This window comes from Oryzias latipes, chromosome 13, assembly GCF_053564925.1.
Source record: "Oryzias latipes strain Hd-rR chromosome 13, Olatipes_Hd-rR_3.1".
Lineage (NCBI taxonomy): Eukaryota > Metazoa > Chordata > Actinopteri > Beloniformes > Adrianichthyidae > Oryzias > Oryzias latipes.
The window spans coordinates 3,726,162-4,198,962 of record NC_136249.1 but is presented as its reverse complement, the minus strand read 5'-3'; the positions used below and the strand labels follow the sequence as shown (position 1 = coordinate 4,198,962).

Sequence of the window (472,801 nt, the reverse complement as noted above, 5' to 3'; positions counted from 1 at the left end):
GCACCAGCTCAGGCTCCTTCCCTCCCCGAGAGGTGACATTCCATGTCCCAAAAGCCAAGTTCCATGACCGGGGTTTGGGCCGCAAGGGCATCCGCCGTCGACTGCCACCCAAACCACATTTCACCGGCCCCCTTTGAGGTCTCCTACTAGTGGTGGGCCCATGTGAGGGTGGTTCCATGTCACTTCTTCAGGCTGAGCCCGACTGGGGCCCGTGAGAAGAACCCCAGTCACCAGGCGCTCGCCTGCAAGCCCCAACCCCAGGCCTGACTCCAGTTATGTCGCCAATCCGGGCAACATAACTTGGTGGCAGACAGGCCAGGAGGGGGCCTGTCTGCCATGGGAGACCCTACCAGGGTCTTAAGCCCCAGACAGCTGAGCTCCTGGGATCACTCAAGCTCTCAAACTCCCCCACCATGTTAAGGTGGTGGTTCACGGGGGAGATGTATATAGATATGGTTATAAATAAGGCTTAGCCTCAAATACAAAAGGGGTTTATAGAAATGTCTAAATACAGACGTTCCAGTGTTTATCTTTTACGGCACTACAAATGCAGTTTACACAAAAAATGTTTGAAAAAATGGTCTGCAGTTACCTGTAGCTGAAAGAATTCAACAGTGTTGTTTATTTATTTATTTGTTCCTTTCATGAAAATTGTTGATTGTCAAATATGTTTACACGTTTGTTGTTCATTATTGAACATTTTTACGATTGGAAAGTAGCAGAATTGACGAAATCTATTCTTATAATTGTCTACTCCCTTTTAAACATTGCGTAATTTTAACATTTCTCACACCATCACCTGTGCCCAAGTGTCACCATATACATTTTAAATAAACACGGTAAATACGCTCCATTCATTCAGTACATACATTCCAAACTTTCCATTCAACAGTCAAGTTTGTACAATCTAATTGTTTAGTTTTATATATCCGTTTAAACTGAATAATACTTTGAAAGCCTTTTAACTGATTCTCCAGGGAATTCCACATTTCCCCCCCCCTACTATAAACAAACACTTTTGCTTTAGTGTGCCAGCAAACTGCTGAATCAACAAATCAATGCACTTGAGATGAAATTGGGTACTTTTGCATAATCTTTCATAGTCCATTTTTCTCTAAATGTACAAAATGCACATGTTCCTACTTTATAGCTTCAGTAATATCCCAAATGCAAGGTATTTATTTCATTTTTTAAATATATATTTCATGTATTATTGGATTATTGTATTATTACACAATTTGTAATTAAGACATAAAAACAGACTTTTGTTTTGAAAGTGAACAATCACAGCTTCCACTGGTGTTTTATTTTGAAGGCCACCGGTGCACTTCCGGGCTGGTGAGTTTGGATCACTGTCCCTCAGCGGGTCCTCCCGGTACTGTCCTGCTCCGACTCGCGGTCTTCCCTGAACGCTTTCTGCAAGACTAAGGCCCCCGAGCCGGGAGCGGCTCCGTGGCTGGTCGCTCCTCAGCAGGTGAGACAAACACGGACGGACGCCGCTCTGCTCCCCCCCGGCTCCGAGCGCGGGGCTCGGCGTCATGGTGGTCCGGTCCGGGCAGCTGCCCCCACCGTCAACACAACGACGCCGCGGCGGGAAAGTGGGTCAGCTTGTTTTGTTGAACGGAAATGGTTGTTTTTCGTCCTTCGGGATCGCTTCGCTGCGTGCGTCGGTGTGAGGACGTAGGAAGGCCTTACCGGACTCGGAGCACCGGCCGGGTCTGGTTCTGATTAGTTAGCCGGAAGCTAACACGGCGGCACCGGAGCCGTTCTTGCGACGGAGTTCATAATGTTGAACGCCGTGAAAAACGTGCGTGGATTTCCTCCCCTGCGGACCGTTAGCCCGCCTTGAGCCGCTCCGGACCGGACCGTTGGTCCGTCTGGAGCCGCTCCGGAACGGACCGTTAGCCCGCTAACATAATGTGCTTCGGGTCGAACCCAATCTATGATCAAACCGAACGCGACCCAGTGTCCAGGAGTAACGTAGCGGGGAACACATGACCGAACAGTGATTATGTATGTGTGTGTGTGTGTGTGTGTGTGTGTGTGTGTGTGTGCGTGCGCGCGCGTACGTGTGCGTGACGTTTCCACGAGTCCTTTGTTTAGTGCGGAGCAGAACCGGAGCCCGCGGTTCTAGATAGCAGGACTTGATCTGAAGGTCAGAGCTGTGAAAGTGCAGAGGATTCCAAAGGAGACGAGAGTGAAAGATTCCAGAGCTTCTTCACCAGAATTTCTGTGGAGCTTCTTAAGTCACTTTGACCTTTGACCCCATAGTGGTGAACACAGGAGGAGGCGCTTTAAAGAGGAGGTGTGGTGGTTTGAGGGGCTGCTGCAGGTGGGACGGCGTCCCTGCATGTGTGCTCCTCTATCCAGACTGATGGGAGGTTCTGGTGGTTGAAGTGGACCAGGATCCACTTTAGCTCTGTCATCCAGCAGAAAAAAACCAACACGATCATAGCGGATTCCATCAATGATCAAAAATGCTCAGGAACTGGACAGAAACAACCAGCTTTTGTGTCCCTGATGTGAGAATGAGTCCATTTATTCAAGAGAGCCTCTCCTTTGTTGGAGTTCTGCATTGAAATTCAAACCAGATTCAGTTGAATCCTAATTGGGATCAAGTCAGTATTTTATAGGGGTGTGAACTGGCAAGAGTCTGGTGATCCGATACGTATCCCGATATCGTACCGGAACACTTTTTCTTTCTTTTTCATAAAAAACACGACTTAGAAAAACTCTACCTGAATTTCAATACGTCTCCCATTTTAATAAAATTCTCAAATTCCGTTTATTTAACGATGTTAAGCACTGCAACTGTATCTCATATAGAAGTTTTGCCCAAACAAACTCATAGGGCTTTTATTTTGGTAACTTTAAATATAGAAAGGGAACAGTCAGCATTGTCTGATTTCAACAAGAAAATTCTTCTTCTCCTATGACTGTTTCTTAACCAATAAGGTTGTAAAAGTATGATTGAGTCAATAAAGTGCTGTTTATTTTCAGTATCGCTTAATGTAGCTTCTCCAATATTTTTAAACAGTTCAGGAGTCTGAATGGAACTTCAAATATAAAGGGGGGAACAAACAAAGTGATGATGAGGCAGCACGACAGGATGAAGAGCTTTAATGTGGCTAAGATGCTTTATTTCCATGACAGTCTGCTCTGCAGCTGCACTTTCTCACACGTGGAAGTAAACACGGACTTTAACGCTCATCGCCACGACGATTGGACACATCACTCTGATCTATCAGAACTAGAATCTATTGCTGGGAGGTTCTGCAGAACTTTGGCCCGCTTTGCAGACAGCATTTTGTCCAAAGAACCACAATCCGTGTTTTCATACGATACTGACAGCAACATGGAACAGAGTTTGGGTTCTGTATCCATTCTAAGTAAAAACAAAGTCGTTCATGTCTGATAGCAACAGAACCAGCTGCTTCTCTGAGGTCTTGTAGTTTTGTGGTGTAGAGCTGCTCAAAGAGGCTCCATGTTCTCTGCTGCCAACTAGTGGTTGGAGGTTGAAGTGAAGACAAGAGTCAGACACTGAAGGACGCTCAGAAATAATTAAATGAATATCATCCTGACAGAATTTGGAATCCAAACAAGTATCATCAAATGGACTATCGCGATATATAACACCCCTAGTATTTTAGCAGTGATGCTCGGCCCCACGGAAAGAAGGGAAAACATTTTGCCCTCACTGACACCAGAACCTCCGTTCTGAACCAGCACCGGTCCAGTCGGGCATCTGTGACAGCAGCAACGCAGTGTCTTTCAGGTGATCCTTGACCTGTTGTCTGCTTCAGATGCAGATGTTTGTCCAGATGTTTTTAACCTTTTGGTGACTCATCTCGAATTTTCTTACAGACTGCTTCTGTCAGATGTGAAACAATTCTTTTTTTAGGAGATGTTTAACTGTTTTAAACCGATGTAAGGACCATTTTTGAATGAAGGCGTCCCAAATAACTGTGTGGACTTCTGTTCATTACATTTGTGAAGCCCAGAAGATCTGTCCACAGGTGGCGCTAACACTGTTTTCTTCACAGTCCAGAGGATGTGGAGTCCTTCCTGTTTAAAAGAAAAATGACTTATATTCTTTAAGAAACTTTACGCCATATTTCACATCGAAAAGGCAAACCTCAAGCATTTAAACATAAGAGAAACTACCAAAATCAGAAAGCCTGAACATAGAAGTTTTCTAAGGAAGGTGATGAGCAGACATTTGTTGGGGGGCAGAGCCCCTGTAGTGATGCGTACAGAAAGAATCGGAGTGCAGACCTGAGGAGCTCAGTCGGGACATGTGGTGCTGGAGACGGTTGGACCCTGCCGGGCAGGACGGGTCCGCCATACGTGGGCTAACCTTTGCTGAATGTTGGGAACAGGTCAGCTTTCTGACAGAGCCGGGCTTCTGTGGGTGACCCCGATGAAAGGAAGTAGCCCACATGCTGCTTCCTGCCTCACTTCCTGTCTGCTCTCTCTGCAGGTGATGACCGCGGGGTGAGAATGCAGCTGTCCTCTAACCAGCACTGGAGTGTTATTGGCTTCGCCCCTTTGGCTAGGCTCTGAGCCGTGCTCGACAACTATACCCAGCATCAGCACAGGTCCTCCTTATTCTGCGCTCCATCAGGACACGGCCATGCTGGACTCGGAAAGCGTCAGGGGAAGTTAGAGGAGCTCAGATGAGCGAGCAGCCGTGAGCTCTGCTGAAGACGTCAGAGGAGCCATCCTGTTGGTCGGTCGGCAGCACCACGGCCAGAGCATGACCAGCCTGTTCAGGCGCAGCAGCAATGGAGGTTCTCGCAGCGGTGGGGGTGGAGGGGGCGGCGGCACCCCGGGACAGCTCAACAACAGCAGGCCCAACCGGCAGGTCAGACGGCTGGAGTTCAACCAGGCCATGGAAGACTTCAAGACTATGTTCCCCTCCATGGACTATGAGGTGATTGAGTGCGTGCTGCGCTCCAACAACGGCGCCGTGGACGCAACCATCGACCAGCTGCTGCAGATGAGCATCGACGGACAGGGCTCCGACGACAGCTCCGACTCGGATGACAGCATCCCAGCAGAGGTCAGGGGGAAGGCTTTCAGCTCGGGACCCCCTCCACACTGATCAGAACCCGTAGTCAACTTTACACCTTAAAAAATAAACATAAAGTTGCTTTGCTGACGCTGGCTGATCTTCAGAGCGCAGCGGATCTGTGGCAGACCACCAAACATTTAGTACAGACCGTGGAAAATGCTCAGAATGAGAGTTCAGGATTAAATTAGATAGCAGAGGTCTTCCTCATCCCCGTTAGAGGAAGCACAGAGTTTAAAATCCATGCCACTCTGACCTGAAGAGAACTCCTATAAACCTCTTTAAAACAGATTTCTTTTAGGAGCATCATTTAGTGTGGAGTTCCATCTGGATCTGAACACAGCGAGTTCCTGAAATACTTTTAACCCTTGTGCTGTCTCAGATGACCCCCCCCCTTACATTGACGTGTTCTCCCTACCATGACAAAGGTGGATAAAGGTGGAAAGATTTCATGTAATCCATGGACACCAGTGAAGATCACAAATCATTGAAGAAAAAAGGTTTAGAGCACTGTCTAGTGGGTCTAGATGACCCAACTCCCAATGATAAAGTGGCTACGATAGCACAAGGGTTAAGTCATCTCTCTGTTAGTTCTGCCGTAAAACCTGGATCCCCGGTGGATCCTGTATGATTCCATTACAGGCAGGAAGTGTGGGCGCTGTATGGAGAGAAAAAGGGGGCATTTGAGGACTGGATGTGAGTGCCTCGTCGTCCTGGCCTCTGGACCTCACCGGTCCACAGAACCAGATCTGCTTTGAAGTGCAGCCCCATATCATTTCTGTTTTGGTGCAGATAAGGTGTTGATATTTGAAGACCTGTCGTCCTTCCAGCTGTGACGGCTGATCATGGACTCTTTGTTCTGGTGAAGTCCCTCTGAGCTCCTTGGTGACGCTTCTATTCAGGGTTGAGCACCACGGAAAATCACTGGCCTATAAACAAAAAGGTCCTCTTGTTTCTAAAACCAGAACTGCATTTTGCCTCGTGGCATTCAGACAGCAGAAGTCCAGACGGATGTAGGTCTGGTGGTCTTCTCCTGGGCCCACTGGGAATGAAGACCAGGAAGAAGGACTAAAACATTTCCCAAAGTTTTTAAGTCTTACATTTAAATGGACAAAGTCAACAAGGGATTGAAACCATGAATACCCTCCAAGTAATTCTCAATGTATCAATGGGAAGACGTGTGACCACACTGCAGTGCATACCACTTGAGATACAAGCAGCTTGTATGAAGGTTAATTGTGGTTTTGTGTGATGTTGACTCTGGTGGAAGGTGGAGAAGACTGCATCCAAAGGATGTCAGGCCTAAGGCTGAAGACGATGGCACTAAACAAAGATGGTTTTCTTCCCAGATTTTAGAGCGAAGTCTGGAACCTGATAGTTCAGATGAAGAACCACCACCTGTTTACTCCCCACCATCGTATGACATGCACATTTACGACAGGAAGTACCCAGAGGCTCCGCCTACACCGCCGCCAAGGTGAGAAGGAGGTCTTGTCTTCGTTATGAGCTAATCCCATTGGTGCTAGTTCTAATGCAGGAAAATACATGTTTATTTTTAAAGAATTGATCTGTGTATTGGTGCAAGATAAAGATACTTTGTTGATCCCAGCTTGGGAAACTGGGTTGTTGCAGTGTCAGCGTTAGGCTCAAGATACAAACACACAAACAATGGGTGACAAGAGAGAACAGATCAATCGATCAGAAATAGAAACATCAGTGAAAAACAGTTGTATTGCATGACAGCTCTGGAGAAAAACAGACAGGCTTAAATGAGTTTATCTATTGCAAATGGATGACGAGTTCTAGAGTCCAATGGAGTGAGGTCGGAATGGTCTCCTGTAGCGGTTGGTGTGACAGTGAAGCTGCCCAAGCCTCTATGAAAAGGAGCTCCACTGACTGTCAAGAACAGGATGGAGAGAATGCTCCGGATTATCCATGATGGATACCAGCTTATTTAAAGTCCTCCTCTCCATCACAGCTTCAAATGTGTCCATTTTACATCCGATTACGGAGCCAGCTCTTCTGATCAGTTTGTTCAGTCTATTAATGAGAATAACAGACTGGTAGAAAATCTCTAGCATCCTGCTGCACACGTTGAAGGACCTTTGTGTCCTCAGGAAGTAGAGTCTGCTGCTGGAAAAAGACTGTTTAGCAGCTAATATGAGGAGGAGTTCTGGCCCTCACAGACCTGTTACTACTTCCTTGAGGAAATTGCCCAGAACGACACAAGTGGATTGGTCAATGACCTGAAGAGAGCTGGGACCACAGTAGCAAAGGTTCTGGGTTAAACTCCCACAGTGTCCTAAAGCGTAACCAGCTCATGTCCAGGCCCGGCAAAAGTCTGCCAGAGACCATCTGGATGGTCCAGAGGACATTTGGTCAAATGAGACCAAAGTGAAACTCGTTACTTGTTGTGTTTGGAAGTGGAAGAATGCTGAGAATAAACAGCATTCCCACTGTGAAACACGGGGGTGAAAACATCATGTTTTGGGGTTGCTTTTCTGAAAGGGGGACCGGACAATGGATCTGTGTTGGGTAAAGCATGAGTGGGGGCATGTATAGTGAAATCCTGGGCAAAACCATCAGTGAGAGCATGGAGGATAAAACATGGCTGCATCTTCCAGTGTGACAATGATCCTGACCACGTCACCTGGGGGACAAAGGAGTGGCCACGTTAACAGCATTTTAAGGTTCAGCAGTGTCCCAACAAGCCCCTGAACCTCAATCCAATAGAGAATCTGTGGCCAGCGATGACCCCAAAACAGCACCGCTCTTGAGGAGATCTGTATGGAGGAATGGACCACAATGGCAGCTATAGTCTGGTAAAGACTTGGAGGAAACATTTGACCTCTTGTCACTGAAACCAGTTACATTTCAAAGTGTTGAAGTGAACATTTGTTGATAACCAACTGCTTATTTTCTGCACCATTATACAAAGTAATATGTAAACCGATCTAACAATGGGATTTACCAGATTCTTTTTTTTGTCCGTCTACGTTGTAGTGTATCTATGAAGGACATTACAGACCTCCTCATTTTCGAGGGAGAACTTACTAAATTATTTACTGCCAATTACTTTGTTGGCCTCACTGTTTGTGTCCAGTTCCAATAAACTGTTGATCTGTCTAAGAGCTTTAGGCTCACAAACTGAAAAGGAAGAGGCCAAGCATAGAGCTTTGTGGTACACCAGCACTGACTGGTGTGCAAGACCTTCTATAACACTACTGATGAGGCCACCTATGAAGGTGATTGGTGAGGAGCTGCCAGTGTTGTCTGTGAACTCTTGTAGGTTTGAAGCTCCTGAAGCAGAAGGCCATCAGCAGGCTCGGAGCTACAGGAACTGGAACCCCCCCCTGCTCGGGAACCTTCCAGAGGACTTCCTGAGGATCCTGCCACAGCAGTTGGACAGCATGAAGGTAACCGCTGGGAAGGGTTCACTGGGGTCATTTGTGGGAGGGAAACCAGGCGATCCTGAGGGCTTCTTCATTTGGTCCAGTCCCTTCCTCACAGAAATGGAACATTTCTGTGTTTCTGACTGCTTTTCACTAATGTCAGTCAGAAAGTGACTGTTCGCACATGTCCGGACCACTTGTATTTATGTTAATGTGTTAAGCTGTACATGTTTTACCCTAATATTAGGGGTGTGCCAAAATATCTATATGGTGATATATCGTGATATTTAGTCCCGTGATTGATTCTCGATGCGTCTTCGTCAAGTATCGACCTTTTATTTACGTTTGAAGACCCTGTAAAACGTTACATTAACCATCCTTTGGTAAAACGATTCTTCAGAGGGTCGATAGGGGGCGCTTGTTGTGAGATTGGCTGTCGCGGGCGAACGAAGAAGAATACACATTCAAACAAAGATGGCGGAGGGGAAAAACAAGGAGAATACTGAGAGCAGCAAGTTAAAAGACGTGCCAGCAGTACTGAAGCTGCATCAACGGAGTTGTGTGAGAAAGCCGTGGTTGTTGCTGGCCTGAATCCGACACAGCCCGGCATGGATACCTTTATCCAGGAGAAGCTACCACCGTCTTCTGCCAGAGCAGAGGCAATAACAAACGGGATTGCTGTTTACATGAACAAGGGGCTCCGTCCCTGCAGCAGGTGGAGAACCAGGGGTTTGGGTTTTTATTGAATGCATCAGAGCCACGCTTTGACATTCCCTCTCAGAAATACTGAAACAATGATCCCTGCACTGTACGCCCAGACCAGAGCTATGGTTGACATGGAAACAGCAGAAAGAGGGGCATCCCTGCCCTTAGACCCCCCTTCTCCTCAAGAGGTAGACGAGCGACTTGAGGCTAAAAAGCCTGTGGTTCTCCAGAAAAACATGAACATATAAACATACATCACATGCAGCTTTTCCCCAAACGTGTTGTTCACAAAGATGTTTACTTTTCAGGGCTCCAGACTGCGAGCAATTGGTCGCATTTTGCGACCAAAATTTGAGAGTGTGCGACTGAATTTTACATCCAGTCGCACATGCGCAACCAGCAAATTTGCCTCCCCCACCCTACGTATTTTTTGATACATTAAACTTGGAAGGGGCACGTCAATGATCAATGAAATAATCAATGAGACGCGAGCGCACACGCACGCAAACACACACACACACTCGCGCACATACTTATGAAACGCGAGCACGTACACTCTCGCGTGATGCCTGTGTGTGAGGCGGCCACTGCGTGTGAGAAGAATAGGGAAAGCCACTGTGAGTGGCTAAAATGCGTGGAGGGGGAGGGGCCTAGAGATAATCGAGCGCGCGTAAACATCTGTGGGAAGGAAACGGAGACAAATATCATCACAACCTGATATGTGCGTCTGAGCTATGAGCAAGCGAACTATTGATTCGTTCTTCCGACCTGCAGCTAGTGTACCAGTGCCAGAGTGTACAGCAGGGGTCTCAAACTCGCGGCCCGCAGGCTATTTGCTGCCCCCAAGATGATATTTTGCGGTCCCCGCCTTAATATGAAGGTTTAATGTTACTGCAGCCCGCCAGTTTGTATGAATGACACTTTTTCATTGTCGTGTGCGGAGATGACCAACCAATCACAGTGGGGTAAATGACTCTTGGGGGTGTGACAATGACAGGGCTTGAAAGCAGGAAACCTGACAGCCCCCTCCCTCCCCGGACCACATTAAGGAGTTCCTTACTTTCCTTTAGAACGTATTTATTCGCTCGTAATTTTCTAAATACATGCAGTCCGTGCTGAACTTTTCTCTGGGCCGCACAGAACCGGAGGAAGGTTTAGGTTTTGGTGACGGTTACGGCGGCGCATCAAACGGTTATGCACGGCTGTTACGGCAGCTCACCGTCCCGCGGGAGTCGGGTCAGCTGAGGAGAATAAATGTCCCACGCGTACATGCGTGACAGCTAACGGGGCTTGAACTTTAAACACGCTCGAGCAAAAACAACATTAGTCTTAGACACACTGAAAATACGTGGGGAAAATGCAACGATAGACGTGTTTCAGACGAACCGGCACCTCGCCTGGATCGTTGGGGACACCAGGCGGGGGGGCTGTGAGATGAAAGCGAATCTGCAGCAAGACTGAAAGAGAACAGGAAATTGGAGTTGTCCTTAACATTCAATTTAGTTTTAATATTCTTCTCCCCCTTAGTATGATCTGTGTTATTATATATTTTATGATTATTTTAATGTTTTGTGATGTATGTAGCCTTTTTTAATGAATTGGTATTTTAAATTATTTTAATTAATCACTCCACTACAAAAACCATCAGGACACATGTCCCATAATGCATTGTTTTGTAGTCTGTAGGGCAGCTTTCAGTCAGTTCAGTTTCCAGCTGTGTCCGGGTAGGTTTGCCCCTTGCTCCCACCCCTTTCTCGCTATATCTTTGTGATGATTGACAGGTGATGTTGGAGCAAAAACAAAAATATATGTCTCACACCAGGTGATCTGTGCAGCGTCGAGTTCACCTGGGTGATCTCAAACACGCTTATTGTGCATCTTGGCTGCACCTATTTGGTGTCACAAAGATAAATTTCCATCCGTTTTCTTTACTTATTTGTACTGTCATGACAGCGATGGTGCTGTCAGTTTACCTTCTTGTTGCATTTTCAAAAGTGAAGAATAAAATGTGACACTGAATTTGAAACGGCACATTGTAATTTCTGCATCTATTATTAAAGTATTTATTAGTAATACAGTGGAAATTAGTAGATTTGGTTAGCAGGTTGATTTACGGTATGCGCCCCTAAATTTTCTGGTTGTGCCCCTAAAATTTTCAGTTATGCGCCACTGTGCTGCTAGTGAAAAAAGTTAGTCTGGAGCCCTGCTTTTAGATGCACTTTAAGTTCATGGATTTTATCCCTGGTCATTTATTTTTAAAGTAGTTTATTTCATAAATAACTTAAAGGAAAGTTCCTAGCTACTTGATTTTTGTTTCCACCACATTTGCACTAAATGGTTCATTTATTTTTAACAAAGACACTAGAATTAGTTCACTGAGTGAATATCTGATTTACAACTATTTTTTAAATAATGCGATGGCTATGGCTTTGTTTTTCAAGAGTTAATACCAATGTGCCTGCAGCTACTTGACTTATTCATTTTTGATCCTGTTTACAGCAATGTTGTACTAAATAATGGCTGCTGTTCATGTTCACTATTGTTGAACATTGTTCCGTCTTTTCGGGTGTGCTGAAGGTCTTTCGGGTCTTGCAGCTTTGTTGCTGTGGACTGCAGATCTCAGTGACTTGTCTGTCTTTCTGCAGAGCTTACAAAGCAGCCCATCTCGCCCCTCATCCTCCTCCTCTTCGATGTCCTCCATAAGCCAGCGGGCATCTCGCTCTGGGTCTGGAGCTGCAGGGAGCACTGGAGGGCTAGGTTTGCCCGGAGCTGTGGGGCAGGACGAGAAACTGAAGCAGTACCTGGAGGACGAGCGCATCGCCCTGTTCTTGCAGAACGAGGAGTTCATGAGAGAACTGCAGAGGAACCGCGACTTCCTCATGGCCTTGGAGAAAGGTAGAGGTTCAGCCGGAGTTCATGTTGATGTAGAAAGAGGAGCTTCATGGTCCAACCATGGAAGACTGGGGAGGTTTTCTGTTGGAGACTTTTTTTCAGCACCGAACCGGCAGTCTGAAAAAACCACAGAGGTTGAGCACCCAGAGGTGTTGCAGTTCCGACAGGTTTAACTCTGCAGGGTCTGGAGATGCTCCTGAAAGAACTTCAGGATGTCAACAAGTTTGAGCCCTTTAATAATGGAAATCTGGCTGGCAACACCAAAATGACACACACTCTTTGAGCTGCTGTAACTCTTCAAAACATAACATCCAAAACGAGAAGAGCTGCTTTGTGCCGTTATGCAGCACTTTTCTAACAAAGGGTTTACGTTGGTTGTGTGACTCTAAAGTGTTGCATATCAGTGCAAGGCTGGTTTTCTCTGCTATAGAATCGGAGGGTTCAGGGTTAATAGAACTGAGACATGTTTTGCTATTAAAAACTTTCTTGATAAGATTATATTTCTTGCTAGACAGAAAATAAGACTTTTTTTTCCCCTTTAGATTGAGTTTGGTAGAGGTGTGCTGTTGGAAGTTTTTCTTGAGGAGCTTTAATCTTTGATAGTTTCCCAAAACCCCGCAGAGTCTGTCTGAGAACTGACCTTCTGCAGCTCCTGTAGTCCTGTAGTCTGACAGCTGATCCACAAGAAACCAGAGAACATGTGCTGTTCACCAGAGAAGCTGTCACGGAGTCTGCCTCCGCCGCCGCCGACGGAGGGGGTTTCATCACCTGTGCTTGTCTGCTAACGAAGCCTCAGAGCTTCAGCACAAGCAGCCGTAGCGCTGAAACAGAGCTGTTCCTGAGTCAGTCCAGTTTGTCTCCTCACTGAGTCCTGTTTACACGTTTACCTAGACCAGGCCCCGCCCCTTCAGACAGCTCCTCCCCCTGGACTCCAGCAGTGGGTAACATGTCACCTGCTTTGAATTGGAGGCAGCGAAAGGCTGATGTCCCTTTTGTACAGTGCTTCTCAATTATTTTTTGCAAGGCCCCCCCCAGGAAAAAGAAAATGTTTTGCGCCCCCCCTAACCCCCCACACACACACGCACACACCCCCACACTCTTGCACGGTGACAATATATAGGTTAGGATCTATAAACATTGTGTAAGTATACCTAAAATTGTATCTTTTAACATTAACAAAAGAAAAACAGAATATAAATCTACTTTCAACAAATATTAACTTTATTTAGCCACACAGAAACCCTGTAATAGTCTAAAGCAGAAAAGAAGCTTAAATAGTAAAAATAGTAAAAAATCTTTCGGTCTTTTATTTAAACTAGAAACATTTTGACCAACTGAACCATTTGATGCTGAGAAACATAATTCAAACAATAAATATTAAATGTAAATTGATCTGAAACATTAAAACAGCAGCACCAATATATTTAATGTTTTTAGTCTGAAGAAATAGATAAAAAACAATGTGCTGATTTTTTCTTTCTAAATGAATAAACAATGGATTGTTTATTTCTGATCTCATAAAGTGCAGCTGTTTTCCTGCATTATCTGCTGTCTGTATGTCAAGTACTGACACCAACGAAACCACAGGCAGACAAAGAATACACTGATGGAAAATAAAGACGTCACCAAAAGGTCTACAATAGTTCATAAAGAATGACAATATAAGCATGAGCTGAGTCATCTAAAGGCACATGATGATCCTGGTGTTGCACTTTCCAGCTCTCCGTGTGCCCCATTCCACCTGCAGCCTGTGCCCCCCACCCCTCCCTTTTCGTTCTCACACACGCAGGAGACGGGAACACGCAACTGCAGGGACGGTAATTCACAGTTTCAGGCTTTTACAAACTCTGTGATAGAACAGATAATAGGAAACCAATAGTGGACCAGATTTTTTTCCAAGCACTGAGCCACTGTCACCATCGCCCCCCGTTAAATTTGCGCCCCGGGCAATTGCCCGCATTACCTGTCCCTAAAACCGCCACTACTGCCAGGGGGGCGCACCCCACTATTTGAGAAACACTATTTTAATAACAGAAACTTTCAGAAACACAGATTGACAGAAGTCTTTGATGATGCTAAACTGTTGGCTTCTTAAAATGTTTTTAGGTTTTTGTCTGTCTTTAACTGGAGCTTAAAATCCAGAAACAGAAAAATGTGTTCTGCTGCTCTGAGGACTTTTTTGTGTGCAATTGAATGAATGAGCAGGCTCAGACGCATGTTGCCGTTCTGCTGCCCATCCCTGTAGCATCACGCCATCGGCCACCATGACGTTTGCTCTCTCCGTTCTAGATCGCTTGAAGTATGAGTCAAAGAAAGCAAAGTCCCATCACTCATCCAGCTTGGAGAGTTTCCCAGGTAGATATCGCTCATTCAGCTTTCTCTGGTTTCTGCGGATCTGCTGCGACTCGGTTTGTGTGGTTGTGTTTTTTGTGTAGTCAGTGCTGTTGTGTGTCTACAGGGCATCAGTGCTCTGCAGCGTCAGTGGAGGCTGCCTCAGAGGACGCCCTGTTCAGGGACAAGCTCAAGCTCATGGGCAAATGTAAGCTGGGGTTACTGCGGCCACCTCTGCTGGGGCCCGGCGGCGTGCCGTTCCGGTGGTGATCCAACTGTCTTTCTCCTGCAGCAACACGGAAGAAGCTGTTTGAAATCGCCAGGACCTTTTCTGAGAGGACCAAGAGGAGAAAGGCAAAGAAGCGGCTGCTCCTGAAGCATCATTTGTATCCTTCACCAAACACCACCTTCAAGGGTGGAGGCCGTTCAGAAAACCTCACTGAATGAACTTGCCTTAACTCTGCTGGCAGACTGGGAACCGCCAACTCTACAGCCAACCTTCTGGAGGAAGTCGAGGTGAACCCGTCTGGTAAGTGTCCATCCCGGTAACTGCTGCTGTGCACACACCGTATAAAAACCTCATACAGGTTTTAACTGTCACTGGGAAAACAACAAAAAAAAAAGAAAAAGGAGTGTTGACGCTCACATGGCAGGAGAAGGAAAGGTAGCACAGTGACTCCAAGTGTCAAGGACTGGAGTGAGAGCCTCACAGTACAGAACAAGGCCGGCACTCTGGAAAGGAAACCAGTCAGAGATGTGTCTACAAACCCTGAACAACTGCCAACACACCGGTCAGTGACTTGGCCAAATCAGGAATCGTAGTCTCAACAAAGACCATCACTGTAGCTCTGCACTGGACTGGACCGGAATCTGCCCTTCTGCAGAAAAGACCCCTTCAAGCCACAGGACCACCTGTTGGAGGAAGAAGGGAGAGGACAACCCAAAGAACACCCAAACATGGTGGTGGAAGTATGATGCTGTGGGGGGAAGCTTCAGCGTGTCTGTAACTGAGAGGAATCGTGAAGAATTTGAAAACACCAAGCAGTCGGCACCAAACTGGGTCCGGGCCGTCACTTTGTCTTCCAAACCCACGGCGCTCCTGGTGAAGAGCGACCTTCAGAAGACCAAGGTTAGTGACAGGCCCACACAAAGCTTCAGTCCCATAGAGAATGTGTGCAGTAGTAGGTCCGTGGCAGAAGAGGAGCTGTAGAGATTTGTGGTCTGGGCTTCCTGAGGAGACGGCAGAGACTTGTTAAAGCTAACACCTGCAGGCTGTTAGCATGATTCACTATTAGCATTTCACCCTGCCTGTTTTTTTGCAATCATTTAGTTTCTACATGCTAAGTCAAACAATAAAGCTGGGATGTTAGAAAAAGCTGTTGCACCTGGGAGACGGTTTGAAAGGCTCAGATGAGACAAACCGGAATGTTTCTGACGCCCACGCCGTTTGTGCATGTGCCGCAATCAGGAGTGATGAAGAGTCTTTGTCTGCAGAGGCAACCCTGGCATCAGCCGGCTGGGTCTGAGTTTGTCCCCGAGGGGTTTCTCTATCAGCTCCCTTTCTGTCCACACACGAGGAAGGAGCTGCAAATCCAACCATCTTCTGCCTCCACCTCAAGACAAGTTCAGAGAGTCCGCATTCTGGGGAGTGCATTCTTTAAGACCCACGAGCCTCACCTTCACGTGTGTTGGTGGGGAAAGCTGCTGTGCCTGAGCCGCTCTCCTCAGGAGACCCTCCAAGCTCCACGTCATGCGCCGTGAAGCCAGTCCCGACACAAACTCTGACGTGAAAAGTGTCACAGCATGACGGTGGAAACGAAAGACACGGTTGGAGCTGTGAGGCTAAACGCTGCTCTTCTTTCAGAGGACGACGCTCGGCCCAGAAGAAGCAACCCTCAGGAGGAGGCGGAGCCTGTGTCATGGTGAGTAGCCCCGCCCTCCTCATAGACTCAGTACGGCTTTAGAGGGGAGGGGGAGTCAAGTGTCTCCAGTGATGATGGTGAAAGCGTAGGCCAATGGGGGGTCCTACCCCAGGAAGGGTTTCCTTTAAACGTAGTGAGACCTTTGAAACAATCCTGAATAAAAAGTGACCTTTCTACCAGAACCGTTGGAATTCCAATGTGCCAAGATTTGACGTGTGCTAAAATATGACGTGTGCTAAAATATGACGTGTGCTAAAATATGACGTGTGCTAATATGTGCCGTGTGCTAATATTTCAGTTCTGATCCAAAGTTCTGATGGGAGGTAAGACAACGAGTCTCCTCTGATGTCCTGAAGCTTGTGTGATAACTTCTCTCTACAGATTCTCCATATCTACGTTTCCATGGAGACGCAGCGTGAAGCATGGGTGGTGCCTTTGCAGTTCTTCCTGTCCAGACTGGCCCCGCCCTCATTCCAGCTGTACTGACGTGAGGCTCTGATTGGAACCTGCCGCCTTCCTTCCTGGGGGAGGAAGCAGCTCTGACTGCATCATCTCTGCATCACAACCCACAGTTACTTTCCAAATGAGGGAGCTGCCCTCCCTGCATTAACGCTTTCCTGGAACAATGCTATTGCAATGATCAGATGGTTCCTGTTCCTGAACCGGCTTCCTCTTAAGTGTTCTCATCTTCCTGAACAGCAGACGATGTCTGCTTCCTCCAGCAGATGGTAGCATTTCCTCTGCTGCACATTGATCTTCTGAGCTTGTACGGGTTTGGTTGTGTGGTCCTTGGATGTTGTTCTGCTTCCAGAGTCAGGATGCTGAATGAAAGCAAGAGCGTCCTGCACCGAGTGTGAATCTGCGGTTTTAGAACACAGTCCGAGATAAACCAACTCCACAATTTCTCCAGAGACCTGCAAGGACAGGAATTGTGAAAACCAGCCTCAGATGAATGACGACAGAGGAAAAGTGAGGTTAATGGTCTCGTGTAGCGGGACCACCAACCCAGCCAGTCCTTGCGTTGCACGTCTTTGTCACGGCTCCATTCAGCTGGATCCTTTCTGCATCGTCTGTCTTTCGTTTGTCCGTCTTGTCAGAAGCGCAGCAAACCGTGGATCTGCAGCCACACAGTCTTTTGTAAATCTGTTAGCTGTGCATTCCTGCACATCATCAGCCCTCCACCACTGTGCCTCTCCGTTGTTTGTCCTCTTTGGCGTGATGCGTCTGCAGAATGTCTTCCCACAAGTCTAGAGGTCGTTCAGGTGAAGTTTTAAGAACCTGTCATTCTTCTAGAGACCTTTGTCAGACTTCTCTCACTGGGTCACTTTGTGATTCTGCTGTCACAGTTCAGCTCTGGAGTTAGTCTGGTCCTCCCTCTGCCAGCTGGAGGAGGGATGCCTTTCCTCTTGTGAGCACGCTTTCTCTCCACAGTGAACCCCAGACTGTTGATGTCCACAAACACTCTGCAGCTCAGGATCAGGATGGACTTCAGCTTTACTCCTGCTACTTTTTCTACAGCTTCTGCCCCAACCAGCTTGTTCCTCTGAGGTTGGTTTTCTCTGACCAGACCTGGAATCCCCTTAAAAGGCTCGGATTGATGACATGAACACAACTGCGACAAAAAGAGGGCGACGACGTGGGAAATTGCTCTTCATATGTGCTGTTCTTTTAAAGATGAAAATCTTTCTAATAGAGCGACAGCAGCTTAGAGCCTCACAGGAGACCAGGTCTGGAAGGTTAGTGGTTGAGCACATTCTTCAAGCTCTTTCTGGTTTGAAGAAGCATCTTAAAACGTTTCAGAAGGAAAGAGGTAAAACCCAAATTTGTTCAGTCTACCCCCAGAATACCTGCCTCAGAGATGAAGTTCTGGCCCCACCTTGGTGAGCTGCTCAGTCTTCAGAAGCTGTGTTCTCTCAGGGAAACCCAGAGCCCTCCTCCGTCAGCCGTCCATCTGCACTGCCGTCCTCAGCAGAAGTCTTCCAGGACTCGTCCACCTTTAGCACAGCAGCTCACTGCCGCACGGGTGACGGCGCTCCATCAGAGCCACGCAGCATCCAGCCGGAACGGTTTCACCCAAACCTTGCTGCTTTCAATCCTGGGGAGTGTTTGTTTGATGTGGTTTGTTTCCTTCAGACTCAGGAGGCCGAAGGAAACTGATGTTCAGGCTGTTTCTGCAGAACTCTGATGGGTGGAGCCTACAGATTAAGGGTCACCACAGCTTTGACGTGGAGCAGAGACTGTAGAATCAGAGAGAGTGGATGTCAAGGCTGTGGCTGGTTCTGTTCCAGCTTTCATCACCGTTTCCAACTATCAGAACATGCCATCATTAAAGCCTTTTTATGAAACACCTGTGCTGTTTTGACTTGGTTCTGTTCCAACCCGCTTTAGCTTCACGTCACTGCTGGCTGTAACGGATCTGAAAGAACACTGCAGGACTTCCTTAAACACCCAAACAAAATTGGGTTTTTAACGGTGTGCCATTTTTCTGATGGACATAATTAAAGAAAATTGAGTCTAAAATTCAATTTCTGTGTATTTATTCAAGTCTTAATTCAGGAACAGATGGAAAAAAGCCTTTGGAAAAAGCTTTCAGCAGTGATGTAGAAAATATGCTGGGCGGGGCCACAGTCTCCCTGCTCCGCCCCTTTCTGATCATCCACAGTCAGACGCAGATCTGATAAACTTCAATGCTCTCTGCGGCTCTCAAGTCCTCTGGCAGAGTTTTCCATAACTGTTGAAAAGATGCTTCTCCGTAGGTTCTGGTTTTTACAGTTGGAATGGTTAACAGACCTGTGCCAGAGGATCTCAGGGTCCGTGAGGGTTCATACTTTACTGAGAGATCAGCTAAATAAGAAGGTGCAAGACCGTTAAGACATTTAAAAACTGTTAAAAGTATCTTAAAATCAATCCTGAAGCATATGGGGAGCCAATGCAGGGATTTTAAAATTGGGGTGATGTGAGCTTGCCTCCTGGTCTTTGTAAGACCTCGTGCAGCAGAATTCTGGAGAAGCTGAAGGTTTTAATGTTGGTTTTTGGAAGACCAGCAAACGGGACGTTACAGTAATCAATTTTAGTCATGATGAAAGCATGCGTTTGCATCTCAATATTAGCATAAGAGAGTAGTGGGCGGACCCTAGCTATATTTCTAAGATAAAAACCAGTTGAACCACCTGTTTCAGATGGTGGTTTTTGACTCCAAGTTAGCTTAGAGTCAAAAATAACGCCCAGGTTTCTGACTGTTTCTGAATCACTTAATGAAAGTTCCTGTAGCTTCAGAAACTTTCTCTCTCTTGGCTTCAGGACCGATAACTAACATTTCAGTTTTTTCCTGGTTGAGCTGCAGAAAATTATTTGCCATCCATAGTTTCACATCTAAAATACAGTTAATAAGTGCTTCTATTGGTCTTCAGGAGACATAGCTATGTACAGCTGGGTATCATCAGCATAGCTATGAAAACTGATGTTGTGGCTCCTGATGACATTCCCCAGAGGAAGCATGTAAATGTTAAAAAGCAAGGGGCCAAGGATGGAACCTTGGGGCACACCACAATTAATTTCATGGACCCCAGAAATGTGTGTGTCCATGCTTACTATAAAGTTTCTCTCCATGAGATACAATTCGAACCAAATTTTAAGTCTGTTTACAAGGATCAGGTGATCAACAGTATCAAAAGCTGCGCTTAGATCTAGTAGAACTAGTACTGAGATCTGACCTGAATCCAAGGCACATCTAACATCATTAACAGTTTTTAACAAGGCTGTCTCAGTACTGTGGTTCGTTCTAAAGCCAGACTGGTTTATGTCAAAAATGTTGTTTTGTAAGAGAAACTCATTCAGCTGAATAAAAACAAGTTTAAAAAAAAAAAACCTTGCTTAAAAATGGCCAGTTGGACACAGGTCTGTAGCTTTTAAAAACTGAGGGGTCTAAATTGGATTTCTTTGATAACGGTTTCACCACTGCCGTTTTAAAGGCAGAAACAAAAAAATCCGTGTGTAGAGAGGAGCTCATGATATTTAAAATCTCAAAAGACCCGTAAAATGATGTAACCCTTGTGCTATCCCAGGCACTTTAACATTGGGAGTTGGGTCATCTAGACCCACTAAACAGTGCTCTGAACCTTTTTTCTTCAATGATTTGTGATCTTCACTGGTGTCCATGGATTACATGAAATCTTTCCACCTTTATCCACCTTTGTCATGGTAGGGAGAACACCTCAATGGAAGGGGGGGGGGGGGGGGGGGGGGTCATCTAAGATAGCACAAGGGTTAAAAAGTGATGTAGGGATGGGATCTAAAAAAGAGGTCGTTAAGGTGCTGATGACTGATAATGGACCCCAGCTAGTTTCTGCAGAGATGACAGAGTTTAGTCAGGAATATGACTTTGTTCATGTAACGTCAAGCCCACACTACCAACAGAGTAATGGTCAGGCTGAGCGGGCAGTTCAGACAGCTAAAAGCATTTTGAGACAGGATGACCCACTTCTAGCCTTAATGTCATACAGAGCCACACCTTCCTCCTCCACAGGTGTCAGTCCAGCGAAACTGCTAATGGGTCGGAAAATAAGAACAACGCTACCCACCTTGCATGACAACCTGAAACGGGGATGGCACACAGAGGAGGAGATCCAACAGGCGCATGCACCTGCCAAGCAAAAGCAAGCTCACTACTACAATAGCAGAAATGGAGTAAGACTTTTACGTCAACTGCAGCCAGGGGACCCAGTGCTCACCAAACTGGACGGACAGAAAGGATGGACAACGTCTGCTGTGGTTCACAGTTCTAGCTCTACTCCAAGGTCCTACGTCATGGAAACAGAACAAGGAGAGCGCTACAGAAGAAACAGACGACACCTGCAGTTCATCCCATCACCACCTAAACCTGTCAGTGAGACCACACACCAGCATATTCTAGAAGACACGCAGGAAGGGGAAAAGCAACAAACTCCTACAACTTCCCCAGGGACAGGTACCGTCACTCGCTCAGGCAGAGTGAGCAAAGCCCCAGTCAGACTAAATTGGTGATTTTGGACTTTTGGGGGAAGATTAGTAGAGACGATTAGTAAACTCTGAAATATGTATGCTTTCTTTGTTGATGTATGTCAGCAACTGTTTCAATTAGATAAGACATTTTGCTGGAGCTGCTTTGAAAGAAAAGGAGGGTAAGACAAAAAGGAAAAATGTTAATCTCAGGTAATAAGTTAAAGCCTAAGATAGATAGATAGATAGATAGATAGATAGATAGATAGATAGATAGATAGATAGATAGATAGATAGATAGATAGATAGATAGATAGATAGATAGATAGATAGATAGATAGATAGATAGATAGATAGATAGATAGATAGATAGATAGATAGATAGATAGATAGATAGATAGATAGATAGATAGATAGATAGATAGATAGATAGATAGATAGATAGATAGATAGATAGATAGATAGATAGATAGATAGATAGATAGATAGATAGATAGATAGATAGATAGATAGATAGATAGATAGATAGATAGATAGATAGATAGATAGATAGATAGATAGATAGATAGATAGATAGATAGATAGATAGACTTTAATGATCCCGAAGGAAATTTTAAGTGGCCAGCTGCCCATACTTAAAAACACAATCATTCCCAAAACAAATAAAAACACACTAAATAAATAAAAATATAAAAGGACAAGAAAGATAAAAGCAAGTATGAACAATTAATAAAAACAAGTCAAGTTTCCCAGAAATTCAGCTCAATCAAAGACTAAAGTAAAAGTAAAAGCTCTCAACACAGAGTGTTGTGCAGTCTGATGGCTCGTGGGACAAAAGACTTTCTAAGTCTGTCCGTGGTGCAGCGTTGGGATAAAAGTCTGCTGCTGAAGCTGCTTTTGCTTTCACCGAAGGCCTCATGCAGAGAGTGTGTCACATTGTCAGCCTGAAGTCTGGACAATGTTCGTTCCTCCTCCACTGTGGCCAGCTTCAGTCCCATGATAGAGCTAGCCCTCCTGATGATTTTGTTTAGTTGGGTCAGGTTTTTCTTGCTTGTGCCGCACCAGCACACCACAGCGTACAGCAGAGCACTTTCAATGACTGTTTGATAAAACATACTGAGAAGCTTGGTGGAGACGTTAAAAGAGGCCAGCCTTCGTAGGAAGTACATCCTGGTTTGACATTTTTTGCTGAGCAGGGTGGTGTTCTCTTTCCAGTCCAGTTTCTTGTCCAACACCACTCCCAGGTATTTATAAGACGTGACCGTCTCCACCAGGTCACCGTCTATGCATATTGGCTGGGAGAGAGGGGGTTGTCTTCTGAAGTCCAGAATGAGTTCTTTGGTTTTCCTGATGTTTAACTGTAGCTGGTTCTGCTTGGACCAAAGAACAAAATCCTGCACCAGCTGCCTGTACTCCACCTCATTGTCCTCCTTAATGGAGGCCACAATGACGGTATCATCTGAGAATTTCTGGGTGTGGCAAGCCTCCGTGTTGTGTTGGAAGTCGGTCGTGTACAGTGCAAACAACATTGGGGAAAGAACTGTGCCTTGAGGTGCTCCCACACTGCTGCAGAGTGTTCTGGAACGGCTGGCCCCCATTCTGACAAACTGGGGTCTGTCCTTGAGGTAGTCCATGATCCAGGATATTAAGTATGGCTCCACTGACATACTCGGCATCCTCCACTCCCACCTTCTCCCTATACGCAAACTGCAGTGGATCCTGGGCATGTTGCACCTGGGGCTTCAGCATCTGCAGCACTAACCTCTCCATGCTTTTCATTATGTGAGAGGTCAGTGCAATTGGTCTGTAGTCTTTATTGTCCCTAGGCTGCTTGACTTTGGGCAGAGGAATGATGCATGAGGTCTTCCAGAGTGTTGGTATTGTACCAAGGTGAAGGCTCAGGTTAAAGAGATGCTGGAGAGGACTTCCTAGCTCAACTGCGCATGTCTTCAGGAGCCTGGGCCACAACCCATCTGGGCCTGCAGCTTTCCTGGTCTTCAGTTTCTTCAGCTCTCTTCTTACCTGATGTTCAGTAAGAGGGGTGTAATGTGGGAGAGCTGATACCACCAGTGCAGGTTCATTTGTAGGATGAGGAGGGAATAAAGGGGCACAGGATGAGGTAGGTGTGGGGTTTGCGGATGAATTAAACCTATTAAAATGATCATTTAGATCGGGGTCGGGAACCTTTCTGGCCAAGAGAGCCATAAACGCCACATATTTTTAAATGTAATTTCGAAAGAGCCATACATTTATGTAGTGTCCCTTTTCCACTCTGAGGCACGGAAACTTAACCTTTTTTAAGGTTCTTTATTCTGGTTACTGTAGACCACAACAAACGTCGTACAATTAATTCAGCAACTCCTGAATCTCCCCCGAGAGAGAGCGCTTCTCCCAACTTTATATTCCCCCCTCCCCCTCCAGCCCTCCCATTTCCCTTATTCGGCCCGTAGATGAAACCCATTGGTCCAGATTACCTGACAACCACCTGAACGACAGAACTGAGGGCCAATCAGATCTCTGCTTGATGCGTTCAATGAACTCCAGAACTTTTAACGCGGCCCAACAGCCAAGTTAAACTCAGTCCGCGACAATATGTTTAAAATTAAAAATACAAGTGAATGTGTGCATTTGATGTAATTTCAACATTTTTAAAGCACAATAAGTCTGTGGATTCTTTTGAATAACACTGTTATGCTGTTGCTAATAAATGATGAGTATTTCTCATGGTAGTTTTGCTGATGGTCTAGTCTGGTTGATACGTGGTGAGTTTCTGCTTCGTGCAGGCGTTGAGACTTCAAACGTGATCTTAGGTAGGTCTGAATGTTCTGTAGATGTGAGACAGACTGATCACATGCAGACGGGGAGCCAAACACACACTCACACACTGCAGTGAGTGACGGGCAGTGGGTTTTACGTTATTACAATCCCTGCGCGATTCACCTGCTGCCTGTCCCCCCACCCCCACCCTCTGCTTTCTTCCTCACACATCTCGTCCCCGCTACTGCGCGCTCTTTCTCAGAGACGGGAGCGCGCAGTTTTAGGCACGGCAATTCACAGGTTTCCAGTATCAGTACAAACTCTGTGTAATAATAGATAATAGTAAAGTGACAGTGCTGGCGCTGATTTTTCTCTCTAAGCACCGATACTACTCCGCTCTTCTGGCATCGCATCGCGCCCGAGAAGGACTGGTCTAATGAAAAAAAAAACTATAATTAAAGATTTGTCTGCGAGCCACATGTGACCATCAAAAGAGCCATATATGGCTCGCGAGCCATAGGTTCCCGACCCCTGATTTAGATCATTGGCTCGCTCCACACTGTCTCCTCCAGATGCAGCCCCTTTTTTACACCCTGTGACTGTTTTCATTTGGCAGCGGAGCCGCCATCAGTGTGTGAATGTGTGTGCGCATGGGTGAATGAATTGTGGGGCGGCCGTGGTGCAGCGGTAGGGCGGTCGACCCATGATCATAATATTGCAGGTTCGATTCCCGCCTTGCACGCCCATGAGTCAAAGTGTCCTTGGGCAAGACACTGAACCCCACCTTGCCTCTGGTGGTAGGTGGGCACCTGTGTTTGGCAGCGGAGCCGCCATCAGTGTATGAATGTTTGTGTGAATGTGTGTGTAACTGGGTGAATGGGTCTGTGACTGTAAAGCGCTTTGTCCTTGTAGGAAGAAAGGCGCTATACAAGTATACGCCATTTGAATGGGACTGTGACTGTAAAGCGCTTTGGGCCTTCATAAGAAGGTAGAAAGCGCTATATAAGTATACGCCATCTACCATTCATTCCATCCCACACTTCTTTTATGTTGTTTCTTTTCAATTTCCCCTCTATCTTAGTGTGGTAGGATCAATTGGCTCAGGTGTGGCTTGGAGAATAATTACGAGCGGTGGCCTCTTGGGGCACTATGAAAAACCTTAGGCGGTCACTGGCAGGATGTGCAGCATTTGGCCACTGGGACCGCCCACTTCCAGTTGTATACATACGGTTTAGCCTCACAGCGCCGGATACTCGCGGCCAAAGGGTGAGATCTTGCAGCTCTGCGGATAGCGCGGCTTAGAGCTTTTTTTGTTTATCAGGTGCTTAACAGACAGAGCCTTGGGACTTTCCACTCCCAAGAGTGGAACAGCTGCTGGTTTTTTTTTATACGCTGTTTGTTATACGTGGCTTTTATACAGATTTTTATCAGAAGCTTTTATTGATCCTGCGTGGAAAAGGATCCAGTTTGGACTTCAAGGAGGGTTTGTATGGAGTGCTCGCCGACAGAAATTCGCCAGGGAGGCGATCGGGACATTTTGGGGCCTGGACTCCCCTCATCTACCCAAAAGCGAAGACGAGCGGCACTCACTGCACTGTGCAGCATCTGATTGAACGGCTAACCCCCGCCTGAGTAGCCAACTGGTGTTCTTGTTTTAATCTTGTATTTTTAGGGTTGGTTTTGGGTCACCGAACTGCTGGGACCCGTTGTTATTAGTTTTTTTTAGACGAACTATTCAATTATTGTCTCCAACTTTTTAATGACCCTGTTTTGTTTTGTCACCCGCGCTGAGGACCCAGGTGTCAGTCCTGTGTGTGAGGTGGAGGCCTTCCCCGGTTTGGAGTGGCGTGTCTTCGGGTGAATGGTTCACCGTGTGAGTGTTTTTATCACGTGAGTGGGGTGATTTATATTATAAGTTGATATTTGGGAGCTTCCACCTCTCCTAGGTGCAAAGGTCCGCAGCCCAGTGAACGGGTGTCTGTTGTGTCTATCTTTTTAACTTATTTTTCAAATAAATTATATTTTAACCTTGATCCCTCTGTCTCTTGCTTTGTGCGCCTCCATTGCAAGAAAAGGTGTCCCTCTGGACCACATTAGCTTTGTAGTTTTCTCTATAGCTTCTCAGACAGCACCTCAACTCAGCTTGAACAGCTTTTTTCTTTTCCAGATTCTTTTCTTTGCAGGCTCTCTTTTTCCTGTTGAGAATAAGGAAGAATGTTTAATTTAATGTAATAATATGAAGCCTAGAATTTTTATAAGGCAATTGAGTTATTATTAAAATAACTGTTTATACGAGGAAGTTATTACAGTTTTTCTCAGTCGCTTTAGTGCAATTCTCAGATCAGAAATGAAGTTTGCAAATACGTGTGTGCATTTCTCAAAACAATTTGTACAAACAGCAAACACTATAGATTTCTTGCAAAAGCCTGTAACGTGCTCAAAATCTTTAGTTCATCTCTCAAAACTAAGTCTTTATGTCATTGAACATGTCAGTGCCATCAGAATGTCAAGTCCTTGTGTCATTGTCTACGAACAAGACAGTCAAATGAGTCAGTCAAATGACTTAGTCATGTTGTCAATATAACTGTGTACTTTAGAGGGAGGTTCTGATGGAAACTATGGCTAAAGTTTGGATGACAATTATTGTAAAATATAAGTTACACCTTTTTTGTTTGATTGCAAGAGACTGGACAAGATTCACATTTACACTTTTATTGTTCATATTGTAATTTGTTGACAGACCATGTCATACCAACATAGAAAAAACCACTGCAAACAGTAACACAAAGGGAAAAGAAAGACAATATTCTGTCCAACAGTACAGGTGGTGCAGTAGGAATTGGTGTGGTCTTCCTTCACCTCTTGTCGTTTCTGTATGTTAGGCCACAAATTCTCATCCACATCACAGCGAATATCCTCTTTTTCAATGCAGTGAAATATGTTTGTCACATCATGACAACTTGGTCAACCATTTTGCAGTTAGTGACTTATACAATGAACTAATGACTAGGTGTTTTGAGGAGTAAGACTATTGCACAATGAACTATATAATACATTTTGATCAACATGACATAAACAGTTGATAATGTAGCAAAGAGCAGAGAATTGCACATAATGATTTGCATGGATGTACCAAAGCAATTGCAACTTGTTCAAAGAAGTGAGAAACTGCTAATATGATGTGCACAAGTGACATCATGATGTGAAGACTGAACAAATAGTTTTGGGAATTTCATTCTGATCTGAGAATTGTACTAAAGCGACTGAGAAAAACTGTAGTTCCACTAAGAGTTTTCCAAAACATTGTTACTTGAAAGTGGAGATGTAATGTTAGAAATGACCAGTAGAGGGCACTGGTAAGTTGAGCATGAGGGTATTGATGTGGAAAGAGCACGAAGAAGAGTTGATTGACTGGATCTGGAATGTATGTCAAAGAGCAATAGAGGAATAAAAGTCTAACAGTTTTATCTGCAGAGTGTCCCGCATTCTATTTTATTTCTGTAAGACAAGAACAGACATTACAGATGGGGTAGGGGACAGATGGTCCTAGGTCCCACCTTCCTTGTGAAATGCGTGTGTGTGTGTTTGTGAGGCCATGTTTGTGTGTGTTTATGTTGGAACGTATATTTTGAGGAGTGAAGGGTGTGTGTACTAAAGGGGTGCAGTTAAAATTGGCGGGTAGGGCACTGAAAGGACATCTGCTGTTTGCTGGCAGTGATGTCCAAGCACCCCCCCCTTACCAAGGGCCCTACATGTCTAAAGTGCAAATACAGCCGTGGGGGGGTTATTCCATACAGCAACCATGGGAGGGGGACCACTGCCAAGTAGCTCCTCCCCCCAAGGTGCAACGCAGGCTGAACCCCCCCCTCCCCATCACCCTAATAAGAGATTATATGAGGAAGGGGGTAAGTCGGGAACAGCTGGTAGACTGTAACCCGGTGGTCAAACAGCTGCCCCCCCCCCCCCCCCCCCACACACACACAACCCCAGACCCCGCAGCCCTGGTGGACAAGGACCACCCCCTGAGCCAAGCCAGACCACCACTGCATTGGGGTTGTGATATAATATTTTAATCCAATTGATGAATGATTCTCCAAAACCAAACTTATAGAGGGCAGCAATAAGGAACTTCCAATCTACTCTGTCAAAAGCTTTTTCAGCATCCAGCGATAGTATGGTCATTTCTTGTTTGTTTTTTATACTGGCAAAGTCTATTATGTTAACGAGTCTGCGGACATTGTCATCCGAGTGTCTGCCTTTGATGAAACCTGTTTGATCACGGTGAATTATGTGAGGAGTGATTTTTTCTATTCTCTGTGCTAGTGCTTTGCAGATCCTTTTTACATCTGCATTAATTAAAGAAATGGGGCGATAGCTTGAAGGACTCGTGGGATCTTTGTCTGGTTTTAGAAGAAGGATTATGTTGGCTGAGTTCATGTTAGGTGGTAGTGATTGGCTTTCATTGATAAATATGACCGTTTTATAAAACGTTGGTGCCAGCTGTTCCCGAAATTCTTTATAAAACTCAGCAGGAAAGCCGTCAGGCCTTTCCATTTGGCATTAGTATCAATGCTTCATGAAGCTCAGACAAGGAGAGCGGTGAGTCTAAGTTTGTCATCTGATCTTCATTTAATCTGGGTGGGTTTATTTTGTCAAGAAATGAGTTGATGCTTTGGTCTGATGGGTTAATCTGTGATGTGTGCAAGTTTTTATAAAAGTTTTTAAATGCGATATTGATTTTGACCGGATCATGAGTGGCATCTCCTGTTTCGTCCATAATAGATGTGATTGTTGATTTTTTTTAATTAATTTAAAGCTGATTAGCCAGAAATTTGCCAGATTTATTCGAGTTTTCAAATCTTTCAAGTCGTAGCCTTTGTATTTGGAATTGTGTTTATTCATTGATGATGTCATTTAGCTGCAGTTTTAATGTTTTCAGATCTCCTAGAATGTGTTCCTGTGCAGAAGCAGCAGAAGCAGTCTCCAGGGTTTTGATTATATTTTCTAGTTCTAATAAATCTGCTTTCTCTTTGCGTTTTTTATTAGTTGAGTAAGAAATGATTTTCCCTCTCATGACTGCTTTTGCTGTTTCCCAAAGAAGACACGGTGGGATGTCTGGAGTATTGTTGAATTCTAAGAAGGTTGCCCACTCTTTTTTAAAGAATTCAAGAAATTCCTGGTCTTTTAACAGAGACGTATTAAACCTCAGGTTGTACCTGAGGGTGTGGATATTTCCCTGAAAATATTTTATAGAAACTGGTGCATGATCACTGATAATAATCGGATGAATGTTGGAACTTTTGATATCTTTTAAAAGAGAGTTACTGACTAATAAATAGTCTAAATGGGAGTGTGAGTGGTGAACTGGAGAAAAAAAGGTGAATCCTTTAGTGCTTGGGTGACATGAGCGCCAAGCGTCGCAGAGACCCAGATCATTCATGTACTGCTTTAGTATAGTTGCAGACCGCCATGTGGGCTGGTTTGCTGCTGTGCTGAGTCTGTCAAGTTCAGGGTCCAGAATAAGATTGATGTCTCCTCCTATAAGAATTGTGTAGTCAGAGTGAACCAAAAGTGCGGTGAAGAATCTGTGAAAGAAGGAAGAGTCGTCAACATTTGGGCCATTTGGACATTTGGACACTCGCTATACAAAAGTCCTTATTCTGAATGGATCTTTTAATTATTACAAATCTGCCTTCTGGGTCAGTAACTGTATCCTTATGAGTAAATTTAATGTTTTTACTAATTAAAACTGCAACTCCTCTTTGTTTGGAGTTGTAACTAGCAGAATACATGAATGGAAATTGTGAGCAGCACAGAAGATGATCAGCTGATTTAGATAAGTGGGTCTCCTGCAGTAAAGCTATATCTGTGTTTAGACCAGTCAGGTGGTTTAACACTTTTGACCCAGAGCTAAGTCCACGCACATTCCAGCTAACAATGTTAAGACTGGTCATAACTGCTCTAACTGGGTAGGTGTAAAGCTAATTAATGCGTGTGTGCCAGTCCTTGTGCGCTGTGCTAACCCACTGCACAGAGAAGCGCTGTGCATGTGCGCATGCCCGCTGCACAGGAGAAAGCTGTGCATGTGTGCGCGTGAACGTTTTCTGGCCATGTGAGCTGCATGCGTCCTATGAGAGCCTGTGTGAGGTCTTTGCAATTTGTCGGCGTGTGTGTGCGGGATTGCGTGTGCATGCCCGTGTGCGCGTGCGCATGAAGGAGGCCCACCTGTCTTTGTTTCCTTATGTTGTTATTCTGATGTTGTAGATTGGTTTAACCCAAAAGACAGGTGGAGAGTTGGAGCGAACAGATGTAATAAATTTTTCAACCACTTCAAGAGTCAAGTAGCATTTCTTCACCGTTCTCACAGAGGTCTCTTGTTTTAAAAAAAATACTGTTAAAAAGCACACAGTAATGGTCAGATACATCCAGGTCCACAACAGCGGACACACTGGTAGGTAAACCATGACTGATGATAAGGTCAAGAGTGCGCCCCCTGTGGTGAGTCGGTTGCATGACATGTTCTTTAAAATCAAGAGAAGCAAGCAAGTCCAAGAACTGAGTGGTGCAATAGTCCGACTTCCTATCTATATGCAGGTTAAAATCACCATTTATTAAAATCGTGTTAAAGGAAGTTTGGACAGATGCTAAGAACTCAGAAAACTCCTCAATAAAAACAGAGCTTGATTTGGGTGGTCTGTACACTGTGCTGCATAAAACTGGAGGGCTTTTAAAAACCAAGGCGTGATGTTTAAAGCTGGGGTACTCATCTAATGAAATCTGCTTTACCGCAAAGGAGTTGGACATTATAGATGCAGTACCCCCACCCTTTTTGCCCTCCCTGGTTAAAAAAACGAAACTGAAATTGGGTGGAGAGGACTCTGTGAGAACAGTAGACACATCCGTGCTCAGCCATGTTTCTGTTAAAAAGAGACCATCAATATTATAATCTTGAATAAAATCAATTATAAAAAAGTCTTGTTATATAAAGATCGAATGTCAAAAAGTGCCATGTTAAAAGAGGGGGGTGGATCATTGGTTTTTAAAACTGCTTCCTCAGCCTTTTAAAGTTATTTTATTGGTTTATAAATGTTTTCTTGGTCTCAGGTCTTCATATTTATCTGATATGATTTTAAAGTATGAGCCCTCGTGGACCCTGAGGTCCTCTGATACAGGCCTTTTGGTTATCCCAAAAGTTAGAACTAAAACATACGACGAGGCCTCATTCAGTTTTTATGGACCTCGCCTGTGGAACAGCCTCCCAGAGAGTCTCAGGGCAGCAGAGACTGTTCATGTTTGTAAAGGAAGGTTTAAGATCTACCTTTTTAATTTAGCTTTTAGTTAAATTTTAGGAACTTAGATATTTTAATTATTTATGTTCTCTTTTTACTACTTTTACATGTATATACATTTATTTAGTTAATTAATTATTTGTATTTTATTTATTTTTAATTTTTTGTCACACTTACGATTTTTTATGTCTGCTAAGGTTTATTTATGTAATTGTTTTTGTTCTTGTTTTAAATATATTGTAACTTTTATTTTCTTCCTTTTCCATTTTATTGTAACTCCAGCGTTTTCTTCAGAGGAATCCTCCACATCGGTAACTGACCCTTCTAAGTAAACAGGGTCTCTGCAGTGGGATCCCCCGGGTCTGGGTCTTTGTCTAGATCTCGGGGGTCCTGTGGTGGTAGACTCTGTGAACTTGGGTGGGGGTCACTGATATGGACATGTCCCCAAAATATCTTTTCCCCACTTCAGTACAAAGACAGATTTCTACATTTCATCCTATTGTATATTTTTTATCATGGTGTGTGTATGTGTTGTTGTTTTTAAATGTGATTGTATTTTATGCAAAGCACTTTGAGTGACATGTGTTGGAAAAGTGCCATATAAATAAAGGTTGATTTGATTTGTTTTGATTTGATGCTTCCTTTAGTGGACAAAGGCAGTAGATGTTTGCTTTTCCTCCAGCACGTCCCCCCATGGAAGACCTGTCTGTGATAATGGTCTTAATGAGATAGACTGGGGGAGGGGGGGGGGCAGCCAGTCTAGGAAAGGAAGCACAGTTGATGGTTAAAGCAATTGTTTGTTGGGGAATGTGGGAAGAAGATCGAGATTGTTGGAAATATAATCTGTCGCTTTGAGATTACTTTCCTTGTTGCATGTTCAAAAAAGTCGAGAAGGAGAAAACCACGGGATTCGACCGGATTAAGTTTAACAAATTTATTCCCAAACAATATTTCTAAAAACAGAGTAAAACAAAATAAAACAGATCATCTGGGTTCCCAAAGTTTCAGAGCTTACACAGCGCCAAATTACAAACGTCTTAACGTGTCAGCCTGTTGGGAACAGCGAAAGTTCCTCCGTCCAGCTGTTTTAACATCTCGGTTTCAGCCTCCTCCTTCGTAACACAGCATGGCGTCCAGACTCCTCCTCTGAACGCTCGGATTGGCTGGCAGGGAGCCTGCCTACTTCTGTCAGTCCATATTAGGAGTCAGCATCCGTTTCCCGTGTCGGAAGTCACCTTTCAGACTGACATGGTCCCGCAACCAAATGGCTCCCTAGGTGGTCCCCCCCATGTGGCCGGATCTTCTTAGCATCCAGTAGACAATACACCTTTGTTCCCCACACGTGAGCAGATGCCAGTGGCGGTTTCCAGGGATGGAAGCAGTCTCAGAGATGATTGATTTATGATCCAAGTCAGACCTACAACCAAATGGCCTCAGAAGATCAAAGACCCTTTTCTCCTGAAGGGGATGAGTTCGAAACTCCAGCATCACAAGCTCTTTACATATGCAATGTTCAGGAAGCCCCTTTGAAATTCAAAGGAACCACACACAGTAAACCTGAAGGAAACCTTCAATGAAATAAAGATAAGATAAAAGCCTAGGAGAAATGAGGACCACAAAAAATAAATTCCTTCAAGATCCATTCAGTCCTTCTGGGACTTCGGACAACCACTTCCTCATCCAGGGATCTTCACTTCCACAGACCGATATCTGGACAGATGAAGAGGTTTGGAGAGTTGTGGACATGGTGGGGGCCGGGGATGTCTGGAAAGAGTGTCTGATGTTTGCAGCTAAAACATTGCTGCCCAGTGGACTGGGGTGAATCCCATAAATTTTATGAAATGAGGTTCTGCTCCAGAAAGGATTAAAATTATCATTAAAAGCAAATTTGTTCAGGCTGGAAGTAGACTGGAGCCAGGAGCTCAGACTCAGCTGCCTGGTGACCGCGGGAGAGGGAGAGGTCCCAAAATACAAACAGTCAATGGAAAGGAGTTTAAAAAATGAAAAGGTCTGATGAACGCCTTTTTAGTCGTTTCAGACTCTCTATAAGACGTGTCGTTAAAATCCAGGGAATAGGCATTGGAGGGGGAGGTGAAAACGTGACTGGTCTTGTGAGACCCTTTTCAACAGCCCCTTTGACTTGTTTACAGTCCGTCAGGTACTGGACAGTCTACTTCAGCCACACTTCTGAATGACTCTCCTGCACCTTCTTCCTAATCTGGCTGCTGCTGTTTCCCAAACCCCTCTGGCGCATCAAAGTGACCACCCTCAGGTCACAGGCAAACTTGGATGTGAGGATGCAGGGAAACTGCCACCCGACGATCCGGGTGATCACGGAAAAAGTCGTCAATGAGGGAACAGTCCAGAATGAGGGAACGGGAGATCCAAGACCGTTCCTCTGGACCGTAACCCTCCCAGTCCACCAGGTACCGATATCCCCGACCCCGCCGCCGGACATCCAGGACCTTGCTGGCGGTGTAGGCAGGAGCGCTGTCAATGACACGGGCGGGTGGAGGGGAAGGACGGCGGGCAAAGAGGACTCTCCTGTACGGGCTTAATCTGGGAAATGTGGAATGAAGGATGAACCCGGAGAGCTGCCGAAAGCCGTAAACGGACACAGGTGGGGTTAATGATGCGTTCAATGGTATAAGGACCAATGAACCGGGGAGCGAATTTACTGGAGGTAGCCTGGACGGGAATATTGCGAGAGGAAAGCCAAACTTTCTGACCTGGACGATACGTTGGCTCGGCCACCCTGTGCCGATTGGCAATGCGGCAGTTGGCCTCTCTAGAGCGAAGGAGAGCTTCCCTGGTCTGCTGCCAGATGGTTTGGCAGCACTGGAGGTGGTGTTGGACCGAGGGAACAGCTACCTCCAATTCCTGTGAGGGGAACAAGGGTGGAGAGAAACCCAATGATGCTTGAAACGGAGACACCCCAGTGGCTGATGAAGGGTGGTTGTTGTGAGAATACTCGATCCAGACCAGATTTTTGGACCAATCGGCCGGGTTCTGGGTAGCGAGGCGGCCTCGAGCTCTTGGTTCGCCCTTTCAGCCTGACCGTTGGATTGCGGATGGTAGCCAGACGTTAGGCTGACCGTGGCCCCTAACGCAGAGCAGAGGGCCGTCCACACCTGCGAGATGAACTGGGGTCCACGGTCCGAAACAAAATCCGTAGGGATGCCATGATGCCTGAATACGTTCTGGACCAGGATCTCAGCCAACTCTGTAGCTGTGGGCAACTGAGTGAGAGGGATGAAATGGGCAGCTTTGGAAAAACGGTCCACAACAGTGAGTATGACTGTGTTACCCTGTGAGGGAGGCAGGCCAGTAACTAAGTCCATGGCTATGTGAGACCAGGGACGTCCCGGCACCGGAAGGGGTTAAAGAAAACCAACCGGAGGTGAGTTGCTAGTCTTTGAAGACTAGCAACCAGACGGTGCAAGCGCCAACGTATTCTCTGACATCTTTCTCCATGGAAGGCCAGAAAAACCGACGTTTCAGGAGGTTCAATGTTCTGTGGACTCCGGCGTGGCAGGCAATTCGGGAGGCATGACCCCAGGAGAGGACTTCTGAACGGAGGGACGTAGGAACATAGAGAGTGTTAGGAGGTGCAATGGGGTGATTAGGCTCCTCACCATGCGCCTGTAAAACCCTGGACTCGACCTCCCAGGTGAGGTTGCCTATGATGCAGGTGGATGGTAGGATGGTAGATGGAACGGTATCCTCACTTGAACTGTAACGTCGAGAGAGTGCATCAGGTTTGATGTTGCGGCTACCAGGTCTGTAAGTTATGGAAAAGTTGAATCTGTCGAAGAAGAGACACCAACGGGCTTGTCGAGAATTTTACCTTTTGGCGGATCTTAAGTAGGCCAGGTTCTTGTGGTCCGTCCAAATGATAAACGGGTGGTGCGCTCCCTCCAGCCAATGACGCCATTCTTCTAGGGCTAGTTTTATGGCCAAGAGCTCTCGGTTACCCATGTCATAATTTCTCTCGGCGGGTGATAGTTTTCGCGAGAAAAAGGCGCAAGGCTTCAACTTGCCAGAGGTCTTCTCCCGTTGAGAAAGGACGGCCCCTACGCCTGTGTCCGAGGCGTCCACCTCAACGACGAATTGACTAGAGGGGTCTCAGGTTCTCAGCCTTCACGAAAAGCTGATTAGCCAGCAGACGCTCGAGGACGAGTCGTACGTGGTGAGTGTGTTGAGACAAGTTGGGAGAGTAAATAAGAACATTGTCCAGATAAACAAAAACAAAATGGTTGAGGAAGTCGCGGAGGACGTCGTTAACCAGACGTTGGAAAACTGCGGGGGCGTTCGTGAGGCCAAAGGGCATGACAAAATACTCGAAATGTCCCAATGGAGTGTTAAATGCAGTTTTCCACTCGTCCCCCTCTTTAATGCGAGCTAAATGATAAGCGTTACGCAGATCGAGTTTGGTGAACACGCGTGCTTCCTGGACAGAATCAAAAGCAGAGCTGATGCTGTAGTAGAACGTGATGCTGTAGTAGAACGTGATGCTGTAGTATCGCGAGACCCAGCGAGACGAGTGTGGTGAGTCGACTTGGCGGCGCGTAAGCATTTGAACAAACATTTTCGATCTTGTTTCATTTTTCCGCCATATTAAAATATTTCCTGCAAACTAACATAACCTGTTAAGAGTATTAAGCTTCTGTCAGCCTGGAGGACCTGGATAATTTCATTGACGAGTGTTTTAATACCTGAAACACGGTGAAGCCCAGAACCGCCACCACCACCCCCTCCGCCAAGCGTGAACGGCCTGAGGACTCTCCCGGGGCTGTGTCCTCTCCAGGCAGCGGAATGAGCGATATCCTGGATTCGATTGATAAAAAGCTCTCCAGCTTTGATTGCCGCCTCAATTTGCTGGAGATCCTCCATAGAGAATTTCAAGGTCTGCAGGAGTCTCTGGAATTCAGCCAGCAGCAGGTGCGGGAGCTCGCAGCGGAGAACCAGGCCCTCAGAGAGACCGTCAAGACTCTGGGCAATGATACCGCCCGTCTCTCCGAGGAGAACCGATCCATAAAGGAAACCCTCCAGGATCTTCAGTCGAGGAGCATGAGGGACAATCTAGTGGTCGCGGGGGTTCCAGAGGAGGCAGGAGAAGACCCCGAGACCACCGTGAGGTCCTTTTTAGAGGTCCACCTGAAGCTCCCCAAGGAGGAGGTGCAGAAGATCTCTTTCCACAGGGTTCACCGCCTCGGAGGAAGAAGGTCCAACCACCAGCGCCCGCGTCCTATTGTGGCTAAATTCGAACATTTCAAACAGAAGGAGTTGGTGAAGGGCCGAGGCCGAGAGCTGAAAGGCACGCATTACAGCGTTAATGACCAGTTCCCGGCAGAAATCCTCTGTAGAAGGAAGATCCTGTTCCCGCTGAGGATCTGGTTCGAGAGCGATTGTGGCCGTTGACAAACTTTACGTGGACGGCCGGCTGATCCGGGACCCGGAGATCACCGCCTGGCTGTGCTGAAGGCTTTCAGATCCGCGCTGAGAACATCTGCGCTGCCCAGAAGAAACCCGCTAAACTTACTTCAATGACGACTCTTCCTTCTTTCACAGATTCTTCACCTCACTCTCAGCTCACTCTGACTCCACAATCATTATAGGAGGAGACGTCAACCTTGTTTTGGACCCTGAACTTGACAGACTCAGCACAGCAGCAAATCAGCATACATGGCGGTCTGCAAGTATTCTAAAGCAGTACATGAATGATCTGGGTCTCTGCGACGCGTGGCGCTCATGTCACCCAAACACTAAAGGGTTCACCTTTTTCTCTCCAGTTCACCATTCACACTCCCGTTTAGACTATTTATTAAGCAGCAACTCTCTTTTAAAAAATATTCAAAGCTCCAATATCCATCCAATTATTATCAGTGATCATGCACCAGTCTCTGTAAACATTTCTAGGGAAAAATCCACACCCTCTGGTACAACCTGGAGGTTTAATACGTCTTTGTTAAAGGACCAGGAATTTCTTGAATTCTTTAAAAAAGAGTGGGCAACCTTCTTAGACTTCAACAATACTCCAGACATCCCACCGTGCATTCTTTGGGAAACAGCAAAGGCAGTCATGAGAGGGAAAATCATTTCTTATTCAACGCACAAAAAACGCAAAGAGAAAGCAGATTTATTAGAATTAGAAAATAAAATCAAAACCCTGGAGACTGCTTCTGCTGCTTCTGCACAGGAACACATTCTGGGAGATCTGAAAAATTTAAAGCTGCAGTTAAATGACATCATCAATGAATAAACACAATTCCAAATACAAAGGCTACGACTTGAAAGATTTGAAAACTCTAATAAATCTAGCAAATTTCTGGCTAATCAGCTTAAAATTAATAGAGAAAAATCATCAATCACCTCTATTACGGACCAAACAGGAAATGTCACTCATGACCCGGTCAAGATTAATAACGCATTTGAAAACTTTTATAAAAACTTGTACACACCGCAGATCAATCCGTCAGAGCAAAGTATTGACTCATTTCTTAATAATGTAAACCTACCCAGGCTAAATGAGGATCAAATCACAAACTTAGATTCTCCGCTCTCGCTGTCTGAACTTCATGAAGCTCTGTTACTTATGCCCAATGGTGAAGCACCAGGGCCTGACGGCTTTCCTGCTGAGTTTTATAAAGAATTCTGGGAACAGCTGGCACCAACATTTTATAAAACGGTCACATCTATTAATGAGAGCCAATCAATGCCACCTAACATGAACTCAGCCAACATAATTCTTCTTCTAAAACCAGACAAAGATCCCACTAGTCCTTCAAGCTATCGCCCCATTTCTCTAATCAATGCAGATGTAAATATTATCTGCAAAGCACTAGCACAGAGAATAGAAAAAATCACTCCTCACATAATTCACTTCGACCAAACTGGATTCATCAAAGGCAGACACTCGGATGATAATGTCTGTAGACTAGTTAATATAATAGACCTTGCCACCATTGAAAACCAGGAAATGACGGTACTATCGCTGGATGCTGAAAAAGCCTTTGACAGAGTAAATTGGAAGTTCCTTATTGCCGCCCTCCATAAGTTTGGTTTTGGAGAAGCATTCATCAATTGGATCAAAATATTATATCAGAACCCCAATGCATCAGTTAGAACTAATAAACGGACTTCAAACAGGTTTTTTCTTGGAAGAGGAACCAGACAGGGTTGTCCACTCTCTCCTTCTCTTTTTGCTATATTCATTGAGCCTTTAGCTGCAGCAATAAGACAGAATGAGAGCATTATAGGAATAAAAACCAAACACAGCCATCATAAAATTAGTCTTTATGCGGATGACATATTACTGTTTTTAAGGAATTTACATTCTGTAAATGAAACAGCAATGATCATAAATGAATTCTCCTCCATATCAGACTATTCCATTAATTGGAATAAGTCTGTTTTATTACCACTCAACAGGAATATGGAACAAAGACTCACAATTCCAGTTAAAACAGGAAATATCAAATATCTGGGTATCTACTTTTCCCCAAAAATATCAGAACTGGTGCAGCTAAACCACACCCCATTACTGAAAAGCATACAGGACGATCTAACACGCTGGACCAACCTGCCTCTGTCATTTATGGGCAAGGTAGCCACGGTTAAAATGAAAATCTTACCCAAGGTTAATTATCTCTTCTCAATGATTCCCACACAACCGCCATTAAAATGGTTCAAAACATTAGACTCATCCATATCAAGCTTTCTATGGAACAACAAACCTGCAAGAATTAGTCTAAAAACTTTAAAATCTGCAAAAAGCTGTGGAGGATTAGAATTACCTAACTTCCACAGATACTTTCTTGCAAATAGATTGCAATACATCTTAAAATGGTTAAAAAATAATCCAGAAACCAACTCATGGTTAGACTTGGAACAGGCGTTATGTGGAAAGATCAACCTGTCACAGCTACCATTTATTAGCCAAACAGTTAAAAAACAGGATTGTTTCAAAAGCATTAATATAAATGCCACTTTAACAGCCTGGTGGGAATTTCTCAAAATATCAAAATCATCAATTCAACCGTGCAAAATGACACCCATCTGGAACAACCCGGACATCCTTATTAACAAAAAAATGATTCACTTCCCAGCTTGGCAAGCAGGGGGCATAAAACAACTAGAGCACGTAATTATTGATAGAAGATTCATAACTCCCCAGGAACTTCAAGACAAACATGGAATAAATAACTTCTTGGAATATCAGCAACTTAAATCAAGTATTACTAAAAAGTATAAATTTAAAGACGACGATTTAAAGCTACCAAATGTAGTTACCACTCTGATTAAATTTTCAATGAATAGAACTCTCTCCAAAATATACAAACTTTTATGTAATTTAGATAACAATATTGCCCTTCCAACAAAAAAATCGGATGCAGATTTGAGCATCAGCACAGATGAAAGCTTCTGGTCAGAACTCTGTCTAAACACTTTTAAACTGACAAAAAGTCCAAATCTGCAGCTAATCCATCTCAAAACTCTTCACAGAATTTAGTACACTGGACAGAGGATGTTCAAGATGGGTCTCAGTAACTCAGACATTTGCGAGCACTGTGATAATAATCTACCCGACAGCTACATGCACGCACTGTGGTTCTGCACTCCTGTCCAGGCTCTCTGGCAGCAGGTATGTGCCGATTTATCAGTCTGGCTTAAGGTTTCAATCACGGCCTCACCGTCACTTTGTGTGCTTGGTGACATGAGTGCCATCGATATAGAAGAAGGATTAGCATCTATCATTTTCACAACTCTTTGTATTGCCAAAAAAACTATTTTAATAAATTGGAAAAACAAGAAAAATCTAAACATAAGTCAACACAGAAATCTGCTGTTTGATCATATCAGCTTGGAAAAAATGTCAGCCCAAAGCTCAAGTAACTTTGAAAGAATTCAGTCTCTCTGGTCTCCTGTGGTTGACTCCATGACTTAAGGGGTGGGGGGCTTGGTCGTCGCTGCTCCTTGCCCTTCTGCCGTGGTTTGGGGTGGGGGTCGGGGCCTCCGGTGCCTGGCGGGGGCGGTGGGGGCTCCGTTGGTCGGGGGGTCGGGTCCGGTGCCTGGGTGGGGCGGGCTGGGGCGCTGCGTGGTCCTCTGGGCTTGGGTGTGGGGGTGCGTGGTGGGGGGGTGGGGTGGTGGTCTGGCTTGGCTTGGGGGGGTGGTCCCTTTGCCTGCGCTGGGAGGGGTTGGCGGAGGGCCCTGCTCGGGGGGGGGGGGGAGGCCCAGCGGCGCCGGATGGGCTGCCCATCTGCACCTGGGGCTGGGATCGGCCCTTCCCTGGCTCTGGGACGGGACGGGACAACCCTCTCGGGGCCCCCTGTCGCTCTGGGTGTCATCCGCTTCGGCTGCGGGGTCTGGGGTGGGGTGGGGGGCTTGTCGGCCCTGTCCTGTGGGGGGGCGTTCTGGGGGGGAGGGGGGCATTATTGGTACGGGTCGGGGGGGCTAACGGGTCGGGGTCTCCGCTGAGGTGGTTGCCTCGGCCGGTTGGCCTCCTCAGTCCCGTCAAGGCCTGACCAGAGCTCCTCTAGGGCCGGCGTCTGGGGGTGGGGGCCTGGGCTTGCTCCGGGGGGCGACGCTTTCTGGCTCCTCTCTCTCTGTGTGGGGTGGGTGGTGTCGGGCCTGGGGTGTCGGTGCCTCCGGGGGTGGGGCCCCTGGGCTGGGTGGCCCTGGCCCCTTTGCTCGGGGGGGGGGGCTGGGGGACAGCTGTTTGACCACCGGGGGACAGTCTACCAGCTGTCCCCAACTTACCCCCTTCCTCATATAACCTCATATTAGGGTGAGGGGGTGGGGGGGTCTAGCCTGCGATGCGCCTTGGGGGGGGGGCTACTTGGCAACGGCCCCTCCTATGGTTGCCGTATGGAGTGGGCCCCCCCTCTTTCGATTTTATTTGCACCTTAGACATGTAGGGTCCTTGGAAGGGGGGGGTGCTTGGACATCACTGCAAGCAAGCAGCAGATGTCCTCCTGACACCCTACCCGGCAATTTTAACCGCACCTTAGACATTTAGGGCCCCTTGGTGGGGAGGGTGAGGGGACATCACTGTGAGTAATCAGATGTCCCCTTAGTGCCCTACTCGCCAATTTTAACTGCACCCCCCTTAGTACACACACCCCTCCCCCTTCAATATATACATTCCAACATAAACACACACACATGCACACACACACCCTCTCAAACACACATACACGCACACACATTTTGCAAGGAAGGTGGGACCTGGGTCCATCTGTCCCCTACCCCTTCCCTGGTGGGGGGTGCGGGCCCCTTGGCGATGGCGGCCGTGTCCCTTGGGTGCCGGCTCCCTGGGCCCGGCGGTGCTCTCTCCGCACGGTGGGGGGGTTCATATTACACCTGAGCCGGGGCTGTTCGTGTCCCTGGGGGGTGGGTCCTGGTCCTTGCCCCTAAGCGCTGGGCCCCGCCAAACTTCCAACATGGCCGAGCCTGGTCGGGCCATATTTATAACACCCCTTGTGGGACACCCTTTTTTCCCCGGGGTTCCCCCCTCCTGGGCGGGGGCGGCGGGCCCCTGCCTTGCTCCTCCCTGGACCAACCGTGGGCCGGGTGGGTGGCTGCCTGGAGTGCGGAGCGGGTCTCCCTTGGGGGGTCCTGGCTCGTACCTGGGGTTGGGGCGGGGGGATGCCCGGAACTCCTGGGTGGTGGTGGGGTGCTCGTCTGGGGCTGTGGGCGTCTTTCTCCGGTGGGGCCCTGCGTTGGGCTCTTCCAGCGCGGCGGGGGGGCTGCTTTCCTGGCTGGGCTGGGGCGGCGCTCTCTTTCCCTCCGCGCCTCCCTGCTCTCTGGCTCTGGGGGCCTCGCGGCGGTCCTGCTGGCCCTGGCCTGGGTGGCGGTTGTTCCCTGCCTGTTCCCGTGTGGCGTTGGGGGAATTCCGGCTGCCGCTGCTGCTGCGGCGGGGGTCTGGGTGTGGGGGTGGCTGGGCGCTTCTCCTCCTTCTTTTCACATTCCACCATCCATTTTAGAAGAACATAAACACTCACCTGAGCACAGGAGTTAGCTCACCTTTGCACTTATAGTTTGCATGATTGAATGAATGAAAGATTTCACACTAGTTGGTTTAAAGGCATAGGTATGCGTTCGTGAACACTATCTGTTTTGTGTGCATGTTGACATGTGAACATTTTTTGCAGCTAGCAGGTGTGTTGATAATATTTGAGTGTGTGTGAACAGGCCCCGCCTTTTTTGTACTACATTTGAACTGTACCGTAACGATAAACAACCAGTAAACCTGTCTGCTCTATGCTGCTTCATGGTCTTACCCCCCCTCTCACTATCAACCCCCCCCCCCCCCCCCCCCTGACATCCCTCCCTCTTCTTCCCTTCTTTCCTTTTCCGTCCGGTCCAACACCAAAGATTTTCAATCATGGTTGAAATGAATAAAGTTTGGCCTCAATTACAAAAGGGGTTTGTTCAGTCACACCTTTGGTTTGTCTGAAGATTAATAACCCCTCTTGTTAAAGTTAAATATGTCCAACACAAGAGGCCCTCAGCTCTCATCTGCCTGCCTAGCTGTTGGACAGGACAAGTAAAAAAAACAAAACAAAAAAACAAGCAGAGCTGATAAGGGGAAGTGAATACTTGTCCTTAATGGTTATTTGATTTAATTCCTGGTAATCTATGCAGGGACGAAGGGTCTTGTCTTTCTTTTCCACAAAGAAAAAACCCGCGGCAACTGGGGAGGAGGATGGTCTAATAAGACCAGCAGTAAGAGTCTCCTGGATACATTTTTCCATGGCTAATTTCTCTGGCCCAGACAGGTTGAATAGTTTACACTTAGGGAGTGGTGCGCCGGGAAGAAGATTAATGGCGCAATCATAGGGCCTATGAGATGGCAAAGAACCGGCCTTAGATTTACTGAAGACAGATCTTAAATCGTGATAGCATGAGGGGACGTGAGTAAGGTCAATATGTTCGGAAACCTGTTCGCTGTTGGCGCGGATGAGTGGTTCCGCGGATCTGAGGCAATTAGCCATACAAAAGGCACTCCAGGTGGAAATGTTACCATGTACCCAGTCTAACTGAGGGTTGTGGGTACGTAACCAGGAGTAGCCTAAAACGATAGGAGTTTGCAAGGTTCTAGTGACAAAATATTGAATGTGCTCACGGTGGTTACCAGACGTGATGAGGAATACTGGCCTCGTACGGTGTGTGATCCGGGACAGTGGTTGACCCCCTAGGCCGGCAGTCTCTAAGGCCTGTTCCAGGGTTTCTGTGGGCAGACTTAACTTGGAAATGAGGTCATGGTCAATAAAACTCTGTTCAGCGCCAGAGTCAACTAGCGCTTTGAAATCATGACAAGCATTGGCAGAACCTAACTTGACAGGAACAAATAGAAAATTTTTCTCTGAGGGAGAAACTGAAGAACCCGCCCGCGGCCTGTCTTCTAGCGGGGGGGTCTTGGCTTTTAAATGTTAAGAGCATTGGCTTAGTTGGTGTCCTGGGAGTCCACAGTAAAAGCAAGCTCCCTCCTCCTTACGTCTCTGACGTTCCTGTGGTGAAAGCTTGGAGTGTCCAATCTGCATGGGTTCATCCGAGTCTTTTACAGGTGGTTTTCGATCGGGAGGTAGGTAGGATTCCGGGAACGTTCTATGGGTGTTAGGCTCTGGTGGAACCCTCTTCTTTTGCCGAAGACGTTCCTTCTGTTGTTCCCGAATGCGAATGTCCGATCGCAGGGCTGCGGAAACAAGCTCTTCAAAAGTATGAGTCTCTGGTTGGGAGCACAGATGGTCCTTAATGTTGTCATTTAACGACTGGTAAAAAATTCCTTTTAGGGCGACGTCCGGCCAGCCAGCCTCCACCGCCAGGATGCTGAAATCAACGAGGTGGTCACTTACAGAGCGGTTACGTTGTTTCAAATGGAGAAGCTGACGTGAGGCCTCCTCTTCCTTCCGTGGTTGGTCGAACACCAGGCGGAATTCTCTGATGAATCTATCAAATGAAACTTGGTAAATGGGGTTAGCAGCAAGATAAGCCTGAGCCCACTGTAGAGCCTTATTGCGTAATGAATTTACTATTAATGTTATTTTGCTGTGGTCAGCTTGATAGTAACGGGATGCTTGCTGGAAAGTTAACTGACACTGGAGAAGAAAACCCCCACAAGCTTCAACTTCACCATGAAACGTCTCTGGTTGAAGGCGAAAATTTTCAGGGTTCGAACTGGAACCGGAAGTGCTGGAGCCGGCGGTGGCAGGAATGGACGCTGTGGCGGCAGTGTTAGGTGTAGCTTGACCCGTTAGTTCTATTAAAGTATGAGTGATGCCATCCAGTCAGCGGAAAAGATCCTGTTGGGCTGTGGCCATCTGAGACAGAGATTCGGCTTGCCGTCCCAAGGCTAATCCTTGTTGAGTGACGGCCAATCGGACCCCTTCTGGGTCAGCTGGGTCTGTGTTAGGACCAGTCCGTTCTGTCATGGCGAATTGGACAAGGCAGACCCAGACGCTGAAAACCCCGGAAAGAAACTCAGGCAAGTAGCGATAAGCAAAGAGTCTTTTAATTTCCAAGCAGGAAATAAACTGTTCAGGTTGTTAGTTACATCTTGCTAGCTTGGAGCTCTGGAGGGGTGTCGGCGTAGCAGCAGCTCGTAGCGTCTTGGGAGCTAAGCTGGGAGCGTGACGTGGCTGGAGTGGAGCGAGACGTGCGGTGAGGATCACTGCGCACTGCCTGATGTCTTGGGACCCGTGGCGAGCGAGGAGCGTGGCGTGACTTGAGGTGAGACCGGAGCGGAGCCAGCCGAAGATCTCCCAGGTGGAGACTCGTGGGTTTTGGAAACCTGGAGGCGGATCGATAAGCAGGGTAAGTAAAGGCCAGAACATGGATGAGAGCAAGAACTGAGGTTCAGACATGCACCGAGGTAGGCAACGGACTGACGATGATTGCTGGGCTGGATCTCCTTATGAAGGCAGAGAGGTGATGAGCAGAGTGTCCACAGCTGGTTCCAATCCTCAGGTGCACAGAGAGAGGGGAGGGGAGGAGCACTGACAGAGGCCACCATGACAAGAGCTTTGGACATCCATCTCTGGTCATCCTCAGGCAGTGTGGGAAGCCAGCCGGCTGGAAGACACACTCTTTGTGCTGAGAGGAAAAAAAGAAGGTAAAAAAAAGTCTATCAATAGAATTTGTGCATGGATAAAATTTAAAATTTCAGGGGACACTTAAACCTTAAAGCTCTTTCAGTAAGAGCAAATGCAAAAGGGGTTTTGTTTAAATATATATATAAAAATGTGTGTGTCAGTGGGGTGTGTGTGTTTTTTCTTTAAATGCATGCTTGAGTAAAGACATAAAAAATTCTATATAAAATGTACATACTTGCTGAGTGAGATTTGTCCCATCTGAGTGCTTCTGCCAGAAGCGTGCTGTCGTCCACTTCACTCGACACGGGTAGAAATGTGGTGGGAGTTTTTGGACCTGCAGCGGTGGAGAACTGCTCACTGGCTTTAGGGCCAAAGGCTGGTGGTGTCTGTGGAGGATTGATGGAGGTTTCCACAGTTGGGTGTGGGGAAGAGGGTCCTGCTACTGGGAGGGAGGTGGAGGAGGAGGCTTCGAGGGTGAAGGGGATCCTACAAGCGCAGGTGAGGAAGAAAGGGATCCAGCTGGCTTGTTTAAAGTTGTGGATGTGGAATGCGGCTGTGCATGTATCAAAGCTGAAAAACAACAACAACACAGCATAAACATCCACTGCCAATAAGATTTAATGTAACTCAGGGTTTGGAAAAAAAGAGAATTGTTTTCTTACAGGGTCTGACTTTAAATGGGGACGCCAGCCCTTTTACAGCTTTCTCAATGTTTTTGTCCTTGGCCAAATTACCCACTAATAGGGAAGAGAGAGACGCGGTGGAGATGGGCTGAGGAGTTTTGGGGTGTGATGGTGAACTGGCAGGTCTTGCAGCAGAAGGATTAGACGTTGATGGAGTCTGAGAAGAAGAGGATGCCATCGAGGGTCCCGGCTGTCTGGACAAACTAGGCTGTGTCTTCTCTCGTGACCACTGCTCCTCTTTCATCGCCACAGCAGTTTTGGCAGATGGAAACATTTCCATGTATTCTCTGAAACTTTCTTTGTTGCTGGCATGATCCTTGGTGTCTTTACTACCCCCTGTTGGATCTCTCTTCATAGCAGCAACAAGGTAGGCAGCATAACCTAAAGCATTTTCCAGCAGCCATTTGAATGTCTGGCCCTGGAAAATACCAAACTGGATCTCAAAGAAGCCAAGAAGATGCTTTCTGTTGGAAAGATCTCCCTGATGATCCAGCAGGTTCTTTGTTGCCTTTTCCAGTACTGCTTCCGGGGACAAGGGCTTCATCCATGGCTTTCCTTTTTTTGCCTTTTTATAGGAATAGGCTTCAGATGAGTCTGACAAATTCAGAATGCCACTAGCCAGTCTTCTGAATCTGGGTTCCATCATAAAAGCTGAATGAATCAAATGAGTAAAGCAGATTGTAAACCATAAACTGAGCTGTGCAAACACAAGATGAGAAAATAAAATGCTACAGAAGGCTTTAATACAGCTTTATTTGATTGGATGGATACTTGTATTACTTACTTTGATTTTTTTGTGTGTTCTTAAATACCAATTGCTTGTTTTTTGCGGAATGTTATTAATTTCAATTATTATTAATTATTGTTATTATTAATTACTATTATTCTAAACATTAAACACAACAAAAAAAAAATAACATATTGCAAAGCTTGAGGACAACAGTCTGACTCATTCCCGAAATAATTCATTCATAAATTTTTCTTATGTTTAATAATAAAAACAACAAAAATAACTTTGAATAAATAAAAGTATTTGTGTGCATGTGTTAAAGTACTCGCTAGTAAAACATGCGGGCGAAAGGCAAATAACAAACACAAAGAAGCAGCAATCGACACGTAAAAGGTCCGGTTATTATTCATATTTGAGCAGCTGATGCTCGGATTTTATTTTTGGCCTGACGTTTTTAATACAGTAAATGACAAACGTGGAAAACACCGCTGCTTGCTAAAAGTTCGGTTACACATTTCAGTTAGCCTAGCTTTCAGACCATTAAAAAATGATTTACTTGTTATTTTACTACACGGTTAGTGGAAAAACCCAGCTGGTTGAACAACAACAATGGAGAACACTTACTGTAAATGACCAAAGGAAAACAACCTTTCTAGCGGAGTACGACAGGTAATACCATCAGAAAAAACGTGTTATTACGATAGCACAAACATTTAAAATTAAATTTCACAATGACAACTCCGTACTTACTGTGAAAAGTCGTGATCAACGTTGACACGGGATCAAATCTTGCTCCGGCACTTTTAGCGATGTTCGCAGATGCAAATGAAGCGCTCATTTTTTTTTTCTTCTTCAAGCGCTCTTCTCTCTTCTTGCATCGCATTGGTTAGTCCTTTGTCAACGCCTCGGACATTCATCGTGGCAACTGATTGGGTAATTCTAGGTTACTCTTGGGTGAGATGTCGTACGCTAGAGAACAGCTTATTGGAGGAGAGGTTCGAATCTTGGTTGCAAGTAAGTGATTTGATTGGATATCACAACCAAGAATGACCGAGATCGAGCTCGACTAACCAGCGGCGGGGGGAGCTACTGACGCCACTTGTGTTGTCCACTTGTAATTTGTCAATGCAATAGGTAGGTTTGGGAAAGAAACGTTTGCTTATCACAAGAATCCCTGAGCCTAAGCAAATTTCCTCAGGGAAAAGTCCCCCTCTATAGCCCATGAGCCCATCTTTGTAACACAGTGGCTTATTAATGAGCCATTCACTTGGCTACACACTAAGGGTACACACTAAGCTGCCATGGGTTGGACCGTTTACTTATGTGATTGCTCTCTCTGTTTCATCCACTTTTGCACAAACAGAAAGCCACTAATCAGTGGCAAGTGGATGGAAGCATGGTGGGAAGTATGCGTTTAAAAAAGGTGTGTATGTGTATATGTATTTATTTGATATGCAAACGGGATGCGATTTTGTGAATAAGTGGCATTGTTGGATAAAGGAAATGGGAAATTCCAGGAAAAAGCAAGGAATGAGAGCTTTTGAGAGCATGGTAAGAGTGGGAATTGCACACATTTAACATACGAGTATTGATGTGACTGAGTATTAAATGTAAACGGAGAAGTACGTGATTGCCGAAACTCGGGATTGAACCAAGGACCTCTAGATCTTCAGTCTAGCGCTCTCCCAGCTGAGCTATCTCGGCTTCCAAAAGAGCTTTTTTTATTGACAATGGGCTGTTATTGAATCATTTGGTACAGTTGAGAGGAATGGGCCAGGACATTGTTGCAAGAGCAAAAGAACTGGCTGGTAACAGGTGTGAAATGTAGCAGTTTTAGCACTGCTGTCCAATATAAGGAAGCAATTCAAGAGCTTGCACAGCTCCTGTATTTCCTGCTACATCCATAGTGTGGCACTTGAACAGGGACTCAAACCCTGGACCCTCAGATTAAAAGTCTGATGCTCTACCAACTGAGCTACTCAAGCCACTTGTGTTGTCCACTTGTAGTTTGTCAATGCAATAGGTAGGTTTGGGAAAGAAATGTATCAGATTGGAAAGTGCTTCTGGTTGCACCCTGTTGCTCGTGTTTATTGTTTGCTCTGTTTTCTGTGTCCTATCCTCTTGATGCTTTTTTAGCATAAACTATTTTCAGATAGTTGGTGGTAAACCTCTTTTACGTATATTTTGGTTGAAACAGCACTCAACGTTAGTATTTTTGGTGAGCATCATTAAACACTCGTCATGTTTTGTGACTTTTCCTTCAGTAGAGGTAAGTCAACTTAAAATGGAAGTTTAGGACCATGCATCTTTTGTGTTACATTGGTGTAGCTAAGGAATGGCTGTTTGAATTTGTATTGCAAAAGAGACACTCTCCTCTCACACACAAAGATGGATTCCTTTGTTTTGATTTGGACCAATTTGCTATAGGCTAAGTTTGACTACGACAGAGAGCTGTTTACACATGAAGTGCACCTAAGTATTTTTCTTGCTTATCACAAGAATCCCTGAGCCTAAGCAAATTTCCTCAGGGAAAAGTCCCCCTCTATAGCCCAAGAGCCCATCTTTGTGCCACAGTGGCTTATTAATGAGCCATTCACTTGGCTACACATTAAGGGTACACACTAAGCTGCCATGGGTTGGACCGTTTACTTATGTGATTGCTCTCTCTGTTTCATCCACTTTTGCACAAACAGAAAGCCACTAATCAGTGGCAAGTGGGTGGAAGAATGGTGGGAAGTATGCGTTTAAAAAAGGTGAGTATGTGTATATGTATTTATTTGATATGCAAACGGGAAGCGATTTTGTGAATAAGTGGCATTGTTGGATAAAGGAAATGGGAAATTCCAGGAAAAAGCAAGGAATGAGAGCTTTTGAGAGCATGGTAAGAGTGGGAATTGCACACATTTAACATACGAGTATTGATGTGACTGAGTATTAAATGTAAACGGAGAAGTACGTGATTGCCGAAACTCGGGATTGAACCAAGGACCTCTAGATCTTCAGTCTAGCGCTCTCCCAGCTGAGCTATCTCGGCTTCCAAAATAGCTTTTTTTATTGACAATGGGCTGTTATTGAATCATTTGGTACAGTTGAGAGGATTGGGCCAGGACATTGTTGCAAGAGCAAAAGAACTGGCTGGTAACAGGTGTGAAATGTAGCAGTTTTAGCACTGCTGTCCAATATAAGGAAGCAATTCAAGAGCTTGCACAGCACCTGTATTTCCTGCTACATCCATAGTGTGGCACTTGAACAGGGACTCGAACCCTGGACCCTCAGATTAAAAGTCTGATGCGCTACCAACTGAGCTACTCAAGCCACTTGTGTTGTCCACTTGTAGTTTGTCAATGCAATAGGTAGGTTTGGGAAAGAAATGTATCAGATTGGAAAGTGCTTCTGGTTGCACCCTGTTGCTCGTGTTTATTGTTTGCTCTGTTTTCTGTGTCCTATCCTCTTGATGCTTTTTTAGCATAAACTATTTTCAGATAGTTGGTGGTAAACCTCTTTTATGTATATTTTGGTTGAAACAGCACTCAACGTTAGTATTTTTGGTGAGCATCATTAAACACTCGTCATGTTTTGTGACTTTTCCTTCAGTAGAGGTAAGTCAACTTAAAATGGAAGTTTAGGACCATGCATCTTTTGTGTTACATTGGTGTAGCTAAGGAATGGCTGTTTGAATTTGTATTGCAAAAGAGACACTCTCCTCTCACACACAAAGATGGATTCCTTTGTTTTGATTTGGACCAATTTGCTATAGGCTAAGTTTGACTACGACAGAGAGCTGTTTACACATGAAGTGCACCTAAGTATTTTTCTTGCTTATCACAAGAATCCCTGAGCCTAAGCAAATTTCCTCAGGGAAAAGTCCCCCTCTATAGCCCAAGAGCCCATCTTTGTGCCACAGTGGCTTATTAATGAGCCATTCACTTGGCTACACACTAAGGGTACACACTAAGCTGCCATGGGTTGGACCGTTTACTTATGTGATTGCTCTCTCTGTTTCATCCACTTTTGCACAAACAGAAAGCCACTAATCAGTGCCAAGTGGATGGAAGCATGGTGGGAAGAATGTGTTTAAAAAAGGTGTGTATGTGTATATGTATTTATTTGATATGCAAACGGGAAGCGATTTTGTGAATAAGTGGCATTGTTGGATAAAGGAAATGGGAAATTCCAGGAAAAAGCCAGGAATGAGAGCTTTTGAGAGCATGGTAAGAGTGGGAATTGCACAAATTTAACATACAAGTATTGATGTGACTGAGTATTAAATGTAAACGGAGAAGTACGTGATAGCCGAAACTCGGGATTGAACCAAGGACCTCTAGATCTTAAGTCTAGAACTCTCCCAGCTGAGCTATTTCGGCTTCCAAAAGAGCTTTTTTAATTGACAATGGGCTGTTATTGAATCATTTGGTACAGTTGAGAGGAATGGGCCAGGACATTGTTGCAAGAGCAAAAGAACTGGCTGGTAACAGGTGTGAAATGTAGCAGTTTTAGCACTGCTGTCCAATATATGGAAGCAATTCAAGAGCTTGCACAGCACCTGTATTTCCTGCTACATCCATAGTGTGGCACTTGAACAGGGACTCGAACCCTGGACCCTCAGATTAAAAGTCTGATGCTCTACCAACTGAGCTACTCAAGCCACTTGTGTTGTCCACTTGTAGTTTGTCAATGCAATAGGTAGGTTTGGGAAAGAAATGTATCAGATTGGAAAGTGCTTCTGGTTGCACCCTGTTGCTCGTGTTTATTGTTTGCTCTGTTTTCTGTGTCCTATCCTCTTGATGCTTTTTTAGCATAAACTATTTTCAGATAGTTGGTGGTAAACCTCTTTTACGTATATTTTGGTTGAAACAGCACTCAACGTTAGTATTTTTGGTGAGCATCATTAAACACTCGTCATGTTTTGTGACTTTTCCTTCAGTAGAGGTAAGTCAACTTAAAATGGAAGTTTAGGACCATGCATCTTTTGTGTTACATTGGTGTAGCTAAGGAATGGCTGTTTGAATTTGTATTGCAAAAGAGACACTCTCCTCTCACACACAAAGATGGATTCCTTTGTTTTGATTTGGACCAATTTGCTATAGGCTAAGTTTGACTACGACAGAGAGCTGTTTACACATGAAGTGCACCTAAGTATTTTTCTTGCTTATCACAAGAATCCCTGAGCCTAAGCAAATTTCCTCAGGGAAAAGTCCCCCTCTATAGCCCAAGAGCCCATCTTTGTGCCACAGTGGCTTATTAATGAGCCATTCACTTGGCTACACACTAAGGGTACACACTAAGCTGCCATGGGTTGGACCGTTTACTTATGTGATTGCTCTCTCTGTTTCATCCACTTTTGCACAAACAGAAAGCCACTAATCAGTGGCAAGTGGATGGAAGAATGGTGGGAAGTATGCGTTTAAAAAAGGTGAGTATGTGTATATGTATTTATTTGATATGCAAACGGGAAGCGATTTTGTGAATAAGTGGCATTGTTGGATAAAGGAAATGGGAAATTCCAGGTAAAAGCAAGGAATGAGAGCTTTTGAGAGCATGGTAAGAGTGGGAATTGCACACATTTAACATACGAGTATTGATGTGACTGAGTATTAAATGTAAACGGAGAAGTACGTGATTGCTGAAACTCGGGATTGAACCAAGGACCTCTAGATCTTCAGTCTAGCGCTCTCCCAGCTGAGCTATCTCGGCTTCCAAAAGAGCTTTTTTTATTGACAATGGGCTGTTATTGAATCATTTGGTACAGTTGAGAGGATTGGGCCAGGACATTGTTGAAAGAGCAAAAGAACTGGCTGGTAACAGGTGTGAAATGTAGCAGTTTTAGCACTGCTGTCCAATATAAGGAAGCAATTCAAGAGCTTGCACAGCACCTGTATTTCCTGCTACATCCATAGTGTGGCACTTGAACAGGGACTCGAACCCTGGACCCTCAGATTAAAAGTCTGATGCTCTACCAACTGAGCTACTCAAGCCACTTGTGTTGTCCACTTGTAGTTTGTCAATGCAATAGGTAGGTTTGGGAAAGAAATGTATCAGATTGGAAAGTGCTTCTGGTTGCACCCTGTTGCTCGTGTTTATTGTTTGCTCTGTTTTCTGTGTCCTATCCTCTTGATGCTTTTTTAGCATAAACTATTTTCAGATAGTTGGTGGTAAACCTCTTTTATGTATATTTTGGTTGAAACAGAACTCAACGTTAGTATTTATGGTGAGCATCATTAAACACTCGTCATGTTTTGTGACTTTTCCTTCAGTAGAGGTAAGTCAACTTAAAATGGAAGTTTAGGACCATGCATCTTTTGTGTTACATTGGTGTAGCTAAGGAATGGCTGTTTGAATTTGTATTGCAAAAGAGACACTCTCCTCTCACACACAAAGATGGATTCCTTTGTTTTGATTTGGACCAATTTGCTATAGGCTAAGTTTGACTACGACAGAGAGCTGTTTACACATGAAGTGCACCTAAGTATTTTTCTTGCTTATCACAAGAATCCCTGAGCCTAAGCAAATTTCCTCAGGGAAAAGTCCCCCTCTATAGCCCAAGAGCCCATCTTTGTGCCACAGTGGCTTATTAATGAGCCATTCACTTGGCTACACACTAAGGGTACACACTAAGCTGCCATGGGTTGGACCGTTTACTTATGTGATTGCTCTCTCTGTTTCATCCACTTTTGCACAAACAGAAAGCCACTAATCAATGGCAAGTGGATGGAGGCATGGTGGGAAGTATGCGTTTAAAAATGGTATGTATGTGTATATGTATTTATTTGATATGCAAACGGGATGCGATTTTGTGAATAAGTGGCATTGTTGGATAAAGGAAATGGGAAATTCAAGGAAAAAGCAAGGAATGAGAGCTTTTGAGAGCATGGTAAGAGTGGGAATTGCACACATTTAACATACTAGTATTGATGTGACTGAGTATTAAATGTAAACGGAGATGTACGTGATTGCTGAAACTCGGGATTGAACCAAGGACCTCTAGATCTTCAGTCTAGCGCTCTCCCAGCTGAGCTATTTCGGCTTCCAAAAGAGCTTTTTTTTTTTGACAATGGGCTGTTATTGAATCATTTGGTACAGTTGAGAGGAATGGGCCAGGACATTGTTGCAAGAGCAAGACAACTGGCTGGTAACAGGTGTGAAATGTAGCAGTTTTAGCACTGCTGTCCAATGTAAGGAAGCAATTCAAGAGCTTGCACAGCACCTGTATTTCCTGCTACATCCATAGTGTGGCACTTGAACAGAGACTTGAACCCTGGGCCCTCAGATTAAAAGTCTGATGCTCTACCAACTGAGCTACTCAAGCCACTTGTGTTGTCCACTTGTAGTTTGTCAATGCAATAGGTAGGTTTGGGAAAGAAATGTATCAGATTGGAAAGTGCTTCTGGTTGCACCCTGTTGCTCGTGTTTATTGTTTGCTCTGTTTTCTGTGTCCTATCCTCTTGATGCTTTTTTAGCATAAACTATTTTCAGATAGTTGGTGGTAAACCTCTTTTATGTATATTTTGGTTGAAACAGCACTCAACGTTAGTATTTTTGGTGAGCATCATTAAACATTCGTCATGTTTTGTGACTTTTCCTTCAGTAGAGGTAAGTCAACTTAAAATGGAAGTTTAGGACCATGCATCTTTTGTGTTACATTGGTGTAGCTAAGGAATGGCTGTTTGAATTTGTATTGCAAAAGAGACACTCTCCTCTCAAACACAAAGATGGATTCCTTTGTTTTGATTTGGACCAATTTGCTATAGGCTAAGTTTGACTACGACAGAGAGCTGTTTACACATGAAGTGCACCTAAGTATTTTTCTTGCTTATCACAAGAATCCCTGAGCCTAAGCAAATTTCCTCAGGGAAAAGTCCCCCTCTATAGCCCAAGAGCCCATCTTTGTGCCACAGTGGCTTATTAATGAGCCATTCACTTGGCTACACACTAAGGGTACACACTAAGCTGCCATGGGTTGGACCGTTTACTTATGTGATTGCTCTCTCTGTTTCATCCACTTTTGCACAAACAGAAAGCCACTAATCAGTGGCAAGTGGATGGAAGCATGGTGGGAAGAATGCGTTTAAAAAAGGTGTGTATGTGTATATGTATTTATTTGATATGCAAACGGGAAGCGATTTTGTGAATAAGTGGCATTGTTGGATAAAGGAAATGGGAAATTCCAGGAAAAAGCCAGGAATGAGAGCTTGTTAAGAGTGGGAATCGCACACATTTAACATACGAGTATTGATGTGACTGAGTATTAAATGTAAACGGAGAAGTACGTGATTGCCGAAACTCGGGATTGAACCAAGGACCTCTAGATCTTCAGTCTAGCGCTCTCCCAGCTGAGCTATTTCGGCTTCCAAAAGACCTTTTTTTTATTGACAATGGGCTGTTATTGAATCATTTGGTACAGTTGAGAGGAATGGGCCAGGACATTGTTGCAAGAGCAAAAGAACTGGCTGGTAACAGGTGTGAAATGTAGCAGTTTTAGCACTGCTGTCCAATATAAGGAATCAATTCAAGAGCTTGCACAGCACCTGTATTTCCTGCTACATCCATAGTGTGGCACTTGAACAGGGACTCGAACCCTGGACCCTCAGGTTAAAAGTCTGATGCTCTACCAACTGAGCTACTCAAGCCACTTGTGTTGTCCACTTGTAGTTTGTCAATGCAATAGGTAGGGTTGGGAAAGAAATGTATCAGATTGGAAAGTGCTTCTGGTTGCACCCTGTTGCTCGTGTTTATTGTTTGCTCTGTTTTCTGTGTCCTATCCTCTTGATGCTTTTTTAGCATAAACTATTTTCAGATAGTTGGTGGTAAACCTCTTTTATGTATATTTTGGTTGAAACAGCACTCAACGTTAGTATTTTTGGTGAGCATCATTAAACATTCGTCATGTTTTGTGACTTTTCCTTCAGTAGAGGTAAGTCAACTTAAAATGGAAGTTTAGGACCATGCATCTTTTGTGTTACATTGGTGTAGCTAAGGAATGGCTGTTTGAATTTGTATTGCAAAAGAGACACTCTCCTCTCAAACACAAAGATGGATTCCTTTGTTTTGATTTGGACCAATTTGCTATAGGCTAAGTTTGACTACGACAGAGAGCTGTTTACACATGAAGTGCACCTAAGTATTTTTCTTGCTTATCACAAGAATCCCTGAGCCTAAGCAAATTTCCTCAGGGAAAAGTCCCCCTCTATAGCCCAAGAGCCCATCTTTGTAACACAGTGGCTTATTAATGAGCCATTCACTTGGCTACACACTAAGGGTACACACTAAGCTGCCATGGGTTGGACCGTTTACTTATGTGATTGCTCTCTCTGTTTCATCCACTTTTGCACAAACAGAAAGCCACTAATCAGTGGCAAGTGGATGGAAGCATGGTGGGAAGTATGCGTTTAAAAAAGGTGTGTATGTGTATATGTATTTATTTGATATGCAAACGGGAAGCGATTTTGTGAATAAGTGGCATTGTTGGATAAAGGAAATGGGAAATTCCAGGAAAAAGCCAGGAATGAGAGCTTGTTAAGAGTGGGAATCGCACACATTTAACATACGAGTATTGATGTGACTGAGTATTAAATGTAAACGGAGAAGTACGTGATTGCCGAAACTCGGGATTGAACCAAGGACCTCTAGATCTTCAGTCTAGCGCTCTCCCAGCTGAGCTATTTCGGCTTCCAAAAGACCTTTTTTTTATTGACAATGGGCTGTTATTGAATCATTTGGTACAGTTGAGAGGAATGGGCCAGGACATTGTTGCAAGAGCAAAAGAACTGGCTGGTAACAGGTGTGAAATGTAGCAGTTTTAGCACTGCTGTCCAATATAAGGAATCAATTCAAGAGCTTGCACAGCACCTGTATTTCCTGCTACATCCATAGTGTGGCACTTGAACAGGGACTCGAACCCTGGACCCTCAGGTTAAAAGTCTGATGCTCTACCAACTGAGCTACTCAAGCCACTTGTGTTGTCCACTTGTAGTTTGTCAATGCAATAGGTAGGTTTGGGAAAGAAATGTATCAGATTGGAAAGTGCTTCTGGTTGCACCCTGTTGCTCGTGTTTATTGTTTGCTCTGTTTTCTGTGTCCTATCCTCTTGATGCTTTTTTAGCATAAACTATTTTCAGATAGTTGGTGGTAAACCTCTTTTATGTATATTTTGGTTGAAACAGCACTCAACGTTAGTATTTTTGGTGAGCATCATTAAACACTCGTCATGTTTTGTGACTTTTCCTTCAGTAGAGGTAAGTCAACTTAAAATGGAAGTTTAGGACCATGCATCTTTTGTGTTACATTGGTGTAGCTAAGGAATGGCTGTTTGAATTTGTATTGCAAAAGAGACACTCTCCTCTCACACACAAAGATGGATTCCTTTGTTTTGATTTGGACCAATTTGCTATAGGCTAAGTTTGACTACGACAAAGTGCTGTTTACACATGAAGTGCACCTAAGTATTTTTCTTGCTTATCACAAGAATCCCTGAGCCTAAGCAAATTTCCTCAGGGAAAAGTCCCCCTCTATAGCCCAAGAGCCCATCTTTGTGCCACAGTGGCTTATTAATGAGCCATTCACTTGGCTACACACTAAGGGTACACACTAAGCTGCCATGGGTTGGACCGTTTACTTATGTGATTGCTCTCTCTGTTTCATCCACTTTTGCACAAACAGAAAGCCACTAATCAGTGGCAAGTGGATGGAAGCATGGTGGGAAGTATGCGTTTAAAAAAGGTGTGTATGTGTATATGTATTTATTTGATATGCAAACGGGAAGCGATTTTGTGAATAAGTGGCATTGTTGGATAAAGGAAATGGGAAATTCCAGGAAAGAGCCAGGAATGAGAGCATGGTAAGAGTGGGAATCGCACACATTTAACATACGAGTATTGATGTGACTGAGTATTAAATGTAAACGGAGAAGTACGTGATTGCCGAAACTCGGGATTGAACCAAGGACCTCTAGATCTTCAGTCTAGCGCTCTCCCAGCTGAGCTATCTCGGCTTCCAAAAGAGCTTTTTTTATTGACAATGGGCTGTTATTGAATCATTTGGTACAGTTGAGAGGATTGGGCCAGGACATTGTTGCAAGAGCAAAAGAACTGGCTGGTAACAGGTGTGAAATGTAGCAGTTTTAGCACTGCTGTCCAATATAAGGAAGCAATTCAAGAGCTTGCACAGCACCTGTATTTCCTGCTACATCCATAGTGTGGCACTTGAACAGGGACTCGAACCCTGGACCCTCAGATTAAAAGTCTGATGCTCTACCAACTGAGCTACTCAAGCCACTTGTGTTGTCCACTTGTAGTTTGTCAATGCAATAGGTAGGTTTGGGAAAGAAATGTATCAGATTGGAAAGTGCTTCTGGTTGCACCCTGTTGCTCGTGTTTATTGTTTGCTCTGTTTTCTGTGTCCTATCCTCTTGATGCTTTTTTAGCATAAACTATTTTCAGATAGTTGGTGGTAAACCTCTTTTATGTATATTTTGGTTGAAACAGAACTCAACGTTAGTATTTATGGTGAGCATCATTAAACACTCGTCATGTTTTGTGACTTTTCCTTCAGTAGAGGTAAGTCAACTTAAAATGGAAGTTTAGGACCATGCATCTTTTGTGTTACATTGGTGTAGCTAAGGAATGGCTGTTTGAATTTGTATTGCAAAAGAGACACTCTCCTCTCACACACAAAGATGGATTCCTTTGTTTTGATTTGGACCAATTTGCTATAGGCTAAGTTTGACTACGACAGAGAGCTGTTTACACATCAAGTGCACCTAAGTATTTTTCTTGCTTATCACAAGAATCCCTGAGCCTAAGCAAATTTCCTCAGGGAAAAGTCCCCCTCTATAGCCCAAGAGCCCATCTTTGTGCCACAGTGGCTTATTAATGAGCCATTCACTTGGCTACACACTAAGGGTACACACTAAGCTGCCATGGGTTGGACCGTTTACTTATGTGATTGCTCTCTCTGTTTCATCCACTTTTGCACAAACAGAAAGCCACTAATCAATGGCAAGTGGATGGAGGCATGGTGGGAAGTATGCGTTTAAAAATGGTATGTATGTGTATATGTATTTATTTGATATGCAAACGGGATGCGATTTTGTGAATAAGTGGCATTGTTGGATAAAGGAAATGGGAAATTCAAGGAAAAAGCAAGGAATGAGAGCTTGGTAAGAGTGGGAATCGCACACATTTAACATACAAGTATTGATGTGACCGAGTATTAAATGTAAACGGAGAAGTACGTGATTGCCGAAACGCGGGATTGAACCAAGGACCTCTAGATCTTCAGTCTAGCGCTCTCCCAGCTGAGCTATTTCGGCTTCCAAAAGAGCTTTTTTTATTGACAATGGGCTGTTATTGAATCATTTGGTACAGTTGAGAGGAATGGGCCAGGACATTGTTGCAAGAGCAAAAGAACTGGCTGGTAACAGGTGTGAAATGTAGCAGTTTTAGCACTGCTGTCCAATATAAGGAAGCAATTCAAGAGCTTGCACAGCACCTGTATTTCCTGCTACATCCATAGTGTGGCACTTAAAGAGGGACTCGAACCCTGGACCCTCAGATTAAAAGTCTGATGCTCTACCAACTGAGCTACTCAAGCCACTTGTGTTGTCCACTTGTAGTTTGTCAATGCAATAGGTAGGTTTGGGAAAGAAATGTATCAGATTGGAAAGTGCTTCTGGTTGCACCCTGTTGCACGTGTTTATTGTTTGCTCTGTTTTCTGTGTCCTATCCTCTTGATGCTTTTTTAGCATAAACTATTTTCAGATCGTTGGTGGTAAACCTCTTTTATGTATATGAGTATTGATGTGACTGAGTATTAAATGTAAACGGAGAAGTACGTGATTGCCGAAACGCGGGATTGAACCAAGGACCTCTAGATCTTCAGTCTAGCGCTCTCCCAGCTGAGCTATTTCGGCTTCCAAAAGACCTTTTTTTATTGACAATGGGCTGTTATTGAATCATTTGGTACAGTTGAGAGGAATGGGCCAGGACATTGTTGCAAGAGCAAAAGAACTGGCTGGTAACAGGTGTGAAATGTAGCAGTTTTAGCACTGCTGTCCAATATAAGGAAGCAATTCAAGAGCTTGCACAGCACCTGTATTTTCTGCTACATCCATAGTGTGGCACTTGAACAGGGACTCGAACCCTGGACCCTCAGATTAAAAGTCTGATGCTCTACCAACTGAGCTGCTCAAGCCACTTGTGTTGTCCACTTGTAGTTTGTCAATGCAATAGGTAGGTTTGGGAAAGAAATGTATCAGATTGGAAAGTGCTTCTGGTTGCACCCTGTTGCTCGTGTTTATTGTTTGCTCTGTTTTCTGTGTCCTATCCTCTTGATGCTTTTTTAGCATAAACTATTTTCAGATAGTTGGTGGTAAACCTCTTTTACGTATATTTTGGTTGAAACAGCACTCAACGTTAGTATTTTTGGTGAGCATCATTAAACACTCGTCATGTTTTGTGACTTTTCCTTCAGTAGAGGTAAGTCAACTTAAAATGGAAGTTTAGGACCATGCATCTTTTGTGTTACATTGGTGTAGCTAAGGAATGGCTGTTTGAATTTGTATTGCAAAAGAGACACTCTCCTCTCACACACAAAGATGGATTCCTTTGTTTTGATTTGGACCAATTTGCTATAGGCTAAGTTTGACTACGACAGAGAGCTGTTTACACATGAAGTGCACCTAAGTATTTTTCTTGCTTATCACAAGAATCCCTGAGCCTAAGCAAATTTCCTCAGGGAAAAGTCCCCCTCTATAGCCCAAGAGCCCATCTTTGTAACACAGTGGCTTATTAATGAGCCATTCACTTGGCTACACACTAAGGGTACACACTAAGCTGCCATGGGTTGGACCGTTTACTTATGTGATTGCTCTCTCTGTTTCATCCACTTTTGCACAAACAGAAAGCCACTAATCAGTGGCAAGTGGATGGAAGCATGGTGGGAAGTATGCGTTTAAAAAAGGTGTGTATGTGTATATGTATTTATTTGATATGCAAACGGGATGCGATTTTGTGAATAAGTGGCATTGTTGGATAAAGGAAATGGGACATTCCAGGAAAAAGCCAGGAATGAGAGCTTTTGAGAGCATGGTAAGAGTGGGAATCGCACACATTTAACATACGAGTATTGATGTGACTGAGTATTAAATGTAAACGGAGAAGTACGTGATTGCCGAAACTCGGGATTGAACCAAGGACCTCTAGATCTTCAGTCTAGCGCCCTCCCAGCTGAGCTATTTCGGCTTCCAAAAGAGCTTTTTTTATTGACAATGGGCTGTTATTGAATCATTTGGTACAGTTGAGAGGAATGGGCCAGGACATTGTTGCAAGAGCAAAAGAACTGGCTGGTAACAGGTGTGAAATGTAGCAGTTTTAGCACTGCTGTCCAATATAAGGAAGCAATTCAAGAGCTTGCACAGCACCTGTATTTCCTGCTACATCCATAGTGTGGCACTTGAACAGGGACTCGAACCCTGGACCCTCAGATTAAAAGTCTGATGCTCTAACAACTGAGCTACTCAAGCCACTTGTGTTGTCCACTTGTAGTTTGTCAATGCAATAGGTAGGTTTGGGAAAGAAATGTATCAGATTGGAAAGTGCTTCTGGTTGCACCCTGTTGCTCGTGTTTATTGTTTGCTCTGTTTTCTGTGTCCTATCCTCTTGATGCTTTTTTAGCATAAACTATTTTCAGATAGTTGGTGGTAAACCTCTTTTATGTATATTTTGGTTGAAACAGCACTCAACGTTAGTATTTTTGGTGAGCATCATTAAACACTCGTCATGTTTTGTGACTTTTCCTTCAGTAGAGGTAAGTCAACTTAAAATGGAAGTTTAGGACCATGCATCTTTTGTGTTACATTGGTGTAGCTAAGGAATGGCTGTTTGAATTTGTATTGCAAAAGAGACACTCTCCTCTCACACACAAAGATGGATTCCTTTGTTTTGATTTGGACCAATTTGCTATAGGCTAAGTTTGACTACGACAGAGAGCTGTTTACACATCAAGTGCACCTAAGTATTTTTCTTGCTTATCACAAGAATCCCTGAGCCTAAGCAAATTTCCTCAGGGAAAAGTCCCCCTCTATAGCCCAAGAGCCCATCTTTGTAACACAGTGGCTTATTAATGAGCCATTCACTTGGCTACACACTAAGGGTACACACTAAGCTGCCATGGGTTGGACCGTTTACTTATGTGATTGCTCTCTCTGTTTCATCCACTTTTGCACAAACAGAAAGCCACTAATCAATGGCAAGTGGATGGAGGCATGGTGGGAAGTATGCGTTTAAAAAAGGTGTGTATGTGTATATGTATTTATTTGATATGCAAACGGGATGCGATTTTGTGAATAAGTGGCATTGTTGGATAAAGGAAATGGGAAATTCCAGGAAAAAGCCAGGAATGAGAGCTTGGTAAGAGTGGGAATTGCACACATTTAACATACGAGTATTGATGTGACTGAGTATTAAATGTAAACGGAGAAGTACGTGATTGCCGAAACTCGGGATTGAACCAAAGACCTCTAGATCTTCAGTCTAGCGCTGTCCCAGCAGAGCTATTTTGGCTTCCAAAAGAGCTTTTTTTATTGACAATGGGCTGTTATTGAATCATTTGGTACAGTTGAGAGGAATGGGCCAGGACATTGTTGCAAGAGCAAAAGAACTGGCTGGTAACAGGTGTGAAATGTAGCAGTTTTAGCACTGCTGTCCAATGTAAGGAAGCAATTCAAGAGCTTGCAGAGCACCTGTATTTCCTGCTACATCCATAGTGTGGCACTTGAACAGGGACTCGAACCCTGGACCCTCAGATTAAAAGTCTGATGCTCTACCAACTGAGCTACTCAAGCCACTTGTGTTGTCCACTTGTAGTTTGTCAATGCAATAGGTAGGTTTGGGAAAGAAATGTATCAGATTGGAAAGTGCTTCTGGTTGCGCCCTGTTGCTCGTGTTTATTGTTTGCTCTGTTTTCTGTGTCCTATCCTCTTGATGCTTTTTTAGCATAAACTATTTTCAGATAGTTGGTGGTAAACCTCTTTTACGTATATTTTGGTTGAAACAGCACTCAACGTTAGTATTTTTGGTGAGCATCAGTAAACACTCGTCATGTTTTGTGACTTTTCCTTCAGTAGAGGTAAGTCAACTTAAAATGGAAGTTTAGGACCATGCATCTTTTGTGTTACATTGGTGTAGCTAAGGAATGGCTGTTTGAATTTGTATTGCAAAAGAGACACTCTCCTCTCACACACAAAGATGGATTCCTTTGTTTTGATTTGGACCAATTTGCTATAGGCTAAGTTTGACTACGACAGAGAGCTGTTTACACATCAAGTGCACCTAAGTATTTTTCTTGCTTATCACAAGAATCCCTGAGCCTAAGCAAATTTCCTCAGGGAAAAGTCCCCCTCTATAGCCCAAGAGCCCATCTTTGTAACACAGTGGCTTATTAATGAGCCATTCACTTGGCTACACACTAAGGGTACACACTAAGCTGCCATGGGTTGGACCGTTTACTTATGTGATTGCTCTCTCTGTTTCATCCACTTTTGCACAAACAGAAAGCCACTAATCAATGGCAAGTGGATGGAGGCATGGTGGGAAGTATGCGTTTAAAAAAGGTATGTATGTGTATATGTATTTATTTGATATGCAAACGGGATGCGATTTTGTGAATAAGTGGCATTGTTGGATAAAGGAAATGGGAAATTCCAGGAAAAAGCAAGGAATGAGAGCTTTTGAGAGCATGGTAAGAGTGGGAATTGCACACATTTAACATACTAGTATTGATGTGACTGAGTATTAAATGTAAACGGAGATGTACGTGATTGCTGAAACTCGGGATTGAACCAAGGACCTCTAGATCTTCAGTCTAGCGCTCTCCCAGCTGAGCTATTTCGGCTTCCAAAAGAGCTTTTTTAATTGACAATGGGCTGTTATTGAATCATTTGGTACAGTTGAGAGGAATGGGCCAGGACATTGTTGCAAGAGCAAAACAACTGGCTGGTAACAGGTGTGAAATGTAGCAGTTTTAGCACTGCTGTCCAATGTAAGGAAGCAATTCAAGAGCTTGCACAGCACCTGTATTTCCTGCTACATCCATAGTGTGGCACTTGAACAGAGACTTGAACCCTGGGCCCTCAGATTAAAAGTCTGATGCTCTACCAACTGAGCTACTCAAGCCACTTGTGTTGTCCACTTGTTGTTTGTCAATGCAATAGGTAGGTTTGGGAAAGAAATGTATCAGATTGGAAAGTGCTTCTGGTTGCACCCTGTTGCTCGTGTTTATTGTTTGCTCTGTTTTCTGTGTCCTATCCTCTTGATGCTTTTTTAGCATAAACTATTTTCAGATAGTTGGTGGTAAACCTCTTTTATGTATATTTTGGTTGAAACAGCACTCAACGTTAGTATTTTTGGTGAGCATCATTAAACATTCGTCATGTTTTGTGACTTTTCCTTCAGTAGAGGTAAGTCAACTTAAAATGGAAGTTTAGGACCATGCATCTTTTGTGTTACATTGGTGTAGCTAAGGAATGGCTGTTTGAATTTGTATTGCAAAAGAGACACTCTCCTCTCAAACACAAAGATGGATTCCTTTGTTTTGATTTGGACCAATTTGCTATAGGCTAAGTTTGACTACGACAGAGAGCTGTTTACACATGAAGTGCACCTAAGTATTTTTCTTGCTTATCACAAGAATCCCTGAGCCTAAGCAAATTTCCTCAGGGAAAAGTCCCCCTCTATAGCCCAAGAGCCCATCTTTGTGCCACAGTGGCTTATTAATGAGCCATTCACTTGGCTACACACTAAGGGTACACACTAAGCTGCCATGGGTTGGACCGTTTACTTATGTGATTGCTCTCTCTGTTTCATCCACTTTTGCACAATCAGAAAGCCACTAATCAGTGGCAAGTGGATGGAAGCATGGTGGGAAGTATGCGTTTAAAAAAGGTGTGTATGTGTATATGTATTTATTTGATATGCAAACGGGAAGCGATTTTGTGAATAAGTGGGATTGTTGGATAAAGGAAATGGGAAATTCCAGGAAAAAGCCAGGAATGAGAGCTTTTGAGAGCATGGTAAGAGTGGGAATCGCACACATTTAACATACGAGTATTGATGTGACTGAGTATTAAATGTAAACGGAGATGTATGTGATTGCTGAAACTCGGGATTGAACCAAGGACCTCTAGATCTTCAGTCTAGCACTCTCCCAGCTGAGCTATTTCGGCTTCCAAAAGAGCTTTTTTTATTGACAATGGGCTGTTATTGATTCATGTGGTACAGTTGAGAGGAATAGGCCAGGACATTGTTGCAAGAGCAAAAGAACTGGCTGGTAACAGGTGTGAAATGTAGCAGTTTTAGCACTGCTGTCCAATATAAGGACGCAATTCAAGAGCTTGCACAGCACCTGTATTTCTTGCTACATCCATAGTGTGGCACTTGAACAGGGACTTGAACCCTGGACCCTCAGATTAAAAGTCTGATGCTCTACCAACTGAGCTACTCAAGCCACTTGTGTTGTCCACTTGTAGTTTGTCAATGCAATAGGTAGGTTTGGGAAAGAAATGTATCAGATTGGAAAGTGCTTCTGGTTGCACCCTGTTGCTCGTGTTTATTGTTTGCTCTGTTTTCTGTGTCCTATCCTCTTGATGCTTTTTTAGAATAAACTATTTTCAGATAGTTGGTGGTAAACCTCTTTTATGTATATTTTGGTTGGAACAGCACGCAACGTTAGTATTTTTGGTGAGCATCATTAAACACTCGTCATGTTTTGTGACTTTTCCTTCAGTAGAGGTAAGTCAACTTAAAATGAAAGTTTAGGACCATGCATCTTTTGTGTTACATTGGTGTAGCTAAGGAATGGCTGTTTGAATTTGTATTGCAAAAGAGACACTCTCCTCTCACACACAAAGATGGATTCCTTTGTTTTGATTTGGACCAATTTGCTATAGGCTAAGTTTGACTACGACAGAGAGCTGTTTACACATGAAGTGCACCTAAGTATTTTTCTTGCTTATCACAAGAATCCCTGAGCCTAAGCAAATTTCCTCAGGGAAAAGTCCCCCTCTATAGCCCAAGAGCCCATCTTTGTGCCACAGTGGCTTATTAATGAGCCATTCACTTGGCTACACACTAAGGGTACACACTAAGCTGCCATGGGTTGGACCGTTTACTTATGTGATTGCTCTCTCTGTTTCATCCACTTTTGCACAAACAGAAAGCCACTAATCAGTGGCAAGTGGATGGAAGCATGGTGGGAAGTATGCGTTTAAAAAAGGTGTGTATGTGTATATGTATTTATTTGATATGCAAACGGGAAGCGATTTTGTGAATAAGTGGCATTGTTGGATAAAGGAAATGGGAAATTCCAGGAAAAAGCCAGGAATGAGAGCATGGTAAGAGTGGGAATCGCACACATTTAACATACGAGTATTGATGTGACTGAGTATTAAATGTAAACGGAGAAGTACGTGATTGCCGAAACTCGGGATTGAACCAAGGACCTCTAGATCTTCAGTCTAGCGCTCTCCCAGCTGAGCTATTTCGGCTTCCAAAAGACCTTTTTTTATTGACAATGGGCTGTTATTGAATCATTTGGTACAGTTGAGAGGAATGGGCCAGGACATTGTTGCAAGAGCAAAAGAACTGGCTGGTAACAGGTGTGAAATGTAGCAGTTTTAGCACTGCTGTCCAATATAAGGAAGCAATTCAAGAGCTTGCACAGCACCTGTATTTCCTGCTCCATCCATAGTGTGGCACTTGAAGAGGGACTCGAACCCTGGACCCTCAGATTAAAAGTCTGATGCTCTACCAACTGAGCTACTCAAGCCACTTGTGTTGTCCACTTGTAGTTTGTCAATGCAATAGGTAGGTTTGGGAAAGAAATGTATCAGATTGGAAAGTGCTTCTGGTTGCACCCTGTTGCTCGTGTTTATTGTTTGCTCTGTTTTCTGTGTCCTATCCTCTTGATGCTTTTTTAGCATAAACTATTTTCAGATAGTTGGTGGTAAACCTCTTTTACGTATATTTTGGTTGAAACAGCACTCAACGTTAGTATTTTTGGTGAGCATCATTAAACACTCGTCATGTTTTGTGACTTTTCCTTCAGTAGAGGTAAGTCAACTTAAAATGGAAGTTTAGGACCATGCATCTTTTGTGTTACATTGGTGTAGCTAAGGAATGGCTGTTTGAATTTGTATTGCAAAAGAGACACTCTCCTCTCACACACAAAGATGGATTCCTTTGTTTTGATTTGGACCAATTTGCTATAGGCTAAGTTTGACTACGACAGAGAGCTGTTTACACATGAAGTGCACCTAAGTATTTTTCTTGCTTATCACAAGAATCCCTGAGCCTAAGCAAATTTCCTCAGGGAAAAGTCCCCCTCTATAGCCCAAGAGCCCATCTTTGTAACACAGTGGCTTATTAATGAGCCATTCACTTGGCTACACACTAAGGGTACACACTAAGCTCCCATGGGTTGGACCATTTACTTATGTGATTGCTCTCTCTGTTTCATCCACTTTTGCACAAACAGAAAGCCACTAATCAGTGGCAAGTGGATGGAAGCATGGTGGGAAGTATGCGTTTAAAAAAGGTGTGTATGTGTATATGTATTTATTTGATATGCAAACGGAAAGCGATTTTGTGAATAAGTGGCATTGATGGATAAAGGAAATGGGAAATTCCAGGAAAAAGCCAGGAATGAGAGCATGGTAAGAGTGGGAATCGCACACATTGGACATACGAGTATTGATGTGACTGAGTATTAAATGTAAACGGAGAATTACGTGATTGCCGAAACTCGGGATTGAACCAAGGACCTCTAGATCTTCAGTCTAGCGCTCTCCCAGCTGAGCTATTTCGGCTTCCAAAACAGCTTTTTTTATTGACAATGGGCTGTTATTGAATCATTTGGTACAGTTGAGAGGAATGGGCCAGGACATTGTTGCAAGAGCAAAAGAACTGGCTGGTAACAGGTGTGAAATGTAGCAGTTTTAGCACTGCTGTCCAATGTAAGGAAGCAATTCAAGAGCTTGCACAGCACCTGTATTTCCTGCTCCATCCATAGTGTGGCACTTGAAGAGGGACTCGAACCCTGGACCCTCAGATTAAAAGTCTGATGCTCTACCAACTGAGCTACTCAAGCCACTTGTGTTGTCCACTTGTAGTTTGTCAATGCAATAGGTAGGTTTGGGAAAGAAATGTATCAGATTGGAAAGTGCTTCTGGTTGCACCCTGTTGCTCGTGTTTATTGTTTGCTCTGTTTTCTGTGTCCTATCCTCTTGATGCTTTTTTAGCATAAACTATTTTCAGATAGTTGGTGGTAAACCTCTTTTACGTATATTTTGGTTGAAACAGCACTCAACGTTAGTATTTTTGGTGAGCATCATTAAACACTCGTCATGTTTTGTGACTTTTCCTTCAGTAGAGGTAAGTCAACTTAAAATGGAAGTTTAGGACCATGCATCTTTTGTGTTACATTGGTGTAGCTAAGGAATGGCTGTTTGAATTTGTATTGCAAAAGAGACACTCTCCTCTCACACACAAAGATGGATTCCTTTGTTTTGATTTGGACCAATTTGCTATAGGCTAAGTTTGACTACGACAGAGAGCTGTTTACACATGAAGTGCACCTAAGTATTTTTCTTGCTTATCACAAGAATCCCTGAGCCTAAGCAAATTTCCTCAGGGAAAAGTCCCCTCTATAGCCCAAGAGCCCGTCTTTGTGCCACAGTGGCTTATTAATGAGCTATTCACTTGGCTACACACTAAGGGTACACACTAAGCTCCCATGGGTTGGACCGTTTACTTATGTGATTGCTCTCTCTGTTTCATCCACTTTTGCACAAACAGAAAGCCACTAATCAGTGGCAAGTGGATGGAAGCATGGTGGGAAGTATGCGTTTAAAAAAGTTGTGTATGTGTATATGTATTTATTTGATATGCAAACGGGAAGCGATTTTGTGAATAAGTGGCATTGTTGGATAAAGGAAATGGGAAATTCCAGGAAAAAGCCAGGAATGAGAGCATGGTAAGAGTGGGAATCGCACACATTTAACATACGAGTATTGATGTGACTGAGTATTAAATGTAAACGGAGAAGTACGTGATTGCCCAAACTCGGGATTGAACCAAGGACCTCTAGATCTTCAGTCTAGCGCTCTCCCAGCTGAGCTATCTCGGCTTCCAAAAGAGCTTTTTTTATTGACAATGGGCTGTTATTGAATCATTTGGTACAGTTGAGAGGAATGGGCCAGGACATTGTTGCAAGAGCAAAAGAACTGGCTGGTAACAGGTGTGAAATGTAGCAGTTTTAGCACTGCTGTCCAATATAAGGAAGCAATTCAAGAGCTTGCACAGCACCTGTATTTCCTGCTACATCCATAGTGTGGCACTTGAACAGGGACTCGAACCCTGGACCCTCAGATTAAAAGTCTGATGCTCTACCAACTGAGCTACTCAAGCCACTTGTGTTGTCCACTTGTAGTTTGTCAATGCAATAGGTAGGTTTGGGAAAGAAATGTATCAGATTGGAAAGTGCTTTTGGTTGCACCCTGTTGCTCGTGTTTATTGTTTGCTCTGTTTTCTGTGTCCTATCCTCTTGATGCTTTTTTAGCATAAACTATTTTCAGATAGTTGGTGGTAAACCTCTTTTACGTATATTTTGGTTGAAACAGCACTCAACGTTAGTATTTTTGGTGAGCATCATTAAACACTCGTCATGTTTTGTGACTTTTCCTTCAGTAGAGGTAAGTCAACTTAAAATGGAAGTTTAGGACCATGCATCTTTTGTGTTACATTGGTGTAGCTAAGGAATGGCTGTTTGAATTTGTATTGCAAAAGAGACACTCTCCTCTCACACACAAAGATGGATTCCTTTGTTTTGATTTGGACCAATTTGCTATAGGCTAAGTTTGACTACGACAGAGAGCTGTTTACACATGAAGTGCACCTAAGTATTTTTCTTGCTTATCACAAGAATCCCTGAGCCTAAGCAAATTTCCTCAGGGAAAAGTCCCCCTCTATAGCCCAAGAGCCCATCTTTGTAACACAGTGGCTTATTAATGAGCCATTCACTTGGCTACACACTAAGGGTACACACTAAGCTCCCATGGGTTGGACCATTTACTTATGTGATTGCTCTCTCTGTTTCATCCACTTTTGCACAAACAGAAAGCCACTAATCAGTGGCAAGTGGATGGAAGCATGGTGGGAAGTATGCGTTTAAAAAAGGTGTGTATGTGTATATGTATTTATTTGATATGCAAACGGGAAGCGATTTTGTGAATAAGTGGCATTGTTGGATAAAGGAAATGGGAAATTCCAGGAAAAAGCCAGGAATGAGAGCATGGTAAGAGTGGGAATCGCACACATTTAACATACGAGTATTGATGTGACTGAGTATTAAATGTAAACGGAGAATTACGTGATTGCCGAAACTCGGGATTGAACCAAGGACCTCTAGATCTTCAGTCTAGCGCTCTCCCAGCTGAGCTATTTCGGCTTCCAAAACAGCTTTTTTTATTGACAATGGGCTGTTATTGAATCATTTGGTACAGTTGAGAGGAATGGGCCAGGACATTGTTGCAAGAGCAAAAGAACTGGCTGGTAACAGGTGTGAAATGTAGCAGTTTTAGCACTGCTGTCCAATATAAGGAAGCAATTCAAGAGCTTGCACAGCACCTGTATTTCCTGCTCCATCCATAGTGTGGCACTTGAAGAGGGACTCGAACCCTGGACCCTCAGATTAAAAGTCTGATGCTCTACCAACTGAGCTACTCAAGCCACTTGTGTTGTCCACTTGTAGTTTGTCAATGCAATAGGTAGGTTTGGGAAAGAAATGTATCAGATTGGAAAGTGCTTCTGGTTGCACCCTGTTGCTCGTGTTTATTGTTTGCTCTGTTTTCTGTGTCCTATCCTCTTGATGCTTTTTTAGCATAAACTATTTTCAGATAGTTGGTGGTAAACCTCTTTTACGTATATTTTGGTTGAAACAGCACTTAACGTTAGTATTTTTGGTGAGCATCATTAAACACTCGTCATGTTTTGTGACTTTTCCTTCAGTAGAGGTAAGTCAACTTAAAATGGAAGTTTAGGACCATGCATCTTTTGTGTTACATTGGTGTAGCTAAGGAATGGCTGTTTGAATTTGTATTGCAAAAGAGACACTCTCCTCTCACACACAAAGATGGATTCCTTTGTTTTGATTTGGACCAATTTGCTATAGGCTAAGTTTGACTACGACAGAGAGCTGTTTACACATGAAGTGCACCTAAGTATTTTTCTTGCTTATCACAAGAATCCCTGAGCCTAAGCAAATTTCCTCAGGGAAAAGTCCCCCTCTATAGCCCAAGAGCCCATCTTTGTAACACAGTGGCTTATTAATGAGCCATTCACTTGGCTACACACTAAGGGTACACACTAAGCTCCCATGGGTTGGACCATTTACTTATGTGATTGCTCTCTCTGTTTCATCCACTTTTGCACAAACAGAAAGCCACTAATCAGTGGCAAGTGGATGGAAGCATGGTGGGAATTATGCGTTTAAAAAAGGTGTGTATGTGTATATGTATTTATTTGATATGCAAACGGGAAGCGATTTTGTGAATAAGTGGCATTGTTGGATAAAGGAAATGGGAAATTCCAGGAAAAAGCCAGGAATGAGAGCATGGTAAGAGTGGGAATCGCACACATTTAACATACGAGTATTGATGTGACTGAGTATTAAATGTAAACGGAGAAGTACGTGATTGCCGAAACTCGGGATTGAACCAAGGACCTCTAGATCTTCAGTCTAGCGCTCTCCCAGCTGAGCTATTTCGGCTTCCAAAACAGCTTTTTTTATTGACAATGGGCTGTTATTGAATCATTTGGTACAGTTGAGAGGAATGGGCCAGGACATTGTTGCAAGAGCAAAAGAACTGGCTGGTAACAGGTGTGAAATGTAGCAGTTTTAGCACTGCTGTCCAATATAAGGAATCAATTCAAGAGCTTGCACAGCACCTGTATTTCCTGCTACATCCATAGTGTGGCACTTGAACAGGGACTCGAACCCTGGACCCTCAGGTTAAAAGTCTGATGCTCTACCAACTGAGCTACTCAAGCCACTTGTGTTGTCCACTTGTAGTTTGTCAATGCAATAGGTAGGTTTGGGAAAGAAATGTATCAGATTGGAAAGTGCTTCTGGTTGCACCCTGTTGCTCGTGTTTATTGTTTGCTCTGTTTTCTGTGTCCTATCCTCTTGATGCTTTTTTAGCATAAACTATTTTCAGATAGTTGGTGGTAAACCTCTTTTATGTATATTTTGGTTGAAACAGCACTCAACGTTAGTATTTTTGGTGAGCATCATTAAACATTCGTCATGTTTTGTGACTTTTCCTTCAGTAAAGGTAAGTCAACTTAAAATGGAAGTTTAGGACCATGCATCTTTTGTGTTACATTGGTGTAGCTAAGGAATGGCTGTTTGAATTTGTATTGCAAAAGAGACACTCTCCTCTCAAACACAAAGATGGATTCCTTTGTTTTGATTTGGACCAATTTGCTATAGGCTAAGTTTGACTACGACAGAGAGCTGTTTACACATGAAGTGCACCTAAGTATTTTTCTTGCTTATCACAAGAATCCCTGAGCCTAAGCAAATTTCCTCAGGGAAAAGTCCCCCTCTATAGCCCAAGAGCCCATCTTTGTAACACAGTGGCTTATTAATGAGCCATTCACTTGGCTACACACTAAGGGTACACACTAAGCTGCCATGGGTTGGACCGTTTACTTATGTGATTGCTCTCTCTGTTTCATCCACTTTTGCACAAACAGAAAGCCACTAATCAGTGGCAAGTGGATGGAAGCATGGTGGGAAGTATGCGTTTAAAAAAGGTGTGTATGTGTATATGTATTTATTTGATATGCAAACGGGAAGCGATTTTGTGAATAAGTGGCATTGTTGGATAAAGGAAATGGGAAATTCCAGGAAAAAGCCAGGAATGAGAGCTTGTTAAGAGTGGGAATCGCACACATTTAACATACGAGTATTGATGTGACTGAGTATTAAATGTAAACGGAGAAGTACGTGATTGCCGAAACTCGGGATTGAACCAAGGACCTCTAGATCTTCAGTCTAGCGCTCTCCCAGCTGAGCTATTTCGGCTTCCAAAAGACCTTTTTTTTATTGACAATGGGCTGTTATTGAATCATTTGGTACAGTTGAGAGGAATGGGCCAGGACATTGTTGCAAGAGCAAAAGAACTGGCTGGTAACAGGTGTGAAATGTAGCAGTTTTAGCACTGCTGTCCAATATAAGGAATCAATTCAAGAGCTTGCACAGCACCTGTATTTCCTGCTACATCCATAGTGTGGCACTTGAACAGGGACTCGAACCCTGGACCCTCAGGTTAAAAGTCTGATGCTCTACCAACTGAGCTACTCAAGCCACTTGTGTTGTCCACTTGTAGTTTGTCAATGCAATAGGTAGGTTTGGGAAAGAAATGTATCAGATTGGAAAGTGCTTCTGGTTGCACCCTGTTGCTCGTGTTTATTGTTTGCTCTGTTTTCTGTGTCCTATCCTCTTGATGCTTTTTTAGCATAAACTATTTTCAGATAGTTGGTGGTAAACCTCTTTTATGTATATTTTGGTTGAAACAGCACTCAACGTTAGTATTTTTGGTGAGCATCATTAAACACTCGTCATGTTTTGTGACTTTTCCTTCAGTAGAGGTAAGTCAACTTAAAATGGAAGTTTAGGACCATGCATCTTTTGTGTTACATTGGTGTAGCTAAGGAATGGCTGTTTGAATTTGTATTGCAAAAGAGACACTCTCCTCTCACACACAAAGATGGATTCCTTTGTTTTGATTTGGACCAATTTGCTATAGGCTAAGTTTGACTACGACAAAGTGCTGTTTACACATGAAGTGCACCTAAGTATTTTTCTTGCTTATCACAAGAATCCCTGAGCCTAAGCAAATTTCCTCAGGGAAAAGTCCCCCTCTATAGCCCAAGAGCCCATCTTTGTGCCACAGTGGCTTATTAATGAGCCATTCACTTGGCTACACACTAAGGGTACACACTAAGCTGCCATGGGTTGGACCGTTTACTTATGTGATTGCTCTCTCTGTTTCATCCACTTTTGCACAAACAGAAAGCCACTAATCAGTGGCAAGTGGATGGAAGCATGGTGGGAAGTATGCGTTTAAAAAAGGTGTGTATGTGTATATGTATTTATTTGATATGCAAACGGGAAGCGATTTTGTGAATAAGTGGCATTGTTGGATAAAGGAAATGGGAAATTCCAGGAAAGAGCCAGGAATGAGAGCATGGTAAGAGTGGGAATCGCACACATTTAACATACGAGTATTGATGTGACTGAGTATTAAATGTAAACGGAGAAGTACGTGATTGCCGAAACTCGGGATTGAACCAAGGACCTCTAGATCTTCAGTCTAGCGCTCTCCCAGCTGAGCTATCTCGGCTTCCAAAAGAGCTTTTTTTATTGACAATGGGCTGTTATTGAATCATTTGGTACAGTTGAGAGGATTGGGCCAGGACATTGTTGCAAGAGCAAAAGAACTGGCTGGTAACAGGTGTGAAATGTAGCAGTTTTAGCACTGCTGTCCAATATAAGGAAGCAATTCAAGAGCTTGCACAGCACCTGTATTTCCTGCTACATCCATAGTGTGGCACTTGAACAGGGACTCGAACCCTGGACCCTCAGATTAAAAGTCTGATGCTCTACCAACTGAGCTACTCAAGCCACTTGTGTTGTCCACTTGTAGTTTGTCAATGCAATAGGTAGGTTTGGGAAAGAAATGTATCAGATTGGAAAGTGCTTCTGGTTGCACCCTGTTGCTCGTGTTTATTGTTTGCTCTGTTTTCTGTGTCCTATCCTCTTGATGCTTTTTTAGCATAAACTATTTTCAGATAGTTGGTGGTAAACCTCTTTTATGTATATTTTGGTTGAAACAGAACTCAACGTTAGTATTTATGGTGAGCATCATTAAACACTCGTCATGTTTTGTGACTTTTCCTTCAGTAGAGGTAAGTCAACTTAAAATGGAAGTTTAGGACCATGCATCTTTTGTGTTACATTGGTGTAGCTAAGGAATGGCTGTTTGAATTTGTATTGCAAAAGAGACACTCTCCTCTCACACACAAAGATGGATTCCTTTGTTTTGATTTGGACCAATTTGCTATAGGCTAAGTTTGACTACGACAGAGAGCTGTTTACACATGAAGTGCACCTAAGTATTTTTCTTGCTTATCACAAGAATCCCTGAGCCTAAGCAAATTTCCTCAGGGAAAAGTCCCCCTCTATAGCCCAAGAGCCCATCTTTGTGCCACAGTGGCTTATTAATGAGCCATTCACTTGGCTACACACTAAGGGTACACACTAAGCTGCCATGGGTTGGACCGTTTACTTATGTGATTGCTCTCTCTGTTTCATCCACTTTTGCACAAACAGAAAGCCACTAATCAATGGCAAGTGGATGGAGGCATGGTGGGAAGTATGCGTTTAAAAATGGTATGTATGTGTATATGTATTTATTTGATATGCAAACGGGATGCGATTTTGTGAATAAGTGGCATTGTTGGATAAAGGAAATGGGAAATTCAAGGAAAAAGCAAGGAATGAGAGCTTGGTAAGAGTGGGAATCGCACACATTTAACATACAAGTATTGATGTGACCGAGTATTAAATGTAAACGGAGAAGTACGTGATTGCCGAAACGCGGGATTGAACCAAGGACCTCTAGATCTTCAGTCTAGCGCTCTCCCAGCTGAGCTATTTCGGCTTCCAAAAGAGCTTTTTTTATTGACAATGGGCTGTTATTGAATCATTTGGTACAGTTGAGAGGAATGGGCCAGGACATTGTTGCAAGAGCAAAAGAACTGGCTGGTAACAGGTGTGAAATGTAGCAGTTTTAGCACTGCTGTCCAATATAAGGAAGCAATTCAAGAGCTTGCACAGCACCTGTATTTCCTGCTACATCCATAGTGTGGCACTTAAAGAGGGACTCGAACCCTGGACCCTCAGATTAAAAGTCTGATGCTCTACCAACTGAGCTACTCAAGCCACTTGTGTTGTCCACTTGTAGTTTGTCAATGCAATAGGTAGGTTTGGGAAAGAAATGTATCAGATTGGAAAGTGCTTCTGGTTGCACCCTGTTGCACGTGTTTATTGTTTGCTCTGTTTTCTGTGTCCTATCCTCTTGATGCTTTTTTAGCATAAACTATTTTCAGATCGTTGGTGGTAAACCTCTTTTATGTATATGAGTATTGATGTGACTGAGTATTAAATGTAAACGGAGAAGTACGTGATTGCCGAAACGCGGGATTGAACCAAGGACCTCTAGATCTTCAGTCTAGCGCTCTCCCAGCTGAGCTATTTCGGCTTCCAAAAGACCTTTTTTTATTGACAATGGGCTGTTATTGAATCATTTGGTACAGTTGAGAGGAATGGGCCAGGACATTGTTGCAAGAGCAAAAGAACTGGCTGGTAACAGGTGTGAAATGTAGCAGTTTTAGCACTGCTGTCCAATATAAGGAAGCAATTCAAGAGCTTGCACAGCACCTGTATTTTCTGCTACATCCATAGTGTGGCACTTGAACAGGGACTCGAACCCTGGACCCTCAGATTAAAAGTCTGATGCTCTACCAACTGAGCTGCTCAAGCCACTTGTGTTGTCCACTTGTAGTTTGTCAATGCAATAGGTAGGTTTGGGAAAGAAATGTATCAGATTGGAAAGTGCTTCTGGTTGCACCCTGTTGCTCGTGTTTATTGTTTGCTCTGTTTTCTGTGTCCTATCCTCTTGATGCTTTTTTAGCATAAACTATTTTCAGATAGTTGGTGGTAAACCTCTTTTACGTATATTTTGGTTGAAACAGCACTCAACGTTAGTATTTTTGGTGAGCATCATTAAACACTCGTCATGTTTTGTGACTTTTCCTTCAGTAGAGGTAAGTCAACTTAAAATGGAAGTTTAGGACCATGCATCTTTTGTGTTACATTGGTGTAGCTAAGGAATGGCTGTTTGAATTTGTATTGCAAAAGAGACACTCTCCTCTCACACACAAAGATGGATTCCTTTGTTTTGATTTGGACCAATTTGCTATAGGCTAAGTTTGACTACGACAGAGAGCTGTTTACACATGAAGTGCACCTAAGTATTTTTCTTGCTTATCACAAGAATCCCTGAGCCTAAGCAAATTTCCTCAGGGAAAAGTCCCCCTCTATAGCCCAAGAGCCCATCTTTGTAACACAGTGGCTTATTAATGAGCCATTCACTTGGCTACACACTAAGGGTACACACTAAGCTGCCATGGGTTGGACCGTTTACTTATGTGATTGCTCTCTCTGTTTCATCCACTTTTGCACAAACAGAAAGCCACTAATCAGTGGCAAGTGGATGGAAGCATGGTGGGAAGTATGCGTTTAAAAAAGGTGTGTATGTGTATATGTATTTATTTGATATGCAAACGGGATGCGATTTTGTGAATAAGTGGCATTGTTGGATAAAGGAAATGGGACATTCCAGGAAAAAGCCAGGAATGAGAGCTTTTGAGAGCATGGTAAGAGTGGGAATCGCACACATTTAACATACGAGTATTGATGTGACTGAGTATTAAATGTAAACGGAGAAGTACGTGATTGCCGAAACTCGGGATTGAACCAAGGACCTCTAGATCTTCAGTCTAGCGCCCTCCCAGCTGAGCTATTTCGGCTTCCAAAAGAGCTTTTTTTATTGACAATGGGCTGTTATTGAATCATTTGGTACAGTTGAGAGGAATGGGCCAGGACATTGTTGCAAGAGCAAAAGAACTGGCTGGTAACAGGTGTGAAATGTAGCAGTTTTAGCACTGCTGTCCAATATAAGGAAGCAATTCAAGAGCTTGCACAGCACCTGTATTTCCTGCTACATCCATAGTGTGGCACTTGAACAGGGACTCGAACCCTGGACCCTCAGATTAAAAGTCTGATGCTCTAACAACTGAGCTACTCAAGCCACTTGTGTTGTCCACTTGTAGTTTGTCAATGCAATAGGTAGGTTTGGGAAAGAAATGTATCAGATTGGAAAGTGCTTCTGGTTGCACCCTGTTGCTCGTGTTTATTGTTTGCTCTGTTTTCTGTGTCCTATCCTCTTGATGCTTTTTTAGCATAAACTATTTTCAGATAGTTGGTGGTAAACCTCTTTTATGTATATTTTGGTTGAAACAGCACTCAACGTTAGTATTTTTGGTGAGCATCATTAAACACTCGTCATGTTTTGTGACTTTTCCTTCAGTAGAGGTAAGTCAACTTAAAATGGAAGTTTAGGACCATGCATCTTTTGTGTTACATTGGTGTAGCTAAGGAATGGCTGTTTGAATTTGTATTGCAAAAGAGACACTCTCCTCTCACACACAAAGATGGATTCCTTTGTTTTGATTTGGACCAATTTGCTATAGGCTAAGTTTGACTACGACAGAGAGCTGTTTACACATCAAGTGCACCTAAGTATTTTTCTTGCTTATCACAAGAATCCCTGAGCCTAAGCAAATTTCCTCAGGGAAAAGTCCCCCTCTATAGCCCAAGAGCCCATCTTTGTAACACAGTGGCTTATTAATGAGCCATTCACTTGGCTACACACTAAGGGTACACACTAAGCTGCCATGGGTTGGACCGTTTACTTATGTGATTGCTCTCTCTGTTTCATCCACTTTTGCACAAACAGAAAGCCACTAATCAATGGCAAGTGGATGGAGGCATGGTGGGAAGTATGCGTTTAAAAAAGGTGTGTATGTGTATATGTATTTATTTGATATGCAAACGGGATGCGATTTTGTGAATAAGTGGCATTGTTGGATAAAGGAAATGGGAAATTCCAGGAAAAAGCCAGGAATGAGAGCTTGGTAAGAGTGGGAATTGCACACATTTAACATACGAGTATTGATGTGACTGAGTATTAAATGTAAACGGAGAAGTACGTGATTGCCGAAACTCGGGATTGAACCAAAGACCTCTAGATCTTCAGTCTAGCGCTGTCCCAGCAGAGCTATTTTGGCTTCCAAAAGAGCTTTTTTTATTGACAATGGGCTGTTATTGAATCATTTGGTACAGTTGAGAGGAATGGGCCAGGACATTGTTGCAAGAGCAAAAGAACTGGCTGGTAACAGGTGTGAAATGTAGCAGTTTTAGCACTGCTGTCCAATGTAAGGAAGCAATTCAAGAGCTTGCAGAGCACCTGTATTTCCTGCTACATCCATAGTGTGGCACTTGAACAGGGACTCGAACCCTGGACCCTCAGATTAAAAGTCTGATGCTCTACCAACTGAGCTACTCAAGCCACTTGTGTTGTCCACTTGTAGTTTGTCAATGCAATAGGTAGGTTTGGGAAAGAAATGTATCAGATTGGAAAGTGCTTCTGGTTGCGCCCTGTTGCTCGTGTTTATTGTTTGCTCTGTTTTCTGTGTCCTATCCTCTTGATGCTTTTTTAGCATAAACTATTTTCAGATAGTTGGTGGTAAACCTCTTTTACGTATATTTTGGTTGAAACAGCACTCAACGTTAGTATTTTTGGTGAGCATCAGTAAACACTCGTCATGTTTTGTGACTTTTCCTTCAGTAGAGGTAAGTCAACTTAAAATGGAAGTTTAGGACCATGCATCTTTTGTGTTACATTGGTGTAGCTAAGGAATGGCTGTTTGAATTTGTATTGCAAAAGAGACACTCTCCTCTCACACACAAAGATGGATTCCTTTGTTTTGATTTGGACCAATTTGCTATAGGCTAAGTTTGACTACGACAGAGAGCTGTTTACACATCAAGTGCACCTAAGTATTTTTCTTGCTTATCACAAGAATCCCTGAGCCTAAGCAAATTTCCTCAGGGAAAAGTCCCCCTCTATAGCCCAAGAGCCCATCTTTGTAACACAGTGGCTTATTAATGAGCCATTCACTTGGCTACACACTAAGGGTACACACTAAGCTGCCATGGGTTGGACCGTTTACTTATGTGATTGCTCTCTCTGTTTCATCCACTTTTGCACAAACAGAAAGCCACTAATCAATGGCAAGTGGATGGAGGCATGGTGGGAAGTATGCGTTTAAAAAAGGTATGTATGTGTATATGTATTTATTTGATATGCAAACGGGATGCGATTTTGTGAATAAGTGGCATTGTTGGATAAAGGAAATGGGAAATTCCAGGAAAAAGCAAGGAATGAGAGCTTTTGAGAGCATGGTAAGAGTGGGAATTGCACACATTTAACATACTAGTATTGATGTGACTGAGTATTAAATGTAAACGGAGATGTACGTGATTGCTGAAACTCGGGATTGAACCAAGGACCTCTAGATCTTCAGTCTAGCGCTCTCCCAGCTGAGCTATTTCGGCTTCCAAAAGAGCTTTTTTAATTGACAATGGGCTGTTATTGAATCATTTGGTACAGTTGAGAGGAATGGGCCAGGACATTGTTGCAAGAGCAAAACAACTGGCTGGTAACAGGTGTGAAATGTAGCAGTTTTAGCACTGCTGTCCAATGTAAGGAAGCAATTCAAGAGCTTGCACAGCACCTGTATTTCCTGCTACATCCATAGTGTGGCACTTGAACAGAGACTTGAACCCTGGGCCCTCAGATTAAAAGTCTGATGCTCTACCAACTGAGCTACTCAAGCCACTTGTGTTGTCCACTTGTTGTTTGTCAATGCAATAGGTAGGTTTGGGAAAGAAATGTATCAGATTGGAAAGTGCTTCTGGTTGCACCCTGTTGCTCGTGTTTATTGTTTGCTCTGTTTTCTGTGTCCTATCCTCTTGATGCTTTTTTAGCATAAACTATTTTCAGATAGTTGGTGGTAAACCTCTTTTATGTATATTTTGGTTGAAACAGCACTCAACGTTAGTATTTTTGGTGAGCATCATTAAACATTCGTCATGTTTTGTGACTTTTCCTTCAGTAGAGGTAAGTCAACTTAAAATGGAAGTTTAGGACCATGCATCTTTTGTGTTACATTGGTGTAGCTAAGGAATGGCTGTTTGAATTTGTATTGCAAAAGAGACACTCTCCTCTCAAACACAAAGATGGATTCCTTTGTTTTGATTTGGACCAATTTGCTATAGGCTAAGTTTGACTACGACAGAGAGCTGTTTACACATGAAGTGCACCTAAGTATTTTTCTTGCTTATCACAAGAATCCCTGAGCCTAAGCAAATTTCCTCAGGGAAAAGTCCCCCTCTATAGCCCAAGAGCCCATCTTTGTGCCACAGTGGCTTATTAATGAGCCATTCACTTGGCTACACACTAAGGGTACACACTAAGCTGCCATGGGTTGGACCGTTTACTTATGTGATTGCTCTCTCTGTTTCATCCACTTTTGCACAATCAGAAAGCCACTAATCAGTGGCAAGTGGATGGAAGCATGGTGGGAAGTATGCGTTTAAAAAAGGTGTGTATGTGTATATGTATTTATTTGATATGCAAACGGGAAGCGATTTTGTGAATAAGTGGGATTGTTGGATAAAGGAAATGGGAAATTCCAGGAAAAAGCCAGGAATGAGAGCTTTTGAGAGCATGGTAAGAGTGGGAATCGCACACATTTAACATACGAGTATTGATGTGACTGAGTATTAAATGTAAACGGAGATGTATGTGATTGCTGAAACTCGGGATTGAACCAAGGACCTCTAGATCTTCAGTCTAGCACTCTCCCAGCTGAGCTATTTCGGCTTCCAAAAGAGCTTTTTTTATTGACAATGGGCTGTTATTGATTCATGTGGTACAGTTGAGAGGAATAGGCCAGGACATTGTTGCAAGAGCAAAAGAACTGGCTGGTAACAGGTGTGAAATGTAGCAGTTTTAGCACTGCTGTCCAATATAAGGACGCAATTCAAGAGCTTGCACAGCACCTGTATTTCTTGCTACATCCATAGTGTGGCACTTGAACAGGGACTTGAACCCTGGACCCTCAGATTAAAAGTCTGATGCTCTACCAACTGAGCTACTCAAGCCACTTGTGTTGTCCACTTGTAGTTTGTCAATGCAATAGGTAGGTTTGGGAAAGAAATGTATCAGATTGGAAAGTGCTTCTGGTTGCACCCTGTTGCTCGTGTTTATTGTTTGCTCTGTTTTCTGTGTCCTATCCTCTTGATGCTTTTTTAGAATAAACTATTTTCAGATAGTTGGTGGTAAACCTCTTTTATGTATATTTTGGTTGGAACAGCACGCAACGTTAGTATTTTTGGTGAGCATCATTAAACACTCGTCATGTTTTGTGACTTTTCCTTCAGTAGAGGTAAGTCAACTTAAAATGAAAGTTTAGGACCATGCATCTTTTGTGTTACATTGGTGTAGCTAAGGAATGGCTGTTTGAATTTGTATTGCAAAAGAGACACTCTCCTCTCACACACAAAGATGGATTCCTTTGTTTTGATTTGGACCAATTTGCTATAGGCTAAGTTTGACTACGACAGAGAGCTGTTTACACATGAAGTGCACCTAAGTATTTTTCTTGCTTATCACAAGAATCCCTGAGCCTAAGCAAATTTCCTCAGGGAAAAGTCCCCCTCTATAGCCCAAGAGCCCATCTTTGTGCCACAGTGGCTTATTAATGAGCCATTCACTTGGCTACACACTAAGGGTACACACTAAGCTGCCATGGGTTGGACCGTTTACTTATGTGATTGCTCTCTCTGTTTCATCCACTTTTGCACAAACAGAAAGCCACTAATCAGTGGCAAGTGGATGGAAGCATGGTGGGAAGTATGCGTTTAAAAAAGGTGTGTATGTGTATATGTATTTATTTGATATGCAAACGGGAAGCGATTTTGTGAATAAGTGGCATTGTTGGATAAAGGAAATGGGAAATTCCAGGAAAAAGCCAGGAATGAGAGCATGGTAAGAGTGGGAATCGCACACATTTAACATACGAGTATTGATGTGACTGAGTATTAAATGTAAACGGAGAAGTACGTGATTGCCGAAACTCGGGATTGAACCAAGGACCTCTAGATCTTCAGTCTAGCGCTCTCCCAGCTGAGCTATTTCGGCTTCCAAAAGACCTTTTTTTATTGACAATGGGCTGTTATTGAATCATTTGGTACAGTTGAGAGGAATGGGCCAGGACATTGTTGCAAGAGCAAAAGAACTGGCTGGTAACAGGTGTGAAATGTAGCAGTTTTAGCACTGCTGTCCAATATAAGGAAGCAATTCAAGAGCTTGCACAGCACCTGTATTTCCTGCTCCATCCATAGTGTGGCACTTGAAGAGGGACTCGAACCCTGGACCCTCAGATTAAAAGTCTGATGCTCTACCAACTGAGCTACTCAAGCCACTTGTGTTGTCCACTTGTAGTTTGTCAATGCAATAGGTAGGTTTGGGAAAGAAATGTATCAGATTGGAAAGTGCTTCTGGTTGCACCCTGTTGCTCGTGTTTATTGTTTGCTCTGTTTTCTGTGTCCTATCCTCTTGATGCTTTTTTAGCATAAACTATTTTCAGATAGTTGGTGGTAAACCTCTTTTACGTATATTTTGGTTGAAACAGCACTCAACGTTAGTATTTTTGGTGAGCATCATTAAACACTCGTCATGTTTTGTGACTTTTCCTTCAGTAGAGGTAAGTCAACTTAAAATGGAAGTTTAGGACCATGCATCTTTTGTGTTACATTGGTGTAGCTAAGGAATGGCTGTTTGAATTTGTATTGCAAAAGAGACACTCTCCTCTCACACACAAAGATGGATTCCTTTGTTTTGATTTGGACCAATTTGCTATAGGCTAAGTTTGACTACGACAGAGAGCTGTTTACACATGAAGTGCACCTAAGTATTTTTCTTGCTTATCACAAGAATCCCTGAGCCTAAGCAAATTTCCTCAGGGAAAAGTCCCCCTCTATAGCCCAAGAGCCCATCTTTGTAACACAGTGGCTTATTAATGAGCCATTCACTTGGCTACACACTAAGGGTACACACTAAGCTCCCATGGGTTGGACCATTTACTTATGTGATTGCTCTCTCTGTTTCATCCACTTTTGCACAAACAGAAAGCCACTAATCAGTGGCAAGTGGATGGAAGCATGGTGGGAAGTATGCGTTTAAAAAAGGTGTGTATGTGTATATGTATTTATTTGATATGCAAACGGAAAGCGATTTTGTGAATAAGTGGCATTGATGGATAAAGGAAATGGGAAATTCCAGGAAAAAGCCAGGAATGAGAGCTTTTGAGAGCATGGTAAGAGTGGGAATCGCACACATTTAACATACGAGTATTGATGTGACTGAGTATTAAATGTAAACGGAGAAGTACGTGATTGCCCAAACTCGGGATTGAACCAAGGACCTCTAGATCTTCAGTCTAGCGCTCTCCCAGCTGAGCTATTTCGGCTTCCAAAAGAGCTTTTTTTATTGACAATGGGCTGTTATTGAATCATTTGGTACAGTTGAGAGGAATGGGCCAGGACATTGTTGCAAGAGCAAAAGAACTGGCTGGTAACAGGTGTGAAATGTAGCAGTTTTAGCACTGCTGTCCAATATAAGGAAGCAATTCAAGAGCTTGCACAGCACCTGTATTTCCTGCTACATCCATAGTGTGGCACTTGAACAGGGACTCGAACCCTGGACCCTCAGATTAAAAGTCTGATGCTCTACCAACTGAGCTACTCAAGCCACTTGTGTTGTCCACTTGTAGTTTGTCAATGCAATAGGTAGGTTTGGGAAAGAAATGTATCAGATTGGAAAGTGCTTTTGGTTGCACCCTGTTGCTCGTGTTTATTGTTTGCTCTGTTTTCTGTGTCCTATCCTCTTGATGCTTTTTTAGCATAAACTATTTTCAGATAGTTGGTGGTAAACCTCTTTTACGTATATTTTGGTTGAAACAGCACTCAACGTTAGTATTTTTGGTGAGCATCATTAAACACTCGTCATGTTTTGTGACTTTTCCTTCAGTAGAGGTAAGTCAACTTAAAATGGAAGTTTAGGACCATGCATCTTTTGTGTTACATTGGTGTAGCTAAGGAATGGCTGTTTGAATTTGTATTGCAAAAGAGACACTCTCCTCTCACACACAAAGATGGATTCCTTTGTTTTGATTTGGACCAATTTGCTATAGGCTAAGTTTGACTACGACAGAGAGCTGTTTACACATGAAGTGCACCTAAGTATTTTTCTTGCTTATCACAAGAATCCCTGAGCCTAAGCAAATTTCCTCAGGGAAAAGTCCCCCTCTATAGCCCAAGAGCCCATCTTTGTAACACAGTGGCTTATTAATGAGCCATTCACTTGGCTACACACTAAGGGTACACACTAAGCTCCCATGGGTTGGACCATTTACTTATGTGATTGCTCTCTCTGTTTCATCCACTTTTGCACAAACAGAAAGCCACTAATCAGTGGCAAGTGGATGGAAGCATGGTGGGAAGTATGCGTTTAAAAAAGGTGTGTATGTGTATATGTATTTATTTGATATGCAAACGGGAAGCGATTTTGTGAATAAGTGGCATTGTTGGATAAAGGAAATGGGAAATTCCAGGAAAAAGCCAGGAATGAGAGCATGGTAAGAGTGGGAATCGCACACATTGGACATACGAGTATTGATGTGACTGAGTATTAAATGTAAACGGAGAATTACGTGATTGCCGAAACTCGGGATTGAACCAAGGACCTCTAGATCTTCAGTCTAGCGCTCTCCCAGCTGAGCTATTTCGGCTTCCAAAACAGCTTTTTTTATTGACAATGGGCTGTTATTGAATCATTTGGTACAGTTGAGAGGAATGGGCCAGGACATTGTTGCAAGAGCAAAAGAACTGGCTGGTAACAGGTGTGAAATGTAGCAGTTTTAGCACTGCTGTCCAATGTAAGGAAGCAATTCAAGAGCTTGCACAGCACCTGTATTTCCTGCTCCATCCATAGTGTGGCACTTGAAGAGGGACTCGAACCCTGGACCCTCAGATTAAAAGTCTGATGCTCTACCAACTGAGCTACTCAAGCCACTTGTGTTGTCCACTTGTAGTTTGTCAATGCAATAGGTAGGTTTGGGAAAGAAATGTATCAGATTGGAAAGTGCTTCTGGTTGCACCCTGTTGCTCGTGTTTATTGTTTGCTCTGTTTTCTGTGTCCTATCCTCTTGATGCTTTTTTAGCATAAACTATTTTCAGATAGTTGGTGGTAAACCTCTTTTACGTATATTTTGGTTGAAACAGCACTCAACGTTAGTATTTTTGGTGAGCATCATTAAACACTCGTCATGTTTTGTGACTTTTCCTTCAGTAGAGGTAAGTCAACTTAAAATGGAAGTTTAGGACCATGCATCTTTTGTGTTACATTGGTGTAGCTAAGGAATGGCTGTTTGAATTTGTATTGCAAAAGAGACACTCTCCTCTCACACACAAAGATGGATTCCTTTGTTTTGATTTGGACCAATTTGCTATAGGCTAAGTTTGACTACGACAGAGAGCTGTTTACACATGAAGTGCACCTAAGTATTTTTCTTGCTTATCACAAGAATCCCTGAGCCTAAGCAAATTTCCTCAGGGAAAAGTCCCCTCTATAGCCCAAGAGCCCGTCTTTGTGCCACAGTGGCTTATTAATGAGCTATTCACTTGGCTACACACTAAGGGTACACACTAAGCTCCCATGGGTTGGACCGTTTACTTATGTGATTGCTCTCTCTGTTTCATCCACTTTTGCACAAACAGAAAGCCACTAATCAGTGGCAAGTGGATGGAAGCATGGTGGGAAGTATGCGTTTAAAAAAGTTGTGTATGTGTATATGTATTTATTTGATATGCAAACGGGAAGCGATTTTGTGAATAAGTGGCATTGTTGGATAAAGGAAATGGGAAATTCCAGGAAAAAGCCAGGAATGAGAGCATGGTAAGAGTGGGAATCGCACACATTTAACATACGAGTATTGATGTGACTGAGTATTAAATGTAAACGGAGAAGTACGTGATTGCCCAAACTCGGGATTGAACCAAGGACCTCTAGATCTTCAGTCTAGCGCTCTCCCAGCTGAGCTATTTCGGCTTCCAAAAGAGCTTTTTTTATTGACAATGGGCTGTTATTGAATCATTTGGTACAGTTGAGAGGAATGGGCCAGGACATTGTTGCAAGAGCAAAAGAACTGGCTGGTAACAGGTGTGAAATGTAGCAGTTTTAGCACTGCTGTCCAATATAAGGAAGCAATTCAAGAGCTTGCACAGCACCTGTATTTCCTGCTACATCCATAGTGTGGCACTTGAACAGGGACTCGAACCCTGGACCCTCAGATTAAAAGTCTGATGCTCTACCAACTGAGCTACTCAAGCCACTTGTGTTGTCCACTTGTAGTTTGTCAATGCAATAGGTAGGTTTGGGAAAGAAATGTATCAGATTGGAAAGTGCTTTTGGTTGCACCCTGTTGCTCGTGTTTATTGTTTGCTCTGTTTTCTGTGTCCTATCCTCTTGATGCTTTTTTAGCATAAACTATTTTCAGATAGTTGGTGGTAAACCTCTTTTACGTATATTTTGGTTGAAACAGCACTCAACGTTAGTATTTTTGGTGAGCATCATTAAACACTCGTCATGTTTTGTGACTTTTCCTTCAGTAGAGGTAAGTCAACTTAAAATGGAAGTTTAGGACCATGCATCTTTTGTGTTTCATTGGTGTAGCTAAGGAATGGCTGTTTGAATTTGTATTGCAAAAGAGACACTCTCCTCTCACACACAAAGATGGATTCCTTTGTTTTGATTTGGACCAATTTGCTATAGGCTAAGTTTGACTACGACAGAGAGCTGTTTACACATGAAGTGCACCTAAGTATTTTTCTTGCTTATCACAAGAATCCCTGAGCCTAAGCAAATTTCCTCAGGGAAAAGTCCCCCTCTATAGCCCAAGAGCCCATCTTTGTAACACAGTGGCTTATTAATGAGCCATTCACTTGGCTACACACTAAGGGTACACACTAAGCTCCCATGGGTTGGACCATTTACTTATGTGATTGCTCTCTCTGTTTCATCCACTTTTGCACAAACAGAAAGCCACTAATCAGTGGCAAGTGGATGGAAGCATGGTGGGAAGTATGCGTTTAAAAAAGGTGTGTATGTGTATATGTATTTATTTGATATGCAAACGGGAAGCGATTTTGTGAATAAGTGGCATTGTTGGATAAAGGAAATGGGAAATTCCAGGAAAAAGCCAGGAATGAGAGCATGGTAAGAGTGGGAATCGCACACATTTAACATACGAGTATTGATGTGACTGAGTATTAAATGTAAACGGAGAATTACGTGATTGCCGAAACTCGGGATTGAACCAAGGACCTCTAGATCTTCAGTCTAGCGCTCTCCCAGCTGAGCTATTTCGGCTTCCAAAACAGCTTTTTTTATTGACAATGGGCTGTTATTGAATCATTTGGTACAGTTGAGAGGAATGGGCCAGGACATTGTTGCAAGAGCAAAAGAACTGGCTGGTAACAGGTGTGAAATGTAGCAGTTTTAGCACTGCTGTCCAATATAAGGAAGCAATTCAAGAGCTTGCACAGCACCTGTATTTCCTGCTCCATCCATAGTGTGGCACTTGAAGAGGGACTCGAACCCTGGACCCTCAGATTAAAAGTCTGATGCTCTACCAACTGAGCTACTCAAGCCACTTGTGTTGTCCACTTGTAGTTTGTCAATGCAATAGGTAGGTTTGGGAAAGAAATGTATCAGATTGGAAAGTGCTTCTGGTTGCACCCTGTTGCTCGTGTTTATTGTTTGCTCTGTTTTCTGTGTCCTATCCTCTTGATGCTTTTTTAGCATAAACTATTTTCAGATAGTTGGTGGTAAACCTCTTTTACGTATATTTTGGTTGAAACAGCACTCAACGTTAGTATTTTTGGTGAGCATCATTAAACACTCGTCATGTTTTGTGACTTTTCCTTCAGTAGAGGTAAGTCAACTTAAAATGGAAGTTTAGGACCATGCATCTTTTGTGTTACATTGGTGTAGCTAAGGAATGGCTGTTTGAATTTGTATTGCAAAAGAGACACTCTCCTCTCACACACAAAGATGGATTCCTTTGTTTTGATTTGGACCAATTTGCTATAGGCTAAGTTTGACTACGACAGAGAGCTGTTTACACATGAAGTGCACCTAAGTATTTTTCTTGCTTATCACAAGAATCCCTGAGCCTAAGCAAATTTCCTCAGGGAAAAGTCCCCCTCTATAGCCCAAGAGCCCATCTTTGTAACACAGTGGCTTATTAATGAGCCATTCACTTGGCTACACACTAAGGGTACACACTAAGCTCCCATGGGTTGGACCATTTACTTATGTGATTGCTCTCTCTGTTTCATCCACTTTTGCACAAACAGAAAGCCACTAATCAGTGGCAAGTGGATGGAAGCATGGTGGGAATTATGCGTTTAAAAAAGGTGTGTATGTGTATATGTATTTATTTGATATGCAAACGGGAAGCGATTTTGTGAATAAGTGGCATTGTTGGATAAAGGAAATGGGAAATTCCAGGAAAAAGCCAGGAATGAGAGCATGGTAAGAGTGGGAATCGCACACATTTAACATACGAGTATTGATGTGACTGAGTATTAAATGTAAACGGAGAAGTACGTGATTGCCGAAACTCGGGATTGAACCAAGGACCTCTAGATCTTCAGTCTAGCGCTCTCCCAGCTGAGCTATTTCGGCTTCCAAAACAGCTTTTTTTATTGACAATGGGCTGTTATTGAATCATTTGGTACAGTTGAGAGGAATGGGCCAGGACATTGTTGCAAGAGCAAAAGAACTGGCTGGTAACAGGTGTGAAATGTAGCAGTTTTAGCACTGCTGTCCAATATAAGGAAGCAATTCAAGAGCTTGCACAGCACCTGTATTTCCTGCTCCATCCATAGTGTGGCACTTGAACAGGGACTCGAACCCTGGACCCTCAGATTAAAAGTCTGATGCTCTACCAACTGAGCTACTCAAGCCACTTGTGTTGTCTACTTGTAGTTTGTCAATGCAATAGGTAGGTTTGGGAAAGAAATGTATCAGATTGGAAAGTGCTTTTGGTTGCACCCTGTTGCTCGTGTTTATTGTTTGCTCTGTTTTCTGTGTCCTATCCTCTTGATGCTTTTTTAGCATAAACTATTTTCAGATAGTTGGTGGTAAACCTCTTTTATGTATATTTTGGTTGAAACAGCACTCAACGTTAGTATTTTTGGTGAGCATCATTAAACACTCGTCATGTTTTGTGACTTTTCCTTCAGTAGAGGTAAGTCAACTTAAAATGGAAGTTTAGGACCATGCATCTTTTGTGTTACATTGGTGTAGCTAAGGAATGGCTGTTTGAATTTTTATTGCAAAAGAGACACTCTCCTCTCACACACAAAGATGGATTCCTTTGTTTTGATTTGGACCAATTTGCTATAGGCTAAGTTTGACTACGACAGAGAGCTGTTTACACATGAAGTGCACCTAAGTATTTTTCTTGCTTATCACAAGAATCCCTGAGCCTAAGCAAATTTCCTCAGGGAAAAGTCCCCCTCTATAGCCCAAGAGCCCATCTTTGTAACACAGTGGCTTATTAATGAGCCATTCACTTGGCTACACACTAAGGGTACACACTAAGCTCCCATGGGTTGGACCATTTACTTATGTGATTGCTCTCTCTGTTTCATCCACTTTTGCACAAACAGAAAGCCACTAATCAGTGGCAAGTGGATGGAAGACTGGTGGGAAGTATGCGTTTAAAAAAGGTGTGTATGTGTATATGTATTTATTTGATATGCAAACGGGATGCGATTTTGTGAATAAGTGGCATTGTTGGATAAAGGAAATGGGAAATTCCAGGAAAAAGCAAGGAATGAGAGCTTTTGAGAGCATGGTAAGAGTGGGAATTGCACACATTTAACATACTAGTATTGATGTGACTGAGTATTAAACGTAAACGGAGATGTACGTGATTGCTGAAACTCGGGATTGAACCAAGGACCTCTAGATCTTCAGTCTAGCGCTCTCCCAGCTGAGCTATTTCGGCTTCCAAAAGAGCTTTTTTAATTGACAATGGGCTGTTATTGAATCATTTGGTACAGTTGAGAGGAATGGGCCAGGACATTGTTGCAAGAGCAAAACAACTGGCTGGTAACAGGTGTGAAATGTAGCAGTTTTAGCACTGCTGTCCAATGTAAGGAAGCAATTCAAGAGCTTGCACAGCACCTGTATTTCCTGCTACATCCATAGTGTGGCACTTGAACAGAGACTTGAACCCTGGGCCCTCAGATTAAAAGTCTGATGCTCTACCAACTGAGCTACTCAAGCCACTTGTGTTGTCCACTTGTTGTTTGTCAATGCAATAGGTAGGTTTGGGAAAGAAATGTATCAGATTGGAAAGTGCTTCTGGTTGCACCCTGTTGCTCGTGTTTATTGTTTGCTCTGTTTTCTGTGTCCTATCCTCTTGATGCTTTTTTAGCATAAACTATTTTCAGATAGTTGGTGGTAAACCTCTTTTATGTATATTTTGGTTGAAACAGCACTCAACGTTAGTATTTTTGGTGAGCATCATTAAACATTCGTCATGTTTTGTGACTTTTCCTTCAGTAGAGGTAAGTCAACTTAAAATGGAAGTTTAGGACCATGCATCTTTTGTGTTACATTGGTGTAGCTAAGGAATGGCTGTTTGAATTTGTATTGCAAAAGAGACACTCTCCTCTCAAACACAAAGATGGATTCCTTTGTTTTGATTTGGACCAATTTGCTATAGGCTAAGTTTGACTACGACAGAGAGCTGTTTACACATGAAGTGCACCTAAGTATTTTTCTTGCTTATCACAAGAATCCCTGAGCCTAAGCAAATTTCCTCAGGGAAAAGTCCCCCTCTATAGCCCAAGAGCCCATCTTTGTGCCACAGTGGCTTATTAATGAGCCATTCACTTGGCTACACACTAAGGGTACACACTAAGCTGCCATGGGTTGGACCGTTTACTTATGTGATTGCTCTCTCTGTTTCATCCACTTTTGCACAATCAGAAAGCCACTAATCAGTGGCAAGTGGATGGAAGCATGGTGGGAAGTATGCGTTTAAAAAAGGTGTGTATGTGTATATGTATTTATTTGATATGCAAACGGGAAGCGATTTTGTGAATAAGTGGGATTGTTGGATAAAGGAAATGGGAAATTCCAGGAAAAAGCCAGGAATGAGAGCTTTTGAGAGCATGGTAAGAGTGGGAATCGCACACATTTAACATACGAGTATTGATGTGACTGAGTATTAAATGTAAACGGAGATGTATGTGATTGCTGAAACTCGGGATTGAACCAAGGACCTCTAGATCTTCAGTCTAGCACTCTCCCAGCTGAGCTATTTCGGCTTCCAAAAGAGCTTTTTTTATTGACAATGGGCTGTTATTGATTCATGTGGTACAGTTGAGAGGAATAGGCCAGGACATTGTTGCAAGAGCAAAAGAACTGGCTGGTAACAGGTGTGAAATGTAGCAGTTTTAGCACTGCTGTCCAATATAAGGACGCAATTCAAGAGCTTGCACAGCACCTGTATTTCTTGCTACATCCATAGTGTGGCACTTGAACAGGGACTTGAACCCTGGACCCTCAGATTAAAAGTCTGATGCTCTACCAACTGAGCTACTCAAGCCACTTGTGTTGTCCACTTGTAGTTTGTCAATGCAATAGGTAGGTTTGGGAAAGAAATGTATCAGATTGGAAAGTGCTTCTGGTTGCACCCTGTTGCTCGTGTTTATTGTTTGCTCTGTTTTCTGTGTCCTATCCTCTTGATGCTTTTTTAGCATAAACTATTTTCAGATAGTTGGTGGTAAACCTCTTTTATGTATATTTTGGTTGAAACAGCACTCAACGTTAGTATTTTTGGTGAGCATCATTAAACACTCGTCATGTTTTGTGACTTTTCCTTCAGTAAAGGTAAGTCAACTTACAATGGAAGTTTAGGACCATGCATCTTTTGTGTTACATTGGTGTAGCTAAGGAATGGCTGTTTGAATTTGTATTGCAAAAGAGACACTCTCCTCTCACACACAAAGATGGATTCCTTTGTTTTGATTTGGACCAATTTGCTATAGGCTAAGTTTGACTACGACAGAGAGCTGTTTACACATGAAGTGCACCTAAGTATTTTTCTTGCTTATCACAAGAATCCCTGAGCCTAAGCAAATTTCCTCAGGGAAAAGTCCCCCTCTATAGCCCAAGAGCCCATCTTTGTGCCACAGTGGCTTATTAATGAGCCATTCACTTGGCTACACACTAAGGGTACACACTAAGCTGCCATGGGTTGGACCGTTTACTTATGTGATTGCTCTCTCTGTTTCATCCACTTTTGCACAAACAGAAAGCCACTAATCAGTGGCAAGTGGATGGAAGCATGGTGGGAAGTATGCGTTTAAAAAAGGTGTGTATGTGTATATGTATTTATTTGATATGCAAACGGGAAGCGATTTTGTGAATAAGTGGCATTGTTGGATAAAGGAAATGGGAAATTCCAGCAAAAAGCCAGGAATGAGAGCTTTTGAGAGCATGGTAAGAGTGGGAATCGCACACATTTAACATACGAGTATTGATGTGACTGAGTATTAAATGTAAACGGAGAAGTACGTGATTGCCGAAACTCGGGATTGAACCAAGGATCTCTAGATCTTCAGTCTAGCGCTCTCCCAGCTGAGCTATTTCGGCTTCCAAAAGAGCTTTTTTTATTGACAATGGGCTGTTATTGAATCATTTGGTACAGTTGAGAGGAATGGGCCAGGACATTGTTGCAAGAGCAAAAGAACTGGCTGGTAACAGGTGTGAAATGTAGCAGTTTTAGCACTGCTGTCCAATATAAGGAAGCAATTCAAGAGCTTGCACAGCACCTGTATTTCCTGCTACATCCATAGTGTGGCACTTGAACAGGGACTCGAACCCTGGACCCTCAGATTAAAAGTCTGATGCTCTACCAACTGAGCTACTCAAGCCACTTGTGTTGTCCACTTGTAGTTTGTCAATGCAATAGGTAGGTTTGGGAAAGAAATGTATCACATTGGAAAGTGCTTCTGGTTGCACCCTGTTGCTCGTGTTTATTGTTTGCTCTGTTTTCTGTGTCCTATCCTCTTGATGCTTTTTTAGCATAAACTATTTTCAGATAGTTGATGGTAAACCTCTTTTACGTATATTTTGGTTGAAACAGCACTCAACGTTAGTATTTTTGGTGAGCATCATTAAACACTCGTCATGTTTTGTGACTTTTCCTTCAGTAGAGGTAAGTCAACTTAAAATGGAAGTTTAGGACCATGCATCTTTTGTGTTACATTGGTGTAGCTAAGGAATGGCTGTTTGAATTTGTATTGCAAAAGAGACACTCTCCTCTCACACACAAAGATGGATTCCTTTGTTTTGATTTGGACCAATTTGCTATAGGCTAAGTTTGACTACGACAGAGAGCTGTTTACACATGAAGTGCACCTAAGTATTTTTCTTGCTTATCACAAGAATCCCTGAGCCTAAGCAAATTTCCTCAGGGAAAAGTCCCCTCTATAGCCCAAGAGCCCATCTTTGTGCCACAGTGGCTTATTAATGAGCCATTCACTTGGCTACACACTAAGGGTACACACTAAGCTCCCATGGGTTGGACCGTTTACTTATGTGATTGCTCTCTCTGTTTCATCCACTTTTGCACAAACAGAAAGCCACTAATCAGTGGCAAGTGGATGGAAGCATGGTGGGAAGTATGCGTTTAAAAAAGGTGTGTATGTGTATATGTATTTATTTGATATGCAAACGGGAAGCGGTTTTGTGAATAAGTGGCATTGTTGGATAAAGGAAATGGGAAATTCCAGGAAAAAGCCAGGAATGAGAGCTTTTGAGAGCATGGTAAGAGTGGGAATCGCACACATTTAACATACGAGTATTGATGTGACTGAGTATTAAATGTAAACGGAGAAGTACGTGATTGCCGAAACTCGGGATTGAACCAAGGACCTCTAGATCTTCAGTCTAGCGCTCTCCCAGCTGAGCTATTTCGGCTTCCAAAAGACCTTTTTTTATTGACAATGGGCTGTTATTGAATCATTTGGTACAGTTGAGAGGAATGGGCCAGGACATTGTTGCAAGAGCAAAAGAACTGGCTGGTAACAGGTGTGAAATGTAGCAATTTTAGCACTGCTGTCCAATGTAAGGAAGCAATTCAAGAGCTTGCACAGCACCTGTATTTCCTGCTACATCCATAGTGTGGCACTTGAACAGGGACTCGAACCCTGGACCCTCAGATTAAAAGTCTGATGCTCTACCAACTGAGCTACTCAAGCCACTTGTGTTGTCCACTTGTAGTTTGTCAATGCAATAGGTAGGTTTGGGAAAGAAATGTATCACATTGGAAAGTGCTTCTGGTTGCACCCTGTTGCTCGTGTTTATTGTTTGCTCTGTTTTCTGTGTCCTATCCTCTTGATGCTTTTTTAGCATAAACTATTTTCAGATAGTTGATGGTAAACCTCTTTTACGTATATTTTGGTTGAAACAGCACTCAACGTTAGTATTTTTGGTGAGCATCATTAAACACTCGTCATGTTTTGTGACTTTTCCTTCAGTAGAGGTAAGTCAACTTAAAATGGAAGTTTAGGACCATGCATCTTTTGTGTTACATTGGTGTAGCTAAGGAATGGCTGTTTGAATTTGTATTGCAAAAGAGACACTCTCCTCTCACACACAAAGATGGATTCCTTTGTTTTGATTTGGACCAATTTGCTATAGGCTAAGTTTGACTACGACAGAGAGCTGTTTACACATGAAGTGCACCTAAGTATTTTTCTTGCTTATCACAAGAATCCCTGAGCCTAAGCAAATTTCCTCAGGGAAAAGTCCCCTCTATAGCCCAAGAGCCCATCTTTGTGCCACAGTGGCTTATTAATGAGCCATTCACTTGGCTACACACTAAGGGTACACACTAAGCTCCCATGGGTTGGACCGTTTACTTATGTGATTGCTCTCTCTGTTTCATCCACTTTTGCACAAACAGAAAGCCACTAATCAGTGGCAAGTGGATGGAAGCATGGTGGGAAGTATGCGTTTAAAAAAGGTGTGTATGTGTATATGTATTTATTTGATATGCAAACGGGAAGCGATTTTGTGAATAAGTGGCATTGTTGGATAAAGGAAATGGGAAATTCCAGGAAAAAGCCAGGAATGAGAGCTTTTGAGAGCATGGTAAGAGTGGGAATCGCACACATTTAACATACGAGTATTGATGTGACTGAGTATTAAATGTAAACGGAGAAGTACGTGATTGCCGAAACTCGGGATTGAACCAAGGACCTCTAGATCTTCAGTCTAGCGCTCTCCCAGCTGAGCTATTTCAGCTTCCAAAAGACCTTTTTTTATTGACAATGGGCTGTTATTGAATCATTTGGTACAGTTGAGAGGAATGGGCCAGGACATTGTTGCAAGAGCAAAAGAACTGGCTGGTAACAGGTGTGAAATGTAGCAGTTTTAGCCCTGCTATCCAATATAAGTAAGCAATTCAAGAGCTTGCACAGCACCTGTATTTCCTGCTACATCCATAGTGTGGCACTTGAACAGGGACTCGAACCCTGGACCCTCAGATTAAAAGTCTGATGCTCTACCAACTGAGCTACTCAAGCCACTTGTGTTGTCCACTTGTAGTTTGTCAATGCAATAGGTAGGTTTGGGAAAGAAATGTATCACATTGGAAAGTGCTTCTGGTTGCACCCTGTTGCTCGTGTTTATTGTTTGCTCTGTTTTCTGTGTCCTATCCTCTTGATGCTTTTTTAGCATAAACTATTTTCAGATAGTTGATGGTAAACCTCTTTTACGTATATTTTGGTTGAAACAGCACTCAACGTTAGTATTTTTGGTGAGCATCATTAAATACTCGTCATGTTTTGTGACTTTTCCTTCAGTAGAGGTAAGTCAACTTAAAATGGAAGTTTAGGACCATGCATCTTTTGTGTTACATTGGTGTAGCTAAGGAATGGCTGTTTGAATTTGTATTGCAAAAGAGACACTCTCCTCTCACACACAAAGATGGATTCCTTTGTTTTGATTTGGACCAATTTGCTATAGGCTAAGTTTGACTACGACAGAGAGCTGTTTACACATGAAGTGCACCTAAGTATTTTTCTTGCTTATCACAAGAATCCCTGAGCCTAAGCAAATTTCCTCAGGGAAAAGTCCCCCTCTATAGCCCAAGAGCCCATCTTTGTTACACAGTGGCTTATTAATGAGCCATTCACTTGGCTACACACTAAGGGTACACACTAAGCTGCCATGGGTTGGACCGTTTACTTATGTGATTGCTCTCTCTGTTTCATCCACTTTTGCACAAACAGAAAACCACTAATCATTGGCAAGTGGATGGAAGCATGGTGGGAAGTATGCGTTTAAAAAAGGTGTGTATGTGTATATGTATTTATTTGATATGCAAACGGGAAGCGATTTTGTGAATAAGTGGCATTGTTGGATAAAGGAAATGGGAAATTCCAGGAACGAGAGCTTTTGAGAGCATGGTAAGAGTGGGAATCGCACACATTTAACATACGAGTATTGATGTGACTGAGTATTAAATGTAAAAGGAGAAGTACGTGATTGCCGAAACTCAGGATTTAACCAAAGACCTCTAGATCTTCAGTCTAGCGCTCTCCCAGCTGAGCTATTTTGGCTTCCAAAAGACCTTTTTTTATTGACAATGGGCTGTTATTGAATCATTTGGTACAGTTGAGAGGAATGGGCCAGGACATTGTTGCAAGAGCAAAAGAACTGGCTGGTAACAGGTGTGAAATGTAGCAATTTTAGCACTGCTGTCCAATGTAAGGAAGCAATTCAAGAGCTTGCACAGCACCTGTATTTCCTGCTACATCCATAGTGTGGCACTTGAACAGGGACTCGAACCCTGGACCCTCAGATTAAAAGTCTGATGCTCTACCAACTGAGCTACTCAAGCCACTTGTGTTGTCCACTTGTAGTTTGTCAATGCAATAGGTAGGTTTGGGAAAGAAATGTATCACATTGGAAAGTGCTTCTGGTTGCACCCTGTTGCTCGTGTTTATTGTTTGCTCTGTTTTCTGTGTCCTATCCTCTTGATGCTTTTTTAGCATAAACTATTTTCAGATAGTTGATGGTAAACCTCTTTTACGTATATTTTGGTTGAAACAGCACTCAACGTTAGTATTTTTGGTGAGCATCATTAAACACTCGTCATGTTTTGTGACTTTTCCTTCAGTAGAGGTAAGTCAACTTAAAATGGAAGTTTAGGACCATGCATCTTTTGTGTTACATTGGTGTAGCTAAGGAATGGCTGTTTGAATTTGTATTGCAAAAGAGACACTCTCCTCTCACACACAAAGATGGATTCCTTTGTTTTGATTTGGACCAATTTGCTATAGGCTAAGTTTGACTACGACAGAGAGCTGTTTACACATGAAGTGCACCTAAGTATTTTTCTTGCTTATCACAAGAATCCCTGAGCCTAAGCAAATTTCCTCAGGGAAAAGTCCCCTCTATAGCCCAAGAGCCCATCTTTGTGCCACAGTGGCTTATTAATGAGCCATTCACTTGGCTACACACTAAGGGTACACACTAAGCTCCCATGGGTTGGACCGTTTACTTATGTGATTGCTCTCTCTGTTTCATCCACTTTTGCACAAACAGAAAGCCACTAATCAGTGGCAAGTGGATGGAAGCATGGTGGGAAGTATGCGTTTAAAAAAGGTGTGTATGTGTATATGTATTTATTTGATATGCAAACGGGAAGCGATTTTGTGAATAAGTGGCATTGTTGGATAAAGGAAATGGGAAATTCCAGGAAAAAGCCAGGAATGAGAGCTTTTGAGAGCATGGTAAGAGTGGGAATCGCACACATTTAACATACGAGTATTGATGTGACTGAGTATTAAATGTAAACGGAGAAGTACGTGATTGCCGAAACTCGGGATTGAACCAAGGACCTCTAGATCTTCAGTCTAGCGCTCTCCCAGCTGAGCTATTTCGGCTTCCAAAAGACCTTTTTTTATTGACAATGGGCTGTTATTGAATCATTTGGTACAGTTGAGAGGAATGGGCCAGGACATTGTTGCAAGAGCAAAAGAACTGGCTGGTAACAGGTGTGAAATGTAGCAGTTTTAGCACTGCTGTCCAATATAAGGAAGCAATTCAAGAGCTTGCACAGCACCTGTATTTCCTGCTACATCCATAGTGTGGCACTTGAACAGGGACTCGAACCCTGGACCCTCAGATTAAAAGTCTGATGCTCTACCAACTGAGCTACTCAAGCCACTTGTGTTGTCCACTTGTAGTTTGTCAATGCAATAGGTAGGTTTGGGAAAGAAATGTATCACATTGGAAAGTGCTTCTGGTTGCACCCTGTTGCTCGTGTTTATTGTTTGCTCTGTTTTCTGTGTCCTATCCTCTTGATGCTTTTTTAGCATAAACTATTTTCAGATAGTTGGTGGTAAACCTCTTTTATGTATATTTTGGTTGAAACAGCACTCAACGTTAGTATTTTTGGTGAGCATCATTAAACACTCGTCATGTTTTGTGACTTTTCCTTCAGTAAAGGTAAGTCAACTTACAATGGAAGTTTAGGACCATGCATCTTTTGTGTTACATTGGTGTAGCTAAGGAATGGCTGTTTGAATTTGTATTGCAAAAGAGACACTCTCCTCTCACACACAAAGATGGATTCCTTTGTTTTGATTTGGACCAATTTGCTATAGGCTAAGTTTGACTACGACAGAGAGCTGTTTACACATGAAGTGCACCTAAGTATTTTTCTTGCTTATCACAAGAATCCCTGAGCCTAAGCAAATTTCCTCAGGGAAAAGTCCCCCTCTATAGCCCAAGAGCCCATCTTTGTGCCACAGTGGCTTATTAATGAGCCATTCACTTGGCTACACACTAAGGGTACACACTAAGCTGCCATGGGTTGGACCGTTTACTTATGTGATTGCTCTCTCTGTTTCATCCACTTTTGCACAAACAGAAAGCCACTAATCAGTGGCAAGTGGATGGAAGCATGGTGGGAAGTATGCGTTTAAAAAAGGTGTGTATGTGTATATGTATTTATTTGATATGCAAACGGGAAGCGATTTTGTGAATAAGTGGCATTGTTGGATAAAGGAAATGGGAAATTCCAGCAAAAAGCCAGGAATGAGAGCTTTTGAGAGCATGGTAAGAGTGGGAATCGCACCCATTTAACATACGAGTATTGATGTGACTGAGTATTAAATGTAAACGGAGAAGTACGTGATTGCCGAAACTCGGGATTGAACCAAGGATCTCTAGATCTTCAGTCTAGCGCTCTCCCAGCTGAGCTATTTCGGCTTCCAAAAGAGCTTTTTTTATTGACAATGGGCTGTTATTGAATCATTTGGTACAGTTGAGAGGAATGGGCCAGGACATTGTTGCAAGAGCAAAAGAACTGGCTGGTAACAGGTGTGAAATGTAGCAGTTTTAGCACTGCTGTCCAATATAAGGAAGCAATTCAAGAGCTTGCACAGCACCTGTATTTCCTGCTACATCCATAGTGTGGCACTTGAACAGGGACTCGAACCCTGGACCCTCAGATTAAAAGACTGATGCTCTACCAACTGAGCTACTCAAGCCACTTGTGTTGTCCACTTGTAGTTTGTCAATGCAATAGGTAGGTTTGGGAAAGAAATGTATCACATTGGAAAGTGCTTCTGGTTGCACCCTGTTGCTCGTGTTTATTGTTTGCTCTGTTTTCTGTGTCCTATCCTCTTGATGCTTTTTTAGCATAAACTATTTTCAGATAGTTGATGGTAAACCTCTTTTACGTATATTTTGGTTGAAACAGCACTCAACGTTAGTATTTTTGGTGAGCATCATTAAACACTCGTCATGTTTTGTGACTTTTCCTTCAGTAGAGGTAAGTCAACTTAAAATGGAAGTTTAGGACCATGCATCTTTTGTGTTACATTGGTGTAGCTAAGGAATGGCTGTTTGAATTTGTATTGCAAAAGAGACACTCTCCTCTCACACACAAAGATGGATTCCTTTGTTTTGATTTGGACCAATTTGCTATAGGCTAAGTTTGACTACGACAGAGAGCTGTTTACACATGAAGTGCACCTAAGTATTTTTCTTGCTTATCACAAGAATCCCTGAGCCTAAGCAAATTTCCTCAGGGAAAAGTCCCCTCTATAGCCCAAGAGCCCATCTTTGTGCCACAGTGGCTTATTAATGAGCCATTCACTTGGCTACACACTAAGGGTACACACTAAGCTCCCATGGGTTGGACCGTTTACTTATGTGATTGCTCTCTCTGTTTCATCCACTTTTGCACAAACAGAAAGCCACTAATCAGTGGCAAGTGGATGGAAGCATGGTGGGAAGTATGCGTTTAAAAAAGGTGTGTATGTGTATATGTATTTATTTGATATGCAAACGGGAAGCGATTTTGTGAATAAGTGGCATTGTTGGATAAAGGAAATGGGAAATTCCAGGAAAAAGCCAGGAATGAGAGCTTTTGAGAGCATGGTAAGAGTGGGAATCGCACACATTTAACATACGAGTATTGATGTGACTGAGTATTAAATGTAAACGGAGAAGTACGTGATTGCCGAAACTCGGGATTGAACCAAGGACCTCTAGATCTTCAGTCTAGCGCTCTCCCAGCTGAGCTATTTCAGCTTCCAAAAGACCTTTTTTTATTGACAATGGGCTGTTATTGAATCATTTGGTACAGTTGAGAGGAATGGGCCAGGACATTGTTGCAAGAGCAAAAGAACTGGCTGGTAACAGGTGTGAAATGTAGCAGTTTTAGCACTGCTGTCCAATATAAGTAAGCAATTCAAGAGCTTGCACAGCACCTGTATTTCCTGCTACATCCATAGTGTGGCACTTGAACAGGGACTCGAACCCTGGACCCTCAGATTAAAAGTCTGATGCTCTACCAACTGAGCTACTCAAGCCACTTGTGTTGTCCACTTGTAGTTTGTCAATGCAATAGGTAGGTTTGGGAAAGAAATGCATCAGATTGGAAAGTGCTTCTGGTTGCACCCTGTTGCTCGTGTTTATTGTTTGCTCTGTTTTCTGTGTCCTATCCTCTTGATGCTTTTTTAGCATAAACTATTTTCAGATAGTTGATGGTAAACCTCTTTTACGTATATTTTGGTTGAAACAGCACTCAACGTTAGTATTTTTGGTGAGTATCATTAAATACTCGTCATCTTTTGTGGATTTTCCTTCAGTAGAGGTAAGTCAACTTAAAATGGAAGTTTAGGACCATGCATCTTTTGTGTTACATTGGTGTAGCTAAGGAATGGCTGTTTGAATTTGTATTGCAAAAGAGACACTCTCCTCTCACACACAAAGATGGATTCCTTTGTTTTGATTTGGACCAATTTGCTATAGGCTAAGTTTGACTACGACAGAGAGCTGTTTACACATGAAGTGCACCTAAGTATTTTTCTTGCTTATCACAAGAATCCCTGAGCCTAAGCAAATTTCCTCAGGGAAAAGTCCCCCTCTATAGCCCAAGAGCCCATCTTTGTTACACAGTGGCTTATTAATGAGCCATTCACTTGGCTACACACTAAGGGTACACACTAAGCTGCCATGGGTTGGACCGTTTACTTATGTGATTGCTCTCTCTGTTTCATCCACTTTTGCACAAACAGAAAACCACTAATCATTGGCAAGTGGATGGAAGCATGGTGGGAAGTATGCGTTTAAAAAAGGTGTGTATGTGTATATGTATTTATTTGATATGCAAACGGGAAGCGATTTTGTGAATAAGTGGCATTGTTGGATAAAGGAAATGGGAAATTCCAGGAATGAGAGCTTTTGAGAGCATGGTAAGAGTGGGAATCGCACACATTTAACATACGAGTATTGATGTGACTGAGTATTAAATGTAAACGGAGAAGTACGTGATTGCCGAAACTCAGGATTGAACCAAAGACCTCTAGATCTTCAGTCTAGCGCTCTCCCAGCTGAGCTATTTTGGCTTCCAAAAGACCTTTTTTTATTGACAATGGGCTGTTATTGAATCATTTGGTACAGTTGAGAGGAATGGGCCAGGACATTGTTGCAAGAGCAAAAGAACTGGCTGGTAACAGGTGTGAAATGTAGCAATTTTAGCACTGCTGTCCAATGTAAGGAAGCAATTCAAGAGCTTGCACAGCACCTGTATTTCCTGCTACATCCATAGTGTGGCACTTGAACAGGGACTCGAACCCTGGACCCTCAGATTAAAAGTCTGATGCTCTACCAACTGAGCTACTCAAGCCACTTGTGTTGTCCACTTGTAGTTTGTCAATGCAATAGGTAGGTTTGGGAAAGAAATGTATCACATTGGAAAGTGCTTCTGGTTGCACCCTGTTGCTCGTGTTTATTGTTTGCTCTGTTTTCTGTGTCCTATCCTCTTGATGCTTTTTTAGCATAAACTATTTTCAGATAGTTGATGGTAAACCTCTTTTACGTATATTTTGGTTGAAACAGCACTCAACGTTAGTATTTTTGGTGAGCATCATTAAACACTCGTCATGTTTTGTGACTTTTCCTTCAGTAGAGGTAAGTCAACTTAAAATGGAAGTTTAGGACCATGCATCTTTTGTGTTACATTGGTGTAGCTAAGGAATGGCTGTTTGAATTTGTATTGCAAAAGAGACACTCTCCTCTCACACACAAAGATGGATTCCTTTGTTTTGATTTGGACCAATTTGCTATAGGCTAAGTTTGACTACGACAGAGAGCTGTTTACACATGAAGTGCACCTAAGTATTTTTCTTGCTTATCACAAGAATCCCTGAGCCTAAGCAAATTTCCTCAGGGAAAAGTCCCCTCTATAGCCCAAGAGCCCATCTTTGTGCCACAGTGGCTTATTAATGAGCCATTCACTTGGCTACACACTAAGGGTACACACTAAGCTCCCATGGGTTGGACCGTTTACTTATGTGATTGCTCTCTCTGTTTCATCCACTTTTGCACAAACAGAAAGCCACTAATCAGTGGCAAGTGGATGGAAGCATGGTGGGAAGTATGCGTTTAAAAAAGGTGTGTATGTGTATATGTATTTATTTGATATGCAAACGGGAAGCGATTTTGTGAATAAGTGGCATTGTTGGATAAAGGAAATGGGAAATTCCAGGAAAAAGCCAGGAATGAGAGCTTTTGAGAGCATGGTAAGAGTGGGAATCGCACACATTTAACATACGAGTATTGATGTGACTGAGTATTAAATGTAAACGGAGAAGTACGTGATTGCCGAAACTCGGGATTGAACCAAGGATCTCTAGATCTTCAGTCTAGCGCTCTCCCAGCTGAGCTATTTCGGCTTCCAAAAGAGCTTTTTTTATTGACAATGGGCTGTTATTGAATCATTTGGTACAGTTGAGAGGAATGGGCCAGGACATTGTTGCAAGAGCAAAAGAACTGGCTGGTAACAGGTGTGAAATGTAGCAGTTTTAGCACTGCTGTCCAATATAAGGAAGCAATTCAAGAGCTTGCACAGCACCTGTATTTCCTGCTACATCCATAGTGTGGCACTTGAACAGGGACTCGAACCCTGGACCCTCAGATTAAAAGTCTGATGCTCTACCAACTGAGCTACTCAAGCCACTTGTGTTGTCCACTTGTAGTTTGTCAATGCAATAGGTAGGTTTGGGAAAGAAATGTATCACATTGGAAAGTGCTTCTGGTTGCACCCTGTTGCTCGTGTTTATTGTTTGCTCTGTTTTCTGTGTCCTATCCTCTTGATGCTTTTTTAGCATAAACTATTTTCAGATAGTTGATGGTAAACCTCTTTTACGTATATTTTGGTTGAAACAGCACTCAACGTTAGTATTTTTGGTGAGCATCACTAAACACTCGTCATGTTTTGTGACTTTTCCTTCAGTAGAGGTAAGTCAACTTAAAATGGAAGTTTAGGACCATGCATCTTTTGTGTTACATTGGTGTAGCTAAGGAATGGCTGTTTGAATTTGTATTGCAAAAGAGACACTCTCCTCTCACACACAAAGATGGATTCCTTTGTTTTGATTTGGACCAATTTGCTATAGGCTAAGTTTGACTACGACAGAGAGCTGTTTACACATGAAGTGCACCTAAGTATTTTTCTTGCTTATCACAAGAATCCCTGAGCCTAAGCAAATTTCCTCAGGGAAAAGTCCCCCTCTATAGCCCAAGAGCCCATCTTTGTTACACAGTGGCTTATTAATGAGCCATTCACTTGGCTACACACTAAGGGTACACACTAAGCTGCCATGGGTTGGACCGTTTACTTATGTGATTGCTCTCTCTGTTTCATCCACTTTTGCACAAACAGAAAACCACTAATCATTGGCAAGTGGATGGAAGCATGGTGGGAAGTATGCGTTTAAAAAAGGTGTGTATGTGTATATGTATTTATTTGATATGCAAACGGGAAGCGATTTTGTGAATAAGTGGCATTGTTGGATAAAGGAAATGGGAAATTCCAGGAATGAGAGCTTTTGAGAGCATGGTAAGAGTGGGAATCGCACACATTTAACATACGAGTATTGATGTGACTGAGTATTAAATGTAAACGGAGAAGTACGTGATTGCCGAAACTCAGGATTGAACCAAAGACCTCTAGATCTTCAGTCTAGCGCTCTCCCAGCTGAGCTATTTTGGCTTCCAAAAGACCTTTTTTTATTGACAATGGGCTGTTATTGAATCATTTGGTACAGTTGAGAGGAATGGGCCAGGACATTGTTGCAAGAGCAAAAGAACTGGCTGGTAACAGGTGTGAAATGTAGCAATTTTAGCACTGCTGTCCAATGTAAGGAAGCAATTCAAGAGCTTGCACAGCACCTGTATTTCCTGCTACATCCATAGTGTGGCACTTGAACAGGGACTCGAACCCTGGACCCTCAGATTAAAAGTCTGATGCTCTACCAACTGAGCTACTCAAGCCACTTGTGTTGTCCACTTGTAGTTTGTCAATGCAATAGGTAGGTTTGGGAAAGAAATGTATCACATTGGAAAGTGCTTCTGGTTGCACCCTGTTGCTCGTGTTTATTGTTTGCTCTGTTTTCTGTGTCCTATCCTCTTGATGCTTTTTTAGCATAAACTATTTTCAGATAGTTGATGGTAAACCTCTTTTATGTATATTTTGGTTGAAACAGCACTCAACGTTAGTATTTTTGGTGAGCATGATTAAACACTCGTCATGTTTTGTGACTTTTCCTTCAGTAGAGGTAAGTCAACTTAAAATGGAAGTTTAGGACCATGCATCTTTTGTGTTACATTGGTGTAGCTAAGGAATGGCTGTTTGAATTTGTATTGCAAAAGAGACACTCTCCTCTCACACACAAAGATGGATTCCTTTGTTTTGATTTGGACCAATTTGCTATAGGCTAAGTTTGACTACGACAGAGAGCTGTTTACACATGAAGTGCACCTAAGTATTTTTCTTGCTTATCACAAGAATACCTGAGCCTAAGCAAATTTCCTCAGGGAAAAGTCCCCCTCTATAGCCCAAGAGCCCATCTTTGAAACACAGTGGCTTATTAATGAGCCATTCACTTGGCTACACACTAAGGGTACACACTAAGCTGCCATGGGTTGGACCGTTTACTTATGTGATTGCTCTCTCTGTTTCATCCACTTTTGCACAAACAGAAAGCCACTAATCAGTGGCAAGTGGATGGAAGCATGGTGGGAAGTATGCGTTTAAAAAAGGTTTGTATGTGTATATGTATTTTTTTGATATGCAAACGGGATGCGATTTTGTGAATAAGTGGCATTGTTGGATAAAGGAAATGGGAAATTCCAGGAAAAAGCAAGGAATGAGAGCTTTTGAGAGCATGGTAAGAGTGGGAATCGCACACATTTAACATACGAGTATTGATGTGACTGAGTATTAAATGTAAACGGAGAAGTACATGATTGCCGAAACTCGGGATTGAACCAAGGACCTCTAGATCTTCAGTCTAGCGCTCTCCCAGCTGAGCTATTTCAGCTTCCAAAAGACCTTTTTTTATTGACAATGGGCTGTTATTGAATCATTTGGTACAGTTGAGAGGAATGGGCCAGGACATTGTTGCAAGAGCAAAAGAACTGGGTGGTAACAGGTGTGAAATGTAGCAGTTTTAGCACTGCTGTCCAATATAAGGAATCAATTCAAGAGCTTGCACAGCACCTGTATTTCCTGCTACATCCATAGTGTGGCACTCGAACAGGGACTCAAACCCTGGACCCTCAGATTAAAAGTCTGATGCTCTACCAACTGAGCTACTCAAGCCACTTGTGTTGTCCACTTGTAGTTTGTCAATGCAATAGGTAGGTTTGGGAAAGAAATGTATCAGATTGGAAAGTGCTTCTGGTTGCACCCTGTTGCTCGTGTTTATTGTTTGCTCTGTTTTCTGTGTCCTATCCTCTTGATGCTTTTTTAGCATAAACTATTTTCAGATAGTTGGTGGTAAACCTCTTTTATGTATATTTTGGTTGAAACAGCACTCAACGTTAGTATTTTTGGTGAGCATCATTAAACACTCGTCATGTTTTGTGACTTTTCCTTCAGTAAAGGTAAGTCAACTTACAATGGAAGTTTAGGACCATGCATCTTTTGTGTTACATTGGTGTAGCTAAGGAATGGCTGTTTGAATTTGTATTGCAAAAGAGACACTCTCCTCTCACACACAAAGATGGATTCCTTTGTTTTGATTTGGACCAATTTGCTATAGGCTAAGTTTGACTACGACAGAGAGCTGTTTACACATGAAGTGCACCTAAGTATTTTTCTTGCTTATCACAAGAATCCCTGAGCCTAAGCAAATTTCCTCAGGGAAAAGTCCCCCTCTATAGCCCAAGAGCCCATCTTTGTTACACAGTGGCTTATTAATGAGCCATTCACTTGGCTACACACTAAGGGTACACACTAAGCTGCCATGGGTTGGACCGTTTACTTATGTGATTGCTCTCTCTGTTTCATCCACTTTTGCACAAACAGAAAACCACTAATCATTGGCAAGTGGATGGAAGCATGGTGGGAAGTATGCGTTTAAAAAAGGTGTGTATGTGTATATGTATTTATTTGATATGCAAACGGGAAGCGATTTTGTGAATAAGTGGCATTGTTGGATAAAGGAAATGGGAAATTCCAGGAACGAGAGCTTTTGAGAGCATGGTAAGAGTGGGAATCGCACACATTTAACATACGAGTATTGATGTGACTGAGTATTAAATGTAAACGGAGAAGTACGTGATTGCCGAAACTCAGGATTGAACCAAAGACCTCTAGATCTTCAGTCTAGCGCTCTCCCAGCTGAGCTATTTTGGCTTCCAAAAGACCTTTTTTTATTGACAATGGGCTGTTATTGAATCATTTGGTACAGTTGAGAGGAATGGGCCAGGACATTGTTGCAAGAGCAAAAGAACTGGCTGGTAACAGGTGTGAAATGTAGCAATTTTAGCACTGCTGTCCAATGTAAGGAAGCAATTCAAGAGCTTGCACAGCACCTGTATTTCCTGCTACATCCATAGTGTGGCACTTGAACAGGGACTCGAACCCTGGACCCTCAGATTAAAAGTCTGATGCTCTACCAACTGAGCTACTCAAGCCACTTGTGTTGTCCACTTGTAGTTTGTCAATGCAATAGGTAGGTTTGGGAAAGAAATGTATCACATTGGAAAGTGCTTCTGGTTGCACCCTGTTGCTCGTGTTTATTGTTTGCTCTGTTTTCTGTGTCCTATCCTCTTGATGCTTTTTTAGCATAAACTATTTTCAGATAGTTGATGGTAAACCTCTTTTACGTATATTTTGGTTGAAACAGCACTCAACGTTAGTATTTTTGGTGAGCATCATTAAACACTCGTCATGTTTTGTGACTTTTCCTTCAGTAGAGGTAAGTCAACTTAAAATGGAAGTTTAGGACCATGCATCTTTTGTGTTACATTGGTGTAGCTAAGGAATGGCTGTTTGAATTTGTATTGCAAAAGAGACACTCTCCTCTCACACACAAAGATGGATTCCTTTGTTTTGATTTGGACCAATTTGCTATAGGCTAAGTTTGACTACGACAGAGAGCTGTTTACACATGAAGTGCACCTAAGTATTTTTCTTGCTTATCACAAGAATCCCTGAGCCTAAGCAAATTTCCTCAGGGAAAAGTCCCCTCTATAGCCCAAGAGCCCATCTTTGTGCCACAGTGGCTTATTAATGAGCCATTCACTTGGCTACACACTAAGGGTACACACTAAGCTCCCATGGGTTGGACCGTTTACTTATGTGATTGCTCTCTCTGTTTCATCCACTTTTGCACAAACAGAAAGCCACTAATCAGTGGCAAGTGGATGGAAGCATGGTGGGAAGTATGCGTTTAAAAAAGGTGTGTATGTGTATATGTATTTATTTGATATGCAAACGGGAAGCGATTTTGTGAATAAGTGGCATTGTTGGATAAAGGAAATGGGAAATTCCAGGAAAAAGCCAGGAATGAGAGCTTTTGAGAGCATGGTAAGAGTGGGAATCGCACACATTTAACATACGAGTATTGATGTGACTGAGTATTAAATGTAAACGGAGAAGTACGTGATTGCCGAAACTCGGGATTGAACCAAGGACCTCTAGATCTTCAGTCTAGCGCTCTCCCAGCTGAGCTATTTCGGCTTCCAAAAGAACTTTTTTTATTGACAATGGGCTGTTATTGAATCATTTGGTACAGTTGAGAGGAATGGGCCAGGACATTGTTGCAAGAGCAAAAGAACTGGCTGGTAACAGGTGTGAAATGTAGCAGTTTTAGCACTGCTGTCCAATATAAGTAAGCAATTCAAGAGCTTGCACAGCACCTGTATTTCCTGCTACATCCATAGTGTGGCACTTGAACAGGGACTCGAACCCTGGACCCTCAGATTAAAAGTCTGATGCTCTACCAACTGAGCTACTCAAGCCACTTGTGTTGTCCACTTGTAGTTTGTCAATGCAATAGGTAGGTTTGGGAAAGAAATGTATCAGATTGGAAAGTGCTTCTGGTTGCACCCTGTTGCTCGTGTTTATTGTTTGCTCTGTTTTCTGTGTCCTATCCTCTTGATGCTTTTTTAGCATAAACTATTTTCAGATAGTTGGTGGTAAACCTCTTTTATGTATATTTTGGTTGAAACAGCACTCAACGTTAGTATTTTTGGTGAGCATCATTAAACACTCGTCATGTTTTGTGACTTTTCCTTCAGTAAAGGTAAGTCAACTTACAATGGAAGTTTAGGACCATGCATCTTTTGTGTTACATTGGTGTAGCTAAGGAATGGCTGTTTGAATTTGTATTGCAAAAGAGACACTCTCCTCTCACACACAAAGATGGATTCCTTTGTTTTGATTTGGACCAATTTGCTATAGGCTAAGTTTGACTACGACAGAGAGCTGTTTACACATGAAGTGCACCTAAGTATTTTTCTTGCTTATCACAAGAATCCCTGAGCCTAAGCAAATTTCCTCAGGGAAAAGTCCCCCTCTATAGCCCAAGAGCCCATCTTTGTGCCACAGTGGCTTATTAATGAGCCATTCACTTGGCTACACACTAAGGGTACACACTAAGCTGCCATGGGTTGGACCGTTTACTTATGTGATTGCTCTCTCTGTTTCATCCACTTTTGCACAAACAGAAAGCCACTAATCAGTGGCAAGTGGATGGAAGCATGGTGGGAAGTATGCGTTTAAAAAAGGTGTGTATGTGTATATGTATTTATTTGATATGCAAACGGGAAGCGATTTTGTGAATAAGTGGCATTGTTGGATAAAGGAAATGGGAAATTCCAGCAAAAAGCCAGGAATGAGAGCTTTTGAGAGCATGGTAAGAGTGGGAATCGCACACATTTAACATACGAGTATTGATGTGACTGAGTATTAAATGTAAACGGAGAAGTACGTGATTGCCGAAACTCGGGATTGAACCAAGGATCTCTAGATCTTCAGTCTAGCGCTCTCCCAGCTGAGCTATTTCGGCTTCCAAAAGAGCTTTTTTTATTGACAATGGGCTGTTATTGAATCATTTGGTACAGTTGAGAGGAATGGGCCAGGACATTGTTGCAAGAGCAAAAGAACTGGCTGGTAACAGGTGTGAAATGTAGCAGTTTTAGCACTGCTGTCCAATATAAGGAAGCAATTCAAGAGCTTGCACAGCACCTGTATTTCCTGCTACATCCATAGTGTGGCACTTGAACAGGGACTCGAACCCTGGACCCTCAGATTAAAAGTCTGATGCTCTACCAACTGAGCTACTCAAGCCACTTGTGTTGTCCACTTGTAGTTTGTCAATGCAATAGGTAGGTTTGGGAAAGAAATGTATCACATTGGAAAGTGCTTCTGGTTGCACCCTGTTGCTCGTGTTTATTGTTTGCTCTGTTTTCTGTGTCCTATCCTCTTGATGCTTTTTTAGCATAAACTATTTTCAGATAGTTGATGGTAAACCTCTTTTACGTATATTTTGGTTGAAACAGCACTCAACGTTAGTATTTTTGGTGAGCATCACTAAACACTCGTCATGTTTTGTGACTTTTCCTTCAGTAGAGGTAAGTCAACTTAAAATGGAAGTTTAGGACCATGCATCTTTTGTGTTACATTGGTGTAGCTAAGGAATGGCTGTTTGAATTTGTATTGCAAAAGAGACACTCTCCTCTCACACACAAAGATGGATTCCTTTGTTTTGATTTGGACCAATTTGCTATAGGCTAAGTTTGACTACGACAGAGAGCTGTTTACACATGAAGTGCACCTAAGTATTTTTCTTGCTTATCACAAGAATCCCTGAGCCTAAGCAAATTTCCTCAGGGAAAAGTCCCCTCTATAGCCCAAGAGCCCATCTTTGTGCCACAGTGGCTTATTAATGAGCCATTCACTTGGCTACACACTAAGGGTACACACTAAGCTCCCATGGGTTGGACCGTTTACTTATGTGATTGCTCTCTCTGTTTCATCCACTTTTGCACAAACAGAAAGCCACTAATCAGTGGCAAGTGGATGGAAGCATGGTGGGAAGTATGCGTTTAAAAAAGGTGTGTATGTGTATATGTATTTATTTGATATGCAAACGGGAAGCGATTTTGTGAATAAGTGGCATTGTTGGATAAAGGAAATGGGAAATTCCAGGAAAAAGCCAGGAATGAGAGCTTTTGAGAGCATGGTAAGAGTGGGAATCGCACACATTTAACATACGAGTATTGATGTGACTGAGTATTAAATGTAAACGGAGAAGTACGTGATTGCCGAAACTCGGGATTGAACCAAGGACCTCTAGATCTTCAGTCTAGCGCTCTCCCAGCTGAGCTATTTCAGCTTCCAAAAGACCTTTTTTTATTGACAATGGGCTGTTATTGAATCATTTGGTACAGTTGAGAGGAATGGGCCAGGACATTGTTGCAAGAGCAAAAGAACTGGCTGGTAACAGGTGTGAAATGTAGCAGTTTTAGCACTGCTGTCCAATATAAGTAAGCAATTCAAGAGCTTGCACAGCACCTGTATTTCCTGCTACATCCATAGTGTGGCACTTGAACAGGGACTCGAACCCTGGACCCTCAGATTAAAAGTCTGATGCTCTACCAACTGAGCTACTCAAGCCACTTGTGTTGTCCACTTGTAGTTTGTCAATGCAATAGGTAGGTTTGGGAAAGAAATGCATCAGATTGGAAAGTGCTTCTGGTTGCACCCTGTTGCTCGTGTTTATTGTTTGCTCTGTTTTCTGTGTCCTATCCTCTTGATGCTTTTTTAGCATAAACTATTTTCAGATAGTTGATGGTAAACCTCTTTTACGTATATTTTGGTTGAAACAGCACTCAACGTTAGTATTTTTGGTGAGCATCATTAAATACTCGTCATGTTTTGTGACTTTTCCTTCAGTAGAGGTAAGTCAACTTAAAATGGAAGTTTAGGACCATGCATCTTTTGTGTTACATTGGTGTAGCTAAGGAATGGCTGTTTGAATTTGTATTGCAAAAGAGACACTCTCCTCTCACACACAAAGATGGATTCCTTTGTTTTGATTTGGACCAATTTGCTATAGGCTAAGTTTGACTACGACAGAGAGCTGTTTACACATGAAGTGCACCTAAGTATTTTTCTTGCTTATCACAAGAATCCCTGAGCCTAAGCAAATTTCCTCAGGGAAAAGTCCCCCTCTATAGCCCAAGAGCCCATCTTTGTTACACAGTGGCTTATTAATGAGCCATTCACTTGGCTACACACTAAGGGTACACACTAAGCTGCCATGGGTTGGACCGTTTACTTATGTGATTGCTCTCTCTGTTTCATCCACTTTTGCACAAACAGAAAACCACTAATCATTGGCAAGTGGATGGAAGCATGGTGGGAAGTATGCGTTTAAAAAAGGTGTGTATGTGTATATGTATTTATTTGATATGCAAACGGGAAGCGATTTTTTGATCAAGTGGCATTGTTGGATAAAGGAAATGGGAAATTCCAGGAATGAGAGCTTTTGAGAGCATGGTAAGAGTGGGAATCGCACACATTTAACATACGAGTATTGATGTGACTGAGTATTAAATGTAAACGGAGAAGTACGTGATTGCCGAAACTCAGGATTGAACCAAAGACCTCTAGATCTTCAGTCTAGCGCTCTCCCAGCTGAGCTATTTTGGCTTCCAAAAGACCTTTTTTTATTGACAATGGGCTGTTATTGAATCATTTGGTACAGTTGAGAGGAATGGGCCAGGACATTGTTGCAAGAGCAAAAGAACTGGCTGGTAACAGGTGTGAAATGTAGCAATTTTAGCACTGCTGTCCAATGTAAGGAAGCAATTCAAGAGCTTGCACAGCACCTGTATTTCCTGCTACATCCATAGTGTGGCACTTGAACAGGGACTCGAACCCTGGACCCTCAGATTAAAAGTCTGATGCTCTACCAACTGAGCTACTCAAGCCACTTGTGTTGTCCACTTGTAGTTTGTCAATGCAATAGGTAGGTTTGGGAAAGAAATGTATCACATTGGAAAGTGCTTCTGGTTGCACCCTGTTGCTCGTGTTTATTGTTTGCTCTGTTTTCTGTGTCCTATCCTCTTGATGCTTTTTTAGCATAAACTATTTTCAGATAGTTGATGGTAAACCTCTTTTATGTATATTTTGGTTGAAACAGCACTCAACGTTAGTATTTTTGGTGAGCATGATTAAACACTCGTCATGTTTTGTGACTTTTCCTTCAGTAGAGGTAAGTCAACTTAAAATGGAAGTTTAGGACCATGCATCTTTTGTGTTACATTGGTGTAGCTAAGGAATGGCTGTTTGAATTTGTATTGCAAAAGAGACACTCTCCTCTCACACACAAAGATGGATTCCTTTGTTTTGATTTGGACCAATTTGCTATAGGCTAAGTTTGACTACGACAGAGAGCTGTTTACACATGAAGTGCACCTAAGTATTTTTCTTGCTTATCACAAGAATCCCTGAGCCTAAGCAAATTTCCTCAGGGAAAAGTCCCCCTCTATAGCCCAAGAGCCCATCTTTGAAACACAGTGGCTTATTAATGAGCCATTCACTTGGCTACACACTAAGGGTACACACTAAGCTGCCATGGGTTGGACCGTTTACTTATGTGATTGCTCTCTCTGTTTCATCCACTTTTGCACAAACAGAAAGCCACTAATCAGTGGCAAGTGGATGGAAGCATGGTGGGAAGTATGCGTTTAAAAAAGGTTTGTATGTGTATATGTATTTTTTTGATATGCAAACGGGATGCGATTTTGTGAATAAGTGGCATTGTTGGATAAAGGAAATGGGAAATTCCAGGAAAAAGCAAGGAATGAGAGCTTTTGAGAGCATGGTAAGAGTGGGAATCGCACACATTTAACATACGAGTATTGATGTGACTGAGTATTAAATGTAAACGGAGAAGTACATGATTGCCGAAACTCGGGATTGAACCAAGGACCTCTAGATCTTCAGTCTAGCGCTCTCCCAGCTGAGCTATTTCAGCTTCCAAAAGACCTTTTTTTATTGACAATGGGCTGTTATTGAATCATTTGGTACAGTTGAGAGGAATGGGCCAGGACATTGTTGCAAGAGCAAAAGAACTGGCTGGTAACAGGTGTGAAATGTAGCAGTTTTAGCACTGGTGTCCAATATAAGGAATCAATTCAAGAGCTTGCACAGCACCTGTATTTCCTGCTACATCCATAGTGTGGCACTCGAACAGGGACTCGAACCCTGGACCCTCAGATTAAAAGTCTGATGCTCTACCAACTGAGCTACTCAAGCCACTTGTGTTGTCCACTTGTAGTTTGTCAATGCAATAGGTAGGTTTGGGAAAGAAATGTATCAGATTGGAAAGTGCTTCTGGTTGCACCCTGTTGCTCGTGTTTATTGTTTGCTCTGTTTTCTGTGTCCTATCCTCTTGATGCTTTTTTAGCATAAACTATTTTCAGATAGTTGGTGGTAAACCTCTTTTATGTATATTTTGGTTGAAACAGCACTCAACGTTAGTATTTTTGGTGAGCATCATTAAACACTCGTCATGTTTTGTGACTTTTCCTTCAGTAAAGGTAAGTCAACTTACAATGGAAGTTTAGGACCATGCATCTTTTGTGTTACATTGGTGTAGCTAAGGAATGGCTGTTTGAATTTGTATTGCAAAAGAGACACTCTCCTCTCACACACAAAGATGGATTCCTTTGTTTTGATTTGGACCAATTTGCTATAGGCTAAGTTTGACTACGACAGAGAGCTGTTTACACATGAAGTGCACCTAAGTATTTTTCTTGCTTATCACAAGAATCCCTGAGCCTAAGCAAATTTCCTCAGGGAAAAGTCCCCCTCTATAGCCCAAGAGCCCATCTTTGTTACACAGTGGCTTATTAATGAGCCATTCACTTGGCTACACACTAAGGGTACACACTAAGCTGCCATGGGTTGGACCGTTTACTTATGTGATTGCTCTCTCTGTTTCATCCACTTTTGCACAAACAGAAAACCACTAATCATTGGCAAGTGGATGGAAGCATGGTGGGAAGTATGCGTTTAAAAAAGGTGTGTATGTGTATATGTATTTATTTGATATGCAAACGGGAAGCGATTTTGTGAATAAGTGGCATTGTTGGATAAAGGAAATGGGAAATTCCAGGAACGAGAGCTTTTGAGAGCATGGTAAGAGTGGGAATCGCACACATTTAACATACGAGTATTGATGTGACTGAGTATTAAATGTAAACGGAGAAGTACGTGATTGCCGAAACTCAGGATTGAACCAAAGACCTCTAGATCTTCAGTCTAGCGCTCTCCCAGCTGAGCTATTTTGGCTTCCAAAAGACCTTTTTTTATTGACAATGGGCTGTTATTGAATCATTTGGTACAGTTGAGAGGAATGGGCCAGGACATTGTTGCAAGAGCAAAAGAACTGGCTGGTAACAGGTGTGAAATGTAGCAATTTTAGCACTGCTGTCCAATGTAAGGAAGCAATTCAAGAGCTTGCACAGCACCTGTATTTCCTGCTACATCCATAGTGTGGCACTTGAACAGGGACTCGAACCCTGGACCCTCAGATTAAAAGTCTGATGCTCTACCAACTGAGCTACTCAAGCCACTTGTGTTGTCCACTTGTAGTTTGTCAATGCAATAGGTAGGTTTGGGAAAGAAATGTATCACATTGGAAAGTGCTTCTGGTTGCACCCTGTTGCTCGTGTTTATTGTTTGCTCTGTTTTCTGTGTCCTATCCTCTTGATGCTTTTTTAGCATAAACTATTTTCAGATAGTTGATGGTAAACCTCTTTTACGTATATTTTGGTTGAAACAGCACTCAACGTTAGTATTTTTGGTGAGCATCATTAAACACTCGTCATGTTTTGTGACTTTTCCTTCAGTAGAGGTAAGTCAACTTAAAATGGAAGTTTAGGACCATGCATCTTTTGTGTTACATTGGTGTAGCTAAGGAATGGCTGTTTGAATTTGTATTGCAAAAGAGACACTCTCCTCTCACACACAAAGATGGATTCCTTTGTTTTGATTTGGACCAATTTGCTATAGGCTAAGTTTGACTACGACAGAGAGCTGTTTACACATGAAGTGCACCTAAGTATTTTTCTTGCTTATCACAAGAATCCCTGAGCCTAAGCAAATTTCCTCAGGGAAAAGTCCCCTCTATAGCCCAAGAGCCCATCTTTGTGCCACAGTGGCTTATTAATGAGCCATTCACTTGGCTACACACTAAGGGTACACACTAAGCTCCCATGGGTTGGACCGTTTACTTATGTGATTGCTCTCTCTGTTTCATCCACTTTTGCACAAACAGAAAGCCACTAATCAGTGGCAAGTGGATGGAAGCATGGTGGGAAGTATGCGTTTAAAAAAGGTGTGTATGTGTATATGTATTTATTTGATATGCAAACGGGAAGCGATTTTGTGAATAAGTGGCATTGTTGGATAAAGGAAATGGGAAATTCCAGGAATGAGAGCTTTTGAGAGCATGGTAAGAGTGGGAATCGCACACATTTAACATACGAGTATTGATGTGACTGAGTATTAAATGTAAACGGAGAAGTACGTGATTGCCGAAACTCAGGATTGAACCAAAGACCTCTAGATCTTCAGTCTAGCGCTCTCCCAGCTGAGCTATTTTGGCTTCCAAAAGACCTTTTTTTATTGACAATGGGCTGTTATTGAATCATTTGGTACAGTTGAGAGGAATGGGCCAGGACATTGTTGCAAGAGCAAAAGAACTGGCTGGTAACAGGTGTGAAATGTAGCAATTTTAGCACTGCTGTCCAATGTAAGGAAGCAATTCAAGAGCTTGCACAGCACCTGTATTTCCTGCTACATCCATAGTGTGGCACTTGAACAGGGACTCGAACCCTGGACCCTCAGATTAAAAGTCTGATGCTCTACCAACTGAGCTACTCAAGCCACTTGTGTTGTCCACTTGTAGTTTGTCAATGCAATAGGTAGGTTTGGGAAAGAAATGTATCACATTGGAAAGTGCTTCTGGTTGCACCCTGTTGCTCGTGTTTATTGTTTGCTCTGTTTTCTGTGTCCTATCCTCTTGATGCTTTTTTAGCATAAACTATTTTCAGATAGTTGATGGTAAACCTCTTTTATGTATATTTTGGTTGAAACAGCACTCAACGTTAGTATTTTTGGTGAGCATGATTAAACACTCGTCATGTTTTGTGACTTTTCCTTCAGTAGAGGTAAGTCAACTTAAAATGGAAGTTTAGGACCATGCATCTTTTGTGTTACATTGGTGTAGCTAAGGAATGGTTGTTTGAATTTGTATTGCAAAAGAGACACTCTCCTCTCACACACAAAGATGGATTCCTTTGTTTTGATTTGGACCAATTTGCTATAGGCTAAGTTTGACTACGACAGAGAGCTGTTTACACATGAAGTGCACCTAAGTATTTTTCTTGCTTATCACAAGAATCCCTGAGCCTAAGCAAATTTCCTCAGGGAAAAGTCCCCCTCTATAGCCCAAGAGCCCATCTTTGTGCCACAGTGGCTTATTAATGAGCCATTCACTTGGCTACACACTAAGGGTACACACTAAGCTGCCATGGGTTGGACCGTTTACTTATGTGATTGCTCTCTCTGTTTCATCCACTTTTGCACAAACAGAAAGCCACTAATCAGTGGCAAGTGGATGGAAGCATGGTGGGAAGTATGCGTTTAAAAAAGGTGTGTATGTGTATATGTATTTATTTGATATGCAAACGGGAAGCGATTTTGTGAATAAGTGGCATTGTTGGATAAAGGAAATGGGAAATTCCAGCAAAAAGCCAGGAATGAGAGCTTTTGAGAGCATGGTAAGAGTGGGAATCGCACACATTTAACATACGAGTATTGATGTGACTGAGTATTAAATGTAAACGGAGAAGTACGTGATTGCCGAAACTCGGGATTGAACCAAGGATCTCTAGATCTTCAGTCTAGCGCTCTCCCAGCTGAGCTATTTCGGCTTCCAAAATAGCTTTTTTTATTGACAATGGGCTGTTATTGAATCATTTGGTACAGTTGAGAGGAATGGGCCAGGACATTGTTGCAAGAGCAAAAGAACTGGCTGGTAACAGGTGTGAAATGTAGCAGTTTTAGCACTGCTGTCCAATATAAGGAAGCAATTCAAGAGCTTGCACAGCACCTGTATTTCCTGCTACATCCATAGTGTGGCACTTGAACAGGGACTCGAACCCTGGACCCTCAGATTAAAAGTCTGATGCTCTACCAACTGAGCTACTCAAGCCACTTGTGTTGTCCACTTGTAGTTTGTCAATGCAATAGGTAGGTTTGGGAAAGAAATGTATCACATTGGAAAGTGCTTCTGGTTGCACCCTGTTGCTCGTGTTTATTGTTTGCTCTGTTTTCTGTGTCCTATCCTCTTGATGCTTTTTTAGCATAAACTATTTTCAGATAGTTGATGGTAAACCTCTTTTACGTATATTTTGGTTGAAACAGCACTCAACGTTAGTATTTTTGGTGAGCATCATTAAACACTCGTCATGTTTTGTGACTTTTCCTTCAGTAGAGGTAAGTCAACTTAAAATGGAAGTTTAGGACCATGCATCTTTTGTGTTACATTGGTGTAGCTAAGGAATGGCTGTTTGAATTTGTATTGCAAAAGAGACACTCTCCTCTCACACACAAAGATGGATTCCTTTGTTTTGATTTGGACCAATTTGCTATAGGCTAAGTTTGACTACGACAGAGAGCTGTTTACACATGAAGTGCACCTAAGTATTTTTCTTGCTTATCACAAGAATCCCTGAGCCTAAGCAAATTTCCTCAGGGAAAAGTCCCCTCTATAGCCCAAGAGCCCATCTTTGTGCCACAGTGGCTTATTAATGAGCCATTCACTTGGCTACACACTAAGGGTACACACTAAGCTCCCATGGGTTGGACCGTTTACTTATGTGATTGCTCTCTCTGTTTCATCCACTTTTGCACAAACAGAAAGCCACTAATCAGTGGCAAGTGGATGGAAGCATGGTGGGAAGTATGCGTTTAAAAAAGGTGTGTATGTGTATATGTATTTATTTGATATGCAAACGGGAAGCGATTTTGTGAATAAGTGGCATTGTTGGATAAAGGAAATGGGAAATTCCAGGAAAAAGCCAGGAATGAGAGCTTTTGAGAGCATGGTAAGAGTGGGAATCGCACACATTTAACATACGAGTATTGATGTGACTGAGTATTAAATGTAAACGGAGAAGTACGTGATTGCCGAAACTCGGGATTGAACCAAGGACCTCTAGAACTTCAGTCTAGCGCTCTCCCAGCTGAGCTATTTCAGCTTCCAAAAGACCTTTTTTTATTGACAATGGGCTGTTATTGAATCATTTGGTACAGTTGAGAGGAATGGGCCAGGACATTGTTGCAAGAGCAAAAGAACTGGCTGGTAACAGGTGTGAAATGTAGCAGTTTTAGCACTGCTGTCCAATATAAGTAAGCAATTCAAGAGCTTGCACAGCACCTGTATTTCCTGCTACATCCATAGTGTGGCACTTGAACAGGGACTCGAACCCTGGACCCTCAGATTAAAAGTCTGATGCTCTACCAACTGAGCTACTCAAGCCACTTGTGTTGTCCACTTGTAGTTTGTCAATGCAATAGGTAGGTTTGGGAAAGAAATGCATCAGATTGGAAAGTGCTTCTGGTTGCACCCTGTTGCTCGTGTTTATTGTTTGCTCTGTTTTCTGTGTCCTATCCTCTTGATGCTTTTTTAGCATAAACTATTTTCAGATAGTTGATGGTAAACCTCTTTTACGTATATTTTGGTTGAAACAGCACTCAACGTTAGTATTTTTGGTGAGCATCATTAAATACTCGTCATGTTTTGTGACTTTTCCTTCAGTAGAGGTAAGTCAACTTAAAATGGAAGTTTAGGACCATGCATCTTTTGTGTTACATTGGTGTAGCTAAGGAATGGCTGTTTGAATTTGTATTGCAAAAGAGACACTCTCCTCTCACACACAAAGATGGATTCCTTTGTTTTGATTTGGACCAATTTGCTATAGGCTAAGTTTGACTACGACAGAGAGCTGTTTACACATGAAGTGCACCTAAGTATTTTTCTTGCTTATCACAAGAATCCCTGAGCCTAAGCAAATTTCCTCAGGGAAAAGTCCCCCTCTATAGCCCAAGAGCCCATCTTTGTTACACAGTGGCTTATTAATGAGCCATTCACTTGGCTACACACTAAGGGTACACACTAAGCTGCCATGGGTTGGACCGTTTACTTATGTGATTGCTCTCTCTGTTTCATCCACTTTTGCACAAACAGAAAACCACTAATCATTGGCAAGTGGATGGAAGCATGGTGGGAAGTATGCGTTTAAAAAAGGTGTGTATGTGTATATGTATTTATTTGATATGCAAACGGGAAGCGATTTTGTGAATAAGTGGCATTGTTGGATAAAGGAAATGGGAAATTCCAGGAATGAGAGCTTTTGAGAGCATGGTAAGAGTGGGAATCGCACACATTTAACATACGAGTATTGATGTGACTGAGTATTAAATGTAAACGGAGAAGTACGTGATTGCCAAAACTCAGGATTGAACCAAAGACCTCTAGATCTTCAGTCTAGCGCTCTCCCAGCTGAGCTATTTTGGCTTCCAAAAGACCTTTTTTTATTGACAATGGGCTGTTATTGAATCATTTGGTACAGTTGAGAGGAATGGGCCAGGACATTGTTGCAAGAGCAAAAGAACTGGCTGGTAACAGGTGTGAAATGTAGCAATTTTAGCACTGCTGTCCAATGTAAGGAAGCAATTCAAGAGCTTGCACAGCACCTGTATTTCCTGCTACATCCATAGTGTGGCACTTGAACAGGGACTCGAACCCTGGACCCTCAGATTAAAAGTCTGATGCTCTACCAACTGAGCTACTCAAGCCACTTGTGTTGTCCACTTGTAGTTTGTCAATGCAATAGGTAGGTTTGGGAAAGAAATGTATCACATTGGAAAGTGCTTCTGGTTGCACCCTGTTGCTCGTGTTTATTGTTTGCTCTGTTTTCTGTGTCCTATCCTCTTGATGCTTTTTTAGCATAAACTATTTTCAGATAGTTGATGGTAAACCTCTTTTATGTATATTTTGGTTGAAACAGCACTCAACGTTAGTATTTTTGGTGAGCATGATTAAACACTCGTCATGTTTTGTGACTTTTCCTTCAGTAGAGGTAAGTCAACTTAAAATGGAAGTTTAGGACCATGCATCTTTTGTGTTACATTGGTGTAGCTAAGGAATGGCTGTTTGAATTTGTATTGCAAAAGAGACACTCTCCTCTCACACACAAAGATGGATTCCTTTGTTTTGATTTGGACCAATTTGCTATAGGCTAAGTTTGACTACGACAGAGAGCTGTTTACACATGAAGTGCACCTAAGTATTTTTCTTGCTTATCACAAGAATCCCTGAGCCTAAGCAAATTTCCTCAGGGAAAAGTCCCCCTCTATAGCCCAAGAGCCCATCTTTGAAACACAGTGGCTTATTAATGAGCCATTCACTTGGCTACACACTAAGGGTACACACTAAGCTGCCATGGGTTGGACCGTTTACTTATGTGATTGCTCTCTCTGTTTCATCCACTTTTGCACAAACAGAAAGCCACTAATCAGTGGCAAGTGGATGGAAGCATGGTGGGAAGTATGCGTTTAAAAAAGGTTTGTATGTGTATATGTATTTTTTTGATATGCAAACGGGATGCGATTTTGTGAATAAGTGGCATTGTTGGATAAAGGAAATGGGAAATTCCAGGAAAAAGCAAGGAATGAGAGCTTTTGAGAGCATGGTAAGAGTGGGAATCGCACACATTTAACATACGAGTATTGATGTGACTGAGTATTAAATGTAAACGGAGAAGTACATGATTGCCGAAACTCGGGATTGAACCAAGGACCTCTAGATCTTCAGTCTAGCGCTCTCCCAGCTGAGCTATTTCAGCTTCCAAAAGACCTTTTTTTATTGACAATGGGCTGTTATTGAATCATTTGGTACAGTTGAGAGGAATGGGCCAGGACATTGTTGCAAGAGCAAAAGAACTGGCTGGTAACAGGTGTGAAATGTAGCAGTTTTAGCACTGCTGTCCAATATAAGTAAGCAATTCAAGAGCTTGCACAGCACCTGTATTTCCTGCTACATCCATAGTGTGGCACTTGAACAGGGACTCGAACCCTGGACCCTCAGATTAAAAGTCTGATGCTCTACCAACTGAGCTACTCAAGCCACTTGTGTTGTCCACTTGTAGTTTGTCAATGCAATAGGTAGGTTTGGGAAAGAAATGTATCAGATTGGAAAGTGCTTCTGGTTGCACCCTGTTGCTCGTGTTTATTGTTTGCTCTGTTTTCTGTGTCCTATCCTCTTGATGCTTTTTTAGCATAAACTATTTTCAGATAGTTGGTGGTAAACCTCTTTTATGTATATTTTGGTTGAAACAGCACTCAACGTTAGTATTTTTGGTGAGCATCATTAAACACTCGTCATGTTTTGTGACTTTTCCTTCAGTAAAGGTAAGTCAACTTACAATGGAAGTTTAGGACCATGCATCTTTTGTGTTACATTGGTGTAGCTAAGGAATGGCTGTTTGAATTTGTATTGCAAAAGAGACACTCTCCTCTCACACACAAAGATGGATTCCTTTGTTTTGATTTGGACCAATTTGCTATAGGCTAAGTTTGACTACGACAGAGAGCTGTTTACACATGAAGTGCACCTAAGTATTTTTCTTGCTTATCACAAGAATCCCTGAGCCTAAGCAAATTTCCTCAGGGAAAAGTCCCCCTCTATAGCCCAAGAGCCCATCTTTGTAACACAGTGGCTTATTAATGAGCCATTCACTTGGCTACACACTAAGGGTACACACTAAGCTGCCATGGGTTGGACCGTTTACTTATGTGATTGCTCTCTCTGTTTCATCCACTTTTGCACAAACAGAAAGCCACTAATCAGTGGCAAGTGGATGGAAGCATGGTGGGAAGTATGCGTTTAAAAAAGGTGTGTATGTGTATATGTATTTATTTGATATGAAAACGGGAAACGATTTTGTGAATAAGTGGCATTGTTGGATAAAGGAAATGGGAAATTCCAGCAAAAAGCCAGGAATGAGAGCTTTTGAGAGCATGGTAAGAGTGGGAATCGCACACATTTAACATACGAGTATTGATGTGACTGAGTATTAAATGTAAACGGAGAAGTACGTGATTGCCGAAACTCGGGATTGAACCAAGGATCTCTAGATCTTCAGTCTAGCGCTCTCCCAGCTGAGCTATTTCGGCTTCCAAAAGACCTTTTTTTATTGACAATGGGCTGTTATTGAATCATTTGGTACAGTTGAGAGGAATGGGCCAGGACATTGTTGCAAGAGCAAAAGAACTGGCTGGTAACAGGTGTGAAATGTAGCAGTTTTAGCACTGCTGTCCAATATAAGGAAGCAATTCAAGAGCTTGCACAGCACCTGTATTTCCTGTTACATCCATAGTGTGGCACTTGAACAGGGACTCGAACCCTGGACCCTCAGATTAAAAGTCTGATGCTCTACCAACTGAGCTACTCAAGCCACTTGTGTTGTCCACTTGTAGTTTGTCAATGCAATAGGTAGGTTTGGGAAAGAAATGTATCAGATTGGAAAGTGCTTCTGGTTGCACCCTGTTGCTCGTGTTTATTGTTTGCTCTGTTTTCTGTGTCCTATCCTCTTGATGCTTTTTTAGCATAAACTATTTTCAGATAGTTGATGGTAAACCTCTTTTACGTATATTTTGGTTGAAACAGCACTCAACGTTAGTATTTTTGGTGAGCATCATTAAACACTCGTCATGTTTTGTGACTTTTCCTTCAGTAGAGGTAAGTCAACTTAAAATGGAAGTTTAGGACCATGCATCTTTTGTGTTACATTGGTGTAGCTAAGGAATGGCTGTTTGAATTTGTATTGCAAAAGAGACACTCTCCTCTCACACACAAAGATGGATTCCTTTGTTTTGATTTGGACCAATTTGCTATAGGCTAAGTTTGACTACGACAGAGAGCTGTTTACACATGAAGTGCACCTAAGTATTTTTCTTGCTTATCACAAGAATCCCTGAGCCTAAGCAAATTTCCTCAGGGAAAAGTCCCCTCTATAGCCCAAGAGCCCATCTTTGTGCCACAGTGGCTTATTAATGAGCCATTCACTTGGCTACACACTAAGGGTACACACTAAGCTCCCATGGGTTGGACCGTTTACTTATGTGATTGCTCTCTTTGTTTCATCCACTTTTGCACAAACAGAAAGCCACTAATCAGTGGCAAGTGGATGGAAGCATGGTGGGAAGTATGCGTTTAAAAAAGGTGTGTATGTGTATATGTATTTATTTGATATGCAAACGGGAAGCGATTTTGTGAATAAGTGGCATTGTTGGATAAAGGAAATGGGAAATTCCAGGAAAAAGCCAGGAATGAGAGCTTTTGAGAGCATGGTAAGAGTGGGAATCGCACACATTTAACATACGAGTATTGATGTGACTGAGAATTAAATGTAAACGGAGAAGTACGTGATTGCCGAAACTCGGGATTGAACCAAGGACCTCTAGATCTTCAGTCTAGCGCTCTCCCAGCTGAGCTATTTCGGCTTCCAAAAGACCTTTTTTTATTGACAATGGGCTGTTATTGAATCATTTGGTACAGTTGAGAGGAATGGGCCAGGACATTGTTGCAAGAGCAAAAGAACTGGCTGGTAACAGGTGTGAAATGTAGCAGTTTTAGCACTGCTGTCCAATATAAGTAAGCAATTCAAGAGCTTGCACAGCACCTGTATTTCCTCTACATCCATAGTGTGGCACTTGAACAGGGACTCGAACCCTGGACCCTCAGATTAAAAGTCTGATGCTCTACCAACTGAGCTACTCAAGCCACTTGTGTTGTCCACTTGTAGTTTGTCAATGCAATAGGTAGGTTTGGGAAAGAAATGTATCAGATTGGAAAGTGCTTCTGGTTGCACCCTGTTGCTCGTGTTTATTGTTTGCTCTGTTTTCTGTGTCCTATCCTCTTGATGCTTTTTTAGCATAAACTATTTTCAGATAGTTGATGGTAAACCTCTTTTACGTATATTTTGGTTGAAACAGCACTCAACGTTAGTATTTTTGGTGAGCATCATTAAATACTCGTCATGTTTTGTGACTTTTCCTTCAGTAGAGGTAAGTCAACTTAAAATGGAAGTTTAGGACCATGCATCTTTTGTGTTACATTGGTGTAGCTAAGGAATGGCTGTTTGAATTTGTATTGCAAAAGAGACACTCTCCTCTCACACACAAAGATGGATTCCTTTGTTTTGATTTGGACCAATTTGCTATAGGCTAAGTTTGACTACGACAGAGAGCTGTTTACACATGAAGTGCACCTAAGTATTTTTCTTGCTTATCACAAGAATCCCTGAGCCTAAGCAAATTTCCTCAGGGAAAAGTCCCCCTCTATAGCCCAAGAGCCCATCTTTGTTACACAGTGGCTTATTAATGAGCCATTCACTTGGCTACACACTAAGGGTACACACTAAGCTGCCATGGGTTGGACCGTTTACTTATGTGATTGCTCTCTCTGTTTCATCCACTTTTGCACAAACAGAAAACCACTAATCATTGGCAAGTGGATGGAAGCATGGTGGGAAGTATGCGTTTAAAAAAGGTGTGTATGTGTATATGTATTTATTTGATATGCAAACGGGAAGCGATTTTGTGAATAAGTGGCATTGTTGGATAAAGGAAATGGGAAATTCCAGGAATGAGAGCTTTTGAGAGCATGGTAAGAGTGGGAATCGCACACATTTAACATACGAGTATTGATGTGACTGAGTATTAAATGTAAACGGAGAAGTACGTGATTGCCGAAACTCGGGATTGAACCAAGGACCTCTAGATCTTCAGTCTAGCGCTCTCCCAGCTGAGCTATTTCGGCTTCCAAAAGACCTTTTTTTATTGACAATGGGCTGTTATTGAATCATTTGGTACAGTTGAGAGGAATGGGCCAGGACATTGTTGCAAGAGCAAAAGAACTGGCTGGTAACAGGTGTGAAATGTAGCAGTTTTAGCACTGCTGTCCAATATAAGGAATCAATTCAAGAGCTTGCACAGCACCTGTATTTCCTGCTACATCCATAGTGTGGCACTCGAACAGGGACTCGAACCCTGGACCCTCAGATTAAAAGTCTGATGCTCTACCAACTGAGCTACTCAAGCCACTTGTGTTGTCCACTTGTAGTTTGTCAATGCAATAGGTAGGTTTGGGAAAGAAATGTATCAGATTGGAAAGTGCTTCTGGTTGCACCCTGTTGCTCGTGTTTATTGTTTGCTCTGTTTTCTGTGTCCTATCCTCTTGATGCTTTTTTAGCATAAACTATTTTCAGATAGTTGGTGGTAAACCTCTTTTATGTATATTTTGGTTGAAACAGCACTAAACGTTAGTATTTTTGGTGAGCATCATTAAACACTCGTCATGTTTTGTGACTTTTCCTTCAGTAAAGGTAAGTCAACTTACAATGGAAGTTTAGGACCATGCATCTTTTGTGTTACATTGGTGTAGCTAAGGAATGGCTGTTTGAATTTGTATTGCAAAAGAGACACTCTCCTCTCACACACAAAGATGGATTCCTTTGTTTTGATTTGGACCAATTTGCTATAGGCTAAGTTTGACTACGACAGAGAGCTGTTTACACATGAAGTGCACCTAAGTATTTTTCTTGCTTATCACAAGAATCCCTGAGCCTAAGCAAATTTCCTCAGGGAAAAGTCCCCCTCTATAGCCCAAGAGCCCATCTTTGTTACACAGTGGCTTATTAATGAGCCATTCACTTGGCTACACACTAAGGGTACACACTAAGCTCCCATGGGTTGGACCGTTTACTTATGTGATTGCTCTCTCTGTTTCATCCACTTTTGCACAAACAGAAAGCCACTAATCAGTGGCAAGTGGATGGAAGCATGGTGGGAAGTATGCGTTTAAAAAAGGTGTGTATGTGTATATGTATTTATTTGATATGCAAACGGGAAGCGATTTTGTGAATAAGTGGCATTGTTGGATAAAGGAAATGGGAAATTCCAGGAATGAGCTTTTGAGAGCATGGTAAGAGTGGGAATCGCACACATTTAACATACGAGTATTGATGTGACTGAGTATTAAATGTAAACGGAGAAGTACGTGATTGCCGAAACTCGGGATTGAACCAAGGACCTCTAGATCTTCAGTCTAGCGCTCTCCCAGCTGAGCTATTTCGGCTTCCAAAAGACCTTTTTTTATTGACAATGGGCTGTTATTGAATCATTTGGTACAGTTGAGAGGAATGGGCCAGGACATTGTTGCAAGAGCAAAAGAACTGGCTGGTAACAGGTGTGAAATGTAGCAGTTTTAGCACTGCTGTCCAATATAAGGAATCAATTCAAGAGCTTGCACAGCACCTGTATTTCCTGCTACATCCATAGTGTGGCACTTGAACAGGGACTCGAACCCTGGACCCTCAGATTAAAAGTCTGATGCTCTACCAACTGAGCTACTCAAGCCACTTGTGTTGTCCACTTGTAGTTTGTCAATGCAATAGGTAGGTTTGGGAAAGAAATGTATCACATTGGAAAGTGCTTCTGGTTGCACCCTGTTGCTCGTGTTTATTGTTTGCTCTGTTTTCTGTGTCCTATCCTCTTGATGCTTTTTTAGCATAAACTATTTTCAGATAGTTGGTGGTAAACCTCTTTTACGTATATTTTGGTTGAAACAGCACTCAACGTTAGTATTTTTGGTGAGCATCATTAAACACTCGTCATGTTTTGTGACTTTTCCTTCAGTAGAGGTAAGTCAACTTAAAATGGAAGTTCAGGACCATGCATCTTTTGTGTTACATTGGTGTAGCTAAGGAATGGCTGTTTGAATTTGTATTGCAAAAGAGACACTTTCCTCTCACACACAAAGATGTATTCCTTTGTTTTGATTTGGACCAATTTGCTATAGGCTAAGTTTGACTACGACAGAGAGCTGTTTACACATGAAGTGCACCTAAGTATTTTTCTTGCTTATCACAAGAATCCCTGAGCTTAAGCAAATTTCCTCAGGGAAAAGTCCCCCTCTATAGCCAAAGAGCCCATCTTTGTAACACAGTGGCTTATTAATGAGCCATTCACTTGGCTACACACTAAGGGTACACACTAAGCTGCCATGGGTTGGACCGTTTACTTATGTGATTGCTCTCTCTGTTTCATCCACTTTTGCACAAACAGAAAGCCACTATTCAGTGGCAAGTGGATGGAAGCATGGTGGGAAGTATGCGTTTAAAAAAGGTGTGTATGTGTATATGTATTTATTTGATATGCAAACGGGAAGCGATTTTGTGAATAAGTGGCATTGTTGGATAAAGGAAATGGGAAATTCCAGGAAAAAGCCAGGAATGAGAGCATGGTAAGAGTGGGAATCGCACACATTTAACATACGAGTATTGATGTGACTGAGTATTAAATGTAAACGGAGAAGTACGTGATTGCCGAAACTCGGGATTGAACCAAGGACCTCTAGATCTTCAGTCTAGCGCTCTCCCAGCTGAGCTATTTCGGCTTCCAAAAGACCTTTTTTTATTGACAATGGGCTGTTATTGAATCATTTGGTACAGTTGAGAGGAATGGGCCAGGACATTGTTGCAAGAGCAAAAGAACTGGCTGGTAACAGGTGTGAAATGTAGCAGTTTTAGCACTGCTGTCCAATATAAGGAAGCAATTCAAGAGCTTGCACAGCACCTGTATTTCCTGCTACATCCATAGTGTGGCACTTGAACAGGGACTCGAACCCTGGACCCTCAGATTAAAAGTCTGATGCTCTACCAACTGAGCTACTCAAGCCACTTGTGTTGTCCACTTGTAGTTTGTCAATGCAATAGGTAGGTTTGGGAAAGAAATGTATCACATTGGAAAGTGCTTCTGGTTGCACCCTGTTGCTCGTGTTTATTGTTTGCTCTGTTTTCTGTGTCCTATCCTCTTGATGCTTTTTTAGCATAAACTATTTTCAGATAGTTGATGGTAAACCTCTTTTACGTATATTTTGGTTGAAACAGCACTCAACGTTAGTATTTTTGGTGAGCATCATTAAACACTCGTCATGTTTTGTGACTTTTCCTTCAGTAGAGGTAAGTCAACTTAAAATGGAAGTTTAGGACCATGCATCTTTTGTGTTACATTGGTGTAGCTAAGGAATGGCTGTTTGAATTTGTATTGCAAAAGAGACACTCTCCTCTCACACACAAAGATGGATTCCTTTGTTTTGATTTGGACCAATTTGCTATAGGCTAAGTTTGACTACGACAGAGAGCTGTTTACACATGAAGTGCACCTAAGTATTTTTCTTGCTTATCACAAGAATCCCTGAGCCTAAGCAAATTTCCTCAGGGAAAAGTCCCCTCTATAGCCCAAGAGCCCATCTTTGTGCCACAGTGGCTTATTAATGAGCCATTCACTTGGCTGCACACTAAGGGTACACACTAAGCTCCCATGGGTTGGACCGTTTACTTATGTGATTGCTCTCTCTGTTTCATCCACTTTTGCACAAACAGAAAGCCACTAATCAGTGGCAAGTGGATGGAAGCATGGTGGGAAGTATGCGTTTAAAAAAGGTGTGTATGTGTATATGTATTTATTTGATATGCAAACGGGAAGCGATTTTGTGAATAAGTGGCATTGTTGGATAAAGGAAATGGGAAATTCCAGGAAAAAGCCAGGAATGAGAGCATGGTAAGAGTGGGAATCGCACACATTTAACATACGAGTATTGATGTGACTGAGTATTAAATGTAAACGGAGAAGTACGTGATTGCCGAAACTCGGGATTGAACCAAGGACCTCTAGATCTTCAGTCTAGCGCTCTCCCAGCTGAGCTATTTCGGCTTCCAAAAGACCTTTTTTTATTGACAATGGGCTGTTATTGAATCATTTGGTACAGTTGAGAGGAATGGGCCAGGACATTGTTGCAAGAGCAAAAGAACTGGCTGGTAACAGGTGTGAAATGTAGCAGTTTTAGCACTGCTGTCCAATATAAGGAAGCAATTCAAGAGCTTGCACAGCACCTGTATTTCCTGCTACATCCATAGTGTGGCACTTGAACAGGGACTCGAACCCTGGACCCTCAGATTAAAAGTCTGATGCTCTACCAACTGAGCTACTCAAGCCACTTGTGTTGTCCACTTGTAGTTTGTCAATGCAATAGGTAGGTTTGGGAAAGAAATGTATCACATTGGAAAGTGCTTCTGGTTGCACCCTGTTGCTCGTGTTTATTGTTTGCTCTGTTTTCTGTGTCCTATCCTCTTGATGCTTTTTTAGCATAAACTATTTTCAGATAGTTGATGGTAAACCTCTTTTACGTATATTTTGGTTGAAACAGCACTCAACGTTAGTATTTTTGGTGAGCATCATTAAACACTCGTCATGTTTTGTGACTTTTCCTTCAGTAGAGGTAAGTCAACTTAAAATGGAAGTTTAGGACCATGCATCTTTTGTGTTACATTGGTGTAGCTAAGGAATGGCTGTTTGAATTTGTATTGCAAAAGAGACACTCTCCTCTCACACACAAAGATGGATTCCTTTGTTTTGATTTGGACCAATTTGCTATAGGCTAAGTTTGACTACGACAGAGAGCTGTTTACACATGAAGTGCACCTAAGTATTTTTCTTGCTTATCACAAGAATCCCTGAGCCTAAGCAAATTTCCTCAGGGAAAAGTCCCCTCTATAGCCCAAGAGCCCATCTTTGTGCCACAGTGGCTTATTAATGAGCCATTCACTTGGCTACACACTAAGGGTACACACTAAGCTCCCATGGGTTGGACCGTTTACTTATGTGATTGCTCTCTTTGTTTCATCCACTTTTGCACAAACAGAAAGCCACTAATCAGTGGCAAGTGGATGGAAGCATGGTGGGAAGTATGCGTTTAAAAAAGGTGTGTATGTGTATATGTATTTATTTGATATGCAAACGGGAAGCGATTTTGTGAATAAGTGGCATTGTTGGATAAAGGAAATGGGAAATTCCAGGAAAAAGCCAGGAATGAGAGCTTTTGAGAGCATGGTAAGAGTGGGAATCGCACACATTTAACATACGAGTATTGATGTGACTGAGAATTAAATGTAAACGGAGAAGTACGTGATTGCCGAAACTCGGGATTGAACCAAGGACCTCTAGATCTTCAGTCTAGCGCTCTCCCAGCTGAGCTATTTCGGCTTCCAAAAGACCTTTTTTTATTGACAATGGGCTGTTATTGAATCATTTGGTACAGTTGAGAGGAATGGGCCAGGACATTGTTGCAAGAGCAAAAGAACTGGCTGGTAACAGGTGTGAAATGTAGCAGTTTTAGCACTGCTGTCCAATATAAGTAAGCAATTCAAGAGCTTGCACAGCACCTGTATTTCCTCTACATCCATAGTGTGGCACTTGAACAGGGACTCGAACCCTGGACCCTCAGATTAAAAGTCTGATGCTCTACCAACTGAGCTACTCAAGCCACTTGTGTTGTCCACTTGTAGTTTGTCAATGCAATAGGTAGGTTTGGGAAAGAAATGTATCACATTGGAAAGTGCTTCTGGTTGCACCCTGTTGCTCGTGTTTATTGTTTGCTCTGTTTTCTGTGTCCTATCCTCTTGATGCTTTTTTAGCATAAACTATTTTCAGATAGTTGATGGTAAACCTCTTTTACGTATATTTTGGTTGAAACAGCACTCAACGTTAGTATTTTTGGTGAGCATCATTAAATACTCGTCATGTTTTGTGACTTTTCCTTCAGTAGAGGTAAGTCAACTTAAAATGGAAGTTTAGGACCATGCATCTTTTGTGTTACATTGGTGTAGCTAAGGAATGGCTGTTTGAATTTGTATTGCAAAAGAGACACTCTCCTCTCACACACAAAGATGGATTCCTTTGTTTTGATTTGGACCAATTTGCTATAGGCTAAGTTTGACTACGACAGAGAGCTGTTTACACATGAAGTGCACCTAAGTATTTTTCTTGCTTATCACAAGAATCCCTGAGCCTAAGCAAATTTCCTCAGGGAAAAGTCCCCCTCTATAGCCCAAGAGCCCATCTTTGTTACACAGTGGCTTATTAATGAGCCATTCACTTGGCTACACACTAAGGGTACACACTAAGCTGCCATGGGTTGGACCGTTTACTTATGTGATTGCTCTCTCTGTTTCATCCACTTTTGCACAAACAGAAAACCACTAATCATTGGCAAGTGGATGGAAGCATGGTGGGAAGTATGCGTTTAAAAAAGGTGTGTATGTGTATATGTATTTATTTGATATGCAAACGGGAAGCGATTTTGTGAATAAGTGGCATTGTTGGATAAAGGAAATGGGAAATTCCAGGAATGAGAGCTTTTGAGAGCATGGTAAGAGTGGGAATCGCACACATTTAACATACGAGTATTGATGTGACTGAGTATTAAATGTAAACGGAGAAGTACGTGATTGCCGAAACTCGGGATTGAACCAAGGACCTCTAGATCTTCAGTCTAGCGCTCTCCCAGCTGAGCTATTTCGGCTTCCAAAAGACCTTTTTTTATTGACAATGGGCTGTTATTGAATCATTTGGTACAGTTGAGAGGAATGGGCCAGGACATTGTTGCAAGAGCAAAAGAACTGGCTGGTAACAGGTGTGAAATGTAGCAGTTTTAGCACTGCTGTCCAATATAAGTAAGCAATTCAAGAGCTTGCACAGCACCTGTATTTCCTGCTACATCCATAGTGTGGCACTTGAACAGGGACTCGAACCCTGGACCCTCAGATTAAAAGTCTGATGCTCTACCAACTGAGCTACTCAAGCCACTTGTGTTGTCCACTTGTAGTTTGTCAATGCAATAGGTAGGTTTGGGAAAGAAATGTATCAGATTGGAAAGTGCTTCTGGTTGCACCGTGTTGCTCGTGTTTATTGTTTGCTCTGTTTTCTGTGTCCTATCCTCTTGATGCTTTTTTAGCATAAACTATTTTCAGATAGTTGGTGGTAAACCTCTTTTATGTATATTTTGGTTGAAACAGCACTCAACGTTAGTATTTTTGGTGAGCATCATTAAACACTCGTCATGTTTTGTGACTTTTCCTTCAGTAAAGGTAAGTCAACTTACAATGGAAGTTTAGGACCATGCATCTTTTGTGTTACATTGGTGTAGCTAAGGAATGGCTGTTTGAATTTGTATTGCAAAAGAGACACTCTCCTCTCACACACAAAGATGGATTCCTTTGTTTTGATTTGGACCAATTTGCTATAGGCTAAGTTTGACTACGACAGAGAGCTGTTTACACATGAAGTGCACCTAAGTATTTTTCTTGCTTATCACAAGAATCCCTGAGCCTAAGCAAATTTCCTCAGGGAAAAGTCCCCCTCTATAGCCCAAGAGCCCATCTTTGTTACACAGTGGCTTATTAATGAGCCATTCACTTGGCTACACACTAAGGGTACACACTAAGCTCCCATGGGTTGGACCGTTTACTTATGTGATTGCTCTCTCTGTTTCATCCACTTTTGCACAAACAGAAAGCCACTAATCAGTGGCAAGTGGATGGAAGCATGGTGGGAAGTATGCGTTTAAAAAAGGTGTGTATGTGTATATGTATTTATTTGATATGCAAACGGGAAGCGATTTTGTGAATAAGTGGCATTGTTGGATAAAGGAAATGGGAAATTCCAGGAATGAGCTTTTGAGAGCATGGTAAGAGTGGGAATCGCACACATTTAACATACGAGTATTGATGTGACTGAGTATTAAATGTAAACGGAGAAGTACGTGATTGCCGAAACTCGGGATTGAACCAAGGACCTCTAGATCTTCAGTCTAGCGCTCTCCCAGCTGAGCTATTTCGGCTTCCAAAAGACCTTTTTTTATTGACAATGGGCTGTTATTGAATCATTTGGTACAGTTGAGAGGAATGGGCCAGGACATTGTTGCAAGAGCAAAAGAACTGGCTGGTAACAGGTGTGAAATGTAGCAGTTTTAGCACTGCTGTCCAATATAAGGAATCAATTCAAGAGCTTGCACAGCACCTGTATTTCCTGCTACATCCATAGTGTGGCACTTGAACAGGGACTCGAACCCTGGACCCTCAGATTAAAAGTCTGATGCTCTACCAACTGAGCTACTCAAGCCACTTGTGTTGTCCACTTGTAGTTTGTCAATGCAATAGGTAGGTTTGGGAAAGAAATGTATCACATTGGAAAGTGCTTCTGGTTGCACCCTGTTGCTCGTGTTTATTGTTTGCTCTGTTTTCTGTGTCCTATCCTCTTGATGCTTTTTTAGCATAAACTATTTTCAGATAGTTGGTGGTAAACCTCTTTTACGTATATTTTGGTTGAAACAGCACTCAACGTTAGTATTTTTGGTGAGCATCATTAAACACTCGTCATGTTTTGTGACTTTTCCTTCAGTAGAGGTAAGTCAACTTAAAATGGAAGTTTAGGACCATGCATCTTTTGTGTTACATTGGTGTAGCTAAGGAATGGCTGTTTGAATTTGTATTGCAAAAGAGACACTCTCCTCTCACACACAAAGATGGATTCCTTTGTTTTGATTTGGACCAATTTGCTATAGGCTAAGTTTGACTACGACAGAGAGCTGTTTACACATGAAGTGCACCTAAGTATTTTTCTTGCTTATCACAAGAATCCCTGAGCCTAAGCAAATTTCCTCAGGGAAAAGTCCCCCTCTATAGCCCAAGAGCCCATCTTTGTGCCACAGTGGCTTATTAATGAGCCATTCACTTGGCTGCACACTAAGGGTACACACTAAGCTCCCATGGGTTGGACCGTTTACTTATGTGATTGCTCTCTCTGTTTCATCCACTTTTGCACAAACAGAAAGCCACTAATCAGTGGCAAGTGGATGGAAGCATGGTGGGAAGTATGCGTTTAAAAAAGGTGTGTATGTGTATATGTATTTATTTGATATGCAAACGGGAAGCGATTTTGTGAATAAGTGGCATTGTTGGATAAAGGAAATGGGAAATTCCAGGAAAAAGCCAGGAATGAGAGCATGGTAAGAGTGGGAATCGCACACATTTAACATACGAGTATTGATGTGACTGAGTATTAAATGTAAACGGAGAAGTACGTGATTGCCGAAACTCGGGATTGAACCAAGGACCTCTAGATCTTCAGTCTAGCGCTCTCCCAGCTGAGCTATTTCGGCTTCCAAAAGACCTTTTTTTATTGACAATGGGCTGTTATTGAATCATTTGGTACAGTTGAGAGGAATGGGCCAGGACATTGTTGCAAGAGCAAAAGAACTGGCTGGTAACAGGTGTGAAATGTAGCAGTTTTAGCACTGCTGTCCAATATAAGGAAGCAATTCAAGAGCTTGCACAGCACCTGTATTTCCTGCTACATCCATAGTGTGGCACTTGAACAGGGACTCGAACCCTGGACCCTCAGATTAAAAGTCTGATGCTCTACCAACTGAGCTACTCAAGCCACTTGTGTTGTCCACTTGTAGTTTGTCAATGCAATAGGTAGGTTTGGGAAAGAAATGTATCACATTGGAAAGTGCTTCTGGTTGCACCCTGTTGCTCGTGTTTATTGTTTGCTCTGTTTTCTGTGTCCTATCCTCTTGATGCTTTTTTAGCATAAACTATTTTCAGATAGTTGATGGTAAACCTCTTTTACGTATATTTTGGTTGAAACAGCACTCAACGTTAGTATTTTTGGTGAGCATCATTAAACACTCGTCATGTTTTGTGACTTTTCCTTCAGTAGAGGTAAGTCAACTTAAATTGGAAGTTTAGGACCATGCATCTTTTGTGTTACATTGGTGTAGCTAAGGAATGGCTGTTTGAATTTGTATTGCAAAAGAGACACTCTCCTCTCACACACAAAGATGGATTCCTTTGTTTTGATTTGGACCAATTTGCTATAGGCTAAGTTTGACTACGACAGAGAGCTGTTTACACATGAAGTGCACCTAAGTATTTTTCTTGCTTATCACAAGAATCCCTGAGCCTAAGCAAATTTCCTCAGGGAAAAGTCCCCTCTATAGCCCAAGAGCCCATCTTTGTGCCACAGTGGCTTATTAATGAGCCATTCACTTGGCTACACACTAAGGGTACACACTAAGCTCCCATGGGTTGGACCGTTTACTTATGTGATTGCTCTCTTTGTTTCATCCACTTTTGCACAAACAGAAAGCCACTAATCAGTGGCAAGTGGATGGAAGCATGGTGGGAAGTATGCGTTTAAAAAAGGTGTGTATGTGTATATGTATTTATTTGATATGCAAACGGGAAGCGATTTTGTGAATAAGTGGCATTGTTGGATAAAGGAAATGGGAAATTCCAGGAAAAAGCCAGGAATGAGAGCTTTTGAGAGCATGGTAAGAGTGGGAATCGCACACATTTAACATACGAGTATTGATGTGACTGAGAATTAAATGTAAACGGAGAAGTACGTGATTGCCGAAACTCGGGATTGAACCAAGGACCTCTAGATCTTCAGTCTAGCGCTCTCCCAGCTGAGCTATTTCGGCTTCCAAAAGACCTTTTTTTATTGACAATGGGCTGTTATTGAATCATTTGGTACAGTTGAGAGGAATGGGCCAGGACATTGTTGCAAGAGCAAAAGAACTGGCTGGTAACAGGTGTGAAATGTAGCAGTTTTAGCACTGCTGTCCAATATAAGTAAGCAATTCAAGAGCTTGCACAGCACCTGTATTTCCTCTACATCCATAGTGTGGCACTTGAACAGGGACTCGAACCCTGGACCCTCAGATTAAAAGTCTGATGCTCTACCAACTGAGCTACTCAAGCCACTTGTGTTGTCCACTTGTAGTTTGTCAATGCAATAGGTAGGTTTGGGAAAGAAATGTATCAGATTGGAAAGTGCTTCTGGTTGCACCCTGTTGCTCGTGTTTATTGTTTGCTCTGTTTTCTGTGTCCTATCCTCTTGATGCTTTTTTAGCATAAACTATTTTCAGATAGTTGATGGTAAACCTCTTTTACGTATATTTTGGTTGAAACAGCACTCAACGTTAGTATTTTTGGTGAGCATCATTAAATACTCGTCATGTTTTGTGACTTTTCCTTCAGTAGAGGTAAGTCAACTTAAAATGGAAGTTTAGGACCATGCATCTTTTGTGTTACATTGGTGTAGCTAAGGAATGGCTGTTTGAATTTGTATTGCAAAAGAGACACTCTCCTCTCACACACAAAGATGGATTCCTTTGTTTTGATTTGGACCAATTTGCTATAGGCTAAGTTTGACTACGACAGAGAGCTGTTTACACATGAAGTGCACCTAAGTATTTTTCTTGCTTATCACAAGAATCCCTGAGCCTAAGCAAATTTCCTCAGGGAAAAGTCCCCCTCTATAGCCCAAGAGCCCATCTTTGTTACACAGTGGCTTATTAATGAGCCATTCACTTGGCTACACACTAAGGGTACACACTAAGCTGCCATGGGTTGGACCGTTTACTTATGTGATTGCTCTCTCTGTTTCATCCACTTTTGCACAAACAGAAAACCACTAATCATTGGCAAGTGGATGGAAGCATGGTGGGAAGTATGCGTTTAAAAAAGGTGTGTATGTGTATATGTATTTATTTGATATGCAAACGGGAAGCGATTTTGTGAATAAGTGGCATTGTTGGATAAAGGAAATGGGAAATTCCAGGAATGAGAGCTTTTGAGAGCATGGTAAGAGTGGGAATCGCACACATTTAACATACGAGTATTGATGTGACTGAGTATTAAATGTAAACGGAGAAGTACGTGATTGCCGAAACTCGGGATTGAACCAAGGACCTCTAGATCTTCAGTCTAGCGCTCTCCCAGCTGAGCTATTTCGGCTTCCAAAAGACCTTTTTTTATTGACAATGGGCTGTTATTGAATCATTTGGTACAGTTGAGAGGAATGGGCCAGGACATTGTTGCAAGAGCAAAAGAACTGGCTGGTAACAGGTGTGAAATGTAGCAGTTTTAGCACTGCTGTCCAATATAAGTAAGCAATTCAAGAGCTTGCACAGCACCTGTATTTCCTGCTACATCCATAGTGTGGCACTTGAACAGGGACTCGAACCCTGGACCCTCAGATTAAAAGTCTGATGCTCTACCAACTGAGCTACTCAAGCCACTTGTGTTGTCCACTTGTAGTTTGTCAATGCAATAGGTAGGTTTGGGAAAGAAATGTATCAGATTGGAAAGTGCTTCTGGTTGCACCGTGTTGCTCGTGTTTATTGTTTGCTCTGTTTTCTGTGTCCTATCCTCTTGATGCTTTTTTAGCATAAACTATTTTCAGATAGTTGGTGGTAAACCTCTTTTATGTATATTTTGGTTGAAACAGCACTCAACGTTAGTATTTTTGGTGAGCATCATTAAACACTCGTCATGTTTTGTGACTTTTCCTTCAGTAAAGGTAAGTCAACTTACAATGGAAGTTTAGGACCATGCATCTTTTGTGTTACATTGGTGTAGCTAAGGAATGGCTGTTTGAATTTGTATTGCAAAAGAGACACTCTCCTCTCACACACAAAGATGGATTCCTTTGTTTTGATTTGGACCAATTTGCTATAGGCTAAGTTTGACTACGACAGAGAGCTGTTTACACATGAAGTGCACCTAAGTATTTTTCTTGCTTATCACAAGAATCCCTGAGCCTAAGCAAATTTCCTCAGGGAAAAGTCCCCCTCTATAGCCCAAGAGCCCATCTTTGTTACACAGTGGCTTATTAATGAGCCATTCACTTGGCTACACACTAAGGGTACACACTAAGCTCCCATGGGTTGGACCGTTTACTTATGTGATTGCTCTCTCTGTTTCATCCACTTTTGCACAAACAGAAAGCCACTAATCAGTGGCAAGTGGATGGAAGCATGGTGGGAAGTATGCGTTTAAAAAAGGTGTGTATGTGTATATGTATTTATTTGATATGCAAACGGGAAGCGATTTTGTGAATAAGTGGCATTGTTGGATAAAGGAAATGGGAAATTCCAGGAATGAGCTTTTGAGAGCATGGTAAGAGTGGGAATCGCACACATTTAACATACGAGTATTGATGTGACTGAGTATTAAATGTAAACGGAGAAGTACGTGATTGCCGAAACTCGGGATTGAACCAAGGACCTCTAGATCTTCAGTCTAGCGCTCTCCCAGCTGAGCTATTTCGGCTTCCAAAAGACCTTTTTTTATTGACAATGGGCTGTTATTGAATCATTTGGTACAGTTGAGAGGAATGGGCCAGGACATTGTTGCAAGAGCAAAAGAACTGGCTGGTAACAGGTGTGAAATGTAGCAGTTTTAGCACTGCTGTCCAATATAAGGAATCAATTCAAGAGCTTGCACAGCACCTGTATTTCCTGCTACATCCATAGTGTGGCACTTGAACAGGGACTCGAACCCTGGACCCTCAGATTAAAAGTCTGATGCTCTACCAACTGAGCTACTCAAGCCACTTGTGTTGTCCACTTGTAGTTTGTCAATGCAATAGGTAGGTTTGGGAAAGAAATGTATCAGATTGGAAAGTGCTTCTGGTTGCACCCTGTTGCTCGTGTTTATTGTTTGCTCTGTTTTCTGTGTCCTATCCTCTTGATGCTTTTTTAGCATAAACTATTTTCAGATAGTTGGTGGTAAACCTCTTTTATGTATATTTTGGTTGAAACAGCACTCAACGTTAGTATTTTTGGTGAGCATCATTAAACACTCGTCATGTTTTGTGACTTTTCCTTCAGTAAAGGTAAGTCAACTTACAATGGAAGTTTAGGACCATGCATCTTTTGTGTTACATTGGTGTAGCTAAGGAATGGCTGTTTGAATTTGTATTGCAAAAGAGACACTCTCCTCTCACACACAAAGATGGATTCCTTTGTTTTGATTTGGACCAATTTGCTATAGGCTAAGTTTGACTACGACAGAGAGCTGTTTACACATGAAGTGCACCTAAGTATTTTTCTTGCTTATCACAAGAATCCCTGAGCCTAAGCAAATTTCCTCAGGGAAAAGTCCCCCTCTATAGCCCAAGAGCCCATCTTTGTAACACAGTGGCTTATTAATGAGCCATTCACTTGGCTACACACTAAGGGTACACACTAAGCTGCCATGGGTTGGACCGTTTACTTATGTGATTGCTCTCTCTGTTTCATCCACTTTTGCACAAACAGAAAGCCACTAATCAGTGGCAAGTGGATGGAAGCATGGTGGGAAGTATGCGTTTAAAAAAGGTGTGTATGTGTATATGTATTTATTTGATATGAAAACGGGAAACGATTTTGTGAATAAGTGGCATTGTTGGATAAAGGAAATGGGAAATTCCAGCAAAAAGCCAGGAATGAGAGCTTTTGAGAGCATGGTAAGAGTGGGAATCGCACACATTTAACATACGAGTATTGATGTGACTGAGTATTAAATGTAAACGGAGAAGTACGTGATTGCCGAAACTCGGGATTGAACCAAGGATCTCTAGATCTTCAGTCTAGCGCTCTCCCAGCTGAGCTATTTCGGCTTCCAAAAGACCTTTTTTTATTGACAATGGGCTGTTATTGAATCATTTGGTACAGTTGAGAGGAATGGGCCAGGACATTGTTGCAAGAGCAAAAGAACTGGCTGGTAACAGGTGTGAAATGTAGCAGTTTTAGCACTGCTGTCCAATATAAGGAAGCAATTCAAGAGCTTGCACAGCACCTGTATTTCCTGTTACATCCATAGTGTGGCACTTGAACAGGGACTCGAACCCTGGACCCTCAGATTAAAAGTCTGATGCTCTACCAACTGAGCTACTCAAGCCACTTGTGTTGTCCACTTGTAGTTTGTCAATGCAATAGGTAGGTTTGGGAAAGAAATGTATCAGATTGGAAAGTGCTTCTGGTTGCACCCTGTTGCTCGTGTTTATTGTTTGCTCTGTTTTCTGTGTCCTATCCTCTTGATGCTTTTTTAGCATAAACTATTTTCAGATAGTTGATGGTAAACCTCTTTTACGTATATTTTGGTTGAAACAGCACTCAACGTTAGTATTTTTGGTGAGCATCATTAAACACTCGTCATGTTTTGTGACTTTTCCTTCAGTAGAGGTAAGTCAACTTAAAATGGAAGTTTAGGACCATGCATCTTTTGTGTTACATTGGTGTAGCTAAGGAATGGCTGTTTGAATTTGTATTGCAAAAGAGACACTCTCCTCTCACACACAAAGATGGATTCCTTTGTTTTGATTTGGACCAATTTGCTATAGGCTAAGTTTGACTACGACAGAGAGCTGTTTACACATGAAGTGCACCTAAGTATTTTTCTTGCTTATCACAAGAATCCCTGAGCCTAAGCAAATTTCCTCAGGGAAAAGTCCCCTCTATAGCCCAAGAGCCCATCTTTGTGCCACAGTGGCTTATTAATGAGCCATTCACTTGGCTACACACTAAGGGTACACACTAAGCTCCCATGGGTTGGACCGTTTACTTATGTGATTGCTCTCTTTGTTTCATCCACTTTTGCACAAACAGAAAGCCACTAATCAGTGGCAAGTGGATGGAAGCATGGTGGGAAGTATGCGTTTAAAAAAGGTGTGTATGTGTATATGTATTTATTTGATATGCAAACGGGAAGCGATTTTGTGAATAAGTGGCATTGTTGGATAAAGGAAATGGGAAATTCCAGGAAAAAGCCAGGAATGAGAGCTTTTGAGAGCATGGTAAGAGTGGGAATCGCACACATTTAACATACGAGTATTGATGTGACTGAGAATTAAATGTAAACGGAGAAGTACGTGATTGCCGAAACTCGGGATTGAACCAAGGACCTCTAGATCTTCAGTCTAGCGCTCTCCCAGCTGAGCTATTTCGGCTTCCAAAAGACCTTTTTTTATTGACAATGGGCTGTTATTGAATCATTTGGTACAGTTGAGAGGAATGGGCCAGGACATTGTTGCAAGAGCAAAAGAACTGGCTGGTAACAGGTGTGAAATGTAGCAGTTTTAGCACTGCTGTCCAATATAAGTAAGCAATTCAAGAGCTTGCACAGCACCTGTATTTCCTCTACATCCATAGTGTGGCACTTGAACAGGGACTCGAACCCTGGACCCTCAGATTAAAAGTCTGATGCTCTACCAACTGAGCTACTCAAGCCACTTGTGTTGTCCACTTGTAGTTTGTCAATGCAATAGGTAGGTTTGGGAAAGAAATGTATCAGATTGGAAAGTGCTTCTGGTTGCACCCTGTTGCTCGTGTTTATTGTTTGCTCTGTTTTCTGTGTCCTATCCTCTTGATGCTTTTTTAGCATAAACTATTTTCAGATAGTTGATGGTAAACCTCTTTTACGTATATTTTGGTTGAAACAGCACTCAACGTTAGTATTTTTGGTGAGCATCATTAAATACTCGTCATGTTTTGTGACTTTTCCTTCAGTAGAGGTAAGTCAACTTAAAATGGAAGTTTAGGACCATGCATCTTTTGTGTTACATTGGTGTAGCTAAGGAATGGCTGTTTGAATTTGTATTGCAAAAGAGACACTCTCCTCTCACACACAAAGATGGATTCCTTTGTTTTGATTTGGACCAATTTGCTATAGGCTAAGTTTGACTACGACAGAGAGCTGTTTACACATGAAGTGCACCTAAGTATTTTTCTTGCTTATCACAAGAATCCCTGAGCCTAAGCAAATTTCCTCAGGGAAAAGTCCCCCTCTATAGCCCAAGAGCCCATCTTTGTTACACAGTGGCTTATTAATGAGCCATTCACTTGGCTACACACTAAGGGTACACACTAAGCTGCCATGGGTTGGACCGTTTACTTATGTGATTGCTCTCTCTGTTTCATCCACTTTTGCACAAACAGAAAACCACTAATCATTGGCAAGTGGATGGAAGCATGGTGGGAAGTATGCGTTTAAAAAAGGTGTGTATGTGTATATGTATTTATTTGATATGCAAACGGGAAGCGATTTTGTGAATAAGTGGCATTGTTGGATAAAGGAAATGGGAAATTCCAGGAATGAGAGCTTTTGAGAGCATGGTAAGAGTGGGAATCGCACACATTTAACATACGAGTATTGATGTGACTGAGTATTAAATGTAAACGGAGAAGTACGTGATTGCCGAAACTCGGGATTGAACCAAGGACCTCTAGATCTTCAGTCTAGCGCTCTCCCAGCTGAGCTATTTCGGCTTCCAAAAGACCTTTTTTTATTGACAATGGGCTGTTATTGAATCATTTGGTACAGTTGAGAGGAATGGGCCAGGACATTGTTGCAAGAGCAAAAGAACTGGCTGGTAACAGGTGTGAAATGTAGCAGTTTTAGCACTGCTGTCCAATATAAGGAATCAATTCAAGAGCTTGCACAGCACCTGTATTTCCTGCTACATCCATAGTGTGGCACTCGAACAGGGACTCGAACCCTGGACCCTCAGATTAAAAGTCTGATGCTCTACCAACTGAGCTACTCAAGCCACTTGTGTTGTCCACTTGTAGTTTGTCAATGCAATAGGTAGGTTTGGGAAAGAAATGTATCAGATTGGAAAGTGCTTCTGGTTGCACCCTGTTGCTCGTGTTTATTGTTTGCTCTGTTTTCTGTGTCCTATCCTCTTGATGCTTTTTTAGCATAAACTATTTTCAGATAGTTGGTGGTAAACCTCTTTTATGTATATTTTGGTTGAAACAGCACTCAACGTTAGTATTTTTGGTGAGCATCATTAAACACTCGTCATGTTTTGTGACTTTTCCTTCAGTAAAGGTAAGTCAACTTACAATGGAAGTTTAGGACCATGCATCTTTTGTGTTACATTGGTGTAGCTAAGGAATGGCTGTTTGAATTTGTATTGCAAAAGAGACACTCTCCTCTCACACACAAAGATGGATTCCTTTGTTTTGATTTGGACCAATTTGCTATAGGCTAAGTTTGACTACGACAGAGAGCTGTTTACACATGAAGTGCACCTAAGTATTTTTCTTGCTTATCACAAGAATCCCTGAGCCTAAGCAAATTTCCTCAGGGAAAAGTCCCCCTCTATAGCCCAAGAGCCCATCTTTGTTACACAGTGGCTTATTAATGAGCCATTCACTTGGCTACACACTAAGGGTACACACTAAGCTCCCATGGGTTGGACCGTTTACTTATGTGATTGCTCTCTCTGTTTCATCCACTTTTGCACAAACAGAAAGCCACTAATCAGTGGCAAGTGGATGGAAGCATGGTGGGAAGTATGCGTTTAAAAAAGGTGTGTATGTGTATATGTATTTATTTGATATGCAAACGGGAAGCGATTTTGTGAATAAGTGGCATTGTTGGATAAAGGAAATGGGAAATTCCAGGAATGAGCTTTTGAGAGCATGGTAAGAGTGGGAATCGCACACATTTAACATACGAGTATTGATGTGACTGAGTATTAAATGTAAACGGAGAAGTACGTGATTGCCGAAACTCGGGATTGAACCAAGGACCTCTAGATCTTCAGTCTAGCGCTCTCCCAGCTGAGCTATTTCGGCTTCCAAAAGACCTTTTTTTATTGACAATGGGCTGTTATTGAATCATTTGGTACAGTTGAGAGGAATGGGCCAGGACATTGTTGCAAGAGCAAAAGAACTGGCTGGTAACAGGTGTGAAATGTAGCAGTTTTAGCACTGCTGTCCAATATAAGGAATCAATTCAAGAGCTTGCACAGCACCTGTATTTCCTGCTACATCCATAGTGTGGCACTTGAACAGGGACTCGAACCCTGGACCCTCAGATTAAAAGTCTGATGCTCTACCAACTGAGCTACTCAAGCCACTTGTGTTGTCCACTTGTAGTTTGTCAATGCAATAGGTAGGTTTGGGAAAGAAATGTATCAGATTGGAAAGTGCTTCTGGTTGCACCCTGTTGCTCGTGTTTATTGTTTGCTCTGTTTTCTGTGTCCTATCCTCTTGATGCTTTTTTAGCATAAACTATTTTCAGATAGTTGGTGGTAAACCTCTTTTACGTATATTTTGGTTGAAACAGCACTCAACGTTAGTATTTTTGGTGAGCATCATTAAACACTCGTCATGTTTTGTGACTTTTCCTTCAGTAGAGGTAAGTCAACTTAAAATGGAAGTTCAGGACCATGCATCTTTTGTGTTACATTGGTGTAGCTAAGGAATGGCTGTTTGAATTTGTATTGCAAAAGAGACACTTTCCTCTCACACACAAAGATGTATTCCTTTGTTTTGATTTGGACCAATTTGCTATAGGCTAAGTTTGACTACGACAGAGAGCTGTTTACACATGAAGTGCACCTAAGTATTTTTCTTGCTTATCACAAGAATCCCTGAGCTTAAGCAAATTTCCTCAGGGAAAAGTCCCCCTCTATAGCCAAAGAGCCCATCTTTGTAACACAGTGGCTTATTAATGAGCCATTCACTTGGCTACACACTAAGGGTACACACTAAGCTGCCATGGGTTGGACCGTTTACTTATGTGATTGCTCTCTCTGTTTCATCCACTTTTGCACAAACAGAAAGCCACTATTCAGTGGCAAGTGGATGGAAGCATGGTGGGAAGTATGCGTTTAAAAAAGGTGTGTATGTGTATATGTATTTATTTGATATGCAAACGGGAAGCGATTTTGTGAATAAGTGGCATTGTTGGATAAAGGAAATGGGAAATTCCAGGAAAAAGCCAGGAATGAGAGCATGGTAAGAGTGGGAATCGCACACATTTAACATACGAGTATTGATGTGACTGAGTATTAAATGTAAACGGAGAAGTACGTGATTGCCGAAACTCGGGATTGAACCAAGGACCTCTAGATCTTCAGTCTAGCGCTCTCCCAGCTGAGCTATTTCGGCTTCCAAAAGACCTTTTTTTATTGACAATGGGCTGTTATTGAATCATTTGGTACAGTTGAGAGGAATGGGCCAGGACATTGTTGCAAGAGCAAAAGAACTGGCTGGTAACAGGTGTGAAATGTAGCAGTTTTAGCACTGCTGTCCAATATAAGGAAGCAATTCAAGAGCTTGCACAGCACCTGTATTTCCTGCTACATCCATAGTGTGGCACTTGAACAGGGACTCGAACCCTGGACCCTCAGATTAAAAGTCTGATGCTCTACCAACTGAGCTACTCAAGCCACTTGTGTTGTCCACTTGTAGTTTGTCAATGCAATAGGTAGGTTTGGGAAAGAAATGTATCACATTGGAAAGTGCTTCTGGTTGCACCCTGTTGCTCGTGTTTATTGTTTGCTCTGTTTTCTGTGTCCTATCCTCTTGATGCTTTTTTAGCATAAACTATTTTCAGATAGTTGATGGTAAACCTCTTTTACGTATATTTTGGTTGAAACAGCACTCAACGTTAGTATTTTTGGTGAGCATCATTAAACACTCGTCATGTTTTGTGACTTTTCCTTCAGTAGAGGTAAGTCAACTTAAAATGGAAGTTTAGGACCATGCATCTTTTGTGTTACATTGGTGTAGCTAAGGAATGGCTGTTTGAATTTGTATTGCAAAAGAGACACTCTCCTCTCACACACAAAGATGGATTCCTTTGTTTTGATTTGGACCAATTTGCTATAGGCTAAGTTTGACTACGACAGAGAGCTGTTTACACATGAAGTGCACCTAAGTATTTTTCTTGCTTATCACAAGAATCCCTGAGCCTAAGCAAATTTCCTCAGGGAAAAGTCCCCTCTATAGCCCAAGAGCCCATCTTTGTGCCACAGTGGCTTATTAATGAGCCATTCACTTGGCTGCACACTAAGGGTACACACTAAGCTCCCATGGGTTGGACCGTTTACTTATGTGATTGCTCTCTCTGTTTCATCCACTTTTGCACAAACAGAAAGCCACTAATCAGTGGCAAGTGGATGGAAGCATGGTGGGAAGTATGCGTTTAAAAAAGGTGTGTATGTGTATATGTATTTATTTGATATGCAAACGGGAAGCGATTTTGTGAATAAGTGGCATTGTTGGATAAAGGAAATGGGAAATTCCAGGAAAAAGCCAGGAATGAGAGCATGGTAAGAGTGGGAATCGCACACATTTAACATACGAGTATTGATGTGACTGAGTATTAAATGTAAACGGAGAAGTACGTGATTGCCGAAACTCGGGATTGAACCAAGGACCTCTAGATCTTCAGTCTAGCGCTCTCCCAGCTGAGCTATTTCGGCTTCCAAAAGACCTTTTTTTATTGACAATGGGCTGTTATTGAATCATTTGGTACAGTTGAGAGGAATGGGCCAGGACATTGTTGCAAGAGCAAAAGAACTGGCTGGTAACAGGTGTGAAATGTAGCAGTTTTAGCACTGCTGTCCAATATAAGGAAGCAATTCAAGAGCTTGCACAGCACCTGTATTTCCTGCTACATCCATAGTGTGGCACTTGAACAGGGACTCGAACCCTGGACCCTCAGATTAAAAGTCTGATGCTCTACCAACTGAGCTACTCAAGCCACTTGTGTTGTCCACTTGTAGTTTGTCAATGCAATAGGTAGGTTTGGGAAAGAAATGTATCACATTGGAAAGTGCTTCTGGTTGCACCCTGTTGCTCGTGTTTATTGTTTGCTCTGTTTTCTGTGTCCTATCCTCTTGATGCTTTTTTAGCATAAACTATTTTCAGATAGTTGATGGTAAACCTCTTTTACGTATATTTTGGTTGAAACAGCACTCAACGTTAGTATTTTTGGTGAGCATCATTAAACACTCGTCATGTTTTGTGACTTTTCCTTCAGTAGAGGTAAGTCAACTTAAAATGGAAGTTTAGGACCATGCATCTTTTGTGTTACATTGGTGTAGCTAAGGAATGGCTGTTTGAATTTGTATTGCAAAAGAGACACTCTCCTCTCACACACAAAGATGGATTCCTTTGTTTTGATTTGGACCAATTTGCTATAGGCTAAGTTTGACTACGACAGAGAGCTGTTTACACATGAAGTGCACCTAAGTATTTTTCTTGCTTATCACAAGAATCCCTGAGCCTAAGCAAATTTCCTCAGGGAAAAGTCCCCTCTATAGCCCAAGAGCCCATCTTTGTGCCACAGTGGCTTATTAATGAGCCATTCACTTGGCTACACACTAAGGGTACACACTAAGCTCCCATGGGTTGGACCGTTTACTTATGTGATTGCTCTCTTTGTTTCATCCACTTTTGCACAAACAGAAAGCCACTAATCAGTGGCAAGTGGATGGAAGCATGGTGGGAAGTATGCGTTTAAAAAAGGTGTGTATGTGTATATGTATTTATTTGATATGCAAACGGGAAGCGATTTTGTGAATAAGTGGCATTGTTGGATAAAGGAAATGGGAAATTCCAGGAAAAAGCCAGGAATGAGAGCTTTTGAGAGCATGGTAAGAGTGGGAATCGCACACATTTAACATACGAGTATTGATGTGACTGAGAATTAAATGTAAACGGAGAAGTACGTGATTGCCGAAACTCGGGATTGAACCAAGGACCTCTAGATCTTCAGTCTAGCGCTCTCCCAGCTGAGCTATTTCGGCTTCCAAAAGACCTTTTTTTATTGACAATGGGCTGTTATTGAATCATTTGGTACAGTTGAGAGGAATGGGCCAGGACATTGTTGCAAGAGCAAAAGAACTGGCTGGTAACAGGTGTGAAATGTAGCAGTTTTAGCACTGCTGTCCAATATAAGTAAGCAATTCAAGAGCTTGCACAGCACCTGTATTTCCTCTACATCCATAGTGTGGCACTTGAACAGGGACTCGAACCCTGGACCCTCAGATTAAAAGTCTGATGCTCTACCAACTGAGCTACTCAAGCCACTTGTGTTGTCCACTTGTAGTTTGTCAATGCAATAGGTAGGTTTGGGAAAGAAATGTATCACATTGGAAAGTGCTTCTGGTTGCACCCTGTTGCTCGTGTTTATTGTTTGCTCTGTTTTCTGTGTCCTATCCTCTTGATGCTTTTTTAGCATAAACTATTTTCAGATAGTTGATGGTAAACCTCTTTTACGTATATTTTGGTTGAAACAGCACTCAACGTTAGTATTTTTGGTGAGCATCATTAAATACTCGTCATGTTTTGTGACTTTTCCTTCAGTAGAGGTAAGTCAACTTAAAATGGAAGTTTAGGACCATGCATCTTTTGTGTTACATTGGTGTAGCTAAGGAATGGCTGTTTGAATTTGTATTGCAAAAGAGACACTCTCCTCTCACACACAAAGATGGATTCCTTTGTTTTGATTTGGACCAATTTGCTATAGGCTAAGTTTGACTACGACAGAGAGCTGTTTACACATGAAGTGCACCTAAGTATTTTTCTTGCTTATCACAAGAATCCCTGAGCCTAAGCAAATTTCCTCAGGGAAAAGTCCCCCTCTATAGCCCAAGAGCCCATCTTTGTTACACAGTGGCTTATTAATGAGCCATTCACTTGGCTACACACTAAGGGTACACACTAAGCTGCCATGGGTTGGACCGTTTACTTATGTGATTGCTCTCTCTGTTTCATCCACTTTTGCACAAACAGAAAACCACTAATCATTGGCAAGTGGATGGAAGCATGGTGGGAAGTATGCGTTTAAAAAAGGTGTGTATGTGTATATGTATTTATTTGATATGCAAACGGGAAGCGATTTTGTGAATAAGTGGCATTGTTGGATAAAGGAAATGGGAAATTCCAGGAATGAGAGCTTTTGAGAGCATGGTAAGAGTGGGAATCGCACACATTTAACATACGAGTATTGATGTGACTGAGTATTAAATGTAAACGGAGAAGTACGTGATTGCCGAAACTCGGGATTGAACCAAGGACCTCTAGATCTTCAGTCTAGCGCTCTCCCAGCTGAGCTATTTCGGCTTCCAAAAGACCTTTTTTTATTGACAATGGGCTGTTATTGAATCATTTGGTACAGTTGAGAGGAATGGGCCAGGACATTGTTGCAAGAGCAAAAGAACTGGCTGGTAACAGGTGTGAAATGTAGCAGTTTTAGCACTGCTGTCCAATATAAGTAAGCAATTCAAGAGCTTGCACAGCACCTGTATTTCCTGCTACATCCATAGTGTGGCACTTGAACAGGGACTCGAACCCTGGACCCTCAGATTAAAAGTCTGATGCTCTACCAACTGAGCTACTCAAGCCACTTGTGTTGTCCACTTGTAGTTTGTCAATGCAATAGGTAGGTTTGGGAAAGAAATGTATCAGATTGGAAAGTGCTTCTGGTTGCACCGTGTTGCTCGTGTTTATTGTTTGCTCTGTTTTCTGTGTCCTATCCTCTTGATGCTTTTTTAGCATAAACTATTTTCAGATAGTTGGTGGTAAACCTCTTTTATGTATATTTTGGTTGAAACAGCACTCAACGTTAGTATTTTTGGTGAGCATCATTAAACACTCGTCATGTTTTGTGACTTTTCCTTCAGTAAAGGTAAGTCAACTTACAATGGAAGTTTAGGACCATGCATCTTTTGTGTTACATTGGTGTAGCTAAGGAATGGCTGTTTGAATTTGTATTGCAAAAGAGACACTCTCCTCTCACACACAAAGATGGATTCCTTTGTTTTGATTTGGACCAATTTGCTATAGGCTAAGTTTGACTACGACAGAGAGCTGTTTACACATGAAGTGCACCTAAGTATTTTTCTTGCTTATCACAAGAATCCCTGAGCCTAAGCAAATTTCCTCAGGGAAAAGTCCCCCTCTATAGCCCAAGAGCCCATCTTTGTTACACAGTGGCTTATTAATGAGCCATTCACTTGGCTACACACTAAGGGTACACACTAAGCTCCCATGGGTTGGACCGTTTACTTATGTGATTGCTCTCTCTGTTTCATCCACTTTTGCACAAACAGAAAGCCACTAATCAGTGGCAAGTGGATGGAAGCATGGTGGGAAGTATGCGTTTAAAAAAGGTGTGTATGTGTATATGTATTTATTTGATATGCAAACGGGAAGCGATTTTGTGAATAAGTGGCATTGTTGGATAAAGGAAATGGGAAATTCCAGGAATGAGCTTTTGAGAGCATGGTAAGAGTGGGAATCGCACACATTTAACATACGAGTATTGATGTGACTGAGTATTAAATGTAAACGGAGAAGTACGTGATTGCCGAAACTCGGGATTGAACCAAGGACCTCTAGATCTTCAGTCTAGCGCTCTCCCAGCTGAGCTATTTCGGCTTCCAAAAGACCTTTTTTTATTGACAATGGGCTGTTATTGAATCATTTGGTACAGTTGAGAGGAATGGGCCAGGACATTGTTGCAAGAGCAAAAGAACTGGCTGGTAACAGGTGTGAAATGTAGCAGTTTTAGCACTGCTGTCCAATATAAGGAATCAATTCAAGAGCTTGCACAGCACCTGTATTTCCTGCTACATCCATAGTGTGGCACTTGAACAGGGACTCGAACCCTGGACCCTCAGATTAAAAGTCTGATGCTCTACCAACTGAGCTACTCAAGCCACTTGTGTTGTCCACTTGTAGTTTGTCAATGCAATAGGTAGGTTTGGGAAAGAAATGTATCACATTGGAAAGTGCTTCTGGTTGCACCCTGTTGCTCGTGTTTATTGTTTGCTCTGTTTTCTGTGTCCTATCCTCTTGATGCTTTTTTAGCATAAACTATTTTCAGATAGTTGGTGGTAAACCTCTTTTACGTATATTTTGGTTGAAACAGCACTCAACGTTAGTATTTTTGGTGAGCATCATTAAACACTCGTCATGTTTTGTGACTTTTCCTTCAGTAGAGGTAAGTCAACTTAAAATGGAAGTTTAGGACCATGCATCTTTTGTGTTACATTGGTGTAGCTAAGGAATGGCTGTTTGAATTTGTATTGCAAAAGAGACACTCTCCTCTCACACACAAAGATGGATTCCTTTGTTTTGATTTGGACCAATTTGCTATAGGCTAAGTTTGACTACGACAGAGAGCTGTTTACACATGAAGTGCACCTAAGTATTTTTCTTGCTTATCACAAGAATCCCTGAGCCTAAGCAAATTTCCTCAGGGAAAAGTCCCCCTCTATAGCCCAAGAGCCCATCTTTGTGCCACAGTGGCTTATTAATGAGCCATTCACTTGGCTGCACACTAAGGGTACACACTAAGCTCCCATGGGTTGGACCGTTTACTTATGTGATTGCTCTCTCTGTTTCATCCACTTTTGCACAAACAGAAAGCCACTAATCAGTGGCAAGTGGATGGAAGCATGGTGGGAAGTATGCGTTTAAAAAAGGTGTGTATGTGTATATGTATTTATTTGATATGCAAACGGGAAGCGATTTTGTGAATAAGTGGCATTGTTGGATAAAGGAAATGGGAAATTCCAGGAAAAAGCCAGGAATGAGAGCATGGTAAGAGTGGGAATCGCACACATTTAACATACGAGTATTGATGTGACTGAGTATTAAATGTAAACGGAGAAGTACGTGATTGCCGAAACTCGGGATTGAACCAAGGACCTCTAGATCTTCAGTCTAGCGCTCTCCCAGCTGAGCTATTTCGGCTTCCAAAAGACCTTTTTTTATTGACAATGGGCTGTTATTGAATCATTTGGTACAGTTGAGAGGAATGGGCCAGGACATTGTTGCAAGAGCAAAAGAACTGGCTGGTAACAGGTGTGAAATGTAGCAGTTTTAGCACTGCTGTCCAATATAAGGAAGCAATTCAAGAGCTTGCACAGCACCTGTATTTCCTGCTACATCCATAGTGTGGCACTTGAACAGGGACTCGAACCCTGGACCCTCAGATTAAAAGTCTGATGCTCTACCAACTGAGCTACTCAAGCCACTTGTGTTGTCCACTTGTAGTTTGTCAATGCAATAGGTAGGTTTGGGAAAGAAATGTATCACATTGGAAAGTGCTTCTGGTTGCACCCTGTTGCTCGTGTTTATTGTTTGCTCTGTTTTCTGTGTCCTATCCTCTTGATGCTTTTTTAGCATAAACTATTTTCAGATAGTTGATGGTAAACCTCTTTTACGTATATTTTGGTTGAAACAGCACTCAACGTTAGTATTTTTGGTGAGCATCATTAAACACTCGTCATGTTTTGTGACTTTTCCTTCAGTAGAGGTAAGTCAACTTAAATTGGAAGTTTAGGACCATGCATCTTTTGTGTTACATTGGTGTAGCTAAGGAATGGCTGTTTGAATTTGTATTGCAAAAGAGACACTCTCCTCTCACACACAAAGATGGATTCCTTTGTTTTGATTTGGACCAATTTGCTATAGGCTAAGTTTGACTACGACAGAGAGCTGTTTACACATGAAGTGCACCTAAGTATTTTTCTTGCTTATCACAAGAATCCCTGAGCCTAAGCAAATTTCCTCAGGGAAAAGTCCCCTCTATAGCCCAAGAGCCCATCTTTGTGCCACAGTGGCTTATTAATGAGCCATTCACTTGGCTACACACTAAGGGTACACACTAAGCTCCCATGGGTTGGACCGTTTACTTATGTGATTGCTCTCTTTGTTTCATCCACTTTTGCACAAACAGAAAGCCACTAATCAGTGGCAAGTGGATGGAAGCATGGTGGGAAGTATGCGTTTAAAAAAGGTGTGTATGTGTATATGTATTTATTTGATATGCAAACGGGAAGCGATTTTGTGAATAAGTGGCATTGTTGGATAAAGGAAATGGGAAATTCCAGGAAAAAGCCAGGAATGAGAGCTTTTGAGAGCATGGTAAGAGTGGGAATCGCACACATTTAACATACGAGTATTGATGTGACTGAGAATTAAATGTAAACGGAGAAGTACGTGATTGCCGAAACTCGGGATTGAACCAAGGACCTCTAGATCTTCAGTCTAGCGCTCTCCCAGCTGAGCTATTTCGGCTTCCAAAAGACCTTTTTTTATTGACAATGGGCTGTTATTGAATCATTTGGTACAGTTGAGAGGAATGGGCCAGGACATTGTTGCAAGAGCAAAAGAACTGGCTGGTAACAGGTGTGAAATGTAGCAGTTTTAGCACTGCTGTCCAATATAAGTAAGCAATTCAAGAGCTTGCACAGCACCTGTATTTCCTCTACATCCATAGTGTGGCACTTGAACAGGGACTCGAACCCTGGACCCTCAGATTAAAAGTCTGATGCTCTACCAACTGAGCTACTCAAGCCACTTGTGTTGTCCACTTGTAGTTTGTCAATGCAATAGGTAGGTTTGGGAAAGAAATGTATCAGATTGGAAAGTGCTTCTGGTTGCACCCTGTTGCTCGTGTTTATTGTTTGCTCTGTTTTCTGTGTCCTATCCTCTTGATGCTTTTTTAGCATAAACTATTTTCAGATAGTTGATGGTAAACCTCTTTTACGTATATTTTGGTTGAAACAGCACTCAACGTTAGTATTTTTGGTGAGCATCATTAAATACTCGTCATGTTTTGTGACTTTTCCTTCAGTAGAGGTAAGTCAACTTAAAATGGAAGTTTAGGACCATGCATCTTTTGTGTTACATTGGTGTAGCTAAGGAATGGCTGTTTGAATTTGTATTGCAAAAGAGACACTCTCCTCTCACACACAAAGATGGATTCCTTTGTTTTGATTTGGACCAATTTGCTATAGGCTAAGTTTGACTACGACAGAGAGCTGTTTACACATGAAGTGCACCTAAGTATTTTTCTTGCTTATCACAAGAATCCCTGAGCCTAAGCAAATTTCCTCAGGGAAAAGTCCCCCTCTATAGCCCAAGAGCCCATCTTTGTTACACAGTGGCTTATTAATGAGCCATTCACTTGGCTACACACTAAGGGTACACACTAAGCTGCCATGGGTTGGACCGTTTACTTATGTGATTGCTCTCTCTGTTTCATCCACTTTTGCACAAACAGAAAACCACTAATCATTGGCAAGTGGATGGAAGCATGGTGGGAAGTATGCGTTTAAAAAAGGTGTGTATGTGTATATGTATTTATTTGATATGCAAACGGGAAGCGATTTTGTGAATAAGTGGCATTGTTGGATAAAGGAAATGGGAAATTCCAGGAATGAGAGCTTTTGAGAGCATGGTAAGAGTGGGAATCGCACACATTTAACATACGAGTATTGATGTGACTGAGTATTAAATGTAAACGGAGAAGTACGTGATTGCCGAAACTCGGGATTGAACCAAGGACCTCTAGATCTTCAGTCTAGCGCTCTCCCAGCTGAGCTATTTCGGCTTCCAAAAGACCTTTTTTTATTGACAATGGGCTGTTATTGAATCATTTGGTACAGTTGAGAGGAATGGGCCAGGACATTGTTGCAAGAGCAAAAGAACTGGCTGGTAACAGGTGTGAAATGTAGCAGTTTTAGCACTGCTGTCCAATATAAGTAAGCAATTCAAGAGCTTGCACAGCACCTGTATTTCCTGCTACATCCATAGTGTGGCACTTGAACAGGGACTCGAACCCTGGACCCTCAGATTAAAAGTCTGATGCTCTACCAACTGAGCTACTCAAGCCACTTGTGTTGTCCACTTGTAGTTTGTCAATGCAATAGGTAGGTTTGGGAAAGAAATGTATCAGATTGGAAAGTGCTTCTGGTTGCACCGTGTTGCTCGTGTTTATTGTTTGCTCTGTTTTCTGTGTCCTATCCTCTTGATGCTTTTTTAGCATAAACTATTTTCAGATAGTTGGTGGTAAACCTCTTTTATGTATATTTTGGTTGAAACAGCACTCAACGTTAGTATTTTTGGTGAGCATCATTAAACACTCGTCATGTTTTGTGACTTTTCCTTCAGTAAAGGTAAGTCAACTTACAATGGAAGTTTAGGACCATGCATCTTTTGTGTTACATTGGTGTAGCTAAGGAATGGCTGTTTGAATTTGTATTGCAAAAGAGACACTCTCCTCTCACACACAAAGATGGATTCCTTTGTTTTGATTTGGACCAATTTGCTATAGGCTAAGTTTGACTACGACAGAGAGCTGTTTACACATGAAGTGCACCTAAGTATTTTTCTTGCTTATCACAAGAATCCCTGAGCCTAAGCAAATTTCCTCAGGGAAAAGTCCCCCTCTATAGCCCAAGAGCCCATCTTTGTTACACAGTGGCTTATTAATGAGCCATTCACTTGGCTACACACTAAGGGTACACACTAAGCTCCCATGGGTTGGACCGTTTACTTATGTGATTGCTCTCTCTGTTTCATCCACTTTTGCACAAACAGAAAGCCACTAATCAGTGGCAAGTGGATGGAAGCATGGTGGGAAGTATGCGTTTAAAAAAGGTGTGTATGTGTATATGTATTTATTTGATATGCAAACGGGAAGCGATTTTGTGAATAAGTGGCATTGTTGGATAAAGGAAATGGGAAATTCCAGGAATGAGCTTTTGAGAGCATGGTAAGAGTGGGAATCGCACACATTTAACATACGAGTATTGATGTGACTGAGTATTAAATGTAAACGGAGAAGTACGTGATTGCCGAAACTCGGGATTGAACCAAGGACCTCTAGATCTTCAGTCTAGCGCTCTCCCAGCTGAGCTATTTCGGCTTCCAAAAGACCTTTTTTTATTGACAATGGGCTGTTATTGAATCATTTGGTACAGTTGAGAGGAATGGGCCAGGACATTGTTGCAAGAGCAAAAGAACTGGCTGGTAACAGGTGTGAAATGTAGCAGTTTTAGCACTGCTGTCCAATATAAGGAATCAATTCAAGAGCTTGCACAGCACCTGTATTTCCTGCTACATCCATAGTGTGGCACTTGAACAGGGACTCGAACCCTGGACCCTCAGATTAAAAGTCTGATGCTCTACCAACTGAGCTACTCAAGCCACTTGTGTTGTCCACTTGTAGTTTGTCAATGCAATAGGTAGGTTTGGGAAAGAAATGTATCAGATTGGAAAGTGCTTCTGGTTGCACCCTGTTGCTCGTGTTTATTGTTTGCTCTGTTTTCTGTGTCCTATCCTCTTGATGCTTTTTTAGCATAAACTATTTTCAGATAGTTGGTGGTAAACCTCTTTTACGTATATTTTGGTTGAAACAGCACTCAACGTTAGTATTTTTGGTGAGCATCATTAAACACTCGTCATGTTTTGTGACTTTTCCTTCAGTAGAGGTAAGTCAACTTAAAATGGAAGTTCAGGACCATGCATCTTTTGTGTTACATTGGTGTAGCTAAGGAATGGCTGTTTGAATTTGTATTGCAAAAGAGACACTTTCCTCTCACACACAAAGATGTATTCCTTTGTTTTGATTTGGACCAATTTGCTATAGGCTAAGTTTGACTACGACAGAGAGCTGTTTACACATGAAGTGCACCTAAGTATTTTTCTTGCTTATCACAAGAATCCCTGAGCTTAAGCAAATTTCCTCAGGGAAAAGTCCCCCTCTATAGCCCAAGAGCCCATCTTTGTAACACAGTGGCTTATTAATGAGCCATTCACTTGGCTACACACTAAGGGTACACACTAAGCTGCCATGGGTTGGACCGTTTACTTATGTGATTGCTCTCTCTGTTTCATCCACTTTTGCACAAACAGAAAGCCACTATTCAGTGGCAAGTGGATGGAAGCATGGTGGGAAGTATGCGTTTAAAAAAGGTGTGTATGTGTATATGTATTTATTTGATATGCAAACGGGAAGCGATTTTGTGAATAAGTGGCATTGTTGGATAAAGGAAATGGGAAATTCCAGGAAAAAGCCAGGAATGAGAGCATGGTAAGAGTGGGAATCGCACACATTTAACATACGAGTATTGATGTGACTGAGTATTAAATGTAAACGGAGAAGTACGTGATTGCCGAAACTCGGGATTGAACCAAGGACCTCTAGATCTTCAGTCTAGCGCTCTCCCAGCTGAGCTATTTCGGCTTCCAAAAGACCTTTTTTTATTGACAATGGGCTGTTATTGAATCATTTGGTACAGTTGAGAGGAATGGGCCAGGACATTGTTGCAAGAGCAAAAGAACTGGCTGGTAACAGGTGTGAAATGTAGCAGTTTTAGCACTGCTGTCCAATATAAGGAAGCAATTCAAGAGCTTGCACAGCACCTGTATTTCCTGCTACATCCATAGTGTGGCACTTGAACAGGGACTCGAACCCTGGACCCTCAGATTAAAAGTCTGATGCTCTACCAACTGAGCTACTCAAGCCACTTGTGTTGTCCACTTGTAGTTTGTCAATGCAATAGGTAGGTTTGGGAAAGATATGTATCACATTGGAAAGTGCTTCTGGTTGCACCCTGTTGCTCGTGTTTATTGTTTGCTCTGTTTTCTGTGTCCTATCCTCTTGATGCTTTTTTAGCATAAACTATTTTCAGATAGTTGATGGTAAACCTCTTTTACGTATATTTTGGTTGAAACAGCACTCAACGTTAGTATTTTTGGTGAGCATCATTAAACACTCGTCATGTTTTGTGACTTTTCCTTCAGTAGAGGTAAGTCAACTTAAAATGGAAGTTTAGGACCATGCATCTTTTGTGTTACATTGGTGTAGCTAAGGAATGGCTGTTTGAATTTGTATTGCAAAAGAGACACTCTCCTCTCACACACAAAGATGGATTCCTTTGTTTTGATTTGGACCAATTTGCTATAGGCTAAGTTTGACTACGACAGAGAGCTGTTTACACATGAAGTGCACCTAAGTATTTTTCTTGCTTATCACAAGAATCCCTGAGCCTAAGCAAATTTCCTCAGGGAAAAGTCCCCTCTATAGCCCAAGAGCCCATCTTTGTGCCACAGTGGCTTATTAATGAGCCATTCACTTGGCTGCACACTAAGGGTACACACTAAGCTCCCATGGGTTGGACCGTTTACTTATGTGATTGCTCTCTCTGTTTCATCCACTTTTGCACAAACAGAAAGCCACTAATCAGTGGCAAGTGGATGGAAGCATGGTGGGAAGTATGCGTTTAAAAAAGGTGTGTATGTGTATATGTATTTATTTGATATGCAAACGGGAAGCGATTTTGTGAATAAGTGGCATTGTTGGATAAAGGAAATGGGAAATTCCAGGAAAAAGCCAGGAATGAGAGCATGGTAAGAGTGGGAATCGCACACATTTAACATACGAGTATTGATGTGACTGAGTATTAAATGTAAACGGAGAAGTACGTGATTGCCGAAACTCAGGATTGAACCAAGGACCTCTAGATCTTCAGTCTAGCGCTCTCCCAGCTGAGCTATTTCGGCTTCCAAAAGACCTTTTTTTATTGACAATGGGCTGTTATTGAATCATTTGGTACAGTTGAGAGGAATGGGCCAGGACATTGTTGCAAGAGCAAAAGAACTGGCTGGTAACAGGTGTGAAATGTAGCAGTTTTAGCACTGCTGTCCAATATAAGGAAGCAATTCAAGAGCTTGCACAGCACCTGTATTTCCTGCTACATCCATAGTGTGGCACTTGAACAGGGACTCGAACCCTGGACCCTCAGATTAAAAGTCTGATGCTCTACCAACTGAGCTACTCAAGCCACTTGTGTTGTCCACTTGTAGTTTGTCAATGCAATAGGTAGGTTTGGGAAAGAAATGTATCACATTGGAAAGTGCTTCTGGTTGCACCCTGTTGCTCGTGTTTATTGTTTGCTCTGTTTTCTGTGTCCTATCCTCTTGATGCTTTTTTAGCATAAACTATTTTCAGATAGTTGATGGTAAACCTCTTTTACGTATATTTTGGTTGAAACAGCACTCAACGTTAGTATTTTTGGTGAGCATCATTAAACACTCGTCATGTTTTGTGACTTTTCCTTCAGTAGAGGTAAGTCAACTTAAAATGGAAGTTTAGGACCATGCATCTTTTGTGTTACATTGGTGTAGCTAAGGAATGGCTGTTTGAATTTGTATTGCAAAAGAGACACTCTCCTCTCACACACAAAGATGGATTCCTTTGTTTTGATTTGGACCAATTTGCTATAGGCTAAGTTTGACTACGACAGAGAGCTGTTTACACATGAAGTGCACCTAAGTATTTTTCTTGCTTATCACAAGAATCCCTGAGCCTAAGCAAATTTCCTCAGGGAAAAGTCCCCTCTATAGCCCAAGAGCCCATCTTTGTGCCACAGTGGCTTATTAATGAGCCATTCACTTGGCTACACACTAAGGGTACACACTAAGCTCCCATGGGTTGGACCGTTTACTTATGTGATTGCTCTCTCTGTTTCATCCACTTTTGCACAAACAGAAAGCCACTAATCAGTGGCAAGTGGATGGAAGCATGGTGGGAAGTATGCGTTTAAAAAAGGTGTGTATGTGTATATGTATTTATTTGATATGCAAACGGGAAGCGATTTTGTGAATAAGTGGCATTGTTGGATAAAGGAAATGGGAAATTCCAGGAAAAAGCCAGGAATGAGAGCTTTTGAGAGCATGGTAAGAGTGGGAATCGCACACATTTAACATACGAGTATTGATGTGACTGAGAATTAAATGTAAACGGAGAAGTACGTGATTGCCGAAACTCGGGATTGAACCAAGGACCTCTAGATCTTCAGTCTAGCGCTCTCCCAGCTGAGCTATTTCGGCTTCCAAAAGACCTTTTTTTATTGACAATGGGCTGTTATTGAATCATTTGGTACAGTTGAGAGGAATGGGCCAGGACATTGTTGCAAGAGCAAAAGAACTGGCTGGTAACAGGTGTGAAATGTAGCAGTTTTAGCACTGCTGTCCAATATAAGTAAGCAATTCAAGAGCTTGCACAGCACCTGTATTTCCTCTACATCCATAGTGTGGCACTTGAACAGGGACTCGAACCCTGGACCCTCAGATTAAAAGTCTGATGCTCTACCAACTGAGCTACTCAAGCCACTTGTGTTGTCCACTTGTAGTTTGTCAATGCAATAGGTAGGTTTGGGAAAGAAATGTATCAGATTGGAAAGTGCTTCTGGTTGCACCCTGTTGCTCGTGTTTATTGTTTGCTCTGTTTTCTGTGTCCTATCCTCTTGATGCTTTTTTAGCATAAACTATTTTCAGATAGTTGATGGTAAACCTCTTTTACGTATATTTTGGTTGAAACAGCACTCAACGTTAGTATTTTTGGTGAGCATCATTAAATACTCGTCATGTTTTGTGACTTTTCCTTCAGTAGAGGTAAGTCAACTTAAAATGGAAGTTTAGGACCATGCATCTTTTGTGTTACATTGGTGTAGCTAAGGAATGGCTGTTTGAATTTGTATTGCAAAAGAGACACTCTCCTCTCACACACAAAGATGGATTCCTTTGTTTTGATTTGGACCAATTTGCTATAGGCTAAGTTTGACTACGACAGAGAGCTGTTTACACATGAAGTGTACCTAAGTATTTTTCTTGCTTATCACAAGAATCCCTGAGCCTAAGCAAATTTCCTCAGGGAAAAGTCCCCCTCTATAGCCCAAGAGCCCATCTTTGTTACACAGTGGCTTATTAATGAGCCATTCACTTGGCTACACACTAAGGGTACACACTAAGCTGCCATGGGTTGGACCGTTTACTTATGTGATTGCTCTCTCTGTTTCATCCACTTTTGCACAAACAGAAAACCACTAATCATTGGCAAGTGGATGGAAGCATGGTGGGAAGTATGCGTTTAAAAAAGGTGTGTATGTGTATATGTATTTATTTGATATGCAAACGGGAAGCGATTTTGTGAATAAGTGGCATTGTTGGATAAAGGAAATGGGAAATTCCAGGAATGAGAGCTTTTGAGAGCATGGTAAGAGTGGGAATCGCACACATTTAACATACGAGTATTGATGTGACTGAGTATTAAATGTAAACGGAGAAGTACGTGATTGCCGAAACTCGGGATTGAACCAAGGACCTCTAGATCTTCAGTCTAGCGCTCTCCCAGCTGAGCTATTTCGGCTTCCAAAAGACCTTTTTTTATTGACAATGGGCTGTTATTGAATCATTTGGTACAGTTGAGAGGAATGGGCCAGGACATTGTTGCAAGAGCAAAAGAACTGGCTGGTAACAGGTGTGAAATGTAGCAGTTTTAGCACTGCTGTCCAATATAAGTAAGCAATTCAAGAGCTTGCACAGCACCTGTATTTCCTGCTACATCCATAGTGTGGCACTTGAACAGGGACTCGAACCCTGGACCCTCAGATTAAAAGTCTGATGCTCTACCAACTGAGCTACTCAAGCCACTTGTGTTGTCCACTTGTAGTTTGTCAATGCAATAGGTAGGTTTGGGAAAGAAATGTATCAGATTGGAAAGTGCTTCTGGTTGCACCCTGTTGCTCGTGTTTATTGTTTGCTCTGTTTTCTGTGTCCTATCCTCTTGATGCTTTTTTAGCATAAACTATTTTCAGATAGTTGGTGGTAAACCTCTTTTATGTATATTTTGGTTGAAACAGCACTCAACGTTAGTATTTTTGGTGAGCATCATTAAACACTCGTCATGTTTTGTGACTTTTCCTTCAGTAAAGGTAAGTCAACTTACAATGGAAGTTTAGGACCATGCATCTTTTGTGTTACATTGGTGTAGCTAAGGAATGGCTGTTTGAATTTGTATTGCAAAAGAGACACTCTCCTCTCACACACAAAGATGGATTCCTTTGTTTTGATTTGGACCAATTTGCTATAGGCTAAGTTTGACTACGACAGAGAGCTGTTTACACATGAAGTGCACCTAAGTATTTTTCTTGCTTATCACAAGAATCCCTGAGCCTAAGCAAATTTCCTCAGGGAAAAGTCCCCCTCTATAGCCCAAGAGCCCATCTTTGTTACACAGTGGCTTATTAATGAGCCATTCACTTGGCTACACACTAAGGGTACACACTAAGCTCCCATGGGTTGGACCGTTTACTTATGTGATTGCTCTCTCTGTTTCATCCACTTTTGCACAAACAGAAAGCCACTAATCAGTGGCAAGTGGATGGAAGCATGGTGGGAAGTATGCGTTTAAAAAAGGTGTGTATGTGTATATGTATTTATTTGATATGCAAACGGGAAGCGATTTTGTGAATAAGTGGCATTGTTGGATAAAGGAAATGGGAAATTCCAGGAATGAGCTTTTGAGAGCATGGTAAGAGTGGGAATCGCACACATTTAACATACGAGTATTGATGTGACTGAGTATTAAATGTAAACGGAGAAGTACGTGATTGCCGAAACTCGGGATTGAACCAAGGACCTCTAGATCTTCAGTCTAGCGCTCTCCCAGCTGAGCTATTTCGGCTTCCAAAAGACCTTTTTTTATTGACAATGGGCTGTTATTGAATCATTTGGTACAGTTGAGAGGAATGGGCCAGGACATTGTTGCAAGAGCAAAAGAACTGGCTGGTAACAGGTGTGAAATGTAGCAGTTTTAGCACTGCTGTCCAATATAAGGATTCAATTCAAGAGCTTGCACAGCACCTGTATTTCCTGCTACATCCATAGTGTGGCACTTGAACAGGGACTCGAACCCTGGACCCTCAGATTAAAAGTCTGATGCTCTACCAACTGAGCTACTCAAGCCACTTGTGTTGTCCACTTGTAGTTTGTCAATGCAATAGGTAGGTTTGGGAAAGAAATGTATCAGATTGGAAAGTGCTTCTGGTTGCACCCTGTTGCTCGTGTTTATTGTTTGCTCTGTTTTCTGTGTCCTATCCTCTTGATGCTTTTTTAGCATAAACTATTTTCAGATAGTTGGTGGTAAACCTCTTTTACGTATATTTTGGTTGAAACAGCACTCAACGTTAGTATTTTTGGTGAGCATCATTAAACACTCGTCATGTTTTGTGACTTTTCCTTCAGTAGAGGTAAGTCAACTTAAAATGGAAGTTCAGGACCATGCATCTTTTGTGTTACATTGGTGTAGCTAAGGAATGGCTGTTTGAATTTGTATTGCAAAAGAGACACTTTCCTCTCACACACAAAGATGTATTCCTTTGTTTTGATTTGGACCAATTTGCTATAGGCTAAGTTTGACTACGACAGAGAGCTGTTTACACATGAAGTGCACCTAAGTATTTTTCTTGCTTATCACAAAAATCCCTGAGCTTAAGCAAATTTCCTCAGGGAAAAGTCCCCCTCTATAGCCCAAGAGCCCATCTTTGTAACACAGTGGCTTATTAATGAGCCATTCACTTGGCTACACACTAAGGGTACACACTAAGCTGCCATGGGTTGGACCGTTTACTTATGTGATTGCTCTCTCTGTTTCATCCACTTTTGCACAAACAGAAAGCCACTATTCAGTGGCAAGTGGATGGAAGCATGGTGGGAAGTATGCGTTTAAAAAAGGTGTGTATGTGTATATGTATTTATTTGATATGCAAACGGGAAGCGATTTTGTGAATAAGTGGCATTGTTGGATAAAGGAAATGGGAAATTCCAGGAAAAAGCCAGGAATGAGAGCATGGTAAGAGTGGGAATCGCACACATTTAACATACGAGTATTGATGTGACTGAGTATTAAATGTAAACGGAGAAGTACGTGATTGCCGAAACTCGGGATTGAACCAAGGACCTCTAGATCTTCAGTGTAGCGCTCTCCCAGCTGAGCTATTTCGGCTTCCCAACGAGCTTTTTTTATTGACAATGGGCTGTTATTGAATCATTTGATACAGTTGAGAGGAATGGGCCAGGACATTGTTGCAAGAGCAAAAGAACTGGCTGGTAACAGGTGTGAAATCTAGCAGTTTTAGCACTGCTGTCCAATATAAGGAATCAATTCAAGAGCTTGCACAGCACCTGTATTTCCTGCTACATCCATAGTGTGCCACTTGAACAGGGACTCGAACCCTGGACCCTCAGATTAAAAGTATGATGCTCTACCAACTGAGCTACTCAAGCCACTTGTGTTGTCCACTTGTAGTTTGTCAATGCAATAGGTAGGTTTGGGAAAGAAATGTATCACATTGGAAAGTGCTTCTGGTTGCACCCTGTTGCTCGTGTTTATTGTTTGCTCTGTTTTCTGTGTCCTATCCTCTTGATGCTTTTTTAGCATAAACTATTTTCAGATAGTTGATGGTAAACCTCTTTTACGTATATTTTGGTTGAAACAGCACTCAACGTTAGTATTTTTGGTGAGCATCATTAAACACTCGTCATGTTTTGTGACTTTTCCTTCAGTAGAGGTAAGTCAACTTAAAATGGAAGTTTAGGACCATGCATCTTTTGTGTTACATTGGTGTAGCTAAGGAATGGCTGTTTGAATTTGTATTGCAAAAGAGACACTCTCCTCTCACACACAAAGATGGATTCCTTTGTTTTGATTTGGACCAATTTGCTATAAGCTAAGTTTGACTACGACAGAGAGCTGTTTACACATGAAGTGCACCTAAGTATTTTTCTTGCTTATCACAAGAATCCCTGAGCCTAAGCAAATTTCCTCAGGGAAAAGTCCCCCTCTATAGCCCAAGAGCCCATCTTTGAAACACAGTGGCTTATTAATGAGCCATTCACTTGGCTACACACTAAGGGTACACACTAAGCTGCCATGGGTTGGACCGTTTACTTATGTGATTGCTCTCTCTGTTTCATCCACTTTTGCACAAACAGAAAGCCACTAATCAGTGGCAAGTGGATGGAAGCATGGTGGGAAGTATGCGTTTAAAAAAGGTTTGTATGTGTATATGTATTTTTTTGATATGCAAACGGGATGCGATTTTGTGAATAAGTGGCATTGTTGGATAAAGGAAATGGGAAATTCCAGGAAAAAGCAAGGAATGAGAGCTTTTGAGAGCATGGTAAGAGTGGGAATCGCACACATTTAACATACGAGTATTGATGTGACTGAGTATTAAATGTAAACGGAGAAGTACGTGATTGCCGAAACTCGGGATTGAACCAAGGACCTCTAGATCTTCAGTGTAGCGCTCTCCCAGCTGAGCTATTTCGGCTTCCCAACGAGCTTTTTTTATTGACAATGGGCTGTTATTGAATCATTTGGTACAGTTGAGAGGAATGGGCCAGGACATTGTTGCAAGAGCAAAAGAACTGGCTGGTAACAGGTGTGAAATGTAGCAGTTTTAGCACTGCTGTCCAATATAAGGAATCAATTCAAGAGCTTGCACAGCACCTGTATTTCCTGCTACATCCATAGTGTGGCACTTGAACAGGGACTCGAACCCTGGACCCTCAGATTAAAAGTCTGATGCTCTACCAACTGAGCTACTCAAGCCACTTGTGTTGTCCACTTGTAGTTTGTCAATGCAATAGGTAGGTTTGGGAAAGAAATGTATCAGATTGGAAAGTGCTTCTGGTTGCACCCTGTTGCTCGTGTTTATTGTTTGCTCTGTTTTCTGTGTCCTATCCTCTTGATGCTTTTTTAGCATAAACTATTTTCAGATAGTTGGTGGTAAACCTCTTTTACGTATATTTTGGTTGAAACAGCACTCAACGTTAGTATTTTTGGTGAGCATCATTAAACACTCGTCATGTTTTGTGACTTTTCATTCAGTAGAGGTAAGTCAACGTAAAATGGAAGTTTAGGACCATGCATCTTTTGTGTTACATTGGTGTAGCTAAGGAATGGCTGTTTGAATTTGTATTGCAAAAGAGACACTCTCCTCTCACACACAAAGATGGATTCCTTTGTTTTGATTTGGACCAATTTGCTATAAGCTAAGTTTGACTACGACAGAGAGCTGTTTACACATGAAGTGCACCTAAGTATTTTTCTTGCTTATCACAAGAATCCCTGAGCCTAAGCAAATTTCCTCAGGGAAAAGTCCCCCTCTATAGCCCAAGAGCCCATCTTTGTAACACAGTGGCTTATTAATGAGCCATTCACTTGGCTACACACTAAGGGTACACACTAAGCTGCCATGGGTTGGACCGTTTACTTATGTGATTGCTCTCTGTTTCATCCACTTTTGCACAAACAGAAAGCCACTAATCAGTGGCAAGTGGATGGAAGCATGGTGGGAAGTATGCGTTTAAAAAAGGTGTGTATGTGTATATGTATTTATTTGATATGCAAACGGGAAGCGATTTTGTGAATAAGTGGCATTGTTGGATAAAGGAAATGGGAAATTCCAGGAAAAAGCCAGGAATGAGAGCATGGTAAGAGTGGGAATCGCACACATTTAACATACGAGTATTGATGTGACTGAGTATTAAATGTAAACGGAGAAGTACGTGATTGCCGAAACTCGGGATTGAACCAAGGACCTCTAGATCTTCAGTCTAGCGCTCTCCCAGCTGAGCTATTTCGGCTTCCAAAAGACCTTTTTTTATTGACAATGGGCTGTTATTGAATCATTTGGTACAGTTGAGAGGAATGGGCCAGGACATTGTTGCAAGAGCAAAAGAACTGGCTGGTAACAGGTGTGAAATGTAGCAGTTTTAGCACTGCTGTCCAATATAAGGAATCAATTCAAGAGCTTGCACAGCACCTGTATTTCCTGCTACATCCATAGTGTGGCACTTGAACAGGGACTCGAACCCTGGACCCTCAGATTAAAAGTCTGATGCTCTACCAACTGAGCTACTCAAGCCACTTGTGTTGTCCACTTGTAGTTTGTCAATGCAATAGGTAGGTTTGGGAAAGAAATGTATCACATTGGAAAGTGCTTCTGGTTGCACCCTGTTGCTCGTGTTTATTGTTTGCTCTGTTTTCTGTGTCCTATCCTCTTGATGCTTTTTTAGCATAAACTATTTTCAGATAGTTGGTGGTAAACCTCTTTTATGTATATTTTGGTTGAAACAGCACTCAACGTTAGTATTTTTGGTGAGCATCATTAACACTAGAACGCCCGTAGGGCAGCCATTTGGCTTTTCTACCTACAATGTCCAAGGGTAAGCCAAGTGGCTGGATTAGTTCAAATTTGCATGCCCAAAGAGCAGCCTTCTACATAGTTTGCACATGAAGAGCACAGCCATTAGGCTGTTCTTTTGACGTGCAAAAGGGACAAGCCAAGTGGCTGGGCAAGTTTTTCATTATTTCTCCTCACTTCTATCACTTCTAGTAAGAGGTCAACACTGTTTTGTTTTTCTTTTTTGGCTGAGATTTATTGTCCATGCACAAATCTACAGACATAAATCTGACATATACAAGCAAACAAATCCGTGCCTCATGTGGTCAAAGTGATATATTCAACCCGCTACATTACACTGTCTGCACATACTTGGCATTGCCACGCAATCTCCATTCTGCATTTGCCACAGGTGTACTTGTAGCAATCAACACATCGCGCTGTGGCATGATTACTCTTGCACCGACAGTTCACCTGGCACATTGCCCTTTTCCCTTTGCAAGGTGTGAGAGGTTGTTGCCGAAGATGGTTGTCCTTTTTCGCCGTCTCAGCTCCCATATGTCCCTGTGCAAGCTCGCTTGCAAGCTCCACCAGGAAGTCCACTCGCCTCTCCTTTACCCCAGTGCATGCCTGATACAACACATACGCATTCAGTGCTGCGATGTCAATCATATTGTAAAACACACCGACTGGCCACCGCCGTGTTCCTGAGTTTACACTGTACTCTCGCACCATCTGGTCCATTACATCCACACCACATTTCATACTGTTGTAGTCGGTGATTGTGTTTGGCTTTTTTTTCTTGTTATCCCCAGTCTCAACTACACTGTGCATACTACTGAGAATGCATACAGTCTTCTTCCGTTTGGGCGCATAAACCGTCAGTGTGGCTCCAGAGGTTGAAAACACCTGATGAATAATGAGATAAAAAGTTATTATGATTTCACTTTTACACATACCCTGATTACACTTTAGCGTTTAACACAAAAAAAAGCTAAATATCCAAGCACAATATAAAACCCATATGCATCTTACCTGAGTACTGAATTCATTGCGGTCCAAAGGCTTTTTGACTGACTCTGGAAGCTCCCGACGAATCTTGTTCACTGTGCCAAGGAGGGTGGTCTTCCGGCTGAGCAGTTGGCGTGCAAGTGACACAGAGGTAAAGAAGTTGTCTGTGGTAACACTTCTACCTTTGTCCAAAAACGGTTCCATGAGTTTCATCACCACATTTTCTGATAGTCTTTCCCTCATCGGACGACTAGGGTCTTTGCCAAGATATGGAATAATATTGCACACATACTTTGATTTCAAGTCGCATGACACCCAGAACTTGATGCCAAACTTGTCGGGTTTTGTTGCAATGTACTGAAGGAAACAGCAGCGTGTCTTTGTAGGAAAAAGCTGCTCGTCGATGGTGATATACCTGCCTGGGTTGAATGATTTGATGCAGTTGGCCACAAAAGACCCCCAAACATTTGAGATTGCAGCAAACTTGTCAGTCCCAACTCGTTCCATGCGCGTGCCCTTGTAATCAAAGCGTAAATGCCGCATGATATCTTTAAAGCGGTTTCTGGGCATAATTTTGGAGATCAGTGGATTTCCCATTTTCGTTGACCATGCATCGTGCATTGATGGAAGTTTGATCACCCCCCGCACAAGGAGGATGGCAATAAATCCCATTAGTTCAGGGAGGGCCATGAACCAACTGTCGTCTTCAGTCTGACGTCCACGCTGAACAGTACAGTCCCGAATAGTCCGAAGCATGTCCAGAGTGAGGAAACACAGGAAACTCTGTAAGCGAGACAAAACCGTACTTCGGACTGAAGCAGTTGGCTCTCCCTCAGCAGTGTAACCTTCAACTGGGCTGTGATGGAGAGGCCTTCCAACCTGTTGTTCATGCCATATTGTGCCATCTTTTGCCACCTCTGTCGGCGCAGTGTGTGTCTCCAGTCGTCCTCTCTTTTCTGGTGGCGGTGAAATCTCCTCATCTGTGATCAGATTTATGATGTGAGCAATGAAATCCTTAAGCAATGTAAAGATATATGTTGTTTCACCTGTTTATTTTAAAATTGTATTCTTTTTAGTTGAAATCTAGTTCAAACTTCAAATTCTAAAACATGTCAAATATGGCCCCTTTGCCTCCTATTGCATCTTTTCCAAAAACACAACTGCCATAGGCAGCACTGTTTTGATGGTCAGCACAATTGGCTCACAACAGAAAAGTTCTTAGTTCTCTGCAGGAGCCTTTCTGTGTGAAGATGGCACGTTCTGTACGTGTTTGTGTGTGTTCTCTTCATGTGCTCCGGCTTCCTCCCCCAGTCCAAGAAAAGTGTGGTTAAATTAAATGATGACTCTAAATTTCTTCTAGGTGTGTATGTGAGTCTAACTGGTTGGTTGTTTGTCTATCTATGTGGCCCTGCAATGGACTGGTGACCCTTCCAGGGTGTACCCCTGCCCAATTGCCTGTGACTAGCTGGGATGTGCCTCAGCAAACCCCTGTGATCCTGACCAGGATAAGCAGGCAAAAAAGATAAATGGATAGAAAACTGCTACAATCAGCAAATTAAAACATGATATTTATGAAATCTTACCAGAAGTTGTATCAGAGTCTGAGTCCAGCTGAAGGACTATCTCTTCTCCTTCCGAGTCGCATGGGTTGACTTGCTCCAGGATCATTTTCAATGTCTGCTCAGTGTTATAAAGTTTAGGCATCTTTGTTTCTCAGTTGACAAACTGGGAGTCAAAGTTTCTCAGAGCTTGGAGGCTCTTTTGAAGCAGAAAACCTCCCCCACCCTGATCTGAGCAAAGAATGAGGTTACCTAGGACACTGAAATGTCTTCATCCAGATGATCAGGTAGTTAGTGCTGCATTTACAAATGAATGGTGGCTAATTGTAGGCTGTTGAATTAGTCATTTTGAGCCACCCAGCCATTTGGCTGTGCTCTGGACGCTGCAGGGGGAGTGAAAAATCCTGGGCGTTCTAGTGTTAAACACTCGTCATATTTTGTGACTTTTCCTTCAGTAAAGGTAAGTCAACTTACAATGGAAGTTTAGGACCATGCATCTTTTGTGTTACATTGGTGTAGCTAAGGAAAGGCTGTTTGAATTTGTATTGCAAAAGAGACACTCTCCTCTCACACACAAAGATGGATTCCTTTGTTTTGATTTGGACCAATTTGCTATAGGCTAAGTTTGACTACGACAGAGAGCTGTTTACACATGAAGTGCACCTAAGTATTTTTCTTGCTTATCACAAGAATCCCTGAGCCTAAGCAAATTTCCTCAGGGAAAAGTCCCCCTCTATAGCCCAAGAGCCCATCTTTGTTACACAGTGGCTTATTAATGAGCCATTCACTTGGCTACACACTAAGGGTACACACTAAGCTGCCATGGGTTGGACCGTTTACTTATGTGATTGCTCTCTCTGTTTCATCCACTTTTGCACAAACAGAAAGCCACTAATCAGTGGCAAGTGGATGGAAGCATGGTGGGAAGTATGCGTTTAAAAAAGGTGTGTATGTGTATATGTATTTATTTGATATGCAAACGGGAAGCGATTTTGTGAATAAGTGGCATTGTTGGATAAAGGAAATGGGAAATTCCAGGAAAAAGCCAGGAATGAGAGCATGGTAAGAGTGGGAATCACAGACATTTAACATACGAGTATTGATGTGACTGAGTATTAAATGTAAACGGAGAAGTACGTGATTGCCGAAACTCGGGATTGAACCAAGGACCTCTAGATCTTCAGTCTAGCGCTCTCCCAGCTGAGCTATTTCGGCTTCCAAAAGACCTTTTTTTATTGACAATGGGCTGTTATTGAATCATTTGGTACAGTTGAGAGGAATGGGCCAGGACATTGTTGCAAGAGCAAAAGAACTGGCTGGTAACAGGTGTGAAATGTAGCAGTTTTAGCACTGCTGTCCAATATAAGGAATCAATTCAAGACCTTGCACAGCACCTGTATTTCCTGCTACATCCATAGTGTGGCACTTGAACAGGGACTCGAAACCTGGACCCTCAGATTAAAAGTCTGATGCTCTACCAACTGAGCTATTCAAGCCACTTGTGTTGTCCACTTGTAGTTTGTCAATGCAATAGGTAGGTTTGGGAAAGAAAAGTATCACATTGGAAAGTGCTTCTGGTTGCACCCTGTTGCTCGTGTTTATTGTTTGCTCTGTTTTCTGTGTCCTATCCTCTTGATGCTTTTTTAGCATAAACTATTTTCAGATAGTTGGTGGTAAACCTCTTTTATGTATATTTTGGTTGAAACAGCACTCAACGTTAGTATTTTTGGTGAGCATCATTAAACACTCGTCATGTTTTGTGACTTTTCCTTCAGTAGAGGTAAGTCAACTTAAAATGGAAGTTTAGGACCATGCATCTTTTGTGTTACATTGGTGTAGCTAAGGAATGGCTGTTTGAATTTGTATTGCAAAAGAGACACTCTCCTCTCACACACAAAGATGGATTCCTTTGTTATGATTTGGACCAATTTGCTTTAAGCTAAGTTTGACTACGACAGAGTGCTGTTTACACATGAAGTGCACCTAAGTATTTTTCTTGCTTATCACAAGAATCCCTGAGCCTAAGCAAATTTCCTCAGGGAAAAGTCCCCCTCTATAGCCCAAGAGCCCATCTTTGTAACACAGTGGCTTATTAATGAGCCATTCACTTGGCTACACACTAAGGGTACACACTAAGCTGCCATGGGTTGGACCGTTTACTTATGTGATTGCTCTCTCTGTTTCATCCACTTTTGCACAAACAGAAAGCCACTAATCAGTGGCAAGTGGATGGAAGCATGGTGGGAAGTATGCGTTTAAAAAAGGTGTGTATGTGTATATGTATTTATTTGATATGCAAACGGGAAGCGATTTTGTGAATAAGTGGCATTGTTGGATAAAGGAAATGGGAAAATCCAGGAATGAGAGCTTTTGAGAGCATGGTAAGAGTGGGAATCGCACACATTTAACATACGAGTATTGATGTGACTGAGTATTAAATGTAAACGGAGAAGTATGTGATTGCCGAAACTCGGGATTGAACCAAGGACCTCTAGATCTTCAGTCTAGCGCTCTCCCAGCTGAGCTATTTCGGCTTCCGAAAGACCTTTTTTTATTGACAATGGGCTGTTATTGAATCATTTGGTACAGTTGAAAGGAATGGGCCAGGACATTGTTGCAAGAGCAAAAGAACTGGCTGGTAACAGGTGTGAAATGTAGCAGTTTTAGCACTGCTGTCCAATATAAGGAATCAATTCAAGACCTTGCACAGCACCTGTATTTCCTGCTACATCCATAGTGTGGCACTTGAACAGGGACTCGAAACCTGGACCCTCAGATTAAAAGTCTGATGCTCTACCAACTGAGCTATTCAAGCCACTTGTGTTGTCCACTTGTAGTTTGTCAATGCAATAGGTAGGTTTGGGAAAGAAAAGTATCACATTGGAAAGTGCTTCTGGTTGCACCCTGTTGCTCGTGTTTATTGTTTGCTCTGTTTTCTGTGTCCTATCCTCTTGATGCTTTTTTAGCATAAACTATTTTCAGATAGTTGGTGGTAAACCTCTTTTATGTATATTTTGGTTGAAACAGCACTCAACGTTAGTATTTTTGGTGAGCATCATTAAACACTCGTCATGTTTTGTGACTTTTCCTTCAGTAGAGGTAAGTCAACTTAAAATGGAAGTTTAGGACCATGCATCTTTTGTGTTACATTGGTGTAGCTAAGGAATGGCTGTTTGAATTTGTATTGCAAAAGAGACACTCTCCTCTCACACACAAAGATGGATTCCTTTGTTTTGATTTGGACCAATTTGCTTTAAGCTAAGTTTGACTACGACAGAGTGCTGTTTACACATGAAGTGCACCTAAGTATTTTTCTTGCTTATCACAAGAATCCCTGAGCCTAAGCAAATTTCCTCAGGGAAAAGTCCCCCTCTATAGCCCAAGAGCCCATCTTTGTAACACAGTGGCTTATTAATGAGCCATTCACTTGGCTACACACTAAGGGTACACACTAAGCTGCCATGGGTTGGACCGTTTACTTATGTGATTGCTCTCTCTGTTTCATCCACTTTTGCACAAACAGAAAGCCACTAATCAGTGGCAAGTGGATGGAAGCATGGTGGGAAGTATGCGTTTAAAATAGGTGTGTATGTGTATATGTATTTATTTGATATGCAAACGGGAAGCGATTTTGTGAATAAGTGGCATTGTTGGATAAAGGAAATGGGACATTCCAGGAAAAAGCCAGGAATGAGAGCATGGTAAGAGTGGGAATCACAGACATTTAACATATGAGTATTGATGTGACTGAGTATTAAATGTAAACGGAGAAGTACGTGATTGCCGAAACTCGGGATTGAACCAAGGACCTCTAGATCTTCAGTCTAGCGCTCTCCCAGCTGAGCTATTTCGGCTTCCAAAAGACCTTTTTTTATTGACAATGGGCTGTTATTGAATCATTTGGTACAGTTGAGAGGAATGGGCCAGGACATTGTTGCAAGAGCAAAAGAACTGGCTGGTAACAGGTGTGAAATGTAGCAGTTTTAGCACTGCTGTCCAATGTAAGGAAGCAATTCAAGAGCTTGCACAGCACCTGTATTTCCTGCTACATCCATAGTGTGGCACTTGAACAGGGACTCGAACCCTGGACCCTCAGATTAAAAGTCTGATGCTCTACCAACTGAGCTACTCAAGCCACTTGTGTTGTCCACTTGTAGTTTGTCAATGCAATAGGTAGGTTTGGGAAAGAAATGTATCAGATTGGAAAGTGCTTCTGGTTGCACCCTGTTGCTCGTGTTTATTGTTTGCTCTGTTTTCTGTGTCCTATCCTCTTGATGCTTTTTTAGCACAAAATATTTTCAGATAGTTGGTGGTAAACCTCTTTTATGTATATTTTGGTTGAAACAGCACTCAACGTTAGTATTTTTGGTGAGCATCATTAAACACTCGTCATGTTTTGTGACTTTTCCTTCAGTAGAGGTAAGTCAACTTAAAATGGAAGTTTAGGACCATGCATCTTTTGTGTTACATTGGTGTAGCTAAGGAATGGCTGTTTGAATTTGTATTGCAAAAGAGACACTCTCCTCTCACACACAAAGATGGATTCCTTTGTTTTGATTTGGACCAATTTGCTATAGGCTAAGTTTGACTACGACAGAGAGCTGTTTACACATGAAGTGCACCTAAGTATTTTTCTTGCTTATCACAAGAATCCCTGAGCCTAAGCAAATTTCCTCAGGGAAAAGTCCCCCTCTATAGCCCAAGAGCCCATCTTTGTGCCACAGTGGCTTATTAATGAGCCATTCACTTGGCTACACACTAAGGGTACACACTAAGCTGCCATGGGTTGGACCGTTTACTTATGTGATTGCTCTCTCTGTTTCATCCACTTTTGCACAAACAGAAAGCCACTAATCAGTGGCAAGTGGATGGAAGCATGGTGGGAAGTATGCGTTTAAAAAAGGTGTGTATGTGTATATGTATTTATTTGATATGCAAACGGGAAGCGATTTTGTGAATAAGTGGCATTGTTGGATAAAGGAAATGGGAAATTCCAGGAAAAAGCCAGGAATGAGAGCTTTTGAGAGCATGGTAAGAGTGGGAATCGCACACATTTAACATACGAGTATTGATGTGACTGAGTATTAAATGTAAACGGAGAAGTACGTGATTGCCGAAACTCGGGATTGAACCAAGGACCTCTAGATCTTCAGTCTAGCGCTCTCCCAGCTGAGCTATTTCGGCTTCTGAAATACCTTTTTTTATTGACAATGGGCTGTTATTGAATCATTTGGTACAGTTGAGAGGAATGGGCCAGGACATTGTTGCAAGAGCAAAAGAACTGGCTGGTAACAGGTGTGAAATGTAGCAGTTTTAGCACTGCTGTCCAATATAAGGAAGCAATTCAAGAGCTTGCACAGCACCTGTATTTCCTGCTACATCCATAGTGTGGCACTTGAACAGGGACTCGAACCCTGGACCCTCAGATTAAAAGTCTGATGCTCTACCAACTGAGCTACTCAAGCCACTTGTGTTGTCCACTTGTAGTTTGTCAATGCAATAGGTAGGTTTGGGAAAGAAATGTATCAGATTGGAAAGTGCTTCTAGTTGCACCCTGTTGCTCGTGTTTATTGTTTGCTCTGTTTTCTGTGTCCTATCCTCTTGATGCTTTTTTAGCATAAACTATTTTCACATAGTTGGTGGTAAACCTCTTTTATGTATATTTTGGTTGAAACAGCACTCAACGTTAGTATTTTTGGTGAGCATCATTAAACACTCGTCATGTTTTGTGACTTTTCCTTCAGTAGAGGTAAGTCAACTTAAAATGGAAGTTTAGGACCATGCATCTTTTGTGTTACATTGGTGTAGCTAAGGAATGGCTGTTTGAATTTGTATTGCAAAAGAGACACTCTCCTCTCACACACAAAGATGGATTCCTTTGTTTTGATTTGGACCAATTTGCTATAGGCTAAGTTTGACTACGACAGAGAGCTGTTTACACATGAAGTGCACCTAAGTATTTTTCTTGCTTATCACAAGAATCCCTGAGCCTAAGCAAATTTCCTCGGGGAAAAGTCCCCCTCTATAGCCCAAGAGCCCATCTTTGTGCCACAGTGGCTTATTAATGAGCCATTCACTTGGCTACACACTAAGGGTACACACTAAGCTGCCATGGGTTGGACCGTTTACTTATGTGATTGCTCTCTCTGTTTCATCCACTTTTGCACAAACAGAAAGCCACTAATCAGTGGCAAGTGGATGGAAGCATGGTGGGAAGTATGCGTTTGAAAAAAGGTGTGTATGTGTATATGTATTTATTTGATATGCAAACGGGAAGCGATTTTGTGAATAAGTGGCATTGTTGGATAAAGGAAATGGGAAATTCCAGGAAAAAGCCAGGAATGAGAGCATGGTAAGAGTGGGAATCACAGACATTTAACATATGAGTATTGATGTGACTGAGTATTAAATGTAAACGGAGAAGTACGTGATTGCCGAAACTCGGGATTGAACCAAGGACCTCTAGATCTTCAGTCTAGCGCTCTCCCAGCTGAGCTATTTCGGCTTCCAAAAGAGCTTTTTTTATTGACAATGGGCTGTTATTGATTCATGTGGTACAGTTGAGAGGAATGGGCCAGGACATTGTTGCAAGAGCAAAAGAACTGGCTGGTAACAGGTGTTAAATGTAGCAGTTTTAGCACTGCTGTCCAATGTAAGGAAGCAATTCAAGAGCTTGCACAGCACCTGTATTTCCTGCTACATCCATAGTGTGGCACTTGAACAGGGACTCGAACCCTGGACCCTCAGATTAAAAGTCTGATGCTCTACCAACTGAGCTACTCAAGCCACTTGTGTTGTCCACTTGTAGTTTGTCAATGCAATAGGTAGGTTTGGGAAAGAAATGTATCAGATTGGAAAGTGCTTCTGGTTGCACCCTGTTGCTCGTGTTTATTGTTTGCTCTGTTTTCTGTGTCCTATCCTCTTGATGCTTTTTTAGCACAAACTATTTTCAGATAGTTGGTGGTAAACCTCTTTTATGTATATTTTGGTTGAAACAGCACTCAACGTTAGTATTTTTGGTGAGCATCATTAAACACTCGTCATGTTTTGTGACTTTTCCTTCAGTAGAGGTAAGTCAACTTAAAATGGAAGTTTAGGACCATGCATCTTTTGTGTTACATTGGTGTAGCTAAGGAATGGCTGTTTGAATTTGTATTGCAAAAGAGACACTCTCCTCTCACACACAAAGATGGATTCCTTTGTTTTGATTTGGACCAATTTGCTATAGGCTAAGTTTGACTACGACAGAGAGCTGTTTACACATGAAGTGCACCTAAGTATTTTTCTTGCTTATCACAAGAATCCCTGAGCCTAAGCAAATTTCCTCAGGGAAAAGTCCCCCTCTATAGCCCAAGAGCCCATCTTTGTGCCACAGTGGCTTATTAATGAGCCATTCACTTGGCTACACACTAAGGGTACACACTAAGCTGCCATGGGTTGGACCGTTTACTTATGTGATTGCTCTCTCTGTTTCATCCACTTTTGCACAAACAGAAAGCCACTAATCAGTGGCAAGTGGATGGAAGCATGGTGGGAAGTATGCGTTTAAAAAAGGTGTGTATGTGTATATGTATTTATTTGATATGCAAACGGGAAGCGATTTTGTGAATAAGTGGCATTGTTGGATAAAGGAAATGGGAAATTCCAGGAAAAAGCCAGGAATGAGAGCTTTTGAGAGCATGGTAAGAGTGGGAATCGCACACATTTAACATACGAGTATTGATGTGACTGAGTATTAAATGTAAACGGAGAAGTACGTGATTGCCGAAACTCGGGATTGAACCAAGGACCTCTAGATCTTCAGTCTAGCGCTCTCCCAGCTGAGCTATTTCGGCTTCTGAAATACCTTTTTTTATTGACAATGGGCTGTTATTGAATCATTTGGTACAGTTGAGAGGAATGGGCCAGGACATTGTTGCAAGAGCTAAAGAACTGGCTGGTAACAGGTGTGAAATGTAGCAGTTTTAGCACTGCTGTCCAGTATAAGGAAGCAATTCAAGAGCTTGCACAGCACCTGTATTTCCTGCTACATCCATAGTGTGGCACTTGAACAGGGACTCGAACCCTGAACCCTCAGATTAAAAGTCTGATGCTCTACCAACTGAGCTACTCAAGCCACTTGTGTTGTCCACTTGTAGTTTGTCAATGCAATAGGTAGGTTTGGGAAAGAAATGTATCAGATTGGAAAGTGCTTCTGGTTGCACCCTGTTGCTCGTGTTTATTGTTTGCTCTGTTTTCTGTGTCCTATCCTCTTGATGCTTTTTTAGCATAAACTATTTTCAGATAGTTGGTGGTAAACCTCTTTTACGTATATTTTGGTTGAAACAGCACTCAACATTAGTATTTTTGGTGAGCATCATTAAACACTCGTCATGTTTTGTGACTTTTCCTTCAGTAGAGGTAAGTCATCTTAAAATGGAAGTTTAGGACCATGCATCTTTTGTGTTACATTGGTGTAGCTAAGGAATGGCTGTTTGAATTTGTATTGCAAAAGAGACACTTTCCTCTCACACACAAAGATGGATTCCTTTGTTTTGATTTGGACCAATTTGCTATAGGCTAAGTTTGACTACGACAGAGAGCTGTTTACACATGAAGTGCACCTAAGTATTTTTCTTGCTTATCACAAAAATCGCTGAGCCTAAGCAAATTTCCTCAGGGAAAAGTCCCCCTCTATAGCCCAAGAGCCCATCTTTGTAACACAGTGGCTTATTAATGAGCCATTCACTTGGCTACACACTAAGGGTACACACTAAGCTGCCATGGGTTGGACCGTTTACTTATGTGATTGCTCTCTCTGTTTCATCCACTTTTGCACAAACAGAAAGCCACTAATCAGTGGCAAGTGGATGGAAGCATGGTGGGAAGTATGCGTTTAAAAAAGGTGTGTATGTGTATATGTATTTATTTGATATGCAAACTGGAAGCGATTTTGTGAATAAGTGGCATTGTTGGATAAAGGAAATGGGAAATTCCAGGAAAATGCCAGGAATGAGAGCTTTTGAGATCATGGTAAGAGTGGGAATCGCACACATTTAACATACGAGTATTGATGTGACTGAGTATTAAATGTAAACGGAGAAGTACGTGATTGCCAAAACTCGGGATTGAACCAAGGACCTCTAGATCTTCAGTCTAGCGCTCTCCCAGCTGAGCTATTTCGGCTTCCAAAAGAGCTTTTTTTATTGACAATGGGCTGTTATTGATTCATGTGGTACAGTTGAGAGGAATGGGCCAGGCCATTGTTGCAAGAGCAAAAGAACTGGCTGGTAACAGGTGTGAAATGTAGCAGTTTTAGCACTGCTGTCCAATGTAAGGAAGCAATTCAAGAGCTTGCACAGCACCTGTATTTCCTGCTACATCCATAGTGTGGCACTTGAACAGGGACTCGAACCCTGGACCCTCAGATTAAAAGTCTGATGCTCTACCAACTGAGCTACTCAAGCCACTTGTGTTGTCCACTTGTAGTTTGTCAATGCAATAGGTAGGTTTGGGAAAGAAATGTATCAGATTGGAAAGTGCTTCTGGTTGCACCCTGTTGCTCGTGTTTATTGTTTGCTCTGTTTTCTGTGTCCTATCCTCTTGATGCTTTTTTAGCATAAACTATTTTCACATAGTTGGTGGTAAACCTCTTTTATGTATATTTTGGTTGAAACAGCACTCAACGTTAGTATTTTTGGTGAACATCATTAAACACTCGTCATGTTTTGTGACTTTTCCTTCAGTAGAGGTAAGTCAACTTAAAATGGAAGTTTAGGACGATGCATCTTTTGTGTTACATTGGTGTAGCTAAGGAATGGCTGTTTGAATTTGTATTGCAAAAGAGACACTCTCCTCTCACACACAAAGATGGATTCCTTTGTTTTGATTTGGACCAATTTGCTATATGCTAAGTTTGACTACGACAGAGAGCTGTTTACACATGAAGTGCACCTAAGTATTTTTCTTGCTTATCACAAAAATCCCTGAGCCTAAGCAAATTTCCTCAGGGAAAAGTCCCCCTCTATAGCCCAAGAGCCCATCTTTGTAACACAGTGGCTTATTAATGAGCCATTCACTTGGCTACACACTAAGGGTACACACTAAGCTGCCATGGGTTGGACCGTTTACTTATGTGATTGCTCTCTCTGTTTCATCCACTTTTGCACAAACAGAAAGCCACTAATCAGTGGCAAGTGGATGGAAGCATGGTGGGAAGTATGCGTTTAAAAAAGGTGTGTATGTGTATATGTATTTATTTGATATGCAAACTGGAAGCGATTTTGTGAATAAGTGGCATTGTTGGATAAAGGAAATGGGAAATTCCAGGAAAATGCCAGGAATGAGAGCTTTTGAGATCATGGTAAGAGTGGGAATCGCACACATTTAACATACGAGTATTGATGTGACTGAGTATTAAATGTAAACGGAGAAGTACGTGATTGCCAAAACTCGGGATTGAACCAAGGACCTCTAGATCTTCAGTCTAGCGCTCTCCCAGCTGAGCTATTTCGGCTTCCAAAAGAGCTTTTTTTATTGACAATGGGCTGTTATTGATTCATGTGGTACAGTTGAGAGGAATGGGCCAGGCCATTGTTGCAAGAGCAAAAGAACTGGCTGGTAACAGGTGTGAAATATAGCAGTTTTAGCACTGCTGTCCAATGTAAGGAAGCAATTCAAGAGCTTGCACAGCACCTGTATTTCCTGCTACATCCATAGTGTGGCACTTGAACAGGGACTCGAACCCTGGACCCTCAGATTAAAAGTCTGATGCTCTACCAACTGAGCTACTCAAGCCACTTGTGTTGTCCACTTGTAGTTTGTCAATGCAATAGGTAGGTTTGGGAAAGAAATGTATCAGATTGGAAAGTGCTTCTGGTTGCACCCTGTTGCTCGTGTTTATTGTTTGCTCTGTTTTCTGTGTCCTATCCTCTTGATGCTTTTTTAGCATAAACTATTTTCACATAGTTGGTGGTAAACCTCTTTTATGTATATTTTGGTTGAAACAGCACTCAACGTTAGTATTTTTGGTGAGCATCATTAAACACTCGTCATGTTTTGTGACTTTTCCTTCAGTAGAGGTAAGTCATCTTAAAATGGAAGTTTAGGACCATGCATCTTTTGTGTTACATTGGTGTAGCTAAGGAATGGCTGTTTGAATTTGTATTGCAAAAGAGACACTCTCCTCTCACACACAAAGATGGATTCCTTTGTTTTGATTTGGACCAATTTGCTATAGGCTAAGTTTGACTACGACAGAGAGCTGTTTACACATGAAGTGCACCTAAGTATTTTTCTTGCTTATCACAAGAATCCCTGAGCCTAAGCAAATTTCCTCAGGGAAAAGTCCCCCTCTATAGCCCAAGAGCCCATCTTTGTGCCACAGTGGCTTATTAATGAGCCATTCACTTGGCTACACACTAAGGGTACACACTAAGCTGCCATGGGTTGGACCGTTTACTTATGTGATTGCTCTCTCTGTTTCATCCACTTTTGCACAAACAGAAAGCCACTAATCAGTGGCAAGTGGATGGAAGCATGGTGGGAAGTATGCGTTTAAAAAAGGTGTGTATGTGTATATGTATTTATTTGATATGCAAGCGGGAAGCGATTTTGTGAATAAGTGGCATTGTTGGATAAAGGAAATGGGAAATTCCAGGAAAAAGCCAGGAATGAGAGCTTTTGAGAGCATGGTAAGAGTGGGAATCGCACACATTTAACATACGAGTATTGATGTGACTGAGTATTAAATGTAAACGGAGAAGTACGTGATTGCCAAAACTCGGGATTGAACCAAGGACCTCTAGATCTTCAGTCTAGCGCTCTCCCAGCTGAGCTATTTCGGCTTCCAAAAGAGCTTTTTTTATTGACAATGGGCTGTTATTGAATCATTTGGTACAGTTGAGAGGAATGGGCCAGGACATTGTTGCAAGAGCAAAAGAACTGGCTGGTAACAGGTGTGAAATGTAGCAGTTTTAGCACTGCTGTCCAATGTAAGGAAGCAATTCAAGAGCTTGCACAGCACCTGTATTTCCTGCTACATCCATAGTGTGGCACTTGAACAGGGACTCGAACCCTGGACCCTCAGATTAAAAGTCTGATGCTCTACCAACTGAGCTACTCAAGCCACTTGTGTTGTCCACTTGTAGTTTGTCAATGCAATAGGTAGGTTTGGGAAAGAAATGTATCAGATTGGAAAGTGCTTCTGGTTGCACCCTGTTGCTCGTGTTTATTGTTTGCTCTGTTTTCTGTGTCCTATCCTCTTGATGCTTTTTTAGCATAAACTATTTTCACATAGTTGGTGGTAAACCTCTTTTATGTATATTTTGGTTGAAACAGCACTCAACGTTAGTATTTTTGGTGAACATCATTAAACACTCGTCATGTTTTGTGACTTTTCCTTCAGTAGAGGTAAGTCAACTTAAAATGGAAGTTTAGGACGATGCATCTTTTGTGTTACATTGGTGTAGCTAAGGAATGGCTGTTTGAATTTGTATTGCAAAAGAGACACTCTCCTCTCACACACAAAGATGGATTCCTTTGTTTTGATTTGGACCAATTTGCTATATGCTAAGTTTGACTACGACAGAGAGCTGTTTACACATGAAGTGCACCTAAGTATTTTTCTTGCTTATCACAAAAATCCCTGAGCCTAAGCAAATTTCCTCAGGGAAAAGTCCCCCTCTATAGCCCAAGAGCCCATCTTTGTAACACAGTGGCTTATTAATGAGCCATTCACTTGGCTACACACTAAGGGTACACACTAAGCTGCCATGGGTTGGACCGTTTACTTATGTGATTGCTCTCTCTGTTTCATCCACTTTTGCACAAACAGAAAGCCACTAATCAGTGGCAAGTGGATGGAAGCATGGTGGGAAGTATGCGTTTAAAAAAGGTGTGTATGTGTATATGTATTTATTTGATATGCAAACTGGAAGCGATTTTGTGAATAAGTGGCATTGTTGGATAAAGGAAATGGGAAATTCCAGGAAAAAGCCAGGAATGAGAGCTTTTGAGAGCATGGTAAGAGTGGGAATCGCACACATTTAACATACGAGTATTGATGTGACTGAGTATTAAATGTAAACGGAGAAGTACGTGATTGCCGAAACTCGGGATTGAACCAAGGACCTCTAGATCTTCAGTCTAGCGCTCTCCCAGCTGAGCTATTTCGGCTTCTGAAATACCTTTTTTTATTGACAATGGGCTGTTATTGAATCATTTGGTACAGTTGAGAGGAATGGGCCAGGACATTGTTGCAAGAGCAAAAGAACTGGCTGGTAACAGGTGTGAAATGTAGCAGTTTTAGCACTGCTGTCCAATATAAGGAAGCAATTCAAGAGCTTGCACAGCACCTGTATTTCCTGCTACATCCATAGTGTGGCACTTGAACAGGGACTCGAACCCTGGACCCTCAGATTAAAAGTCTGATGCTCTACCAACTGAGCTACTCAAGCCACTTGTGTTGTCCACTTGTAGTTTGTCAATGCAATAGGTAGGTTTGGGAAAGAAATGTATCAGATTGGAAAGTGCTTCTGGTTGCACCCTGTTGCTCGTGTTTATTGTTTGCTCTGTTTTCTGTGTCCTATCCTCTTGATGCTTTTTTAGCATAAACTATTTTCAGATAGTTGGTGGTAAACCTCTTTTACGTATATTTTGGTTGAAACAGCACTCAACATTAGTATTTTTGGTGAGCATCATTAAACACTCGTCATGTTTTGTGACTTTTCCTTCAGTAGAGGTAAGTCATCTTAAAATGGAAGTTTAGGACCATGCATCTTTTGTGTTACATTGGTGTAGCTAAGGAATGGCTGTTTGAATTTGTATTGCAAAAGAGACACTCTCCTCTCACACACAAAGATGGATTCCTTTGTTTTGATTTGGACCAATTTGCTATAGGCTAAGTTTGACTACGACAGAGAGCTGTTTACACATGAAGTGCACCTAAGTATTTTTCTTGCTTATCACAAGAATCCCTGAGCCTAAGCAAATTTCCTCAGGGAAAAGTCCCCCTCTATAGCCCAAGAGCCCATCTTTGTGCCACAGTGGCTTATTAATGAGCCATTCACTTGGCTACACACTAAGGGTACACACTAAGCTGCCATGGGTTGGACCGTTTACTTATGTGATTGCTCTCTCTGTTTCATCCACTTTTGCACAAACAGAAAGCCACTAATCAGTGGCAAGTGGATGGAAGCATGGTGGGAAGTATGCGTTTAAAAAAGGTGTGTATGTGTATATGTATTTATTTGATATGCAAACGGGAAGCGATTTTGTGAATAAGTGGCATTGTTGGATAAAGGAAATGGGAAATTCCAGGAAAAAGCCAGGAATGAGAGCTTTTGAGAGCATGGTAAGAGTGGGAATCGCACACATTTAACATACGAGTATTGATGTGACTGAGTATTAAATGTAAACGGAGAAGTACGTGATTGCCGAACTCGGGATTGAACCAAGGACCTCTAGATCTTCAGTCTAGCGCTCTCCCAGCTGAGCTATTTCGGCTTCTGAAATACCTTTTTTTATTGACAATGGGCTGTTATTGAATCATTTGGTACAGTTGAGAGGAATGGGCCAGGACATTGTTGCAAGAGCAAAAGAACTGGCTGGTAACAGGTGTGAAATGTAGCAGTTTTAGCACTGCTGTCCAGTATAAGGAAGCAATTCAAGAGCTTGCACAGCACCTGTATTTCCTGCTACATCCATAGTGTGGCACTTGAACAGGGACTCGAACCCTGAACCCTCAGATTAAAAGTCTGATGCTCTACCAACTGAGCTACTCAAGCCACTTGTGTTGTCCACTTGTAGTTTGTCAATGCAATAGGTAGGTTTGGGAAAGAAATGTATCAGATTGGAAAGTGCTTCTGGTTGCACCCTGTTGCTCGTGTTTATTGTTTGCTCTGTTTTCTGTGTCCTATCCTCTTGATGCTTTTTTAGCATAAACTATTTTCAGATAGTTGGTGGTAAACCTCTTTTACGTATATTTTGGTTGAAACAGCACTCAACATTAGTATTTTTGGTGAGCATCATTAAACACTCGTCATGTTTTGTGACTTTTCCTTCAGTAGAGGTAAGTCATATTAAAATGGAAGTTTAGGACCATGCATCTTTTGTGTTACATTGGTGTAGCTAAGGAATGGCTGTTTGAATTTGTATTGCAAAAGAGACACTTTCCTCTCACACACAAAGATGGATTCCTTTGTTTTGATTTGGACCAATTTGCTATAGGCTAAGTTTGACTACGACAGAGAGCTGTTTACACATGAAGTGCACCTAAGTATTTTTCTTGCTTATCACAAAAATCCCTGAGCCTAAGCAAATTTCCTCAGGGAAAAGTCCCCCTCTATAGCCCAAGAGCCCATCTTTGTAACACAGTGGCTTATTAATGAGCCATTCACTTGGCTACACACTAAGGGTACACACTAAGCTGCCATGGGTTGGACCGTTTACTTATGTGATTGCTCTCTCTGTTTCATCCACTTTTGCACAAACAGAAAGCCACTAATCAGTGGCAAGTGAATGGAAGCATGGTGGGAAGTATGCGTTTAAAAAAGGTGTGTATGTGTATATGTATTTATTTGATATGCAAACTGGAAGCGATTTTGTGAATAAGTGGCATTGTTGGATAAAGGAAATGGGAAATTCCAGGAAAATGCCAGGAATGAGAGCTTTTGAGATCATGGTAAGAGTGGGAATCGCACACATTTAACATACGAGTATTGATGTGACTGAGTATTAAATGTAAACGGAGAAGTACGTGATTGCCAAAACTCGGGATTGAACCAAGGACCTCTAGATCTTCAGTCTAGCGCTCTCCCAGCTGAGCTATTTCGGCTTCCAAAAGAGCTTTTTTTATTGACAATGGGCTGTTATTGATTCATGTGGTACAGTTGAGAGGAATGGGCCAGGCCATTGTTGCAAGAGCAAAAGAACTGGCTGGTAACAGGTGTGAAATGTAGCAGTTTTAGCACTGCTGTCCAATGTAAGGAAGCAATTCAAGAGCTTGCACAGCACCTGTATTTCCTGCTACATCCATAGTGTGGCACTTGAACAGGGACTCAAACCCTGGACCCTCAGATTAAAAGTCTGATGCTCTACCAACTGAGCTACTCAAGCCACTTGTGTTGTCCACTTGTAGTTTGTCAATGCAATAGGTAGGTTTGGGAAAGAAATGTATCAGATTGGAAAGTGCTTCTGGTTGCACCCTGTTGCTCGTGTTTATTGTTTGCTCTGTTTTCTGTGTCCTATCCTCTTGATGCTTTTTTAGCATAAACTATTTTCACATAGTTGGTGGTAAACCTCTTTTATGTATATTTTGGTTGAAACAGCACTCAACGTTAGTATTTTTGGTGAGCATCATTAAACACTCGTCATGTTTTGTGAATTTTCCTTCAGTAGAGGTAAGTCAACTTAAAATGGAAGTTTAGGACCATGCATCTTTTGTGTTACATTGGTGTAGCTAAGGAATGGCTGTTTGAATTTGTATTGCAAAAGAGACACTCTCCTCTCACACACAAAGATGGATTCCTTTGTTTTGATTTGGACCAATTTGCTATAGGCTAAGTTTGACTACGACAGAGAGCTGTTTACACATGAAGTGCACCTAAGTATTTTTCTTGCTTATCACAAGAATCCCTGAGCCTAAGCAAATTTCCTCAGGGAAAAGTCCCCCTCTATAGCCCAAGAGCCCATCTTTGTAACACAGTGGCTTATTAATGAGCCATTCACTTGGCTACACACTAAGGGTACACACTAAGCTGCCATGGGTTGGACCGTTTACTTATGTGATTGCTCTCTCTGTTTCATCCACTTTTGCACAAACAGAAAGCCACTAATCAGTGGCAAGTGGATGGAAGCATGGTGGGAAGTATGCGTTTAAAAAAGGTGTGTATGTGTATATGTATTTATTTGTTATGCAAACGGGAAGCGATTTTGTGAATAAGTGGCATTGTTGGATAAAGGAAATGGGAAATTCCAGGAAAGAGCCAGGAACGAGAGCATGGTAAGAGGGGGAATGACACACATTTAACATACGAGTATTGATGTGACTGAGTATTAAATGTAAACGGAGAAGTACGTGATTGCCGAAACTCGGGATTGAACCAAGGACCTCTAGATCTTCAGTCTAGCGCTCTCCCAGCTGAGCTATTTCGGCTTCCAAAAGAGCTTTTTTTATTGACAATGGGCTGTTATTTAATCATTTGGTACAGTTGAGAGGAATGGGCCAGGACATTGTTGCAAGAGCAAAAGAACTGGCTGGTAACAGGTGTGAAATGTAGCAGTTTTAGCACTGCTGTCCAATGTAAGGAAGCAATTCAAGAGCTTGCACAGCACCTGTATTTCCTGCTACATCCATAGTGTGGCACTTGAACAGGGACTCGAACCCTGGACCCTCAGATTAAAAGTCTGATGCTCTACCAACTGAGCTACTCAAGCCACTTGTGTTGTCCACTTGTAGTTTGTCAATGCAATAGGTAGGTTTGGGAAAGAAATGTATCAGATTGGAAAGTGCTTCTGGTTGCACCCTGTTGCTCGTGTTTATTGTTTGCTCTGTTTTCTGTGTCCTATCCTCTTGATGCTTTTTTAGCACAAACTATTTTCAGATAGTTGGTGGTAAACCTCTTTTATGTATATTTTGGTTGAAACAGCACTCAACGTTAGTATTTTTGGTGAGCATCATTAAACACTCGTCATGTTTTGTGACTTTTCCTTCAGTAGAGGTAAGTCAACTTAAAATGGAAGTTTAGGACCATGCATCTTTTGTGTTACATTGGTGTAGCCAAGGAATGGCTGTTTGAATTTGTATTGCAAAAGAGACACTCTCCTCTCACACACAAAGATGGATTCCTTTGTTTTGATTTGGACCAATTTGCTATAGGCTAAGTTTGACTACGACAGAGAGCTGTTTACACATGAAGTGCACCTAAGTATTTTTCTTGCTTATCACAAGAATCCCTGAGCCTAAGCAAATTTCCTCAGGGAAAAGTCCCCCTCTATAGCCCAAGAGCCCATCTTTGTGCCACAGTGGCTTATTAATGAGCCATTCACTTGGCTACACACTAAGGGTACACACTAAGCTGCCATGGGTTGGACCGTTTTCTTATGTGATTGCTCTCTCTGTTTCATCCACTTTTGCACAAACAGAAAGCCACTAATCAGTGGCAAGTGGATGGAAGCATGGTGGGAAGTATGCGTTTAAAAAAGGTGTGTATGTGTATATGTATTTATTTGATATGCAAACGGGAAGCGATTTTGTGAATAAGTGGCATTGTTGGATAAAGGAAATGGGAAATTCCAGGAAAAAGCCAGGAATGAGAGCTTTTGAGATCATGGTAAGAGTGGGAATCGCACACATTTAACATACGAGTATTGATGTGACTGAGTATTAAATGTAAACGGAGAAGTACGTGATTGCCAAAACTCGGGATTGAACCAAGGACCTCTAGATCTTCAGTCTAGCGCTCTCCCAGCTGAGCTATTTCGGCTTCCAAAAGAGCTTTTTTTATTGACAATGGGCTGTTATTGATTCATGTGGTACAGTTGAGAGGAATGGGCCAGGCCATTGTTGCAAGAGCAAAAGAAGTGGCTGGTAACGGGTGTGAAATGTAGCAGTTTTAGCACTGCTGTCCAATATAAGGAAGCAATTCAAGAGCTTGCACAGCACCTGTATTTCCTGCTACATCCATAGTGTGGCACTTGAACAGGGACTCAAACCCTGGACCCTCAGATTAAAAGTCTGATGCTCTACCAACTGAGCTACTCAAGCCACTTGTGTTGTCCACTTGTAGTTTGTCAATGCAATAGGTAGGTTTGGGAAAGAAATGTATCAGATTGGAAAGTGCTTCTGGTTGCACCCTGTTGCTCGTGTTTATTGTTTGCTCTGTTTTCTGTGTCCTATCCTCTTGATGCTTTTTTAGCATAAACTATTTTCACATAGTTGGTGGTAAACCTCTTTTATGTATATTTTGGTTGAAACAGCACTCAACGTTAGTATTTTTGGTGAGCATCATTAAACACTCGTCATGTTTTGTGACTTTTCCTTCAGTAGAGGTAAGTCAACTTAAAATGGAAGTTTAGGACCATGCATCTTTTGTGTTACATTGGTGTAGCTAAGGAATGGCTGTTTGAATTTGTATTGCAAAAGAGACACTCTCCTCTCACACACAAAGATGGATTCCTTTGTTTTGATTTGGACCAATTTGCTATAGGCTAAGTTTGACTACGACAGAGAGCTGTTTACACATGAAGTGCACCTAAGTATTTTTCTTGCTTATCACAAGAATCCCTGAGCCTAAGCAAATTTCCTCAGGGAAAAGTCCCCCTCTATAGCCCAAGAGCCCATCTTTGTGCCACAGTGGCTTATTAATGAGCCATTCACTTGGCTACACACTAAGGGTACACACTAAGCTGCCATGGGTTGGACCGTTTACTTATGTGATTGCTCTCTCTGTTTCATCCACTTTTGCACAAACAGAAAGCCACTAATCAGTGGCAAGTGGATGGAAGCATGGTGGGAAGTATGCGTTTGAAAAAAGGTGTGTATGTGTATATGTATTTATTTGATATGCAAACGGGAAGCGATTTTGTGAATAAGTGGCATTGTTGGATAAAGGAAATGGGAAATTCCAGGAAAAAGCCAGGAATGAGAGCATGGTAAGAGTGGGAATCACAGACATTTAACATATGAGTATTGATGTGACGGAGTATTAAATGTAAACGGAGAAGTACGTGATTGCCGAAACTCGGGATTGAACCAAGGACCTCTAGATCTTCAGTCTAGCGCTCTCCCAGCTGAGCTATTTCGGCTTCCAAAAGAGCTTTTTTTATTGACAATGGGCTGTTATTGATTCATGTGGTACAGTTGAGAGGAATGGGCCAGGACATTGTTGCAAGAGCAAAAGAACTGGCTGGTAACAGGTGTTAAATGTAGCAGTTTTAGCACTGCTGTCCAATGTAAGGAAGCAGTTCAAGAGCTTGCACAGCACCTGTATTTCCTGCTACATCCATAGTGTGGCACTTGAACAGGGACTCGAACCCTGGACCCTCAGATTAAAAGTCTGATGCTCTACCAACTGAGCTACTCAAGCCACTTGTGTTGTCCACTTGTAGTTTGTCAATGCAATAGGTAGGTTTGGGAAAGAAATGTATCAGATTGGAAAGTGCTTCTGGTTGCACCCTGTTGCTCGTGTTTATTGTTTGCTCTGTTTTCTGTGTCCTATCCTCTTGATGCTTTTTTAGCATAAACTATTTTCACATAGTTGGTGGTAAACCTCTTTTATGTATATTTTGGTTGAAACAGCACTCAACGTTAGTATTTTTGGTGAGCATCATTAAACACTCGTCATGTTTTGTGACTTTTCCTTCAGTAGAGGTAAGTCAACTTAAAATGGAAGTTTAGGACCATGCATCTTTTGTGTTACATTGGTGTAGCTAAGGAATGGCTGTTTGAATTTGTATTGCAAAAGAGACACTCTCCTCTCACACACAAAGATGGATTCCTTTGTTTTGATTTGGACCAATTTGCTATAGGCTAAGTTTGACTACGACAGAGAGCTGTTTACACATGAAGTGCACCTAAGTATTTTTCTTGCTTATCACAAGAATCCCTGAGCCTAAGCAAATTTCCTCAGGGAAAAGTCCCCCTCTATAGCCCAAGAGCCCATCTTTGTAACACAGTGGCTTATTAATGAGCCATTCACTTGGCTACACACTAAGGGTACACACTAAGCTGCCATGGGTTGGACCGTTTACTTATGTGATTGCTCTCTCTGTTTCATCCACTTTTGCACAAACAGAAAGCCACTAATCAGTGGCAAGTGGATGGAAGCATGGTGGGAAGTATGCGTTTAAAAAAGGTGTGTATGTGTATATGTATTTATTTGTTATGCAAACGGGAAGCGATTTTGTGAATAAGTGGCATTTTTGGATAAAGGAAATGGGAAATTCCAGGAAAGAGCCAGGAACGAGAGCATGGTAAGAGGGGGAATGACACACATTTAACATACGAGTATTGATGTGACTGAGTATTAAATGTAAACGGAGAAGTACGTGATTGCCGAAACTCGGGATTGAACCAAGGACCTCTAGATCTTCAGTCTAGCGCTCTCCCAGCTGAGCTATTTCGGCTTCCAAAAGACCTTTTTTTATTGACAATGGGCTGTTATTGAATCATTTGGTACAGTTGAGAGGAATGGGCCAGGACATTGTTGCAAGAGCAAAAGAACTGGCTGGTAACAGGTGTGAAATGTAGCAGTTTTAGCACTGCTGTCCAATGTAAGGAAGCAATTCAAGAGCTTGCACAGCACCTGTATTTCCTGCTACATCCATAGTGTGGCACTTGAACAGGGACTCGAACCCTGGACCCTCAGATTAAAAGTCTGATGCTCTACCAACTGAGCTACTCAAGCCACTTGTGTTGTCCACTTGTAGTTTGTCAATGCAATAGGTAGGTTTGGGAAAGAAATGTATCAGATTGGAAAGTGCTTCTGGTTGCACCCTGTTGCTCGTGTTTATTGTTTGCTCTGTTTTCTGTGTCCTATCCTCTTGATGCTTTTTTAGCACAAACTATTTTCAGATAGTTGGTGGTAAACCTCTTTTATGTATATTTTGGTTGAAACAGCACTCAACGTTAGTATTTTTGGTGAGCATCATTAAACACTCGTCATGTTTTGTGACTTTTCCTTCAGTAGAGGTAAGTCAACTTAAAATGGAAGTTTAGGACCATGCATCTTTTGTGTTACATTGGTGTAGCTAAGGAATGGCTGTTTGAATTTGTATTGCAAAAGAGACACTCTCCTCTCACACACAAAGATGGATTCCTTTGTTTTGATTTGGACCAATTTGCTATAGGCTAAGTTTGACTACGACAGAGAGCTGTTTACACATGAAGTGCACCTAAGTATTTTTCTTGCTTATCACAAGAATCCCTGAGCCTAAGCAAATTTCCTCAGGGAAAAGTCCCCCTCTATAGCCCAAGAGCCCATCTTTGTGCCACAGTGGCTTATTAATGAGCCATTCACTTGGCTACACACTAAGGGTACACACTAAGCTGCCATGGGTTGGACCGTTTACTTATGTGATTGCTCTCTCTGTTTCATCCACTTTTGCACAAACAGAAAGCCACTAATCAGTGGCAAGTGGATGGAAGCATGGTGGGAAGTATGCGTTTAAAAAAGGTGTGTATGTGTATATGTATTTATTTGATATGCAAACGGGAAGCGATTTTGTGAATAAGTGGCATTGTTGGATAAAGGAAATGGGAAATTCCAGGAAAAAGCCAGGAATGAGAGCTTTTGAGAGCATGGTAAGAGTGGGAATCGCACACATTTAACATACGAGTATTGATGTGACTGAGTATTAAATGTAAACGGAGAAGTACGTGATTGCCGAAACTCGGGATTGAACCAAGGACCTCTAGATCTTCAGTCTAGCGCTCTCCCAGCTGAGCTATTTCGGCTTCCAAAAGAGCTTTTTTTATTGACAATGGGCTGTTATTGATTCATGTGGTACAGTTGAGAGGAATGGGCCAGGCCATTGTTGCAAGAGCAAAAGAAGTGGCTGGTAACGGGTGTGAAATGTAGCAGTTTTAGCACTGCTGTCCAATATAAGGAAGCAATTCAAGAGCTTGCACAGCACCTGTATTTCCTGCTACATCCATAGTGTGGCACTTGAACAGGGACTCAAACCCTGGACCCTCAGATTAAAAGTCTGATGCTCTACCAACTGAGCTACTCAAGCCACTTGTGTTGTCCACTTGTAGTTTGTCAATGCAATAGGTAGGTTTGGGAAAGAAATGTATCAGATTGGAAAGTGCTTCTGGTTGCACCCTGTTGCTCGTGTTTATTGTTTGCTCTGTTTTCTGTGTCCTATCCTCTTGATGCTTTTTTAGCATAAACTATTTTCACATAGTTGGTGGTAAACCTCTTTTATGTATATTTTGGTTGAAACAGCACTCAACGTTAGTATTTTTGGTGAGCATCATTAAACACTCGTCATGTTTTGTGACTTTTCCTTCAGTAGAGGTAAGTCAACTTAAAATGGAAGTTTAGGACCATGCATCTTTTGTGTTACATTGGTGTAGCTAAGGAATGGCTGTTTGAATTTGTATTGCAAAAGAGACACTCTCCTCTCACACACAAAGATGGATTCCTTTGTTTTGATTTGGACCAATTTGCTATAGGCTAAGTTTGACTACGACAGAGAGCTGTTTACACATGAAGTGCACCTAAGTATTTTTCTTGCTTATCACAAGAATCCCTGAGCCTAAGCAAATTTCCTCAGGGAAAAGTCCCCCTCTATAGCCCAAGAGCCCATCTTTGTGCCACAGTGGCTTATTAATGAGCCATTCACTTGGCTACACACTAAGGGTACACACTAAGCTGCCATGGGTTGGACCGTTTACTTATGTGATTGCTCTCTCTGTTTCATCCACTTTTGCACAAACAGAAAGCCACTAATCAGTGGCAAGTGGATGGAAGCATGGTGGGAAGTATGCGTTTGAAAAAAGGTGTGTATGTGTATATGTATTTATTTGATATGCAAACGGGAAGCGATTTTGTGAATAAGTGGCATTGTTGGATAAAGGAAATGGGAAATTCCAGGAAAAAGCCAGGAATGAGAGCATGGTAAGAGTGGGAATCACAGACATTTAACATATGGGTATTGATGTGACGGAGTATTAAATGTAAACGGAGAAGTACGTGATTGCCGAAACTCGGGATTGAACCAAGGACCTCTAGATCTTCAGTCTAGCGCTCTCCCAGCTGAGCTATTTCGGCTTCCAAAAGAGCTTTTTTTATTGACAATGGGCTGTTATTGATTCATGTGGTACAGTTGAGAGGAATGGGCCAGGACATTGTTGCAAGAGCAAAAGAACTGGCTGGTAACAGGTGTTAAATGTAGCAGTTTTAGCACTGCTGTCCAATGTAAGGAAGCAGTTCAAGAGCTTGCACAGCACCTGTATTTCCTGCTACATCCATAGTGTGGCACTTGAACAGGGACTCGAACCCTGGACCCTCAGATTAAAAGTCTGATGCTCTACCAACTGAGCTACTCAAGCCACTTGTGTTGTCCACTTGTAGTTTGTCAATGCAATAGGTAGGTTTGGGAAAGAAATGTATCAGATTGGAAAGTGCTTCTGGTTGCACCCTGTTGCTCGTGTTTATTGTTTGCTCTGTTTTCTGTGTCCTATCCTCTTGATGCTTTTTTAGCATAAACTATTTTCACATAGTTGGTGGTAAACCTCTTTTATGTATATTTTGGTTGAAACAGCACTCAACGTTAGTATTTTTGGTGAGCATCATTAAACACTCGTCATGTTTTGTGACTTTTCCTTCAGTAGAGGTAAGTCAACTTAAAATGGAAGTTTAGGACCATGCATCTTTTGTGTTACATTGGTGTAGCTAAGGAATGGCTGTTTGAATTTGTATTGCAAAAGAGACACTCTCCTCTCACACACAAAGATGGATTCCTTTGTTTTGATTTGGACCAATTTGCTATAGGCTAAGTTTGACTACGACAGAGAGCTGTTTACACATGAAGTGCACCTAAGTATTTTTCTTGCTTATCACAAGAATCCCTGAGCCTAAGCAAATTTCCTCAGGGAAAAGTCCCCCTCTATAGCCCAAGAGCCCATCTTTGTAACACAGTGGCTTATTAATGAGCCATTCACTTGGCTACACACTAAGGGTACACACTAAGCTGCCATGGGTTGGACCGTTTACTTATGTGATTGCTCTCTCTGTTTCATCCACTTTTGCACAAACAGAAAGCCACTAATCAGTGGCAAGTGGATGGAAGCATGGTGGGAAGTATGCGTTTAAAAAAGGTGTGTATGTGTATATGTATTTATTTGTTATGCAAACGGGAAGCGATTTTGTGAATAAGTGGCATTTTTGGATAAAGGAAATGGGAAATTCCAGGAAAGAGCCAGGAACGAGAGCATGGTAAGAGGGGGAATGACACACATTTAACATACGAGTATTGATGTGACTGAGTATTAAATGTAAACGGAGAAGTACGTGATTGCCGAAACTCGGGATTGAACCAAGGACCTCTAGATCTTCAGTCTAGCGCTCTCCCAGCTGAGCTATTTCGGCTTCCAAAAGACCTTTTTTTATTGACAATGGGCTGTTATTGAATCATTTGGTACAGTTGAGAGGAATGGGCCAGGACATTGTTGCAAGAGCAAAAGAACTGGCTGGTAACAGGTGTGAAATGTAGCAGTTTTAGCACTGCTGTCCAATGTAAGGAAGCAATTCAAGAGCTTGCACAGCACCTGTATTTCCTGCTACATCCATAGTGTGGCACTTGAACAGGGACTCGAACCCTGGACCCTCAGATTAAAAGTCTGATGCTCTACCAACTGAGCTACTCAAGCCACTTGTGTTGTCCACTTGTAGTTTGTCAATGCAATAGGTAGGTTTGGGAAAGAAATGTATCAGATTGGAAAGTGCTTCTGGTTGCACCCTGTTGCTCGTGTTTATTGTTTGCTCTGTTTTCTGTGTCCTATCCTCTTGATGCTTTTTTAGCACAAACTATTTTCAGATAGTTGGTGGTAAACCTCTTTTATGTATATTTTGGTTGAAACAGCACTCAACGTTAGTATTTTTGGTGAGCATCATTAAACACTCGTCATGTTTTGTGACTTTTCCTTCAGTAGAGGTAAGTCAACTTAAAATGGAAGTTTAGGACCATGCATCTTTTGTGTTACATTGGTGTAGCTAAGGAATGGCTGTTTGAATTTGTATTGCAAAAGAGACACTCTCCTCTCACACACAAAGATGGATTCCTTTGTTTTGATTTGGACCAATTTGCTATAGGCTAAGTTTGACTACGACAGAGAGCTGTTTACACATGAAGTGCACCTAAGTATTTTTCTTGCTTATCACAAGAATCCCTGAGCCTAAGCAAATTTCCTCAGGGAAAAGTCCCCCTCTATAGCCCAAGAGCCCATCTTTGTGCCACAGTGGCTTATTAATGAGCCATTCACTTGGCTACACACTAAGGGTACACACTAAGCTGCCATGGGTTGGACCATTTACTTATGTGATTGCTCTCTCTGTTTCATCCACTTTTGCACAAACAGAAAGCCACTAATCAGTGGCAAGTGGATGGAAGCATGGTGGGAAGTATGCGTTTAAAAAAGGTGTGTATGTGTATATGTATTTATTTGATATGCAAACGGGAAGCGATTTTGTGAATAAGTGGCATTGTTGGATAAAGGAAATGGGAAATTCCAGGAAAAAGCCAGGAATGAGAGCTTTTGAGAGCATGGTAAGAGTGGGAATCGCACACATTTAACATACGAGTATTGATGTGACTGAGTATTAAATGTAAACGGAGAAGTACGTGATTGCCGAAACTCGGGATTGAACCAAGGACCTCTAGATCTTCAGTCTAGCGCTCTCCCAGCTGAGCTATTTCGGCTTCTGAAATACCTTTTTTTATTGACAATGGGCTGTTATTGAATCATTTGGTACAGTTGAGAGGAATGGGCCAGGACATTGTTGCGAGAGCAAAAGAACTGGCTGGTAACAGGTGTGAAATGTAGCAGTTTTAGCACTGCTGTCCAATGTAAGGAAGCAATTCAAGAGCTTGCACAGCACCTGTATTTCCTGCTACATCCATAGTGTGGCACTTGAACAGGGACTCGAACCCTGGACCCTCAGATTAAAAGTCTGATGCTCTACCAACTGAGCTACTCAAGCCACTTGTGTTGTCCACTTGTAGTTTGTCAATGCAATAGGTAGGTTTGGGAAAGAAATGTATCAGATTGGAAAGTGCTTCTGGTTGCACCCTGTTGCTCGTGTTTATTGTTTGCTCTGTTTTCTGTGTCCTATCCTCTTGATGCTTTTTTAGCACAAACTATTTTCAGATAGTTGGTGGTAAACCTCTTTTATGTATATTTTGGTTGAAACAGCACTCAACGTTAGTATTTTTGGTGAGCATCATTAAACACTCGTCATGTTTTGTGACTTTTCCTTCAGTAGAGGTAAGTCAACTTAAAATGGAAGTTTAGGACCATGCATCTTTTGTGTTACATTGGTGTAGCCAAGGAATGGCTGTTTGAATTTGTATTGCAAAAGAGACACTCTCCTCTCACACACAAAGATGGATTCCTTTGTTTTGATTTGGACCAATTTGCTATAGGCTAAGTTTGACTACGACAGAGAGCTGTTTACACATGAAGTGCACCTAAGTATTTTTCTTGCTTATCACAAGAATCCCTGAGCCTAAGCAAATTTCCTCAGGGAAAAGTCCCCCTCTATAGCCCAAGAGCCCATCTTTGTGCCACAGTGGCTTATTAATGAGCCATTCACTTGGCTACACACTAAGGGTACACACTAAGCTGCCATGGGTTGGACCGTTTACTTATGTGATTGCTCTCTCTGTTTCATCCACTTTTGCACAAACAGAAAGCCACTAATCAGTGGCAAGTGGATGGAAGCATGGTGGGAAGTATGCGTTTAAAAAAGGTGTGTATGTGTATATGTATTTATTTGATATGCAAACGGGAAGCGATTTTGTGAATAAGTGGCATTGTTGGATAAAGGAAATGGGAAATTCCAGGAAAAAGCCAGGAATGAGAGCTTTTGAGAGCATGGTAAGAGTGGGAATCGCACACATTCAACATACGAGTATTGATGTGACTGAGTATTAAATGTAAACGGAGAAGTACGTGATTGCCGAAACTCGGGATTGAACCAAGGACCTCTAGATCTTCAGTCTAGCGCTCTCCCAGCTGAGCTATTTCGGCTTCTGAAATACCTTTTTTTATTGACAATGGGCTGTTATTGAATCATTTGGTACAGTTGAGAGGAATGGGCCAGGACATTGTTGCAAGAGCAAAAGAACTGGCTGGTAACAGGTGTGAAATGTAGCAGTTTTAGCACTGCTGTCCAGTATAAGGAAGCAATTCAAGAGCTTGCACAGCACCTGTATTTCCTGCTACATCCATAGTGTGGCACTTGAACAGGGACTCGAACCCTGGACCCTCACATTAAAAGTCTGATGCTCTACCAACTGAGCTACTCAAGCCACTTGTGTTGTCCACTTGTAGTTTGTCAATGCAATAGGTAGGTTTGGGAAAGAAATGTATCAGATTGGAAAGTGCTTCTGGTTTCACCCTGTTGCTCGTGTTTATTGTTTGCTCTGTTTTCTGTGTCCTATCCTCTTGATGCTTTTTTAGCATAAACTATTTTCAGATAGTTGGTGGTAAACCTCTTTTACGTATATTTTGGTTGAAACAGCACTCAACATTAGTATTTTTGGTGAGCATCATTAAACACTCGTCATGTTTTGTGACTTTTCCTTCAGTAGAGGTAAGTCATCTTAAAATGGAAGTTTAGGACCATGCATCTTTTGTGTTACATTGGTGTAGCTAAGGAATGGCTGTTTGAATTTGTATTGCAAAAGAGACACTTTCCTCTCACACACAAAGATGGATTCCTTTGTTTTGATTTGGACCAATTTGCTATAGGCTAAGTTTGACTACGACAGAGAGCTGTTTACACATGAAGTGCACCTAAGTATTTTTCTTGCTTATCACAAGAATCCCTGAGCCTAAGCAAATTTCCTCAGGGAAAAGTCCCCCTCTATAGCCCAAGAGCCCATCTTTGTGCCACAGTGGCTTATTAATGAGCCATTCACTTGGCTACACACTAAGGGTACACACTAAGCTGCCATGGGTTGGACCGTTTACTTATGTGATTGCTCTCTCTGTTTCATCCACTTTTGCACAAACAGAAAGCCACTAATCAGTGGCAAGTGGATGGAAGCATGGTGGGAAGTATGCGTTTGAAAAAAGGTGTGTATGTGTATATGTATTTATTTGTTATGCAAACGGGAAGCGATTTTGTGAATAAGTGGCATTGTTGGATAAAGGAAATGGGAAATTCCAGGAAAGAGCCAGGAACGAGAGCATGGTAAGAGGAGGAATGACACACATTTAACATACGAGTATTGATGTGACTGAGTATTAAATGTAAACGGAGAAGTACGTGATTGCCGAAACTCGGGATTGAACCAAGGACCTCTAGATCTTCAGTCTAGCGCTCTCCCAGCTGAGCTATTTCGGCTTCCAAAAGACCTTTTTTTATTGACAATGGGCTGTTATTGAATCATTTGGTACAGTTGAGAGGAATGGGCCAGGACATTGTTGCAAGAGCAAAAGAACTGGCTGGTAACAGGTGTGAAATGTAGCAGTTTTAGCACTGCTGTCCAATGTAAGGAAGCAATTCAAGAGCTTGCACAGCACCTGTATTTCCTGCTACATCCATAGTGTGGCACTTGAACAGGGACTCGAACCCTGGACCCTCAGATTAAAAGTCTGATGCTCTACCAACTGAGCTACTCAAGCCACTTGTGTTGTCCACTTGTAGTTTGTCAATGCAATAGGTAGGTTTGGGAAAGAAATGTATCAGATTGGAAAGTGCTTCTGGTTGCACCCTGTTGCTCGTGTTTATTGTTTGCTCTGTTTTCTGTGTCCTATCCTCTTGATGCTTTTTTAGCATAAACTATTTTCACATAGTTGGTGGTAAACCTCTTTTATGTATATTTTGGTTGAAACAGCACTCAACGTTAGTATTTTTGGTGAGCATCATTAAACACTCGTCATGTTTTGTGACTTTTCCTTCAGTAGAGGTAAGTCAACTTAAAATGGAAGTTTAGGACCATGCATCTTTTGTGTTACATTGGTGTAGCTAAGGAATGGCTGTTTGAATTTGTATTGCAAAAGAGACACTCTCCTCTCACACACAAAGATGGATTCCTTTGTTTTGATTTGGACCAATTTGCTATAGGCTAAGTTTGACTACGACAGAGAGCTGTTTACACATGAAGTGCACCTAAGTATTTTTCTTGCTTATCACAAGAATCCCTGAGCCTAAGCAAATTTCCTCAGGGAAAAGTCCCCCTCTATAGCCCAAGAGCCCATCTTTGTGCCACAGTGGCTTATTAATGAGCCATTCACTTGGCTACACACTAAGGGTACACACTAAGCTGCCATGGGTTGGACCGTTTACTTATGTGATTGCTCTCTCTGTTTCATCCACTTTTGCACAAACAGAAAGCCACTAATCAGTGGCAAGTGGATGGAAGCATGGTGGGAAGTATGCGTTTAAAAAAGGTGTGTATGTGTATATGTATTTATTTGATATGCAAACGGGAAGCGATTTTGTGAATAAGTGGCATTGTTGGATAAAGGAAATGGGAAATTCCAGGAAAAAGCCAGGAATGAGAGCTTTTGAGAGCATGGTAAGAGTGGGAATCGCACACATTTAACATACGAGTATTGATGTGACTGAGTATTAAATGTAAACGGAGAAGTACGTGATTGCCGAAACTCGGGATTGAACCAAGGACCTCTAGATCTTCAGTCTAGCGCTCTCCCAGCTGAGCTATTTCGGCTTCTGAAATACCTTTTTTTATTGACAATGGGCTGTTATTGAATCATTTGGTACAGTTGAGAGGAATGGGCCAGGACATTGTTGCAAGAGCAAAAGAACTGGCTGGTAACAGGTGTGAAATGTAGCAGTTTTAGCACTGCTGTCCAATATAAGGAAGCAATTCAAGAGCTTGCACAGCACCTGTATTTCCTGCTACATCCATAGTGTGGCACTTGAACAGGGACTCGAACCCTGGACCCTCAGATTAAAAGTCTGATGCTCTACCAACTGAGCTACTCAAGCCACTTGTGTTGTCCACTTGTAGTTTGTCAATGCAATAGGTAGGTTTGGGAAAGAAATGTATCAGATTGGAAAGTGCTTCTGGTTGCACCCTGTTGCTCGTGTTTATTGTTTGCTCTGTTTTCTGTGTCCTATCCTCTTGATGCTTTTTTAGCATAAACTATTTTCACATAGTTGGTGGTAAACCTCTTTTATGTATATTTTGGTTGAAACAGCACTCAACGTTAGTATTTTTGGTGAGCATCATTAAACACTCGTCATGTTTTGTGACTTTTCCTTCAGTAGAGGTAAGTCAACTTAAAATGGAAGTTTAGGACCATGCATCTTTTGTGTTACATTGGTGTAGCTAAGGAATGGCTGTTTGAATTTGTATTGCAAAAGAGACACTCTCCTCTCACACACAAAGATGGATTCCTTTGTTTTGATTTGGACCAATTTGCTATAGGCTAAGTTTGACTACGACAGAGAGCTGTTTACACATGAAGTGCACCTAAGTATTTTTCTTGCTTATCACAAGAATCCCTGAGCCTAAGCAAATTTCCTCAGGGAAAAGTCCCCCTCTATAGCCCAAGAGCCCATCTTTGTGCCACAGTGGCTTATTAATGAGCCATTCACTTGGCTACACACTAAGGGTACACACTAAGCTGCCATGGGTTGGACCGTTTACTTATGTGATTGCTCTCTCTGTTTCATCCACTTTTGCACAAACAGAAAGCCACTAATCAGTGGCAAGTGGATGGAAGCATGGTGGGAAGTATGCGTTTAAAAAAGGTGTGTATGTGTATATGTATTTATTTGATATGCAAACGGGAAGCGATTTTGTGAATAAGTGGCATTGTTGGATAAAGGAAATGGGAAATTCCAGGAAAAAGCCAGGAATGAGAGCTTTTGAGAGCATGGTAAGAGTGGGAATCGCACACATTTAACATACGAGTATTGATGTGACTGAGTATTAAATGTAAACGGAGAAGTACGTGATTGCCGAAACTCGGGATTGAACCAAGGACCTCTAGATCTTCAGTCTAGCGCTCTCCCAGCTGAGCTATTTCGGCTTCTGAAATACCTTTTTTTATTGACAATGGGCTGTTATTGAATCATTTGGTACAGTTGAGAGGAATGGGCCAGGACATTGTTGCAAGAGCAAAAGAACTGGCTGGTAACAGGTGTGAAATGTAGCAGTTTTAGCACTGCTGTCCAATATAAGGAAGCAATTCAAGAGCTTGCACAGCACCTGTATTTCCTGCTACATCCATAGTGTGGCACTTGAACAGGGACTCGAACCCTGGACCCTCAGATTAAAAGTCTGATGCTCTACCAACTGAGCTACTCAAGCCACTTGTGTTGTCCACTTGTAGTTTGTCAATGCAATAGGTAGGTTTGGGAAAGAAATGTATCAGATTGGAAAGTGCTTCTGGTTGCACCCTGTTGCTCGTGTTTATTGTTTGCTCTGTTTTCTGTGTCCTATCTTCTTGATGCTTTTTTAGCACAAACTATTTTCAGATAGTTGGTGGTAAACCTCTTTTATGTATATTTTGGTTGAAACAGCACTCAACGTTAGTATTTTTGGTGAGCATCATTAAACACTCGTCATGTTTTGTGACTTTTCCTTCAGTAGAGGTAAGTCAACTTAAAATGGAAGTTTAGGACCATGCATCTTTTGTGTTACATTGGTGTAGCTAAGGAATGGCTGTTTGAATTTGTATTGCAAAAGAGACACTCTCCTCTCACACACAAAGATGGATTCCTTTGTTTTGATTTGGACCAATTTGCTATAGGCTAAGTTTGACTACGACAGAGAGCTGTTTACACATGAAGTGCACCTAAGTATTTTTCTTGCTTATCACAAGAATCCCTGAGCCTAAGCAAATTTCCTCAGGGAAAAGTCCCCCTCTATAGCCCAAGAGCCCATCTTTGTGCCACAGTGGCTTATTAATGAGCCATTCACTTGGCTACACACTAAGGGTACACACTAAGCTGCCATGGGTTGGACCGTTTACTTATGTGATTGCTCTCTCTGTTTCATCCACTTTTGCACAAACAGAAAGCCACTAATCAGTGGCAAGTGGATGGAAGCATGGTGAGAAGTATGCGTTTGAAAAAAGGTGTGTATGTGTATATGTATTTATTTGTTATGCAAACGGGAAGCGATTTTGTGAATAAGTGGCATTGTTGGATAAAGGAAATGGGAAATTCCAGGAAAGAGCCAGGAACGAGAGCATGGTAAGAGGGGGAATGACACACATTTAACATACGAGTATTGATGTGACTGAGTATTAAATGTAAACGGAGAAGTACGTGATTGCCGAAACTCGGGATTGAACCAAGGACCTCTAGATCTTCAGTCTAGCGCTCTCCCAGCTGAGCTATTTCGGCTTCCAAAAGACCTTTTTTTATTGACAATGGGCTGTTATTGAATCATTTGGTACAGTTGAGAGGAATGGGCCAGGACATTGTTGCAAGAGCAAAAGATCTGGCTGGTAACAGGTGTGAAATGTAGCAGTTTTAGCACTGCTGTCCAATGTAAGGAAGCAATTCAAGAGCTTGCACAGCACCTGTATTTCCTGCTACATCCATAGTGTGGCACTTGAACAGGGACTCGAACCCTGGACCCTCAGATTAAAAGTCTGATGCTCTACCAACTGAGCTACTCAAGCCACTTGTGTTGTCCACTTGTAGTTTGTCAATGCAATAGGTAGGTTTGGGAAAGAAATGTATCAGATTGGAAAGTGCTTCTGGTTGCACCCTGTTGCTCGTGTTTATTGTTTGCTCTGTTTTCTGTGTCCTATCCTCTTGATGCTTTTTTAGCACAAACTATTTTCAGATAGTTGGTGGTAAACCTCTTTTATGTATATTTTGGTTGAAACAGCACTCAACGTTAGTATTTTTGGTGAGCATCATTAAACACTCGTCATGTTTTGTGACTTTTCCTTCAGTAGAGGTAAGTCAACTTAAAATGGAAGTTTAGGACCATGCATCTTTTGTGTTACATTGGTGTAGCTAAGGAATGGCTGTTTGAATTTGTATTGCAAAAGAGACACTCTCCTCTCACACACAAAGATGGATTCCTTTGTTTTGATTTGGACCAATTTGCTATAGGCTAAGTTTGACTACGACAGAGAGCTGTTTACACATGAAGTGCACCTAAGTATTTTTCTTGCTTATCACAAGAATCCCTGAGCCTAAGCAAATTTCCTCAGGGAAAAGTCCCCCTCTATAGCCCAAGAGCCCATCTTTGTGCCACAGTGGCTTATTAATGAGCCATTCACTTGGCTACACACTAAGGGTACACACTAAGCTGCCATGGGTTGGACCGTTTACTTATGTGATTGCTCTCTCTGTTTCATCCACTTTTGCACAAACAGAAAGCCACTAATCAGTGGCAAGTGGATGGAAGCATGGTGGGAAGTATGCGTTTAAAAAAGGTGTGTATGTGTATATGTATTTATTTGATATGCAAACGGGAAGCGATTTTGTGAATAAGTGGCATTGTTGGATAAAGGAAATGGGAAATTCCAGGAAAATGCCAGGAATGAGAGCTTTTGAGATCATGGTAAGAGTGGGAATCGCACACATTTAACATACGAGTATTGATGTGACTGAGTATTAAATGTAAACGGAGAAGTACGTGATTGCCAAAACTCGGGATTGAACCAAGGACCTCTAGATCTTCAGTCTAGCGCTCTCCCAGCTGAGCTATTTCGGCTTCCAAAAGAGCTTTTTTTATTGACAATGGGCTGTTATTGATTCATGTGGTACAGTTGAGAGGAATGGGCCAGGCCATTGTTGCAAGAGCAAAAGAGCTGGCTGGTAACAGGTGTGAAATGTAGCAGTTTTAGCACTGCTGTCCAATGTAAGGAAGCAATTCAAGAGCTTGCACAGCACCTGTATTTCCTGCTACATCCATAGTGTGGCACTTGAACAGGGACTCGAACCCTGGACCCTCAGATTAAAAGTCTGATGCTCTACCAACTGAGCTACTCAAGCCACTTGTGTTGTCCACTTGTAGTTTGTCAATGCAATAGGTAGGTTTGGGAAAGAAATGTATCAGATTGGAAAGTGCTTCTGGTTGCACCCTGTTGCTCGTGTTTATTGTTTGCTCTGTTTTCTGTGTCCTATCCTCTTGATGCTTTTTTAGCATAAACTATTTTCACATAGTTGGTGGTAAACCTCTTTTATGTATATTTTGGTTGAAACAGCACTCAACGTTAGTATTTTTGGTGAGCATCATTAGACACTCGTCATGTTTTGTGACTTTTCCTTCAGTAGAGGTAAGTCAACTTAAAATGGAAGTTTAGGACCATGCATCTTTTGTGTTACATTGGTGTAGCTAAGGAATGGCTGTTTGAATTTGTATTGCAAAAGAGACACTCTCCTCTCACACACAAAGATGGATTCCTTTGTTTTGATTTGGACCAATTTGCTTTAAGCTAAGTTTGACTACGACAGAGTGCTGTTTACACATGAAGTGCACCTAAGTATTTTTCTTGCTTATCACAAGAATCCCTGAGCCTAAGCAAATTTCCTCAGGGAAAAGTCCCCCTCTATAGCCCAAGAGCCCATCTTTGTAACACAGTGGCTTATTAATGAGCCATTCACTTGGCTACACACTAAGGGTACACACTAAGCTGCCATGGGTTGGACCGTTTACTTATGTGATTGCTCTCTCTGTTTCATCCACTTTTGCACAAACAGAAAGCCACTAATCAGTGGCAAGTGGATGGAAGCATGGTGGGAAGTATGCGTTTAAAAAAGGTGTGTATGTGTATATGTATTTATTTGATATGCAAACGGGAAGCGATTTTGTGAATAAGTGGCATTGTTGGATAAAGGAAATGGGAAATTCCAGGAAAAAGCCAGGAATGAGAGCTTTTGAGAGCATGGTAAGAGTGGGAATCGCACACATTTAACATACGAGTATTGATGTGACTGAGTATTAAATGTAAACGGAGAAGTACGTGATTGCCGAAACTCGGGATTGAACCAAGGACCTCTAGATCTTCAGTCTAGCGCTCTCCCAGCTGAGCTATTTCGGCTTCTGAAATACCTTTTTTTATTGACAATGGGCTGTTATTGAATCATTTGGTACAGTTGAGAGGAATGGGCCAGGACATTGTTGCAAGAGCAAAAGAACTGGCTGGTAACAGGTGTGAAATGTAGCAGTTTTAGCACTGCTGTCCAATATAAGGAAGCAATTCAAGAGCTTGCACAGCACCTGTATTTCCTGCTACATCCATAGTGTGGCACTTGAACAGGGACTCGAACCCTGGACCCTCAGATTAAAAGTCTGATGCTCTACCAACTGAGCTACTCAAGCCACTTGTGTTGTCCACTTGTAGTTTGTCAATGCAATAGGTAGGTTTGGGAAAGAAATGTATCAGATTGGAAAGTGCTTCTGGTTGCACCCTGTTGCTCGTGTTTATTGTTTGCTCTGTTTTCTGTGTCCTATCCTCTTGATGCTTTTTTAGCACAAACTATTTTCAGATAGTTGGTGGTAAACCTCTTTTATGTATATTTTGGTTGAAACAGCACTCAACGTTAGTATTTTTGGTGAGCATCATTAAACACTCGTCATGTTTTGTGACTTTTCCTTCAGTAGAGGTAAGTCAACTTAAAATGGAAGTTTAGGACCATGCATCTTTTGTGTTACATTGGTGTAGCTAAGGAATGGCTGTTTGAATTTGTATTGCAAAAGAGACACTCTCCTCTCACACACAAAGATGGATTCCTTTGTTTTGATTTGGACCAATTTGCTATAGGCTAAGTTTGACTACGACAGAGAGCTGTTTACACATGAAGTGCACCTAAGTATTTTTCTTGCTTATCACAAGAATCCCTGAGCCTAAGCAAATTTCCTCAGGGAAAAGTCCCCCTCTATAGCCCAAGAGCCCATCTTTGTGCCACAGTGGCTTATTAATGAGCCATTCACTTGGCTACACACTAAGGGTACACACTAAGCTGCCATGGGTTGGACCGTTTACTTATGTGATTGCTCTCTCTGTTTCATCCACTTTTGCACAAACAGAAAGCCACTAATCAGTGGCAAGTGGATGGAAGCATGGTGGGAAGTATGCGTTTAAAAAAGGTGTGTATGTGTATATGTATTTATTTGATATGCAAACGGGAAGCGATTTTGTGAATAAGTGGCATTGTTGGATAAAGGAAATGGGAAATTCCAGGAAAATGCCAGGAATGAGAGCTTTTGAGATCATGGTAAGAGTGGGAATCGCACACATTTAACATACGAGTATTGATGTGACTGAGTATTAAATGTAAACGGAGAAGTACGTGATTGCCAAAACTCGGGATTGAACCAAGGATCTCTAGATCTTCAGTCTAGCGCTCTCCCAGCTGAGCTATTTCGGCTTCCAAAAGAGCTTTTTTTATTGACAATGGGCTGTTATTGATTCATGTGGTACAGTTGAGAGGAATGGGCCAGGCCATTGTTGCAAGAGCAAAAGAACTGGCTGGTAACAGGTGTGAAATGTAGCAGTTTTAGCACTGCTGTCCAATGTAAGGAAGCAATTCAAGAGCTTGCACAGCACCTGTATTTCCTGCTACATCCATAGTGTGGCACTTGAACAGGGACTCGAACCCTGGACCCTCAGATTAAAAGTCTGATGCTCTACCAACTGAGCTACTCAAGCCACTTGTGTTGTCCACTTGTAGTTTGTCAATGCAATAGGTAGGTTTGGGAAAGAAATGTATCAGATTGGAAAGTGCTTCTGGTTGCACCCTGTTGCTCGTGTTTATTGTTTGCTCTGTTTTCTGTGTCCTATCCTCTTGATGCTTTTTTAGCATAAACTATTTTCACATAGTTGGTGGTAAACCTCTTTTATGTATATTTTGGTTGAAACAGCACTCAACGTTAGTATTTTTGGTGAGCATCATTAAACACTCGTCATGTTTTGTGACTTTTCCTTCAGTAGAGGTAAGTCAACTTAAAATGGAAGTTTAGGACCATGCATCTTTTGTGTTACATTGGTGTAGCTAAGGAATGGCTGTTTGAATTTGTATTGCAAAAGAGACACTCTCCTCTCACACACAAAGATGGATTCCTTTGTTTTGATTTGGACCAATTTGCTATAGGCTAAGTTTGACTACGACAGAGAGCTGTTTACACATGAAGTGCACCTAAGTATTTTTCTTGCTTATCACAAGAATCCCTGAGCCTAAGCAAATTTCCTCAGGGAAAAGTCCCCCTCTATAGCCCAAGAGCCCATCTTTGTGCCACAGTGGCTTATTAATGAGCCATTCACTTGGCTACACACTAAGGGTACACACTAAGCTGCCATGGGTTGGACCGTTTACTTATGTGATTGCTCTCTCTGTTTCATCCACTTTTGCACAAACAGAAAGCCACTAATCAGTGGCAAGTGGATGGAAGCATGGTGGGAAGTATGCGTTTAAAAAAGGTGTGTATGTGTATATGTATTTATTTGATATGCAAACGGGAAGCGATTTTGTGAATAAGTGGCATTGTTGGATAAAGGAAATGGGAAATTCCAGGAAAAAGCCAGGAATGAGAGCTTTTGAGAGCATGGTAAGAGTGGGAATCGCACACATTTAACATACGAGTATTGATGTGACTGAGTATTAAATGTAAACGGAGAAGTACGTGATTGCCGAAACTCGGGATTGAACCAAGGACCTCTAGATCTTCAGTCTAGCGCTCTCCCAGCTGAGCTATTTCGGCTTCTGAAATACCTTTTTTTATTGACAATGGGCTGTTATTGAATCATTTGGTACAGTTGAGAGGAATGGGCCAGGACATTGTTGCAAGAGCAAAAGAACTGGCTGGTAACAGGTGTGAAATGTAGCAGTTTTAGCACTGCTGTCCAATATAAGGAAGCAATTCAAGAGCTTGCACAGCACCTGTATTTCCTGCTACATCCATAGTGTGGCACTTGAACAGGGACTCGAACCCTGGACCCTCAGATTAAAAGTCTGATGCTCTACCAACTGAGCTACTCAAGCCACTTGTGTTGTCCTCTTGTAGTTTGTCAATGCAATAGGTAGGTTTGGGAAAGAAATGTATCAGATTGGAAAGTGCTTCTGGTTGCACCCTGTTGCTCGTGTTTATTGTTTGCTCTGTTTTCTGTGTCCTATCCTCTTGATGCTTTTTTAGCATAAACTATTTTCAGATAGTTGGTGGTAAACCTCTTTTACGTATATTTTGGTTGAAACAGCACTCAACATTAGTATTTTTGGTGAGCATCATTAAACACTCCTCATGTTTTGTGACTTTTCCTTCAGTAGAGGTAAGTCATCTTAAAATGGAAGTTTAGGACCATGCATCTTTTGTGTTACATTGGTGTAGCTAAGGAATGGCTGTTTGAATTTGTATTGCAAAAGAGACACTTTCCTCTCACACACAAAGATGGATTCCTTTGTTTTGATTTGGACCAATTTGCTATAGGCTAAGTTTGACTACGACAGAGAGCTGTTTACACATGAAGTGCACCTAAGTATTTTTCTTGCTTATCACAAAAATCCCTGAGCCTAAGCAAATTTCCTCAGGGAAAAGTCCCCCTCTATAGCCCAAGAGCCCATCTTTGTAACACAGTGGCTTATTAATGAGCCATTCACTTGGCTACACACTAAGGGTACACACTAAGCTGCCATGGGTTGGACCGTTTACTTATGTGATTGCTCTCTCTGTTTCATCCACTTTTGCACAAACAGAAAGCCACTAATCAGTGGCAAGTGGATGGAAGCATGGTGGGAAGTATGCGTTTAAAAAAGGTGTGTATGTGTATATGTATTTTTTTGATATGCAAACGGGAAGCGATTTTGTGAATAAGTGGCATTGTTGGATAAAGGAAATGGGAAATTCCAGGAAAATGCCAGGAATGAGAGCTTTTGAGATCATGGTAAGAGTGGGAATCGCACACATTTAACATACGAGTATTGATGTGACTGAGTATTAAATGTAAACGGAGAAGTACGTGATTGCCGAAACTCGGGATTGAACCAAGGACCTCTAGATCTTCAGTCTAGCGCTCTCCCAGCTGAGCTATTTCGGCTTCCAAAAGAGCTTTTTTTATTGACAATGGGCTGTTATTGATTCATGTGGTACAGTTGAGAGGAATGGGCCAGGCCATTGTTGCAAGAGCAAAAGAACTGGCTGGTAACAGGTGTGAAATGTAGCAGTTTTAGCACTGCTGTCCAATGTAAGGAAGCAATTCAAGAGCTTGCACAGCACCTGTATTTCCTGCTACATCCATAGTGTGGCACTTGAACAGGGACTCGAACCCTGGACCCTCAGATTAAAAGTCTGATGCTCTACCAACTGAGCTACTCAAGCCACTTGTGTTGTCCACTTGTAGTTTGTCAATGCAATAGGTAGGTTTGGGAAAGAAATGTATCAGATTGGAAAGTGCTTCTGGTTGCACCCTGTTGCTCGTGTTTATTGTTTGCTCTGTTTTCTGTGTCCTATCCTCTTGATGCTTTTTTAGCATAAACTATTTTCAGATAGTTGGTGGTAAACCTCTTTTACGTATATTTTGGTTGAAACAGCACTCAACGTTAGTATTTTTGGTGAGCATCATTAAACACTCGTCATGTTTTGTGACTTTTCCTTCAGTAGAGGTAAGTCATCTTAAAATGGAAGTTTAGGACCATGCATCTTTTGTGTTACATTGGTGTAGCTAAGGAATGGCTGTTTGAATTTGTATTGCAAAAGAGACACTCTCCTCTCACACACAAAGATGGATTCCTTTGTTTTGATTTGGACCAATTTGCTATAGGCTAAGTTTGACTACGACAGAGAGCTGTTTACACATGAAGTGCACCTAAGTATTTTTCTTGCTTATCACAAGAATCCCTGAGCCTAAGCAAATTTCCTCAGGGAAAAGTCCCCCTCTATAGCCCAAGAGCCCATCTTTGTGCCACAGTGGCTTATTAATGAGCCATTCACTTGGCTACACACTAAGGGTACACACTAAGCTGCCATGGGTTGGACCGTTTACTTATGTGATTGCTCTCTCTGTTTCATCCACTTTTGCACAAACAGAAAGCCACTAATCAGTGGCAAGTGGATGGAAGCATGGTGGGAAGTATGCGTTTAAAAAAGGTGTGTATGTGTATATGTATTTATTTGATATGCAAACGGGAAGCGATTTTGTGAATAAGTGGCATTGTTGGATAAAGGAAATGGGAAATTCCAGGAAAAAGCCAGGAATGAGAGCTTTTGAGAGCATGGTAAGAGTGGGAATCGCACACATTTAACATACGAGTATTGATTTGACTGAGTATTAAATGTAAACGGAGAAGTACGTGATTGCCGAAACTCGGGATTGAACCAAGGACCTCTAGATCTTCAGTCTAGCGCTCTCCCAGCTGAGCTATTTCGGCTTCTGAAATACCTTTTTTTATTGACAATGGGCTGTTATTGAATCATTTGGTACAGTTGAGAGGAATGGGCCAGGACATTGTTGCAAGAGCAAAAGAACTGGCTGGTAACAGGTGTGAAATGTAGCAGTTTTAGCACTGCTGTCCAATATAAGGAAGCAATTCAAGAGCTTGCACAGCACCTGTATTTCCTGCTACATCCATAGTGTGGCACTTGAACAGGGACTCGAACCCTGGACCCTCAGATTAAAAGTCTGATGCTCTACCAACTGAGCTACTCAAGCCACTTGTGTTGTCCACTTGTAGTTTGTCAATGCAATAGGTAGGTTTGGGAAAGAAATGTATCAGATTGGAAAGTGCTTCTGGTTGCACCCTGTTGCTCGTGTTTATTGTTTGCTCTGTTTTCTGTGTCCTATCCTCTTGATGCTTTTTTAGCACAAACTATTTTCAGATAGTTGGTGGTAAACCTCTTTTATGTATATTTTGGTTGAAACAGCACTCAACGTTAGTATTTTTGGTGAGCATCATTAAACACTCGTCATGTTTTGTGACTTTTCCTTCAGTAGAGGTAAGTCAACTTAAAATGGAAGTTTAGGACCATGCATCTTTTGTGTTACATTGGTGTAGCTAAGGAATGGCTGTTTGAATTTGTATTGCAAAAGAGACACTCTCCTCTCACACACAAAGATGGATTCCTTTGTTTTGATTTGGACCAATTTGCTATAGGCTAAGTTTGACTACGACAGAGAGCTGTTTACACATGAAGTGCACCTAAGTATTTTTCTTGCTTATCACAAGAATCCCTGAGCCTAAGCAAATTTCCTCAGGGAAAAGTCCCCCTCTATAGCCCAAGAGCCCATCTTTGTGCCACAGTGGCTTATTAATGAGCCATTCACTTGGCTACACACTAAGGGTACACACTAAGCTGCCATGGGTTGGACCGTTTACTTATGTGATTGCTCTCTCTGTTTCATCCACTTTTGCACAAACAGAAAGCCACTAATCAGTGGCAAGTGGATGGAAGCATGGTGGGAAGTATGCGTTTAAAAAAGGTGTGTATGTGTATATGTATTTATTTGATATGCAAACGGGAAGCGATTTTGTGAATAAGTGGCATTGTTGGATAAAGGAAATGGGAAATTCCAGGAAAATGCCAGGAATGAGAGCTTTTGAGATCATGGTAAGAGTGGGAATCGCACACATTTAACATACGAGTATTGATGTGACTGAGTATTAAATGTAAACGGAGAAGTACGTGATTGCCAAAACTCGGGATTGAACCAAGGACCTCTAGATCTTCAGTCTAGCGCTCTCCCAGCTGAGCTATTTCGGCTTCCAAAAGAGCTTTTTTTATTGACAATGGGCTGTTATTGATTCATGTGGTACAGTTGAGAGGAATGGGCCAGGCCATTGTTGCAAGAGCAAAAGAACTGGCTGGTAACAGGTGTGAAATGTAGCAGTTTTAGCACTGCTGTCCAATGTAAGGAAGCAATTCAAGAGCTTGCACAGCACCTGTATTTCCTGCTACATCCATAGTGTGGCACTTGAACAGGGACTCGAACCCTGGACCCTCAGATTAAAAGTCTGATGCTCTACCAACTGAGCTACTCAAGCCACTTGTGTTGTCCACTTGTAGTTTGTCAATGCAATAGGTAGGTTTGGGAAAGAAATGTATCAGATTGGAAAGTGCTTCTGGTTGCACCCTGTTGCTCGTGTTTATTGTTTGCTCTGTTTTCTGTGTCCTATCCTCTTGATGCTTTTTTAGCATAAACTATTTTCACATAGTTGGTGGTAAACCTCTTTTATGTATATTTTGGTTGAAACAGCACTCAACGTTAGTATTTTTGGTGAGCATCATTAAACACTCGTCATGTTTTGTGACTTTTCCTTCAGTAGAGGTAAGTCAACTTAAAATGGAAGTTTAGGACCATGCATCTTTTGTGTTACATTGGTGTAGCTAAGGAATGGCTGTTTGAATTTGTATTGCAAAAGAGACACTCTCCTCTCACACACAAAGATGGATTCCTTTGTTTTGATTTGGACCAATTTGCTATAGGCTAAGTTTGACTACGACAGAGAGCTGTTTACACATGAAGTGCACCTAAGTATTTTTCTTGCTTATCACAAGAATCCCTGAGCCTAAGCAAATTTCCTCAGGGAAAAGTCCCCCTCTATAGCCCAAGAGCCCATCTTTGTGCCACAGTGGCTTATTAATGAGCCATTCACTTGGCTACACACTAAGGGTACACACTAAGCTGCCATGGGTTGGACCGTTTACTTATGTGATTGCTCTCTCTGTTTCATCCACTTTTGCACAAACAGAAAGCCACTAATCAGTGGCAAGTGGATGGAAGCATGGTGGGAAGTATGCGTTTAAAAAAGGTGTGTATGTGTATATGTATTTATTTGATATGCAAGCGGGAAGCGATTTTGTGAATAAGTGGCATTGTTGGATAAAGGAAATGGGAAATTCCAGGAAAAAGCCAGGAATGAGAGCTTTTGAGAGCATGGTAAGAGTGGGAATCGCACACATTTAACATACGAGTATTGATGTGACTGAGTATTAAATGTAAACGGAGAAGTACGTGATTGCCGAAACTCGGGATTGAACCAAGGACCTCTAGATCTTCAGTCTAGCGCTCTACCAGCTGAGCTATTTCGGCTTCTGAAATACCTTTTTTTATTGACAATGGGCTGTTATTGAATCATTTGGTACAGTTGAGAGGAATGGGCCAGGACATTGTTGCAAGAGCAAAAGAACTGGCTGGTAACAGGTGTGAAATGTAGCAGTTTTAGCACTGCTGTCCAATATAAGGAAGCAATTCAAGAGCTTGCACAGCACCTGTATTTCCTGCTACATCCATAGTGTGGCACTTGAACAGGGACTCGAACCCTGGACCCTCAGATTAAAAGTCTGATGCTCTACCAACTGAGCTACTCAAGCCACTTGTGTTGTCCACTTGTAGTTTGTCAATGCAATAGGTAGGTTTGGGAAAGAAATGTATCAGATTGGAAAGTGCTTCTGGTTGCACCCTGTTGCTCGTGTTTATTGTTTGCTCTGTTTTCTGTGTCCTATCCTCTTGATGCTTTTTTAGCATAAACTATTTTCAGATAGTTGGTGGTAAACCTCTTTTACGTATATTTTGGTTGAAACAGCACTCAACATTAGTATTTTTGGTGAGCATCATTAAACACTCCTCATGTTTTGTGACTTTTCCTTCAGTAGAGGTAAGTCATCTTAAAATGGAAGTTTAGGACCATGCATCTTTTGTGTTACATTGGTGTAGCTAAGGAATGGCTGTTTGAATTTGTATTGCAAAAGAGACACTTTCCTCTCACACACAAAGATGGATTCCTTTGTTTTGATTTGGACCAATTTGCTATAGGCTAAGTTTGACTACGACAGAGAGCTGTTTACACATGAAGTGCACCTAAGTATTTTTCTTGCTTATCACAAAAATCCCTGAGCCTAAGCAAATTTCCTCAGGGAAAAGTCCCCCTCTATAGCCCAAGAGCCCATCTTTGTAACACAGTGGCTTATTAATGAGCCATTCACTTGGCTACACACTAAGGGTACACACTAAGCTGCCATGGGTTGGACCGTTTACTTATGTGATTGCTCTCTCTGTTTCATCCACTTTTGCACAAACAGAAAGCCACTAATCAGTGGCAAGTGGATGGAAGCATGGTGGGAAGTATGCGTTTAAAAAAGGTGTGTATGTGTATATGTATTTTTTTGATATGCAAACGGGAAGCGATTTTGTGAATAAGTGGCATTGTTGGATAAAGGAAATGGGAAATTCCAGGAAAATGCCAGGAATGAGAGCTTTTGAGATCATGGTAAGAGTGGGAATCGCACACATTTAACATACGAGTATTGATGTGACTGAGTATTAAATGTAAACGGAGAAGTACGTGTTTGCCAAAACTCGGGATTGAACCAAGGACCTCTAGATCTTCAGTCTAGCGCTCTCCCAGCTGAGCTATTTCGGCTTCCAAAAGAGCTTTTTTTATTGACAATGGGCTGTTATTGATTCATGTGGTACAGTTGAGAGGAATGGGCCAGGCCATTGTTGCAAGAGCAAAAGAACTGGCTGGTAACAGGTGTGAAATGTAGCAGTTTTAGCACTGCTGTCCAGTATAAGGAAGCAATTCAAGAGCTTGCACAGCACCTGTATTTCCTGCTACATCCATAGTGTGGCACTTGAACAGGGACTCGAACCCTGAACCCTCAGATTAAAAGTCTGATGCTCTACCAACTGAGCTACTCAAGCCACTTGTGTTGTCCACTTGTAGTTTGTCAATGCAATAGGTAGGTTTGGGAAAGAAATGTATCAGATTGGAAAGTGCTTCTGGTTGCACCCTGTTGCTCGTGTTTATTGTTTGCTCTGTTTTCTGTGTCCTATCCTCTTGATGCTTTTTTAGCATAAACTATTTTCAGATAGTTAGTGGTAAACCTCTTTTACGTATATTTTGGTTGAAACAGCACTCAACATTAGTATTTTTGGTGAGCATCATTAAACACTCGTCATGTTTTGTGACTTTTCCTTCAGTAGAGGTAAGTCATCTTAAAATGGAAGTTTAGGACCATGCATCTTTTGTGTTACATTGGTGTAGCTAAGGAATGGCTGTTTGAATTTGTATTGCAAAAGAGACACTTTCCTCTCACACACAAAGATGGATTCCTTTGTTTTGATTTGGACCAATTTGCTATAGGCTAAGTTTGACTACGACAGAGAGCTGTTTACACATGAAGTGCACCTAAGTATTTTTCTTGCTTATCACAAAAATCCCTGAGCCTAAGCAAATTTCCTCAGGGAAAAGTCCCCCTCTATAGCCCAAGAGCCCATCTTTGTGCCACAATGGCTTATTAATGAGCCATTCACTTGGCTACACACTAAGGGTACACACTAAGCTGCCATGGGTTGGACCGTTTACTTATGTGATTGCTCTCTCTGTTTCATCCACTTTTGCACAAACAGAAAGCCACTAATCAGTGGCAAGTGGATGGAAGCATGGTGGGAAGTATGCGTTTAAAAAAGATGTGTATGTGTATATGTATTTATTTGATATGCAAACTGGAAGCGATTTTGTGAATAAGTGGCATTGTTGGATAAAGGAAATGGGAAATTCCAGGAAAATGCCAGGAATGAGAGCTTTTGAGATCATGGTAAGAGTGGGAATCGCACACATTTAACATACGAGTATTGATGTGACTGAGTATTAAATGTAAACGGAGAAGTACGTGATTGCCAAAACTCGGGATTGAACCAAGGACCTCTAGATCTTCAGTCTAGCGCTCTCCCAGCTGAGCTATTTCGGCTTCCAAAAGAGCTTTTTTTATTGACAATGGGCTGTTATTGATTCATGTGGTACAGTTGAGAGGAATGGGCCAGGCCATTGTTGCAAGAGCAAAAGAACTGGCTGGTAACAGGTGTGAAATGTAGCAGTTTTAGCACTGCTGTCCAATATAAGGAAGCAATTCAAGAGCTTGCACAGCACCTGTATTTCCTGCTACATCCATAGTGTGGCACTTGAACAGGGACTCGAACCCTGGACCCTCAGATTAAAAGTCTGATGCTCTACCAACTGAGCTACTCAAGCCACTTGTGTTGTCCACTTGTAGTTTGTCAATGCAATAGGTAGGTTTGGGAAAGAAATGTATCAGATTGGAAAGTGCTTCTGGTTGCACCCTGTTGCTCGTGTTTATTGTTTGCTCTGTTTTCTGTGTCCTATCCTCTTGATGCTTTTTTAGCATAAACTATTTTCAGATAGTTAGTGGTAAACCTCTTTTACGTATATTTTGGTTGAAACAGCACTCAACATTAGTATTTTTGGTGAGCATCATTAAACAGTAGAGGTAAGTCATCTTAAAATGGAAGTTTAGGACCATGCATCTTTTGTGTTACATTGGTGTAGCTAAGGAATGGCTGTTTGAATTTGTATTGCAAAAGAGACACTTTCCTCTCACACACAAAGATGGATTCCTTTGTTTTGATTTGGACCAATTTGCTATAGGCTAAGTTTGACTACGACAGAGAGCTGTTTACACATGAAGTGCACCTAAGTATTTTTCTTGCTTATCACAAAAATCCCTGAGCCTAAGCAAATTTCCTCAGGGAAAAGTCCCCCTCTATAGCCCAAGAGCCCATCTTTGTGCCACAATGGCTTATTAATGAGCCATTCACTTGGCTACACACTAAGGGTACACACTAAGCTGCCATGGGTTGGACCGTTTACTTATGTGATTGCTCTCTCTGTTTCATCCACTTTTGCACAAACAGAAAGCCACTAATCAGTGGCAAGTGGATGGAAGCATGGTGGGAAGTATGCGTTTAAAAAAGGTGTGTATGTGTATATGTATTTATTTGATATGCAAACTGGAAGCGATTTTGTGAATAAGTGGCATTGTTGGATAAAGGAAATGGGAAATTCCAGGAAAATGCCAGGAATGAGAGCTTTTGAGATCATGGTAAGAGTGGGAATCGCACACATTTAACATACGAGTATTGATGTGACTGAGTATTAAATGTAAACGGAGAAGTACGTGATTGCCAAAACTCGGGATTGAACCAAGGACCTCTAGATCTTCAGTCTAGCGCTCTCCCAGCTGAGCTATTTCGGCTTCCAAAAGAGCTTTTTTTATTGACAATGGGCTGTTATTGATTCATGTGGTACAGTTGAGAGGAATGGGCCAGGCCATTGTTGCAAGAGCAAAAGAACTGGCTGGTAACAGGTGTGAAATGTAGCAGTTTTAGCACTGCTGTCCAATGTAAGGAAGCAATTCAAGAGCTTGCACAGCACCTGTATTTCCTGCTACATCCATAGTGTGGCACTTGAACTGGGACTCGAACCCTGGACCCTCAGATTAAAAGTCTGATGCTCTACCAACTGAGCTACTCAAGCCACTTGTGTTGTCCACTTGTAGTTTGTCAATGCAATAGGTAGGTTTGGGAAAGAAATGTATCAGATTGGAAAGTGCTTCTGGTTGCACCCTGTTGCTCGTGTTTATTGTTTGCTCTGTTTTCTGTGTCCTATCCTCTTGATGCTTTTTTAGCACAAACTATTTTCAGATAGTTGGTGGTAAACCTCTTTTATGTATATTTTGGTTGAAACAGCACTCAACGTTAGTATTTTTGGTGAGCATCATTAAACACTCGTCATGTTTTGTGACTTTTCCTTCAGTAGAGGTAAGTCAACTTAAAATGGAAGTTTAGGACCATGCATCTTTTGTGTTACATTGGTGTAGCTAAGGAATGGCTGTTTGAATTTGTATTGCAAAAGAGACACTCTCCTCTCACACACAAAGATGGATTCCTTTGTTTTGATTTGGACCAATTTGCTATAGGCTAAGTTTGACTACGACAGAGAGCTGTTTACACATGAAGTGCACCTAAGTATTTTTCTTGCTTATCACAAGAATCCCTGAGCCTAAGCAAATTTCCTCAGGGAAAAGTCCCCCTCTATAGCCCAAGAGCCCATCTTTGTGCCACAGTGGCTTATTAATGAGCCATTCACTTGGCTACACACTAAGGGTACACACTAAGCTGCCATGGGTTGGACCGTTTACTTATGTGATTGCTCTCTCTGTTTCATCCACTTTTGCACAAACAGAAAGCCACTAATCAGTGGCAAGTGGATGGAAGCATGGTGGGAAGTATGCGTTTGAAAAAAGGTGTGTATGTGTATATGTATTTATTTGATATGCAAACGGGAAGCGATTTTGTGAATAAGTGGCATTGTTGGATAAAGGAAATGGGAAATTCCAGGATAAAGCCAGGAATGAGAGCATGGTAAGAGAGGGAATCACAGACATTTAACATATGAGTATTGATGTGACTGAGTATTAAATGTAAACGGAGAAGTACGTGATTGCCGAAACTCGGGATTGAACCAAAGACCTCTAGATCTTCAGTCTAGCGCTCTCCCAGCTGTGCTATTTCGGCTTCCAAAAGAGCTTTTTTTATTGACAATGGGCTGTTATTGATTCATGTGGTACAGTTGAGAGGAATGGGCCAGGACATTGTTGCAAGAGCAAAAGAACTGGCTGGTAACAGGTGTTAAATGTAGCAGTTTTAGCACTGCTGTCCAATGTAAGGAAGCAATTCAAGAGCTTGCACAGCACCTGTATTTCCTGCTACATCCATAGTGTGGCACTTGAACAGGGACTCGAACCCTGGACCCTCAGATTAAAAGTCTGATGCTCTACCAACTGAGCTACTCAAGCCACTTGTGTTGTCCACTTGTAGTTTGTCAATGCAATAGGTAGGTTTGGGAAAGAAATGTATCAGATTGGAAAGTGCTTCTGGTTGCACCCTGTTGCTCGTGTTTATTGTTTGCTCTGTTTTCTGTGTCCTATCCTCTTGATGCTTTTTTAGCATAAACTATTTTCACATAGTTGGTGGTAAACCTCTTTTATGTATATTTTGGTTGAAACAGCACTCAACGTTAGTATTTTTGGTGAGCATCATTAAACACTCGTCATGTTTTGTGACTTTTCCTTCAGTAGAGGTAAGTCAACTTAAAATGGAAGTTTAGGACCATGCATCTTTTGTGTTACATTGGTGTAGCTAAGGAATGGCTGTTTGAATTTGTATTGCAAAAGAGACACTCTCCTCTCACACACAAAGATGGATTCCTTTGTTTTGATTTGGACCAATTTGCTATAGGCTAAGTTTGACTACGACAGAGAGCTGTTTACACATGAAGTGCACCTAAGTATTTTTCTTGCTTATCACAAGAATCCCTGAGCCTAAGCAAATTTCCTCAGGGAAAAGTCCCCCTCTATAGCCCAAGAGCCCATCTTTGTAACACAGTGGCTTATTAATGAGCCATTCACTTGGCTACACACTAAGGGTACACACTAAGCTGCCATGGGTTGGACCGTTTACTTATGTGATTGCTCTCTCTGTTTCATCCACTTTTGCACAAACAGAAAGCCACTAATCAGTGGCAAGTGGATGGAAGCATGGTGGGAAGTATGCGTTTAAAAAAGGTGTGTATGTGTATATGTATTTATTTGTTATGCAAACGGGAAGCGATTTTGTGAATAAGTGGCATTGTTGGATAAAGGAAATGGGAAATTCCAGGAAAGAGCCAGGAACGAGAGCATGGTAAGAGGGGGAATGACACACATTTAACATACGAGTATTGATGTGACTGAGTATTAAATGTAAACGGAGAAGTACGTGATTGCCGAAACTCGGGATTGAACCAAGGACCTCTAGATCTTCAGTCTAGCGCTCTCCCAGCTGAGCTATTTCGGCTTCCAAAAGACCTTTTTTTATTGACAATGGGCTGTTATTGAATCATTTGGTACAGTTGAGAGGAATGGGCCAGGACATTGTTGCAAGAGCAAAAGAACTGGCTGGTAACAGGTGTGAAATGTAGCAGTTTTAGCACTGCTGTCCAATGTAAGGAAGCAGTTCAAGAGCTTGCACAGCACCTGTATTTCCTGCTACATCCATAGTGTGGCACTTGAACAGGGACTCGAACCCTGGACCCTCAGATTAAAAGTCTGATGCTCTACCAACTGAGCTACTCAAGCCACTTGTGTTGTCCACTTGTAGTTTGTCAATGCAATAGGTAGGTTTGGGAAAGAAATGTATCAGATTGGAAAGTGCTTCTGGTTGCACCCTGTTGCTCGTGTTTATTGTTTGCTCTGTTTTCTGTGTCCTATCCTCTTGATGCTTTTTTAGCACAAACTATTTTCAGATAGTTGGTGGTAAACCTCTTTTATGTATATTTTGGTTGAAACAGCACTCAACGTTAGTATTTTTGGTGAGCATCATTAAACACTCGTCATGTTTTGTGACTTTTCCTTCAGTAGAGGTAAGTCAACTTAAAATGGAAGTTTAGGACCATGCATCTTTTGTGTTACATTGGTGTAGCCAAGGAATGGCTGTTTGAATTTGTATTGCAAAAGAGACACTCTCCTCTCACACACAAAGATGGATTCCTTTGTTTTGATTTGGACCAATTTGCTATAGGCTAAGTTTGACTACGACAGAGAGCTGTTTACACATGAAGTGCACCTAAGTATTTTTCTTGCTTATCACAAGAATCCCTGAGCCTAAGCAAATTTCCTCAGGGAAAAGTCCCCCTCTATAGCCCAAGAGCCCATCTTTGTGCCACAGTGGCTTATTAATGAGCCATTCACTTGGCTACACACTAAGGGTACACACTAAGCTGCCATGGGTTGGACCGTTTACTTATGTGATTGCTCTCTCTGTTTCATCCACTTTTGCACAAACAGAAAGCCACTAATCAGTGGCAAGTGGATGGAAGCATGGTGGGAAGTATGCGTTTAAAAAAGGTGTGTATGTGTATATGTATTTATTTGATATGCAAACGGGAAGCGATTTTGTGAATAAGTGGCATTGTTGGATAAAGGAAATGGGAAATTCCAGGAAAAAGCCAGGAATGAGAGCTTTTGAGAGCATGGTAAGAGTGGGAATCGCACACATTCAACATACGAGTATTGATGTGACTGAGTATTAAATGTAAACGGAGAAGTACGTGATTGCCGAAACTCGGGATTGAACCAAGGACCTCTAGATCTTCAGTCTAGCGCTGTCCCAGCTGAGCTATTTCGGCTTCTGAAATACCTTTTTTTATTGACAATGGGCTGTTATTGAATCATTTGGTACAGTTGAGAGGAATGGGCCAGGACATTGTTGCAAGAGCAAAAGAACTGGCTGGTAACAGGTGTGAAATGTAGCAGTTTTAGCACTGCTGTCCAATATAAGGAAGCAATTCAAGAGCTTGCACAGCACCTGTATTTCCTGCTACATCCATAGTGTGGCACTTGAACAGGGACTCGAACCCTGGACCCTCAGATTAAAAGTCTGATGCTCTACCAACTGAGCTACTCAAGCCACTTGTGTTGTCCACTTGTAGTTTGTCAATGCAATAGGTAGGTTTGGGAAAGAAATGTATCAGATTGGAAAGTGCTTCTGGTTGCACCCTGTTGCTCGTGTTTATTGTTTGCTCTGTTTTCTGTGTCCTATCCTCTTGATGCTTTTTTAGCATAAACTATTTTCAGATAGTTGGTGGTAAACCTCTTTTATGTATATTTTGGTTGAAACAGCACTCAACATTAGTATTTTTGGTGAGCATCATTAAACACTCGTCATGTTTTGTGACTTTTCCTTCAGTAGAGGTAAGTCAACTTAAAATGGAAGTTTAGGACCATGCATCTTTTGTGTTACATTGGTGCAGCTCAGGAATGGCTGTTTGAATTTGTATTGCAAAAGAGACACTCTCCTCTCACACACAAAGATGGATTCCTTTGTTTTGATTTGGACCAATTTGCTATAGGCTAAGTTTGACTACGACAGAGAGCTGTTTACACATGAAGTGCACCTAAGTATTTTTCTTGCTTATCACAAAAATCCCTGAGCCTAAGCAAATTTCTTCAGGGAAAAGTCCCCCTCTATAGCCCAAGAGCCCATCTTTGTGCCACAGTGGCTTATTAATGAGCCATTCACTTGGCTACACACTAAGGGTACACACTAAGCTGCCATGGGTTGGACCGTTTACTTATGTGATTGCTCTCTCTGTTTCATCCACTTTTGCACAAACAGAAAGCCACTAATCAGTGGCAAGTGGATGGAAGCATGGTGGGAAGTATGCGTTTAAAAAAGGTGTGTATGTGTATATGTATTTATTTGTTATGCAAATGGGAAGCGATTTTGTGAATAAGTGGCATTGTTGGATAAAGGAAATGGGAAATTCCAGGAAAGAGCCAGGAACGAGAGCATGGTAAGAGGGGGAATGACAAACATTTAACATACGAGTATTGATGTGACTGAGTATTAAATGTAAACGGAGAAGTACGTGTTTGCCGAAACTCGGGATTGAACCAAGGACCTCTAGATCTTCAGTCTAGCGCTCTCCCAGCTGAGCTATTTCGGCTTCCAAAAGAGCTTTTTTTATTGACAATGGGCTGTTATTGAATCATTTGGTACAGTTGAGAGGAATGGGCCAGGACATTGTTGCAAGAGCAAAAGAACTGGCTGGTAACAGGTGTGAAATGTAGCAGTTTTAGCACTGCTGTCCAATATAAGGAAGCAATTCAAGAGCTTGCACAGCACCTGTATTTCCTGCTACATCCATAGTGTGGCACTTGAAAAGGGACTCGAACCCTGGACCCTCAGATTAAAAGTCTGATGCTCTACCAACTGAGCTACTCAAGCCACTTGTGTTGTCCACTTGTAGTTTGTCAATGCAATAGGTAGGTTTGGGAAAGAAATGTATCAGATTGGAAAGTGCTTCTGGTTGCACCCTGTTGCTCGTGTTTATTGTTTGCTCTGTTTTCTGTGTCCTAACCTCTTGATGCTTTTTTAGCATAAACTATTTTCAGATAGTTGGTGGTAAACCTCTTTTACGTATATTTTGGTTGAAACAGCACTCAACGTTAGTATTTTTGGTGAGCATCATTAAACACTCGTCATGTTTTGTGACTTTTCCTTCAGTAGAGGTAAGTCATCTTAAAATGGAAGTTTAGGACCATGCATCTTTTGTGTTACATTGGTGTAGCTAAGGAATGGCTGTTTGAATTTGTATTGCAAAAGAGACACTCTCCTCTCACACACAAAGATGGATTCCTCTGATTTGATTTGGACCAATTTGCTATAGGCTAAGTTTGACTACGACAGAGAGCTGTTTACACATGAAGTGCACCTAAGTATTTTTCTTGCTTATCACAAAAATCCCTGAGCCTAAGCAAATTTCCTCAGGGAAAAGTCCCCCTCTATAGCCCAAGAGCCCATCTTTGTGCCACAGTGGCTTATTAATGAGCCATTCACTTGGCTACACACTAAGGGTACACACTAAGCTGCCATGGGTTGGACCGTTTACTTATGTGATTGCTCTCTCTGTTTCATCCACTTTTGCACAAACAGAAAGCCACTAATCAGTGGCAAGTGGATGGAAGCATGGTGGGAAGTATGCGTTTAAAATAGGTGTGTATGTGTATATGTATTTATTTGATATGCAAACGGGAAGCGATTTTGTGAATAAGTGGCATTGTTGGATAAAGGAAATGGGAAATTCCAGGAAAATGCCAGGAATGAGAGCTTTTGAGATCATGGTAAGAGTGGGAATCGCACACATTTAACATACGAGTATTGATGTGACTGAGTATTAAATGTAAACGGAGAAGTACGTGATTGCCAAAACTCTGGATTGAACCAAGGACCTCTAGATCTTCAGTCTAGCGCTCTCCCAGCTGAGCTATTTCGGCTTCCAAATGACCTTTTTTTATTGACAATGGGCTGTTATTGATTCATGTGGTACAGTTGAGAGGAATGGGCCAGGACATTGTTGCAAGAGCAAAAGAACTGGCTGGTAACAGGTGTGAAATGTAGCAGTTTTAGCACTGCTGTCCAATATAAGGAAGCAATTCAAGAGCTTGCACAGCACCTGTTTTTCCTGCTACATCCATAGTGTGGCACTTGAACAGGGACTCGAACCCTGGACCCTCAGATTAAAAGTCTGATGCTCTACCAACTGAGCTACTAAAGCCACTTGTGTTGTCCACTTGTAGTTTGTCAATGCAATAGGTAGGTTTGGGAAAGAAATGTATCAGATTGGAAAGTGCTTCTGGTTGCACCCTGTTGCTCGTGTTTATTGTTTGCTCTGTTTTCTGTGTCCTATCCTCTTGATGCTTTTTTAGAATAAACTATTTTCAGATAGTTGGTGGTAAACCTCTTTTATGTATATTTTGGTTGAAACAGCACTCAACGTTAGTATTTTTGGTGAGCATCATTAAACACTCGTCATGTTTTGTGACTTTTCCTTCAGTAGAGGTAAGTCAACTTAAAATGGAAGTTTAGGACCATGCATCTTTTGTGTTACATTGGTGTAGCTAAGGAATGGCTGTTTGAATTTGTATTGCAAAAGAGACACTCTCCTCTCACACACAAAGATGGATTCCTTTGTTTTGATTTGGACCAATTTGCTATAGGCTAAGTTTGACTACGACAGAGAGCTGTTTACACATGAAGTGCACCTAAGTATTTTTCTTGCTTATCACAAGAATCCCTGAGCCTAAGCAAATTTCCTCAGGGAAAAGTCCCCCTCTATAGCCCAAGAGCCCATCTTTGTGCCACAGTGGCTTATTAATGAGCCATTCACTTGGCTACACACTAAGGGTACACACTAAGCTGCCATGGGTTGGACCGTTTACTTATGTGATTGCTCTCTCTGTTTCATCCACTTTTGCACAAACAGAAAGCCACTAATCAGTGGCAAGTGGATGGAAGCATGGTGGGAAGTATGCGTTTAAAAAAGGTGTGTATGTGTATATGTATTTATTTGTTATGCAAACGGGAAGCGATTTTGTGAATAAGTGGCATTGTTGGATAAAGGAAATGGGAAATTCCAGGAAAAAGCCAGGAATGAGAGCTTTTGAGATCATGGTAAGAGTGGGAATCGCACACATTTAACATACGAGTATTGATGTGACTGAGTATTAAATGTAAACGGAGAAGTACGTGACTGCCAAAACTCGGGATTGAACCAAGGACCTCTAGATCTTCAGTCTAGCACTCTCCCAGCTGAGCTATTTCGGCTTCCAAAAGAGCTTTTTTTATTGACAATGGGCTGTTATTGATTCATGTGGTACAGTTGAGAGGAATGGGCCAGGCCATTGTTGCAAGAGCAAAAGAACTGGCTGGTAACAGGTGTGAAATGTAGCAGTTTTAGCACTGCTGTCCAATATAAGGAAGCAATTCAAGAGCTTGCACAGCACCTGTATTTCCTGCTACATCCATAGTGTGGCACTTGAACAGGGACTCGAACCCTGGACCCTCAGATTAAAAGTCTGATGCTCTACCAACTGAGCTACTCAAGCCACTTGTGTTGTCCACTTGTAGTTTGTCAATGCAATAGGTAGGTTTGGGAAAGAAATGTATCAGATTGGAAAGTGCTTCTGGTTGCACCCTGTTGCTCGTGTTTATTGTTTGCTCTGTTTTCTGTGTCCTATCCTCTTGATGCTTTTTTAGCATAAACTATTTTCAGATAGTTGGTGGTAAACCTCTTTTATGTATATTTTGGTTGAAACAGCACTCAACGTTAGTATTTTTGGTGAGCATCATTAAACACTCGTCATGTTTTGTGACTTTTCCTTCAGTAGAGGTAAGTCAACTTAAAATGGAAGTTTAGGACCATGCATCTTTTGTGTTACATTGGTGTAGCTAAGGAATGGCTGTTTGAATTTGTATTGCAAAAGAGACACTCTCCTCTCACACACAAAGATGGATTCCTCTGTTTTGATTTGGACCAATTTGCTATAGGCTAAGTTTGACTACGACAGAGAGCTGTTTACACATGAAGTGCACCTAAGTATTTTTCTTGCTTATCACAAAAATCCCTGAGCCTAAGCAAATTTCCTCAGGGAAAAGTCCCCCTCTATAGCCCAAGAGCCATCTTTGTGCCACAGTGGCTTATTAATGAGCCATTCACTTGGCTACACACTAAGGGTACACACTAAGCTGCCATGGGTTGGACCGTTTACTTATGTGATTGCTCTCTCTGTTTCATCCACTTTTGCACAAACAGAAAGCCACTAATCAGTGGCAAGTGGATGGAAGCATGGTGGGAAGTATGCGTTTAAAAAAGGTGTGTATGTGTATATGTATTTATTTGATATGCAAACGGGAAGCGATTTTGTGAATAAGTGGCATTGTTGGATAAAGGAAATGGGAAATTCCAGGAAAAAGCCAGGAATGAGAGCATGGTAAGAGTGGGAATCACAGACATTTAACATACGAGTATTGATGTGACTGAGTATTAAATGTAAACGGAGAAGTACGTGATTGCCGAAACTCGGGATTGAACCAAGGACCTCTAGATCTTCAGTCTAGCGCTCTCCCAGCTGAGCTATTTCGGCTTCCAAAAGAGCTTTTTTTATTGACAATGGGCTGTTATTGATTCATGTGGTACAGTTGAGAGGAATGGGCCAGGACATTGTTGCAAGAGCAAAAGAACTGGCTGGTAACAGGTGTGAAATGTAGCAGTTTTAGCACTGCTGTCCAATGTAAGGAAGCCATTCAAGAGCTTGCACAGCACCTGTATTTCCTGCTACATCCATAGTGCGGCACTTGAACAGGGACTCGAACCCTGGACCCTCAGATTAAAAGTCTGATGCTCTACCAACTGAGCTACTCAAGCCACTTGTGTTGTCCACTTGTAGTTTGTCAATGCAATAGGTAGGTTTGGGAAAGAAATGTATCAGATTGGAAAGTGCTTCAGGTTGCACCCTGTTGCTCGTGTTTATTGTTTGCTCTGTTTTCTGTGTCCTATCCTCTTGATGCTTTTTTAGCACAAACTATTTTCAGATAGTTGGTGGTAAACCTCTTTTATGTATATTTTGGTTGAAACAGCACTCAACGTTAGTATTTTTGGTGAGCATCATTAAACACTCGTCATGTTTTGTGACTTTTCCTTCAGTAGAGGTAAGTCAACTTAAAATGGAAGTTTAGGACCATGCATCTTTTGTGTTACATTGGTGTAGCCAAGGAATGGCTGTTTGAATTTGTATTGCAAAAGAGACACTCTCCTCTCACACACAAAGATGGATTCCTTTGTTTTGATTTGGACCAATTTGCTATAGGCTAAGTTTGACTACGACAGAGAGCTGTTTACACATGAAGTGCACCTAAGTATTTTTCTTGCTTATCACAAGAATCCCTGAGCCTAAGCAAATTTCCTCAGGGAAAAGTCCCCCTCTATAGCCCAAGAGCCCATCTTTGTAACACAGTGGCTTATTAATGAGCCATTCACTTGGCTACACACTAAGGGTACACACTAAGCTGCCATGGGTTGGACCGTTTACTTATGTGATTGCTCTCTCTGTTTCATCCACTTTTGCACAAACAGAAAGCCACTAATCAGTGGCAAGTGGATGGAAGCATGGTGGGAAGTATGCTTTTAAAAAAGGTGTGTATGTGTATATGTATTTATTTGATATGCAAACGGGAAGCGATTTTGTGAATAAGTGGCATTGTTGGATAAAGGAAATGGGAAATTCCAGGAAAAAGCCAGGAATGAGAGCATGGTAAGAGTGGGAATCACAGACATTTAACATACGAGTATTGATGTGACTGAGTATTAAATGTAAACGGAGAAGTACGTGATTGCCGAAACTCGGGATTGAACCAAGGACCTCTAGATCTTCAGTCTAGCGCTCTCCCAGCTGAGCTATTTCGGCTTCCAAAAGAGCTTTTTTTATTGACAATGGGCTGTTATTGATTCATGTGGTACAGTTGAGAGGAATGGGCCAGGACATTGTTGCAAGAGCAAAAGAACTGGCTGGTAACAGGTGTGAAATGTAGCAGTTTTAGCACTGCTGTCCAATGTAAGGAAGCCATTCAAGAGCTTGCACAGCACCTGTATTTCCTGCTACATCCATAGTGTGGCACTTGAACAGGGACTCGAACCCTGGACCCTCAGATTAAAAGTCTGATGCTCTACCAACTGAGCTACTCAAGCCACTTGTGTTTTCCTCTTGTAGTTTGTCAATGCAATAGGTAGGTTTGGGAAAGAAATGTATCAGATTGGAAAGTGCTTCAGGTTGCACCCTGTTGCTCGTGTTTATTGTTTGCTCTGTTTTCTGTGTCCTATCCTCTTGATGCTTTTTTAGCACAAACTATTTTCAGATAGTTGGTGGTAAACCTCTTTTATGTATATTTTGGTTGAAACAGCACTCAACGTTAGTATTTTTGGTGAGCATCATTAAACACTCGTCATGTTTTGTGACTTTTCCTTCAGTAGAGGTAAGTCAACTTAAAATGGAAGTTTAGGACCATGCATCTTTTGTGTTACATTGGTGTAGCCAAGGAATGGCTGTTTGAATTTGTATTGCAAAAGAGACACTCTCCTCTCACACACAAAGATGGATTCCTTTGTTTTGATTTGGACCAATTTGCTATAGGCTAAGTTTGACTACGACAGAGAGCTGTTTACACATGAAGTGCACCTAAGTATTTTTCTTGCTTATCACAAGAATCCCTGAGCCTAAGCAAATTTCCTCAGGGAAAAGTCCCCCTCTATAGCCCAAGAGCCCATCTTTGTGCCACAGTGGCTTATTAATGAGCCATTCACTTGGCTACACACTAAGGGTACACACTAAGCTGCCATGGGTTGGACCGTTTACTTATGTGATTGCTCTCTCTGTTTCATCCACTTTTGCACAAACAGAAAGCCACTAATCAGTGGCAAGTGGATGGAAGCATGGTGGGAAGTATGCGTTTAAAAAAGGTGTGTATGTGTATATGTATTTATTTGATATGCAAACGGGAAGCGATTTTGTGAATAAGTGGCATTGTTGGATAAAGGAAATGGGAAATTCCAGGAAAAAGCCAGGAATGAGAGCTTTTGAGAGCATGGTAAGAGTGGGAATCGTACACATTCAACATACGAGTATTGATGTGACTGAGTATTAAATGTAAACGGAGAAGTACGTGATTGCCGAAACTCGGGATTGAACCAAGGACCTCTAGATCTTCAGTCTAGCGCTCTCCCAGCTGAGCTATTTCGGCTTCTGAAATACCTTTTTTTATTGACAATGGGCTGTTATTGAATCATTTGGTACAGTTGAGAGGAATGGGCCAGGACATTGTTGCAAGAGCAAAAGAACTGGCTGGTAACAGGTGTGAAATGTAGCAGTTTTAGCACTGCTGTCCAATATAAGGAAGCAATTCAAGAGCTTGCACAGCACCTGTATTTCCTGCTACATCCATAGTGTGGCACTTGAACAGGGACTCGAACCCTGGACCCTCAGATTAAAAGTCTGATGCTCTACCAACTGAGCTACTCAAGCCACTTGTGTTGTCCACTTGTAGTTTGTCAATGCAATAGGTAGGTTTGGGAAAGAAATGTATCAGATTGGAAAGTGCTTCTGGTTGCACCCTGTTGCTCGTGTTTATTGTTTGCTCTGTTTTCTGTGTCCTATCCTCTTGATGCTTTTTTTGCATAAACTATTTTCAGATAGTTGGTGGTAAACCTCTTTTACGTATATTTTGGTTGAAACAGCACTCAACGTTAGTATTTTTGGTGAGCATCATTAAACACTCGTCATGTTTTGTGACTTTTCCTTCAGTAGAGGTAAGTCAACTTAAAATGGAAGTTTAGGACCATGCATCTTTTGTGTTACATTGGTGTAGCTAAGGAATGGCTGTTTGAATTTGTATTGCAAAAGAGACACTCTCCTCTCACACACAAAGATGGATTCCTTTGTTTTGATTTGGACCAATTTGCTATAGGCTAAGTTTGACTACGACAGAGAGCTGTTTACACATGAAGTGCACCTAAGTATTTTTCTTGCTTATCACAAGAATCCCTGAGCCTAAGCAAATTTCCTCAGGGAAAAGTCCCCCTCTATAGCCCAAGAGCCCATCTTTGTGCCACAGTGGCTTATTAATGAGCCATTCACTTGGCTACACACTAAGGGTACACACTAAGCTGCCATGGGTTGGACCGTTTACTTATGTGATTGCTCTCTCTGTTTCATCCACTTTTGCACAAACAGCGTGTGCCTGAGTGAAATTCTGTTGTCGCAGTAGGTGTTTGTGTGTGTGTGTGTGTGTGTGTGTGTGACCATGAGAGAGAGAGTAAAGAGGAATACAAATAAAATAAGGAAAACATGACTAGTCTTACATTAAAGGATTCATTTCAGTGAAATGGTTTATTTTGCTAAGTGTTAATATACCATTAGTTGTTGTGTTGTGTATTTTTTTTGCTTTTCTTTTAGTTTGGAAAGAACTGTTAAAAGTAATTGTTTGTGTTAGCCTGTGCTTTTAAACTGTGATTCAGACATTCAAATATTAATTGGAGAGAACTTTTTGTAGCTCAGAAACAAAACAGTAGACAAAACAGAAGTCTTGGTTATCGGTTCTGAAGCAGAGAGAGAGATAAGGTTTTTTATCCATCAGCCAACAGAATGTGATAGTGAGGAACCTTGGTTTGATTTTAGATGCTGACCTTAGCTTTGACCGGTGCTGAAATCTTAATTCATGCTTTTATCACATCAAGAATAGATTACTGTAATGACCTCGTGTCTAGCGTAAAGAAAACCACACTTATCACATACAGCTAGTCCATAACACTGAACGCCTTTCAACAAGAACCAGGAAGAGGGAGCACATTACACCAGCTTAGAATAACTGCACTGGCTCCCTGTCAGCTGTAAGATCAATTTTAAGATTTTTTAGATAACTTTATAAGAGTGTTCATGTTCTTGGTCCTTTTATTTCAGACATGCTTTTAGCTTTTGAACCCCCCAGAGCCCTCAGGTCCTCAGGCGCGGGCCTGCTGAAGGTCAGAACTAAAATCCATGAATAGGCCTTGTTTAGATACTACAGGCCTCGTCTGTGGACCAGCCTGCCTGAAGATGTAAGGGCCTCTCCCACTGTTGAGGTTTTAAAAAAATAATAAATAAATAAATAAATAAATAAATGAAATGTTATATTATAATTTATCACATATTTACAGTATTTGTTTAATGCTAATGTTGTTCTTTTTATGTCTTACCTTGTTCCAATTTATACTTTAGGTGTTTTAGACATGTTAATGCACTTTTTAGCATTAATTTATTTTAATTTATATTTTCATATATTAGCTGTTTTTTATATTTTAGCTCTTTTACTTATTACTTCTCTTCTTTAAGCTTTTTATATTAATTTCTCTTTTATTTTTGTTTGTTTTTGTGTATGTAATTAGGTTCTATAGAAATAAAATTAATTTAAATTTTAATGCAAAAACACAGAGCCATATGACAGCCCCTTACATTTTACTCCAAAAAGCTTGATCCTGTCTACCACCATGTGTGTTTTTTTTTTTTTTTTTGCCAAACAATGGTAACGTAGAGGAATGAAAACTTCCACAGGCAAACCCATCACCCACGCACAACTTTTACTTAACCTTTTACAAGCCATAAAGGCCCCACCAAGGTTAGCAGTTTGTAAATGTGCCGCACACACTGCAAACATGGACACAATCTCAATAGGGAACAGGCTTGCTGATAAAATTGCAAAACAAGCTGCAGGAGGACACCACAACACAGGAACATACTCTGCAGAAACAGAAAACACACAACTCATAGACACTAGCATCTTGCATGACATGCAAAGCAGCTCCACTGCAGGAAAAGAAATTGTGGTTATCAAAAGGAGCAGAAATAAATGAAAAACAAAAAGAATTAGACTGTGCAAGACACTGGCTTAGAGAAGCAGATAAACGTAAAAAAAATATCCAGGCTGCTAAAAACAAAAAAGCAAGCAAGTCATAAGAAGCAGGGACTCCTATCACCATGTTTGTACGTCCAGAAGATAACGAAACCCAGCTCTGCGGCAGACGCCATCAGGCTGCGGGAGTAGCCGACATGCTACAGTCAAAAACTGAGGAAACACCCGCAGTACAACGCTTGTCCCTAACCAGTCCCCGTGTCTCCCTTTCATTATACCCAGACCTTACCTCTCTGCCCCCACCTCCACCCCCACCTGAGCCCCCTACTTACGACTTTAGAGACAGATCTGAGCTAAAGCCTCCGCTCAGATATCGGGCTGAGAGAACAGAAACATATCCAATGATTCAGGTGGCTAACCCAAATCCAGGCGATAGAGGGCCCGAACACCTTTATGTGTTCCGACCCTGGACCCTAGAAGAAGCTCGAAGGGCTGTTGAAGGGCTGACTCCCATTGATGAAGATGTAGAGAAGTGGATAGAAGATATGAGAGATCTTATACTTTCGTACAGACTAAATGGGTATGAGGCTGGCCAAGCAGCCCAAACATCAGTGGGAAAAAATTGGGCTAGGGTAAGAGGGGATTATACAGGCAGAGATGGTCAAAATTAAGTTTTTCCTGCCCCTGTCGATGCACTGTCTAGCAGCTATGACAGAGCCTGGACAGTTTTGGAGGGCAGGATTAGAACAATATTCAGGAAGAAAGCAAACTACTCCCACCTTGCAGGGATAAACCAAAAAACAGGGAAGCTGGTAGACGATTTTGCTCTCCGCTTTGAAAAAGAATTTAAGATCCACAGTGGCATTACACACAGTGAGGACCCGGCCTCAGCTTACCAACAAGAGTTAAAAAATGGTCTCCTGAAAGCATTGCGACCAGAAATTAGTGAATGGGTTCGTACCCATCACGTTGAATCTGATGACAGCACAGTACCACAAACCATGACATGGGCCCGTCACGCTGAAAGAATTACAAAAGAAAAGAAAAACCCTGATGTGTTTTTCACCTCAGATGCTCTTCCACACTCTGCAGTGTTTTTCCACGGACCCACACCTCGCGGGCGAGGGCGTGGGCGTGGGCGAGGCAGAGGACGTGGTAATCCCAGGGGAAGAAAAGGCCCTAATCGCTCAGAAGACTGTTGGTGCTGTGGTGGCCACGGCCACTGGTCAGCAGAATGCCCAAACAACAAACAAGGTCCGAATCACGGACAACCCTGACACTCCACTCCCTTCCGTCCAAGCATTACCATTTGTCAAACCGTTATCAGCCTGTTCATGCTGCTGTTGAAATGAGACGCAGTTCTTGTCTGTTTGACTTTCAATGTGTTTTTTTTCACAATTTTTATTTTTTAATTTTTATTTATTTTATTTTTTTCCTGATTTTTTTTTCCTACTCTCATGCCTGGCTCTACTGAAACCATTGATGATTTACATGATTGTTTGGAGAAAGCTGTGAGAACAAAGGAACGCATTAAGTCTGCCTCCAGTTCTCTCCTCCCCACAGACTCTGCATCCCCGACCAGAAGACCTCTGTTGGTGACCTGCTTTACTCGAAGGCCATTCAACGGACTGATTGGTCACACCCGAGGTGGACGGGACCCTTCAAGGTTCTCCTCGCTATGCTAACTGCAGTACGAATTGCTGTGCGACCCTCCTGGATTCACGTAAGCCACTGTAAATTGCTGAGAGCATATGAGACTGACAGTTTGAGACGCATCCCTGGTTGAAGTCCAACTACGAAGTGTGACACTACTCCTGGCGAAGGGCGCTCCCTGGTGTGTTTCCTCTAGCACTCCTCTCTTCCAGCTACAGTGAGCTTCGAACCAGCTAACATGGGTCCAGCTATTGCTCGTGGTTTCGTCTTTTACTTTTATTCCCTCTTCCTCTGGAGATCTCATTCACATCATCAATGAGGTCAAGGCCCTTAAATCACACATTTCTTCTCAGATGACTGACACCTACTGGCCTGGGTCCCCACTTTATTGGTTTACTTCTGGTGGAGTGTACTGATAAAACTAGTCACTCCGGTCCTCTGTGTGTTGTTTTTCTTTTTTTTCTTTTTGTCACCTGTTTGATTCCATGTGTCAAATGAATGATCGCTGTTAGGCCAACTTTATCAGCATCATGCCAACAATTAACCTAATGCGCATCCGCTCGTGGTTGAAACTGGTCTTTACAGATTTATTTTATTGTTTTTCTTTTGGTTGATTTGATTTTTTTTTTTTTTTCTTCTCTTTATTTCCTGATTTGTTTCGGGTTCTATGTAACTTTAATTAACGCTTTTGTGCCGAGGTTTGGACTGGTGATGCATGCGTATCCTTACAGATGACTGCTGAGGGGCACAGAGTCGTTGATGAGTTTTGCCCTCCCTGACAGCTCAATGAATGTTTCACACAGACGGTATAAGTTTAGCCCTGGAGGTTTTCGCATCAACACTCATGTATCACCTACCACCTCTGATGTGCTCATTTATTCACGTTTTTACCTTCCCCTTATAGTGTTTATGATGTGTTTGAAATGATAAAAAGGGAGGGATGTTAGAGTTAAATAATTATCATTTGCTTGCACACTATAATCTCCATAATATGATTGTCTCATTTCTATCTTTCAGTAAGAAAACAATGACTTGAAAAGCTCTGATTATACGAGAATATGATGTTCTTGTTGTTTCTGATTAAATGACCCACATTCATGTCTGCAACCTTCAGTTTTCAATAAAAGAAGGCTCCATGCACTAGGATGGGAGAACTCCTCTGCGACAGTTCGCACTGTCACAGACCGATTCTCCTTCTGCAGAAGTCTAGCAAAAGTTCTCATCTCCTGTGTGGTTCTTCTCTTTATTAAGGAAAAAGTCAGAACCCTGACAAAAGCCACTAATCAGTGGCAAGTGGATGGAAGCATGGTGGGAAGTATGCGTTTAAAAAAGGTGTGTATGTGTATATGTATTTATTTGTTATGCAAACGGGAAGCGATTTTGTGAATAAGTGGCATTGTTGGATAAAGGAAATGGGAAATTCCAGGAAAAAGCCAGGAACGAGAGCATGGTAAGAGGGGGAATGACACACATTTAACACACGAGTATTGATGTGACTGAGTATTAAATGTAAACGGAGAAGTACGTGATTGCCGAAACTCTGGATTGAACCAAGGACCTCTAGATCTTCAGTCTAGCGCTCTCCCAGCTGAGCTATTTCGGCTTCCAAAAGACCTTTTTTTATTGACAATGGGCTGTTATTGATTCATGTGGTACAGTTGAGAGGAATGGGCCAGGACATTGTTGCAAGAGCAAAAGAACTGGCTGGTAACAGGTGTGAAATGTAGCAGTTTTAGCACTGTTGTCCAATGTAAGGAAGCAATTCAAGAGCTTGCACAGCACCTGTATTTCCTGCTACATCCATAGTGTGGCACTTGAACAGGGACTCGAACCCTGGACCCTCAGATTAAAAGTCTGATGCTCTACCAACTGAGCTACTCAAGCCACTTGTGTTGTCCACTTGTAGTTTGTCAATGCAATAGGTAGGTTTGGGAAAGAAATGTATCAGATTGGAAAGTGCTTCTGGTTGCACCCTGTTGCTCGTGTTTATTGTTTGCTCTGTTTTCTGTGTCCTATCCTCTTGATGCTTTTTTAGCACAAACTATTTTCAGATAGTTGGTGGTAAACCTCTTTTATGTATATTTTGGTTGAAACAGCACTCAACGTTAGTATTTTTGGTGAGCATCATTAAACACTCGTCATGTTTTGTGACTTTTCCTTCAGTAGAGGTAAGTCAACTTAAAATGGAAGTTTAGGACCATGCATCTTTTGTGTTACATTGGTGTAGCCAAGGAATGGCTGTTTGAATTTGTATTGCAAAAGAGACACTCTCCTCTCACACACAAAGATGGATTCCTTTGTTTTGATTTGGACCAATTTGCTATAGGCTAAGTTTGACTACGACAGAGAGCTGTTTACACATGAAGTGCACCTAAGTATTTTTCTTGCTTATCACAAGAATCCCTGAGCCTAAGCAAATTTCCTCAGGGAAAAGTCCCCCTCTATAGCCCAAGAGCCCATCTTTGTGCCACAGTGGCTTATTAATGAGCCATTCACTTGGCTACACACTAAGGGTACACACTAAGCTGCCATGGGTTGGACCGTTTACTTATGTGATTGCTCTCTCTGTTTCATCCACTTTTGCACAAACAGAAAGCCACTAATCAGTGGCAAGTGGATGGAAGCATGGTGGGAAGTATGCGTTTAAAAAAGGTGTGTATGTGTATATGTATTTATTTGTTATGCAAACGGGAAGCGATTTTGTGAATAAGTGGCATTGTTGGATAAAGGAAATGGGAAATTCCAGGAAAGAGCCAGGAACGAGGGCATGGTAAGAGGGGGAATGACACACATTTAACATACGAGTATTGATGTGACTGAGTATTAAATGTAAACGGAGAAGTACGTGATTGCCGAAACTCGGGATTGAACCAAGGACCTCTAGATCTTCAGTCTAGCGCTCTCCCAGCTGAGCTATTTCGGCTTCCAAAAGACATTTTTTTATTGACAATGGGCTGTTATTGAATCATTTGGTACAGTTGAGAGGAATGGGCCAGGACATTGTTGCAAGAGCAAAAGAACTGGCTGGTAACAGGTGTGAAATGTAGCAGTTTTAGCACTGCTGTCCAATGTAAGGAAGCAATTCAAGAGCTTGCACAGCACCTGTATTTCCTGCTACATCCATAGTGTGGCACTTGAACAGGGACTCGAACCCTGGACCCTCAGATTAAAAGTCTGATGCTCTACCAACTGAGCTACTCAAGCCACTTGTGTTGTCCACTTGTAGTTTGTCAATGCAATAGGTAGGTTTGGGAAAGAAATGTATCAGATTGGAAAGTGCTTCTGGTTGCACCCTGTTGCTCGTGTTTATTGTTTGCTCTGTTTTCTGTGTCCTATCCTCTTGATGCTTTTTTAGCATAAACTATTTTCACATAGTTGGTGGTAAACCTCTTTTATGTATATTTTGGTTGAAACAGCACTCAACGTTAGTATTTTTGGTGAGCATCATTAAACACTCGTCATGTTTTGTGACTTTTCCTTCAGTAGAGGTAAGTCAACTTAAAATGGAAGTTTAGGACCATGCATCTTTTGTGTTACATTGGTGTAGCTAAGGAATGGCTGTTTGAATTTGTATTGCAAAAGAGACACTCTCCTCTCACACACAAAGATGGATTCCTTTGTTTTGATTTGGACCAATTTGCTATAGGCTAAGTTTGACTACGACAGAGAGCTGTTTACACATGAAGTGCACCTAAGTATTTTTCTTGCTTATCACAAGAATCCCTGAGCCTAAGCAAATTTCCTCAGGGAAAAGTCCCCCTCTATAGCCCAAGAGCCCATCTTTGTAACACAGTGGCTTATTAATGAGCCATTCACTTGGCTACACACTAAGGGTACACACTAAGCTGCCATGGGTTGGACCGTTTACTTATGTGATTGCTCTCTCTGTTTCATCCACTTTTGCACAAACAGAAAGCCACTAATCAGTGGCAAGTGGATGGAAGCATGGTGGGAAGTATGCGTTTAAAAAAGGTGTGTATGTGTATATGTATTTATTTGTTATGCAAACGGGAAGCGATTTTGTGAATAAGTGGCATTGTTGGATAAAGGAAATGGGAAATTCCAGGAAAAAGCCAGGAACGAGAGCATGGTAAGAGTGGGAATCGCACACATTTAACATACGAGTATTGATGTGACTGAGTATTAAATGTAAACGGAGAAGTACGTGATTGCCGAAACTCGGGATTGAACCAAGGACCTCTAGATCTTCAGTCTAGCGCTCTCCCAGCTGAGCTATTTCGGCTTCCAAAAGACATTTTTTTATTGACAATGGGCTGTTATTGAATCATTTGGTACAGTTGAGAGGAATGGGCCAGGACATTGTTGCAAGAGCAAAAGAACTGGCTGGTAACAGGTGTGAAATGTAGCAGTTTTAGCACTGCTTTCCAATATAAGGAAGCAATTCAAGAGCTTGCACAGCACCTGTATTTCCTGCTACATCCATAGTGTGGCACTTGAACAGGGACTCGAACCCTGGACCCTCAGATTAAAAGTCTGATGCTCTACCAACTGAGCTACTCAAGCCACTTGTGTTGTTCACTTGTAGTTTGTCAATGCAATAGGTAGGTTTGGGAAAGAAATGTATCAGATTGGAAAGTGCTTCTGGTTGCACCCTGTTGCTCGAGTTTATTGTTTGCTCTGTTTTCTGTGTCCTATCCTCTTGATGCTTTTTTTGCATAAACTATTTTCAGATAGTTGGTGGTAAACCTCTTTTACGTATATTTTGGTTGAAACAGCACTCAAAGTTAGTATTTTTGGTGAGCATCATTAAACACTCGTCATGTTTTGTGACTTTTCCTTCAGTAGAGGTAAGTCAACTTAAAATGGAAGTTTAGGACCATGCATCTTTTGTGTTACATTGGTGTAGCTAAGGAATGGCTGTTTGAATTTGTATTGCAAAAGAGACACTCTCCTCTCACACACAAAGATGGATTCCTTTGTTTTGATTTGGACCAATTTGCTATAGGCTAAGTTTGACTACGACAGAGAGCTGTTTACACATGAAGTGCACCTAAGTATTTTTCTTGCTTATCACAAAAATCCCTGAGCCTAAGCAAATTTCCTCAGGGAAAAGTCCCCCTCTATAGCCCAAGAGCCCATCTTTGTAACACAGTGGCTTAAATAATGAGCCATTCACTTGGCTACACACTAAGGGTACACACTAAGCTGCCATGGGTTGGACCGTTTACTTATGTGATTGCTCTCTCTGTTTCATCCACTTTTGCACAAACAGAAAGCCACTAATCAGTGGCAAGTGGATGGAAGCATGGTGGGAAGTATGCGTTTAAAAAAGGTGTGTATGTGTATATGTATTTATTTGATATGCAAACGGGAAGCGATTTTGTGAATAAGTGGCATTGTTGGATAAAGGAAATGAGAAATTCCAGGAAAATGCCAGGAATGAGAGCTTTTGAGATCATGGTAAGAGTGGAAATCGCACACATTTAACATACGAGTATTGATGTGACTGAGTATTAAATGTTAACGGAGAAGTACGTGATTGCCAAAACTCGGGATTGAACCAAGGACCTCTAGATCTTCAGTCTAGCGCTCTCCCAGCTGAGCTATTTCAGCTTCCAAAAGAGCTTTTTTTATTGACAATGGGCTGTTATTGATTCATGTGGTACAGTTGAGAGGAAAGGTCCAGGCCATTGTTGCAAGAGCAAAAGAACTGGCTGGTAACAGGTGTGAAATGTAGCAGTTTTAGCACTGCTGTCCAATGTAAGGAAGCAATTCAAGAGCTTGCACAGCACCTGTATTTCCTGCTACATCCATAGTGTGGCACTTGAACAGGGACTCAAACCCTGGACCCTCAGATTAAAAGTCTGATGCTCTACGAACTGAGCTACTCAAGCCACTTGTGTTGTCCACTTGTAGTTTGTCAATGCAATAGGTAGGTTTGGGAAAGAAATGTATCAGATTGGAAAGTGCTTCTGGTTGCACCCTGTTGCTCGTGTTTATTGTTTGCTCTGTTTTCTGTGTCCTATCCTCTTGATGCTTTTTTAGCATAAACTATTTTCAGATCGTTGGTGGTAAACCTCTTTTATGTATATTTTGGTTGAAACAGCACTCAACGTTAGTATTTTTGGTGAGCATCATTAAACACTCGTCATGTTTTGTGACTTTTCCTTCAGTAGAGGTAAGTCAACTTAAAATGGAAGTTTAGGACCATGCATCTTTTGTGTTACATTGGTGTAGCTAAGGAATGGCTGTTTGAATTTGTATTGCAAAAGAGACACTCTCCTCTCACACACAAAGATGGATTCCTTTGTTTTGATTTGGACCAATTTGCTATAGGCTAAGTTTGACTACGACAGAGAGCTGTTTACACATGAAGTGCACCTAAGTATTTTTCTTGCTTATCACAAGAATCCCTGAGCCTAAGCAAATTTCCTCAGGGAAAAGTCCCCCTCTATAGCCCAAGAGTCCATCTTTGTAACACAGTGGCTTATTAATGAGCCATTCACTTGGCTACACACTAAGGGTACACACTAAGCTGCCATGGGTTGGACCGTTTACTTATGTGATTGCTCTCTCTGTTTCATCCACTTTTGCACAAACAGAAAGCCACTAATCAGTGGCAAGTGGATGGAAGCATGGTGGGAAGTATGCGTTTAAAAAAGGTGTGTATGTGTATATGTATTTATTTGATATGCAAACGGGAAGCGATTTTGTGAATAAGTGGCATTGTTGGATAAAGGAAATGGGAAATTCCAGGAAAATGCCAGGAATGAGAGCTTTTGAGAGCATGGTAAGAGTGGGAATCGCACACATTTAACATACGAGTATTGATGTGACTGAGTATTAAATGTAAACGGAGAAGTACGTGATTGCCAAAACTCGGGATTGAACCAAGGACCTCTAGATCTTCAGTCTAGCGCTCTCCCAGCTGAGCTATTTCGGCTTCCAAAAGAGCTTTTTTTATTGACAATGGGCTGTTATTGATTCATGTGGTACAGTTGAGAGGAATGGGCCAGGCCATTGTTGCAAGAGCAAAAGAACTGGCTGGTAACAGGTGTGAAATGTAGCAGTTTTAGCACTGCTGTCCAATGTAAGGAAGCAATTCAAGAGCTTGCACAGCACCTGTATTTCCTGCTACATCCATAGTGTGGCACTTGAACAGGGACTTAAACCCTGGACCCTCAGATTAAAAGTCTGATGCTCTACCAACTGAGCTACTCAAGCCACTTGTGTTGTCCACTTGTAGTTTGTCAATGCAATAGGTAGGTTTGGGAAAGAAATGTATCAGATTGGAAAGTGCTTCTGGTTGCACCCTGTTGCTCGTGTTTATTGTTTGCTCTGTTTTCTTTGTCCTATCCTCTTGATGCTTTTTTAGCATAAACTATTTTCAGATAGTTGGTGGTAAACCTGTTTTATGTATATTTTGGTTGAAACAGCACTCAACGTTAGTATTTTTGGTGAGCATCATTAAACACTCGTCATGTTTTGTGACTTTTCCTTCAGTAGAGGTAAGTCAACTTAAAATGGAAGTTTAGGACCATGCATCTTTTGTGTTACATTGGTGTAGCTAAGGAATGGCTGTTTGAATTTGTATTGCAAAAGAGACACTCTCCTCTCACACACAAAGATGGATTCCTTTGTCTTGATTTGGACCAATTTGCTATAGGCTAAGTTTGACTACGACAGAGAGCTGTTTACACATGAAGTGCACCTAAGTATTTTTCTTGCTTATCACAAGAATCCCTGAGCCTAAGCAAATTTCCTCAGGGAAAAGTCCCCCTCTATAGCCCAAGAGCCCATCTTTGTGCCACAGTGGCTTATTAATGAGCCATTCACTTGGCTACACACTAAGGGTACACACTAAGCTGCCATGGGTTGGACCGTTTACTTATGTGATTGCTCTCTCTGTTTCATCCACTTTTGCACAAACAGAAAGCCACTAATCAGTGGCAAGTGGATGGAAGCATGGTGGGAAGTATGCGTTTAAAAAAGGTGTGTATGTGTATATGTATTTATTTGATATGCAAACGGGAAGCGATTTTGTGAATAAGTGGCATTGTTGGATAAAGGAAATGGGAAATTCCAGGAAAAAGCCAGGAATGAGAGCATGGTAAGAGTGGGAATCACAGACATTTAACATACGAGTATTGATGTGACTGAGTATTAAATGTAAACGGAGAAGTACGTGATTGCCGAAACTCGGGATTGAACCAAGGACCTCTAGATCTTCAGTCTAGCGCTCTCCCAGCTGAGCTATTTCGGCTTCCAAAAGACCTTTTTTTATTGACAATGGGCTGTTATTGATTCATGTGGTACAGTTGAGAGGAATGGGCCAGGACATTGTTGCAAGAGCAAAAGAACTGGCTGGTAACAGGTGTGAAATGTAGCAGTTTTAGCACTGCTGTCCAATGTAAGGAAGCAATTCAAGAGCTTGCACAGCACCTGTATTTCCTGCTACATCCATAGTGTGGCACTTGAACAGGGACTCGAACCCTGGACCCTCAGATTAAAAGTCTGATGCTCTACCAACTGAGCTACTCAAGCCACTTGTGTTGTCCACTTGTAGTTTGTCAATGCAATAGGTAGGTTTGGGAAAGAAATGTATCAGATTGGAAAGTGCTTCTGGTTGCACCCTGTTGCTCGTGTTTATTGTTTGCTCTGTTTTCTGTGTCCTATCCTCTTGATGCTTTTTTAGCATAAACTATTTTCAGATAGTTGGTGGTAAACCTTTTTTATGTATATTTTGGTTGAAACAGCACTCAACGTTAGTATTTTTGGTGAGCATCATTAAACACTCGTCATGTTTTGTGACTTTTCCTTCAGTAGAGGTAAGTCAACTTAAAATGGAAGTTTAGGACCATGCATCTTTTGTGTTACATTGGTGTAGCTAAGGAATGGCTGTTTGAATTTGTATTGCAAAAGAGACACTCTCCTCTCACACACAAAGATGGATTCCTTTGTTTTGATTTGGACCAATTTGCTATAGGCTAAGTTTGACTACGACAGAGAGCTGTTTACACATGAAGTGCACCTAAGTATTTTTCTTGCTTATCACAAGAATCCCTGAGCCTAAGCAAATTTCCTCAGGGAAAAGTCCCCCTCTATAGCCCAAGAGCCCATCTTTGTGCCACAGTGGCTTATTAATGAGCCATTCACTTGGCTACACACTAAGGGTACACACTAAGCTGCCATGGGTTGGACCGTTTACTTATGTGATTGCTCTCTCTGTTTCATCCACTTTTGCACAAACAGAAAGCCACTAATCAGTGGCAAGTGGATGGAAGCATGGTGGGAAGTATGCGTTTAAAAAAGGTGTGTATGTGTATATGTATTTATTTGATATGCAAACGGGAAGCGATTTTGTGAATAAGTGGCATTGTTGGATAAAGGAAATGGGAAATTCCAGGAAAAAGCCAGGAATGAGAGCTTTTGAGAGCATGGTAAGAGTGGGAATCGCACACATTTAACATACGAGTATTGATGTGACTGAGTATTAAATGTAAACGGAGAAGTACGTGATTGCCGAAACTCGGGATTGAACCAAGGACCTCTAGATCTTCAGTCTAGCGCTCTCCCAGCTGAGCTATTTCGGCTTCCAAAAGACCTTTTTTTATTGACAATGGGCTGTTATTGAATCATTTGGTACAGTTGAGAGGAATGGGCCAGGACATTGTTGCAAGAGCAAAAGAACTGGCTGGTAACAGGTGTGAAATGTAGCAGTTTTAGCACTGCTGTCCAATATAAGGAAGCAATTCAAGAGCTTGCACAGCACCTGTATTTCCTGCTACATCCATAGTGTGGCACTTGAACAGGGACTCGAACCCTGGACCCTCAGATTAAAAGTCTGATGCTCTACCAACTGAGCTACTCAAGCCACTTGTGTTGTCCACTTGTAGTTTGTCAATGCAATAGGTAGGTTTGGGAAAGAAATGTATCAGATTGGAAAGTGCTTCTGGTTGCACCCTGTTGCTCGTGTTTATTGTTTGCTCTGTTTTCTGTGTCCTATCCTCTTGATGCTTTTTTAGCATAAACTATTTTCAGATAGTTGGTGGTAAACCTCTTTTACGTATATTTTGGTTGAAACAGCACTCAACATTAGTATTTTTGGTGAGCATCATTAAACACTCGTCATGTTTTGTGACTTTTCCTTCAGTAGAGGTAAGTCAACTTAAAATGGAAGTTTAGCACCATGCATCTTTTGTGTTACATTGGTGTAGCTAAGGAATGGCTGTTTGAATTTGTATTGCAAAAGAGACACTCTCCTCTCACACACAAAGATGGATTCCTTTGTTTTGATTTGGACCAATTTGCTATAGGCTAAGTTTGACTACGACAGAGAGCTGTTTACACCTGAAGTGCACCTAAGTATTTTTCTTGCTTATCACAAGAATCCCTGAGCCTAAGCAAATTTCCTCAGGGAAAAGTCCCCCTCTATAGCCCAAGGGCCCATCTTTGTAACACAGTGGCTTATTAATGAGCCATTCACTTGGCTACACACTAAGGGTACACACTAAGCTGCCATGGGTTGGACCGTTTACTTATGTGATTGCTCTCTCTGTTTCATCCACTTTTGCACAAACAGAAAGCCACTAATCAGTGGCAAGTGGATGGAAGCATGGTGGGAAGTATGCGTTTAAAAAAGGTGTGTATGTGTATATGTATTTATTTGATATGCAAACGGGAAGCGATTTTGTGAATAAGTGGCATTGTTGGATAAAGGAAATGGGAAATTCCAGGAAAAAGCCAGGAATGAGAGCTTTTGAGAGCATGGTAAGAGTGGGAATCGCACACATTTAACATACGAGTATTGATGTGACTGAGTATTAAATGTAAACGGAGAAGTACGTGATTGCCGAAACTCGGGATTGAACCAAGGACCTCTAGATCTTCAGTCTAGCGCTCTCCCAGCTGAGCTATTTCGGCTTCTGAAATACCTTTTTTTATTGACAATGGGCTGTTATTGAATCATTTGGTACAGTTGAGAGGAATGGGCCAGGACATTGTTGCAAGAGCAAAAGAACTGGCTGGTAACAGGTGTGAAATGTAGCAGTTTTAGCACTGCTGTCCAATATAAGGAAGCAATTCAAGAGCTTGCACAGCACCTGTATTTCCTGCTACATCCATAGTGTGGCACTTGAACAGGGACTCGAACCCTGGACCCTCAGATTAAAAGTCTGATGCTCTACCAACTGAGCTACTCAAGCCACTTGTGTTGTCCACTTGTAGTTTGTCAATGCAATAGGTAGGTTTGGGAAAGAAATGTATCAGATTGGAAAGTGCTTCTGGTTGCACCCTGTTGCTCGTGTTTATTGTTTGCTCTGTTTTCTGTGTCCTATCCTCTTGATGCTTTTTTAGCATAAACTATTTTCAGATAGTTGGTGGTAAACCTCTTTTATGTATATTTTGGTTGAAACAACACTCAACATTAGTATTTTTGGTGAGCATCATTAAACACTCGTCATGTTTTGTGACTTTTCCTTCAGTAGAGGTAAGTCAACTTAAAATGGAAGTTTAGGACCATGCATCTTTTGTGTTACATTGGTGTAGCTAAGGAATGGCTGTTTGAATTTGTATTGCAAAAGAGACACTCTCCTCTCACACACAAAGATGGATTCCTTTGTTTTGATTTGGACCAATTTACTATAGGCTAAGTTTGACTACGACAGAGAGCTGTTTACACATGAAGTGCACCTAAGTATTTTTCTTGCTTATCACAAAAATCCCTGAGCCTAAGCAAATTTCCTCAGGGAAAAGTCCCCCTCTATAGCCCAAGAGCCCATCTTTGTGCCACAGTGGCTTATTAATGAGCCATTCACTTGGCTACACACTAAGGGTACACACTAAGCTGCCATGGGTTGGACCGTTTACTTATGTGATTGCTCTCTCTGTTTCATCCACTTTTGCACAAACAGAAAGCCACTAATCAGTGGCAAGTGGATGGAAGCATGGTGGGAAGTATGCGTTTAAAAAAGGTGTGTATGTGTATATGTATTTATTTGATATGCAAACGGGAAGCGATTTTGTGAATAAGTGGCATTGTTGGATAAAGGAAATGGGAAATTCCAGGAAAATGCCAGGAATGAGAGCTTTTGAGATCATGGTAAGAGTGGGAATCGCACACATTTAACATACGAGTATTGATGTGATTGAGTATTAAATGTAAACGGAGAAGTACGTGATTGCTGAAACTCGGGATTGAACCAAGGACCTCTAGATCTTCAGTCTAGCGCTCTCCCAGCTGAGCTATTTCTGCTTCCAAAAGATCTTTTTTTATTGACAATGGGCTGTTATTGATTCATGTGGTACAGTTGAGAGGAATGGGCCAGGACATTGTTGCAAGAGCAAAAGAACTGGCTGGTAACAGGTGTGAAATGTAGCAGTTTTAGCACTGCTGTCCAATGTAAGGAAGCAATTCAAGAGCTTGCACAGCACCTGTATTTCCTGCTACATCCATAGTGTGGCACTTGAACAGGGACTCGAACCCTGGACCCTCAGATTAAAAGTCTGATGCTCTACCAACTGAGCTACTCAAGCCACTTGTGTTGTCCACTTGTAGTTTGTCAATGCAATAGGTAGGTTTGGGAAAGAAATGTATCAGATTGGAAAGTGCTTCTGGTTGCACCCTGTTGCTCGTGTTTATTGTTTGCTCTGTTTTCTGTGTCCTATCCTCTTGATGCTTTTTTAGCATAAACTATTTTCAGATAGTTGGTGGTAAACCTCTTTTATGTATATTTTGGTTGAAACAGCACTCAACGTTAGTATTTTTGGTGAGCATCATTAAACACTCGTCATGTTTTGTGACTTTTCCTTCAGTAGAGGTAAGTCAACTTAAAATGGAAGTTTAGGACCATGCATCTTTTGTGTTACATTGGTGTAGCTAAGGAATGGCTGTTTGAATTTGTATTGCAAAAGAGACACTCTCCTCTCACACACAAAGATGGATTCCTTTGTTTTGATTTGGACCAATTTGCTATAGGCTAAGTTTGACTACGACAGAGAGCTGTTTACACATGAAGTGCACCTAAGTATTTTTCTTGCTTATCACAAGAATCCCTGAGCCTAAGCAAATTTCCTCAGGGAAAAGTCCCCCTCTATAGCCCAAGGGCCCATCTTTGTAACACAGTGGCTTATTAATGAGCCATTCACTTGGCTACACACTAAGGGTACACACTAAGCTGCCATGGGTTGGACCGTTTACTTATGTGATTGCTCTCTCTGTTTCATCCACTTTTGCACAAACAGAAAGCCACTAATCAGTGGCAAGTGGATGGAAGCATGGTGGGAAGTATGCGTTTAAAAAAGGTGTGTATGTGTATATGTATTTATTTGATATGCAAACGGGAAGCGATTTTGTGAATAAGTGGCATTGTTGGATAAAGGAAATGGGAAATTCCAGGAAAAAGCCAGGAATGAGAGCATGGTAAGAGTGGGAATCGCACACATTTAACATACGAGTATTGATGTGACTGAGTATTAAATGTAAACGGAGAAGTACGTGATTGCCGAAACTCGGGATTGAACCAAGGACCTCTAGATCTTCAGTCTAGCGCTCTCCCAGCTGAGCTATTTCGGCTTCTGAAATACCTTTTTTTATTGACAATGGGCTGTTATTGAATCATTTGGTACAGTTGAGAGGAATGGGCCAGGACATTGTTGCAAGAGCAAAAGAACTGGCTGGTAACAGGTGTGAAATGTAGCAGTTTTAGCACTGCTGTCCAATATAAGGAAGCAATTCAAGAGCTTGCACAGCACCTGTATTTCCTGCTACATCCATAGTGTGGCACTTGAACAGGGACTCGAACCCTGGACCCTCAGATTAAAAGTCTGATGCTCTACCAACTGAGCTACTCAAGCCACTTGTGTTGTCCACTTGTAGTTTGTCAATGCAATAGGTAGGTTTGGGAAAGAAATGTATCAGATTGGAAAGTGCTTCTGGTTGCACCCTGTTGCTCGTGTTTATTGTTTGCTCTGTTTTCTGTGTCCTATCCTCTTGATGCTTTTTTAGCATAAACTATTTTCAGTTAGTTGGTGGTAAACCTCTTTTATGTATATTTTGGTTGAAACAGCACTCAACATTAGTATTTTTGGTGAGCATCATTAAACACTCGTCATGTTTTGTGACTTTTCCTTCAGTAGAGGTAAGTCAACTTAAAATGGAAGTTTAGGATCATGCATCTTTTGTGTTACATTGGTGTAGCTAAGGAATGGCTGTTTGAATTTGTATTGCAAAAGAGACACTCTCCTCTCACACACAAAGATGGATTCCTTTGTTTTGATTTGGACCAATTTGCTATAGGCTAAGTTTGACTACGACAGAGAGCTGTTTACACATGAAGTGCACCTAAGTATTTTTCTTGCTTATCACAAAAATCCCTGAGCCTAAGCAAATTTCCTCAGGGAAAAGTCCCCCTCTATAGCCCAAGAGCCCATCTTTGTGCCACAGTGGCTTATTAATGAGCCATTCACTTGGCTACACACTAAGGGTACACACTAAGCTGCCATGGGTTGGACCGTTTACTTATGTGATTGCTCTCTCTGTTTCATCCACTTTTGCACAAACAGAAAGCCACTAATCAGTGGCAAGTGGATGGAAGCATGGTGGGAAGTATGCGTTTAAAAAAGGTGTGTATGTGTATATGTATTTATTTGTTATGCAAACGGGAAGCGATTTTGTGAATAAGTGGCATTGTTGGATAAAGGAAATGGGACATTCCAGGAAAAAGCCAGGAATGAGAGCATGGTAAGAGTGGGAATCGCACACATTTAACATACGAGTATTGATGTGACTGAGTATTAAATGTAAACGGAGAAGTACGTGATTGCCGAAACTCGGGATTGAACCAAGGACCTCTAGATCTTCAGTCTAGCGCTCTCCCAGCTGAGCTATTTCGGCTACAAAAAGAGCTTTTTTTATTGACAATGGGCTGTTATTGATTCATGTGGTACAGTTGAGAGAAATGGGCCAGGACATTGTTGCAAGAGCAAAAGAACTGGCTGGTAACAGGTGTGAAATGTAGCAGTTTTAGCACTACTGTCCAATATAAGGAAGCAATTCAAGAGCTTGCACAGCACCTGTATTTCCTGCTACATCCATAGTGTGGCACTTGAACAGGGACTTGAACCCTGGACCCTCAGATTAAAAGTCTGATGCTCTACCAACTGAGCTACTCAAGCCACTTGTGTTGTCCACTTGTAGTTTGTCAATGCAATAGGTAGGTTTGGGAAAGAAATGTATCAGATTGGAAAGTGCTTCTGGTTGCACCCTGTTGCTCGTGTTTATTGTTTGCTCTGTCTTCTGTGTCCCATCCTCTTGATACTTTTTTAGCATAAACTATTTTCAGATAGTTGGTGGTAAACCTCTTTTACGTATATTTTGGTTGAAACAGCACTCAACGTTAGTATTTTTGGTGAGCATCATTAAACACTCGTCATGTTTTGTGACTTTTCCTTCAGTAGAGGTAAGTCAACTTAAAATGGAAGTTTAGCACCATGCATCTTTTGTGTTACATTGGTGTAGCTAAGGAATGGCTGTTTGAATTTGTATTGCAAAAGAGACACTCTCCTCTCACACACAAAGATGGATTCCTTTGTTTTGATTTGGACCAATTTGCTATAGGCTAAGTTTGACTACGACAGAGAGCTGTTTACACATGAAGTGCACCTAAGTATTTTTCTTGCTTATCACAAGAATCCCTGAGCCTAAGCAAATTTCCTCAGGGAAAAGTCCCCCTCTATAGCCCAAGGGCCCATCTTTGTAACACAGTGGCTTATTAATGAGCCATTCACTTGGCTACACACTAAGGGTACACACTAAGCTGCCATGGGTTGGACCGTTTACTTATGTGATTGCTCTCTCTGTTTCATCCACTTTTGCACAAACAGAAAGCCACTAATCAGTGGCAAGTGGATGGAAGCATGGTGGGAAGTATGCGTTTAAAAAAGGTGTGTATGTGTATATGTATTTATTTGATATGCAAACGGGAAGCGATTTTGTGAATAAGTGGCATTGTTGGATAAAGGAAATGGGAAATTCCAGGAAAAAGCCAGGAATGAGAGCTTTTGAGAGCATGGTAAGAGTGGGAATCGCACACATTTAACATACCAGTATTGATGTGACTGAGTATTAAATGTAAACGGAGAAGTACGTGATTGCCGAAACTCGGGATTGAACCAAGGACCTCTAGATCTTCAGTCTAGCGCTCTCCCAGCTGAGCTATTTCGGCTTCTGAAATACCTTTTTTTATTGACAATGGGCTGTTATTGAATCATTTGGTACAGTTGAGAGGAATGGGCCAGGACATTGTTGCAAGAGCAAAAGAACTGGCTGGTAACAGGTGTGAAATGTAGCAGTTTTAGCACTGCTGTCCAATATAAGGAAGCAATTCAAGAGCTTGCACAGCACCTGTATTTCCTGCTACATCCATAGTGTGGCACTTGAACAGGGACTCGAACCCTGGACCCTCAGATTAAAAGTCTGATGCTCTACCAACTGAGCTACTCAAGCCACTTGTGTTGTCCACTTGTAGTTTGTCAATGCAATAGGTAGGTTTGGGAAAGAAATGTATCAGATTGGAAAGTGCTTCTGGTTGCACCCTGTTGCTCGTGTTTATTGTTTGCTCTGTTTTCTGTGTCCTATCCTCTTGATGCTTTTTTAGCATAAACTATTTTCAGATAGTTGGTGGTAAACCTCTTTTATGTATATTTTGGTTGAAACAGCACTCAACATTAGTATTTTTGGTGAGCATCATTAAACACTCGTCATGTTTTGTGACTTTTCCTTCAGTAGAGGTAAGTCAACTTAAAATGGAAGTTTAGGACCATGCATCTTTTGTGTTACATTGGTGTAGCTAAGGAATGGCTGTTTGAATTTGTATTGCAAAAGAGACACTCTCCTCTCACACACAAAGATGGATTCCTTTGTTTTGATTTGGACCAATTTGCTATAGGCTAAGTTTGACTACGACAGAGAGCTGTTTACACATGAAGTGCACCTAAGTATTTTTCTTGCTTATCACAAGAATCCCTGAGCCTAAGCAAATTTCCTCAGGGAAAAGTCCCCCTCTATAGCCCAAGAGCCCATCTTTGTAACACAGTGGCTTATTAATGAGCCATTCACTTGGATACACACTAAGGGTACACACTAAGCTGCCATGGGTTGGACCGTTTACTTATGTGATTGCTCTCTCTGTTTCATCCACTTTTGCACAAACAGAAAGCCACTAATCAGTGGCAAGTGGATGGAAGCATGGTGGGAAGTATGCGTTTAAAAAAGGTGTGTATGTGTATATGTATTTATTTGTTATGCAAACGGGAAGCGATTTTGTGAATAAGTGGCATTGTTGGATAAAGGAAATGGGACATTCCAGGAAAAAGCCAGGAATGAGAGCATGGTAAGAGTGGGAATCGCACACATTTAACATACGAGTATTGATGTGACTGAGTATTAAATGTAAACGGAGAAGTACGTGATTGCCGAAACTCGGGATTGAACCAAGGACCTCTAGATCTTCAGTCTAGCGCTCTCCCAGCTGAGCTATTTCTGCTTCCAAAAGACCTTTTTTTATTGACAATGGGCTGTTATTGATTCATGTGGTACAGTTGAGAGGAATGGGCCAGGACATTGTTGCAAGAGCAAAAGAACTGGCTGGTAACAGGTGTGAAATGTAGCAGTTTTAGCACTGCTGTCCAATGTAAGGAAGCCATTCAAGAGCTTGCACAGCACCTGTATTTCCTGCTACATCCATAGTGTGGCACTTGAACAGGGACTCGAACCCTGGACCCTCAGATTAAAAGTCTGATGCTCTACCAACTGAGCTACTCAAGCCACTTGTGTTGTCCACTTGTAGTTTGTCAATGCAATAGGTAGGTTTGGGAAAGAAATGTATCAGATTGGAAAGTGCTTCTGGTTGCACCCTGTTGCTCGTGTTTATTGTTTGCTCTGTTTTCTGTGTCCTATCCTCTTGATGCTTTTTTAGCATAAACTATTTTCAGATAGTTGGTGGTAAACCTCTTTTATGTATATTTTGGTTGAAACAGCACTCAACGTTAGTATTTTTGGTGAGCATCATTAAACACTCGTCATGTTTTGTGACTTTTCCTTCAGTAGAGGTAAGTCAACTTAAAATGGAAGTTTAGGACCATGCATCTTTTGTGTTACATTGGTGTAGCTAAGGAATGGCTGTTTGAATTTGTATTGCAAAAGAGACACTCTCCTCTCACACACAAAGATGGATTCCTTTGTTTTGATTTGGACCAATTTGCTATAGGCTAAGTTTGACTACGACAGAGAGCTGTTTACACATGAAGTGCACCTAAGTATTTTTCTTGCTTATCACAAGAATCCCTGAGCCTAAGCAAATTTCCTCAGGGAAAAGTCCCCCTCTATAGCCCAAGAGCCCATCTTTGTAACACAGTGGCTTATTAATGAGCCATTCACTTAGCTACACACTAAGGGTACACACTAAGCTGCCATGGGTTGGACCGTTTACTTATGTGATTGCTCTCTCTGTTTCATCCACTTTTGCACAAACAGAAAGCCACTAATCAGTGGCAAGTGGATGGAAGCATGGTGGGAAGTATGCGTTTAAAAAAGGTGTGTATGTGTATATGTATTTATTTGATATGCAAACGGGAAGCGATTTTGTGAATAAGTGGCATTGTTGGATAAAGGAAATGGGAAATTCCAGGAAAAAGCCAGGAATGAGAGCTTTTGAGAGCATGGTAAGAGTGGGAATCGCACACATTTAACATACGAGTATTGATGTGACTGAGTATTAAATGTAAACGGAGAAGTACGTGATTGCCGAAACTCGGGATTGAACCAAGGACCTCTAGATCTTCAGTCTAGCGCTCTCCCAGCTGAGCTATTTCGGCTTCTGAAATACCTTTTTTTATTGACAATGGGCTGTTATTGAATCATTTGGTACAGTTGAGAGGAATGGGCCAGGACATTGTTGCAAGAGCAAAAGAACTGGCTGGTAACAGGTGTGAAATGTAGCAGTTTTAGCACTGCTGTCCAATATAAGGAAGCAATTCAAGAGCTTGCACAGCACCTGTATTTCCTGCTACATCCATAGTGTGGCACTTGAACAGGGACTCGAACCCTGGACCCTCAGATTAAAAGTCTGATGCTCTACCAACTGAGCTACTCAAGCCACTTGTGTTGTCCACTTGTAGTTTGTCAATGCAATAGGTAGGTTTGGGAAAGAAATGTATCAGATTGGAAAGTGCTTCTGGTTGCACCCTGTTGCTCGTGTTTATTGTTTGCTCTGTTTTCTGTGTCCTATCCTCTTGATGCTTTTTTAGCATAAACTATTTTCAGTTAGTTGGTGGTAAACCTCTTTTATGTATATTTTGGTTGAAACAGCACTCAACATTAGTATTTTTGGTGAGCATCATTAAACACTCGTCATGTTTTGTGACTTTTCCTTCAGTAGAGGTAAGTCAACTTAAAATGGAAGTTTAGGACCATGCATCTTTTGTGTTACATTGGTGTAGCTAAGGAATGGCTGTTTGAATTTGTATTGCAAAAGAGACACTCTCCTCTCACACACAAAGATGGATTCCTTTGTTTTGATTTGGACCAATTTGCTATAGGCTAAGTTTGACTACGACAGAGAGCTGTTTACACATGAAGTGCACCTAAGTATTTTTCTTGCTTATCACAAAAATCCCTGAGCCTAAGCAAATTTCCTCAGGGAAAAGTCCCCCTCTATAGCCCAAGAGCCCATCTTTGTAACACAGTGGCTTATTAATGAGCCATTCACTTGGCTACACACTAAGGGTACACACTAAGCTGCCATGGGTTGGACCGTTTACTTATGTGATTGCTCTCTCTGTTTCATCCACTTTTGCACAAACAGAAAGCCACTAATCAGTGGCAAGTGGATGGAAGCATGGTGGGAAGTATGCGTTTAAAAAAGGTGTGTATGTGTATATGTATTTATTTGTTATGCAAACGGGAAGCGATTTTGTGAATAAGTGGCATTGTTGGATAAAGGAAATGGGACATTCCAGGAAAATGCCAGGAATGAGAGCATGGTAAGAGTGGGAATCGCACACATTTAACATACGAGTATTGATGTGACTGAGTATTAAATGTAAACGGAGAAGTACGTGATTGCCGAAACTCGGGATTGAACCAAGGACCTCTAGATCTTCAGTCTAGCGCTCTCCCAGCTGAGCTATTTCGGCTACAAAAAGAGCTTTTTTTATTGACAATGGGCTGTTATTGATTCATGTGGTACAGTTGAGAGGAATGGGCCAGGACATTGTTGCAAGAGCAAAAGAACTGGCTGGTAACAGGTGTGAAATGTAGCAGTTTTAGCACTACTGTCCAATATAAGGAAGCAATTCAAGAGCTTGCACAGCACCTGTATTTCCTGCTACATCCATAGTGTGGCACTTGAACAGGGACTTGAACCCTGGACCCTCAGATTAAAAGTCTGATGCTCTACCAACTGAGCTACTCAAGCCACTTGTGTTGTCCACTTGTAGTTTGTCAATGCAATAGGTAGGTTTGGGAAAGAAATGTATCAGATTGGAAAGTGCTTCTGGTTGCACCCTGTTGCTCGTGTTTATTGTTTGCTCTGTTTTCTGTGTCCTATCCTCTTGATGCTTTTTTAGCATAAACTATTTTCAGATAGTTGGTGGTAAACCTCTTTTATGTATATTTTGGTTGAAACAGCACTCAACGTTAGTATTTTTGGTGAGCATCATTAAACACTCGTCATGTTTTGTGACTTTTCCTTCAGTAGAGGTAAGTCAACTTAAAATGGAAGTTTAGGACCATGCATCTTTTGTGTTACATTGGTGTAGCTAAGGAATGGCTGTTTGAATTTGTATTGCAAAAGAGACACTCTCCTCTCACACACAAAGATGGATTCCTTTGTTTTGATTTGGACCAATTTGCTATAGGCTAAGTTTGACTACGACAGAGAGCTGTTTACACATGAAGTGCACCTAAGTATTTTTCTTGCTTATCACAAGAATCCCTGAGCCTAAGCAAATTTCCTCAGGGAAAAGTCCCCCTCTATAGCCCAAGGGCCCATCTTTGTAACACAGTGGCTTATTAATGAGCCATTCACTTGGCTACACACTAAGGGTACACACTAAGCTGCCATGGGTTGGACCGTTTACTTATGTGATTGCTCTCTCTGTTTCATCCACTTTTGCACAAACAGAAAGCCACTAATCAGTGGCAAGTGGATGGAAGCATGGTGGGAAGTATGCGTTTAAAAAAGGTGTGTATGTGTATATGTATTTATTTGATATGCAAACGGGAAGCGATTTTGTGAATAAGTGGCATTGTTGGATAAAGGAAATGGGACATTCCAGGAAAAAGCCAGGAATGAGAGCTTTTGAGAGCATGGTAAGAGTGGGAATCGCACATTTAACATACGAGTATTGATGTGACTGAGTATTAAATGTAAACGGAGAAGTACGTGATTGCCGAAACTCGGGATTGAACCAAGGACCTCTAGATCTTCAGTCTAGCGCTCTCCCAGCTGAGCTATTTCGGCTTCTGAAATACCTTTTTTTATTGACAATGGGCTGTTATTGAATCATTTGGTACAGTTGAGAGGAATGGGCCAGGACATTGTTGCAAGAGCAAAAGAACTGGCTGGTAACAGGTGTGAAATGTAGCAGTTTTAGCACTGCTGTCCAATATAAGGAAGCAATTCAAGAGCTTGCACAGCACCTGTATTTCCTGCTACATCCATAGTGTGGCACTTGAACAGGGACTCGAACCCTGGACCCTCAGATTAAAAGTCTGATGCTCTACCAACTGAGCTACTCAAGCCACTTGTGTTGTCCACTTGTAGTTTGTCAATGCAATAGGTAGGTTTGGGAAAGAAATGTATCAGATTGGAAAGTGCTTCTGGTTGCACCCTGTTGCTCGTGTTTATTGTTTGCTCTGTTTTCTGTGTCCTATCCTCTTGATGCTTTTTTAGCATAAACTATTTTCAGTTAGTTGGTGGTAAACCTCTTTTATGTATATTTTGGTTGAAACAGCACTCAACATTAGTATTTTTGGTGAGCATCATTAAACACTCGTCATGTTTTGTGACTTTTCCTTCAGTAGAGGTAAGTCAACTTAAAATGGAAGTTTAGGACCATGCATCTTTTGTGTTACATTGGTGTAGCTAAGGAATGGCTGTTTGAATTTGTATTGCAAAAGAGACACTCTCCTCTCACACACAAAGATGGATTCCTTTGTTTTGATTTGGACCAATTTGCTATAGGCTAAGTTTGACTACGACAGAGAGCTGTTTACACATGAAGTGCACCTAAGTATTTTTCTTGCTTATCACAAAAATCCCTGAGCCTAAGCAAATTTCCTCAGGGAAAAGTCCCCCTCTATAGCCCAAGAGCCCATCTTTGTAACACAGTGGCTTATTAATGAGCCATTCACTTGGCTACACACTAAGGGTACACACTAAGCTGCCATGGGTTGGACCGTTTACTTATGTGATTGCTCTCTCTGTTTCATCCACTTTTGCACAAACAGAAAGCCACTAATCAGTGGCAAGTGGATGGAAGCATGGTGGGAAGTATGCGTTTAAAAAAGGTGTGTATGTGTATATGTATTTATTTGTTATGCAAACGGGAAGCGATTTTGTGAATAAGTGGCATTGTTGGATAAAGGAAATGGGACATTCCAGGAAAATGCCAGGAATGAGAGCATGGTAAGAGTGGGAATCGCACACATTTAACATACGAGTATTGATGTGACTGAGTATTAAATGTAAACGGAGAAGTACGTGATTGCCGAAACTCGGGATTGAACCAAGGACCTCTAGATCTTCAGTCTAGCGCTCTCCCAGCTGAGCTATTTCGGCTACAAAAAGAGCTTTTTTTATTGACAATGGGCTGTTATTGATTCATGTGGTACAGTTGAGAGGAATGGGCCAGGACATTGTTGCAAGAGCAAAAGAACTGGCTGGTAACAGGTGTGAAATGTAGCAGTTTTAGCACTACTGTCCAATATAAGGAAGCAATTCAAGAGCTTGCACAGCACCTGTATTTCCTGCTACATCCATAGTGTGGCACTTGAACAGGGACTTGAACCCTGGACCCTCAGATTAAAAGTCTGATGCTCTACCAACTGAGCTACTCAAGCCACTTGTGTTGTCCACTTGTAGTTTGTCAATGCAATAGGTAGGTTTGGGAAAGAAATGTATCAGATTGGAAAGTGCTTCTGGTTGCACCCTGTTGCTCGTGTTTATTGTTTGCTCTGTTTTCTGTGTCCTATCCTCTTGATGCTTTTTTAGCATAAACTATTTTCAGATAGTTGGTGGTAAACCTCTTTTATGTATATTTTGGTTGAAACAGCACTCAACGTTAGTATTTTTGGTGAGCATCATTAAACACTCGTCATGTTTTGTGACTTTTCCTTCAGTAGAGGTAAGTCAACTTAAAATGGAAGTTTAGGACCATGCATCTTTTGTGTTACATTGGTGTAGCTAAGGAATGGCTGTTTGAATTTGTATTGCAAAAGAGACACTCTCCTCTCACACACAAAGATGGATTCCTTTGTTTTGATTTGGACCAATTTGCTATAGGCTAAGTTTGACTACGACAGAGAGCTGTTTACACATGAAGTGCACCTAAGTATTTTTCTTGCTTATCACAAGAATCCCTGAGCCTAAGCAAATTTCCTCAGGGAAAAGTCCCCCTCTATAGCCCAAGGGCCCATCTTTGTAACACAGTGGCTTATTAATGAGCCATTCACTTGGCTACACACTAAGGGTACACACTAAGCTGCCATGGGTTGGACCGTTTACTTATGTGATTGCTCTCTCTGTTTCATCCACTTTTGCACAAACAGAAAGCCACTAATCAGTGGCAAGTGGATGGAAGCATGGTGGGAAGTATGCGTTTAAAAAAGGTGTGTATGTGTATATGTATTTATTTGATATGCAAACGGGAAGCGATTTTGTGAATAAGTGGCATTGTTGGATAAAGGAAATGGGACATTCCAGGAAAAAGCCAGGAATGAGAGCTTTTGAGAGCATGGTAAGAGTGGGAATCGCACATTTAACATACGAGTATTGATGTGACTGAGTATTAAATGTAAACGGAGAAGTACGTGATTGCCGAAACTCGGGATTGAACCAAGGACCTCTAGATCTTCAGTCTAGCGCTCTCCCAGCTGAGCTATTTCGGCTTCTGAAATACCTTTTTTTATTGACAATGGGCTGTTATTGAATCATTTGGTACAGTTGAGAGGAATGGGCCAGGACATTGTTGCAAGAGCAAAAGAACTGGCTGGTAACAGGTGTGAAATGTAGCAGTTTTAGCACTGCTGTCCAATATAAGGAAGCAATTCAAGAGCTTGCACAGCACCTGTATTTCCTGCTACATCCATAGTGTGGCACTTGAACAGGGACTCGAACCCTGGACCCTCAGATTAAAAGTCTGATGCTCTACCAACTGAGCTACTCAAGCCACTTGTGTTGTCCACTTGTAGTTTGTCAATGCAATAGGTAGGTTTGGGAAAGAAATGTATCAGATTGGAAAGTGCTTCTGGTTGCACCCTGTTGCTCGTGTTTATTGGTTGCTCTGTTTTCTGTGTCCTATCCTCTTGATGCTTTTTTAGCATAAACTATTTTCAGATAGTTGGTGGTAAACCTCTTTTATGTATATTTTGGTTGAAACAGCACTCAACATTAGTATTTTTGGTGAGCATCATTAAACACTCGTCATGTTTTGTGACTTTTCCTTCAGTAGAGGTAAGTCAACTTAAAATGGAAGTTTAGGACCATGCATCTTTTGTGTTACATTGGTGTAGCTAAGGAATGGCTGTTTGAATTTGTATTGCAAAAGAGACACTCTCCTCTCACACACAAAGATGGATTCCTTTGTTTTGATTTGGACCAATTTGCTATAGGCTAAGTTTGACTACGACAGAGAGCTGTTTACACATGAAGTGCACCTAAGTATTTTTCTTGCTTATCACAAAAATCCCTGAGCCTAAGCAAATTTCCTCAGGGAAAAGTCCCCCTCTATAGCCCAAGAGCCCATCTTTGTAACACAGTGGCTTATTAATGAGCCATTCACTTGGCTACACACTAAGGGTACACACTAAGCTGCCATGGGTTGGACCGTTTACTTATGTGATTGCTCTCTCTGTTTCATCCACTTTTGCACAAACAGAAAGCCACTAATCAGTGGCAAGTGGATGGAAGCATGGTGGGAAGTATGCGTTTAAAAAAGGTGTGTATGTGTATATGTATTTATTTGTTATGCAAACGGGAAGCGATTTTGTGAATAAGTGGCATTGTTGGATAAAGGAAATGGGACATTCCAGGAAAAAGCCAGGAATGAGAGCATGGTAAGAGTGGGAATCGCACACATTTAACATACGAGTATTGATGTGACTGAGTATTAAATGTAAACGGAGAAGTACGTGATTGCCGAAACTCGGGATTGAACCAAGGACCTCTAGATCTTCAGTCTAGCGCTCTCCCAGCTGAGCTATTTCGGCTACAAAAAGAGCTTTTTTTATTGACAATGGGCTGTTATTGATTCATGTGGTACAGTTGAGAGGAATGGGCCAGGACATTGTTGCAAGAGCAAAAGAACTGGCTGGTAACAGGTGTGAAATGTAGCAGTTTTAGCACTACTGTCCAATATAAGGAAGCAATTCAAGAGCTTGCACAGCACCTGTATTTCCTGCTACATCCATAGTGTGGCACTTGAACAGGGACTTGAACCCTGGACCCTCAGATTAAAAGTCTGATGCTCTACCAACTGAGCTACTCAAGCCACTTGTGTTGTCCACTTGTAGTTTGTCAATGCAATAGGTAGGTTTGGGAAAGAAATGTATCAGATTGGAAAGTGCTTCTGGTTGCACCCTGTTGCTCGTGTTTATTGTTTGCTCTGTCTTCTGTGTCCCATCCTCTTGATACTTTTTTAGCATAAACTATTTTCAGATAGTTGGTGGTAAACCTCTTTTACGTATATTTTGGTTGAAACAGCACTCAACGTTAGTATTTTTGGTGAGCATCATTAAACACTCGTCATGTTTTGTGACTTTTCCTTCAGTAGAGGTAAGTCAACTTAAAATGGAAGTTTAGCACCATGCATCTTTTGTGTTACATTGGTGTAGCTAAGGAATGGCTGTTTGAATTTGTATTGCAAAAGAGACACTCTCCTCTCACACACAAAGATGGATTCCTTTGTTTTGATTTGGACCAATTTGCTATAGGCTAAGTTTGACTACGACAGAGAGCTGTTTACACATGAAGTGCACCTAAGTATTTTTCTTGCTTATCACAAGAATCCCTGAGCCTAAGCAAATTTCCTCAGGGAAAAGTCCCCCTCTATAGCCCAAGGGCCCATCTTTGTAACACAGTGGCTTATTAATGAGCCATTCACTTGGCTACACACTAAGGGTACACACTAAGCTGCCATGGGTTGGACCGTTTACTTATGTGATTGCTCTCTCTGTTTCATCCACTTTTGCACAAACAGAAAGCCACTAATCAGTGGCAAGTGGATGGAAGCATGGTGGGAAGTATGCGTTTAAAAAAGGTGTGTATGTGTATATGTATTTATTTGATATGCAAACGGGAAGCGATTTTGTGAATAAGTGGCATTGTTGGATAAAGGAAATGGGAAATTCCAGGATAAAGCCAGGAATGAGAGCTTTTGAGAGCATGGTAAGAGTGGGAATCGCACACATTTAACATACGAGTATTGATGTGACTGAGTATTAAATGTAAACGGAGAAGTACGTGATTGCCGAAACTCGGGATTGAACCAAGGACCTCTAGATCTTCAGTCTAGCGCTCTCCCAGCTGAGCTATTTCGGCTTCCAAAAGAGCTTTTTTTATTGACAATGGGCTGTTATTGATTCATGTGGTACAGTTGAGAGGAATGGGCCAGGACATTGTTGCAAGAGCAAAAGAACTGGCTGGTAACAGGTGTGAAATGTAGCAGTTTTAGCACTGCTGTCCAATATAAGGAAGCAATTCAAGAGCTTGCACAGCACCTGTATTTCCTGCTACATCCATAGTGTGGCACTTGAACAGGGACTCGAACCCTGGACCCTCAGATTAAAAGTCTGATGCTCTACCAACTGAGCTACTCAAGCCACTTGTGTTGTCCACTTGTAGTTTGTCAATGCAATAGGTAGGTTTGGGAAAGAAATGTATCAGATTGGAAAGTGCTTCTGGTTGCACCCTGTTGCTCGTGTTTATTGTTTGCTCTGTTTTCTGTGTCCTATCCTCTTGATGCTTTTTTAGCATAAACTATTTTCAGATAGTTGGTGGTAAACCTCTTTTATGTATATTTTGGTTGAAACAGCACTCAACATTAGTATTTTTGGTGAGCATCATTAAACACTCGTCATGTTTTGTGACTTTTCCTTCAGTAGAGGTAAGTCAACTTAAAATGGAAGTTTAGGACCATGCATCTTTTGTGTTACATTGGTGTAGCTAAGGAATGGCTGTTTGAATTTGTATTGCAAAAGAGACACTCTCCTCTCACACACAAAGATGGATTCCTTTGTTTTGATTTGGACCAATTTGCTATAGGCTAAGTTTGACTACGACAGAGAGCTGTTTACACATGAAGTGCACCTAAGTATTTTTCTTGCTTATCACAAAAATCCCTGAGCCTAAGCAAATTTCCTCAGGGAAAAGTCCCCCTCTATAGCCCAAGAGCCCATCTTTGTAACACAGTGGCTTATTAATGAGCCATTCACTTGGCTACACACTAAGGGTACACACTAAGCTGCCATGGGTTGGACCGTTTACTTATGTGATTGCTCTCTCTGTTTCATCCACTTTTGCACAAACAGAAAGCCACTAATCAGTGGCAAGTGGATGGAAGCATGGTGGGAAGTATGCGTTTAAAAAAGGTGTGTATGTGTATATGTATTTATTTGATATGCAAACGGGAAGCGATTTTGTGAATAAGTGGCATTGTTGGATAAAGGAAATGGGAAATTCCAGGAAAAAGCCAGGAATGAGAGCATGGTAAGAGTGGGAATCACAGACATTTAACATACGAGTATTGATGTGACTGAGTATTAAATGTAAACGGAGAAGTACGTGATTGCCGAAACTCGGGATTGAACCAAGGACCTCTAGATCTTCAGTCTAGCGCTCTCCCAGCTGAGCTATTTCGGCTTCCAAAAGAGCTTTTTTTATTGACAATGGGCTGTTATTGATTCATGTGGTACAGTTGAGAGGAATGGGCCAGGACATTGTTGCAAGAGCAAAAGAACTGGCTGGTAACAGGTGTGAAATGTAGCAGTTTTAGCACTGCTGTCCAATGTAAGGAAGCAATTCTAGAGCTTGCACAGCACCTGTATTTCCTGCTACATCCATAGTGTGGCACTTGAACAGGGACTCGAACCCTGGACCATCAGATTAAAAGTCTGATGCTCTACCAACTGAGCTACTCAAGCCACTTGTGTTGTCCACTTGTAGTTTGTCAATGCAATAGGTAGGTTTGGGAAAGAAATGTATCAGATTGGAAAGTGCTTCTGGTTGCACCCTGTTGCTCGTGTTTATTGTTTGCTCTGTTTTCTGTGTCCTATTCTCTTGATGCTTTTTTAGCATAAACTATTTTCAGATAGTTGGTGGTAAACCTCTTTTATGTATATTTTGGTTGAAACAGCACTCAACGTTAGTATTTTTGGTGAGCATCATTAAACACTCGTCATGTTTTGTGACTTTTCCTTCAGTAGAGGTAAGTCAACTTAAAATGGAAGTTTATTACCATGCATCTTTTGTGTTACATTGGTGTAGCTAAGGAATGGCTGTTTGAATTTGTATTGCAAAAGAGACACTCTCCTCTCACACACAAAGATGGATTCCTTTGTTTTGATTTGGACCAATTTGCTATAGGCTAAGTTTGACTACGACAGAGAGCTGTTTACACATGAAGTGCACCTAAGTATTTTTCTTGCTTATCACAAGAATCCCTGAGCCTAAGCAAATTTCCTCAGGGAAAAGTCCCCCTCTATAGCCCAAGAGCCCATCTTTGTAACACAGTGGCTTATTAATGAGCCATTCACTTGGCTACACACTAAGGGTACACACTAAGCTGCCATGGGTTGGACCGTTTACTTATGTGATTGCTCTCTCTGTTTCATCCACTTTTGCACAAACAGAAAGCCACTAATCAGTGGCAAGTGGATGGAAGCATGGTGGGAAGTATGCGTTTAAAAAAGGTGTGTATGTGTATATGTATTTATTTGATATGCAAACGGGAAGCGATTTTGTGAATAAGTGGCATTGTTGGATAAAGGAAATGGGAAATTCCAGGATAAAGCCAGGAATGAGAGCTTTTGAGAGCATGGTAAGAGTGGGAATCGCACACATTTAACATACGAGTATTGATGTGACTGAGTATTAAATGTAAACGGAGAAGTACGTGATTGCCGAAACTCGGGATTGAACCAAAGACCTCTAGATCTTCAGTCTAGCGCTCTCCCAGCTGAGCTATTTCGGCTTCCAAAAGAGCTTTTTTTATTGACAATGGGCTGTTATTGATTCATGTGGTACAGTTGAGAGGAATGGGCCAGGACATTGTTGCAAGAGCAAAAGAACTGGCTGGTAACAGGTGTGAAATGTAGCAGTTTTAGCACTGCTGTCCAATGCAAGGAAGCAATTCAAGAGCTTGCACAGCACCTGTATTTCCTGCTACATCCATAGTGTGGCACTTGAACAGGGACTCGAACCCTGGACCCTCAGATTAAAAGTCTGATGCTCTACCAACTGAGCTACTCAAGCCACTTGTGTTGTCCACTTGTAGTTTGTCAATGCAATAGGTAGGTTTGGGAAAGAAATGTATCAGATTGGAAAGTGCTTCTGGTTGCACCCTGTTGCTCGTGTTTATTGTTTGCTCTGTTTTCTGTGTCCTATCCTCTTGATGCTTTTTTAGCATAAACTATTTTCAGATAGTTTGTGGTAAACCTCTTTTATGTATATTTTGGTTGAAACAGCACTCAACGTTAGTATTTTTGGTGAGCATCATTAAACACTCGTCATGTTTTGTGACTTTTCCTTCAGTAGAGGTAAGTCAACTTAAAATGGAAGTTTAGGACCATGCATCTTTTGTGTTACATTGGTGTAGCTAAGGAATGGCTGTTTGAATTTGTATTGCAAAAGAGACACTCTCCTCTCACACACAAAGATGGATTCCTTTGTTTTGATTTGGACCAATTTGCTATAGGCTAAGTTTGACTACGACAGAGAGCTGTTTACACATGAAGTGCACCTAAGTATTTTTCTTGCTTATCACAAGAATCCCTGAGCCTAAGCAAATTTCCTCAGGGAAAAGTCCCCCTCTATAGCCCAAGAGCCCATCTTTGTAACACAGTGGCTTATTAATGAGCCATTCACTTGGCTACACACTAAGGGTACACACTAAGCTGCCATGGGTTGGACCGTTTACTTATGTGATTGCTTTCTCTGTTTCATCCACTTTTGCACAAACAGAAAGCCACTAATCAGTGGCAAGTGGATGGAAGCATGGTGGGAAGTATGCGTTTAAAAAAGGTGTGTATGTGTATATGTATTTATTTGTTATGCAAACGGGAAGCGATTTTGTGAATAAGTGGCATTGTTGGATAAAGGAAATGGGAAATTCCAGGAAAAAGCCAGGAACGAGAGCATGGTAAGAGGGGGAATGACACACATTTAACATACGAGTATTGATGTGACTGAGTATTAAATGTAAACGGAGAAGTACGTGATTGCCGAAACTCCGGATTGAACCAAGGACCTCTAGATCTTCAGTCTAGCGCTCTCTCAGCTGAGCTATTTCGGCTTCCAAAAGACCTTTTTTTATTGATAATGGGCTGTTATTGAATCATTTGGTACAGTTGAGAGGAATGGGCCAGGACATTGTTGCAAGAGCAAAAGAACTGGCTGGTAACAGGTGTGAAATGTAGCAGTTTTAGCACTGCTGTCCAATGTAAGGAAGCAATTCAAGAGCTTGCACAGCACCTGTATTTCCTGCTACATCCATAGTGTGGCACTTGAACAGGGACTCGAACCCTGGACCCTCAGATTAAAAGTCTGATGCTCTACCAACTGAGCTACTCAAGCCACTTGTGTTGTCCACTTGTAGTTTGTCAATGCAATAGGTAGGTTTGGGAAAGAAATGTATCAGATTGGAAAGTGCTTCTGGTTGCACCCTGTTGCTCGTGTTTATTGTTTGCTCTGTTTTCTGTGTCCTATCCTCTTGATGCTTTTTTAGCACAAACTATTTTCAGATAGTTGGTGGTAAACCTCTTTTATGTATATTTTGGTTGAAACAGCACTCAACGTTAGTATTTTTGGTGAGCATCATTAAACACTCGTCATGTTTTGTGACTTTTCCTTCAGTAGAGGTAAGTCAACTTAAAATGGAAGTTTAGCACCATGCATCTTTTGTGTTACATTGGTGTAGCTAAGGAATGGCTGTTTGAATTTGTATTGCAAAAGAGACACTCTCCTCTCACACACAAAGATGGATTCCTTTGTCTTGATTTGGACCAATTTGCTATAGGCTAAGTTTGACTACGACAGAGAGCTGTTTACACATGAAGTGCACCTAAGTATTTTTCTTGCTTATCACAAGAATCCCTGAGCCTAAGCAAATTTCCTCAGGGAAAAGTCCCCCTCTATAGCCCAAGAGCCCATCTTTGTAACACAGTGGCTTATTAATGAGCCATTCACTTGGCTACACACTAAGGGTACACACTAAGCTGCCATGGGTTGGACCGTTTACTTATGTGATTGCTCTCTCTGTTTCATCCACTTTTGCACAAACAGAAAGCCACTAATCAGTGGCAAGTGGATGGAAGCATGGTGGGAAGTATGCGTTTAAAAAAGGTGTGTATGTATATATGTATTTATTTGATATGCAAACGGGAAGCGATTTTGTGAATAAGTGGCATTGTTGGATAAAGGAAATTGGGAAATTCCAGGAAAAAGCCAGGAATGAGAGCTTTTGAGAGCATGGTAAGAGTGGGAATCGCACACATTTAACATACGAGTATTGATATGACTGAGTATTAAATGTAAACGGAGAAGTACGTGATTGCCGAAACTCGGGATTGAACCAAGGACATCTAGATCTTCAGTCTAGCGCTCTCCCAGCTGAGCTATTTCGGCTTCCAAACGACCTTTTTTTATTGACAATGGGCTGTTATTGAATCATTTGGTACAGTTGAGAGGAATGGGCCAGGACATTGTTGCAAGAGCAAAAGAACTGGCTGGTAACAGGTGTGAAATGTAGCAGTTTTAGCACTGCTGTCCAATATAAGGAAGCAATTCAAGAGCTTGCACAGCACCTGTATTTCCTGCTAAATCCATAGTGTGGCACTTGAACAGGGACTCAAACCCTGGACCCTCAGATTAAAAGTCTGATGCTCTACCAACTGAGCTACTCAAGCCACTTGTGTTGTCCACTTGTAGTTTGTCAATGCAATAGGTAGGTTTGGGAAAGAAATGTATCAGATTGGAAAGTGCTTCTGGTTGCACCCTGTTGCTCGTGTTTATTGTTTGCTCTGTTTTCTGTGTCCTATCCTCTTGATGCTTTTTTAGCATAAACTATTTTCAGATAGTTGGTGGTAAACCTCTTTTACGTATATTTTGGTTGAAACAGCACTCAACGTTAGTATTTTTGGTGAGCATCATTAAACACTCGTCATGTTTTGTGACTTTTCCTTCAGTAGAGGTAAGTCAACTTAAAATGGAAGTTTAGGACCATGCATCTTTTGTGTTACATTGGTGTAGCTAAGGAATGGCTGTTTGAATTTGTATTGCAAAAGAGACACTCTCCTCTCACACACAAAGATGGATTCCTTTGTCTTGATTTGGACCAATTTGCTATAGGCTAAGTTTGACTACGACAGAGAGCTGTTTACACATGAAGTGCACCTAAGTATTTTTCTTGCTTATCACAAGAATCCCTGAGCCTAAGCAAATTTCCTCAGGGAAAAGTCCCCCTCTATAGCCCAAGAGCCCATCTTTGTGCCACAGTGGCTTATTAATGAGCCATTCACTTGGCTACACACTAAGGGTACACACTAAGCTGCCATGGGTTGGACCGTTCACTTATGTGATTGCTCTCTCTGTTTCATCCACTTTTGCACAAACAGAAAGCCACTAATCAGTGGTAAGTGGATGGAAGCATGGTGGGAAGTATGCGTTTAAAAAAGGTGTGTATGTGTATATGTATTTATTTAATATGCAAACGGGAAGCGATTTTGTGAATAAGTGACATTGTTGGATAAAGGAAATGGAAAATTCCAGGAAAAAGCCAGGAATGAGAGCATGGTAAGAGTGGGAATCACAGACAACTAACATACGAGTATTGATGTGACTGAGTATTAAATGTAAACGGAGAAGTACGTGATTGCCGAAACTCGGGATTGAACCAAGGACCTCTAGATCTTCAGTCTAGCGCTCTCCCAGCTGAGCTATTTCGGCTACAAAAAGAGCTTTTTTTATTGACAATGGGCTGTTATTGATTCATGTGGTACAGTTGAGAGGAATGGGCCAGGACATTGTTGCAAGAGCAAAAGAACTGGCTGGTAACAGGTGTGAAATGTAGCAGTTTTAGCACTACTGTCCAATATAAGGAAGCAATTCAAGAGCTTGCACAGCACCTGTATTTCCTGCTACATCCATAGTGTGGCACTTGAACAGGGACTTGAACCCTGGACCCTCAGATTAAAAGTCTGATGCTCTACCAACTGAGCTACTCAAGCCACTTGTGTTGTCCACTTGTAGTTTGTCAATGCAATAGGTAGGTTTGGGAAAGAAATGTATCAGATTGGAAAGTGCTTCTGGTTGCACCCTGTTGCTCGTGTTTATTGTTTGCTCTGTTTTCTGTGTCCTATCCTCTTGATGCTTTTTTAGCATAAACTATTTTCAGATAGTTGGTGGTAAACCTCTTTTACGTATATTTTGGTTGAAACAGCACTCAACCTTAGTATTTTTGGTGAGCATCATTAAACACTCGTCATGTTTTGTGACTTTTCCTTCAGTAGAGGTAAGTCAACTTAAAATGGAAGTTTAGGACCATGCATCTTTTGTGTTACATTGGTGTAGCTAAGGAATGGCTGTTTGAATTTGTATTGCAAAAGAGACACTCTCCTCTCACACACAAAGATGGATTCCTTTGTCTTGATTTGGACCAATTTGCTATAGGCTAAGTTTGACTACGACAGAGAGCTGTTTACACATGAAGTGCACCTAAGTATTTTTCTTGCTTATCACAAGAATCCCTGAGCCTAAGCAAATTTCCTCAGGGAAAAGTCCCCCTCTATAGCCCAAGAGCCCATCTTTGTGCCACAGTGGCTTATTAATGAGCCATTCACTTGGCTACACACTAAGGGTACACACTAAGCTGCCATGGGTTGGACCGTTTACTTATGTGATTGCTCTCTCTGTTTCATCCACTTTTGCACAAACAGAAAGCCACTAATCAGTGGCAAGTGGATGGAAGCATGGTGGGAAGTATGCGTTTAAAAAAGGTGTGTATGTGTATATGTATTTATTTGATATGCAAGCGGGAAGCGATTTTGTGAATAAGTGGCATTGTTGGATAAAGGAAATGGGAAATTCCAGGAAAAAGCCAGGAATGAGAGCTTTTGAGAGCATGGTAAGAGTGGGAATCGCACACATTTAACATACGAGTATTGATGTGACTGAGTATTAAATGTAAACGGAGAAGTACGTGATTGCCGAAACTCGGGATTGAACCAAGGACCTCTAGATCTTCAGTCTAGCGCTCTCCCAGCTGAGCTATTTCGGCTACAAAAAGAGCTTTTTTTTATTGACAATGGGCTGTTATTGATTCATGTGGTACAGTTGAGAGGAATGGGCCAGGACATTGTTGCAAGAGCAAAAGAACTGGCTGGTAACAGGTGTGAAATGTAGCAGTTTTAGCACTACTGTCCAATATAAGGAAGCAATTCAAGAGCTTGCACAGCACCTGTATTTCCTGCTACATCCATAGTGTGGCACTTGAACAGGGACTTGAACCCTGGACCCTCAGATTAAAAGTCTGATGCTCTACCAACTGAGCTACTCAAGCCACTTGTGTTGTCCACTTGTAGTTTGTCAATGCAATAGGTAGGTTTGGGAAAGAAATGTATCAGATTGGAAAGTGCTTCTGGTTGCACCCTGTTGCTCGTGTTTATTGTTTGCTCTGTCTTCTGTGTCCCATCCTCTTGATACTTTTTTAGCATAAACTATTTTCAGATAGTTGGTGGTAAACCTCTTTTACGTATATTTTGGTTGAAACAGCACTCAACGTTAGTATTTTTGGTGAGCATCATTAAACACTCGTCATGTTTTGTGACTTTTCCTTCAGTAGAGGTAAGTCAACTTAAAATGGAAGTTTAGCACCATGCATCTTTTGTGTTACATTGGTGTAGCTAAGGAATGGCTGTTTGAATTTGTATTGCAAAAGAGACACTCTCCTCTCACACACAAAGATGGATTCCTTTGTTTTGATTTGGACCAATTTGCTATAGGCTAAGTTTGACTACGACAGAGAGCTGTTTACACATGAAGTGCACCTAAGTATTTTTCTTGCTTATCACAAGAATCCCTGAGCCTAAGCAAATTTCCTCAGGGAAAAGTCCCCCTCTATAGCCCAAGGGCCCATCTTTGTAACACAGTGGCTTATTAATGAGCCATTCACTTGGCTACACACTAAGGGTACACACTAAGCTGCCATGGGTTGGACCGTTTACTTATGTGATTGCTCTCTCTGTTTCATCCACTTTTGCACAAACAGAAAGCCACTAATTAGTGGCAAGTGGATGGAAGCATGGTGGGAAGTATGCGTTTAAAAAAGGTGTGTATGTGTATATGTATTTATTTGATATGCAAACGGGAAGCGATTTTGTGAATAAGTGGCATTGTTGGATAAAGGAAATGGGAAATTCCAGGAAAAAGCCAGGAATGAGAGCTTTTGAGAGCATGGTAAGAGTGGGAATCGCACACATTTAACATACCAGTATTGATGTGACTGAGTATTAAATGTAAACGGAGAAGTACGTGATTGCCGAAACTCGGGATTGAACCAAGGACCTCTAGATCTTCAGTCTAGCGCTCTCCCAGCTGAGCTATTTCGGCTTCTGAAATACCTTTTTTTATTGACAATGGGCTGTTATTGAATCATTTGGTACAGTTGAGAGGAATGGGCCAGGACATTGTTGCAAGAGCAAAAGAACTGGCTGGTAACAGGTGTGAAATGTAGCAGTTTTAGCACTGCTGTCCAATATAAGGAAGCAATTCAAGAGCTTGCACAGCACCTGTATTTCCTGCTACATCCATAGTGTGGCACTTGAACAGGGACTCGAACCCTGGACCCTCAGATTAAAAGTCTGATGCTCTACCAACTGAGCTACTCAAGCCACTTGTGTTGTCCACTTGTAGTTTGTCAATGCAATAGGTAGGTTTGGGAAAGAAATGTATCAGATTGGAAAGTGCTTCTGGTTGCACCCTGTTGCTCGTGTTTATTGTTTGCTCTGTTTTCTGTGTCCTATCCTCTTGATGCTTTTTTAGCATAAACTATTTTCAGATAGTTGGTGGTAAACCTCTTTTATGTATATTTTGGTTGAAACAGCACTCAACATTAGTATTTTTGGTGAGCATCATTAAACACTCGTCATGTTTTGTGACTTTTCCTTCAGTAGAGGTAAGTCAACTTAAAATGGAAGTTTAGGACCATGCATCTTTTGTGTTACATTGGTGTAGCTAAGGAATGGCTGTTTGAATTTGTATTGCAAAAGAGACACTCTCCTCTCACACACAAAGATGGATTCCTTTGTTTTGATTTGGACCAATTTGCTATAGGCTAAGTTTGACTACGACAGAGAGCTGTTTACACATGAAGTGCACCTAAGTATTTTTCTTGCTTATCACAAAAATCCCTGAGCCTAAGCAAATTTCCTCAGGGAAAAGTCCCCCTCTATAGCCCAAGAGCCCATCTTTGTAACACAGTGGCTTATTAATGAGCCATTCACTTGGCTACACACTAAGGGTACACACTAAGCTGCCATGGGTTGGACCGTTTACTTATGTGATTGCTCTCTCTGTTTCATCCACTTTTGCACAAACAGAAAGCCACTAATCAGTGGCAAGTGGATGGAAGCATGGTGGGAAGTATGCGTTTAAAAAAGGTGTGTATGTGTATATGTATTTATTTGATATGCAAACGGGAAGCGATTTTGTGAATAAGTGGCATTGTTGGATAAAGGAAATGGGAAATTCCAGGAAAAAGCCAGGAATGAGAGCATGGTAAGAGTGGGAATCACAGACATTTAACATACGAGTATTGATGTGACTGAGTATTAAATGTAAACGGAGAAGTACGTGATTGCCGAAACTCGGGATTGAACCAAGGACCTCTAGATCTTCAGTCTAGCGCTCTCCCAGCTGAGCTATTTCGGCTTCCAAAAGACCTTTTTTTATTGACAATGGGCTGTTATTGATTCATGTGGTACAGTTGAGAGGAATGGGCCAGGACATTGTTGCAAGAGCAAAAGAACTGGCTGGTAACAGGTGTGAAATGTAGCAGTTTTAGCACTGCTGTCCAATGTAAGGAAGCAATTCAAGAGCTTGCACAGCATCTGTATTTCCTGCTACATCCATAGTGTGGCACTTGAACAGGGACTCGAACCCTGGACCATCAGATTAAAAGTCTGATGCTCTACCAACTGAGCTACTCAAGCCACTTGTGTTGTCCACTTGTAGTTTGTCAATGCAATAGGTAGGTTTGGGAAAGAAATGTATCAGATTGGAAAGTGCTTCTGGTTGCACCCTGTTGCTCGTGTTTATTGTTTGCTCTGTTTTCTGTGTCCTATTCTCTTGATGCTTTTTTAGCATAAACTATTTTCAGATAGTTGGTGGTAAACCTCTTTTATGTATATTTTGGTTGAAACAGCACTCAACGTTAGTATTTTTGGTGAGCATCATTAAACACTCGTCATGTTTTGTGACTTTTCCTTCAGTAGAGGTAAGTCAACTTAAAATGGAAGTTTATTACCATGCATCTTTTGTGTTACATTGGTGTAGCTAAGGAATGGCTGTTTGAATTTGTATTGCAAAAGAGACACTCTCCTCTCACACACAAAGATGGATTCCTTTGTTTTGATTTGGACCAATTTGCCAAAGGCTAAGTTTGACTACGACAGAGAGCTGTTTACACATGAAGTGCACCTAAGTATTTTTCTTGCTTATCACAAGAATCCCTGAGCCTAAGCAAATTTCCTCAGGGAAAAGTCCCCCTCTATAGCCCAAGAGCCCATCTTTGTGCCACAGTGGCTTATTAATGAGCCATTCACTTGGCTACACACTAAGGGTACACACTAAGCTGCCATGGGTTGGACCGTTTACTTATGTGATTGCTCTCTCTGTTTCATCCACTTTTGCACAAACAGAAAGCCACTAATCAGTGGCAAGTGGATGGAAGCATGGTGGGAAGTATGCGTTTAAAAAAGGTGTGTATGTGTATATGTATTTATTTGATATGCAAACGGGAAGCGATTTTGTGAATAAGTGGCATTGTTGGATAAAGGAAATGGGAAATTCCAGGATAAAGCCAGGAATGAGAGCTTTTGAGAGCATGGTAAGAGTGGGAATCGCACACATTTAACATACGAGTATTGATGTGACTGAGTATTAAATGTAAACGGAGAAGTACGTGATTGCCGAAACTCGGGATTGAACCAAGGACCTCTAGATCTTCAGTCTAGCGCTCTCCCAGCTGAGCTATTTCGGCTTCCAAAAGAGCTTTTTTTATTGACAATGGGCTGTTATTGATTCATGTGGTACAGTTGAGAGGAATGGGCCAGGACATTGTTGCAAGAGCAAAAGAACTGGCTGGTAACAGGTGTGAAATGTAGCAGTTTTAGCACTGCTGTCCAATGCAAGGAAGCAATTCAAGAGCTTGCACAGCACCTGTATTTCCTGCTACATCCATAGTGTGGCACTTGAACAGGGACTCGAACCCTGGACCCTCAGATTAAAAGTCTGATGCTCTACCAACTGAGCTACTCAAGCCACTTGTGTTGTCCACTTGTAGTTTGTCAATGCAATAGGTAGGTTTGGGAAAGAAATGTATCAGATTGGAAAGTGCTTCTGGTTGCACCCTGTTGCTCGTGTTTATTGTTTGCTCTGTTTTCTGTGTCCTATCCTCTTGATGCTTTTTTAGCATAAACTATTTTCAGATAGTTTGTGGTAAACCTCTTTTATGTATATTTTGGTTGAAACAGCACTCAACGTTAGTATTTTTGGTGAGCATCATTAAACACTCGTCATGTTTTGTGACTTTTCCTTCAGTAGAGGTAAGTCAACTTAAAATGGAAGTTTAGGACCATGCATCTTTTGTGTTACATTGGTGTAGCTAAGGAATGGCTGTTTGAATTTGTATTGCAAAAGAGACACTCTCCTCTCACACACAAAGATGGATTCCTTTGTTTTGATTTGGACCAATTTGCTATAGGCTAAGTTTGACTACGACAGAGAGCTGTTTACACATGAAGTGCACCTAAGTATTTTTCTTGCTTATCACAAGAATCCCTGAGCCTAAGCAAATTTCCTCAGGGAAAAGTCCCCCTCTATAGCCCAAGAGCCCATCTTTGTAACACAGTGGCTTATTAATGAGCCATTCACTTGGCTACACACTAAGGGTACACACTAAGCTGCCATGGGTTGGACCGTTTACTTATGTGATTGCTCTCTCTGTTTCATCCACTTTTGCACAAACAGAAAGCCACTAATCAGTGGCAAGTGGATGGAAGCATGGTGGGAAGTATGCGTTTAAAAAAGGTGTGTATGTGTATATGTATTTATTTGATATGCAAACGGGAAGCGATTTTGTGAATAAGTGGCATTGTTGGATAAAGGAAATGGGAAATTCCAGGATAAAGCCAGGAATGAGAGCTTTTGAGAGCATGGTAAGAGTGGGAATCGCACACATTTAACATACGAGTATTGATGTGACTGAGTATTAAATGTAAACGGAGAAGTACGTGATTGCCGAAACTCGGGATTGAACCAAGGACCTCTAGATCTTCAGTCTAGCGCTCTCCCAGCTGAGCTATTTCGGCTTCCAAAAGAGCTTTTTTTATTGACAATGGGCTGTTATTGATTCATGTGGTACAGTTGAGAGGAATGGGCCAGGACATTGTTGCAAGAGCAAAAGAACTGGCTGGTAACAGGTGTGAAATGTAGCAGTTTTAGCACTGCTGTCCAATGCAAGGAAGCAATTCAAGAGCTTGCACAGCACCTGTATTTCCTGCTACATCCATAGTGTGGCACTTGAACAGGGACTCGAACCCTGGACCCTCAGATTAAAAGTCTGATGCTCTACCAACTGAGCTACTCAAGCCACTTGTGTTGTCCACTTGTAGTTTGTCAATGCAATAGGTAGGTTTGGGAAAGAAATGTATCAGATTGGAAAGTGCTTCTGGTTGCACCCTGTTGCTCGTGTTTATTGTTTGCTCTGTTTTCTGTGTCCTATCCTCTTGATGCTTTTTTAGCATAAACTATTTTCAGATAGTTTGTGGTAAACCTCTTTTATGTATATTTTGGTTGAAACAGCACTCAACGTTAGTATTTTTGGTGAGCATCATTAAACACTCGTCATGTTTTGTGACTTTTCCTTCAGTAGAGGTAAGTCAACTTAAAATGGAAGTTTAGGACCATGCATCTTTTGTGTTACATTGGTGTAGCTAAGGAATGGCTGTTTGAATTTGTATTGCAAAAGAGACACTCTCCTCTCACACACAAAGATGGATTCCTTTGTTTTGATTTGGACCAATTTGCTATAGGCTAAGTTTGACTACGACAGAGAGCTGTTTACACATGAAGTGCACCTAAGTATTTTTCTTGCTTATCACAAGAATCCCTGAGCCTAAGCAAATTTCCTCAGGGAAAAGTCCCCCTCTATAGCCCAAGAGCCCATCTTTGTAACACAGTGGCTTATTAATGAGCCATTCACTTGGCTACACACTAAGGGTACACACTAAGCTGCCATGGGTTGGACCGTTTACTTATGTGATTGCTCTCTCTGTTTCATCCACTTTTGCACAAACAGAAAGCCACTAATCAGTGGCAAGTGGATGGAAGCATGGTGGGAAGTATGCGTTTAAAAAAGGTGTGTATGTGTATATGTATTTATTTGATATGCAAGCGGGAAGCGATTTTGTGAATAAGTGGCATTGTTGGATAAAGGAAATGGGAAATTCCAGGAAAAAGCCAGGAATGAGAGCTTTTGAGAGCATGGTAAGAGTGGGAATTGCACACATTTAACATACGAGTATTGATGTGACTGAGTATTAAATGTAAACGGAGAAGTACGTGATTGCCGAAACTCGGGATTGAACCAAGGACCTCTAGATCTTCAGTCTAGCGCTCTCCCAGCTGAGCTATTTCGGCTACAAAAAGAGCTTTTTTTTATTGACAATGGGCTGTTATTGATTCATGTGGTACAGTTGAGAGGAATGGGCCAGGACATTGTTGCAAGAGCAAAAGAACTGGCTGGTAACAGGTGTGAAATGTAGCAGTTTTAGCACTACTGTCCAATATAAGGAAGCAATTCAAGAGTTTGCACAGCACCTGTATTTCCTGCTACATCCATAGTGTGGCACTTGAACAGGGACTTGAACCCTGGACCCTCAGATTAAAAGTCTGATGCTCTACCAACTGAGCTACTCAAGCCACTTGTGTTGTCCACTTGTAGTTTGTCAATGCAATAGGTAGGTTTGGGAAAGAAATGTATCAGATTGGAAAGTGCTTCTGGTTGCACCCTGTTGCTCGTGTCTATTGTTTGCTCTGTCTTCTGTGTCCCATCCTCTTGATACTTTTTTAGCATAAACTATTTTCAGATAGTTGGTGGTAAACCTCTTTTACGTATATTTTGGTTGAAACAGCACTCAACGTTAGTATTTTTGGTGAGCATCATTAAACACTCGTCATGTTTTGTGACTTTTCCTTCAGTAGAGGTAAGTCAACTTAAAATGGAAGTTTAGCACCATGCATCTTTTGTGTTACATTGGTGTAGCTAAGGAATGGCTGTTTGAATTTGTATTGCAAAAGAGACACTCTCCTCTCACACACAAAGATGGATTCCTTTGTTTTGATTTGGACCAATTTGCTATAGGCTAAGTTTGACTACGACAGAGAGCTGTTTACACATGAAGTGCACCTAAGTATTTTTCTTGCTTATCACAAGAATCCCTGAGCCTAAGCAAATTTCCTCAGGGAAAAGTCCCCCTCTATAGCCCAAGGGCCCATCTTTGTAACACAGTGGCTTATTAATGAGCCATTCACTTGGCTACACACTAAGGGTACACACTAAGCTGCCATGGGTTGGACCGTTTACTTATGTGATTGCTCTCTCTGTTTCATCCACTTTTGCACAAACAGAAAGCCACTAATCAGTGGCAAGTGGATGGAAGCATGGTGGGAAGTATGCGTTTAAAAAAGGTGTGTATGTGTATATGTATTTATTTGATATGCAAACGGGAAGCGATTTTGTGAATAAGTGGCATTGTTGGATAAAGGAAATGGGAAATTCCAGGAAAAAGCCAGGAATGAGAGCTTTTGAGAGCATGGTAAGAGTGGGAATCGCACACATTTAACATACCAGTATTGATGTGACTGAGTATTAAATGTAAACGGAGAAGTACGTGATTGCCGAAACTCGGGATTGAACCAAGGACCTCTAGATCTTTAGTCTAGCGCTCTCCCAGCTGAGCTATTTCGGCTTCTGAAATACCTTTTTTTATTGACAATGGGCTGTTATTGAATCATTTGGTACAGTTGAGAGGAATGGGCCAGGACATTGTTGCAAGAGCAAAAGAACTGGCTGGTAACAGGTGTGAAATGTAGCAGTTTTAGCACTGCTGTCCAATATAAGGAAGCAATTCAAGAGCTTGCACAGCACCTGTATTTCCTGCTACATCCATAGTGTGGCACTTGAACAGGGACTCGAACCCTGGACCCTCAGATTAAAAGTCTGATGCTCTACCAACTGAGCTACTCAAGCCACTTGTGTTGTCCACTTGTAGTTTGTCAATGCAATAGGTAGGTTTGGGAAAGAAATGTATCAGATTGGAAAGTGCTTCTGGTTGCACCCTGTTGCTCGTGTTTATTGTTTGCTCTGTTTTCTGTGTCCTATCCTCTTGATGCTTTTTTAGCATAAACTATTTTCAGATAGTTGGTGGTAAACCTCTTTTATGTATATTTTGGTTGAAACAGCACTCAACATTAGTATTTTTGGTGAGCATCATTAAACACTCGTCATGTTTTGTGACTTTTCCTTCAGTAGAGGTAAGTCAACTTAAAATGGAAGTTTAGGACCATGCATCTTTTGTGTTACATTGGTGTAGCTAAGGAATGGCTGTTTGAATTTGTATTGCAAAAGAGACACTCTCCTCTCACACACAAAGATGGATTCCTTTGTTTTGATTTGGACCAATTTGCTATAGGCTAAGTTTGACTACGACAGAGAGCTGTTTACACATGAAGTGCACCTAAGTATTTTTCTTGCTTATCACAAAAATCCCTGAGCCTAAGCAAATTTCCTCAGGGAAAAGTCCCCCTCTATAGCCCAAGAGCCCATCTTTGTAACACAGTGGCTTATTAATGAGCCATTCACTTGGCTACACACTAAGGGTACACACTAAGCTGCCATGGGTTGGACCGTTTACTTATGTGATTGCTCTCTCTGTTTCATCCACTTTTGCACAAACAGAAAGCCACTAATCAGTGGCAAGTGGATGGAAGCATGGTGGGAAGTATGCGTTTAAAAAAGGTGTGTATGTGTATATGTATTTATTTGATATGCAAACGGGAAGCGATTTTGTGAATAAGTGGCATTGTTGGATAAAGGAAATGGGAAATTCCAGGATAAAGCCAGGAATGAGAGCTTTTGAGAGCATGGTAAGAGTGGGAATCGCACACATTTAACATACGAGTATTGATGTGACTGAGTATTAAATGTAAACGGAGAAGTACGTGATTGCCGAAACTCGGGATTGAACCAAGGACCTCTAGATCTTCAGTCTAGCGCTCTCCCAGCTGAGCTATTTCGGCTTCCAAAAGAGCTTTTTTTATTGACAATGGGCTGTTATTGATTCATGTGGTACAGTTGAGAGGAATGGGCCAGGACATTGTTGCAAGAGCAAAAGAACTGGCTGGTAACAGGTGTGAAATGTAGCAGTTTTAGCACTGCTGTCCAATGCAAGGAAGCAATTCAAGAGCTTGCACAGCACCTGTATTTCCTGCTACATCCATAGTGTGGCACTTGAACAGGGACTCGAACCCTGGACCCTCAGATTAAAAGTCTGATGCTCTACCAACTGAGCTACTCAAGCCACTTGTGTTGTCCACTTGTAGTTTGTCAATGCAATAGGTAGGTTTGGGAAAGAAATGTATCAGATTGGAAAGTGCTTCTGGTTGCACCCTGTTGCTCGTGTTTATTGTTTGCTCTGTTTTCTGTGTCCTATCCTCTTGATGCTTTTTTAGCATAAACTATTTTCAGATAGTTTGTGGTAAACCTCTTTTATGTATATTTTGGTTGAAACAGCACTCAACGTTAGTATTTTTGGTGAGCATCATTAAACACTCGTCATGTTTTGTGACTTTTCCTTCAGTAGAGGTAAGTCAACTTAAAATGGAAGTTTAGGACCATGCATCTTTTGTGTTACATTGGTGTAGCTAAGGAATGGCTGTTTGAATTTGTATTGCAAAAGAGACACTCTCCTCTCACACACAAAGATGGATTCCTTTGTTTTGATTTGGACCAATTTGCTATAGGCTAAGTTTGACTACGACAGAGAGCTGTTTACACATGAAGTGCACCTAAGTATTTTTCTTGCTTATCACAAGAATCCCTGAGCCTAAGCAAATTTCCTCAGGGAAAAGTCCCCCTCTATAGCCCAAGAGCCCATCTTTGTAACACAGTGGCTTATTAATGAGCCATTCACTTGGCTACACACTAAGGGTACACACTAAGCTGCCATGGGTTGGACCGTTTACTTATGTGATTGCTCTCTCTGTTTCATCCACTTTTGCACAAACAGAAAGCCACTAATCAGTGGCAAGTGGATGGAAGCATGGTGGGAAGTATGCGTTTAAAAAAGGTGTGTATGTGTATATGTATTTATTTGATATGCAAACGGGAAGCGATTTTGTGAATAAGTGGCATTGTTGGATAAAGGAAATGGGAAATTCCAGGATAAAGCCAGGAATGAGAGCTTTTGAGAGCATGGTAAGAGTGGGAATCGCACACATTTAACATACGAGTATTGATGTGACTGAGTATTAAATGTAAACGGAGAAGTACGTGATTGCCGAAACTCGGGATTGAACCAAGGACCTCTAGATCTTCAGTCTAGCGCTCTCCCAGCTGAGCTATTTCGGCTTCCAAAAGAGCTTTTTTTATTGACAATGGGCTGTTATTGATTCATGTGGTACAGTTGAGAGGAATGGGCCAGGACATTGTTGCAAGAGCAAAAGAACTGGCTGGTAACAGGTGTGAAATGTAGCAGTTTTAGCACTGCTGTCCAATGCAAGGAAGCAATTCAAGAGCTTGCACAGCACCTGTATTTCCTGCTACATCCATAGTGTGGCACTTGAACAGGGACTCGAACCCTGGACCCTCAGATTAAAAGTCTGATGCTCTACCAACTGAGCTACTCAAGCCACTTGTGTTGTCCACTTGTAGTTTGTCAATGCAATAGGTAGGTTTGGGAAAGAAATGTATCAGATTGGAAAGTGCTTCTGGTTGCACCCTGTTGCTCGTGTTTATTGTTTGCTCTGTTTTCTGTGTCCTATCCTCTTGATGCTTTTTTAGCATAAACTATTTTCAGATAGTTTGTGGTAAACCTCTTTTATGTATATTTTGGTTGAAACAGCACTCAACGTTAGTATTTTTGGTGAGCATCATTAAACACTCGTCATGTTTTGTGACTTTTCCTTCAGTAGAGGTAAGTCAACTTAAAATGGAAGTTTAGGACCATGCATCTTTTGTGTTACATTGGTGTAGCTAAGGAATGGCTGTTTGAATTTGTATTGCAAAAGAGACACTCTCCTCTCACACACAAAGATGGATTCCTTTGTTTTGATTTGGACCAATTTGCTATAGGCTAAGTTTGACTACGACAGAGAGCTGTTTACACATGAAGTGCACCTAAGTATTTTTCTTGCTTATCACAAGAATCCCTGAGCCTAAGCAAATTTCCTCAGGGAAAAGTCCCCCTCTATAGCCCAAGAGCCCATCTTTGTAACACAGTGGCTTATTAATGAGCCATTCACTTGGCTACACACTAAGGGTACACACTAAGCTGCCATGGGTTGGACCGTTTACTTATGTGATTGCTTTCTCTGTTTCATCCACTTTTGCACAAACAGAAAGCCACTAATCAGTGGCAAGTGGATGGAAGCATGGTGGGAAGTATGCGTTTAAAAAAGGTGTGTATGTGTATATGTATTTATTTGTTATGCAAACGGGAAGCGATTTTGTGAATAAGTGGCATTGTTGGATAAAGGAAATGGGAAATTCCAGGAAAAAGCCAGGAACGAGAGCATGGTAAGAGGGGGAATGACACACATTTAACATACGAGTATTGATGTGACTGAGTATTAAATGTAAACGGAGAAGTACGTGATTGCCGAAACTCGGGATTGAACCAAGGACCTCTAGATCTTCAGTCTAGCGCTCTCCCAGCTGAGCTATTTCGGCTTCCAAAAGACCTTTTTTTATTGACAATGGGCTGTTATTGAATCATTTGGTACAGTTGAGAGGAATGGGCCAGGACATTGTTGCAAGAGCAAAAGAACTGGCTGGTAACAGGTGTGAAATGTAGCAGTTTTAGCACTGCTGTCCAATGTAAGGAAGCAATTCAAGAGCTTGCACAGCACCTGTATTTCCTGCTACATCCATAGTGTGGCACTTGAACAGGGACTCGAACCCTGGACCCTCAGATTAAAAGTCTGATGCTCTACCAACTGAGCTACTCAAGCCACTTGTGTTGTCCACTTGTAGTTTGTCAATGCAATAGGTAGGTTTGGGAAAGAAATGTATCAGATTGGAAAGTGCTTCTGGTTGCACCCTGTTGCTCGTGTTTATTGTTTGCTCTGTTTTCTGTGTCCTATCCTCTTGATGCTTTTTTAGCACAAACTATTTTCAGATAGTTGGTGGTAAACCTCTTTTATGTATATTTTGGTTGAAACAGCACTCAACGTTAGTATTTTTGGTGAGCATCATTAAACACTCGTCATGTTTTGTGACTTTTCCTTCAGTAGAGGTAAGTCAACTTAAAATGGAAGTTTAGCACCATGCATCTTTTGTGTTACATTGGTGTAGCTAAGGAATGGCTGTTTGAATTTGTATTGCAAAAGAGACACTCTCCTCTCACACACAAAGATGGATTCCTTTGTCTTGATTTGGACCAATTTGCTATAGGCTAAGTTTGACTACGACAGAGAGCTGTTTACACATGAAGTGCACCTAAGTATTTTTCTTGCTTATCACAAGAATCCCTGAGCCTAAGCAAATTTCCTCAGGGAAAAGTCCCCCTCTATAGCCCAAGAGCCCATCTTTGTAACACAGTGGCTTATTAATGAGCCATTCACTTGGCTACACACTAAGGGTACACACTAAGCTTCCATGGGTTGGACCGTTTACTTATGTGATTGCTCTCTCTGTTTCATCCACTTTTGCACAAACAGAAAGCCACTAATCAGTGGCAAGTGGATGGAAGCATGGTGGGAAGTATGCGTTTAAAAAAGGTGTGTATGTATATATGTATTTATTTGATATGCAAACGGGAAGCGATTTTGTGAATAAGTGGCATTGTTGGATAAAGGAAATGGGAAATTCCAGGAAAAAGCCAGGAATGAGAGCTTTTGAGAGCATGGTAAGAGTGGGAATCGCACACATTTAACATACGAGTATTGATGTGACTGAGTATTAAATGTAAACGGAGAAGTACGTGATTGCCGAAACTCGGGATTGAACCAAGGACATCTAGATCTTCAGTCTAGCGCTCTCCCAGCTGAGCTATTTCGGCTTCCAAACGACCTTTTTTTATTGACAATGGGCTGTTATTGAATCATTTGGTACAGTTGAGAGGAATGGGCCAGGACATTGTTGCAAGAGCAAAAGAACTGGCTGGTAACAGGTGTGAAATGTAGCAGTTTTAGCACTACTGTCCAATATAAGGAAGCAATTCAAGAGCTTGCACAGCACCTGTATTTCCTGCTACATCCATAGTGTGGCACTTGAACAGGGACTTGAACCCTGGACCCTCAGATTAAAAGTCTGATGCTCTACCAACTGAGCTACTCAAGCCACTTGTGTTGTCCACTTGTAGTTTGTCAATGCAATAGGTAGGTTTGGGAAAGAAATGTATCAGATTGGAAAGTGCTTCTGGTTGCACCCTGTTGCTCGTGTTTATTGTTTGCTCTGTTTTCTGTGTCCTATCCTCTTGATGCTTTTTTAGCATAAACTATTTTCAGATAGTTGGTGGTAAACCTCTTTTACGTATATTTTGGTTGAAACAGCACTCAACCTTAGTATTTTTGGTGAGCATCATTAAACACTCGTCATGTTTTGTGACTTTTCCTTCAGTAGAGGTAAGTCAACTTAAAATGGAAGTTTAGGACCATGCATCTTTTGTGTTACATTGGTGTAGCTAAGGAATGGCTGTTTGAATTTGTATTGCAAAAGAGACACTCTCCTCTCACACACAAAGATGGATTCCTTTGTCTTGATTTGGACCAATTTGCTATAGGCTAAGTTTGACTACGACAGAGAGCTGTTTACACATGAAGTGCACCTAAGTATTTTTCTTGCTTATCACAAGAATCCCTGAGCCTAAGCAAATTTCCTCAGGGAAAAGTCCCCCTCTATAGCCCAAGAGCCCATCTTTGTAACACAGTGGCTTATTAATGAGCCATTCACTTGGCTACACACTAAGGGTACACACTAAGCTGCCATGGGTTGGACCGTTTACTTATGTGATTGCTCTCTCTGTTTCATCCACTTTTGCACAAACAGAAAGCCACTAATCAGTGGCAAGTGGATGGAAGCATGGTGGGAAGTATGCGTTTAAAAAAGGTGTGTATGTGTATATGTATTTATTTGATATGCAAGCGGGAAGCGATTTTGTGAATAAGTGGCATTGTTGGATAAAGGAAATGGGAAATTCCAGGATAAAGCCAGGAATGAGAGCTTTTGAGAGCATGGTAAGAGTGGGAATCGCACACATTTAACATACGAGTATTGATGTGACTGAGTATTAAATGTAAACGGAGAAGTACGTGATTGCCGAAACTCGGGATTGAACCAAGGACCTCTAGATCTTCAGTCTAGCGCTCTCCCAGCTGAGCTATTTCGGCTTCCAAAAGAGCTTTTTTTATTGACAATGGGCTGTTATTGATTCATGTGGTACAGTTGAGAGGAATGGGCCAGGCCATTGTTGCAAGAGCAAAAGAACTGGCTGGTAACAGGTGTGAAATGTAGCAGTTTTAGCACTGCTGTCCAATATAAGGAAGCAATTCAAGAGCTTGCACAGCACCTGTATTTCCTGCTACATCCATAGTGTGGCGCTTGAACAGGGACTTGAACCCTGGACCCTCAGATTAAAAGTCTGATGCCCTACCAACTGAGCTACTCAAGCCACTTGTGTTGTCCACTTGTAGTTTGTCAATGCAATAGGTAGGTTTGGGAAAGAAATGTATCAGATTGGAAAGTGCTTCTGGTTGCACCCTGTTGCTCGTGTTTATTGTTTGCTCTGTTTTCTGTGTCCTATCCTCTTGATGCTTTTTTAGCATAAACTATTTTCAGATAGTTGGTGGTAAACCTCTTTTACGTATATTTTGGTTGAAACAGCACTCAACGTTAGTATTTTTGGTGAGCATCAGTAAACACTCGTCATGTTTTGTGACTTTTCCTTCAGTAGAGGTAAGTCAACTTAAAATGGAAGTTTAGGACCATGCATCTTTTGTGTCACATTGGTGTAGCTAAGGAATGGCTGTTTGAATTTGTATTGCAAAAGAGACACTCTCCTCTCACACACAAAGATGGATTCCTTTGTTTTGATTTGGACCAATTTGCTATAGGCTAAGTTTGACTACGACAGAGAGCTGTTTACACCTGAAGTGCACCTAAGTATTTTTCTTGCTTATCACAAGAATCCCTGAGCCTAAGCAAATTTCCTCAGGGAAAAGTACCCCTCTATAGCCCAAGAGCCCATCTTTGTAACACAGTGGCTTATTAATGAGCCATTCACTTGGCTACACACTAAGGGTACACACTAAGCTGCCATGGGTTGGACCGTTTACTTATGTGATTGCTCTCTCTGTTTCATCCACTTTTGCACAAACAGAAAGCCACTAATCAGTGGCAAGTGGATGGAAGCATGGTGGGAAGTATGCGTTTAAAAAAGGTGTGTATGTGTATATGTATTTATTTGATCTGCAAACGGGAAGCGATTTTGTGAATAAGTGGCATTGTTGGATGAAGGAAATGGGACATTCCAGGAAAAAGCCAGGAATGAGAGCATGGTAAGAGTGGGAATCGCACACATTTAACATACGAGTATTGATGTGACTGAGTATTAAATGTAAACGGAGAAGTACGTGATTGCCGAAACTCGGGATTGAACCAAGGACCTCTAGATCTTCAGTCTAGCGCTCTCCCAGCTGAGCTATTTCGGCTACAAAAAGAGCTTTTTTTATTGACAATGGGCTGTTATTGATTCATGTGGTACAGTTGAGAGGAATGGGCCAGGACATTGTTGCAAGAGCAAAAGAACTGGCTGGTAACAGGTGTGAAATGTAGCAGTTTTAGCACTGCTGTCCAATATAAGGAATCAATTCAAGAGCTTGCACAGCACCTGTATTTCCTGCTACATCCATAGTGTGGCACTTGAACAGGGACTTGAACCCTGGACCCTCAGATTAAAAGTCTGATGCTCTACCAACTGAGCTACTCAAGCCACTTGTGTTGTCCACTTGTAGTTTGTCAATGCAATAGGTAGGTTTGGGAAAGAAATGTATCAGATTGGAAAGTGCTTCTGGTTGCACCCTATTGCTCGTGTTTATTGTTTGCTCTGTTTTCTTTGTCCTATCCTCTTGATGCTTTTTTAGCATAAACTATTTTCAGATAGTTGGTGGTAAACCTCTTTTATGTATATTTTGGTTGAAACAGCACTCAACGTTAGTATTTTTGGTGAGCATCATTAAACACTCGTCATGTTTTGTGACTTTTCCTTCAGTAGAGGTAAGTCAACTTAAAATGGAAGTTTAGGACCATGCATCTTTTGTGTTACATTGGTGTAGCTAAGGAATGGCTGTTTGAATTTGTATTGCAAAAGAGACACTCTCCTCTCACACACAAAGATGGATTCCTTTGTCTTGATTTGGACCAATTTGCTATAGGCTAAGTTTGACTACGACAGAGAGCTGTTTACACATGAAGTGCACCTAAGTATTTTTCTTGCTTATCACAAGAATCCCTGAGCCTAAGCAAATTTCCTCAGGGAAAAGTCCCCCTCTATAGCCCAAGAGCCCATCTTTGTGCCACAGTGGCTTATTAATGAGCCATTCACTTGGCTACACACTAAGGGTACACACTAAGCTGCCATGGGTTGGACCGTTTACTTATGTGATTGCTCTCTCTGTTTCATCCACTTTTGCACAAACAGAAAGCCACTAATCAGTGGCAAGTGGATGGAAGCATGGTGGGAAGTATGCGTTTAAAAAAGGTGTGTATGTGTATATGTATTTATTTGATATGCAAACGGGAAGCGATTTTGTGAATAAGTGGCATTGTTGGATAAAGGAAATGGGAAATTCCAGGAAAAAGCCAGGAATGAGAGCTTTTGAGAGCATGGTAAGAGTGGGAATCGCACACATTTAACATACGAGTATTGATGTGACTGAGTATTAAATGTAAACGGAGAAGTACGTGATTGCCGAAACTCGGGATTGAACCAAGGACCTCTAGATCTTCAGTCTAGCGCTCTCCCAGCTGAGCTATTTCGGCTTACAAAAGAGCTTTTTTTATTGACAATGGGCTGTTATTGATTCATGTGGTACAGTTGAGAGGAATGGGCCAGGCCATTGTTGCAAGAGCAAAAGAACTGGCTGGTAACAGGTGTGAAATGTAGCAGTTTTAGCACTGCTGTCCAATGTAAGAAAGCAATTCAAGAGCTTGCACAGCACCTGTATTTCCTGCTACATCCATAGTGTGGCACTTGAACAGGCACTTGAACCCTGGACCCTCAGATTAAAAGTCTGATGCTCTACCAACTGAGCTACTCAAGCCACTTGTGTTGTCCACTTGTAGTTTGTCAATGCAATAGGTAGGTTTGGGAAAGAAATGTATCAGATTGGAAAGTGCTTCTGGTTGCACCCTGTTGCTTGTGTTTATTGTTTGCTCTGTCTTCTGTGTCCCATCCTCTTGGTGCTTTTTTAGCATAAACTATTTTCAGATAGTTGGTGGTAAACCTCTTTTACGTATATTTTGGTTGAAACAGCACTCAACGTTAGTATTTTTGGTGAGCATCATTAAACACTCGTCATGTTTTGTGACTTTTCCTTCAGTAGAGGTAAGTCAACTTAAAATGGAAGTTTAGCACCATGCATCTTTTGTGTTACATTGGTGTAGCTAAGGAATGGCTGTTTGAATTTGTATTGCAAAAGAGACACTCTCCTCTCACACACAAAGATGGATTCCTTTGTTTTGATTTGGACCAATTTGCTATAGGCTAAGTTTGACTACGACAGAGAGCTGTTTACACATGAAGTGCACCTAAGTATTTTTCTTGCTTATCACAAGAATCCCTGAGCCTAAGCAAATTTCCTCAGGGAAAAGTCCCCCTCTATAGCCCAAGGGCCCATCTTTGTAACACAGTGGCTTATTAATGAGCCATTCACTTGGCTACACACTAAGGGTACACACTAAGCTGCCATGGGTTGGACCGTTTACTTATGTGATTGCTCTCTCTGTTTCATCCACTTTTGCACAAACAGAAAGCCACTAATCAGTGGCAAGTGGATGGAAGCATGGTGGGAAGTATGCGTTTAAAAAAGGTGTGTATGTGTATATGTATTTATTTGATATGCAAACGGGAAGCGATTTTGTGAATAAGTGGCATTGTTGGATAAAGGAAATGGGAAATTCCAGGAAAAAGCCAGGAATGAGAGCTTTTGAGAGCATGGTAAGAGTGGGAATCGCACACATTTAACATACGAGTATTGATGTGACTGAGTATTAAATGTAAACGGAGAAGTACGTGATTGCCGAAACTCGGGATTGAACCAAGGACCTCTAGATCTTCAGTCTAGCGCTCTCCCAGCTGAGCTATTTCGGCTTCCAAAAGACCTTTTTTTATTGACAATGGGCTGTTATTGATTCATGTGGTACAGTTGAGAGGAATGGGCCAGGCCATTGTTGCAAGAGCAAAAGAACTGGCTGGTAACAGGTGTGAAATGTAGCAGTTTTAGCACTGCTGTCCAATATAAGGAAGCAATTCAAGAGCTTGCACAGCACCTGTATTTCCTGCTACATCCATAGTGTGGCACTTGAACAGGGACTTGAACCCTGGACCCTCAGATTAAAAGTCTGATGCTCTACCAACTGAGCTACTCAAGCCACTTGTGTTGTCCACTTGTAGTTTGTCAATGCAATAGGTAGGTTTGGGAAAGAAATGTATCAGATTGGAAAGTGCTTCTGGTTGCACCCTGTTGCTCGTGTTTATTGTTTGCTCTGTTTTCTGTGTCCTATCCTCTTGATGCTTTTTTAGCATAAACTATTTTCAGATAGTTGGTGGTAAACCTCTTTTACGTATATTTTGGTTGAAACAGCACTCAACGTTAGTATTTTTGGTGAGCATCAGTAAACACTCGTCATGTTTTGTGACTTTTCCTTCAGTAGAGGTAAGTCAACTTAAAATGGAAGTTTAGGACCATGCATCTTTTGTGTTACATTGGTGTAGCTAAGGAATGGCTGTTTGAATTTGTATTGCAAAAGAGACACTCTCCTCTCACACACAAAGATGGATTCCTTTGTTTTGATTTGGACCAATTTGCTATAGGCTAAGTTTGACTACGACAGAGAGCTGTTTACACCTGAAGTGCACCTAAGTATTTTTCTTGCTTATCACAAGAATCCCTGAGCCTAAGCAAATTTCCTCAGGGAAAAGTCCCCCTCTATAGCCCAAGAGCCCATCTTTGTAACACAGTGGCTTATTAATGAGCCATTCACTTGGCTACACACTAAGGGTACACACTAAGCTGCCATGGGTTGGACCGTTTACTTATGTGATTGCTCTCTCTGTTTCATCCACTTTTGCACAAACAGAAAGCCACTAATCAGTGGCAAGTGGATGGAAGCATGGTGGGAAGTATGCGTTTAAAAAAGGTGTGTATGTGTATATGTATTTATTTGATCTGCAAACGGGAAGCGATTTTGTGAATAAGTGGCATTGTTGGATGAAGGAAATGGGACATTCCAGGAAAAAGCCAGGAATGAGAGCATGGTAAGAGTGGGAATCGCACACATTTAACATACGAGTATTGATGTGACTGAGTATTAAATGTAAACGGAGAAGTACGTGATTGCCGAAACTCGGGATTGAACCAAGGACCTCTAGATCTTCAGTCTAGCGCTCTCCCAGCTGAGCTATTTCGGCTACAAAAAGAGCTTTTTTTATTGACAATGGGCTGTTATTGATTCATGTGGTACAGTTGAGAGGAATGGGCCAGGACATTGTTGCAAGAGCAAAAGAACTGGCTGGTAACAGGTGTGAAATGTAGCAGTTTTAGCACTGCTGTCCAATATAAGGAAGCAATTGAAGAGCTTGCACAGCACCTGTATTTCCTGCTACATCCATAGTGTGGCACTTGAACAGGGACTTGAACCCTGGACCCTCAGATTAAAAGTCTGATGCTCTACCAACTGAGCTACTCAAGCCACTTGTGTTGTCCACTTGTAGTTTGTCAATGCAATAGGTAGGTTTGGGAAAGAAATGTATCAGATTGGAAAGTGCTTCTGGTTGCACCCTGTTGCTTGTGTTTATTGTTTGCTCTGTTTTCTTTGTCCTATCCTCTTGATGCTTTTTTAGCATAAACTATTTTCAGATAGTTGGTGGTAAACCTCTTTTATGTATATTTTGGTTGAAACAGCACTCAACGTTAGTATTTTTGGTGAGCATCATTAAACACTCGTCATGTTTTGTGACTTTTCCTTCAGTAGAGGTAAGTCAACTTAAAATGGAAGTTTAGGACCATGCATCTTTTGTGTTACATTGGTGTAGCTAAGGAATGGCTGTTTGAATTTGTATTGCAAAAGAGACACTCTCCTCTCACACACAAAGATGGATTCCTTTGTCTTGATTTGGACCAATTTGCTATAGGCTAAGTTTGACTACGACAGAGAGCTGTTTACACATGAAGTGCACCTAAGTATTTTTCTTGCTTATCACAAGAATCCCTGAGCCTAAGCAAATTTCCTCAGGGAAAAGTCCCCCTCTATAGCCCAAGAGCCCATCTTTGTGCCACAGTGGCTTATTAATGAGCCATTCACTTGGCTACACACTAAGGGTACACACTAAGCTGCCATGGGTTGGACCGTTTACTTATGTGATTGCTCTCTCTGTTTCATCCACTTTTGCACAAACAGAAAGCCACTAATCAGTGGCAAGTGGATGGAAGCATGGTGGGAAGTATGCGTTTAAAAAAGGTGTGTATGTGTATATGTATTTATTTGATATGCAAACGGGAAGCGATTTTGTGAATAAGTGGCATTGTTGGATAAAGGAAATGGGAAATTCCAGGAAAAAGCCAGGAATGAGAGCTTTTGAGAGCATGGTAAGAGTGGGAATCGCACACATTTAACATACGAGTATTGATGTGACTGAGTATTAAATGTAAACGGAGAAGTACGTGATTGCCGAAACTCGGGATTGAACCAAGGACCTCTAGATCTTCAGTCTAGCGCTCTCCCAGCTGAGCTATTTCGGCTTACAAAAGAGCTTTTTTTATTGACAATGGGCTGTTATTGATTCATGTGGTACAGTTGAGAGGAATGGGCCAGGCCATTGTTGCAAGAGCAAAAGAACTGGCTGGTAACAGGTGTGAAATGTAGCAGTTTTAGCACTGCTGTCCAATGTAAGAAAGCAATTCAAGAGCTTGCACAGCACCTGTATTTCCTGCTACATCCATAGTGTGGCACTTGAACAGGCACTTGAACCCTGGACCCTCAGATTAAAAGTCTGATGCTCTACCAACTGAGCTACTCAAGCCACTTGTGTTGTCCACTTGTAGTTTGTCAATGCAATAGGTAGGTTTGGGAAAGAAATGTATCAGATTGGAAAGTGCTTCTGGTTGCACCCTGTTGCTTGTGTTTATTGTTTGCTCTGTCTTCTGTGTCCCATCCTCTTGGTGCTTTTTTAGCATAAACTATTTTCAGATAGTTGGTGGTAAACCTCTTTTACGTATATTTTGGTTGAAACAGCACTCAACGTTAGTATTTTTGGTGAGCATCATTAAACACTCGTCATGTTTTGTGACTTTTCCTTCAGTAGAGGTAAGTCAACTTAAAATGGAAGTTTAGCACCATGCATCTTTTGTGTTACATTGGTGTAGCTAAGGAATGGCTGTTTGAATTTGTATTGCAAAAGAGACACTCTCCTCTCACACACAAAGATGGATTCCTTTGTTTTGATTTGGACCAATTTGCTATAGGCTAAGTTTGACTACGACAGAGAGCTGTTTACACATGAAGTGCACCTAAGTATTTTTCTTGCTTATCACAAGAATCCCTGAGCCTAAGCAAATTTCCTCAGGGAAAAGTCCCCCTCTATAGCCCAAGGGCCCATCTTTGTAACACAGTGGCTTATTAATGAGCCATTCACTTGGCTACACACTAAGGGTACACACTAAGCTGCCATGGGTTGGACCGTTTACTTATGTGATTGCTCTCTCTGTTTCATCCACTTTTGCACAAACAGAAAGCCACTAATCAGTGGCAAGTGGATGGAAGCATGGTGGGAAGTATGCGTTTAAAAAAGGTGTGTATGTGTATATGTATTTATTTGATATGCAAACGGGAAGCGATTTTGTGAATAAGTGGCATTGTTGGATAAAGGAAATGGGAAATTCCAGGAAAAAGCCAGGAATGAGAGCTTTTGAGAGCATGGTAAGAGTGGGAATCGCACACATTTAACATACGAGTATTGATGTGACTGAGTATTAAATGTAAACGGAGAAGTACGTGATTGCCGAAACTCGGGATTGAACCAAGGACCTCTAGATCTTCAGTCTAGCGCTCTCCCAGCTGAGCTATTTCGGCTTCCAAAAGACCTTTTTTTATTGACAATGGGCTGTTATTGATTCATGTGGTACAGTTGAGAGGAATGGGCCAGGCCATTGTTGCAAGAGCAAAAGAACTGGCTGGTAACAGGTGTGAAATGTAGCAGTTTTAGCACTGCTGTCCAATATAAGGAAGCAATTCAAGAGCTTGCACAGCACCTGTATTTCCTGCTACATCCATAGTGTGGCACTTGAACAGGGACTTGAACCCTGGACCCTCAGATTAAAAGTCTGATGCTCTACCAACTGAGCTACTCAAGCCACTTGTGTTGTCCACTTGTAGTTTGTCAATGCAATAGGTAGGTTTGGGAAAGAAATGTATCAGATTGGAAAGTGCTTCTGGTTGCACCCTGTTGCTCGTGTTTATTGTTTGCTCTGTTTTCTGTGTCCTATCCTCTTGATGCTTTTTTAGCATAAACTATTTTCAGATAGTTGGTGGTAAACCTCTTTTACGTATATTTTGGTTGAAACAGCACTCAACGTTAGTATTTTTGGTGAGCATCAGTAAACACTCGTCATGTTTTGTGACTTTTCCTTCAGTAGAGGTAAGTCAACTTAAAATGGAAGTTTAGGACCATGCATCTTTTGTGTTACATTGGTGTAGCTAAGGAATGGCTGTTTGAATTTGTATTGCAAAAGAGACACTCTCCTCTCACACACAAAGATGGATTCCTTTGTCTTGATTTGGACCAATTTGCTATAGGCTAAGTTTGACTACGACAGAGAGCTGTTTACACATGAAGTGCACCTAAGTATTTTTCTTGCTTATCACAAGAATCCCTGAGCCTAAGCAAATTTCCTCAGGGAAAAGTCCCCCTCTATAGCCCAAGAGCCCATCTTTGTGCCACAGTGGCTTATTAATGAGCCATTCACTTGGCTACACACTAAGGGTACACACTAAGCTGCCATGGGTTGGACCGTTTACTTATGTGATTGCTCTCTCTGTTTCATCCACTTTTGCACAAACAGAAAGCCACTAATCAGTGGCAAGTGGATGGAAGCATGGTGGGAAGTATGCGTTTAAAAAAGGTGTGTATGTGTATATGTATTTATTTGATCTGCAAACGGGAAGCGATTTTGTGAATAAGTGGCATTGTTGGATGAAGGAAATGGGACATTCCAGGAAAAAGCCAGGAATGAGAGCATGGTAAGAGTGGGAATCGCACACATTTAACATACGAGTATTGATGTGACTGAGTATTAAATGTAAACGGAGAAGTACGTGATTGCCGAAACTCGGGATTGAACCAAGGACCTCTAGATCTTCAGTCTAGCGCTCTCCCAGCTGAGCTATTTCGGCTACAAAAAGAGCTTTTTTTATTGACAATGGGCTGTTATTGATTCATGTGGTACAGTTGAGAGGAATGGGCCAGGACATTGTTGCAAGAGCAAAAGAACTGGCTGGTAACAGGTGTGAAATGTAGCAGTTTTAGCACTGCTGTCCAATATAAGGAAGCAATTGAAGAGCTTGCACAGCACCTGTATTTCCTGCTACATCCATAGTGTGGCACTTGAACAGGGACTTGAACCCTGGACCCTCAGATTAAAAGTCTGATGCTCTACCAACTGAGCTACTCAAGCCACTTGTGTTGTCCACTTGTAGTTTGTCAATGCAATAGGTAGGTTTGGGAAAGAAATGTATCAGATTGGAAAGTGCTTCTGGTTGCACCCTGTTGCTTGTGTTTATTGTTTGCTCTGTTTTCTTTGTCCTATCCTCTTGATGCTTTTTTAGCATAAACTATTTTCAGATAGTTGGTGGTAAACCTCTTTTATGTATATTTTGGTTGAAACAGCACTCAACGTTAGTATTTTTGGTGAGCATCATTAAACACTCGTCATGTTTTGTGACTTTTCCTTCAGTAGAGGTAAGTCAACTTAAAATGGAAGTTTAGGACCATGCATCTTTTGTGTTACATTGGTGTAGCTAAGGAATGGCTGTTTGAATTTGTATTGCAAAAGAGACACTCTCCTCTCACACACAAAGATGGATTCCTTTGTCTTGATTTGGACCAATTTGCTATAGGCTAAGTTTGACTACGACAGAGAGCTGTTTACACATGAAGTGCACCTAAGTATTTTTCTTGCTTATCACAAGAATCCCTGAGCCTAAGCAAATTTCCTCAGGGAAAAGTCCCCCTCTATAGCCCAAGAGCCCATCTTTGTGCCACAGTGGCTTATTAATGAGCCATTCACTTGGCTACACACTAAGGGTACACACTAAGCTGCCATGGGTTGGACCGTTTACTTATGTGATTGCTCTCTCTGTTTCATCCACTTTTGCACAAACAGAAAGCCACTAATCAGTGGCAAGTGGATGGAAGCATGGTGGGAAGTATGCGTTTAAAAAAGGTGTGTATGTGTATATGTATTTATTTGATATGCAAACGGGAAGCGATTTTGTGAATAAGTGGCATTGTTGGATAAAGGAAATGGGAAATTCCAGGAAAAAGCCAGGAATGAGAGCTTTTGAGAGCATGGTAAGAGTGGGAATCGCACACATTTAACATACGAGTATTGATGTGACTGAGTATTAAATGTAAACGGAGAAGTACGTGATTGCCGAAACTCGGGATTGAACCAAGGACCTCTAGATCTTCAGTCTAGCGCTCTCCCAGCTGAGCTATTTCGGCTTACAAAAGAGCTTTTTTTATTGACAATGGGCTGTTATTGATTCATGTGGTACAGTTGAGAGGAATGGGCCAGGCCATTGTTGCAAGAGCAAAAGAACTGGCTGGTAACAGGTGTGAAATGTAGCAGTTTTAGCACTGCTGTCCAATGTAAGAAAGCAATTCAAGAGCTTGCACAGCACCTGTATTTCCTGCTACATCCATAGTGTGGCACTTGAACAGGCACTTGAACCCTGGACCCTCAGATTAAAAGTCTGATGCTCTACCAACTGAGCTACTCAAGCCACTTGTGTTGTCCACTTGTAGTTTGTCAATGCAATAGGTAGGTTTGGGAAAGAAATGTATCAGATTGGAAAGTGCTTCTGGTTGCACCCTGTTGCTTGTGTTTATTGTTTGCTCTGTCTTCTGTGTCCCATCCTCTTGGTGCTTTTTTAGCATAAACTATTTTCAGATAGTTGGTGGTAAACCTCTTTTACGTATATTTTGGTTGAAACAGCACTCAACGTTAGTATTTTTGGTGAGCATCATTAAACACTCGTCATGTTTTGTGACTTTTCCTTCAGTAGAGGTAAGTCAACTTAAAATGGAAGTTTAGCACCATGCATCTTTTGTGTTACATTGGTGTAGCTAAGGAATGGCTGTTTGAATTTGTATTGCAAAAGAGACACTCTCCTCTCACACACAAAGATGGATTCCTTTGTTTTGATTTGGACCAATTTGCTATAGGCTAAGTTTGACTACGACAGAGAGCTGTTTACACATGAAGTGCACCTAAGTATTTTTCTTGCTTATCACAAGAATCCCTGAGCCTAAGCAAATTTCCTCAGGGAAAAGTCCCCCTCTATAGCCCAAGGGCCCATCTTTGTAACACAGTGGCTTATTAATGAGCCATTCACTTGGCTACACACTAAGGGTACACACTAAGCTGCCATGGGTTGGACCGTTTACTTATGTGATTGCTCTCTCTGTTTCATCCACTTTTGCACAAACAGAAAGCCACTAATCAGTGGCAAGTGGATGGAAGCATGGTGGGAAGTATGCGTTTAAAAAAGGTGTGTATGTGTATATGTATTTATTTGATATGCAAACGGGAAGCGATTTTGTGAATAAGTGGCATTGTTGGATAAAGGAAATGGGAAATTCCAGGAAAAAGCCAGGAATGAGAGCTTTTGAGAGCATGGTAAGAGTGGGAATCGCACACATTTAACATACGAGTATTGATGTGACTGAGTATTAAATGTAAACGGAGAAGTACGTGATTGCCGAAACTCGGGATTGAACCAAGGACCTCTAGATCTTCAGTCTAGCGCTCTCCCAGCTGAGCTATTTCGGCTTCCAAAAGACCTTTTTTTATTGACAATGGGCTGTTATTGATTCATGTGGTACAGTTGAGAGGAATGGGCCAGGCCATTGTTGCAAGAGCAAAAGAACTGGCTGGTAACAGGTGTGAAATGTAGCAGTTTTAGCACTGCTGTCCAATATAAGGAAGCAATTCAAGAGCTTGCACAGCACCTGTATTTCCTGCTACATCCATAGTGTGGCACTTGAACAGGGACTTGAACCCTGGACCCTCAGATTAAAAGTCTGATGCTCTACCAACTGAGCTACTCAAGCCACTTGTGTTGTCCACTTGTAGTTTGTCAATGCAATAGGTAGGTTTGGGAAAGAAATGTATCAGATTGGAAAGTGCTTCTGGTTGCACCCTGTTGCTCGTGTTTATTGTTTGCTCTGTTTTCTGTGTCCTATCCTCTTGATGCTTTTTTAGCATAAACTATTTTCAGATAGTTGGTGGTAAACCTCTTTTACGTATATTTTGGTTGAAACAGCACTCAACGTTAGTATTTTTGGTGAGCATCAGTAAACACTCGTCATGTTTTGTGACTTTTCCTTCAGTAGAGGTAAGTCAACTTAAAATGGAAGTTTAGGACCATGCATCTTTTGTGTTACATTGGTGTAGCTAAGGAATGGCTGTTTGAATTTGTATTGCAAAAGAGACACTCTCCTCTCACACACAAAGATGGATTCCTTTGTCTTGATTTGGACCAATTTGCTATAGGCTAAGTTTGACTACGACAGAGAGCTGTTTACACATGAAGTGCACCTAAGTATTTTTCTTGCTTATCACAAGAATCCCTGAGCCTAAGCAAATTTCCTCAGGGAAAAGTCCCCCTCTATAGCCCAAGAGCCCATCTTTGTGCCACAGTGGCTTATTAATGAGCCATTCACTTGGCTACACACTAAGGGTACACACTAAGCTGCCATGGGTTGGACCGTTTACTTATGTGATTGCTCTCTCTGTTTCATCCACTTTTGCACAAACAGAAAGCCACTAATCAGTGGCAAGTGGATGGAAGCATGGTGGGAAGTATGCATTTAAAAAAGGTGTGTATGTGTATATGTATTTATTTGATATGCAAACGGGAAGCGATTTTGTGAATAAATGGCATTGTTGGATAAAGGAAATGGGACATTCCAGGAAAAAGCTAGGAATGAGAGCTTTTGAGAGCATGGTAAGAGTGGGAATCGCACACATTTAACATACGAGTATTGATGTGACTGAGTATTAAATGTAAACGGAGAAGTACGTGATTGCCGAAACTCGGGATTGAACCAAGGACCTCTAGATCTTCAGTCTAGCGCTCTCCCAGCTGAGCTATTTCGGCTTCCAAAAGACCTTTTTTTATTGACAATGGGCTGTTATTGAATCATTTGGTACAGTTGAGAGGAATGGGCCAGGACATTGTTGCAAGAGCAAAAGAAGTGGCTGGTAACAGGTGTGAAATGTAGCAGTTTTAGCACTGCTGTCCAATATAAGGAAGCAATTCAAGAGCTTGCACAGCACCTGTATTTCCTGCTACATCCATAGTGTGGCACTTGAACAGGGACTCAAACCCTGGACCCTCAGATTAAAAGTCTGATGCTCTACCAACTGAGCTACTCAAGCCACTTGTGTTGTCCACTTGTAGTTTGTCAATGCAATAGGTAGGTTTGGGAAAGAAATGTATCAGATTGGAAAGTGCTTCTGGTTGCACCCTATTGCTCGTGTTTATTGTTTGCTCTGTTTTCTGTGTCCTATCCTCTTGATGCTTTTTTAGCATAAACTATTTTCAGATAGTTGGTGGTAAACCTCTTTTACGTATATTTTGGTTGAAACAGCACTCAACGTTAGTATTTTTGGTGAGCATCATTAAACACTCGTCATGTTTTGTGACTTTTCCTTCAGTAGAGGTAAGCCAACTTAAAATGGAAGTTTAGGACCATGCATCTTTTGTGTTACATTGGTGTAGCTAAGGAATGGCTGTTTGAATTTGTATTGCAAAAGAGATACTCTCCTCTCACACACAAAGATGGATTCCTTTGTCTTGATTTGGACCAATTTGCTATAGGCTAAGTTTGACTACGACAGAGAGCTGTTTACACATGAAGTGCACCTAAGTATTTTTCTTGCTTATCACAAGAATCCCTGAGCCTAAGCAAATTTCCTCAGGGAAAAGTCCCCCTCTATAGCCCAAGAGCCCATCTTTGTGCCACAGTGGCTTATTAATGAGCCATTCACTTGGCTACACACTAAGGGTACACACTAAGCTGCCATGGGTTGGACCGTTTACTTATGTGATTGCTCTCTCTGTTTCATCCACTTTTGCACAAACAGAAAGCCACTAATCAGTGGCAAGTGGATGGAAGCATGGTGGGAAGTATGCGTTTAAAAAAGGTGTGTATGTGTATATGTATTTATTTGATATGCAAACGGGAAGCGATTTTGTGAATAAATGGCATTGTTGGATAAAGGAAATGGGACATTCCAGGAAAAAGCCAGGAATGAGAACTTTTGAGGGCATGGTAAGAGTGGGAATTGCACACATTTAACATACGAGTATTGATGTGACTGAGTATTAAATGTAAACGGAGAAGTACGTGATTGCCGAAACTCGGGATTGAACCAAGGACCTCTAGATCTTCAGTCTAGCGCTCTCCCAGCTGAGCTATTTCGGCTTCCAAAAGACCTTTTTTTATTGACAATGGGCTGTTATTGAATCATTTGGTACAGTTGAGAGGAATGGGCCAGGACATTGTTGCAAGAGCAAAAGAAGTGGCTGGTAACAGGTGTGAAATGTAGCAGTTTTAGCACTGCTGTCCAATATAAGGAAGCAATTCAAGAGCTTGCACAGCACCTGTATTTCCTGCTACATCCATAGTGTGGCACTTGAACAGGGACTCAAACCCTGGACCCTCAGATTAAAAGTCTGATGCTCTACCAACTGAGCTACTCAAGCCACTTGTGTTGTCCACTTGTAGTTTGTCAATGCAATAGGTAGGTTTGGGAAAGAAATGTATCAGATTGGAAAGTGCTTCTGGTTGCACCCTATTGCTCGTGTTTATTGTTTGCTCTGTTTTCTGTGTCCTATCCTCTCGATGCTTTTTTAGCATAAACTATTTTCAGATAGTTGGTGGTAAACCTCTTTTACGTATATTTTGGTTGAAACAGCACTCAACCTTAGTATTTTTGGTGAGCATCATTAAACACTCGTCATGTTTTGTGACTTTTCCTTCAGTAGAGGTAAGTCAACTTAAAATGGAAGTTTAGGACCATGCATCTTTTGTGTTACATTGGTGTAGCTAAGGAATGGCTGTTTGAATTTGTATTGCAAAAGAGACACTCTCCTCTCACACACAAAGATGGATTCCTTTGTCTTGATTTGGACCAATTTGCTATAGACTAAGTTTGACTACGACAGAGAGCTGTTTACACATGAAGTGCACCTAAGTATTTTTCTTGCTTATCACAAGAATCCCTGAGCCTAAGCAAATTTCCTCAGGGAAAAGTCCCCCTCTATAGCCCAAGAGCCCATCTTTGTGCCACAGTGGCTTATTAATGAGCCATTCACTTGGCTACACACTAAGGGTACACACTAAGCTGCCATGGGTTGGACCGTTTACTTATGTGATTGCTCTCTCTGTTTCATCCACTTTTGCACAAACAGAAAGCCACTAATCAGTGGCAAGTGGATGGAAGCATGGTGGGAAGTATGCGTTTAAAAAAGGTGTGTATGTGTATATGTATTTATTTGATATGCAAACGGGAAGCGATTTTGTGAATAAGTGGCATTGTTGGATAAAGGAAATGGGAAATTCCAGGAAAAAGCCAGGAATGAGAGCTTTTGAGAGCATGGTAAGAGTGGGAATCGCACACATTTAACATACGAGTATTGATGTGACTGAGTATTAAATGTAAACGGAGAAGTACGTGATTGCCGAAACTCGGGATTGAACCAAGGACCTCTAGATCTTCAGTCTAGCGCTCTCCCAGCTGAGCTATTTCGGCTTCCAAAAGACCTTTTTTTATTGACAATGGGCTGTTATTGATTCATGTGGTACAGTTGAGAGGAATGGGCCAGGCCATTGTTGCAAGAGCAAAAGAACTGGCTGGTAACAGGTGTGAAATGTAGCAGTTTTAGCACTGCTGTCCAATATAAGGAAGCAATTCAAGAGCTTGCACAGCACCTGTATTTCCTGCTACATCCATAGTGTGGCACTTGAACAGGGACTTGAACCCTGGACCCTCAGATTAAAAGTCTGATGCTCTACCAACTGAGCTACTCAAGCCACTTGTGTTGTCCACTTGTAGTTTGTCAATGCAATAGGTAGGTTTGGGAAAGAAATGTATCAGATTGGAAAGTGCTTCTGGTTGCACCCTGTTGCTCGTGTTTATTGTTTGCTCTGTTTTCTGTGTCCTATCCTCTTGATGCTTTTTTAGCATAAACTATTTTCAGATAGTTGGTGGTAAACCTCTTTTACGTATATTTTGGTTGAAACAGCACTCAACGTTAGTATTTTTGGTGAGCATCAGTAAACACTCGTCATGTTTTGTGACTTTTCCTTCAGTAGAGGTAAGTCAACTTAAAATGGAAGTTTAGGACCATGCATCTTTTGTGTTACATTGGTGTAGCTAAGGAATGGCTGTTTGAATTTGTATTGCAAAAGAGACACTCTCCTCTCACACACAAAGATGGATTCCTTTGTTTTGATTTGGACCAATTTGCTATAGGCTAAGTTTGACTACGACAGAGAGCTGTTTACACCTGAAGTGCACCTAAGTATTTTTCTTGCTTATCACAAGAATCCCTGAGCCTAAGCAAATTTCCTCAGGGAAAAGTCCCCCTCTATAGCCCAAGAGCCCATCTTTGTAACACAGTGGCTTATTAATGAGCCATTCACTTGGCTACACACTAAGGGTACACACTAAGCTGCCATGGGTTGGACCGTTTACTTATGTGATTGCTCTCTCTGTTTCATCCACTTTTGCACAAACAGAAAGCCACTAATCAGTGGCAAGTGGATGGAAGCATGGTGGGAAGTATGCGTTTAAAAAAGGTGTGTATGTGTATATGTATTTATTTGATCTGCAAACGGGAAGCGATTTTGTGAATAAGTGGCATTGTTGGATGAAGGAAATGGGACATTCCAGGAAAAAGCCAGGAATGAGAGCATGGTAAGAGTGGGAATCGCACACATTTAACATACGAGTATTGATGTGACTGAGTATTAAATGTAAACGGAGAAGTACGTGATTGCCGAAACTCGGGATTGAACCAAGGACCTCTAGATCTTCAGTCTAGCGCTCTCCCAGCTGAGCTATTTCGGCTACAAAAAGAGCTTTTTTTATTTACAATGGGCTGTTATTGATTCATGTGGTACAGTTGAGAGGAATGGGCCAGGACATTGTTGCAAGAGCAAAAGAACTGGCTGGTAACAGGTGTGAAATGTAGCAGTTTTAGCACTGCTGTCCAATATAAGGAAGCAATTCAAGAGCTTGCACAGCACCTGTATTTCCTGTTACATCCATAGTGTGGCACTTGAACAGGGACTTGAACCCTGGACCCTCAGATTAAAAGTCTGATGCTCTACCAACTGAGCTACTCAAGCCACTTGTGTTGTCCACTTGTAGTTTGTCAATGCAATAGGTAGGTTTGGGAAAGAAATGTATCAGATTGGAAAGTGCTTCTGGTTGCACCCTGTTGCTTGTGTTTATTGTTTGCTCTGTTTTCTTTGTCCTATCCTCTTGATGCTTTTTTAGCATAAACTATTTTCAGATAGTTGGTGGTAAACCTCTTTTATGTATATTTTGGTTGAAACAGCACTCAACGTTAGTATTTTTGGTGAGCATCATTAAACACTCGTCATGTTTTGTGACTTTTCCTTCAGTAGAGGTAAGTCAACTTAAAATGGAAGTTTAGGACCATGCATCTTTTGTGTTACATTGGTGTAGCTAAGGAATGGCTGTTTGAATTTGTATTGCAAAAGAGACACTCTCCTCTCACACACAAAGATGGATTCCTTTGTCTTGATTTGGACCAATTTGCTATAGGCTAAGTTTGACTACGACAGAGAGCTGTTTACACATGAAGTGCACCTAAGTATTTTTCTTGCTTATCACAAGAATCCCTGAGCCTAAGCAAATTTCCTCAGGGAAAAGTCCCCCTCTATAGCCCAAGAGCCCATCTTTGTGCCACAGTGGCTTATTAATGAGCCATTCACTTGGCTACACACTAAGGGTACACACTAAGCTGCCATGGGTTGGACCGTTTACTTATGTGATTGCTCTCTCTGTTTCATCCACTTTTGCACAAACAGAAAGCCACTAATCAGTGGCAAGTGGATGGAAGCATGGTGGGAAGTATGCGTTTAAAAAAGGTGTGTATGTGTATATGTATTTATTTGATATGCAAACGGGAAGCGATTTTGTGAATAAGTGGCATTGTTGGATAAAGGAAATGGGAAATTCCAGGAAAAAGCCAGGAATGAGAGCTTTTGAGAGCATGGTAAGAGTGGGAATCGCACACATTTAACATACGAGTATTGATGTGACTGAGTATTAAATGTAAACGGAGAAGTACGTGATTGCCGAAACTCGGGATTGAACCAAGGACCTCTAGATCTTCAGTCTAGCGCTCTCCCAGCTGAGCTATTTCGGCTTCCAAAAGAGCTTTTTTTATTGACAATGGGCTGTTATTGATTCATGTGGTACAGTTGAGAGGAATGGGCCAGGCCATTGTTGCAAGAGCAAAAGAACTGGCTGGTAACAGGTGTGAAATGTAGCAGTTTTAGCACTGCTGTCCAATGTAAGAAAGCAATTCAAGAGCTTGCACAGCACCTGTATTTCCTGCTACATCCATAGTGTGGCACTTGAACAGGGACTTGAACCCTGGACCCTCAGATTAAAAGTCTGATGCTCTTCCAACTGAGCTACTCAAGCCACTTGTGTTGTCCACTTGTAGTTTGTCAATGCAATAGGTAGGTTTGGGAAAGAAATGTATCAGATTGGAAAGTGCTTCTGGTTGCACCCTGTTGCTCGTGTTTATTGTTTGCTCTGTCTTCTGTGTCCCATCCTCTTGATGCTTTTTTAGCATAAACTATTTTCAGATAGTTGGTGGTAAACCTCTTTTACGTATATTTTGGTTGAAACAGCACTCAACGTTAGTATTTTTGGTGAGCATCATTAAACACTCGTCATGTTTTGTGACTTTTCCTTCAGTAGAGGTAAGTCAACTTAAAATGGAAGTTTAGCACCATGCATCTTTTGTGTTACATTGGTGTAGCTAAGGAATGGCTGTTTGAATTTGTATTGCAAAAGAGACACTCTCCTCTCACACACAAAGATGGATTCCTTTGTTTTGATTTGGACCAATTTGCTATAGGCTAAGTTTGACTACGACAGAGAGCTGTTTACACATGAAGTGCACCTAAGTATTTTTCTTGCTTATCACAAGAATCCCTGAGCCTAAGCAAATTTCCTCAGGGAAAAGTCCCCCTCTATAGCCCAAGAGCCCATCTTTGTGCCACAGTGGCTTATTAATGAGCCATTCACTTGGCTACACACTAAGGGTACACACTAAGCTGCCATGGGTTGGACCGTTTACTTATGTGATTGCTCTCTCTGTTTCATCCACTTTTGCACAAACAGAAAGCCACTAATCAGTGGCAAGTGGATGGAAGCATGGTGGGAAGTATGCGTTTAAAAAAGGTGTGTATGTGTATATGTATTTATTTGATATGCAAACGGGAAGCGATTTTGTGAATAAGTGGCATTGTTGGATAAAGGAAATGGGAAATTCCAGGAAAAAGCCAGGAATGAGAGCTTTTGAGAGCATGGTAAGAGTGGGAATCGCACACATTTAACATACGAGTATTGATGTGACTGAGTATTAAATGTAAACGGAGAAGTACGTGATTGCCGAAACTCGGGATTGAACCAAGGACCTCTAGATCTTCAGTCTAGCGCTCTCCCAGCTGAGCTATTTCGGCTTCCAAAAGACCTTTTTTTATTGACAATGGGCTGTTATTGATTCATGTGGTACAGTTGAGAGGAATGGGCCAGGCCATTGTTGCAAGAGCAAAAGAACTGGCTGGTAACAGGTGTGAAATGTAGCAGTTTTAGCACTGCTGTCCAATGTAAGAAAGCAATTCAAGAGCTTGCACAGCACCTGTATTTCCTGCTACATCCATAGTGTGGCACTTGAACAGGGACTTGAACGCTGGACCCTCAGATTAAAAGTCTGATGCTCTACCAACTGAGCTACTCAAGCCACTTGTGTTGTCCACTTGTAGTTTGTCAATGCAATAGGTAGGTTTGGGAAAGAAATGTATCAGATTGGAAAGTGCTTCTGGTTGCACCCTGTTGCTCGTGTTTATTGTTTGCTCTGTCTTCTGTGTCCCATCCTCTTGATGCTTTTTTAGCATAAACTATTTTCAGATAGTTGGTGGTAAACCTCTTTTACGTATATTTTGGTTGAAACAGCACTCAACGTTAGTATTTTTGGTGAGCATCATTAAACACTCGTCATGTTTTGTGACTTTTCCTTCAGTAGAGGTAAGTCAACTTAAAATGGAAGTTTAGCACCATGCATCTTTTGTGTTACATTGGTGTAGCTAAGGAATGGCTGTTTGAATTTGTATTGCAAAAGAGACACTCTCCTCTCACACACAAAGATGGATTCCTTTGTTTTGATTTGGACCAATTTGCTATAGGCTAAGTTTGACTACGACAGAGAGCTGTTTACACATGAAGTGCACCTAAGTATTTTTCTTGCTTATCACAAGAATCCCTGAGCCTAAGCAAATTTCCTCAGGGAAAAGTCCCCCTCTATAGCCCAAGAGCCCATCTTTGTGCCACAGTGGCTTATTAATGAGCCATTCACTTGGCTACACACTAAGGGTACACACTAAGCTGCCATGGGTTGGACCGTTTACTTATGTGATTGCTCTCTCTGTTTCATCCACTTTTGCACAAACAGAAAGCCACTAATCAGTGGCAAGTGGATGGAAGCATGGTGGGAAGTATGCGTTTAAAAAAGGTGTGTATGTGTATATGTATTTATTTGATATGCAAACGGGAAGCGATTTTGTGAATAAGTGGCATTGTTGGATAAAGGAAATGGGAAATTCCAGGAAAAAGCCAGGAATGAGAGCTTTTGAGAGCATGGTAAGAGTGGGAATCGCACACATTTAACATACGAGTATTGATGTGACTGAGTATTAAATGTAAACGGAGAAATTCAAGAGCTTGCACAGCAAAAGTCTGAGGAATGAGAGCATGGTAAGAGTGGGAATCACAGACATTTAACATACGAGTATTGATGTGACTGAGTATTAAATGTAAACGGAGAAGTACGTGATTGCCGAAACTCGGGATTGAACCAAGGACCTCTAGATCTTCAGTCTAGCGCTCTCCCAGCTGAGCTATTTCGGCTTCCGAAACAGCTTTTTTTATTGACAATGGGCTGTTATTGAATCATTTGGTACAGTTGAGAGGAATGGGCCAGGACATTGTTGCAAGAACAAAAGAACTGGCTGGTAACAGGTGTGAAATGTAGCAGTTTTAGCACTGCTGTCCAATATAAGGAAGAGCTTGCACAGCACCTGTATTTCCTGCTACATCCATAGTGTGGCACTTGAACAGGGACTCAAACCCTGGACCCTCAGATTAAAAGTCTGATGCTCTACCAACTGAGCTACTCAAGCCACTTGTGTTGTCCACTTGTAGTTTGTCAATGCAATAGGTAGGTTTGGGAAAGAAATGTATCAGATTGGAAAGTGCTTCTGGTTGCACCCTGTTGCTCGTGTTTATTGTTTGCTCTGTTTTCTGTGTCCTATCCTCTTGATGCTTTTTTAGCATAAACTATTTTCAGATAGTTGGTGGTAAACCTCTTTTACGTATATTTTGGTTGAAACAGCACTCAACGTTAGTATTTTTGGTGAGCATCATTAAACACTCGTCATGTTTTGTGACTTTTCCTTCAGTAGAGGTAAGTCAACTTAAAATGGAAGTTTAGGACCATGCATCTTTTGTGTTACATTGGTGTAGCTAAGGAATGGCTGTTTGAATTTGTATTGCAAAAGAGACACTCTCCTCTCACACACAAAGATGGATTCCTTTGTTTTGATTTGGACCAATTTGCTATAGGCTAAGTTTGACTACGACAGAGAGCTGTTTACACATGAAGTGCACCTAAGTATTTTTCTTGCTTATTACAAGAATCCCTGAGCCTAAGCAAATTTCCTCAGGGAAAAGTCCCCCTCTATAGCCCAAGAGCCCATCTTTGTGCCACAGTGGCTTATTAATGAGCCATTCACTTGACTACACACTAAGGGTACACACTAAGCTGCCATGCGTTGGACCGTTTACTTATGTGATTGCTCTCTCTGTTTCATCCACTTTTGCACAAACAGAAAGCCACTAATCAGTGGCAAGTGGATGGAAGCATGGTGGGAAGTATGCGTTTAAAAAAGGTGTGTATGTGTATATGTATTTATTTGATATGCAAACGGGAAGCGATTTTGTGAATAAGTGGCATTGTTGGATAAAGGAAATGGGAAATTCCAGGAAAAAGCCAGGAATGAGAGCTTTTGAGAGCATGGTAAGAGTGGGAATCGCACACATTTAACATACGAGTATTGATGTGACTGAGTATTAAATGTAAACGGAGAAGTACGTGATTGCCGAAACTCGGGATTGAACCAAGGACCTCTAGATCTTCAGTCTAGCGCTCTCCCAGCTGAGCTATTTCGGCTTCCAAAAGACCTTTTTTTATTGACAATGGGCTGTTATTGATTCATGTGGTACAGTTGAGAGGAATGGGCCAGGCCATTGTTGCAAGAGCAAAAGAACTGGCTGGTAACAGGTGTGAAATGTAGCAGTTTTAGCACTGCTGTCCAATATAAGGAAGCAATTCAAGAGCTTGCACAGCACCTGTATTTCCTGCTACATCCATAGTGTGGCACTTGAACAGGGACTTGAACCCTGGACCCTCAGATTAAAAGTCTGATGCTCTACCAACTGAGCTACTCAAGCCACTTGTGTTGTCCACTTGTAGTTTGTCAATGCAATAGGTAGGTTTGGGAAAGAAATGTATCAGATTGGAAAGTGCTTCTGGTTGCACCCTGTTGCTCGTGTTTATTGTTTGCTCTGTTTTCTGTGTCCTATCCTCTTGATGCTTTTTTAGCATAAACTATTTTCAGATAGTTGGTGGTAAACCTCTTTTACGTATATTTTGGTTGAAACAGCACTCAACGTTAGTATTTTTGGTGAGCATCAGTAAACACTCGTCATGTTTTGTGACTTTTCCTTCAGTAGAGGTAAGTCAACTTAAAATGGAAGTTTAGGACCATGCATCTTTTGTGTTACATTGGTGTAGCTAAGGAATGGCTGTTTGAATTTGTATTGCAAAAGAGACACTCTCCTCTCACACACAAAGATGGATTCCTTTGTTTTGATTTGGACCAATTTGCTATAGGCTAAGTTTGACTACGACAGAGAGCTGTTTACACCTGAAGTGCACCTAAGTATTTTTCTTGCTTATCACAAGAATCCCTGAGCCTAAGCAAATTTCCTCAGGGAAAAGTCCCCCTCTATAGCCCAAGAGCCCATCTTTGTAACACAGTGGCTTATTAATGAGCCATTCACTTGGCTACACACTAAGGGTACACACTAAGCTGCCATGGGTTGGACCGTTTACTTATGTGATTGCTCTCTCTGTTTCATCCACTTTTGCACAAACAGAAAGCCACTAATCAGTGGCAAGTGGATGGAAGCATGGTGGGAAGTATGCGTTTAAAAAAGGTGTGTATGTGTATATGTATTTATTTGATCTGCAAACGGGAAGCGATTTTGTGAATAAGTGGCATTGTTGGATGAAGGAAATGGGACATTCCAGGAAAAAGCCAGGAATGAGAGCTTTTGAGAGCATGGTAAGAGTGGGAATCGCACACATTTAACATACGAGTATTGATGTGACTGAGTATTAAATGTAAACGGAGAAGTACGTGATTGCCGAAACTCGGGATTGAACCAAGGACCTCTAGATCTTCAGTCTAGCGCTCTCCCAGCTGAGCTATTTCGGCTACAAAAAGAGCTTTTTTTATTGACAATGGGCTGTTATTGATTCATGTGGTACAGTTGAGAGTAATGGGCCAGGACATTGTTGCAAGAGCAAAAGAAGTGGCTGGTAACAGGTGTGAAATGTAGCAGTTTTAGCACTGCTGTCCAATATAAGGAAGCAATTGAAGAGCTTGCACAGCACCTGTATTTCCTGCTACATCCATAGTGTGGCACTTGAACAGGGACTTGAACCCTGGACCCTCAGATTAAAAGTCTGATGCTCTACCAACTGAGCTACTCAAGCCACTTGTGTTGTCCACTTGTAGTTTGTCAATGCAATAGGTAGGTTTGGGAAAGAAATGTATCAGATTGGAAAGTGCTTCTGGTTGCACACTGTTGCTTGTGTTTATTGTTTGCTCTGTTTTCTTTGTCCTATCCTCTTGATGCTTTTTTAGCATAAACTATTTTCAGATAGTTGGTGGTAAACCTCTTTTATGTATATTTTGGTTGAAACAGCACTCAACGTTAGTATTTTTGGTGAGCATCATTAAACACTCGTCATGTTTTGTGACTTTTCCTTCAGTAGAGGTAAGTCAACTTAAAATGGAAGTTTAGGACCATGCATCTTTTGTGTTACATTGGTGTAGCTAAGGAATGGCTGTTTGAATTTGTATTGCAAAAGAGACACTCTCCTCTCACACACAAAGATGGATTCCTTTGTCTTGATTTGGACCAATTTGCTATAGGCTAAGTTTGACTACGACAGAGAGCTGTTTACACATGAAGTGCACCTAAGTATTTTTCTTGCTTATCACAAGAATCCCTGAGCCTAAGCAAATTTCCTCAGGGAAAAGTCCCCCTCTATAGCCCAAGAGCCCATCTTTGTGCCACAGTGGCTTATTAATGAGCCATTCACTTGGCTACACACTAAGGGTACACACTAAGCTGCCATGGGTTGGACCGTTTACTTATGTGATTGCTCTCTCTGTTTCATCCACTTTTGCACAAACAGAAAGCCACTAATCAGTGGCAAGTGGATGGAAGCATGGTGGGAAGTATGCGTTTAAAAAAGGTGTGTATGTGTATATGTATTTATTTGATATGCAAACGGGAAGCGATTTTGTGAATAAGTGGCATTGTTGGATAAAGGAAATGGGAAATTCCAGGAAAAAGCCAGGAATGAGAGCTTTTGAGAGCATGGTAAGAGTGGGAATCGCACACATTTAACATACGAGTATTGATGTGACTGAGTATTAAATGTAAACGGAGAAGTACGTGATTGCCGAAACTCGGGATTGAACCAAGGACCTCTAGATCTTCAGTCTAGCGCTCTCCCAGCTGAGCTATTTCGGCTTCCAAAAGACCTTTTTTTATTGACAATGGGCTGTTATTGATTCATGTGGTACAGTTGAGAGGAATGGGCCAGGCCATTGTTGCAAGAGCAAAAGAACTGGCTGGTAACAGGTGTGAAATGTAGCAGTTTTAGCACTGCTGTCCAATATAAGGAAGCAATTCAAGAGCTTGCACAGCACCTGTATTTCCTGCTACATCCATAGTGTGGCACTTGAACAGGGACTTGAACCCTGGACCCTCAGATTAAAAGTCTGATGCTCTACCAACTGAGCTACTCAAGCCACTTGTGTTGTCCACTTGTAGTTTGTCAATGCAATAGGTAGGTTTGGGAAAGAAATGTATCAGATTGGAAAGTGCTTCTGGTTGCACCCTGTTGCTCGTGTTTATTGTTTGCTCTGTTTTCTGTGTCCTATCCTCTTGATGCTTTTTTAGCATAAACTATTTTCAGATAGTTGGTGGTAAACCTCTTTTACGTATATTTTGGTTGAAACAGCACTCAACGTTAGTATTTTTGGTGAGCATCAGTAAACACTCGTCATGTTTTGTGACTTTTCCTTCAGTAGAGGTAAGTCAACTTAAAATGGAAGTTTAGGACCATGCATCTTTTGTGTTACATTGGTGTAGCTAAGGAATGGCTGTTTGAATTTGTATTGCAAAAGAGACACTCTCCTCTCACACACAAAGATGGATTCCTTTGTCTTGATTTGGACCAATTTGCTATAGGCTAAGTTTGACTACGACAGAGAGCTGTTTACACATGAAGTGCACCTAAGTATTTTTCTTGCTTATCACAAGAATCCCTGAGCCTAAGCAAATTTCCTCAGGGAAAAGTCCCCCTCTATAGCCCAAGAGCCCATCTTTGTGCCACAGTGGCTTATTAATGAGCCATTCACTTGGCTACACACTAAGGGTACACACTAAGCTGCCATGGGTTGGACCGTTTACTTATGTGATTGCTCTCTCTGTTTCATCCACTTTTGCACAAACAGAAAGCCACTAATCAGTGGCAAGTGGATGGAAGCATGGTGGGAAGTATGCGTTTAAAAAAGGTGTGTATGTGTATATGTATTTATTTGATATGCAAACGGGAAGCGATTTTGTGAATAAGTGGCATTGTTGGATAAAGGAAATGGGAAATTCCAGGAAAAAGCCAGGAATGAGAGCTTTTGAGAGCATGGTAAGAGTGGGAATCGCACACATTTAACATACGAGTATTGATGTGACTGAGTATTAAATGTAAACGGAGAAGTACGTGATTGCCGAAACTCGGGATTGAACCAAGGACCTCTAGATCTTCAGTCTAGCGCTCTCCCAGCTGAGCTATTTCGGCTTCCAAAAGACCTTTTTTTATTGACAATGGGCTGTTATTGATTCATGTGGTACAGTTGAGAGGAATGGGCCAGGCCATTGTTGCAAGAGCAAAAGAACTGGCTGGTAACAGGTGTGAAATGTAGCAGTTTTAGCACTGCTGTCCAATATAAGGAAGCAATTCAAGAGCTTGCACAGCACCTGTATTTCCTGCTACATCCATAGTGTGGCACTTGAACAGGGACTCAAACCCTGGACCCTCAGATTAAAAGTCTGATGCTCTACCAACTGAGCTACTCAAGCCACTTGTGTTGTCCACTTGTAGTTTGTCAATGCAATAGGTAGGTTTGGGAAAGAAATGTATCAGATTGGAAAGTGCTTCTGGTTGCACCCTGTTGCTCGTGTTTATTGTTTGCTCTGTTTTCTGTGTCCTATCCTCTTGATGCTTTTTTAGCATAAACTATTTTCAGATAGTTGGTGGTAAACCTCTTTTACGTATATTTTGGTTGAAACAGCACTCAACGTTAGTATTTTTGGTGAGCATCATTAAACACTCGTCATGTTTTGTGACTTTTCCTTCAGTAGAGGTAAGTCAACTTAAAATGGAAGTTTAGGACCATGCATCTTTTGTGTTACATTGGTGTAGCTAAGGAATGGCTGTTTGAATTTGTATTGCAAAAGAGACACTCTCCTCTCACACACAAAGATGGATTCCTTTGTCTTGATTTGGACCAATTTGCTATAGGCTAAGTTTGACTACGACAGAGAGCTGTTTACACATGAAGTGCACCTAAGTATTTTTCTTGCTTATCACAAGAATCCCTGAGCCTAAGCAAATTTCCTCAGGGAAAAGTCCCCCTCTATAGCCCAAGAGCCCATCTTTGTGCCACAGTGGCTTATTAATGAGCCATTCACTTGGCTACACACTAAGGGTACACACTAAGCTGCCATGGGTTGGACCGTTTACTTATGTGATTGCTCTCTCTGTTTCATCCACTTTTGCACAAACAGAAAGCCACTAATCAGTGGCAAGTGGATGGAAGCATGGTGGGAAGTATGCGTTTAAAAAAGGTGTGTATGTGTATATGTATTTATTTGATATGCAAACGGGAAGCGATTTTGTGAATAAATGGCATTGTTGGATAAAGGAAATGGGACATTCCAGGAAAAAGCTAGGAATGAGAGCTTTTGAGGGCATGGTAAGAGTGGGAATCGCACACATTTAACATACGAGTATTGATGTGACTGAGTATTAAATGTAAACGGAGAAGTACGTGATTGCCGAAACTCGGGATTGAACCAAGGACCTCTAGATCTTCAGTCTAGCGCTCTCCCAGCTGAGCTATTTCGGCTTCCAAAAGACCTTTTTTTATTGACAATGGGCTGTTATTGAATCATTTGGTACAGTTGAGAGGAATGGGCCAGGACATTGTTGCAAGAGCAAAAGAAGTGGCTGGTAACAGGTGTGAAATGTAGCAGTTTTAGCACTGCTGTCCAATATAAGGAAGCAATTCAAGAGCTTGCACAGCACCTGTATTTCCTGCTACATCCATAGTGTGGCACTTGAACAGGGACTCAAACCCTGGACCCTCAGATTAAAAGTCTGATGCTCTACCAACTGAGCTACTCAAGCCACTTGTGTTGTCCACTTGTAGTTTGTCAATGCAATAGGTAGGTTTGGGAAAGAAATGTATCAGATTGGAAAGTGCTTCTGGTTGCACCCTGTTGCTCGTGTTTATTGTTTGCTCTGTTTTCTGTGTCCTATCCTCTTGATGCTTTTTTAGCATAAACTATTTTCAGATAGTTGGTGGTAAACCTCTTTTACGTATATTTTGGTTGAAACAGCACTCAACGTTAGTATTTTTGGTGAGCATCATTAAACACTCGTCATGTTTTGTGACTTTTCCTTCAGTAGAGGTAAGCCAACTTAAAATGGAAGTTTAGGACCATGCATCTTTTGTGTTACATTGGTGTAGCTAAGGAATGGCTGTTTGAATTTGTATTGCAAAAGAGATACTCTCCTCTCACACACAAAGATGGATTCCTTTGTCTTGATTTGGACCAATTTGCTATAGGCTAAGTTTGACTACGACAGAGAGCTGTTTACACATGAAGTGCACCTAAATATTTTTCTTGCTTATCACAAGAATCCCTGAGCCTAAGCAAATTTCCTCAGGGAAAAGTCCCCCTCTATAGCCCAAGAGCCCATCTTTGTGCCACAGTGGCTTATTAATGAGCCATTCACTTGGCTACACACTAAGGGTACACACTAAGCTGCCATGGGTTGGACCGTTTACTTATGTGATTGCTCTCTCTGTTTCATCCACTTTTGCACAAACAGAAAGCCACTAATCAGTGGCAAGTGGATGGAAGCATGGTGGGAAGTATGCGTTTAAAAAAGGTGTGTATGTGTATATGTATTTATTTGATATGCAAACGGGAAGCGATTTTGTGAATAAATGGCATTGTTGGATAAAGGAAATGGGACATTCCAGGAAAAAGCCAGGAATGAGAGCTTTTGAGGGCATGGTAAGAGTGGGAATCGCACACATTTAACATACGAGTATTGATGTGACTGAGTATTAAATGTAAACGGAGAAGTACGTGATTGCCAAACTCGGGATTGAACCAAGGACCTCTAGATCTTCAGTCTAGCGCTCTCCCAGCTGAGCTATTTCGGCTTCCAAAAGACCTTTTTTTATTGACAATGGGCTGTTATTGAATCATTTGGTACAGTTGAGAGGAATGGGCCAGGACATTGTTGCAAGAGCAAAAGAAGTGGCTGGTAACAGGTGTGAAATGTAGCAGTTTTAGCACTGCTGTCCAATATAAGGAAGCAATTGAAGAGCTTGCACAGCACCTGTATTTCCTGCTACATCCATAGTGTGGCACTTGAACAGGGACTTGAACCCTGGACCCTCAGATTAAAAGTCTGATGCTCTACCAACTGAGCTACTCAAGCCACTTGTGTTGTCCACTTGTAGTTTGTCAATGCAATAGGTAGGTTTGGGAAAGAAATGTATCAGATTGGAAAGTGCTTCTGGTTGCACCCTGTTGCTCGTGTTTATTGTTTGCTCTGTTTTCTGTGTCCTATCCTCTTGATGCTTTTTTAGCATAAACTATTTTCAGATAGTTGGTGGTAAACCTCTTTTACGTATATTTTGGTTGAAACAGCACTCAACGTTAGTATTTTTGGTGAGCATCAGTAAACACTCGTCATGTTTTGTGACTTTTCCTTCAGTAGAGGTAAGTCAACTTAAAATGGAAGTTTAGGACCATGCATCTTTTGTGTTACATTGGTGTAGCTAAGGAATGGCTGTTTGAATTTGTATTGCAAAAGAGACACTCTCCTCTCACACACAAAGATGGATTCCTTTGTTTTGATTTGGACCAATTTGCTATAGGCTAAGTTTGACTACGACAGAGAGCTGTTTACACATGAAGTGCACCTAAGTATTTTTCTTGCTTATCACAAGAATCCCTGAGCCTAAGCAAATTTCCTCAGGGAAAAGTCCCCCTCTATAGCCCAAGAGCCCATCTTTGTGCCACAGTGGCTTATTAATGAGCCATTCACTTGGCTACACACTAAGGGTACACACTAAGCTGCCATGGGTTGGACCGTTTACTTATGTGATTGCTCTCTCTGTTTCATCCACTTTTGCACAAACAGAAAGCCACTAATCAGTGGCAAGTGGATGGAAGCATGGTGGGAAGTATGCGTTTAAAAAAGGTGTGTATGTGTATATGTATTTATTTGATATGCAAACGGGAAGCGATTTTGTGAATAAATGGCATTGTTGGATAAAGGAAATGGGACATTCCAGGAAAAAGCCAGGAATGAGAGCTTTTGAGGGCATGGTAAGAGTGGGAATCGCACACATTTAACATACGAGTATTGATGTGACTGAGTATTAAATGTAAACGGAGAAGTACGTGATTGCCAAACTCGGGATTGAACCAAGGACCTCTAGATCTTCAGTCTAGCGCTCTCCCAGCTGAGCTATTTCGGCTTCCAAAAGACCTTTTTTTATTGACAATGGGCTGTTATTGAATCATTTGGTACAGTTGAGAGGAATGGGCCAGGACATTGTTGCAAGAGCAAAAGAAGTGGCTGGTAACAGGTGTGAAATGTAGCAGTTTTAGCACTGCTGTCCAATATAAGGAAGCAATTCAAGAGCTTGCACAGCACCTGTATTTCCTGCTACATCCATAGTGTGGCACTTGAACAGGGACTTGAACCCTGGACCCTCAGATTAAAAGTCTGATGCTCTACCAACTGAGCTACTCAAGCCACTTGTGTTGTCCACTTGTAGTTTGTCAATGCAATAGGTAGGTTTGGGAAAGAAATGTATCAGATTGGAAAGTGCTTCTGGTTGCACCCTGTTGCTCGTGTTTATTGTTTGCTCTGTTTTCTGTGTCCTATCCTCTTGATGCTTTTTTAGCATAAACTATTTTCAGATAGTTGGTGGTAAACCTCTTTTACGTATATTTTGGTTGAAACAGCACTCAACGTTAGTATTTTTGGTGAGCATCAGTAAACACTCGTCATGTTTTGTGACTTTTCCTTCAGTAGAGGTAAGTCAACTTAAAATGGAAGTTTAGGACCATGCATCTTTTGTGTTACATTGGTGTAGCTAAGGAATGGCTGTTTGAATTTGTATTGCAAAAGAGACACTCTCCTCTCACACACAAAGATGGATTCCTTTGTTTTGATTTGGACCAATTTGCTATAGGCTAAGTTTGACTACGACAGAGAGCTGTTTACACATGAAGTGCACCTAAGTATTTTTCTTGCTTATCACAAGAATCCCTGAGCCTAAGCAAATTTCCTCAGGGAAAAGTCCCCCTCTATAGCCCAAGAGCCCATCTTTGTGCCACAGTGGCTTATTAATGAGCCATTCACTTGGCTACACACTAAGGGTACACACTAAGCTGCCATGGGTTGGACCGTTTACTTATGTGATTGCTCTCTCTGTTTCATCCACTTTTGCACAAACAGAAAGCCACTAATCAGTGGCAAGTGGATGGAAGCATGGTGGGAAGTATGCGTTTAAAAAAGGTGTGTATGTGTATATGTATTTATTTGATATGCAAACGGGAAGCGATTTTGTGAATAAATGGCATTGTTGGATAAAGGAAATGGGACATTCCAGGAAAAAGCCAGGAATGAGAGCTTTTGAGGGCATGGTAAGAGTGGGAATCGCACACATTTAACATACGAGTATTGATGTGACTGAGTATTAAATGTAAACGGAGAAGTACGTGATTGCCGAAACTCGGGATTGAACCAAGGATCTCTAGATCTTCAGTCTAGCGCTCTCCCAGCTGAGCTATTTCGGCTTCCAAAAGACCTTTTTTTATTGACAATGGGCTGTTATTGAATCATTTGGTACAGTTGAGAGGAATGGGCCAGGACATTGTTGCAAGAGCAAAAGAAGTGGCTGGTAACAGGTGTGAAATGTAGCAGTTTTAGCACTGCTGTCCAATATAAGGAAGCAATTCAAGAGCTTGCACAGCACCTGTATTTCCTGCTACATCCATAGTGTGGCACTTGAACAGGGACTCAAACCCTGGACCCTCAGATTAAAAGTCTGATGCTCTACCAACTGAGCTACTCAAGCCACTTGTGTTGTCCACTTGTAGTTTGTCAATGCAATAGGTAGGTTTGGGAAAGAAATGTATCAGATTGGAAAGTGCTTCTGGTTGCACCCTATTGCTCGTGTTTATTGTTTGCTCTGTTTTCTGTGTCCTATCCTCTTGATGCTTTTTTAGCATAAACTATTTTCAGATAGTTGGTGGTAAACCTCTTTTACGTATATTTTGGTTGAAACAGCACTCAACCTTAGTATTTTTGGTGAGCATCATTAAACACTCGTCATGTTTTGTGACTTTTCCTTCAGTAGAGGTAAGTCAACTTAAAATGGAAGTTTAGGACCATGCATCTTTTGTGTTACATTGGTGTAGCTAAGGAATGGCTGTTTGAATTTGTATTGCAAAAGAGACACTCTCCTCTCACACACAAAGATGGATTCCTTTGTCTTGATTTGGACCAATTTGCTATAGGCTAAGTTTGACTACGACAGAGAGCTGTTTACACATGAAGTGCACCTAAGTATTTTTCTTGCTTATCACAAGAATCCCTGAGCCTAAGCAAATTTCCTCAGGGAAAAGTCCCCCTCTATAGCCCAAGAGCCCATCTTTGTGCCACAGTGGCTTATTAATGAGCCATTCACTTGGCTACACACTAAGGGTACACACTAAGCTGCCATGGGTTGGACCGTTTACTTATGTGATTGCTCTCTCTGTTTCATCCACTTTTGCACAAACAGAAAGCCACTAATCAGTGGCAAGTGGATGGAAGCATGGTGGGAAGTATGCGTTTAAAAAAGGTGTGTATGTGTATATGTATTTATTTGATATGCAAACGGGAAGCGATTTTGTGAATAAGTGGCATTGTTGGATAAAGGAAATGGGAAATTCCAGGAAAAAGCCAGGAATGAGAGCTTTTGAGAGCATGGTAAGAGTGGGAATCGCACACATTTAACATACGAGTATTGATGTGACTGAGTATTAAATGTAAATGGAGAAGTACGTGATTGCCGAAACTCGGGATTGAACCAAGGACCTCTAGATCTTCAGTCTAGCGCTCTCCCAGCTGAGCTATTTCGGCTTCCAAAAGACCTTTTTTTATTGACAATGGGCTGTTATTGATTCATGTGGTACAGTTGAGAGGAATGGGCCAGGCCATTGTTGCAAGAGCAAAAGAACTGGCTGGTAACAGGTGTGAAATGTAGCAGTTTTAGCACTGCTGTCCAATATAAGGAAGCAATTCAAGAGCTTGCACAGCACCTGTATTTCCTGCTACATCCATAGTGTGGCACTTGAACAGGGACTTGAACCCTGGACCCTCAGATTAAAAGTCTGATGCTCTACCAACTGAGCTACTCAAGCCACTTGTGTTGTCCACTTGTAGTTTGCCAATGCAATAGGTAGGTTTGGGAAAGAAATGTATCAGATTGGAAAGTGCTTCTGGTTGCACCCTGTTGCTCGTGTTTATTGTTTGCTCTGTTTTCTGTGTCCTATCCTCTTGATGCTTTTTTAGCATAAACTATTTTCAGATAGTTGGTGGTAAACCTCTTTTACGTATATTTTGGTTGAAACAGCACTCAACGTTAGTATTTTTGGTGAGCATCAGTAAACACTCGTCATGTTTTGTGACTTTTCCTTCAGTAGAGGTAAGTCAACTTAAAATGGAAGTTTAGGACCATGCATCTTTTGTGTTACATTGGTGTAGCTAAGGAATGGCTGTTTGAATTTGTATTGCAAAAGAGACACTCTCCTCTCACACACAAAGATGGATTCCTTTGTTTTGATTTGGACCAATTTGCTATAGGCTAAGTTTGACTACGACAGAGAGCTGTTTACACCTGAAGTGCACCTAAGTATTTTTCTTGCTTATCACAAGAATCCCTGAGCCTAAGCAAATTTCCTCAGGGAAAAGTCCCCCTCTATAGCCCAAGAGCCCATCTTTGTAACACAGTGGCTTATTAATGAGCCATTCACTTGGCTACACACTAAGGGTACACACTAAGCTGCCATGGGTTGGACCGTTTACTTATGTGATTGCTCTCTCTGTTTCATCCACTTTTGCACAAACAGAAAGCCACTAATCAGTGGCAAGTGGATGGAAGCATGGTGGGAAGTATGCGTTTAAAAAAGGTGTGTATGTGTATATGTATTTATTTGATCTGCAAACGGGAAGCGATTTTGTGAATAAGTGGCATTGTTGGATGAAGGAAATGGGACATTCCAGGAAAAAGCCAGGAATGAGAGCATGGTAAGAGTGGGAATCGCACACATTTAACATACGAGTATTGATGTGACTGAGTATTAAATGTAAACGGAGAAGTACGTGATTGCCGAAACTCGGGATTGAACCAAGGACCTCTAGATCTTCAGTCTAGCGCTCTCCCAGCTGAGCTATTTCGGCTACAAAAAGAGCTTTTTTTATTTACAATGGGCTGTTATTGATTCATGTGGTACAGTTGAGAGGAATGGGCCAGGACATTGTTGCAAGAGCAAAAGAACTGGCTGGTAACAGGTGTGAAATGTAGCAGTTTTAGCACTGCTGTCCAATATAAGGAAGCAATTGAAGAGCTTGCACAGCACCTGTATTTCCTGTTACATCCATAGTGTGGCACTTGAACAGGGACTTGAACCCTGGACCCTCAGATTAAAAGTCTGATGCTCTACCAACTGAGCTACTCAAGCCACTTGTGCTGTCCACTTGTAGTTTGTCAATGCAATAGGTAGGTTTGGGAAAGAAATGTATCAGATTGGAAAGTGCTTCTGGTTGCACCCTGTTGCTTGTGTTTATTGTTTGCTCTGTTTTCTTTGTCCTATCCTCTTGATGCTTTTTTTGCATAAACTATTTTCAGATAGTTGGTGGTAAACCTCTTTTATGTATATTTTGGTTGAAACAGCACTCAACGTTAGTATTTTTGGTGAGCATCAGTAAACACTCGTCATGTTTTGTGACTTTTCCTTCAGTAGAGGTAAGTCAACTTAAAATGGAAGTTTAGGACCATGCATCTTTTGTGTTACATTGGTGTAGCTAAGGAATGGCTGTTTGAATTTGTATTGCAAAAGAGACACTCTCCTCTCACACACAAAGATGGATTCCTTTGTTTTGATTTGGACCAATTTGCTATAGGCTAAGTTTGACTACGACAGAGAGCTGTTTACACCTGAAGTGCACCTAAGTATTTTTCTTGCTTATCACAAGAATCCCTGAGCCTAAGCAAATTTCCTCAGGGAAAAGTCCCCCTCTATAGCCCAAGAGCCCATCTTTGTAACACAGTGGCTTATTAATGAGCCATTCACTTGGCTACACACTAAGGGTACACACTAAGCTGCCATGGGTTGGACCGTTTACTTATGTGATTGCTCTCTCTGTTTCATCCACTTTTGCACAAACAGAAAGCCACTAATCAGTGGCAAGTGGATGGAAGCATGGTGGGAAGTATGCGTTTAAAAAAGGTGTGTATGTGTATATGTATTTATTTGATCTGCAAACGGGAAGCGATTTTGTGAATAAGTGGCATTGTTGGATGAAGGAAATGGGACATTCCAGGAAAAAGCCAGGAATGAGAGCATGGTAAGAGTGGGAATCGCACACATTTAACATACGAGTATTGATGTGACTGAGTATTAAATGTAAACGGAGAAGTACGTGATTGCCGAAACTCGGGATTGAACCAAGGACCTCTAGATCTTCAGTCTAGCGCTCTCCCAGCTGAGCTATTTCGGCTACAAAAAGAGCTTTTTTTATTTACAATGGGCTGTTATTGATTCATGTGGTACAGTTGAGAGGAATGGGCCAGGACATTGTTGCAAGAGCAAAAGAACTGGCTGGTAACAGGTGTGAAATGTAGCAGTTTTAGCACTGCTGTCCAATATAAGGAAGCAATTGAAGAGCTTGCACAGCACCTGTATTTCCTGTTACATCCATAGTGTGGCACTTGAACAGGGACTTGAACCCTGGACCCTCAGATTAAAAGTCTGATGCTCTACCAACTGAGCTACTCAAGCCACTTGTGCTGTCCACTTGTAGTTTGTCAATGCAATAGGTAGGTTTGGGAAAGAAATGTATCAGATTGGAAAGTGCTTCTGGTTGCACCCTGTTGCTTGTGTTTATTGTTTGCTCTGTTTTTTTTGTCCTATCCTCTTGATGCTTTTTTTGCATAAACTATTTTCAGATAGTTGGTGGTAAACCTCTTTTATGTATATTTTGGTTGAAACAGCACTCAACGTTAGTATTTTTGGTGAGCATCATTAAACACTCGTCATGTTTTGTGACTTTTCCTTCAGTAGAGGTAAGTCAACTTAAAATGGAAGTTTAGGACCATGCATCTTTTGTGTTACATTGGTGTAGCTAAGGAATGGCTGTTTGAATTTGTATTGCAAAAGAGACACTCTCCTCTCACACACAAAGATGGATTCCTTTGTCTTGATTTGGACCAATTTGCTATAGGCTAAGTTTGACTACGACAGAGAGCTGTTTACACATGAAGTGCACCTAAGTATTTTTCTTGCTTATCACAAGAATCCCTGAGCCTAAGCAAATTTCCTCAGGGAAAAGTCCCCCTCTATAGCCCAAGAGCCCATCTTTGTGCCACAGTGGCTTATTAATGAGCCATTCACTTGGCTACACACTAAGGGTACACACTAAGCTGCCATGGGTTGGACCGTTTACTTATGTGATTGCTCTCTCTGTTTCATCCACTTTTGCACAAACAGAAAGCCACTAATCAGTGGCAAGTGGATGGAAGCATGGTGGGAAGTATGCGTTTAAAAAAGGTGTGTATGTGTATATGTATTTATTTGATATGCAAACGGGAAGCGATTTTGTGAATAAGTGGCATTGTTGGATAAAGGAAATGGGAAATTCCAGGAAAAAGCCAGGAATGAGAGCTTTTGAGAGCATGGTAAGAGTGGGAATCGCACACATTTAACATACGAGTATTGATGTGACTGAGTATTAAATGTAAACGGAGAAGTACGTGATTGCCGAAACTCGGGATTGAACCAAGGACCTCTAGATCTTCAGTCTAGCGCTCTCCCAGCTGAGCTATTTCGGCTTCCAAAAGAGCTTTTTTTATTGACAATGGGCTGTTATTGATTCATGTGGTACAGTTGAGAGGAATGGGCCAGGCCATTGTTGCAAGAGCAAAAGAACTGGCTGGTAACAGGTGTGAAATGTAGCAGTTTTAGCACTGCTGTCCAATGTAAGAAAGCAATTCAAGAGCTTGCACAGCACCTGTATTTCCTGCTACATCCATAGTGTGGCACTTGAACAGGGACTTGAACCCTGGACCCTCAGATTAAAAGTCTGATGCTCTACCAACTGAGCTACTCAAGCCACTTGTGTTGTCCACTTGTAGTTTGTCAATGCAATAGGTAGGTTTGGGAAAGAAATGTATCAGATTGGAAAGTGCTTCTGGTTGCACCCTGTTGCTCGTGTTTATTGTTTGCTCTGTCTTCTGTGTCCCATCCTCTTGATGCTTTTTTAGCATAAACTATTTTCAGATAGTTGGTGGTAAACCTCTTTTACGTATATTTTGGTTGAAACAGCACTCAACGTTAGTATTTTTGGTGAGCATCATTAAACACTCGTCATGTTTTGTGACTTTTCCTTCAGTAGAGGTAAGTCAACTTAAAATGGAAGTTTAGCACCATGCATCTTTTGTGTTACATTGGTGTAGCTAAGGAATGGCTGTTTGAATTTGTATTGCAAAAGAGACACTCTCCTCTCACACACAAAGATGGATTCCTTTGTTTTGATTTGGACCAATTTGCTATAGGCTAAGTTTGACTACGACAGAGAGCTGTTTACACATGAAGTGCACCTAAGTATTTTTCTTGCTTATCACAAGAATCCCTGAGCCTAAGCAAATTTCCTCAGGGAAAAGTCCCCCTCTATAGCCCAAGGGCCCATCTTTGTAACACAGTGGCTTATTAATGAGCCATTCACTTGGCTACACACTAAGGGTACACACTAAGCTGCCATGGGTTGGACCGTTTACTTATGTGATTGCTCTCTCTGTTTCATCCACTTTTGCACAAACAGAAAGCCACTAATCAGTGGCAAGTGGATGGAAGCATGGTGGGAAGTATGCGTTTAAAAAAGGTGTGTATGTGTATATGTATTTATTTGATATGCAAACGGGAAGCGATTTTGTGAATAAGTGGCATTGTTGGATAAAGGAAATGGGAAATTCCAGGAAAAAGCCAGGAATGAGAGCTTTTGAGAGCATGGTAAGAGTGGGAATCGCACACATTTAACATACCAGTATTGATGTGACTGAGTATTAAATGTAAACGGAGAAATTCAAGAGCTTGCACAGCAAAAGTCTGAGGAATGAGAGCATGGTAAGAGTGGGAATCACAGACATTTAACATACGAGTATTGATGTGACTGAGTATTAAATGTAAACGGAGAAGTACGTGATTGCCGAAACTCGGGATTGAACCAAGGACCTCTAGATCTTCAGTCTAGCGCTCTCCCAGCTGAGCTATTTCGGCTTCCGAAACAGCTTTTTTTATTGACAATGGGCTGTTATTGAATCATTTGGTACAGTTGAGAGGAATGGGCCAGGACATTGTTGCAAGAGCAAAAGAACTGGCTGGTAACAGGTGTGAAATGTAGCAGTTTTAGCACTGCTGTCCAATATAATGAAGAGCTTGCACAGCACCTGTATTTCCTGCTACATCCATAGTGTGGCACTTGAACAGGGACTCAAACCCTGGACCCTCAGATTAAAAGTCTGATGCTCTACCAACTGAGCTACTCAAGCCACTTGTGTTGTCCACTTGTAGTTTGTCAATGCAATAGGTAGGTTTGGGAAAGAAATGTATCAGATTGGAAAGTGCTTCTGGTTGCACCCTGTTGCTCGTGTTTATTGTTTGCTCTGTTTTCTGTGTCCTATCCTCTTGATGCTTTTTTAGCATAAACTATTTTCAGATAGTTGGTGGTAAACCTCTTTTACGTATATTTTGGTTGAAACAGCACTCAACGTTAGTATTTTTGGTGAGCATCATTAAACACTCGTCATGTTTTGTGACTTTTCCTTCAGTAGAGGTAAGTCAACTTAAAATGGAAGTTTAGGACCATGCATCTTTTGTGTTACATTGGTGTAGCTAAGGAATGGCTGTTTGAATTTGTATTGCAAAAGAGACACTCTCCTCTCACACACAAAGATGGATTCCTTTGTCTTGATTTGGACCAATTTGCTATAGGCTAAGTTTGACTACGACAGAGAGCTGTTTACACCTGAAGTGCACCTAAGTATTTTTCTTGCTTATCACAAGAATCCCTGAGCCTAAGCAAATTTCCTCAGGGAAAAGTCCCCCTCTATAGCCCAAGAGCCCATCTTTGTAACACAGTGGCTTATTAATGAGCCATTCACTTGGCTACACACTAAGGGTACACACTAAGCTGCCATGGGTTGGACCGTTTACTTATGTGATTGCTCTCTCTGTTTCATCCACTTTTGCACAAACAGAAAGCCACTAATCAGTGGCAAGTGGATGGAAGCATGGTGGGAAGTATGCGTTTAAAAAAGGTGTGTATGTGTATATGTATTTATTTGATCTGCAAACGGGAAGCGATTTTGTGAATAAGTGGCATTGTTGGATGAAGGAAATGGGACATTCCAGGAAAAAGCCAGGAATGAGAGCATGGTAAGAGTGGGAATCGCACACATTTAACATACGAGTATTGATGTGACTGAGTATTAAATGTAAACGGAGAAGTACGTGATTGCCGAAACTCGGGATTGAACCAAGGACCTCTAGATCTTCAGTCTAGCGCTCTCCCAGCTGAGCTATTTCGGCTTCCAAAAGACCTTTTTTTATTGACAATGGGCTGTTATTGATTCATGTTGTACAGTTGAGAGGAATGGGCCAGGCCATTGTTGCAAGAGCAAAAGAACTGGCTGGTAACAGGTGTGAAATGTAGCAGTTTTAGCACTGCTGTCCAATGTAAGAAAGCAATTCAAGAGCTTGCACAGCACCTGTATTTCCTGCTACATCCATAGTGTGGCACTTGAACAGGGACTTGAACCCTGGACCCTCAGATTAAAAGTCTGATGCTCTACCAACTGAGCTACTCAAGCCACTTGTGTTGTCCACTTGTAGTTTGTCAATGCAATAGGTAGGTTTGGGAAAGAAATGTATCAGATTGGAAAGTGCTTCTGGTTGCACCCTGTTGCTCGTGTTTATTGTTTGCTCTGTCTTCTGTGTCCCATCCTCTTGATGCTTTTTTAGCATAAACTATTTTCAGATAGTTGGTGGTAAACCTCTTTTACGTATATTTTGGTTGAAACAGCACTCAACGTTAGTATTTTTGGTGAGCATCATTAAACACTCGTCATGTTTTGTGACTTTTCCTTCAGTAGAGGTAAGTCAACTTAAAATGGAAGTTTAGCACCATGCATCTTTTGTGTTACATTGGTGTAGCTAAGGAATGGCTGTTTGAATTTGTATTGCAAAAGAGACACTCTCCTCTCACACACAAAGATGGATTCCTTTGTTTTGATTTGGACCAATTTGCTATAGGCTAAGTTTGACTACGACAGAGAGCTGTTTACACATGAAGTGCACCTAAGTATTTTTCTTGCTTATCACAAGAATCCCTGAGCCTAAGCAAATTTCCTCAGGGAAAAGTCCCCCTCTATAGCCCAAGGGCCCATCTTTGTAACACAGTGGCTTATTAATGAGCCATTCACTTGGCTACACACTAAGGGTACACACTAAGCTGCCATGGGTTGGACCGTTTACTTATGTGATTGCTCTCTCTGTTTCATCCACTTTTGCACAAACAGAAAGCCACTAATCAGTGGCAAGTGGATGGAAGCATGGTGGGAAGTATGCGTTTAAAAAAGGTGTGTATGTGTATATGTATTTATTTGATATGCAAACGGGAAGCGATTTTGTGAATAAGTGGCATTGTTGGATAAAGGAAATGGGAAATTCCAGGAAAAAGCCAGGAATGAGAGCTTTTGAGAGCATGGTAAGAGTGGGAATCGCACACATTTAACATACGAGTATTGATGTGACTGAGTATTAAATGTAAACGGAGAAATTCAAGAGCTTGCACAGCAAAGGTCTGAGGAATGAGAGCATGGTAAGAGTGGGAATCAGACATTTAACATACGAGTATTGATGTGACTGAGTATTAAATGTAAACGGAGAAGTACGTGATTGCCGAAACTCGGGATTGAACCAAGGACCTCTAGATCTTCAGTCTAGCGCTCTCCCAGCTGAGCTATTTCGGCTTCCGAAACAGCTTTTTTTATTGACAATGGGCTGTTATTGAATCATTTGGTACAGTAAAGAGGAATGGGCCAGGACATTGTTGCAAGAGCAAAAGAACTGGCTGGTAACAGGTGTGAAATGTAGCAGTTTTAGCACTGCTGTCCAATATAATGAAGAGCTTGCACAGCACCTGTATTTCCTGCTACATCCATAGTGTAACACTTGAACAGGGACTTGAACCCTGGACCCTCAGATTAAAAGTCTGATGCTCTACCAACTGAGCTACTCAAGCCACTTGTGTTGTCCACTTGTAGTTTGTCAATGCAATAGGTAGGTTTGGGAAAGAAATGTATCAGATTGGAAAGTGCTTCTGGTTGCACCCTGTTGCTCGTGTTTATTGTTTGCTCTGTTTTCTGTGTCCTATCCTCTTGATGCTTTTTTAGCATAAACTATTTTCAGATAGTTGGTGGTAAACCTCTTTTACGTATATTTTGGTTGAAACAGCACTCAACGTTAGTATTTTTGGTGAGCATCATTAAACACTCGTCATGTTTTGTGACTTTTCCTTCAGTAGAGGTAAGTCAACTTAAAATGGAAGTTTAGGACCATGCATCTTTTGTGTTACATTGGTGTAGCTAAGGAATGGCTGTTTGAATTTGTATTGCAAAAGAGACACTCTCCTCTCACACACAAAGATGGATTCCTTTGTCTTGATTTGGACCAATTTGCTATAGGCTAAGTTTGACTACGACAGAGAGCTGTTTACACATGAAGTGCACCTAAGTATTTTTCTTGCTTATCACAAGAATCCCTGAGCCTAAGCAAATTTCCTCAGGGAAAAGTCCCCCTCTATAGCCCAAGAGCCCATCTTTGTGCCACAGTGGCTTATTAATGAGCCATTCACTTGGCTACACACTAAGGGTACACACTAAGCTGCCATGGGTTGGACCGTTTACTTATGTGATTGCTCTCTCTGTTTCATCCACTTTTGCACAAACAGAAAGCCACTAATCAGTGGCAAGTGGATGGAAGCATGGTGGGAAGTATGCGTTTAAAAAAGGTGTGTATGTGTATATGTATTTATTTGATATGCAAACGGGAAGCGATTTTGTGAATAAATGGCATTGTTGGATAAAGGAAATGGGACATTCCAGGAAAAAGCCAGGAATGAGAGCTTTTGAGGGCATGGTAAGAGTGGGAATCGCACACATTTAACATACGAGTATTGATGTGACTGAGTATTAAATGTAAACGGAGAAGTACGTGATTGCCGAAACTCGGGATTGAACCAAGGACCTCTAGATCTTCAGTCTAGCGCTCTCCCAGCTGAGCTATTTCGGCTTCCAAAAGACCTTTTTTTATTGACAATGGGCTGTTATTGAATCATTTGGTACAGTTGAGAGGAATGGGCCAGGACATTGTTGCAAGAGCAAAAGAAGTGGCTGGTAACAGGTGTGAAATGTAGCAGTTTTAGCACTGCTGTCCAATATAAGGAAGCAATTCAAAAGCTTGCACAGCACCTGTATTTCCTGCTACATCCATAGTGTGGCACTTGAACAGGGACTCAAACCCTGGACCCTCAGATTAAAAGTCTGATGCTCTACCAACTGAGCTACTCAAGCCACTTGTGTTGTCCACTTGTAGTTTGTCAATGCAATAGGTAGGTTTGGGAAAGAAATGTATCAGATTGGAAAGTGCTTCTGGTTGCACCCTATTGCTCGTGTTTATTGTTTGCTCTGTTTTCTGTGTCCTATCCTCTTGATGCTTTTTTAGCATAAACTATTTTCAGATAGTTGGTGGTAAACCTCTTTTACGTATATTTTGGTTGAAACAGCACTCAACCTTAGTATTTTTGGTGAGCATCATTAAACACTCGTCATGTTTTGTGACTTTTCCTTCAGTAGAGGTAAGTCAACTTAAAATGGAAGTTTAGGACCATGCATCTTTTGTGTTACATTGGTGTAGCTAAGGAATGGCTGTTTGAATTTGTATTGCAAAAGAGACACTCTCCTCTCACACACAAAGATGGATTCCTTTGTCTTGATTTGGACCAATTTGCTATAGGCTAAGTTTGACTACGACAGAGAGCTGTTTACACATGAAGTGCACCTAAGTATTTTTCTTGCTTATCACAAGAATCCCTGAGCCTAAGCAAATTTCCTCAGGGAAAAGTCCCCCTCTATAGCCCAAGAGCCCATCTTTGTGCCACAGTGGCTTATTAATGAGCCATTCACTTGGCTACACACTAAGGGTACACACTAAGCTGCCATGGGTTGGACCGTTTACTTATGTGATTGCTCTCTCTGTTTCATCCACTTTTGCACAAACAGAAAGCCACTAATCAGTGGCAAGTGGATGGAAGCATGGTGGGAAGTATGCGTTTAAAAAAGGTGTGTATGTGTATATGTATTTATTTGATATGCAAACGGGAAGCGATTTTGTGAATAAGTGGCATTGTTGGATAAAGGAAATGGGAAATTCCAGGAAAAAGCCAGGAATGAGAGCATGGTAAGAGTGGGAATCACAGACATTTAACATACGAGTATTGATGTGACTGAGTATTAAATGTAAACGGAGAAGTACGTGATTGCCGAAACTCGGGATTGAACCAAGGACCTCTAGATCTTCAGTCTAGCGCTCTCCCAGCTGAGCTATTTCGGCTTCCAAAAGAACCTTTTTTATTGACAATGGGCTGTTATTGAATCATTTGGTACAGTTCAGAGGAATGGGCCAGGACATTGTTGCAAGAGCAAAAGAAGTGGCTGGTAACAGGTGTGAAATGTAGCAGTTTTAGCACTGCTGTCCAATATAAGGAAGCAATTCAAAAGCTTGCACAGCACCTGTATTTCCTGCTACATCCATAGTGTGGCACTTGAACAGGGACTCAAACCCTGGACCCTCAGATTAAAAGTCTGATGCTCTACCAACTGAGCTACTCAAGCCACTTGTGTTGTCCACTTGTAGTTTGTCAATGCAATAGGTAGGTTTGGGAAAGAAATGTATCAGATTGGAAAGTGCTTCTGGTTGCACCCTATTGCTCGTGTTTATTGTTTGCTCTGTTTTCTGTGTCCTATCCTCTTGATGCTTTTTTAGCATAAACTATTTTCAGATAGTTGGTGGTAAACCTCTTTTACGTATATTTTGGTTGAAACAGCACTCAACCTTAGTATTTTTGGTGAGCATCATTAAACACTCGTCATGTTTTGTGACTTTTCCTTCAGTAGAGGTAAGTCAACTTAAAATGGAAGTTTAGGACCATGCATCTTTTGTGTTACATTGGTGTAGCTAAGGAATGGCTGTTTGAATTTGTATTGCAAAAGAGACACTCTCCTCTCACACACAAAGATGGATTCCTTTGTCTTGATTTGGACCAATTTGCTATAGGCTAAGTTTGACTACGACAGAGAGCTGTTTACACATGAAGTGCACCTAAGTATTTTTCTTGCTTATCACAAGAATCCCTGAGCCTAAGCAAATTTCCTCAGGGAAAAGTCCCCCTCTATAGCCCAAGAGCCCATCTTTGTGCCACAGTGGCTTATTAATGAGCCATTCACTTGGCTACACACTAAGGGTACACACTAAGCTGCCATGGGTTGGACCGTTTACTTATGTGATTGCTCTCTCTGTTTCATCCACTTTTGCACAAACAGAAAGCCACTAATCAGTGGCAAGTGGATGGAAGCATGGTGGGAAGTATGCGTTTAAAAAAGGTGTGTATGTGTATATGTATTTATTTGATATGCAAACGGGAAGCGATTTTGTGAATAAGTGGCATTGTTGGATAAAGGAAATGGGAAATTCCAGGAAAAAGCCAGGAATGAGAGCTTTTGAGAGCATGGTAAGAGTGGGAATCGCACACATTTAACATACGAGTATTGATGTGACTGAGTATTAAATGTAAACGGAGAAGTACGTGATTGCCGAAACTCGGGATTGAACCAAGGACCTCTAGATCTTCAGTCTAGCGCTCTCCCAGCTGAGCTATTTCGGCTTCCAAAAGACCTTTTTTTATTGACAATGGGCTGTTATTGATTCATGTGGTACAGTTGAGAGGAATGGGCCAGGCCATTGTTGCAAGAGCAAAAGAACTGGCTGGTAACAGGTGTGAAATGTAGCAGTTTTAGCACTGCTGTCCAATATAAGGAAGCAATTCAAGAGCTTGCACAGCACCTGTATTTCCTGCTACATCCATAGTGTGGCACTTGAACAGGGACTTGAACCCTGGACCCTCAGATTAAAAGTCTGATGCTCTACCAACTGAGCTACTCAAGCCACTTGTGTTGTCCACTTGTAGTTTGTCAATGCAATAGGTAGGTTTGGGAAAGAAATGTATCAGATTGGAAAGTGCTTCTGGTTGCACCCTGTTGCTCGTGTTTATTGTTTGCTCTGTTTTCTGTGTCCTATCCTCTTGATGCTTTTTTAGCACAAAACTATTTTCAGATAGTTGGTGGTAAACCTCTTTTACGTATATTTTGGTTGAAACAGCACTCAACGTTAGTATTTTTGGTGAGCATCAGTAAACACTCGTCATGTTTTGTGACTTTTCCTTCAGTAGAGGTAAGTCAACTTAAAATGGAAGTTTAGGACCATGCATCTTTTGTGTTACATTGGTGTAGCTAAGGAATGGCTGTTTGAATTTGTATTGCAAAAGAGACACTCTCCTCTCACACACAAAGATGGATTCCTTTGTTTTGATTTGGACCAATTTGCTATAGGCTAAGTTTGACTTTGACAGAGAGCTGTTTACACCTGAAGTGCACCTAAGTATTTTTCTTGCTTATCACAAGAATCCCTGAGCCTAAGCAAATTTCCTCAGGGAAAAGTCCCCCTCTATAGCCCAAGAGCCCATCTTTGTAACACAGTGGCTTATTAATGAGCCATTCACTTGGCTACACACTAAGGGTACACACTAAGCTGCCATGGGTTGGACCGTTTACTTATGTGATTGCTCTCTCTGTTTCATCCACTTTTGCACAAACAGAAAGCCACTAATCAGTGGCAAGTGGATGGAAGCATGGTGGGAAGTATGCGTTTAAAAAAGGTGTGTATGTGTATATGTATTTATTTGATCTGCAAACGGGAAGCGATTTTGTGAATAAGTGGCATTGTTGGATGAAGGAAATGGGACATTCCAGGAAAAAGCCAGGAATGAGAGCATGGTAAGAGTGGGAATCGCACACATTTAACATACGAGTATTGATGTGACTGAGTATTAAATGTAAACGGAGAAGTACGTGATTGCCGAAACTCGGGATTGAACCAAGGACCTCTAGATCTTCAGTCTAGCGCTCTCCCAGCTGAGCTATTTCGGCTACAAAAAGAGCTTTTTTTATTGACAATGGGCTGTTATTGATTCATGTGGTACAGTTGAGAGGAATGGGCCAGGACATTGTTGCAAGAGCAAAAGAACTGGCTGGTAACAGGTGTGAAATGTAGCAGTTTTAGCACTGCTGTCCAATATAAGGAAGCAATTGAAGAGCTTGCACAGCACCTGTATTTCCTGCTACATCCATAGTGTGGCACTTGAACAGGGACTTGAACCCTGGACCCTCAGATTAAAAGTCTGATGCTCTACCAACTGAGCTACTCAAGCCACTTGTGTTGTCCACTTGTAGTTTGTCAATGCAATAGGTAGGTTTGGGAAAGAAATGTATCAGATTGGAAAGTGCTTCTGGTTGCACCCTGTTGCTTGTGTTTATTGTTTGCTCTGTTTTCTTTGTCCTATCCTCTTGATGCTTTTTTAGCATAAACTATTTTCAGATAGTTGGTGGTAAACCTCTTTTATGTATATTTTGGTTGAAACAGCACTCAACGTTAGTATTTTTGGTGAGCATCATTAAACACTCGTCATGTTTTGTGACTTTTCCTTCAGTAGAGGTATGTCAACTTAAAATGGAAGTTTAGGACCATGCATCTTTTGTGTTACATTGGTGTAGCTAAGGAATGGCTGTTTGAATTTGTATTGCAAAAGAGACACTCTCCTCTCACACACAAAGATGGATTCCTTTGTCTTGATTTGGACCAATTTGCTATAGGCTAAGTTTGACTACGACAGAGAGCTGTTTACACATGAAGTGCACCTAAGTATTTTTCTTGCTTATCACAAGAATCCCTGAGCCTAAGCAAATTTCCTCAGGGAAAAGTCCCCCTCTATAGCCCAAGAGCCCATCTTTGTGCCACAGTGGCTTATTAATGAGCCATTCACTTGGCTACACACTAAGGGTACACACTAAGCTGCCATGGGTTGGACCGTTTACTTATGTGATTGCTCTCTCTGTTTCATCCACTTTTGCACAAACAGAAAGCCACTAATCAGTGGCAAGTGGATGGAAGCATGGTGGGAAGTATGCGTTTAAAAAAGGTGTGTATGTGTATATGTATTTATTTGATATGCAAACGGGAAGCGATTTTGTGAATAAGTGGCATTGTTGGATAAAGGAAATGGGAAATTCCAGGAAAAAGCCAGGAATGAGAGCTTTTGAGATCATGGTAAGAGTGGGAATCGCACACATTTAACATACGAGTATTGATGTGACTGAGTATTAAATGTAAACGGAGAAGTACGTGATTGCCGAAACTCGGGATTGAACCAAGGACCTCTAGATCTTCAGTCTAGCGCTCTCCCAGCTGAGCTATTTCGGCTTCCAAAAGACCTTTTTTTATTGACAATGGGCTGTTATTAATTCATGTGGTACAGTTGAGAGGAATGGGCCAGGCCATTGTTGCAAGAGCAAAAGAACTGGCTGGTAACAGGTGTGAAATGTAGCAGTTTTAGCACTGCTGTCCAATGTAAGAAAGCAATTCAAGAGCTTGCACAGCACCTGTATTTCCTGCTACATCCATAGTGTGGCACTTGAACAGGGACTTGAACCCTGGACCCTCAGATTAAAAGTCTGATGCTCTACCAACTGAGCTACTCAAGCCACTTGTGTTGTCCACTTGTAGTTTGTCAATGCAATAGGTAGGTTTGGGAAAGAAATGTATCAGATTGGAAAGTGCTTCTGGTTGCACCCTGTTGCTCGTGTTTATTGTTTGCTCTGTCTTCTGTGTCCCATCCTCTTGATGCTTTTTTAGCATAAACTATTTTCAGATAGTTGGTGGTAAACCTCTTTTACGTATATTTTGGTTGAAACAGCACTCAACGTTAGTATTTTTGGTGAGCATCATTAAACACTCGTCATGTTTTGTGACTTTTCCTTCAGTAGAGGTAAGTCAACTTAAAATGGAAGTTTAGCACCATGCATCTTTTGTGTTACATTGGTGTAGCTAAGGAATGGCTGTTTGAATTTGTATTGCAAAAGAGACACTCTCCTCTCACACACAAAGATGGATTCCTTTGTTTTGATTTGGACCAATTTGCTATAGGCTAAGTTTGACTACGACAGAGAGCTGTTTACACATGAAGTGCACCTAAGTATTTTTCTTGCTTATCACAAGAATCCCTGAGCCTAAGCAAATTTCCTCAGGGAAAAGTCCCCCTCTATAGCCCAAGAGCCCATCTTTGTGCCACAGTGGCTTATTAATGAGCCATTCACTTGGCTACACACTAAGGGTACACACTAAGCTGCCATGGGTTGGACCGTTTACTTATGTGATTGCTCTCTCTGTTTCATCCACTTTTGCACAAACAGAAAGCCACTAATCAGTGGCAAGTGGATGGAAGCATGGTGGGAAGTATGCGTTTAAAAAAGGTGTGTATGTGTATATGTATTTATTTGATATGCAAACGGGAAGCGATTTTGTGAATAAGTGACATTGTTGGATAAAGGAAATGGAAAATTCCAGGAAAAAGCCAGGAATGAGAGCATGGTAAGAGTGGGAATCACAGACATTTAACATACGAGTATTGATGTGACTGAGTATTAAATGTAAACGGAGAAGTACGTGATTGCCGAAACTCGGGATTGAACCAAGGACCTCTAGATCTTCAGTCTAGCGCTCTCCCAGCTGAGCTATTTCGGCTTCCAAAAGACCTTTTTTTATTGACAATGGGCTGTTATTGATTCATGTGGTACAGTTGAGAGGAATGGGCCAGGCCATTGTTGCAAGAGCAAAAGAACTGGCTGGTAACAGGTGTGAAATGTAGCAGTTTTAGCACTGCTGTCCAATATAAGGAAGCAATTCAAGAGCTTGCACAGCACCTGTATTTCCTGCTACATCCATAGTGTGGCACTTGAACCCTGGACCCTCAGATTAAAAGTCTGATGCTCTACCAACTGAGCTACTCAAGCCACTTGTGTTGTCCACTTGTAGTTTGTCAATGCAATAGGTAGGTTTGGGAAAGAAATGTATCAGATTGGAAAGTGCTTCTGGTTGCACCCTGTTGCTCGTGTTTATTGTTTGCTCTGTTTTCTGTGTCCTATCCTCTTGATGCTTTTTTAGCATAAACTATTTTCAGATAGTTGGTGGTAAACCTCTTTTATGTATATTTTGGTTGAAACAGCACTCAACGTTAGTATTTTTGGTGAGCATCATTAAACACTCGTCATGTTTTGTGACTTTTCCTTCAGTAGAGGTAAGTCAACTTAAAATGGAAGTTTAGGACCATGCATCTTTTGTGTTACATTGGTGTAGCTAAGGAATGGCTGTTTGAATTTGTATTGCAAAAGAGACACTCTCCTCTCACACACAAAGATGGATTCCTTTGTCTTGATTTGGACCAATTTGCTATAGGCTAAGTTTGACTACGACAGAGAGCTGTTTACACATGAAGTGCACCTAAGTATTTTTCTTGCTTATCACAAGAATCCCTGAGCCTAAGCAAATTTCCTCAGGGAAAAGTCCCCCTCTATAGCCCAAGAGCCCATCTTTGTGCCACAGTGGCTTATTAATGAGCCATTCACTTGGCTACACACTAAGGGTACACACTAAGCTGCCATGGGTTGGACCGTTTACTTATGTGATTGCTCTCTCTGTTTCATCCACTTTTGCACAAACAGAAAGCCACTAATCAGTGGCAAGTGGATGGAAGCATGGTGGGAAGTATGCGTTTAAAAAAGGTGTGTATGTGTATATGTATTTATTTGATATGCAAACGGGAAGCGATTTTGTGAATAAGTGGCATTGTTGGATAAAGGAAATGGGAAATTCCAGGAAAAAGCCAGGAATGAGAGCTTTTGAGAGCATGGTAAGAGTGGGAATCGCACACATTTAACATACGAGTATTGATGTGACTGAGTATTAAATGTAAACGGAGAAGTACGTGATTGCCGAAACTCGGGATTGAACCAAGGACCTCTAGATCTTCAGTCTAGCGCTCTCCCAGCTGAGCTATTTCGGCTTCCAAAAGACCTTTTTTTATTGACAATGGGCTGTTATTGATTCATGTGGTACAGTTGAGAGGAATGGGCCAGGCCATTGTTGCAAGAGCAAAAGAACTGGCTGGTAACAGGTGTGAAATGTAGCAGTTTTAGCACTGCTGTCCAATATAAGGAAGCAATTCAAGAGCTTGCACAGCACCTGTATTTCCTGCTACATCCATAGTGTGGCACTTGAACCCTGGACCCTCAGATTAAAAGTCTGATGCTCTACCAACTGAGCTACTCAAGCCACTTGTGTTGTCCACTTGTAGTTTGTCAATGCAATAGGTAGGTTTGGGAAAGAAATGTATCAGATTGGAAAGTGCTTCTGGTTGCACCCTGTTGCTCGTGTTTATTGTTTGCTCTGTTTTCTGTGTCCTATCCTCTTGATGCTTTTTTAGCATAAACTATTTTCAGATAGTTGGTGGTAAACCTCTTTTACGTATATTTTGGTTGAAACAGCACTCAACGTTAGTATTTTTGGTGAGCATCAGTAAACACTCGTCATGTTTTGTGACTTTTCCTTCAGTAGAGGTAAGTCAACTTAAAATGGAAGTTTAGGACCATGCATCTTTTGTGTTACATTGGTGTAGCTAAGGAATGGCTGTTTGAATTTGTATTGCAAAAGAGACACTCTCCTCTCACACACAAAGATGGATTCCTTTGTTTTGATTTGGACCAATTTGCTATAGGCTAAGTTTGACTACGACAGAGAGCTGTTTACACCTGAAGTGCACCTAAGTATTTTTCTTGCTTATCACAAGAATCCCTGAGCCTAAGCAAATTTCCTCAGGGAAAAGTCCCCCTCTATAGCCCAAGAGCCCATCTTTGTAACACAGTGGCTTATTAATGAGCCATTCACTTGGCTACACACTAAGGGTACACACTAAGCTGCCATGGGTTGGACCGTTTACTTATGTGATTGCTCTCTCTGTTTCATCCACTTTTGCACAAACAGAAAGCCACTAATCAGTGGCAAGTGGATGGAAGCATGGTGGGAAGTATGCGTTTAAAAAAGGTGTGTATGTGTATATGTATTTATTTGATATGCAAACGGGAAGCGATTTTGTGAATAAGTGGCATTGTTGGATGAAGGAAATGGGACATTCCAGGAAAAAGCCAGGAATGAGAGCATGGTAAGAGTGGGAATCGCACACATTTAACATACGAGTATTGATGTGACTGAGTATTAAATGTAAACGGAGAAGTACGTGATTGCGGAAACTCGGGATTGAACCAAGGACCTCTAGATCTTCAGTCTAGCGCTCTCCCAGCTGAGCTATTTCGGCTACAAAAAGAGCTTTTTTTTATTGACAATGGGCTGTTATTGATTCATGTGGTACAGTTGAGAGGAATGGGCCAGGCCATTGTTGCAAGAGCAAAAGAACTGGCTGGTAACAGGTGTGAAATGTAGCAGTTTTAGCACTGCTGTCCAATATAAGGAAGCAATTCAAGAGCTTGCACAGCACCTGTATTTCCTGCTACATCCATAGTGTGGCACTTGAACAGGGACTTGAACCCTGGACCCTCAGATTAAAAGTCTGATGCTCTACCAACTGAGCTACTCAAGCCACTTGTGTTGTCCACTTGTAGTTTGTCAATGCAATAGGTAGGTTTGGGAAAGAAATGTATCAGATTGGAAAGTGCTTCTGGTTGCACCCTGTTGCTCGTGTTTATTGTTTGCTCTGTTTTCTTTGTCCTATCCTCTTGATGCTTTTTTAGCATAAACTATTTTCAGATAGTTGGTGGTAAACCTCTTTTATGTATATTTTGGTTGAAACAGCACTCAACGTTAGTATTTTTGGTGAGCATCATTAAACACTCGTCATGTTTTGTGACTTTTCCTTCAGTAGAGGTAAGTCAACTTAAAATGGAAGTTTAGGACCATGCATCTTTTGTGTTACATTGGTGTAGCTAAGGAATGGCTGTTTGAATTTGTATTGCAAAAGAGACACTCTCCTCTCACACACAAAGATGGATTCCTTTGTCTTGATTTGGACCAATTTGCTATAGGCTAAGTTTGACTACGACAGAGAGCTGTTTACACATGAAGTGCACCTAAGTATTTTTCTTGCTTATCACAAGAATCCCTGAGCCTAAGCAAATTTCCTCAGGGAAAAGTCCCCCTCTATAGCCCAAGAGCCCATCTTTGTGCCACAGTGGCTTATTAATGAGCCATTCACTTGGCTACACACTAAGGGTACACACTAAGCTGCCATGGGTTGGACCGTTTACTTATGCGATTGCTCTCTCTGTTTCATCCACTTTTGCACAAACAGAAAGCCACTAATCAGTGGCAAGTGGATGGAAGCATGGTGGGAAGTATGCATTTAAAAAAGGTGTGTATGTGTATATGTATTTATTTGATATGCAAACGGGAAGCGATTTTGTGAATAAGTGGCATTGTTGGATAAAGGAAATGGGAAATTCCAGGAAAAGCGAGGAATGAGAGCTTTTGAGAGCATGGTAAGAGTGGGAATCGCACACATTTAACATACGAGTATTGATGTGACTGAGTATTAAATGTAAACGGAGAAGTACGTGATTGCCGAAACTCGGGATTGAACCAAGGACCTCTAGATCTTCAGTCTAGCGCTCTCCCAGCTGAGCTATTTCGGCTACAAAAAGAGCTTTTTTTATTTACAATGGGCTGTTATTGATTCATGTGGTACAGTTGAGAGGAATGGGCCAGGACATTGTTGCAAGAGCAAAAGAACTGGCTGGTAACAGGTGTGAAATGTAGCAGTTTTAGCACTGCTGTCCAATATAAGGAAGCAATTGAAGAGCTTGCACAGCACCTGTATTTCCTGTTACATCCATAGTGTGGCACTTGAACAGGGACTTGAACCCTGGACCCTCAGATTAAAAGTCTGATGCTCTACCAACTGAGCTACTCAAGCCACTTGTGCTGTCCACTTGTAGTTTGTCAATGCAATAGGTAGGTTTGGGAAAGAAATGTATCAGATTGGAAAGTGCTTCTGGTTGCACCCTGTTGCTTGTGTTTATTGTTTGCTCTGTTTTCTTTGTCCTATCCTCTTGATGCTTTTTTTGCATAAACTATTTTCAGATAGTTGGTGGTAAACCTCTTTTATGTATATTTTGGTTGAAACAGCACTCAACGTTAGTATTTTTGGTGAGCATCATTAAACACTCGTCATGTTTTGTGACTTTTCCTTCAGTAGAGGTAAGTCAACTTAAAATGGAAGTTTAGGACCATGCATCTTTTGTGTTACATTGGTGTAGCTAAGGAATGGCTGTTTGAATTTGTATTGCAAAAGAGACACTCTCCTCTCACACACAAAGATGGATTCCTTTGTCTTGATTTGGACCAATTTGCTATAGGCTAAGTTTGACTACGACAGAGAGCTGTTTACACATGAAGTGCACCTAAGTATTTTTCTTGCTTATCACAAGAATCCCTGAGCCTAAGCAAATTTCCTCAGGGAAAAGTCCCCCTCTATAGCCCAAGAGCCCATCTTTGTGCCACAGTGGCTTATTAATGAGCCATTCACTTGGCTACACACTAAGGGTACACACTAAGCTGCCATGGGTTGGACCGTTTACTTATGTGATTGCTCTCTCTGTTTCATCCACTTTTGCACAAACAGAAAGCCACTAATCAGTGGCAAGTGGATGGAAGCATGGTGGGAAGTATGCGTTTAAAAAAGGTGTGTATGTGTATATGTATTTATTTGATATGCAAACGGGAAGCGATTTTGTGAATAAGTGGCATTGTTGGATAAAGGAAATGGGAAATTCCAGGAAAAGCGAGGAATGAGAGCTTTTGAGAGCATGGTAAGAGTGGGAATCGCACACATTTAACATACGAGTATTGATGTGACTGAGTATTAAATGTAAACGGAGAAGTACGTGATTGCCGAAACTCGGGATTGAACCAAGGACCTCTAGATCTTCAGTCTAGCGCTCTCCCAGCTGAGCTATTTCGGCTTCCAAAAGAGCTTTTTTTATTGACAATGGGCTGTTATTGATTCATGTGGTACAGTTGAGAGGAATGGGCCAGGCCATTGTTGCAAGAGCAAAAGAACTGGCTGGTAACAGGTGTGAAATGTAGCAGTTTTAGCACTGCTGTCCAATGTAAGAAAGCAATTCAAGAGCTTGCACAGCACCTGTATTTCCTGCTACATCCATAGTGTGGCACTTGAACAGGGACTTGAACCCTGGACCCTCAGATTAAAAGTCTGATGCTCTACCAACTGAGCTACTCAAGCCACTTGTGTTGTCCACTTGTAGTTTGTCAATGCAATAGGTAGGTTTGGGAAAGAAATGTATCAGATTGGAAAGTGCTTCTGGTTGCACCCTGTTGCTCGTGTTTATTGTTTGCTCTGTCTTCTGTGTCCCATCCTCTTGATGCTTTTTTAGCATAAACTATTTTCAGATAGTTGGTGGTAAACCTCTTTTACGTATATTTTGGTTGAAACAGCACTCAACGTTAGTATTTTTGGTGAGCATCATTAAACACTCGTCATGTTTTGTGACTTTTCCTTCAGTAGAGGTAAGTCAACTTAAAATGGAAGTTTAGCACCATGCATCTTTTGTGTTACATTGGTGTAGCTAAGGAATGGCTGTTTGAATTTGTATTGCAAAAGAGACACTCTCCTCTCACACACAAAGATGGATTCCTTTGTTTTGATTTGGACCAATTTGCTATAGGCTAAGTTTGACTACGACAGAGAGCTGTTTACACATGAAGTGCACCTAAGTATTTTTCTTGCTTATCACAAGAATCCCTGAGCCTAAGCAAATTTCCTCAGGGAAAAGTCCCCCTCTATAGCCCAAGGGCCCATCTTTGTAACACAGTGGCTTATTAATGAGCCATTCACTTGGCTACACACTAAGGGTACACACTAAGCTGCCATGGGTTGGACCGTTTACTTATGTGATTGCTCTCTCTGTTTCATCCACTTTTGCACAAACAGAAAGCCACTAATCAGTGGCAAGTGGATGGAAGCATGGTGGGAAGTATGCGTTTAAAAAAGGTGTGTATGTGTATATGTATTTATTTGATATGCAAACGGGAAGCGATTTTGTGAATAAGTGGCATTGTTGGATAAAGGAAATGGGAAATTCCAGGAAAAAGCCAGGAATGAGAGCTTTTGAGAGCATGGTAAGAGTGGGAATCGCACACATTTAACATACCAGTATTGATGTGACTGAGTATTAAATGTAAACGGAGAAATTCAAGAGCTTGCACAGCAAAAGTCTGAGGAATGAGAGCATGGTAAGAGTGGGAATCACAGACATTTAACATACGAGTATTGATGTGACTGAGTATTAAATGTAAACGGAGAAGTACGTGATTGCCGAAACTCGGGATTGAACCAAGGACCTCTAGATCTTCAGTCTAGCGCTCTCCCAGCTGAGCTATTTCGGCTTCTGAAACAGCTTTTTTTATTGACAATGGGCTGTTATTGAATCATTTGGTACAGTTGAGAGGAATGGGCCAGGACATTGTTGCAAGAGCAAAAGAACTGGCTGGTAACAGGTGTGAAATGTAGCAGTTTTAGCACTGCTGTCCAATATAATGAAGAGCTTGCACAGCACCTGTATTTCCTGCTACATCCATAGTGTGGCACTTGAACAGGGACTCAAACCCTGGACCCTCAGATTAAAAGTCTGATGCTCTACCAACTGAGCTACTCAAGCCACTTGTGTTGTCCACTTGTAGTTTGTCAATGCAATAGGTAGGTTTGGGAAAGAAATGTATCAGATTGGAAAGTGCTTCTGGTTGCACCCTGTTGCTCGTGTTTATTGTTTGCTCTGTTTTCTGTGTCCTATCCTCTTGATGCTTTTTTAGCATAAACTATTTTCAGATAGTTGGTGGTAAACCTCTTTTACGTATATTTTGGTTGAAACAGCACTCAACGTTAGTATTTTTGGTGAGCATCATTAAACACTCGTCATGTTTTGTGACTTTTCCTTCAGTAGAGGTAAGTCAACTTAAAATGGAAGTTTAGGACCATGCATCTTTTGTGTTACATTGGTGTAGCTAAGGAATGGCTGTTTGAATTTGTATTGCAAAAGAGACACTCTCCTCTCACACACAAAGATGGATTCCTTTGTCTTGATTTGGACCAATTTGCTATAGGCTAAGTTTGACTACGACAGAGAGCTGTTTACACCTGAAGTGCACCTAAGTATTTTTCTTGCTTATCACAAGAATCCCTGAGCCTAAGCAAATTTCCTCAGGGAAAAGTCCCCCTCTATAGCCCAAGAGCCCATCTTTGTAACACAGTGGCTTATTAATGAGCCATTCACTTGGCTACACACTAAGGGTACACACTAAGCTGCCATGGGTTGGACCGTTTACTTATGTGATTGCTCTCTCTGTTTCATCCACTTTTGCACAAACAGAAAGCCACTAATCAGTGGCAAGTGGATGGAAGCATGGTGGGAAGTATGCGTTTAAAAAAGGTGTGTATGTGTATATGTATTTATTTGATCTGCAAACGGGAAGCGATTTTGTGAATAAGTGGCATTGTTGGATGAAGGAAATGGGACATTCCAGGAAAAAGCCAGGAATGAGAGCATGGTAAGAGTGGGAATCGCACACATTTAACATACGAGTATTGATGTGACTGAGTATTAAATGTAAACGGAGAAGTACGTGATTGCCGAAACTCGGGATTGAACCAAGGACCTCTAGATCTTCAGTCTAGCGCTCTCCCAGCTGAGCTATTTCGGCTTCCAAAAGACCTTTTTTTATTGACAATGGGCTGTTATTGATTCATGTGGTACAGTTGAGAGGAATGGGCCAGGCCATTGTTGCAAGAGCAAAAGAACTGGCTGGTAACAGGTGTGAAATGTAGCAGTTTTAGCACTGCTGTCCAATGTAAGAAAGCAATTCAAGAGCTTGCACAGCACCTGTATTTCCTGCTACATCCATAGTGTGGCACTTGAACAGGGACTTGAACCCTGGACCCTCAGATTAAAAGTCTGATGCTCTACCAACTGAGCTACTCAAGCCACTTGTGTTGTCCACTTGTAGTTTGTCAATGCAATAGGTAGGTTTGGGAAAGAAATGTATCAGATTGGAAAGTGCTTCTGGTTGCACCCTGTTGCTCGTGTTTATTGTTTGCTCTGTCTTCTGTGTCCCATCCTCTTGATGCTTTTTTAGCATAAACTATTTTCAGATAGTTGGTGGTAAACCTCTTTTACGTATATTTTGGTTGAAACAGCACTCAACGTTAGTATTTTTGGTGAGCATCATTAAACACTCGTCATGTTTTGTGACTTTTCCTTCAGTAGAGGTAAGTCAACTTAAAATGGAAGTTTAGCACCATGCATCTTTTGTGTTACATTGGTGTAGCTAAGGAATGGCTGTTTGAATTTGTATTGCAAAAGAGACACTCTCCTCTCACACACAAAGATGGATTCCTTTGTTTTGATTTGGACCAATTTGCTATAGGCTAAGTTTGACTACGACAGAGAGCTGTTTACACATGAAGTGCACCTAAGTATTTTTCTTGCTTATCACAAGAATCCCTGAGCCTAAGCAAATTTCCTCAGGGAAAAGTCCCCCTCTATAGCCCAAGGGCCCATCTTTGTAACACAGTGGCTTATTAATGAGCCATTCACTTGGCTACACACTAAGGGTACACACTAAGCTGCCATGGGTTGGACCGTTTACTTATGTGATTGCTCTCTCTGTTTCATCCACTTTTGCACAAACAGAAAGCCACTAATCAGTGGCAAGTGGATGGAAGCATGGTGGGAAGTATGCGTTTAAAAAAGGTGTGTATGTGTATATGTATTTATTTGATATGCAAACGGGAAGCGATTTTGTGAATAAGTGGCATTGTTGGATAAAGGAAATGGGAAATTCCAGGAAAAAGCCAGGAATGAGAGCTTTTGAGAGCATGGTAAGAGTGGGAATCGCACACATTTAACATACGAGTATTGATGTGACTGAGTATTAAATGTAAACGGAGAAATTCAAGAGCTTGCACAGCAAAGGTCTGAGGAATGAGAGCATGGTAAGAGTGGGAATCAGACATTTAACATACGAGTATTGATGTGACTGAGTATTAAATGTAAACGGAGAAGTACGTGATTGCCGAAACTCGGGATTGAACCAAGGACCTCTAGATCTTCAGTCTAGCGCTCTCCCAGCTGAGCTATTTCGGCTTCCGAAACAGCTTTTTTTATTGACAATGGGCTGTTATTGAATCATTTGGTACAGTAAAGAGGAATGGGCCAGGACATTGTTGCAAGAGCAAAAGAACTGGCTGGTAACAGGTGTGAAATGTAGCAGTTTTAGCACTGCTGTCCAATATAATGAAGAGCTTGCACAGCACCTGTATTTCCTGCTACATCCATAGTGTAACACTTGAACAGGGACTTGAACCCTGGACCCTCAGATTAAAAGTCTGATGCTCTACCAACTGAGCTACTCAAGCCACTTGTGTTGTCCACTTGTAGTTTGTCAATGCAATAGGTAGGTTTGGGAAAGAAATGTATCAGATTGGAAAGTGCTTCTGGTTGCACCCTGTTGCTCGTGTTTATTGTTTGCTCTGTTTTCTGTGTCCTATCCTCTTGATGCTTTTTTAGCATAAACTATTTTCAGATAGTTGGTGGTAAACCTCTTTTACGTATATTTTGGTTGAAACAGCACTCAACGTTAGTATTTTTGGTGAGCATCATTAAACACTCGTCATGTTTTGTGACTTTTCCTTCAGTAGAGGTAAGTCAACTTAAAATGGAAGTTTAGGACCATGCATCTTTTGTGTTACATTGGTGTAGCTAAGGAATGGCTGTTTGAATTTGTATTGCAAAAGAGACACTCTCCTCTCACACACAAAGATGGATTCCTTTGTCTTGATTTGGACCAATTTGCTATAGGCTAAGTTTGACTACGACAGAGAGCTGTTTACACATGAAGTGCACCTAAGTATTTTTCTTGCTTATCACAAGAATCCCTGAGCCTAAGCAAATTTCCTCAGGGAAAAGTCCCCCTCTATAGCCCAAGAGCCCATCTTTGTGCCACAGTGGCTTATTAATGAGCCATTCACTTGGCTACACACTAAGGGTACACACTAAGCTGCCATGGGTTGGACCGTTTACTTATGTGATTGCTCTCTCTGTTTCATCCACTTTTGCACAAACAGAAAGCCACTAATCAGTGGCAAGTGGATGGAAGCATGGTGGGAAGTATGCGTTTAAAAAAGGTGTGTATGTGTATATGTATTTATTTGATATGCAAACGGGAAGCGATTTTGTGAATAAATGGCATTGTTGGATAAAGGAAATGGGACATTCCAGGAAAAAGCCAGGAATGAGAGCTTTTGAGGGCATGGTAAGAGTGGGAATCGCACACATTTAACATACGAGTATTGATGTGACTGAGTATTAAATGTAAACGGAGAAGTACGTGATTGCCGAAACTCGGGATTGAACCAAGGACCTCTAGATCTTCAGTCTAGCGCTCTCCCAGCTGAGCTATTTCGGCTTCCAAAAGACCTTTTTTTATTGACAATGGGCTGTTATTGAATCATTTGGTACAGTTGAGAGGAATGGGCCAGGACATTGTTGCAAGAGCAAAAGAAGTGGCTGGTAACAGGTGTGAAATGTAGCAGTTTTAGCACTGCTGTCCAATATAAGGAAGCAATTCAAAAGCTTGCACAGCACCTGTATTTCCTGCTACATCCATAGTGTGGCACTTGAACAGGGACTCAAACCCTGGACCCTCAGATTAAAAGTCTGATGCTCTACCAACTGAGCTACTCAAGCCACTTGTGTTGTCCACTTGTAGTTTGTCAATGCAATAGGTAGGTTTGGGAAAGAAATGTATCAGATTGGAAAGTGCTTCTGGTTGCACCCTATTGCTCGTGTTTATTGTTTGCTCTGTTTTCTGTGTCCTATCCTCTTGATGCTTTTTTAGCATAAACTATTTTCAGATAGTTGGTGGTAAACCTCTTTTACGTATATTTTGGTTGAAACAGCACTCAACCTTAGTATTTTTGGTGAGCATCATTAAACACTCGTCATGTTTTGTGACTTTTCCTTCAGTAGAGGTAAGTCAACTTAAAATGGAAGTTTAGGACCATGCATCTTTTGTGTTACATTGGTGTAGCTAAGGAATGGCTGTTTGAATTTGTATTGCAAAAGAGACACTCTCCTCTCACACACAAAGATGGATTCCTTTGTCTTGATTTGGACCAATTTGCTATAGGCTAAGTTTGACTACGACAGAGAGCTGTTTACACATGAAGTGCACCTAAGTATTTTTCTTGCTTATCACAAGAATCCCTGAGCCTAAGCAAATTTCCTCAGGGAAAAGTCCCCCTCTATAGCCCAAGAGCCCATCTTTGTGCCACAGTGGCTTATTAATGAGCCATTCACTTGGCTACACACTAAGGGTACACACTAAGCTGCCATGGGTTGGACCGTTTACTTATGTGATTGCTCTCTCTGTTTCATCCACTTTTGCACAAACAGAAAGCCACTAATCAGTGGCAAGTGGATGGAAGCATGGTGGGAAGTATGCGTTTAAAAAAGGTGTGTATGTGTATATGTATTTATTTGATATGCAAACGGGAAGCGATTTTGTGAATAAGTGGCATTGTTGGATAAAGGAAATGGGAAATTCCAGGAAAAAGCCAGGAATGAGAGCATGGTAAGAGTGGGAATCACAGACATTTAACATACGAGTATTGATGTGACTGAGTATTAAATGTAAACGGAGAAGTACGTGATTGCCGAAACTCGGGATTGAACCAAGGACCTCTAGATCTTCAGTCTAGCGCTCTCCCAGCTGAGCTATTTCGGCTTCCAAAAGAACCTTTTTTATTGACAATGGGCTGTTATTGAATCATTTGGTACAGTTCAGAGGAATGGGCCAGGACATTGTTGCAAGAGCAAAAGAAGTGGCTGGTAACAGGTGTGAAATGTAGCAGTTTTAGCACTGCTGTCCAATATAAGGAAGCAATTCAAAAGCTTGCACAGCACCTGTATTTCCTGCTACATCCATAGTGTGGCACTTGAACAGGGACTCAAACCCTGGACCCTCAGATTAAAAGTCTGATGCTCTACCAACTGAGCTACTCAAGCCACTTGTGTTGTCCACTTGTAGTTTGTCAATGCAATAGGTAGGTTTGGGAAAGAAATGTATCAGATTGGAAAGTGCTTCTGGTTGCACCCTATTGCTCGTGTTTATTGTTTGCTCTGTTTTCTGTGTCCTATCCTCTTGATGCTTTTTTAGCATAAACTATTTTCAGATAGTTGGTGGTAAACCTCTTTTACGTATATTTTGGTTGAAACAGCACTCAACGTTAGTATTTTTGGTGAGCATCATTAAACACTCGTCATGTTTTGTGACTTTTCCTTCAGTAGAGGTAAGTCAACTTAAAATGGAAGTTTAGGACCATGCATCTTTTGTGTTACATTGGTGTAGCTAAGGAATGGCTGTTTGAATTTGTATTGCAAAAGAGACACTCTCCTCTCACACACAAAGATGGATTCCTTTGTCTTGATTTGGACCAATTTGCTATAGGCTAAGTTTGACTACGACAGAGAGCTGTTTACACATGAAGTGCACCTAAGTATTTTTCTTGCTTATCACAAGAATCCCTGAGCCTAAGCAAATTTCCTCAGGGAAAAGTCCCCCTCTATAGCCCAAGAGCCCATCTTTGTGCCACAGTGGCTTATTAATGAGCCATTCACTTGGCTACACACTAAGGGTACACACTAAGCTGCCATGGGTTGGACCGTTTACTTATGTGATTGCTCTCTCTGTTTCATCCACTTTTGCACAAACAGAAAGCCACTAATCAGTGGCAAGTGGATGGAAGCATGGTGGGAAGTATGCGTTTAAAAAAGGTGTGTATGTGTATATGTATTTATTTGATATGCAAACGGGAAGCGATTTTGTGAATAAGTGGCATTGTTGGATAAAGGAAATGGGAAATTCCAGGAAAAAGCCAGGAATGAGAGCTTTTGAGAGCATGGTAAGAGTGGGAATCGCACACATTTAACATACGAGTATTGATGTGACTGAGTATTAAATGTAAACGGAGAAGTACGTGATTGCCGAAACTCGGGATTGAACCAAGGACCTCTAGATCTTCAGTCTAGCGCTCTCCCAGCTGAGCTATTTCGGCTTCCAAAAGACCTTTTTTTATTGACAATGGGCTGTTATTGATTCATGTGGTACAGTTGAGAGGAATGGGCCAGGCCATTGTTGCAAGAGCAAAAGAACTGGCTGGTAACAGGTGTGAAATGTAGCAGTTTTAGCAGTGCTGTCCAATATAAGGAAGCAATTCAAGAGCTTGCACAGCACCTGTATTTCCTGCTACATCCATAGTGTGGCACTTGAACAGGGACTTGAACCCTGGACCCTCAGATTAAAAGTCTGATGCTCTACCAACTGAGCTACTCAAGCCACTTGTGTTGTCCACTTGTAGTTTGTCAATGCAATAGGTAGGTTTGGGAAAGAAATGTATCAGATTGGAAAGTGCTTCTGGTTGCACCCTGTTGCTCGTGTTTATTGTTTGCTCTGTTTTCTGTGTCCTATCCTCTTGATGCTTTTTTAGCACAAAACTATTTTCAGATAGTTGGTGGTAAACCTCTTTTACGTATATTTTGGTTGAAACAGCACTCAACGTTAGTATTTTTGGTGAGCATCAGTAAACACTCGTCATGTTTTGTGACTTTTCCTTCAGTAGAGGTAAGTCAACTTAAAATGGAAGTTTAGGACCATGCATCTTTTGTGTTACATTGGTGTAGCTAAGGAATGGCTGTTTGAATTTGTATTGCAAAAGAGACACTCTCCTCTCACACACAAAGATGGATTCCTTTGTCTTGATTTGGACCAATTTGCTATAGGCTAAGTTTGACTACGACAGAGAGCTGTTTACACCTGAAGTGCACCTAAGTATTTTTCTTGCTTATCACAAGAATCCCTGAGCCTAAGCAAATTTCCTCAGGGAAAAGTCCCCCTCTATAGCCCAAGAGCCCATCTTTGTAACACAGTGGCTTATTAATGAGCCATTCACTTGGCTACACACTAAGGGTACACACTAAGCTGCCATGGGTTGGACCGTTTACTTATGCGATTGCTCTCTCTGTTTCATCCACTTTTGCACAAACAGAAAGCCACTAATCAGTGGCAAGTGGATGGAAGCATGGTGGGAAGTATGCGTTTAAAAAAGGTGTGTATGTGTATATGTATTTATTTGATCTGCAAACGGGAAGCGATTTTGTGAATAAGTGGCATTGTTGGATGAAGGAAATGGGACATTCCAGGAAAAAGCCAGGAATGAGAGCATGGTAAGAGTGGGAATCGCACACATTTAACATACGAGTATTGATGTGACTGAGTATTAAATGTAAACGGAGAAGTACGTGATTGCCGAAACTCGGGATTGAACCAAGGACCTCTAGATCTTCAGTCTAGCGCTCTCCCAGCTGAGCTATTTCGGCTACAAAAAGAGCTTTTTTTATTGACAATGGGCTGTTATTGATTCATGTGGTACAGTTGAGAGGAATGGGCCAGGACATTGTTGCAAGAGCAAAAGAACTGGCTGGTAACAGGTGTGAAATGTAGCAGTTTTAGCACTGCTGTCCAATATAAGGAAGCAATTGAAGAGCTTGCACAGCACCTGTATTTCCTGCTACATCCATAGTGTGGCACTTGAACAGGGACTTGAACCCTGGACCCTCAGATTAAAAGTCTGATGCTCTACCAACTGAGCTACTCAAGCCACTTGTGTTGTCCACTTGTAGTTTGTCAATGCAATAGGTAGGTTTGGGAAAGAAATGTATCAGATTGGAAAGTGCTTCTGGTTGCACCCTGTTGCTCGTGTTTATTGTTTGCTCTGTTTTCTGTGTCCTATCCTCTTGATGCTTTTTTAGCATAAACTATTTTCAGATAGTTGGTGGTAAACCTCTTTTATGTATATTTTGGTTGAAACAGCACTCAACGTTAGTATTTTTGGTGAGCATCATTAAACACTCGTCATGTTTTGTGACTTTTCCTTCAGTAGAGGTAAGTCAACTTAAAATGGAAGTTTAGGACCATGCATCTTTTGTGTTACATTGGTGTAGCTAAGGAATGGCTGTTTGAATTTGTATTGCAAAAGAGACACTCTCCTCTCACACACAAAGATGGATTCCTTTGTCTTGATTTGGACCAATTTGCTATAGGCTAAGTTTGACTACGACAGAGAGCTGTTTACACATGAAGTGCACCTAAGTATTTTTCTTGCTTATCACAAGAATCCCTGAGCCTAAGCAAATTTCCTCAGGGAAAAGTCCCCCTCTATAGCCCAAGAGCCCATCTTTGTGCCACAGTGGCTTATTAATGAGCCATTCACTTGGCTACACACTAAGGGTACACACTAAGCTGCCATGGGTTGGACCGTTTACTTATGTGATTGCTCTCTCTGTTTCATCCACTTTTGCACAAACAGAAAGCCACTAATCAGTGGCAAGTGGATGGAAGCATGGTGGGAAGTATGCGTTTAAAAAAGGTGTGTATGTGTATATGTATTTATTTGATATGCAAACGGGAAGCGATTTTGTGAATAAGTGGCATTGTTGGATAAAGGAAATGGGAAATTCCAGGAAAAAGCCAGGAATGAGAGCTTTTGAGAGCATGGTAAGAGTGGGAATCGCACACATTTAACATACGAGTATTGATGTGACTGAGTATTAAATGTAAACGGAGAAGTACGTGATTGCCGAAACTCGGGATTGAACCAAGGACCTCTAGATCTTCAGTCTAGCGCTCTCCCAGCTGAGCTATTTCGGCTTCCAAAAGACCTTTTTTTATTGACAATGGGCTGTTATTGATTCATGTGGTACAGTTGAGAGGAATGGGCCAGGCCATTGTTGCAAGAGCAAAAGAACTGGCTGGTAACAGGTGTGAAATGTAGCAGTTTTAGCACTGCTGTCCAATATAAGGAAGCAATTCAAGAGCTTGCACAGCACCTGTATTTCCTGCTACATCCATAGTGTGGCACTTGAACCCTGGACCCTCAGATTAAAAGTCTGATGCTCTACCAACTGAGCTACTCAAGCCACTTGTGTTGTCCACTTGTAGTTTGTCAATGCAATAGGTAGGTTTGGGAAATAAATGTATCAGATTGGAAAGTGCTTCTGGTTGCACCCTGTTGCTCGTGTTTATTGTTTGCTCTGTTTTCTGTGTCCTATCCTCTTGATGCTTTTTTAGCATAAACTATTTTCAGATAGTTGGTGGTAAACCTCTTTTACGTATATTTTGGTTGAAACAGCACTCAACGTTAGTATTTTTGGTGAGCATCAGTAAACACTCGTCATGTTTTGTGACTTTTCCTTCAGTAGAGGTAAGTCAACTTAAAATGGAAGTTTAGGACCATGCATCTTTTGTGTTACATTGGTGTAGCTAAGGAATGGCTGTTTGAATTTGTATTGCAAAAGAGACACTCTCCTCTCACACACAAAGATGGATTCCTTTGTTTTGATTTGGACCAATTTGCTATAGGCTAAGTTTGACTACGACAGAGAGCTGTTTACACCTGAAGTGCACCTAAGTATTTTTCTTGCTTATCACAAGAATCCCTGAGCCTAAGCAAATTTCCTCAGGGAAAAGTCCCCCTCTATAGCCCAAGAGCCCATCTTTGTAACACAGTGGCTTATTAATGAGCCATTCACTTGGCTACACACTAAGGGTACACACTAAGCTGCCATGGGTTGGACCGTTTACTTATGTGATTGCTCTCTCTGTTTCATCCACTTTTGCACAAACAGAAAGCCACTAATCAGTGGCAAGTGGATGGAAGCATGGTGGGAAGTATGCGTTTAAAAAAGGTGTGTATGTGTATATGTATTTATTTGATATGCAAACGGGAAGCGATTTTGTGAATAAGTGGCATTGTTGGATGAAGGAAATGGGACATTCCAGGAAAAAGCCAGGAATGAGAGCATGGTAAGAGTGGGAATCGCACACATTTAACATACGAGTATTGATGTGACTGAGTATTAAATGTAAACGGAGAAGTACGTGATTGCGGAAACTCGGGATTGAACCAAGGACCTCTAGATCTTCAGTCTAGCGCTCTCCCAGCTGAGCTATTTCGGCTACAAAAAGAGCTTTTTTTTATTGACAATGGGCTGTTATTGATTCATGTGGTACAGTTGAGAGGAATGGGCCAGGCCATTGTTGCAAGAGCAAAAGAACTGGCTGGTAACAGGTGTGAAATGTAGCAGTTTTAGCACTGCTGTCCAATATAAGGAAGCAATTCAAGAGCTTGCACAGCACCTGTATTTCCTGCTACATCCATAGTGTGGCACTTGAACAGGGACTTGAACCCTGGACCCTCAGATTAAAAGTCTGATGCTCTACCAACTGAGCTACTCAAGCCACTTGTGTTGTCCACTTGTAGTTTGTCAATGCAATAGGTAGGTTTGGGAAAGAAATGTATCAGATTGGAAAGTGCTTCTGGTTGCACCCTGTTGCTCGTGTTTATTGTTTGCTCTGTTTTCTTTGTCCTATCCTCTTGATGCTTTTTTAGCATAAACTATTTTCAGATAGTTGGTGGTAAACCTCTTTTATGTATATTTTGGTTGAAACAGCACTCAACGTTAGTATTTTTGGTGAGCATCATTAAACACTCGTCATGTTTTGTGACTTTTCCTTCAGTAGAGGTAAGTCAACTTAAAATGGAAGTTTAGGACCATGCATCTTTTGTGTTACATTGGTGTAGCTAAGGAATGGCTGTTTGAATTTGTATTGCAAAAGAGACACTCTCCTCTCACACACAAAGATGGATTCCTTTGTCTTGATTTGGACCAATTTGCTATAGGCTAAGTTTGACTACGACAGAGAGCTGTTTACACATGAAGTGCACCTAAGTATTTTTCTTGCTTATCACAAGAATCCCTGAGCCTAAGCAAATTTCCTCAGGGAAAAGTCCCCCTCTATAGCCCAAGAGCCCATCTTTGTGCCACAGTGGCTTATTAATGAGCCATTCACTTGGCTACACACTAAGGGTACACACTAAGCTGCCATGGGTTGGACCGTTTACTTATGCGATTGCTCTCTCTGTTTCATCCACTTTTGCACAAACAGAAAGCCACTAATCAGTGGCAAGTGGATGGAAGCATGGTGGGAAGTATGCATTTAAAAAAGGTGTGTATGTGTATATGTATTTATTTGATATGCAAACGGGAAGCGATTTTGTGAATAAGTGGCATTGTTGGATAAAGGAAATGGGAAATTCCAGGAAAAGCGAGGAATGAGAGCTTTTGAGAGCATGGTAAGAGTGGGAATCGCACACATTTAACATACGAGTATTGATGTGACTGAGTATTAAATGTAAACGGAGAAGTACGTGATTGCCGAAACTCGGGATTGAACCAAGGACCTCTAGATCTTCAGTCTAGCGCTCTCCCAGCTGAGCTATTTCGGCTTCCAAAAGACCTTTTTTTATTGACAATGGGCTGTTATTGATTCATGTGGTACAGTTGAGAGGAATGGGCCAGGACATTGTTGCAAGAGCAAAAGAACTGGCTGGTAACAGGTGTGAAATGTAGCAGTTTTAGCACTGCTGTCCAATGTAAGAAAGCAATTCAAGAGCTTGCACAGCACCTGTATTTCCTGCTACATCCATAGTGTGGCACTTGAACAGGGACTTGAACCCTGGACCCTCAGATTAAAAGTCTGATGCTCTACCAACTGAGCTACTCAAGCCACTTGTGTTGTCCACTTGTAGTTTGTCAATGCAATAGGTAGGTTTGGGAAAGAAATGTATCAGATTGGAAAGTGCTTCTTGTTGCACCCTGTTGCTCGTGTTTATTGTTTGCTCTGTCTTCTGTGTCCCATCCTCTTGATGCTTTTTTAGCATAAACTATTTTCAGATAGTTGGTGGTAAACCTCTTTTACGTATATTTTGGTTGAAACAGCACTCAACGTTAGTATTTTTGGTGAGCATCAGTAAACACTCGTCATGTTTTGTGACTTTTCCTTCAGTAGAGGTAAGTCAACTTAAAATGGAAGTTTAGGACCATGCATCTTTTGTGTTACATTGGTGTAGCTAAGGAATGGCTGTTTGAATTTGTATTGCAAAAGAGACACTCTCCTCTCACACACAAAGATGGATTCCTTTGTTTTGATTTGGACCAATTTGCTATAGGCTAAATTTGACTACGACAGAGAGCTGTTTACACCTGAAGTGCACCTAAGTATTTTTCTTGCTTATCACAAGAATCCCTGAGCCTAAGCAAATTTCCTCAGGGAAAAGTCCCCCTCTATAGCCCAAGAGCCCATCTTTGTAACACAGTGGCTTATTAATGAGCCATTCACTTGGCTACACACTAAGGGTACACACTAAGCTGCCATGGGTTGGACCGTTTACTTATGTGATTGCTCTCTCTGTTTCATCCACTTTTGCACAAACAGAAAGCCACTAATCAGTGGCAAGTGGATGGAAGCATGGTGGGAAGTATGCGTTTAAAAAAGGTGTGTATGTGTATATGTATTTATTTGATATGCAAACGGGAAGCGATTTTGTGAATAAGTGGCATTGTTGGATGAAAGAAATGGGACATTCCAGGAAAAAGCCAGGAATGAGAGCATGGTAAGAGTGGGAATCGCACACATTTAACATACGAGTATTGATGTGACTGAGTATTAAATGTAAACGGAGAAGTACGTGATTGCCGAAACTCGGGATTGAACCAAGGACCGCTAGATCTTCAGTCTAGCGCTCTCCCAGCTGAGCTATTTCGGCTACAAAAAGAGCTTTTTTTTATTGACAATGGGCTGTTATTGATTCATGTGGTACAGTTGAGAGGAATGGGCCAGGCCATTGTTGCAAGAGCAAAAGAACTGGCTGGTAACAGGTGTGAAATGTAGCAGTTTTAGCACTGCTGTCCAATATAAGGAAGCAATTCAAGAGCTTGCACAGCACCTGTATTTCCTGCTACATCCATAGTGTGGCACTTGAACAGGGACTTGAACCCTGGACCCTCAGATTAAAAGTCTGATGCTCTACCAACTGAGCTACTCAAGCCACTTGTGTTGTCCACTTGTAGTTTGTCAATGCAATAGGTAGGTTTGGGAAATAAATGTATCAGATTGGAAAGTGCTTCTGGTTGCACCCTGTTGCTCGTGTTTATTGTTTGCTCTGTTTTCTTTGTCCTATCCTCTTGATGCTTTTTTAGCATAAACTATTTTCAGATAGTTGGTGGTAAACCTCTTTTATGTATATTTTGGTTGAAACAGCACTCAACGTTAGTATTTTTGGTGAGCATCAGTAAACACTCGTCATGTTTTGTGACTTTTCCTTCAGTAGAGGTAAGTCAACTTAAAATGGAAGTTTAGGACCATGCATCTTTTGTGTTACATTGGTGTAGCTAAGGAATGGCTGTTTGAATTTGTATTGCAAAAGAGACACTCTCCTCTCACACACAAAGATGGATTCCTTTGTCTTGATTTGGACCAATTTGCTATAGGCTAAGTTTGACTACGACAGAGAGCTGTTTACACATGAAGTGCACCTAAGTATTTTTCTTGCTTATCACAAGAATCCCTGAGCCTAAGCAAATTTCCTCAGGGAAAAGTCCCCCTCTATAGCCCAAGAGCCCATCTTTGTGCCACAGTGGCTTATTAATGAGCCATTCACTTGGCTACACACTAAGGGTACACACTAAGCTGCCATGGGTTGGACCGTTTACTTATGTGATTGCTCTCTCTGTTTCATCCACTTTTGCACAAACAGAAAGCCACTAATCAGTGGCAAGTGGATGGAAGCATGGTGGGAAGTATGCGTTTAAAAAAGGTGTGTATGTGTATATGTATTTATTTGATATGCAAACGGGAAGCGATTTTGTGAATAAGTGGCATTGTTGGATAAAGGAAATGGGACATTCCAGGAAAAAGCCAGGAATGAGAGCTTTTGAGGGCATGGTAAGAGTGGGAATCGCACACATTTAACATACGAGTATTGATGTGACTGAGTATTAAATGTAAACGGAGAAGTACGTGATTGCCGAAACTCGGGATTGAACCAAGGACCTCTAGATCTTCAGTCTAGCGCTCTCCCAGCTGAGCTATTTCGGCTTCCAAAAGACCTTTTTTTATTGACAATGGGCTGTTATTGAATCATTTGGTACAGTTGAGAGGAATGGGCCAGGACATTGTTGCAAGAGCAAAAGAAGTGGCTGGTAACAGGTGTGAAATGTAGCAGTTTTAGCACTGCTGTCCAATATAAGGAAGCAATTCAAGAGCTTGCACAGCACCTGTATTTCCTGCTACATCCATAGTGTGGCACTTGAACAGGGACTCAAACCCTGGACCCTCAGATTAAAAGTCTGATGCTCTACCAACTGAGCTACTCAAGCCACTTGTGTTGTCCACTTGTAGTTTGTCAATGCAATAGGTAGGTTTGGGAAAGAAATGTATCAGATTGGAAAGTGCTTCTGGTTGCACCCTATTGCTCGTGTTTATTGTTTGCTCTGTTTTCTGTGTCCTATCCTCTTGATGCTTTTTTAGCATAAACTATTTTCAGATAGTTGGTGGTAAACCTCTTTTACGTATATTTTGGTTGAAACAGCACTCAACCTTAGTATTTTTGGTGAGCATCATTAAACACTCGTCATGTTTTGTGACTTTTCCTTTAGTAGAGGTAAGTCAACTTAAAATGGAAGTTTAGGACCATGCATCTTTTGTGTTACATTGGTGTAGCTAAGGAATGGCTGTTTGAATTTGTATTGCAAAAGAGACACTCTCCTCTCACACACAAAGATGGATTCCTTTGTCTTGATTTGGACCAATTTGCTATAGGCTAAGTTTGACTACGACAGAGAGCTGTTTACACATGAAGTGCACCTAAGTATTTTTCTTGCTTATCACAAGAATCCCTGAGCCTAAGCAAATTTCCTCAGGGAAAAGTCCCCCTCTATAGCCCAAGAGCCCATCTTTGTGCCACAGTGGCTTATTAATGAGCCATTCACTTGGCTACACACTAAGGGTACACACTAAGCTGCCATGGGTTGGACCGTTTACTTATGCGATTGCTCTCTCTGTTTCATCCACTTTTGCACAAACAGAAAGCCACTAATCAGTGGCAAGTGGATGGAAGCATGGTGGGAAGTATGCGTTTAAAAAAGGTGTGTATGTGTATATGTATTTATTTGATATGCAAACGGGAAGCGATTTTGTGAATAAGTGGCATTGTTGGATAAAGGAAATGGGAAATTCCAGGAAAAGCCAGGAATGAGAGCTTTTGAGAGCATGGTAAGAGTGGGAATCGCACACATTTAACATACGAGTATTGATGTGACTGAGTATTAAATGTAAACGGAGAAGTACGTGATTGCCGAAACTCGGGATTGAACCAAGGACCTCTAGATCTTCAGTCTAGCGCTCTCCCAGCTGAGCTATTTCGGCTTCCAAAAGACCTTTTTTTATTGACAATGGGCTGTTATTGATTCATGTGGTACAGTTGAGAGGAATGGGCCAGGCCATTGTTGCAAGAGCAAAAGAACTGGCTGGTAACAGGTGTGAAATGTAGCAGTTTTAGCACTGCTGTCCAATGTAAGAAAGCAATTCAAGAGCTTGCACAGCACCTGTATTTCCTGCTACATCCATAGTGTGGCACTTGAACAGGGACTTGAACCCTGGACCCTCAGATTAAAAGTCTGATGCTCTACCAACTGAGCTACTCAAGCCACTTGTGTTGTCCACTTGTAGTTTGTCAATGCAATAGGTAGGTTTGGGAAAGAAATGTATCAGATTGGAAAGTGCTTCTGGTTGCACCCTGTTGCTCGTGTTTATTGTTTGCTCTGTCTTCTGTGTCCCATCCTCTTGATGCTTTTTTAGCATAAACTATTTTCAGATAGTTGGTGGTAAACCTCTTTTACGTATATTTTGGTTGAAACAGCACTCAACGTTAGTATTTTTGGTGAGCATCAGTAAACACTCGTCATGTTTTGTGACTTTTCCTTCAGTAGAGGTAAGTCAACTTAAAATGGAAGTTTAGGACCATGCATCTTTTGTGTTACATTGGTGTAGCTAAGGAATGGCTGTTTGAATTTGTATTGCAAAAGAGACACTCTCCTCTCACACACAAAGATGGATTCCTTTGTTTTGATTTGGACCAATTTGCTATAGGCTAAGTTTGACTACGACAGAGAGCTGTTTACACCTGAAGTGCACCTAAGTATTTTTCTTGCTTATCACAAGAATCCCTGAGCCTAAGCAAATTTCCTCAGGGAAAAGTCCCCCTCTATAGCCCAAGAGCCCATCTTTGTAACACAGTGGCTTATTAATGAGCCATTCACTTGGCTACACACTAAGGGTACACACTAAGCTGCCATGGGTTGGACCGTTTACTTATGTAATTGCTCTCTCTGTTTCATCCACTTTTGCACAAACAGAAAGCCACTAATCAGTGGCAAGTGGATGGAAGCATGGTGGGAAGTATGCGTTTAAAAAAGGTGTGTATGTGTATATGTATTTATTTGATATGCAAACGGGAAGCGATTTTGTGAATAAGTGGCATTGTTGGATGAAGGAAATGGGACATTCCAGGAAAAAGCCAGGAATGAGAGCATGGTAAGAGTGGGAATCGCACACATTTAACATACGAGTATTGATGTGACTGAGTATTAAATGTAAACGGAGAAGTACGTGATTGCCGAAACTCGGGATTGAACCAAGGACCGCTAGATCTTCAGTCTAGCGCTCTCCCAGCTGAGCTATTTCGGCTACAAAAAGAGCTTTTTTTTATTGACAATGGGCTGTTATTGATTCATGTGGTACAGTTGAGAGGAATGGGCCAGGCCATTGTTGCAAGAGCAAAAGAACTGGCTGGTAACAGGTGTGAAATGTAGCAGTTTTAGCACTGCTGTCCAATATAAGGAAGCAATTCAAGAGCTTGCACAGCACCTGTATTTCCTGCTACATCCATAGTGTGGCACTTGAACAGGGACTCAAACCCTGGACCCTCAGATTAAAAGTCTGATGCTCTACCAACTGAGCTACTCAAGCCACTTGTGTTGTCCACTTGTAGTTTGTCAATGCAATAGGTAGGTTTGGGAAATAAATGTATCAGATTGGAAAGTGCTTCTGGTTGCACCCTGTTGCTCGTGTTTATTGTTTGCTCTGTTTTCTTTGTCCTATCCTCTTGATGCTTTTTTAGCATAAACTATTTTCAGATAGTTGGTGGTAAACCTCTTTTATGTATATTTTGGTTGAAACAGCACTCAACGTTAGTATTTTTGGTGAGCATCAGTAAACACTCGTCATGTTTTGTGACTTTTCCTTCAGTAGAGGTAAGTCAACTTAAAATGGAAGTTTAGGACCATGCATCTTTTGTGTTACATTGGTGTAGCTAAGGAATGGCTGTTTGAATTTGTATTGCAAAAGAGACACTCTCCTCTCACACACAAAGATGGATTCCTTTGTCTTGATTTGGACCAATTTGCTATAGGCTAAGTTTGACTACGACAGAGAGCTGTTTACACATGAAGTGCACCTAAGTATTTTTCTTGCTTATCACAAGAATCCCTGAGCCTAAGCAAATTTCCTCAGGGAAAAGTCCCCCTCTATAGCCCAAGAGCCCATCTTTGTGCCACAGTGGCTTATTAATGAGCCATTCACTTGGCTACACACTAAGGGTACACACTAAGCTGCCATGGGTTGGACCGTTTACTTATGTGATTGCTCTCTCTGTTTCATCCACTTTTGCACAAACAGAAAGCCACTAATCAGTGGCAAGTGGATGGAAGCATGGTGGGAAGTATGCGTTTAAAAAAGGTGTGTATGTGTATATGTATTTATTTGATATGCAAACGGGAAGCGATTTTGTGAATAAGTGGCATTGTTGGATAAAGGAAATGGGACATTCCAGGAAAAAGCCAGGAATGAGAGCTTTTGAGGGCATGGTAAGAGTGGGAATCGCACACATTTAACATACGAGTATTGATGTGACTGAGTATTAAATGTAAACGGAGAAGTACGTGATTGCCGAAACTCGGGATTGAACCAAGGACCTCTAGATCTTCAGTCTAGCGCTCTCCCAGCTGAGCTATTTCGGCTTCCAAAAGACCTTTTTTTATTGACAATGGGCTGTTATTGAATCATTTGGTACAGTTGAGAGGAATGGGCCAGGACATTGTTGCAAGAGCAAAAGAAGTGGCTGGTAACAGGTGTGAAATGTAGCAGTTTTAGCACTGCTGTCCAATATAAGGAAGCAATTCAAGAGCTTGCACAGCACCTGTATTTCCTGCTACATCCATAGTGTGGCACTTGAACAGGGACTCAAACCCTGGACCCTCAGATTAAAAGTCTGATGCTCTACCAACTGAGCTACTCAAGCCACTTGTGTTGTCCACTTGTAGTTTGTCAATGCAATAGGTAGGTTTGGGAAAGAAATGTATCAGATTGGAAAGTGCTTCTGGTTGCACCCTATTGCTCGTGTTTATTGTTTGCTCTGTTTTCTGTGTCCTATCCTCTTGATGCTTTTTTAGCATAAACTATTTTCAGATAGTTGGTGGTAAACCTCTTTTACGTATATTTTGGTTGAAACAGCACTCAACCTTAGTATTTTTGGTGAGCATCATTAAACACTCGTCATGTTTTGTGACTTTTCCTTTAGTAGAGGTAAGTCAACTTAAAATGGAAGTTTAGGACCATGCATCTTTTGTGTTACATTGGTGTAGCTAAGGAATGGCTGTTTGAATTTGTATTGCAAAAGAGACACTCTCCTCTCACACACAAAGATGGATTCCTTTGTCTTGATTTGGACCAATTTGCTATAGGCTAAGTTTGACTACGACAGAGAGCTGTTTACACATGAAGTGCACCTAAGTATTTTTCTTGCTTATCACAAGAATCCCTGAGCCTAAGCAAATTTCCTCAGGGAAAAGTCCCCCTCTATAGCCCAAGAGCCCATCTTTGTGCCACAGTGGCTTATTAATGAGCCATTCACTTGGCTACACACTAAGGGTACACACTAAGCTGCCATGGGTTGGACCGTTTACTTATGCGATTGCTCTCTCTGTTTCATCCACTTTTGCACAAACAGAAAGCCACTAATCAGTGGCAAGTGGATGGAAGCATGGTGGGAAGTATGCGTTTAAAAAAGGTGTGTATGTGTATATGTATTTATTTGATATGCAAACGGGAAGCGATTTTGTGAATAAGTGGCATTGTTGGATAAAGGAAATGGGAAATTCCAGGAAAAGCCAGGAATGAGAGCTTTTGAGAGCATGGTAAGAGTGGGAATCGCACACATTTAACATACGAGTATTGATGTGACTGAGTATTAAATGTAAACGGAGAAGTACGTGATTGCCGAAACTCGGGATTGAACCAAGGACCTCTAGATCTTCAGTCTAGCGCTCTCCCAGCTGAGCTATTTCGGCTTCCAAAAGACCTTTTTTTATTGACAATGGGCTGTTATTGATTCATGTGGTACAGTTGAGAGGAATGGGCCAGGCCATTGTTGCAAGAGCAAAAGAACTGGCTGGTAACAGGTGTGAAATGTAGCAGTTTTAGCACTGCTGTCCAATGTAAGAAAGCAATTCAAGAGCTTGCACAGCACCTGTATTTCCTGCTACATCCATAGTGTGGCACTTGAACAGGGACTTGAACCCTGGACCCTCAGATTAAAAGTCTGATGCTCTACCAACTGAGCTACTCAAGCCACTTGTGTTGTCCACTTGTAGTTTGTCAATGCAATAGGTAGGTTTGGGAAAGAAATGTATCAGATTGGAAAGTGCTTCTGGTTGCACCCTGTTGCTCGTGTTTATTGTTTGCTCTGTCTTCTGTGTCCCATCCTCTTGATGCTTTTTTAGCATAAACTATTTTCAGATAGTTGGTGGTAAACCTCTTTTACGTATATTTTGGTTGAAACAGCACTCAACGTTAGTATTTTTGGTGAGCATCAGTAAACACTCGTCATGTTTTGTGACTTTTCCTTCAGTAGAGGTAAGTCAACTTAAAATGGAAGTTTAGGACCATGCATCTTTTGTGTTACATTGGTGTAGCTAAGGAATGGCTGTTTGAATTTGTATTGCAAAAGAGACACTCTCCTCTCACACACAAAGATGGATTCCTTTGTTTTGATTTGGACCAATTTGCTATAGGCTAAGTTTGACTACGACAGAGAGCTGTTTACACCTGAAGTGCACCTAAGTATTTTTCTTGCTTATCACAAGAATCCCTGAGCCTAAGCAAATTTCCTCAGGGAAAAGTCCCCCTCTATAGCCCAAGAGCCCATCTTTGTAACACAGTGGCTTATTAATGAGCCATTCACTTGGCTACACACTAAGGGTACACACTAAGCTGCCATGGGTTGGACCGTTTACTTATGTAATTGCTCTCTCTGTTTCATCCACTTTTGCACAAACAGAAAGCCACTAATCAGTGGCAAGTGGATGGAAGCATGGTGGGAAGTATGCGTTTAAAAAAGGTGTGTATGTGTATATGTATTTATTTGATATGCAAACGGGAAGCGATTTTGTGAATAAGTGGCATTGTTGGATGAAGGAAATGGGACATTCCAGGAAAAAGCCAGGAATGAGAGCATGGTAAGAGTGGGAATCGCACACATTTAACATACGAGTATTGATGTGACTGAGTATTAAATGTAAACGGAGAAGTACGTGATTGCCGAAACTCGGGATTGAACCAAGGACCGCTAGATCTTCAGTCTAGCGCTCTCCCAGCTGAGCTATTTCGGCTACAAAAAGAGCTTTTTTTTATTGACAATGGGCTGTTATTGATTCATGTGGTACAGTTGAGAGGAATGGGCCAGGCCATTGTTGCAAGAGCAAAAGAACTGGCTGGTAACAGGTGTGAAATGTAGCAGTTTTAGCACTGCTGTCCAATATAAGGAAGCAATTCAAGAGCTTGCACAGCACCTGTATTTCCTGCTACATCCATAGTGTGGCACTTGAACAGGGACTCAAACCCTGGACCCTCAGATTAAAAGTCTGATGCTCTACCAACTGAGCTACTCAAGCCACTTGTGTTGTCCACTTGTAGTTTGTCAATGCAATAGGTAGGTTTGGGAAAGAAATGTATCAGATTGGAAAGTGCTTCTGGTTGCACCCTATTGCTCGTGTTTATTGTTTGCTCTGTTTTCTGTGTCCTATCCTCTTGATGCTTTTTTAGCATAAACTATTTTCAGATAGTTGGTGGTAAACCTCTTTTACGTATATTTTGGTTGAAACAGCACTCAACGTTAGTATTTTTGGTGAGCATCATTAAACACTCGTCATGTTTTGTGACTTTTCCTTCAGTAGAGGTAAGTCAACTTAAAATGGAAGTTTAGGACCATGCATCTTTTGTGTTACATTGGTGTAGCTAAGGAATGGCTGTTTGAATTTGTATTGCAAAAGAGACACTCTCCTCTCACACACAAAGATGGATTCCTTTGTCTTGATTTGGACCAATTTGCTATAGGCTAAGTTTGACTACGACAGAGAGCTGTTTACACATGAAGTGCACCTAAGTATTTTTCTTGCTTATCACAAGAATCCCTGAGCCTAAGCAAATTTCCTCAGGGAAAAGTCCCCCTCTATAGCCCAAGAGCCCATCTTTGTGCCACAGTGGCTTATTAATGAGCCATTCACTTGGCTACACACTAAGGGTACACACTAAGCTGCCATGGGTTGGACCGTTTACTTATGTGATTGCTCTCTCTGTTTCATCCACTTTTGCACAAACAGAAAGCCACTAATCAGTGGCAAGTGGATGGAAGCATGGTGGGAAGTATGCGTTTAAAAAAGGTGTGTATGTGTATATGTATTTATTTGATATGCAAACGGGAAGCGATTTTGTGAATAAGTGGCATTGTTGGATAAAGGAAATGGGAAATTCCAGGAAAAAGCCAGGAATGAGAGCATGGTAAGAGTGGGAATCACACACATTTAACATACGAGTATTGATGTGACTGAGTATTAAATGTAAACGGAGAAGTACGTGATTGCAGAAACTCGGGATTGAACCAAGGACCTCTAGATCTTCAGTCTAGCGCTCTCCCAGCTGAGCTATTTCGGCTTCCAAAAGAGCTTTTTTTATTGACAACGGGCTGTTTTTGAATCATGTGGTACAGTTGAGAGGAATGGGCCAGGACATTGTTGCAAGAGCAAAAGAACTGGCTGGTAATAGGTGTGAAATGTAGCAATTTTAGTACTGCTTTCCAATATAACGAAGCAATTCAAGAGCTTGCACAGCACCTGTATTTCCTGCTACATCCATAGTGTAACACTTGAACAGGGACTCGAACCCTGGACCCTCAGATTAAAAGTCTGATGCTCTACCAACTGAGCTACTCAAGCACCTTGTGTTGTCCACTTGTAGTTTGTCAATGCAATAGGTAGGTTTGGGAAAGAAATGTATCAGATTGGAAAGTGCTTCTGGTTGCACCCTGTTGCTTGTGTTTATTGTTTGCTCTGTTTTCTTTGTCCTATCCTCTTGATGCTTTTTTAGCATAAACTATTTTCAGATAGTTGGTGGTAAACCTCTTTTACGTATATTTTGGTTGAAACAGCACTCAACGTTAGTATTTTTGGTGAGCATCATTAAACACTCGTCATGTTTTGTGACTTTTCCTTCAGTAGAGGTAAGTCAACTTAAAATGGAAGTTTAGGACCATGCATCTTTTGTGTTACATTGGTGTAGCTAAGGAATGGCTGTTTGAATTTGTATTGCAAAAGAGACACTCTCCTCTCACACACAAAGATGGATTCCTTTGTCTTGATTTGGACCAATTTGCTATAGGCTAAGTTTGACTACGACAGAGAGCTGTTTACACATGAAGTGCACCTAAGTATTTTTCTTGCTTATCACAAGAATCCCTGAGCCTAAGCAAATTTCCTGAGGGAAAAGTCCCCCTCTATAGCCCAAGAGCCCATCTTTGTGCCACAGTGGCTTATTAATGAGCCATTCACTTGGCTACACACTAAGGGTACACACTAAGCTGCCATGGGTTGGACCGTTTACTTATGTGATTGCTCTCTCTGTTTCATCCACTTTTGCACAAATAGAAAGCCACTAATCAGTGGCAAGTGGATGGAAGCATGGTGGGAAGTATGCGTTTAAAAAAGGTGTGTATGTGTATATGTATTTATTTGATATGCAAACGGGAAGCGATTTTGTGAATAAGTGGCATTGTTGGATAAAGGAAATGGGAAATTCCAGGAAAAAGCCAGGAATGACAGCTTTTGAGAGCATGGTAAGAGTGGGAATCGCACACATTTAACATACGAGTATTGATGTGACTGAGTATTAAATGTAAACGGAGAAGTACGTGATTGCCGAAACTCGGGATTGAACCAAGGACCTCTAGATCTTCAGTCTAGCGCTCTCCCAGCTGAGCTATTTCGGCTTCCAAAAGAGCTTTTTTTATTGACAATGGGCTGTTATTGATTCATGTGGTACAGTTGAGAGGAATGGGCCAGGCCATTGTTGCAAGAGCAAAAGAACTGGCTGGTAACAGGTGTGAAATGTTGCAGTTTTAGCACTGCTGTCCAATGTAAGAAAGCAATTCAAGAGCTTGCACAGCACCTGTATTTCCTGCTACATCCATAGTGTGGCACTTGAACAGGGACTTGAACCCTGGACCCTCAGATTAAAAGTCTGATGCTCTACCAACTGAGCTACTCAAGCCACTTGTGTTGTCCACTTGTAGTTTGTCAATGCAATAGGTAGGTTTGGGAAAGAAATGTATCAGATTGGAAAGTGCTTCTGGTTGCACCCTGTTGCTCGTGTTTATTGTTTGCTCTGTCTTCTGTGTCCCATCCTCTTGATGCTTTTTTAGCATAAACTATTTTCAGATAGTTGGTGGTAAACCTCTTTTACGTATATTTTGGTTGAAACAGCACTCAACGTTAGTATTTTTGGTGAGCATCATTAAACACTCGTCATGTTTTGTGACTTTTCCTTCAGTAGAGGTAAGTCAACTTAAAATGGAAGTTTAGCACCATGCATCTTTTGTGTTACATTGGTGTAGCTAAGGAATGGCTGTTTGAATTTGTATTGCAAAAGAGACACTCTCCTCTCACACACAAAGATGGATTCCTTTGTTTTGATTTGGACCAATTTGCTATAGGCTAAGTTTGACTACGACAGAGAGCTGTTTACACATGAAGTGCACCTAAGTATTTTTCTTGCTTATCACAAGAATCCCTAAGCCTAAGCAAATTTCCTCAGGGAAAAGTCCCCCTCTATAGCCCAACGGCCCATCTTTGTAACACAGTGGCTTATTAATGAGCCATTCACTTGGCTACACACTAAGGGTACACACTAAGCTGCCATGGGTTGGACCGTTTACTTATGTGATTGCTCTCTCTGTTTCATCCACTTTTGCACAAACAGAAAGCCACTAATCAGTGGCAAGTGGATGGAAGCATGGTGGGAAGTATGCGTTTAAAAAAGGTGTGTATGTGTATATGTATTTATTTGATATGCAAACGGGAAGCGATTTTGTGAATAAGTGGCATTGTTGGATAAAGGAAATGGGAAATTCCAGGAAAAAGCCAGGAATGAGAGCTTTTGAGAGCATGGTAAGAGTGGGAATCGCACACATTTAACATACGAGTATTGATGTGACTGAGTATTAAATGTAAACGGAGAAGTACGTGATTGCCGAAACTCGGGATTGAACCAAGGACCTCTAGATCTTCAGTCTAGCGCTCTCCCAGCTGAGCTATTTCGGCTTCCAAAAGAGCTTTTTTTATTGACAATGGGCTGTTATTGAATCATTTGGTACAGTTGAGAGGAATGGGCCAGGACATTGTTGCAAGAGCAAAAGAACTGGCTGGTAACAGGTGTGAAATGTAGCAGTTTTAGCACTGCTGTCCAATATAAGGAAGCAATTCAAGAGCTTGCACAGCACCTGTATTTCCTGCTACATCCATAGTGTGGCACTTGAACAGGGACTCAAACCCTGGACCCTCAGATTAAAAGTCTGATGCTCTACCAACTGAGCTACTCAAGCCACTTGTGTTGTCCACTTGTAGTTTGTCAATGCAATAGGTAGGTTTGGGAAAGAAATGTATCAGATTGGAAAGTGCTTCTGGTTGCACCCTGTTGCTCGTGTTTATTGTTTGCTCTGTTTTCTGTGTCCTATCCTCTTGATGCTTTTTTTGCATAAACTATTTTCAGATAGTTGGTGGTAAACCTCTTTTACGTATATTTTGGTTGAAACAGCACTCAACGTTAGTATTTTTGGTGAGCATCATTAAACACTCGTCATGTTTTGTGACTTTTCCTTCAGTAGAGGTAAGTCAACTTAAAATGGAAGTTTAGGACCATGCATCTTTTGTGTTACATTGGTGTAGCTAAGGAATGGCTGTTTGAATTTGTATTGCAAAAGAGACACTCTCCTCTCACACACAAAGATGGATTCCTTTGTCTTGATTTGGACCAATTTGCTATAGGCTAAGTTTGACTACGACAGAGAGCTGTTTACACATGAAGTGCACCTAAGTATTTTTCTTGCTTATCACAAGAATCCCTGAGCCTAAGCAAATTTCCTCAGGGAAAAGTCCCCCTCTATAGCCCAAGAGCCCATCTTTGTGCCACAGTGGCTTATTAATGAGCCATTCACTTGGCTACACACTAAGGGTACACACTAAGCTGCCATGGGTTGGACCGTTTACTTATGTGATTGCTCTCTCTGTTTCATCCACTTTTGCACAAACAGAAAGCCACTAATCAGTGGCAAGTGGATGGAAGCATGGTGGGAAGTATGCGTTTAAAAAAGGTGTGTATGTGTATATGTATTTATTTGATATGCAAACGGGAAGCGATTTTGTGAATAAGTGACATTGTTGGATAAAGGAAATGGAAAATTCCAGGAAAAAGCCAGGAATGAGAGCATGGTAAGAGTGGGAATCACAGACATTTAACATACGAGTATTGATGTGACTGAGTATTAAATGTAAACGGAGAAGTACGTGATTGCCGAAACTCGGGATTGAACCAAGGACCTCTAGATCTTCAGTCTAGCGCTCTCCCAGCTGAGCTATTTCGGCTTCCAAAAGAGCTTTTTTTATTGACAATGGGCTGTTATTGAATCATTTGGTACAGTTGAGAGGAATGGGCCAGGACATTGTTGCAAGAGCAAAAGAACTGGCTGGTAACAGGTGTGAAATGTAGCAGTTTTAGCACTGCTGTCCAATATAAGGAAGCAATTCAAGAGCTTGCACAGCACCTGTATTTCCTGCTACATCCATAGTGTGGCACTTGAACAGGGACTCAAACCCTGGACCCTCAGATTAAAAGTCTGATGCTCTACCAACTGAGCTACTCAAGCCACTTGTGTTGTCCACTTGTAGTTTGTCAATGCAATAGGTAGGTTTGGGAAAGAAATGTATCAGATTGGAAAGTGCTTCTGGTTGCACCCTGTTGCTCGTGTTTATTGTTTGCTCTGTTTTCTGTGTCCTATCCTCTTGATGCTTTTTTTGCATAAACTATTTTCAGATAGTTGGTGGTAAACCTCTTTTACGTATATTTTGGTTGAAACAGCACTCAACGTTAGTATTTTTGGTGAGCATCATTAAACACTCGTCATGTTTTGTGACTTTTCCTTCAGTAGAGGTAAGTCAACTTAAAATGGAAGTTTAGGACCATGCATCTTTTGTGTTACATTGGTGTAGCTAAGGAATGGCTGTTTGAATTTGTATTGCAAAAGAGACACTCTCCTCTCACACACAAAGATGGATTCCTTTGTCTTGATTTGGACCAATTTGCTATAGGCTAAGTTTGACTACGACAGAGAGCTGTTTACACATGAAGTGCACCTAAGTATTTTTCTTGCTTATCACAAGAATCCCTGAGCCTAAGCAAATTTGCTCAGGGAAAAGTCCCCCTCTATAGCCCAAGAGCCCATCTTTGTGCCACAGTGGCTTATTAATGAGCCATTCACTTGGCTACACACTAAGGGTACACACTAAGCTGCCATGGGTTGGACCGTTTACTTATGTGATTGCTCTCTCTGTTTCATCCACTTTTGCACAAACAGAAAGCCACTAATCAGTGGCAAGTGGATGGAAGCATGGTGGGAAGTATGCGTTTAAAAAAGGTGTGTATGTGTATATGTATTTATTTGATATGCAAACGGGAAGCGATTTTGTGAATAAGTGGCATTGTTGGATAAAGGAAATGGGAAATTCCAGGAAAAAGCCAGGAATGAGAGCTTTTGAGAGCATGGTAAGAGTGGGAATCGCACACATTTAACATACGAGTATTGATGTGACTGAGTATTAAATGTAAACGGAGAAGTACGTGATTGCCGAAACTCGGGATTGAACCAAGGACCTCTAGATCTTCAGTCTAGCGCTCTCCCAGCTGAGCTATTTCGGCTTCCAAAAGAGCTTTTTTTTATTGACAATGGGCTGTTATTGATTCATGTGGTACAGTTGAGAGGAATGGGCCAGGCCATTGTTGCAAGAGCAAAAGAACTGGCTGGTAACAGGTGTGAAATGTAGCAGTTTTAGCACTGCTGTCCAATATAAGGAAGCAATTCAAGAGCTTGCACAGCACCTGTATTTCCTGCTACATCCATAGTGTGGCACTTGAACAGGGACTTGAACCCTGGACCCTCAGATTAAAAGTCTGATGCTCTACCAACTGAGCTACTCAAGCCACTTGTGTTGTCCACTTGTAGTTTGTCAATGCAATAGGTAGGTTTGGGAAAGAAATGTATCAGATTGGAAAGTGCTTCTGGTTGCACCCTGTTGCTCGTGTTTATTGTTTGCTCTGTTTTCTGTGTCCTATCCTCTTGATGCTTTTTTTGCATAAACTATTTTCAGATAGTTGGTGGTAAACCTCTTTTACGTATATTTTGGTTGAAACAGCACTCAACGTTAGTATTTTTGGTGAGCATCATTAAACACTCGTCATGTTTTGTGACTTTTCCTTCAGTAGAGGTAAGTCAACTTAAAATGGAAGTTTAGGACCATGCATCTTTTGTGTTACATTGGTGTAGCTAAGGAATGGCTGTTTGAATTTGTATTGCAAAAGAGACACTCTCCTCTCACACACAAAGATGGATTCCTTTGTCTTGATTTGGACCAATTTGCTATAGGCTAAGTTTGACTACGACAGAGAGCTGTTTACACATGAAGTGCACCTAAGTATTTTTCTTGCTTATCACAAGAATCCCTGAGCCTAAGCAAATTTCCTCAGGGAAAAGTCCCCCTCTATAGCCCAAGAGCCCATCTTTGTGCCACAGTGGCTTATTAATGAGCCATTCACTTGGCTACACACTAAGGGTACACACTAAGCTGCCATGGGTTGGACCGTTTACTTGTGTGATTGCTCTCTCTGTTTCATCCACTTTTGCACAAACAGAAAGCCACTAATCAGTGGCAAGTGGATGGAAGCATGGTGGGAAGTATGCGTTTAAAAAAGGTGTGTATGTGTATATGTATTTATTTGATATGCAAACGGGAAGCGATTTTGTGAATAAGTGGCATTGTTGGATAAAGGAAATGGGAAATTCCAGGAAAAAGCCAGGAATGAGAGCATGGTAAGAGTGGGAATCGCACACATTTAACATACGAGTATTGATGTGACTGAGTATTAAATGTAAACGGAGAAGTACGTGATTGCCGAAACTCGGGATTGAACCAAGGACCTCTAGATCTTCAGTCTAGCGCTGTCCCAGCTGAGCTATTTCGGCTTCCAAAAGAGCTTTTTTTATTGACAACGGGCTGTTTTTGAATCATGTGGTACAGTTGAGAGGAATGGGCCAGGACATTGTTGCAAGAGCAAAAGAACTGGCTGGTAATAGGTGTGAAATGTAGCAATTTTAGCACTGCTGTCCAATGTAAGGAAGCAATTCAAGAGCTTGCACAGCACCTGTATTTCCTGCTACATCCATAGTGTAACACTTGAACAGGGACTCGAACCCTGGACCCTCAGATTAAAAGTCTGATGCTCTACCAACTGAGCTACTCAAGCCACTTGTGCTGTCCACTTGTAGTTTGTCAATGCAATAGGTAAGATTGGGAAAGAAATGTATCAGATTGGAAAGTGCTTCTGGTTGCACCCTGTTGCTCGTGCTTATTGTTTGCTCTGTCTTCTGTGTCCTATCCTCTTGATGCTTTTTTAGCATAAACTGTTTTCAGATAGTTGGTGGTAAACCTCTTTTACGTATATTTTGGTTGAAACAGCACTCAACGTTAGTATTTTTGGTGAGCATCATTAAACACTCGTCATGTTTTGTGACTTTTCCTTCAGTAGAGGTAAGTCAACTTAAAATGGAAGTTAAGGACCATGCATCTTTTGTGTTACATTGGTGTAGCTAAGGAATGGCTGTTTGAATTTGTATTGCAAAAGAGACACTCTCCTCTCACACACAAAGATGGATTCCTTTGTTTTGATTTGGACCAATTTGCTATAGGCTAAGTTTGACTACGACAGAGAGCTGTTTACACATGAAGTGCACCTAAGTATTTTTCTTGCTTATCACAAGAATCCCTGAGCCTAAGCAAATTTCCTCAGGGAAAAGTCCCCCTCTATAGCCCAAGAGCCCATCTTTGTGCCACAGTGGCTTATTAATGAGCCATTCACTTGGCTACACACTAAGGGTACACACTAAGCTGCCATGGGTTGGACCGTTTACTTATGTGATTGCTCTCTCTGTTTCATCCACTTTTGCACAAACAGAAAGCCACTAATCAGTGGCAAGTGGATGGAAGCATGGTGGGAAGTATGCGTTTAAAAAAGGTGTGTATGTGTATATGTATTTATTTGATATGCAAACGGGAAGCGATTTTGTGAATAAGTGGCATTGTTGGATAAAGGAAATGGGAAATTCCAGGAAAAAGCCAGGAATGAGAGCTTTTGAGAGCATGGTAAGAGTGGGAATCGCACACATTTAACATACGAGTATTGATGTGACTGAGTATTAAATGTAAACGGAGAAGTACGTGATTGCCGAAACTCGGGATTGAACCAAGGACCTCTAGATCTTCAGTCTAGCGCTCTCCCAGCTGAGCTATTTCGGCTTCCAAAAGACCTTTTTTTATTGACAATGGGCTGTTATTGATTCATGTGGTACAGTTGAGAGGAATGGGCCAGGCCATTGTTGCAAGAGCAAAAGAACTGGCTGGTAACAGGTGTGAAATGTAGCAGTTTTAGCACTGCTGTCCAATGTAAGAAAGCAATTCAAGAGCTTGCACAGCACCTGTATTTCCTGCTACATCCATAGTGTGGCACTTGAACAGGGACTTGAACCCTGGACCCTCAGATTAAAAGTCTGATGCTCTACCAACTGAGCTACTCAAGCCACTTGTGTTGTCCACTTGTAGTTTGTCAATGCAATAGGTAGGTTTGGGAAAGAAATGTATCAGATTGGAAAGTGCTTCTGGTTGCACCCTGTTGCTCGTGTTTATTGTTTGCTCTGTCTTCTGTGTCCCATCCTCTTGATGCTTTTTTAGCATAAACTATTTTCAGATAGTTGGTGGTAAACCTCTTTTACGTATATTTTGGTTGAAACAGCACTCAACGTTAGTATTTTTGGTGAGCATCATTAAACACTCGTCATGTTTTGTGACTTTTCCTTCAGTAGAGGTAAGTCAACTTAAAATGGAAGTTTAGCACCATGCATCTTTTGTGTTACATTGGTGTAGCTAAGGAATGGCTGTTTGAATTTGTATTGCAAAAGAGACACTCTCCTCTCACACACAAAGATGGATTCCTTTGTTTTGATTTGGACCAATTTGCTATAGGCTAAGTTTGACTACGACAGAGAGCTGTTTACACATGAAGTGCACCTAAGTATTTTTCTTGCTTATCACAAGAATCCCTGAGCCTAAGCAAATTTCCTCAGGGAAAAGTCCCCCTCTATAGCCCAAGGGCCCATCTTTGTAACACAGTGGCTTATTAATGAGACATTCACTTGGCTACACACTAAGGGTACACACTAAGCTGCCATGGGTTGGACCGTTTACTTATGTGATTGCTCTCTCTGTTTCATCCACTTTTGCACAAACAGAAAGCCACTAATCAGTGGCAAGTGGATGGAAGCATGGTGGGAAGTATGCGTTTAAAAAAGGTGTGTATGTGTATATGTATTTATTTGATATGCAAACGGGAAGCGATTTTGTGAATAAGTGGCATTGTTGGATAAAGGAAATGGGAAATTCCAGGAAAAAGCCAGGAATGAGAGCATGGTAAGAGTGGGAATCACAGACATTTAACATACGAGTATTGATGTGACTGAGTATTAAATGTAAACGGAGAAGTATGTGATTGCCGAAACTCGGGATTGAACCAAGGACCTCTAGATCTTCAGTCTAGCGCTCTCCCAGCTGAGCTATTTCGGCTTCCAAAAGAACCTTTTTTATTGACAATGGGCTGTTATTGATTCATGTGGTACAGTTCAGAGGAATGGGCCAGGACATTGTTGCAAGAGCAAAAGAACTGGCTGGTAACAGGTGTGAAATCTAACAGTTTTAACACTGCTGTCCAATATAAGGAAGCAATTCAAGAGCTTGCACAGCACCTGTATTTCCTGCTACATCCATAGTGTAACACTTGAACAGGGACTCGAACCCTGGACCCTCAGATTAAAAGTCTGATGCTCTACCAACTGAGCTACTCAAGCCACTTGTGCTGTCCACTTGTAGTTTGGCAATGCAATAGGTAAGATTGGGAAAGAAATGTATCAGATTGGAAAGTGCTTCTGGTTGCACCCTGTTGCTCGTGTTTATTGTTTGCTCTGTTTTCTGTGTCCTATCCTCTTGATGCTTTTTTAGCATAAACTATTTTCAGATAGTTGGTGGTAAACCTCTTTTACGTATATTTTGGTTGAAACAGCACTCAACGTTAGTATTTTTGGTGAGCATCAGTAAACACTCGTCATGTTTTGTGACTTTTCCTTCAGTAGAGGTAAGTCAACTTAAAATGGAAGTTTAGGACCATGCATCTTTTGTGTTACATTGGTGTAGCTAAGGAATGGCTGTTTGAATTTGTATTGCAAAAGAGACACTCTCCTCTCACACACAAAGATGGATTCCTTTGTTTTGATTTGGACCAATTTGCTATAGGCTAAGTTTGACTACGACAGAGAGCTGTTTACACATGAAGTGCACCTAAGTATTTTTCTTGCTTATCACAAGAATCCCTGAGCCTAAGCAAATTTGCTCAGGGAAAAGTCCCCCTCTATAGCCCAAGAGCCCATCTTTGTAACACAGTGGCTTATTAATGAGCCATTCACTTGGCTACACACTAAGGGTACACACTAAGCTGCCATGGGTTGGACCGTTTACTTATGTGATTGCTCTCTCTGTTTCATCCACTTTTGCACAAACAGAAAGCCACTAATCAGTGGCAAGTGGATGGAAGCATGGTGGGAAGTATGCGTTTAAAAAAGGTGTGTATGTGTATATGTATTTATTTGATATGCAAACGGGAAGCGATTTTGTGAATAAGTGGCATTGTTGGATGAAGGAAATGGGACATTCCAGGAAAAAGCCAGGAATGAGAGCATGGTAAGAGTGGGAATCGCACACATTTAACATACGAGTATTGATGTGACTGAGTATTAAATGTAAACGGAGAAGTACGTGATTGCCGAAACTCGGGATTGAACCAAGGACCTCTAGATCTTCAGTCTAGCGCTCTCCCAGCTGAGCTATTTCGGCTACAAAAAGAGCTTTTTTTTATTGACAATGGGCTGTTATTGATTCATGTGGTACAGTTGAGAGGAATGGGCCAGGCCATTGTTGCAAGAGCAAAAGAACTGGCTGGTAACAGGTGTGAAATGTAGCAGTTTTAGCACTGCTGTCCAATATAAGGAAGCAATTCAAGAGCTTGCACAGCACCTGTATTTCCTGCTACATCCATAGTGTGGCACTTGAACAGGGACTTGAACCCTGGACCCTCAGATTAAAAGTCTGATGCTCTACCAACTGAGCTACTCAAGCCACTTGTGTTGTCCACTTGTAGTTTGTCAATGCAATAGGTAGGTTTGGGAAAGAAATGTATCAGATTGGAAAGTGCTTCTGGTTGCACCCTGTTGCTCGTGTTTATTGTTTGCTCTGTTTTCTGTGTCCTATCCTCTTGATGCTTTTTTTGCATAAACTATTTTCAGATAGTTGGTGGTAAACCTCTTTTACGTATATTTTGGTTGAAACAGCACTCAACGTTAGTATTTTTGGTGAGCATCATTAAACACTCGTCATGTTTTGTGACTTTTCCTTCAGTAGAGGTAAGTCAACTTAAAATGGAAGTTTAGGACCATGCATCTTTTGTGTTACATTGGTGTAGCTAAGGAATGGCTGTTTGAATTTGTATTGCAAAAGAGACACTCTCCTCTCACACACAAAGATGGATTCCTTTGTCTTGATTTGGACCAATTTGCTATAGGCTAAGTTTGACTACGACAGAGAGCTGTTTACACATGAAGTGCACCTAAGTATTTTTCTTGCTTATCACAAGAATCCCTGAGCCTAAGCAAATTTCCTCAGGGAAAAGTCCCCCTCTATAGCCCAAGAGCCCATCTTTGTGCCACAGTGGCTTATTAATGAGCCATTCACTTGGCTACACACTAAGGGTACACACTAAGCTGCCATGGGTTGGACCGTTTACTTGTGTGATTGCTCTCTCTGTTTCATCCACTTTTGCACAAACAGAAAGCCACTAATCAGTGGCAAGTGGATGGAAGCATGGTGGGAAGTATGCGTTTAAAAAAGGTGTGTATGTGTATATGTATTTATTTGATATGCAAACGGGAAGCGATTTTGTGAATAAGTGGCATTGTTGGATAAAGGAAATGGGAAATTCCAGGAAAAAGCCAGGAATGAGAGCATGGTAAGAGTGGGAATCGCACACATTTAACATACGAGTATTGATGTGACTGAGTATTAAATGTAAACGGAGAAGTACGTGATTGCCGAAACTCGGGATTGAACCAAGGACCTCTAGATCTTCAGTCTAGCGCTGTCCCAGCTGAGCTATTTCGGCTTCCAAAAGAGCTTTTTTTATTGACAACGGGCTGTTTTTGAATCATGTGGTACAGTTGAGAGGAATGGGCCAGGACATTGTTGCAAGAGCAAAAGAACTGGCTGGTAATAGGTGTGAAATGTAGCAATTTTAGCACTGCTGTCCAATGTAAGGAAGCAATTCAAGAGCTTGCACAGCACCTGTATTTCCTGCTACATCCATAGTGTAACACTTGAACAGGGACTCGAACCCTGGACCCTCAGATTAAAAGTCTGATGCTCTACCAACTGAGCTACTCAAGCCACTTGTGCTGTCCACTTGTAGTTTGTCAATGCAATAGGTAAGATTGGGAAAGAAATGTATCAGATTGGAAAGTGCTTCTGGTTGCACCCTGTTGCTCGTGCTTATTGTTTGCTCTGTCTTCTGTGTCCTATCCTCTTGATGCTTTTTTAGCATAAACTGTTTTCAGATAGTTGGTGGTAAACCTCTTTTACGTATATTTTGGTTGAAACAGCACTCAACGTTAGTATTTTTGGTGAGCATCATTAAACACTCGTCATGTTTTGTGACTTTTCCTTCAGTAGAGGTAAGTCAACTTAAAATGGAAGTTAAGGACCATGCATCTTTTGTGTTACATTGGTGTAGCTAAGGAATGGCTGTTTGAATTTGTATTGCAAAAGAGACACTCTCCTCTCACACACAAAGATGGATTCCTTTGTTTTGATTTGGACCAATTTGCTATAGGCTAAGTTTGACTACGACGAAGTACTGTTTACACATTAAGTGCACCTAAGTATTTTTCTTGCTTATCACAAGAATCCCTGAGCCTAAGCAAATTTGCTCAGGGAAAAGTCCCCCTCTATAGCCCAAGAGCCCATCTTTCTAACACAGTGGCTTATTAATGAGCCATTCACTTGGCTACACACTAAGGGTACACACTAAGCTGCCATGGGTTGGACCGTTTACCTATGTGATTGCTCTCTCTGTTTCATCCACTTTTGCACAAACAGAAAGCCACTAATCAGTGGCAAGTGGATGGAGGCATGGTGGGAAGTATGCGTTTAAAAAAGGTGTGTATGTGTATATGTATTTATTTGATATGCAAACGGGATGCGATTTTGTGAATAAGTGGCATTGTTGGATAAAGGAAATGGGAAATTCCAGGGAATAAACAGGAATGAGAGCTTTTGAGAGCATGGTAAGAGAGGGAATCGCACACATTTAACATACGAGTATTGATGTGACTGAGTATTAAATGTAAACGGAGAAGTACGTGATTGCCGAAACTCGGGATTGAACCAAGGACCTCTAGATCTTCAGTCTAGCGCTCTCCCAGCTGAGCTATTTCGGCTTCCAAAAGACCTTTTTTTATTGACAATGGGCTGTTATTGATTCATGTGGTACAGTTGAGAGGAATGAGCCAGGACATTGTTGCAAGAGCAAAAGAACTGGCTGGTAATAGGTGTGAAATGTAGCAATTTTAGCACTGCTTTCCAATATAAGGAAGCAATTCAAGAGCTTGCACAGCACCTGTATTTCCTGCTACATCCATAGTGTAACACTTGAACAGGGACTCGAACCCTGGACCCTCAGATTAAAAGTCTGATGCTCTACCAACTGAGCTACTCAAGCCACTTGTGCTGTCCACTTGTAGTTTGTCAATGCAATAGGTAGGATTGGGAAAGAAATGTATCAGATTGGAAAGTGCTTCTGGTTGCACCCTGTTGCTCGTGTTTATTGTTTGCTCTGTCTTCTGTGTCCTATCCTCTTGATGCTTTTTTAGCATAAACTGTTTTCAGATAGTTGGTGGTAAACCTCTTTTACGTATATTTTGGTTGAAACAGCACTCAACGTTAGTATTTTTGGTGAGCATCATTAAACACTCGTCATGTTTTGTGACTTTTCCTTCAGTAGAGGTAAGTCAACTTAAAATGGAAGTTTAGGACCATGCATCTTTTGTGTTACATTGGTGTAGCTAAGGAATGGCTGTTTGAATTTGTATTGCAAAAGAGACACTCTCCTCTCACACACAAAGATGGATTCCTTTGTTTTGATTTGGACCAATTTGCTATAGGCTAAGTTTGACTACGACAGAGAGCTGTTTACACATGAAGTGCACCTAAGTATTTTTCTTGCTTATCACAAGAATCCCTGAGCCTAAGCAAATTTGCTCAGGGAAAAGTCCCCCTCTATAGCCCAAGAGCCCATCTTTCTAACACAGTGGCTTATTAATGAGCCATTCACTTGGCTACACACTAAGGGTACACACTAAGCTGCCATGGGTTGGACCGTTTACTTATGTGATTGCTCTCTCTGTTTCATCCACTTTTGCACAAACAGAAAGCCACTAATCAGTGGCAAGTGGATGGAAGCATGGTGGGAAGTATGCGTTTAAAAAAGGTGTGTATGTGTATATGTATTTATTTGATATGCAAACGGGATGCAATTTTGTGAATAAGTGGCATTGTTGGATAAAGGAAATGGGAAATTCCAGGGAATAAACAGGAATGAGAGCTTTTGAGAGCATGGTAAGAGAGGGAATCGCACACATTTAACAAACAAGTGTTGATGTGACTGAGTATTAAATGTAAACGGAGAAGTACGTTATTGCCGAAACTCGGGATTGAACCAAGGACCTCTAGATCTTCAGTCTAGCGCTCTCCCAGCTGAGCTATTTCGGCTTCCAAAAGAGCTTTTTTTATTGACAATGGGCTGTTTTTGAATCATGTGGTACAGTTGAGAGTAATGGGCCAGGACATTGTAAGAGCAAAAGAACTGGCTGGTAACAGGTGAGAAATGTAGCAGTTTTAGCACTGCTGTCCAATGTAAGGAAGCAATTCAAGAGCTTGCACAGCACCTGTATTTCCTGCTACATCCATAGTGTGGCACTTGAACAGGGGCTCGAACCCTGGACCCTCAGATTAAAAGTCTGAAGCTCTACCAATTGAGCTACTCAAGCCACTTGTGTTGTCCAATTGTAGTTTGTCAATGCAATAGGTAGGATTGGGTAAGAAATGTATCAGATTGGAAAGTGCTTCTGGTTGCACCCTGTTGCTCGTGTTTATTGTTTGCTCTGTTTTCTGTGTCCTATCCTCTTGATGCTTTTTTAGCATAAACTGTTTTCAGATAGTTGGTGGTAAACCTCTTTTACGTAAGTATTTTTCTTGCTTATCACAAGAATCCCTGAGCCTAAGCAAATTTCCTCAGGGAAAAGTCCCCCTCTATAGCCCAAGAGCCCATCTTTGTAACACAGTGGCTTATTAATGCGCCATTCACTTCCTCTTGCATATATTATTGCTGCATGGAGTAGCCAATAACAACTAACAGGTCGTGTGGGGTTAGTTACTTGAAGTATGTGGACACACGTGTGACATTTTGACTTATAATAGTAGACACATCTTCCAATCAAGAAGAAAAACCTCCCAATGACAGCAAGAAAGTCAGTCCTCTGGAAGCCTTAGCTCATTTTAAAGCACTCCCAGAATCAAACTCTGGGAGTAGTGGGGAAGAGTCTTTTGTTAAGAAATTAGAGTTCATCTTCTCCGATCCCTCCTCTGGCAAGGATATGCCAGTCCCAATGGATTTCCAGGTGAAACAGCCCCTCAAAGACTCCTAATTGTTGAAGAGAATGATGAGGAGAAGCCTTCATCTGTAAAAAGAAAGCCTTCCCAATTCAAGAAAGGCAATAAGCATGTTGAAGACAAACAAATGTGCCAAAAACACAGGGGCACTGGAGAAAAGTCTTCCTTGTAGACTTGGCCTTGCAAACCAGGGCTGCCTGGTCCTCAAAACCAGCTTTTCTTAGATGTGTAGTACAGTGGAGAAGGGGAAGGGAGCAGATCTGTGTGCTGTCCTATGACCCAGATCTAATTGGCATCTCAAAGGTCCATTGATGAGGCTGATCATCAAAACACTACTTGAGGAGGGGAGTGGGATATAGCAGCAGAAGCTGAAAGTCCCAGACATTCTTGTGTCAAATGATGGGTACACACTAAGCTGCCATGGGTTCGACCGTTTACCTATGTGATTGCTCTCTCTGTTTCATCAACTTGTGCACAAACAGAAAGCCACTAATCAATGGCAAGTGGATGGAGGCATGGTGGGAAGTATGCGTTTACAAAAGGTGTGTATGTGTATATGTATTTATTTGATATGCAAACGGGATGCGATTTTGTGAATAAGTGGCATTGTTGGATAAAGGAAATTCCAGGAAAAAGCCAGGAATGAGAGCTTTCGTGAGCATGGTAAGAGGGGGAATCGCACACATTTAACAAACAAGTGTTGATGTGACTGAGTATTAAATGTAAACGGAGAAGTACGTGATTGCCGAAACTCGGGATTGAACCAAGGACCTCCAGATCTTCAGTCTAGCGCTCTCCCAGCTGAGCTATTTTAGCTTTCAAAAGAGCTTTTGGTATTGAAAATGGGCTTTTACTGAATCATGGGGTACAGTTGAGAGGACTCTCAGCAGTCTCAGCAAAATCCTCTCCACTGAGAGGATTTTGTGAATAAGTGGCATTGTTGGATAAAGGAAATGGGAAATTGACATTGACAACACAGAAAAACACTGGTTTCTTTATTAAATTGTCATGAGAAAATCAAATCAAAGACTTGAATTAGAAAACGTAGCCTTTTAAAGGCCTTGAATTACTTTGCTTGATGCATATTTAAACTTTTGTCCAGTTTGAACCATCCTGAAATCCTCCCTTCCCTCTCAATTCAACTCCAAGGCCTTCTGGTTACTTGGTGTGTCCCTTGGAAGCAGCCAGAGCGTCTTCCTCCACCATCTGCATAATTTCCCTGACTCCCCTCTCCACCTTCCGGAAGTGCAGCCTCTTCCAGAAGCTGGGCTGCTGCTGACGGCCCCACTCCAGGTCCTGCAGAAACACCTGGGGGGAGGAAAACAATCACTTCCTCTTTAGTGTCCGTCAACACATGTCCATGACTAGCACCCAGTGGAAGTGCATTTAAGATCCAGCAAACATTTGTTCATTAGGCTGGCTGCCCTCTTTAGGCCTCAGACATGGTAGGTAGTTACTCATCACCTCCGTCTGAGGACACTGTTGTGTTCAGCGTCCCAGCAGCTTTCTGAAGTGAATTCTTTGGTTCCTAGCCGTTATCATATTTTTTCTTCAGGTCATCTTCCAAGTCTGCATCTCTCAGCAAAATGAATGTGTCCCCTGTGACCTAAACATGTGTAAGGTGGTAGATCCCTTACCTCAAGCTGATCCTTTACATGTTTGCTGTCCCACGTAGAGGCGTTCTCTCGTATCACACTAAGGATGGGATGCCATTCCTCTGAGATGTTAGAACCTTCTGTGACAGAAGCCAGGACCCTGACGCGCTGATATTTTTTCTTGTTTTCTCCTCGAACATATAAGGACTTCTTTCCTGCATCACTGAGGGGGTTCAGATACAAGCTGGACAAGAGAAAGGCGTGTTAGTACTGGCTACACCTGTGACAACTGTGGTTCTTCAGGCTGGAGGACTCTGGAAATGGTGTCAGTAGGAATGCAGTACTGAAGCTGGTACAGTTTGGTACCGGTGCCACGTCGTCAATTTTTACCAGACCAATAAGTTTCAGCCTCAATGGCATTGCTTAACGGTGTAGGGACATGACGTGCACTTTGTTTTCAATGTGTGTCTTAAAGAAAATACACCTATTTTAAAAAGGCTGCATTGGCTCCCTGTGAGCTTCAGGATTGATTTTAAAGTTTTTTTATTGGTTTATAAAGGTTTTCATGGTCTCAGGTCTTCATATTTATCTGATATGATTTTAATGTGTGTGCCCTCGCCGACCCTGAGGTCCTCTGGTGCTGGCCTTTTGGTTATCCCAATGTGCATCCAATATGGACCTCACCTGTGGTACCGCCTCCCAGCATGCCTCAGGGCGGCAGAGACTGTTCATGTTTTTAAAGGAAGTCTCAGGGACCTTTTTACTCTGCTTTATTTACTTATTTGATATTTTAAACATTTATGTTCCCTTTTTTTTACCAATTTGATATATGTGTATGTGTATCAATTTTTATGTTTTTTAGATTTCTTTATTCACATTTACCATTTTATATCTGTCTATTAAGGTTTATGTCCCTTTTTTTGTTTTCTTCGATATTTTTATTTTCTTCCTTTTCCATTTTGTAACTGCAGTGTTTTTCTCAGAGGGATCCTCCACATCTGTGACTATTTTAAACAAAACATTTGTGTAATGTTTTGTCACTTCTTTTTAAAAACGGTTTTGTTTTATTGTGCTTTGAGCAGCATGGTTTTTAAAAGAGCTATAGAAATAACGATTGCCTTGATTTGACCTTTAGTGCAGAAAATACGGTAATCTACTGTAAAAAAAAAGCCCACAGGTGAGAAGTCTCCCCCCTGAAAAGGTTTTATTCACTTCTAAGGATTCTCTCTGCATAAAATACCAACAGTATGAAGGCTCAAAGACAGACTTCCTTCACACAGATATTTTGTTGTGTGGGGCCCATTTTATGAATGAAGTTGGTGTGTTTTTGCAGTGAGGAGGAGGGAGGAGGGTGGAGGGCGTACTGCACTGTGTGAATGCTGGGATGGTCCCTGCACGCCTCCACCAGAGCTACAGCCGCCTCATCTCCAATGTTGTTGTACGCCACATTCAGCTCCTGAAGGCCTGATAGCTGCTGGAGCCTGGTAGTCAGCAGCTGGGCCCCGTGGTCCCCCAGCCCAGTGTGCACCAGTGAGAGGTGCTGGAGAGTGTGGTTCTCAGGCAGCGCCTCCAGCAGGCTGCAGCATCCAGAATCCTGTAGCGGGTTTCCACAAAGCCTGAGGAACGCAGTGGAGTAATGAGACACAGTTCCTTTAAAAAGGACACAGGAAGCAGCGAGGACCTGACCACAACATGCACAACTGCTTTCAGAAAGCCTCTTTGATTTCGGAGTTTTCAGCAAATAGACAGACCCAGAGCCATCTTGTTAACAATGATCCAAGTGGGAGTGCATTTGGATTTGCACAGCCCAGTGTCTAAAGTCTGCCTCTAAAGCTGGTGCAGGGCTGTTCACTCTGGTGAAAGAATGAGAGGAAGAAGGTTTCAAGTCTTACTGTAGAGAACTGACAGACGCCTTGGGCTCTACGAGCAGATCTCTGAGCAGGATGCAGGAATCGGGGCCCAGGTTGTTAAACTGCAGACTGAAAACCACAGACAGGCTATGCAATGCAGCAACCACAGCACACACAGGCTGCACAAACCAAACCTATCGGGAGCTATTCACACCAACAGCTGCTGCAGGTGTTAGTCAGAATTCCTCCTAACAGAGCGTCCTTCATATCAGACTGACTGAATAATGCTAACTGAGGTGATGCAGACATAAAATGAGCTGCTGACCACTAAATGCAGCAGAGAAGAAAACTGAAAGAACCAACAGGGCTGACATGAACACATCATGATGTAAAAACAGGGGATGCCAGGTTTTATACGGTGCCTCTTTACAGTCCCTGTTAGTCAGGAAAGGCCTGAAGAGTGAAAGTAACCAAAACCACAGAGATGGAAAAGCTGGATCCAACCAAGTCCTCATTTGCAGCAGCATGCACAGCTCTGTTTTCCGTAAATGTGAATACCAATTTTCATGATTTTGTGGACGACCTCCAGCTCTATTTATCAAGCAGAGCTGAGTCCTCTCTTCCACCATTCTCAGTCCCCTTCTGTGTGTCTGCAATCAAAAACTGATTCACTTTAAACTTCCTTAAATGGGATTTTATGGTATTGTACAGTATCCTTGAGTTTCGGCGCTTTTAAATAAAATTGATTATTAATATCAGTATTATTAATATCAGTATCACGTGCATGCTGATGAGCAAAATGCAAGTGAGAGTTGTTGTATCTAAAGATATTAGTTCTTTACAAAAAAGAGAGCCATGCTGCAAACCAAGCTTGGACCACTGACTGTACAGGAGAACTCGGGTGGTGCTGTCACTGTCACCTATAGGAAACGCTTCACTTTCAGCTCCAACCAAATGAAGTCAATTCAGTCGCCATTTTTTGCGATACGGATGCCGCCATGTTGAAGCTAGATGAGTCGGTAAGCAGCGACTGGTCCGAGTTGGTCTGAATCAACGTTTCTATGCCAACCACTCTAGCTGGTCAGGAGCGAGTCTGTCAGAAGACCACACCCCTACCACTGAAAGTGGGCTCTGGGGAATCTGTCAAATATTTTGAACGTGTGACCCGGGGGCCAGCGTGCACCACATGATTTTACTCAGGTATTTGATTGGCCATTTAATAACTTGAATTATTCATTCATTTTCTATTCCGTTTTTATCCCTTTTGGGGTCACGGGGCTGCCGGAGCCTATCTCGGCCACTTATGGGCGAAGGCAGAAGGACACCCTGGGCAGGTCGCCAGTCTATCGCAGGGTAAACTTGAATTATAACTTGTAATAAAGAAAAAAATAACATGGAAAAAAAGAGAACTATTGAGAGTATGTTAGAAAAAAGTATCAGAGCAGGAACGGTTCTTCTGGCCAATAGAATGATGGACTAACAGCTGCTTATTTCTCTATAGAAGTCTATGAGATTTTGGCTTCTTGGAACCAGGAGGTACTTCCTGTTTGGAGCACCAGGGTGGAGGGGCCACTCAGTCCAGTTTAGAGGTAGGATCTTAAGACCGAGCCCGAGTCAGAACCCAACCCGGCCCGAAATTCGGGTCGGGGACTAAAATGACAATCATTACGTTCGGGTCGGGTCGGGCCGGGCTTCTCTCTCGCTGACTTTTTTAATAAATATATGTTTATAAAAATGTATACTAAAACGATGTGTGGATACTAAACTAAGGAATACTTGTTATAAATAAATAAATAAATAATTTGGTTAAAACAGAGAAGGCGCTGTAAGGTAATTGCTATATAACTACTACTAAACAGGAAGTGCAGAGTATTACTCCGCGTAATGAAGCGAGTACGCATCAAGATCTGTCTTTCACTCTCTTTGTCTGGCCTCTTATTTTGTGTTCCAGCATTATTTCGTTGTGCAAATGCATTTATCATGATCATAAAAATATGTAGATTATTTTACCTTAAGAGTTCTTGCGTTTTTTTCTGCCAAAAATACTATGGGATAAATTAAAATTTCGGGTTTGCTTCGAGCTCGGGCCTACAAATCAAGTTAATTAGTCAGGCTCGGGCTGGGTTGGGCTTTAATGCCCGTGGGCCTGGGTCGGGTCGGGCTGGATTTTTTTAGGCCCGATCTTACCTCTAGTCCAGTTCCCTTGTACAGTCAATGGGTAATACATCCTCAACTCTATGGTTTAATACTCGAGAATGGAGTCAATTCCATCCAAACTGATCCGGGCCCACGACACCTCCCTCTCAGACATGCAGAGAAGACCAGCAGTGCTGGTTCCTGTTCAGTTCATCTCACTTGAGCTGGCGTACGTGTCTGAGGGCGGGCCACAGCATCTGAAGCAAGCCGGGATTCAGGAGACAGGAGGACAGGTCCAGCTTGTTCAGGCAATAACTGCAGGAGGAAACACAATCAGTAGGATTTTCATCATCATCTGCTAACCTAAAGGGAAAACTGTGATGGGCCTCGGTTTTGCATAGCTGTAAGTTGTTGTAGGTGTTACCCCGTAGGGCATTTAGGCTGCATGAAGCAGCATGACTACACAGTAATCAGACAGCCTTTCAGGATTGTGGCGGGGCTCTCAGCATGTCCTGTGCCAATGGGCAGCTGCCCTGATGTTCAGATGGTTGAACTGGCTTTGGGATCAACCATGACTGGGATTCATCTGACGGTGAAGGAGGACAAAGCTGACTCAAACGTTGATCAAGTTCAAACTAAAGCTTACCTGGCGTTTGTGCAGGACAGCACAGAGCTCAGGATGAAGCATTTGAGTGACGTCATGCAGACTTGTGCGAGGCAGATGCTTCTGATGGACGACAGCACCTCAGCCGTCAGTCTGGGGTTCTGAATTTCATACAGAAGGACCAGCAGATCCATCTGCTCATCTGCAGCTAGAGGCTTGCTGAGCTCTGGAATACATGAGGCAGTCATGATGCTGGCAGACTCCAAACACAACACAAGCCTTTTCGTGCCCCCTCAGAGATTATTTACAGGTCACAGCAAATATTCTGTACATTTGGCAAAGCGTCTGAGAAGTTCTACCTGATGTCACAAGACTACAGTTCCCAAAGATGGATGACACAGAATGAAAATGAAAAATCCTTGGCAATACCTTTGACCAAGTACTTCCGGAGGGTGCGTGTGATCTGGGCCACAGTGCTGCTCTGAATGTTACAGCCCAGCTGCTGGAGGAGGACACGGTTTCCATAGTGCAGCAGTCCACCCATGAAGATGGGATACAGCTCGAAAGGCCTGCCTTTACTGTACGTCTGTGGGGCTGGACCATGAAATCCCAGAAGGCTTTGCTCCACCTGCTCCAGGACGTCATCATTGTTGCTGTCTTCTTCGCGAAACATGGCAGTCGTCATGGTGGTGGCAATCCTGCCTTGGTTGTACCGGCTGATCTTTTCAAAGAACTTTGGAAACAGCTTCAGCAGGTTAAACACGGCAAAGATTCGGAGCGGGATGAACTTTGACAAGATGTTGAAGAGAGCGTTGACATCCTCACTTGCCTGCCCAATAGCAGTGGAAAACTCTTTGCTCAGCAACTCCAGAGCGGATTTGTTCTCTCCGAGAACCACGTAAAGGGCTGCAAGATACTCTTGCATGGCTGGAACGGCAAAAACATACCATCTCTCATCGTCCTCACCAAGTTCATGAGATAAATGTTTGTCGTTTTCTACACACGGCTCCAAAAAGAAGTTCAGAACATCCGTCTGGAAAATGGCCAGCAGGCGGAGCTCCTCATCCGTCTTGGTCTTCCCGCCAATCCACTGCTCCAGCTCCTTCTCTGAGAAGGACCTGCGTTTGTTGGTCACGCCATCAAAGGCGAGCTTACCCAGCGTTCTGACCACATACAGCATCAGGGAGACGTAGTGATCCTGACTTATCCCCGTTTTGGAATCCAGGACCTCCCCCCCAAAGTTCAGCGTGAGAAAACTGGTGTAAATGCCTGTCAGCGTGCAGACAGGCGCCTGAGCGCTGGTGAAACGAAGAAAATGTAGGGTCGCACACGTGAGCCAGCAGTACGACGGGAGGAAACAGGCTGTAGCCAGCCGGCCTTTATTCTGGATGTTCAGGTAGAGCTGCTCAACCAGAATTTCTGCTTCTGGGTTGGGGGCATCCGTCCCAGCCCGCTGCAGTAAGCGGCTGGAGAAATATGCACGCTGATGGTCCGGGTCACTAAAGCCACAGATCTGAGCGTAACGGCTTACATACTTTGACGGGATGCGGTCCAGAGCGGAGAGTCTGGTGGTGACCAAAATGCTGGCCTAGGAGACAGAAAAGGAGACTTCTAACTCCACCCACAGGAAACACTGCAACTCCACGCAAACAATGATCCACAGAGGACGGTTTCTATTCCAAAATGCACAAACCACATTGGAGTCTTGCTAGAATTGTTGGTCATGTGAATTCACCAAAACTACCTTCTGGAGAAGTATTCAACCGAGTGGGAAACCTGGAATCTGTCAGTCTAGACTCTAGAGGGTCTGTTTGACGGGACTCTCAGCTGATGGGCTGTCCGAGACCAGAGAGCTTTCGCAAACACTATTTTCAAAGTGGCCCGAATGAAATCAGAATCTACTACAGAACGGTGCAACCGTGAAACAGAACCGAAGTCCAGAAAAAGAGAACAATTGTTCTTTAAGTCCTTGTGTGTTTCTGCTTCTCCTGCTCTTCCTCATCCGTCATTTCAGCCACCAGTTTTTTTTAACCTAGAACTATCCTGGATGCCAGTTACAAATCTGTGGATGTGTTCCAGTTTTTGATGATTTCAATGGCTCAGCTTCCTCAGCTGTCCTAGTGGCTCCTCCCACCAGGACGGGTGACAATTTCCTCTGTAAAACTGTATCATCAGCACTTCACATGATTATTGCTTGGAGCTTTTTTGACCCACATTTTTCAACCCCTGCTGTTAATCAACACTCCCACACCATAATACTGTCCCCACCACACTTGACTGAGAAGAGGGTGTTCTTGGTTACCTTTTTCCTACAAATATTTGGAGTCTTTTCTGCCTTTGGATGTGCCTACAATACATACTCTCCCTCTTTTCTTGATACTTGAGTCAGTAAAACTGTAGCGGCTCCTGTCTCTCTGTCCCTTTGCAATGATTGAGTTAAAGGATGGGATGTTAAGGGATGTTTGAATCCTTTGTTCATGTTCCATCACTTGAGGTTTTCTGCAGATGAAGAATGTTTAGAAGAATGTTTTTAAGAAGAAAGGATGTTTTCGAGAAAACAAACACCTGAAATCTGAGAACAAATCAGATCAAATATGGATGGAATGAGGAGCTAATTTAGGTTTTTAAGGTGGTCTTGAAAATGAAAAGTCAGAAAAGTTCAAAGTGAAGCTCCAGCGGTTTCTGAGTGGGACTTTCCCAAGTTCTAGGTCTCAAATAGAAACAAAACCCCTCCAGGAACAAAACAGACTCAGCTGTGGTCACATGTTTAACCCCCTTCATGTCTGATTTCATTTCCAATTATATCAAAAATATGTTTTTACATAATTGGAGTCCTGGATTTAATGGTACGCTGTGAATTAGTCATACGGCGTGAAGATTGCTGGTAATTCTATTGCAGACGGGGCATCAGCTGAAACACCTGCTGCTCCTGCTCAGGCAGGGGTAGAAAAAAACAGGGCAACAGAATCTACAATAATTTGCCACTTTTGAACCAAACTTAATGCTGCTGTCAATGAAATGCATGATGGGACTTTCTGGAACGTTCAAGCCAATGACAGTGTAGCACCACGGAGCTGCAGAGCGTCACCTCACCTCAGGAAGAAGGTACTTCCTCAGCAGGTTCACCACAACCCCAGCTGCCGGCAGAGCCTCGCTGGGGTCGCTGCACAGCTCTGTGGACCCAAAGTCTAGGTGCATCTTCTCCATTCCATTGAAGAGGAAAAGAACTTCTTTGGCCTGGTCTGCATTTCCACTGAGCAGTGGGTGGTTTCTCAGATGGAGGAATTTTCTGGCCACTATGTCCCTTAAGGAAGCAGCCCTGTAAGATGGTTTTAGCAGAAGAAAACAGTTTTCAGTCCATCAGTGTGAGAACGTCTGTCTTTAGTAGGCCAAACAGGACGTGACACTGTGGCAAACACACTGCTTACTTTGACAGCTGGCTCAGGTCCTTGCAAGAGAAGGGGAGTAGAAGTTTGAACTGGGTCAGCGCGGTCCCGCAGCACCAGTCCAGCACCAGCTTTCGGACAACGGTGTCCTTCCCGCTTCCCACAGCCCCGTACAGCAGCACATTGAGGCCCAGATCCGGGGTCCAAGAGTCAGTGCGGTGGAAGAGCTGCTCCACGGTCATAGGGGGGCTGGAGGGGCCGTTGGTCTGGAAGGGCGAGTGAAGCAGTCCCGACCTCTCCTCATCCCGTCTTTCCAGAATCAGTGGATCCACATGCATGGTTTCTGGTCTAAAGGAGCCTCCAAACTGTTTCTCCTCTTTGGGCAGATGGCTGAACCACAGGAAGAGCCTCTTCTTGTGGATCTCTAAGGGGTCTGCATGAACACAGAAACAAAAAGCCGTTTCCTCCCTGTGCCAACTCCAGGGAGCACAGTCTACGGTCGGCGAGCATGATGGCAATCAGAACATAAAGGACAGACGACGCGCTCTGCCTGAGCATTGCATGCAGTGTCCAAGACTTATCCATGTGGACGAAGGCCGAACCTGGAGCCGACGAGGCTGAGCTGAAGGTCCTGCAGCACCGGCTGATGTTTGGACCCCTCCTCCACGCCGCGAGCAGCCGACACAGCCGCCTGCAAAGACATGCACAGCTTCAGCATCTGGATCTTCGGCTTTGGGCCTCGCAAGCATGCAAGGAACATGATGGGATGTTTTTGAAGGGATATGATTGAACCCACTTGAACAGAAATGGACAGGCTGTCATGCTAACAGTAGGTTCATTTCAACAGTGACAGGCAGAAAGATCATCAAAAAAATGGACGGTTTTTGCACGCCATGGAGGGGACTGAGCATCTGATGCCCTAGTAACCACATTATCACCACAGCCTGTCACATAACAGCGTGACACAGGGGGAGCCAACAGCATGATGGCCCATGGGCTCAGGACCCGCCCCCATGTACAATAAGGCTGAAGTCCAAAAACAAACATTCTGAATTGAAATAGTAAAATACAGACTGAAAGCAAAGAGGGAGATAAACGATTAGAGCAATTGCTGCAAATCAACATTATCCATTTGGTACCAGTTTTAGGTTAGTAGTAGAGCTGTGACGGTGCCTCATAACCGCGGTGATGCGGTTATCAAAAAAACCAGTGTGCATTGACGCTCACTTGATGGGGGAATATGGACCACAATGCATTGCTTTTGAACAATTTTTGTGGAAAACGTATTTAAATGTCCTTTTTCTAACAAACCATCAATGCTTTTTTATTTTCAGAACTAAGTGGATTCATAAATAGTCTTCATGAAATGTGACGTCCTATTTGTAAAAATAAAGGTAGTGGGCGTGGTGTCCGGATTCTTTTTAAATCCAGAGCGCTAGATATTTTTTAGTAGTTGGGGGTTAGGGCGGGAATTCAGACAGCTCTACTAAACGGTAAACACACTACAGGCTAAGGTGCACTAAGTGTGAGTCGGGAGGGAATTCGGACAAAATGCATCATAGGCAGCTCACTGCAATCATGCATGGGTTGCACTGCTGTCTGCAGCGCCCCCAGCAGGCAGCAGGCGGGTACTGCAGCAGCTGGGCTCGTGAACAGACTGACCTGTGTGCTCCAATCATCTTGAACGTCCAAGGTGCTGTCGGAGCGTCCTGAAAGACATTCAGAGTTCGTTTTTTTCTGTGGTTAATTCAAGTGCACTTTATGAACGCATCGCTCTGCTTCACCCGATCCGATGGGCAGAACCATGGATGCGAACAGAACCAAATCCATGGCAGCAAGACAGGTACACAGAACTTCAGGTGAAAGGTGTTTTAAACCAGACAGGAGTGTGTTATTGAGACAGATCCTGGCAGTTCTGCTCAGATCCTCAACCAGATTCTCCAAGCGTCTTCCTGTAGAAACGTGCCGATTTCAGAGCCTTAATAACAGTTTTGCTATGTCACCGTTCTTTCCGCAACCGTTCGACATGGTGGAACCTGAACTGATCTTTCTTTTTAACCCTCTATGAAAGGATCAACAGGTCCCTGCTCGTCCCTCCGGGATCACTGTGACATCTTTGAGGGAGCAGCCGTGAAAAATTGCTTGCCATCTCAGGTTTTTCCGCTTCTTGAGAAATCCTGTTACATCTTAAAAAACATCATTTTCGTCGGGCTGCACGTCGGCGTAGCGGTTAGCGCTCCCACCTCGCAGCAAAAAGGCTGGGGTTCAAACATCTGCTCAGACTTGTGTGTGACGGTTGTGTGCGTGGGTCCAAAAACACGCTTCGTGGGTTAATTGGTGAATCTGAAAGTGCCTTAGGAGTGAAAGTGAACACGTGTGGTTATTTAACAGTTGTTTTTGCTGTGTATTTTTACTTATTTGTTTTTGTTTAAATTCACTTTATCCTCTGTGAATGCCACTTGCGTGTGGGCCTGCGATGGACTGCCACCCCGTCCAGGGTGTACCTCGCCCTCACCTGGCGGCGAGCACCGTGTGACCCCAAATGGGATATAGCATCAGAAAATGCATGGATGGGTTCAGAAAGTCTTAACTCCAACCAGCCTGGAGCCAGTAGATGAAAAAGTGCATGAGAACATGTGTCTACAAGTCATTACTGAAAATGAAGCTAAGACTGTAAAATGAAAAACTGACTTTAAGGTGTAAACAGTAGATCTGATCCGGACGTCTGAAGGGATGAAAGGTGAACAACATTTCTATTCAAATGTGTACAAAGAGGTTCAAGTTCCAGTGGTAAGCAGCTGGTAATGCCTTCTGAGGCGATGTTTGCACATTAGTAAAAGGAAGTCAGTTGCTTTCTGTTTTACTTCTGCAGCTGTGAAACTACCTCTTAGTCTCAAACCTACTTCAGAGGAAGTGCAGTGTGGACCCAAAGCAGACTGGCGCTCACAGCCTCTACTGATGCACGCCGCTCCTGTCCACAGCCATTCTGAAGGAGAAGACCCGCTCACACATGCAGCAGCACCGGTTCCATAGAAACATCTGGGTCACTTGTCAGAGAGGTGGACTCTGCAGATGACCAACACTTTGGTTCTTTGACCAAACTGCAGCAGGGATCAGCTTAGGAACCTGCAGAACTGCTGTGGAAACGACAGAGCTGCAGCTCCACAGTCACACTCAGCATCGCACCTGCAACCAAATGCCCTGCTCAAAGTCACACTTACCTCTCCTCTGCGGAACTAACTCGCGTTCACTCCGTGACGATCATGTGGGTCTGAACTAAGGGCGACAGACGAGAACTTCAGTCAGAACTTCAACGAACAGCTGACACGCAGCCAGAGAGCAGACGAGTCCTTCCGCCGCACCGGGAGAGCCTCGAAGGACACTTACTGTGTCAGCCTGAAGCGCCGCTGACCGGAACGAGTCTCCGTTCGTTCCGCCTGGACCCGGTCTGCAGGTCGGTGTCTTGACCTTAGCGGCGGTCGGTCAGACTGAGTCAGACGGACGGCCCGGCCGCTGGTCCGAGCAGAACACCGGGGCCCCGCGGGCGGCAGATGCAGAGCCGACCCGCAAACACAGCCTGTTAGTCCTGGAAGACGACGCGGACAAGGTAGAAGCCGAAGCAGCGGCCCGACAGCTCTGCAGGCTACAGAAGCCAGCCGACCTCACGGCGCATGCGCGCACCAGCGCTTTCAAAATAAAAGCGACCTTATGTGGACTTTTTTTCCCGTCGTCTGTCTGTCTTATTCATTAGTGTATTAATTATATAAAATATCTCCATAATGCTGTTAGCACGCTTGAGTTAATGAGAAGAACCCACAAAGATCTTTGATGCGGCTTTATTTTTTTTTTTAACACACTTTATACAAGTATGCAGATCAATTATTGACTTTTACAGCATAACGAAATGAACGAAGAACAAGTGGCATCTCAACAAAAATGAATTCCTTGCCAGTATGTTATCAGAATAGAGCAATCCCCAAAAATATGTGTGTGATCTCCAATTTTACTGCATTTTCTCCAACATAAATCAGATTTAATTTTGTCATAATTAGATATGGTGAAAGGCGTCTTGAAAAATCTCATCATAATCTTCCAATTGAATTCATTCCATGTAGGACTGTTTGTAATTTTAGCAGCTTTATTTTTACTTGTTCTGTCCAACAACTGAGCAACAGATGAGAGCTGAAGTGTTGGACAGGTTTACTGTGACAACAAGAGGTTGTGAATCAGCGGATAGTATATTTGAAAAAGTCCCCTTTTTGTTTTTTCACTATTTTTTATTTATTTAAAGCATTTTATGCTTTAAATGTATTGTAGCGACCTGGGGGTTAGCCCCGCCTTCAGCCCCTAAGACTCATGGGGAATCTTGGTGTGAAAACCATGAGTGAGAGGGCTGGGAACACAAGTGACGTCCATGCTGTTTGGCTGTTTATGGTGTGTACTTGAATAACTGGGTGTTTATGCTGACAAGGAGACTGTAATTTTCTGCTTTATTCTCCCTTTCTGAGACTGCCCCATACACCACACGACCCCGGACAGCTCTCCAATGCTACCACTTAATTAACAGCAGAGCTCTTACTTCCTTGCTACAGTGATGTTCCAGCTGGGTCGTTACATTATTTCCTTTCTTTTGCAGACGGAACAGAGAGGGGTAGAGCGTGAGGGGTAATAAGTGCAGCATTGCTAAGTTGGATAGGTTATGATTTTAAGATTCATAGCATTTAAGCTAGATCTGCAGAAAGGCAAACATGACATCGAAACGGGAAATTCTGACACTTACATAAGCAGAAGATATCTGTCCATCAATCCACTATGGGTTAGGAGGAGGGATGGAGCAGACAGGGAGCAGTGTGCAAGTGGGGGTGGACCTACATGCACGCGAACCATGTGATCATAAGGGGAACCAGATCCTCCCCAGCCAGACCAAGAGAGAGGGGGAGACCCACGGACCAGGATATCCAGAACAGTTTCTCCAGGATATCCAGGAGAGTTTCTCCAGGATATCCAGAACCATCTGAGAGTATCTCCAGGACATCCAGAACCGTCTTGGAGTATCTCCAGGATATCCAGAACAGTTTCTCCAGGATATCCAGAACCGTCTTGGAGTATCTCCAGGATATCCAGAACAGTTTCTCCAGGATATCTAGAACTGTCTGGGAGGATCTCCAGGATATCCGGAACTGTTTGAGAGTTACACCAGGATATGCAGAACCGTGTAGGACAGGGGTCGGCAACCCATGGCTCCGGAGCCACATGTGGCTCTTTCATCCTTCTGTTGTGGCTCCCTGTGACTTTGGAAAATAATGAGTATTTTATAAAAATTAAATTTTATTTTAGTTTGTTCATTTTTCATGGCATTTCAAAGGCGCTGCTGGCTCCGTACAAAGCATGTGCCACGTAAAAAACAGCTTCGTAATGAGCTCGTATTTATCAGGCGAGAACTGCAGAACTGATAGCAGGAGGAGACACGCCGGGCGGCTTCAATTAACACTCCGGTTGTCCGGAGTGATCTTCTGCCGGGAACTTGACGTGCCGCGGGGCAGAAAGCGACTTTCTGATGACAGAGAGTTTGCGCTCAGTGTTTTTAAACACGCATGTGCATTGATGTATGTTTCAGAGTAGGGCTGCTCATTATGTCGATCGCGATCGACTGGTCGATCTTCAAGGACATGAGGGTAAATCGCAGGACAGAGAAGATAAAAAAGAAAAAAAAAGTACTTCTTAAAAATCCACCAGCCAATCAAAATCCTCACCAAAAAGGACGTGACTTGATTGACATGCAGAATGGCCAATCGAACATCCTCTGACACATACGTCACTGCAGACGCGTGTTTAAATTCACTGAGCGCAAACTCTCTGTCATCAGAAAGTCTCTTTCTGCAACGCTGCACACCATGTCCCCGGCAGAAGACCACTCCGGAGAACCGGAGTGTTTGTTAAAGCCGCCCCGCGTTTCTCCTCCTGCTATCAGCTCTGCAGTTCTCGGCCGATAAATAGCAGCTCATTAAGGAAGCTGCGAGGCACGCGCTTCGTACGGAGCCAGCAGCGCCAAATGCCTCATAATATGCCACGCTCATAATATGCCACATGTAACTAATAAACATGACGATGGAAAGAAAGAAGTACTTGTTTTTAAAAATCTTTTCTGGACCGCAATCTACACTCATGCCCTTGAAGATCGACCGGTCGATCGCGATCGACGTAATGAGCACCCTTGATATAATATATACATGCGTAATATATATAATGATGTCAAAACGGGTTGTGGCTCCGGGTGCAGTCTTTTCATTAGAGGCGGTCCCAAATGGCTCTTTGAGTAAAAAAGGTTGCCGACCCCTGGACTAGGAATTTCTCCAGGATATCCAGAACAGTTTCTCCAGAACTCCATGAACCTGGAAAGGAGAGCGTCCTTCATTTCCAGTTCAGCTCTTAAACGACAGATGTCTTCCTTAAGGTCTGTGATGATCCCAGCAGCTTTACTTGAAGATTGTGAGTCCAGATCATTGGTTGCATTTGGGTTTTGTCTTGAATTCTACTCTTAACTGCTGTTTCTCCGCCCGCCATTTTCCATCAGCATGATGGAACTGGTTGGCTGGCAGCTGGGTAACTCGGTTGGTAAGGTAGAAGGCTACCACGCAGGGTTCGATTCCTATACTGGGGGCAATTACCACATCAATGGCAAGCACTCACCACCGCCCACCACCATGAATGTGCATGAATGATCCCGGTGATGGTCAGAGGGACTGTAGCCGCGAACTGGCAGCTACCATCACCAAGCATGAATGAAGAGTGAATGAATAATGGACACAATGGAAGCGCCTTGAGCGTCTGGAAAAGCACAGATAAATCCAACCTATTATTAAAGTTAAAGACCCACGATCTGTCACACACCTAGGTGTGCAAAATTTGTTCTCCACATTTGATCTATGTCTAATGCTGAGTGTCAAGCAGGGAGGTATTTGGTCCCATTTTTAAAGTCTTTGGTATGACTCAACCTGGGTGGGAACTCATGACCTTCCAGTTACAGGTCGGACACTTTACCCACAAGGCCACTGAGCTGGTTTTTTTTAATTATTGTTATTAACTTATTAACTGTTCAGTGGACAAGGCAGACTTAGAAAATCTGTTTGAGCCAAATCTGTCAATTAGTGAATAGTGTGTCTTGTCAGTTAATAGAAAGCTCCGGGTCTTCCAGCAAAGTGAAAATTTATGTCATGAACACAACTCACCATGGCATCACTGTGCCATGCAAAATTAGGATTGGAAGCATGCAGAGAGTCATGGACTGTTTTCCTTTGCTCACAGAAAAAACACCAAGCAAACCAAGTGGCCGCTGAAGGCTTTCCAGCAGATTCCTTGGAATCCAAGTAATCCTTTGGACAAACAGTGTGATCCACTGTTCTGTGTTGATCACCTCACTAGTCAACAACAAGTGATAGTAAAGAAAATGCTGAAAGAGCAGTTTGATGCTTTCGCTAGACATCAAGATGAAATATGGCAAATTTAAAAACTTGGAAATGAAGATTAAATTAAGTGACAATAATCCAGTGGCCAAAACATACAACGCTGTACCTCGACCGTTACACGATGAGGTAAAAAGTCACAACCAGGACTTGAAAGATTAAAGATTGATAGATAGATAGATTTGCTTTATTGTCATTGTCCGTTGTACAATGAAATTGAAGCATCACCATTTCAGTGCAAGAATAGCAAAGAATGACGAAATATTATAATAAATAAATTAGTATATACAAGTGTACAAATATAACCTGTAAAAAAGAATGTCCGAAATTTTTGTGCAAACTTGCGTATAAAAATTGTGAGTAAATGTCAGATGTGCAAGAGATGGCAATGAGGTAGTGTTGAGGTTGTGGACAGAGTAAGTGGACAGAAGGATGGATGAGCATATATGCATATACACACACACTCACACACACAGCAGCAGGTCGAACAGGTCTGAGCCGGGGTGTGAACTGTCCTTGATGATGTTCTGAGGCCTAGTGATGCAGTGTGTGGAGTAGATGTCCGTCAGGGTGGAGAGAGGGCGCCCAAAGATCTTCTGTGCCATTTCTATGACTCTCAGCAGTTTCTCCTTATCCGCGACGGTGCAGCTGCCGAACCAAACTGTTCTGCAGTATGTGAGCAGGCTCTGTATGGATGACTGGTAGAAGGTCAACAGCACGTTGGTGCTGATGTTGTTCTTCCTGAGGACCCTCAGACTGCATTTAGGAGAACTAGAATTTTTGGCACTCAAGTAGGCTGTTACGGACCGGTTCAGAGACTATTTGTTTTATGCTCCTTCTGTAATAGTGCACAGAAATAATAACCCTGCCACTTACTGTATGTTTTGAGTACAGCAAAACTGAATGCAACGAGTCATCGCTGGGTGACGAATTAGCTGACTTCAATATCACACTCAAGTACCGCCATGCAAAAAGTTCCCTGTCACGCAAACCTGTGAGTACGGACTCTGACATCAACGAGTGCACTAGGTAGCAGCCGTGGTTACATGTGCAAAATATCTTGATCGGATCAATGGTCGGATTAAAATCCAACCGTGTACATTGGATTAGAAAAACTTTTTCCGATTAGAATGAACGTTCACATGATCACACTTTCGGTCAGAATAAATCATTTGGGCATGCGCTTTAGTGTTGAAAATACCGAAAAGGAAATGGGTCCCGTTCTAAACAAACTGAGTTGCCATACACATGCATGCAGCAGCTCAGTAATATATGAGATGATCTTCTAAACGTGCTTTTATTAATGTTGTGAATATTATGAAGCGCCTGTTCGCTCATCATTTTATTTTTAATCTGTGTGTTCAGTGCTTTTTTTTGGTGGAAAAACTGAGATGGAAAAAGTTAGGGTAAAGAGAGGCTAACACGCACTAACGACATTAGCGTTGTTTGATGAACACAAAATCCATGTGGGAAATTCCGCAATCTGCATCCTGGCTACACGTAAAAATGTGTGGCCTTTATTTTGTTGGGACACGACTGGAAACACAAATCCACGTGATTGTTTGAACGGTTTCTCAGGACTGTGGGGAGCTGCATTGCTGCATGCGAGCTGGCTTCCCCTGTTCACAAACACGAAGCTATGAGTCCGGTTGCTCTGCTCAGAGACATGGTAGCACCACTTACTTCAGTATTTAGTGGATATCTGCTTGGCAGTTTTTAACTCAGAAACTCTTTTAGGAATTGAATTGAATCTTTAACCAACAGCATTCTGCCTTTTTCCTCCACCGGGTCCTCTACTCTGTCCTTGTCCTCTTAATCTTCTTCACTACCAGCATTATGATGAACATCTTTACCTGACAGTAGTCCAATTTCTACACCACAGGTGTCAAACTCCAGGCCTTGAGAGCCAGGAGTCCTACATGTTTTCAGACTAACCTGCTATTGTAGCTTCTTATTGTCTGAACACACAAGGACCAGGAAATCAACTACAGAGGAGGCAGGGTTTCTGAAAAGAAAACTGGATAACCAGAGCCACGACCACTCTGGTTTGAAAGTTCTGTTTGTGATTGGCATGGTTGCCTTTGCTTTGGTTTGATTTCTCATGCTCGTTCTGACACAACTCTCTGTAGTTTGCATTTGTGTTTGTTTGATGTGGATGTGTTTGTTTATTTCGTAAAACTTGGGATGCTTTGTCAGTGTGTAATCAATCTTTTTTAGGAACAGTCATCATCATTTGAGCTTTTCTTACTACTCCACTTCTACTGTTTTTATATATTTCCTTTTGTCACCTTGAGTCGGCCCTACTAGACCACTGATGGTTCCCCCTATGGCCTCTCTTTGGACATTTCAGACAGGTTTTGCGTTGTTATGTGGCATTGACTTAATGCATGCTTTGTGAGTCCCTTGTCTTTTTCCAGTGCAGTTTTCTAATTATTAAATCCTTGTTTTGGAAAAAACAAATCCTGGTCATTGTTCCCTCCAAATTTAGGACACAGGAAACAAAAGCATGCATCAAGCTTTGCTGAATATTCCAGTCGTGGTCTTCCACGATGGCAGCCTGGGCAGAATGAGTGAGTGATCTTACCAAAGTTACGCTTGGGGACACCAGAGCTGTGGCGGTGCTAAAGTGTTGGGACAGCCGGGCTGTGCTTGTGACACTAGACAAGCTACATGTACTGGGTTGAGCACGGCGATTCAAGTTTGCAGTACCGGCCGACGAGTCGGTCTCTGCTGCTGCCACTAAAGCCCCAGCACTGGCAGCTTTGCTGCTACTGCTAGCTTTAGCAACCAGAAACCTGCACATAGTAAACTCGTTTCTCGCCTTACTCCAAACCAGAACAAAGACAGAGATTGATTGAAGACAAGAACGAGATGAAACAGTGATCAAATAATTTCAGCAACAAAGAGCGTGGGGGGGGGTCGGCATTCAGGGGAGCATTGCCCCTACTCGCCCTGGCCTAAATCCGGCCTTGGCCAGGACGGCGCGCGCCTCATTCGTCACGTGCCCACACTCTTGTTTTGAAGGGCAGCCGGAAGCCCCTCCGTGGGTCCGGGCCGTTGACGGAGTGGCTGTTCGTGACCGTCACGCTCGCATCTATTCCCACGCGCAGCCTCCAGTCGCAGCATGGCGTCCGAAGAACTTGCCAAGAAGCTGCAGTCGCGGTTCGTTGCCATGGAGGACACAGAACCGAGGCCCGAACTCAGCCCGGCCCGGTCCACACCGCGGGAGCCCGAGCCCGACGGCGGAGAGGAGGGCTCCGAGCTGTCCGCCAAACTGCACCGCAGGCTGGACATCAACGACGGGGCCGCAGTTCCGCGCGCGACCCGGGTCTTCAACCCCTACACCGAGTTCAAGGAGTTCTCCCGGCGGCAGATCAAAGACATGGAGGCCATGTTCCGACGGTGAGGTTCGGTTCGGACGGCGCGCGCTGTGTTTACTGGTTATGTGGCGCAGCGCGCGCGAATCTAGAGGCGCGTGATTACAGAAGATTAGGATGCTGTGGGTCACGTGACCCCCTCAGCAGCTACGTGGCCTCGGCTCAGTTTTTGGGTCAGAAGGCACCTGTGGAGGTACAACACAGACCCTTCACGGTGTTCGTCCTTCCCGCAGGTTTCGACGCAGGTTCGGGTTCTGTTGGGGCAGTGTGAGCTTAGGCTGGCTTTTTTTCTGTCAGAGAGCCTATTGTAGAAAACGTTCCGCTTGAATGCAACAGAAAAACAGAACCATTCACTTGCAAAACCGAGCCAGAATTCCTGCTGGGTCTTAACAACAGGCTCCTTGTTGACCCAGATGGGCCACTGCTGTCACGTGACCCACAGCCCAGTGACGCTATCTGTACGTGACGCAGTAGGGTTGCAGTGTGGAGTGGGGGAAAGAGGACTATGAGTTCTGTCAGAACCTCTGTGGTCCTGCTTGCAGATGTGGAGTGGGGGGTGCAGATGGGGGGGGGGGGGGGTGAGGGGGTGCAGATGTGGGGTGGGGGGAGTTGGAGTGGGGGGGTACAGATCTGGAGTGGGGGGTTACAGATGTGGGGTGGGGGTGTGCAGATGTGGAGTGGGGGGAGTTGGAGTGGGGGCGTGCAGATGTGGAGTGGGGGGTTACAGATGTGGGGGGGGGGTGAGGGGGTGCAGATGTGGGGTGGGGGGAGTTGGAGTGGGGGGGTGCTGATGTGGACTGGGGGGGTACAGATCTGGAGTGGGGGGTTACAGATGTGGGGTGGGGGCGTGCAGATGTGGAGTGGGGGCATGCAGATGTGGAGTGGGGGGGTACAGATGTTGGGTGGGGGCATGCAGTCAGGAGCAGGTCATCTGCTGACACTACCCACTTGCCTTTCTACTGAGTGACGTGTCGTCATGGTAACAAATCTAACTGACACACCTGTGACCCGAGCCACAGGTGATGCTTGACGAGTCTGTCGGGTGGCGTGTCTGTTTTCTGCAGGTATGACACGGGGAAGGACGGCTTCATCGACCTGATGGAGCTGAAGCTGATGATGGAGAAGCTGGGGGCTCCACAGACCCACCTGGGTCTGAAAAACATGATCAAAGAGGTGGATGAAGACTTTGATGGCAAGCTGAGCTTCAGAGAGGTGAGGCGTGCTCACAGGACGGTTTCAGCTCTTTTTAGGACAGAGTTTCTGCAGAGCAGCAGAAGTTCATCAGAAGTTCAGTTGTGGGTGGGACTGTTGGCGTGGAGCAGCCCCGCCCCCCTTTTGTTACTGCAGGCTCCGTATTTACAGCTCTTCACAACCCCATTGTGAAGGATTATGGAAAATGGCAGCAAAACCAGGTTCATCCATCTGTCCAGTTCTGATCCAGATTCCAGCTCAGACCAGGAAAACAAAGACGTTCATGGATCTGTGTGTCTGACAGTGGATGATCAGTAAGGGGCGGAGCAGAGAGACATTTGTCCGTTGGTCCGGATCGAGTTCCAAACCTTGTGTTCTGTCTGTACTCAGACAGCTTACAACCGGACATTTTTGTTCCGGACCAAAGCTTGTATAAATCCATGTGACTGAAGATCTCTTCAGTCATTGGACAGGAGTTGTGAGGGCGGGGCAAAGCCAAGAAAGAAAGAACCATGGGAGTCCTTTCGGGATAGTTCACTGATTCAGACTTTATTTTGAATGTCTGCATCAACGTCAGGTCCAACACTTTACTTTGGTCCGGGGGGGGGGGGGGGGGGGTCGTGCTGCACGGCGGTTACCGAGGAGACGACGGCTATGAAGGTACAGAGAAGTGTCTGTGACATATAACTGTCTGAAGCCATGTGGATCACATTCAAAGTTGTTTTAATGAGCCCGCATTCATCAGACCACGTTTCAATCAGTTGCTGTGTCTCATCGTTGGTCAATGTTTGCCCGCGGCTGTCTGTTTACATCCCATAATGCCCGGCTGCAGTGGCCTTTTTGGTCCAGATGTTCTGCTCCGAACATGGAGTCTATTCAGACTGATGAGAACCGGAGCTCAGAACCAAGACCACCTCCAAAGATCGGTTCCTGGTCCCGGCCCAGGGTCCGCTTGGGTTTATCCAGACTGAAAATTTGTTCTGGATTATTATCATTATTAACAAACTCTGGTTCACCTTAAGGAACCAAATGTGTCCAGTCAATACAGCTTAGTTAAAAAATGCAGTCCACAGTTTGAAATCCAAAGTAATAATTACTAAGGATAACAAATGCAGGCAAACGGCAGTAAAGGATGAAAAGGTGTTAATATTTTCTTCTGATGACGGAGGACATTTATAAAGACACATAACATAAAAACACATTGAGAGTATATTTTATTCAAATTCATTCAAAAGCTTCAGTTTGAAAAAAGATTGTGGTTTCTATGTACAAACTACAATCAGCGGGCCACAGTCTCAGCTCTGCTCCATTCTGATCGTCCACCTGCAGAACAATGGATCCATGAACCTCTTTGTTTTCCTGGTCTGAGGAAAGCTGCTTCAGTAATGTTAGATTGGGGGTGTGAGGGGCTGTAAGCTAGTGGGAGAGAGTGTAAACATTGGGTTGATGAGAATTGAGCGCAGACTTTAGTTCCTGCCCACAACTCAGAGGTGAATTTCCTGCCGCTCTGCAGAAACTATGTCCTAGAAAACCATACAGGTCTTAAAAAATTCTGGTTAAAACAGCATCATCGTTATTAAAAAAGCTCTGGGAACACTTTGGTCAAATCATGATCGGAGTGAAACTTGAACATGACACACTGTCCACTTTTCTCAGACAAACATGCACATGAAAGTCTCAGAGGTCCAACCTTCATAGGAAAACAGTTTCAGAATGAAAAACAAAGATCTGATTGCAAAGATTTATGCAAACTGAATGCACACCACAGACGAGAATTGCTGAAGAGGTCAACAGCCAATCAGGCTGCAGAACACAGGGCACTGCTAAAAAAAACCTGAAAAAAGTCTCTGAAAAACCTAAACCGTGAAGTATGAGATGGCGAAGCAGCCCTGTACATAGAAGTGGCACTAGTAAAGGTCTTTGCTGATTATTAAACATGTAATGTTAGCAAACAATAAGCACATGATATGCTACTACTGCTTTCTCTCATTCACGATATCAACGTTAACACGTCCATGCATCCATCCATCCATCCATGCATCCATGCATCCATCCATCCATCCATCAATCCATCCATCCATCCATCCATGCATCCATCCATCCATGCATCCATCCATCCATCCATCCATCCATCCATCCATCCATGCATCCATCCATCCATGCATCCATCCTTCCATCCATCCATGTATCCTTCCATCCATCCATGCATCCATCCATCCATGCATCCTTCCATCCATCCATGCATCCATCCATCCATCCATGCATCCATCCATCCATCCATCCATCCATTCATCCTTCCATCCATCCATGCATCCTTCCATCCATGCATCCATCCATCCATGCATCCTTCCATCCATCCTTCCATGCATCCATCCATCCATCCATGCATCCTTCCATCCATCCATGCATCCTTCCATCCATCCATCCATGCATCCTTCCATCCATCCATCCATGCATCCATCCATCCATCCATCCTTCGGTCCATCCATGCATCCTTCCATCCATGCATCCTTCCATCCATCCATCCATGCATCCATCCATCCATCCATCCATCCATCCATGCATCCTTCCATCCATCCATGCATCCTTCCATCCATGCATCCATCCATCCATGCATCCTTCCATCCATCCATGCATCCTTCCATCAATCCATGCATCCATCCATCCATCCATCCATCCATCCATGCATCCATCCATGCATCCATCCATCCATGCATCCTTCCATCCATCCATGCATCCTTCCATCCATCCATGCATCCTTCCATCCATCCATCCATGCATCCTTCCATCCATCCATGCATCCACCCATCCATCCATCCATGCATCCTTCCATCCATCCATGCATCCATCCATCCATCCATGCATCCATCCATCCATCCATGCATCCTTCCATCCATCCATGCATCCTTCCATCCATGCATCGATCCATCCATGCATCCTTCCATCCATCCATCAATGCATCCTTCCATGCATCCATGCATCCTTCCATCCATGCATCCATCCATCCATGCATCCTTCCATCCATCCATCCATCCATGCATCCTTCCATCCATCCATGCATCCTTCCATCCATCCACGCATCCTTCCATCCATCCATCAATGCATCCTTCCATCCATCCATCCATCCATCCATGCATCCATCCATCCATCCATCCATCCATCCATCCATCCATCCATGCATCCTTCCATCCATCCATCCATCCATCCATGCATCCATCCATCCATGCATCCTTCCATCCATCCATGCATCCATCCATCCATCCATCCATGCATCCTTCCATCTATCCATGCATCCTTCCATCCATCCATGCATCCTTCCTTCCATCCATCCATCCATCCATGCATCCTTCCGTCCATCCATGCATCCTTCCATCCATCCATGCACCCTTCCATCCATCCATCCATCCATCCATGCATCCATCCATCCATGCATCCATCCATCCATGCATCCTTCCTTCCATCCATGCATCCTTCCATCCATGCATCCATCCATTCATCCATCCATGCATCCTTCCATCCATCCATCCATCCATCCATCCATCCATCCATCCATGCATCCTTCCATCCATCCATCCATGCATCCATCCATCCATCCATCCATGCATCCTTCCATCCATCCATGCATCCTTCCATCCATCCATCCATCCATCCATCCGTCCGTCCATCCATCCATCCATCCATCCATGCATCCTTCCATCCATCCATGCATCCTTCCATCATCCATGCATCCTTCCATCATCCATGCATCCATCCATCCATGCATCCATCCATGTATCCATCCATCCATGCATCCATCCATCCATGCATCCTTCCTTCCATCCATGCATCCTTCCATCCATCCATCCATCCATGCATCCATCCATTCATCCATCCATGCATCCTTCCATCCATCCATGCATCCTTCCATCCATCCATGCATCCATCCATCCATCACTCCATCCATCCGTCCATCCATCCATCCATCCATCCATCCATCCATCCATCCATCCATGCATCCTTCCATGCATCCATCCATCCATCCATGCATCCATCCATCCATCCATCCATCCATGCATCCATCCTTCCATCCATCCATCCATGCATCCATCCATCCATGCATCCTTCCATCCATCCATCCATCCATCCTTCCATCCATCCATGCATCCTTCCATCCATCCATGAATGCATCCATCCATCCATCCATGAATGCATCCATCCATCCATCCATGCACCCTTCCATCATCCATCCATCCATCCATCCATCCATCCATCCATCCATGCATCCTTCCATGCATCCATCCATCCATCCATGCATCCATCCATCCATCCATACATGCATGCTTCCATCCATCCATGCATCCATCCATCCATGCATCCTTCCATCCATCCATCCATCCATCCATGCATCCTTCCATCCATCCATCCATCCATCCATCCATCCATCCACCCATCCAAACACACGTTTGATGTTTAGATGAACAGGAATCCTCTTTAGTGTATTAGAAATAAAAGTTAAGCGTTTTCCTTGAGGGAAAAGCTCCGTCTTTATAAAAACCGCGTGCGGTTTCTTACGTTTAGGATTGTGAATCAGCGGTCTTGGATGTCCCAAAGGTTCATAATCCGTCTCTGTAACAGATGGCATGTATCCGAGTACTGGGATTGCGGTTGCAGCCACACCGCGGTCCGGACTGAGCACGCCTTTCCTCTGTTGCAGTTCCTGCTGATCTTCCGCCGGGCAGCATCTGGAGAGCTGCAGGAGGAGAGCGGTCTGATGGCACTCGCCAGGCTGTCCGAGATCAACGTGTCCACAGAGGGAGTGATGGGGGCCAAGGACTTCTTTGAGGCAAAGGTGCACTGATGCCAACACCCCCACACACAGGAGGGGGTCTGGTGCTGACCTTTTGGAGATAGATGTTTACTTTCATTGCACAGGAAGTGTTGTAAAGTTTGTGTTGGTGCGTGTCAGAGCCCGACAAATGTCATGACGGTTGAGGATTGTCATTAGCGGGAGCAGAGCCCGTTTTGTTGCTCTTCCCTGACGCTGTTCTCAGAATGATGGAGTGTCCGAGCAGATGTGATGCCGTCTTTTTCCTCTCCAGGCGCAGGCTCTGTCTCAAGGCAGCAAATTTGAGGCTGAAATTCGTGAGGAGAAAGAGGAGCAGAAACGACAGGAGGAGGAGAAAAAGCAGCGACAAGCCGCCTTCAAGCAGCTGCAGTCCACCTTCTGCTCGTGACTGTCAGACGGCGGCGCCCCTGAACACCACGCTCTGGTGTCAGACGTAGCTTCACCCCACGCACAGCCCCTCCCCACGGTTCAAGTAGACCCCGCCCTGTCCTTCAGAAAATGGGCAGCTAAACCTCTGCTTCCCCTCACAACGGCTCTGGGGTCTCGCTCTGACGTGTACTTCATGTCCTGCTGCCTGTGAAGCATCTTAACGGCAGCCGTGCTCTGTGTCACAGCATGTCGTTTTAACCTTTGAATTTAACCAAGTTAGCCTCCTGAAGCAGGGAGCTGGGAGAACTATGTGAGCTAAGTCCTCACAAAACCGGAAGAACAAACAGAGACGGTTCAGAGACGGTTCTTTGGTGATCAATACAGTTCTTTGACGATCCAGAGACGGATCTTTGACGGTTCCTTGGTTCTCTAGAGGCGGTTCTTTGGTGATCAGAGACGGTTCTTTGGTGATCAGAGACGGTTCTTTGGTGATCAGAGACGGTTCTTTGGTGATCAGAGACGGTTCTTTGGTGATCCAGAGACGGTTCTTTGGTGATCAGAGACGGTTCTTTGGTGATCAGAGACGGTTCTTTGGTGATCCAGAGACGGTTCTTTGACGGTTCCTTGGTTCTCTAGAGGCGGTTCTTTGGTGATCAGAGACGGTTCTTTGGTGATCAGAGACGGTTCTTTGGTGATCCAGAGACGGTTCTTTGGTGATCAGAGACGGTTCTTTGGTGATCCAGAGACGGTTCTTTGGTGATCAGAGACGGTTCTTTGGTGATCCAGAAACGGTTCTTTGGTGATCCAGAGACGGTTCTTTGGTGATCCAGAGACGGTTCTTTGGTGATCAGAGACGGTTCTTTGGTGATCCAGAGACGGTTCTTTGGTGATCCAGAGACGGTTCTTTGGTGATCCAGAGACGGTTCTTTGGTGATCCAGAGACGGTTCTTTGGTGATCCAGAGACGGTTCTTTGGTGATCCAGAGACGGTTCTTTGGTGATCCAGAGACGGTTCTTTGGTGATCAGAGACGGTTCTTTGGTGATCCATAGACGGTTCTTTGGTGATCCAGAGACGGTTCTTTGGTGATCAGAGACGGTTCTTTGGTTCTCTCGAGGCAGTTCTTTGGTGATCAGAGACGGTTCTTTGGTGCTCCTGCGATGGTGTCATGGGGAGCCACCTGTGCTCTGTGGTGGGTTTCTTTGGTTTTTAGCCTGAATGCTCCACACAGGGGAGATGTGTTAAAACGACCAACCAGGAAGTGTCCTGCTGCTCCTCCAGAGCTGCATCAGTGATACAGTTACTTGTTCCAGTGAAGGAAATGGGCTGGTCGCTTACATTAGGAGAACAGGAGGTGGCTCCTCCCAGTCCCCACAGCTCGCTGGGCAAAGAGGGAGCCCGTTGCTATGGAGATGTTGGCAGAATTGATCTGAACAGTGAAGCAATGAACCCCCACCATTGATAATTAGGTATTTTTCAATCAAAAAAGTCCAGCTGACTGACACTTCTTTGAGTTTCCTGCGATGTCTGTCTACTGTGGCCTGAACTGTCCGGAAGTGTCTGGCTGTCTTCCACGTGTGCTCCCACCGGCACGTCACCACTAACCCTGAAGCTACCGCACGCCGGCCGTGTGTGGCGCCTTCAAGAATGGGCTGTTGAACAGGCTTTTAGCATACGGTGTTCAAACAGGTCTGTCACTACCCGGTACCAGCGCATGTACTCACAGTTGGAAGAGGCTTTGGCAAAATGATGAAGCGGTGCAAATCTGATGAATCTTGTTCCAGGCTTTGTCTTTCCCAGCTCTATTCTGAGATGTAAAAGACGTGGAGTCATAGAATTCCAGCCGGACACAAACTTCATTGTTTAGAAAAGGACACTGTCCTTACGTCACTACCAAAGCCGAGTCCCTGATTGGTCAGAGTTTAACTGGTTTCACTGTTAGTTCCGATGCTGTGCGATTTGTACGAAGAGCCTGAAAACAGACTTCAAATCTTGGGGAGCTACGCATAAATGCACGAGTTTTGAACGCGGAAGCCTGAAATGTGCATCTATACGCATAGACTTTTTAAAGGAAGCAGCCGCTCAACCGCACCTTTCCCAGCCTGCAGTGAACGCAGCATTACTAGGAGTTTTTGTTGGCAGTGCTTGTTATTTACAGATAGATTTTGTTTATGTTCTCACAAACGCCACAATCCAACTTCCAGTGGTAAATTTAGCCTTTTTTAACAGCCAAAATATTCCCAAAATTGAGATCAAGCTGTTTTTATGTCATACAAGAAAAGCTAAAGCTAAATCCACAAAGAAAGTAAAGACAAAGTGAAAAGTGTCTAAACAGATGGGTGAAGCTCAAAGTTCCATGGTTTTACTCCAAAGGGTTTCACCATCGAGTGTCATGAGTCGTTGGAAACAAACTATTTCAAAGCTCAGAACTTTTTTGAAAGCTTGTTAAATTAGGAACTAAAATAATGCAAATGGGGGGGGGGTTGTCCCTGCATTATTGTAAAGTGAAACTCAGCGCTGAGTTTAAAGACCACTGATGACAGGAAGCCAGAGCCGTCTCTGGTTCTGGTCCAATGAAACCAGAAGAACCGTCTCTGTTTGATGATGTGAGCACATTCCGGACTCTGCGGGACTCCGCCCCCTCAGGCCACATGACCTCCAAGCATGTCGTCTCCAGCACGTTTGCTGTTGGTTCCTGCTGTGATCCTGTCCTCGTGTCTTCCTGTTTGTCCTGCAAGGATTCTGGTGTTTGCTGCAGGTCTTCTGCGCTCAGAGGGAACAAGTCCGCTCTGTTGACTGACCGGCTCCTCGGGTGGAAACTGGGAAGCCAAGAACCGGATCAGCACTTTCCAGCATTCCTGTGCGCTCAGTGTTCACACATACGTAGCAGCTACTTTAACTTACCTCTGCAGTGTTCTTTGTGAGAAGAAGTGATGTCTTTTGGTTCCAATCGTTTACAGTGTTAGTAGTTTTAGTAGGGACTGAAATGTTGCCAAATCTAACAAAAGTGAAGGAAATCTATTTTTTTGGCAGTTGTATAGATGTGTTGTTCTGCTCCCAGTGGAATGGAAATCTGTAACTTTATTAAAGTACTGATGACGTCACACTGGTCTGTGCGTTCAGGACGCTGGCATCTCCACTGCAGCTCTCAGCTTTCAGGACCAGCGAGTCCTGATGGCACGATGCACATCTTCAGAGTCACATCAGTGGCGCCTGAAGACGCTGTCAGGACTCATCCTTCAGGTTGCTTTTTATTTAACGCTTCTTTTTGATTGATGTTGGCATTGTTTTATTGTTTCTTGGGGGAAACAGGATTTCTGTTTTCCATTTCTGCAGCTTCATTATGCCTTTTTTTTTTTGCATATTAACTTTTCATCATTCTATAATAGTTGGATGTTACACACACGGTCAGGGGTTACCTTTGCCAAATGCCTGCTGATGAACCGCGCAAGTGTAAGAAAATGAAGCTTAACTGACATTTCTGAGGGTCTAAATCAGGAAGAGACAAAAAAATGCAGTTTAAAAAAAATTCTGGCTGTGATGTAGAAAATACAGTGGGTGGGGCCACAGTCTCTCTGCTCCGCCCCATTCTGATCATCCACCTGCAGACACAGATGGATGACCATCTTTGATTTCCTGGTCTGAGCTGGAATCTGGATCAGAACTGGACGATGTTAGAATGGGGTCGGGATGGGCTGTAAGCTAGCGGGAGAGCCGGTAAACAGAGAGCTCAGTTATGGGAAGTGGGGGTGGGGTTGCTCCACATCTTTAGTCCCGCCCACAAACTCAAAGGTGAATTTCTAATGGACCCCTGCTGCTCTCAGAAACTATGTCCCTAGAAAATGACAGGTTTTAGATTTAGCCTAAAACGCATCATCAGAATTAAAAGACCACCAGGAAGTCTTTGAAAACAGATGATCGGAGTGGGAAAATTCCAAACAGCTTCCTGAACTTAAATAAAAAATAAGAATACTAGTCACGCGAGAATTGACGTGTAGAGCCCTGTAAAGCAGGTCCCCTCAATCCTGGTCTTGGACATCCACCCTGTCTGGTTTCCTCTGGCCCTACACTTCTTGCTGTTGAATAAAGGACCATGCGTGTTCAGCCACTCAGAGTGGGGAAACATGGGAGTACTGCTAATCAACAGCCAGAAAGAAGTTGAAAGCTGGAAACAATCAGGGCTGAAGCTCTGGAGGAGGTCGGCCGGCCCTGCTGCAGAGGAGACGGGGACCCAAGTGGACCCAAGGGAAAACACTGACGATGTCGGGAACACACAAGATTAATGCTATTATTAAAAGAAGATTATGAGAGGACAAAGAGTGCATTCACTCTCATGCTAAATCTATCTCTTCCACTATGTTTGACCTAATTAAAAAGTGGGATGGTGTGAAGAACAAATTGTCTTTTTATTTAATTTGAAATGGTTTTTTTTCAAGCAATCAAATAAGAATAGTACACAAAAGCAAGATAATCGGCAGTTATGCATTCATACAAAGACGCATCAAACTTGGAGTAATTAGACGTTAAATGAAGATTGCTTGTAAGGGAGTGGAAGAAGGTGAATTTATATAATCCCACCCTGTTCTACTGTTACTATTTGAACACATGATTTATCATTATCCTGTTCCTAGCTTCTATCAGACGGAATTAAAAATCCGGAAGTATCAGTAATTCACATGAAAAGGATTAACTACATATTATTTAAAAATACTATTTTAGAAATCAACAGCAAATGCAGATCAGTTATCTAATGCATTCATGTTCATTAGAAAAATCATGACTATGATTAAATATAACTCTATATTAAAAAAAATTCTCTCTATATTTAGAGTTGGCTATTAGACCTGGATAGTAATGCAATAATAAAATAATTCAGTCTGGATCCAGAAACACCGCTCCATAACTGTTATGTTTGCGGTGGAACACGCTTTTCCAGTGCAGTAATCATTTTCGGCCACACGGTGGCGGGGGTGAGCGTGAGGCTCTTGGCTCCGCCGTTGCTGAGAAGCAGAAGAAGCCTATGCGAAAGTGACGCGCTCAGCAGCGTTAGTTTGTGAAGAGGACGGCGGACAAAAAAACCAAAAAAAAGAAGAGGACGGCAGACTTTGGAGTGTTTAGCTCAGCAGCGAGGAGCAATGGCGTCCCTGCAGTCTCTGAGAGAGCTCATCAGCAGCAGACTGTCCTCTGCCGCGCAGGACATATCGGACCGTTTTGAAGAAAACGTCGTCCATTACGAGGAGGACCAGCGCAGACTGCAGGAGCTGACGCGGAAACCTCAGTCCCGCCAGTTCTCTGTTGGTATGTCTGCTTTAGTCTACGGCGGCTCGGAAGGTGATCGGAGGCTGCTGGGACCGACTCCGTGATGATGGATGGGTCACCGACAAGTCAAGTGTCTTACCGGTCTGTCTATAGCTTTCAATACGTAGGATAGGAACGTATCTAAAATTTCAATTTTAACTGGATTTACCTGAAGGGCTTAAAGAGAGATTTCCAATGACACAAAGATGATCCAGATAGCTCAAAGAATGAGAAGGTTATGCCACTTTTAAGTGTGCACATTTTGTGTCCGAGTTTTCTTCCCCAATAAACAACAAAGTTGTACAATTTCTGTGGCCCAAAACCAGGACGAAAGGGTTCAAAGTGTCATAACTTTCGTATTCTTTGTCCAATTCAAGAAAGGGAGGCATCATTACAACGCTACTGAAAACAACTACAAGAAACAAATAACAAATCGTATGTCAAATCTATATTTATTTCCATATGATAAAATAATCATGACTTGTGAATAGAATGGAGACAGTATTCAAAGCTCAACAGATGTTTGGGGGCTCTGCAAATCTTCAGCTTTACCTAAATCAAGTACAGTGAGGAGCACAGAATCTGGAATCAAGAGGAATAATACATGAATCACACTGCACCAAACACAGGCAAAAATAATGAATAAATTACTAAGAAGTAGATACCAAACATACATTTGTGTGTGGTGCAAGAGTCAGATCGTAGGCGTGTTTCGTAGATGAGTTTAGACGCAGGCAGGATTTGAAGAAGCCTTGTACCAACTAACAAGCAGCTAACACCGGAGTGATGTTTACTTTTTCAAGACAAAACTAAATCTTCAACCAAAAAGTCAGCAGCAAGTGCTGCATGAACACAGATGTCAAAATCCACTGCGTCCTCAGATGTTTCGTTTTCTCCCCAATAGCCAATCGCATATGTTCCACCAGCCTTCTTTTTTAGTTTTGAATCTTACCATTGTACACAGTTTTTGATTCGGTTTCTTCATCCTACCAAATATGGCAAATCAGATGATCCACCACCTTTCCTAATAGAATGTCCCTTACAGCTTGAAGAATAGCTTCTTCAACAAGGGGAAAATCTTTGGAAAGATCCAATGTTTTGATTCTTTAGTGCTTTCTCCAGCTTTTTTCTATCATGAGTAGCCTTTTTTTGGGTCTTCACAGCAATTCTGCGCATAATTTCGTCCCTGATTTTGAAGCATTTCTTTCGACTCACACCGCGCTGTTTTTGTTACTTCAGTAATGTCCAGACTGAGATACGACTATACTGCCTTTCCAGTACTACAACTATCTGTGCCAGACATGCACTCATCATGGTGGCAAAGAGAGGCCTATCAGCTGGCTCCACCTAGAGCTTCTGCACTGACAAAACCTGTAGTTCCCCACCAACGACATCCTTTTTCAAGACTGTTTCCAAAGAAACCTCCACTTAAGTCTTGATAGTTTCAATTAAATTCCTCACAGTCTCAATCCCATCAACGTGGTTCACTTTGTGCAAATTTCTGAATCAGAATGGGGACACTTTTGGTTGGCACACATTTCAAAATATGATCATAAACTACCATTCTGAGACCAAATGGATAGATTTTACCTTCTCTTTCGGTGTTTCTTTGTCAGCGCCTCCATTTTTTTCCCTGCAGAACAAGATTCTCATTTTCAAACTCCCTGATTTGTTGACCCTGTAATCTAACAGTTTCCACTGCAGTGAGACCCTGGGAATCATCACTTTCACCACGAACAAAAGTTTCAGCAACCCGTTTGCCTTTAACTGCAAGCTCTTTTTCTTCTCATAAGACAACTGTTTCCCCAACGTATCTAATTGTTCCATGTCGGTTCTGCTTTGGATCTCTTCTCTCAACAGACACATCGCAGCATTCTTCTTGGCAGTAATTTTTTGTAACGTTTTATGTCCTGGTTAAGGTATTTCACTTGTTGCATACTGCTTGATTTTAATTTCCCCTCCAAAGACTTCACAGAACCATGATATTTCTTTTTCATGTCAGATTTGGTCTTCATTACAAATGCAAGTCTCTTTTTGATTTTTTTGGCACTTGGGAGTTGAGGGGTTTCTCTGAGATATTGGCACCTCTAAGCTGGAGATGAGACCTCCTCAAACTGAGACGTAGATGGCTGAGACAATTGAGATTCCTCTGAAACTGATGGGGCCTCAGGTGAAGGCTGAGCTAAGGTGTACAAAGGAAATACTTGGCTACACACATCCTGCTGCTGCCGCTGCTGCACGTGAAACGAGCTCTCACTATCCCCCCTGCTCAGCACAACCATGTATGGACCAATCCTGAGAGAAATAGAAGGATGAAAGGGTGAAGGAAGTTGGAAGAATGGTTCTCTGGTCGTTGGCTTTAAAGCAATCCGGTCTTGGTAGCACCACTTTGGTAGCACCAGTTTGGTAGCACCACTTTGGTAGCACCACTTTGGTAGAACCAGTTTCTCCACAGTTCACAGCTGTGGCTTGGGTTTGCCAGCCACTGTGATCGTCTCTAGGGTTTATTTACTACATGAACCACATCCTGATCATTGACTTGCTGTGTCTGCAACTGTGCTGTGGAAGAGGAGGGTGGTGTGTTTGCAATTTCACTTTGACACGTGACGCCCTAGAAATTTCCCAGAAGTCTCTGTGAACAACCAGTGTGCAGGGATGGTCAGAAGGGCTGTGTCCAAATTCCCTCCCTCCTCCTTACCGACTAAACCACGATTTAGTGCTCCACTATCCACTACTCTGGATTCAGACACCATGCTTGCTACTGTAAACGGCGAATATGAGGTCACTGATTTACCAAGTGCAATGATATGGAAGTTGATGAACGGCCCACTACGATGAAAACGGTGTTTTTAACATTTATCAAGAGCATTAAGCTTTAAGGAGCATTTCTTCATTTAAATTGTTGGGAATCAGCAGATGAAAAAACGCTGATTATAGTTATGTACAAACTACCATCAGCAGGTCACAGTCTCCAAGCTCCGCCCCTTTCTGATCATCCTCCTGCAGACCAACAGATCCATGAACGTCTTTGTTTTCCTGGTCTGAGCTGGAATCTGGATCAGAACTGGACGGATGGATGGCTACGATATCGCTGCACCACTAATGTTAGGTTGGGGGGTTGAGGGGCTGTAAGCCAGCAGGAAAGAGTGCAGACAAAGGGATGATGGGAAAGCTTACTCTGCACCCACAACTCAGAGGTGAATTTCTAATGAACTCCTGCCACTCTGCAGAAACTAGGTCCTAGAAAATGACAGGTTTATTTGCGGCGTCATCAGAATGAAAAGACCGCTGAGAACGTAGATCTAAAGATGATCAGAGAGGGACTTGAAAGTTTCAGATTTTCATTCAGATGCTTTACCTGCTTCTCTGTGAAGATGTCTTCTGCTCGTGTGGTCGACCTGCTCATGACGGCCCTCTCTAAAGACATTGTTCTTCTCCCTGTGTCTGTGCAGTCCTCCCTCAACATGATCCGGGTACCCAGGAGAGGAGCTCCAGGGTGAAGCAGGAGAATCCAGAACCTCCTCAGATTAAAGAGGAGCTCTGCAGCCTCCAGGATGAAGAGCAGGAGACTGGTGCCTTCATGGAGCCTGTTGTTTATGAGGAAAACAGAGCAGCAGGTCTAAAGAGTCAGCAGATCCTGACTCATGGAACTGATGATGACAACGAAGAAGGAGGCCAGCATGAAGAATCAGCATCAGCTTAAGATGGAGAGGTGGCCCTAGGAAGAGAGGCTCGCACATGACAGGAAGTGATTGTGTGTCAAAGGAAGCACAGAGAGCCACAAAAGATTTTCCTGTAAAGAGTCTGGTAAAGATTCCCAGTGGTTCCTAATCTGAACGTGCACATGAAGACTCATGCTGGACAGCTGCATTCCTGAAGATCTGAGAAAAGCCTCAGTCATGCCCAAACCCTGAAACTGCACAGCGAGAGGCAGCCGCTCAACCAGAAGACCAAGACCTCACCTAATGGATTGAAGCCGAACGACTGCTGGTCAGATGTGGAAAGCACAGCTGAAAGTGTGAGTTGGGGGCACGTACTCTACATGTGCTTCTTCTAAAAATCTAAAGAAAGAAAACCGACTAAAATGAGCAAAGCTGGTAGAATTGAATATGAGTAACACGATTGTCTGTTCATCAGTCCATAACAATTCACTAGGAGAACTAGAGAATAAAAACACACAGTTTTTCACGTGGAGAAACAATCCCCTTTAGGGTCACAGGGTTGCTGGAGCCTATCCCAGCTACAGGGCCACATGATGTGCTCACTCTGCCCCACAAGGGGGCAGTAGTGTATGAAACCTGTTAGCAGCATTGGCTTGTTATGGAGGGTCTTTGAGCTGTTCTTCCAAGCGTCACAGACGTGAAGGTTGATGTCTGTCATTTGGTGGCTTTTGTTCTATGTTTCTGACGCGATGCCCCGCCCGATTTCTCCTCAGTGAAAATAGTTTTTTTAACACCAAAGTTTCAAAGTTTTACACTCAAAGCAGACAGTGTTTCACTTGGAATGATTGGCCCTCAACTCCCTCTGTAGTGATCAGGTTGTGTGAGTTTGAGCAGCTGCAACAGTGATGACTGTTGAATGGAATTTGATTTCAGATCATTTTATTTTCAAATATATTCACGTAAACACAAAAGAACTGAAGAATAGAAAATGACTATAAAGTCCAACAAAAATCACGTCGGTACCAAAACTACTTCCCAGTTCATGATTGTCCTGTTGTGCTACTTTTACTACTACAGTTTTTGTCCTGAATGTACTTTTATGTGTTTGTGTATGCACAAGTAGCCTAAATCCCTTCTGATTGATTTGTAAAACCTTTTCTTTATTTTTCAAATAAAAGGACTTCCACACTACAGGAGGCTGCGTTTTCACTTCCTTCTTGATTCATTGATCCGTTTCTCCACCTTTGAATGTTCTGGAAGAACTCCAAGTCATGGTGGCAGAGCTGGGGGCTCGCCAGTAAAGCCTCCCATCTCCCACCCGTGAGCAATCCCAGAATGGTAGACTCCGGTGTTGCATACTGAATGCCTATGGACGGATGAGGGAAGCCCGTCTCAGTTAGCTGAATGGTTCAGCTCAGCATTTATCCAACAGAAAGCAGGACAGAAACGTGCTTCCTCATATACAGTAAAAGATCAAACATTTGCAGTCAGTTCAGTTCTTCAGTCACCTTCAAAATAAAAACACTTATGGTTTTTCACAATAAGGGTATTCTTGGCATAGGTGGAAAGATTTCATGTAATCCATAGACACCAGTGAAGATCACAAATCATTGAAGAAAAAAGGTTCAGAGCACTGTCTAGTGGGTCTAGATCAGTGTTTTTCAACCAGTGTGCCGCGGCACACTAGTGTGCCGTGAGAGATGGTCAAGTGTGCCGTGGAAAATTGCCCTCATTAACTGATCTAAAAGCATTTCCCATCTCCAGGAAATCAGCTCTTTGTTCATCCAAACAGGTCCTGATAAAACACTGAGTAGTTAGGAATATAAACGATCATAAAATACTTTTTTCGTTGTGTTTATTTGATTCTATTAAAGACATTTTGATAAGAATGACGGTAACGCGAAATAGCTGCAGCTATAACTGTGTAAGGAAAAGTCCCGCAGCTTTTACTGTCTCCACGACTCCACCAATCATTCTTGAAGGCTTAATCACATGTCATCAGTCTGACCAATCAGAAGTGGTTAAAGTCTCCACTTCCTTGTTCCAATTTAGCTCATAACTCAGTCAGTTCCGACAAAAACACCAGCTAAAGCTCGTCTTTAGCGGTGTAGCTTTCCACAGAATCCGGTATCAGACCGTGGAACAAGTGAACAAAACCATGAAGCTCAGAGACGCGAGTCTTTCTGCCGTTTTGTCGCAGTTTTCAGACTACATCTCCCATGATGCATTGGCTTAAAGGGACAGCGTCTTGAAAACACAACGAACATACAGTTTGTATGTAACTTAACTTTTATTACATCTTTTAGAAAAACATCTGCAACTTCCTGCTTTTTCTGCCACAATTATCACAAAAATGCACGTCAGATTGCCGGGGGGGGGGGGGGGGGGGCGCTGTAGATCAAAACAGACTATGAGTTTCTGCTTTTTTTTTTTTTCTTTTTGGGATGCTGGTGTGCCGCGGGATTTTTGTCAAGGTTAAAGTGTGCCGTGGCTCAAAAAAGGTTGAAAAACACTGGTCTAGATGACCCAACTCCCAATGTTAAAGTGGCTAAGATAGCGCCAGGGTTAAGAACAAGTGTGTCTATGTGCGTAGGTGAGTGACTGAGTAAGTGAGTGAGTGAGTGTGTTTGTCAATGAGTGTTTGTGTTAGTGAGTGTGGGTGAGTGTGTTTGTCAATGAGTGTTTGTGTTAGTGAGTGTGGGTGAGTGTGTTTGTCAATGAGTGTTTGTGTTAGTGAGTGTGGGTGAGTGTGTTTGTCAATGAGTGTGTGTGTGTTAGTGAGTGTGGGTGAGTGAGTGTTAGTGAGTGTGGTTGAATGTGTATCCGTGTGTGTTTTTGTTAGGGAGTGTGTCAGTGAGTGAGAGTGTTTGTCAATGAGTGTGTGTGTAAGTGAGTGTGGGTGAGTGTGTGTGAGTTAGAGAGTAAGTGAGTGTGTTTGTCAATGAGTGTGTTTGTGAGTAAGTGTGGGTGAGTGAGTGTGAGTGTGTGTGAGTGTGTATGTGTAAGTGTGAGCGTGAATGAATGTGTGTAAGTGTGAGTGAGTACGGTTGAGTGTGTGTGTGTGTATGTTTGTGTTAGGGAGTGTCTTTGTGTGTGTGTGAGTGTAAGTGAGTGTGTGTGAGTGATTGAGTGTTTGTGTGAGTGTGGTATAGTGATTGTGTCAGTGAATGATTGTGAGTCAGTATGTATGTCATTGGGTGAGTGAGTGAGTGTGTTTGTCAATAAGTGTGTTTGTGAGTAAGTGTGGGTGAGTGAGTGTGAGTGTGTGTGAGTGTGTATGTGTAAGTGTGAGCGTGAATGAATGTGTGTAAGTGTGAGTGAGTACGGTTGAGTGTGTGTGTGTGTATGTTTGTGTTAGGGAGTGTCTTTGTGTGTGTGTGAGTGTAAGTGAGTGTTGGTGAGTGAGTGTTAGTGAGTGTGTGTGAGTGATTGAGTGTTTGTGTGAGTGTGGTATAGTGATTGTGTCAGTGAATGATTGTGAGTCAGTATGTATGTCATTGGGTGAGTGAGTGAGTGTGTTTGTCAATAAGTGTGTGTGTTAGTGAGTGTGTGAGTGTAAGTATAAGTGTGTGGGTGAGTGAGTGTGTAAGTCAGTGTGTCTGGGTGTGTGAGGGAGTGAGTGTGTTTGTAAATGAGTGTGTGTGTGAGTGAGTGAGTGAGTGAGTGTTAGTGAGTGTGGTTGAGTCAGTGTTTTTGTTAGGGAGTGTGTGATTGTGTTCCTCAGAAGGGGAAGGCTGACACGCTGTCCCGCCTCTGCCAAACCCCCACAGAAGAAACTGTCCCTCCAGAGACCTCCCCAACACCAAAACTAACGCAAACATAAAAAAGGGAGTTGCACGAAAATTTTCTTTCCTAATAGCAATTCAATGTTTTTCTACTGTTTAACGTGCATGTTTGGGCACTATGGGGGGAACCCCTAAAAACCCACAATTTACTGTGCAAAAAAAGTTTTTTTTTCCCTGTTGAAGTGTAGTGAACCTACATTCATACTTCAGAGGGAGAATACACACATTTTTTTACAGGTTTCAGTCAAAAAAAGTCGAACAAAATGCTGACCAAAACAAAAGATTTATGAATAAAACAGTTTGTCACCGGTTAATGTGGCATACTTTGGCAAATATATACTGTATTTGAGTCGTTAATTCTGACTTCCTTTGATGTGCTGTTGAGAAGCAAGTAATACTAATCAGAAATCAGAGTAGATTGGGTTTCAAGGTTCTACTGAGATTTGGACTGAAGCCACTGGATTCAGAGTCCAAAGTGCTGACCACTACACTATAAAACCCTAAACTTATTGAAGAAAGGATGCAGCTGGGAGTCAAACATGTACCTACTTTCTATGAGGTTATACTAAAGACTACATCCCTATGCAGCCTAAATTCCAAAAACTTTACGCAAGATGCAATTTGTTTCAGATAAAGAAATAAGTTTAGTTTCCTTTTTTACATTTCCCTCTTAAAATAGAATCAACACACACTAATGCAGTCCCAATATCCTACAACATCCTAAAACCAATCCCTATTTAACTCCAATGTAATCTAAAAGATCTATAAAATTCCACATTACCAAAATGATATGGATGATATTAAAATAAATAAAATCCTAACAAACATAGATAGCTTATATCTTTTCTAATTATAACAGGTTTCCTCATTCCCATGCAGCAACATTTTCAAAATCTTTTTAAAAGCCTACTTATTTTCAAAATCATCTAAAAAATCTAGTCCTACTACAACTACAAGTACTGATGCTGCTCCTGTTCCTACTACTAATGCTAATAATAAAATAAAAATCCTAACAAAACAGCTAAGTTCCCTTAAGTCCCATTAAGTCCTCCCCATGCAGCAAAACCTTTTTTTTTAATCCTAATATATTTCCAATATCATCAAAAAGATCTAGAAAAAATGTCTTGACAGTGGAAAGAAAAGGTTATCTTCTCAACACTGTTTTGCACTTTACCCATCTTGACAATCCTACTTTTTGTCCTTGATCTATCTTGCTAAATAGGATGAAATTGGTGCCACTTTACTCCCTGTTTGCCGCTCTTTTTGAGGGATAACAGGTAGGCGTAACGGGTTAGTCTTCTTCTCCGGATTCCTTTGCACTGGATCATTTCTTAAAAACCTGATGTTGATACTTGTTGGTGTAAGACTTTGTGAATACGGTGAGGGTATTGCAAACCTGGTCTTTCTTAGTTTCTCTTTTTCTAGGACAGCTGGACTGTACATTTGGCTGTTTGTCCTCACTGACGTTTTTGGCACCTCACAAGTTTTTACAAGGCCAGTTTTAGTCCTTGATAATCTTGTACTTGGAGCATCAGGTGGATGTGAGACAAGTTTGGTCTCTACCAGCCTTTTCTTATCTGAGACAGTTGGAATGAGTGATGGCCTTGTTGTCTTCTCAAGAGTCTTTGGGGTCCCTTCCGATTTTACAAAGCCAGTTTTAGTCCTTGTTAATCTTGTACTTGGAGCAATAGGTGGGTGTGGGACAAGTTTGGACTCTACCAGCCTTTTCTTATCTGAGACAGTTGGAATGAGTGATGGCCTTGTTGTCTTCTCAAGAGTCTTTGTGGTCCCTTCTGATTTCACAAAGCCAGTTTTAGTCCTTGTTAATCTTGTACTTGGAGCAACAGGTGGGTGTGGGACAAGTTTGGACTCTACCAGCCTTTTCTTTTCTGAGACAATTGGAATGAGTGATGGCCTTGTTGTCTTCTCAAGAGTGTTTGGGGTCCTTTCCGATTTTACAAAGCCAGTTTTAGTTCTTGTTAATCTTGTACTCGGAGCAACAGGTGGGTGTGGGACAAGTTTGGTGTCCATCAGACTTTTCTTAACTGAGACAGTTGGAATGAGTGATGGCCTTGTTGTCTTCTCAAGGGCCTTTGGGCACCCTTCCGATTTTACAAAGCCAGTTTTAGTCCTTGTTAATCTTGTACTCAGAGCATCAGGTGGGTGTGGGACAAGTTTGGTGTCCATCAGACTTTTCTTAACTGAGACAGTTGGAATGAGTGATGGCCTTGTTGTCTTCTCAAGGGCCTTTGGGCACCCTTCCGATTTTACAAAGCCAGTTTTAGTCCTTGTTAATCTTGTACTCAGAGCATCAGGTGGGTGTGGCACAAGTTTGGTCTTTGTTAACTTTTCTTTATGTAGAACCATTGGAAGTTGTGACTGCATGGTTGTTTTCTTAGGACTCATTTGCAGTTCATCATTTTTCGCAAAATTGGTTTTGGATTTTACTGATCCAGTAGGTTCCTTGGTGTCAGTTCCTCTAATCGGCTGCTTCCGCGGCTGTGCTTTCAAGTGTACTGACTTCTTTTCTTTCTTCTTTTTCGGTTTATCATTGTCAATACCCATTCTCATTTTTAAGCGCTCTAGTATAGCAATAGAGTCATTTATTTCGTCAAATCTTTTTTTTATTTTCAATTCTTCTTTTCTTAATTTTTCATTTGTTTCCAATTTCCGTCTACTGCTGTCAATTTCATCCTGCTTTTTCAACTCTTTTCTGACTTTGCTCTCAGGGAACATTGAGAGACTGAGATCCCATGTGTCCTTCATGAAGGTGCCTAAAAAGTCCCCCTGCATTGTCCATATTTTGACATTGTGATCCTGTCCTGCAGATATTATATTGTCAGAGTCAGGGCAAACTAAAACACACGCAATCCCATTGTTACTACCTTGCCAAGATCTCAATAGTGCAGGAGCACAAAGTGATGTATGCCACTCTTCAAGGGTTTTATGTTGTACAGACTCACTCTGTGTTCTATCAGTAAATCCCTGAATGTCCCACAGACAGAGTCTTCCAGTGCTGTCACCAGTCAGTAGTATCTTTTCTGTTTTATTAGTTGTCATGCAGGTAATCTTTGCACTGTCCTTTGTCACTGCTCTAAATTTTGCTATCACTCCTCCATGTCTTTGAATTGACCAGGCAAATACAAAACCACCATGTGACACAAGTAATATGTCTGTCTTCCTGTTAGTTGTCCTTGTTTTTAGAGAAGTAGAGACAACTCCACCCATGCTTTTATAACCTGTACTCAAAGCCAAACTTTCTGGATCATGCAGGTCTTCAATTAACGGCTCCCTATCAATTATGGTACCTTGGTTTTCAATCCCTGCTGGTTGTACTTTAGGACTGTCAAAGATGTGGAAGTAGAAGCAAACTCTGTAGTTTTCTAAATCCCATGCAACCGCATTGCCATCACTGGATATTGTAATGAGTGTGTCTTTATGGAGCTCCATGGCACAAGTGTCTTTTAATAAAGGGTGCTGCAAATATTTGTGATTTCCATTCTGTAAGTCCAGCGCAAAGATGGTTTTGCAGTTCAGTGCTGAAATGAACAACGTATCCCTTTCTTGAATCAGGCCTGTCACATGATTTGGGACTTTCAGTGGGAGAACTTCAATCTTTTTGCCGTTGTTAAAGTTCCAGTATGCTATTTCCTTATCTTTAGAAAGTACCAATAATTTGCGATTTGTCGGATCAAACATAATAGCAACTGGCTTCATAAATACATTTGATAAGGCACTGAATTCCAAAAGAAACTCTCCTGTCAAAATATCCCATACTCGTATACAAGCATCAAGAGATAGAGAGACAAGCTGCTTGAACTGACTGTTGTAAATAACATCCCACAATGGCTGGTCATGACTTGGAATTCTTTGCTTGAAGACATCTGTTCCTTGTCCAAGGCATCTTGCTAATTCTTTATCAGCCAAAACAAGCTCATTGTTGTGTTCCTCGTAACACACAGCAGAAATGGTTTTAGTTTTCAAACAATCAACAAAGAAACTCTGCAAACAGGTCAAATCTAACTCATTCCAGATTCTTACATTTTTGTCAGTTGAAACACTGAAAAAGGTTCTCACGGAAACACTATACTTGACACTGACAATGGGACTGCAGTGTGCTCTGAGTTCATGCTGACAGAACTTTTTGTCCAATACCCAAATTCGCAAAACACCATCGTCTCCACCAGAAATCAAAAACTCTCTTAAATGTGTGAAACCGGCACAGTTGAAATGCTTTAAATGGCTGGCACATTTAAATGTCATAGTTTTTGCCTTGGTATAGTTCAGACAGGATGAAATTCTGCAACCAACAACACTCATGAACTTAGCGGAACGTCCACAGACAATATAGGAATTTAGAAGAGGAATGTACTGTAAACTGTTCAATATGTCAGAAAAAACAGAGATCTTGAAAGAATAAAACTCAAAGGACCTGTGTTTTAACAGGGTTGACACACGCACACATTGATAGTCTTTTAGAACCATGTCACAAAGCAATTCTTTTTGGAAGAGGCCTCCTTTTAAAACATCTTGACTGATGCAAATGATCAAGGATCCTGTTCCATCTGCCATCGAAAACATGGCTTTAGCGCCAATACGTGTGTATTCCATAGCTGTAACTGGACACTCATCATTTATTATACAGTATTTTGTGCGAGAAAAACCTTGATAGAGCGTCGTGTAATCAAAGAATAGCACTTCCCCTTCAGATGTGGAAACAGCTATCTCATTAAGGTCATTAATGTAAATCATGTCATAAACATGCAATGGGTTTTTGTTATGTGAATGAGGAATCTCTTTTTTTCTTTGGTTTCTAAGGAAACATCTGTGTGAATTCTCAAAACCGTCAGTCAAGAATGTCAGAACCCCGTTTTCAGTCAAAGCAACATATTGACATCTGTTGTACGTTTTGAGTTTCTGCAGTGTTGTGTTAGGATTATCCCTATTGGGCAAGGCAACCGGCAGGATTTTTACAATGTGTCTATTCAGTCCAATAGAAATGAACTCAGGAAACAGAGGAAAAGGACAAAGATCAGTTTTAGTCCGACTGTTTCCATGTTGGAATACAAAAAATTCCAAAAGTTCTTCAAGATCAACAACTCCATCACAGTTTGTGTCAATTTTCATGTGTAGTAAGCATAGATTCTGTTTTCCAGCATGTGGAAAAACCTCTTGCATTGCCACAGAGAATTCATCCATATCCAGACCTCCACTTCCATCAACATCTGCCCTTTTGAAGAGCTCAATTACCTCTGAAACAGGCCAAGCTAAAAAATCTTTTTCTGATATATTGACGTACTTACAAATTTCATTAAAGTCTTCCGTTTCAAAATTTGTTGACATTGTAGACTCACAACTTGTCAAATCACAGTGTTCAGAGCTGTCTTTATCACTGTTAGTGCGCTCTGGCATCTTTAAAATATTACCTAAAGGCAACCCAACAAAATGTCCTTTTCTTGTAGTCACAAACTTCCTTGGGTCGCAGACAGTCACAAAAGTCTCTAAAGGGATTCCTGACTAAGCAAAGTGCCTCCCCCTATTTAGTACTTTTCATCTCATCCCAGACACAGTCAATTGATGAAATTTGATGCCAATTTTTATCAGATTTGATCATATCAACATCGGATGATGACATCTGATGTCATCACATCAGCAAAGGGATGTCATCATTGAGATGACATCACAGCACAGTGATGTCATTTCACTGTGCTGTGATGTCATCAATGATATCACATCACAGCACAGAGATGTCATCTCATTGATTACATCACTGTGCTGTGATGTCATCTATAGCAGCACAGTTATGTCATCTTTATGTTCTTTTTATTGATAACATCTTTTATGATATCAATAAGACACAATCAAGTACAATCTTAATATAGCAGTTGGCAGAGGTTGGACTGATTCATATGAAGATATGATCACAAACTGGCCTGATGACGGTAAAGTTGCCTTCAGATTTTATTAGCATCTCTGTCAGCCGCCTTTATAAGAAAAGGTTAAAGGGAAATATATTTGTGACCTTAAAATGCTCCTAAAATTGATTTTTTTCAGTGTATGACATTTCTTGTTGTAACCCCTTGCCATCAGACTAAGTGGGAACACCTGGCCCCGCCCTTATTGTGAAAGGGTCAATGTGGATATAAGCTCCAGGTCAGTGGGTGCACTTCCTGCTTGCTACTACCTTCTTCCTGCTCTCAGCTGTTGCTGTGGCCACACCAGGATGCCTGAAAATTTTCTTCAAACAAACGGAAACAAATTTGGAAACCTCAACGCTTCCATTTGACTAACCCCGAAGAGACCTGCTCATCGGTGAGTCTTTGCAGTCGCGACACCGAAAACAATTAGAAAAAAGCTTTATCATAGTCGCACAGCTAAGCTAACGCTGCGCTCACCTTTGAGGCTTTGTTTTATTTAATGGTTCTTGTTTAATTGTCTTAATTTAGTCGGCTGAATTAAAGCCAAAGCATTTTTGTTTAAGTCGCTTTCTTTCTTTTGTTAATTGAACACTTTGAACTGTTTTAGTTACTTTTATTTCCATGATGCCAAAATGGCCACTATTTTTCAATTAGATGATGGCTTGAAAAACCATGTTGCGCAACATTTGAAATTTGAATGTTTAATTTGTTTATAATTATTCTACTTGGATTAATGATGGGACAACGTTAATTTGTAACTTTAAAGTACATTTTGATTTAAGATTTGAAACTTGGAAACCTTGACTCATTGAATTGTTTGACTTGTGTACACACAATTTGAATTCTATTTGAAACAGCTGTTTGATTTTTGCTAAGAATGTTTCTCCTGTTTTTGTTTCCTACAATGATGATGGCTAATCTGATTTATTTCAGTACACCCAGTGAAATGACTGGTTTGCTTTTGTTCAATTCTTGATTTCTTTTTTTTTTACCCTTTCTAGGTCAGGTTTTATTTTTGTATATTCTTTGATCTGCAACTTGATGGCGAGCTACCCAACTACATGATCTGAGATCCTGATCCACCTTCAATAACGACTTTTCAGCTGCAGCAAAACTCTACTACATCATCACCAATACACTTTTTAAAAAAACATAATAGCACGCAGACCCATATCCAAGTTACTTTTTTTTTTATATTGTTTAAATGTTTTATTTTGTGTTAATACAATTGCTTGCATTTTACTTTCATCGCTGTCTTGTTTTCATTTACACATCTTGGGCTCCCTGCAACAAATTCTGATTTTTGCGCCTAGTCTTACAATCTTAAAAGCGTTACGCTGTGCAAAACAGGATTATTTTCAATTGAACTACTCAGGCAAGTTAAACAGATTTAAAAAAAATTTGAATAGGAGGAAAAGAATTCTCTACATGTCAAAAAATTGAAGAGATTTAGTATTTATGAAAAATTAAATTAAATTAATTTGATTTATATAGCACCTTTCATGACGAGAAGACAGCTCAAGGTGCTGTACATAAAAACAAAAACAAATGCAATAAAATACAATATTATACAATGGCAATTGGTGATAGCTTGTGGGATATCTGGCAGGGGGGTCTGAGGGAGGGGACAGAGTTTAGCTGTGGCACTGCAGATGTTGGTTCTGAGGGAGTATTGGGAGTTACTAGTCAGTCCTCTTTAAAACAATGCACAGTGTGTTGGATATTAGCAGTTAAAATATTGGCTCCGAGAGAGCTGGGGTGAAGACCGTCAGGTCGATTAAAAAGAGGGGCAATTCCAAAAGAGATTAAAATTATCAATAAAACCAAACCTGAATTTGCAACAAGCGGACTGCAGCCAGGTGTTCAGGGAGAGGATTCTGCTGAATCTAGAGGATCCTCTAGAGAGTGTGGGGATGGGTCCAGAAATTAAAACAGTTTTCCCAGTATTTTTTAAATAGACAAAGAGGTCCAGAAAATCCAGTTTTGTTACCTCTGACTGCTGCAGTGTGGTGTCATTAGTCCCAACGTGGACAATAATCCGGGTAATGGTGGATGGGAGGGAAGGCAGAAGGTCTGGAAGCTTTTGAAGAATGTCCATCACTTTGGCTCCTGGAAAGCATCTGGTGACTGCATTAAAGTATCTTATATTCCTCGTGATGGAGTCTCCGATGATCAAAGTTGTTGGGGTGAAGATTGGTAGAGGCGGGGGGTTGTGGGACTTGACAGGTGTGGCAGCAGAGCCACCCCGCTCCTCTGCTGCTGTTCTTGGGACTGCTCCTGTGGCGGGGGGGCGTTTTCGGGACCGCACGGATTGTGATGGATCGCGGCCGGTGCACCGTTCAGTCACCGCGTCCCGGAGGAGTTTTATCCTCCTGTTTGAAGCTGCTTCTCCGCGCGCCGGGCGTCGGGTCTGAGCCGCTTCCGGGGTTCGCTTCCTCGCTTGGGCCCCGGTGAAGGAAACGGCGGCCGCGCTGTCTGCACCAGATCCCCCAGTGTGGTTGCCACTTGAAGCTGTGGGAGAGCATTTCGCTCCGCTGGGCAACCGTGCCGATGGGGCGGGAAATTGTCCTGGTACACTGCCCGCTACAGCCACGACCACGTCTTCGTTTCCCAGAACGGTGAACCGATTGAAGAGGGTGAGCTGGGGAGGCGTTGATGGTGGTGTCGGCCTCGTCTGGGGTCTTCTTGCACCCCGAACAACAACCTCAGCCCAGGATGGATGGTCTCTCGGAGTGGAGCAGGAGGAAGGCCGCACACATTCGGCGTCCCACGGAAGCGTGTCCTGGGCGACCGTCAAACGGGTGATCACCTGCGTCTGCTTAGCAGCGAGTTGATAGGCGCTGGAGAAGAGAGTCTCTTTCTCGGTGAGTGCATCAGCGAGTTTTACTAGTTCGTCCTTAAGCTTAGTGACAGTTTCATTCATTTGGTCACAGCAGCAGTTTTGACAAACCGTAGAAACCGCCATGAGTGCTGTGTCACCTGCTGACGCTGTGTCACCTGCTGACGCTGTGTCACCTGCTGACGCTGTGTCACCTGCTGACGCTGTGTCACCTGCTGACGCTGTGTCACCTGCTGACGCTGTGTCACCTGCTGACGCTGTGTCACCTGCTGACGCTGTGTCACCTGCTGACGCTGTGTCACCTGCTGACGCTGTGTCACCTGCTGACGCTGTGTCACCTGCTGACGCTGTGTCACCTGCTGACGCTGTGTCACCTGCTGACGCTGTGTCACCTGCTGACGCTGTGTCACCTGCAATCGTTCTAATGTTTTGGTGTTTAAAAAAAAATCACCCACGGGAAAACGGGAAGGCGGGCTGAACCCGGTTCTCTTTCAACATTCGTTTCGGTATCTCACTATGGGACACGCCCCCTGCGCTGTCCCCCAGAAGCTCTTTTACATTACGCCAGTCTTGACTGGCAGACAGAAGGTGACGTCTGCTCTCAGGAGGCGGGACTTCCTCCTGCTATAAGAGCCGGACGGCATGGAGGAGCAGGAGGCCGCACCCCCGGAGTTCCAGGACACGGTGGACACTGTGCCCGACTCCGGAGACGAGTCCATCAGCCTCGGCTCTGAGGAGGACGAGGAGGACAGCGAGCCTTTTGTTCTGCCATCGGCTGCAAAGCCGCTGGCTGCGGGCGACGCGTGCGGCGGCTTCCCAAACCCGACCGCTGCGATGGACCTGCATGATGTCTGCAGAAGAGCAGCTGAAAAGCTGAGCATTAAGTGGCCTGAAGCCCTCACTGACGCCACCACATCTCGCTATGAGGGAAAAAGACTGCCTAAAGCCAAGTCTTCCAGCAGACAGCTGCTGCCAGCATTCCCTGAGTGCTTGGAGGAAGCGACCAGGTCCTGGAGCACCCCCTTTTCAGCCAAAAGCCCCGGCTCGGCTTTGGACTGGGCCAACATGGAGAACGGATTCTCGCATATCCTTCCAGTCGAACCGCTGCTGGCATCCCACCTGCACCCGACGCAGAAGTCCACCATGACTTCCGCGGGCCCTGCCCTGCCCTCGAAAGCTGACTGCTTCCAGTCAACTCTCACCGAAAAGGGCTACAAGGCCGTTGACGCATCGGTGAAAGCCCTGAATGCATCTTCTCTGCTCCTAGCCTACCAGGCAGAGCTGCAGGAACAGATGTCAGCCACACCAACCCCAGACCTGTGGGACGAGCTATGCGTGGTCACAGACCTTTGTCTGTGTCTCCACAGGTCCGCAGTCCAAGCCTCTGGGCGAGCCATGGCCCTCATGGTGGTCCAGGAAAGAGCCCGGTGGCTGAACTTATTTAGTCTCTCTCAGAAGGAGAAGACTCAACTCCTCGATGTGCCGGTGGACCCAAAGAGCCTATTTGGACCAGCGGTGGCCACAATGCAAAGGTGCTGTGAAGAGAAGAAACGGGAAGGTGAAGCGCTGCAGCCGTGTCTGCCCAGGAAGGTACCTCTCCTACCCCAGCTGCACCGCGTCTTTCCTTAGCTCAAGCGGTAGCTAGACCAGCTAACCGCACTCCGAAACGCCAGCCTCAGCCAGGTGACCGGGGCCACGGAAAGCCTGCTGAGGCCAGAGGGGCCTGGGCCAAGAAACAGTTTGCTCCCAGCGTGACAACGGCAGCCCAGCCAACGCCTCCTGTCGCTCAGAGCCGTGGGCCCTGGTGGCCCTCACAGTTCACAGCCAGTTAAAAAGGAGAAAAGAGGGACCCACAGAGAGCTCAGTGGAGCCACAGTTGTGTCCCAGAAAGTGTTTTAAAAGGTTTTTAAAACAAACACAAATAAAAAATCCCTGAGGCGCGCAACCAGGCCCTGAGCCAAGGGCGCAGCCTCAACACAAAAAAGACAAAACAAAACACATACGAATGTCGGCAAGCCGGGTGGGAGCTGCGTGGCTGCACATGAGGCCACAGGAGAGAGCTGTTGCTCCACCAGTGGCACAGCAGCCCAGCACCGTGGTAGCAGCGAGCCCTGCATCAGCGCAGCTCGCGTTGGCCACGCCCACCAGTGTCTCAACGCGGAAGCCGCTCGGCCCGCTCTCTGACAAATCACACCAATGGCGACACTGCGGGGCGCCAGACTGGGTCATAAGCACTGTTACCAAGGGTTACAGACTCCAGTTTGGATCCACTCCTCCCCTTTCCAGGGGGCAAAACGCACGCAGTTTGCAGGAAGAGATCAAAACACTGCAAGCCACCATTCAGCTAGTGCCACCGGAGCAGGCTCACAGCGGTTTCTACTCCAGATAATTCCTAGTCCCAAAACGGGGTGAAGGCCTGTGTCCGATTCTAGACCTGCGAGCACTGAACAAATACTTGAAGTACAAATTCAGAATGCTAACACACGCAGGTCTGGTACGGTTGGTGCGTTCAGGAGACTGGTTCGTCTCCATAGATTTGAAAGACGCATATTTTCACGTCCATATATACTCCCCTCACAGAAAGTATCTCAGATTTTCCTTTCGAGGGAAGATTTACGAGTTTCTAGTGCTCCCCTTCGGACTCTCACTGAGTCCGCGGGTGTTTGTGAAATGCACGGAGGCCGCCGTCGCACCCATGAGACAGATGGGCGTTCGGCTGGCAACGGATATAGACGACTGGCTGCTCGCAGCGCAGTCTCCCGAAGTGCGTGTTGACACCAGTTCAAACGATCACTTTCATCGGCTTGTCCCTGAACTCAGTCAAGTTCAGAGCGCGACTCTCAGCGGAGAAGAGTGACAGCCTTCCGGGCGTGTCTGTCACAGTTCCGCAGGGGGGCGTGGATAACGTTCAGACTGTTCCTCAGGCTCCTCGGGCTGATGGTATCGGCTCTGTCCGTCATTCCTTTTGGTCGCCTACACATGCGTCCTTTTCAGCGGTGGGTGGCGTCGCTCAATCTAAGCTCCGCCCGCCATGGTCACCGGCGGGTGCTTGCTTCGGTGACGTGCATTCTGGCCCTACACAAGTGGAGGGATGTCTCTTTCCTCACCACAGGTGTTGTCATGGGAATCGTGCAAACAAGACAGGTGATCACCACAGATGCCTCGCTGACAGGCTAGGGAACCACTCACGAGGGCAGGACGGTGAACGGTCTGTGGGGCTCCCACATGCGATCAGTTCACATAAACTGCTTGGAACTCCTGGCGGTCTCTCTTGCACTGAAACATTTCTTACCCTTCCTGAAAGGGCGCCATGTTTTAGTCAGGACCGACAATACCACAGTGGTGGCGTATATCAACAGACAAGGAGGGCTGCGCTCATTTCAGTTGCACACGCTAGCACACAGACTGATTATCTGGAGCAGCTCCCGACTTCTGTCGCTGCGGGCCATCCATGTACCGGGGATAATGAACCGGGGAGCCGAGCTGCTCTCCAGACGTGACCCGCGTTACAGGGAATGGAAGCTCCACAGCCAGGTGGTAGCCCAGATGTGGAGCATTTATGGTCAAGCAGAGGTCGATCTTTTTGCGTCAGCGGAGAACGCTCTGTGTCAGATGTTCTACTCTCTGACGGACCAGAGCGCCCCCCTGGGGGTGGACGCTCTAGCGCACGAGTGGCCGCGCCGACTTCTGTATGCGTTCCCACCGTTGGAGTTGATTGCCCCTACCCTCACCAGGGTTCGAGAAGGGAAAACACTCTCTCATCCTCGTAGCCCCTCGGTGGCCCTAGAAACACTGGCTAGCGGACACCATTCAGATGCTGCACAGCCAACCGTGGCCTCTGCCCTTACGCAGGGACCTCCTGCCGCAGGTCCGCGGGGAAGTTTTTCATCCTCATCCGGAACGCCTGGCTCTGTGGGCCTGGCCCGGGAGAGGCTAAATCTCATGGCAGCGGGACTCCCGCAGAATGTCATGGATACGATCCAGAGTGCCAGGCCGCGGTCTACCCGCTCCGCCTACGGCGCCAAATGGCGCGTTTTTGAGGACTGGTGCGTGAAAATGGCCGTAGTGCCTTACCAGAGCCCCGTCCCAGTCATTCTATCGTTCCATCAGGAACTTATTGAAAAAGGTTTGTCCTTTTCCACTATTAAAGTGTATCTGGCGGGCCATATCCGCCTGTCACGTAGGTTTTAATTACAAAAAAGTGGGCCAGCATCCTCTTATTTGTCAGTTAATGAGGGGCGCACGTCGGCTCCGACCGGTGTCGAAAAGCCTTGTTGCATCTGTTGCTGCATCTGTCAATGTCCTCTGATCACTAGATTCTGGAAAAATATTGTAACAGAACTCAGCTGTATTTTTCCCAAAGCAATCCCTCTGAGCCCAGCGTTGGTTCTTCTTGGCGTGTCTGTGGAGAGGCGGCCTCTGTCTGGTCAGTAGATGGTTTTATTACGTAAGCTTTTACACCTGGCAAGATGATGCATACTGCTGCTGTGGATTCAGGGACAACCTCCTTCTGACATACAGTGGTATAGGGAGGCATTCAGAGTTCTTCCTATGGAACGCCTCAGTGCCCTCTTAAAGGGCAATTTTGATACTTTTTATAAGCTATGGCAGCCTCTGCTTGATCACCTTCCTGGTGATCTAGTCAACATTCATTATAAAGGAGGTCCAAACCTTGTCCTCTTTGAGCGGATAAGGATCTGCTTCTCCATGATATATGTTACGGCCCCTGGCCTTTTGGTGTGTATATGTGTGTGGGTCTTGTGTGTGTGTATATGTATGTATGTGTGTATGTATGCTTTGCAGAAGCCTCCACCACATTACTTGACTTCACCTCCTGCAGGAGATGATTGCGGCCTCCCTCCCTCCTCCAATCACCAAGCTGGGCGGGAAGCCTAAAAGCCTCAAGCATCCCTTGTTCCAGTGGAAGCTGAATTCCTTGGAGGAATCCTTTTAATCAGCTGGCCCCTGTTGTTGGACTTGGCATTAGAGCCTGTGGAAACTGCCTTGTTTTCACCTCTGCTTGTGATCTTTGTTTTCGGCTTGTGCTTTGTGTTTTGTGTCTTGGTGACGTCCATCTATTTTAAGTTTCACTTTGGTTTTGTTATTTATTGCTTTAGTGCCTGAGCATTTAAGTTTGTTACCTTCTTTACTTTTGCAGCTGTCATTCAAATAAACGGCTGCACTGACAGCCTTTAACCCTTACCGGCTTAATATTATTTCTTTATGTTATTTTTTTTGCCTCCGTGCTGTGACTTTGTTCTGCTGGAAATTTTTATTTTGTTTTCGTTTTGCTCTTTGCTTTTCTCAATATAACAATAGAAAATGTTAAAACATAAGAATCTAAAACTGAAACTATAGCCTAAACTATAAGTTCAGTTATTAAACAAGTTAAGTTTTAATCGTCAAAATTGTGCAAGGACCAACAGTTGGCACTTAGAATGAAGCAACTTTAGAAAGATTTGACAAGACAGTTTTACACCAGATGCGCCCTTTTCTGTGAAGTATCTTCATTTCTGTTTGAAGGTTCAATTTTAGGCCCACCACTTTCTAATCTATATATGCTGTATATACTGCCACTTGGTGAAGGTCATCAGGAGGCATGGCATTTGTTTTCTTGGCTATGCTGATGACACACAACTCTACATCGCTGCGTCTCCTGATGACGAAGAGTCAGTCAACATACTTTTAAATTGTATTTTAGACATTAAGTCATGGATAGCAGAGAACTTCCTACGGCTAAACCAGGACAAAACAGAGGTTTTCGTGATCGGCTCTGAAGACAAGAGAGACCTTGTTTGATTTAAACTAAAAAATTACAAACCTTCTCAGTGTGAGAAACCTGGGTGTTATTTTTGATTCTGAGATGAATTTTATCCCACAAATTAAAAATATAACAAACACAGGGTTTTATCATCTTAAAATATTGCCAGTGTCCGCCCATTTCTCTCTATTGCCAGCACAGAGATGCTGATGCATGCTTTTATTTCCAGCATATTAGATTATTGTAATGCCTTGCTCTCTGGTCTTCCCAGAAGAAGGATATCGAACCTTCACCTGGTGCAGAATTCAGCCGCACGCGTGCTGATGAAGACCGGGGGGCAGGAACACAATACACCTATTTTAAAATTGCTGTATTGGCTTCCTGTGAGCTTCAGGATTGATTTTAAAGTTCTTTTATTGGTTTATAAATGTTTTCATGGTCTCGGGCCTTCATATTTATCTGATATGATTTCAAAGTATGAGCCCTCGTCGACCCTGAGGTCCTCTGGTGCTGGCCTTTATCAGAACTAAAAGTTAAGGCGAGGCCCCATTCAGTTTTTAATGGACGTCACCTGTGGTACCGCTTCCCAGCATGCCTCAGGGAGGCAGAGACTGTTCATACTTTTAAAGGAAGGCTCAAGACCTTTTTTAAACTGCTTTTATTAACTTATTAGATTTTTTTTCTAACTTGTCCTGTCCAACAGCTGAGCAGACAGATGAGAGCTGAAAGCCTCTTATGTTGGACATATTTTTCTGTTACAATAGGGCTTATGAAACATTTGATACACTGGGTGTATATTTAAGTAAACCCCTTTTGTAATTTAGGCTAAACTTTATTGACCTTACTTATACCTGTAATAGTCTTTTGTTGGAGCGTGTTAGGTTGAGTGGAAGGATCCCAAAGCAGAGACTGAAGCCGAGGGCAGGTTGACAATTTATTCCTCAGGAACAAAAAGTAAATCAGACAGAATGCTGAATTCACGGAGCTAGACTGATATACAGGCCAGGTGCTAAGAGCTACTGAATAGTAATCATCTGGCAAGGAGAAAGGAGATGGGTGCAGGCTTTTAAAGACATGGTGATGAGGTGAGAATCAGGTGTGCAGTGTAGAGAGGCAACAGGGAAAAGCGCCTCCTGCTCCACACTCCACATAACATGTTATGTGCTCCACATAACATGGAAAAGAAAAGAAGGGAAGAGAGGGGGTGGAACGGTAGAACCGTAGAACCGGTGAAGCAGCATAAGGCAACAAGTTGCTGGATGTTTACAAGCATTACAGTCAGGTTTATAAGTAATATAAATCCAAAAGGGGGCTGGGCCTGTCCACACACCCACCCAAATGCCACAAACATACCTGGTCGATCTAAAAAAAAAGCCTTCATACAAACCATGTCAACATGGTCAAATCACAATACAACTAATGTTTGCACACACGCATACTTATGCTTTCGGACTAACACGTAAAATATTTCATTTTGTCACTCAAACTATTTGTGCAAAGGTAAGATAGCACCTGTGCTCAAGTGGATCTCTATGTTCTTCTACGGTGGATGATGGAATGTAAAAAGAAGGAGGGAGAGTGTCCAGTCACCCCCACACCAAGACACCCCCCCCCCCCAAAAAAAGACACCCCCACCGCACGGTATCAGAATAAGATAGAGAACAACCGTCCGCCGGGCAGTCACATCTGCCACCCAGGCCAGGGCCAGCAGGTCCGCCATGGGGGCCCCCAGAGCCAAAGAGTGGGGAGGGACCTGGGGACAGAGAGTGCAAGCTCTAACCCAAACAGAAGAGCAGCCCCATCCCCCCTGCAGCGCCGGTAGTGCACAAATCGGGCCCCCACCGCAGGAGAGCACCCCTAGCTCCAGACAGGCAACCCACAGTCACCCAGGACTTCTAGGCATCCCCCGACCCCGACCCCGGGTATGGGCCAGGGCACCCCAAGGGAGAGCCGCACTACGGTCCAGACAACTGCCCACACAGTCCACGGTTGGCCCAGGTGAGAGCAAGGCACGGGCCGGCCACCTCTGCCCAGGAGGAAGACCCTGGGTGATGAGACAACCACGGGGTCCCCACTGCCCCCCACCGCGCACCAGAAGGCCCTGACCCCACCCCTAAACCACGGCAGAAAGGCAAGGAGCAGGGACGACCAGGCCCCCCACCCCCTAAGTCATGGAGTTAGCTATGGGAGACCAGAGAGACTGAATTCTTTCAAAGTTACTTGAACTTTGGGCTGACATTTTTTCCAAGCTGATATGATAAAACAGCAGATTTCTGTATTGACTTACAGTAATATTTTTATTGTTTTTCCAGTTTATTAAAATTGTTTTTTAGCAATACAAAGAGATATGAAAATGATAGATAATAATCCTCCTTCTACATCGATGGCACTCATGTCAACAAGCACACAAAGTGATGGTAAAGCAGTGATTGAAACCTTAAGCCAGACTGATAGATCGGCACATACCTGCTGCCAGAGAGCCTGGACAGGTGTGCAGAACCACAGTGCGTGTATGTAACTGTCGGGTAGATTACTATCCGATGTATGAGTTACTGAGACCAATCTTGAACATCCTCTGTCCAGTGTAGTAAATTCTGTGAAGAGTTTTGAATTGGATTAGCTGCAAGTTTGGACTTTTTTGTCAGTTTAAAGGTGTTTGGACAAAGTTCTGACTAGGAGCTTTCATCTGTGCTGATGCTCAAATCTGCGTCCCATTTTATTATCGGAAGTGAAATATTATTATCTAGGTTGCATAAGAGTTTGTATTTTTTGGAGAGAGTTTATTCATTGTAAAATAGGTAACTAGGTAAGAGGTAACTAGTTTTTTAGGTCATTGTCTTTGTATTTAAACTTTTTAGTAATTATACATTTAAGTTGCTGATATTCCAAGAAGTTATTTATTCCATGCTTGTCTTGTAGTCAAAGTGGCATTTATAGTAATACTTTGGAAACAATCCTGTTTTTTAACTGTTTGGATAACAAATGGTAGATATGACAGGTTGATCTTTCCACATAACACCTGTTCCAAGTCTAACAAAGAGTTGGTTTCTGGATTGTTTTGTAATCATTTTAAGATGTATTGATAATTGATATTTTTTGATCCCACAATGGGGAAATTTTTCTCCGCATTTTGACCCATCCTTTGGGGGAGCGGTGAGCTGCAGCCTAACCGTGCTAAGGCAGTAGCGTTAAGGGCCTTGCCTAAGGACCCTCACTGATGTTCATTGCTCGCCATTGATATGGTAATTGACCCAGTACCGTTGTTTATCACCCTCCAGGAATCGAACCCTGGATTCCTGCATTGTAGCCTCTCACCTTACCAACCGAGCTACCCAGACGCTTGGTAATTCTAAGCCTCCATAGGTTTTTGCAGATTTTAACGTTTTTAGACTAATTCTTGCAGGTTTATTGTTCCATAAAAAGCTTAATATAGATGGGTCTAACGTTTTGAATCATTGTAGTGCCGGCTTATTTGATATTTTAAATATTTATTTTCTCTCTATTTTTTTTTTTTACCAATTTGATATATGTGTATGTGTATCTATTTATTCTTTTTATTGTTCACATGTCTTTATTCACATTTTCAATTTTATATTTGTCTATTAAGGTTTATTTATATTCCTTTCATTGGTTATTCATCTATCGTAATTTTTATTTTCTTCCTTTTCCCTTTCATTGTAACTCCAGTGTTTTCTTCAGAGGGATCCTCCACATCGGTGACTGACCCGTCTCAGCAAACAGGGTCACTTCAGTGAGATCTCCCACTGTGGTAGTGGACTCTGTGAACTAGAGTGTGGGGTCACTGATGTGGACATGTCCCCAAAACATTGTTTCCCCACTTCAGTACAAAGCCTACATTGCATCATTCTTGCGTATGTGTATGTACATGTGACGGCTAGTGAGATCGCACTTCCACAGATGTCGGATCACTTAACCGCAGTGAAATTCTGGCTGTGGTCGGCTACAACTGCAGCTCCTAGCTGCCACATCTGGGCCGCGGAGCTTCAGCTCCTGACTTTGTTTAATGTGAATGTGTGGCCACTATGGGGGGAACCCATAAAAACACACAATTTACTGTGCAAAAAAAGAAAAAGTTTTTTTTCCTTGTTGAAGTGTAGTGAACCTACATTCATACTTCAGAGGGAGAATACACACTTTTTCACAGGTTTCAGTCAAAAAAGTTGAACAGAATGCTGACCAAAACAAAAGATTTATGAATAAAATAGTTTGTGACAGATTAATGTGGCATATTTTGTGCACCACGAGTGAATTGCATGGAATTTTTCAGAAGAAATATAATTATTTTGCTGCCAAAGGCCACAAAATTTATATGGGTGGTTAATTCAGACTTCCTTTGATGTGCTTGTAATGTGACCATTTTCTTGTCTTTTCAGTTTCTTTATTCCAGCTCCAGGTTTCCCAGCCTGCCCCAGAAGCACCTGATTGAGGAGGGTTTAAAAGGCCCTTTTTGCCCCCCCCCTTCCCATGGCTGGCAGCCATACTAGCAGGATGACTTATGCTTGTCACAGCAGCCTTTTTCCCCTCCACAGATAACTGTTGTTAGTGTTTCCACGTTAGTGGGAATAAACCTGATTGCTTTGTACTGTAAGCCATTGGTTGTGTCTTTTATGTTGCACCCACTGAGCCTGGATATAACAATGCTGTTGAGAAGCAAGTAATACTAATCAGAAATCAGAGTAGATTGGGTTTCAAGGTTCTGCTGAGATTTGGACTGAAGCCACTGGATTCAGAGTCCAGAGTGCTGACCACTACACCTTAGAACCCTAAACTTAATGAAGAAAGGATGCAGCTGGGAGTCAAACATGTGCCTAGTTTCTATGAGGTTATACTAAAGACTACATCCCTATGCAGCCTAAGCCACCAAGTCTGGGAATCAGTACCTCCTAACTATGATGTGCACAGCAACATGTTTCCCTGAGGCTGTTCCCTTGAGGACGATAACAGCCACTGCAGTGTCTAAGGCCCTTGTCAAGTTCTTTACACTGTTTGGACTCCCACGTGTGATTCAAACAGACCAGGGGACAAACTTTATGTCCAGGGCTTTTTTTCAGGTGTTGCAGCAGTTTTCTATTAAGCACTGCACATCTTCAGCCTATCATCCCGAGTCCCAAGGGGCCTTAGAGCGTTTTCATCAAACATTAAAGACCATGTTGAGGGTTTATTGTCAGGAGTTTGGGAAGGAATGGGATGATGGGGTCCCATTGCTACTTTTTGCAGCTAGGGAAGTAACTCAGGAGGCTCTGGGTTTCAGTCCGGCTGAGTTAGTGTTTGGACATACAGTGCAGGGCCCTTTGAAGCTATTGAAAGAGAGGTGGTTGGAGGAGCCCACTTGCCAGACTGATTTAATGCAATATGTCTGGTGACATGGTTCGGACTCCTGACCGAAAAAGAAAAGAACGTCGGTGCCATGTGAATCTTCTTAAGCCTTATTTTGATAGGCTAGAGTCAAGGGCCGTTATGTCATTGTCTGTGTCAGTTTCAGACCCCGTGGACGCCTCCAATGTGGCTTTAAGGGGCATTCCTGAACGAAGACTCTTGAACTCTGAATTACTTTCAAGTTTGAATGTACATCTGGTTTATTTGGAGTGTGAAAAGCGTGCTGACATTGTTGCTATCCTTCACAGGTATCTTGAGCTTTTCTCGGACGTGCCAACTTGCACCAGTGTTCTAGAGCATAACATAGATGTTGGTGATGCTTTCCCTGTAAAGCAACATCCATATAGAATAAACCCAGAGAAGCGTCGGATGATGCAACAAGAGGTATCGTACATGTTACAACATGGGATTGCTCGGCCTAGCTCCAGTCCATGGAGCTTTCCTTGTCTCCTAGTTGAAAAGTCTGACAAGTCACCACATTTTTGTACTGATTTTAGGAAGGTTAACTCGTTCACTAAGCCAGACTGTTTTCCTTTGCCCCGTTTGGATGATTGCATTGACCGTGTTGGATCTTCCGCTTATGTCACAAAACTAGACCTACTTAAAGGCTATTGCCAAGTTCATTTGATCCCCAGGGCTTGTGAGATTTCAGCTTTTGCTACTGATGATTTTTGTTAGTATACTGTCATGGCATGCGCCAGCGACATTCCAACGGCTGATAAACACAGTGCTAAGGGGTGTATCAGGTTGTGAAGCTTACCTGGATGACGTTGTGGTTTGCAGCTCTTGTTGGCCTGACCACTTGTCACAAATCAGTGATGTTTTTTTAGGTTGACTTAAGGCCCGTACACACCGGGACGAATATTCGCCAGGCGTTATTCGCCAGCGTTTTTCGCCACGTTTTTTGTGTTCACACCCAGGCGATTTTCGCTGACGGTGAGCCGAGCGAACATGCAATTTCATTCCCTGACATTAGATGGCACTTAATGTAAAACAGAAATACTCCTGTACACAAGGTGGCGCTGCGCAACTTTACGCTTCTTAAAGTCGCTTTTCACTCAGAAGAAGAGAGCAAGTATTTACACGCTTGTCAGAATCAAACAAAGAAAACATGAATATTTCAAGCACCAGTAGCTCCAACTGGTGCTTGGTTTGGGGATATTTTAGAATGTCCGTCATTATTGCTTCGCGGCTGTGTAGACGCTACTTGGCGTCTATCTTCTTCGCTGGTATGTGTGCTCAGCAAGGCAGTTTTGTGTTTGAGCGCCCCCAAGTTGTGTTTTACTGTAACTTCAGAAGCTCCAGACACGTGAGCAAAAGCGCCATTCTCATTGGTCGAGTAGATTTCGACGCGACGCGTCGAAAAAAAAAAACGAACCCGAGGCGTTTTTTTTTTTTGACGCTTTAACGCGTGGCGTTTTTTCGCGTCGGTGTGCACACTCTCGTTGGTGCCCTTTGTTTAGTCACGAGGCGTTAAACGTCGGCGAAAATCGCCGGCGAAATTCGTCCCGGTGTGAACAGGCCTTTAGGCTAACCTAACACTGAATCTTGCTAAGTGTGTGTTTGGAAAAGCTACGGTCACCTATTTGGGAAAAGTGGTTGGTTGTGGACGGGTCTGTCCAGTCGAAGCGAAGATTGAGGCCATTGTGAACTTCTGCATTCCTAGCACAAGACGTGACCTCAGGCTTTTTCTCGGCATGGCCGGATATTATAGGGGTTTCTGTAAAAACTTTGCTATTGTGGCTGCTCCGCTAACCACATTGCTTAGCCCAAAGGTTTCCTTTGAGTGGTCTGAGGCCTGTCAGGTGGCCTTTAGCAACCTGAAATCACTGATGGCGTGTGCCCCTGTTCTTGTTGCTCCCGACTTCAACCTGCCATTTAAACTTGCAGTGGATGCCAGTGAGGTTGATGCTGGAGCTGTCCTTCTTCAAGATCGATCAGGAATTGAGCATCCAGTTTGCTACTACTAAGTTTAACTGCCATCAACTCCGGTACTCCACCATAGAAAAAGAAGCCCTTGCACTGATTTTGGCTCTTGAACACTTTGAGGTCTACGTTTCCTCCACCCAAACAGTAGTGGTATACACAGACCACAATCCACCGGTTGCCCTGCAATGCATGAAAAATTCTAATCAGCGTCTGATGCGGTGGTGTCTGTTTTTGCAAGGTTTCTGTTTGGACATCCGCCATATTCGAGGACGTAAAAATGTCCTTGCGGATGCCCTTTCCAGGTTGTGAGTAGCCGAAAACGTTGTCCATGTTGGCGACCAACATGCTTATGGGAGGGGATGTTATGTGACCATTTTCTTGTCTTTTCAGTTTCTTTATTCCAGCTCCAGGTTTCCCAGCCAGCCCCAGAAGCACCTGATTGAGGTGGGTTTAAAAGGCCCTTTTTGGCTCCTCGCTTACCCCCCCCCCCCCCCCCCCCCCTTCTCCCATGGCTGGCAGCCATACTAGCAGGATGACTCATGCTTGTCACAGCAGCCTTTTTCCCTTTTTCCCCTCTACAGATAACTGTTGTTAGTGTTTCCATGTTAGTGGGAATAAACCTGGTTGCTTTGTACTGTAAGCCATTGGTTGTGTCTTTTATGTTGCACCCACTGAGCCTGGATATAACAGTGCTGTTGACAAGCAAGTAATACTAATCGGAAATCAGAGTAGATTGTGTTTCAAGGTTCTGTTGAGATTTGGACTGAAGCCACTGGATTCAGAGTCCAGAGTGCTGACCACTACACCTTAGAACCCTAAACTTAATGAAGAAAGGATGCAGCTGGGAGTCAAACATGTGCCTAGTTTCTATGAGGTTATACTAAAGACTACATCCCTATGCAGCCTAAATTCCAAAAACTTTACGCAAGATGCAATTTGTTTCAGATAAAGAAATAAGTTTAGTTTCCTTTTTTACATTTCCCTCTTAAAATAGTGTAGCATGACAAACCAACACACACTAATGCAGTCCCAATATCCTACAACATCCTAAAAACAATCCCCATTTAACTCCAATGTTATTTAAAAGATCTATAAAATTCCACATTACCAAAATGATATGGATGATATTAAAATAAATAAAATCCTAACAAACATTGATAGCTTATATCTTTTCTGATTATAACAGGTTTCCTCATTCCCATGCAGCAACATTTTAAAAATCTTTTTAAAGGCCTACTTATTTTCAAAATCATCTAAAAGATCTAGTCCTAATACAACTACAGGTAATGATGCTGCTGCTGTTCCTACTACTAATGCTAATAATAAAATAAAAATCCTAACAAAAGAGTTTAATATCTTATTTTTTTATAGGTCCCCTTAAGTCCCATTAAGTCCTCCCCATGCAGCAAAACCTTTTTTTATCCTAATATATATCCAATATCAACAAAAAAATCTACAAAAATATCTTGATGTTCATCTACATCCATCTTGACAATCCTACTTTTTGTCCTTGATCTATCTTGCTAAATAGGATGAAATTGGTGCCACTTTACTCCCTGTTTGCCGCTCTTTTTGAGGGATAACAGGTAGGCGTAACGGGTTAGTCTTCTTCTCCGGATTCCTTTGCACTGGATCATTTCTTAAAAACCTGATGTTGATACTTGTTGGTGTAAGACTTTGTGAATACGGTGAGGGTATTGCAAGCCTGGTGTTCCTTAGTTTCTCTTTTTCTAGGACAGCTGGACTGTACATTTGGCTGTTTGTCCTCACTGACGTTTTTGGCACCTCACAAGTTTTTACAAGGCCAGTTTTAGTCCTTGATAATCTTGTACTGAGAGCATCAGGTGGGTGTGGGACAAGTTTGGTCTCTACCAGCCTTTTCTTATCTGAGACAGTTGGAATGAGTGATGGCCTTGTTGTCTTCTCAAGAGTCTTTGGGGTCCCTTCCGATTTTACAAAGCCAGTTTTAGTCCTTGTTAATCTTGTACTTGGAGCAACAGGTGGGTGTCGGACAAGTTTGGTGTCCATCAGACTTTTCTTAACTGAGACAATTGGAATGAGTGATGGCCTTGTTGTCTTCTCAAGAGTCTTTTGGGTCCCTTCCGATTTTACAAAGCCAGTTTTAGTCCTTGTCAATCTTGTACTCGGAGCAACAGGTGGGTGTGGGACAAGTTTGGTGTCCATCAGACTTTTCTTAACTGAGACAGTTAGAATGAGTGATGGCCTTGTTGTCTTCTCAAGAGTCTTTGGGGTCCCTTCCGATTTTACAAAGCCAGTTTTAGTCCTTGTTAATCTTGTACTCGGAGCAACAGGTGGGTGTGGGACAAGTTTGGTGTCCATCAGACTTTTCTTAACTGAGACAGTTGGAATGAGTGATGGCCTTGTTGTCTTCTCAAGAGTCTTTGGGGTCCCTTCCGATTTTACAAAGCCAGTTTTAGTCCTTGTTAATCTTGTACTCGGAGCATCAGGTGGGTGTGGCACAAGTTTGGTCTTTGTTAACTTTTCTTTATGTACGAGCATTGGAAGTTGTGACTGCCTGCTTGTCTTCTTAGGACAATTTTGCAGTTCATCATTTTTCGCAAAATTGGTTTTGGATTTTACTGATCCAGTAGGTTCCTTGGTGTCAGTTCCTCTAATCGGCTGCTTCTGCGGCTGTGCTTTCAAGTGTACTGACTTCTTTTCTTTCTTCTTTTTCGGTTTTTCATTGTCAATACCCATTCTCATTTTTAAGCGCTCTAGTATAGCAATAGAGTCATTTATTTCGTCAAATCTTTTTTTTATTTTCAATTCTTCTTTTCCTAATTTTTCATTTGTTTCCAATTTCCGTCTACTGCTGTCAATTTCATCCTGCTTTTTCAACTCTTTTCTGACTTTGCTCTCAGGGAACATTGAGAGACTGAGATCCCATGTGTCCTTCATGAAGGTGCCTAAAAAGTCCCCCTGCATTGTCCATATTTTGACATTGTGATCCTGTCCTGCAGATATTATATTGTCAGAGTCAGGGCAAACTAAAACACACGCAATCCCATTGTTACTACCTTGCCAAGATCTCAATAGTGGAGGAGCACAAAGTGATGTATGCCACTCTTCAAGGGTTTTATGTTGTACAGACTCACTCTGTGTTCTATCAGTAAATCCCTGAATGTCCCACAGACAGAGTCTTCCAGTGCTGTCACCAGTCAGTAGTATCTTTTCTGTTTTATTAGTTGTCATGCAGGTAATCTTTGCACTGTCCTTTGTCACTGCTCTAAATTTTGCTATCACTCCTCCATGTCTTTGAATTGACCAGGCAAAGACAAAACCACCATGTGACACAAGTAATATGTCTGTCTTCCTGTTAGTTGTCCTTTTTTTTAGAGAAGTAGAGACAACTCCACCCATGCTTTTATAACCTGTACTCAAAGCCAAACTTTCTGGATCATGCAGGTCTTCAGTTAACGGCTCCCTATCAAATATGGTACCTTGGTTTTCAATCCCTGCTGGTTGTACTTTAGGACTGTCAAAGATGTGGAAGTAGAAGCAAACTCTGTAGTTTTCTAAATCCCATGCAACCGCATTGCCATCACTGGATATTGTAATGAGTGTGTCTTTATGGAGCTCCATGGCACAAGTGTCTTTTAATAAAGGGTGCTGCAAATATTTGTGATTTCCATTCTGTAAGTCCAGCGCAAAGATGGTTTTGCAGTTCAGTGCTGAAATGAACAACGTATCCCTTTCTTGGATCAGGCCTGTCACATGGTTTGGGACTTTCAGTGGGAGAACTTCAATCTCTTTGCCGTTGTTAAAGTTCCAGTATGCTATTTCCTTATCTTTAGAAAGTGCCAATAATTTGCGATTTGTCGGATCAAACATAATAGCAACTGGCTTCATAAATACATTTGATAAGGCACTGAATTCCAAAAGAAACTCTCCTGTCAAAATATCCCATACTCGTATACAAGCATCAAGAGATAGAGAGACAAGCTGCTTGAACTGACTGTTGTAAATAACATCCCACAATGGCTGGTCATGACTTGGAATTCTTTGCTTGAAGACATCTGTTCCTTGTCCAAGGCATCTTGCTAATTCTTTATCAGCCAAAACAAGCTCATTGTTGTGTTCCTCGTAACACACAGCAGAAATGGTTTTAGTTTTCAAACAATCAACAAAGAAACTCTGCAAACAGGTCAAATCTAACTCATTCCAGATTCTTACATTTTTGTCAGTTGAAACACTGAAAAAGGTTCTCTCCGAAACACTATACTTGACACTGACAATGGGACTGCAGTGTGCTCTGAGTTCATGCTGACAGAACTTTTTGTCCAATACCCAAATTCGCAAAACACCATCGTCTCCACCAGAAATCAAAAACTCTCTTAAATGTGTGAAACCGGCACAGTTGAAATGCTTTAAATGGCTGGCACATTTAAATGTCATAGTTTTTGCCTTGGTATAGTTCAGACAGGATGAAATTCTGCAACCAACAACACTCATGAACTTAGCGGAACGTCCACAGACAATATAGGAATTTAGAAGAGGAATGTACTGTAAACTGTTCAATATGTCAGAAAAAACAGAGATCTTGAAAGAATAAAACTCAAAGGACCTGTGTTTTAACAGGGTTGACACACGCACACATTGATAGTCTTTTAGAACCATGTCACAAAGCAATTCTTTTTGGAAGAGGCCTCCTTTTAAAACATCTTGACTGATGCAAATGATCAAGGATCCTGTTCCATCTGCCATCGAAAACATGGCTTTAGCGCCAATACGTGTGTATTCCATAGCTGTAACTGGACACTCATCATTTATTATACAGTATTTTGTGCGAGAAAAACCTTGATAGAGCGTCGTGTAATCAAAGAATAGCACTTCCCCTTCAGATGTGGAAACAGCTATCTCATTAAGGTCATTAATGTAAATCATGTCATAAACATGCAATGGGTTTTTGTTATGTGAATGAGGAATCTCTTTTTTTCTTTGGTTTCTAAGGAAACATCTGTGTGAATTCTCAAAACCGTCAGTCAAGAATGTCAGAACCCCGTTTTCAGTCAAAGCAACATATTGACATCTGTTGTACGTTTTGAGTTTCTGCAGTGTTGTGTTAGGATTATCCCTATTGGGCAAGGCAACCGGCAGGATTTTTACAATGTGTCTATTCAGTCCAATAGAAATGAACTCAGGAGACAGAGGGAAAGGACATAGATCAGTTTTAGTCCGACTGTTTCCATGTTGGAATACAAAAAATTCCAAAAGTTCTTCAAGATCAACAACTCCATCACAGTTTGTGTCAATTTTCATGTGTAGTAAGCATAGATTCTGTTTTCCAGCATGTGGAAAAACCTCTTGCATTGCCACAGAGAATTCATCCATATCCAGACCTCCACTTCCATCAACATCTGCCCTTTTGAAGAGCTCAATTACCTCTGAAACAGGCCAAGCTAAAAAATCTTTTTCTGATATATTGACGTACTTACAAATTTCATTAAAGTCTTCCGTTTCAAAATTTGTTGACATTGTAGACTCACAACTTGTCAAATCACAGTGTTCAGAGCTGTCTTTATCACTGTTAGTGCGCTCTGGCATCTTTAAAATATTACCTAAAGGCAACCCAACAAAATGTCCTTTTCTTGTAGTCACAAACTTCCTTGGGTCGCAGACAGTCACAAAAGTCTCTAAAGGGATTCCTGACTAAGCAAAGTGCCTCCCCCTATTTAGCACTTTTCATCTCATCCCAGACACAGTCAATTGATGAAATTTGATGCCAATTTTTATCAGATTTGATCATATCAACATCGGATGATGACATCTGATGTCATCACATCAGCAAAGGGATGTCATCATTGAGATGACATCAAAGCACAGTGATGTCATTTCACTGTGCTGTGATGTCATCAATGAGATGACATCACAGCACAGAGATGTCATCTCATTGATTACATCACTGTGCTGTGATGTCATCTATAGCAGCACAGTTATGTCATCTTTATGTTCTTTTTATTGATAACATCTTTTATGATATCAATAAGACATAATCAAGTACAATCTTACTATAGCAGTTGGCAGAGGTTGGACTGATTCATATGAAGATATGATCACAAACTGGCCTGATGACGGTAAAGTTGCCTTCAGATTTTATTAGCATCTCTGTCAGCCGCCTTTATAAGAAAAGGTTAAAGGGAAATATATTTGTGACCTTAAAATGCTCCTAAAATTGATTTTTTTCAGTGTATGACATTTCTTGTTGTAACCCCTTGCCATCAGACTAAGTGGGAACACCTGGCCCCGCCCTTATTGTGAAAGGGTCAATGTGGATATAAGCTCCAGGTCAGTGGGTGCACTTCCTGCTTGCTACTACCTTCTTCCTGCTCTCAGCTGTTGCTGTGGCCACACCAGGATGCCTGAAAATTTTCTTCAAACAAACGGAAACAAATTTGGAAACCTCAACGCTTCCATTTGACTAACCCCGAAGAGACCTGCTCATCGGTGAGTCTTTGCAGTCGCGACACCGAAAACAATTAGAAAAAAGCTTTATCATAGTCGCACAGCTAAGCTAACGCTGCGCTCACCTTTGAGGCTTTGTTTTATTTAATGGTTCTTGTTTAATTGTCTTAATTTAGTCGGCTGAATTAAAGCCAAAGCATTTTTGTTTAAGTCGCTTTCTTTCTTTTGTTAATTGAACACTTTGAACTGTTTTAGTAACTTTTATTTCCATGATGCCAAAATGGCCACTATTTTTCAATTAGATGATGGCTTGAAAAACCATGTTGCGCAACATTTGAAATTTGAATGTTTAATTTGTTTATAATTATTCTACTTGGATTAATGATGGGACAACGTTAATTTGTAACTTTAAAGTACATTTTGATTTAAGATTTGAAACTTGGAAACCTTGACTCATTGAATTGTTTGACTTGTGTACACACAATTTGAATTCTATTTGAAACAGCTGTTTGATTTTTGCTAAGAATGTTTCTCCTGTTTTTGTTTTCTACAATGATGATGGCTAATCTGATTTATTTCAGTACACCCAGTGAAATGACTGGTTTGCTTTTGTTCAATTCTTGATTTCTTTTTTTTTACCCTTTCTAGGTCAGGTTTTATTTTTGTATATTCTTTGATCTGCAACTTGATGGCGAGCTACCCAACTACATGATCTGAGATCCTGATCCACCTTCAATAACGACTTTTCAGCTGCAGCAAAACTCTACTACATCATCACCAATACACTTTTTAAAAAAACATAATAGCACGCAGACCCATATCCAAGTTACTTTTTTTTTTATATTGTTTAAATGTTTTATTTTGTGTTAATACAATCGCTTGCATTTTACTTTCATCACTGTCTTGTTTTCATTTACACATCTTGGGCTCCCTGCAACGAATTCTGATTTTTGCGCCTAGTCCTACAATCTTAAAAGCGTTACGCTGTGCAAAACAGGATTATTTTCAATTGAACTACTCAGGCAAGTTAAACAGATTTAAAAAAAATTTGAATAGGAGGAAAAGAATTCTCTACATGTCAAAAAATGGAAGAGATTTAGTATTTATGAAAAATTAAATTAAATTAAATTAATTTTATTTATATAGCACCTTTCATGACGAGAAGACAGCTCAAGGTGCTGTACATAAAAACAAACAAATGCAATAAAATACAATATTATACAATGGCAATTGGTGATGGCTTGTGGGATATCTGGCAGGGGGGTCTGAGGGAGGGGACAGAGTTTAGCTGTGGCACTGCAGATGTTGGTTCTGAGGGAGTATTGGGAGTTACTAGTCAGTCCTCTTTAAAACAATGCACAGTGTGTTGGATATTAGCAGTTAAAATATTGGCTCCGAGAGAGCTGGGGTGAAGACCGTCAGGTCGATAAAAAGAGGGGCAATTCCAAAAGAGATTAAAATTATCAATAAAACCAAACCTGAATTTGCAACAAGCGGACTGCAGCCAGGTGTTCAGGGAGAGGATTCTGCTGAATCTAGAGGATCCTCTAGAGAGTGTGGGGATGGGTCCAGAAATTAAAACAGTTTTCCCAGTATTTTTTAAATAGACAAAGAGGTCCAGAAAATCCAGTTTTGTTACCTCTGACTGCTGCAGTGTGGTGTCATTAGTCCCAACGTGGACAATAATCCGGGTAATGGTGGATGGGAGGGAAGGCAGTAGGTCTGGAAGCTTTTGAAGAATGTCCATCACTTTGGCTCCTGGAAAGCATCTGGTGACTGCATTAAAGTATCTTATATTCCTCGTGATGGAGTCTCAGATGATCAAGGTTGTTGGGGTGAAGAGTGGTAGAGGCGGGGGGTTGTGGGACTTGACAGGTGTGGCAGCAGAGCCACCCCGCTCCTCTGCTGCTGTTCTTGGGACTGCTCCTGTGGCGGGGGGGCGTTTTCGGGACCGCACTGATTGTGATGGATCGCGGCCGGTGCACCGTTCAGTCACCGCGTCCCGGAGGAGTTTTATCCTCCTGTTTGAAGCTGCTTCTCCGCGCGCCGGGCGTCGGGTCTGAGCCGCTTCCGGGGTTCGCTTCCTCGCTTGGGCCCCGGTGAAGGAAACGGCGGCCGCGCTGTCTGCACCAGATCCCCCAGTGTGGTTGCCACTTGAAGCTGTGGGAGAGCATTTCGCTCCGCTGGGCAACCGTGCCGATGGGGCGGGAAATTGTCCTGGTACACTGCCCGCTCCAGCCACGACCACGTCTTCGTTTCCCAGAACGGTGAACCGATTGGAGAGGGTGAGCTGGGGAGGCGTTGATGGTGGTGTCGGCCTCGTCTGGGGTCTTCTTGCACCCCGAACAACAACCTCAGCCCAGGATGGATGGTCTCTCGGAGTGGAGCAGGAGGAAGGCCGCACACATTCGGCGTCCCACGGAAGCGTGTCCTGGGCGACCGTCAAACGGGTGATCACCTGCGTCTGCTTAGCAGCGAGTTGATAGGCGCTGGAGAAGAGAGTCTCTTTCTCGGTGAGTGCATAAGCGAGTTTTACTAGTTCGTCCTTAAGCTTAGTGACAGTTTCATTCATTTGGTCACAGCAGCAGTTTTGACAAACCGTAGAAACCGCCATGAGTGCTGTGTCACCTGCTGACGCTGTGTCACCTGCTGACGCTGTGTCACCTGCTGACGCTGTGTCACCTGCTGACGCTGTGTCACCTGCTGACGCTGTGTCACCTGCAATCGTTCTAATGTTTTGGTGTTTAAAAAAAAATCACCCACGGGAAAACGGGAAGGCGGGCTGAACCCGGTTCTCTTTCAACATTCGTTTCGGTATCTCACTATGGGACACGCCCCCTGCGCTGTCCCCCAGAAGCTCTTTTACATTACGCCAGTCTTGACTGGCAGACAGAAGGTGACGTCTGCTCTCAGGAGGCGGGACTTCCTCCTGCTATAAGAGCCGGACGGCATGGAGGAGCAGGAGGCCGCACCCCCGGAGTTCCAGGACACGGTGGACACTGTGCCCGACTCCGGAGACGAGTCCATCAGCCTCGGCTCTGAGGAGGACGAGGAGGACAGCGAGCCTTTTGTTCTGCCACCGGCTGCAAAGCCGCTGGCTGCGGGCGAAGCGTGCGGCGGCTTCCCAAACCCGACCGCTGCGATGGACCTGCATGATGTCTGCAGAAGAGCAGCTGAAAAGCTGAGCATTAAGTGGCCTGAAGCCCTCACTGACACCACCACATCTCGCTATGAGGGAAAAAGACTGCCTAAAGCCAAGTCTTCCAGCAGACAGCTGCTGCCAGCATTCCCTGAGTGCTTGGAGGAAGCGACCAGGTCCTGGAGCACCCCCTTTTCAGCCAAAAGCCCAGGCTCGGCTTTGGACTGGGCCAACATGGAGAACGGATTCTCGCATATCCTTCCAGTCGAACCGCTGCTGGCATCCCACCTGCACCCGACGCAGAAGTCCACCATGACTTCCGCGGGCCCCGCCCTGCCCTCGAAAGCTGACTGCATCCAGTCAACTCTCACCGAAAAGGGCTACAAGGCCGTTGCCGCATCGGTGAAAGCCCTGAATGCATCTTCTCTGCTCCTAGCCTACCAGGCAGAGCTGCAGGAACAGATGTCAGCCACACCAACCCCAGACCTGTGGGACGAGCTATGCGTGGTCACAGACCTTTGTCTGTGTCTCCACAGGTCCGCAGTCCAAGCCTCTGGGCGAGCCATGGCCCTCATGTTGGTCCAGGAAAGAGCCCGGTGGCTGAACTTATTTAGTCTCTCTCAGAAGGAGAAGACTCAACTCCTCGATGTGCCGGTGGACCCAAAGAGCCTATTTGGACCAGCGGTGGCCACAATGCAAAGGTGCTGTGAAGAGAAGAAACGGGAAGGTGAAGCGCTGCAGCCGTGTCTGCCCAGGAAGGTACCTCTCCTACCCCAGCTGCACCGCGTCTTTCCTTAGCTCAAGCGGTAGCTAGACCAGCTTACCGCACTCCGAAACGCCAGCCTCAGCCAGGTGACCGGGGCCACGGAAAGCCTGCTGAGGCCAGAGGGGCCTGGGCCAAGAAACAGTTTGCTCCCAGCGTGACAACGGCAGCCCAGCCAACGCCTACTGTCGCTCAGAGCCGTGGGCCCTGGTGGCCCTCAAGGTTCACAGCCAGTTAAAAAGGAGAAAAGAGGGACCCACAGAGAGCTCAGTGGAGCCACAGTTGTGTCCCAGAAAGTGTTTTAAAAGGTTTTTAAAACAAACACAAATAAAAAATCCCTGAGGCGCGCAACCAGGCCCTGAGCCAAGGGCGCAGCCTCAACACAAAAAAGACAAAACAAAACACATACGAATGTCGGCAAGCCGGGTGGGAGCTGCGTGGCTGCACATGAGGCCACAGGAGAGAGCTGTTGCTCCACCAGTGGCACAGCAGCCCAGCACCGTGGTAGCAGCGAGCCCTGCATCAGCGCAGCTCGCGTTGGCCACGCCCACCAGTGTCTCAACGCGGAAGCCGCTCGGCCCGCTCTCTGACAAATCACACCAATGGCGACACTGCAGGGCGCCAGACTGGGTCATAAGCACTGTTACCAAGGGTTACAGACTCCAGTTTGGATCCACTCCTCCCCTTTCCAGGGGGCAAAACGCACGCAGTTTGCAGGAAGAGATCAAAACACTGCAAGCCACCATTCAGCTAGTGCCACCGGAGCAGGCTCACAGCGGTTTCTACTCCAGATAATTCCTAGTCCCAAAACGGGGTGAAGGCCTGTGTCCGATTCTAGACCTGCGAGCACTGAACAAATACTTGAGGAAGTACAAATTCAGAATGCTAACACACGCAGGTCTGGTACGGTTGGTGCGTTCAGGAGACTGGTTCGTCTCCATAGATTTGAAAGACGCATATTTTCACGTCCATATATACTCCCCTCACAGAAAGTATCTCAGATTTTCCTTTCGAGGGAAGATTTACGAGTTTCTAGTGCTCCCCTTCGGGCTCTCACTGAGTCCGCGGGTGTTTGTGAAATGCACGGAGGCCGCCGTCGCACCCATGAGACAGATGGGCGTTCGGCTGGCAACGGATATAGACGACTGGCTGCTCGCAGCGCAGTCTCCCGAAGTGCGTGTTGACACCAGTTCAAACGATCACTTTCATCGGCTTGTCCCTGAACTCAGTCAAGTTCAGAGCGCGACTCTCAGCGGAGAAGAGTGACAGCCTTTAGGGCGTGTCTGTCACAGTTCCGCAGGGGGGCGTGGATAACGTTCAGACTGTGCCTCAGGCTCCTCGGGCTGATGGCATCGGCTCTGTCCGTCATCCCTTTTGGTCGCCTACACATGCGTCCTTTTCAGCGGTGGGTGGCGTCGCTCAATCTAAGCTCCGCCCGCCATGGTCACCGGCGGGTGCTTGCTTCGGTGACGTGCATTCTGGCCCTACACAAGTGGAGGGATGTCACTTTCCTCACCACAGGTGTTGTCATGGGAATCGTGCAAACAAGACAGGTGATCACCACAGATGCCTCGCTGACAGGCTGGGGAACCACTCACGAGGGCAGGACGGTGAACGGTCTGTGGGGCTCCCACATGCGATCAGTTCACATAAACTGCTTGGAACTCCTGGCGGTCTCTCTTGCACTGAAACATTTCTTACCCTTCCTGAAAGGGCGCCATGTTTTAGTCAGGACCGACAATACCACAGTGGTGGCGTATATCAACAGACAAGGAGGGCTGCGCTCATTTCAGTTGCACACGCTAGCACACAGACTGATTATCTGGAACAGCTCCCGACTTCTGTCGCTGCGGGCCATCCATGTACCGGGGATAATGAACCGGGGAGCCGAGCTGCTCTCCAGACGTGACCCGCGTTACAGGGAATGGAAGCTCCACAGCCAGGTGGTAGCCCAGATGTGAAGCATTTATGGTCAAGCAGAGGTCGATGTTTTTGCGTCAGCGGAGAACGCTCAGTGTCAGATGTTCTACTCTCTGACGGACCAGAGCGCCCCCCTGGGGGTGGACGCTCTAGCGCACGAGTGGCCGCGCCGACTTCTGTATGCGTTCCCACCGTTGGAGTTGATTGCCCCTACCCTCACCAGGGTTCGAGAAGGGAAAACACTCTCTCATCCTCGTAGCCCCTCGGTGGCCTTAGAAACACTGGCTAGCGGACACCATTCAGATGCTGCACAGCCAACCGTGGCCTCTGCCCTTACGCAGGGACCTCCTGCCGCAGGTCCGCGGGGAAGTTTTTCATCCTCATCCGGAACGCCTGGCTCTGTGGGCCTGGCCCGGGAGAGGCTAAATCTCATGGCAGCGGGACTCCCGCAGAATGTCATGGATACGATCCAGAGTGCCAGGGCGCGGTCTACCCGCTCCGCCTACGGCGCCAAATGGCGCGTTTTTGAGGACTGGTGCGTGAAAATGGCCGTAGTGCCTTACCAGAGCCCCGTCCCAGTCATTCTATCGTTCCATCAGGAACTTATTGAAAAAGGTTTGTCCTTTTCCACTATTAAAGTGTATCTGGCGGGCCATATCCGCCTGTCACGTAGGTTTTAATTACAAAACAGTGGGCCAGCATCCGCTTATTTGTCAGTTTATGGGGGCGCACGTCGGCTCCGACCGGTGTCGAAAAGCCTTGTTGCTCCTTGGGATTTACCGGTGGTACTAGACACACTGTCGTGCGCACCGTTTGAGCCAATGAGACAAGTGAGCCTCAAAGTGCTCTCTTTTAAAACAGCTCTGCTTATTGCACTAGCTTCTGCTAAACGAGTGAGCGACATCCATGCATTGTCAGTTCACCCGTCCTGTTTGAAGTTCTCCAGAGGGGATTCTAAGGTTTTGTTGAAACCGAATTCGGCATTTATGCCCAAGGTTTTCAACCCTGCCATACCTTACCACCCCATTGAGTTTTTGGCATTCAACCCGCCTCCTTTTTCCTCTACGGAGCAAGAGAGGCTTCACACATTGTGTCCTGTGCGGGCATTGCGCATGTATGTGAAGAGGATGGCTGGCTTCAGAAAATCTGAGCAGCTGTTTGTGTCGAGGGCTTCTCCTCACACAGGTAAGCCCATAACCAAACAACGCCTGTCACACTGGGTTGTGGGCGCTATAACCATGGCTTATAACAGCAAGGGGTTAACACTCCCAGCGGGCCTGTGCGCTCATTCCACTCGCGGCATGGCATCATCATGGGCAGTTTTTCAGAGCATCTCTCTGGATGACGTGTGCACGGCTGCCAGTTGGGCAACACCTCACACTTTCATCAGATTTTATAGATTGGATGTCACCAGACCAGGGCTGCCTCACGCAGTGCTAGGTGTGGGGTTCACACCTACACCTGTATGATCAGCCTGGTCGTTCTCTGTTGGTCTTCGGAGTAAGCTTATCTGGCAATACGGGAGTCTCTACATCCCATAGTGAGGTACCGAAACAAATGTTGAAAGAGAACTTTAGGTTAAGAACTTAACCCCGGTTCTCTGAAAATTGCTCAATAAATCCGCGTGTCCTTTCAGACCAGTCATCGGTATCAATGGAGCTTTTACCACCCTATCTTGACCCTTTAGACCAGGGGTCGGGAAACTTTTTGGCTGAGAGAGCCATAAACGCCACATATTTTTAAATGTAATTTCAAAAGAGCCATACAATAATGTAGTGTCCCTTTTCCACATTGAGGCACGGAGACTTAACCTCTTTTAAGGTTCTTGATTCTGGTTACCTTGGACCACAACAAACGCCATACAATTAATTCAGCAACTCCTGAATCTCTCCCGCTGAGACGAGAGAGCGTCTCCCAACTTTATATTCCCTCACTGCCGCTCCAGCCCTCCCATTACCCTTATTCGGCCCATAGCTGAACCCCATTGGTCCAAACTACCTAACTTCAGGCTGAGCGACAGAACTGAGGGCCAATCAGATCTCTGCTCGATGCGTTCATTGAACTCCAGAACTTTTATCGCGGCTCAACAGCCACCCAGTCCAACTCAGTCCGCGACAATATGTTTAAAACTAAAAATACAAGTGAATGTGTGCATTTGATTTAATTTCAACATTTTTAAAGTACAATAAGTCTGTGGATTCTTTTTAATAACATTGTTATGCTGTTGCTAATAAATGATGAGTATTTCTCGTGGTAGTTTTGCTGATTGTCTAGTCTGGTTTACGTCGAGTTTCTGCTTCATGCAGGCGTTGAGACTTCAAACGTGATCTTAGGTTGGTCTGAATGTTCTTTAGATGTGAGACAGACTGCTCACATGCAGACTCGGAGCCAAACACACACTCACACGCTGCAGTGAGTGACGGGCAGTGGGTTTTACGTATTTACAATCCCTGCGCGATTCACCTGCTGCCAGTGCCCACAACCCCTCACCCCCACCTTCTGCTTTCTCCCTCACACATCTCGTCCCCGCAACTGCGCCCTCTTTCTCAGAGACGGGAGCGCGAAGTTTTAGGCACGGCAATTCACAGGTTTCCGGCTGGTACAAACTCTGTGAAATAATAGATAATTGTAAACTGATAGCGCTGGCGCAGATTTTTCTCTCTAAGCACCGCTACTACTGCGCGCCTCTGGCATCGCATCGCGCACGAGAAGGACTGGTCTAATGAAAAAAAAAAAGTATAATTAAAGATTTGTCTGCGAGCCACATGTGACCATCGAAAGAGCCATATATGGCTTGCGAGCCATAGGTTCCCGACCCCTGCTTTAGACAGACATTGGCGTCTAAATCCAACTCTCCTTAACGATCCTGTGTTTGTTAAATATTTAGAAGACCAGTGGAAGCTTCACATCTCCAAAAATGATATACCGGAGGTCGCAGGTAAAGAATTTCTTAGAGGTTCCATCATTTCTTATACGGCAGTAAAAATGAAAAAAAAAAATCCTGGCCAAACAGCTGGAATTTAAACAACTCATTGCTTCTGTAGAGAGGGATTTCAAACAGTCCCATGCCATCGCGGTGCTGGAAAAACCAGATGCTGCTAGATCAGCTTTGGACCAACTACTACCTCAGAATGCACATACGGCAATATTTTACGCAAAACACAGACTATTAGATTCAGGTAATAAGCCAGAATGCCTTCTTGCCCGACTGGCACAAGGGAAAAACAGATCCTATGTGATATCTTCCCTCAAAGACCAAAGAAAAAAAATTTGAAATCAAACAAATAAGTAAAAATTTTAATATTTTAACGAACTGTATTCCTCCGAATATCAAGCTGCCAGACCCTGGCAAGACTCTTGACTGTATTAATTTTCCAACAGTATCTGAACAATAAAGATCAGACCATTGTAGACCTATAAAGACTCAAGAGGTCATAGAAGCAATTAAATCTTTACAGGCTTGAAAGGCTGCTGGCCCAGATTGGGGGTGATTTTATAATTAAAAAAAAATGGCCAAACATATTGCACAACCATATGTATTTGGAATCCTTTAGGCTGGATTCACTCCCACCCATGCTGAATCTTGCCCACGTTGCCCTATTTCTGAAAGACAACAGACCTCCAGATTTATGTACCTCCTTTAGACCGATTAGTCTGCTTGGTGTTGACTAATATTTTATCCAAAATCTTGCCAAGGAGATTGGAAGGGGTTCTGCCAGCGTTGGTGAAGTATGACCAGACAGGATTTATAAAGGGCAGATACTCCCACTCAAATGTACGTTGCCTTTTAAATGTTCTGCAATTTTTTTACAAAACACAAACTACAGCGCTCTATCAATCTCACTAGATGCTGAGAAGGCGTTCAACCGGGTGGAATGGGAGTTTCTATTCAATGTTCTGGACAGGTTTGGTTTGGGTTCTGAATTTTGTTGGTGGGTGAAATTACTATACAGGGCACCCAGCTGCAAGGATACTAGTAATCGGTTCAGTCTCTGTTTTTCCTGGGCATGGGGACACGTCAGGGCTGTCAACTTTAGTATTTGCGCTTGCATCGGAACCATTAGCAGAAACCATAAGAAGCAATCTTAAAATTTCTGGGGTCACATTAGGAGTTACAGAGTACAAAATCTCCCTTTATGCTGATGACGTGCTATTATTTATTACTAACCCAGAGGCATCTATCCCAGTGTTAACTTCAATAATTGGTAGATTTGGTCAGTTCTCAGTGTATAACATTTATATTGATAAATGTGAAGCATTTGGTTTACCTATTTAGGTATCAGAGTTACTGCAAATACTGCTGAGCTGTACAACTTTAACTTTGGTCCAGTCCTGGCTTCGGTGAAAAGGGACCTTGATAGGTGGTTTGACCTCCCATTGTCATGGCTAGGTAGAATAAGTTTTATAAAAATGAATATCTTTCTTAGAATACTGTCCTATGCAAATGTTACCTCTTAAAATTAATAGGAAAACAATTTCAGAAATGGAAAAATGTTTGTCCAAGTTTTCTGGCATGGGAAGAAATCTAGACTGAAAATTAGGACTCTACAACTGCCATTCGACATGGGGGGTCAGGCCCTTCCTCCAATTTTTTATTTTATTACTGGCCTTGTCATACGCGAATAGTGTCAGGGTGGCTGCACTCCTTTTTACATTAGTGTGAGTTACCTAAGGACAGTTGGTGTTGTGACCCATGGTCACCTCTGAGTCTCTTATTCACGGATGTGGTTGGACTCCCAGTTGAGGTTAAAATCAATGTTATGCTCACTACAATTAAGGTGTGGCATGACATTATGACTTCCTGAGGGCAAAGAATATTATATATAGGCTTAAGTATATATGACCAATGGTACACTAATGGCTCAAGATTTGGAAATGACTTTTTTGAAAATTGTGATTTTATGTCTTTTAGACAAATTCAAAGTAAGTAGAATATCTGGCAGAAAAACGTTTTGGGTTTTCTCCAAGTGAGACACTTTGTAAAATCATCTCTCACCTTTCCAGCTGATCAACCTAAATTGAATTCCCTTGAAAACTTCCTTCTTAAATTTAATGACAATGCGACAACCAAAAGGAAATTCATTTCAATTTTTTATGAACAACTAATGCTGCTAAACCTCCTCTCAACTGGAGGGTCCAGGATTCTGTGGAGCCAGGATTTGGGAGTGAAGCTCCATAGAAAAACATGGCCTAAAGCTTTTGTATTTGCCAAGACAGTATTCACCTGCAACAGACTTAAAGAAAATCAATATAGAATTCTGCACAGACTTTAATATACTCCACAGCTTCTGCATAGACTTAATCCTCAATGTTCCCGTCTTTGTATAAAATGTAAAACTGGTTTAGGAACCTTCCATCACTGCATCTGTCAATGTCCTCTGATCACTAGATTCTGGAAAAATATTGTAACAGAACTCAGCTGTATTTTTCCCAAAGCAATCCCTCTGAGCCCAGCGTTGGTTCTTCTTGGCGTGTCTGTGGAGAGGCGGCCTCTGTCTGGTCAGTAGATGGTTTTATTACGTAAGCTTTTACACCTGGCAAGATGATGCATACTGCTGCTGTGGATTCTGGGACAACCTCCTTCTGACATACAGTGGTATAGGGAGGCATTCAGAGTTCTTCCTATGGAACGCCTCAGTGCCCTCTTAAAGGGCAATTTTGATACTTTTTATAAGCTATGGCAGCCTCTGCTTGATCACCTTCCTGGTGATCTAGTCAACATTCATTATAAAGGAGGTCCAAACCTTGTCCTCTAATTGAGCGGATAAGGATCTGCTTCTCCATGATATATGTTACGGCCCCTGGCCTTTTGGTGTGTATATGTGTGTGGGTCTTGTGTGTGTGTGTGTATGTATGTGTGTATGTATGCTTTGCAGAAGCCTCCACCACATTACTTGACTTCACCTCCTGCAGGAGATGATTGCGGCCTCCCTCCCTCCTCCAATCACCAAGCTGGGCGGGAAGCCTAAAAGCCTCAAGCATCCCTTGTTCCAGTGGCAGCTGAATTCCTGGGAGGAATCCGTTTAATCAGCTGGCCCCTGTTGTTGGACTTGGCATTAGAGCAGGGGTCGGGAACCTTTTTGGCCAAGAGAACCATAAACGCCACATATTTTGAAATGTAATTTCGAAAGAGCCATACAATAATGTAGTGTCCCTTCCCCACACTGAGGCACGGAGACTTAACCTCTTTTAAAGTTCTTTATTCCGATTACTACAGACCGCAACAAACGCCGTACAATTAATTCAGCAACTCCTGAATCTCTCCCGCCGAGACGAGAGCGAGCGCTTCTCCCAACTTTATATTCCCCTGCTCCCGCTGCAGCCCTCCCATTTCCCTTATTCGGCCCATAGCTGAACCCCATTGGTCCAAACTACCTAACAACAGGCTGAGCGACAGAACTGAGAGCCAATCAGATCTCTGCTTGACGCGTTCAATGAACTCCAGAACTTTTAACGCGGCCCAACAGCCATCCAACTCAGTCCGCGACAATTTGTTTAAAACTAAATATACAAATGAATGTGTGCATTTGATTTAATTTCAACATTTTTAAAGTACAATAAGTCTGTGGATTCTTTTTAATAACATTGTTATTTGTTGCTAATAAATGATGAGGATTTCTCGTGGTAGTTTTGCTGATTGTCTAGTCTGGTTATGTGGTGAGTTTCTGCTTCATGCAGACGTTGAGACTTTAAACGTGATCGTAGGTCTGAATGTTCTGTAGATGTGACAAAGACTGATCACATAAAGACGGGGAGCAAACACACTCACACGCTGCAGTGAGTGACGGGCAGCGGGCTTTACGTTTTTACAATCCCTGCGCGATTCACCTGCTGTCCCCCCACCCCCACCCTCTGCTTTCTCCCTCACACATCCCGTCCCCGCATCTGCGCGCTCTTTCTCAGAGACGGGAGCGCGCAGTTTTAGGCACGTCAATTCACAGGTTTCCAGCTGGTACAAACTCTGTGAAATAATAGATAATAGTAACTGATAGCGCTGGCGCAGATTTCTCTCTCTAAGCACTGCTACTACTGCGCGCCTCTGGCATCGCATCGCGCCCGAGAAGGACTGGTCTAATGAAAAAAAAAAACTATAATTAAAGATTTGTCTGCGAGCCACATGTGACCATCAAAAGAGCCATATATGGCTCGCGAGCCATAGGTTCCCGACCCCTGCATTAGAGCCTGTGGAAACTGCCTTGTTTTCACCTCTGCTTGTGATCTTTGTTTTCGGCTTATGCTTTGTGTTTTGTGTCTTGGTGACGTCCATCTATTTTAAGTTTCACTTTGGTTTTGTTATTTATTGCTTTAGTGCCTGAGCATTTAAGTTTGTTACCTTCTTTACTTTTGCAGCTGTCATTCAAATAAACGGCTGCACTGACAGCCTTTAACCCTTACCGGCTTAATATTATTTCTTTATGTTATTTTTTTTGCCTCCGTGCTGTGACTTTGTTCTGCTGGAAATTTTTATTTTGTTTTCGTTTTGCTCTTTGCTTTTCTCAATATAACAATAGAAAATGTTAAAACATAAGAGTCTAAAACTGAAACTATAGCCTAAACTATAAGTTCAGTTATTAAACAAGTTAAGTTTTAATCGTCAAAATTGTGCAAGGACCAACAGTTGGCACTTAGAATGAAGCAACTTTAGAAAGATTTGACAAGACAGTTTTACACCAGATGCGCCCTTTTCTGTGAAGTATCTTCATTTCTGTTTGAAGGTTCAATTTTAGGCCCACCACTTTCTAATCTATATATGCTGTATATACTGCCACTTGGTGAAGGTCATCAGGAGGCATGGCATTTGTTTTCTTGGCTATGCTGATGACACACAACTCTACATCGCTGCGTCTCCTGATGACGAAGAGTCAGTCAACATACTTTTAAATTGTATTTTAGACATTAAGTCATGGATAGCAGAGAACTTCCTACGGCTAAACCAGGACAAAACAGAGGTTTTCGTGATCGGCTCTGAAGACAAGAGAGACCTTGTTTGATTTAAACTAAAAAATTACAAACCTTCTCAGTGTGAGAAACCTGGGTGTTATTTTTGATTCTGAGATGAATTTTATCCCACAAATTAAAAATATAACAAACACAGGGTTTTATCATCTTAAAAATATTGCCAGTGTCCGCCCATTTCTCTCTATTGCCAGCACAGAGATGCTGATGCATGCTTTTATTTCCAGCATATTAGATTATTGTAATGCCTTGGTCTCTGGTCTTCCCAGAAGAAGGATATCGAACCTTCACCTGGTGCAGAATTCAGCCGCACGCGTGCTGATGAAGACCGGGGGGCAGGAACACAATACACCTATTTTAAAATTGCTGTATTGGCTTCCTGTGAGCTTCAGGATTGATTTTAAAGTTCTTTTATTGGTTTATAAATGTTTTCATGGTCTCGGGCCTTCATATTTATCTGATATGATTTCAAAGTATGAGCCCTCGTCGACCCTGAGGTCCTCTGGTGCTGGCCTTTATCAGAACTAAAACTTAAGGCGAGGCCCCATTCAGTTTTTAATGGACGTCACCTGTGGTACCGCCTCCCAGCATGCCTCAGGGAGGCAGAGACTGTTCATACTTTTAAAGGAAGGCTCAAGACCTTTTTTAAACTGCTTTTATTAACTTATTAGATTTTTTTTCTAACTTGTCCTGTCCAACAGCTGAGCAGACAGATGAGAGCTGAAAGCCTCTTATGTTGGACATATTTTTCTGCTACAATAGGGCTTATGAAACATTTGATACACTGGGTGTATATTTAAGTAAACCCCTTTTGTAATTTAGGCTAAACTTTATTGACCTTACTTATACCTGTAATAGTCTTTTGTTGGAGCGTGTTAGGTTGAGTGGAAGGATCCCAAAGCAGAGACTGAAGCCGAGGGCAGGTTGACAATTTATTCCTCAGGAACAAAAAGTAAATCAGACAGAATGCTGAATTCACGGAGCTAGACTGATATACAGGCCAGGTGCTAAGAGCTACTGAATAGTAATCATCTGGCAAGGAGAAAGGAGATGGGTGCAGGCTTTTAAAGACATGGTGATGAGGTGAGAATCAGGTGTGCAGTGTAGAGAGGCAACAGGGAAAAGCGCCTCCTGCTCCACACTCCACATAACATGTTATGTGCTCCACATAACATGGAAAAGAAAAGAAGGGAAGAGAGGGGGTGGAACGGTAGAACCGTAGAACCGGTGAAGCAGCATAAGGCAACAAGTTGCTGGATGTTTACAAGCATTACAGTCAGGTTTATAAGTAATATAAATCCAAAAGGGGGCTGGGCCTGTCCACACACCCACCCAAATGCCACAAACATACCTGGTCGATCTAAAAAAAAAGCCTTCATACAAACCATGTCAACATGGTCAAATCACAATACAACTAATGTTTGCACACACGCATACTTATGCTTTCGGACTAACACGTAAAATATTTCATTTTGTCACTCAAACTATTTGTGCAAAGGTAAGATAGCACCTGTGCTCAAGTGGATCTCTATGTTCTTCTACGGTGGATGATGGAATGTAAAAAGAAGGAGGGAGAGTGTCCAGTCACCCCCACACCAAGACACCCCTCCCCCCCAAAAAAAGACCCCCCCACCGCACGGTATCAGAATAAGATAGAGAACAACCGTCCGCCGGGCAGTCACATCTTCCACCCAGGCCAGGGCCAGCAGGTCCGCCATGGGGGCCCCCAGAGCCAAAGAGTGGGGAGGGACCTGGGGACAGAGAGTGCAAGCTCTAGCCCAAACAGAAGAGCAGCCCCACCCCCCCATCCCCCCTGCAGCGCCGGTAGTGCACAAATCGGGGCCCCACCGCAGGAGAGCACCCCTAGCTCCAGACAGGCAACCCACAGTCACCCAGGACTTCTAGGCATCCCCCCACCCCGACCCCGGGTATGGGCCAGGGCACCCCAAGGGAGAGCCGCACTACGGTCCAGACAACTGCCCACACAGTCCACGGTTGGCCCAGGTGAGAGCAAGGCACGGGCCGGCCACCTCTGCCCAGGAGGAAGACCCTTGGTGATGAGACAACCGTCCCCCCCCCCCCCCCCAGCATTGGGCCCAGGTCTCCTCAGCCTAGGGGCCCCATCCCCCCAAAGCGCCCCAAGACCCCACACAAGGAGAGAGGAGCCAAGAGCCCCTGGGATAACTCTGGTCAGGTCTCGACGAGACAGAGGCTGCCAACTGGCTGTCCAACTGGACCCCCCCCCCCCCCCCCCCCCCAGGCAAACCCCTTCAACAGGGCCGACCAGCCTACCCGCCCACCCTTTTAGACCCTGTGGTCATGTGGGCATTACCCGGAGCGACTGCGGGGCTCCAAGGGAGTTGCGCCGCCTTGTCCCAGAGCCAGAGAGGGAGCGACCGCAACACCAGATGCAGATGGGAGTCCATCTGGCGCAGGCGGACCCCCCCAGGGCGGACCCCCCTCCAGCCCCCCCAGCACAGGCAAAAAGACCCCCCCCAAGCCATGCTGGATCGCCACCCAATCCCCCCGACCACACCCCCCCACCCCCAGGCCGGGAAATCCCACGGCAACCCCCGCCTGCAGGTACCAGACCCGAACCCCCTACCGACGGGGTCCCCACTGCCCCCCACCGCGCACCAGAAGGCCCTGACCCCACCCCTAAACCACGGCAGAAAGGCAAGGAGCAGGGACGACCAGGCCCCCCACCCCCTAAGTCATGGAGTTAGCTATGGGAGACCAGAGAGACTGAATTCTTTCAAAGTTACTTGAACTTTGGGCTGACATTTTTTCCAAGCTGATATGATAAAACAGCAGATTTCTGTATTGACTTACAGTAATATTTTTATTGTTTTTCCAGTTTATTAAAATTGTTTTTTAGCAATACAAAGAGATATGAAAATGATAGATAATAATCCTCCTTCTACATCGATGGCACTCATGTCAACAAGCACACAAAGTGATGGTAAAGCAGTGATTGAAACCTTAAGCCAGACTGATAGATCGGCACATACCTGCTGCCAGAGAGCCTGGACAGGTGTGCAGAACCACAGTGCGTGTATGTAACTGTCGGGTAGATTACTATCCGATGTCTGAGTTACTGAGACCAATCTTGAACATCCTTTGTCCAGTGTAGTAAATTCTGTGAAGAGTTTTGAATTGGATTAGCTGCAAGTTTGGACTTTTTTGTCAGTTTAAAGGTGTTTGGACAAAGTTCTGACTAGGAGCTTTCATCTGTGCTGATGCTCAAATCTGCGTCCCATTTTATTATCGGAAGTGAAATATTATTATCTAGGTTGCATAAGAGTTTGTATTTTTTGGAGAGAGTTTATTCATTGTAAAATAGGTAACTAGGTAAGAGGAAACTAGTTTTTTAGGTCATTGTCTTTGTATTTAAACTTTTTAGTAATTATACATTTAAGTTGCTGATATTCCAAGAAGTTATTTATTCCATGCTTGTCTTGTAGTCAAAGTGGCATTTATAGTAATACTTTGGAAACAATCCTGTTTTTTAACTGTTTGGATAATAAATGGTAGATATGACAGGTTGATCTTTCCACATAACACCTGTTCCAAGTCTAACCAAGAGTTGGTTTCTGGATTGTTTTGTAATCATTTTAAGATGTATTGATAATTGATATTTTTTGATCCCACAATGGGGAAATTTTTCTCCGCATTTTGACCCATCCTTTGGGGGAGCGGTGAGCTGCAGCTTAACCGTGCTAAGGCAGTAGCGTTAAGGGCCTTGCCTAAGGACCCTCACTGATGTTCATTGCTCGCCATTGATATGGTAATTGACCCAGTACCATTGTTTATCACCCTCCAGGAATCGAACCCTGGATTCCTGCATTGTAGCCTCTCACCTTACCAACCGAGCTACCCAGACGCTTGGTAATTCTAAGCCTCCATAGGTTTTTGCAGATTTTAACGTTTTTAGACTAATTCTTGCAGGTTTATTGTTCCATAAAAAGCTTAATATAGATGGGTCTAACGTATTGAATCATTGTAGTGCCGGCTTATTTGATATTTTAAATATTTATTTTCTCTCTATTTTTTTTTTTTACCAATTTGATATATGTGTATGTGTATCTATTTATTCTTTTTATTGTTCACATGTCTTTATTCACATTTTCAATTTTATATTTGTCTATTAAGGTTTATTTATATTCCTTTCATTGGTTATTCATCTATCGTAATTTTTATTTTCTTCCTTTTCCCTTTCATTGTAACTCCAGTGTTTTCTTCAGAGGGATCCTCCACATCGGTGACTGACCCGTCTCAGCAAACAGGGTCACTGCAGTGAGATCTCCCACTGTGGTAGTGGACTCTGTGAACTAGAGTGGGGGGTCACTGATGTGGACATGTCCCCAAAACATTGTTTCCCCACCTCAGTACAAAGCCTACATTGCATCATTCTTGTGTATGTGTATGTACGAGTGAGATCGCACTTCCACAGATGTCGGATCACTTAACCGCAGTGAAATTCTGGCTGTGGTCGGCTACAACTGCAGCTCCTAGCTGCCACATCTGGGCGGCGGACCTTCAGCTCCTGACTTTGTTTAATGTGAATGTGTGGCCACTATGGGGGGAACCCATAAAAACACACAATTTACTGTGCAAAAAAAGAAAAAGTTTTTTTTCCCTGTTGAAGTGTAGTGAACCTACATTCATACTTCAGAGGGAGAATACACACTTTTTTACAGGTTTCAGTCAAAAAAGTTGAACAGAATGCTGACCAAAACAAAAGATTTATGAATAAAATAGTTTGTGACAGATTAATGTGGCATATTTTGTGCACCACGAGTGAATTGCATGGAATTTTTCAGAAGAAATATAATTATTTTGCTGCCAAAGGCCACAAAATTTATATGGGTGGTTAATTCAGACTTCCTTTGATGTGCTTGTAATGTGACCATTTTCTTGTCTTTTCAGTTTCTTTATTCCAGCTCCAGGTTTCCCAGCCTGCCCCAGAAGCACCTGATTGAGGAGGGTTTAAAAGGCCCTTTTTGCCCCCCCCCTTCCCATGGCTGGCAGCCATACTAGCAGGATGACTTATGCTTGTCACAGCAGCCTTTTTCCCCTCCACAGATAACTGTTGTTAGTGTTTCCACGTTAGTGGGAATAAACCTGATTGCTTTGTACTGTAAGCCATTGGTTGTGTCTTTTATGTTGCACCCACTGAGCCTGGATATAACAGTGCTGTTGAGAAGCAAGTAATACTAATCAGAAATCAGAGTAGATTGGGTTTCAAGGTTCTGCTGAGATTTGGACTGAAGCCACTGGATTCAGAGTCCAGGGTGCTGACCACTACACCTTAGAACCCTAAACTTAATGAAGAAAGGATGCAGCTGGGAGTCAAACATGTGCCTAGTTTCTATGAGGTTATACTAAAGACTACATCCCTATGCAGCCTAAATTCCAAAAACTTTACGCAAGATGCAATTTGTTTCAGATAAAGAAATAAGTTTAGTTTCCTTTTTTACATTTCCCTCTTAAAATAGTGTAGCATTACAAACAAACACACTAATGCAGTCCCAATATCCTACAACATCCTAAAAACAATCCCCATTTAACTCCAATGTTATTTAAAAGATCTATAAAATTCCACATTACCAAAATGATATGGATGATATTAAAATAAATAAAATCCTAACAAACATAGATAGCTTATATCTTTTCTGATTATAACAGGTTTCCTCATTCCCATGCAGCAACATTTTAAAAATCTTTTTAAAGGCCTACTTATTTTCAAAATCATCTAAAAGATCTAGTCCTACTTTAAGTACTGATGCTGCTGCTGTTCCTACTACTAATGCTAATAATAAAATAAAAATCCTAACAAAAGAGTTTAATATCTTATTTTTTTATAGTTCCCCTTAAGTCCCATTAAGTCCTCCCCATGCAGCAAAACCTTTTTTTATCCTAATATATATCCAATATCAACAAAAAAATCTACAAAAATATCTTGATGTTCATCTACATCCATCTTGACAATCCTACTTTTTGTCCTTGATCTATCTTGCTAAATAGGATGAAATTGGTGCCACTTTACTCCCTGTTTGCCGCTCTTTTTGAGGGATAACAGGTAGGCGTAACGGGTTAGTCTTCTTCTCCGGATTCCTTTGCACTGGATCATTTCTTAAAAACCTGATGTTGATACTTGTTGGTGTAAGACTTTGTGAATACGGTGAGGGTATTGCAAGCCTGGTGTTCCTTAGTTTCTCTTTTTCTAGGACAGCTGGACTGTACATTTGGCTGTTTGTCCTCACTGACGTTTTTGGCACCTCACAAGTTTTTACAAGGCCAGTTTTAGTCCTTGATAATCTTGTGCTGAGAGCATCAGGTGGGTGTGGGACAAGTTTGGTCTCTACCAGCCTTTTCTTATCTGAGACAGTTGGAATGAGTGATGGCCTTGTTGTCTTCTCAAGAGTCTTTGGGGTCCCTTCCGATTTTACAAAGCCAGTTTTAGTCCTTGTTAATCTTGTACTTGGAGCAACAGGTGGGTGTGGGACAAGTTTGGACTCTACCAGCCTTTTCTTATCTGATACAGTTGGAATGAGTGATGGCCTTGTTGTCTTCTTAAGAGTCTTTGTGGTCCCTTCCGATTTTACAAAGCCAGTTTTAGTCCTTGTTAATCTTGTACTCGGAGCAACAGGTGGGTGTCGGACAAGTTTGGTGTCCATCAGACTTTTCTTAACTGAGACAATTGGAATGAGTGATGGCCTTGTTGTCTTCTCAAGGGCCTTTGGGCACCCTTCCGATTTTACAAAGCCAGTTTTAGTCCTTGTTAATCTTGTACTCGGAGCAACAGGTGGGTGTGGGACAAGTTTGGTGTCCATCAGACTTTTCTTAACTGAGACAGTTGGAATGAGTGATGGCCTTGTTGTCTTCTCAAGAGTCTTTGGGGTCCCTTCCGATTTTACAAAGCCAGTTTTAGTCCTTGTTAATCTTGTACTCGGAGCATCAGGTGGGTGTGGCACAAGTTTGGTCTTTGTTAACTTTTCTTTATGTACGAGCATTGGAAGTTGTGACTGCCTGCTTGTCTTCTTAGGACTCATTTGCAGTTCATCATTTTTCGCAAAATTGGTTTTGGATTTTACTGATCCAGTAGGTTCCTTGGTGTCAGTTCCTCTAATCGGCTGCTTCTGCGGCTGTGCTTTCAAGTGTACTGACTTCTTTTCTTTCTTCTTTTTCGGTTTTTCATTGTCAATGCCCATTCTCATTTTTAAGCGCTCTAGTATAGCAATAGAGTCATTTATTTCGTCAAATCTTTTTTTTATTTTCAATTCTTCTTTTCCTAATTTTTCATTTGTTTCCAATTTCCGTCTACTGCTGTCAATTTCATCCTGCTTTTTCAACTCTTTTCTGACTTTGCTCTCAGGGAACATTGAGAGACTGAGATCCCATGTGTCCTTCATGAAGGTGCCTAAAAAGTCCCCCTGCATTGTCCATATTTTGACATTGTGATCCTGTCCTGCAGATATTATATTGTCAGAGTCAGGGCAAACTAAAACACACGCAATCCCATTGTTACTACCTTGCCAAGATCTCAATAGTGGAGGTGCACAAAGTGATGTATGCCACTCTTCAAGGGTTTTATGTTGTACAGACTCACTCTGTGTTCTATCAGTAAATCCCTGAATGTCCCACAGACAGAGTCTTCCAGTGCTGTCACCAGTCAGTAGTATCTTTTCTGTTTTATTAGTTGTCATGCAGGTAATCTTTGCACTGTCCTTTGTCACTGCTCTAAATTTTGCTATCACTCCTCCATGTCTTTGAATTGACCAGGCAAAGACAAAACCACCATGTGACACAAGTAATATGTCTGTCTTCCTGTTAGTTGTCCTTTTTTTTAGAGAAGTAGAGACAACTCCACCCATGCTTTTATAACCTGTACTCAAAGGCAAACTTTCTGGATCATGCAGGTCTTCAATTAACGGCTCCCTATCAAATATGGTACCTTGGTTTTCAATCCCTGCTGGTTGTACTTTAGGACTGTCAAAGATGTGGAAGTAGAAGCAAACTCTGTAGTTTTCTAAATCCCATGCAACCGCATTGCCATCACTGGATATTGTAATGAGTGTGTCTTTATGGAGCTCCATGGCACAAGTGTCTTTTAATAAAGGGTGCTGCAAATATTTGTGATTTCCGTTCTGTAAGTCCAGCGCAAAGATGGTTTTGCAGTTCAGTGCTGAAATGAACAACGTATCCCTTTCTTGGATCAGGCCTGTCACATGATTTGGGACTTTCAGTGGGAGAACTTCAATCTCTTTGCCGTTGTTAAAGTTCCAGTATGCTATTTCCTTATCTTTAGAAAGTGCCAATAATTTGCGATTTGTCGGATCAAACATAATAGCAACTGGCTTCATAAATACATTTGATAAGGCACTGAATTCCAAAAGAAACTCTCCTGTCAAAATATCCCATACTCGTATACAAGCATCAAGAGATAGAGAGACAAGCTGCTTGAACTGACTGTTGTAAATAACATCCCACAATGGCTGGTCATGACTTGGAATTCTTTGCTTGAAGACATCTGTTCCTTGTCCAAGGCATCTTGCTAATTCTTTATCAGCCAAAACAAGCTCATTGTTGTGTTCCTCGTAACACACAGCAGAAATGGTTTTAGTTTTCAAACAATCAACAAAGAAACTCTGCAAACAGGTCAAATCTAACTCATTCCAGATTCTTACATTTTTGTCAGTTGAAACACTGAAAAAGGTTCTCTCCGAAACACTATACTTGACACTGACAATGGGACTGCAGTGTGCTCTGAGTTCATGCTGACAGAACTTTTTGTCCAATACCCAAATTCGCAAAACACCATCGTCTCCACCAGAAATCAAAAACTCTCTTAAATGTGTGAAACCGGCACAGTTGAAATGCTTTAAATGGCTGGCACATTTAAATGTCATAGATTTTGCCTTGGTATAGTTCAGACAGGATGAAATTCTGCAACCAACAACACTCATGAACTTAGCGGAACGTCCACAGACAATATAGGAATTTAGAAGAGGAATGTACTGTAAACTGTTCAATATGTCAGAAAAAACAGAGATCTTGAAAGAATAAAACTCAAAGGACCTGTGTTTTAACAGGGTTGACACACGCACACATTGATAGTCTTTTAGAACCATGTCACAAAGCAATTCTTTTTGGAAGAGGCCTCCTTTTAAAACATCTTGACTGATGCAAATGATCAAGGATCCTGTTCCATCTGCCATCGAAAACATGGCTTTAGCGCCAATACGTGTGTATTCCATAGCTGTAACTGGACACTCATCATTTATTATACAGTATTTTGTGCGAGAAAAACCTTGATAGAGCGTCGTGTAATCAAAGAATAGCACTTCCCCTTCAGATGTGGAAACAGCTATCTCATTAAGGTCATTAATGTAAATCATGTCATAAACATGCAATGGGTTTTTGTTATGTGAATGAGGAATCTCTTTTTTTCTTTGGTTTCTAAGGAAACATCTGTGTGAATTCTCAAAACCGTCAGTCAAGAATGTCAGAACCCCGTTTTCAGTCAAAGCAACATATTGACATCTGTTGTACGTTTTGAGTTTCTGCAGTGTTGTGTTAGGATTATCCCTATTGGGCAAGGCAACCGGCAGGATTTTTACAATGTGTCTATTCAGTCCAATAGAAATGAACTCAGGAGACAGAGGGAAAGGACATAGATCAGTTTTAGTCCGACTGTTTCCATGTTGGAATACAAAAAATTCCAAAAGTTCTTCAAGATCAACAACTCCATCACAGTTTGTGTCAATTTTCATGTGTAGTAAGCATAGATTCTGTTTGCCAGCATGTGGAAAAACCTCTTGCATTGCCACAGAGAATTCATCCATATCCAGACCTCCACTTCCATCAACATCTGCCCTTTTGAAGAGCTCAATTACCTCTGAAACAGGCCAAGCTAAAAAATCTTTTTCTGATATATTGACGAACTTACAAATTTCATTAAAGTCCTCCGTTTCAAAACTTGTTGACATTGTAGACTCACAACTTGTCAAATCACAGTGTTCAGAGCTGTCTTTATCACTGTTAGTGCGCTCTGGCATCTTTAAAATATTACCTAAAGGCAACCCAACAAAATGCCCTTTTCTTGTAGTCACAAACTTCCTTGGGTCGCAGACAGTTACAAAAGTCTCTAAAGGGATTCCTGACTAAGCAAAGTGCCTCCCCCTATTTAGCACTTTTCATCTCATCCCAGACACAGTCAATTGATGAAATTTGATGCCAATTTTTATCAGATTTGATCATATCGACATCGGATGATGTCATCTGATGTCACCATCTGATGTGATCACATCAGCAAAGGGATGTCATCAATGAGATGACATCACAGCACAGTGATGTCATCTAATTGATTACATCACCGTGCTGTGATGACGGTAAAGTTGCCTTCAGATTTTATTAGCACCTTTGTCAGCCGCCTTTATAAGAAAAGGTTAAAGGGAAATATATTTGTGACCTCAAAATGCTCCTAAAATTGATTTTTTTTCAGTGTATGACATTTGTGCAAGACAGGATTATTCTCGACTTAACCACTCAGGCAAGTTAAACAGATTAAAAAAACTAGAATAGGAGGAAAAGAATACTATACATGTATTAAAACTGAAGAGATTTAGTATTTATGAAAATTTGAAATCGTTCTAATGTTTTGGTGTTTAAAAAAAAGCACCCACGGGTAAACGGGGAGGCGGGTTGAGGGAGGAAGTTTGGTCTGGATCTGTGATTTACTTTAGCTGTTTTTTTTATCCCACTTTGCGAGAAACTTTCTCGAAAATCCAGAAATTTGGAAAAAACGCATGTTGCAGTTTTTAGAGATGGGGTTTATGTATTTTAAAAAGGTCGACAAAAACATTGGTAATCCCGTCTCTGTGTCTGGGTTCATGAGATCATCCAGAGTCTCTCCCGGTGTGGTGGGCCTCCCTCCTGCTGCAAAAGCCGCTTTCTGCCACCACTTCCGTGTCTCTGTGAGCCACATTAGTTCAGGATGGCAAAAATAAAAACTAGAATCAAACTGGGGGATCTTTGTACTATTGTCTCCATGAAAAATATTATAAGATTTAGGAGGCCCCAGCTGGCTGCCTGACCATCTTGCACCTGTTTAGCGAGCAAGAACTCTTCACCACATCCGGCGTCTCCTCGAGAGCGTTCAGAGATGGGCGGGTCTGTAGGTTTACTTAAAAGCCTTGCATCAAGTGGTTGCAAGCAACCACACTGAGTGACTGTTGTAAAGAATTAGTGGCACTTATGTAGTACAAGCTATGAAACCCATGAGGATAAATCTTCTAGTATTCTACTCAACAATGTTGTGTAAGCCATTGCCTAAATCTTTGAGTAATGCACAATATTAAATGCATTTAGTAACATTTAGGCAAGCATTTTTAAAATATGTGAAAAATCAAGAGTTACATAAAAATAACAAAATGCACTTTAGTAAAAATAAAAACAGGTGTAGTTCGTTTTGCTGTGTGGACGGCGGAGTATCTGCCGGTACCCCCTAACATTGCTGGATCGGGAATAGCAGCTGCTAGTCTTCAGTTTCAAGAACAAAACAGTTTTTATATTCCATTATTTTAGAGTTTTAATAATGACATATTTGTGAATATCAAGACCGTCTTTCTGTTTCAAGTGCAAAACAGCTCATTGAGCAGAATTGTTTTTCAAATTTCCCCTTAAAAACAGCGAGTGTTGCGCTTGGAATAATGGTACAAAAATGCCTCCATAGAACGCAGCTCCTACAACAGGAGTGTACCTTTAAGCTTATGAACAGGAGAGGTGGCCGATATGAGTAGGGCCTGCTGAACCCCCCCTTCTTACAGACATTTAACATCTTCTGACTTTGACAGATAACACAATTTAAAAGTGCAATCCATTGACAAGACAATCTTAGCATCGTCTGAATATGCGCTTCTACTTTAATTAATGGAAATTACATTTGACATAGAAATGAATTAGCAGCTTCTTACAGTCATTTAGCAACCTCTGAGCTACTGCAGAGAAAAAAATACTGGAGCAGGAAAATCCAATGGATTTTAAAAGCACTTCAAACAGCAAGCTCAGTCCTTTTCTATTTTAACAGCGAAGATGACGTCACCGATTTCAAGTGGAAATCCAATAAATACGAGCATTTTACGAGCATTTATGAATCCACTGTCATCTGAAGATGAAAACGTTGATCATTCAAAAGAACATTTAAATACTTTTTCTTTTTTTTGCAGAAAAATATTCAAAGGCAATGCAATGTGGTCTATATCCGCCGATCTAGTGAGCATCGATGCACGCTGGTTTTTCACAGAGACATCTGGGAAATTCCTAGAACTCTCGATTTTAGAATTGTAGATTCAGACAGAACCACAGAATGATGAATGCCCTGTATAGTGCACCATGTAGTGCGTAGTGAAGGAATCTGCACCTGACCTTGGCTGGGTGGAAGCTCGTCTTATTTGAGCCTCTACACACCACAAGTGTTTCCAGTGAAAAATCGCCAGATTTGTCGACAATTGTTTTTAAGGAAAATAATGCAAAGGTTTGCAAAGACGTTGGAAACACTGCGATGAACGTGAAACCATAGACATTATATACATAGACGCCTCATGGGCAGTCGCTGCCTGTTGGAGGTCACATCCCAGCGCACCGCCATCTTGAAGAGGTCTAAGCGCCCCCGCAGGGACATTAGTGATGCAGGTGCATTAATCATTTTTTGAAAATACAGTTTTATTTTGCTTTCTTACATAATCTGACATATTATGTACATATATGTATTATTTTACAAGTGTGACTCTTCATGATAATTTTTTTCCCCCTCTCTTTTTCCATTGAAAAAAGAAACTTCCAACAAAACATGATTAGTATTACAGTATCGTAATAAAAGAAAGAATGAATTTTAATTATACAAAAAATAGATAATCTTTTAATTTTGTAAAACATCTAAAACATGATAACTTTCACGGAGAGAACAAGGCAGGCAAAGTTGTGAGAAAAAATGAAAAGGGATTGGAAAAAACAGGCATTTGGTAAACAATCTAATTAAAGGATTTATTTTTGGTTTTAACAAACAAAACATATAATTTTTTAAATTTTAAAACATGGTCAAATAAAAACAAACA

At 42.4% G+C, this 472,801-nt stretch overlaps 6 protein-coding genes, 434 non-coding genes and 2 pseudogenes across 458 annotated transcripts; 5 read left to right on the top strand and 437 right to left on the bottom strand.

The window, feature by feature from the left end:
* Positions 1-1,282: 1,282 nt before the first annotated feature.
* cuedc1b (CUE domain containing 1b) lies at positions 1,283-18,833 on the top strand. 8 transcript variants are annotated; one of them, XR_013647133.1, is made up of 12 exons: positions 1,283-1,474; positions 4,481-5,062; positions 6,421-6,548; positions 8,361-8,487; positions 11,814-12,063; positions 14,350-14,415; positions 14,519-14,599; positions 14,684-14,777; positions 14,862-14,920; positions 16,256-16,313; positions 16,695-18,049; positions 18,145-18,660. XR_013647133.1 is itself a non-coding variant. In XM_011483025.4 (11 exons), coding segments are annotated over exons 2-11 (1,170 nt in total). In that variant the 5' UTR covers positions 1,283-1,474; positions 4,481-4,756; the 3' UTR covers positions 16,696-18,833. The 8 variants fall into 8 exon arrangements, 6 of the variants coding, with proteins under 6 accessions (XP_011481327.1, XP_020564176.1, XP_078785730.1 ...); XR_013647134.1 differs by lacking the exon at positions 14,350-14,415; XM_011483025.4 differs by having other exon boundaries at positions 16,695-18,833.
* A 29,640-nt stretch (positions 18,834-48,473) lies between these two features.
* On the bottom strand, positions 48,474-48,546 carry trnaf-gaa (transfer RNA phenylalanine (anticodon GAA)). Its single transcript has one exon. It is a non-coding gene; the product is annotated as a tRNA-Phe (tRNA).
* A 208-nt stretch (positions 48,547-48,754) lies between these two features.
* Positions 48,755-48,827, bottom strand: trnak-uuu (transfer RNA lysine (anticodon UUU)). The gene has a single exon. It is a non-coding gene; the product is annotated as a tRNA-Lys (tRNA).
* Positions 48,828-49,803: 976 nt separating this feature from the next.
* On the bottom strand, positions 49,804-49,876 carry trnaf-gaa (transfer RNA phenylalanine (anticodon GAA)). Its single transcript has one exon. It is a non-coding gene; the product is annotated as a tRNA-Phe (tRNA).
* Positions 49,877-51,133: 1,257 nt separating this feature from the next.
* Positions 51,134-51,206, bottom strand: trnal-uaa (transfer RNA leucine (anticodon UAA)). The gene has a single exon. It is a non-coding gene; the product is annotated as a tRNA-Leu (tRNA).
* A 208-nt stretch (positions 51,207-51,414) lies between these two features.
* trnak-uuu (transfer RNA lysine (anticodon UUU)) lies at positions 51,415-51,487 on the bottom strand. The gene has a single exon. It is a non-coding gene; the product is annotated as a tRNA-Lys (tRNA).
* A 976-nt stretch (positions 51,488-52,463) lies between these two features.
* trnaf-gaa (transfer RNA phenylalanine (anticodon GAA)) lies at positions 52,464-52,536 on the bottom strand. The gene has a single exon. It is a non-coding gene; the product is annotated as a tRNA-Phe (tRNA).
* Positions 52,537-52,744: 208 nt separating this feature from the next.
* Positions 52,745-52,817, bottom strand: trnak-uuu (transfer RNA lysine (anticodon UUU)). The gene has a single exon. It is a non-coding gene; the product is annotated as a tRNA-Lys (tRNA).
* Positions 52,818-53,793: 976 nt separating this feature from the next.
* Positions 53,794-53,866, bottom strand: trnaf-gaa (transfer RNA phenylalanine (anticodon GAA)). The gene has a single exon. It is a non-coding gene; the product is annotated as a tRNA-Phe (tRNA).
* Positions 53,867-55,114: 1,248 nt separating this feature from the next.
* trnaf-gaa (transfer RNA phenylalanine (anticodon GAA)) lies at positions 55,115-55,187 on the bottom strand. Its single transcript has one exon. It is a non-coding gene; the product is annotated as a tRNA-Phe (tRNA).
* A 1,248-nt stretch (positions 55,188-56,435) lies between these two features.
* Positions 56,436-56,508, bottom strand: trnaf-gaa (transfer RNA phenylalanine (anticodon GAA)). The gene has a single exon. It is a non-coding gene; the product is annotated as a tRNA-Phe (tRNA).
* Positions 56,509-57,756: 1,248 nt separating this feature from the next.
* On the bottom strand, positions 57,757-57,829 carry trnaf-gaa (transfer RNA phenylalanine (anticodon GAA)). Its single transcript has one exon. It is a non-coding gene; the product is annotated as a tRNA-Phe (tRNA).
* A 208-nt stretch (positions 57,830-58,037) lies between these two features.
* trnak-uuu (transfer RNA lysine (anticodon UUU)) lies at positions 58,038-58,110 on the bottom strand. Its single transcript has one exon. It is a non-coding gene; the product is annotated as a tRNA-Lys (tRNA).
* Positions 58,111-59,076: 966 nt separating this feature from the next.
* trnaf-gaa (transfer RNA phenylalanine (anticodon GAA)) lies at positions 59,077-59,149 on the bottom strand. Its single transcript has one exon. It is a non-coding gene; the product is annotated as a tRNA-Phe (tRNA).
* Positions 59,150-59,357: 208 nt separating this feature from the next.
* Positions 59,358-59,430, bottom strand: trnak-uuu (transfer RNA lysine (anticodon UUU)). The gene has a single exon. It is a non-coding gene; the product is annotated as a tRNA-Lys (tRNA).
* A 246-nt stretch (positions 59,431-59,676) lies between these two features.
* Positions 59,677-59,749, bottom strand: trnaf-gaa (transfer RNA phenylalanine (anticodon GAA)). Its single transcript has one exon. It is a non-coding gene; the product is annotated as a tRNA-Phe (tRNA).
* A 1,257-nt stretch (positions 59,750-61,006) lies between these two features.
* On the bottom strand, positions 61,007-61,079 carry trnaf-gaa (transfer RNA phenylalanine (anticodon GAA)). Its single transcript has one exon. It is a non-coding gene; the product is annotated as a tRNA-Phe (tRNA).
* Positions 61,080-62,607: 1,528 nt separating this feature from the next.
* Positions 62,608-62,680, bottom strand: trnak-uuu (transfer RNA lysine (anticodon UUU)). Its single transcript has one exon. It is a non-coding gene; the product is annotated as a tRNA-Lys (tRNA).
* Positions 62,681-63,656: 976 nt separating this feature from the next.
* On the bottom strand, positions 63,657-63,729 carry trnaf-gaa (transfer RNA phenylalanine (anticodon GAA)). The gene has a single exon. It is a non-coding gene; the product is annotated as a tRNA-Phe (tRNA).
* A 1,538-nt stretch (positions 63,730-65,267) lies between these two features.
* On the bottom strand, positions 65,268-65,340 carry trnak-uuu (transfer RNA lysine (anticodon UUU)). Its single transcript has one exon. It is a non-coding gene; the product is annotated as a tRNA-Lys (tRNA).
* Positions 65,341-66,306: 966 nt separating this feature from the next.
* trnaf-gaa (transfer RNA phenylalanine (anticodon GAA)) lies at positions 66,307-66,379 on the bottom strand. Its single transcript has one exon. It is a non-coding gene; the product is annotated as a tRNA-Phe (tRNA).
* A 208-nt stretch (positions 66,380-66,587) lies between these two features.
* Positions 66,588-66,660, bottom strand: trnak-uuu (transfer RNA lysine (anticodon UUU)). Its single transcript has one exon. It is a non-coding gene; the product is annotated as a tRNA-Lys (tRNA).
* A 966-nt stretch (positions 66,661-67,626) lies between these two features.
* trnaf-gaa (transfer RNA phenylalanine (anticodon GAA)) lies at positions 67,627-67,699 on the bottom strand. The gene has a single exon. It is a non-coding gene; the product is annotated as a tRNA-Phe (tRNA).
* A 208-nt stretch (positions 67,700-67,907) lies between these two features.
* trnak-uuu (transfer RNA lysine (anticodon UUU)) lies at positions 67,908-67,980 on the bottom strand. The gene has a single exon. It is a non-coding gene; the product is annotated as a tRNA-Lys (tRNA).
* Positions 67,981-68,945: 965 nt separating this feature from the next.
* Positions 68,946-69,018, bottom strand: trnaf-gaa (transfer RNA phenylalanine (anticodon GAA)). The gene has a single exon. It is a non-coding gene; the product is annotated as a tRNA-Phe (tRNA).
* Positions 69,019-69,226: 208 nt separating this feature from the next.
* Positions 69,227-69,299, bottom strand: trnak-uuu (transfer RNA lysine (anticodon UUU)). Its single transcript has one exon. It is a non-coding gene; the product is annotated as a tRNA-Lys (tRNA).
* A 966-nt stretch (positions 69,300-70,265) lies between these two features.
* Positions 70,266-70,338, bottom strand: trnaf-gaa (transfer RNA phenylalanine (anticodon GAA)). Its single transcript has one exon. It is a non-coding gene; the product is annotated as a tRNA-Phe (tRNA).
* A 208-nt stretch (positions 70,339-70,546) lies between these two features.
* trnak-uuu (transfer RNA lysine (anticodon UUU)) lies at positions 70,547-70,619 on the bottom strand. Its single transcript has one exon. It is a non-coding gene; the product is annotated as a tRNA-Lys (tRNA).
* A 966-nt stretch (positions 70,620-71,585) lies between these two features.
* trnaf-gaa (transfer RNA phenylalanine (anticodon GAA)) lies at positions 71,586-71,658 on the bottom strand. Its single transcript has one exon. It is a non-coding gene; the product is annotated as a tRNA-Phe (tRNA).
* A 1,247-nt stretch (positions 71,659-72,905) lies between these two features.
* Positions 72,906-72,978, bottom strand: trnaf-gaa (transfer RNA phenylalanine (anticodon GAA)). Its single transcript has one exon. It is a non-coding gene; the product is annotated as a tRNA-Phe (tRNA).
* A 1,248-nt stretch (positions 72,979-74,226) lies between these two features.
* Positions 74,227-74,299, bottom strand: trnaf-gaa (transfer RNA phenylalanine (anticodon GAA)). The gene has a single exon. It is a non-coding gene; the product is annotated as a tRNA-Phe (tRNA).
* Positions 74,300-74,507: 208 nt separating this feature from the next.
* On the bottom strand, positions 74,508-74,580 carry trnak-uuu (transfer RNA lysine (anticodon UUU)). Its single transcript has one exon. It is a non-coding gene; the product is annotated as a tRNA-Lys (tRNA).
* A 966-nt stretch (positions 74,581-75,546) lies between these two features.
* On the bottom strand, positions 75,547-75,619 carry trnaf-gaa (transfer RNA phenylalanine (anticodon GAA)). Its single transcript has one exon. It is a non-coding gene; the product is annotated as a tRNA-Phe (tRNA).
* A 208-nt stretch (positions 75,620-75,827) lies between these two features.
* trnak-uuu (transfer RNA lysine (anticodon UUU)) lies at positions 75,828-75,900 on the bottom strand. Its single transcript has one exon. It is a non-coding gene; the product is annotated as a tRNA-Lys (tRNA).
* Positions 75,901-76,146: 246 nt separating this feature from the next.
* Positions 76,147-76,219, bottom strand: trnaf-gaa (transfer RNA phenylalanine (anticodon GAA)). Its single transcript has one exon. It is a non-coding gene; the product is annotated as a tRNA-Phe (tRNA).
* A 1,257-nt stretch (positions 76,220-77,476) lies between these two features.
* Positions 77,477-77,549, bottom strand: trnaf-gaa (transfer RNA phenylalanine (anticodon GAA)). The gene has a single exon. It is a non-coding gene; the product is annotated as a tRNA-Phe (tRNA).
* Positions 77,550-79,077: 1,528 nt separating this feature from the next.
* On the bottom strand, positions 79,078-79,150 carry trnak-uuu (transfer RNA lysine (anticodon UUU)). Its single transcript has one exon. It is a non-coding gene; the product is annotated as a tRNA-Lys (tRNA).
* Positions 79,151-80,126: 976 nt separating this feature from the next.
* On the bottom strand, positions 80,127-80,199 carry trnaf-gaa (transfer RNA phenylalanine (anticodon GAA)). The gene has a single exon. It is a non-coding gene; the product is annotated as a tRNA-Phe (tRNA).
* Positions 80,200-81,737: 1,538 nt separating this feature from the next.
* Positions 81,738-81,810, bottom strand: trnak-uuu (transfer RNA lysine (anticodon UUU)). Its single transcript has one exon. It is a non-coding gene; the product is annotated as a tRNA-Lys (tRNA).
* Positions 81,811-82,776: 966 nt separating this feature from the next.
* On the bottom strand, positions 82,777-82,849 carry trnaf-gaa (transfer RNA phenylalanine (anticodon GAA)). Its single transcript has one exon. It is a non-coding gene; the product is annotated as a tRNA-Phe (tRNA).
* A 208-nt stretch (positions 82,850-83,057) lies between these two features.
* Positions 83,058-83,130, bottom strand: trnak-uuu (transfer RNA lysine (anticodon UUU)). Its single transcript has one exon. It is a non-coding gene; the product is annotated as a tRNA-Lys (tRNA).
* A 976-nt stretch (positions 83,131-84,106) lies between these two features.
* Positions 84,107-84,179, bottom strand: trnaf-gaa (transfer RNA phenylalanine (anticodon GAA)). Its single transcript has one exon. It is a non-coding gene; the product is annotated as a tRNA-Phe (tRNA).
* A 208-nt stretch (positions 84,180-84,387) lies between these two features.
* On the bottom strand, positions 84,388-84,460 carry trnak-uuu (transfer RNA lysine (anticodon UUU)). The gene has a single exon. It is a non-coding gene; the product is annotated as a tRNA-Lys (tRNA).
* A 966-nt stretch (positions 84,461-85,426) lies between these two features.
* trnaf-gaa (transfer RNA phenylalanine (anticodon GAA)) lies at positions 85,427-85,499 on the bottom strand. Its single transcript has one exon. It is a non-coding gene; the product is annotated as a tRNA-Phe (tRNA).
* A 208-nt stretch (positions 85,500-85,707) lies between these two features.
* On the bottom strand, positions 85,708-85,780 carry trnak-uuu (transfer RNA lysine (anticodon UUU)). The gene has a single exon. It is a non-coding gene; the product is annotated as a tRNA-Lys (tRNA).
* A 965-nt stretch (positions 85,781-86,745) lies between these two features.
* On the bottom strand, positions 86,746-86,818 carry trnaf-gaa (transfer RNA phenylalanine (anticodon GAA)). The gene has a single exon. It is a non-coding gene; the product is annotated as a tRNA-Phe (tRNA).
* A 208-nt stretch (positions 86,819-87,026) lies between these two features.
* On the bottom strand, positions 87,027-87,099 carry trnak-uuu (transfer RNA lysine (anticodon UUU)). Its single transcript has one exon. It is a non-coding gene; the product is annotated as a tRNA-Lys (tRNA).
* Positions 87,100-88,065: 966 nt separating this feature from the next.
* Positions 88,066-88,138, bottom strand: trnaf-gaa (transfer RNA phenylalanine (anticodon GAA)). Its single transcript has one exon. It is a non-coding gene; the product is annotated as a tRNA-Phe (tRNA).
* Positions 88,139-88,346: 208 nt separating this feature from the next.
* Positions 88,347-88,419, bottom strand: trnak-uuu (transfer RNA lysine (anticodon UUU)). Its single transcript has one exon. It is a non-coding gene; the product is annotated as a tRNA-Lys (tRNA).
* A 966-nt stretch (positions 88,420-89,385) lies between these two features.
* Positions 89,386-89,458, bottom strand: trnaf-gaa (transfer RNA phenylalanine (anticodon GAA)). The gene has a single exon. It is a non-coding gene; the product is annotated as a tRNA-Phe (tRNA).
* A 208-nt stretch (positions 89,459-89,666) lies between these two features.
* Positions 89,667-89,739, bottom strand: trnak-uuu (transfer RNA lysine (anticodon UUU)). The gene has a single exon. It is a non-coding gene; the product is annotated as a tRNA-Lys (tRNA).
* Positions 89,740-92,326: 2,587 nt separating this feature from the next.
* trnak-uuu (transfer RNA lysine (anticodon UUU)) lies at positions 92,327-92,399 on the bottom strand. The gene has a single exon. It is a non-coding gene; the product is annotated as a tRNA-Lys (tRNA).
* A 976-nt stretch (positions 92,400-93,375) lies between these two features.
* On the bottom strand, positions 93,376-93,448 carry trnaf-gaa (transfer RNA phenylalanine (anticodon GAA)). The gene has a single exon. It is a non-coding gene; the product is annotated as a tRNA-Phe (tRNA).
* Positions 93,449-93,656: 208 nt separating this feature from the next.
* Positions 93,657-93,729, bottom strand: trnak-uuu (transfer RNA lysine (anticodon UUU)). Its single transcript has one exon. It is a non-coding gene; the product is annotated as a tRNA-Lys (tRNA).
* Positions 93,730-94,704: 975 nt separating this feature from the next.
* On the bottom strand, positions 94,705-94,777 carry trnaf-gaa (transfer RNA phenylalanine (anticodon GAA)). Its single transcript has one exon. It is a non-coding gene; the product is annotated as a tRNA-Phe (tRNA).
* Positions 94,778-94,985: 208 nt separating this feature from the next.
* On the bottom strand, positions 94,986-95,058 carry trnak-uuu (transfer RNA lysine (anticodon UUU)). The gene has a single exon. It is a non-coding gene; the product is annotated as a tRNA-Lys (tRNA).
* A 975-nt stretch (positions 95,059-96,033) lies between these two features.
* On the bottom strand, positions 96,034-96,106 carry trnaf-gaa (transfer RNA phenylalanine (anticodon GAA)). Its single transcript has one exon. It is a non-coding gene; the product is annotated as a tRNA-Phe (tRNA).
* Positions 96,107-96,314: 208 nt separating this feature from the next.
* On the bottom strand, positions 96,315-96,387 carry trnak-uuu (transfer RNA lysine (anticodon UUU)). Its single transcript has one exon. It is a non-coding gene; the product is annotated as a tRNA-Lys (tRNA).
* A 1,246-nt stretch (positions 96,388-97,633) lies between these two features.
* On the bottom strand, positions 97,634-97,706 carry trnak-uuu (transfer RNA lysine (anticodon UUU)). Its single transcript has one exon. It is a non-coding gene; the product is annotated as a tRNA-Lys (tRNA).
* A 975-nt stretch (positions 97,707-98,681) lies between these two features.
* On the bottom strand, positions 98,682-98,754 carry trnaf-gaa (transfer RNA phenylalanine (anticodon GAA)). The gene has a single exon. It is a non-coding gene; the product is annotated as a tRNA-Phe (tRNA).
* A 208-nt stretch (positions 98,755-98,962) lies between these two features.
* Positions 98,963-99,035, bottom strand: trnak-uuu (transfer RNA lysine (anticodon UUU)). Its single transcript has one exon. It is a non-coding gene; the product is annotated as a tRNA-Lys (tRNA).
* A 976-nt stretch (positions 99,036-100,011) lies between these two features.
* Positions 100,012-100,084, bottom strand: trnaf-gaa (transfer RNA phenylalanine (anticodon GAA)). Its single transcript has one exon. It is a non-coding gene; the product is annotated as a tRNA-Phe (tRNA).
* Positions 100,085-100,292: 208 nt separating this feature from the next.
* trnak-uuu (transfer RNA lysine (anticodon UUU)) lies at positions 100,293-100,365 on the bottom strand. Its single transcript has one exon. It is a non-coding gene; the product is annotated as a tRNA-Lys (tRNA).
* A 975-nt stretch (positions 100,366-101,340) lies between these two features.
* Positions 101,341-101,413, bottom strand: trnaf-gaa (transfer RNA phenylalanine (anticodon GAA)). The gene has a single exon. It is a non-coding gene; the product is annotated as a tRNA-Phe (tRNA).
* Positions 101,414-101,621: 208 nt separating this feature from the next.
* trnak-uuu (transfer RNA lysine (anticodon UUU)) lies at positions 101,622-101,694 on the bottom strand. The gene has a single exon. It is a non-coding gene; the product is annotated as a tRNA-Lys (tRNA).
* A 1,246-nt stretch (positions 101,695-102,940) lies between these two features.
* On the bottom strand, positions 102,941-103,013 carry trnak-uuu (transfer RNA lysine (anticodon UUU)). The gene has a single exon. It is a non-coding gene; the product is annotated as a tRNA-Lys (tRNA).
* Positions 103,014-103,988: 975 nt separating this feature from the next.
* Positions 103,989-104,061, bottom strand: trnaf-gaa (transfer RNA phenylalanine (anticodon GAA)). The gene has a single exon. It is a non-coding gene; the product is annotated as a tRNA-Phe (tRNA).
* A 208-nt stretch (positions 104,062-104,269) lies between these two features.
* On the bottom strand, positions 104,270-104,342 carry trnak-uuu (transfer RNA lysine (anticodon UUU)). Its single transcript has one exon. It is a non-coding gene; the product is annotated as a tRNA-Lys (tRNA).
* Positions 104,343-105,588: 1,246 nt separating this feature from the next.
* On the bottom strand, positions 105,589-105,661 carry trnak-uuu (transfer RNA lysine (anticodon UUU)). Its single transcript has one exon. It is a non-coding gene; the product is annotated as a tRNA-Lys (tRNA).
* Positions 105,662-106,637: 976 nt separating this feature from the next.
* Positions 106,638-106,710, bottom strand: trnaf-gaa (transfer RNA phenylalanine (anticodon GAA)). The gene has a single exon. It is a non-coding gene; the product is annotated as a tRNA-Phe (tRNA).
* A 208-nt stretch (positions 106,711-106,918) lies between these two features.
* trnak-uuu (transfer RNA lysine (anticodon UUU)) lies at positions 106,919-106,991 on the bottom strand. The gene has a single exon. It is a non-coding gene; the product is annotated as a tRNA-Lys (tRNA).
* Positions 106,992-108,237: 1,246 nt separating this feature from the next.
* On the bottom strand, positions 108,238-108,310 carry trnak-uuu (transfer RNA lysine (anticodon UUU)). The gene has a single exon. It is a non-coding gene; the product is annotated as a tRNA-Lys (tRNA).
* A 975-nt stretch (positions 108,311-109,285) lies between these two features.
* Positions 109,286-109,358, bottom strand: trnaf-gaa (transfer RNA phenylalanine (anticodon GAA)). Its single transcript has one exon. It is a non-coding gene; the product is annotated as a tRNA-Phe (tRNA).
* A 208-nt stretch (positions 109,359-109,566) lies between these two features.
* Positions 109,567-109,639, bottom strand: trnak-uuu (transfer RNA lysine (anticodon UUU)). The gene has a single exon. It is a non-coding gene; the product is annotated as a tRNA-Lys (tRNA).
* A 976-nt stretch (positions 109,640-110,615) lies between these two features.
* trnaf-gaa (transfer RNA phenylalanine (anticodon GAA)) lies at positions 110,616-110,688 on the bottom strand. The gene has a single exon. It is a non-coding gene; the product is annotated as a tRNA-Phe (tRNA).
* A 208-nt stretch (positions 110,689-110,896) lies between these two features.
* Positions 110,897-110,969, bottom strand: trnak-uuu (transfer RNA lysine (anticodon UUU)). The gene has a single exon. It is a non-coding gene; the product is annotated as a tRNA-Lys (tRNA).
* Positions 110,970-111,944: 975 nt separating this feature from the next.
* trnaf-gaa (transfer RNA phenylalanine (anticodon GAA)) lies at positions 111,945-112,017 on the bottom strand. Its single transcript has one exon. It is a non-coding gene; the product is annotated as a tRNA-Phe (tRNA).
* Positions 112,018-112,225: 208 nt separating this feature from the next.
* trnak-uuu (transfer RNA lysine (anticodon UUU)) lies at positions 112,226-112,298 on the bottom strand. The gene has a single exon. It is a non-coding gene; the product is annotated as a tRNA-Lys (tRNA).
* A 1,246-nt stretch (positions 112,299-113,544) lies between these two features.
* Positions 113,545-113,617, bottom strand: trnak-uuu (transfer RNA lysine (anticodon UUU)). The gene has a single exon. It is a non-coding gene; the product is annotated as a tRNA-Lys (tRNA).
* Positions 113,618-114,593: 976 nt separating this feature from the next.
* trnaf-gaa (transfer RNA phenylalanine (anticodon GAA)) lies at positions 114,594-114,666 on the bottom strand. Its single transcript has one exon. It is a non-coding gene; the product is annotated as a tRNA-Phe (tRNA).
* Positions 114,667-114,874: 208 nt separating this feature from the next.
* On the bottom strand, positions 114,875-114,947 carry trnak-uuu (transfer RNA lysine (anticodon UUU)). The gene has a single exon. It is a non-coding gene; the product is annotated as a tRNA-Lys (tRNA).
* Positions 114,948-116,193: 1,246 nt separating this feature from the next.
* trnak-uuu (transfer RNA lysine (anticodon UUU)) lies at positions 116,194-116,266 on the bottom strand. Its single transcript has one exon. It is a non-coding gene; the product is annotated as a tRNA-Lys (tRNA).
* A 1,245-nt stretch (positions 116,267-117,511) lies between these two features.
* trnak-uuu (transfer RNA lysine (anticodon UUU)) lies at positions 117,512-117,584 on the bottom strand. The gene has a single exon. It is a non-coding gene; the product is annotated as a tRNA-Lys (tRNA).
* Positions 117,585-118,560: 976 nt separating this feature from the next.
* On the bottom strand, positions 118,561-118,633 carry trnaf-gaa (transfer RNA phenylalanine (anticodon GAA)). The gene has a single exon. It is a non-coding gene; the product is annotated as a tRNA-Phe (tRNA).
* Positions 118,634-118,841: 208 nt separating this feature from the next.
* trnak-uuu (transfer RNA lysine (anticodon UUU)) lies at positions 118,842-118,914 on the bottom strand. The gene has a single exon. It is a non-coding gene; the product is annotated as a tRNA-Lys (tRNA).
* A 975-nt stretch (positions 118,915-119,889) lies between these two features.
* Positions 119,890-119,962, bottom strand: trnaf-gaa (transfer RNA phenylalanine (anticodon GAA)). The gene has a single exon. It is a non-coding gene; the product is annotated as a tRNA-Phe (tRNA).
* A 208-nt stretch (positions 119,963-120,170) lies between these two features.
* On the bottom strand, positions 120,171-120,243 carry trnak-uuu (transfer RNA lysine (anticodon UUU)). Its single transcript has one exon. It is a non-coding gene; the product is annotated as a tRNA-Lys (tRNA).
* Positions 120,244-121,489: 1,246 nt separating this feature from the next.
* On the bottom strand, positions 121,490-121,562 carry trnak-uuu (transfer RNA lysine (anticodon UUU)). The gene has a single exon. It is a non-coding gene; the product is annotated as a tRNA-Lys (tRNA).
* Positions 121,563-122,538: 976 nt separating this feature from the next.
* On the bottom strand, positions 122,539-122,611 carry trnaf-gaa (transfer RNA phenylalanine (anticodon GAA)). Its single transcript has one exon. It is a non-coding gene; the product is annotated as a tRNA-Phe (tRNA).
* Positions 122,612-122,819: 208 nt separating this feature from the next.
* On the bottom strand, positions 122,820-122,892 carry trnak-uuu (transfer RNA lysine (anticodon UUU)). Its single transcript has one exon. It is a non-coding gene; the product is annotated as a tRNA-Lys (tRNA).
* A 976-nt stretch (positions 122,893-123,868) lies between these two features.
* Positions 123,869-123,941, bottom strand: trnaf-gaa (transfer RNA phenylalanine (anticodon GAA)). The gene has a single exon. It is a non-coding gene; the product is annotated as a tRNA-Phe (tRNA).
* A 208-nt stretch (positions 123,942-124,149) lies between these two features.
* trnak-uuu (transfer RNA lysine (anticodon UUU)) lies at positions 124,150-124,222 on the bottom strand. Its single transcript has one exon. It is a non-coding gene; the product is annotated as a tRNA-Lys (tRNA).
* Positions 124,223-125,197: 975 nt separating this feature from the next.
* Positions 125,198-125,270, bottom strand: trnaf-gaa (transfer RNA phenylalanine (anticodon GAA)). Its single transcript has one exon. It is a non-coding gene; the product is annotated as a tRNA-Phe (tRNA).
* Positions 125,271-125,477: 207 nt separating this feature from the next.
* On the bottom strand, positions 125,478-125,550 carry trnak-uuu (transfer RNA lysine (anticodon UUU)). Its single transcript has one exon. It is a non-coding gene; the product is annotated as a tRNA-Lys (tRNA).
* Positions 125,551-126,515: 965 nt separating this feature from the next.
* Positions 126,516-126,588, bottom strand: trnaf-gaa (transfer RNA phenylalanine (anticodon GAA)). Its single transcript has one exon. It is a non-coding gene; the product is annotated as a tRNA-Phe (tRNA).
* A 208-nt stretch (positions 126,589-126,796) lies between these two features.
* Positions 126,797-126,869, bottom strand: trnak-uuu (transfer RNA lysine (anticodon UUU)). The gene has a single exon. It is a non-coding gene; the product is annotated as a tRNA-Lys (tRNA).
* Positions 126,870-127,832: 963 nt separating this feature from the next.
* trnaf-gaa (transfer RNA phenylalanine (anticodon GAA)) lies at positions 127,833-127,905 on the bottom strand. The gene has a single exon. It is a non-coding gene; the product is annotated as a tRNA-Phe (tRNA).
* Positions 127,906-128,113: 208 nt separating this feature from the next.
* On the bottom strand, positions 128,114-128,186 carry trnak-uuu (transfer RNA lysine (anticodon UUU)). The gene has a single exon. It is a non-coding gene; the product is annotated as a tRNA-Lys (tRNA).
* A 966-nt stretch (positions 128,187-129,152) lies between these two features.
* Positions 129,153-129,225, bottom strand: trnaf-gaa (transfer RNA phenylalanine (anticodon GAA)). The gene has a single exon. It is a non-coding gene; the product is annotated as a tRNA-Phe (tRNA).
* Positions 129,226-129,433: 208 nt separating this feature from the next.
* trnak-uuu (transfer RNA lysine (anticodon UUU)) lies at positions 129,434-129,506 on the bottom strand. Its single transcript has one exon. It is a non-coding gene; the product is annotated as a tRNA-Lys (tRNA).
* Positions 129,507-130,471: 965 nt separating this feature from the next.
* Positions 130,472-130,544, bottom strand: trnaf-gaa (transfer RNA phenylalanine (anticodon GAA)). Its single transcript has one exon. It is a non-coding gene; the product is annotated as a tRNA-Phe (tRNA).
* Positions 130,545-130,752: 208 nt separating this feature from the next.
* trnak-uuu (transfer RNA lysine (anticodon UUU)) lies at positions 130,753-130,825 on the bottom strand. Its single transcript has one exon. It is a non-coding gene; the product is annotated as a tRNA-Lys (tRNA).
* Positions 130,826-131,800: 975 nt separating this feature from the next.
* trnaf-gaa (transfer RNA phenylalanine (anticodon GAA)) lies at positions 131,801-131,873 on the bottom strand. Its single transcript has one exon. It is a non-coding gene; the product is annotated as a tRNA-Phe (tRNA).
* A 207-nt stretch (positions 131,874-132,080) lies between these two features.
* trnak-uuu (transfer RNA lysine (anticodon UUU)) lies at positions 132,081-132,153 on the bottom strand. The gene has a single exon. It is a non-coding gene; the product is annotated as a tRNA-Lys (tRNA).
* A 965-nt stretch (positions 132,154-133,118) lies between these two features.
* Positions 133,119-133,191, bottom strand: trnaf-gaa (transfer RNA phenylalanine (anticodon GAA)). Its single transcript has one exon. It is a non-coding gene; the product is annotated as a tRNA-Phe (tRNA).
* A 208-nt stretch (positions 133,192-133,399) lies between these two features.
* On the bottom strand, positions 133,400-133,472 carry trnak-uuu (transfer RNA lysine (anticodon UUU)). Its single transcript has one exon. It is a non-coding gene; the product is annotated as a tRNA-Lys (tRNA).
* A 963-nt stretch (positions 133,473-134,435) lies between these two features.
* On the bottom strand, positions 134,436-134,508 carry trnaf-gaa (transfer RNA phenylalanine (anticodon GAA)). The gene has a single exon. It is a non-coding gene; the product is annotated as a tRNA-Phe (tRNA).
* A 208-nt stretch (positions 134,509-134,716) lies between these two features.
* trnak-uuu (transfer RNA lysine (anticodon UUU)) lies at positions 134,717-134,789 on the bottom strand. The gene has a single exon. It is a non-coding gene; the product is annotated as a tRNA-Lys (tRNA).
* Positions 134,790-135,755: 966 nt separating this feature from the next.
* On the bottom strand, positions 135,756-135,828 carry trnaf-gaa (transfer RNA phenylalanine (anticodon GAA)). The gene has a single exon. It is a non-coding gene; the product is annotated as a tRNA-Phe (tRNA).
* Positions 135,829-136,036: 208 nt separating this feature from the next.
* Positions 136,037-136,109, bottom strand: trnak-uuu (transfer RNA lysine (anticodon UUU)). Its single transcript has one exon. It is a non-coding gene; the product is annotated as a tRNA-Lys (tRNA).
* Positions 136,110-137,084: 975 nt separating this feature from the next.
* Positions 137,085-137,157, bottom strand: trnaf-gaa (transfer RNA phenylalanine (anticodon GAA)). The gene has a single exon. It is a non-coding gene; the product is annotated as a tRNA-Phe (tRNA).
* Positions 137,158-137,364: 207 nt separating this feature from the next.
* trnak-uuu (transfer RNA lysine (anticodon UUU)) lies at positions 137,365-137,437 on the bottom strand. The gene has a single exon. It is a non-coding gene; the product is annotated as a tRNA-Lys (tRNA).
* Positions 137,438-138,402: 965 nt separating this feature from the next.
* On the bottom strand, positions 138,403-138,475 carry trnaf-gaa (transfer RNA phenylalanine (anticodon GAA)). Its single transcript has one exon. It is a non-coding gene; the product is annotated as a tRNA-Phe (tRNA).
* Positions 138,476-138,683: 208 nt separating this feature from the next.
* Positions 138,684-138,756, bottom strand: trnak-uuu (transfer RNA lysine (anticodon UUU)). Its single transcript has one exon. It is a non-coding gene; the product is annotated as a tRNA-Lys (tRNA).
* A 963-nt stretch (positions 138,757-139,719) lies between these two features.
* Positions 139,720-139,792, bottom strand: trnaf-gaa (transfer RNA phenylalanine (anticodon GAA)). The gene has a single exon. It is a non-coding gene; the product is annotated as a tRNA-Phe (tRNA).
* A 208-nt stretch (positions 139,793-140,000) lies between these two features.
* Positions 140,001-140,073, bottom strand: trnak-uuu (transfer RNA lysine (anticodon UUU)). Its single transcript has one exon. It is a non-coding gene; the product is annotated as a tRNA-Lys (tRNA).
* Positions 140,074-141,049: 976 nt separating this feature from the next.
* Positions 141,050-141,122, bottom strand: trnaf-gaa (transfer RNA phenylalanine (anticodon GAA)). Its single transcript has one exon. It is a non-coding gene; the product is annotated as a tRNA-Phe (tRNA).
* A 208-nt stretch (positions 141,123-141,330) lies between these two features.
* Positions 141,331-141,403, bottom strand: trnak-uuu (transfer RNA lysine (anticodon UUU)). Its single transcript has one exon. It is a non-coding gene; the product is annotated as a tRNA-Lys (tRNA).
* Positions 141,404-142,378: 975 nt separating this feature from the next.
* Positions 142,379-142,451, bottom strand: trnaf-gaa (transfer RNA phenylalanine (anticodon GAA)). Its single transcript has one exon. It is a non-coding gene; the product is annotated as a tRNA-Phe (tRNA).
* A 207-nt stretch (positions 142,452-142,658) lies between these two features.
* Positions 142,659-142,731, bottom strand: trnak-uuu (transfer RNA lysine (anticodon UUU)). Its single transcript has one exon. It is a non-coding gene; the product is annotated as a tRNA-Lys (tRNA).
* Positions 142,732-143,696: 965 nt separating this feature from the next.
* trnaf-gaa (transfer RNA phenylalanine (anticodon GAA)) lies at positions 143,697-143,769 on the bottom strand. Its single transcript has one exon. It is a non-coding gene; the product is annotated as a tRNA-Phe (tRNA).
* Positions 143,770-143,977: 208 nt separating this feature from the next.
* trnak-uuu (transfer RNA lysine (anticodon UUU)) lies at positions 143,978-144,050 on the bottom strand. Its single transcript has one exon. It is a non-coding gene; the product is annotated as a tRNA-Lys (tRNA).
* Positions 144,051-145,013: 963 nt separating this feature from the next.
* trnaf-gaa (transfer RNA phenylalanine (anticodon GAA)) lies at positions 145,014-145,086 on the bottom strand. Its single transcript has one exon. It is a non-coding gene; the product is annotated as a tRNA-Phe (tRNA).
* A 208-nt stretch (positions 145,087-145,294) lies between these two features.
* On the bottom strand, positions 145,295-145,367 carry trnak-uuu (transfer RNA lysine (anticodon UUU)). The gene has a single exon. It is a non-coding gene; the product is annotated as a tRNA-Lys (tRNA).
* Positions 145,368-146,333: 966 nt separating this feature from the next.
* Positions 146,334-146,406, bottom strand: trnaf-gaa (transfer RNA phenylalanine (anticodon GAA)). Its single transcript has one exon. It is a non-coding gene; the product is annotated as a tRNA-Phe (tRNA).
* Positions 146,407-146,614: 208 nt separating this feature from the next.
* Positions 146,615-146,687, bottom strand: trnak-uuu (transfer RNA lysine (anticodon UUU)). Its single transcript has one exon. It is a non-coding gene; the product is annotated as a tRNA-Lys (tRNA).
* A 965-nt stretch (positions 146,688-147,652) lies between these two features.
* trnaf-gaa (transfer RNA phenylalanine (anticodon GAA)) lies at positions 147,653-147,725 on the bottom strand. The gene has a single exon. It is a non-coding gene; the product is annotated as a tRNA-Phe (tRNA).
* Positions 147,726-147,933: 208 nt separating this feature from the next.
* Positions 147,934-148,006, bottom strand: trnak-uuu (transfer RNA lysine (anticodon UUU)). The gene has a single exon. It is a non-coding gene; the product is annotated as a tRNA-Lys (tRNA).
* Positions 148,007-148,981: 975 nt separating this feature from the next.
* Positions 148,982-149,054, bottom strand: trnaf-gaa (transfer RNA phenylalanine (anticodon GAA)). Its single transcript has one exon. It is a non-coding gene; the product is annotated as a tRNA-Phe (tRNA).
* A 207-nt stretch (positions 149,055-149,261) lies between these two features.
* Positions 149,262-149,334, bottom strand: trnak-uuu (transfer RNA lysine (anticodon UUU)). Its single transcript has one exon. It is a non-coding gene; the product is annotated as a tRNA-Lys (tRNA).
* Positions 149,335-150,299: 965 nt separating this feature from the next.
* Positions 150,300-150,372, bottom strand: trnaf-gaa (transfer RNA phenylalanine (anticodon GAA)). Its single transcript has one exon. It is a non-coding gene; the product is annotated as a tRNA-Phe (tRNA).
* A 208-nt stretch (positions 150,373-150,580) lies between these two features.
* On the bottom strand, positions 150,581-150,653 carry trnak-uuu (transfer RNA lysine (anticodon UUU)). The gene has a single exon. It is a non-coding gene; the product is annotated as a tRNA-Lys (tRNA).
* A 963-nt stretch (positions 150,654-151,616) lies between these two features.
* trnaf-gaa (transfer RNA phenylalanine (anticodon GAA)) lies at positions 151,617-151,689 on the bottom strand. Its single transcript has one exon. It is a non-coding gene; the product is annotated as a tRNA-Phe (tRNA).
* A 208-nt stretch (positions 151,690-151,897) lies between these two features.
* Positions 151,898-151,970, bottom strand: trnak-uuu (transfer RNA lysine (anticodon UUU)). The gene has a single exon. It is a non-coding gene; the product is annotated as a tRNA-Lys (tRNA).
* Positions 151,971-152,936: 966 nt separating this feature from the next.
* Positions 152,937-153,009, bottom strand: trnaf-gaa (transfer RNA phenylalanine (anticodon GAA)). The gene has a single exon. It is a non-coding gene; the product is annotated as a tRNA-Phe (tRNA).
* A 208-nt stretch (positions 153,010-153,217) lies between these two features.
* Positions 153,218-153,290, bottom strand: trnak-uuu (transfer RNA lysine (anticodon UUU)). The gene has a single exon. It is a non-coding gene; the product is annotated as a tRNA-Lys (tRNA).
* A 975-nt stretch (positions 153,291-154,265) lies between these two features.
* Positions 154,266-154,338, bottom strand: trnaf-gaa (transfer RNA phenylalanine (anticodon GAA)). The gene has a single exon. It is a non-coding gene; the product is annotated as a tRNA-Phe (tRNA).
* Positions 154,339-154,545: 207 nt separating this feature from the next.
* Positions 154,546-154,618, bottom strand: trnak-uuu (transfer RNA lysine (anticodon UUU)). Its single transcript has one exon. It is a non-coding gene; the product is annotated as a tRNA-Lys (tRNA).
* Positions 154,619-155,583: 965 nt separating this feature from the next.
* trnaf-gaa (transfer RNA phenylalanine (anticodon GAA)) lies at positions 155,584-155,656 on the bottom strand. The gene has a single exon. It is a non-coding gene; the product is annotated as a tRNA-Phe (tRNA).
* Positions 155,657-155,864: 208 nt separating this feature from the next.
* trnak-uuu (transfer RNA lysine (anticodon UUU)) lies at positions 155,865-155,937 on the bottom strand. The gene has a single exon. It is a non-coding gene; the product is annotated as a tRNA-Lys (tRNA).
* A 963-nt stretch (positions 155,938-156,900) lies between these two features.
* trnaf-gaa (transfer RNA phenylalanine (anticodon GAA)) lies at positions 156,901-156,973 on the bottom strand. The gene has a single exon. It is a non-coding gene; the product is annotated as a tRNA-Phe (tRNA).
* A 208-nt stretch (positions 156,974-157,181) lies between these two features.
* trnak-uuu (transfer RNA lysine (anticodon UUU)) lies at positions 157,182-157,254 on the bottom strand. Its single transcript has one exon. It is a non-coding gene; the product is annotated as a tRNA-Lys (tRNA).
* A 966-nt stretch (positions 157,255-158,220) lies between these two features.
* trnaf-gaa (transfer RNA phenylalanine (anticodon GAA)) lies at positions 158,221-158,293 on the bottom strand. Its single transcript has one exon. It is a non-coding gene; the product is annotated as a tRNA-Phe (tRNA).
* A 208-nt stretch (positions 158,294-158,501) lies between these two features.
* trnak-uuu (transfer RNA lysine (anticodon UUU)) lies at positions 158,502-158,574 on the bottom strand. Its single transcript has one exon. It is a non-coding gene; the product is annotated as a tRNA-Lys (tRNA).
* A 965-nt stretch (positions 158,575-159,539) lies between these two features.
* trnaf-gaa (transfer RNA phenylalanine (anticodon GAA)) lies at positions 159,540-159,612 on the bottom strand. The gene has a single exon. It is a non-coding gene; the product is annotated as a tRNA-Phe (tRNA).
* A 208-nt stretch (positions 159,613-159,820) lies between these two features.
* On the bottom strand, positions 159,821-159,893 carry trnak-uuu (transfer RNA lysine (anticodon UUU)). The gene has a single exon. It is a non-coding gene; the product is annotated as a tRNA-Lys (tRNA).
* A 975-nt stretch (positions 159,894-160,868) lies between these two features.
* trnaf-gaa (transfer RNA phenylalanine (anticodon GAA)) lies at positions 160,869-160,941 on the bottom strand. The gene has a single exon. It is a non-coding gene; the product is annotated as a tRNA-Phe (tRNA).
* A 207-nt stretch (positions 160,942-161,148) lies between these two features.
* Positions 161,149-161,221, bottom strand: trnak-uuu (transfer RNA lysine (anticodon UUU)). The gene has a single exon. It is a non-coding gene; the product is annotated as a tRNA-Lys (tRNA).
* Positions 161,222-162,186: 965 nt separating this feature from the next.
* trnaf-gaa (transfer RNA phenylalanine (anticodon GAA)) lies at positions 162,187-162,259 on the bottom strand. The gene has a single exon. It is a non-coding gene; the product is annotated as a tRNA-Phe (tRNA).
* A 208-nt stretch (positions 162,260-162,467) lies between these two features.
* trnak-uuu (transfer RNA lysine (anticodon UUU)) lies at positions 162,468-162,540 on the bottom strand. The gene has a single exon. It is a non-coding gene; the product is annotated as a tRNA-Lys (tRNA).
* A 963-nt stretch (positions 162,541-163,503) lies between these two features.
* On the bottom strand, positions 163,504-163,576 carry trnaf-gaa (transfer RNA phenylalanine (anticodon GAA)). The gene has a single exon. It is a non-coding gene; the product is annotated as a tRNA-Phe (tRNA).
* Positions 163,577-163,784: 208 nt separating this feature from the next.
* On the bottom strand, positions 163,785-163,857 carry trnak-uuu (transfer RNA lysine (anticodon UUU)). Its single transcript has one exon. It is a non-coding gene; the product is annotated as a tRNA-Lys (tRNA).
* Positions 163,858-166,434: 2,577 nt separating this feature from the next.
* On the bottom strand, positions 166,435-166,507 carry trnak-uuu (transfer RNA lysine (anticodon UUU)). The gene has a single exon. It is a non-coding gene; the product is annotated as a tRNA-Lys (tRNA).
* A 964-nt stretch (positions 166,508-167,471) lies between these two features.
* trnaf-gaa (transfer RNA phenylalanine (anticodon GAA)) lies at positions 167,472-167,544 on the bottom strand. The gene has a single exon. It is a non-coding gene; the product is annotated as a tRNA-Phe (tRNA).
* A 208-nt stretch (positions 167,545-167,752) lies between these two features.
* Positions 167,753-167,825, bottom strand: trnak-uuu (transfer RNA lysine (anticodon UUU)). The gene has a single exon. It is a non-coding gene; the product is annotated as a tRNA-Lys (tRNA).
* Positions 167,826-171,795: 3,970 nt separating this feature from the next.
* On the bottom strand, positions 171,796-171,868 carry trnaf-gaa (transfer RNA phenylalanine (anticodon GAA)). The gene has a single exon. It is a non-coding gene; the product is annotated as a tRNA-Phe (tRNA).
* Positions 171,869-172,076: 208 nt separating this feature from the next.
* Positions 172,077-172,149, bottom strand: trnak-uuu (transfer RNA lysine (anticodon UUU)). Its single transcript has one exon. It is a non-coding gene; the product is annotated as a tRNA-Lys (tRNA).
* A 965-nt stretch (positions 172,150-173,114) lies between these two features.
* trnaf-gaa (transfer RNA phenylalanine (anticodon GAA)) lies at positions 173,115-173,187 on the bottom strand. Its single transcript has one exon. It is a non-coding gene; the product is annotated as a tRNA-Phe (tRNA).
* A 208-nt stretch (positions 173,188-173,395) lies between these two features.
* trnak-uuu (transfer RNA lysine (anticodon UUU)) lies at positions 173,396-173,468 on the bottom strand. Its single transcript has one exon. It is a non-coding gene; the product is annotated as a tRNA-Lys (tRNA).
* A 966-nt stretch (positions 173,469-174,434) lies between these two features.
* On the bottom strand, positions 174,435-174,507 carry trnaf-gaa (transfer RNA phenylalanine (anticodon GAA)). The gene has a single exon. It is a non-coding gene; the product is annotated as a tRNA-Phe (tRNA).
* Positions 174,508-174,715: 208 nt separating this feature from the next.
* Positions 174,716-174,788, bottom strand: trnak-uuu (transfer RNA lysine (anticodon UUU)). Its single transcript has one exon. It is a non-coding gene; the product is annotated as a tRNA-Lys (tRNA).
* A 976-nt stretch (positions 174,789-175,764) lies between these two features.
* trnaf-gaa (transfer RNA phenylalanine (anticodon GAA)) lies at positions 175,765-175,837 on the bottom strand. The gene has a single exon. It is a non-coding gene; the product is annotated as a tRNA-Phe (tRNA).
* A 208-nt stretch (positions 175,838-176,045) lies between these two features.
* trnak-uuu (transfer RNA lysine (anticodon UUU)) lies at positions 176,046-176,118 on the bottom strand. The gene has a single exon. It is a non-coding gene; the product is annotated as a tRNA-Lys (tRNA).
* Positions 176,119-177,085: 967 nt separating this feature from the next.
* trnaf-gaa (transfer RNA phenylalanine (anticodon GAA)) lies at positions 177,086-177,158 on the bottom strand. The gene has a single exon. It is a non-coding gene; the product is annotated as a tRNA-Phe (tRNA).
* A 208-nt stretch (positions 177,159-177,366) lies between these two features.
* trnak-uuu (transfer RNA lysine (anticodon UUU)) lies at positions 177,367-177,439 on the bottom strand. The gene has a single exon. It is a non-coding gene; the product is annotated as a tRNA-Lys (tRNA).
* Positions 177,440-178,415: 976 nt separating this feature from the next.
* On the bottom strand, positions 178,416-178,488 carry trnaf-gaa (transfer RNA phenylalanine (anticodon GAA)). Its single transcript has one exon. It is a non-coding gene; the product is annotated as a tRNA-Phe (tRNA).
* Positions 178,489-178,696: 208 nt separating this feature from the next.
* On the bottom strand, positions 178,697-178,769 carry trnak-uuu (transfer RNA lysine (anticodon UUU)). Its single transcript has one exon. It is a non-coding gene; the product is annotated as a tRNA-Lys (tRNA).
* A 976-nt stretch (positions 178,770-179,745) lies between these two features.
* On the bottom strand, positions 179,746-179,818 carry trnaf-gaa (transfer RNA phenylalanine (anticodon GAA)). Its single transcript has one exon. It is a non-coding gene; the product is annotated as a tRNA-Phe (tRNA).
* A 208-nt stretch (positions 179,819-180,026) lies between these two features.
* trnak-uuu (transfer RNA lysine (anticodon UUU)) lies at positions 180,027-180,099 on the bottom strand. Its single transcript has one exon. It is a non-coding gene; the product is annotated as a tRNA-Lys (tRNA).
* A 976-nt stretch (positions 180,100-181,075) lies between these two features.
* Positions 181,076-181,148, bottom strand: trnaf-gaa (transfer RNA phenylalanine (anticodon GAA)). Its single transcript has one exon. It is a non-coding gene; the product is annotated as a tRNA-Phe (tRNA).
* A 208-nt stretch (positions 181,149-181,356) lies between these two features.
* On the bottom strand, positions 181,357-181,429 carry trnak-uuu (transfer RNA lysine (anticodon UUU)). The gene has a single exon. It is a non-coding gene; the product is annotated as a tRNA-Lys (tRNA).
* A 976-nt stretch (positions 181,430-182,405) lies between these two features.
* Positions 182,406-182,478, bottom strand: trnaf-gaa (transfer RNA phenylalanine (anticodon GAA)). The gene has a single exon. It is a non-coding gene; the product is annotated as a tRNA-Phe (tRNA).
* A 208-nt stretch (positions 182,479-182,686) lies between these two features.
* Positions 182,687-182,759, bottom strand: trnak-uuu (transfer RNA lysine (anticodon UUU)). The gene has a single exon. It is a non-coding gene; the product is annotated as a tRNA-Lys (tRNA).
* Positions 182,760-183,735: 976 nt separating this feature from the next.
* Positions 183,736-183,808, bottom strand: trnaf-gaa (transfer RNA phenylalanine (anticodon GAA)). The gene has a single exon. It is a non-coding gene; the product is annotated as a tRNA-Phe (tRNA).
* A 208-nt stretch (positions 183,809-184,016) lies between these two features.
* On the bottom strand, positions 184,017-184,089 carry trnak-uuu (transfer RNA lysine (anticodon UUU)). The gene has a single exon. It is a non-coding gene; the product is annotated as a tRNA-Lys (tRNA).
* Positions 184,090-185,345: 1,256 nt separating this feature from the next.
* On the bottom strand, positions 185,346-185,418 carry trnak-uuu (transfer RNA lysine (anticodon UUU)). The gene has a single exon. It is a non-coding gene; the product is annotated as a tRNA-Lys (tRNA).
* Positions 185,419-186,394: 976 nt separating this feature from the next.
* On the bottom strand, positions 186,395-186,467 carry trnaf-gaa (transfer RNA phenylalanine (anticodon GAA)). The gene has a single exon. It is a non-coding gene; the product is annotated as a tRNA-Phe (tRNA).
* A 208-nt stretch (positions 186,468-186,675) lies between these two features.
* On the bottom strand, positions 186,676-186,748 carry trnak-uuu (transfer RNA lysine (anticodon UUU)). The gene has a single exon. It is a non-coding gene; the product is annotated as a tRNA-Lys (tRNA).
* A 966-nt stretch (positions 186,749-187,714) lies between these two features.
* Positions 187,715-187,787, bottom strand: trnaf-gaa (transfer RNA phenylalanine (anticodon GAA)). Its single transcript has one exon. It is a non-coding gene; the product is annotated as a tRNA-Phe (tRNA).
* A 208-nt stretch (positions 187,788-187,995) lies between these two features.
* trnak-uuu (transfer RNA lysine (anticodon UUU)) lies at positions 187,996-188,068 on the bottom strand. The gene has a single exon. It is a non-coding gene; the product is annotated as a tRNA-Lys (tRNA).
* A 976-nt stretch (positions 188,069-189,044) lies between these two features.
* On the bottom strand, positions 189,045-189,117 carry trnaf-gaa (transfer RNA phenylalanine (anticodon GAA)). Its single transcript has one exon. It is a non-coding gene; the product is annotated as a tRNA-Phe (tRNA).
* Positions 189,118-189,325: 208 nt separating this feature from the next.
* trnak-uuu (transfer RNA lysine (anticodon UUU)) lies at positions 189,326-189,398 on the bottom strand. The gene has a single exon. It is a non-coding gene; the product is annotated as a tRNA-Lys (tRNA).
* A 967-nt stretch (positions 189,399-190,365) lies between these two features.
* Positions 190,366-190,438, bottom strand: trnaf-gaa (transfer RNA phenylalanine (anticodon GAA)). The gene has a single exon. It is a non-coding gene; the product is annotated as a tRNA-Phe (tRNA).
* Positions 190,439-190,646: 208 nt separating this feature from the next.
* On the bottom strand, positions 190,647-190,719 carry trnak-uuu (transfer RNA lysine (anticodon UUU)). Its single transcript has one exon. It is a non-coding gene; the product is annotated as a tRNA-Lys (tRNA).
* Positions 190,720-191,685: 966 nt separating this feature from the next.
* On the bottom strand, positions 191,686-191,758 carry trnaf-gaa (transfer RNA phenylalanine (anticodon GAA)). The gene has a single exon. It is a non-coding gene; the product is annotated as a tRNA-Phe (tRNA).
* A 208-nt stretch (positions 191,759-191,966) lies between these two features.
* Positions 191,967-192,039, bottom strand: trnak-uuu (transfer RNA lysine (anticodon UUU)). Its single transcript has one exon. It is a non-coding gene; the product is annotated as a tRNA-Lys (tRNA).
* Positions 192,040-193,015: 976 nt separating this feature from the next.
* trnaf-gaa (transfer RNA phenylalanine (anticodon GAA)) lies at positions 193,016-193,088 on the bottom strand. The gene has a single exon. It is a non-coding gene; the product is annotated as a tRNA-Phe (tRNA).
* A 208-nt stretch (positions 193,089-193,296) lies between these two features.
* Positions 193,297-193,369, bottom strand: trnak-uuu (transfer RNA lysine (anticodon UUU)). The gene has a single exon. It is a non-coding gene; the product is annotated as a tRNA-Lys (tRNA).
* A 967-nt stretch (positions 193,370-194,336) lies between these two features.
* Positions 194,337-194,409, bottom strand: trnaf-gaa (transfer RNA phenylalanine (anticodon GAA)). Its single transcript has one exon. It is a non-coding gene; the product is annotated as a tRNA-Phe (tRNA).
* A 208-nt stretch (positions 194,410-194,617) lies between these two features.
* trnak-uuu (transfer RNA lysine (anticodon UUU)) lies at positions 194,618-194,690 on the bottom strand. Its single transcript has one exon. It is a non-coding gene; the product is annotated as a tRNA-Lys (tRNA).
* Positions 194,691-195,656: 966 nt separating this feature from the next.
* trnaf-gaa (transfer RNA phenylalanine (anticodon GAA)) lies at positions 195,657-195,729 on the bottom strand. The gene has a single exon. It is a non-coding gene; the product is annotated as a tRNA-Phe (tRNA).
* A 208-nt stretch (positions 195,730-195,937) lies between these two features.
* Positions 195,938-196,010, bottom strand: trnak-uuu (transfer RNA lysine (anticodon UUU)). The gene has a single exon. It is a non-coding gene; the product is annotated as a tRNA-Lys (tRNA).
* A 976-nt stretch (positions 196,011-196,986) lies between these two features.
* On the bottom strand, positions 196,987-197,059 carry trnaf-gaa (transfer RNA phenylalanine (anticodon GAA)). Its single transcript has one exon. It is a non-coding gene; the product is annotated as a tRNA-Phe (tRNA).
* A 208-nt stretch (positions 197,060-197,267) lies between these two features.
* On the bottom strand, positions 197,268-197,340 carry trnak-uuu (transfer RNA lysine (anticodon UUU)). Its single transcript has one exon. It is a non-coding gene; the product is annotated as a tRNA-Lys (tRNA).
* A 976-nt stretch (positions 197,341-198,316) lies between these two features.
* trnaf-gaa (transfer RNA phenylalanine (anticodon GAA)) lies at positions 198,317-198,389 on the bottom strand. The gene has a single exon. It is a non-coding gene; the product is annotated as a tRNA-Phe (tRNA).
* A 1,248-nt stretch (positions 198,390-199,637) lies between these two features.
* trnaf-gaa (transfer RNA phenylalanine (anticodon GAA)) lies at positions 199,638-199,710 on the bottom strand. Its single transcript has one exon. It is a non-coding gene; the product is annotated as a tRNA-Phe (tRNA).
* A 208-nt stretch (positions 199,711-199,918) lies between these two features.
* Positions 199,919-199,991, bottom strand: trnak-uuu (transfer RNA lysine (anticodon UUU)). Its single transcript has one exon. It is a non-coding gene; the product is annotated as a tRNA-Lys (tRNA).
* A 976-nt stretch (positions 199,992-200,967) lies between these two features.
* Positions 200,968-201,040, bottom strand: trnaf-gaa (transfer RNA phenylalanine (anticodon GAA)). The gene has a single exon. It is a non-coding gene; the product is annotated as a tRNA-Phe (tRNA).
* A 208-nt stretch (positions 201,041-201,248) lies between these two features.
* Positions 201,249-201,321, bottom strand: trnak-uuu (transfer RNA lysine (anticodon UUU)). The gene has a single exon. It is a non-coding gene; the product is annotated as a tRNA-Lys (tRNA).
* Positions 201,322-202,297: 976 nt separating this feature from the next.
* trnaf-gaa (transfer RNA phenylalanine (anticodon GAA)) lies at positions 202,298-202,370 on the bottom strand. Its single transcript has one exon. It is a non-coding gene; the product is annotated as a tRNA-Phe (tRNA).
* A 208-nt stretch (positions 202,371-202,578) lies between these two features.
* trnak-uuu (transfer RNA lysine (anticodon UUU)) lies at positions 202,579-202,651 on the bottom strand. The gene has a single exon. It is a non-coding gene; the product is annotated as a tRNA-Lys (tRNA).
* A 967-nt stretch (positions 202,652-203,618) lies between these two features.
* trnaf-gaa (transfer RNA phenylalanine (anticodon GAA)) lies at positions 203,619-203,691 on the bottom strand. Its single transcript has one exon. It is a non-coding gene; the product is annotated as a tRNA-Phe (tRNA).
* Positions 203,692-203,899: 208 nt separating this feature from the next.
* trnak-uuu (transfer RNA lysine (anticodon UUU)) lies at positions 203,900-203,972 on the bottom strand. Its single transcript has one exon. It is a non-coding gene; the product is annotated as a tRNA-Lys (tRNA).
* A 976-nt stretch (positions 203,973-204,948) lies between these two features.
* Positions 204,949-205,021, bottom strand: trnaf-gaa (transfer RNA phenylalanine (anticodon GAA)). Its single transcript has one exon. It is a non-coding gene; the product is annotated as a tRNA-Phe (tRNA).
* Positions 205,022-205,229: 208 nt separating this feature from the next.
* Positions 205,230-205,302, bottom strand: trnak-uuu (transfer RNA lysine (anticodon UUU)). The gene has a single exon. It is a non-coding gene; the product is annotated as a tRNA-Lys (tRNA).
* A 976-nt stretch (positions 205,303-206,278) lies between these two features.
* trnaf-gaa (transfer RNA phenylalanine (anticodon GAA)) lies at positions 206,279-206,351 on the bottom strand. The gene has a single exon. It is a non-coding gene; the product is annotated as a tRNA-Phe (tRNA).
* A 208-nt stretch (positions 206,352-206,559) lies between these two features.
* trnak-uuu (transfer RNA lysine (anticodon UUU)) lies at positions 206,560-206,632 on the bottom strand. The gene has a single exon. It is a non-coding gene; the product is annotated as a tRNA-Lys (tRNA).
* A 976-nt stretch (positions 206,633-207,608) lies between these two features.
* On the bottom strand, positions 207,609-207,681 carry trnaf-gaa (transfer RNA phenylalanine (anticodon GAA)). Its single transcript has one exon. It is a non-coding gene; the product is annotated as a tRNA-Phe (tRNA).
* Positions 207,682-207,889: 208 nt separating this feature from the next.
* On the bottom strand, positions 207,890-207,962 carry trnak-uuu (transfer RNA lysine (anticodon UUU)). The gene has a single exon. It is a non-coding gene; the product is annotated as a tRNA-Lys (tRNA).
* A 976-nt stretch (positions 207,963-208,938) lies between these two features.
* On the bottom strand, positions 208,939-209,011 carry trnaf-gaa (transfer RNA phenylalanine (anticodon GAA)). The gene has a single exon. It is a non-coding gene; the product is annotated as a tRNA-Phe (tRNA).
* Positions 209,012-209,219: 208 nt separating this feature from the next.
* Positions 209,220-209,292, bottom strand: trnak-uuu (transfer RNA lysine (anticodon UUU)). Its single transcript has one exon. It is a non-coding gene; the product is annotated as a tRNA-Lys (tRNA).
* Positions 209,293-210,268: 976 nt separating this feature from the next.
* On the bottom strand, positions 210,269-210,341 carry trnaf-gaa (transfer RNA phenylalanine (anticodon GAA)). Its single transcript has one exon. It is a non-coding gene; the product is annotated as a tRNA-Phe (tRNA).
* A 208-nt stretch (positions 210,342-210,549) lies between these two features.
* Positions 210,550-210,622, bottom strand: trnak-uuu (transfer RNA lysine (anticodon UUU)). Its single transcript has one exon. It is a non-coding gene; the product is annotated as a tRNA-Lys (tRNA).
* A 976-nt stretch (positions 210,623-211,598) lies between these two features.
* Positions 211,599-211,671, bottom strand: trnaf-gaa (transfer RNA phenylalanine (anticodon GAA)). Its single transcript has one exon. It is a non-coding gene; the product is annotated as a tRNA-Phe (tRNA).
* A 208-nt stretch (positions 211,672-211,879) lies between these two features.
* trnak-uuu (transfer RNA lysine (anticodon UUU)) lies at positions 211,880-211,952 on the bottom strand. The gene has a single exon. It is a non-coding gene; the product is annotated as a tRNA-Lys (tRNA).
* Positions 211,953-212,928: 976 nt separating this feature from the next.
* Positions 212,929-213,001, bottom strand: trnaf-gaa (transfer RNA phenylalanine (anticodon GAA)). The gene has a single exon. It is a non-coding gene; the product is annotated as a tRNA-Phe (tRNA).
* A 208-nt stretch (positions 213,002-213,209) lies between these two features.
* trnak-uuu (transfer RNA lysine (anticodon UUU)) lies at positions 213,210-213,282 on the bottom strand. The gene has a single exon. It is a non-coding gene; the product is annotated as a tRNA-Lys (tRNA).
* A 976-nt stretch (positions 213,283-214,258) lies between these two features.
* trnaf-gaa (transfer RNA phenylalanine (anticodon GAA)) lies at positions 214,259-214,331 on the bottom strand. Its single transcript has one exon. It is a non-coding gene; the product is annotated as a tRNA-Phe (tRNA).
* A 208-nt stretch (positions 214,332-214,539) lies between these two features.
* Positions 214,540-214,612, bottom strand: trnak-uuu (transfer RNA lysine (anticodon UUU)). Its single transcript has one exon. It is a non-coding gene; the product is annotated as a tRNA-Lys (tRNA).
* A 976-nt stretch (positions 214,613-215,588) lies between these two features.
* Positions 215,589-215,661, bottom strand: trnaf-gaa (transfer RNA phenylalanine (anticodon GAA)). Its single transcript has one exon. It is a non-coding gene; the product is annotated as a tRNA-Phe (tRNA).
* A 208-nt stretch (positions 215,662-215,869) lies between these two features.
* trnak-uuu (transfer RNA lysine (anticodon UUU)) lies at positions 215,870-215,942 on the bottom strand. The gene has a single exon. It is a non-coding gene; the product is annotated as a tRNA-Lys (tRNA).
* Positions 215,943-216,918: 976 nt separating this feature from the next.
* Positions 216,919-216,991, bottom strand: trnaf-gaa (transfer RNA phenylalanine (anticodon GAA)). Its single transcript has one exon. It is a non-coding gene; the product is annotated as a tRNA-Phe (tRNA).
* A 208-nt stretch (positions 216,992-217,199) lies between these two features.
* Positions 217,200-217,272, bottom strand: trnak-uuu (transfer RNA lysine (anticodon UUU)). The gene has a single exon. It is a non-coding gene; the product is annotated as a tRNA-Lys (tRNA).
* Positions 217,273-218,220: 948 nt separating this feature from the next.
* On the bottom strand, positions 218,221-218,293 carry trnaf-gaa (transfer RNA phenylalanine (anticodon GAA)). Its single transcript has one exon. It is a non-coding gene; the product is annotated as a tRNA-Phe (tRNA).
* Positions 218,294-219,822: 1,529 nt separating this feature from the next.
* Positions 219,823-219,895, bottom strand: trnak-uuu (transfer RNA lysine (anticodon UUU)). Its single transcript has one exon. It is a non-coding gene; the product is annotated as a tRNA-Lys (tRNA).
* A 966-nt stretch (positions 219,896-220,861) lies between these two features.
* trnaf-gaa (transfer RNA phenylalanine (anticodon GAA)) lies at positions 220,862-220,934 on the bottom strand. The gene has a single exon. It is a non-coding gene; the product is annotated as a tRNA-Phe (tRNA).
* Positions 220,935-221,142: 208 nt separating this feature from the next.
* Positions 221,143-221,215, bottom strand: trnak-uuu (transfer RNA lysine (anticodon UUU)). The gene has a single exon. It is a non-coding gene; the product is annotated as a tRNA-Lys (tRNA).
* Positions 221,216-222,191: 976 nt separating this feature from the next.
* On the bottom strand, positions 222,192-222,264 carry trnaf-gaa (transfer RNA phenylalanine (anticodon GAA)). The gene has a single exon. It is a non-coding gene; the product is annotated as a tRNA-Phe (tRNA).
* Positions 222,265-222,472: 208 nt separating this feature from the next.
* Positions 222,473-222,545, bottom strand: trnak-uuu (transfer RNA lysine (anticodon UUU)). The gene has a single exon. It is a non-coding gene; the product is annotated as a tRNA-Lys (tRNA).
* Positions 222,546-223,511: 966 nt separating this feature from the next.
* trnaf-gaa (transfer RNA phenylalanine (anticodon GAA)) lies at positions 223,512-223,584 on the bottom strand. The gene has a single exon. It is a non-coding gene; the product is annotated as a tRNA-Phe (tRNA).
* A 2,587-nt stretch (positions 223,585-226,171) lies between these two features.
* trnaf-gaa (transfer RNA phenylalanine (anticodon GAA)) lies at positions 226,172-226,244 on the bottom strand. Its single transcript has one exon. It is a non-coding gene; the product is annotated as a tRNA-Phe (tRNA).
* A 208-nt stretch (positions 226,245-226,452) lies between these two features.
* trnak-uuu (transfer RNA lysine (anticodon UUU)) lies at positions 226,453-226,525 on the bottom strand. The gene has a single exon. It is a non-coding gene; the product is annotated as a tRNA-Lys (tRNA).
* A 965-nt stretch (positions 226,526-227,490) lies between these two features.
* Positions 227,491-227,563, bottom strand: trnaf-gaa (transfer RNA phenylalanine (anticodon GAA)). The gene has a single exon. It is a non-coding gene; the product is annotated as a tRNA-Phe (tRNA).
* A 208-nt stretch (positions 227,564-227,771) lies between these two features.
* Positions 227,772-227,844, bottom strand: trnak-uuu (transfer RNA lysine (anticodon UUU)). The gene has a single exon. It is a non-coding gene; the product is annotated as a tRNA-Lys (tRNA).
* Positions 227,845-228,810: 966 nt separating this feature from the next.
* trnaf-gaa (transfer RNA phenylalanine (anticodon GAA)) lies at positions 228,811-228,883 on the bottom strand. The gene has a single exon. It is a non-coding gene; the product is annotated as a tRNA-Phe (tRNA).
* A 208-nt stretch (positions 228,884-229,091) lies between these two features.
* trnak-uuu (transfer RNA lysine (anticodon UUU)) lies at positions 229,092-229,164 on the bottom strand. Its single transcript has one exon. It is a non-coding gene; the product is annotated as a tRNA-Lys (tRNA).
* Positions 229,165-230,140: 976 nt separating this feature from the next.
* On the bottom strand, positions 230,141-230,213 carry trnaf-gaa (transfer RNA phenylalanine (anticodon GAA)). Its single transcript has one exon. It is a non-coding gene; the product is annotated as a tRNA-Phe (tRNA).
* Positions 230,214-230,421: 208 nt separating this feature from the next.
* Positions 230,422-230,494, bottom strand: trnak-uuu (transfer RNA lysine (anticodon UUU)). Its single transcript has one exon. It is a non-coding gene; the product is annotated as a tRNA-Lys (tRNA).
* Positions 230,495-236,320: 5,826 nt separating this feature from the next.
* On the bottom strand, positions 236,321-236,393 carry trnak-uuu (transfer RNA lysine (anticodon UUU)). The gene has a single exon. It is a non-coding gene; the product is annotated as a tRNA-Lys (tRNA).
* A 966-nt stretch (positions 236,394-237,359) lies between these two features.
* On the bottom strand, positions 237,360-237,432 carry trnaf-gaa (transfer RNA phenylalanine (anticodon GAA)). Its single transcript has one exon. It is a non-coding gene; the product is annotated as a tRNA-Phe (tRNA).
* A 208-nt stretch (positions 237,433-237,640) lies between these two features.
* Positions 237,641-237,713, bottom strand: trnak-uuu (transfer RNA lysine (anticodon UUU)). The gene has a single exon. It is a non-coding gene; the product is annotated as a tRNA-Lys (tRNA).
* Positions 237,714-238,679: 966 nt separating this feature from the next.
* On the bottom strand, positions 238,680-238,752 carry trnaf-gaa (transfer RNA phenylalanine (anticodon GAA)). Its single transcript has one exon. It is a non-coding gene; the product is annotated as a tRNA-Phe (tRNA).
* A 208-nt stretch (positions 238,753-238,960) lies between these two features.
* On the bottom strand, positions 238,961-239,033 carry trnak-uuu (transfer RNA lysine (anticodon UUU)). The gene has a single exon. It is a non-coding gene; the product is annotated as a tRNA-Lys (tRNA).
* A 977-nt stretch (positions 239,034-240,010) lies between these two features.
* Positions 240,011-240,083, bottom strand: trnaf-gaa (transfer RNA phenylalanine (anticodon GAA)). Its single transcript has one exon. It is a non-coding gene; the product is annotated as a tRNA-Phe (tRNA).
* A 1,257-nt stretch (positions 240,084-241,340) lies between these two features.
* trnaf-gaa (transfer RNA phenylalanine (anticodon GAA)) lies at positions 241,341-241,413 on the bottom strand. Its single transcript has one exon. It is a non-coding gene; the product is annotated as a tRNA-Phe (tRNA).
* A 208-nt stretch (positions 241,414-241,621) lies between these two features.
* Positions 241,622-241,694, bottom strand: trnak-uuu (transfer RNA lysine (anticodon UUU)). Its single transcript has one exon. It is a non-coding gene; the product is annotated as a tRNA-Lys (tRNA).
* Positions 241,695-242,660: 966 nt separating this feature from the next.
* On the bottom strand, positions 242,661-242,733 carry trnaf-gaa (transfer RNA phenylalanine (anticodon GAA)). The gene has a single exon. It is a non-coding gene; the product is annotated as a tRNA-Phe (tRNA).
* A 208-nt stretch (positions 242,734-242,941) lies between these two features.
* Positions 242,942-243,014, bottom strand: trnak-uuu (transfer RNA lysine (anticodon UUU)). Its single transcript has one exon. It is a non-coding gene; the product is annotated as a tRNA-Lys (tRNA).
* A 976-nt stretch (positions 243,015-243,990) lies between these two features.
* On the bottom strand, positions 243,991-244,063 carry trnaf-gaa (transfer RNA phenylalanine (anticodon GAA)). The gene has a single exon. It is a non-coding gene; the product is annotated as a tRNA-Phe (tRNA).
* A 208-nt stretch (positions 244,064-244,271) lies between these two features.
* On the bottom strand, positions 244,272-244,344 carry trnak-uuu (transfer RNA lysine (anticodon UUU)). The gene has a single exon. It is a non-coding gene; the product is annotated as a tRNA-Lys (tRNA).
* A 976-nt stretch (positions 244,345-245,320) lies between these two features.
* On the bottom strand, positions 245,321-245,393 carry trnaf-gaa (transfer RNA phenylalanine (anticodon GAA)). Its single transcript has one exon. It is a non-coding gene; the product is annotated as a tRNA-Phe (tRNA).
* A 208-nt stretch (positions 245,394-245,601) lies between these two features.
* Positions 245,602-245,674, bottom strand: trnak-uuu (transfer RNA lysine (anticodon UUU)). The gene has a single exon. It is a non-coding gene; the product is annotated as a tRNA-Lys (tRNA).
* Positions 245,675-246,931: 1,257 nt separating this feature from the next.
* Positions 246,932-247,004, bottom strand: trnak-uuu (transfer RNA lysine (anticodon UUU)). Its single transcript has one exon. It is a non-coding gene; the product is annotated as a tRNA-Lys (tRNA).
* Positions 247,005-247,970: 966 nt separating this feature from the next.
* trnaf-gaa (transfer RNA phenylalanine (anticodon GAA)) lies at positions 247,971-248,043 on the bottom strand. Its single transcript has one exon. It is a non-coding gene; the product is annotated as a tRNA-Phe (tRNA).
* Positions 248,044-248,251: 208 nt separating this feature from the next.
* On the bottom strand, positions 248,252-248,324 carry trnak-uuu (transfer RNA lysine (anticodon UUU)). Its single transcript has one exon. It is a non-coding gene; the product is annotated as a tRNA-Lys (tRNA).
* A 966-nt stretch (positions 248,325-249,290) lies between these two features.
* trnaf-gaa (transfer RNA phenylalanine (anticodon GAA)) lies at positions 249,291-249,363 on the bottom strand. The gene has a single exon. It is a non-coding gene; the product is annotated as a tRNA-Phe (tRNA).
* A 208-nt stretch (positions 249,364-249,571) lies between these two features.
* trnak-uuu (transfer RNA lysine (anticodon UUU)) lies at positions 249,572-249,644 on the bottom strand. The gene has a single exon. It is a non-coding gene; the product is annotated as a tRNA-Lys (tRNA).
* A 976-nt stretch (positions 249,645-250,620) lies between these two features.
* Positions 250,621-250,693, bottom strand: trnaf-gaa (transfer RNA phenylalanine (anticodon GAA)). The gene has a single exon. It is a non-coding gene; the product is annotated as a tRNA-Phe (tRNA).
* Positions 250,694-250,901: 208 nt separating this feature from the next.
* trnak-uuu (transfer RNA lysine (anticodon UUU)) lies at positions 250,902-250,974 on the bottom strand. The gene has a single exon. It is a non-coding gene; the product is annotated as a tRNA-Lys (tRNA).
* Positions 250,975-252,221: 1,247 nt separating this feature from the next.
* On the bottom strand, positions 252,222-252,294 carry trnak-uuu (transfer RNA lysine (anticodon UUU)). The gene has a single exon. It is a non-coding gene; the product is annotated as a tRNA-Lys (tRNA).
* A 976-nt stretch (positions 252,295-253,270) lies between these two features.
* Positions 253,271-253,343, bottom strand: trnaf-gaa (transfer RNA phenylalanine (anticodon GAA)). Its single transcript has one exon. It is a non-coding gene; the product is annotated as a tRNA-Phe (tRNA).
* Positions 253,344-253,551: 208 nt separating this feature from the next.
* trnak-uuu (transfer RNA lysine (anticodon UUU)) lies at positions 253,552-253,624 on the bottom strand. Its single transcript has one exon. It is a non-coding gene; the product is annotated as a tRNA-Lys (tRNA).
* Positions 253,625-254,590: 966 nt separating this feature from the next.
* Positions 254,591-254,663, bottom strand: trnaf-gaa (transfer RNA phenylalanine (anticodon GAA)). The gene has a single exon. It is a non-coding gene; the product is annotated as a tRNA-Phe (tRNA).
* Positions 254,664-254,871: 208 nt separating this feature from the next.
* trnak-uuu (transfer RNA lysine (anticodon UUU)) lies at positions 254,872-254,944 on the bottom strand. Its single transcript has one exon. It is a non-coding gene; the product is annotated as a tRNA-Lys (tRNA).
* A 974-nt stretch (positions 254,945-255,918) lies between these two features.
* Positions 255,919-255,991, bottom strand: trnaf-gaa (transfer RNA phenylalanine (anticodon GAA)). The gene has a single exon. It is a non-coding gene; the product is annotated as a tRNA-Phe (tRNA).
* A 208-nt stretch (positions 255,992-256,199) lies between these two features.
* trnak-uuu (transfer RNA lysine (anticodon UUU)) lies at positions 256,200-256,272 on the bottom strand. Its single transcript has one exon. It is a non-coding gene; the product is annotated as a tRNA-Lys (tRNA).
* Positions 256,273-257,238: 966 nt separating this feature from the next.
* Positions 257,239-257,311, bottom strand: trnaf-gaa (transfer RNA phenylalanine (anticodon GAA)). Its single transcript has one exon. It is a non-coding gene; the product is annotated as a tRNA-Phe (tRNA).
* A 208-nt stretch (positions 257,312-257,519) lies between these two features.
* trnak-uuu (transfer RNA lysine (anticodon UUU)) lies at positions 257,520-257,592 on the bottom strand. The gene has a single exon. It is a non-coding gene; the product is annotated as a tRNA-Lys (tRNA).
* Positions 257,593-258,566: 974 nt separating this feature from the next.
* trnaf-gaa (transfer RNA phenylalanine (anticodon GAA)) lies at positions 258,567-258,639 on the bottom strand. The gene has a single exon. It is a non-coding gene; the product is annotated as a tRNA-Phe (tRNA).
* A 208-nt stretch (positions 258,640-258,847) lies between these two features.
* On the bottom strand, positions 258,848-258,920 carry trnak-uuu (transfer RNA lysine (anticodon UUU)). Its single transcript has one exon. It is a non-coding gene; the product is annotated as a tRNA-Lys (tRNA).
* A 966-nt stretch (positions 258,921-259,886) lies between these two features.
* On the bottom strand, positions 259,887-259,959 carry trnaf-gaa (transfer RNA phenylalanine (anticodon GAA)). Its single transcript has one exon. It is a non-coding gene; the product is annotated as a tRNA-Phe (tRNA).
* Positions 259,960-260,167: 208 nt separating this feature from the next.
* On the bottom strand, positions 260,168-260,240 carry trnak-uuu (transfer RNA lysine (anticodon UUU)). The gene has a single exon. It is a non-coding gene; the product is annotated as a tRNA-Lys (tRNA).
* Positions 260,241-261,216: 976 nt separating this feature from the next.
* On the bottom strand, positions 261,217-261,289 carry trnaf-gaa (transfer RNA phenylalanine (anticodon GAA)). Its single transcript has one exon. It is a non-coding gene; the product is annotated as a tRNA-Phe (tRNA).
* A 208-nt stretch (positions 261,290-261,497) lies between these two features.
* trnak-uuu (transfer RNA lysine (anticodon UUU)) lies at positions 261,498-261,570 on the bottom strand. Its single transcript has one exon. It is a non-coding gene; the product is annotated as a tRNA-Lys (tRNA).
* A 966-nt stretch (positions 261,571-262,536) lies between these two features.
* trnaf-gaa (transfer RNA phenylalanine (anticodon GAA)) lies at positions 262,537-262,609 on the bottom strand. Its single transcript has one exon. It is a non-coding gene; the product is annotated as a tRNA-Phe (tRNA).
* Positions 262,610-262,817: 208 nt separating this feature from the next.
* Positions 262,818-262,890, bottom strand: trnak-uuu (transfer RNA lysine (anticodon UUU)). Its single transcript has one exon. It is a non-coding gene; the product is annotated as a tRNA-Lys (tRNA).
* A 976-nt stretch (positions 262,891-263,866) lies between these two features.
* On the bottom strand, positions 263,867-263,939 carry trnaf-gaa (transfer RNA phenylalanine (anticodon GAA)). Its single transcript has one exon. It is a non-coding gene; the product is annotated as a tRNA-Phe (tRNA).
* Positions 263,940-264,147: 208 nt separating this feature from the next.
* trnak-uuu (transfer RNA lysine (anticodon UUU)) lies at positions 264,148-264,220 on the bottom strand. The gene has a single exon. It is a non-coding gene; the product is annotated as a tRNA-Lys (tRNA).
* A 1,247-nt stretch (positions 264,221-265,467) lies between these two features.
* Positions 265,468-265,540, bottom strand: trnak-uuu (transfer RNA lysine (anticodon UUU)). The gene has a single exon. It is a non-coding gene; the product is annotated as a tRNA-Lys (tRNA).
* A 977-nt stretch (positions 265,541-266,517) lies between these two features.
* On the bottom strand, positions 266,518-266,590 carry trnaf-gaa (transfer RNA phenylalanine (anticodon GAA)). Its single transcript has one exon. It is a non-coding gene; the product is annotated as a tRNA-Phe (tRNA).
* Positions 266,591-266,798: 208 nt separating this feature from the next.
* Positions 266,799-266,871, bottom strand: trnak-uuu (transfer RNA lysine (anticodon UUU)). Its single transcript has one exon. It is a non-coding gene; the product is annotated as a tRNA-Lys (tRNA).
* A 966-nt stretch (positions 266,872-267,837) lies between these two features.
* Positions 267,838-267,910, bottom strand: trnaf-gaa (transfer RNA phenylalanine (anticodon GAA)). The gene has a single exon. It is a non-coding gene; the product is annotated as a tRNA-Phe (tRNA).
* Positions 267,911-268,118: 208 nt separating this feature from the next.
* On the bottom strand, positions 268,119-268,191 carry trnak-uuu (transfer RNA lysine (anticodon UUU)). The gene has a single exon. It is a non-coding gene; the product is annotated as a tRNA-Lys (tRNA).
* Positions 268,192-269,167: 976 nt separating this feature from the next.
* trnaf-gaa (transfer RNA phenylalanine (anticodon GAA)) lies at positions 269,168-269,240 on the bottom strand. The gene has a single exon. It is a non-coding gene; the product is annotated as a tRNA-Phe (tRNA).
* Positions 269,241-269,449: 209 nt separating this feature from the next.
* trnak-uuu (transfer RNA lysine (anticodon UUU)) lies at positions 269,450-269,522 on the bottom strand. Its single transcript has one exon. It is a non-coding gene; the product is annotated as a tRNA-Lys (tRNA).
* A 976-nt stretch (positions 269,523-270,498) lies between these two features.
* On the bottom strand, positions 270,499-270,571 carry trnaf-gaa (transfer RNA phenylalanine (anticodon GAA)). The gene has a single exon. It is a non-coding gene; the product is annotated as a tRNA-Phe (tRNA).
* A 208-nt stretch (positions 270,572-270,779) lies between these two features.
* Positions 270,780-270,852, bottom strand: trnak-uuu (transfer RNA lysine (anticodon UUU)). Its single transcript has one exon. It is a non-coding gene; the product is annotated as a tRNA-Lys (tRNA).
* A 966-nt stretch (positions 270,853-271,818) lies between these two features.
* Positions 271,819-271,891, bottom strand: trnaf-gaa (transfer RNA phenylalanine (anticodon GAA)). The gene has a single exon. It is a non-coding gene; the product is annotated as a tRNA-Phe (tRNA).
* A 208-nt stretch (positions 271,892-272,099) lies between these two features.
* trnak-uuu (transfer RNA lysine (anticodon UUU)) lies at positions 272,100-272,172 on the bottom strand. Its single transcript has one exon. It is a non-coding gene; the product is annotated as a tRNA-Lys (tRNA).
* Positions 272,173-273,148: 976 nt separating this feature from the next.
* trnaf-gaa (transfer RNA phenylalanine (anticodon GAA)) lies at positions 273,149-273,221 on the bottom strand. The gene has a single exon. It is a non-coding gene; the product is annotated as a tRNA-Phe (tRNA).
* A 208-nt stretch (positions 273,222-273,429) lies between these two features.
* trnak-uuu (transfer RNA lysine (anticodon UUU)) lies at positions 273,430-273,502 on the bottom strand. Its single transcript has one exon. It is a non-coding gene; the product is annotated as a tRNA-Lys (tRNA).
* A 976-nt stretch (positions 273,503-274,478) lies between these two features.
* Positions 274,479-274,551, bottom strand: trnaf-gaa (transfer RNA phenylalanine (anticodon GAA)). The gene has a single exon. It is a non-coding gene; the product is annotated as a tRNA-Phe (tRNA).
* A 208-nt stretch (positions 274,552-274,759) lies between these two features.
* trnak-uuu (transfer RNA lysine (anticodon UUU)) lies at positions 274,760-274,832 on the bottom strand. Its single transcript has one exon. It is a non-coding gene; the product is annotated as a tRNA-Lys (tRNA).
* Positions 274,833-275,808: 976 nt separating this feature from the next.
* trnaf-gaa (transfer RNA phenylalanine (anticodon GAA)) lies at positions 275,809-275,881 on the bottom strand. The gene has a single exon. It is a non-coding gene; the product is annotated as a tRNA-Phe (tRNA).
* A 209-nt stretch (positions 275,882-276,090) lies between these two features.
* Positions 276,091-276,163, bottom strand: trnak-uuu (transfer RNA lysine (anticodon UUU)). The gene has a single exon. It is a non-coding gene; the product is annotated as a tRNA-Lys (tRNA).
* A 976-nt stretch (positions 276,164-277,139) lies between these two features.
* Positions 277,140-277,212, bottom strand: trnaf-aaa (transfer RNA phenylalanine (anticodon AAA)). The gene has a single exon. It is a non-coding gene; the product is annotated as a tRNA-Phe (tRNA).
* A 208-nt stretch (positions 277,213-277,420) lies between these two features.
* On the bottom strand, positions 277,421-277,493 carry trnak-uuu (transfer RNA lysine (anticodon UUU)). The gene has a single exon. It is a non-coding gene; the product is annotated as a tRNA-Lys (tRNA).
* Positions 277,494-278,469: 976 nt separating this feature from the next.
* trnaf-gaa (transfer RNA phenylalanine (anticodon GAA)) lies at positions 278,470-278,542 on the bottom strand. Its single transcript has one exon. It is a non-coding gene; the product is annotated as a tRNA-Phe (tRNA).
* Positions 278,543-278,750: 208 nt separating this feature from the next.
* Positions 278,751-278,823, bottom strand: trnak-uuu (transfer RNA lysine (anticodon UUU)). Its single transcript has one exon. It is a non-coding gene; the product is annotated as a tRNA-Lys (tRNA).
* A 976-nt stretch (positions 278,824-279,799) lies between these two features.
* trnaf-gaa (transfer RNA phenylalanine (anticodon GAA)) lies at positions 279,800-279,872 on the bottom strand. The gene has a single exon. It is a non-coding gene; the product is annotated as a tRNA-Phe (tRNA).
* A 208-nt stretch (positions 279,873-280,080) lies between these two features.
* Positions 280,081-280,153, bottom strand: trnak-uuu (transfer RNA lysine (anticodon UUU)). Its single transcript has one exon. It is a non-coding gene; the product is annotated as a tRNA-Lys (tRNA).
* Positions 280,154-281,119: 966 nt separating this feature from the next.
* trnaf-gaa (transfer RNA phenylalanine (anticodon GAA)) lies at positions 281,120-281,192 on the bottom strand. The gene has a single exon. It is a non-coding gene; the product is annotated as a tRNA-Phe (tRNA).
* A 208-nt stretch (positions 281,193-281,400) lies between these two features.
* trnak-uuu (transfer RNA lysine (anticodon UUU)) lies at positions 281,401-281,473 on the bottom strand. Its single transcript has one exon. It is a non-coding gene; the product is annotated as a tRNA-Lys (tRNA).
* A 976-nt stretch (positions 281,474-282,449) lies between these two features.
* Positions 282,450-282,522, bottom strand: trnaf-gaa (transfer RNA phenylalanine (anticodon GAA)). The gene has a single exon. It is a non-coding gene; the product is annotated as a tRNA-Phe (tRNA).
* A 208-nt stretch (positions 282,523-282,730) lies between these two features.
* trnak-uuu (transfer RNA lysine (anticodon UUU)) lies at positions 282,731-282,803 on the bottom strand. Its single transcript has one exon. It is a non-coding gene; the product is annotated as a tRNA-Lys (tRNA).
* A 976-nt stretch (positions 282,804-283,779) lies between these two features.
* On the bottom strand, positions 283,780-283,852 carry trnaf-gaa (transfer RNA phenylalanine (anticodon GAA)). The gene has a single exon. It is a non-coding gene; the product is annotated as a tRNA-Phe (tRNA).
* A 208-nt stretch (positions 283,853-284,060) lies between these two features.
* Positions 284,061-284,133, bottom strand: trnak-uuu (transfer RNA lysine (anticodon UUU)). Its single transcript has one exon. It is a non-coding gene; the product is annotated as a tRNA-Lys (tRNA).
* Positions 284,134-285,099: 966 nt separating this feature from the next.
* trnaf-gaa (transfer RNA phenylalanine (anticodon GAA)) lies at positions 285,100-285,172 on the bottom strand. The gene has a single exon. It is a non-coding gene; the product is annotated as a tRNA-Phe (tRNA).
* Positions 285,173-285,380: 208 nt separating this feature from the next.
* trnak-uuu (transfer RNA lysine (anticodon UUU)) lies at positions 285,381-285,453 on the bottom strand. Its single transcript has one exon. It is a non-coding gene; the product is annotated as a tRNA-Lys (tRNA).
* A 976-nt stretch (positions 285,454-286,429) lies between these two features.
* trnaf-gaa (transfer RNA phenylalanine (anticodon GAA)) lies at positions 286,430-286,502 on the bottom strand. Its single transcript has one exon. It is a non-coding gene; the product is annotated as a tRNA-Phe (tRNA).
* Positions 286,503-287,759: 1,257 nt separating this feature from the next.
* On the bottom strand, positions 287,760-287,832 carry trnaf-gaa (transfer RNA phenylalanine (anticodon GAA)). Its single transcript has one exon. It is a non-coding gene; the product is annotated as a tRNA-Phe (tRNA).
* A 208-nt stretch (positions 287,833-288,040) lies between these two features.
* trnak-uuu (transfer RNA lysine (anticodon UUU)) lies at positions 288,041-288,113 on the bottom strand. Its single transcript has one exon. It is a non-coding gene; the product is annotated as a tRNA-Lys (tRNA).
* Positions 288,114-289,079: 966 nt separating this feature from the next.
* Positions 289,080-289,152, bottom strand: trnaf-gaa (transfer RNA phenylalanine (anticodon GAA)). Its single transcript has one exon. It is a non-coding gene; the product is annotated as a tRNA-Phe (tRNA).
* A 208-nt stretch (positions 289,153-289,360) lies between these two features.
* Positions 289,361-289,433, bottom strand: trnak-uuu (transfer RNA lysine (anticodon UUU)). The gene has a single exon. It is a non-coding gene; the product is annotated as a tRNA-Lys (tRNA).
* Positions 289,434-290,409: 976 nt separating this feature from the next.
* Positions 290,410-290,482, bottom strand: trnaf-gaa (transfer RNA phenylalanine (anticodon GAA)). Its single transcript has one exon. It is a non-coding gene; the product is annotated as a tRNA-Phe (tRNA).
* Positions 290,483-291,739: 1,257 nt separating this feature from the next.
* trnaf-gaa (transfer RNA phenylalanine (anticodon GAA)) lies at positions 291,740-291,812 on the bottom strand. Its single transcript has one exon. It is a non-coding gene; the product is annotated as a tRNA-Phe (tRNA).
* Positions 291,813-292,020: 208 nt separating this feature from the next.
* trnak-uuu (transfer RNA lysine (anticodon UUU)) lies at positions 292,021-292,093 on the bottom strand. Its single transcript has one exon. It is a non-coding gene; the product is annotated as a tRNA-Lys (tRNA).
* Positions 292,094-293,059: 966 nt separating this feature from the next.
* trnaf-gaa (transfer RNA phenylalanine (anticodon GAA)) lies at positions 293,060-293,132 on the bottom strand. The gene has a single exon. It is a non-coding gene; the product is annotated as a tRNA-Phe (tRNA).
* Positions 293,133-293,340: 208 nt separating this feature from the next.
* Positions 293,341-293,413, bottom strand: trnak-uuu (transfer RNA lysine (anticodon UUU)). Its single transcript has one exon. It is a non-coding gene; the product is annotated as a tRNA-Lys (tRNA).
* Positions 293,414-294,389: 976 nt separating this feature from the next.
* trnaf-gaa (transfer RNA phenylalanine (anticodon GAA)) lies at positions 294,390-294,462 on the bottom strand. The gene has a single exon. It is a non-coding gene; the product is annotated as a tRNA-Phe (tRNA).
* A 1,257-nt stretch (positions 294,463-295,719) lies between these two features.
* Positions 295,720-295,792, bottom strand: trnaf-gaa (transfer RNA phenylalanine (anticodon GAA)). Its single transcript has one exon. It is a non-coding gene; the product is annotated as a tRNA-Phe (tRNA).
* A 208-nt stretch (positions 295,793-296,000) lies between these two features.
* Positions 296,001-296,073, bottom strand: trnak-uuu (transfer RNA lysine (anticodon UUU)). Its single transcript has one exon. It is a non-coding gene; the product is annotated as a tRNA-Lys (tRNA).
* Positions 296,074-297,049: 976 nt separating this feature from the next.
* trnaf-gaa (transfer RNA phenylalanine (anticodon GAA)) lies at positions 297,050-297,122 on the bottom strand. Its single transcript has one exon. It is a non-coding gene; the product is annotated as a tRNA-Phe (tRNA).
* Positions 297,123-297,330: 208 nt separating this feature from the next.
* Positions 297,331-297,403, bottom strand: trnak-uuu (transfer RNA lysine (anticodon UUU)). Its single transcript has one exon. It is a non-coding gene; the product is annotated as a tRNA-Lys (tRNA).
* A 976-nt stretch (positions 297,404-298,379) lies between these two features.
* Positions 298,380-298,452, bottom strand: trnaf-gaa (transfer RNA phenylalanine (anticodon GAA)). The gene has a single exon. It is a non-coding gene; the product is annotated as a tRNA-Phe (tRNA).
* A 208-nt stretch (positions 298,453-298,660) lies between these two features.
* trnak-uuu (transfer RNA lysine (anticodon UUU)) lies at positions 298,661-298,733 on the bottom strand. The gene has a single exon. It is a non-coding gene; the product is annotated as a tRNA-Lys (tRNA).
* Positions 298,734-299,709: 976 nt separating this feature from the next.
* trnaf-gaa (transfer RNA phenylalanine (anticodon GAA)) lies at positions 299,710-299,782 on the bottom strand. Its single transcript has one exon. It is a non-coding gene; the product is annotated as a tRNA-Phe (tRNA).
* A 208-nt stretch (positions 299,783-299,990) lies between these two features.
* On the bottom strand, positions 299,991-300,063 carry trnak-uuu (transfer RNA lysine (anticodon UUU)). Its single transcript has one exon. It is a non-coding gene; the product is annotated as a tRNA-Lys (tRNA).
* A 966-nt stretch (positions 300,064-301,029) lies between these two features.
* Positions 301,030-301,102, bottom strand: trnaf-gaa (transfer RNA phenylalanine (anticodon GAA)). Its single transcript has one exon. It is a non-coding gene; the product is annotated as a tRNA-Phe (tRNA).
* Positions 301,103-301,310: 208 nt separating this feature from the next.
* On the bottom strand, positions 301,311-301,383 carry trnak-uuu (transfer RNA lysine (anticodon UUU)). Its single transcript has one exon. It is a non-coding gene; the product is annotated as a tRNA-Lys (tRNA).
* A 976-nt stretch (positions 301,384-302,359) lies between these two features.
* On the bottom strand, positions 302,360-302,432 carry trnaf-gaa (transfer RNA phenylalanine (anticodon GAA)). Its single transcript has one exon. It is a non-coding gene; the product is annotated as a tRNA-Phe (tRNA).
* Positions 302,433-302,640: 208 nt separating this feature from the next.
* Positions 302,641-302,713, bottom strand: trnak-uuu (transfer RNA lysine (anticodon UUU)). The gene has a single exon. It is a non-coding gene; the product is annotated as a tRNA-Lys (tRNA).
* Positions 302,714-303,689: 976 nt separating this feature from the next.
* trnaf-gaa (transfer RNA phenylalanine (anticodon GAA)) lies at positions 303,690-303,762 on the bottom strand. The gene has a single exon. It is a non-coding gene; the product is annotated as a tRNA-Phe (tRNA).
* Positions 303,763-305,133: 1,371 nt separating this feature from the next.
* On the bottom strand, positions 305,134-305,206 carry trnaf-gaa (transfer RNA phenylalanine (anticodon GAA)). Its single transcript has one exon. It is a non-coding gene; the product is annotated as a tRNA-Phe (tRNA).
* Positions 305,207-305,405: 199 nt separating this feature from the next.
* On the bottom strand, positions 305,406-305,478 carry trnak-uuu (transfer RNA lysine (anticodon UUU)). The gene has a single exon. It is a non-coding gene; the product is annotated as a tRNA-Lys (tRNA).
* Positions 305,479-306,454: 976 nt separating this feature from the next.
* On the bottom strand, positions 306,455-306,527 carry trnaf-gaa (transfer RNA phenylalanine (anticodon GAA)). Its single transcript has one exon. It is a non-coding gene; the product is annotated as a tRNA-Phe (tRNA).
* A 208-nt stretch (positions 306,528-306,735) lies between these two features.
* trnak-uuu (transfer RNA lysine (anticodon UUU)) lies at positions 306,736-306,808 on the bottom strand. The gene has a single exon. It is a non-coding gene; the product is annotated as a tRNA-Lys (tRNA).
* A 976-nt stretch (positions 306,809-307,784) lies between these two features.
* On the bottom strand, positions 307,785-307,857 carry trnaf-gaa (transfer RNA phenylalanine (anticodon GAA)). Its single transcript has one exon. It is a non-coding gene; the product is annotated as a tRNA-Phe (tRNA).
* Positions 307,858-308,065: 208 nt separating this feature from the next.
* On the bottom strand, positions 308,066-308,138 carry trnak-uuu (transfer RNA lysine (anticodon UUU)). Its single transcript has one exon. It is a non-coding gene; the product is annotated as a tRNA-Lys (tRNA).
* Positions 308,139-309,114: 976 nt separating this feature from the next.
* trnaf-gaa (transfer RNA phenylalanine (anticodon GAA)) lies at positions 309,115-309,187 on the bottom strand. The gene has a single exon. It is a non-coding gene; the product is annotated as a tRNA-Phe (tRNA).
* A 208-nt stretch (positions 309,188-309,395) lies between these two features.
* On the bottom strand, positions 309,396-309,468 carry trnak-uuu (transfer RNA lysine (anticodon UUU)). The gene has a single exon. It is a non-coding gene; the product is annotated as a tRNA-Lys (tRNA).
* Positions 309,469-310,444: 976 nt separating this feature from the next.
* trnaf-gaa (transfer RNA phenylalanine (anticodon GAA)) lies at positions 310,445-310,517 on the bottom strand. The gene has a single exon. It is a non-coding gene; the product is annotated as a tRNA-Phe (tRNA).
* Positions 310,518-310,725: 208 nt separating this feature from the next.
* Positions 310,726-310,798, bottom strand: trnak-uuu (transfer RNA lysine (anticodon UUU)). Its single transcript has one exon. It is a non-coding gene; the product is annotated as a tRNA-Lys (tRNA).
* A 976-nt stretch (positions 310,799-311,774) lies between these two features.
* trnaf-gaa (transfer RNA phenylalanine (anticodon GAA)) lies at positions 311,775-311,847 on the bottom strand. The gene has a single exon. It is a non-coding gene; the product is annotated as a tRNA-Phe (tRNA).
* A 208-nt stretch (positions 311,848-312,055) lies between these two features.
* On the bottom strand, positions 312,056-312,128 carry trnak-uuu (transfer RNA lysine (anticodon UUU)). Its single transcript has one exon. It is a non-coding gene; the product is annotated as a tRNA-Lys (tRNA).
* Positions 312,129-313,384: 1,256 nt separating this feature from the next.
* On the bottom strand, positions 313,385-313,457 carry trnak-uuu (transfer RNA lysine (anticodon UUU)). The gene has a single exon. It is a non-coding gene; the product is annotated as a tRNA-Lys (tRNA).
* Positions 313,458-314,713: 1,256 nt separating this feature from the next.
* Positions 314,714-314,786, bottom strand: trnak-uuu (transfer RNA lysine (anticodon UUU)). The gene has a single exon. It is a non-coding gene; the product is annotated as a tRNA-Lys (tRNA).
* A 976-nt stretch (positions 314,787-315,762) lies between these two features.
* trnaf-gaa (transfer RNA phenylalanine (anticodon GAA)) lies at positions 315,763-315,835 on the bottom strand. Its single transcript has one exon. It is a non-coding gene; the product is annotated as a tRNA-Phe (tRNA).
* Positions 315,836-316,043: 208 nt separating this feature from the next.
* Positions 316,044-316,116, bottom strand: trnak-uuu (transfer RNA lysine (anticodon UUU)). The gene has a single exon. It is a non-coding gene; the product is annotated as a tRNA-Lys (tRNA).
* A 976-nt stretch (positions 316,117-317,092) lies between these two features.
* Positions 317,093-317,165, bottom strand: trnaf-gaa (transfer RNA phenylalanine (anticodon GAA)). The gene has a single exon. It is a non-coding gene; the product is annotated as a tRNA-Phe (tRNA).
* Positions 317,166-317,373: 208 nt separating this feature from the next.
* On the bottom strand, positions 317,374-317,446 carry trnak-uuu (transfer RNA lysine (anticodon UUU)). Its single transcript has one exon. It is a non-coding gene; the product is annotated as a tRNA-Lys (tRNA).
* A 966-nt stretch (positions 317,447-318,412) lies between these two features.
* Positions 318,413-318,485, bottom strand: trnaf-gaa (transfer RNA phenylalanine (anticodon GAA)). Its single transcript has one exon. It is a non-coding gene; the product is annotated as a tRNA-Phe (tRNA).
* A 208-nt stretch (positions 318,486-318,693) lies between these two features.
* trnak-uuu (transfer RNA lysine (anticodon UUU)) lies at positions 318,694-318,766 on the bottom strand. The gene has a single exon. It is a non-coding gene; the product is annotated as a tRNA-Lys (tRNA).
* A 966-nt stretch (positions 318,767-319,732) lies between these two features.
* Positions 319,733-319,805, bottom strand: trnaf-gaa (transfer RNA phenylalanine (anticodon GAA)). The gene has a single exon. It is a non-coding gene; the product is annotated as a tRNA-Phe (tRNA).
* Positions 319,806-320,013: 208 nt separating this feature from the next.
* On the bottom strand, positions 320,014-320,086 carry trnak-uuu (transfer RNA lysine (anticodon UUU)). The gene has a single exon. It is a non-coding gene; the product is annotated as a tRNA-Lys (tRNA).
* A 976-nt stretch (positions 320,087-321,062) lies between these two features.
* Positions 321,063-321,135, bottom strand: trnaf-gaa (transfer RNA phenylalanine (anticodon GAA)). The gene has a single exon. It is a non-coding gene; the product is annotated as a tRNA-Phe (tRNA).
* A 208-nt stretch (positions 321,136-321,343) lies between these two features.
* Positions 321,344-321,416, bottom strand: trnak-uuu (transfer RNA lysine (anticodon UUU)). Its single transcript has one exon. It is a non-coding gene; the product is annotated as a tRNA-Lys (tRNA).
* A 1,090-nt stretch (positions 321,417-322,506) lies between these two features.
* trnaf-gaa (transfer RNA phenylalanine (anticodon GAA)) lies at positions 322,507-322,579 on the bottom strand. Its single transcript has one exon. It is a non-coding gene; the product is annotated as a tRNA-Phe (tRNA).
* A 199-nt stretch (positions 322,580-322,778) lies between these two features.
* trnak-uuu (transfer RNA lysine (anticodon UUU)) lies at positions 322,779-322,851 on the bottom strand. The gene has a single exon. It is a non-coding gene; the product is annotated as a tRNA-Lys (tRNA).
* A 966-nt stretch (positions 322,852-323,817) lies between these two features.
* Positions 323,818-323,890, bottom strand: trnaf-gaa (transfer RNA phenylalanine (anticodon GAA)). The gene has a single exon. It is a non-coding gene; the product is annotated as a tRNA-Phe (tRNA).
* A 208-nt stretch (positions 323,891-324,098) lies between these two features.
* Positions 324,099-324,171, bottom strand: trnak-uuu (transfer RNA lysine (anticodon UUU)). Its single transcript has one exon. It is a non-coding gene; the product is annotated as a tRNA-Lys (tRNA).
* Positions 324,172-325,259: 1,088 nt separating this feature from the next.
* Positions 325,260-325,332, bottom strand: trnaf-gaa (transfer RNA phenylalanine (anticodon GAA)). Its single transcript has one exon. It is a non-coding gene; the product is annotated as a tRNA-Phe (tRNA).
* A 199-nt stretch (positions 325,333-325,531) lies between these two features.
* Positions 325,532-325,604, bottom strand: trnak-uuu (transfer RNA lysine (anticodon UUU)). Its single transcript has one exon. It is a non-coding gene; the product is annotated as a tRNA-Lys (tRNA).
* Positions 325,605-326,580: 976 nt separating this feature from the next.
* trnaf-gaa (transfer RNA phenylalanine (anticodon GAA)) lies at positions 326,581-326,653 on the bottom strand. The gene has a single exon. It is a non-coding gene; the product is annotated as a tRNA-Phe (tRNA).
* A 208-nt stretch (positions 326,654-326,861) lies between these two features.
* On the bottom strand, positions 326,862-326,934 carry trnak-uuu (transfer RNA lysine (anticodon UUU)). Its single transcript has one exon. It is a non-coding gene; the product is annotated as a tRNA-Lys (tRNA).
* Positions 326,935-327,900: 966 nt separating this feature from the next.
* On the bottom strand, positions 327,901-327,973 carry trnaf-gaa (transfer RNA phenylalanine (anticodon GAA)). The gene has a single exon. It is a non-coding gene; the product is annotated as a tRNA-Phe (tRNA).
* A 208-nt stretch (positions 327,974-328,181) lies between these two features.
* Positions 328,182-328,254, bottom strand: trnak-uuu (transfer RNA lysine (anticodon UUU)). The gene has a single exon. It is a non-coding gene; the product is annotated as a tRNA-Lys (tRNA).
* Positions 328,255-329,230: 976 nt separating this feature from the next.
* Positions 329,231-329,303, bottom strand: trnaf-gaa (transfer RNA phenylalanine (anticodon GAA)). Its single transcript has one exon. It is a non-coding gene; the product is annotated as a tRNA-Phe (tRNA).
* Positions 329,304-329,511: 208 nt separating this feature from the next.
* Positions 329,512-329,584, bottom strand: trnak-uuu (transfer RNA lysine (anticodon UUU)). The gene has a single exon. It is a non-coding gene; the product is annotated as a tRNA-Lys (tRNA).
* Positions 329,585-330,551: 967 nt separating this feature from the next.
* On the bottom strand, positions 330,552-330,624 carry trnaf-gaa (transfer RNA phenylalanine (anticodon GAA)). Its single transcript has one exon. It is a non-coding gene; the product is annotated as a tRNA-Phe (tRNA).
* Positions 330,625-330,832: 208 nt separating this feature from the next.
* Positions 330,833-330,905, bottom strand: trnak-uuu (transfer RNA lysine (anticodon UUU)). Its single transcript has one exon. It is a non-coding gene; the product is annotated as a tRNA-Lys (tRNA).
* A 976-nt stretch (positions 330,906-331,881) lies between these two features.
* On the bottom strand, positions 331,882-331,954 carry trnaf-gaa (transfer RNA phenylalanine (anticodon GAA)). Its single transcript has one exon. It is a non-coding gene; the product is annotated as a tRNA-Phe (tRNA).
* A 208-nt stretch (positions 331,955-332,162) lies between these two features.
* Positions 332,163-332,235, bottom strand: trnak-uuu (transfer RNA lysine (anticodon UUU)). The gene has a single exon. It is a non-coding gene; the product is annotated as a tRNA-Lys (tRNA).
* Positions 332,236-333,201: 966 nt separating this feature from the next.
* trnaf-gaa (transfer RNA phenylalanine (anticodon GAA)) lies at positions 333,202-333,274 on the bottom strand. Its single transcript has one exon. It is a non-coding gene; the product is annotated as a tRNA-Phe (tRNA).
* A 1,245-nt stretch (positions 333,275-334,519) lies between these two features.
* Positions 334,520-334,592, bottom strand: trnaf-gaa (transfer RNA phenylalanine (anticodon GAA)). The gene has a single exon. It is a non-coding gene; the product is annotated as a tRNA-Phe (tRNA).
* A 1,517-nt stretch (positions 334,593-336,109) lies between these two features.
* trnak-uuu (transfer RNA lysine (anticodon UUU)) lies at positions 336,110-336,182 on the bottom strand. Its single transcript has one exon. It is a non-coding gene; the product is annotated as a tRNA-Lys (tRNA).
* A 975-nt stretch (positions 336,183-337,157) lies between these two features.
* trnaf-gaa (transfer RNA phenylalanine (anticodon GAA)) lies at positions 337,158-337,230 on the bottom strand. The gene has a single exon. It is a non-coding gene; the product is annotated as a tRNA-Phe (tRNA).
* Positions 337,231-337,438: 208 nt separating this feature from the next.
* trnak-uuu (transfer RNA lysine (anticodon UUU)) lies at positions 337,439-337,511 on the bottom strand. The gene has a single exon. It is a non-coding gene; the product is annotated as a tRNA-Lys (tRNA).
* Positions 337,512-338,486: 975 nt separating this feature from the next.
* Positions 338,487-338,559, bottom strand: trnaf-gaa (transfer RNA phenylalanine (anticodon GAA)). Its single transcript has one exon. It is a non-coding gene; the product is annotated as a tRNA-Phe (tRNA).
* A 208-nt stretch (positions 338,560-338,767) lies between these two features.
* On the bottom strand, positions 338,768-338,840 carry trnak-uuu (transfer RNA lysine (anticodon UUU)). The gene has a single exon. It is a non-coding gene; the product is annotated as a tRNA-Lys (tRNA).
* Positions 338,841-339,930: 1,090 nt separating this feature from the next.
* trnaf-gaa (transfer RNA phenylalanine (anticodon GAA)) lies at positions 339,931-340,003 on the bottom strand. Its single transcript has one exon. It is a non-coding gene; the product is annotated as a tRNA-Phe (tRNA).
* Positions 340,004-340,202: 199 nt separating this feature from the next.
* On the bottom strand, positions 340,203-340,275 carry trnak-uuu (transfer RNA lysine (anticodon UUU)). Its single transcript has one exon. It is a non-coding gene; the product is annotated as a tRNA-Lys (tRNA).
* A 966-nt stretch (positions 340,276-341,241) lies between these two features.
* Positions 341,242-341,314, bottom strand: trnaf-gaa (transfer RNA phenylalanine (anticodon GAA)). The gene has a single exon. It is a non-coding gene; the product is annotated as a tRNA-Phe (tRNA).
* A 208-nt stretch (positions 341,315-341,522) lies between these two features.
* Positions 341,523-341,595, bottom strand: trnak-uuu (transfer RNA lysine (anticodon UUU)). The gene has a single exon. It is a non-coding gene; the product is annotated as a tRNA-Lys (tRNA).
* Positions 341,596-342,683: 1,088 nt separating this feature from the next.
* Positions 342,684-342,756, bottom strand: trnaf-gaa (transfer RNA phenylalanine (anticodon GAA)). Its single transcript has one exon. It is a non-coding gene; the product is annotated as a tRNA-Phe (tRNA).
* A 199-nt stretch (positions 342,757-342,955) lies between these two features.
* trnak-uuu (transfer RNA lysine (anticodon UUU)) lies at positions 342,956-343,028 on the bottom strand. The gene has a single exon. It is a non-coding gene; the product is annotated as a tRNA-Lys (tRNA).
* A 976-nt stretch (positions 343,029-344,004) lies between these two features.
* trnaf-gaa (transfer RNA phenylalanine (anticodon GAA)) lies at positions 344,005-344,077 on the bottom strand. Its single transcript has one exon. It is a non-coding gene; the product is annotated as a tRNA-Phe (tRNA).
* A 208-nt stretch (positions 344,078-344,285) lies between these two features.
* trnak-uuu (transfer RNA lysine (anticodon UUU)) lies at positions 344,286-344,358 on the bottom strand. Its single transcript has one exon. It is a non-coding gene; the product is annotated as a tRNA-Lys (tRNA).
* Positions 344,359-345,324: 966 nt separating this feature from the next.
* Positions 345,325-345,397, bottom strand: trnaf-gaa (transfer RNA phenylalanine (anticodon GAA)). Its single transcript has one exon. It is a non-coding gene; the product is annotated as a tRNA-Phe (tRNA).
* Positions 345,398-345,605: 208 nt separating this feature from the next.
* On the bottom strand, positions 345,606-345,678 carry trnak-uuu (transfer RNA lysine (anticodon UUU)). The gene has a single exon. It is a non-coding gene; the product is annotated as a tRNA-Lys (tRNA).
* Positions 345,679-346,654: 976 nt separating this feature from the next.
* On the bottom strand, positions 346,655-346,727 carry trnaf-gaa (transfer RNA phenylalanine (anticodon GAA)). Its single transcript has one exon. It is a non-coding gene; the product is annotated as a tRNA-Phe (tRNA).
* A 208-nt stretch (positions 346,728-346,935) lies between these two features.
* On the bottom strand, positions 346,936-347,008 carry trnak-uuu (transfer RNA lysine (anticodon UUU)). The gene has a single exon. It is a non-coding gene; the product is annotated as a tRNA-Lys (tRNA).
* A 967-nt stretch (positions 347,009-347,975) lies between these two features.
* On the bottom strand, positions 347,976-348,048 carry trnaf-gaa (transfer RNA phenylalanine (anticodon GAA)). The gene has a single exon. It is a non-coding gene; the product is annotated as a tRNA-Phe (tRNA).
* Positions 348,049-348,256: 208 nt separating this feature from the next.
* trnak-uuu (transfer RNA lysine (anticodon UUU)) lies at positions 348,257-348,329 on the bottom strand. The gene has a single exon. It is a non-coding gene; the product is annotated as a tRNA-Lys (tRNA).
* Positions 348,330-349,305: 976 nt separating this feature from the next.
* Positions 349,306-349,378, bottom strand: trnaf-gaa (transfer RNA phenylalanine (anticodon GAA)). The gene has a single exon. It is a non-coding gene; the product is annotated as a tRNA-Phe (tRNA).
* A 1,517-nt stretch (positions 349,379-350,895) lies between these two features.
* Positions 350,896-350,968, bottom strand: trnak-uuu (transfer RNA lysine (anticodon UUU)). The gene has a single exon. It is a non-coding gene; the product is annotated as a tRNA-Lys (tRNA).
* A 975-nt stretch (positions 350,969-351,943) lies between these two features.
* On the bottom strand, positions 351,944-352,016 carry trnaf-gaa (transfer RNA phenylalanine (anticodon GAA)). Its single transcript has one exon. It is a non-coding gene; the product is annotated as a tRNA-Phe (tRNA).
* Positions 352,017-352,224: 208 nt separating this feature from the next.
* Positions 352,225-352,297, bottom strand: trnak-uuu (transfer RNA lysine (anticodon UUU)). The gene has a single exon. It is a non-coding gene; the product is annotated as a tRNA-Lys (tRNA).
* A 966-nt stretch (positions 352,298-353,263) lies between these two features.
* trnaf-gaa (transfer RNA phenylalanine (anticodon GAA)) lies at positions 353,264-353,336 on the bottom strand. The gene has a single exon. It is a non-coding gene; the product is annotated as a tRNA-Phe (tRNA).
* A 209-nt stretch (positions 353,337-353,545) lies between these two features.
* On the bottom strand, positions 353,546-353,618 carry trnak-uuu (transfer RNA lysine (anticodon UUU)). The gene has a single exon. It is a non-coding gene; the product is annotated as a tRNA-Lys (tRNA).
* Positions 353,619-354,594: 976 nt separating this feature from the next.
* trnaf-gaa (transfer RNA phenylalanine (anticodon GAA)) lies at positions 354,595-354,667 on the bottom strand. The gene has a single exon. It is a non-coding gene; the product is annotated as a tRNA-Phe (tRNA).
* A 208-nt stretch (positions 354,668-354,875) lies between these two features.
* trnak-uuu (transfer RNA lysine (anticodon UUU)) lies at positions 354,876-354,948 on the bottom strand. Its single transcript has one exon. It is a non-coding gene; the product is annotated as a tRNA-Lys (tRNA).
* A 975-nt stretch (positions 354,949-355,923) lies between these two features.
* Positions 355,924-355,996, bottom strand: trnaf-gaa (transfer RNA phenylalanine (anticodon GAA)). The gene has a single exon. It is a non-coding gene; the product is annotated as a tRNA-Phe (tRNA).
* Positions 355,997-356,204: 208 nt separating this feature from the next.
* On the bottom strand, positions 356,205-356,277 carry trnak-uuu (transfer RNA lysine (anticodon UUU)). Its single transcript has one exon. It is a non-coding gene; the product is annotated as a tRNA-Lys (tRNA).
* A 966-nt stretch (positions 356,278-357,243) lies between these two features.
* On the bottom strand, positions 357,244-357,316 carry trnaf-gaa (transfer RNA phenylalanine (anticodon GAA)). Its single transcript has one exon. It is a non-coding gene; the product is annotated as a tRNA-Phe (tRNA).
* A 209-nt stretch (positions 357,317-357,525) lies between these two features.
* trnak-uuu (transfer RNA lysine (anticodon UUU)) lies at positions 357,526-357,598 on the bottom strand. Its single transcript has one exon. It is a non-coding gene; the product is annotated as a tRNA-Lys (tRNA).
* Positions 357,599-358,574: 976 nt separating this feature from the next.
* Positions 358,575-358,647, bottom strand: trnaf-gaa (transfer RNA phenylalanine (anticodon GAA)). The gene has a single exon. It is a non-coding gene; the product is annotated as a tRNA-Phe (tRNA).
* Positions 358,648-358,855: 208 nt separating this feature from the next.
* On the bottom strand, positions 358,856-358,928 carry trnak-uuu (transfer RNA lysine (anticodon UUU)). Its single transcript has one exon. It is a non-coding gene; the product is annotated as a tRNA-Lys (tRNA).
* A 975-nt stretch (positions 358,929-359,903) lies between these two features.
* trnaf-gaa (transfer RNA phenylalanine (anticodon GAA)) lies at positions 359,904-359,976 on the bottom strand. Its single transcript has one exon. It is a non-coding gene; the product is annotated as a tRNA-Phe (tRNA).
* Positions 359,977-360,184: 208 nt separating this feature from the next.
* trnak-uuu (transfer RNA lysine (anticodon UUU)) lies at positions 360,185-360,257 on the bottom strand. The gene has a single exon. It is a non-coding gene; the product is annotated as a tRNA-Lys (tRNA).
* A 966-nt stretch (positions 360,258-361,223) lies between these two features.
* trnaf-gaa (transfer RNA phenylalanine (anticodon GAA)) lies at positions 361,224-361,296 on the bottom strand. Its single transcript has one exon. It is a non-coding gene; the product is annotated as a tRNA-Phe (tRNA).
* Positions 361,297-361,505: 209 nt separating this feature from the next.
* trnak-uuu (transfer RNA lysine (anticodon UUU)) lies at positions 361,506-361,578 on the bottom strand. The gene has a single exon. It is a non-coding gene; the product is annotated as a tRNA-Lys (tRNA).
* A 1,247-nt stretch (positions 361,579-362,825) lies between these two features.
* On the bottom strand, positions 362,826-362,898 carry trnak-uuu (transfer RNA lysine (anticodon UUU)). The gene has a single exon. It is a non-coding gene; the product is annotated as a tRNA-Lys (tRNA).
* Positions 362,899-363,874: 976 nt separating this feature from the next.
* trnaf-gaa (transfer RNA phenylalanine (anticodon GAA)) lies at positions 363,875-363,947 on the bottom strand. The gene has a single exon. It is a non-coding gene; the product is annotated as a tRNA-Phe (tRNA).
* A 208-nt stretch (positions 363,948-364,155) lies between these two features.
* Positions 364,156-364,228, bottom strand: trnak-uuu (transfer RNA lysine (anticodon UUU)). The gene has a single exon. It is a non-coding gene; the product is annotated as a tRNA-Lys (tRNA).
* A 976-nt stretch (positions 364,229-365,204) lies between these two features.
* trnaf-gaa (transfer RNA phenylalanine (anticodon GAA)) lies at positions 365,205-365,277 on the bottom strand. The gene has a single exon. It is a non-coding gene; the product is annotated as a tRNA-Phe (tRNA).
* Positions 365,278-365,485: 208 nt separating this feature from the next.
* Positions 365,486-365,558, bottom strand: trnak-uuu (transfer RNA lysine (anticodon UUU)). The gene has a single exon. It is a non-coding gene; the product is annotated as a tRNA-Lys (tRNA).
* Positions 365,559-366,524: 966 nt separating this feature from the next.
* On the bottom strand, positions 366,525-366,597 carry trnaf-gaa (transfer RNA phenylalanine (anticodon GAA)). The gene has a single exon. It is a non-coding gene; the product is annotated as a tRNA-Phe (tRNA).
* A 208-nt stretch (positions 366,598-366,805) lies between these two features.
* Positions 366,806-366,878, bottom strand: trnak-uuu (transfer RNA lysine (anticodon UUU)). The gene has a single exon. It is a non-coding gene; the product is annotated as a tRNA-Lys (tRNA).
* A 976-nt stretch (positions 366,879-367,854) lies between these two features.
* trnaf-gaa (transfer RNA phenylalanine (anticodon GAA)) lies at positions 367,855-367,927 on the bottom strand. The gene has a single exon. It is a non-coding gene; the product is annotated as a tRNA-Phe (tRNA).
* Positions 367,928-368,136: 209 nt separating this feature from the next.
* trnak-uuu (transfer RNA lysine (anticodon UUU)) lies at positions 368,137-368,209 on the bottom strand. Its single transcript has one exon. It is a non-coding gene; the product is annotated as a tRNA-Lys (tRNA).
* Positions 368,210-369,175: 966 nt separating this feature from the next.
* trnaf-gaa (transfer RNA phenylalanine (anticodon GAA)) lies at positions 369,176-369,248 on the bottom strand. The gene has a single exon. It is a non-coding gene; the product is annotated as a tRNA-Phe (tRNA).
* Positions 369,249-369,456: 208 nt separating this feature from the next.
* trnak-uuu (transfer RNA lysine (anticodon UUU)) lies at positions 369,457-369,529 on the bottom strand. Its single transcript has one exon. It is a non-coding gene; the product is annotated as a tRNA-Lys (tRNA).
* A 976-nt stretch (positions 369,530-370,505) lies between these two features.
* On the bottom strand, positions 370,506-370,578 carry trnaf-gaa (transfer RNA phenylalanine (anticodon GAA)). Its single transcript has one exon. It is a non-coding gene; the product is annotated as a tRNA-Phe (tRNA).
* A 208-nt stretch (positions 370,579-370,786) lies between these two features.
* On the bottom strand, positions 370,787-370,859 carry trnak-uuu (transfer RNA lysine (anticodon UUU)). Its single transcript has one exon. It is a non-coding gene; the product is annotated as a tRNA-Lys (tRNA).
* A 966-nt stretch (positions 370,860-371,825) lies between these two features.
* On the bottom strand, positions 371,826-371,898 carry trnaf-gaa (transfer RNA phenylalanine (anticodon GAA)). Its single transcript has one exon. It is a non-coding gene; the product is annotated as a tRNA-Phe (tRNA).
* Positions 371,899-372,106: 208 nt separating this feature from the next.
* On the bottom strand, positions 372,107-372,179 carry trnak-uuu (transfer RNA lysine (anticodon UUU)). Its single transcript has one exon. It is a non-coding gene; the product is annotated as a tRNA-Lys (tRNA).
* Positions 372,180-373,145: 966 nt separating this feature from the next.
* On the bottom strand, positions 373,146-373,218 carry trnaf-gaa (transfer RNA phenylalanine (anticodon GAA)). Its single transcript has one exon. It is a non-coding gene; the product is annotated as a tRNA-Phe (tRNA).
* Positions 373,219-373,427: 209 nt separating this feature from the next.
* On the bottom strand, positions 373,428-373,500 carry trnak-uuu (transfer RNA lysine (anticodon UUU)). Its single transcript has one exon. It is a non-coding gene; the product is annotated as a tRNA-Lys (tRNA).
* A 966-nt stretch (positions 373,501-374,466) lies between these two features.
* On the bottom strand, positions 374,467-374,539 carry trnaf-gaa (transfer RNA phenylalanine (anticodon GAA)). Its single transcript has one exon. It is a non-coding gene; the product is annotated as a tRNA-Phe (tRNA).
* A 208-nt stretch (positions 374,540-374,747) lies between these two features.
* Positions 374,748-374,820, bottom strand: trnak-uuu (transfer RNA lysine (anticodon UUU)). Its single transcript has one exon. It is a non-coding gene; the product is annotated as a tRNA-Lys (tRNA).
* A 976-nt stretch (positions 374,821-375,796) lies between these two features.
* On the bottom strand, positions 375,797-375,869 carry trnaf-gaa (transfer RNA phenylalanine (anticodon GAA)). Its single transcript has one exon. It is a non-coding gene; the product is annotated as a tRNA-Phe (tRNA).
* A 208-nt stretch (positions 375,870-376,077) lies between these two features.
* trnak-uuu (transfer RNA lysine (anticodon UUU)) lies at positions 376,078-376,150 on the bottom strand. Its single transcript has one exon. It is a non-coding gene; the product is annotated as a tRNA-Lys (tRNA).
* Positions 376,151-377,126: 976 nt separating this feature from the next.
* trnaf-gaa (transfer RNA phenylalanine (anticodon GAA)) lies at positions 377,127-377,199 on the bottom strand. The gene has a single exon. It is a non-coding gene; the product is annotated as a tRNA-Phe (tRNA).
* Positions 377,200-377,404: 205 nt separating this feature from the next.
* Positions 377,405-377,477, bottom strand: trnak-uuu (transfer RNA lysine (anticodon UUU)). The gene has a single exon. It is a non-coding gene; the product is annotated as a tRNA-Lys (tRNA).
* Positions 377,478-379,060: 1,583 nt separating this feature from the next.
* Positions 379,061-391,355, bottom strand: nlrx1 (NLR family member X1). Of its 12 annotated transcripts, XM_078929930.1 has the most exons (15): positions 391,058-391,343; positions 390,892-390,946; positions 390,574-390,807; positions 389,333-389,379; positions 388,273-388,361; positions 387,713-388,103; positions 387,378-387,603; positions 385,820-385,872; positions 384,714-385,750; positions 384,327-384,510; positions 383,900-383,995; positions 381,587-381,673; positions 381,059-381,310; positions 379,737-379,938; positions 379,061-379,407 (listed from the first exon to the last, which is right to left on the bottom strand). In XM_078929930.1, the coding sequence occupies exons 4-15, from the start codon at positions 389,347-389,349 to the stop codon at positions 379,258-379,260; spliced, it is 2,784 nt and encodes a 927-aa protein (XP_078786056.1). In that variant the 5' UTR covers positions 389,350-389,379; positions 390,574-390,807; positions 390,892-390,946; positions 391,058-391,343; the 3' UTR covers positions 379,061-379,257. The 12 variants fall into 12 exon arrangements, with proteins under 12 accessions (XP_078786056.1, XP_078786052.1, XP_078786049.1 ...); XM_078929926.1 differs by having other exon boundaries at positions 384,714-385,872; positions 390,574-390,824; XM_078929923.1 differs by having other exon boundaries at positions 384,714-385,872.
* A 6,788-nt stretch (positions 391,356-398,143) lies between these two features.
* On the top strand, positions 398,144-407,997 carry efhd1 (EF-hand domain family, member D1). The gene is made up of 4 exons (XM_023961517.2): positions 398,144-398,535; positions 399,575-399,722; positions 404,395-404,529; positions 404,780-407,997. The coding sequence occupies exons 1-4, from the start codon at positions 398,258-398,260 to the stop codon at positions 404,912-404,914; spliced, it is 696 nt and encodes a 231-aa protein (XP_023817285.1). The 5' UTR covers positions 398,144-398,257; the 3' UTR covers positions 404,915-407,997.
* A 1,830-nt stretch (positions 407,998-409,827) lies between these two features.
* On the top strand, positions 409,828-415,044 carry LOC101163429 (uncharacterized). Its single transcript, XM_004075950.5, has 2 exons — positions 409,828-410,191; positions 413,644-415,044. The coding sequence occupies exons 1-2, from the start codon at positions 410,029-410,031 to the stop codon at positions 413,892-413,894; spliced, it is 414 nt and encodes a 137-aa protein (XP_004075998.1). The 5' UTR covers positions 409,828-410,028; the 3' UTR covers positions 413,895-415,044.
* A 13,356-nt stretch (positions 415,045-428,400) lies between these two features.
* LOC111948410 (uncharacterized) lies at positions 428,401-430,332 on the top strand (annotated as a pseudogene).
* A 2,840-nt stretch (positions 430,333-433,172) lies between these two features.
* Positions 433,173-445,193, bottom strand: LOC144981768 (WD repeat-containing protein on Y chromosome-like). Its single transcript, XM_078930126.1, has 4 exons — positions 442,769-445,193; positions 434,026-434,269; positions 433,823-433,909; positions 433,173-433,190 (listed from the first exon to the last, which is right to left on the bottom strand). The coding sequence occupies exons 1-4, from the start codon at positions 445,045-445,047 to the stop codon at positions 433,173-433,175; spliced, it is 2,628 nt and encodes an 875-aa protein (XP_078786252.1). The 5' UTR covers positions 445,048-445,193.
* Positions 445,194-450,046: 4,853 nt separating this feature from the next.
* On the top strand, positions 450,047-458,311 carry LOC144981490 (uncharacterized; annotated as a pseudogene).
* A 7,257-nt stretch (positions 458,312-465,568) lies between these two features.
* LOC144981489 (WD repeat-containing protein on Y chromosome-like) lies at positions 465,569-469,913 on the bottom strand. The gene has a single exon (XM_078929559.1). The coding sequence runs from the start codon at positions 469,742-469,744 to the stop codon at positions 465,695-465,697; it is 4,050 nt and encodes a 1,349-aa protein (XP_078785685.1). The 5' UTR covers positions 469,745-469,913; the 3' UTR covers positions 465,569-465,694.
* Between the last annotated feature and the right edge of the window lie 2,888 nt (positions 469,914-472,801).

Excerpts from the sequence above, each read along its gene's own strand:
- efhd1 (XM_023961517.2), top strand. The coding sequence starts at position 398,258 with ATGGCGTCCGAAGAACTTGCCAAGAAGCTGCAGTCGCGGTTCGTTGCC. Across the intron at positions 398,536-399,574 it reads ATGGAGGCCATGTTCCGACG|GTATGACACGGGGAAGGACG; the intron begins GTGAGGTTCGGT and ends TGTTTTCTGCAG. Across the intron at positions 404,530-404,779 it reads AGGACTTCTTTGAGGCAAAG|GCGCAGGCTCTGTCTCAAGG; the intron begins GTGCACTGATGC and ends TTTCCTCTCCAG.
- LOC144981768 (XM_078930126.1), bottom strand. The coding sequence starts at position 445,047 with ATGCCAGAGCGCACTAACAGTGATAAAGACAGCTCTGAACACTGTGAT. Across the intron at positions 434,270-442,768 it reads GGTGGTTTTGTCTTTGCCTG|GGGTGGGGTCAGGGCCTTCT; the intron begins GTCAATTCAAAG and ends GCCGTGGTTTAG. Across the intron at positions 433,910-434,025 it reads TGGGTGACTGTGGGTTGCCT|GTCCCTCCCCACTCTTTGGC; the intron begins GTCTGGAGCTAG and ends CTCTGTCCCCAG.
- LOC101163429 (XM_004075950.5), top strand. The coding sequence starts at position 410,029 with ATGGCGTCCCTGCAGTCTCTGAGAGAGCTCATCAGCAGCAGACTGTCC. Across the intron at positions 410,192-413,643 it reads GTCCCGCCAGTTCTCTGTTG|TCCTCCCTCAACATGATCCG; the intron begins GTATGTCTGCTT and ends GTGTCTGTGCAG.
- cuedc1b (XM_020708517.3), top strand. The coding sequence starts at position 4,757 with ATGACCAGCCTGTTCAGGCGCAGCAGCAATGGAGGTTCTCGCAGCGGT. Across the intron at positions 14,778-14,861 it reads CTGCTCCTGAAGCATCATTT|ACTGGGAACCGCCAACTCTA; the intron begins GTATCCTTCACC and ends CTCTGCTGGCAG. Across the intron at positions 14,921-16,255 it reads AGTCGAGGTGAACCCGTCTG|AGGACGACGCTCGGCCCAGA; the intron begins GTAAGTGTCCAT and ends CTCTTCTTTCAG.
- nlrx1 (XM_078929922.1), bottom strand. Across the intron at positions 388,104-388,272 it reads CTCAGCCTCGTCGGCTCCAG|ACCCCTTAGAGATCCACAAG; the intron begins GTTCGGCCTTCG and ends GTGTTCATGCAG. Across the intron at positions 381,311-381,586 it reads GCGTCTGTCAGTTCTCTACA|GCTTTGTGGAAACCCGCTAC; the intron begins GTAAGACTTGAA and ends TGCGTTCCTCAG.
- LOC144981489 (XM_078929559.1), bottom strand. The coding sequence starts at position 469,744 with ATGCCAGAGCGCACTAACAGTGATAAAGACAGCTCTGAACACTGTGAT.